The sequence below is a fragment of the Schistocerca serialis genome, chromosome 2 (assembly GCF_023864345.2).
Source record: "Schistocerca serialis cubense isolate TAMUIC-IGC-003099 chromosome 2, iqSchSeri2.2, whole genome shotgun sequence".
In the NCBI taxonomy this organism is placed as follows: domain Eukaryota; kingdom Metazoa; phylum Arthropoda; class Insecta; order Orthoptera; family Acrididae; genus Schistocerca; species Schistocerca serialis.
Genome location: NC_064639.1, coordinates 596779227 through 597216879, shown reverse-complemented (window position 1 = coordinate 597216879; position 437653 = coordinate 596779227). Strand labels below are relative to the sequence as shown.

The 437653-nt window shown below is 39.5% G+C and overlaps 1 protein-coding gene and 1 pseudogene across 6 annotated transcripts; both read left to right on the top strand.

Moving 5' to 3' along the window:
- The first annotated feature begins 84537 nt into the window (after positions 1–84537).
- LOC126457624 (stimulator of interferon genes protein homolog) lies at positions 84538–403373 on the top strand. 6 transcript variants are annotated; one of them, XM_050094086.1, is made up of 12 exons: positions 84538–84680; positions 125340–125364; positions 171403–171520; positions 190238–190297; positions 232083–232130; positions 252444–252628; positions 307672–307782; positions 307940–308072; positions 338553–338704; positions 385332–385506; positions 385596–385709; positions 402641–403373. In XM_050094086.1, the coding sequence occupies exons 2-12, from the start codon at positions 125350–125352 to the stop codon at positions 402727–402729; spliced, it is 1200 nt and encodes a 399-aa protein (XP_049950043.1). In that variant the 5' UTR covers positions 84538–84680; positions 125340–125349; the 3' UTR covers positions 402730–403373. The 6 variants fall into 6 exon arrangements, with proteins under 6 accessions (XP_049950043.1, XP_049950044.1, XP_049950042.1 ...); XM_050094087.1 differs by having other exon boundaries at positions 84565–84592; XM_050094085.1 differs by lacking the exon at positions 84538–84680 and adding an exon at positions 84733–85011.
- On the top strand, positions 141440–141559 carry LOC126458722 (U2 spliceosomal RNA; annotated as a pseudogene).
- Positions 403374–437653: the final 34280 nt, after the last annotated feature.

Here is a 437653-nt window from a genome sequence, read left to right as displayed (position 1 = left end):
ATGAAGCAGCACATAAATATAGACGTCAAGGATTTTTTTCTTTTCTTTTAACACTTCCTCCAAAAGGAAAAAAATCATGAAATTATTGCTTTGTCTCTTGCATGCCAATTTCTGAACATAGAAAATTAAATCGAACTCGTTCAAGGGGTTTCGTCAAAATATCTACCAACTGGTTGTGTCCATCAATGTGTTCCAAGAAAATCTCACCTTTCAGATATCTTTCACGAACATAGAAATGTCGGACCTCTATATGTTTAGAACGTCGATGATATTCTGGATTTTTTGCTAACTTCAATGCACTAGCATTGTCAATGTAAAGGACTGGAGGCTGCCCCGACATTTCCACTAATTCTGATAGCAGACGACGTAACCAAACTAACTATTTCGCTCCTTCACTAGCTGCAATTATTTCCTCCTCGGTTGTGGATGTGGCCACTACTTAATGCAACTGACTTGTCCATGACACTGCACCACCTGAGTACTTTGCAAGAATTCCAGCTGTTGAGCGCCTTGTCCAGTTATCACCTGCGAAATCTGCACCAGCATAATTCTTTAACTCTTCTTTTTTATTATATACAATTCCAAAATTTAAGGTCCCTTTCAAATACCGGAAAAATGCGCTTTACTCTATTCCAGTCTTCAGTGGTTGGTTTCTCCATTGCTCGAGCAGCTTCATTGACTGCAAAAGTGATGTCTGGACGAGTTACTGTTGAAAGGTAGATGAGACAACCAATTGCTTCACGGTAGGGTACAGATGACGAAACTTCTTCGTTTTGATTATTGTCCTCACGTACAGTAGGAGTTGAGATTGTATTGCATTCTGCCATTCGAAATCTTTGCAGAATTTCTTCTGTGTATTTCTCTTGACTTATCATTATTGTTCCATCTTCATATTGCTTTATTTTTATGCCAAGAAAATTGTCAAGACTGTCAGTTGTTATTTCGAATTCATGTTGTAAAACATCCATAAAAACAGCAATTTCTTTCTTGCTACTGCCGACAATCAGGCCATCATCAACGTAGATTGCCACATAAAGGCTATTTCCATTTTGTCTACGATAAAATAGGCATGGATCTGCATCACTGTTCGAAAAACCAGCTTTCTTCATGAACTCAACAAAACGTTTGTTCCAGCAACGTGGTGCTTGCTTCAACCCATAAAGACTCTTTTTTAAGAAACACACTCGACCTGTACCATCTTCGAAACCTTCTGGTTGATCCATATATACTTCATCTTCAAGTATTGCTTTCAAAAAAGCTGTCTTTACATCGAATTGTTCTAGCAGCATTTTCTTTGAAGCAGCTACAGCCAACAGAGTTCGTATGATGTCATAACGTGCCACAGGACTAAAGGTGTCGTCATAATCAATTCCTAGTTTCTGAATACAGCCTTTTGCAACCAATCTGGGTTTAAAGCGAGTACCTCCATTGACTGCGACCTTTCGCCATAGAACCCAGCGGTTTTGCAATACTTTGGCATTCTTCAGATGGTCAACCAGCACCCAGGTATTGTTTTTCTTTAGTGATTGAAGTTCTTCACTAATAGCTTGCATCCATTCTTCCTTCTCGTTTGACTTCAATATTTCTGAAAAACAGTTTGGATCTTTGTATTCAAGTGCATCAACTTTTGTTGCCATACAAAATTCACCACTTTCCATCCAGGTTGGTGTTCTTCATTGTCTTTTATTGTTCTGTTTCTCTTCATTAGAAGATTCAGCAGCTTCTGCTTTTAGAAATTCTGTTAATTCTTTATTTTCATCAGATTCACTCCACTCTTGACATTCTCTAGAATCAAGAGTGCCAATTTTTTCTTGAGTTTCACTTCCTCCAGAAGTGTACAGTCTAGGAGATTTACGTTGGTCATCTTTAGATGAATTCGGATCATTAAATTCTTCCTGAGGGACTTCAGATTCAACATGATCACTGTGTAAATCACAAACAATTTCTGGCTAAAATTTCACATCGTGACTCAACACCACTTTTCTTTTAGATGGAATCCAAACTCTGAACCCATCCTTGTCAATAACATATCCAACAAGTCGTCCAAAAACTGCCTTATTATCAAACTTGGAACGGAATTGTTTGTTAATGTGAACATAGCAGCCTGTGCCAAAAAATTCTGAGATGGTCAAGTCGTCCTACTGGTCGATTAAACCATAGTTCATAAGGGGTTTTATTTTCAACTGAAGATTTTCCAGTACGATTTATTAGGTAGACTGCTGTGTTACATGCCTCTGCCCACAATCCTTAAGGTAATTTACTCGGCTTTAGCATTGACCGGGCAGCTTCAACAATGGTCCTATTTTCCCGTTCAGCCACATCATTTTGTTCAGGAGTGTAAGGAGGAGGAATCAGTAGCTCTATTCCCCTGTCTGCAAGCAGTTCATTGACATTCTTATTGTTAAATTCTTTGCCACCATCACATCTAAATTGCTTGACAACATGTCCATTAGTTCGTGCTTCATTTAAAAACTGCTTAAGCACAGTACACACTTCACTTTTGTGTTTTAAAAAGAAAATTCGACGAAATTTACTAAAATCGTCTTTGAAACATTCATAATAATGCTTACCTCCAAAAGATCTCGTGCTCATTGGTCCATTGACATCCACGTGGATTAATTCACCAGTACTGGTAGAGCGTATTGTTCGTGTTTTGAATGGCAGCCTATGCATCTTTCCAACCGCACAGCCGTCACAAAATTCACTCTTGGCATCTTCCACATTAATGTTCATTCCTTTTAAAATATTCTTCACATGTTGTTTATTTTGATGACCAAACCTTTCATGGTACACTTGCAATGTTTTGGATGAAGTCATCAAGTTCACACGATTCATGTTTACATTTCTAACAACATGCATGTTCAACACATAAATTCCATTTTTCACATAACCTGTCATAACAATATTGCCACTGACTTGTTTTCGAACACAGACATTATTACAACTAAAATTAGTACTGTAGCCTCTGCAGGCAATAGCTCTCACAGAGAACAGATTAGCACTTGCATCAGGGACATACAAAACATTGTCCATTCTAGCATTGTACCATTTATTGTTTCATCGAATTTGGATGTAAACTGTTCCTTGACCGTACGCACACATTTTGACATCTTGTTTTCCCAATGAAATTACTTGAGGAGCATCAAGTGATATGATTTGTAGCGCCACTGTCGCAATACCATTTATTTGGGTCACTGTGATTACTAGTACACACACCCATAGCGTATGAAATAAATGCAGCGTGTTCACCTTCTCGCTTCTTCTCTTTTCTTTTATTGCTGTCATGAGTGTTCTGTGGACACTCTGCCGCCCAGTGACCTAATTGTTTGCATATATTACACGGAAACTTCTGTTTTAATTGTGACTTCGTCATCTTTACTTACTGATTATTTGTTTGCCGTTTTCTTGTTTTAGAAACGACAAAAGCTGCACTTCCATTAATGTCTTGTTCACGCAGTTCAATAATACAGAGTTTTTCAATCAATAAATTCAAGCTTTGCTTTTCTGTCAGTATCGTATCCCAGAGATCCTTAAAATTGTCGTAGTCTTTTCCCAGTCTAGACAAAATTCGACCATTTAAGATTCTTTCAGATAGCGTATTTTCTTCATGTTTTGCTAATTCATCGTTCAGGTCCACAAATAACTTTTGCAGTTTGGCCACATGTGCACTAATATCTTCCGTTTCATCACATTTAACACGGAAAAATGTTTCAATCAACATATTTAAACGCTGAGTACTGCTACGTTCAAATCGGGCGCGTAAATTGTCCCAGATTTCTTTAGCATTCTTGCACGTTAAGACGAGTTCTGCAACAGGTTTACTTGGTGCACATGCTATAAGACTTGCTGCCTTTGCGTCGTCCTTGTGCCATTCCACATACGCTTCTTTTTGTGCACTTGTCGCATCTTGTGGCAACTCTACACGTTAACGTGTATCGTTAATAATATCTTCTAGTCCATATGAACGCAGCATAATAGAAATATCCCATTTCCATTTGCCCCAGTCGTCAGGTCCTTCAAGCTTATCAATGCTGACCTTATAATCGCCGCTAGCAGTCTTGTTTCTTTACAGACATAGGCTCATTTCAAATATTGTTTTAATTTAACTATGTTGTTTGCCTTTACACGTGTACTGGGCCCATAACCTGATTAAAAATATTATTTTAAAGGCAAGAAGACATTTTATTAACTTTATAACTACACCACGGATTCGAGAAAAACTGAAAGAAAACACAGAAGTTACATACAAGCCAAGAATAAAGATATTGACAGCAGAGTCATGGAGCAGCACATAAATATAGACGTCAAGGAATTTTTTATTTTCTTTTAAGGCATCAAACCAAAAAGCGCCACATTAAAATTTCTGTGCACAAACTAAAGCTGCTGTTTTAAAACACGGATAACAGCTGCAAAACTTAAAAGTAAATATTACAAATTAGAGAAACATAAAAATAAACGACAATTTACTCTGATCTGTGGGTAAGCTACATTTCATTATCTTTATTTATTTGACCATAGATCATTTAAACCCAAGTCAGGGTCACAACAAGAATGAGGTATGAAAACGTCTGACAAAAGAATAAGCACACTAAATTCAACAGATTTACATCAGAAATAATGAATTAACAACACACACAACTACAAATTGCATCTTCATTTCAACTACCAAAATTTCGCAAGTTTTCGTATGACAATCTCAACTGGTTGGTTGGTTGGTTGGGGGGTGGGTACCAAACAGCGAGGTCATCGACTGCAATCTCTGTCAAGAGTTAATATGGGTCTAACAAAGGCATTTGACTGTGTAAACCATAAAACAAAAGGAATATTACGTGTATTTGGTATAAAGGGAAGGGTGGAGATTAGATCCTATCTTATTTGAAAAACAGTAATAAAAATTTGAAGAGGAAGAATAAGATCTGAAGTAAAAATACATACTTGGGCCATTTGGATTCATTTTACACACAATTCACTTCCCACACTTGGTTAATCACGGCAAAATAATTACTTCTGTTATGAAAGCCAACTTGGAAGTACCAAATGCTACTCAAAGGTTTTCTCAAATAAATTCCAGTAATACTGTTGCTAAAAACACGCTGTTTAAATTTCAGACCAAAAACCCAACATATGGAAATATTATCATTTGCATAAATGAGTCCATAGCAAAAAACGCCAAATACAAAAGATTCTTTGCGATAAAATTCGATGAAAATGTGAACTGGAATAAGCACACAGCATATGTATAAGGGGAAAACTAAGCTCAAACCTGTATGCAATGCACAAACCCATCTACAGTGGTGGAAACATTTATTGTACCACCTCCTACAATTAACAATTTTTGTTACAATCATTGAATATTTTTGAATAGAACATTTGTGTTTCGTCTTCCTTGTACTTAACTCCTGTCACAACACTAATGCCATACCTGCACTATAACATTAATACATGTCACCCTAAAAATGAAAACAGAGTTAAACAATTGAGACGAAAACCTCATTTTACAATGTACCTTCAGTTTATTGTAGAAAGCATCCATTACTTCAAATAACAATTTAGAATTATTGCTCTTTCAAATAGGTATGTATATTGCAGTGATGATAAAGTGTTTCTAGTTGCGATATATCTCAATGTTGCTTGCAACTGAATGTGAGTTGGCATGGTATCTCACATATGTGTTTTAGATTTTTGCATAGAGCCAGAAATACGGCTCAGAAAGAATCCAAAATTGATTTTCGAGTGAAACTTCCTCTTCAGCTGGCTCCTCCTTTATTGGCATATTGTCCTTAACAATTTCTAGGAGACTCGCATTTCCATACCCAACATTTCTGAGTCTGTTTTTTCTCCATCAATGTCAGTATAAGCTGCTCAGTCATATGAACTCCCATACAATTACCTTCACCAGTCGGCACCTTGAAAATCACATTAGTAGTATTTCCAGCATCAGCAAGTGGAAAAACTAACTTGCACATAAGTGTAGCAGTAGGGGGTGCTCATGTAAATAGCATTTCTGTAACTCTCTCCCCCAAGTCAGACAAACATATAACCGTTTGTGCTGCTCTTCTTCGTTTTCTTCAATATTCCCCACTAGTCCTACTTAACATGGTTCCAAGCACATAGGTAATATTGTGAAATGGGCCACATTTAAATAGTTTTTACAGCACACTTTTTTTACATATTTGGTATTAGTTTCCATTCCCATTCGGATTTTTTAAGTCTGTTTGCAAAGTTATACATGAAGAGCCTCGATGTCGCAGAGACGCCTGTCAGATCGTTCAGTAGTCCAGGATATGGACACATGCTGTAACTAGACGCCTGTAGGCTACAAATCTATTCCCACTCGACGTCATCAGAACACAAACAGTTCCAATCGCGTGCTTAAGAAATGCTCATACACGTTGAAAATTATAGAAACAGCTTCAACACTCCTAAAGGAACATTCCATTTACAATGAAAGTTATTAGCTGCATTCCTGGGATAAACAATCATTCTTGCAATTAATCATTTCTGGCAGTACTTAGTGGACTGAGTGCTGTTGCACATTACAATACAAATATTTGTTGTTATCACTACTTTATACTGTCAGATGTGTAATTAAATGAGCCTGCTGGGAAAACAGCTTCTGCAAATTCCGAATATTACTACCTTAAGTCGAAAAGTGGAAAGACAGCTTTTGAATGTGAAACAACCTTGTACTGTTAACCCTAGGTACACTTTATGCTCAACACTTTATAGAATTCTTACATTTAGCAACATACATATATGTCATATTAAGATATTCTTATGACTTTTCTTTGCAAAATTTGCTGTCGTTTTTGATGATAAATCTTTCATATTAGTGAGATGACTAGTTCTACAACATAGGACTCATCTTTACCAATGTAATATTTCATAGCTAGATAAATACTGTAGTATCACTCATTGTCATTTATGACCATACCATATACTTTTGCTAATGCAGTGCTAGGTGACATATAAATGTTTTGTAACACATGCCTTTCCTCTACAAATCTGCTCAGAGCCCCCAGGTGCTAACGCAAGAAAATATTACCCAAGCATGACTCTTGATCAGTGTAATCAAAAATTTCATTTTCACTGCGGAAAGATTGACCCCTCAGTGAGAAGTGATGATAACTACGTGACCATGTGTAACTGTGTGGACTTAAACAAAAAGCAGCGTCTGTTAATGGTCAAGAAATGTGTACTTCTGAGGCAGCAAGGACGATCGACCGTATCAAAAAGGAAAACCTTTCGTATATTACAATTATTGGACTCTTGTAGGATCTAACTACATACACTGCAATAATGCAGTCACAATGTTGAAGAATTATCTATGACTATCACTTCTTCTAATGTCCGCCCCAATACCTGAGTGGACAGCATGATGGATTGCCGTCCTATGGGCCCAGTCCAATTCCCAGCTGGGTCGGGGATTTTCTCCGCTCAGGGACTGGGTGTTGTGCTGCCTTCATCATCAGTTCATCCCCATCCGGCGCGCAGGTCGTCCAATGTGGCGTCGAATGTAATAAGACCTGCACCAAGGCGGCCGGATGTGCCCCACAAGGGGCCTCCCGGCCAATGACACCAAACGCTCATTTCCATTTCCACTTCTTCTTATCAGCAAAAGTGCTATTGTAATTAGTTATAGCAAGAGACACGATTTACCTGAGTGGTCATGTGTGAACCAGGAAATTAATAAAATTAATAATAAGCTTAATAGATTTTGAACAGAGTTCTCTAATGTTAAAGTAGTTGATGTAAGCATGTTAGATAGGTCATATTTTACAACCCATGGTCTTCACATGAACAAAAAGGGAAGATCCAAATTAGCACACCTAGTAAATCAACGAATTAGCCCTCAGTCTCACACCCAAGCCAAAGAACTAGTATGGAATGAAAGGAATAATGTGCTTGTTACTGAAGACAAGGTTTTTTGCGAGAGCCAAGCTGGTCGGAACAATACAGTAGCGCAGCAGATAGGAAACAAGCCCTGAAACTAATGCACATAAATATTCAGTATCTCAGAAATAAATGAGACATTTTACAAGTTTTTGTGAAAGAACATGCCCCCCAATCTCATTGTGATTACGGAACAGTGTCTTAAAACTGAAGAATTAAAATTTTGTAAATTAGTTGGTTATGTTCTCGCTAACAGCTACTGTAGAAAACTACATAAAGGTGGTGGGGTGGCTATTTTTCGTCCAAGAAACACTAATTACTGCTAAAATGTCATTCCTGGATAAACACAGTAATGAAAAAACCTAGAAATTACTGGAATTACTCTTAAATTGAAGGGAGAGGGTAGTAATAATACAAAGCACGAAGTAATAGGAATTTATCACCCACCAAATGCAGATGTGTCTCACTTTTTTAATAGTTTCAGGTCAGTAATTAGTTTAAGTGGCCCTAGTAATCTTAATGTACTTGGGAATTTGAATATTAATGCAAACTTTCATGACATGCCTAGCTTGAGGCTGACAGATATACTGAATTCATAAACCTTGTAAACTTAATAGACACTGATACAAGAGTGACAAACTACACCTCCAGCAGGATAGATTTTGTGATAGTCAGTAAACTTGCTACTAACAGTTTTAGCCACAGAAATATAGAATTTCACTACTCTGACCACTATCATCAGTCTGTTGAGTACATGGATGTAAACACAGCAGAAGCAACAAATATCACTGAACAGAAACGAATCTTGAACAATCACAATACAAATCGCCTTAAACATAAACTAGACCAGGAGGAATGGAACTAAGGTAAAAGGCTCAAACAAGAAATGGGATCAATTCTATGAAACAATTTTGAGACATTTTAATCATTGTTGCCCATTAAAGATTTAAAAAGGACTCTGATAAATAGAAAGAAATCAAAGCTGAAAATACCAAGTAGTTTGAATAAACTCAAGCAGAATGTTCATGACCTCTTCTTCTTATTTATAAATCAAAAGAGGATATCAACCTTAAGGAAAAGTATTGTAAAGCCAAGAAAATGTTTAAGGCAGAGCTTTCGACTTTCAGGAAAAAGGTGCACAGTAATACAGTTATATACAGTTATTAAATCTGACAATGTGAGTAAAGCATCTTGTAAGCTCATCAATCAATACCGGAAAGCACCATCAAATATGAATACAAAAGAAATAAGCATACTGCAAGAGGGTAAATTAATAGAAGATCCGAGAACAATCTGTGACATTTCTAATAAATATTTCATGACTGCATGTAGCATTCCAACTCAACCTGTTTACCAAAATGGCAAGATAAACATTTGCTCACCCCAATGTACAAACTTTGAATTCAGAACTGTGAGTGAACATGAAATAAGTGTCGAATAATCTGCACATTAAAGACCAAGCACTCAGCTGGATGGGGTGAGATATCTAGTGCCCTAGTTAAAAAGTGCCACAAAGAATTAGTTAAACCTATTACCCATCTCATTAACTGTTGTGTTAGGGAAAACACCTACCCAGACTTATTAAAAATGAATTTAGTAACAGGTTGAAAACTTTAGACCAATATCATTAATCCCCAAATTTAGCTAAATCTTTGAATATGCTTTGCACTCACAACTCGGTGACTACTTCACAACAAGTAACCCACTCACTGAAACACAACATGGTTTCAGGAAAAACCACAGCACCATCACAGCGATCTCTGAATTTTTACACAATGCACATAGTGCACTAGATGAAGGAAATTTGGCAACAGCCACATTCCTTGATCTTACCAAGGCATTTGATTCAGTTAAACATGACCTATTAATAAAGAAACTTGAGGCATATGGCTTAAAAGATTCAGCAATACTACTGCTAACCAACTACTTGACAAACTGGAAGCAGTGCAAAAAGTTAAGATACCAATTTAATGACCGAGTTGCAATCGTCGAGTCTTCTAATAAAACTGTCAAACAAGGAGTCCCCATGGGATCCGTTCTTGGCCCCTTCCTCTTATTAGTCTATGTGAATGATGTCACCTAGCCACAAAACTCCACAACAGTGAGTTACGCAGATGACACATCTATGTTGTTTTTTGGCAGAAATACCTGTGAACGTACATCTTCTGCAACAGATGGAGTAATAACTATAATTAAGTATTTTCAAGAACAAGAGCTAAACGCAAATGTTAATAAATCACGATTATTGTCATTAAAGATTGTTAACTCTCAACATACCTCTATAAATAATATAAATGGAATTGAGGCAGCAGACACTAATAGCTGCAAATTCTTGGGCCTATACTTAGACGAAAACTTGAGGTGGTCAAAGCATATTAACTTTGTGTGTGGAAAGATTAGTAGTGGATTATATCTACTCAGTCATCTTGCAAAAATAGTTACAAATCCTACTATTAAAACTGTTACTATGGAACAATATATCCTTTACCAAATTATGGTATTGAAGTTTGGGGGTGTGCTGCTGATACACACCTCAATAGATTAATGTTGTTGCAGAAGAAGGCAATTAGAATGATTCTGTTAGAGAGACTTTTGTGCAACATAAGTACTTTACAGTGTATTCCCTGTATTTATATAAGGGAATTTTATTTTTTGTAAATCATCAAAAAGATTCAAGAAGACGTAATGACATACACGACCACAACACTAGAAAAATAATTACTTTAGGCAAAGAACAAAGTTAAAAATAACAGATCACAGTCTATACACCAGTGGTCAAATTTGGTTTAACAAATTGCCAAAAGACTTATGTGCCTATGTTGGAAATATCTTTAAAACGAAACCCAAATTATTCCTGGCAAAGAAATGTTTGTACTCTATGTCTGAATTCTAAGTTGAAAACACGTGTTTTATAATTTGTATTAGAAATTAGAAATATTTTAGTTGCGTATCTACTTCTGTGACACTACATTCCCGTTGTGTGCTTGTATTACAGTCTTGCTAATTTATATCAACTATTTGTTTTGTTTGTATTTTAAGGACATATTCATAATTATGTAAACAACACCGACGTTTGCAATAGTTATCATTTTTATTGACTCTATGGAAAAAATATTAAATAATTAAATAAATAAATGGAGCAACCACTGACAAGCCCAAGCCAAGTATGGCCCCTTCTACCACTGTGTTCCCTGAAGTCAGATTTGTCAGTAGAAGCCTTGAGCCCCCAAGGTCTTCAGACTCAACGTTGTGTAATTTCTATTTATGGTGCACACTACAACACGTTGTTGGTAACATCATCACATGAAGTCAGTGATGTCTGGATGCCCATATCTACTAGTTCCAGCTTCTATTACAAACAGGCAACTATGTCTTTCTTAACATTACTGTTACCTACTCTTTTATATGTTCATTGTTATTTGAATTTCGGGCGTGGTTCATACCATGTACAAATAATAAGTAATATCTGAAATGGCAAATGAATAAGACGCCATCGTTTTATGTAAGATGGAGTCTTCACATTAATTCACCTATAGTTAGTCAGGCGATGTGAAGTTCGGTTCAGCAGCAAGAGTAGGCATTTTCTATGTAGTTTTTCCAGTAATAACTTTCAGAAGAATGTAGTATTCTGTGTTAGTGATCTTGTGCTACACAGAACATTCATGTAGAAAGTAGCAGCTGTCTTACTGCATCTAAGCCCGTGCTAAAAATTTTCCATTACAGTATATTATAAAGAATAATTAATACTCACTGTAATATTTTCATGTATGAACATCTGTTTAGTCATTAAAAACGGGACAAACAAAAGGTGAACAAAATAACATAAATATTTTAAATATTTAGTAGTCGTGAATGCGGGTGAGCCAATGCAGACAATCGATATGGTACATCATCAGAATGACAACACAATTAATGGCAGTCACGATTTGGACGTAACAGGAAGTATAAATGAGAGAATTTTTCTAGATAATAGTTCAATGCAAACAGTAGATAATTTACCACCTCAATCAAAACCTGAAAGCATTTTCTCCCAGTTATGAAAGAGGTATCATAGAGGACACAACATTTCAGATAGTCCAAAATCATGCGAACAGGGAATGTTTATGGGAGGAGTAGCATCATAAACATTAGATAACATCACGATCAGCGTGAATGGGATGAAGCAGTTTCTCAAGGATATTGTTGAAAATTTCGATAAAAAATTTACAAATCTTGAGCAAAAATTTACAGGTCTTCATAAAAGATTCGATCAAAATTTTTCGCAAATATTAGAAGAAAACTAACTGTAAAACAAGACGATTTGTGAACTGCACACGATGAATTAGCAAAAACTGTGACGAAAGTTCAGACAGAAGTTTCTGAACTGCAAACAGTTTGTGAAGATCTTTCCAGCGAGGTACAAAACTATATTAGAAGATCGGAGTTATGAAGCTTGAACCAAAGCATGTCAGTATCGATGTAAATGAATTGAACGACCATGCAGGAGTAGTGACAGCACTCTTGTACAAAATTTGAAATACAGCACATAACTTACTTCGAGGAAACAGAAAAGTTCTTACCTGAGAAAGGAAAGGCAATTGCTGATAAAGAAGTTATCGATACACAAACTGCAGTGAAATAAATTCGTTCTGAATGAACACTGATAGATCAGTTCGAACGAATCAAACAAAGTAAACACAGAACCATACCAGACGGTGTGCTAGGTAGACGAGTGGATAACTCTCCACCCTTGCAGACTCGCGACATTAAAAAGAGAAATTCCGGCACACATATGCAGTTGCCACCATTAATGCCTAATCAGAGAACTTACCACACACCACCGTAAATGTCAGTATTACACTCAGTGGAGAGAAATTCTTATATTTTGTCGATATTAGATGATGACAGCCATTTGAAACACACAAATTTCAGGTGTTTATGACACAATAAAAAAAAAGTATGTCCAGTCATATTTATAAGAGCATTTCGTAATGTGCTGCCACGTAGGTGGTCTGAACAACAAAAAATACGCTACATAGTGGAGTTTACTCAAAGTGACTTCTTGACATAGGCTGCAGTAATACCAGACAGAGGTCAAACGTATAACCAATTCGAGCAGGTTTTTGGACTAATTCTGGACTACAGCTGTTCAAGAACGATTACAGCATAAAGTATTTGACCCACAACCATTCAATGGCAGACAGGGAGCGGGGACATGCTTATTTTAAAACAGACAACAGACGGGAAATTTACTGTACATGTGATTAGTTTCCGCAAGTAGAACTGTGGCAGAATTTGAAAGATATTCAGTTCCAGAACTGGAAGCCTTGGCAGTCGTTTGGCAGTTTAAGAAATATCAGTACTATTTATGAGATAAGCACAAAAAAGTGCTTTGCGATAGTCAAGTCCTGTCCTTTCTACTAACATGCAAATTGTTACATGGGCATATGGTCCACCAGCGTCTTTTTTTGAAAGAGTTTAGTTGTGAGATATTATACATAAAAGAACAGTATGTTATAGCAGATGCATTCACGGCTGCTTCAAAGATTACACGAATTCATCGAGTTAACTTCCAATTTTTGCACTTCTCTTATGTATGTCAGCACCTAACGATCATACTACTTAAGGAAGTATCGAAATATGAGTAAGTTACAGGAATAAGACGCACACTGGCAGAATGTAAGGTGGAGACTTCATAAGGATAACAGTGACGAACTGGGTAAGTATTATATTGTGCACCAAGGAGTGCTGTTTCAACATGGCACAGCAGAGTCATCTCGGTGGTATGTATGTTTACCTGATCATGCATTGATGACTTCATCAAATACACCTACCACGCTTGGGTACATTGTGGGTTGTCAAAGTGCACAGATGAGTTCGTATCATACTGTTATTTTCCTAATGTCTCATGCAGTGTACACCAAGTCATAAGAAAATGTATCATTTGTCAAAAGGTGAAACTCCCAAACCGACCTAGTGTAACAGAACTCCATCCAAATATTCCTATTAAAATACTGGATTTGGCGTCCCTAGACGTAGCTGGCCCTCTACCATGACCAGAGGTTGAAAATACCGCTACAGTTTTAAGGTTCTTTTATTTAACGCACGATCGGTTTCGGGCTCTTATATGCCCATCTTCAGGTGTTGTATTGAAAATAGCAAAAGACGAGAGATAATCTTTGCACGCAGGAATACACATGAAAAACAAAAATCCATAAAAAAATTTAAAAACATAAGTAAAGGCCCATTCGGGCTAGGTGCTGTAAAATCTAAGTCAATGCCAAAGTGACACCAGACAGTACTACAGATGACTGCATGGGTAAAGAAATATACAGAATACCAGGACACTTACAATTGGTGCTGTGACCCCAAACGCTGCAGTGGACGTATACAAGACGCGATGTGCTGCCAACAAGCGAGGAGCATGGAGTAGCTACGTGAAGGATAGAAAAAAAATTACATGAAATGTTACACTAAAAATTTTAAAAGTGCATTATGCATGGACAAGGAACATGTTGGGCAGGGCAGTACCAAAATGTAGTAAAACTGAGTGGAAGCTGCAACATAAAATTTCTGTATAAACCATAAAACACAATGAAACTTTTCTCGTTATACCAGTGGCATGCAAGTTTTTAATTTAGTGCGGGTATATATGTGGCGACGTGAAACAACAACCCACAGTCATCAGTTAAAAGGACATATACACGTGCCATACCTACTCACAAGTATCTCGCTACTGACCAAAAGGGAACGTAGCGATACCTTACAGTCCATACCGTCAAACTATTATGCCAATTAATAGCTAGCAGCAATAGCACTAAAAGAACACATTAAAAGTGGGGCCAGTTCAAAACCTGCTAATTAAAAGTCGACAAACAATCGAGGCTTACATGAGATAAGACCTGAGACGCATTTTACATGATGAAAGACAGGTGAATTCTAAATTAGTGAGGACACAGATAAGGACATAACACAATAATGCGCCCTAGTGATAGTATAAAATGAAAGTCATGCAAGTTTCTATTAAAAGAGGATAATTTTGCAGCTATGTAAAATGAACTGGGTGGACCTTGCAGACCTCACAATAGGAAACAGTCATATGCTGTACGTTCATTAAGCCTTGTTGAGGGCCACAAAAATAATGGCGAAAAACACTGATCCACTTAAGAAATATACATGTATGGCGTACAATAATCAGAAACCAGAAAGAGAAGGAAATGAGGCTCGACACTGCTTCAAAAAAGAAAAGTTATTCAGCAGGACAGCGTGCTTAAAGGCAGTCCGCTCGTTCAAAATGCCAGATGGATTATGGCAAATGCTGTGGATGATTTCCATTTCTACTGAAATGTTTAAAACTGGGCCCTTATGTTCAGTATGTAGAATGCTGCAATTTGTGTTTATATTTGAAATGGAATGGTTATGATCCTACAGGTAGTTAGTGAGAGTGGATTTTGAACTGCTAAGCTCTATCATGAGCTAGGGGTGGTATCAAATATATAATTTCATTACATTATGTCTTTACAAAGTACCTTCACATGTACACTCTTAAACAGTGACTTCTGCACCTATTATCAGAAGGATTACAAATTATTACTTGCTGAGACTTGGTAAGACGATAACAACATTAACTGATAACTTTACACCAACCCAGTTCATGAAAAATAAGGAAATATACCCACACAAAGAGAAAGAAGTTTATGTGATAAAACCAGCAGCGGTAGAGCAAAATATCCTACTCCCGCCTTCAAATAATAATTAGTAATTACAAAAGGAAAGTAAAAACCTTTACATATTTAAAGATTAATTTTTAGGCTTACATTAATTAAGTAAACTAGATAGAAAGAAGGAAGAAATAGGAAAATGCACACAAGAGTAACTACACTACTAGCAACATAAAAATAGAGTATTTACAATATTTACACTAACCACTACAAGGAGTAACTTCGATTAATAAAAGTTACTATGACTAAATGTTATAACTAAGTGGGCATAAATAAGTGCAATTTTCAAGAAGAAAATGTAATTGATGTTCTAATCAAACCATCATCGTGCTACCTGACAGGTAAAACGCTTAAAAGGTAAGTTTTTATGGTCTGCAAGTGCAACATGTTTTAGCACTAAGCAACCAACAGAATAAAATAAATACGTAACTTTACAAGCCAGAACTGTGTCTGAATGAACTCAGTTTTACTACTTATGGACTGTACAAGACATTAGAACAAAGTTTCATAAAAACGGAGATTAGTGCACTCTTATACTACTCTAGAGATGTTATGGTAAGGTATAAGTGATGATCTCACTATGCTATGGATAATCAAGCAGTTAAATAGTTTATTAGTTACATGGGAAAGATGCAGGTGCATGTCCCAATTGACAGGAGAGGATGTATCAGCACAGTGGTAGGAACCTTGAGGACCCTCCTGGTAGAGAATGTAATTATGTAAAAATGTATGATGACAAATGATATGTAATGTAGTGAAACACATATCAACATTCATTACTGTGAATAGGAAAATAGTCATGAACGTAATGTAATACAATGATATGAATTACATTGTCACTTCATATTGGAGCCACATGTACATAAACTTCTACAGTAATACAATCATCAGGTAAGTGTTAAAGTGCAATTCAGTATGGAACTTTAATGTTCATCTACAGTGCCACATTTCCATAGTACTTTAACAAAGGCTTTTTCTAGTAGTAATCTATGAATCTATCTTATGCCGATTTTATCTTATCCTTCTAATACTAAAAAACAATTTAGAAGTATATTTCATAGCGTATTCTTCTGTAGGAGTTGTTGAATATTATTGTCACTGTGTTCTGTTTGTTACGACTTTAACAGCTACATGAGTTTGTCCATACTGAGGACGTTCATTTGCCTAAAAATAAAAGATAAGAAGGAGAGTTAACCTGTCTCTTCAAGGAAGCGAATAACTGTTTTAGTATTAGCTGAGCAACGACATGTTATGCCCAACGTAAATTTTAAAAAATTGAAACATACTTAATGGATGATAAAATCTTATTCTTACTTGAACTTGTAAAAGAAATTAAAGCATACATGTATGCATAAAAAACAATCCGAACTGCTGTACCAGTGATAAAATTACCTACTACCTTTAAGAAACAAGAAAGACACGATCTAAGCACTAGGGAACTGACAACAAAAGTGAAAGGGGTACAGTCATTACAAATCTTTACGAAAAATTTTAAAGAAAATTTATTTGTGTAATAAAGTCAAATTCTGAAGAGGTATAAAAAGAGGTAAGTGTGAGTGAATGTGCACAGTGCAACAAAGGAGTAACGGCCAATGCTATAAGGTGTACTAATTCATAGCGTATTACAAACATATGGTGGACTTGCCAAAATGGTGTCTTGCCCATATACACTATGTCTTGTGTCACCTTCATTCTTCACTGTGCCACACATGAATTGCTGTAGTAAACTGGGAGTGTGACTTCAGGACTCAACACATAGTATAATATTCAGCTTGATAGATCTGCTGTGCGAATACACTCTTGCTTGATTGGGAATCAACAAAGCTGAGAATTCCACAGCTGGGTCAAATAATGCAGCGAAATGAAGACCAACTTTGAGAATAATGCAGGTCCAAATATCGTAACTGAAATGTTTTAGTGACAAAAACTGGCGAAACCATATACACATCCAGTTTTGAGGAACATTGAATAATAAAAACATTGCCCATTGTAATCCAGAACATACATAAGGACAGTACCGATTACCTAGTATCAAGTATTTTCTTTCACCATGGGCAGTTCCTTATATAATATTGTCTATACAGAAAGTAAGTTTTAGTTTTCAATTGGGTAAACACATGGCTCTTAGAAGAAAAGTAGAATAAATCCTTCACACAAAATACCTGTCATAAATAAGCATATCCACCTTGAGTTCATTGCTAGCTACAAAGGCAGTGTACGTTGCAAAATGGACACTAATGGAAATGAGTTTGTGTACCACTTCTTTACTGAAGAAAATGGGTCCATTTGGTTTCCTGGTGCAGTAATTCCAGCAGGTATGATGAAACAATGAAAGGATTATCTTTTTAAAAACATCAAGACGTACTGCAGAAAGAAATAAAAAAACATTTTGTATCCTGAAGTAGGACCAGAACCTAAAATCAGTGACAATGAAAATCATGAGGAAGTACCTGATCGGCGACATATTCGAGAAACAAATAAGAGGAGGCGAAAATGCTGTTTCTGAACGAACTTGAACCCTTTAAAACACAAGTATTTTAGAAGCAGAAATCAAATCCTTTTGCCACTATAAAATGTGGGCTCTCAGTAATCTATTTTGAGGGTTTTGTGAATTCATAATTTCAGGTGATTTTGGCTCCATTAATGGCATTAAAATCAAAGTTATGTTTAGAAGATGTCATAACACAAAGTAAAAATGACAATATTTTGGAAAAAAGCTGTGCAGGGTACATTAATTTTCTTTAATTTGGAGCCAGTTTATTTATTTTTAAATTTTTTCTCTGTTATGTGCTTTAGGTTTGACAGGATTCACCTCTTAAAGTGTGATATTAACTTAGAAGTGTCTGAGATATTTGTCAAAGGACATGTAAAGGGTAATATATGTGCAGGATTTGTTTCTTAAATATGTCCAATTAAACTATGGCAATAAAGTGAACCTTCAAAATGTAATATCTCAAAACATCTATTTTTCATCGCTAATATTCAGCCTGCCATAACTTACTCAGATTTATAGATAGAAGCAACAAACTTGTTGACTTGCGCGAAAGTTTGGAATCACTTATATCGGCTAATACCTTATAAATGCGGCTAATCGATCTTTTTTGCTGCAAGCCAGTCGAATCTCAGTACCCTGCAATACTTCTGTCTAATCCTTCTTCTCACGTTGACTTCTTCTCCTTCAATAGATTATTGACATTGTTCAATTTTTGAACATCCAATCGATTATTTGAAGGTGAAGCCACATGAGTACACTTCATTGATCATTTACTAGTCCATTGAAACATTCCAGGGGTAGATACCAGTATTTTATCTACTACCAGATGCCTTGTGTGGATCATATTATAATAGTGTTTGAGACATCTTCTACTGTAGGCGACCCTCAGAGTTGTAACTTCACACTCATACATATTACATGTGCTCTATCTCATCGTTCTACACTACTGCAGATTATTACAGTCCCTTATTTTAGAGGAAACTAAGGTACCCCTTTATTCTTATGCTGATGTTATGCTGCATGACCTCTGGTTCGTAACTGTCGGAAACAACTCACTGCATTTGGTACAACAGGGAACTGTAACAGCATTTGCCTGTTATAGTCTAGCACTCATGTCTCACATTAATCAGTTAGTCAGTGGACTATCACTGAACAGTTCTTATTGTGATGTAACCACACCCATAGTTAGATAGTTAGAATATCCGCCCACTTAACATACACATGTAATACCAATATCAAACATTTTCTGCTTTATTTGCCTGAAACACCTTTCATGCTGCCTCCATCTGACAGCTTACTTATTCACCTTACCTTGACAGCTGAATAACACGAAGAACTGCCTTCTGGAGGCCACTGATGAATCAATAGCCTGGGGTGATGGTCAATTACTCTTGATCATGCCTCTGCACACACTGTTGATTGGAATATTCGAGAATATCTACACAAAGTGGTTATTTCTGGCGGAACATCTCTTCCATTATCACAAGAATCCGTTGTGCTAATTATATGGATCATGTGTATCCAAGGAGAGTGTAACTGATTAAGATCGCCAAAGCAAGATACACCTGAGCAGCAGCCATTGGGATGTTATCAGAGTTAAAACTCAGTTAACATAAGGTACTGTTCAGTCATGGCGCTCCCTTATGGTTGGGCATTAGGGACAAAATGTTTATGTATTGTGTAGTGTTTTCGTTTAATATGATTATCCTATTGCACTCTGTAATGGGGAAATGTATTAATTTCTATTCCACATGTGTTGAAATTACTGTCTAGACCATTATACCTATTTGTGCAAGGACCAAGCAAATAATTTAGTTTTTAGCAATTGGAAAACGTAAACAATGTTTTATAGATTATCTTAGAGTCATTTATTCATTCAACAGTTTTCAATGTCAATTTTGTTCAACAATTTTGACATTGTAACATTATATAAAAACAGTATAGCCTATAGGAACTGTCATGAACCAATTATGTTGGGCTAAACCCCCCTCTTTCTATTGGAATACCGCCATGAGCCTCTACTGATGCCCCCATTTGACAGAGTGTTGCACTCTCCCACAACCTGCACGACCTATCCACCCCACTGGAATCAATCTTGGCAGCTCTCCAATTTGTAATTATCTATAAATAGCCATCCGAATTATAACTCATTGTAATTATTTTTGTAATCTTAAAGAAAATCATGATCAAATTCTGAACTTCTGGACCCTTTCCAGTAACTTCATAGATCTTGTTATTTGAAATCTACCTTCATTAAGCTGTAGCTCCTTGTTAAATGTCAGCACAATCTGTCCAATGGAACATATACTTAAATCAATACTGTCAGTAGTCCTTCTAATACCAAGTCATTTTTCAATTAATAACCAGCTCCAACGGAAGTCCAGAGGAATTTATGTGGTGGACCACCAGCCTGAGGAAAAATTTTATTGTCAACAAATTTTTTATTTGTCCTTTGCAAGTTTTCGTTCTAAGGGTAATGGAGCTGTGTTCCACTGTTGGCATGTTGCTAGACGTGGGCTGATATGATGGCAGATGTCGCTGGATATTGTCACCTACCAACGGTCAGTCCACAACAATAGCTTTCTCATAGCAAATACTGCTGACAAGGGCACACAGTAAAGATTCGCTGACCGATACCCACTCGTGAGGTGCCCACCAGCAGCCAGTCAAAGGGCTATGAATGGTCATGTAGAGGATGCAGATAGCTGGGTCTCGAGCTACACAGATATGCCTTCCTATTCTTCTTTTAGAGTGCTGTGCCACCTCAGTTCGACTGGTGGTGGCAGCCCACTGGCTACTGATTTACTCCTGCATCCCTTTAGGCTATATTTATTGAAATAAATCTCCAGTCAATTTTTCACAGTTTTTGTTCTTATTTAACCAAAATCTTACTCTGCTCACCCAGATGTCCACATCCCACCTCCCTCACGACCTCAGCAAATCCTGTACAATTGCATACATAGACAAACGAGCCAATATTTTGAATCTAAAGACTGGCTTAGCTCCTCAGAGTATTGGTTCAGGTTTGGCTTTTCTAAAGGCAAAGCAGCTGAGAGCATGACATGAAGTGGATACAATTGTCTTGAAAGTAATCTGTACAAGATTATTGGACCTAAGAAAAGTATTTCATTCGCTCTCCCAGAATCTTTTTGTCAGAAATCCACCACTATGGAGCAGGAGAGAATGCTCTATGCTTACTACTTCGTTACTCAGACTTGAGCAATAGGAAGCAGATAGTGAAGACAAATAAAAGTTAGGATTTCTTCTAGTTATAAATGATGTTGCTTAAGGATCTTGAACCTTTCTTGCTCATTATTTATTTAAATGAATTACTTATTGCTGTGTAGTGTGATGCAGTGATATACGCAGTTGACACAACACTCGTAACATATGGATCAACATCGAAAAAGTTTAACTTCGTATGGTAGTAGAGATGGAGAGATGTACCATTTGGTCTGAGGCAAATGTACTACTGAAAAAGATAGTAAAACTGAAGGCATTATATTCAGTCCTAATGCTCCCACTCATGATAAAAAGAACTGTCAGACTGCTAGGATTTCATATAGTCCAAAACCTCAGCTGGTATAACCACACACCAAAACCATTTCAATGTAGCAGGTGTCATCCATCTGCTCTACAAACTGGGAAGCATTCATTAGTCTTCTGACTGATTTCATGCAGTGCGCCACAAATCCCTCTTCTGTGGCAAATTTGTCATCTCAGAGTAGCACTTGCCACATACATCATCAGTTATTTTCTCGATGTATTACAATCACTGTCTTCTTGTACAGTTTTTACCCTCACTGCTCCCTCTAGTACCATGGAAGATGACCCCTGATGTCTTAACAGATGTTATATCATTCTGTCCCTTCTTCTTAACCATGTATTCCTTTTCTTCCCAATTCTGTGGAGAACATACTTCTTATTTTCCACATTATTCTGTAGCATCATATGTCAAATGCTTTGATTCTCTTCTGTTCCAGTTTTCCACAGTCCATGTTTCACTGCCACACAATGCTGTTCTCCAAGCGTTCATTCCCTGAGATTTCTTCCTTAAATTAAGTCCTTTGTTTGCTACTAGTAGATCTTTCAGGGCCAGGAATGCCCTTTTTGCCAGCAACAGTCTAGTTTTATGTACTCCTTTCTGTGTCCCTTGTGGGGTATTTTGCTGCTTAGGTAACGGGTGTCCTTAACTTCGTCTAATTTTTGATGTCCAGCTCTGACGTTAAATTTCTCGCTGCTGATACTTCTAATTACTTATGTATCTCTTGATTTCCTCTCAAACCATATTCTACACTCGCTGTTCATTTCCATTCAATAGATCCTGTAATTTTTCTTCAGTTCAACTAAGGATAGCAATGTCATCAGCTAATCTTATGATAGATAAGATTTCACTTTGAATTTTAGCCCCACTCTCGAACCATTTTTTATGTCTGTCACTGCTTCTTTGATGTGCAGATTGAACAGTAGAGGTGAAAAACTACATCTCGGCTTTACACCCTTTCTAATCTGAGCACTTCCTTATTGGTGTTTCAGACTCATTATTATTTATTGGTTCTTGTACAAACTGTATATTACCCACCTTACTCCTGTTTTTTCAGAATTTCGACTATCCTGTATCGTTTTACACTGTCAAACATTTTTTCACAGCCGTGAGTGTCATGCAAGGAGGTTAGAATAAATAGATATAGATTAACATGTTAAAATTTCATAGAGTAGCTAGCTCATAGACCATAAATCTGTGGCCTATAGGCTAGGTTATAGTTATAGATCTCCCTATGGCAACCAATGGTAACTCGGACGCTATGTTCTGGATATCAAAACATTATAAGCCAGTTTGCTGTTTGTGTTTGAAATGTCAGTTCTTAGTGAATTATTTAATTTTTATGGAAGATTTGTGTAACAAAATAGAAACTAATGCACCTGCCGTATCTCCAGCATTCAATTACACAAATAGAAATGATAAAACTATCAATATTTCCTATTACAAGTAAGCATAACTAAAACTTAAATACATTTTTGATGTTTATTATAGACTCAGTGAATGTACTGGAATTGTAAGTATGCTTAGTACAAATGATGGAAAGTATCTTGGTTTTAACAGTTACAGGTTTACTTTGAAAGACAACAAGCTCACAAAAAGATAGATTCTGAACATGAAACAAGACAACTGGTTTCAGATTACAGCCAGTTACCTCTGCTCAGCTCGTTCTTAAGAGAAATATATGTATCAAGCAAATGACCAGAGGTACCTTTTGTCCAAGACAATGCCAACGATCTTTACGTTTCCTATACATTTATAAAATCTTATAACCAATATCCGGAAAATGGAGTTCCGACAATTTGCAAGATAATTCTATTAATTTGGGGAAATCTGGCTACCATTGGCGAATATAAAATACCTGCATTTACTGCCAATAGCAATGATAAGTAACCTTACGTTGGACTCTTGGCTGAAAATGATACATTGGAGTATTTTACTACATTAAAGGATACACAAAAAAACCTATTTATAAAGCTCTATTCCCACCTGGATCTGCTTAAAAAGGATCGTTGCATTGTATCTAAGTGTACTGCACTGGATGTTGTATATTTAGCAACAGAACAATTGTTTTCGGAGCTTAAAACCGACATCATAACGACATGTAATGACCACTCATTTGAAAAAGCTCTGAATGTAAAATTCTATATGTAAACTCCACAAGTATGTGTAGCAGAAGAGAGGTAGCGTACACTCAGCACAATGTGGCATGTTATAACAACAGTATTACGGAGGAAAAAAGGAGTAAGATTGAAATATACAAATGCTCTCGTCTAGAAGAACTGTTGGAAGGAACAGAGCTAATTGTTAAAGCCATAAAAGACATAGTATACAAAAAATGAGATATGTTTTGGAATTCGAGAACATTACTCCTTGTAGCTGTCAAACTTCTGGTTGGAGAAAGCAAAAGTAAAGAAAGTGTTGTTTTCTGTGTATAAATGTATGTATATGTAGAAGCTAATAAAGATTTTGTACAAGAATATTTGTTTTAATATTCTATCTACCCTGCCAAAACATACAAAGAAGAAGACTACTATTTACAATGACCTGCGTGTATAGAATATTGGTAACTGGGAGATGAAATGTGGCTGAAATTAGATAGTTGAAGGCAATGCAACCATCGTTTCTTACGTATATGAGATTCTTCCCCTCCAGCACAGAATGAGACGTTTTCCCACCAATTTCCAGATGGAGGAGAGTAGGGGTAGTGGGGGAGGGGTTGTGGGGGAATGGCTGGGGGATTTCCCAGAGGGGTTAATTAATTTATCTATTTAATTAATTATTCAATTAATTTAATATCAAAGGTTTCTTGAGTTGGTGAGGGAATTTCCCAGAGGGATGGAGGAGGAAGAGGGGGAGACTGGAGGTTTTCTCAGAAGGACAAATTATCCCCAGGGGCTCATAAATCACCTCCCAGAGTGTCATAAATCAGTTAAAAGAAAGTACGTTAAGGGGAAGGGAGAGTGGGTCATATATCAATCAAATTTGCCCCTGAATGTATGCAACCTGCACTAACAAAATGCGCCAGAAAAACTGTTACCCTATCACTTTCATGAATAAGAAACATATGTTTTTGTAGTTGTCTGTTCTTATTATGATTGTCAGTTTCCTTCATACCAAACAGTTTTGTGTGTATTCTAGCCATTTGCATATTTCTACACTTCACTCGACCTTGTAGTGCACAAATATTTTTGTAAATGTAACTATTTTTGTTTCAAAACCACTGGAGGATACGTTAAATGCAACAGGTTTGAAGAAAAATCTTTTTTCAATGGAAGCAACAACCAACAAAGATTTAAAAGTCATATTCAACAACAACAAGTTTATAGTACATAGTTTGAGGTCAGTGACAAAAGTTGTAAATGCTGTAAATACAGTTTTCAATAGAAAGTATTGAACAGGAAATCGTGCATCATTTGACTTCGCTCCACTACGGCACGTGAGGTTGGACATACAAATTTCGTGTATTTAAATAAAATGGCTGACTGTGGTTTGATACCAAATTTAAAATCAAATGCTTTAAGCAGCTTCTTTTGTGATTTGTAACAGTATGGCAACTGTGTGGGAAGGATTTACATCAAATTTGATAGCTCATGCTTTTGCTTTAGAATAATTTGTTAATGCTGATGAATGTGGAAAGGTGCCACTCACTTCATTGGGTGAAGCCAACTGCTTTGTTGCTTTTAAAGATGAGTGCACTTTCTATAGGTTTGTGTTTTGTTAAGAATAAAAATGATGTTACTACTGTTTTATTAGAGCTTCAAGAGCTGGCGGAAAGGGAGACAGGGTATAATCTGAAAGCTATCAGAGCTGGCAATGGGACAGAGTTTTTTAATGATCAACTTCAAGCAGGCTAGCATGTACCAGTGCAGACTGGTATAGCTGAAAAAAAGTTGTATCAGATCAATAGTGGAAAGTGCTTGCACAATGCTCCTCGATTCTGATCTTTCAAGGACGCTTTGGGCTGAAACTGACAACACTGCTGCTTATACATTAAATCATTGTCTGTATAAGTCTTCTTTTTGAAAGATACCTTATGAGAAATGGTTTGGCAAGGAAACATCATTAAAGCATATGAGCAGGTATGAAGCCTAGTGCATCACACATAATCCCACACAATTTCGATTCAGATTTCACAGCAAATCATAAAGGATGGTAATAGTTGGTTAAAGTAACAATTACAGGGAGTATGAAAGGACAACAAAAAAATAACTGTTTGATAAGATGTGATCTTCAACGAAAATAACACAAATTATTTCAAAAAAGCTGTAGTCCAACAACACTACCACTGGCTGCATACTCTCGCTTCCCTATCTTCAGTGTACCAAACCTTGAACATCCATCACTGCATAAATGCTGATTAGGTGAGTCGGTTTCTCCTAGATGTAAGTTGGTGTTGCTATCTTTATTCAGACATATTATAAAATAGTTAATATCCTTCAGCTAGCTGCTTTCACAGATATAAGTGACTGCTAATCAGCAGAACTGCATCTCACATGAATATTTCTTCATATTTATTTTCTTTTGAGCAGAAAATGGATTTCTATCACACCTTATACACATCAGGATCATTTAGTCTGTCTAGCCGAGAAGGGACTGCATATAAAACCTCATGTAAGTTGTCATTATATTGCAGGAACTGCCTTTGCACAGTGCAATGACACCTAGTATCGTAAAATTCGAGCAGTTACAGATGCCACTTCATTGCGCTGCTGAATAATATTTAAGTACAGGTGAGTCAAAAAAGACTTCACAGTATTAGAATTATATAGAAATTTAATGAGATAACTTCCAGAATCGGTAGATGTGTCATGTTGTAGCAAACAACATCAAGTTTGATTCATGTAGTGCATTAGTACTCCATGCCGCCACTAAGAGCGCCACTGTAGCGCACAGTTAAAATGGCTGGTTTCACTGATGATGAATGTGCTCGCTGTGTGTTTTAGTTTCATGAAACGAACTCTGCAACAACTGTTCTTCATAAATTTCGTACCTAATATGCCAAAGAATTTCCAAGCAGACTTACAACTACCCTTGGCACATGAACTTTGTTGAGGCATGTTGTTCACTGCAACATGGTAAATCACCACGTCGCCTGCATGTAGACGGTTATGTCGAGCAGATTAGGGAGAGCTTTGTCTGCAGTCCGCAAAAACCAAAGCGAAGTATGTTTTGTAAGACTGGCATTCCACAAAAGACTGTTTGGCAAAACTGCATAGACATTTACACTTGAAACTGTACAGATTCACAATGACATAGCACATTAGTGATTCGGATAAGGTTGCTCATGAGGAATTCTGCGCAGAAATGTTGTGTAGGGTAGAGGGTGGCAAGACATTCCTGAACATAATAATCTTGACTGATGAGTCAGTATTTCACATCAGTGGCATACTGAACACCCACAACTGCAGAATATGGGGCAGCGAATATCCACATGCCATGCTGGAACTCATTTGTGACGGTCCCAGAGTTAATGTGTTTTGTGACCTTAGCAAACTGAAAGTGTACGGCCCTTTCTTCTTCATGGAGAAAACTGTCACTGGCTTTGTGTATCTGGATATGCTTGAATTCCACAGATTGACGAAGATGACCGAGATGGAATGGTTTACCATCAGCAAAACGGTGCACCACCTCATTTCCTCAAGGAAGTTCCCAGGTCGGTGGATTTGCTGTGAAGGTTCAATTGCATGGCCACTTTGCTCCTCAGACTACACTGCTCTGGTTTTCTTTCTCTGGAGTGTAATTAAAGACCGTGTGTATGTTTCTTCCCTAGCAAACAATTTAGCCGACCTAAAAAAATCGAATCTATACTGCCACTGCACAAGTTACGCCTGATTTCGTGCAACGAATGTGGCAAAAAATTGATTGCCATGGGATTTTTGCGTATCACAAATGGTAGTGATATCGAAACAAAATGGAACTTGACACTTTTATGTGAAACCTGAGGTTGTTTGCTACAAAATACCACATCTACAGATTTTGTACGGTTTTATTTATTTTGTTGAATGCACTAGAGAGCTTCCCATTTCTCTCCAGCTACCATGCATGGAGAGCTGCATCGAGCCAGCACCTGGACTGAAGACGTCGACAACAAACAGACGTCTCTTGAAAAAAAGTTGACATCTTTTGCTTAGGGGTATCTTTACTGACAACAGAAATTACAACGGAACTATTAAAGTATTAAAATACCACATCTACAGATTTTGTACGTTATCTCAATAAATTTCTATATGATTCCAAAGTTGTAAAGTCCTTTTTGATTGCTGGCCAATGTGGCCGAGCGGTTCTAGGTGCTTCAGTCCAGAACTGCACTGCTGCTACAGTCGCAGATTCGATTCCTGCCTTGGGCGTGGATGTGTGTGATGTTCTTACGTTAGTTAGGTTTAAGTAGTTCTAAGTCCAGGGGACCAATGGCCTCAGCTGGTAAGTACCATAGTGCTTAGAGCCATTTGAACCATTTGAACCCCTTTGATTCACCCTGTGTATTTTCTACCAAAATTTCAAACAGTACTTCCGATAAGAATGTATTTATTCCTCGAAGTTATTTATTCACTTAATCGTCAGACCAAACTGTCACTGTTATTAAGAAATCACTCACAGACTCTATGACTTGAGGCAAAATTTGTGCACCCATAATGTTCTGATATTAATCAATCTGTTAGCAAAAACCTTAAATCTAACAAAAGAATTGACTGAAACTATATCAAGGGATTCTTCAAAATTAGGCACTTTAAAGAAATTAAGGTTTCTCTCTTTTTACTTTTCCAAAATTATTATTCAGACAGTTTTTCTCAAATTAGTTACTTCAGATTTACTGTCCACAGATGAATTTTAAATATATGTTTCAAAAGGCTGCTCTCTAATAACTTCCAAAGGAGCATTACCTGGTTAACAAAAGTCAAAAGCAAAGACGTTTCCGTTAAATATACACTGAAGTGCCAAAGAAACTGTTATAGGCATGTGAATTCTAATACAGAGATGAGTAAACGGGCAGAATATGGCGCTGTGGACGGCAACCCCTATATAAGACAAGCATCTGACACAGTTGTTACATCGGGTACTACTGCTACAGGGGCCGGTTAGGCCGGTATTACACTATCAAATTTCTTTGTCAAAGATTTGATCAAAGATGTGATCCAATATTCCGTCCAATATATTTGACAAAGATCTTTGACGTAGCACTACAAGGGGTGTTACACTGTCATCAAATTTTTCGTCAAAGTTCAAGATGGCTGACAACAACTTGTTATTAACCGCAGCAGTTCTACGTACTCCAATTACATTGTGTGCACATGCGGAAAAGAAGTGGGGGGAAAAATGGAACCATACATACGAGGTTGACAGTCTTAAAAGTCCTGGGATTACAACTCAATAAATTCAGTTGGGAGGAGCACACCACAGAACTGCAGAAAGGCCTTAACAAATATGCATTTGCAATTCGAGTGTTAGCAGACATAGGCAACATAAAAATGAAAAAGCTTGCATACTTTCATTCCATAATGTCATATGGGATAATATTTTGGGGTAAATCTTAAAGTCAAACAAAAGTTTTCAAGGTCCAAAAGCGTGTAATATGTATTATTTCTGAAGTAAATTCACGGACCTCCTGCAGAAACCTCTTCAAAGAACTGGGTATACTAACTACTGCCTCTCAGTATATTTACTTCTTAATGAAATTTGTCGTAAATAATATATCTCTTTTTCCAACAAACAACTCAGTTCATACATACAATACCAGGAACAAAAATGATCTGCACAAGGACTTAAAAGCACTTACTTTAGTTCAAAAAGGGGTCCACTACTCAGGAACGGGTCATTCCATATCAAATCACCCAATAAAAAATAGATTTTACACCCACCTCCTTAGATTTTCATGAAATTTGGCTCAAATAGTTCTAATAACATCCTGACAGCACCTGAATCTCTTACAGTTTTTTTTTATAAATTTTTAAAGTTTTTATGTTTTGCGTTTTCTGAACCTTCGGAAATGGTCAATTTAATTTGTATTCAAAACTTTAAATTTGCTTATCTTAAAAACTCTTTTAGATAACATCATGAATTTTTGCAGCAAGTTTGTTTATTATACATATTTGAAGATAAAAATCATGCTATTAAAACATATTAATATTTTCTATGAAAAAAAATATATATGTATTTTTTTCTTTTTTTTACGGATGTTTTGTTTTATAAGAATTGCAATATCTAGAGTCTCAGACCTGATAGAATGCTCAAATTTGTTTTAATTTACTCTTAAACATATAGCCTACTTGATAGAACAAAAATAATGATGGCTTTTTAACATGTTTATTAATTATAATAGATTACATTAGAATTATGTACAAAGATAGTTTACTTACGACACTTATGTATAACCCAACTGATTGCTTGAAACATTGAATTTTTTGAGTAATTTTGTCTTTTTAATAAACATTAATACTGATTCAAACTGTTTTTCCACTTCATCCAAGAGCTTTCAGTTCTTTTAATACAGTCTTTTTTGAAGTAATACATTCTCTCAGTGCCACTTGATTGAGGTGTGTCTACTACACAGACTATGTGCTCCAAAGGCACTATGCAGGAATCTTCTCTTTCAGGCCAATACAATGAGGCAGCGGGTCCTGAAGGATGTAGAAATAGAATTTCTGCATCTTCTTCATCATTGAATATTGTTTTTACCAGTCCAAAGTACCAGTTACCATCATAATTTGCAGCCACATAGCTATTTATGGATGGTTCAACACGAACCCAATCAGAAGAAGAATGGAAAGAAAAGACTAAGGAGGGTTTTACACTATCTGTAGTCCTTCTAATTTCAGGGTTGTTTGTCGGAAGTGGTTTGAAGTTATGAAAACTTCTTGTTCCAGGAATGGTTTGGGTTGCTGAAAAACGTTTTTCTAGTTTTAACCGTAGCAAATCAGCTTCTTTTTTGTCAATAAAGTGAAAATGAATGTTTTCAATATTTTTTTCACAAAACTTATACACATCGATTGCTGTCATTATTTGTTCTTCGTCTGAAAGCTGTAGACTGGCTTTCCTTAAAATTCTTTTAATAGTTCCTCCTAGGCCATCACAAATTGACTTCCCATGACTTGTTGCAAAAAAAGAGTGTTGGGCCTTCAAATTAAAGTCTCTCAAGTGTTCAGTCAAATTTTTAAAACTGTTTCTATTTTTGTACTGCCCAGCACAACCATCTGTAAAGTAGTGAACTGAGTCAATGTCAGTATGATGTAATGACAGCCACTTTGTAATTTCTTTTTGTACAAAGTTAACAAAACCAGTGTCATGTTCTTGGTCATCACTAATAAAACAGTGGTTGGAAACAAAAACATTGTTTTCCTCATTTCTTAGAAAAACTCCAACTGGGTGTAGAGTATAACCACCTCTATTCCAGTGGTAACTTTGGATCTCATTTTGTATAACAAAGGAATAATTTTCACTGAAATCCATCACAATAATTGCTGTTTTGGGTGGTGGGTCTTCTTTCAATCTTTCAAAGGCTGCTGATTGGGATTTTGCTATAAACGAGTGTGGGGCGAGCTTTTCCAATGACCTAACCAATAAAGAAATGTAGTCTTCAACACTTATATACTGTTTGATCATTTCTGCCCTGTCTGTGTTAACCCACTGACTGATTACAATTTCTTCTTCTAAATCATAATATTCACTTAGTTTTTCAGTTAAGCACTCTGTTAGTGCAGTATTTGCAGGACAGCTGTTGCAATGATGTAGCATGCAGTTTTGGTTTTCTGTGTTGCACACAAGCATCTTAATTAGGTCTTTATAAGATTCTTCAATTTTCACAGCATCCAGTAATAGTTTAACATTCTGGTGGATACTGCATACACATACAGTGTGTGTGCCTGCAGCACCAGAAAGGATACACCATTTAGGTCTCAAGAAACAAAATTTTGAAAATCCTACTTCTACCTCGGGATTCTCCCATTTGAAAGAATAATAGAGTTCTCTCAAGTTACACAAAATGAGTCTTTTTTGCATGTACACATTTTTTTGAACACTTACTATGTCTTTTGTTCCAGGTAGCACTCTGGAACTTTCATCCTTTTCATAAAGTCTTACTGTATTTTCAGAAAAAGTTTTACCTTTTTTGGACCAGGAGTTTCCAAAATACCCTTTTCAGATTTTAGCTTTCTAGCTTGTCGCACCATGTACTCACATTAAATTCTTTCATCACTTTATTTCGAGTCCAAGAATCTGGAGCCAAGGTCAGAATCTGGATTTTTCTAGACCTCCCAACAGATGAAATCTTCTCTTTCATAAGAGAAATCATTACATCAAAATCCTTTGCTTTCTCAACCACACTTTTATCTTCTTCGTCATCATCAGAACTTGGTGCATCATATTTTAATGCTTTTGAAACCGCCTTTTTTGTAGTCTTTTCAATGCTGCTAACCTTCCTTTTAAAATAAGACCGTTTACTTTGTTCTGACAAGCCATGAAGCTTTATTGGTGTTAAACCTAAATAATCAAGAGCAATGTTTGTTTGTACGAGGGATTCATTTCTGGATTCCAATGATTCTAATTCAACTATGACTTCATCATCTGTTTCACTTTCATTGACTTCAACTCTTAATTTTTCCTCACAAAAGTTACGGCATGTTGAGCAAAGCTTTTGTCCAGGTTTTATGCCAATATTTTTTGTCAGTAATTGTTTAGAAAGATCCAAGCCTACACTTCTCAACGATTTTTTGATGGGCTTTTTGTGTTTTTTTTAGTGGGTCTACGCATGTTGTTTGATACTTTTCAAAAACATTTAAAAAGTAGTAGCTGTGGTGTGAACATATATTCTTAAATTCACACAGATTAATTCCAGATCGTAAGTGGATCAAATCTTTTTCTTCCTCACTCAATTCTGATACCGGTTGTAACTTTTTTGAAGGTGTGTAGGTTGTTTGGAAACAGTCAGATTTTTTAAATAACCCTACACTACAGGTTTGAATATCTGACATACTGATTTCACTTTTGGTCTGATTACTGTTCTGGTTACTTTTATAGGATATTGGAAAAGAATCTCTGTAAACTAAGTAACAGTACTTACTGAGAGTTTGAATAAACTTAATAAAATACTATCCAAGCACTATTTAACACTGTAATAATTTTTTACTTCAAAACACAGGAGTAACAAAACAAAATCCAAGTGTACATTGTTACTCCAAGAAGACAAAAACTTATTTTCGGTGTCTAAGTCACTTGGTATTTTTAATTTTTAAAATATAATTAATATTATTTTAAAAATTAGATAACTATTAAACAGGTCAAAAAGCCAACATAATTTTTCTTTTATCTAATAGCCTATACAATTAAGAGTATTTTAAAACAAATTTGAGCTTTCTATCAGGTCTGAGACTCTAGATATTGCAGTTTTTGTAAAAATAAACATCCGTTAGCTGAAAAAAAAAACTTGTAAGTTTTTTTTCATTTGGAAGATTTTAATATATCTTTATGGTAATTTTTTTAACATTTAGATATAATACACAAACGTATTCCAAAATTTCATACTGATATCTTGAGTATTCTTTAATATACAAATTTTTTTAGTTGTGAGGACACATTTAAGTTACAATTTCCTACTGCTGAAACAACGCCAAATCTAAAAACTTTAAAAATTTATAAAAAAACTATAAGAGATAGAGCAAAAAAATTTTACAAGTGCTTTCAGGATGGTAAAAGAAGTAATTGTACCACGTTTCATCAAAATCTGACATGGTTGGTGTCAAGGCCTGGGTGACTTGACATGGAATGACCCAAACACTCATCTTCAATAATTTGCCAGGAAACATAAAAAATTTAGTTAGAAATAAAGATCAGTTTAAAAGGAGCCTGAAAGACTTACTACTGGCCAACTCCTTCTACTCCACTGGCAAAATTTTTAATAGAAACAAATGATGTATTTATTCATACTATCAGTATCGTTATTTCAGCTTTAAAAAATCGACATGTTCCACATCCACGAGGATCTCCTCAGCACGGATCTATGGAACGAAAAACTGATCTAATCTGAGTGAAGCCGTGGGTTTTACGACGACACAATAAAAGCATTCAACAAAACTTGTTACGTGAGCTTACAGTGGAAGACGTCAAGTCGTACATCAATTACTTAAGAATGGATGAGCATACATTTCTGTATGTGCTCAATGAAGTGTATCCTCATATCACAAAGCACAATATTCACTTAAGAACTGCTACATCTTCAGAAGACAGGCTCACTATAACACTCCGATTGCTTGCTACAGGAGAGGCTTATGTTAGGTTAGGTTAGGTTAGGTCAGGTTAGGTCTCCAATCTTCTTAATCTATTTTTGTATTCAGGGTGCCTCACGTTGTAAAGCGCCTCATCAGCTTCAGACATCTTTATTAATTTTGTAGTTGTCGGCACACACCAATTGTATTTACCGGCAATGGTTATAAAAACACTACAGACGACAGAACGCTGCAGCGATGCTAGCGCTCCATATGGTAACATGTCACATTGCAGTGAACAGAAGACAAGCGGATTCTTTGATCAATTATACAGCGAGGCCCTAGATTTGATCAAATATTGGACGACATTTGACAAAGTCCCTATTACACTATCAAATATCTTTGACAAAGATTTTGGACAAAGATATTGGACAAAGAAATTTGATAGTGTAATACCGGCCTTATCAAAAAACATGGTTCAAATGGCTCTGAGCACTATGGGACTTAAAATCTTTGGTCATCAGTCCCCTAGAACTTAGAACTACTTAAACCTAACCAACCTAAGGACATCACACACACCCATGCCCGAGGCAGGATTCGAACCTGCGACCGTAGCGGTCGCGCGGCTCCGGACTGAGCGCCTAGAACCGCGAGACCACCGCGGCCGGCGGTTATCAAGATTTAAGTGAGTTTGAACACGGTGCTATAGTCGGCGCGCGAGTGATGGGATACAGCAGCTCCGAGGTAGTGCTAAAGTGGGGATTTTTCCCTATGATCATTTCACGAGTGTACTGTGAATACCAGGAATCCCGTGAAACATCAAATCTCCGACATTGCTGAAGGCTGAAAAAGATATTACAAGAACTGGACCAACAACGACTGAAGAGAATCTTTCAACATGACAGAATTGCAACCCTTCCGCAAAATGCTGCCGATTTCAGTGCTGGGCCACCAACAAGTGTCAGCATGCAAACCCGTCAAAGAAACTTCATCAATGTGGGCTTTCAGAGACGAAGGCCCACTCGTGTAACCTCGATGACTGCATGGCACAAAGCCTTACACCTCACCTGGACCTGTCAACACTGGCATTGGACCCTTGATGACTGGAAACATGTTGCCTGGTCACACGAGTCTCGGTTCAAATTCTATCGAGTGGATGGATGTGTACAGGTATGGAGACAACCTCATGAATCCATGAACCCAGCTTGTCAGCAGCGGACTGTTCAAGCTGGTGTAGGCTTTGTAATGTTGTGGGACGTTTGCAGTTGGAGTAATATGGGACCTCTGATGTTCTGGCGTAACCACAAGCGCAAGAGAAGAGAATGCGTTGAAACGACGTCGGCCAATGGTGCGCTGATAAGGACCGCGCAGCGACAGGAACGGCCTCCTGCCAGCCTCGGTCGCTCAGTATTCGGACAGTATTAGCACGGCCTAACAGAGAGTACTACGAGAGCAGTGACATGTGATTCATATCAATTGCTTGCATGAACATTGTGTATAATAAAGGATACTTATTTCCATGTTGCCCATCGCTTGGAACCACTTGTTGTAAAACAAGTTAAGTATTGTCATTCTTCTTGTTTGTAATACAACTATTAATGAGATTTTGCTTGAATTGTTGTATAGCATTACTAGAATGCAGCATCCTTCAGGCACCCTATATGAGACGAGTGGGGAGGACCCCACATTTGGCAATGAGTATCTCCTGAGCCCAGCGCCTGACTGCCACAGAATTTTCGTTTATAGTGTGCTGGCGCCTTAATTCTCTCTTTGTCTTTACTTAACAGGGGCGTTGATTTGCTTTAACAGTTTCTTGTTGTTTTTGCTACTCAGTGTTTTCAGGTGGACGTTGCAGAAAATTTCTTAGCCTATTTTGTTTGCTTACCTAGTCTATTTGCTGCATTTGTGTCTTCCAACATGCCTACCCCACCCCAATCCGCCCCCTGCTGAGAGTTAGTTGCCACACAGCTAATGCAGATGTTTCAGTTCCAGTTCCAGACTCAACAAATCTCCACGTTACTCAACATGGTGCAGCAGCTACTGGTCAACACTATGCGCCTGCTGGAGCAAGCACCGCCTACTACACCTGCTATACCATCCTTCCGGGATTTTGGAAACAAGATGAGGAATGGCTCGAGTGGTTCTCACAATTTGAAGCCCACATCATCTCCAACAGTGTACCAGGTACTGTGAAACTTCCCTATCTACTGTCAACAGTAGGAAATGCAGTGTTTAGCCTCCTACAAAAACTGTTCCCTAACGCCACTCCGATTGAACTTGCTTACGACGACGTGATAGAGTCACTAACTCACTATTATGATCAACAAGTGAATGTGGTAGCAGCTAGGCACAAATTCTTTGGTTCAAATGGCTCTGAGCACTATGAGACTTAACATCTGAGGTCATCAGTCCCCTAGAACTTAGAACTACTTAAACCTACTAACCTAACGACATCACACACATCCATGCCCAAGGCAGGATTCGAACCTGCGACTGTAGCGGTCGCGCGGTTCCAGACTGAAGCGCCTAGAACCGCTTGGCCACAATAAATTCTTCAATTGCAAAACGCGGTCTGAACAAAGTTATAGCGAGTGGGTAACAGATTTGCAGGGTATGACAAGAAAATGCAAATTCAAATGTGCTTGCGGTGCTTCATATTCAGATGTTATGTTGCGTGATGCGATCGCGTACAATGTCCCTGATGCCAAACTCAGAAAATAGATTTTGAAACAGTGCCATCCATCATTTCAGCAGGTAGTGTAAATACTAGATCAGTACGATTCAGATGCCTTGTCGGCTCATACATTTGAGGAGCCAGCTATTTGTCGGGTTGAGTCCCTTGCTTGCGATCGCCCCATTCCGACCCAGCGGCTTATGCTAGCGATAATGAGTAAACAATTCTACACACCGCGTACGCATTTCGCTAAACAGGCAGCTACACAGGCGAACAGAATTACGTCTTGAATGAGATTTTCACTCTGCAGCGGAGTGTGCGCTGATATGAAACTTCCTGGCAGATTAAAACTGTGTGCCGGACCGATACTCAAACTCGGGATCTTTGCCTTTCAAGGGCAAGTGCTCTACAAATTTAGCTAACCCAAGCACGACTCACGCCCCGTCCTCACACCTTTACTTCTGCCAGTATCTCGTCTCCTACCTCCCAAACTTTGCAGAAGCTCGCCTACGAACCTTGCAGAACTAGCACTCCTGAAAGAAAGGATATTGCGGAGACATGGCTTAGCCACAGCCTATGGGATGTTTCCACAATGAGATTTTCACTCTGCAGCGGAGTGTGCGCTGATATGAAACTTGCTGGCAGATTAAAACCGTGTGCCGGACCGACTCGAACTCGGCAAGTTTCACATCAGCGCACACTCCGCTGCAGAGTGAAAATCTCACTGTGGAAACATCCCCCAGGCTATGGTTAAGTCATGCCTCCGCAATATCCTTTCTTTCAGGAGTGCTAGTTCTGCAAGGTTCGCAGGACGGCTTCTGTAAAGTTTGGAAGGTAGGAGACGAGATACTGGCAGAAGTAAAGGTGTGAGGACGGGAGTTTCAGTATTAAGTCTTGCTCTCGGTGTTATTCGTAGCACAAACACCAAGACTGTCCCTCCCAACAGGCTCGGTGTTACGCTTGTGGTAGGAAAGAACATGATCAATCTGCTCTCGGTGTTATTCATAGCACAAACACCAAGACTGTCCCTCCCAACGAGCTCGGTGTTACGCTTGTGGTAGGAAAGAACATGATCAATCTGTATGTTTGCAACAGAACTCACAAAAATCTAGTCACAAGGTCCATGTCATAAAGGCAGTATATTCCAAGTCTGCAACAGGCATTAGCAAAACTAGCAAGCGTGCAGTTTCTTAAGTGATCCACCACTCAAAAAAAACTTTTTGTTCATTTACTTATTTGTGGGACACATGTGAAATTTCAGTTTGACACGGGTACCTCTGTCACATTGCTCAATCGCCACATATGTGAACAGATAGACTCCCCACGCCTGTCTAAAACTAGCATGCAACTGATGGCTCATAATGGACAAGACATTCCCGTCCTCTGAAAATGTACGTTGCCTCCCATGTATCACCCGCATACGCGAACAGTGACTTTTACAGTGCTACAATCACGCGATTGTGACAACATATTTGGTGTTGATTCTTTTGATTTGTTTGGCTTTAACGTTTAGGACAATGTGTTGTCACGGTCGGCATTCCATGCAAAAGACAGTGTAGATAGCTTGCTAAAAGAATTCCAGGAACCCTTTTCTGAAGGTTTAGGCAAAGCTAATAATTTTGTTGCACATATTACTCTGAAAGATAATGCTTAGCCGAAATTTTGCTGGGCCAGAGCTGTTCCCATTGCATTATGGGTCAAAGTGGTGGCTGAACGTTAAGAATTCAAATATACCAGAGTTATCGCGCCCATGTCAGCTAGTCAGTGGGCGAGTCCACTGGTTTTGCTCCCCAAACCTTCAGGTCGCATTCGTCTCTACGTTGACTAAGTCTATAGTCAACCCACAAACTGTCGTTGATACTCATCCGTTGCCACGCCCAGAGGATCTCATGGACAAATTAGGCACTGGACGCTACGTTTCAAAAATTGATTTGCGCGACGCGTGATCTTCAAATACCGCTCGATGAAGAATTTCAAAAAGTGTGTGTAGTAAATACTTATTTGGGCTTGTTTAAATATTTGCGTTTGCCTTTTTGCAGTGCTTCCGCATCCGCCATTTTTCAATGGTTTTTGGAACAGCTGACTGCACAAGTGCCAAATTGTTCAAACTATTTGGACGATATTGTAGTAGCAAGTCGTACACCTGAAGAGCATATTGCTTTGTTTCGTGTGTTATCTGAGGCAGGACTAAAGTGTAGACTGGACGAGTGTGATTTTTGTAAATCTGAGTTACAGTATCTTGGTCATGTCATAAACAGTCAAGGTGTACCAGTCGCATTTGTTAGCCATACGCGATTTGCCGGTTCCTCGCAATGCCACAGAATTGCAACCAGTCTTAGGGAATATGAACTATTACGTTCGGTTAATACCGAATGCTGCGCAGATAGCGGCGCAGTTGCATCGCTTGCGTCACAAGAAAATCCCCTTTGTTTGGACAGATGAGTGCCAAATAGCTTTTCAAAAACTTAAAGATGCATTACTCAGTGATCGATGCTTAGTTCATTTTAATCCTGGCAAACAAGTTGTATTGCAAGTTGGTGCTTCCTCTTACGGAATCGGTGCAGTGATTTCGCATACTGAGAAAGAGGTTTTCCTATTGTGTATGGTGTCACCAAATTCCACCACTATTTGTATGGCAGAAAATTCTACTTAGTAACGAGTCACAGGCCTTTGCAGTCCTTGTTTCATCCAAGAAACCGGTTCCAGTATGAACTGCCCAAAAATTGCAAAGATGGGCTTTGTTGTTGTCTCAATACCAGTACGAGACTTCCTATCGTCCGACAGCTCAACATGGTAATGCGGACGCACTTTTACATCTTCCGATTGGCGTGATACGGATTTTGACGCTTCTGCTGTATATTGTTGCCACATCGATGCTCAGGATTCTGAATTGCTAGAGTCATTTCCGCTGAACTATAGGGAAATTGCACAGGATACGGAAGCTGATCCAGATTTTAACATTTTGGTAACATACATTCGCACATCTTGGCCTCGTTCCTTGAATAGCATAAAGAACCCTGTAATGCGCCGATACTTTGCCCGTCGGCATAGCCTCGCTATACAGAAAAGTGTAGTTCTTGTTCAAAATGACAGTGGACAGTCACGTGTGTTGATCCCTAACGCTTTGCAAAAACAAGTGTTGCAGTTACTTCACCAAGCACACTAGGAAGTTACTCGTACGAAACAGTTAGCGCGTGAACATTGTACTTGGCACGGTATGGACCCCCCAAGTAGAACAGATGACGTCACAGTGCACGCATGTGCGGAAAATCAGTCCGCTCTGCCACAAAAATTCTCTGCTTGGCCTACGTCGCAATCGCCATGGCAACGTGTGCATACAGACTTTGCGGGGCCTTTTACGAACACTCGCTGGTTGACTGTGGTTGACTCATGTAGCAAGCTTCCTTTTGCTGTGCCCATGCACTCGACAACGTCACGTAGCATAATTCAGGTGTTGTCATCGATTTTATGCCTCGAAAATTTACCTGAAGTAATAGCGTCTGGCAATGGCCCTCAGGTCATGTCAAATGAATTTGAAACATTCTGTGAACGCAATGGCATACGGCATCTAAGCAGTGCACCGTTCCATCCACAGCCAAAGGGCGAAGCGGAACGTTTTGTCAAAACATTCAAGCAGCAGATGGCCAAACTTTGCTCCGCACACACCAGGGATCAAACATTGCTACTGTTCCTCGCCTCATATCATTCGCACCCACGAGATGGACCATCGCCGTCGGAATTTCACCGCTGCCGCCATCAATCACTGCTCCACCTGCTCCACCCTCCTCAGCATCCAGAGCCAAAGGAAGGCTGCAAGTGTCGCTTCGCGCCGCGTGATATTGTTTTTTACTGGGTTTTTAGCGGCAGCAGACGGTGGGTGCGAGGGGAGATCGTCTGTCGACTTGGCGATTGCATGTATCTTATTTCAGGTCCCGATGGCTTGCAGCGCCGCCATCAAAATCAGCTTCGCCTCTGTCATGTACACGATGATCTTTCAGTCTCTCTTCCCCCAGATACACGGATCCAGAGGCCAGCGCGGCAACAGCAGCAAGCAGAGAGTGTCATCACGACACCACGGCACTACCTCATGGAGAAGGAGCCTTCGCCTCCTCTGCCCTCTCTCGTCCTACTGATGGAGCTGAACCCGCCCACACTGCAACAGTCACCGCCTTTTTCATCTGGTTCATGGCAGCAGGAGGTGGACAAGTACCCTTCAGGTCGTTTTCTGGCGGACGTTTCCGCCAGAGCGCAGACTGGATGGCTGGGTACGGACGGTAGCTTGATGTCCCCTGCAGCCACAGCTTCCGGCTGGGCGATGGGCCCACACTCCTGCCTCCCCGGCCGTGATCGCACTCCCTGCACGACGACGGGCCGTCGCTTTGACGGGACGGGGAGGGGGGAAGGAATGTTCTGGCGTAACTACAAGCGCCAGAACGAAGAAGAAGAACGCAAAAGAAGAGCAGGCGGTGAAATGATGTCGGCCAATGGTGCGCTGATTAGGACTGCACCAGTGACGTGTGATCCATATCAATTCCTTGCATGAACATTTTATATAGCAAAGGACAATTATTTGCATGTCGCCCATCGCTTGCGACCACTTGTTGCAAATACAAGTTAAGTACTGTCATTCTTCTTATTTGTAATAAAAACTATTAATGTGATTTTGCTTGAATTGTTGTATAGCATTCTGAGAATGCAGCAACCTTTAGGCACCCTATAAGAGACGAGTGGGCAGGACCCCACACATGATAGGTCAAGATACGACTCTGACAGCTGACACATACATAAACATGATGTCGGATCACCTGCATCTATTCATGTACATTGTGAATTCCGACAGACTTAACCAATTCCAGTACGACAACGCGACACCCCACACGTTCAGAATTGCTACAGAGTGGATCCAAGAACACTCTTCTGAGGAATTATACACTTCTGCTGGCCACCAAAACCCCAGACATGAACATTATTGAGCATATCTGGGATGCCTTGCAATGTGCTGTTAAGAAGAGATCTCCACCCCCTCGTATTCTTACGGATTAATGGACAGCCCTGCAGGATTCATGGTATCAGTTCCCTCCAGCACTACTTCAGACATTAGTTGAGTCCATGACATGTCATGTTGTATCACGTCTGTGGGCTCGTGGGGGACCTACGTGATATTAGGCAGGTTTACCAGTTTCTTTGGCCCTTCAGTGTATACGACTCATAAGATTTTCACTGTTCCTCAAAAATGAGTAAAATTGAAATAATTCTTTCTTGCATGTTGATGTGATTATTACACTACTCAGCATACATAGTTGACACACATTCAAACTCGCTCAATTTTTATTAAAACACGTTGGTATAACATGCAGTGGTCATTGCATGTGCAAGATCTCTTGTGAACTAATGTGTCATACATAAATCAAATTCAAGAATTTATTTGATAAGAATTTGATGAAAAGCTTTGACAATGATGGCATGATGTTCTGACTGTCACGAACTATCAGCTCCTTTCGTTAGCGATCTCCACTGCTGGTTGATGTGCCTGTAAAACACCGTTGGGAACACTTTGCCAGCACCTTACCCTTAAAACATGAAACAAACAAAACAACCAGCTTTGTACACACATCATAGTTAGTTACATGTTCCATAGACCGCTTAAACGACTCTTTTATCAAAGTGATGAGGATTGAGACAGTTTACAAGATATGTGTACATGATTAGGGTTAACATTAATGAACACATTATTATTTTCAGTCCTACTCACACAGTTACACTTCATTTTTTTATGTAAAATACCTAATCAAATAATACACTTCTCTCGTCTACCTGATGGCACTCAAGTGGAAAGTAAGGACAGTGCCCATCACTAAAAACTGGAGACCACAAAACAAAATTTCCCAGCAGAAGCAGAAGAAGATGAAATCAACAATTTGTGGAAAATGGGTATGTACAGCAGTCATACAAGATCCAGCACCCTGTGGTACTGAGAAGGCTACTCAACCTGGAACGAATCTTAGAAACATGGATAAACTGTGCCTTCCAGTTGATTTCCAAAATTATGTGGCTTGTGTAGCTGTCACTGATGAACCACAAACTTGCCAAAGACTCTGCGAAGTGGTAAGAAGCATTGAAAGATGAAATGTTGTCACTGGCAATAAATACTGACTGGGACTTAGTCGGTCTACCTCAAGACTGTTAGGATGTCAGTTGTAAGTGGGTTTACAAAATTATATGTAAACCAGATGGTAGTATAATGAGGTCTAAAGGTAGATTATATGCAAAAAGGTATTCCCAGAAGCGTAGATTTGATCGTGGAGAAAATTTTTCACCAGTTGCTAGGTATGAATCAACTAATTTTCTTTAAGTTTTAGCTGCAGCAAATGGTATAAACATGAAGCAATTTGGGGTGAAAGCTGCTTTTACGAGTATTAATTATAATTCACAAGAAGATATTTTCATGGAATGGCCTGAAGGTTTCATTAATGATAATGCAACCTTAGACTGCAAGTTAAAGAAAAGTCTTTATGAACTGAAGCAGTCTCCAAGCTTTTGGAATAAAAAAATTTCAGTTCAGAAGGTTATAAATTTCATACAGCTTTATTCAGACTACTGTGTGTTTTATGCTCAAGTTGATGGGCATGAAGTGTCTTTAAATAAATTTGTTGATGACAGGCGTGTTACTTGCACATCTCATATGTTCCAGTGTGAAGTCAAGCCAGTCGGAACGTTAGAGCAGAGAGGGCTGTGAAGTAGACGTCAACCGATAACACGCTGACCGACCCGTCTGTAGGACAATGCGATAGCAGCGGCGTCTAGGCGTAGAGAACATGAGTGCCGCTCCCGACTGGTCGCGGCCACGTCTTCTTCCACAGCAGCATTAAGGTTAGGCACTTAAAGACCAACCACTTAGGAATTGTATATATTGCAGAAACTTCAAGAAAGAACTGAAGGAAGAGCTAATGTGAGTTGTTTTTCTTTTGTTTCTCAGCAGGCGTGACGTTCTGGTAAGAACACCAGTTCCAGCGTCATGGGTTGCGCTGAAGAGGGAAGAGGGAAGGTGTGCACCATCTCTCAGGGTGGACTGTAATATATGGGCGGTTGAAGACGAAATCTGTAAATTATAGGATACATTTAATGAACTTTATTTCATGGTGGCTAATCAGTCAAGATTTAACGGCACACAGAGGGAATGTCCGCTACTACGATAAGCTTTTGCACACTTACAAGCTCAGTCGCGGCAAACTGCAGTGTTAATCCCGCACGTCCGTAGGAAAAGAGGATGGTCAGACGCAGGTGGCTGTATCCTAAAAACTGTTTTTGGGACCGCTGACGCGGGAGATATTAAAAGTATTAATGAAACGCTACAGCAGGTACAGGATAATGTGAATAGCAACCAGGGAATGATAGATCTTTACACAACCAATTATAGAGTTTGGAGAAAGATGTAGTTAATAATGCGCTCCAATTGCGAGCTTTGGCCGCGATCTTGATGTCGCACATTAAGGCCACAGCTGACACAACAGATCACGACTTGGGTATAATCAAGTACCGGTTGGATAACATCGATTCACAGCTGATAATCGCTAAGCTGCTCCGTTTTCTTGCTGATAGTATTACGGAAGCAACCATAGAAGCCATGGAACTACAGGAGGCTTTGTTACACGCAATGCGGGGGCACTTAACCCCAGTACTGTTACCTTCGGAACAACTTCGGGAAGGATTACGGAAAGTTCAATCGGAATTGCCCGCATCCCTGGAGCTACTGACGACGTTAACAGACGAACACTTATTTCTGTACTACAAAATGGCCACTTTTACCAGTACGCGGACGGGTATGCCTCCGAGAATTCATGTCATAATACCATTAAGATGTAAGGATTGTACATTTGAATGTTACGCCTTGCATATGCATCCAGTGAAGTGGGAAATTTTTCAGGAATTCATACAATTAACCGTACGGGAAATACTGTTTGTGGCACGTAACAGACAAGCTCATGCGTTCCTCGCTGCACAAGACTTGCTGCGTTGTCGAACAGGTCCAATTACCATCTGCCCCGTGAAATTATTACACACGGTTCCCAACTCTTGTGAGTATTCTCTATTCCGCTCTCAAGAACCAGTCGCGGAGTGACCTAAGGACATTAAAGCAGACACGGTGCAGTTCTTTCAGCAAGTGGGTCCACATTGGGTATTTTGAGTAATGGAAAACACAGTCGTTATTTGCGTTTGTTACGAGCAAGGTAAGCAAGGGAGTATGTAAAGAATAGAATTGCAGGGGCAGGGACTGTTAATTAACAGCACACAGTGTGACATTTCAGGGCCAACTTTCCGTTTACCAGCCGTGATTTCTGGAGCTACAATCATGAACGCAGATTGATCTATGTGCCCGACCAACCGGTGCAATTCGTCACGGAAGAAAATCTCACTCTTTTGAATAGCACATTAGACCCTATTTTGCTCGCCTCTTTGGACCAGATGGTAGCAACTCAGGATGGACTTATAACTATGGAACATCTTTTTCAACGAGTGCATGAGTACCGTAATGAGCATAAGCAACGCTTACTAGTTATTGGATCATCAACAACCACCACCTGTATTTTTATCTTTGTCATAGGATTAGTGTACTATCGGCTCAAAAGGAAGGTAGCCCAAATCCCGCCCCTTCCAACTTTTAACCTAAGGGTCCAGACAAAATCACTGAACAGTTGTGAGGCACAGCAGCAGAACACTGAGTAATGTTTATGAACAAAGATTAGACTGAGGATAGAAGTGAATGAACACAGTGTAAATAGTGAATCAATCGCATTTTGTGGTGTTTGAAAAGTGAACTGTAGTTGTTTTGACTTTTTGGTTGAATACGTGGACGAATTCTTTTCGTACGAGGGAGGAATTGTAGAGGACAAGGGGTTATTTTTAGGAAATATGGTGCGAAATTGTGATTTAGTGTGTTTCAGTGTGCGATGCGCCACCCTCACGGCAGACGGCGGACGAAGGCTAGCCGGCGCGTTATGCAGGTGACACAGTTTTGCAACGAGCGTCGGTACGTGTGTACGTGCGGGGTAACCATCAGAACACAGCATCAGCATAATCACGCAGGCGCGGGCCGCGTGAGGCGCGGGCCGCGTGAGGCGCGGTTGCGTTAGCCAACTCATAGAGAACCTTCTAATAAACACGCCGCCATGTAACTGGCGGATTCAGCAGCGGTCCGCGCTATTTATGGGCATCAGAGGTGGGCCTCGGCAGTCGGTTCGACCGATTGGGCGTTCGGTCGCTGTCACATTGTCGTCATCAGTGACACTGTCCCCGAGGACCGGCCGGCAGGGGGCGTTGCCCGCTGCTGCACCGGCGACTCCCAGCGTCGTCACGAGCCGCTGCGTCTGCAGGAGGCGCGCTGGGCCGGGCCTCGTGCCGCTAACCTCCTACCACCTGCACAGCTGCTGACCGAGCACGGCGTCGCATTCCCCAGACTGCGTGCATCAGCTTGTCTCCACCACGACACCAGTGGTGGGGCTGAGCTACCGGAAAATGTATTGGGAGAACCAACAATAAAGAGGAAGATTGCTAAAAACAGCCACCTTCTTCTACCCAGCCACGCCCTACAACCCCGACCCTGTCACCCGCTCCGGTCATCCTGTTACAGTATTGTTATTGATTCATTTCGTAATAAAACTCTTTAATACGGTTTGCTTGGATTGTTGTCTAGCGATCCGAGAAAGCAGGTTTCCTAGGAACCCCATTTTGACAGCTAAGTGGGATACAACATCAGGCAAAAATGTGTTGCCAGATCTACAAAGAAAGTGGAGAACCTTGCAGCTTCCAGCACAACTGCTGAAATAATGTAGCATCGCATGTTCTTTTAGGAGCTCGCTGTCAACAAGGAACAGGTGAGTCAGCTCTTTGTGGACAACGAGAATTAACTGAAATTGTTAAAAAGATTGAGCATCACAGAACGACTAAACAGGCAATGTTTCATTGTGTTTGTGAAAATAGAAATCTACATCTACACACATACTCCACAAGCCACTGCATCGTGAGTGGCACAGGGTACCCATAACCACAACTAGCAGTTCCTTTCCTGTTCTGCTCGCAGATAGAGTGAGGGAAAAACGACTATCTATATGCTTCCATATGAGCCCTAATTTTTCATATCTTATCTTCGTGGTCCGTGCACATATGTATGTTGGCGGCAGTAGAATCGTTCTGTAGTCAGCTTCAAATGCCAGTTCTCTAAACTTTCTCAGTAGTGTTCTTCGAAATGAATGTCTTCTTACTTCCAGAGATTACCACTTGAAATCCTGAACCATATCTGTAACACTTGCATGCTGATCGAACCTGCTACTAACAAATCTAGCAGTTCGCCTCTGACTTGCTTCGATGTCTCCTTTCAATTCGACCTGGTGTGGACTCCATACACGAGAGCAGTACTCAAGAATAGGTCGCAGTAGCGTCCTATATTGAGTCTCCTGTACAGATGAACCACACTTTCCTGAAATTCTCCCAGTAAACCGAAGTCTAACATTCGCCTTCCCTACCATAATCCTGACATGTTCGTCCCACTTAATATCGCTTCACAGCTTTACACCCAGGTATTTAAACGATAAGACTGTGTCAAGTAGGACACTACTAATGACGTATCCAAACATTAGGGGTTTGTTTTTCCTACTCATCCGCATTAACTCACAATTTTCTACAATAAGAGCCAGCTGCTATTCATCACACGAACTAGAAATTTTGTCTAGATCATCTTGTAATCAACCTACAGCCACTTGTCTTTGACACCTTCTTGTACACCACAACATCATCACCAAACAAGCGTAGATATATAAAATAACAACAGTCCTATCACACTTCCCTGGCGCACTCCTGATGTTACCGCTTTCCAGGATGAACACTAGCCGTCGAGGACAACATACTGGGTTACATTACTTAAGAAGTCTTCGAGCCAGTCACATACCTGGGAGCCTATTCCATACGTGTGTACCTTCATTAACAGGTAGCAGTGGGGTACCATGTGCAATGCTTTTCGGAAATCTAGAAATATAGATTCTGCTGGTCGCTCTTGATCCATAGTTCACAGTATATTATGTGAGAAAAGAGCAAGCGGGCTTTCGCACAAGCGATGATTTCTAAAGCTGTATTGATTCGTGGACATGAGCTTTTCGATCTTTCGGAAATTTATTATATTCAAACTCAGAATATGCTCCAGAATTCTGCAGGAAACCGGTATTAAGGATGTTAGTCTTTAATTATGCCGGTCCGTTCTTTTACCCTTCTTACATACAGGAGTCACCTGCACTTTTTTCCAGTCTCTTGGCACTTGGCGCAGAGATTACACTTTTTAAAACCGAACTGGGATTCCATCCATACCTAGTGACTTATTTGTTTTCAACTCTTTCGGGTATTTCTCTACGACAGAGATGCTTATTACTATGTCATCCATATGGGACTCTGTATAGTAGTCAAACGATGGTATATGTGAACGATTTCTCATAAGTCGAATTTAAAACTTCGGCCTTCCTGTCACTATCTCCTACTGCCAAACCAGACTGGTCAGTGAGTGACTGGATGGAAGCATTTCCTGGATTTGGTTACTAAACCACGGTGGGTCTGTTCCATCCTTAATCAACTTACTAGGCACATACTTGTACATAGCACGATTTTTCATTCTATTTAAACTTTGCCCATAATTCCTTTATGGCCATCATTCTGGAACTAAATGTTTGCAGTTCATCGTCTAAGTGAGATGATAACAACTGGTTATCTGCTCTTCCTAGCAGAAGCCCTCTGCCAGCTCTCTTGACTGATTCATTAACTTTCGTAACCATAGTCACTATGATAGACATCATGATCACTAATCTTCAAGTCTATACTGACGCCATTATTAAGGTCTTGCCTGCTTGTAGCCACAAGGTCTAAGACACTTCCACTGTATGTGGGCTGCCGAGCTAGCTGCTTAAGACACTTTTCGAAAAGTGTGTTCAAAAGTACTTCACAAGACTGTCTGTACCCTCTGCAATGAATCCATACACGTCCTATTCTATACTGTTATGTGCGACCAAATAATTTCACCATCACACTGAATCTCACCCTCAGTAGAGACAATAAATGATGCTTTTAATCTTGCATCCTATGTCAGATCAGACCATCAATTCTCAGACATGTTTACAAAAGCACTTGTCAAAGAAATGTTCCAAACTGACTGTAGATCATTATAAATTGTGTCTTTAAAACTGGCAAACAAGAGTGGGAGTGTTACGTAGTATGGCGAATTGTGCTGATTATGCTGTGGTGTCTGTGTGTAGATGGACAATAGGGTCTATAATCTTTTTATGTCTCTGCAGCTTCCAACTGACCCATGATCGTTCATTCCTTTGTGTACTAATTCGTCTTGTTCCCGTTGTTGTAGGAATATGTTCTGTGTCTTGTCTTCAAAGTGCTTCTTCTTTGTTCAAGTAATAACACATATTTATCCCAAACTGTAATAATTTAATTACAAAGAACAAATATGTCTGAAATTCGGATGTCCTACCAAAGCTCAGTTCACTTTGTAAGTTCTTGGGTCACTTCGTAAATGTGGAGCCGTAGCTGCAGCACAGTCCAAATTGAGAAGCGACAAAACTTCAACATATTTTGTAACATTGGTACTGCAGCACTGGCATTTATAAACACAAGGAAAGACGATTTGTGTTGGAGTGGAGAAGCATGGTCAAAATGCAAATGAGATCGTATTTCATAGTTGTTGTGCAGTACACTGAAGCAGCTTCAGTTGGATCTGGCTTTCGTGAAGGATCTTTACTGTTTGCCAAGGACAGAAAACTAGTACAACATGTTTAATTGATGGTACAGCAGTGATAAATGAGGGTGAACAGGAATTGGGTTTTGTGCTAAATGTAATGGAATCTCCACACACACACAAGTCACCTAATTCCACTAAATTCTGGGAAGGGGGCTACGAGCGCTGACGCCACATTCAATCATATCCCAGATGTGTTTGATCGGATTCAGATCTTTCGAGTTGAGGGCAAGCACATCAATTGCAAATCACCTCTGTGTTCCTCAAACCACTGCATCACACTCATGGCCTTGTGGCATTTCGCATTATTTTGTTGGAAAACGTCACTGCTGTTGCGAAATATGAACGTCATGAAGGGGCATACGTGGTCTGGTAGCAGTGTATGATGTTCCTTGGCTGTCATGGTGCGTTGCACGAGCTCTACTGGACTCATGGAAGGCCCAAGTGTCTGTTCTCCAAGGCACACTGGAGCCGCTGCTAGCTGTCTCCATCCCACGGTATATTTGTCAAGGAGCTGTTCCCCTGGAAGACGACGGATTCCCGCCTTCCAACCGACACAATGAAGAAGGTATTTGGATTCATTAAACCATGCAACACTCTGCTACTCTACCAACGTCCAGTTCCGATGGCCACATGTCCATTTCAGTCGTTATTGCCGACGTCGTGGTGTTAGCATTGGCACATGCATGGATCATCAGCTATGGAGGCCCATCATTGTGAAAGTTCGGCGCACCGAGTTTTCAGACATACTAGCGCTCTGTCTAGCATGAAAGTCTGATATTAGGTTCTCCACAGTTCTCCGCCTGTCCTGTTTTACCTATCTGTCCAGCCTAAAACTCTGAAATATGTAATGAGGGGCGATCAAAATTCATTTCTCATCTTAAAGGATTTTCAGTGCTACTGTAAACTGTGCATGTGCTAAGAATTTATTCTTACATTAACAGGAGACTGAGTATTACTTGAGATACGTTTTCCTGTTTGTATCGGAAAAATCTCCTTCACATTGCTTGCTCATTGCCTGGGAAATATGGAAGTAACCGCATTAGCCACTTGAGAACTAGCATCACTTCAGCTGTCAAAAGGTTGTATTTTTTTTACCCTGTTGAGTTTTGCGACTTCTTGCCATAAACTGGGGTTGTACACCAGGAACTATACACAAGTAACACTGACCTACTGACTGCATGCACACAGTGACTACAGTGTCACCCTGTTCCTATCACTGGTTGTGAATTGTTATCTTCTGTTCATTTAGGTTACGTTATACGAGATGCCAGCTAGTGCAGACACAAAAGCTGGGAATTTCTTTCGCTATTTTAGAGCTAACAAAACCGTAAAGCTGAGAGAAAACTATAAGCAAATAACTGCCTAATGTGGAGGGAGAAATTCACCTACACTCTGTTACTTAAGGATACAGGGTACTTTTCTGGCTCAATATTATGTAAAAATCAACACGTATTTCTTTCAGGCACTGTTTATAATGAGTATGTTTTACATATTTTTTGTTGATATCAGGTAATGCAGCACACTTTCTAAACAAATTAGAAGTATTTTGAATATTTTTGAACCTGCTTAGGGTTATTGAGAAATTACAAAGAAATTGATGCAATTTTTCCCCAAAATGCTTCCTCAGATCGAGGTACCATTTAATCGAATGTTATACATTTGAAGCAGACAAACGTTTTACCAGGTATTCATGACATGATGGCTGGGGTACTAGACTTGTTTAATTCCACCTATTATGTATTTTACAAGGATTAAAATTTTTTAATTGTTATAATTATTTCCGAATAAAAAAGTCATTTTTCGTATAATTTAGTTGATTCTGCAATAAAGCTTAGGTTTGTTACATAAGTATGATCTAGCAAGTTATAGAAAAAAATAGAGCAATGCTTTATAAACTTCAGGAAAGATTTGTACCTGAATTCTGAAAGATACAACTTGCAGAAAATTTCAAATGAAGATATGAGTCCAATTAAACTGTGCCTCAGAATATTCCTGAAGCATAGTCTTCAACCTGCAGCATTTCTTCATCTTCAGTCTTCCTCTTGGCATTTCTTTTAGCACTTCTTGCTTCTTTGGTAACTTGAAGAGCGAATCTTTTAGCTTCATGCACCTGTTGTCTGTCACACGCAAGCAATTGATCTTCAATATTAGAGCCACATTTTATGCCTAAATTTCACAGGAGTTCCAATCTTCCTATCACTCCATCACTGAAACGTATCACTGCATCTAGTACACCAACTTTTAATGCATTTACTCCTTCAAAAACATTATTGGGTAATCTTTCCCATATGCAGTGGCTGAAACTTTCATTTGTATTCTGAGTGCACCCATGAAGACATTTACTAAGCAAAACAGGGTCACTCCGTTGGTTTTATTTCATTCATAACAGGCTCAGGAAGAGAATGCTTATGATGGTATATTTGACCACTTTCTTTTGCATTTTGGTAACAACACCAAGAATCTGCTCCTTTAGGGCAAAGTAAGTACTTTGTATATCTAGCGTTATAAATGGGCACGACCTCTGAAATATTTTTAGAGCTCCATCACACTCCATATTTCCACTGTAACCATCATAATTCTTAGAACACTGATGCTCAATATGTCCTTCAGTGTTACCATGGCAGGTGTGGCAATATGTAGACAGGCACTCAACATCAACAGTTTTTCTGTTCCCCAGAGAAGTAGCACTTACAACACCATTCAAGGAACGATGTTCTCGATGTTGCCATGTCCCATCAAGTGCAACAGCAGTGCCCCTGGTTCCACTAATATTTACAGTTTCTTCTATTGCATGTTTCATAGATGCTTTAGACAGGAAGTCAAAACACCTAAAAGTCTTTCTATGTACTTGCTGAGCCTACTGGGTGGAGGAGAAAGGTCCATAAACCTCAAAACATTTGAGCAACCTTTTTTCCTTTGCCTATTGCACGCATTGCATACACTAACTTCAAATTCACATCATATGAATTATGCACAATGTTCAAAGTAATTTTCGAGGTAAATTTATTGCAGGATCTACACAGAACAATTAATTTTGACACTAAACTCTTCCTGCTACTTTGTTGTTCAGTTATTTCCAGACAGCCTACACCATCACATTGGCAACATATCGCCACTTCCTTTATCAAAGAAGATAGGATGCCCACTGCAACAAATCCACTACAAACAGTGGCATTGTCAACACAAAAATTTGAATCACCAGGAAGCATGCCATGTGGAGTAGGAGTTTCTTCCCTGAAGAACTGATACATAGGTTACTTTCAACAGCAAGGCTTGCTTTGTTTTTGAACTGGTTTCCGGGGAATTTCCTTTTACCAAATTTCTTGATGTGTGGCATAGGTCGTATTTATTGCACACTAAAGGATATGTACCTCCATAAATATATGCAGTACTTCGGCAACAAACATTCAGTAACACCTGAACAAACTGCTTCAACGAAACAAAAGTAAATACTAGCAAAGATAATCGTTTACAGAAACTAGAAACCTGCACTGTTACCAGTATATACAATGTATCATACAAATAATTGCTGGAAACAGAAAGTTCACAGTTCTTTTCGAAATAATACTGGTTTCTGTAACAGAAATGAAGAGGGTGTGGTGGTATACATGATAATAACTTTAAAATTTGGTATATATAAGTCATTTTTCATTTTAAACACTATAATGTATATATCAATATAATTAGGAAAGACTATAGAACTTAATAAAGTCATAAAAAATTCGATTTTCCACCATTTATAAGTACTATGTGTCCTTAAAGTACAGTGAGCAGATGATTTTCAGAATTATTTGAAAATCAATGAAAAATGCTTTTCAGACTGCTGAACGTCATCAGGCTACATTTTACTAAAAAGAGTACAGTCATCAGAGAAGGTAAGATGCAAGAAGAGGATGTTAGCTGTATTACGGTTTCTAGTCACTGGCAGGCGTTACAAGGACTTCAAATTAGCGCTGCTGTACTCTCACAAATATTATTTAAATTGATTTCTGGGATGTGAATGGGATTTATAATTCTCTGAAGAAACACATCATGGCGAAGCAAAACCAACAAATGGAATAAATGATGTTCACATACACATTGTGAATTTATTTATGTATGTACCATAAAAATGTTCCCTATAAGTTTATAAAACTCATTTCAGATTAGAAGAAGAAAGACTGCGGATGGTGGTGCACACCTCAGGTGATGTATAAGATGCATAAGAAGGGAACTGTTCGAAACTGTTATGTAAAAAATGTCCTGCACTTGCTGTTCTTAACTAAGGCTAGATTTTTTTAATACTAATAATAATGAATCAAGTATATTTTAGCCAGCTGGTGTGGCCTAGCAGTTCTAGGCGCTTCAGTCTGGAACCACGTGACCACTACAGTCGCAGGTTCGAATCCTGCCTCGGGCATGGATGTGTGTGATGTCCTTAGGTTAGTTAGGTTTAAGTAGTTCTAAGTTCTAGGGGACTGATGACCTCGGCTGTTAAGTCCCATAGTGCTCAGAGCCATTTTAACCATTATTTGAACCAAGTATATTTTACTAATAAAAGACTGTCAACTGACTGTGTTATGGTTTTTATACTTCATTTCCACTGTTTACCAGAACTGAAATTTAAAATCTATTCTGGCTGTATTTCAATTTTAGCTTTTATTTCTGATAACCTAAAAATTTAATCTACCTCCATTTCGATTTTTGGTTCAATGTTGACCTTGTAAACTGTACCACATGATATGAAAAATTTCTGCAGTTCAGTTAAAATACCATTTTACAGGTACACAAAACTATATTAGGGGAACACCAAATAATGTGTACACAAATTTACAGTACACTTAAGTTTTCATGTAAACACCAACATGAAAAGAATTGTTACCATAAAATACCATGTCCATTTTCGAAAAATTTTGCTATAATCAGTGATCTGAAAAAAGCTGGGATTCCTCAAAACTAGTAACAGCTGAATAAGTAAAGTCGTAAGTGCATGGCAACTGATCACTTTATATTAATGTGACAGTGACAGCTGTGCTATATCAGACTCATCACAACTTGACAATGAACCGTTGTAAGAAACTTCACGAACAGGAAGCGTCTTTGAGGTAACAATTTTCTGAGAATACAGTGGATATGAAGTTTATACAAAGGGTATAGCTCCTTTCTGAAGTCTCCTCATGTGACCAGTTTTCTTCAGGAAAGTGCTCAGAAAAGATACCTGAAGCCTTTGTAGGGGACCAGATCTCCCTGTGAAGTCCTTTTGCCTAGGCATCCCCTGACTGGAAATCTGAAATATCGTAATAATTATGTTACTTAGTTTCATCTTCATATGCATTGATAAGTCGTAATGATGTGGTATGAGTAATTTTACATTCACAGCGAAAATTAATTTGTAAAAATATAGCCAGATTCTAAATGTTTAGAAGTTCTATTTTTATTTGTTTTATTTAAATTTTTTTTAAGTGTACAGACGTAAGTTAGTACTTCATACCCCTCATCTTTTACAATTTCCTGTAGTTGAAATTCTTCTACGAAATAGAAGGAGTTGGCAAAGAGAATTTTTTCAGTTTGTTTTCAAATTTTACTTTTATGTGAGTCAGATATTTTATATCCTAGGGCAAGAGATCAAAAATTTTATTTCCAGCATTGTGCACCCTTTTTTGTGCTAAAGACTACCTTAATGTGGAGTAATGAATGTCATTTTTCCTTCTGGTTTTGTAATTATGTAAATCAATGTTCATTTTGAACTGCTGTGTATTATTTACAACAAATTTCATGAGGTAATTAACTCTTTAAATAGATGTCAACAAGATGATCGTGGATGGGCACCAAATATTATTCTTAGAGAACGTTTTTGATCCATAAAGACTTTCTTTCATAAAGATGAGTGACCCCTGAAAACTATTCCACATCGCTTTATTGAATGAAAATGTGCAAAATATGTTAACTTACTGATTTCTCTCTTCCCAAGCTTTGCAATGCAAACTTAAGTTGTTTTACGAGTTACAAAACATGCCTTTTCAAGCTTAAATTCTCATCAATATGGACACTTAAGAATTTTCGAATTTCCACCCTATTTATTATTTCCTCATCATGTTTTACACTAATCATAGATGTAGTACCCCTCGATGTGCTCTATGTGCAGCCCAGAATATGTCTGTCTTTTTAATACTGAAACTGAGAATGTGAGAACAAGAGACTGACCGGTGAAGTGCATTGTATTTTTTTGGACAAGTAGCTGATTTCTATGGTTTGATGTTTATTTTTTGTTTTTCGTTTTTTTGTTTATAGCTGTATTTCTGACGCTAATCCAAATAAAATAAATGTCTCTAAGTGTATGTGAGTTTGATTTCTGACCTACAAGACCATTCACAGAAAACTAGTCAATAATACTGTTAAGGACATTGTTTACGATTTCTTCTGTTTCTGTTTATATGTTTGGATTGATTAAAGTACTAGTGTTATCTGAAAAAAGAACTAATTCTTCTTGTTATGTACTAAATGGAATGTCGTTTACATAAATAAAAAACAATAGTGGACCTAAGACTGTGCCCAGGGAAACCCATATGTGATTTCTCCACAGTCAGGATAATGTCCCCAGACTATCTTGGTTGATTATTAGAGTAGATACACCAAATAGCTGCTTATAATAAGTAAACTTTATTAATGACAGACTGTTTCAGCTTTATCGCCATTTTCAAGTACCTGCAATTTCAGTACAAGTACGTTCTGCCACCACTAGAACATCATAATTTGATAACCCAGTCACATGTAAACTCACGTGTGGCACCTGTAATATTTTTTACATTGGCCAAACAGGACGAAATTTTAACTTGATATATAAAGAACACATTAGTGAGAGCGAATATAATCAGCCAAGCTACTTTCTACACTTGAAAAATCAAATTCACACTGCTGATATGATCGAATATAAACTACAGATTCTGCATAGAATACCAAAAGGTTTTTCAATGAACATTCTTGAATAATTAGAAATCTATATGTACACAAGAAAATACCCACAAGAAACATTAAACATACACACAAAATTTAAACACAACTGCTACCTCATAAACTTAATTGATCTTGTAGAACATGAAAATGGGTAAACTGGAAGTATGATATGCATCAACAAAGACCATAGTAACAAATTTTAGTTAATAAGATAATGTCTCTATTAATCTGCACAATCTTTGTAAACATACAGCGTCGTAAGAGTGGAAGTGTCAAACTGCTATCATGACGTAATTAATATTTTATTTTCAACATCTTGAGATCATTTACCATTTTATTAAAGCAGTGACAGTTATGAAACAGTCCACTAACTACGTAATATGGACGTCACATCAATACAGATGTGAGTACAACACAGCTAGTGTAACGCAAATGGCTTTGATATTCATACCTGTTCTCACCAAAATTGTAATTACAGGTACTTGAAAATGGCAATAAAGCTGGAATAGTCTGTCGCAAATAAAGTTTATAAGCAGCTATTTGGAGCATATACTCTAAAATCATGTTGTTATCAGACATATATTATACTGCTGGGCCTAAATAAGAAAGATATCTTGGTTGAATTACTAAGTACAATTTTCTGCATTCTTTTCGTGGTGTAAGACATTATCTATCAGTTGGCTATACCATCAGTCCCATAAAACTTTAATTTATCTAAGAGAATACTGTGATTCACACAGTCAAATGTCTTACATAGGTCGCACAAAATACCAACTAGCGCCATTATATTATTTAACACTTCTAATATTTGGTGAGTGAACGTTTAAATGACATTCACAGTAGAGAAATTCTTCTGAAATACGAACCATTGTTGCTCGGGAGTGGTACCATTCTAGAGTACATCACCTTCTCAAAGATTTTGGAAAAGGATGCTGGCAAATAAAAGATAAAAAATACTCTTAACATAACTAACACCAAGTTGACTGTGTCATTGGTTAACATCATTAAGGTACATTTTTAATCCCAGAGTTTTCAAAACCCATAAAATATTCATAAACTATTTAAACACTGATGATACATCAGATAAGACAAATGGTAATGTAATTATTTAGGCTTGCATATATTACAAAAGCAAATATACGTAAGATGTTTCTACTTGTGCATACATAGAGACATGTTTCTTTTCTTTGCATCTTCTGTCTGCTGTATCAAAAATTATAGCCAGTTGAGATGTATGTATTAACTATTATGTCAAAATCTAGAAGTAACGTAGTTATATCAATTTATCCCTATTTATTATGACTGTCTTATCAGAACTGGTACACAAACAGTTTTTTTACAGGTCATTTAAGGCCCTTGTAAACCATCAAACATACTTGTCAAACTTTCTTTTATCTGTCCACAGATTCGTCAAATGGGCCCATATTCATACCAATTAAGATTGTCAATTGAAGGGCTCGCATTTTGCCAAGTTTCGACTATGCTTCAGAAGTTTGTTTGGAAGCCTTTACATGTCGTCTGTACAGTCTCAATCTCTCCTTACACTGTTTCTGCATTTTTGGAGCCCTGAAGAAAGACATTTGTGGCTTCAATTTGTTTTGGATGAAGAGGTGCAGGGTGAGGGTACAATCATGAGTCCGTAGGCAACCGTAAACACTCTTCCATGAAGGCTTTGATCATAGTGTGTCACAGTGGGATAAATGTTTTAACACTTATGGCAATTACTTTTGAAATTGTAAACAGTTTGCCTACTTTTTTCCTATCTGTCTCGCTGTCATTTGACTGCCCGTTATACAGGGTGCCTCTAATAAGAGTCATCAGGAGCATTTTCTCTGGTGTTTCAGCAGACATTTACAATTTTGTTTTTGCATTGTGTAACTGGTGTCTCCAAAACAAATAGTGCTCATTATCTCCTTCATGTGGCAACGAGTATCGATGGAAAGCGTCGATTTCTTCCCCATTACAATGTGATTATTAAACTGGAATGCTGATTCGGTAGAGGGGTCCCAGATTAGTCTAATGCGATACTTTTTTTATCGATGTGTATTAACAGGGACAGTAAAACTAGAAGAATAACGAGTACACCAGCAGTGAAGCACTGCCCTGGCCTATATTAACGACTAGTGCAATGCATGCGACACTACTGAGTCACTGCTGGATTGCTGTTTACTCCTCGTGTTTTTCTGTCCATGTTAATATATAATGATAAAACTAATATCAGATTAGGCTAATTTGGGAGCACTCTATCGAATGGGCACATAAAATTTCACAAACATTGTGAGGTCTGCACATAGTCTAAATCAGACCGAAACCAGGAACCTCATAAAAAAGTAAAATTTCTATTTAAAAATAATGGGAAACAAATCGATGATTTCTGTTGACACTGGGTGTCGCATGAACGATGTGATAAGCAGTAACCGTTTGGGCTGACTCCAGCTACAGAACGTAAAAACGAAATTGCAGATATCTGCTGAGACATCAGAGGTAATGCACCTGACGCCTCCTATGAGAGACAGCTGGTATATGGCTGTGGAACTTGCGACACCTCTACCATTTTGGTGACTGCCACTGCTATTTTGTTCTCATCCTTGATCATTCTTTCGACATATACAGAAACTCACAATACAGTCAGATTTAAATGGGATTGTAATTTTTAAAAAATTATTATTAGTTTTGCTGAAAAACATACAGAAATATATGTGTGACGTTCCGTCTCTGACAATAATGCAATTCTGATTGAGAACAAAAATGAAATAGAAATTTATTACTCCTCCTACGAATTTACTTCCAGGGACAGCTGTGGACTGTGGCCACAATTTATTGGTTATGAACTGCAGATTAAAACTGAAGAAATTGCAAAAAGGTAGTATTTTAAGGACATAGGATCTAGGTAAACTGAAAGAACCAGAGATTGTAGAGAGTTTCAGAGAGAGCATTGGGGAATGGTTGACAAGAAAAAGGGAAAGAAATACAGTAGAAGAAGAATGGGTAGCTTTGAGAGATGAAATAGTGAAGGTAGTAGAGGATCAAGTAGGTAAAAAGACGAGGGCTAGTAGGTATCCTTGGGTAACAGAAGAGATGTTGAATTCAATTGATGAAAGGAGAAATAAAAATGCAGTAAATGAAGCAGGCAAAAAGGAATACAAACATCTCAAAAATGAAATCGACAGCAAGTGCAAAATTGCTAAGCAGGGATGGCTAGAGGAAAAATGTACGGCTGTAGAAGCATGTATCACTGGGGGAATGATAGATACTGCCTACAGGAAAATTAAAGAGACCTTTGGAGAAATGAGAACCACCTGTATGAATATCAAAAGCTCAGATGGAAAATCAGTCCTTGGCAAAGAAGGGAATTCAGTAAGGTGGAAGGAATAGATAAAGGAGCCATGCAAGGGCGATGTACTAGATGGCAGTATTATGGAAATGGAAGAGAATGTGGATGAAGACGAAATGGGAGATATGATACTGTGTGAAGAATTTGACAGAGCAGTGAAAGACCTAAGTCAAAACAATGCACCAGGAGTAGACAGCATTCCATTAAAACTACTGATAGCCTTCAGAGACCCAGCCCTGACATAACTCTTATGGAATCAGAATCTTATGGAGTCAGAATCGAATGTATGGGCATAAATAGTTAACTGCAAGTGAAAATAAATACAAAACTCAAAAGACATATCTTATAAAGTAACTAATAATGGCATAGCTTGCACTAAGATGCAACACAAAAAAGATTTACGCTCGAACTCTTCAGTAGTAGTAGAAAGAACTGGTTTATTAACCAAAAATGAAGTAACTTCTCTTGAGCTTCAGTACTGCTTAATGACAAAAGGAAAAAGTTATCATTTTACAATCACTAACTTAATGTGACAGAATGAGTACTGCATCAATGCTGTAGCAGAACCGTAAGAGAAAGTCTGAAATAAAATTGTTTAAATAGACAGACACTGAAGTATTGAAGTAATTTATTTTAAGCAGTTATTTACAACATCCATAAAAATGTAGCTGATCAACTTGCATGAAGGTGTAAAAAGGCTACATGCTGAAAGAAAAGGTTGTCAAAAATGCATTACAAATCTTGGATCAATGTCTTTAGTAGGACTGGGTACTTCTAGAACATCTAATTTTCCACAACAGACCACTGCAACATTCGTATTGTTAGAATGTAACTCGCCCACTACGTACATTACTCTCTGATATGAAAAATACTGTTTAGTTCCTACAAACTCATAGAGTTCTGTGTTCTTCCTTATTACTTCTGCAAACGAGAAAAATTCAGTTGAGGTCATGTCATATACGAAAATAAAAAATAGTGAATTTAAACAGTAATAAGCAGAATTTTTTATTTTTTTATTGGGATGATTTCATTCCATAAGTTTGCAAAGCTAGAAAATTCATTTCACGCATACTTCACGTTATTTAGCCGTAGAGAAAAAATTTTTGTAAAATTATCCATGTTCATTACTCAACAGATACATCCATATACGCACTCTTATCTCCAAATTGGTGAAAAATGTCATTTGCAAGTGTTTCATACAGATAAAAGTTTCGTGATTTCTAAACTTTACAGTGTTTATAGCAGGTGTGATTGGTATCTCAAACAGTAATTCATTTTCTTTCCATAATCGATAACTCTTAACGCCATAATGCATCTCATCAGTAGCAACAAAACTATAATAGTAACCTCAGAAATCGCTTGGAGACATCACTGTGACTGTACTTTCGAATAAAGTGTTCACAAACAGAATGTCTTGTATCTAGTATAGCTGTGGGTTGCTTCTTTTAAAGAGTGTACATTACTTACCTTGTATTGCTCCATAAATGCTTCCAAACTAAATTGTATGTACTTCCTGGTCTGTCTTCCTCAGAGCAACATATTTCATTAACCTTCAGCATAATATTCTACAAATAATAGTCCTCTTCACATAATATACCATAAGTGCGCCAAAAATATACAATAGTTATACCATAATAACCAATAATAACATCATAAGCCTCACATGGCAATCCTAAAGCATAATTCCTTATCATATTCCATATATATATATATATATATCGCACAGTATTCCCTAGATTCATCACGTGTATGCATACAACTCTGAAATTATCACTCTTCAAAATAATAAATACCAGAACAAGTATCAGTCAGAAATGTACATAGTTAAACGACCATTAGAAATACCTTTCTAACTGAGAACCACTCATACACAGTCTCTCATCCAAAATAAAGTCAGCAGTTATACCTCCACAATTCATCACCTACTTCACAAAATATGTACTTAAAGAAAAAGTCATCTTACGCATTCTTGTCAAAAATAACACAGTATTCTGTCTGGTAGAGTTACCATAAGACACAAGAAACTTCATTATATGTTCAACTATCTCCCTGAAGAAAAAACGAGTATCTTAGAACCTCAAAAGGAAGTCTGTTCTGCCATACCAAGATCTCAAAAGAAAAATTCCAAACTCATGAAAATTAACAAACAAATCTTGAACTCAATAGTTGAATTTGATTCCCAATCAGAAAGAATCTAAAGTTTACATTCACAAGCACAAACAAAATCTACACAATTATCAATGCAAATGCCCCTCTAAATGAGGATAACAGGAAAAAACATAGAAAAAGAGGAGGCCTTTTGGAATAATCTAGATGACATTATTCAGAAGATTCCAGATAAAAAATTATCGTTCTTCTTGGAGACTTTAATGCACAGATTGGTAAAGAAAAAAGATATAAGAAAATATTTGGAGACTAAACAAAACTCTCCTCCAAATTGATGAAGAATCTATTAAAAACAACACAAGAATCTTTTACAGGACTTTCAAACAAAGGTTATCAAGATACAAGGCACCCATTCTCCAATTTCGAGATGTAAATGGGACCAACGCTCACAATAACATGGAAAATTCCAAAATAGTAGCAGGCTACTTTGAGAAACTCTTGAATTGTGAACACATCCTTGAAAAATTTGAATCCATCCCAAATAACCGTGAAAAGCAGGATTCAGAACCACTGACGACTGAAGAGCTACAGAAGGTCATTTTGGAACTTAAAAACAACAAAGGGTATGGAGAAAACCAAATAGTGGCTGAACTATGGAAAATAGCTGACAAAAATGCAATTACATTCCTTCAGTGCGTTTTCCATAAAATCTGGAAAGGAGAAGAGATCCCCACAGAATGGAGAACAGCTCTCATCCACCCCATCCACAGAAAAGATTTGAAGACAGACCCTACAACTGCAGAGGAATATCGCTGCTGGGTATAACATATAAGATTCTTTCTAATGTCCTTTTGAACAGGGCAGAGCCTCAATTGGACTCGCAAATTGGGGAATACCAGGAAGGTTTTATAAAGGGTAGATCATGTTCGGAACAAATACTGACTTCAAAAACATCATGGCATACCAAAAATCAAGGGCAAAGACATAAGTAATCTCCTTCATTGATTCCAAACAAGCATATGATTCGATTGATAGAGAATCTCTAATATCAGTCCTGGAAGAAATAGGTTTGGATAAGAAAACAACTAATATTATAAAAGCGATCCTTACAAATACATTTTCGAAAGTTAAATTTATGAACAAATTATCGGATCCCTTTGAAATAAAAATGGGAGTGAGACAGGGGGATGGGCTCTCACCGTTGCTGTTCAATTGTGTGCTTGACAAAGTAGTCAGAGAATGGAACACAAATATTAAGAGTGGCATAAGATTGGGTTGCAAAAAGAAGAACCTTAAAGTAAATTGCATTGCTTTTGCAGTTGATATGGCCATGTTTGCTGAAACAATTGAAGAAGCAGAGAAAATCTTGAACTAAAGAAACAAACAGCTAAAATAGGTCTTCACATCTCCTTTGAAAAAACTAAGATATTGACAAACGTCACGTATTCATGTAAATCCTTCAAAGTTGAAGAAAAATGGACTGAAATAGTAAAAGAATTCAAATATCTTGGAGAACGGATTAGATGGAATGCTGGGAAAAGCAAAACAATGTAATCCAGAAAAAATAAACTTGAATTGGCCTTCCAACTAACAAAAAATACATACAACAAAAAATCCTTTTAATGGGGGTGGAAAATTACACACTACAAGACATTGATTTAGCCAGAAGCACTGTATGTGGCAGAAACACTAAACATGAATTTCAAAGGTCTAATGGAGAAACTTGAGCTAAAGGAAAGAAAAATTTTAAGAAAAACCATATGACAAAATTTCAAGACAGTAATGGAAATCTCTACAAGAAAACTGAAAACCTTTCAGATACTATACAAAAAAGGAGGATAAATTTTTATGCTCATCTTCTCTGAATGAATTCCTACAGAGTAACCAAACAAATCTTTGACTTTTTCCATAAACCGCAAAATGAGACTAAAGTGGCTTAAAGAAACTGAGAAAGATGTAGTAGAATTAAAGATTTCAGAAAATTCACTTATCTATCGAACAGCTAAATTAATTACTGAAGATGAAAATATAAGGTTCCAAGACAAATCTACACAAATGTCCAAACCCTTCATCTTAGAAGAAATGAGGAAAAGAAGATCAGAAAGAGTAAAGAAATACTAGGGCCTTAGAAAAGAACAGTGCACATAGAAATGATTGATCAAGTGTACCACAAAGAGGGTGAAATGAAAGAAGAAGATAACAGTATTACATTTCCATCAGGTACTTCATTAGCAAACTTAGAATAATACCAGCTGAATTCAAACTGTTCACAGATGGCTTACCATTACATATTGTCATAGTGCAAATATAGATGCAAAAAATGTGTATCTCCACTTTACTATCAGCTTGTCAGACTATGCTTAGCAAATTCAAAGTACTTTTCTTCACACAACACGAATCGTAGATCATCAATATTCTTTAAAATTCTGTGGTAAGAAGATTGACAGTAAGAGATACATTAACTGATATACAGATTAATTGAAGAGTGTGGAACAGTGCTGAAAGTTAAAGTAAGAAAATGCACTACAACAGATGGGGCATCTATACTCGTCACTGCATACGTTTACCAAAGTATAGTAAGCCTCTTAGGGTATTATTCTTTGTTCACTTTGATGTTCGATACAAGATGATGATATTGTGATTTATGTGTGCATATGGTTTCAAGTTCCACAGCATAAGGATGTGCGATTTGCCGAATGTTGAAAGGACCTTCATACACCAAGAAAAACTTGATGTTAAAGGCTTTCCTTTATGAGATAAGCGGTGCGATTTGGGCAACACTTTCTGATCCATCTGTAAACTCTTGATGTTCACTAGTGGATTCTGTAGCTTCTTCCTTTTCTCTGCAGCTTTCTTGTGTTTTGCAATGCTAAATTAATTATTTCACATTGTCTTAAACGTCATTGTCTTAGAAAGGCTACTAATTGTTTTGTACGATCTGGTGGAGATTTATTCTTTAATACAAGGAGTGGAATTAAAGTTGTAGAATCATTCAATAGTTCGTTAATGATATTTTCAAAATCAGGTGGATGTGAATTCTAATTTCTGTATTGATGATAGCAGTACAATCTGCAAAGTTTACCTAATTCTTTGATAATGCGTTCTGAGGGGTTACAAGATGGCATAAAACGAGATATAAATATGGGTCTAATTCTTCTACATCTCAAAGTTTTTAGCCATATGTTAGAACGAGATTGTGGGCCATTATCAGAAACTGCTTTGTCAACATCACCTACTTCATTCAGAAAATTCCTTACAAATCATATAGAAACAGATTATGCAATAGCTTTCTGTAAAGGCATGAATGACACAAATTTAGAAGTAAAGGTGCGTTTACACTGCCATTTGTATCGGCACATGTATGAGATACATGTATATGCGACTTTGCGACATGTACCGCGACTTTGACAAGAATCAACCTCATACATGTATGAGCGTGCGTTTACACTGGTTGATATGAATCACTGTGCGATAGCTTTCGACGACGATTTGGAAGATTTCACATTTTTATGTGATGGTACACTTGCTCTTTTGGAAGATGATAGGAAGAAAAGGCGGAGGAAGCGTAGATGGTGGCAGAGAGAGTTTCTCGCGAATTAACGCTAAAGGATGGCGCATATTTTAGAAATTATGTTAGGATGAGTATGGAGGATTTCCGCGGTTTGTTATCACTTGTGGCTCCTCTTGTGTCCAAAACCAACACAAACTTTTGGGAAGCGATTCCACCAGAGGATCAGTTGGCAGTAACACTCCGTTTTTTGGCCACTGGGGATTCCTCTTGAAACGAAGATTTCATTACAAAACATTTGCATTGTCGCGCGATTGCTAATGCCAACGTCTCACACACGATTGTCGGCATCCGCTGTCAACATTATCACGCGAGGCCGCCGGAATAATAGCAAAAAATTGATATACGTGCCAGATGTATGAAAAAATTATAGAATGTATTACGTACTCTGATATATATAAAACTTTTATCTTCACTTCTTGGAATAAAACTTGCACAGTAGCCTCGCAAACACGAAGAATAATGTTGCATATGGCACTTTTTGATGTTCTATGCAGATACATTAACGTCGAAACGATAGTCGGCACCTCCAAAACTCAAACAGCCACCAAAGAGCCTGATACTATGCATGCGCTAATCGTCAAAATAAGCGGCAGGCGACAAGACGACAGGAAATGATGGTACTGCGCATGCGCGAGTTCTTCAAATGTCGCTCATACATGTCGCGTATATGGCCAAAAAGCGATATACAAAATGTATACGCGACATGTATGAGCTCGAGGGTCTGCATACAAGTTCCGTGAATTTTTGTATGAGGTGATGTATCGCGATATGTCAAATTGACATGTCGCTCATACATGTCGCGATACATGTATCCCAGTGTAAACGTACCTTAAGCTCAACAACTATAAAAACAAATGAATGACCATGTTTAGATATCGCAACAGAACCGAAAATGTCAACAGCAGCCAACTTTCTTAATTTTACAGCAAAGATGGGCAATAGTGCTAGTCTATGCATAATGGTAGATAGTTTTGCCTTTTGGCACAGTTTGCATTTTGTGAAGACACTACAAATTCACTTCTCCATATTGTTGAAATAACATGTGTCCTGTAATTTATGAAAATATTTCTTTGCGTCAAAGTGTGCATAACTCAGATGTGTGTACCAAATGAGTTTGTTGATGAATTCGCCTGGGATGCAAAGTAATCAAATAGGACTGTTACATCTGAATAAAATGTTTTACATACAAAGTAAAACTGTCTTGTCGCAGTATTTGATTAGTTTTGTCATTTCTCCTTTCTCCCTTTCCTGATTGGGTCTTTCTACTGTTCATGAGCACTTTCACATACGGAGGATGAATCAAAGTTTTCAGAGGCTACTTTTTTCATATATAACAAACAAAAATTATTTTCTTTGTAGTCTTCTTCATTACTCTGGACTAAACCAACACATGTACATGAAAGTGCATCAGCAATAATATTTTCTGAGCCTGGATTGTAAATCGCAGTGAAACCGAATTCCTGGAGAAACAAAGCCCAACGTTTTAAGCGATCATGATTCAGTTTAGCTGTCATAAGGTACTGAAGTGCCCAATGATCAGTATATACTTTAGTGTGTTTGCCTTGTAGAAAGTAAAGAAATTTATCAATTGCCCAATCTATGGCTAACGCTATGAGCTCAATGATGGAATACTTACATTTGGCTTTGGTTATGACTGGACTGGCAAAAGCTATGTTTTTCTGTATAATTCCATTTTCTATAATTTCTTGAAACAAGTGTACACCAAGGCCAGATTTCGCACTATCTGTCGAAAGGCAAAAATTAAGAGATTAATCACGATGTGATAATATGGGAGCATTAAGGAATGCAGTTTTCAGATCATGATATTCGGGCTGAGGGTCATCATTACAGTCTCAAACTGTATTCTTACCAGTGAGTTGACATAGTCTAGGTGTAGATAAGCTCTCTAAGCTGATGAAACGTCGATAAAAATTAACAAGAGCTAAAAATCCTCTAAGTTATCGTTTGTTTATAGACACTGGTTTTTCCTCAATTGTTTTCCATTTTTCTGGATGGTGTGATATACCTTTCATAGCGACAGTTTGGCCAAGAAATTTAATTTGCATTTTACCAAATTCTGATTTTTCTAAATTGACTGTAATTCCATGTTCAAGAAATGCCTGTAATACTTCGCTCAGTGCCTGGTTGTGTTCTGTCCATGAATTTTCCGCAGGCAGAATGTTGTCAACATAGGTCGTGATACTGTCTCTCAAATGCTTATGTAAAATAGTATTCAAACCTCACATAAATGCAGTAGATGGAACTTTGAGACCAAATGGTAATTTTCGAAATTGGTAGCAGTTTCCAAAACAAAGAAAGGCTGTATATTGCCTACATTCAGGGTGTAATTCGATTTGTCAAAAACTGGATCGTAAATCAAGAGAAGACAGCATATAATGGGCTGTTATATGAACTCACAGCATGCTCTAGCATCAACCGTATTTCCTGCTTAACCATTTCTCTGTATATCAATGGAGTAAAGTAAGCTGGTACAAAAAATTATTATGTTCCTTAAACTTGAATTTGTAAAGAAAATTTGGTATAGTTCCTGTCTTGTGAGGAAGAATGTGACTGTAATACTTCTAATAATTCCTCTGTGTTTGCCCCAGTATGTACTTCATCTCTGAGTACTTTCTTTTTAATTAACTGTTCTGTGGTAACAGATTATTCAGCTTGACAATGAAATGTTGTTACGTCGTTCATGCAATTGTCAGACAAATTCAGTGAGTGTTGTGCCTCAAGCGGAAGGAGAAATGGCAAACATTTCACATCTTCATCTTCCTTTGTTAACCAACCTTGAAATTTAAGCGTTATAGGTACCTGATTTACTTGTACCGTTTTTTCAGCATTGCAAAGTTTAACATAGGTTTGTTTTCATGTAGAAACTCTACACCCAAAATTGATTCTGTTGACCTAACAGGAACTATAAGAAAATTCGCAGAAAACTTGTGCCCCTGACACATGAAAACTAACAAAGTTTGATTACGCACATCTACACTCTTTCCTTGAATAACTCCCTTCAATTTGGTTCTTAATAGATGCAGAGTTGGACAAACAGATGATTGTGCACATTTATTAAACACTGTCTCACTAATCACATTAACTGGGATACCAGAATCAGGTACAGCAGAAAGTGAAACGTTTCCTATGCAAATTTTTACAATAGGTTGTCCAAGTGTATTTTTGCAGTCGTCATTTTCTTGTAAAAATGTGTCTGTGGTATCATCACAATCTACAAATTAATATGGATTTTGTGCAGATTATCGGCAACAGCAAACGGTTCATTTGCAAGCGTGGCTGCTAGTCATATTTGTGTCAGCTAGTTTTGCCTAGAGTTGTTGTGTGGGTTGGTTGGTCTGATTCCTACAGCTGTACCATGCTCACAATATGATGCCAATTTCGCTTTGATGTGTCATCATAATTATTTCGTCTTGAGTAACTGTCATTAATGTCATTGTCCCGTGGGCTCGATGCCCTGATTTCTACAACCTGAGCTCCACATTCAGAATAAAAGTTTGATTTACTCCGTCATTACCTTTGCGACTAAAATTTTCTGCATTGCCACAATGTCTATGTTCACGCGATCCATGATCTCTGTTCCTGTGCTGATAATTCCTACAGTTACAGGAATCATTTCTCGAGCGTCTGTAATCTGTACTGTAGGGCTGTAGGGCTTGTGTCTCAAATTATGCCTGTTTTCGTCGCATCTCTCGTCATATCGTTCATGCGAATTCCATCAACGTTTTCGGTTACGCTGCTGACGCTAATTTTCCCAATACTGATTATTATTGCCTCTTAGTGTTTTATTATTATTGTCAAATTAAAGTTCTTGGAAAAGGGCTTGAAAAGATTCCAAGTCATCGTTACAACGTCCTGCCAAAAACTATATGGCGTAATCTGATAGGTAATTTAGTGAGGCAAATGCAGATTAATTCCGACAAACTGTACAGATTGGTTAAATACAAGGGCCGTGCAGTAAGTAACGCCCCACATTTTTCTTAAAAAAAGGTCATTAATATACATAGACAAATATCCTTGTTGGTGTTTCACATCTGATGTTTGTCCCGTGCGCCAGTGAAGTTTCGAACCGTTCTGAAAAATGGCAGAGCCGTAGTATAGCGTCAAAATGCTCGACCCGTCCTGCTCCAGACATGTTGAATCCTGTGGATGCCATTATTCGTGCCGACCGGTGCATCACAACACGACAATTGGCTCTACAGTTGTCGGTCAGCATTCTAAGTGTGTCTGCAATGATCGAGATTCTCGGATATTCAAAGAGGCGCTCACAATGAGTTCCACAAATTCTCGCAGCAGGCCACAAGATGCTAAGAAAGGCCATTTCATCTAAACAGTTTGAGTGTTTTGAGACCGACGGACAGGCCTTTCTGTCACGGATCGTTACGAGGGACGAAACCTGGGTACACCACTTTGCGCCAGAAACAAAAAGGCAATCCATGGAGTGGTGTCATCCTCATTCACTGCAAAAGAAGAAATTCAGGACAACCCAATCTGCCGGAAAAGTCATGGTGACAGTCTTGTGGGATTGTGATGGCGTCATTCTCGCGAATGTGGTGCCAAGAGGGTCAACCATCAATTTAGAGGCATACGTGAAGACTCTGAATAAGCTCAAGAACCGTTTGCGACGTGTTCGATCGGACAAGAATGCAGCAGAAATGTTGCTCCAACACGATAATGCACGCCCACACACGAGTCTGAGAACCTGGGAACACATCTCCAAATTGGGTTGGACAGCATTGCCTCATCCACTCTACAGTCCAGACCTGCCACCATCGGACTTCCATCTCTTTGGGCCGTTTAAAGATTCTCTACAGGGAACACACTTTGAAGATGACGAGAGTGTCAGTCATGCAATGAAAACATGGTTAAACCTACAGGACAAGAGCTTTTACAGGCAGTGGACATGGGCAAGACGTGTTGAAGTATATTGTCACCAAATTCTGACTCATAACTATAAATATGTTCTGAGAAAAAATGGGAGGTTTTACTTGTTGAATGATCCTCCTATCTGTTCATGCACATTGTTTTCAAAATACTGCACAGGTGTTGAAAAATTCGACTGTTTATAATTTTGCGTCATGATAATATTTTTCACGCGATCTTGAGTTGCTTCGGACCAGTAAGCGGACAAGATGCGTCATAGAAATCACTGTACATGTGACAATCACTTGCAATCGATCTCATTCTTGCCACAGGTTCCCCTTTAAGATAACTGCAAATGAATTCCAGTTTGTGGGCAATTGGCCATGTTGGTGGTAAAGAGTAGTCAAAATGTTGTAACCACTCCCTTGGGTGAATTTCTTTACTAGCATTGCGAAAAATTTTAAATATCCTATCTGTGAGACAATGTTTGTAATCAAAACCATTATTTTTCTGAATGAGTGAGTTTTCTCTCATACTGTAACTCGCATTGCACTCACTGTGTCCTGTAAACATATCACGTTCACGAGAGAATTAATAAGCACCTCTAAAATTTGTGCATTCACTGTGATTGTCAATGTGATGATTATTGAACCTGTTGGTATCGTTATTGCGATCGATCCTTTCTTCGATATTGGCAAGCTGTTCCTGTATTTTAGGTCACGTTTTTTTTTTGCTGATTAATCATCTATCGTCTTTAGAAAGTTGCAGAGACTGAAATTCTTTGGTATCAGTAAACGGAACTGGCTGATTATCGTCTGTCCTTTTGTCTGAATCATTGTTCATTTGCGTAACTTTCTTGGATAATTCTTCGACACGTTCTGCAGCAGTCATCAACAGATTTTGCGTCTTTGATACTCAGTATCTGCCTGGAACTGTAAAGACTCGAACTTTTGTGCTAATTCCTCTATTTGTAATTCTTGTTGTGATGTCTGTTGTCTCAACTCAACAATATCAACAGACAGTACATGATCAAGTCTGGATTAAGATTATTAATATTTGAGTTGAGTTCCTCACGAACCTGAATTTTCAGCCATTCTGACATTTCCTCGAATTTACGATTTAATTTGTCATTAATCTCATCCTGAATCAATTTCAAGTTCTCTTCGTGTAGCTGGAAATTTTGTACTTGTTTACTACTAGATTTTTTGATATTGTCATTTATCTCATCACAAAATAATTTGAAGGTCTCTTCCTTCAAATTCCTTGACTTCATTATCCTGAGTAGAATTTTCTACATCATGCCTCTAATTTTCTGGAACTTTATTTGAAGCTACTTCTGTTGTCTTGTCCATTCCTGCCTGCACTCTATTTTTCATTGTCATTGTAACAATCAAGAAAACGACACAAAGAGCAAAACAGATATCTTAATACGAAACAGTTAACTTCACTGTTAGAAAAATAAATACTGAACTAGCAAATTGCTGAAACAAAAAGTTTTGAATTAACATGAAGCACTGCAAAAGCAACAAAAAATTCTCTGCACCAACTACTGACCAAGTGCTATTGCATAAAATTTTGCAGATACAGTAGCAAGACGAAGCATCTCTAAATGCAAAATCATTCAACTACACGAAATCCTGGGAGGTAGATCGACAGGTGAGACGGATTCGTTATTATTTTTTAGGATTATAATTAGTTCTGCTGAAAGAGGTACTGAAACGTGTGTGACGTTCTGTCTCTGCCAGTGGATTCCGCAAACAGTAATCCTGTGAAACTCAGCTTGTTCTGTTCCTTCATGTGGTCCACAGTGCAAACAGCGCTCAGGTTGATGCTGTGTTCCTTGATTTCAGTAAGGTCTTTGGCACCATCCTGCACTACCTTTTTAATGAAAAAAAAATACGAACTTACAGAGTATCAGAGCAGGTCTGCAATTGTATTCAAACCTTTTTTGCTGACAGAACTCAACAAGTCGCTCTTAACGAAAAGAAATCGACAGATGTAAAGGTAATATCCCGAGTACCACTGGGAAGTGTGATTGAACCTTTGCTGTTCACAATATATACAAATTATCTGGTAGAGAGCGTGGGACGTTCTTTAAGGCTATTCGCAGATAATGCACTTGTTTATGCCAAAGTAGCAACGTCAGAAGATAATAAGAATTTACAGAACGACCTGCAAAGAATTGATGACCCTGAACATAAATAAAAGTAACATATTGCGCATAAATAGGAAAAGAAATCCACTACTGTACAACAACACTATTGATGACAAACAACTGGAGACGGCATCTGCCATAAAATATCTAGACATAACTATCCAGAGCGACCTTAAGTGGAATGACTGTATAATACAAGTAGTGGGAAAAATAGACAGAATCAGGTTCGTCGGAAGAATCTTAAGAAAATGTAACTCATCCACGAAAGAAGTGGCTTATAAGGCACTTGTTCGCCCAATTCTTAAGTATTGTTCATCTATCTGGGATCACTACTAGGTATGACTGATAGAGGAGATATAGAAGATCCAACGAAGGGCGACTCGTTTCGTCACGGGGTCGTTTAGCTGGCGAGACAGTGTTACGGAGATGCTAAACAAGCTCCACTGGCAGACGTTACAAGAGAGACGTTGTGCATTACAGAGAGATTTACTATTGAAATTTCGGGACAGCACTTTTCAGGAGGAGTCAGACAACATATTACTTTCCCCCAAATACATCTTGCATATTGACCACGAGGAGAAAATTCGAGAAATTAAAACCAATATAAAGGCTTACCGCCAATCATTCTTCCCATACACTATTCGTTAGTGGAACAGAATTGTAGGGACAGATAGTGGTACCGAAAGTACCCTCCAGCACACATAATTAGGTGGCTTGCAGAGTATGATGCAGATGTAGATAAAGAAATTCTGATCGAAAGCAAAAAGGAAACAGAAATTAATTACTCCTCCCACGAATTATAAAGAAATCGGTTCTCAACTATCTGACTGCAAGTTTTAAAATATTATCTAACGTCTCCTAACAACAGTTCCGCAATGCTCCTGTACACAACAGACAACTTACCTCATCTTGTCACTGCAACTGTGTGATCAGCAACAGGCTAAAATATTTCAATATTTCAAAAGCAATACTTCGATCCATGCAGTGTGTGATGCATAGACATAATAATTACAATAACTACTGCCATATATATATTGAATGGTTAGGAAGGGTTTGATCAACTAGCCTTGTTGTTGTTGTTGTGGTCTTCAGTCCTAAGACTGGTTTGATGCAGCTCTCCATGCTACCCTATCCTGTGCAAGTTTCTTCATCTCCCTGTACCTACTGCAACCTACATCCTTCTGAGTCTGCTTAGTGTATTCATCTCTTGGTCTCCCTCTACGATTTTTACCCTCCACGCTGCCCTCCAATGCTAAATTTGTGATCCCTTGATGCCTCAGAACATGTCCTACCAACCGATCCCTTCTTCTAGTCAAGTTGTGCCACAAACTTCTCTTCTCTCCAATCCTATTCAATACTTCCTCATTATTAATGTGATCTACCCATCTAATCTTCAGTATTCTTCTGTAGCACCACATTTCAAAAGCTTCTATTCTCTTCTTGTCCAAACTATTTATCGTCCATGTCTCACTTCCATACATGGCTACACTCCATACAAATACTTTCAGAAATGACTTCCTGACACTTAAATCTGTACTCGATGTTAACAAATTTCTGTTCTTCAGAAACGCTTTCGTTGCCATCGCCAGTCTACATTTTATATCCTGTCAACTTCGACCATCATCAGTTATTTTGCTCCCCAAATAGCAAAACTCCTTTACTACTTTAAGTGTCTCATTTCCTAATCTAATTCCCTCAGCATCACCTGACTTAATTCAGCTATATTCCATTATCCTCGTTTTGCTTTTGTTGATGTTCATCTTATATCCTCCTTTTGAAGACAATGTCCATTCCGTTCAACTGCCAACTAGCCTTGAACGGTAAAAAATGAAAGAAACCAATTAAAACTATATTATTTAAACACTGGCAAATTTTACATAGACTTTTAATTCTACTCCATATACACGTTTCTGGTCACAACAAAGATACGAATATTATTCTCAATGTATGCACACACAAACCTGACAAAATCTCTCCAGATCACAGGCATCCAACAACTACATGCAGCAAAAAGGAAATTACAAAAGAAGTCCCCAATTAATACCTAAGTCTCCTCTGGCGCTACTTGCACGATCATGGCAGGCTGTGACCTCCCGTGTAGCGCATCTTATCTCCAACGCAGACTGTGTCCAACCACTTTCAACTGCTCTCAACAACTGTTTGCTCTCTACTAATTGTGATATCTCAGACTCGGAGTTTCTGTATGTACATCACAGCAGAGTCACTGGTCAACTTTCAAGACAAATAGAAATAAAACTATTTTTCTCTCAACATATGTGGCGAACAGCAACACAAACAACATCTACCGACCTGTCAAATTTTCCATCAACCAAAATTTTTGTCAAACACATCAAACACGTTCCATATTTGACAAACACTTTCAACAGTGTGGTACACAGTCAAATATGTGGCAGATATTGTAAAATCTGACAAACTATTTGATCTTGTACCTGGGCCTTTAGAATCGTAATATGGCAGCAAGTACTAAGTGTTGGCTTCAGTGACACCAATGATACCAGTGATGTATCTACAATATTTTATTTTTGAGGGGGGGTATGCCTTTCATTTTACAACAGCCAAACTGAAAATTGATTTTATTGATCCATCACAGTTTAATGTACAATATTATAAAAATAAAGTGTATTATTGGTTTAGATTTGTTTGGTTCAAAGGCAAATGATTTTATGAAAACGAATTATGAGATTATGAAGTATAAATAATTTTAATAATACAGTCCACTTGCTAAGAAAATTTTCTGTGCTGGTTCTATTAATTGTCTTTTTTTATAGTCTAGTCTCTTGTTAATTTACTCTGCAATGTATAAAATCTGTTTTTTCAACACTTTGATACACATAAATAAAACAAATGTTTAAACCATTTACCAGAAATTTAAAGTACAAAAGGAAGACAGAGGTCACTTTATTTTGCTACATCACTTGTTATAGTTTGGAAATCAATCCTGTTTTCCACAATGCCTCGCTAGTTGTATTCCTTAGATTTGTCTTGATTCTCTTAATAGTGGAGAAACTGCGCCCATTCGTTCCCACTGCCAAGACTATAGAAACAGAAACACATTAGGATAGATCTGACAGCCGCCGACAGACATAGCTTCCATTGTTTTCTGAGGCAACTGCTCCAGTCGACTTAAACGTTGATGAAAGAATTTCAACTCAACCTTCGCCGTTGCTAAATCTGCAACTAATAGATCTAAAGCATAAAGTGAATGAAGATCTGTAGCTCCATCAGTAATATCTATGTCTTCAGTTTTTCATGGTAGGAGACAATTAAAGATGTTAAAAAGTTAACAATATTCTAAGGATCGATCCAGCAGTGAACTAAGAAAGGCATCCAGAAAGGGTATGAACACAGACTATTTGTAGTAACCCCCAACATCATCACTTCTCTCCTATTTGAACGCTGTGCTTGCTTGGTAGAGATGCATAGTTGCTTGATTTCAGCTCTATTGGCCGAAGCTAATTCCTTGGCTTCTAGGAGAAGGTGGCTGAAGGTGTCCTCAACATTTTCTCTCATTGCTAGCAGTTCCCTTTTAAGATTTCTGCCATGTTGATTAACTCTGCAAAATCTGTATCTTGGTGCTGAAGCTGTCGACAGATTGACTCACCCAGCACAAACAGTTCAGGAAGTATGACTGAGCAGACCACAAAAACTCTCTTGGTAATGGCTGGTAACATCATGGGATGTGATCTTGTTGTCAATTCTTGAATCTTCCCCAGAGCAGAAACAATACGAAGTCTTGTGCTGTAAAGACGCTCAATCTCTCTAGTAAGTGTGGCACATTCAGAACTCCTGACTTGAACATCAGTTAATGATTCAAGAGCATCATTTAATATTTGCCTACGTTTTCCAGTGTTCTTAGTGAATTTCTATTAAGAAGAATATTGCACATGTCAGTGAGTAACAAATTAAAATTATGACCTGTGCAATTAGAATATACAACTGAAACAGAGATATGGGAAAATATAATGGGCGCTAAGAGAGAGTTGTATGAATGCATGCACCCCATGGGCTTTCCCGACAAATTTGTAGGTTTCATTGGGCACAAAAACGGTTTGGAAATGTAGCTTGATGTTGTCACCAACTTATTCGTTATTTAAGAGCAAAAAGGACACGTCAATAACAAATATTTCTATGTTTTAAATTATAGAGTCAGCTAATCTTTTGCCTCTCACATCAAACACTGGGACAAATTTCAGGAAATCTTCACGAATCTTGAGATCTAGGGAAATATAATGGGCACAAAGAGAGAGTTACTGTATTCCTGCAATGTCAGCACATGAGAACCAGTAGCCATTGGCATCATTAATGTGCTGCACAATCCTTCCCAGGAGTTGGTTATTGATGCTACAGATGATCTAATTTTCAATCCAGGCACTGATGTACTTGTCACGTTTAACTGCTCCTTCCAAACTTGTTCACAGGTTTTCGCTACTTTTCGCGCAATATTTTAGAAAGGCGTGGAAGTTACACATGTTCTTGTCATCTTGTTTGACAACTTTAATAGGTTCAAAGTCTTGTCTCCCCTTAATGTAGTCTCCTTACGTCCAAAGAGAAGCACTGCCTCAAAGATAGGCGCTATGCGTTTTCCATTTTTTTCCATCTGCTTCATCAAGCCTTAGTCCAGACAATGCTTTTTATCTTTTTCCTTGTTCAGAATGATGTGAACAAAACTGTTATCCTCGATTACTGCAGCCTTATGAAAGAATTGTTCGCATGGATGTTGAAATATTCAAGAGCATGCTTCCACTTCGAAAAGTTGGAGGTTACCAGGGCTCAAACACTTTGGCGACTACCTTTAGCCAAACTTGCCTTAGCGAAAAATGTATACTACTTGTAAAAGGCACAGTCCTCATTGGGAGAGTATACTAGCCAAAAATATTTCTCCTGCCACTTAGGTTCAACTTACGATATTGGCCACTTTTGGAAAGTGATGGGAAATTTGTAGGTTGCATTGGGCACAAAAACGGTTTGGAAATGTAGCTTGATGTTGTCACTAACTTTTTCGTTATTTCAGAGCAAAAAATCTCTTATATCATAGTAGTGATGTATTGTCAGAGCCTGATATCTCCATGAAAGATGATGATGTTACTTCAGGATGCGATGAAGATGATTTAAGAACAGTCACTTATGTAATATTAGTGAAGGATTGTCAGAGCTTGATGTGTCAATGAAAGATGTTGATTTGCTTTAGAACCCGATAAAGGTGGTTCTGAATTTGCAATAACGCTTCCATTGTTGGAAAACAGCAACAGTGGAAACTGTCATGAATCATCCATTTTCCCAGCCTGAGAGGACATAGTTTCTTCTAGTCGTGGTTTGTTGGAGAAGTAGTTCAAAATGTTTCCAATTTTTGTTTTGCAATGCATTGTCTTTGCTCTCAAAATAAATACTGTGCTATACTAGCTTAAATAACATGCGTTTTCCCAACACTGTTGTATTAACAATTTAATAACTGGTAATGCAGAGAAACCTGTACAAATCAAACTAAAACATTTCCTAGTCAGCATATGCTCCAACGATGTGTCTGCCATCCCTAATGGCACACTGTTTCTCTATTCATTAACTTTCATTTACAAGTTCTGTAATATGCTAAGACAGCACTCATAAACTTTGTATTTAATTCATCGTTGATGTTAAATTGATATGTGTTACTGAAAAAAACCGAAAATATGTAATGGAGCATGTTGTTTAAATAAATAAGCGCTAATGCTTTAAAAACAATATTTACTGTTAATCAATAACAATGTACAACCACGACAATTATTGGCGATTCTCTTTTGTGAGGAAATTAGTTTGGAAACAGTCTGTTATTGGCATATTGAAGCAGCTTGCAACCTGCTTCTTCATATCCTGAAGCAGCAGTTTGTTAACCTTTGTTTCCTACCCACAGTATTATTATATTGTGTGCAGATGTGTAAGAAAAACATGTCTATAATTTCACATGTAGGGGGAGTGTGCTTAAGCCTGGGAGCCCCCAGCCGTTAAATATCGCACTTAATGATACAGTATATGGTTTCTCCAGTCTAGTAATGTTTCTTTGTGGTTGGATGGTCGATACAGAAACAGTGCACAAAGCACAGTTTATTGGTTGAACTGATGTGAGGGAGGGTCATATGTAAGGTGGTCATACCCAACCAATCTCTGGACAAGAAAAATCGGTTGATCAGTTGGTCAACAAGTCTGCAGACATTAAATTTGTATGTCGGTCTGCCAGGTGAAAGACCCTTAAACGAAGCCCTACATGTAAGTTGGCATGGTAGTGTGCAAGTAGGATACTGATACTTTGTGCAGATTAAAATTTTGCACCGGGACCTCTAAATTTTGCTGGCAAGTGCTCTACCAACTCAGCTACGCAAGCACGACTCACATGCCGATGTTTCCACTTGAAAGTTGACTTATTTTGAGTGGTTTTAGTGGGGGAGGGTGGGGGAGTCAGTAATTCTGTGCCTGTGGAAGACCAATTTTAGATGGCTATATAAGAGGGGATGTAAAAGAAAATATAAACATTTATTTCAAAAATCATTAGTGCCAAAGTTATTAACGTACAGGTCAAAAATTTTGCATTTGTATAGAAAAAGGGATGTATTTTAATGGAGACATATAATAACAGGCACTGGATTGATATTTTGAAAGAAATTTAAATTTTTAATTTTTTGATTGGTTTCTTATAAAAAGCTATACCTAAGATTCTTACCATGCAGTGAATTTGAAAATATTAATGATGTCCTAAGAAGGTTATGAGACCATTGAATTATAATCATTAATTTATGGTACAAATTGTGTTATTAACAGAATTTTGAATTTTGCACATCCAAAATTAATTTTTTCTACATACAATCGTATAAAAATGAGAATGTATTGGAAGGGTCTCACATTTTTTAGTTACAATTTGCCAGCAAGATGTTTCAAAAAGCTCCTGAAAATTTCATAGCTGTAGTGCATATACTTTTTGAGAATTGCCTTTTAATAATGCAAAAAATGTAAAACTGAGAAAATGGGGTTTTTCTTCTCATACCTCTGTAGCTTAAAATGCTCCATACAGATCCGTGTCATCTTTCAGATTAGTCTTCTCTCCACTTCGAATATGCATGGCATGTATTCATAGGTAAGACAATGATGTGTCAGCTTTCTTGGCCCTGTTGTCATCGACAGTGTAAAATCCTTTTGTTGTAAACAAGTCTGGATGTATACCAGCTCTCTTCAGCACTTCAATTCTGCCATTATTTCCGTCATTGAAACACAAAACTTCATCATATACAGCTATTTTGAGTACCTCAGGTCCACAGAATGCCCTTTCTGATCATGTAACCCAAATTCAATCACTGAGGTTTTCATTTTCATTCTGTGTCTTCCAGTGTAGAGACTTTTTCAGTAGATCTAGGTTTGTAAGAAATCTGAATGTGAGCTTGATTGCATTCATAAAAAGGGTTCTGGTAATGAGTTTTATATGCATACGTCTTGTTTCTTCTGTTATACTTACACCAACCGTCTTTCGGACATGGATTATTGTTAGCAGAGTAATTCATGGGTGGTTTCTGATTGGAACAATTTATTAATACATTAAGCAAGCTACATGAATTTACACACATAAAGCTCAATACAAGGAATAAAATAAGTCATAGCGTCCGTAGTTGCCCATAGCAACACAAAAGATATTCACACACCAGGGAGGCATAGATTATAAAATCCCACACCACCACTAGAATTATGCCTGTAAAAAAGATACACACACACACACACACACACACACACACACACACACACACACACACACACATATACATACACATGCAGAACAAAAAACTACTTTCTCAGTCCAAAATCCTGCAGTAGCAGATGATGGCGTGCCTTCGTCAGAGATTTTGTCATCATATCTGTGAAGGTATGTGCTCCACAGTAATTTGTGCTGACTTTATTTTTTCCCTTATGAAGTGGTGTCTTGCATCTATATGTTTGTTTCGACACTTATAGCCGCTAGACTTAGACAGGTCAATTGCTGCCTTGTTGTCACATAATATTTTGACAGGGTCTTTTTTGAGGTTTTGTGATATTTCATTGCGTAGCCTTTGAAGCCACAGAGCCTCCTGACATGCTGAGGTCAGAGCCATATATTCTGCATCAGTTGTAGATAGGGCCACTGTTGGCTGTTTCTTACACTGCCAAGATATCATTGCTCCTTGAGATTTAAAGAGATATCCAGTTGTTGACTTTCTGTCTTCAGAATATGCAACCCAATCTGCATCACAGTAACCTACTATTTGGTAGTCCTCTGATTTAGAAAACAAAAGTTTCATATCTTTAGTACCTTTTAGATGTCTGAAGATTCTTTTGAGTGCTTGCCAGTGCAGCATGCCTGGATTATTACAAAAACGGCTAACAATTCCTATCGGCAAGACTAGGTCTGGCCTTGTTCCTAATTGAACGTACACTAAACTACCTATTGCTTCATGATAGGGTATGTTCTGCATAGCTTCTTGCTCTTGTTCTGTTTTTGGACACATATAGTAAGTGGGCATCTGATTACTGTCCAGTGGTGTACATATTGGGTTACACTCCTTCATCTTAAATCTGTTGAGAATTTGTTCCACATGCGTCTGATCCATCCACAAATAACCTTCTTTGCGGTTCCTAGTAATTCGGATGCCTAAACAGTTTGTAATTTTACCAAGCTCTTTCAGCTTAAATTTTTCTCTGAGTTTGTTTTTAAAAGCATCTCTGTCTTGTGAATTGTTACTAAAATTGAGCATATCGTCCACATAAACAGCAAATATTAAAATATCTGAACCTTGATTTTTATAATAGACACAGGGATCAGTTGTTGACCTTTTGAAGTTTAGATTCAATAGTGTACCATCTAATTTCAAGTCCCAGCAGCGACCACCTTGCTTCAATCCATATACTGGCTTTTACAGTCTTTTTACACCATTATTTTTCACTGTCTTTGTAACTGGATCTACTTCTGGAACTTTCACATAAATCTCTTCATGTAAGTCACCTTGTAAGAAAGCTGTGACAACATCTAAGTGATCAATGTCAAGATCATATTTAGCAGCCATAGCAAATAAATACCTCAATGAGTTATATTTCATGAGTGGCGCAAATGTTTCATGATACTCAAGGCCTTGCTTCTAAGCACAACCATTTATCACTAGCCGTGCTCTATAGCGTACAATGAAACCTTTCATATCTTTCTTTCTTTTTCTCATTTTGCTTTTAATGGCTTTTTATCTGAAGATAAATCAGCAGATTCCCAAGTGTGGTTTTCATTGTGAGATTGTAACTCTTCGTGTATTGCCTTCAGCCAGTTTTCAGCGTTGTCTGACTCTAATGTCGAAGGATCGGAGTCAGTTGACAGTTTAGACTGATAAGTTATTAAGTCATGCAGTTTCTGTGGCTTTGGAATTCTCAATTACCCTCGTGTTTTCTGCAGTTGCTTATTATAATTAATTGGATCGTTGGGACTTGTTTCGTCATTGCTGCTAGTATTCATTGAACTACTACTTGATGTCAAACTCTCAGGTTCAAGTTCAATTTCTTCTAATTCAGTTGTAGTTACTTCATCTTGCTTCTTCTCTGTCAGTGGGAGAAACAGTCGACTTGGTTCCTTTGACTCAGTTCCCTCTTTACATTGTTTCGAAATATCTTCATCAAAAATCACATATCTCGTTTTTATGATTCTCTGGCAGTTAAGTTCAAAAAGTCTATATGCTTTTGAATCGTCGCAGAATCCTACCAAAATACACTCAACGTTTTTTGTCCCATTTTCGTCTGTTGGCTCTTGGAATGTGAGCATATGCCTTACTTCCAAATTTTCTAAGATGCTTAAGATTCGGCTTCTTGTCCAAGCTTCCTCTTTGGTCTTGTTCTTTAGTGCATTAGTCTAGGACCTGTTAATTAAATAAACAGGAGTGGAGACTGCTTCTGCACAGAATTTATTTGGTAAATTTGTTTCAAACAGCAGACATCTTCCATTTTCTACTATTATATGGTTATAATGCTCAGCCACTCCGTTTTGTTCTGGTGTATATGGCGCTGTAATATGATATCGGATTCCTTCCTTGCTGAAAAATGTAATCAGATTATCATTCACATATTCTGTGCCATTATCGGTGCGTAGAGTGCAGATCCTTTTTGCAGTTTGTCTTTCTACTATATTTTTGAAGTCTCGTATCAGTTGTGCTACTTGATGTTTATTTCTAGGATATATACAAATACTTTCTTGGAATAATCATCAATTAGAGTAAGGAAGTATTTGGCTCCTCCAATTGATCTAGTTTGGATTGGCCTATACAAATCTGAGTGAAGTAGCTCGAGATTTTCTGTGGCTCTTTAGCTAGATCGTAGAAAAGGAAGTCTTGTTTGTTTTCCCTCTAAGGAAATTGCACAGGGAGTATTTATTGTTCCCTTACATGAAATTCCACTAGTCAAACCATTACAAAGTGCATCCATAGCTTCAGAATACAGATGACCTAGTCTTTTATGCCACAAGTCTGCACTGTTTGCCTGCAGTACGGATTTTGCTTCAAAATTTCGGTCACATGTTTGGTCTAGTCGGTACATTCCGTTTGCTAATGACGCACTAGCAACCATATTTTTCCAATCATCGTAAATACGACAACTTTGTTTGTCAAATAAAATCGAATGACCTTTTTCTACTATTTTACTAACAGACAGTAGATTTGTGCTTAGCTGAGGCATATACATAATATCCTCTACTTCGATTCCAGCTTTCTTGTTACCAGTGAGAACATACACAAATGAAGATCCTATACCTTTTACGTGTAGGCTTTCATTGTTTGCTATTAAAAACTTGCGAGCCTGTCAATCCTTCAACACTACTTTCGTTACAAGGATATTTAGACATGTGCGCTTATGCTTCTGAGTCTTTGTACCATTCTGTCCGTGTATCTTTACCTGGAGCTGCTGTTGTGAGAAACGTCTGGTAGCTGGCTGTCTTGGCCGACGTTTTTTCGTCATTTTTCCTCTTGCTGCAACAGTTTTTATCCAGATGCCCGTACTTGTTGCAGTTATAGTGCCTGGGACCCTTTTTGAATATTACACCGCTCTTTTTCTTGTTGACTCGCAGAGCAGCATCGCTAAACGATTGTTTATTACGGGCTTCATCGTTTATTTCTTGCAGTAACTTATTTTTTATGGTGTCTCCTGTGATCAGCACGTTTGAATTTTCTAAGCTCATTCGTCTGGTAATCCTGTAAGCAGAACACATCCAATCTATTCTTCTTTAACTTTAAAATTCAAGCCATTTAATTTTTGTGACGTGGAAATTATCTTGGACACATATTCTTCTACTGACGAACAATTCTCCTGTCCGGTTGACAGTAACGTTTTTAATAACCCTATCCTTCTGAAGAGACAAGAACCTTTGTAGACTTGCTTTAGCTTGTCCCACGCTTCATTTGCTGTAGATGTATCTCGCAAGTGATCATATATCAACGGATGGACGGAGAGTATAATTTTGGCTCTTGCTGTACGAACTTTAGTTGCATCCTGTACTTCGCCACTGACGCATCCCCACAATTGTTCGTGTTCTAAATATGTTCGCATGGTGAACTGCCAGGTACTGTAGATTTCTCTTCCCATCTGTTTTTCGATTGTAGGTAATGAATTGGTATTTACTGGCACCATAATTTTAGCGATTACGCCGTGCCAAATTACCGCGCACTGCTGCTAATTTTCCCGAACCGGTGATCTAGTAATTTTTTTTAGAATATTACGCCGATTTATAATAGGGGGGCCATAACCTGTTAGCAGAGAAATTTATGGGTGGTTTATGATTGGAACAATTTAGTAATACATTAAGCAAGCTACATGAATTACACACATAAGCTCAATACCAGTTCACGGCATAAAATAAATCACAGAGTCCGTAGTTACATAGCAACACAAGAAGTATTCACACACGAGGGAGGCATAGATTCTAAAATCCCACAATAATGTATTGGTGTTTGGTCAGTGAATAATTTTGGTAAAAAAAATTGCCACACAGCACGCCTCATTGTCTCTAAATTGTTTGCGTTTTTCTGATAGCTCTCCCACAATATAACTAAAGAGAATCAGCCTCCCTTTTCCTCCTGGTGGCATTTCATTATCAAGCAGTACAAAACGTAAATAATTACATGAAATGTCTCAGCCAAAGATGTATATGTCTGCCAGAGATATCGAAAGAAAATAGCCTCCTTTCTTCGCCACCTTTACACCATAAACCATAAACTAATATCTATGGTCTATGCGTTATAAGGCGTAAACGCATAGACCACCATTGACCATAGATAAAATAGAGTTCCCGTAAGGTAATTACACGGACCTTAGATATATGGCCAATGCTTTTTACTCACGAAAGAGCCGCTGAAGCAAGCAGTTTCCCAAATGTCGGAAAAGGTGGGAGTTGCTTGCAGTGCAGAGTTAAGCAGTTTAATATTCTAATGCGGCTGTCACAATAAATTCACCCATAAATCTGTAAATTAAGAAAATAATATTTAAAAATATCGATTTTTTGCACCAGAATTGTCCCTTAACCTTGACAAAGGTTTTTAAGTAGCTGTTAACATAGGAGTCAGCAAGTGATAGCGAATGAAGATAAGAGCGACGTATGTGATCCCGGTATAAAACCTGTCTTCGTGTGATACATTTATTGCGACATAGTACACCAGGAGATTAGGGCTGATTGTCAAACGTTTACTAGTCTGTCAGCTGCTGCTGGAGATACAAGGTAGAGCCACAGTTCTTCACGCATTAAGGATGGCGTTTAGTTTGTGTTGTAAATCCCCAAGTGATAACAATGTTTTCTGAAGATGTTTTGTGGTGTATTACGTTGACGTGATAAAGCGGTGTTGCAGTAAATTTTCACACTGACGAGGCAGAAAATAATGTGTGGGGCACAAAGAACATGGATCGGAGTTGTTGGAAGAGTGCAGTCGCCTTCACCGTATAGGGATTGCGTCTAAACTTACTCTGTAGCCTCAATATTCCACATAGGGTGCCCCAGCCAGTAGTTGATCACCACCCAGTAGTTGGTCAGTTTTACTCAAATCTTTAAATCATAAGAGTTGGCAGCACTGACACTTTTAAAAATGCAAGAGCATATAAAGAACATATGTTGGCAAACCTATTTCTTCTATTGTTACAACAATTGGAGGGAACTGATAGCTTTGAGAAAATCTTTCCTTTTGTGCAGTGCTGAGAAGTGGAGTGTCAGGGCGTCTAGACTAATTGTAAGGTAGGTTACAGTGATACAGATATTTATTGACACAAGTACTAAATACTGAAATATGATGAACTGTGTTAACAGATAACTCATTATGAATGATTGATTTTATCATTCACCATAAAGGAAGTGTAAATTATTGCTTCAGTCTTCTTTAAGGGGGGGGATATCAACTACTGGAGTGCATGAAAGCATATTTTCCAGTAGTTGGTCATAATGATCAATTACTGGTAATTTTTAGAATGTTCTCACAAAGAGTTGCTTTTAGCCATAGACCAAGTAGGCATTCCTTTCTTCTGTCCCATATTGATGGAAATGTGAAATTTATATGGCTTCCAGTAGTTGATCGGGGTGATCATCTACTGGTTTACATATGATCAACCAACAAGTATTGAGGCATACAGATAAAATTTTTATCAGTCATTAGTTTCATCCCTCTATTTACAGGAGTGAAATCTGCAGACTGAATTAATAAATGGCTCCAAAAGAAGATAAGTCGAAAAAAGAATTTTTTAAGTATTCTGAGGAAGACTTACAATGTGCAGTAGAAGCAGTTCAAGTGGGTGGCAGTAGTATGAGGAAAGCTGCAAAACATTTTGGTATCCCATTTAGTACGCTAAATAACAAAATTAAAGGAAAAGTACCTATGCAGCGTAAGATGGGACCAAGTTCAGTTTTGACAGAGGCTGAAGAGAATTTATTGGTTAGCTGGATCCATGCCAACGCTAAAAAAGGCTTTCCAATAAAGCGAAGGACACTGTATGAAACTGTGAGTGACATTTTTTTGGCAGATGGAAGACCTACACCATACAAAGATGGAAGGCCTGGTGAAAAATGATTTAAGTCATTCATGAGACGTCACCCTGATGTATCAGAACGGCATGCTGAGAGCATAAATACTGCCAGAGCAGCTGTTACTGAGGAAAATATCAGGCAGTGGTTCAATGAACTTCATCAGCATCTTCAGCAGGGTAATAATTTGGACATTTTAAATGAACCAAAAAGAATTTATAATGCAGATGAAACAGGATTTGAAACATGTCCTAAAACTGGGAAAGTTCTGGGTCCAATTTCTTTTGACAATCTGTATGAAGTCAAAAGTGGCAATGAAAAGGAGGCCATTACTGTAATGGCAAATTTCAATGCTGCTGGAGACACTGTACCCCCAATGGTTGTATTTCCACTTCAGAAAATTTCAAGGGACATATCTGAGAATTTGAACAGTGAATGGGGCATTGGGCAGTCAAAAAAAGCCTGGATGACAGGAGCCCTCTACTTTGAATACATTGCCAACATTTTCCTTCCATGGCTGAAGAAAGAGAGAGTCAAATTTCCTGTTATTTTATTGGTAGATAGGCACAAATCTCATACATCATATAAAGTTGCTAAGTTTTGTGCCGACAATGGGATAATACAATTTGCATTGTATCCAAATGCGACTCATGTGCTTCAACCAGCTGATGTGGCAATATTTCGTCCCCTGAAATCTGGATGGAGAGATGCTGTATATAATTGGAAACACAAAACTGGTAACAAAGTTGTAACAAAAACTGTATTTGGCCCATTGCTTGAGACCGTTTTCAATGAAAAGGCTACTCCTGAAACAGTGAAAAATGGTTTCAGGAAGTGTGGTCTTTTCCCTTATGATCCTGATGCAGTGGACTATGCTAGATGTATGTCCAGCAAATCTAGACATTGTGCACCTGCTATAACATGTGGTAATGCAATAAAACCATCATCATTTGGTGTTGAACATCTTTTGTATTTCGAATCTTTAATGAAGAGAGGTAGAGCAGAAGAATTCCGTGCAGCAGAGAAAAATGGATGGGAAGGTGATCCAGGAGCAGAAGAACTGTTTCAGGTTTGGCGTAAAATTCGTGCTACTTGTAAATCACCTTCAACAAATAAAACTACAGATGCTAACATGCTATCTCTGCATTTGTGTAGTACAGAACAATCCATCCCTACATCAGAAAATCCAGCAGGAGATCCTCAAGTGTGTACTAACAGCAAAATATCTTGTGACTCAGAAGATGAATCATCCACATGTCATAATGAAAAGTCAGGAGATCAAGACTCAGTACAAGAAAATGACAGTTCAGGTCCTCCTCAGCCCTCTTCACATCCAGTCAACCCTGAAGCAGACACTCCAAAACGCCGTTCATCCCAATCATCTCAGAAAAACAGAATCAGTCCACATTTTGCTAATCATATTACTTGGCCTACTGACTCCCCTATAAAGGCTGGAAGGAAAAGAGAGTACATACCATATGCGACAACATCCAAACAGTGGCTAGACTGGAACAAATCAAAGGAAGAACTAAAAGCCAACACAGAAGCTGCCAAATGAGCTAGAATAGAACAACGTAAAATGGCAAAACAGACGAATGAGAAAAAAAGAAAAGGAAGGAAACTGTTTCCAGAGGCTGAGAAGGAAAAGCCACCAAAAAAGAAACCTGTAAGAAAAGACAGCTCAGAGTCAGAACCCACCAGTGATGAATGGAGCCCTCGTGAAGACACATCAGAAAATGAGTCTGACTGTAATAAAAACCTTGCTACCACTGAGAAGAGGCATGACATTGGAAGGCCTGCATTCAAAGAAGGAGATTTTGCTTTGATCTTGTTTCCAGGCCAAAAGAATATTAGGCTAAGTATAAATTTCTGTGCACTGTTCAAAGAGTTACCACAGAAGAGGACATTGAGGTAATGGGTTTGAAAAGCTGCGATGAAACAAATACACTGTTCAAGACTGATGAAGATGATATAAGCACTGTTCACTCTTCACAGATTTTAGCAATATTTCCAGAACCCTCTATTATCTCTACAGGAGGCCGGCTGCGTTACAAGTTTCAACGTCCTGTTGATATTGGAAAACTGGAATGAAACTGAGCAGACTTGTGTATAGTCTATTGTTGAGTGTAGGCTACTATGTTATATTGTTTTATTTCATTGAAAAAAATTGTTCAATATGTTAATCATTCATGTAAGTGTGTTAAAATTAAGTTCCCAGATGTAATTATCAATTTAATGTCAGATGATTTTACTTTTGCATATTGATCAACTACTGGACTATGGGCGATCATTTTGTGGAACTGTATGATCAACTATTGGTAATTTCTGACCACTGTAACTGAAATTCAGAAAATGTAGGGAATAAGCATTTCAAGGTTAATTGTATGTATGTCATTCTTCACAGGAAACTTTTCTCTGCGATATGTGTTGTTATCAACTTACTCCTTCAAGTGGATGTTCTATAAAAAATATAAACATAAACTCAAATTGTTAATCGATCAACTATTGGCGGTATCACCCTACTGTGTTTATGAGCGCTACCTATGTATTCATTTCGTGATATAATTTGCAAACGAAGTAGCTTTTTACGTTTTGACGTTCCTTCGTGTAGTAAGCAGACTGCAAAGTGGCGACACTCAATTTATGAACTATTTCTGCGATCACCTTTTTCTTTCATATTTATTTACTACTGCTCTGAAATCTTGGTTGTTATTTTGTTTCATGGTTAAAGTGTGGTAATGGACCCTTCTGCCCCCACCCCGTGTCCGTTAATCTTCGTTGTGGTCACTGCCTGATTTGTAGTTCAACCCGAGGTCTTGGCTAGGTTGGAAGATGACAGTATGGTCCAATACGGAGCTTTTACTGTTTTCTATAGAAACGTAAAAAGAAAGAGGAAAAATGCCTTACCATGTTACAATTCAATTCATGACTGTTTGTTTTCTAATCCTGCAAACTATTCCATGAAAGAAATAACTGAACTTGAAGTTGAATCTGTTGCTTGTCTTTATTTTGTTACAAATGAATTAGTTTTTTGGATATGTATTGTTTTGCGCGAACTTACGTTTTTCTACCCAGACAGGTTTTGCTGATGTGGCTGTAATTTTAGCAAAACATGTCCAGCTTAGATTGTTTGTTCAAAGTGATGATGGTTTGTAAACAGTCAAGTTATTGCTTGCTGAAGCTCTTTAAACATTTAATTTGTGCATGTAACAAAGATACAACCAATGCTCTGTATTTGGTTATGGCACCTCGGCACTGAATATTTTTAGGGGATGCAGTTCTTGTAACCCCACTGCCCCACACACAGTGTTACTATCTAATTACTCCTACTGCACACATGCATATCTATTACCATTTCTGTGTCATTCATGAGCCATTGCTGGACGGACCGTTAAGTTTACAATAATATTACTACAATAAAGCAAATACTGTATTGCAGTGTAAACTAGTATAGAACATGAGGTTAAGCACTGTATTGCAGTAATATTAGAACACAGTGTGGTAAAGTAGCAGAACTGCTGCTGTTTTTATTGCCACGGAGTTGCAGTTCAGGTAGACATAGTGAGTGCTGTGTTGATGATGAACTTCATTTTTCTTTCTGTGGGGCTTATACTTGTCAATGTCAGAACAAGGCAACTGTAAATAGGCTATATTGTCTTTAAACAGACAGAACTCCTAATTTGGAAAAAAAAAAGAAAAAAAAAAAAGGTTTACGGTGATCAGTTTTTTTGTTTGAGGTAATGATCCTCATTATTTTCATTTGCAATAGAAGCACATTCTTGCAGCATGCAGAATGGCGCCACAATAATATACATAGCTGATGTGGCTGTGGAACATTGCATAGTATACTGGTAATAGGTACTGTTCGGATCTTACCCATTTGAATTTCCTCAAGAGGCATAGAACCCATTAACTTGGAACATATATGTTTTGTGTGCTGTCTCCAGGTTCACTTGGTATAAATGAAAAACTGAAGTTGCATATGAACCTCTGTGTTTTCTCTTCATTAATTTTCATCTTGTTCCGAATATAACTTCTGCTTCTTGAGCAGCGTGAACTACATTCTCCCCATTTGAGAACCAAATTGTATCCTCTGTGAACTGCAAGATATGCCCATTGGAGACTGTGTCATTAACAAACATTAAGAACAATAGAGACATTATTATGGATCTCTGTGGCTCACCTTGTTTCAATTTCATTTCACGTGAATCTGCTTCTTGCACTGATACAATCTGTCAACTGTTATTTAGGGAGGATTTGATTTTTTGTAGAGTGCCCCCAATGCCATAAGATTTTTGCTCTGCCACCTCTTGGGGGTATAATCAATTATAAAAGATGTCTAGTACTGCTGGAAGGGTTACCAAACAAAATTTATTCCCCATGACTTGATCCATCACCCCAAGATTTTGTTTCAAAGACTTGGAGACACACTGTAGAAATGGTTCTGTCCACAAGTGCAATTCCAGTGCTACATACTAAGTTCATATGGTAATGCTTAAAATTAAACAAATTCTCAAAATATTACACACTGTCAAAAAATTAATGTAAAAATGGAAAAAGCTATCCAAAATATAAAATTTTGAGTCTGGTTTAACATGATTGTATTTGTATATGTTAGGGCCTGAATAGTATACTGCTTTTTGTGCCAAACTGAGATTTTTTTATATATCTTTGTGAACATCTTTACTTCTTGTATCATGATTTTGATGTATTTATTTTGTATATTTTACTGTTCTTGTTGACAAAGCACATAAGTGGAAAAAATGTATTGACCTAGGCATGGTGATAATCCCCAACTGTTTGAATAAATTTCTCCAAAAGTGTCCATAATGGACTCTACTCATAATTCTAATGACCCTCTTGTGTGCCATAATGATTTTATTTACTTGTAACTGTTTATTTCCAGAATATGCTGTCATATGATGCAATCGAGCAAATGGCAAATGCTGCTGAATTCAGAATTTTTCGTAGGTCAGGGATGTGAACTGACCAGTTTAGTTTGTTGTTAATATGTAATGCCAGAAAGGTGGGAGACTCAGCCCTTAGTATTTTTCACCACATTTTACTTCAACATGCTCAGACGATTGTTGCAGTGTGTTTGGTTTCAGACGTTTCATGCCATACGTACCAACGATCATCTGCCCAATAGAGCATAAAACATGGCTCATTTGAAAAAGCTACCTGTCACTACTCAGTGGACATCCAGTTGTGGTACTAGCATGCAAATTCCAACCTTTGTCACCAATGAACAGCAGTCAGCATGGGTGCTTGAACCAGGCACCTGCTGCAGTGGCCCATATGCAGCAACGTTCACTGAACGATCATTAAGGAGACACTGTTGGTAGCCCCTTGGTTCATCTGGGTGATAAGTTGCTCAACAGTTGCACATCTGCTCACCTGTACACATCTCCACAGCCGTCATTCACCCTTTTCATCTGTGGCCCATGGTACACCATAGTTGCCTTGGTGCTGGATGTGGATAGCGCCATTTTGCTGTGCACAACATACTGTTAACGTGGTGTCATGCAAAAACTGTTTGTGCTGTGAGAAACCAAATGAACTGAGTCTTGTTAACATTGAGGGATGGACCATTAGAAATGAACTGTTATAGAACTTCTTTTTGAATATAGTGGTAGCGGTGTTCTCAAGATTGCAATTGGGTGCTTAGTTGATAATATTGGTTGTGTTGTCAGCAAATAGGGTGAAGTGTGTTTTTCAGCTCATATATCGTGGCAGGACATTGTTAAAGATTAACAGTAGTACGGGACCAAGCACTGAGCCCTATGGTGTCCCACATTTCAGTGTGCCCCACTCAGAGCAGGCAGTTAGCCATTATGGAATTACTCAAAGCTGCTGTATACTTTCTGTCATCTATATGTGGCTCGAGCCACATCCTTGCTTTACCATTTAAGCAATAGCAAGCCATAGTGTCCAGTCTTCCTAACTAGAAAGAGTTTTGTTATCTAAAGAAATGTGTGGAGGGGGGGGGGGGGGGGGAGTATAATAAATTAGCTGCAAACAGTTGTTTTTACAGGCATTTATTTTTCCAAGTTGACATTTCAAGATGCCTGGCATCCCGTCTTCAGTTGTGTACATTTATGTATGTTGCATGAACATTGTATCTTTGCTAATGGTGCTTCAGAATTTTGCAGCGAAATTTCTTAAATACAGCTATTTTAACATTCATACCAGTGTGTTACTCCATAAATATTAACATCATGGAAGCTATAGCTTTCAGTTTAAGCACTAGGAGTGCTGCTGTTGTGTAACGTGATGAGGCTGAAGTATGTATGTGAATCTGGCCTGCTGGTCACCAAAGGTTGGCCATGCCTTCTCTATACCGTTGAATGTTTTAGATACACACTCCAGTCATATTAATGTGACACCTGCCAAAAGCCTGAATAATCACCTTTTTGCAGTGCAGACCACAGCACAACATGTGGAAAGAAAGAAAGTGATGTTCAGGAAGATACCAACAGGAGTGTGGAGCCATGCCAGTTTCAGTGCTGTCACGTGCTGCACTAGGTTTCGTGGTTGAGGATTTGCAGCGTGAAGATCCTAATGCCACAGTAACTTTCGCAGACCATAATGCTCAGACGATTGTTGCAGTGTGTTTGCTTTCAGACGTTTCATGCCATACGTACCAACGATCATCTGCCCAATAGAGCATAAAACATGGCTCGTTTGAAACAGCTACCTGTCACTACTCAGTGGACATCCAGTTGTGGTACTAGCATGCAAATTCCAACCTTTGTCACCAATGAACAGTAGTCAGCATGGGTGCTTGAACCAGGCACCTGCTGCAGTGGCCCATATGCAGCAACGTTCACTGAACGATCATTAAGGAGACACTGTTGGTAGCCCCTTGGTTCATCTGGGTGATAAGTTGCTCAACAGTTGCACATCTGCTCACCTGTACACATCTCCGCAGCCGTCATTCACCCTCTTCATCTTTTCCCATGGTACACCATAGTTGCCTTGGTGCTGGATGTGGATAGCGCCATTTTGCTGTGCACAATATACTGTTAACATGGTGTCATGCAAATACTTTACAAACTTAGCTGTTTCAGAAATGCTTCCACTACTGGCCCAAAAGCCCACAGTCATGCCCTTTTGTACGTCAGATAAATCCATCTGTCTCTGCATTATGACAACTCTTGCACTATTTTCTGCATCCCCAACACACTTTATATACCCTCCACTGCTAGTGCTGCCACCTGCTGTCTGTGAGTGGTTATTGCATGTTAACGTCGAACATAAGTGGTGGTCACATACATGTGACAGGACGATGTAGATCACAAGATTCCAGCTGGTGACATTTTATTGTTTATGGGTTCTAGGAGGTTCACAAGCGAGAGAATGGCCTGTTAAATTAAAATATCCTTTTGAAGTCTCAACTGATTTTTACTAAGAATACTGTGTTTGTTAAAATTCGCCTTCCGAAATTAAGAAAATGATATATTCTCTCAAAAATAAAAGCTCACATGAGTTTGCTAACAAGAGTACTACATATTTGTTCCCATACAATAATCGCAGAGTTTTCTGAAATATGTAGTGCATCACTATTTCAGGGAATCTTCCCAGAGGTATGGATGTATGCCTTTGTAAAATTATCTTCATTAAGAAGGCGATGAGAGAGGCCCACAACTACTGGCCCATTCCAGTGCCGATGTTTTCAAAAATTTTTGAGAAGGTCATTTATTCCTGAGTAATAACCCACCTGAGCAACAACAATATCCTCAGGAAATCACAGTTTGGATTTCAGAAGAGTTGCTTAACTGTGACTGCCATTTTTCACATACTCACCAAATTTTACTAGCATTAAATAACAAAATAATACCAGCTGGTATTTTCTGTGACCAGTCTTAGACATTTGACTATGTGAATCATGATATTCTAGATAAACTGAGGTTTTAAGGAATTGATAGTATAGGAAACCAGTGGATAATGTCATCTTTTAAAGCTGAGCCTTGAAATTTTGTAGGCTTTTTCTGGATAGTTTGCATCTGTTTTAAAGTGTTTGCTAGTTTAGTTTCTTCAGCATCTCCATGACACACTGCCATAGGTCAGACAAACTTCTGACCATTTGTGCTGTCATTCTCTGTATACATTCAAGAACTCCTGTCACTCCTACTTCGTAAGGGTGCCATATACTTAAACAGTACTGTAGGTTGGGTTGTGCGAGTGATTTGTAAGCAATCTCTGTTGTAGATTGACTACATTTCCCTTGTTTTCTACCAACGAACCACAGTCTGCCAACTGTTTTACCAGAGACTAAGCCTATGTGATCATTCCACATGATATCCCTACAAAGTGTTATGCCCAAGCAATTGTAAGAGTAGACTCATTCCATTAGTGACACATTGGTACTATAGGCGTAGGATAATTTTCTTTTTGAAGTACACAGTTATACATTTTGAACATTTAAAGCATGTTGCCAATCTTAACGCCACTTTGCAATCTTATCAAGAGCTGACTGGTTATTTGTGCAGGTTTTCTCAGATATTACTTCAACATGGATAACTGCATCATCTGCAAAAAGTCTGCACTAGTAATATTGTCTGCAAGGTCATTAATATACATCATCAACAACTAGGACCCCAACACACTTCCCATATGAGCATGCTTTTGTTAATAAATATTGGTGTGGTATGCTCCTTGAAACTCAAGAAATACTGCATCTGACTGCCTGGATCCATGGTTTTCAGCATGTTGTGTGAGAAGAGTGCAAGTTGCGTTTCAAATTATTGATGTTTTTGGAATCCATGCTGGTTGCCATGGAAGAGGTCATTCTGTTCGAGATACCTCATTATGTTTGGCTCAGAATATGTTCTAAGATTCTACAAGAAATGGATGTCGGGGATATTGGATGGCAGTTTTGTGAGTCACTTCTGGCACCCTTGTTGATGACAGGTGTGACGCATTTCTTCCAATTATTGTACAAATTTGTTTGTTAGAGAGATCTACAATAAATTATAATTAAAAGATGAGTTAACTTGGGTGCAAATTCAGCATAGGATCTGGTAGGGATTCCGTCAGGCCATGGAGCTTCGTTAGATTGTAGCGAATTCAGCTGTTTCTCAACACTTTTGACACTAATATCTATATCACAAATCTTTGGTGTGGCGTGAGAATTAAACTGGGGTAGTACCCCTGGATTTTCATTTGTAAATGACCATTTGAAAACTGAATTGCTACCCTTGATTTCTGTCCCTATCTCACCCATGAGAATCTGGACAGTAGTTTTAGTAATGTTGACAGACTTTGGGTTTCGTGAGAGGTTGTTCAATAATATTCTGCTATGGTAGTCATTAAACGCATCACACATTGCCCTCTGGGCAGCCAAACACATTTCATTTAGTATCTTCCTTTTCTATAGTCCTATGCTGTGGTTTACACCTTTATGCAGTTGTCATTATTTCTTTAGAAGTTTCTTTATGGTAACTGTGTGTCATGGCGGGTCTCTCCATCATGAACTGATTGATCAAGAGCATAGTCAACTATCCTTTCAATCTGAACTGCAGTTCTTCTACACACTCTTTGCCAGAGCTAATAGTTTAGAGTTTCTTATTGAGATACTACACTAGTGCCTCCTTAATATTTTGCTGAAAATATAAATCCTCCTATTTGTTTTAGTTGCCTTTTGTACTTTGGTAATCATTATTGTTACAACAACTGCCTCATGGTCACTGATATTGGTTTCTACGTGGGTGTCCCCAAAGAAAATCAGTTCACCAATGTATTCCTATCATGAGTAGGTTGCCGACAATCTGTTGTCGGTAGTTCTTTGAGAACACATTTAATAATGTTTCACAGGATGTCTAGTCATGCCAACCACTTACAAAACTATAATTTTCCCAGTTGATTGATGGATGATAAGTCTCCTCCATTGATGACAATATGGTTAGAGGACTTACATTTAGTGAACTTTGGTTTTCACTGACGTTTTTAGATTCATCTGGAGATGAGTCTGGTGGTCGATAGAAGGATCCTAATATAATTTTACGCCCACCATTGATACTGAGCCTTGTGCAGACAATCTCACATGCAGTTTCTGTTTCGTTGGACATAAGTTTTGTGAGGTTTACCAACAGGTGAAGTGAGTCTCACTGGCACAGGTTTAATTTCAATGGGAGGCAGCACCTTGAACTTGGTGGCTAGTGGTATTAGTAGAACACTCAAGATTTCTCTCACGTCCCTGTCTCCCCTGTACAAGGTGCCTAGTCCTGTCACTGACGCACTACTCACTGACAACTGAAAAAGTAGCATTAGATCTCGTGCTTCCTGTAGAGTGGACGGGATGCACAGAAAAGGATAGTACTTGAGGTACCATTGGTATATCTGGCACATGATTCCCAGAAGCTCTTCCAACACACCCATTTGTTTTTACTGCTCTGACAGGTGCAGATAAGGCCACAATTGCCCAATTTGGTCATTTCCTTGCTCTATGCTAAATATATTTATTTATATGAAAAAAGTAAAAAAAAAAAAGTTGATTGACACAGCAGTATTTAGCCATGTATGGCCCTATTGCAGGTTTTGTGCTGTTGCCACACTCCAACATTATAGTTAACCATCCACTGTTGTATGTGGACCCACAGTTGAACGTGAACTTTCAACCACTTAATTTTAAATGTAAAACATTCATCTGTTTTTCTTTTTCACAATGTGTGTAGATATGCCAGATCAGAATAGTATTCCATTGACAAGTGTGAAAACAACACAAGCTTCCTTAGAATGCTTAGGGTAATTACATACCCAGATGTGAACAATAGCTGATGCATACTCCCAAATTCTTGAACTGAGGCGCAGTACATGAACACATGTGAACATTGATGGCCACCAAGTATTCTGCAGGTAATCAAAAAGGTAAATCTCATAAATACGTTGAACATTACCTTTGGACTTAATTGTAGAAATGATCTCTTGAAGAGCTATATGTGGTGTAATTTTCATTGTTGCTCTTGCTGATGATCAGTCAGTAGTGTGTGTGGCTGCAGCAACAGCTTGAAAAGAGTATTTCGTTTCAACTTGTTAGATCATACTGTAGTCCATTGCACAGACAGGGATTGCAGTGTTGCATTTCCAAGCGGCAGTTGCAGTATGCGCGTAGAGGGGCTTTGCACTTGAAGAAAGCATTATCTTGCAAATTACATCTCTAGCTCAGTACTACCATCATCAGTCTTGACAACTTGCAACAGTGGAATAAAAATTTACAAAATAACTTGCTACAATCACGTATAATGCTCAGGTTGGTTACAATGTTTACAGCAGGGTGTTCAGAGAATCCATGACATCAGATGTGCAGAATGAGTCTAAGCTTGACCACCATCATTTATGGCTACAACTTAAGGACTATACGTTGAGCATTAAGTAGGCAGAGTCAAGAAGTTGATTTCAATGTCATCATAATTGCATTGCACTAAGTTATTTGTATGTTCATTTTCAGTCCATCCTGTTACAAGCTCAGGAATATTTTACATAGCAGTCACATGTTGTGAATGTTTTATAGGTGGATCATATGTCTTATTTGAGAGCTCTTTCATGATTCGCATCTATGACTACTTCTGCAGTCTGCATGTTCAGAATATTATAAAAAGGGTAGGTTGCCTCATTGTGTAGATGACTTATTGAGTTGCAGATAGGCAGAACAAAAAGACTGCTACAAAAAAATGGTTCAAATGGCTCTGAGCACTATGGGACTTAACATCCATGATCATCAGTCCCCTAGAACTCAGAACTACTTAAACCTAACTAACCTAAGGACAGCACACAACACCCAGTCATCACGAGGCAGAGAAAATCCTTGACCCCGCCGGGAATTGAACCTGGGAACCCGGGCGCGGGAAGCAAGAACGCTACTGCACGACCACGAGACTGCTACAAACTAAGGTTTTGCCCAAAGTCTTCTTCAGAAAAGATAAAAGCCCACACACACATTCGCACAAGCGAGCACAAATCGCACACACGACAGCTATCTCTGGTCGGAGCAGCCAGAGATAGCGGTCATAATTGTGTGAGGTGTGCTTAATTGTGTGAAGGGTTTGGCCATAAGCTTAGTGTGTAACAGTCTCTTCATTGTGCTTGTGTGTAGCTCTTGATATTCCAACCTGGACTTTCCATTGTTTGATTTTGTTCCCTATATTATTTATTTTTCTTCACCATATTTTCTGCGTCCTTTTGCTGAACCTGATCTTCCAAAAGGATATACCAGTAAGCCACATAACTGCTTTAAAGTAGGTCTCACATTGAAAACTTCTTGCAAGTTTGTGAACCTTTAACAGATAAATTTCATTACGTGGATACTCTGCGCAGTAAAATGTCTTGGTATATGTAGAAAAAAGAATTTAAACCACATTATGGCTTGAAGCATTGAAAACTGGATACTGACTCTTAATTTTGTGTGTCATTAGATTGTTATGGTATAGATCAGAAATAAGCAAAAAAGAAATATGAAGAATTAGAGTAAACCTGCAATAAAGAAGGTTAAAATACTGAGAACTGTACAGAGTATTTTTTTTAAAAAAAAGCTATAGTTCCTTGAAATAATTTCAGTCATTTTCAGACATTGTTGAGTAGAGTGCTGTTTGCGATTAGATGAAGTGACTGATTAGTAAAGGATTTCTGATGTATGTTTTCTGAACACCATACATTGATGACTGTGAGTGTCACTTGAAAAAGGGAACAAGACAATTATTTCACTGAATAACTTCCACTATAAATGTATACAGAAAAAAGTATTTACCAAACAGCAGATATATACACAGACACAAAGAGGAATTGAAAAGATAGGTTCTGGAATCGGAAATCCCTTTATCCAGCAGAAGAGGGGACTGTTTTAGTGGGAATGAGACTAACTGAAATATAATTAATGCTGAATCATTATCCACTTTTGAACCCAAGTTGATTAAATAATGTTGTAGACCTGCCACTGGGAGGTACTAACAAGGGAACCTCCCCATCGCACCCCCCTCAGATTTGGTTATAAGTTGGCACAGTGGATCGGCCTTGAAAAACTGAACACACATAAATCGAGAAAACAGGAAGAAGTTGTGTGGAACTATGAAAAAAATAAGCAAAATATACATACTGAGTAGTCCATGCGCAAGATAGGCAACTTCAACGACAGTATCAGCTCAGGAGCGCCGTGGTCCCGTGGTTAGCGTGAGCAGCTGTGGAGCGAGAGGTCCTTGGTTCAAGTCTTCCCTCGAGAGAAAAGTTTAATTATTTATTTTCAGACAATTATTATCTGGCAAACTCTAATGTTTTCATCACTTTTTGGGAGTGATTATCGCATACACAAGAAAACCTAAATCAGGCAAAGTAGAAGAATCTTTTTACCCAGTCGCCAAGTGTGCAAGCTAGGTGGGTCGACAAAATATTCCTGTCATGTGATGCACACGCCGCCACCAGTGTCGTATAGAATATATCAGACGTGTTTTCCTGTGGAGGAATCGGTTGACCTATGACCTTGCGATCAAATGTTTTTGGTTCCCATTGGAGAGGCACGTCCTTTCGTCTACTAATTGCACGGTTTTGCGGTGCGGTCGCAAAACACAGACACTAAACTTATTACAGTGAACAGAAATGTCAATGAACGAACGGACAGATCATAACTTCGCGAAAATAAAAAAATAAAAATTTTCACTCGAGGGAAGACTTGAACCAAAGACCCCTCGGTCCGCAGCTGCTTACTCTAACCACGGGACCACTGCGCTCCTGTGCTCATACGGTCCTCAATGTTACCTATCTTGTCCATGGACTACTCAGTTTGTATATTTTGCATATTTTTTTCATAGTTCCACACAACTTCTTCCTCTTTTCTCGATTGATCTGTGTTCAGTGTTTCAAGGCCTATCCACTGTGCCAACTTATAACTAAATCTGAGGGGGGTGCGATGGGGAGGTTCCCTTGTAAGCACCATATGTTTTTGATAAATATACCTAAAACCTCTGGGAAAACACAGATTTTCAAACAAAGATTTCTGTTGACATTATGCAGTATTAAAACATTCTTAGAAACAAAGGAACACCAAATATGATAGCAGATGTAATAAGAAACAACTATTTGGAAAAAGAGCATACAGTTACAGTTGTTGATTCACCTCAAAAAGAGGATTGATGAGTCTCCAGTGAGTTTCCCCATACACATCTATATGTGTAACAAATTCTTTTAGCTTTTCATGCATTCAGTATTTTCAGCCACAAAAACCTTGCCTGTTTTCTTCCTCCGTTTTAGATGTAGCTGATGTTAGTATTTTCCGTACAGTCTTCTCACTTCTGAATCAGTGTGTGTGTGTGTGGGGGGGGGGGGGGGGGGGGGGGATGGATTTGGTAAGAGAGCCCCTCATCACATAAGAGGTCCAGGGCCTTCTAGCTGCCCCCCCCTTTCCAAGTCAACATTGTCCCAGCTTTCTTAAAAATGTGTTATTTATGTTTTAGCCTCCATTTAGCAAGAACGTTTCTCAGTTGTCTAGACGTGGTGGGTTACAGTAACTATCATAGCAAATAAATTTGACACTGTAAATTCTCTGTTCAGTGTCATCATCATCATCATCACCACCACCACCACCACGAACATCAGAATTCAACTAGGATGTAGGGATTCATGACCTTCTAGTCTAGTCCCTGTGAAATGGAATTTATCATCATATATTTGTTTGAAGGAAAATTTCTTATAATTTCTTTTGATGTGGCTTGGACAGAATTAGGATCACCTTACTTTGTTTTATAATGTCATAACTGAGGTAAATGGATTAACGGATTAATAAGGAAGAGGCTCAGGTATACGTAAGTGTAGTTAATACTCGACAGACTTTCACCAGGAAACCAGCTTTTTCAAAAAAAAGTAGAAAGTAAGAGGAAAGTTCTGTTGTTAGGTAGTAGCCATGGAAGAGGTGTGAGCCAGATCTTGCAGGAAAAATTTGGTGACAGGTACCAGCTCACAAGCTTTTAAAAGCCCAGTGCATGTCTTAGCCAAATGATAGATGATGAAGGATCATTGTGCAAGGTTTTTACAAAGCAGGATCATGTTGTGATAGTGAGTGGAGTAGGAAACAGTGTTGATAGGGATCAGAGCTAAAATATTAAATGTGACCTGTAAAAAAATAGTACCTACAACGAACCATACAAATGTTGGCTTGGTTTCTACTTTCATGCAGTATGATCGGCCCCAATTGAACAGCTGTGTCAGGAGGGTCAATATGGAGTTAAATCAGCTGCTTCGGGTGACTACTTTGTCAGGCATGGGTTTGATTCCCGTTGATTCTTTTGGTAGGTGAGACTCACAAGGCATGGCCTGCATCTTGGTAGGAATGGGATGGGCAAATTGGCTGGGGTGATAGCAAAGTATTTAAGGGGGGGGGGGGCACTGAAACTCATGGGAGTATCTCTTTTTTTTTGGGCTAAGATCAGTGTCCAATGATTTAATACTGAATGAAATTAAGCTTACTGAGAAGCTCAGACAGTCCGGTGCTAGATATGTTAAAATATCACAAGATTCACATAAAAATACAGTGAAAAATAATATTAATATATCACAGGAGCCTCGTGAAAGTACAGTGAAAAATAATGTTACCATTGAATAACCAAATATCATGCACTGGAATTTTTTGTGACCTCTCAAAGGGTTTTATCTGTGTGAACTGTGAAATTCTTCTAGATAAGCATAAGTATTATGGTATGACTGGGACAGCTCACAAATAGTTTAATTCATATTTAACTGGAAGTATGCAGAAGTACAGTACAGATAATCTGTAAAAATCAACAGAGTCCTCTAACTGGGGAGGTATCAAGAATGATGTCCTACAGAGTTTAGACTTGGGTCCCTTAATGCTCAAAATATATATTCTCTCCAGTCATGAAGATGCAAAGCTAGCTCTTTTTGCTGATGATAAAAGTATATTAATCACACCCAGCAAACAAAAATTTGCTGAGGAAATTGTGAATAATGTCTTTCAGAAAATTATTAAGTGGTTCTCTGCAAATTGACTCTCACTAAAATTTGAGAAAACACAGTGTATACAGTTCTGTGCAGTAAATGGCAGAACACCGTTGATAAATATAGACTTTGAACTGGAGTCTGTTGCTAAGGCAGAATATTCAAAATTTCTGAATGTGTGCAGTGATGAGAAATTGAGTTGGAAGAAATACATTGATGATCTGCTGAAACGTTAAGGTTCAGCTACTTTGCTATTAAGGTTATTGCAAATTTTGGTGGTAAACATATTACTAAATTAGCCTACTATGCCTATTTTCATTCACTGCTTTCATATGGCTTCTTATTTTGGGGTAATTCATCATTAAGGAAAAAAAGTATTCATTGCACAAAAGCATGTAATCAAAATAATAACTATAGCTCACCCAAGATCACCTTGCAGACGTTTATTTAAGGAACCCGGGATATTCACAGCGCCTTTGCAATACGCATATTCACTTATGAACTTGTTATTAATAACCCATCCCAATTCAAAAATAATAGCAAAGTGCATAGCTAAAACACTAGAAGAAAGGTTTATCTTCACTCTTCTGGGTTAAATCTGACTTTGGCACAGAAAGGGATGAATTATGCTGCAAAACACACACACACACACACACACACACACACACACACACACAAAATTATATCGTGTAAAAAAAGCGAAGTTAAACTGACACGTTCCATATCATTACGAAATAACATACACATGATCTATGGAACAAGCATTAATGCAGTGATATTTATAGATGTTTCAGATCTTAATTAAGCAAAAATGGAAACATGACAGCATAAAATGGCTTCCAAGCATTATGCATTGTACCACAGGGAACTACTCAAAGAAACAAATAAAAGGTGATGAACGTTCTCAGTAAATTGGCAAGTTAAGACCTACAAATTCATATGCACGGAAGTAAGTTTATTGCATGGACAAAGATGTTGAAATAAAGAAACTCTCATGATCTCTCATGGTAATGATTATGACTAGAGTAAGGAAAACTAAAACCAAAAGAAGGGCAAAATAAGGGAGCAGAAGCAGAAGGAAAGAGAACAGATGGCCAAGAAAAACAGTAATGAGTGACATGAATTATGGAAACAGTTGAATGAATTAGGGTACAGATAAGACAATTGGTCAATGAAGACCACCGTAACAGTGATTTGAAAGAGGTTACTGAAAACAGATTCTTGGCTGACAGGGATGAACCTTTTTTGTGGTAAATGGAAGTGAACCGTATGTTGAACAGTTTACTAAACCATGCTTGTCTGTGCACAAAAATCTGTTATTAAGGAAACACACAAATATCTGCTGTTGTGCTATAAATTTATTGGATCAAATAACTATTTGCTGAAATTGATTACCTATTTGTTCAAATTAATGAACAGAATATTGTGATCATGCTAGTATAGGGCCCCAAACACTTGCACATTGTGAATGCTTTTAGCGATACCTCTGTTAGTATTTAAGATATATCTTACTGTTGATGTTGGAATATATGTATGTAGATAGCTCCATTGTTCATGACAGAAGCTGTGGAAATATGGTGGATATCTAAAAACAGTGTGGTAACAGGCATCAGTAACATGTCTCATTTTATGACAGAGACAGAAGAATTAACAGCTCATGTCACATTTCCAGTTCGAGACTAATATTGCCTTAAGCAGTGTATGCAAAGAAACTTTCTGTATATTGATGTGAAATATTACACTCACAAGAAGTTATATGCTTTGACAAATTTTAGCTGCACAAAAGTTGTTGGTGTTTGCAAGATTTGATACGTATTTGCCAAAAAATGTTATGAGTCATGCATTACTTACTGTAGATGTAGATAGTAAGAAGACGAGTGTTTGACAGATAACAGATGGCATTTACACAAATGAGATGTTATTATTTGTGATTGACTTCAATACTTAATAGGTTGTGTACCTGATTGCCAGTGACTTGTGTTTTAATCACTAACTGGAAGAAGGATAAATTGATTTAACATATGAATTTGTTTAAAACATTCTTTCTTTACCAACAAATAGTAAAGTCCAGCTGTCATATGTTCTGTGTAAGAGTGGCAGTGGCTTCAGTTTTATTTTTATTATTACTCTTTTTAATCTCAGTTTACGTAGGCTTGCTGAAGTGTTTGCAAGTCTGAGACTTAATTTAGACCTTGTGTATAAATAGATGAAAGCAATAGGTAAGGAAGTATTTAGTTTACTATTATGTGGACAGTGCAGAGAGATTTGTGAGATAAAGTTAGTAGGTATGTTGCTTTGGATTAGAGAGGTTGGAAATGACTCAATTCAGTTACAGTCTTGAGAAGAGACTAAGGAAAATTGTTGTGAGAAAGTTTTATAAATTTATGTAGTAGGGTATGGAATGTCCATATAATGTGCGATACATTTTCTTGCAAGATGGAGGGACATGTGAAACCCAGACTGGATTCACATACCAGATCTGTACTAGCAGTCATTGGTTATTTTATTTTATTTACATTCCTTTTTGCATGTAGTCATCAAATGATGGTCTTTGCAAACAGCATACTGTTACAGAGGTATAGTAATATCATATTTGTATACAAACATTTAGTAAATAACATATTTAATTAATTACACTGAAGAGCCAAAGTAACTGGTACAAGTGCATAATATCATGTAGGGCCCCCGCAGTCGCACAGAAGTGTCGCAACATGATGTAGCGTGCCTTCAACTAATGTCTAGAGTAGTGCTGAAGGAAATTGACACCATGAATCCTGCAGGGCTGTCCATAAATCCGTAAATGTATAAGGGGTTGGAAATCTCTTTGAACAGCACATTGCGAGGCATCCAAGATATGTTCAATAATGCTCATGTGTGGAGAGTTTGGTGCCCAGCGGAAGTGTTTAAACACAGAAGAGTGTTCTTGGAGCCACTCTGTTTCAATTCTGGATGAGTGGAGTGTCGCATTGTCCTTCTGGAATTGCCCAAGTCCGTCAGAATGGACAAGGAACATGAATGGATGCAGGTGATCAGACAGGATGCTTATGTACATGTTACATGTCAGAGTCATATCTAGACATATCAGAGGTCCCACATCACTCCAACTGCACCCCTCCCCCCCTCCCCCCCCCCCCCCCCCCCCCATTACAGACAGAGCCTCCACTAGCTTGAACAGTCCCCTGCTGACATGTAGGGTCCATGGATTCATGAGGTTGTCACCATACCCATGCACATCCATCTGCTCAATACAATTTGATACGAGACTCATCTGACCAGGCAACATGTTTCCAGTCATCAACAGTCCAATGTCCATGTTGATGGGCCCAGGCGAGGCATGAAGCTTTGTGTCATGCAGGGTACACGAGTGGGCCTTTTGTTCCAAAAGTTCATATGAATGATGTTTCATTGAATGGTTCGTACACAGACACTTTTTGATGGCCCTGCATTGAAATATGCAGCAATTTGCAGAACGGTTGCACTTCTGTCCCACTGAATGATTCTCTGCAATTGTCATTGGTCGTGTTATTGCAGGATGTTTTCCCGGCTGCAGAAATGTTGGAGATTTGATGTTTTACCAGATTCCTGACATTCACGGTACACTCACGAAATGGTCGTATGGGAAGATCCCCACTTTATCGCTACCTCAGAGATGCTGTGTCCCATTACTCATGCACTGATTATAACACCATGTTCAAACTCACTTAAATCTTGATAGCCTGTCATTGTAGCAGCAATAACTGATGTAACAACAGCATCAGACACTTATGGTCTTATATAGGTGTAGCTGACCACAGCACTGTATTGTGGCTGTTTACATATCTCTGTATTTGAATATGATTGCCTATACCAGTTTCTTTGGTGCTTCTGTGTACTTAAATACATAATAGATACAGCTTGGAATTCTTTCAGTAAATATAGGGATTTATTTACAAGAAAAGTTTTTTATTTTGTTTTTAAATGGATCATCAGTATGTGCTGTGCACAGGCCAGACTGGGTAAGGCATTTTAGTGGTTATCAACACTCTTGTGGGGAACTTGCAGGTGTAGTCCCCTACATATCCCTCAAGGGTGCTGACAATGTGGGTAGAACAAAGTTTATGTAATTTATACATGGGTAATGTACATGGTGTTGTTCTTTTGGGGTAATTGACAGTTGCAAGAACAGGAAGAATGTCCAGTTGCAGAATACAAATGATTATCGCATCATGGGTGAGAAATTTCTTATCTGTAGCTGCCATAACCACGCTGGGACAAACTAGCATGAGGACTAGGAGGAGAAGGAAGAAGAACTGACACATTAGGAATATGGTGCAGACTACAAACTGGGGACCCTGGGATACCTGTAATAATGGCACTGCATCAGTTAGTTGCTGGAAGAAATGCAATTTTAATTATACACATGTCAATGCTTCTCTTGGCTTACCCTTATAGACCTATCAGACGTTGGTGAAAGATCTTAGCAATAGTTGCATCTCCAGTTCTTTAGAACTACCCAAAGGAGGTAGTACAAAGAGAGTAGAAAATTTTGTAGAAGTTATTGCAGTATGTGAATGTTCATTTAGTGAATATTTCTAAATAGATCTACCCAAAAAGTCAGTTATTACAAATTGCTTTGGCCTTTTGAAGTATTGTAGCTAGATCATCACAAGTGACTTGTGGGCTGTAAGTATTTGTACAAAATTTACTCACACAATAACTCAAACCATCATGGTTAGAAAGGAGAGAATTTTTCTCATTGAGTTAGTGTCATCTGAATTTTGTTGAAAATTACATCAGAAAACAGAAATATGGAAATGCAGGCTTGGCTGGTATGTGAACTCACACAGGCAGTTGTGGACTATTGGTCCCAGCTAACCAAGAAACTGTGAAGGTATGACCTGTAAAGAAAGCAACTTCACAAGCAGTGTTGTAATTCATTAGTAGTGAAGTCTAACTGCAGTGAGCTTCAGCTGTTTGCTTTGCTTGCTCCATTTGTAGGTGAGAGGTTTAGGGTGGTCATTAGCGGAGCCATGGCACACGTGACTCGTATTGGCAACCCCGGGTTAATTACACATTTGTCTGTCTGCACAGTCACTTGTGTAGCACCCCTGACCATTTGTCACATTCATTTCTGTTCCATATTTTTTAACATTTAATACCGTGTGTAAAATCTACTGCTAATGGGATGATCTTTTGCAGCACACCCGCAATTTCATTTTCGATGACAGTGGTTCCATAATAAGGAGAAATTGATGACACTATTTTGGGACACAGGGTGACATTGTCTATCGCAGTGGGTATCGTGGTCAAGAAAGTAGAGTATTCTTCTCTCTAGCTACTATCCCTCCACCTGCTAGCTTCGGAGAAAGGCACCATGAAGCTAAGCTCGGTATGTGGACCCTTTGTTCTTTCAGCTTGCTCTGCCTCATTGGTTAATGGAAGCTAGTCAGTAAGTAAATTAATAAAACCTTACATTTTGTTCACTAACATAGTCCTCTTCACAAAAATAAAAGTTTAAAAGTAAAAGGCCTGATATTTGAATTAACCACCTTGTGAACAAAGTTTGGTAAAAAGACTTTAAACACAGATTAATAAGATCTGTGGGTTCATGCACACTGTCGGTGAAGAGAATAGACAGATAGTAAAAAAAAAGGTGACACAAACATTATATTCTAAGTGAATTCTTTTCACTTCCGTTTGGTGCTATTTTTTATCCAACCTTACCATTTTTTGGTATGCAGGTGTTGCTGTCAGAGAAGATTATTTCACCAATGCATTATATACTATGGCTAAATTTGGAATACAACTCACACTAGCTAATAACCAGTATCAGGTGTTAAATGTTAAGAATCAAGTTGAAGATTTTGGTATGATTTTGCACTTCTTCCTTGCAGATGCCTATGTAACAGTGCGATAACATGCCTTCTGATATTCCTGAAGCTACTTTTAAGTCTGAACGTTTTTCTCCATTAAGAACATCAGATTCTTAGAAACTGTCAGATCCAGTCACAGAGTAGGTCTGATACCCTGTGCTCATTTTTTGTTTGGTGCAGAACCACACAAGATTCTGAAATTCAAAAAACATAGCATCAGCTTGGGCACTGGTATCTAATGGCTTCTGGGTCTCATGGATGAACAGAGAAAACTGGGTGTCAGAAGTTCACTATTTGTGGAATCTGTGTTGACATACAATGGAAATTTTCAGTCTCCAAAAATTTCTTTAATACGCAAGCATAAGGTGTAATGCAAAATTTTGCAACATATTGACAGTAGCAATATATGCTTATAGTTTTATACTTACTTTTGATGAATTTGTGAAAAGATTAACGGTCTGGACACTTTTCCAATCCTTTGGAATACTTCATTTCTCTATTGAGCAAGTTCTTTCACATTCTCCATGTAGGACGTATAGTTATTTCATTGGGTCCTGTCACCTTTATTGTTGCTGAGTCAATTTAGTTGATTTTCAGCTCTGCAGTCATTTTCATATATCATTTTGTTGTTTGTGCTGCAATTGAGAGGAGTAAGTGTAGTACTATCACCCTCAGTGAAACTGTTTCTGGCAATGGAATTTAGTCTGTAACCCTTAATTACACTGCCTCAGTGGCCATTAAGAGAGGGAATAGATAGATGTGATTCATTTTCTGTCAGTTTAGTAGATAGAATTTTACCTTCACTTTCATTGAACACTTCATGCATGGGTGTCCGTACATGCATTTGGGCATTTTTGAAAAGTCCTTTCCATTTTTGAAGTGACTTTCTGACACGGCTGTTAAACCATGACAGGTCTTTACCATCCCTCACAAATTTACTTGTCACTTACTTGTGTAGGATGTCCCGGGAGGAATGGTCAGTGTTCAGTGATATGACAGGATTGCTCATCTGAAGCAAAAACCTTCATCTGGTATTCTGAGTGGTTTCAGAGATGTTGTTGTTGTGGTCTTCAGTTCAAAGACTGGTTTGATGCAGCTCTCCATGCTACTCTATGCTGTGCAAGATTCTTCATCTCCAAGTAACTACTGCAACCTACATCCTTCTTAATCCACTTAGTGTATTCAACTCTTGGTCTCCTCCTACAATTTTTACCCTTCGCACTGCCCTCCAATACTAAATTGGTGATCCCCTGATGCCTCGGAACATGTCCTACCAACCGATCCCTTCTTCTAGTCAAGTTGCGCCAAACATTTCTCTTCTCTCCAATTCTGTTTAGTACCTTCTTATTAGTTACATGATCTACCCATTTAATTTTCAGCATTCTTCTGTAGCACCACATTTTGAAAGCTTCTATTCTCTTCTTGTCTAAACTATTTATCGTCCATGTTTCTCTTCCATACATGGCTATACTCCATACAAATACTTTCAGAAACGACTTCCTAACACTTAAATCTATACTCAATGTTAACAAATTTCTCTTCTTCAGAAACGCTTTCGTTGCCATTGCCAGTCTACATTTTATATCATGTCAACTTCGACCATCATCAGTTATTTTGCTCCCCAAAGAGCAAAACTTATCACTTATCTACTTCTTTAAGTGTCTGATTTCATAATCTAATTCCCTCAGCATCACCTGATTTAATTTGACTATATTCCATTATCCTCTTTTTAGTTTTGTTGATGTTCATCTTATATCCTCCTCTCAAGACACTGTCCATTCTGCTCAACTGCTCTTCCAGGTCTTTTGCTGTCTCTGAAAGAATTACAATGTCATCGGCAAACTTCAAAGTTTTTATTTCTCCTCCTTGGATTTTAATTGCTATTCCAAATTCTTCTTTTGTTTCCTTTACTGCTTGCTCAATATACAGATTGAATAACATCGGGGATAGGCTACAACCCTGTCTCACTCCCTTCCTGACCACTGCTTCTCTTTCATGCCCCTCGACTCGTAAAACTGTCATCTGGTTTCTGTAAAAAATGTAGATGGCCCATTGCTCCCTGTATTTTACCTGTGCCAGTTTCAAAATTTGAAAGAGAGTGTTCCAGTCAACATTGTAAGAAGCTTCCTCTAAGTCTACAAATGCTAGAAATGTAGGTTTCCATTTCCTTAATCTATCCTGTAAGATAAATCGTAGGGTGAGTATTGCCTCACATATTCTTCTTGAAGTCTGAGGGTATTTCAGATCTTGCTTACCAGATGGTAGAGTTTTGTCAGAGCTATCAGTAGTTCTAATGGAATATTGTCTACTCCCGGGGCCTTGTTTCGACTTACATTTGTCAGTGTTCCGTCAAATTCATCACACAGTCATCGAGTCATCATCATCTACGTCCTCTTCCATATCCATAATATTGCCCTCAAGTACATCACCATTGTGTAGAACCTCTATATACTCCTTCCACCTTTCTGCTTTCCCTTCTTTGCTTAGAACTGGTTTTCCACCTGAGCTCTTGATATTCATACAAGCGGTTGTCTTTTCTGCAGAGGTCTCTTTAATTTTCCTGTAGGCAGTATCTATCTTACCCACTAGTGATATATGCCTCTACATCCTTACATTTGTCAGAGATAGAACTCATTTAATGTACACTTGTTTTTGGGTAAAGTATGCTGCTGCTGCACTCACTAGGGAAAGCACAGAGGCACTTGGACAAACAACGCAATGTGTTTTTTCAAGAGTGCACAAATGCGTTGAGATTGATGTGAGATATTGAAACAGCTATTGTGAACTTAATGTGGTATGTATGATGATGAGTAGAGGTGAATACATTAAAAACGCATATTTTTCTATTCATACTGTGTAAAATGCATGTTTTAATGTTTACTAACTGTTGCACATATGTAAGCCCAATAGTGTATTGAATAATACAGAAAATAAATAACAATGTACATTAGATGTGTTCTATCTTGGAAACCATTGGCGTAGGCCAAAAGTCCATATGAAGTTTTTGATTAAAATCACTTGTCCCTCAGTACTGACCATTCCTCCTGACACCTTGTATAACATCTATTGCACAATAGTCATGAATTTTGTCCATTTATACTTGCTGTTGTAGTCTTAGATACAAATTATTGATATTGGCAGCTTAGCTGATCTGAGATCTGTTTCTTGCCACAAGTAATATGCAGAAATATTGTACTGCCTTTCTTTTAACATGCAGAAACAACCTTATGAGAACTGATTTCCTAATCTGATTCAAAAAGCTTGGGTCTGTTCGTAACTAGGAGATTTAAGATGTTATCCTGATGACTCAGTTCTGTGACTGACTGTTCGAGGTAATTTTTAGATAATACATTTTGAACTATATCACAGAAATCTCTGTCCTTACCACCTGCCATAATGTTATGGTTTCCCATCATATTGCCGGTAAATCAAATCTCCCCGTAATATTACAATTTGATCAAGAAATTTTCATGGAGCCTTTTGCGAGTACTCCCTGTAACGTTCCACCACTATAGCTCCTGAAGCAGAGGCTCTGTAAAAGCTCCTGCTTACTATGATTGATCCACCTCTTAAACTTATCTTCACCTCCTGTTCTGATCTTACTAAATATTATCATGTTATTTACTGCTGTAAACACACCTTCACCAGTGGCATCCAGCCTATTTTTCTGAAAAACACAGTGATTGGGATTTAAGATTTTGTCACTATTAAATGCAGGTGGATATTATTACCATTAATTTGCAAAACAGTTTCTGGGGCCTTTCTGTACAAGACCCAGGAGTAACTGACACTATTTTTTCTTTTTGTGATCTGTAATGCTCAATGCTAGCACCTTCACACCTGTAGAGGGCTCTCTCTCTCTCTCTCTCTCTCTCTCTCTCTCTCCCCCCCCCCTCTCCCCCTCTATCTATCTATCTCTCAAGAAGAAGAAGAAGAAGAAGAAGAAGAAAAAGAAAAGAAAGAACTCCTTTGCATATGAATGCTGCATGCATTCTGTTATTGTATCGGCTTCCTACATGTAGTGCTCACCTGGCCAATTAAAGGGGTTGAGGGTGTTCTAAATTCCCCAATTGATTGTGGAGACAAAGAAATTCACATCCCTGATTGTCATGGAATCATTTGAGCCTTTGGTTCAAACTTTCCACTTGGCTCCACACTGGAGGACTGCGATCTGTTCTTCAGATGATACCACAAACACTAGCTTGGCTTCCTCCACACAGGAGAAGCTAGCTGTATTCACCAAATATGCCAGCCACATGTAGGAACTGAATTTTGTGAATCCAAGCAGCAGATGTCTGTGATTTGTAGCCAGTTGCACCTGGTTTGTTTAGTATCGACAATCAGACTCCTATCAGAAGTTTAGATGGTGTTTTCCCAATAATTCTGTGATATATTGAATTTGTGGCAAGCTGAACTGGTGGTATTACTATACCATGCACAAGGGCTATTAATTCTAAGCTTAGCAGCGATTTTAACCAAAATAGAATTGATCCTCTAAGTGTCTCCATTGGCTCTAGAGCATGCTGTCATAATTAAAATATGTTCAGTTCCCTCTGTAATGCAGCACTCCTTGAATTCTTGAGAAGTAAACAAGCCTCTGTATCAACAATAACTTGGACTGGATTCCCAATATCAATATGAGCTGCTTGATAAGTATATAATGGCTCACTTTCTTTGAATATGAAATGTAGGAAACCTTTCTTCTTTCCTGGTTTCTTATTCACAATTAAACATTTTACACAATTGGAGACCACTCTTTTCGCCTTGTAATTCAAATCTGGCACACAATAATTTTGATTTAGTTCATACTCAGTTTGTTTAACTGTGTAATGACCTTTCTCATGCGCAAGCTTTATGATTTCACATTGCATAGTGCATGGAACCAGTGAAGTCTCTTTTCCATCATATATGTTGAAAAGAATTCCATCTCCCATTAAAAAGATTTCATAAGGCAATTCTCTGAGAATGCTGTTGATTGGTGCCAAACCACCATCTTTCTCTTGAGCTTTCCTGATTCTAGCTATTAAACTATCTGCAAAAGCAAATGGTATGTTCACACGACAATTTCATACGTTTACATGTTTCATTCTAGAATCAGGTTGGTGTTCGATTGTGTAGGAATACTCTTTTAAGACTAAAGCCCATCTTGCTATTCCTGGTAACAAGTTCTTCTTATCCATAGTCTTTTGGAATGTAGCACACTTTGTTACAATTTTAAAATGTGTTTCTAGTAAATATACCCAGAATTTCCTTCAGGCATTAACAATAATTAAAACTTCAAGCTCATAGCTACTGTATTTTTTCCCTTGATGTGGTGGTGTTTTACTCACGTACAAGACTGGATAGAACTTGTCATCATCTGGAGATTTTTGTTATAACACAGCTCCAAAACCTTCTTTGCTTGTGTCTGCGTAATTCAGTTTTTTGCATTTTTGGCTGTAGATTTTTTAAAACTGGATGTGATGAAATGATATCTTTGAGCATCTTCATTGCTTGCCCAGCTCTTCTTCAAACTTATATTCTCGATTATTCCTCAGTAAATTCCTGAGACGTTTGGAAGTTGCAGAGTAATTTGAGATAAACTTCCAAAAGCACTGTATTAGACCTAGAAAACTTTGTATTGCTGCAGTAGATTTTGTTTCTGGAAAGTTTCGAACAGCTATTGTCTCAGCGTGCAAATGTGTACCAAATAATAAAATCTAATATTTATATCTAACAGAGCATAAACGGTGTTTAAGCTGTGTGATATATTGATTTTAAAGTTCATAAATAGCAAGCCAGATAACTGGTCGGAAAAAAACTGTTTTATAAGAAAATTTATCAATATTTAGAGTATAAATTTTAATCCTTAAATACATATGTGATATGAATGATACATTACAAAAATAAACAATACAATAAGGAAAGCTTAAGTTACTCAACAATCAGGATGCTAAAATGTATTTAAAATTTAACTAACCTTTAAAGAAGAAGAATTTGTGCACAAGAAACCGACATTATTCACTGGCTCAGACGTATTGCTCATTGTGACGAAGTAGCTTTCCAAGTGTTACAACTGATAATATTCTTTTTGCATCTGTAGTCGGATCATGAAATCATCTTGGCACACAATTTCTGTGGTCCGCCTGGTTGCCACCTTCAGGTGAGTAAGTTGTCACATGACAGAGAACGGTGAGTCCTTTATATGTGCAGAAGGCCAGTAGCACGTGCACAAGAAATCATTGTAACTGCCCTCTAGTGCAAGTGAAAATTTAATGCCACAGTGGTAGGAGCTGGTGAAGTTGATAAATCACTATCAAAATTCAGGTGGATGAATCAAGGATTGTTTTTTCTTAATGTATGATAAAACTGGGTTCGAAATCTTACTTAAAGAGTAACCCTTGTCTCTTTATAAGATTGTCAGATAGATGAATTTCAATGGATTCTTTTAAAACTCAGCCCCAATAGTGAGACCCTGGTCAATCATTTGTGACCCTTCATACAATGTTTTACACCATTGGGTCTCCCTGTTGGGACTCTTTTCAAAGAATCCATTGACATTGAACTATCTGACAATCTTACAAAGAGAGACAAGGGTTACCCTTTAAGCAAGATTTGAAACCTTGTTTTATCAGATGTTAAAAAACAAAGGTCTTTGATTCAGCCATCATAATAGTTTTTGATAATGATTTACCAATTTCGCCAGCTTCCACCACTGGGTCACTGTATTTTAACTTGGCTAGAGGGCAGTTATGACGATTTTTTGTGCACGCACTGTTGGCCTTCCACAGTCTTTGAAGGTACCACCACTCGCGATCTGAATTCAGTTCCAGCAAGTTTGTGCAACAGCTTACTCACCTGAAGGTGGCACCCAGGTGGACTGTAGAAATATTGTGTCAAGATGACTTCATGATCTGGTTGCAGACCCGAGAAGAAGAATATTATCAGTTATTATGCCTGGAAAGTCACCATAGTCACATCAGAAACCTCTGCAGGGAGGGTATGGTTGAACTTGTAAGGACATTTGGTAAACTTCTTAAGGAGAAGGGGAACTGCTGAATGCCCTTGCTTTTTTTGTTGAGATGCCGCAATAAAGCTATTACACCTAAATTTTCAAGATTTGTTCATTGTATTGATACGAAAATGGTCAACAACATTAAGAACATGTTAGTTTTGTCTTAGTAAGGGAGTGCATTTGTTTTACTTGCAGACAACTGAATCCCATATCATTTTACTTGCACTTGGAAGTTCTGTCACTGCTGTTGCCTGTATCCTGGGAATGAGTGGATTGTTCGTCTTGGCCCCTATCATACTTGGTGCCCAGGAGTGCTGTCACTAAGCAGTCTTCAGAGTTTCAGCAGTGTTGTTCTCGACCCACAAAATCAGATGATAACACCTGTCAATGGACTGTGATTAACTTCACAAGTAAAGAACTGGACAACATTCCCATCACTGAATTTGAACAAGCTGTGCCCAGCATTCCTGACCAGCAAACTGAAGAAATTATGTAAGAGGTCTCACATACATTGTCTTGAGCACTGCCCCTGCGGATTAACGTCGCCTCTCTTGAAAGGGCAGCAGTCCAGTCCATTAGAGATGACCAGGATTTAATAATTCTACCAGTGAACAAAGGCAATGCCACAGATCTTCTTTCACATGTTGATTATCTGGGAAAATGGGTAATTTACTTCAGGACTCAGCATACTGTAGATTGCAAAATGGCGTAACTGAATTCATAAAATGGAAGGCTCTTTCACTGCTCATGAGGAGTTCATTACCTAACAGTGTGCTTAATAAAATTTGTTGCGGCACAGCTATTCCACTGAGATTATATGGTCTACCCAAAGTAGTTATTTGAGTGCACCTACTTACAATTTGGCCAAGTATTTAGCATCTGCTCTTTGTCTTTATCTCAGAAATCGTGTACATCATATTTCCAATTCTATGGTTTCCATTCAGCAATTGAAGTCCTTGTGTCTTGGTTTCTCAGATTTGCTTGTCAGCTTTGATGTTGTCCACAACTGACAGCATGGCTATGTGGAGACCATTATCCCGAATAGTTACCAATTTATTTATGGAAGATTTTGAAGACACAGTGTTGAGGACAGGGTTTTTAACATCTACCTGTTTTTGGAGATATGTCAATCATACGTTTGTGGTATGGCCATGTGGGAGAGATGCTCTTAATCATTTTCTAGGTCATTTTAGCTGCCTTCATCCCAGCATCAAGTTCACAGGAGAGGCTGAAAGAGACTGAAAGCTTCCGTTTCTATATGTCTTGGGTTACAGAAAGGATGTTGGGGCATTGGTCTGGTGTCAGAAGGCGTGGAAGTTGAATGCACGCCAGAGGGTATGGACCTTGATACCCACTAAGGGTCTCTGTGCTGCAGTGCATGCCTGTGCCACGAGCCTCTCTGTGCGAGTGCGCCACTCTCTGTACCACGTGAAGTATGCGGCCAATCACATTTCCTGCAGTCATGTATTTAGGCAGGTGCTTGGCACTATCCTGCCAGTCTGGTACTCGCCATAGTTGGCGTGTGCATCTCGGCCGTACTGCGTTCCAGTTCTTTGTGTTGAGATTCATACTGTCATTTGTTTGGAGTGTTCTTGCATTGTTGTCATGCTGTGTTAATCCCCTCAGTTCTTCCTTGCTTGCCTCGTGTTGTGTCCTTGTCGGTCGTAGTGTCTGTCATCCCATATATGTTCAACTGTCCTGTCTGTTTGTTGATAGCAATACCTCCAACGGCTCCCCCACCTAGTGGCTTCATGTCTCCATTCTCTGCTATACACCAGTTGCTGGTCACTTGTGGCTATAACATTAGCGACAAGGTACATGGTTTGGTAGCATGGAGGCTGAATTAGTCCGTCTCCTGGAGCAACAGTAGCAGCTCATGCAGCAGTAGCAGCAGCAGCACCAGTTAGACATCTTGCAGCAATCCTTGCAGTTGCTAATGGACAAAGTCACGACATGGGACATCCTACCACACCAGCTCCCAGGTGTCCTGGTTTCTGATGCTTCCCCATGTCTACCATCATTTCCACCCTTAAACGACACTTATCCTATACTTGCATCATCTGAAACAACATTTCACAGCATTTTAGATCACGGATGGCTCTATAGTACTTGTTATTCTTGTCCTGAGCATCGCTAGACATGTTCTTTCTGCTCCGTAAATTGGCACCATTTTCAGACCCCGTAGCTCTCTCCATTAATGAGACATGTGTGCTGCTAACTACTATTCCCAGCACTACCATGTCATGGCATCTCGGCTTGAGTTCCACCAGTACCATAAGCAGCCTGGTCAGCCATAATGTTCTGGGATCACAGACTTGCAGGGTCTCAGCCACTAAAGCGACTTCACTTGTACCAATTGGCGTTGCAAGACATTACATGTGGGCTCCTTGATTCATGATGTTGTTGTTCACCTGGCACCCGATCCAGAGGTCCGCATGGCTCCATTGAAACTTGATACCCCTCACTGGAAGACATTCTGTGCGTAGCCCACTCCTTTGAAATCATACAAGTGGTGAATGAGCGTCTCATGGTGAGGCCACAAGTGGCAGCAATAGTGTTCTCCTTGTGGGTGCCTCCCTCGCGCTATCAGCGTGGTACTGCCCACAGAGAGCAAAGTCATCGAGACTCCTCCTCCTCCAACGTCTGTGGCTTTGGAGCCACCGGAGTCCCCATTGCTGGAAGATGTGTATGCGCTGTCAGAAAGACGGCCATCTCCGATCTGTCTGTTGGAGCTGCTCAATCCACTCCCACCCATCACCCACGGGGCATCAGGATACCATGCACACACTGCAATCAGTCATCCCACTGGATGCCCCATAGATGTAGAAGTTGTTCCTCATGCTCCGCATTTTTAACGTGGATGTTCATTTCCAGGTCGATATAGGGGTCACAGTCTGCTCAATCAGTCTAGCGATGTATACATGCATGGGTTCCCACCTCTGGGCGGTTGGTCGTGTATGGTGACAGACTATCCCCCTCCATAGATGGTTCACGGTCCCGGTCACCTATAAACATGTTCCCTGGTTCCTGACCCTACTGGTGGTTGACCGTCCCTCGGCTTCAATCATTTTTGGACTTGATGCTTGGCTTTTCGATTTCTGACAAAGTTACAGTCATTTATACTGTCATCCCATTCCAGGGCCTCAACGATCTGTGCTCCGCCTTTGCCTCTTTGTTTCAGTTTGACTTAGGGTGTGCTTCAGACTTCCAGGCACACATTGCTCTCCGCCTAGATGCTCAGCCACGATTCTTCCAGGCTTGCCTCATTCCATTGGTCTTGCGTCCAGCAGTCAAGCAAGAGCTCAGTGGACTGCAGGCTGTTGGTGCCATTGAGTCTGTGAAAGCGAGTGTTTGGGTGACCTCATTAGTGGTGATCGAGAAACCCAATGGCTCCCTTCGCTTATGTGCGGATTTCAGAGTTACAACCAGTGCACAGTCCCTGGTTGAAACGTGACCCATTCCCCGGCAGGAAGACCTTCTCACCAGACTTGCGCATGGCAAGTACTTCTCTAAAATTAACCTGGCAGTGGCTTACCACCAATTATCCTTAGATGAGGAATCCCAGAACAGCATTGTCATCAACACGCCTTTCGGATTATATAAATACAAGCACCTTCTATTTGGTATTTTCTCGGTGCTGGCTATTTTCCAGAAGTACCTGGAGCAGCTCACACATCCCATCCCAGCTTGTGTCAATTATCTTGATGACATCTTGGTCACTGGCCATACATGCCATGAGCATTTGCAAAACCTCTGTACCTTATTTCATGCTCTGCAGTTTGCTGGCTTATGCTGTCAGCTTGAAAAAGTGTAGTTTCTTTCAACTGGAAGTCAAATACCTGGGGCACTGGGTCAGTACAGATGGTGTTCGTCTGTCAGATCGCAATGTTGTGGCCACCAATTCCCTTCCCCACAATAAGGATTTATCTGACCTCCAGGTTTTTTTGGGCAAGGATAACTACAACTTAAAGTTTTTACCCCAGGCTGCTGATGTTGCACAGCCCCTCAGTCAATTGAATCACAATGGGTGCTTTTCAACTGGACTCCTGTCTGTGATCAGGCTTTTCTCCACTTGAAAACTATGCTCAAGTCCACCCCTTGCCTGACTCCCTTCTCTCTGGACTGCCCCTTGGTTGTGGCAGCTGATGCTTCGGCCTATGGTATTGGGGCAGTCCTGGCTCACAGGAATGAGGATGGCTCAGAACAGCCCTTTGTGAATGCGTCCAAGATGCTATCCCCAGCACGGAGGAACTATTCTCAGATTGAGAAAGAGGGTTTGGCGATTGTGTTTGCCATTCAAAAGTTTCCCACCTACCTGTTTGGCATGAAGTTCTCTCTCCTCACTGATCACAAGCATTTGGTTACCCTATTCGGCACACACACACACGCCTCCCAGAGTGAACTGCTTAACATCTCCAGTGCTGGGCACTGTTCTTATGCAATTACACTTACGTTATCCCATACAAGCCCATCTCTCAACACTCCAATGCAGATGCCTTGTCATGTCTTCCCTTGGGCACTGATCCTGAGTTCAACCAGCAGAAAGTCCTCTGCTTTCACATTGATATGGCCTGCCAAGATACACTGAACAGATTTGCCATCACGGCTGCACAGGTCACCTTTGTCACACACCAGGACCCCATTCTGCAGCAGGTTCTCTGCTACATGACCCATGGTTGGCCCAACTACCTGACTCGCTGGTTGAAAACTGAATTCAGCCCCTGGCAGCACCTCTCACACAGGCTCTTGGTTGTGGTGGGTGTTCTGTTGGCCGCAGAGGCTGACACCCTTCAGGTGATCATCCCACCTGATTTGCACAAACCATCCTATGCTTGCTACACCACAGACACTGGGGGATGTCCTGTTTGAAAGCACTGGCTTGTCGGCATGTTTATTGGCTTGGCATCAATGGCTTGTCCTTGATTCGGACTTAGTCTCTGGCGCTGCGGGGTGCCAACACGGGTCCTAGTTTTACTAGACCCGTGTTGCAGAATAATTCACTTCCGGTTGCACAATCGCGCTGATAAGGAGTGCTGCAGGGGTCCAGCTGCGCTTCCGGTCTGAGCGCCAGTCGCTCTGCGACACAATCAATCACTATACCAATCACCATACTCATTTCATCAACGTCAATTCTAAAATACAGTGCTAGACGCTAGCGCTAGTTAGTGGCAATTCATGTCGTATATAATATGTTATTTGTTGCTGTACGCGTCTCACTGCGCGTGACCTTGATTCGGACTTAGTCTCTGGCGCTGTGGGGTGCCAACACGGGTCCTAGTTTTACTAGACCCGTGTTGCAGAATAATTCACTTCCGGTTGCGCAATCGTGCTGATAAGGAGTGCTGCAATCATTTGCACCCTGCCCCATGCCTCGTCAGCCCTGGGACAGCATCCATCTCAATTTTCCGGGCCCGTTCTGGGGAACGATGTGGTTACTCTAGATACCTGTACATGGTGCACATGGCGTCCACCATGACTGATGCCAAACTCACGGCCTTGGCTCAGGTTCTCGCCATCGAAGGCCTGCCTCATACCTTGGCCTCTGATAATAGCCCCCAATTCAAGGCAGCCTCCTTCCACGCATTGTGTGAGGCCAACGATTCAAACACATCCGCACCCCATCTGATCCATGCGTCCTTCAATGGCACAGCAGAACAACTGGTCAGGATGTTTAAACAACAGCTGCTAAAAGCTGTAGAATCCTCTGCCACTACATCGGCCCTCACCTTATTCCTGAGCACTTATCGCACCATGCTGATTGATGGTCATAGTGTGGCCGAACGTCTCCATGGGTGGCAACCACAGACCCTGCTCCATTTTCTGGTGCCATTGCCTTCTGAGCCCCGCTTCCAACCCTCTCAGTGCTACACCCCGGGAACGGCCATGTGGGCCTGCTCATATGGGGGCAAAGCTGCTTGGACTCTGCCACAGTAGTCGTGACCCGTGGGTGGCATGTGACATCGGTACAGACATAGAAGGGGCTTGAGCGCCACCACCATAACTGACTCCGGCCTCGTACACCCGTGGCTACTCCGGCAGTCTGTTACTCCTCATAGTTCGCATGTGCATCTCGGCCATAGTGCGTTCCAGTTCCATGTGTTGACATACATACTGACATTGTTTGGAGTGTTCCTATGTTGTCGTCTCACTATGTTTATTCCCTCAGTTCTTGCTTGCTTGCCTCGTGTTGTGTTCTTGTTGGTTGTAGTGTCTGTTGTCCCCTATTTGCTCGTTTGCCCTGTCTGTTCATTGTTGGTGATACCTCGAGCAGCTCACCCACCAGGCAGCTTCGCGTCTCCATTCTCTGCTGTGCACCACTTGACAATCATTTGCAGCTATAACAATTGGGACACAGTGTTCAAAGAAAGCCCACTCACACATGCATGCATCAAGCTGACTTCAATTGTTCCAATACACAGGGGTCCTGCAAACATTGGCAAGGAGAGCTTACGCATTTCAGATGCGGAAAGCCTGAAACAACAGCTTGATCATCTTAAAAGTTGTGTTCAAGCAGAATGGCTATGTGGACAAACAGATCTGTTGTGTGTTCCTGTTTGGACCATAGGAGGAACTTTCAGAAGACACTTGTAAATTGGTAGCTATCTACCCTTTTGCTGGGAGTATATCTTCAAAAATAGGAAGAATTTTTAAAAGATATGAAATCAAAAGTGTTTTTCATCTGCTAGCCAAGATTATGAGTGTCCCTTGGCTCAGTAGAGGATTACTTGGAACTGAGGAAGCTTGGTGTGTAGAAAATACTCTGCCATTATTGGGAAGCTTATATTGGTCAAACAGTTCGTATTATTCGGGGCCAATGTGTTGAGCAGCAATGCCACACACATTTGTTTCAGCCTGAGAAATCTGCAATAGCAGAGCACTGTCTTACCAAGGGACATAAAATGTAGTATGAAGAAACACAAATGATTGCCCTTGTGTCTCAGTACTGGGACTATGTCTTAAAAGAATCCATTGAAATTTGACTGTCTGACAGTCTCATAAACAGAGACAAGGATTACCCTTTAAGTAAGATTTGGAACTCTATTTTGTCAGCCATCGGAATAGTGATTTATTGATTTCACCAGCCTCCACCACTGGGGCGCTATATGTTCTCATCTACCAGAGGGTAGTTACGACAATTTCTTGCAAATGCTGTGTTGACCTGTGGTGTATAAAAGAGCTGCCACTCACAGTCTGAATTCAGTGCCGACAAGTTTGTGCAACAACTTACTCACTTCAAGATGTTGGCCAGTTGGATTGTGGAAATATTCTGTAAAGACGACTCCACAATCCAGCTGCAAATCCAAGAATAATATTATGATATTGCTCATTGCTGCACCGGGATCAAGTTTTACCTTTTTTGAGAAAATTAGTATTTAGTTTACATCCACATCATTTCATTGCAATATCGTAGTAGTAGCTCACTTCGTACTAACTCGTCAGGGTGCATATTTGTTCTTTTTCAATAGAGTAGCATCAGTAGGCAATCATAGATGTAATCAGTGTAGATAAATTCAAAAGTGTATTTGAACATGCTGTGACATCCTAGCAAGACAGAAAATATTAAACTAGTAACATGTATTGTGTTATTTCTATTCTTGTATGGATAAAAGTTAAGGTTTCTTTGCCTCCATCCTTTGCTACTTCCAAAAATATCCATTTGAATGGTTATACTTTTTAAACATTGACATGCGTGAAACATAATTGTAGACATAGTTTCAAGCTATACTATGTTTATTTCCAGAAACTGCTGTAGAAAAACTATGCTCACTAACAGAACACAGACAGCAAAAGCTTTTTACAGTGGGGAGAATGACTAAAGTATTTTTCCATATGAAGGCTAATTTCTCGTATTTTATTTTTCAGAATAAAATTCAGTCATCAGTTGCAAGTACATTTTTAATACACTTTACCAGTTTCAACAAATTTGTCATCTTCAGAAGCTTAGTGTTCATTGAGCAGATGTCAGTGTTTTCTTCATAGCGACGTAATGCCATGATATGTCCAGAAGTGTACGAGTTGTATGTGATTATTGTAAGCACAGGTTGACAGTTTACAGTAACTGAATCACATCTGTATATATTGTAAGCTGTTGTGCTAGTAGTGAGGAACATTTCTTGGGGCAAGAGCAACAGTTTGACATATACATAATTGTGGTTCAGTTACTGCAAATCTGTTTATAATAATCACATACAATATGTACATTCCTGGATGTATCATGGCATTATGCTTCTACATAGAAGGTTTTGACATCTGCTAAGCCAATACTAAGCTTCTGAAGATGACAAATTAGTTTGTCAGACCTGGTGAAGTGTAATAAAAGTGTATTTGCAACTGACAACTGAATTTTATTCTGAAAATATATACTACAGTTGCTGAAAATTAAAGCCATGAATAAAATATTCCGGTTTTACTACTGAGGAAGGAAGATGTTGCTTGACTCTTTGGAATATATACATTTTGATTTTAAGCCCCTCCTTGATATACATTGCCCCTCTTGTCTCATTAGCCACTGGATTTGGATTAACACTTTCCAAATGAATCCATGATAAAATGCAGTACTCCTACCTAGTATGGGCAATACACCTCTGTGGGTGTATTACATCCTCTTACAATGCTTCCGGTGACTCTCAGTCTACCTTTCCTGTAACTATTTTTAGAGGATTGTCCCACTTTAATTTTCTTTGGGCTGTTACACTGAGATATTTGATGGTTGTCACTATAGTTCATAATATGGAAGCATAGAGAGAGTGACTGTTAATGAAATGACACATTCTGTACATATAGGACAATGTTTGCACTAATTTCTCAATTCAACCAGTATTTATGAATTATATCAGATCCTATCGGTCTCTGTGATACTGATTTATTTTTACCAGCCTAACTGATCCTAAGGCTCTGGAACTATCAAGGTATTCATATCTGATGTTAACAATTAAATCAAACAGTGGAAAATCCAGGATGGAATGCAGCAATATTATGAGAAGGAAAGTTGCTACTGACCATATAGCTGAGATGCCGAGTCACAGGTAGGCACAACAAAAAGACTCTCTCAGTTAAAGCTTTCAATCATTAAGGCCTTCGTTAACAATTGACACATATACACACACTCACGCAAATGCAACTCACACACGATTGCAATCTCAGGCAACTGAGGCAGTGTGGTTTCAGTTGCCTTAGACTGCAGTCATGTGTGAGAATTGCATTTGCATGAGAGTGTGTGCGTGTGCGTATGTGTGTCTATTGTTGACAAGGACCTTAATGGTCGAAACCTTTAATTGTGAGTATCTTTTTGTTGTGCCTAGCTCAGCATCAGCACGCCGCTATAGGATGTTAACAATTAGAAGATTTAAGTGGATTTAAATGCATAAATGGCATGCAGTCTCAAACTAGCATATGTGAAATAGAGTAGAATATTGGAAGCAATGGACATCATGCTTTTCACAACCAAGGAGGATAACTCCTTTTGGAACAACAAAACACTAAATAAAATAAATCTGATTCTATAAAACACAACAGGCTAACAAGATGCACATTGAGCAAGCAATCAAATTAAAAAAGATTTAAGCAAATAAAATGCTATAAGGATGAAATTTATCAGAAGAATCAAACAATGCATTAAAAAAAAAAAAGAAAAAAAAATTACTGTGGAATGGTAATCAAGGAAAAGAAAACAGCAAATTGTGCTAGAAAAATAAAATCAAAAGTAGAATGAAATGGTTTCTGAAGAGGAAGCTAGAGTGGCTTATGGAGTAATGAATTAGGTATTATTAAAATGAGTTTGAAGATCAGTAGAAGATAAAAAAAATATGAATAGGTTGGGTAAGATGGGGCTTACCAAAAGTACACGAGAACTGGAAATGGTAACGGATGAAAATGGTGGTGCTGGTTCTTTATGCGATTTTTGTTGTGTATCTTGAGAAACTTTTTCAGATGCCAGGTGGGGTGATTCATTATATAAAAAGAGCTTAATATTGTTGAGGAGGACTAAATGTAAGTTCCAGTCAGGGTGTTCAAAAATGGTTTTCCTGAATCTGATAACAAAAATGTGGGGATGACTGCATAGTATGTTTTGTTCTGTTGCTGTTGAGGCATAAACCTATAACTGGAATTAAGTATAAACACACATAAATTTACAATTTATCCGTATATTTTTAAGACAATATAAAATAGATAACAATTTTATTTCAGTCTTCAGTTCTTACCCATCAGAATATTTTGTATTGTTCCGTATCTGAAGTATTGTTTTTACTTTTCAGGTCTTCTGACATGAGCTCATTCCAGGTAATAACAACAGTACTCTCATTAATCTAACATGAATTGCCATTTTTGGCCTTGTTAAATAAAACACAGTATGTTTTTAAACTCTTTCAAGACAAAAATTATCCACATCATTGAGAACTGCTTTCACAAATGAACTACCATTAAATTTGGATTGATATCAGCAGAAAATGTCTTTAATGACACTGTTCCTCAGAAGGAGTGTTTTAACATTATGGCACGATACCAATAATCTGAAATTGCAAATCTAGTTTATTTTGACCTATTAGTAGCATATCACAAAAAATTCACGCTCCCAATAATAAAATACCAACAGCCATTATTTTGGTTTTATTTGTTAAGCAACTAATTTTTTTCCCACGGGCATATGTGTTCCTCGGAAAGCTGTGTTGCTGATGGCTGTCGAAGGAGTGCTCATCCCCATGGGGAAAAAATCTTTACATTACCAGTTGACAGTGCTGCATTGGTTTCTAACACTACGGTTACTTGATATACGCAGGCCTGAAGATGACATAATGTAATGCTGAAACTGGTTGCCTAACAAATAAAACCAAAATAACGTCTGTTGGTATTTTATTATTGGAGATCAACCAGCCAAAGTCCCACACTCCAGACATAGGATGGAGTTACATTTATTAAAAATTCTCATTGTTGTTTCTGTCCTGGCTTCTAGCTTTTTGCTATATCATACTACTTTTATAATATTGTGCATCTGTATGAAAATGCTTCTGTGTGTGGCCTTTTGTAGATGTTTGACATGTTTGATACTTACACTGCCTATCTGTCTGATTATATAGAAAAACTCAATGTTATGTTTTTAAAGTAAAAAGGAAACGTATCTCAGGTTGGTGTTAGATACTTCATAGCCTGTTTAAGTTCATATTGTGAAATTTTTACATGTGCAAGTGAAGGCTGTACCCAGTTACAATTAACAGTTTGTTTATCATATGAGGAAACCTGTATATTTATTTGCTTGGTCTATGTACACAAAGCGGCACAATTCACATATTATAAACAATAATAGCTAGCAGCACAATCCACATATTATAAACAATAATAGCTATCAGCTTTGGTAGTTTATTGCATCATAAAATATGAAATTCTAGTCTTCTTTTATGGAGTGCTAGAATTCATCTTGCCTTGTAAGTTTTTTTGTATCAGTTGATAGTGCGTCCTTTTCCTTGGGTATTCAGTTTGAAATTCCATTTCTTTGGAAAGATTATTAAGTCCTTAACCTTTTGATAATAGTAATGAGATTTTAATTTTTGTTTACACTGTCATTTATTTTGCTATTTGTGCCAACTCATTACCTTACCGTTATCTTCCCCAGTGACTCAGAAACTTTAGATATGTGTCCAGTTTCACTAAATATAATGTCACTCATGCATTGTAATTTACTGTTTTTCATCTTTCATAATGATAATTGTATTGGTGAATTTTTTATTCTTCACATTGTGCTGATAATTCAGAAGGGTCTGTTACTTTATGTAGTACCATTTGAAGTCACTTACGTTAAGTTGCCTCGGTAGAAACATTACCTTTGCTTCTCCATACTCTTTTCGTAGTTATTCATTTATCAACTGAAAATACATGTTAGTGTAACAAGTCATATTTATTATTCTTCCCACTGTTTATTTTGGTAGATTATACCTTTTTATCATCATGGAGATGCATTCGATTAATAAAAAATGGATAGTTCGCGTGTATGACTTTGTGAGGGCAACTTATGGTACTGTGTGTAATGTAAATGTGACTCTGAAAGCAGGATGTGACCACAGGAAGATGGTCCCATAGGCTGCCCCCTCCCCTCCCCCCCCCCCCCCCCCCCCCAAAAAAAAAAAAAAGTTTATGTACCATAAGTAGCAATAACTTTTGCCTTTTGCCTTTTGGATAAATATTATTCTTCCCTTCAATTTAACTTCCTGTAATAATATAGTGATTGGAATTTGACAAATACATCATTCTCATCTGGTGAGTGCACCCAATATTTAGGCACGTCATACATTTACAGAATTCTTTTTGCTCTTCAGAATACATTCTGCTTTAGCAATGACCCCAGTGGCAGAAGATGACATGACAGTTGGTGAGCACATAATGAACCTTTGGGGCTAGAGTGCAGAGCTCATCATCAGAAACAATGGTGCGTTACCTGTTGTCCATTGTTACTCCCTCTGCCTTTGCCCCCTACCTTTCCGAGCACAACATTTTTTCTTAGCAAAAGGTCACACATACACTCAAATATGCACTCCTGTAGCCATAATGAGACAATATACTCGATTACTGAAAATTGTGAAGAGGTGGAGAGAAAGAAGCAGCTAGGGAGTGGAGAGAGAAAGGAGAGGTGTAGAAAAGGGAGGGGGTAGCGATTGGGGAGATAGAGACAGAGTGCCCACATTTGGTGGGGGGGGGGGGGGGGGGGGGGGAGGGGAGCAGTGTATGATCTGGATGGGAAAGGAGTGGTGTGGGCAGAACAGAGAAGGGAAAAAATAAGGTGAGGTAGTGGGAACAGGTTAGCAGAGGTTTAGGCATTATGAGAGCACAGGGTATGGTGGAGGGACATTTTCCACCTGGGTAGTTCAGAGAAAGTAGTGTTGAAAGGGAATATCCAAATGGCATGTACAGTAAAGCAGCTGTTGAAATCATTTGTGTAGTGGTGCACAAGATGCTTGGCAGCTGGTTGGTAAAGTTTTCTGTTTGTCACAGTTTGGCAGTGGCCATTAATGCAAGTACTCAATTGGTTACTTGCCATGCACCCATAGAATTCTGTACAGTAATTGTATCATAGCTGATAGATAACATGGCTTCTTTCACACATGGCCCTGTGTTTGATTGAATAGGAAATGTTTGTGACTGGACTGTGGTAGGAGGTGGTGAGTGGGTGTATGGAACACATCTTGCACCTGTGAAGATCACCAGGAAATGACCCACAGTTTGCAGAATTGGGAGTATGATTGAAAGAAGTATGACAATCATCATGAACCCCATGGGTCACTCTGCTCTGGTTGACCCCTGGTTAACTGCATGCTCATCAACAAAAACCTGGGTTATCTGAAATGCCTCTAAAAATTGCAAATCTAGAAAATAATACTGTACTGCATGGAAATAGAATGCAAGGGTGTTTTGTGCTATAGTTAGTGGGGAGAGGTGAATGCCGGACCTTGAGTTGCTTCTCCAGCCACCAATTCACCAGTCTAAATATAGCAACACTGTCAACAACAGTGTCTTCAAGTGACTATTTCCATATCCACTGGATGATGATGATGATTGGATTGTGGGGGCTCAACTGCACTGTTATGTGCCCGTACAAATTCCCAACCTTTGCTCAGTCCAGTCTCGCCACTTTCGTGAAAGATGATGAAATGATGAGGACAACACAAACACCCAGTCATCTCGAGGCAGGTGAAAATCCCTGACCTCACCAGGAATCGAACCCTGGACCCCATGCTTGGGAGGCGAGAATGCGACCACGAGCTGTGGACGTTTCCATTGGGTGTGTATTTTTGTGCCCTGGCAGCTAAGCAGAATTGTGGTGTTATCGTCATCACTGACAAATTAGCTGCTACAAGGAAGTTGAAAAAGGAAATTTACTAAAAAACCATTGTGGCCGATTGTGGAATTGATGTTTCCACCATTTCAGAATGGTGAAACAGAAATCTAAATTTCTAGAACAAATTGTGAAAAATTGTCTTAGAATAACACCAAAAACGTCACACTTTTAGATAGGTGGTAAAGTTCTTTATCTTGAGAAAAAGGCGTGTCTTTGACTTACTCGTTGCTGAAAGAAAAAGCAAACATTTTGGCTGTGGTGTTAAATGAGGAAGGAAAAGATTTTTTTCTTAGATGTGGGTTCTTAAACAGGTTTACAAACAGATATGACATTTGGAAATTAGGTGTATATGAAGAACAATTGTCCACAGACTTACATACAGGTGATGTTTTCAAAACAGAGTTTGAAGATTACACTGCAGGCTCACTAAGGACCAAATTTACAGTGCTGGTGAAACAGGTGTTAATTTCAAGATGTTGCCTGCAAAATCTTTAACTTCCTCAAAAGAAATGTCTACCCCAGGGCACAAAATGATAAAAAGAATAACTAACTGTTGTTTTGGAATCAGTTGCTTCTGGCATACATAAACTGCCCCCAGGGAGTACTGCAAAGTCAAGAAAAACCTTGAGCCTTTACGGATATTGTCCAAAGTAAATGTGTTACTAGTGTTTTACAGAGTCAAGAAAAGTTTTTGGATGGCTTGTGAACTCTTTGCTGAATGGTTGAGTGAACAGTTTTTACTGAAAGTTGAAAAGTTTTTACTGATCAAGGCATGCCTAAAAAAAAAAAAGCAATCTTATTAATAAGCAATGTACATACACATCCTTGCCAGTTACAAAGGGGCTATATTGTTGTGAGCTATGCTGCATGCAGCATGGCATAGGGGTTAGCATTGCTGACTGGGACCGAGCGAGGTGGCGCAGTGGTTAGACACCGAACTCGCATTCGGGAGGGCAACGGTTCAATCCCGCGTCCGGCCATCCTGACTTAGGTTTTCCGTGATTTCCCTAAATCACTCCAGGCAAATGCCAGGATGGTTCCTCTGAAAGGGCACGGCTGACTTCCTTCCCCATCCTTCCCTAATCCAATGAGACTGATGACCTCGCTGTCTGGTCTCCTTCCCCAAACAACCCAACCCCAACCCATTGCTGACTGGTGTCTGTGGGTTGCCAGTTCAAACATGTCCATCAGCAGTTACTTAGTATTTATCATTTGTGGAAGTTTTAGAAATTTCTTTTGTTTGTAATGTGTACATATTCTGGAATATTTAACATTTTATATGATATCGGCACTCTCTGCCAGGAGGTCAGATCTGTTTTATCTCTAATTTGCTGTTTGTAATAAATGGCAGTGCTAAGTGTTGTACTCCACTGATGACCCTGCTTTTGGATATGAACTTCAGAGCAGTTTGGTGATGTAGGTTGGGGGAAATGCTGTGTATTATGAACATATACATCACTATGGCTCCAATGAGGCAGTAAAAAAGCTTTTTGCCTGGTCAGCACACGACAAAATAGCTGAAAACATTCGACCAACTCACTATCTGTAGTGGGTCAGATGATATAATGCGTTTGTCAGATGGGTACTTTTAATTGAATGGCACTGCCCTGTGTTCATTTGAGAACAGTTAAGAGAAGCTCAATAGCTGGAACAAATTCCAGGCCGAACTACAGAAAACATTTGGTGACAATCAGCAGCAAGTGTGCTTGGTGGAAGAACAATTGAAAGACAAAGCGCAACATCATGGAGAAATGGCGCAGTCCTAGGAAAAAAATGTTTTGGCCGGCTCCCACATTGTGAAGCTGAATATGGCAGAAGTTGACGAAAGAAGTTGCAGAAGACATGTCCGGACTCTTCTGGTAAAGGATGACATAACACACAAGGAATTCATCAAGTGGCGCCAGTGGATCGAGGAGATGGAAAAGATGGAGAGAGAAAGAGAGAGATGCGGATGAAAGAGGGGTGACTCTAGACCCTACGGCAGTTATGGAAGATCACCACAACCTAACCTCTCTCATACATCAGATTTTAAGAGAAAAGATACAGTATTTTACACCTGCCAGAACAGTTGAACTGAGTAGGGGTAGGGGGTGGGGGAGGAGAAGAAGGAGAGGGAGAGAGAGAGAGAGAGAGAGAGAGAGAGAGAGAGAGAGAGACAAAAGCAGCAGCCTATGAATGTCAACGGCACAGCGCAGTGAGCCTTGAGCAGCCGCTGGTGAAGTATCAGTGCAGCGGTAGTGCAGCAGCAGTGCAGTAGGGAGTCACATATTTAGCTTTCATATTTGTTTTGTAGTTTGATTCTTAATTTCTTTCTGAGTGTTTGTGCACTTGCATATTTAATTACATAAAATCCTTGCGTATTCTCGTATTTGAGAGGAGTTATGTTGCTTATTGATAGCTGTAAAGTATAAATTCGCGGAGCCGTTAGTTGTTTGTTTTGGACAGCCAGTGCTTTCTGTTTATTTTGTAGAGTCAGTTAGCAGCAGACAGAGGCCAGTGCAGTTTCATCCGTGATTGCAGAGTAACGTGTGCAAGCAGCAGTAGCAGAATCTAGTCGTATATTCAGTTTTTCGTATTAGGTCCGCAGGTTTAATTCAAATTACTTTTTGTGTTTGTGCACTTGCGTGGTGAAATTTTTCGGATCTTTGCATATTTTCCAATTAGAAAGGGGTAGTATCAAATTTTAATAACGGTAGAGTGTAACATCATGTAGGCGGTTGTCATTTGTACTAAGACAGGGGTAGGATCGCATTGTAATATCTGTATAGTGGCGTAGTCATGGTCATTTTATTGCTTGGTTTGTAAGTAATTGTTCATATACCCCAACTCAATCTGGTGCTGGTGACGCAACTGTGCAGTCGCATATTGCTGTTTTATTTGTCACAACTCTATACGTCCAGATATTAGCAGTAGGATGGATAGGGTGTGTGCGTGCTGTGTGCGGGCGCAGAAGGAACTGGCCGCGGTTTGCGAGCAGCTGAGTGTACTGTTGGCCACGGTCAGCCGCCTTCAGGCTGCTGCCTCGAGGTGCAATGACGGCGAAGGGTCTGGCGCGTCATTTGAGACACCTTGCTGCGTCTGCTGACTCAGCCGCCGAGGCACCTTCTAGTGTACCCGGCGCGTTGGGGCCGCCCTCACCTCAGGGTGAGTGGCGCACTGCAACGCGTTCACATCGCTCGAGGCAGAGGGTCAATGTGGAGACTGGCCTCGGCTGTTCATCCTGTGAGTGGGCAGGTGGCCGCTCCTTCAGCAGGGCCCAAGCAGGTACGCGGGGGGAAAGGCTTGCTGGTTATTGGGAGCTCCAACGTTAGGCGGGTGATGGAGCCCGTTAGGGAAATAGCGTACAGGGCTGGAAGGAATTCCAATGTGCACTCGGTTTGTCTGCCGGGGGACCTCATCCAGGATGTGGAGGCGGCCTTGCCTGCGGCTATCGAGCATACGGGGTGCAGTCGTCTGCAAGTAGTTGCTCATGTTGGCACCAATGATGCCTGTCGCTTGGGTTCTGAGGCGATCCTCAGTTCGTACAGGCGGCTGGCGGATTTGGTGAAGACTGCTGGCCTTGCATGTGGGGTGCAAGCAGAGCTCTCTATTTGCAGCATCATTCGCAGAGTGGATCGGGGTCCTTTGGTTAGGAGACGAGTGGAGGGTCTCAAACAGAGGCTTCGTCGACTCTGTGACGGTCTTGGCTGCAGATTTCTAGACTTGCGCTGTTGGGTGGCAAATTGTAGGATGCCCCTAGATAGGTCAGGGGTGCACTACACAAAAGAAGCGGCTACTCGGGTAGCAGAGTACTTGTGGCGTGCACATGGGTTTTTTTTAGGCTAGGCAGTAGTGCGAGGTGTCCTGATGAACACTCACCAGTCGAAGTGCAGGCAGGGAAATCAGGATGTGCTCAGTGTAAAGACATTTCAGCTATCAAGATATTAGCAGTAAATCTTCAGTGTGTTCGGAATTAAGTTCCTGAATTTACTACCCTCCAGGAAGCATGTGGTGTGCAAATTATTCTCGGGACTGAGACCTGGCTAAACTCTGAGATAGGAAGTTCTGAAGTATTCAGTGAGGGTTGGAACGTGTATAGGAAAGACAGATTAGACACCGTAGGAGGTGGTGTCTTCATTGCAGTTGACAAAAATATTGTGTCTACTGAGGTCAAAGTAGAGCTTGATTGTGAAGTTATCCGGACACATTTAACAGGGCTAGGAGAAATAAAGTTAATTGTTGGGTGCCATTACCGGCCACCAGGTTCAACTGTGACAGTACTAGAATCGTTCAAAGGGAGTCTACACTCTGTATCGCAGAAGTACCCGGATCATGTTATATTAGTTAGAAGCCACTTCAACGTACCTAGTATAGACTGGGATGTCTATGGATTCATTACATGTGGTACAGACAAGCCGTCGTGTGAATTACTTTTGAACACATTATCCGAAAACTGTCTTAAGCAGCTAAATCGACAGCCAATGCGTAATGGAAATATTTTAGATCTGGTAGCCACGAACAGACCAGACCTCATCGATGGTGTCAGTGTTGAGACAGGGATTAGTGATCATGATGTTGTCATTACAACTATGGTTATGAAAGTTAAAAAGTCGGTCAAGAAGGCTAGGAGAGTATTCTTACTAGAAAGAGCAGATAAGCAGATGTTAGCATCCCACATGGAAGAATTACGGACAAATTTTAAACGCATTGTAAATCACGCATTGAAGAAGTCTGTGCCGAAAAAGTGGGTTATGGACGGAAAAGACCCACCATGGTTTAACAGCACAGTTCGGAGAATGCTCAGGAAGCAAAGACAGTTGCACTCGTGGTACAAGAAAGATAGAGAGAATGAGGACAGGCAAAATTTAGTAGAGATTCATGCTGCTGTAAAAAGAGCGATGCACGAAGCATACAACCACTACCACCGTCATACCTTTGCAAAAGATCTTGCTGAAAACCCATCGGTAAGTGGGTCGAAGGCTTCCATCCACTCACTCACTGATCAGTCTGGCCTGGCAATGGAAGACAGCAAAACGAAAGCTGAAATTTTAAATTTAGCATTTGAGAAATCTTTCACGCAGAAGGATCGTACAAACATACCGCTGTTTGAGTCTCATACAGATTCCCGTATGGAGGACATAGTGATAGACATCTCTGGGGTTGTGAAGCAGCTGAATGGGTTGAAAATAAATAAATCGCCAGGTCCTGATGGGATTCCAATTCAGTTTTACAGAGAGTACTCTACTGCATTGGCTCCTTACTTAGCTTGCATTTATCATGAATCTCTTGCCCAATGTAAAGTCCCGAGTGACTGGAAAAAAGCACAGGTGATATCTGTGTATAAGAAGGGTAGAAGGATGGGTCCTCAAAATTAGAGACCAATATCCTTAAAATCGGTTTGTTGCAGGATTCTCGAACATATTCTCAGTTTGAATACTATGAATTTCCTTGAGACAGAGAAGTTGCTGTCCATGCATCAACACAGCTTTAGAAAGCATCGCTCCTGCGAAACACAACTCACCCTTTTTTCACATGATATCTTGCGAACCATGGATGAAGGGTATCAGACGGATGCCATATTCCTTGACTTGCGGAAAGCGTTTGACTCGGTGCCCCACTGCAGTCTCCAAACTAAGGTACGAGCATATGGGATTGATTCCCAAACATGTGAGTGGCTCGAACACTTCTTAAGTAATAGAACCCAGTACGTAGTCCTTGATGGCGAGTGTTCATCGGAGGTGAGGGTATCATCTGGAGTGCCCCAGGGAAATGTGGTAGGTCCGCTGTTGTTTTGTATCTACATAAATGATCTTTTGGATAGGGTGGATAGCAATGCGGCTGTTTGCTGATGATGCTGTGGTGTACGGGAAGGTGTCGTCGTTGAGTGACTGTAGGAGGATACAAGATGACTTGGACACGATTTGTGATTGGTGTAAAGAATGGCAGCTAAATGTAAATTAATGCAGATGAATAGGAAAAAGAATCCCGTAATGTTTGAATTCTCCATTTGTAGCGCCTGACACAGTCATGTCGATTAAATATTTGGGCGGGACATTGCAGAGCGATATGAAGTGGGACAAGCAGGTAATGGCAGTTTCTCCAAGGAAAGCAATTGCCAAGATGTCAGGAAATCTCACTGATATCATCATTGATTACCAACCTGACCAGGTTGCTAGTCAACTTGGGCTTCTTTTTTCATAGCATCTGCGACATGAAAGAGATTGTGATGAAGTCGCAAATGGGAAATATGTCCAGCCAACAGGAACATGTGTTGCAAGCATTATTATCAACGAAGGAACATGGCCGTTTGAATTTGTCATTTTCAACAGAATGTAGTCATAATGTTATTCTCAAGTGAGACTTTTTGCAGGCTTCATGAAAAGGTCAAGAGTGGAAGTCAGATTTCCAGGTGATGAAACTCCAGCAAGTACACAAAACAAAGATGAAAAATTCAAGTCATCAGTCTAGATGCTCAGTTAAACTGTGAAATTTTTGTTGATTGCAAAAGACTACATAGGCTCTTAAAATAAATCCAAATGCCAGCAATGATCATAATCATTGTAGGTGGTCAAGAAGAGCTTTGGATCACTAATTGTCATGAGCAACTTCAAATCAACCCTAAAGGTATGTATAAAGGAACAGCCAAATCACGGCAGCTTAGTGCCATCAACAAAGACTCCACTACCACCTACACACATTACAATGGAGGAAGAATGTCAGTGAGTGTTGGCCAATTTTTGGATGTTTTCAAATCTGTAGTGGAGGGAAGAAAGACCCAACAACCCATGGTAAAACACTGTTTCAACAATGGTGATCATCCATCAATTTTCCAGTGCTTGTATAAGGTGTTGTCAAATGGACAGTGGATAATCCAAGGAAAAAGTGGAGAAGATGCTGCAAGTTAACATCACGGGACCTTCAGAGAGTCCTTGGTCCTCTTCTGTGGCCTTGTGAAGAAGGGTTGCACATGGTGTTTCTACATCAACTACCGATAACTGAACACTGTGCTTTGATAACACCCTAGACTGTTTGAAAGGAGCAAAGTATTTCTCAGTTATGGACTTCCAGAAAGGCTATCCTTGGTGGCCTCTATGAGTTCAGAGTTGTGCTGTTTGGATTATGTAATGCACTAACCACCTGACTCTGAAGTGTATCATCATCACCCAAGAAACAGAAATTTTGAGGCATGTACCAGGTGATCAAAAAGTCAGTATAAATTTGAAAACTGAATAAATCACGGAATAATGTAGGTAGAGAGGTACAAATTGACACACATGCTTGGAATGACATGGGGTTTTATTAGAACCAAAAAAATACAAAAGTTCACAAAATGTCCGACAGATGGCACTTCATCTGATCAGAATAGCAATAATTAGCATAACAAAGTAAGACAAAGCAAAGATGATATTCTTTACAGGAAATGCTCAATATATCCACCATCATTCCTCAACAATAGCTGTAGTTGAGGAATAATGTTGTGAAGAGCACTGTAAAGCATGTCCGGAGTTATGGTGAGGCATTGGCGTCGGATGTTGTCTTTCTGCATCCCTAGAGATGTCGGTCGATCATGATACACTTGAGACTTCAGGTAACCCCAAAGCCAATGATCATACGGACTGAGATCTTGGGACCTGGGAAGCCAAGCATGACGAAAGTGGCAGCTGAGCACACGATCATCACCAAACAACGCGCGCAAGAGACCTTTCATGCGTCTAGCAATTTTTTTGGTTCTAATAAAACCCCATGTCATTCCAAGCATGTTTGTCAATTTTTACCTCTCTATCTACATTATTCCATGGTTTATTAAGTTTTCAGATTTATGCTGACTTTTTGATCACCCGGTACTTAACGGTGATGGAATCTGCCCCAATGCAGTGAAAATAAGATCTGTCACACATTTTCCAGCTTGTCAGCACATTTGTGATGGGGGAAGTTTTCTTGGAATGTGTTCTCACTACCAGCAATTCATGAAGGATTTCTGTACCAAAGCACATCCCTTGCAAGAACTATTGCAGGGAGATTCAATTTTTTTCTGAAACAAGTTGTGAGTAAGATCTTTCCTTATTGTTAAGGAGGCACTGACATCTTCCCCAGTCCTGGTGCTGTATGATGAGAAATCAGATACAGAACTTAAGACCAATGCTAGTGGTTATGGTATAGGTGTAGCTCTAGTACAGGATCAGGAAACTTATGCTTCCAGAGTACTTTCCAACTCTGAGATGAGCTATTCTACAACCATGAAAGATCACCTTGCAGTTTTTTCGGCCATAAAAAAATTCTGCTTGTTTATTTGGCAAACCATTCACTGTTGTGACAGACCACCAGTCTCTGTGGTAGCTAACTGGCCCGAGAAATCTCTTGGTACATCTGGTGAGATGGGCACTTAGGCTTCAAGAGTATATCACAGTTGTATACAAAAATAGATGTAAACACAGACAATGACTGCCTTTCAAGGAATCATTTGACAGAACACAGCAGCATGGATGAAATCTTGGTCATTGCTGCATTAAATAACATTTGACACTGAACAGTGGTAAGACTCAGTATTGCTGAAATCCACAGAAGCCCTGAAAGAGCAGGACATGACCCAAGGAAAAATCCAATAAATAATCAGAATGTTGTATAAGAGGAACTGTGACCTGGTGGGGCAGAAATCATTTCTTGCCATCACAGCTTATCTACATGCAGTTATCCTGAAGTTTTTCCGACACTCCAACATCTGGTCATTTGGAATTTGTGAAGCCTAGACAGAATCGGATGCAGGTATTATTGGCCATGTCTCTACTGATATGTTAGACACTTTGTGAGCCTCTGTAAGAAACATCAGTGACAGAATGTCATGCCTCATTTACCTCCAGGACATCTGGGAGCAATTCCACCTGCAGCAGTGCTGTTCCTTCGGATTGGAACTCACCTTTCGTGGACTCGACATATGGGAATCAGTTGATAATAGTCTACATTGACTAGATATCTCACTACTCTGTCACAAAAACTGTGCTAACTGCTGAAGCTCTGGAACCTGCAAGATTTGTTGTTGAAGTCATCATTTTGAAGCCAGAGCACTCTGTGCGGTGATCTGTGACAGAAGAAAGGTTTTCAAGCCAAGGCTAGTATCAGAGGTTGTTTTACACTGTGACATCGTGCACAGGATGACAGCTGCCTAACACCCACAAATGAATGTCCTCACACTATGCTTTAATAGGATTAGCAGATATACTGTTGGTGTACCTTTATGTCAAACAGAGAGATGGGCATGCAGTACTGCCCGTTGTGACATCAGCACGTAATGCATTGAAGCAATACTGTACAGGCTTCGTACTATTCTTTTTGCTCTACTGTCACAAGGCTGAAATGATGAGGCACTCACTGTTTAAATCAGATTATGTTCCAGAGGATGACATGAAAACCGTCATCACCAGTGCCAAAGAAGCTGCTGGACATCCAGGAGATGGGCTGAGAATGTTATAACACCAAGCACTGGCCAGAAAGATTCAGCCTGGGAGACTTGGTGTGGAATTGTACACTTGTGTGGAAAGTGGGTCTATCAGGAAAGGTACAAAACTGCTAGTTTGGAACAAGACATATCCTTCATTACTTGTCAGACACTACATATGAAGTCAAAGGATTATGACCCTACATCAAGAAGACAAAGACACAGAGACATTGTCCAGTCCTCCATATGAAGCAGTTCTGAGACAAAAATCCACAATAGGGACATCTCGTTCAAGGAAACTGAAGACCAGTTCAATGATCGACAAACTTTGATGAGAGGACCACCTTTGATGCTCATCATAGTGAAGATAATGTGGCAACATGATCAGAATGTGAGGATCTGCCAGTTCTGCCATACAGAAGACCATTGACAAGAGGTAAATCTAGGTTGCTGTAGTCGGCTCCAATAAGTACTTCTGAAACAGCTGTTCACTGTTTCTCCATGATAGGGAGATGATGCATACAATTGATGTATTGGTTAGTGTTGCTGACTTTCAAGCTGTGGGTTGCTACTTCCAACTCCATTACCAGCAGTTATTTTTTATTTTGTATTTATAATTTTTGGACTGTTCTCAAAATTTGTCTTTGTAATGTTTGCATTTTCTGGAATATATGAGATTTGTATAAATGGCAGCACTCTCTGCTCAGGATGTCAGTTCTGTTCTATCCATACATTGGTGTTTGTAAAAAATGCAGTGCTAAGTCTTGTGCTTTGTTGACAACACTGCTGTTGTACTTGAATCTGATTCAGCATTTAAATGGCATTATCATAGACTGTTTTTGAGAATAATAGTGCAAGATAGTGCACACAAAACAAAAACTCGGATAGGTCCTGAAGGCAGCAAATATGAAGCACAAAATTTATTGGTGTGTGCTAGCTTCAAATAATCTGAAAGCAGAAACTCTTGAAAGGGGCTAGAGTAAACTGTATGATGAGCTTGAAGAAGGTGACTCAGAATATTTTGAAAACTCAAGAGAAATGGTGTGAAGAATTCCCAGATGTGAAGATATACATGCATATTAGGTGAATGAATGAGTTGTAGCAGATAATTCCCTAGAAATCACACCAACAAATGATAGAAACAGTGTTGCAGTCAAACGCTGACAAGACCTAAGTGCCTGAAGCAGATGATGTGGATGATAGAATGACAGCTGGAAATGTTTTCTGAGCTCTGGAAATAAGCCTAAATTAAGAATTTATCTTTCAGAAACCTACTGGATATAGCATAACACAGAAATTACGGTATTGAGTTGTTGTTATTATTTTAGGTTGTCCTAGGATTTATTGAACAATGCAGTGAGTTAAAAACAGTTAATGTCCCTCTAGTGAAAAGATGGCAGGACACCACTGCCGGAAAACTTTGGGAGGGACACAATAAATACACAAATATTACTGATTATTAGTTATAAATAACATCCCATGATCAGTTTCAGGAATTCCATTTCCATCTTAATATGTACCTATGTGCATAGCAAATATTTTCCAAAAATGACATCAAATGGTATAACAAAGCAGAAAATATTAATATGATGCTAATTTTGACATTGTGTGTTAACCATCATGTAATGTTGGCAACTAATGTTTAGTTTAAAACTAAGGGACATATACAGTGGGAATACTGCCTTTAAATAACATAAATCATTCATGTAATTGAAAATCATTGTGATAAAACTTAATGAATATTACTCTGGAAGAGCACTGAAATGCAATAAATGTCTGTCTTCTGCCCCCTGAGCTGCATAGTCTTATGATGAAAGGTATGTAATTGTGAGAACATCAAATGTAGACTGATAGATACTAGAATAATGCATGTACAACATACCAGCATTTCATATAAAGTATATGACACAAATTGTCAAGCCTACTGGTCATAAGATCAAGTTAAATTTCGTGTGCTTAAGTTAGATTATGCATGGAATTACAGTTACTCATAGCCAACCAAATATTAGTTAATAGTATTTAATTGCTTTGGAATATCAATGCTATGACGTGTTTTTAGTAACAAAGTTACTATAATGTTAAGTGAAAAGTTAGTTATCAGGTAGGTAGGTGGTTAGTGTTTAATGTCCCGTCGACAACGAGGTCATTAGAAACGGAGCCCAAGCTCGGGTTAGGGAAGGGTTGGGAAGGAAATCGGCCATGCCCTTTCAAAGGAACCATCCCGGCATTTGCCGGAAACGATTTAGGGAAATCACGGAAAACCTAAATCAGGATGGTTGGAGACGGGATTGAACCGTCGTCCTCCCGAATGCGAGTCCAGTGTGCTAACCACTGCGCCACCTCACTCGGTAGTTAGTTACCAGCATTACAGGATGATGGGCAGTAAATAATCAAACAGTGGAAAGTACAGGTGGGAATATCAATCCAGATCCCATCACAACTATGTTGTGCCTTCATTTGCCCATTTCCTACATCATTTCCAGTTTCTCCAATGCCATCCTTGCCATAATAAACCCCTGTTCCATCTTTCTTCCCTAGTTCGAAAATTGTCCCTTTCTCTGGCTAAAACACAGTCTCACACCCTTTCCTTAAATGCTGCCTAAACCGTGGAATCTTACCCAACAGCTTAATCATAAAAATTCTTTTCTCTGGAACCAACACTTCCTTTCACAATGACTTTCACCTTCTTAGATTTCACCTGTCCCTATCCCTGTCCCTGTCTCTCACAAACCTGGTGCTGGAAGAACAAATCTCCAGCCAGAGACATCCAAGAACAACATTTGCTCCCTCCTCAAGGTACTGCTACTGTGGCAGTCCCTACTGTGAGCACTCCAGTATGTGGAAGAGCATTCCAGGCACCGCCAAGTTATTCGTCCTTCTGAGGTCCTGCTGCCACCCTGGGGCATCACTATCAAACCTTTATGCTACTGATAGTGTTCTTCCTCAACAACTTCATATAGCACCAAGACCCTGTCTAGCTGACTTTTGCAATTTGCCTTATCATCCCAAACTACCTACCACCGCTCCACCAATTCCAGAGCCAAAACAATTGCAGAACATTGTTGTTAATCTTTCCACGGAAATTCTCAGGCCCACAGAAGAGTCAGCCCTATCCAAAAATTGCTTCTTGTCCTTTTGGCCAAGATCAAAGTGTAATATCTTTTCTTATCAGCTTAATTGCTCATAAGATACAGTGCTCTCCAATACTAAAATGCCATGTATGATTTTTTAGACCCTTCTTTTTTCAGAGGGCGACAGCTGCAGTAGCCCGTCCTACACAAAACCAGTTGGTCGAGTTCTGGCCTCCTTTGCATAAACCTTTATGGCTGTGTGTAGAATGCAGACTGGCTAGCAAGAAAGTTGCATGCAAGGTGTCCAGTTTGCAAACTGCAACTGTAAATATTGGTGTTGCGTCTCGTGGTGAGATGCTGGCTACGCTAAAGGAGTGATCGCCTGCCGTGTTGCACAATCACATTTCTCCCCCCAGCCAGTCATTGTGCTGGGTCTCCACCAGGGTTAACATCAGCATTTTATCTTGGTCGGACTGTGCCACTGCAGTCCAGATCAAACCAAGGTCTCCTATTTTCTTGCCAAAACAATTCTTACACTGTCACTAGCATCAGCCTGATATTATCTGCTGAGCAATGACTCTCTGGTTGACCCAAAAGCGTGCTACGGTTCCCAGATGACTCTGGTTTGATCTATCCCTGAAGTGTAACCTATCCTATGTTCCTTCCCACTTCTAAGTATTACCTCAAGTCTAAAAAATCTGTTCTTATCAATTTAATATCTGCTACATTGTGCACTGCAGAACCAGAATTTTATAGAAATAGCACCTTCATGTACACTAATGGTTCTAAGATCAACTTTGGTGTCGGGTGTGCATTTGTCATTGGCACTGACCATTTTTGGTATTGGCTTCAGAACAAGCTCTGGGAAATTCAACCTCTCTCAACAACTTGGCCAACATCCTCTCTGCCCTTTCATCATGAGGTGATTGTTTTAGTAGCTAGGTTGTGTGTTGGACACTGTAATTTTAACCATCATTATCTGTTACATAGTGATCCCCTACCACTTTGTGCTCATTGTATCACCTTTGATGGTTCGTCATTTCTTGACCCAATGCCCTTTTTTCTTTAACCACTTGCCTTCCAGTGTATGTTTGCTGTCTGAGTTGTCAGTCATTTTAGTGAATGGCACCTGGGCTATCAATTGTGTTTTACTTTTTATCCATCATAGCAATATTTTGAAGGACATTCAATCTCTGGTTAGGGACCTTCCCTGTTGCTATGGTGAATTTTGTGGATCTTTCTTCAAAGGGCAGTCCTTGTTTTTAGCTCTCGTTCATTCCAGCAACTGGGCATAACATGTAGTTGCTTGTAACTTCTTTTACTTATTGGTGATCTAAGCTTATGAAAAGAGTGCTTATGATGCCAATTGTTTTTGCTCTCAAAGGCCTACTCTACTTCTCCCAATCCCTGGAATGGAAACACTTCTTCACTACCAATTGCTCCATCCAAAGCCAACCTAATTCCAACATTGACCCCTAGTTCATACCACCATCCAACTGTGGTCCTCCTCCCCCCCCCCCCCCTCCCCCCTCTCCAATCTAACCAGTTCCCAGTCACCTTCCAGGAATTCCTTGCTTCCAACTCTCCAACTTGGCATCACCATCCTTTCCCAGGTCCTTTTGTAAGAGTGCTAACCTTTTAGCAAAAGAAAAGACAGCCATCCATATCCTCAAAACAGATCCTGACGTAGTCATTCCACTTACAGACAAAGGTTCCGCCACTGTCGTTATGAATTGCAGTGACTACCAGGCAGAATGCCTCTGCCAGTTTCAGTCTTCTCCACCTATAAACTTTGCCAGAGTGATCCCATCCCAGATCTCCAACATAACCTCCAATCCCTGCTTAAAGCTTTAGGCCCCTCCCAGAACCTCTTGCCCGAATCCATTTCCCTCTTCACCCCTATGACATCCCATGCACTCATGTTCTACATGCTCCACAAAATCCACAAACCCAACACTTCTGGATACCCGATTGTAGCTGGTTATTGTGCTCCTACTGGAAGAATTTCAGCCCTTATCGGCCAACACCTCCAGCCAATTGCCTGGAATCTAACCTTTCCACATCAGTGGTACCAACCACTTCCTTCAGTGAGTCTCTGCCATCCCCACACCTTTACCTCTTGAATCCGTATTCGTCACTTCTGACACCACTTCCCTGTACTAACCTCCCTCATGCCCATGGTCTTGCTGCTATTGAACACTACCTCTCCCAATGTCTGTCAGATTGTAAACCCATGACCTCATTCCTCATACAAACTTTATCCTAACACACTACTACCTCTCATAAGAATGGAAGATATACAAACAAATCCATGGCACAACTATGGGAACCTGCATGGCACCCTCTTATGCCAACCTGTTTATGCACAATCCAGAGGATGGCTTCCTAATCTCACAAAACTCCACATTCATTGATGATATCTGCATGATCTGGACTCACAGCAAAGACGCCCTATCCTCATTCCTTCACAGCCTCAATACCTCTCCCATCTTCTTTGCCTGGTCCTCCTCAACCCAGTGTGCCACCTTCCTGGACACTGACCTTCTCCTCCCTGATGGCTCCATCCACATCTCTGTCCACGCTAAACTCACCAACTACTGCTGCATTTCAACAGCTTCCATTCCTTTCACAACAAAAAATTGTTCCCCTACAGCCTGGCCACCAGGGGATGGCATATCTGCAGTGACGAGAATTCCCTTACCTGTTATGCTGAAGGTCTCACAAAGGCCTTTACAGAGGTGTCTTATTTCCCATCCCTAATCCACAAACAGATCTCTCCCCCACCCCAACCCCCAATCCTCCCACCACCCACAAGAACTAGCTACGATGGAGCACATCCCTTGTCAAACAGTACTACCCCAGACTGAAACAACTGAACCACGTCCTTCAACAGAGGTTTGATAATCTATCATGGTGCCCTGAAATGAGGTACATCCTACCCAGGATCATTCCCACCCCTTCTAATTGGTTCACCATCACCCACTTGACCTGCACATCATAGTCACCCCCATGCCAACCCCAATCCCAAACTAGGTGCAAGACTTACCTAGTCCACCCACCCAGCACTTCCTGTTCCAGTTCTGTCACAGGTTTATCCTAACATATCAGAGCCCATGTCATATACCACCTCTGCTGCAATCATTGTGCAGCTTTTTATGTTTGTATGAACGCCAATCAGCTGTCCACCAGGATGAATGGCGACTGCCGAACTTTGGCCAATAACAAAGTGGGCCATCCCGTGGCACAATATGCAGCTGAACATAATATGTTTGGTTTCAATGGCTGTTTCACTTCCTGGACCATCTGCATCCTCCCTCAACCACCTTTTTTTCTGAACTGAGGAGATGGGAGCTATCTTACAACACATTATTCACTCTCAAAATAATCCCCTTCTCAACCTATGATAACCTACTGTCCCCACACCCTCCACTCAACAGTTACACACACACACACACACACACACACACACACACACACACACACGCACGACCGCCTTCTCTGTTACTCTCCTTTTCCACTCCCCATCCCCCCCCCCCCCCCCCCCCATCTCCCTCACCCTCACAGCCTCCCAATGTCCTGTTACCATCTAACCCCTGCATGCTCCACAGGCACTACTGACTTTTCTCCACCCATCCATACCCTGCTCTCACTCCCTCTTCCCAACCTCACTCCAGATTGCTGCTTCTGTTCAACTCTTCAACATTTGTGTTCTGGCTGGAGGGGCCAGAGGTAGTCATTTTGTGAATGAGGTGTGTTGCTTGTGTGAATGTGTGTGTGTGTGTGTGTGTCTTTTCTTTTCTGAAGAAGGCTTTGATCGAAATCTTGTATGTGTAACAGTTCTTTCATTGTGCCTGTCTGTTACTCATTGTTGGTTAACACAGAAGGTAGAAATTACTATTGTATTAATGTTTTCTAGTATGCCTGCATCATTTGATCACTGATCCAGCCAGATAATTCTAGTGATTTTAGCAACTTCTATTTTATCCTATAATGTCTTACTGCTGAAGATTCACCTTGGTTCACACTTTGACTTTGTAGCCCATGGGGTGTAAAATAGTTTATTTTTTATTTTTTTATTTTTATTTTTTTATAAATTTTGCTCTGTGCAGCACTTAGAAGCTTGTGCAACAGAAGTAGTATTTCATAATACGTCCTTTATAATAGTAGGTATATATGGAACACCTTCAGGAAATTTTAACCTCTTCATAAAAAATCTGGAAGCTCTGCTGTTCCATCTCATGGTAAAAAACAAGAAAACAGTGGTTGCTGGTGATTTTTAATGTGGATTTATTGAAGAGTTCTGTCAGTGAAAAATTATTGCAGTCAGTAACACTATCGTTCAATTTAGTTCCTACTGTGAACTTTGCTACTAGGATATATAAATGCTCTGAGACTGCTATTGATAACATCTTTGTAGACAAATCTAGGGAAAAAAGTCATATCACAAAACCAATAGTAAATGGTCTATTTGATCATGACATGCAGCATCATAAATGTTGAAACTCGTCAGGATAAAAAATCTATTAAATCTGAGTACAGGAGGGTAATAAATAGGTAAAAAAAATTGAGAAATTTAGGAAATTGCTCAAAAACCTGCTCTAATGGAAAATACAAAGCATTCATTAATAAAGCTACCTCCACTTTTGATAATTGTTTTCCCCTGAAGCTACCTCAGATCAAACTGAAGTCAAAAATAAACTGCGGATTACACAAGGAATAAAGATATCATGTGGGACGAAAAGAAGACTGTATATACTATCTAGGAACAGCTCTGATGTTAGAATTGTAATGCATTACAACGAATACAGCAAAATATTGAAGCAAGTAATCCAGAAATTGAGGCAGCTTTATTACGAGAAAATGATAATTACGTCAAGCAAAAAAATAAAAACTGTATGGGATATGGTGAAGACAGAGACATGTGGAGCCAAAAAGGGAGAGGAAGAGATAGCTTTAAAAATAAATGAGACTTTGGTAACAAGTGCATGTAGTGTTGCAAACCTCTTACTGTTGCTGACTGCTTGTGGTTATCAGGTTTGGTGAACAGTTGAATGGAGTATCTGAGACCATTATTGTAATGCAATTTTAGGAAATTTTTTGCTATGCGCACAGGTGCAGCTGAAGATGGAAATGGAATTCCTGAAATTGATCATGTAATAAAAAAGCTTTAAAACTATCCTGCAGCCAAAGGTAATTTTTTTTGTAATTAAGAAACAAACTCAGCTGCATTCCCACCATACGCTATGATAGATAGTAAAGATATAAAAATTACTGAGTTTTCTGAATGAGTAATTCATGTATCACAAACTGCACAGTATAGTTGATGTACTTTAATTCTAAAAGTGTAATTTTAACTTTATAAAGAACATAGGTCCATCCTACAAAGATATTTTTGAATGAAATTGTGATAGAATATGCTGTAGTACGTATTAGATGCATTACAGCACCATGGCCTCAGGGGCATAACACACCACGGTGACTTAGACATATGGTTTGGGAGAGAGGTGTGAATCATGCTGGGGTGTGTAGAGATAGACAGGCAGTTTTGGCATTGACTTTATTCTGTCGAAGAATAAACAGTGCCTCTGCTGATCCTGGTGACAGCAGCGTGATGTGTGAACGTGCATCAACACAAAGCCAGCACTGAAATCTGCTGCTCCAGCATCCAGCCACTCTGTCCTAGAAGAAGTAACGGCTCCTATCCTCACCCAGCGGCATGGCCAACAACATGTGTTGGCTGAGCTGGAAGCCCACACAGGTGGCTGTTTCCTCAAGTGCTAATCATGGTTTCCATGTAGAGGGAAACTGGCAGTAGCTGTCCTTTTAGTAGAGCCTTAGCAGCTCCAGTCATCCACCCAGGGCAGCTCGATCGGTGATTGAGGACAGCCTTGGAACCAGGATGTTACAAAATTGTGCCCTGGCTCTGCCCTTGCAAATGGCAGCTGGCAGTCCATCAAATAGTGTCTCCCAGAGAGCAGAGGCTGGCTGTGCCCCTGCTCCCTGCATCTTGCGGGCTTTCACAATAAATGTGTACTGGTGGTCGTGGCCCTCAACTACGCACCCTCCAACAAAGCTTTGGCTGGTTTCGATGTCTAGGGGCTGGGATACGTAGTTGCCGCATTACGGGTCAAATATTGCTGAGTCTACAGTATACAATATGAATGGAATGGTTGAAGGTTCCTATCACTCAGCAATTGCGAATTTTGAACATGAAATACACATCTATAAATGAAAGAATGCAAGTAAATAAAATCTGCAGGTGCTATTTTAACAACTTTAAATGATGATTATGATAGCAGGAGTACTTTTGAGAATGCCGTATATTTCTGCAAAACGCTTGTTGGTGTTGATGGTCCAGCAATTAAATAAAATATAAGTTGAATAACAGGGAAACAATAGATTCCTACTGCACATAATTAGTTGTGAACAACAACAACAACAACAACAACATAGTTCGCGAAATATTCACTTCTAAACACACACTTCGTCTTCACTGCAGAAGCCATGGAAATCGCACAAGAGCACAGGTCGGCACTCCGAAATATTTCTATTCTCCGCGACCACGAGCAAACTGCTCCATTGTCCAAGTCTTTCTCCCAACTGTGCGTCAATCACGCTGTACTGTCCACGTCCAGCACTCAGTCTCGTGTCTTGTGCCATCCTCTCCAGAACTACCCTGTCCTCTCTCGAAACGATGCTCTTCTCCCGCTTCCATCCAATCTCCCCATTCACAAGTGCTGTGATGGGCTGGAGCACTCGCACCATGTCTTCAAGCTAATGCACCCACAAACATATTTAAGCACAAACGAAATAGTGGATCTACATTTAAATACTTGAAATTAAATAAATATTCCTATGGCTGGACCATAAACGCATTCTAACACACATTATTAAATACATAAACTATTAGATAAACATATATCAAAAGAAAAGAAGCAAAAGGTAGGCCAGGAGCCTAATGTCTCTGTGCTTTCTAACATACAGTAAATATTTAACCAATTTCTTCATGAATAGTGTACATTGGGTATAAACAAAGACATAGATGTATGAGTATATTTATAAACCTGCTGCTACCGTTTTTTCGTGTAACTGTGGAGTACTTATGGCCTGATACGATCAATAGTAATCGGCCACTTTGACCTCCTATAACTCATGTACTATTCAAGTTACATGCCTGTAATTTATACCAATTTAAGTTCACACTAATAGCTTTCTAAAGACACGTCGATCGATGAAATCGGATGAAGCATTTACATTTTGGAAATTCGTTGTTGGGTGTTACTTGTCTAATTTATAGTCAGATACTAAACTTTAAACTAATAAAGATATTGAACATCTGATTACACCTCCAGAATTGTCATGCAAATAATAATAATGTACATGTTTCTTTTTGAGGTATCATGAATCATCTGGCTACTATTAATTTCTATACGAACTGTTAAATGTCTGCCATTAAGGTTTCACGAAGTCCACCATATTTGGCACTCCTGGCTGTCTCCTTCATCAACATAGCGTGTAGCATCACCATGGAATTCCCAGCCATGCGGCTGGACCCCTCTTGCTTTGGCCAGCGTCTGGCACCACGTGGTCGGCCTGCCGAGCGGCCCGCGTCCGCCAAGCAGTCCGTGCGGCCACTGATTCCTCCGAACTTAGAATATTTTCAGGGCGCAATCTGTGCAGTGCCAAGTTTTGGGCCCGCCTCACCACAGCTGTGAGGCGTCCATAGTAGAGCTTTGTGGTTAGTTCAGTGGGCTGTCTGGCTGCCGAAGTTCATCACCAAGTGGCAGTTGTGGTTGGCCTCCAGTTTAGAAGTCTTCATTCTCTCAGGTTAGAATTGTGGACAGAATGGTGACACAACTGCTTGGGCTCTCTTATTTATACTACTTTTGCCTCTGCCATTGTCCCTCTGAAGGGGATGGGTAGAGTGTCCTTTTTGCCTTGAATATCTGGACTCCCTTATCTATACTCCTTTTGCCTCTGACATTGTCCCTCTGAAGGGGACAGGTGGAGTGTTCCTTAATAATTATAATGTCAGATTTTTCTAGCCCACTTCAGCCAGGCACTGTGGAAACTGCTTTGTATGTGTTTTTGAAGCATGTCAGTGCACTGTGTTGTGCTGATTACTCCACATGCCCATCTCCACATTTGTTTGTAGTGCCTGCCATGCTGTGTCTCCTCACCTGCAAATGGTCTCATAAACCTGCCTCACAGAGCTATTTGGTTAATATCAGCATTGCCAGAGCCTTCTATCTGATGTGTCCATCGGTCCCTTAACTTCTGTCTTCTGGCCACAACTGTGCAAAATTGTCAAGAATTCCCCAAATCCCTGCCTATACTTATTTGTGACACAGCATACCTCCCCCATTCTGAGAAGACTCATCCTGTATCTTTAATACCAGGCTCCCACTAAACCACCTTAACGCTATTAATTTATATATTGAGGACAATTCCCCCCCCCCCCCCCCCCCCCCCCCCTCCAGTTCACAATGTAGTGTTCACAAGTGGAACTTCCCTTCACACCTGCATTGCCCCATAATTTACTACCATTTACCCCTGTTACACTTTTACAAACTAATCAAGTCCTTAAAACTAACTGCTTCGCCAGCCTGCCAGTCAGCAGCCATTCTACTGGTAATTGGTGTGTTGGTACATCCACAGCCTGTTTGCATCTTACCCAGACATGCTCCTAGAAACACACTACAACCTGTAGCTGATATGCTTGTTACTAACGCTTTGGGAGGATATGAGAGATAAACATCAACAAAAGCAGAATGAGGGTAATGGAATGTAGTTGAATTAAATAAGGTGATGCTGAGGGAATTAGATTAGGAAATGAGACACTTAAAGTAGTAGATGAGTTTTGCTATTTCGGGAGCAAAATAACTGATGATAGTCGAAGTAGAGGGATATATAATGTAGACTGGCAATGGCAGGGATAGCATTTCTGAAGAAGAGAAATTTGTTAACATTGAGTATAGATTTAAGTGTCAGAAAATCGTTTCTGAAAGTATTGTATGGAGTGTAGTCATGTATGGAAGTGAAACATGGACGATAATTAGTTTAGACAAGAAGAGAATAGAAGCTTTCGAAATGTGGTGCTACAGAAGAATGCTGAAGATTAGGTAGGTAGATCACATAACTAATGAGGAGGTACTAAACAGAATTGGGGAGAAGAGGAATTTGTGGCACAACTTGACTAGAAGAAGGGATCAGTTGGTAGGACATGTTCTGAGGCATCAAGGGATCACCAATTTAGTATTGGAGGCAGTGTGGAGGGTAAAAACCATAGAGGGAGACCACGAGATGAATACACGAAGCAGATGTAGTGGCAGAACAAGAACAAGAACACTTTGTGCTGTTATTTTTCCTGGAAATGGTGTATATGGTGCTACATTTGTTCCACTGAAATTCTCCTTTGATGCAACTCTGTTAATTTGTCGAAGGACCTAGTAACTTCTGAATTGAGTGTGTTATTTAAATAAGTTAAATTTTGAATTGGTAATACTGTCGGAGATCCTTCCAGCCAGTACAACATATTCCTTAACACTGTCATATCAGTTGAGCCTTTCAGCATATCCAGAGGATGAAAGTCTGTCCCAATTACCTCACAAGTCGTGCCATAATAACACAGGCCAACATTGGAAAAACTCTTTTGCTGAAAATACCTTATTCTTATGTTTTTTAGAGTGGAAAATCAAAATATGATACTTAAAAAACTGTAACACCCACCAATTCTTCAAATTTTACAGTTAAATTTATTAAATTAAGCGATTTTTTGAAGAAATCAACAGCTTTTATGTAGTTAAAATAATTTAAAAAGGTGTAATGAATGTAGATGACATTGGTAGCACTGCTGAAAAACATTTGCTGGCAAAAAAAAGGTAGATTCTATTTTTGTGTTAACAGATGGTGATTGTAGTTGGAAACTCACTTTCCCGTTTCCTGTAAATGTGCTCAGTACAATGTCTAATCATGGTTGTTAAAGCTCTACTGTCAGTTTTTGTTCTATTTGTGGTGAATTTGTGATTAAAAAATCAAAGAAACATTACAGACTTTGTGAAAAAGGTTTATCTATCATACTTTGGATCTAAACTTGGTGATCAAGATAAATCTTGGGCACCACATAAGGTACGTTATGGGTGTGTTGAAGATCTGTGAAAATGGTCCGAAAGGAGAAAAAAGCCTTTAGATTTGCTGTTCCTGTGATACGAAGGGAGCCAATAAATCATTCCGATGATTGCTACTTTTGCAGTGTTGATATTACTGGTCATAATTCGTAAAACAAGAAGGTAATAAGCTATCCTAACCTTCCGTCCACCATCCGACCAGTAGGGCACGGTGTAGATTTGCCGGTTCCCAAACCACCAGATGATTTCTATTCTAATCCAACGGAACTATTTTATGATGTACAATCTGATTTAGATGAACCTGATGATGATGATGAATTTCATTGTAATACAGAGAGTCTAGAGCCCAAATTGATTACTCAGACTGAGCTATACGATTTGGTTAGGGATCTGGGCTTAATGAGAGAAAAAGCTGAATTGCTTGGCTCTAGATTAAAAGAAAAGAATGTTTTGTCAGTTGGAACCAACATATACATGTATAGAAAGAGAGAGCAGCAATTTTTCAACAAGAAGATGATTTAGTGTACTGCTCAGATATTCCCGGTCTGATCAATGGGTTTGTATTGAATACAAAAAGGAAGACTGGAAGCCGTTTATTGCTTCATCCAAAACTAGTTTAAAGACTGTTATTCTATGCAATTGTAACATGTATGCATCTATAACTGTTGGACATTCTGTACATATGAAAGAAAGCTATGAAAACCTAGAAATAGTGCTAAATAAAATAGGCTATTCTGCTTATGGTTGGATTATATGTGACGATCTAAAAGTAACATGTATGCTCCTTGGTCAGCAAGGTGGCTTTACCAAATTTCTATGTTTCTACATCTACATCCATACTCCGCAAGCCACCTGACGGAGTGTGGCAGAGGGTACCTTGAGTACCTCTATCAGTTCTCCCTTCTATTCCAGTCTCGTATTGTTCGTGGAGAGAAGGATTGTCGGTATGCCTATGAGTGGGCTCTAACCTCTCTGATTTTATCCTCATGGTCTCTTCACGAGATATACGTAGGAGGGAGCAATATACTGCTTGACTCCTTGGTGAAGGTATGTTCTCGAAACTTCAACAAAAGCCCGTACTGAGCTACTAACCGTCTCTCCTGTAGTCTTCCACTGGAGTTTATCTGTCATCTCCGTAACACTTTCACGATTACTAAATGATCCTGTAACGAAGTGTACTGCTCTCTGTTAGATCTTCTCTATCTCTTCTATCAATCCTATCTGGTACGGATCCCACACTGCTGAGCAGTATTCAAGCAGTGGGCGAACAAGCGTACTGTAACCTACTTCCTTTGTTTATGGATTGCATTTCATTAGGATTCTTCCAATGAATCTCAGTCTGGCATTTGCATTACCAACGATCAATTTTATATGATCATTCCATTTTAAATCACTCCTAATGTGTACTCCCAGATAACTTATGGAATTAACTGCTTCCAGTTGCTGACCTGATATATTGTAGCTAAATGATAATGGATCTTTCTATGTATTCGCAGCACATTACACTTGTCTACATTGAGATTAAATTGCCATTCCCTGCACCATGCGTCAATTCGCTGCAGATCCTCCTGCATTTCAGTACAATTTTCCATTGTTACAACCTCTCGATATACCACAGCATCATCTGCAAAAAGCCTCAGTGAACTTCCGATGTCATCCACAAGGTCATTTATGTATATTGTGAATATTGACGGTCCTACGACACTCCCCTGCGGCACACCTTAAATCACTCTTACTTTGGAAGACTTCTCTCCATTGAGAATGACATGCTGCATTCTGTTATCTATGAACTCTTCAATCCAATTACACAATTGGTCTGATAGTCTATATGCTCTTACTTTGTTCATTAAACGACTGTGGGGAACTGTATCGAACGCCTTGCAGAAGTCAAGAAACACGGCATCTACCTGTGAACCCGTGTCTCTGTCTCTGAATCTCGTGGATGAATAGCGCGAGCTGGGTTTCACACGATTGTCTTTTTTGGAACTTTGCTGATTCCTACAGAGTAGATTTCTAGTCTCCAGAAAAGTCATTATACTCGAACATAATACATGTTCCAAAATTCTACAACTAATTGACGTTAGAGATATAGGTCTATAGTTCTGCACATCTGTTCGACATCCCTTCTTGAAAACGGGGATGACCTGTGCCCTTTTCCAATCCTTTGGAACGCTACGCTCTTCTAGAGACCTACGGTACACTGCTGCAAGAAGGGGGGCAAGTTCCTTTGCGTACTCTGTGTAAAATCAAACTGGTATCCCATCAGGTCCAGCGGCCTTTCCTCTTTTGAGCGATTTTAATTGTTTCTTGATCCCTCTTTCATCTATTTCGATATCTACCATTTTATCATCTGTGCGACCATCTAGAGAAGGAACTACAGTGCAGTCTTCCTCTGTGAAACAGCTTTGGAAAAAGACATTTAGTATTTCGGCCTTTAGTCTGTCATACTCTGTTTCAGTACCATTTTGGTCACACAGTGTCTGGACATTTTGTTTTGATCCACCTACCACTTTGACATAAGATCAAAATTTCTTAGAATTTTCTGCTAAGTCAGTACATAGAACTTTACTTTCGAATTCATTGAATGCCTCTCACATAGCCCTCCTCACACTACATTTCACTTCACGTAATTTTTGTTTGTCTGCAAGGCTTTAGCTATGTTTATGTTTGCTGTGAAGTTCCCTTTGCTTCCGCAGCAGTTTTCTAACTCGGTTGTTGTACCACGGTGGCTCTTTTCCATCTTTTACAATCTTGCTTGGCACATACTCATCTAACGTATATTGTACGATGGTTTTGAACTTTGTCCACTGATCCTCAACACTATCTGTACTTGAGACAAAACTTTTGTGTTGAGCCATCAGGTACTCTGAAATCTGCTTTTTGTCACTTTTGCTAACTACCTTTTTTAATATTTCTATTTACGGCTTATATCATCTATGCAGTAACCACCTTATGATCACTGATTCCCTGTTCTGTGTTAACTGTTTCAAATAGTTCAGGTCTGTTTGTCACCAGAAGGTCTAATATGTTATCGCCACGAGTTGGTTCTCTGTTTAACTGCTCAAGGTAGTTTTCAGATAAAACACTTAAAAAAAAAAATCACTGGATTCTTTGTCCCTGCCACCCGTTATGAACGTTTGAGTCTCCCAGTCTATATCCGCCAAATTAAAATCTCCACCCAGAACTATAACATGGTGGGGAAATCTACTCGAAATATTTTCCAAATTATCCTTTAGGTGCTCAGCCACAACAGCTGCTGAGCCAGGGGGCCTATAGAGACATCCAATTACCATGTCTGAGCGTGCGTTAACCATGACCTTCACCCAAATTATTTCACATTTCGGATCTCCGTCAATTTCCTTCGATACTATTGCACTTCTTATCGCTATAAACACTCCTCCCCCTTCACTGTCCTGCCTGTCTCTGTGGTATACATTCCAATCTGAGTTTAGAATTTCATTACTGTTTACATCTGGTTTCAGCCAACTTTCTGTCCCTAGTACTATGTAGGCATTGTGACTGTTTATTAATGAGAGCAGTTCTGGGACCTTTCTATAGACGCTCCTGCAGTTTACTATTAGCACATTAATATTGTTATTTCCTGTTGCATTTTGCCTACTCCTACCTTGCCCGTGTCAGGAGGCGTCTTGTCGGGCCTAGGGAGGGAATTTTCTAACCTAAAAAACCCACATGTGCACTCCACACGTACTCCGCTAGCCTTGTAGCCGCTTCCTGCATGTAGTGCATGCCTGACCTATTCAGGGGGACCCTACATTTCTCCACCCGATAGCGGAGGTCGAGAAATTTGCACCCCAGATCTCTGCAGAATCGTCTGAGCCTCTGGTTTAAGCCTTCCACTCGGCTCCAAACCAGAGGACCGCGATCAGTTCTGGGAATGATACTACAAATAGTTAGCTCAGATTCCACCCCACGAGCGAGGCTTTACGCCTTCACCAACTCCGCCAACTGCCTGTATGAACTGAGGATGACCTCTGAACCCAGACGGCAGGAGTCATTGGTGCCGACATGAGCAACAATTTGCAGTCGGGTGCACCCAGTGCTCTCTATCGCCGCTGGCAGGGCCTCCTCCACATCTCGGATGAGACCCCCCGGCAAGCAGACAGAGTGAACACTGGCCTTCTTCCCCGACCTTTCCGCTATTTCCCTAAGGGGCTCCATCACCCGCCTAACATTGGAGCTCCCAATCACTAATAAACCCCTCCCCCCCGTGTGCCTGCTCGGACATATAGTAGAAGAAACAGGGGATCCAATATTATAATCGGAATTTAGAAGAGCGGCAACATGTCCACTCACAGGCAGAGTGGGCGATGCCACACGGCCAGCCACCACATTGACCCTCCACCTCGTGTGCCGCAAACGCCGCTGAACCCGCCACTCCCCTTGGGGAGATGGTGGCCCAACCGCACCCTGTCTCGACAGCAGGGACAGTGAATGAAGCCTGTAACACCTGGGGTGTACAATGCAATGCACCAGACTCCCCACTGCCGCTACGCTCCGAGGCAGCAGCCTGAAGATGGCTGACCACGGCCATCAACACGTTCAGCTGTTCACGCACAGTGGCCAGCTCCTCCTGTGTCCATACACAGCAGTCACACATCCTATCCATCTTAAGAAATCGATTTACTGTAGAGAGTTAATCAACTTTTAACTAGACTGCTAATTCACTAAAGGCGGCTGATAGTTGATTAAACTGTGGTTACTAGACACTTCTTGTAGAAAACAACGAAAATAGCACTACCTGTCTGGACTGTATTCAAAACAAACACTAGCACTACTGGCACTATGGCTGACTAAAGGGACTCTCCCTGACTGTGTTCAAAATAAACACGAAATCTATGGAACATTATTACTACCACTCGACAATTAAAGCTTCCTAAAAGCTAAAACACATGGAAGAAGAAGTGACAAGTCAGAAAAATACAGTTAATACTTAAATTAACATAGCTCGCTGCACAGCAGACGTGATGCATACGGCAGTTACGACGACTCTGACACTTGTTGTGTGAATGGGACAGTAGGGCTAGGGATCAACACCAGTGCAGAAAGAACTGGCCTGTGAGGGAGTCTTTAAAACCTGGTGAGAAGAACATCTATGCAAAAACCTTGTAGATCCAAAAAACGTACTCCTACCGCCTGTATATATAAAGTTAGGCCTAATGAAACAGTTTGTAAACACCTTGCCTAAAGATGGACCATGTTTTAATTATCTCTGCCAAAAGTTTCCACATCTTTCATAAGCTACACTAAAAGAAGGCGTCTTTGTTGGACCCGACATTAGAAAATTGATGTTTGATGTTAACTTTGTGTCCAAAATGACCTCAAATGCGAAAGAAGCATGGGTATCATTCAAGCATTACAAAGTTCTTAGGACATGAAAAACACCCAGAATTTGTTTCTATTATAGCTACTATGTTAAAGAAGTTTAAAACTTTAGGATATTTAATGAACCTGAAAGTTTACTTTTTGAACAGTCACCATGATTACTTCCCGGACAATATGGGAGATGTTAGTGAGTTGCAAGGAGAGCTTTTTCACCAGAACATTACAGTGATGGAAAAATGCTACCAAGGCCGCAGGAACACCAACATGATGGGGGACTACTGTTGGTCACTTCACCAAGAAGTTCAGCAAGCGACTCATTGTAGGAAAAAGCTACACAAAAAGCTTCAAAGAAAAAAGAGAAGGAAAATACAAACCAATTCCAGCTGACAAGTGAAACCTCTATTAACGCATATCACTGTTTTAAGTAGATTACTGTAAATACAAACCATGCTTATGTTGTAACAAAGCATTTCGTTAATTTCCCCATTTACTGTATAGCATAGCATTTTTATACTATATAATAAAAAGCATATTGCTCAAAAACTATGGGTGATGCAGAAAAACTAATTCCAGATTTGGGTCCAGCTTATAAAAATCTATAAAAATCAGCTATCAAAGTAAAAAAAAAAAGATTTTAAAAAATTGTTTCATTGGCCTGTGTAATTGTTCCACTTTTCTGAAGCGAGAGTTTTCTCAACCCTACCAATCTCCCTTCTTTGTAGCAATGCAGTCATAAAGTTTATAGTGTGAATACTGAGTATAATCAATGTGTTCCCATTCTCTGGAAATAAGTTAAAGTAAGAAGAGGATCCTTCACAGTACTTGTACCATTTTCTTTCCCCAGAAACAAACTTGCTTCATATGTCTGCATATCAGTCCATACCTTGCCAGCCAGCCAGATCATAACTTTCCCTTGCATGCACATTTCCAACTTTTACCAGTCACATTACCACGTGAGACTGCCTGTAGACCAACATTACTCTATTAGCCCCTCCCTCCATCTGAGAATGCACAATACTCAAAAAATATCAATAATGACAACATGAATAAAACTAACAAACCCTCAAAAAAACAAATATCCCTATGGCAATAAAAATACACCCTCTGTGATACAGTAACCTGAAAAAATTTACAACAAATTACAGTTGTACAGCTTACTTATGCAACCTTAATCTATACAACACATCATGCACTTTACATTGCTCATCAATTCCAGGTCCCTTCTTTTTAACCCTTGTAACTTTCTCCTCCTGGTTGATTGCTGATAACTGCGGTATCCCCTCTACCATTCTTTAAACAGCTTTATGTGACTGACATGTATATCAGACATTTTTGCGGGGAACAATACCTTCACATTGATGTAAAATATAGTTTTTGCTTTACATCTCAGTGGTCATTTCCATGACCTCATAAGGTCCTTTGTACTTAGGTAGAATTTCTTTGTTTTTCCCCTTTGGTGTATAGTGATTTGTGACGATCACCCACTGTCTCACACTATACTGAGGCAGCTTGCCTATGCACCTGTTTGGCAGTTCCTGCTGTTCTAGTGTCTTTGTGTTTGCCTTCTGTACATCTCTCCAAACTTCTCTTATTTTTCTGGCAAACTTCCATACCATCTTGCCATCTGGCCCTAATTTAGGAGTCAAGATGTCAAAGGCAGATGACATCTTCCTGCTGTACACTACCTCAAATTGTGACAAGCCCACTGCAGTACTGACCTTCAAATTTTACACGATCGGGATGGAGGGAAGACAGGTGTCCCAGTCATCATGCCTGGATTAATGTAATAACTCAACATTTTTACAATTGCCTTGTGCATGTGTTCAGTTCTATCTTTGGTCTGTGGATGAAATGCACCCATCCATAACTTTCATATGGAACATGTGGAATAGTTGTTTCAGTAAATTCTAGACAGAGTTGATACTCTGATCTACAATTATGGTGTCAGGTACCCCAAACTTCAGTATCCAGTTGTTTACTAATGCCTACACTGCTGTACTAGCTGACTGTTGTGGCATTGGTACCATTGCCAAAAATCAAGAAAAATGATCAATGATCATGAGAATGTACACATTCCCTGCAGATGTTTTATCAAAAGGGCCTAAGGACATACAACCCTAACATACAAACTGGATTGGACACTTCTGGTAATCTTTACAATGGCACTTTCTAATTTGCAATGTCAGCCCTTTGCGCACATGGCACACAGTCTCTTAACATACTGCTCGATGTCATGCTTGCTATTCCTCCAGCAGAACTTCTCTTCTACATGTCTATTCATCATATGTCACCCTCCATCACTTGACAATGTATGGTCATGAGAATTCTGAAAAACCACTAGAACTAACACATGTGGTCCACAACTCATCATTCTACACAACCACCTCTCATGAATAATAAAATGTGGCTCTGACTTAAATGTGTGTCCCCCCTCCCACTCTTCCACGTTCTTCTCTAATGTTCAACATCACTCCCCCATGACTTAATGCATCTGTTTGCATGTGATCATCCTGGCTTATGGATTATCTCATATTCGAATTCACTAAGCTTAAGTGCCCACTGAGTTCATTTGCTACATAGACCTGTCAAACCAAGCAGCCATTTCAATGAATCGTGGTTTGTCATGACCTAAACTTCCTAAGGTACAGGTAACATTGAAAATACGTAATACCATATATGACCACCAACAACTCTTTCTCAGTCATTGAGTATTTACACTCTGCCTTGTTATATACCTTGAAGTGTAAGCTACCAGGTGTTCTTGACCATCTACCATCTATCTCAAAACACAACCAACTGCCTCATTTGACGCCTAACATGCAAGGATAAACTCTTACTCAAAATCCAGAAAAATCAATACTGGATCTGAAACTAATGTATCTTTTAATTTTTCAAATGCCACTTGGCATTTCTGTGACCAATGGAATTTCACACCCTTATTCAGTAGTTTGTTCGAGGGTTTGGCTATTTTTGCAAAGTGCCTCTTGAACCATGTATAATAATTACAAAGGGCAATGAACGACTTACTTACTTTGTTGTTGTGGAGTCTGAAAATTTTCAAACGTATCTGTAAGAGAAGGTCTGTACAGTACATTCACTAGTCATGTGCCCCAGGTGGGTCACCTAAGTTTGCAGGAAATGGCTCTTGTCCACATTTAACATCAAATCTGCCAACTGTAGTCTATTAAAGACATCCACCAAACATCTCACATGCTCCGATAAATCTTTTGAATAGACAATTATGTCATCCAGATACACCATACAAGTTTTTGGTTTCAGTCTTCTCAGTACCCCCATCTAACAACTGCTGAAAAGTTGCCAGTGTGTTCTTTACCCCAAAGGCCATGAGTTTGCAATTAAAATGGCCACTTGGTACCATAAATGCTGTTTTTGGCTTATCCTCAGGGGCAGCTTCCAATTATGGTACCTGCTCCGGAGATCCATAGTTGTACAGAACTGATGCTGACCCAGATTATTCAAAGTTTCAGTGATGTTTGGAACTGGATAAGCATCTGAAATGGTTTGTGCATTTAGATATCTGTAGTCACAGCAAAATCTGCATCTCCTTATTCCATCCACTGATTTCTTTGGCACAATCACTGTGTTTGCCCTCCAGGTGCTATCACTCAGTTCTGTGATCCCATCCCGTACTTGTTGCTCAATAAACTGTTCTACTAATGGATGCAGTTGCTTTGCTATATGGTATGGCTTCCTATAAATTGCTGTGCTATCCACTGTCAGTGTATGATGTCGTGTCACCTGGGTTACTGGTAAACGTTCATCTGTACTAAATACGTCACTAAACCTCAACAACAAGTTTCTATACCCCTTTGATCATTGCCCTCCAAGTGACCCACTTTTGCTCATAGCATCTCTGTGTCAACAGTTTGCATGGGGCTTTCCCCTAGACTTAACCTACTGTAGTCCTCATCTTCCAAGATTTCCACAGTGGTTATTACTGCGCTCTTTGATAAGTCACTTCCCCTCTTCCAAAGTTATCCACACTAACTGGAATCATTCATGTCCCATTAATGTCACTCACATGTGCCAAACTCCTGCAGGCAAAACAATGTTAACTATCCAACTCCTCATTACCTAAGAGCTGTTCAACCACACAGAATGTTTCTCTCGACAGTTTGGTATCCACTGAAACCCACACTATCTTCCCTTTACCTGCTGGTATTCCTGCTAATTGGCATGTAATGTAAAATGTATGCAGTTCAATTCGTCTCTCCCCCACGACAGGTGAACCTTGAATGATTGCCTCAGATGCAGCTGTTTCCCCCCAGCTGGAACAAAGTCCCACTGATTTCTGCTGTGTGTTGCCAAAGATCAACTTTAGCATTATGTTTTTGAAGAAAGTCTAGCCCGAAAATCACTGAATAATTTTCACGTATATGTGGTAATACCTCCATGTGTTCCCTGAACTTAGTTTTCCCAACCAAAAACTCTAGTACAACCATACCCAATGATTCCACACTTATTATTGCCAATGTCTTTTTCCAAAGCTGTTTCACAGAAGAAGACTGCACTGTAGTTCCTTCTCTAGATTGTCACACAGATGACAAAATGGTAGATATCGAAATAGACGACAGAGGGATAAAGAAACAATTAAAATCGCTCAAAGTAGGAAAGGCTGCTGGACCTGATGGGATACCAGTTCGATTTTATACAGAGTACGCGAAGGAACTTGTCCCCTTCTTGCAACTGTGTACCATAGGTCTCTAGAAGAGCGTAGCGTTCCAAAGGATTGGAAAAGAACACAGGTCATCCCTGTTTTCAAGAAGGGACGTCAAACAGATGTGCAGAACTATAGACCTATATCTCTAACGTCGATCAGTTGTAGAATTCTCAACGGAGAGAAGTCTTCCAAAGTAAGAGTGATTTCAGGTGTTCCGCAGAAGAGTGTCGTAGGACCGTTGCTATTCACAATATACATAAATGACCTTGTGGATGACATTGGAAGTTCACTGAGGCTTTTTTGCGGATGATGCTGTGGTATATTGCGAGGTTGTAAAAATGGAAAATTGTACTGAAATGCAGGAGGATCTGCAGCGAATTCACGCATGGTGCAGGGAATGGCAATTTAATCTCAATGTAGACAAGTGTAATGTGCTGTGAATACATAGAAAGATCCCTTATCATTTACCTACAATATGTCAGGTCAGCAACTGGAAGCAGTTAATTCCATAAATTATCTGGGAGTACACATTAGGAGTGATTTAAAATGGAATGATCATATAAAGTTGATCGTTGGTAATGCAAATGCCAGACTGAGATTCATTGGAAGAATCCTAAGGAAATGCAATCCGTAAACAAAGGAAGTAGGTTACAGTACGCTTGTTTGCCCACTGCTTGAATACTGCTCAGCAGTGTGGGATCTGCACCAGATAGGGTTGATAGAATAGATAGAGAAGATCCAACAGAGAGCAGTACACTTCGTTACAGGATCATTTAGTAATCATGAAAGTGTTACGGAGATGATAGATAAACTCCAGTGGAAGACTCTGGAGGAGAGACGCTCAGTAGTTCAGTACGGGCTTTTGTTGAAGTTTCGATAACATACCTTCACCGAGGAGTCAAGCAGACTATTGCTCCCTCCTACGTATATCTCACGAAGAGACCATGAGGATAAAATCAGAGAGATTGGAGCCCACACAGAGGCATACCGACAATCCTTATTTCCACGAACAATACGAGACTAGAATAGAAGGGAGAACCGATGGAGGTACTCAAGGTAGCCTCTGCCACACACCGTCAGGTGGCTTGCGGAGTATGGATGTAGATGTAGAATCCCACGTAATCTGTACTGTGGTGACCACAGTCTCCTCTTTCCCATGAGGTCTAGACTGATAACGGACATATGCGCCCCTGTGTCTACCAGATACTTGTTTCTTGGCACTCGCCAAGCCAATGAAGCAACATTCAATCTGTGCACTAACTTGTACACTGTTACAATCTTTGGAACTGCCTTCCAACAGTTGAAGGACTCCCATTTGTGTTGAACGGCTTACTGTTGCTTCCTACCTTTCCTACATCTACCATCAGATGCCTGGTGGCCCACTCCAGTGCACACATAGCACTCTGCTTGTCATCATTGATTCCTTATATGCCCATCCTGACCACATCTATAACATCTGATTTCAGAGGCAAACACTTGGTGGTCCATTCTTTTCTTTTTCTGCAGTATCCATCTCCTCAATATATGTCGCAGTCCTAAGAGTGGACACTAAATCCTCTGGATTTTACCTTCAAATCCTCTGTAACTTCTATGGGTTTATATCACACAGAAAAAGTCCACTGCTCTATTTTTCTGCCTCTTGCAATAACACCCTATTAACTTCCGCGTTCTGGGTTGGTACACACGTCTTCGCATTCAGTCTACAGATTCTATCCGAGAATACTTCCGAAGACTCATAGCACTGCATACTAAGTTTCTCAAACAAAAATTGTGCACTATTTTGCTTTTGGTACTGTTGGTACAGCACAGCAGCCTACTTCTGAAACATTTGTGCTTTACTGAAAGCCTGACAGTATACAACATATGCTTTGGTATCCCCTGCCAAATGCATGCCAGCAACATACGGGGTTATTTCATTGACTACGCATGCACTTCCACAGCATCCCTAACATCCATCATAAAAATTGTCACATCCTCCAGTGTCTGCCCCAAAAGGGATTGATTAATCCAACCACTGCTGGGTCATATGGAACAGAAGGTGGGGCTAAATCCAGACTTATTTTCATGTGACTTTAATTGCAACTGAACCTGACTCACTCTTCCAGCTTCCAGCTCACAATAAGTCCGAAATTTCTATGCCTCACATCGCAATCTACTCTCAATAAGCTACTAACCAGATGACCAATTCACCTGCACGAGAGAATAAGTAGTTGCTACAGTTCTGGTACACTGCAAATTGTGCCTAGACAAATTACAAAATGGGAACCTCCCTGGCACTAAATTATCAAGTCCAGCATTACTTCTAAAAAAAAAAAAAAAATAAGTCCACAGGTTTCTGTGGCTTCACAAAAGTAGCTCTAAACATTGTGTACCCTAACTCACACAATTTGCTCTGACACCAAGTGCAAACACCAAAAATAACATAAGTAAAACTAGACACACTGCATCACATGTGCTGAGCTGATGCCACTGAACCCATATCAAGTGCCACTGACTCACTCACCGATCAACACTCAAAACTCACCAAAACCAAATCTCTCATCAGACCATAGTGCTGGATGTGGATGACCACTTTCAACCCAGCTTATTGTGTTGGGAAGTGAAATGACTTCTCTGACACCAAATTATTACAAGCCTCCGATGTTCAGGGTCGTAATGTACCGGGATGACCAAGACATGGTTTGGGAGAGAGGGGTGAATCACAGAGGAATGTGCAGAGATACACAGGCAAGTTTTGCATTGACTTTATTCTGTTGATGAATGCACAATACATCTAGCGATGCAGGTGACAAATGCCAACACCAGAGTCTGCTGCTCTGGCACCTGGCTGCTCTGTCCTTGCAGATGTAATGGATCCTGTCCTCACCTGCTGGTGTGGCCAACAAAGTGTATCGTCTGCTTCAGAAGCCCCCACACCTGCCTTCGAGCTTGGCTGGCTATTCCCTCAAGGTCATGGTCACCATGTAGAGTGCTGAAGGGTAACAGCCAGCAGCCATCATTGTAGTAAAGCCTCATCAACTCCAGTTGCCCCATCCAGGGCAGTTCAGTAGGTGATTGAAGACAGCCTTGGACCTGCGAGAATGTGGAATCATGCCCCAGCTCTGCTCCTGCAGACAACAGCTTGCAATCCATCAAATGATGTCACCCAGAAAGCAGATGCAGGATGCCCCCCTGCACCCTGCACCCATGTGGTGCCTAGTTTCGGACCCGCCTCATCTGCGAGTGGTGTCATTTGCTTAATATCAATACCGTCAGTGCCCACTACCTGATGTTTACATCTACCTTTTCACTAAAGCTGCACAAAATTTTCAAGAATTCCCCAAATCCATGCCTATACTAATCTGTGGTGCAGCAGACGTTAATTGTTTAACCAAGAACAACTGTTATCCAAAATGGCTTCCCCTCTCTTTAATTAGTTTAAGGGGGGTTGTACTATACTTCCTACTAGGCATTGATGTAACTTTACTGATTTTAGAGATGACTATGAACTGCCTATATACTGTAAAAATTAAAAATGTCTCTCTTATGAACATTGGTGTTACAACCCCAAGTTCAGCTATTCTGACAAATTACAGGAGTAGTGGTGAGTGGGTGCTCTTGTACCTTTTTAAGATTATCTAGCTATTTCCAGTTTCCTGCATTGAGTTTGTTGGCAACATTTTATATACAAGAATGTAAAATTATTTTGAGAGCCTTGGAAAGGGATGCATAGTCCATATGTAATTCATTTTTGCTTACAGCATTGTAGTTGTTAATTTCACAGTGTATTCTGTATTCACTATTATTATGAACTACAAACACCAGATGATGTGAATCTGTTCTTATTTACTATGTGCTTTATGCACAGTAAGCTTTCCTATTTTCACCATGTCTCTTCTCCGCCCTATTAGCTGAATGGTCAGCACGTTGGATCGCCATGCACGGGGGCCCGAGTTCGATTCCCGGCTGGGGCGGGAGATTTTCTCCCCTCAGGGACTGGGTGTTGTGCTGTCCTCATCATCATTTCATCCCCATTGTAGACGCGGAGGTCCCCCAATGTGGCGTCGCACTCAATAAGACCTGCACTTGGCGGCTGAACTTCCCGTCTGGGAACTCCCAGCCACTGACACCGTACCATGTCTCTTTCTTTCTTCAGTACACTTAAGATCGATTACCTTTTTATTTCTGTCTTGTAATCCTTCTAAATTTAAAACTTTTCTTTTGAAAACATCTCATTGTGTATTTCTAAATGTTTTTAGCGTGTCAGTTCCTTTTCTCAGCGATACTTGAAGTTTTTATTTTGTCAGCCTATTATCATTCATCCTGTATAAATGTCTCAAAAATATTGGTCTTCATTTTCTTATTGTTTCTGTTATTTTTTTCAGTATTATGAAACATGTCTTCATTGCACCTCACTTTTCAGGCTTGTTTACTTCTTACTGGACCAACAATTTTCCTCATGGTTCTTCTCTAATATTTCTAATTTGTGGAGTTTAGTTTTGGCATCCACGTATGAAGAGGAATTGTAGTTTCACTTTCATGATGTAATGTTTTTCTTTTACATTTCTTGACATACAGTTTTTATTGTGAATAGTCTTTGTTGATCCATATTTTGTGAATCCTTTCATTTATGGCAGATTTTCTAATCAATTTTCTTGAATCATCTCTCCAAAAAACTTGAACTTTTTTGATTGATCTTATCTATTACAGATATTTTAGAACCTGTGACTGTTAATTGAATGTAAAAACATAAAACTGCAACCAGTCACTTTTTTGAACAGTTATTTATTATTCTATGAATCGCTTTTCGGACCTTTTCAGGTTCATCTTTAGATGGTTGTCTGGAAGTTACATATCTATTTCTAGCATAAGGTGGGCGTTGGCTCTGTGACAGGAAGATGATACATGTGTTAATGTATCACCATGAGTATAGTCTTATCTGTCAATATGGATGCAAAATTTTAATTTTGTCCTTACTGCGACAGCATGGGCAGCTTTTTTTCAGGTAGTGTCAATCTGTCTGATTCCATTGTGATGGTCAGTTGGTACATCACTTCAAACATTTTTACACAATATGTATTGCATTTACACTCTGATAGTAAAACTTTGGTCATAAAAACAGCTGCTTTTCATTGTAAATACTATAACTGTGTATTATTTTATTCCTGGGCATTCATGTTGATGCCAATCTTGATTAAAGTATTTGCTTGTAAATTGACTGTATTATATATTATTAGACATTGGATCACTTGAAGTTTGTTCTTGTAACAATCTATTTATTTTATTTTGAACTATCATGTTAACACGAGTTCTGATTAAAGTATTTGTCCCTATATTGACTGCAATATGTGCAAAGAAAAACAAATAATATCTCTGACCAAAGAAGACCTATATCATATCTTTGTGTCAAGATATGTGTAACAAGCAACTGTTGAATGACACATACTGGATGCTGGCAGAATTTGTCTATCACAGTGTAAATGCATGCATATTGTGTAAAAATGTGTGAACTGATGTACCATCTGGCCATCACAGTGGAAGCAGACAGATGAACACTAACAGAAGAAATGCATCCATACTGTCATAGTAAGTACAAAACTAAAATTTTGCATCCATATTAACAGAAAAAACAATACTCATGGTTATAAATTAACACATATTCCATCTTCTTGTCACAGAGCCAGCACTCAGAATTATGCTAGAAATAGATATGTAACTTCTGGATAACCATCTGAAGATGAACCTGAAAAGGTTTGAAAAAAAGTTCTTGGAATAGTAAATAACTATTCAAAAAAGTGACTGGTTGCAGTTTTATGTATTTACATTGAGCTTTTTATATTCTTTTATGCGACCACTGATTCTTTTTCTTTCTCTTCAGTGATTGCAGGCCCTGTAGACCATGTGCTGCCTCACTGATCTGCTACCATCTTCTTCTATCTCTTGCTGTCTCTCTCCATCCTGTGGGGTTTTCTAATGCTGTAACATCCTTCTCTATGTCATCTTTCCATTGTATTTGAGGTGGCCCAATGGTATTGCCTGGAGAGTGTACTAAAATGCCTTTTTAGCATTTCTGTTGGTTTCCTTTCTAGCCACATGTCCAGCCCATTGCAGTCTCCTACTTTTTAATTTCTGGACAATAGTGGGTTGCTTCATTAATGATAAATTTCTTTCAAACTTTCCACATGTCATTCCCCAACACAGGTCCCCAAACTTTTCTAATCACTTTTCTTTTGAAAACATTCAGTTTTTCTCTTTCTTTCCTGGTTAGTGTCCAGCTATCTGAACCATACAGTACTACAGGGAAAATGATGGTGTTATATATCTTCATCTTTGTGGCAATTGACAAAGCTTTACTTTTGAGTGGGCTGCTTAGAGCATACAGACACATTGATTCTGAGGCTATTCTCTCATTTCTTTCCAGTGTTACCATATTTTTACTGCTGAAGTGCAATCCAAAGTATTTAAAATGATGAACTTCTCTGAATCTAGAATGGTGGACAATTTCAAAGTGTGGATTTGGCCTTATGATTAGACCTATTTCTTTATATTCTGTTTTCTCTTGGTTTATCAAGAGTCCCATTTTACTGGAATGTGCCTGAGGTATATGTACGTGGCCTTCCGCTCTTCTGATTCATCGATTATGACCACATCATCTGCATATGCCAGGAGTTTTACTTCTCTGTATTCTAATCAGAGACAATTGTATAACTATAAATTACTCTCTCAAGCCACTTTCTCCAATGCAAATTTGAAGAGAATGCATGAAAGACCATCTCCTTGTTGTAAGCTGGTTTGGTTGGGAAGTATGGATCCTCTGCACTTCACTACTGCCTGTGAGTCATCCATGCACAATTGAATCATCCTAATGATTTTAATAGGTATCCTAAATTCTCTTAATGTGTTGTAGTGGCTATTTCTATGGATGCCATCATAGACTTGCTTGAAATCAATGAACAGACAGTGAATGCTTTTGTTAAATTCTCAAAGATCTGCCGTAGAGTAAACAGATTGCCATTCATGGAACAGTTGGTTAAAATCCAGCCTGTTACTCTTGAATAGTGCTTTCTGTGTAAGGTATAATTTTGTTGAGAATGTCATTGACAGAACTTTATATGTTATGTTCAGCAGACTGATTCCTCTGTAATTTCCACATTCCATTTTGCTTCCTTTCTTGTGCATGCGGAAATTATTGCAGTTTTCCAGTCTTCAGGTAGCCTTTCGGTTTTCCAGTTCATTGTGATAAGGGTATAAATTTCTGTATGTAATTTGTTTCCACCCTCTTCTAACATCTCTACTAATATCTGGCCTTGCCTGCAGCCTTGTTTTTCAGCTTTTGAATGGTGTGTACCACTTCCGGTTGTGTAACGTGTATTTTTCAGTACTACTGCTGTTACCCGTGATCACTGCATAGTTGAATGTTATGTGTCACTGCAGTTTAACATTTCTGAGAAATACTCTTTCCATCTTGCTAGAATGTCTTCAAGCTGTGTTAGTGTGTTTTGATTTTGATCTCTTATGAATAGGTTTTCACTTTGATAATGTCTCTTACTGTTCTTTGTATACAGAAACAGCTTCTTTGAGTCTCTATTTCTGCTTTCCACTTCTGTATATTCCAAGACTACAGTTAGATATTTCCTTTTCTCTGTTTATAGAACTCTTGCTGTCTCTCTTCTCACTATGTTGGTCTCTTTTGTGTCTTCACTCTCCACATTATGCAGCTACAGCATACTGGCTTCTTTCCTCTTTTCCACTGCTCTCTGACATTTTTTGTCGAACCATTTCCGTTTCTTCAGTTTCTTTTTATTGTCCAATGTTTTCTCTGCTGCATCTGTTACTATTGTCTTTATTCTGTCCCAAGTCTTCCCACCTCTATTTTGCTCCCCAACTTCCTGAAATGCTGTAAACTGGTTGTTAATTTCAGTCACGGTGGTTTCTTTAACAGACAATTCCTTCAGTTGTTTTACATCAAACTTAAGTTTGGCATGGATTTTGGTTGCTGATTCCAAATAATCTTGATTTTCATCTTTCCTGTCACTAGGAAGTGATCTGAACCACAATCTGCTCCTTTGTATGTTCTGACATCTCTTGGTCTGCCATAACATGGTCAATCTGATTTACAGAGTGGCCATTAACAAACCACTGGTCGCCAGTAATAATTTTAGTGTTATATTTTTTCTTAGTGATAAATTTATTTTTGTCTACAGTGATACTTAAAACTGCTCCACCAGCTATCTGTTCCTAGATATGTGTTTCTGTATATGCTAGATTTCAAAACGATAATAAAAAATCATCTGCAAATGGTGGGCAGTATACTTCTATACACTGTTTCTTTTATCCCAGTTTTATTGGTGATACCTGATGGTCTTTAAATTTTTCATTCCCAATTCTTAATGTTTTTGGTAATGAACAGGCAAAGAAGACTGGAGATAGGCCATCACCTCGTTTACACATCTGTTTTTAAAGAGCATGAAATTCTTAGGAATAAAGTGTACTTTTCACAGGATAGATTAGCCAATTTAGTTTTAAATTTTGCCGTGTCATATTTTGTTATTTTTATTTTTCATGAAGATGACAGGCTTGTTGGAACTTTGATAACAGAATGGTGCCATTTACCAGAGATTTTGTTGTGTGGCATTTTCTTGATTATAGTCAGTCTTGCGTATTAGCTGATTTCATTGAATGGTGCGCGTCCATGCAGTACTTTTACCTCAAATGTCAGTCGTGCTTGATTCTACCTTCTGTTTGAATTCACCTCATCTGCCTTCGAAGAGAGAGAACTGGGCCCAGATTGCCATAGGATTTCCTTCAAAATAGCCAGACTAAGTAATTGGTAATGACTCTCAGTGTTCTTCTGTTATTGACTAGTGTTACTACTAGTGTTTGTTGGGCATAGTTTTGCTGCTGTTTGATAAGGAGGAGATTTTTAATCATTATTTATTAAGTTTTTCAATTCTGATGAACATTTGTGCTCATGTTGGTCCACCTGAATGTAGGTTTGATGGCTTCCATTACAAAATATACACATTTGAATTCCACATAGCAAAATACAGTGACATGCGATAGAAGAATACTGTGTGAAGAAGTGTTGCACCGCAATTCAGCACACTTATGACTGAATGTCTTACGTTTCCTCAAACATATATGTCTTATATATAAAACTTTTCAGAAAGATGTGCGCTACAAAATGAACCTATTTTTGAAAAACTGTCCTTTTTTTTTAAAAAAAATTTTCGACATCCTATCTCAAATGTTCAATGGGGGAAGGTGGCCGCCACTAACACGTTTTTGCCCCGGTTCAGAAATATCATGGATCCAGCGCTGCCTGTGATGATATTCGAGCTGTAACTTTACTTGCTGTCAGAACTGCAATGACCTCTGCCAATTAGCACGTGGAACAAGCCTTTAATCTTGTTACACTTAATGGTTTGGCCATTATGACTTAGGAAACTTGAAACCTTAATTCACTACAGGTAACTGTTCAATTGGTCCATTCAAAATAGATGTGACCAAAATCTTCTATTATACTTTTCCAACTATACTAATACTCAGTCAGTAATAACTGCCTGTTGAGAATACATTAAACCCTAACCTTTCTTCCATTTACAGTGTTTAGATTCCACTTTGTATTTAATCACTCTTTAATCTCAGATTGTCTAGGGAACACTAGAAAATTGAGTTTTGGAGAACTGTAATTGTGGTTCATGGCATGAGATGCAGGAATCATTGTACTGAAATTTGTAATGTACACATTACCTGCTACAGTATGTTGTAGCATATCTAGCTCTCAAAAGAGTCTCATAGTTAGCAATTTAATAATTTAATTTCAATTTGTGAATTAGCTGTCATGTGAAAATTTGACTATTCAGATTTTTGTTTTCTAGGTTGTGGAAGAATACCCCAATAACACTGTTGTTTACCCTAAAGGTCTGCCAAATGACAGAGGGTCGCGTAGTGTGTCCTGTGGAGTACTAATTGTAGTTGTACTGGTAGCAATAGCAGGTAAGCATATACGTTTGTTGCGTACATATTTAAGTTATATGTTGTTGTGATTCTTTCCTTTTTCACCTTTTCCATATTCCAAAGCCAAGATCAGTAAAAGACTGATGTTTAAAAGTAACTTGAACATATCATTGTACAAAATTATCAAAGGATGAATAATAAATAATAATAATAATAATAAAGCTAAAACTAAACAAAGGTCACTACACTACACATACATTGATTACCAAAAAGCTTTTGATAGTATACCCCACTCATGGTTACTACAAATATTGGAAATATACAAAGTAGATCCTAAATTGATACAGTTCCTAAAAATAGTAATGAAAAATTGGAAAACCACACTTAATATCCAAACAAATTCAAATAATATCACATCACAACCAATACAGATTAAGCGTGGAATATACCAAGGAGACTCATTAAGTCCTTTCTGGTTCTGCCTTGCTCTGAACCAACTATCCAACATGCTAAATAATACAAATTATGGATACAATATTACTGGAACATACCCACACAAAATCACACATTTGCTATACATGGATGATCTAAAACTACTGGCAGCAACAAATCAACATCTCAACCAATTACTAAAGATAACAGAAGTATTCAGGAATGATATAAATATGGCTTTTGGAACAGACAAATGTAAGAAAAATAGCATAGTCAAGGGAAAACACACTAAACAGGAAGATTACATATTGGATAACCACAGCGACTGCATAGAAGCGATGGAAAAAACAGATGCCTATAAATATCTAGGATACAGACAAAAAATAGAAATAGATAATACAAATATTAAAGAAGAACTAAAAGAAAAATATAGACAAAGACTAACAAAAATACTGAAAACAGAATTGACAGCAAGAAACAAGACACCCCCCTGCGGGTTCGGGGGTAAGAATACGCCCGCGGTATTCCTGCCTGTCGTAAGAGGCGACTAAAAGGAGTCTCAAACATTTCGGCCTTAATATGTTGGTCCCCTAAGGGGTTTGACCACTCTCTTTCAAAATTTTCTGTTAGTGCGCACCATTTGGGGAAGGACGCCTTACGTGGTGTATTATATATCCATCTTGCCCTAAGATCTGGCACACCCGATATTGTCATGGAGTTGGACTTCCATCGAGCTTCCGGCCACATTGGCTGCAGTGTGTTCCGGGTAGCATACATCCCCTCCATTGTGCACTTCCATCTTTGCCCTCGTGATGTACATGGATATTTCGACACCCAACATCCAGCACGGTAGCCAGTCCGTTGTGGTGGGGTTGTCATGTACCCTCTTGGTGGTAGCCCCCTGACTACACAGGGATCGCACTGCTGATGCCTGAGCTACTACCTCCCCACGTATGCCGAGGAGTCGATGCCTATCCCTCTGGGGCATCGGGACTCCCGGCAAAGGCCATCCTGCCAGGTGGTCTTTGCTGCGGCTGGGTGGCACCCGTGGGGAGAGCCCCTGGTCGGAGTGGGTGGCATCAGGGCGGATGACCCGCAATGAAGCGTGGTACGTCATCTCTCACTGGTGGGCCTCCACCAGCAGTCTCTAAGCGATCGAGGTCTAACCTCAACGGGAAGAAATTTGATCAGAGATCGTTTCCCTCCCAGGCCACTCCATGGGAGGAACGTCTGGCTAAAGAAGGCAGTGGAGAATATTCACCCCGGTACCTCGTGTGTACGCGGGTTGATGGAGAATCGTTTATGTCGACCAAGCCCCAGTTTTTTGAGGAGCATTTAGAGGACAAGTTCAGGGAGGTGGAGGGCTTGTCCAAAATGCGCTCTGGTTCTGTGCTCATCAAAACGGCATCCTCTGCCCAGTCACGGATGTTGCTCAATTGTGACAAGTTGGGGGATGTTTCAGTTAGCATCACGCCGCATAAGAGTCTCAACATGGTCGAGGGTATTATATTCCACAGGGATCTTCTTCTGTAGTCCGATGATGAATTACGCGCCAACCTCGAACGACGAGGTGTTCACTTCGTCCGGCGCGTCCATCGGGGTCCGAGGGATAATCAGGTAGCCACCGGTGCCTTCATCTTGGCCTTCGAGGGTGATGTCTTACCCGAAAAGGTTAAGGTGATGGTTTACTGTTATGATGTGAAGCCATATATCCCTCCTCCGATGCGGTGTTTTAAATGCTGGAAGTTTGGGCACATGTCATCTCGCTGTACTTCTGGCATCACCTGTCGAGATTGTGGCCGTCCTTCCCATCCCGATACTCCATGTGCCCCACCTCCTATCTGTGTTAACTGCGGAGAACACCATTCCCCCTGCTCACCGGACTGTAGGATCTTCCAGAAAGAAAGGAAGATAATGGAATATAAGACTCTGGACTGCCTGACCTACACCGAAGCAAGGCGGAAATATCCTGTGCCCATGACATCCACCTATGCCGCTGCTGCAACACCGGTACGATCCTCTCCCATGTCGTCACATACTGTTGCCTCTCAGCTATGTCAGAATGAACCGGCCCCCTTGGTTGTTGGGGGCACTTCCCCCTCTGTTGCTCCTGCTCCACCTACTTCAGGAGCAACACCACCCAAACCATTGGGGACATTCGTTCCCCCTTCCCAGCTAGAGAAGCGTGAGACTTCTTCGGCTCCTCTAGCCAGGAAGGGGTCTCTTGGGGCCCTCCCATCCCCAGCTTTGCCCAGTGCCAAAGCGGACACCTGCAAATTTTTGAAACAGCAACCGGTCGCTGGTCATAGGGCTTCACGGTCGTCGTCTGTCCCTGAGACTGACTCAGTGGGGCCCTCCCAGCCAGACCCTCCAAAGGCACAGTGTGCAAAGCAGCCAAAGAAAAAGGCTCCCAAGCATCCTGACAGTGCGGTGGCACCTGTCCCACCGCAACCTTCCACCTCTGCGTCTGAGGACGGGGTGGAGATCCTTGTGTTCGCTGAGGACCTCGATCTCGCTGGTCCCTCAGATGTCATGGATAGCACTAGCACAGGTGCTCAATCGGAGGCAGCAGGTGACCCAGCGGCGTAATCTGCCTTCCCAGTCCCGTCACGCCTTTCTCAGCCATGGACAATACCATCTTCCAGTGGAACTGCAGCGGTTTCTTCCACTATCTAGCTGAACTTCGCCAACTTATCAGCCTTCACCCTTTCTTCTGCATTGCTCTTCAGGAAACTTGGTTTCCAGCAATGCGAACCCCCGCCCTCCATGGCTATCGGGGTTATTATAAGAACCGGGCAGCATATGAAAGGGTGTCTGGTGGCGTCTGCCTCTATGTCCTTCACACTCTGCACAGCGAGTCTGTCCCTCTCCAAACACCTTTAGAGGCTGTCGCTGTTCGGGTGTGGATACCACAGGCTGTTACCATCTGCAGTCTTTACCTTCCACCGGATGGTGATGTCTCGCAGCATGTCCTGGCTGCACTGATAGCCCAATTGCCACCACCTTTCTTGCTATTGGGCGACTTCAATGCCCATAACCCTCTGTGGGGTGGGTCAGTGGCAACAGGTCGAGGCGCCACCGTTGAGCATTTATTGTCGCAGCTCGATCTCTCGATTTTACATGATGGTGCCTTCACACACTTCAGTGTGGCGCATGGCACATACTCCACCATTGACCTTTCAATCTGTAGCCCTAGCCTCTTACTGTCTGTCCAATGGAGTGTGCATGACGACCTGTGTGGTAGTGACCACTTTCCGATCTTTCTGTCACTACCACAGCGTCACTACCACAGCGTCACTCTTCTCTCTAGTGATGACATTGATGCGGTGGTTCAATCGGTCACCACCGGCATCGTTACTGCCGCCGAATCTGCCATTCCCCGTTCTTCTCGGTCCCCTCGGCGGAGGGCTGTGCCTTGGTGGTCGCCTGAGATTGCTGAAGCGATTAAAGATTGCCGGCGGGCGCTCCAGCGTCACAAGCGACATCCCTCCGTAGACCACCTTATTGCCTTCAAACGGCTGCGTGCGCAGGCCCGCCTCCTTATCCGCCAAGGCAAGAAGGAGTGCTGGGAGCGGTATGTGTCCACCATTGGCCTCCATGTCACTTCATCGCAGGTCTGGACCAAGATTCGACCCGTCTACGGCTATCGGACCCCTGTCAGCGTCCCCGCGCTCTCACTGAATGGAGCAGTTTGTACTGACTCCGACGTCATTGCAAACCGCTTAGCAGAGCATTTTGCTATGAGTTCCACTTCTGCGAATTACCCCCAGGCCTTCAGCTCCATTGAAGAGCGGATGGAACGTTGGAGCCTTTCTTTTCACACCCACACTTCTGAATCCTACAATGCTCCATTCAGTGAGTGGGAATTTCACAGTGCCCTTGCTGCTTGCCCTGATACCGCTCCCGGGCCCGATCGCATCCACTGTCAGATGGTGAAACACCTTTCAGTGGACTGCAAGCGACGCCTCCTCGACCTTTACAACCGTCTGTGGGTCGAGGGTGAGTTTCCGTCGCAATGGTGGGAAAGCATTGTCATCCCCGTTTTGAAACTGGGCAAGAACCCTTTGGAGGTGGACAGCTACTGCCCATTAGCCTCACCAATGTTCTTTGCAAGCTTCTCGAACGGATGGTAAGCCAGCGCTTGAATTGGGTACTGGAGTCTCAGGGCCTTCTGGCTCCGTCTCAGGGTGGGTTCCGTAAAGGCCGCTCCGCCGATGACAATCTGGTGAGCCTGGAGTCGGCCATTCGTACTGCCTTTGCCCGCCATCAGCACCTGGTCACTGTCTTTTTCGACATGTGGAAGGCGTACGATACGACATGGCATCATCACATCCTTTCTACGCTTCATGGATGGGGTCTGCCGATCTTTATCCGCAATTTCCTGTCGTATCGTACCTTCCGCGTGCAAGTTGCAGCCTCATATAGCTCCTCCCACATCCAGGAGAATGGCGTGCCGCAGGGTTCTGTTTTAAGTGTCTGCCTGTTTTTAATAGCCATTAACGGGCTCGCTGCTGCCGTGGGAAGTTCTGTCTCCGCTTCCCTGTATGCTGACGACTTCTGCCTTTACTACAGCTCTATTGGCATTGCAGCTGCTGAACGTCAGCTACAGGGCGCAATCTGCAAGGCGCAGTCTTGGGCTGTAGCTCATGGGTTCCAGTTTTCGGCAGCCAAGACCTGCGTTATGCATTTCTGCCGGCGACGTACTGTCCATCCGGAGCCGCAGCTTTCTCTTAACGGCGAATTTCTTTCAGTGGTGGAATCACACAGGTTTCTGGGGGTGGTTTTCGATGCCCGGTTGACTTGGCTGCCTCATATCCGGCAGCTCAAACAGGCGTGTTGGCGGCATCTCAATGCTCTGTGATGTTTGAGCCACACCCGCTGGGACGTCGACCGATCTACCCTGTTTCGGCTCTACCAGGCGTTAATCCAGTCTCGTCTGGATTATGGGAGCCTGGCTTATGGCTCAGCTTCCCCATCTGCGTTGCGGGTGCTGGACCCAATCCTCCATAGCGGGATTCGCCTTGCCACTGGTGCTTTCCGCACCAGCCCGGTGGACAGCATACTAGTGGAGGCAGGTGTCCCTCCACTGTGGTTACGACGCCAACAATTACTGGCTGCTTATGCTGCCCATGTTTTTAGCTTGCCCGGGCATCCAAATTACCATGTCCTGTTCCCGGAGTCAGTCGTCCATCTGCCAGACCGTTGGCCCCAGTCGGGTTGTCCGATCGCCGTCCGCGTTAAGGAGCTTCTCTCTGGGCTTGGGTTTTTCCCTGTTCCACCTCCTTTCCGGGCACCTCTGTGTACACCCCCGTCGTGTGTTCCTCGCCCTTGCCTTCGGCTCGACTTGGCACAGGGCTCGAAGGACTCAGTCCCTCCAGAGGCCTTCCGCCGCCACTTTTATTCCATCCTGGCCACGTATCAGGGCTCTGGAATTGCTTACACTGATGGTTTGATGGTTGCTGGTCATGTCGGGTATGCGCTAATTCTAGGGGACCATTCCGAACAACGTTCCTTGCCGGATGGCTGCAGTGTTTACACTGCTGAGCTGGTTGCCATCTTTCGTGCCCTAGAGTATATCCGCTCCTGCTCAGGTGAGTCCTTCGTTATCTGTAGCGATTCCCTGAGCGGTTTACGAGCTCTCGACCAGTGTATCCTTCGTTCTCGTCTGGTGATGGCTATCCATGAGTCCCTGCATACTCTTGCATGTTGCGGCTGCTCTGTGGTCTTCGTGTGGACCCCAGGCCATGTTGGGATACGCGGCAATGAGAATGTTGACCGCCTGGGGAAAGAGGCCACTAGTAAATCATCTCTGGAGACTGGCCTCTCGGAGACTAATTTGCGGGCAGTCTTACGCCGTGAAGTTCTTTTGGTTTGGGACGCTGAATGGCGCAATCTGCCCATGCCCAACAAACTCCGTCCAATCAAGGCGACGACGATGGTGTGGCGGTCATCCATGTGGGTCTTCTGCAAGGAGTCTGTTGTCCTCTGCCGGCTGTGCATTGGGTACACTCGGCTTACGCACGGCCACTTATTGCGCCGTGAGGACACACCTCTATGTCGCTGCGGCTCCGTTTTATCTGGGGTCCATATTTTATTGGAGTGTCCGCTTTTAGCTGTGCTCAGGCAGTCGTTCGCACTGCCTGACACGCTCCCTGCCCTTTTAACAGATGACTCTGCTACGGCTGACTTAGTTTTACGTTTTATTCGGGCAGGGGTTTTTTATCATTTAATCTAAGTGTTTCTGTTTTATCTTATTGTTTTGTGTTGATTCTGGCCTTTGGCCTCCGGTTTTAAACTGATTTTTTAATGTGTTTTAAGTGGTTGGCTTTTCCTTTTTTATTTCTATGGTCGGCCAACCACCGTCACACTCTGTGTGATTTTAGTTCGTTTTGTCTGGTCTTTATCTCAGTTTCTCTTGTCCTGTGTCGTCTGTGCTCTATTCTGTTAATCGTTTTTATTCTCTGTGGGTGTTTTTAGTACTTGGAAAAAGGGACCGATGACCATAGCAGTCTGGTCCCTTTAATCCCACAAACCAACCAACCAACCAACCAAGAAACAAGACAAAAGCTATAAATACTTATGCTATACCAATACTGACCTACTCATTTGGAGTAGTGAAATGGAGTAACACAGACCTAGAAGCACTCAATACACTTACACGATCACAAAGCCACAAATATAGAATACATCACATACATTCAGCAACTGAAAGATTCACATTAAGCAGAAAGGAAGGAGGAAGGGGATTTATCGACATAAAAAACCTACATTATGGACAGTTAGACAATTTAAGAAAATTCTTTCTAGAACGAGCAGAAACTAGCAAAATACACAAAGCAATCACTCATATAAATACATCAGCTACACCACCTCAATTTCATAACCACTTCTACAACCCTTTAGATCACATAACATTAACAGATGCGAAGAAAGTAAATTGGAAAAAGAAAACTCTACATGGCAAGCACCCGTATCATCTAACACTGCCACACATCGATCAAGATGCATCCAACACATGACTAAGAAAAGGCAATATATACAGTGGGACGGAAGGATTCATGATTGCAATACAGGATCAAACAATAAACACCAGATATTACAGCAAGCATATTATTAAAGATTCCAACACTACAACAGATAAATGCAACTTTGCAAACAACAAATAGAAACAGTAGATCACATCACAAGCGGGTGTACAATACTAGCAAATACAGAATACCCCAGAAGACATGACAATGTAGCAAAAATAATACATCAACAGCTTGCCTTACAACATAAACTTATAAAACAACACGTTCCCACATACAAGTATGCACCACAAAATGTACTGGAGAATGATGAATACAAATTATACTGGAACAGAACCATTATAACAGATAAAACAACACCACATAACAAACCTGCATCATACTCACCAATAAAAAGAAGAAATTAACACAACTAATCAAAATATCCATACCCAATACAACAAATATACAAAAGAAAACAGGAGAAAAAATTGAAAAATACGTCCAACTGGCTGAGGAAGTCAAGGACATGTGGCATCAGGATAAAGTTGGCATTATACCAATTATACTATCAACTACAGGAGTCATACCATGCAATATCCACCAGTACATCAATTCAATACAGCTACATCCAAACTAATATATACAACTACAGAAATCCATAATTATTGATACATGTTCAATTACCTGAAAGGTCCTAAATGCAATATAACATATACCGTACAGTTAAAAGGAAGTCACGCTTGATCAAGGTCCACGTCACTTTCCATTTTTAACCAGACTTAACGGCTGAGAGAGTAAAGAAATAACAATAATAATCAGTCAACCTTTCATCAGTAAATCTCTCTATATTCTGTATATCACTGTTAACATAATACAGAACTAACACTGTTAAGAAATCAGACATAAGACAGAATGGAGCAGTGTTGAGCGTAAGCATGATGAGTAAAGACAGAAGTGTTTTATCGCTTCTGTCAGCGGGAAGTACCATGAGTTAGTGGAACAAGTTTGTCTCCAAAGAAGAGGCACAGTTCATTCCATCAATATTTGCATTGTTGTGCAGATATTTTCAGTGCAACACAGACACAAAGTTAATTGAGGGTAAGAAATTAAAGAAAATTCAATTACTCTTTAATGACCCACATAAGATCACGAGTCGCTTATATCAAAATATTCAGTTAATATCCATGAACAATGCCCAAAATTTTGTGATAGAGTTCAGGCCTCCTCCACCCCATGAACCATGGTCATTGCCTTCGGTGGGGCAATTTGTGTGCCTCGACGATACAGATAACCATACCATAGGCGCAACCACAACATAAGGATATGTGTTGAGAGGTCAGACAAACATGCAGTTCCTGAAGAGGGGCAGTAGCCTGTTCAGTAGTTGGCTGATTGACTTATGTGGCCTTGTAACATAAACCAAAATGGTCTTGCTGTGCTGGTACTGTGAATGGTTGAAAGCAAGGGAAAACTACAGTCATAATTTTTCCCGAAGGCATGTAGCTCTACTGTATGGCCAAATGACGATGGTATCCTCTTGGGAAAAATATTCCAGAGGTAAAACAGTACCCCATTAGATCTCTCGGTGGGGACTACGCAAGAGGGTGTTGTCATTAGGAGTAACAAAACTGGCATCCTACAGATCGGAGTGTGGAATGTTAGTTCCCTTAATTGGGTAGGTAGGTTAGAATATTAAAAAAAGGAAATCGATAGGTTGAAGTTAGATGTAGTGGAAATCTGTGAAGTTCTGTGGTTCACAGAACAGGACTTCTTGTCAGGGGAATACAGGGTTATATATATTTAAAATCAAATAGGAGTAATGCAGGAGTGGGTTTGATAATGAATAAGCAAATAGGAATGTAGGTAAGCTACTGTGAATAGCATAGTGAATGCATTATCATAACCAAGATAGACAGTAAGCCCACACCCACCTCAGTATTACATGTTTGTATGCTATGTAGCTCTGCAGGTGATGAAGAAATCGAAGAACTGTATGATGAGATAAAAGATATTATTCAGATAGTTAAGAGAGATGAAAATTTAATTGTGATGGGGGACTGGGATTAGATAGGAGGAAAAGGAAGATAAGGAACAATAATATATGAATATGGACTGGGGGAAAGGAATGAAAGAAGAAGCTGCATGGTAGAATTTTGCACAGAGCATAATTTAATCATCTGTAACACATGGTTTAAGAACCATGAAAGAAGGTTGTGAAGTATGAAACCAGAATTTCCCTATAGATGGTGCTAGGCATTGGTGTAGGGCCCATGAGACCACGACTGCAGCACTGTCTCCTTCCTGTAACAGCTGACGATGAATGTCAGCATGCAGTAAACCAAGTTCCATGCATTGGTATCTGATAAACCCGTAAACATGTTGACTTTTGTGCCTATGAACTAAGATTTGTGGACAGCATAGGTTTTCTGTTATCATTTGAAGATAACTGCTGCAGAACCACACTGAATGCTTGTCAAAGCTTTTGGCGAACATGCCCTTGGGAAAACACAGTGTTTCAAGTGGTTCAAAAAATTCAGAAGCAGTGATTTCTATGTGAGAAATGACGAGCATGGGAAACCACTGAAAAAGTTCGAAGACAACAAATTGCAGGCCTCATTGGAGGAAGTTGATACTCAAAGTCAATAGTAGCTCACGGAACAATTGAATGTGATGCAGAAGGCTGTTTCTCTTCAGTTGAAAGTTATGGGAAAGGTGTAGGAAGTGTGAAAATGGGTCAGGCACGAACTGAATGAAAGACAGCAAGCAAATCAATATACCACTTGTGTAATGCTGCTCACCAGATACAAAAGGAAGTCGTTTCTCCATTGAATAGTTACAGGTGACGAAAAATGGATATATTTTCAGAATTCTAAGCATCATAAATCATGGGTGAATCCAGGCAAAGTATTGACATCCACTGCAAGGCCAAATCACTTTGGAAAGAAGACAATGCACTGTGCTTGGTGGGATCAGAAGGGTGTGATACATTATGAGCTGTTAAAACCTGGTGAAACCACTAACACTGATTGCTACCAACAGCAGATGATTGATTTAAACTGAGCATTGCATGAAAAATGACCGGAATCTGGAAAAAGGCAACACAAAGTTCATATTGCTCCATGGTAACACCCCATCACACTCAGCAAAACGGGTCATGGAAATGATCGAGGGGTTCAGTTGGGAAATACTAGGACATACAGCTTATTCTCCAGACTTGGCTCTACCCGATTATCATGTATTTGAATTTCTGGGTCACGCTCTCACTGAACAATACTTCAATTCATAAGAAAATGTGTGAAAACGGCTCACTGAGTGGTTTGCTTTGTATAAATAGCAATGGAGATTTTTTTTTGAATAAAATATAGTTTATCAGTTTCAAACAAGAGATGTTTAATTATTGCAACCAAATTCTGGTTCATTCTTCTACAAGTGATATATATGGAAGAGACCTGGATACACAGGAATGTTTCAGATTGATTATATGATGTTAAGATAGAGGTTTCAGATTTTAAACTGCAAGACATTTCCAGGGGATGATGTGGACTCTGACCACAACTTATTGGTTATGAGCTGTAGATCAAAACTTAAGAAATGACAGAAAAGTATGAAATTAAGGACATGGGACCTGGTTAAGTTGAAAGAAGCGGAGACTTTCAGGAGTTTGAGGGAGCATTAGGCAATGGTTTACTGGAACGGGGGAAAGGAGTACAGTACGGCATGAATGGATAGTTTTGAGAGATGAAATAGTGAAGGCAGCAGGGGATCAAATAAATAGAAGACAATGCCTAATAGAAAGTGTTGGATAACATAGGAGAAATTGAATTTAATTAATAAAAGGAGAATATGTAGAAATTCGGCAAATGAAGCAGGCAAAAGAGAATACAAACATCTAAAAAATTAGATTGACAGGAAGTGCAATATGGCTAGGCGGGAGTGGATAGAGGGCAAATTAAAGGATTTAGAAGCATGTTTCACTTGGGGAAAGATAGATGATGGCTACAGGAAAATTAGAGACCTTTAGACAAAAGAGGGGCAGGCGCATGAATGTCAAGGTATCAGATGGAAAACCAGTCCTGAGCAAAGAACTTCATTTATACAGGTGAAATACCCACAGTGTGCACAAGTTATGATGCAGTGTTTCAGAGTGGGTTGCTGGGAAGTGGATTGGTAAGGCTGATATTAGACTATAATAAAATTTGATAGCGTAATAGGGAACTTTGTCAAAGTTAGGCATTGGTCAAATTTTCTTTGATCAAATCTAGCTCCTCGCCTTAGATTTGATCAAAGGATGTGTTTGTCTTATGTTTACTGCATGGAGAAATCAACCGCTTGGAGTGCTAGCATTGCTGCAGCTGTCTGACACACAATGTTTATCAATATGACTCCTAAATTTACATGGTGTGTTGCATATACAGATTGTACAGCATCCACAATTTCATTATAGCTCTCACTTTTTATTCTGATTTTGTATTTGGGATGTCATAAGATACACAGTGCTTCATCTACCTCAAATATTTCTATAAATTTTGTCATACAGGGTGTACATAAAGTCCAGGAACACTTTCAATTATTTATTGCACAAGAACTAAACATTGTAAAGCTGTCATACATATTGCATTTTGAAGAGAAACTCTGAAAGTTCTTTTACAAACATTCAATATGCGAACCATGAGTGACCCGGCACACGTGAGTGACCCGGCACACGTCAATACGGTAATTGAATTCTTGCCATACCCATCCCAGCATGACATCTTGACTGTGGCAATCGCTTCCTATAGTGTCTCCCAGATCTCTGCTACATCACGTGGTAGAGGCGGTGCATACACCAGTTCTTTAATGTGTCCCCACAGAAAAAAGTCACATAGAGTGAGAGCTGGTGATCAGCGAAGCCACTCCATGAACTCCAACACACAGAAAGCTCGCTCCGCACCTGAACTCACCATGTTTGCGACTAGCGCTGACAATCAGGAAATTACCAAATTACACTGTGGCAGTATACATGACAACAAAAAAAACTTTCAAGGTTGCTCTTCAGAATGACATATGTATGATGTCTGTACAATATTTGGTTCTTGTACAATAAATAATTGAAAGTGTTCCGGGACTTTATGTACACCCTGTATGACAAAATTTATAGAAATATATCTAAAAACAAAGATGATGTGACTTACCAAACGAAAGTCTTTGCAGGTCGATAGACACACAAACATACACACAAGATTCAAGCTTTCGCAACCAATGGTTGCTTCGTCAGGAAAGAGGGAAGGAGAGGGAAAGACGAAAGGATGTGGGTTTTAAGGGAGAGGGTAAGGAGTCATTCCAATCCCGGGAGTGGAAAGACTTACCTTAGGGGGAAAAAAGGACAGGTATACACTCGCGCGCACACACACACATATCCATCGAGGAATGCGTGAGGAGGAGTCCCACCTCTAAGCAGCCCCCCCCCCCCCCCCTTCTTTTTTTAAAAAAAAATGTCAGTATTATATCGCCTTCACAGTTTGCTCTTGTGTACAGGGGTGTATGATTGAAAAACTGGGAGTATTGTGCAGGTCACCCAATGTGGCGTCAAATGTAATAAGACCTGCACCAAGGCGGCTGGACCTGCCCCGTAAGGGGCCTCCCGGCCAGTGATGCCAAATGCTCATTTTCATTTCCACTGCATAAAAAAGAACTTGGTAGGACTAGGGAGAGGCCAAATGGAGATGACATCACACTATGGACATTGGACGAGGAGGAGGGTGGGTTCATTGGTTGCCATAGGAGAACATATTTTGGCACGATTTTACAGACAGTAGACAAAAAGCTTATGACAAAAAAAGATAAAGCTGGTGTTCTTTATTCATGGGAATCTTGGGCAAAGACTCTTGCATAGAGAGGTCACAAGAAAAGTAAAACACTATCGGTTTATACTGCATCGGTTGCAACAGTTGTCCTGCAGGGTATGTGGGCTACTCTGGCAAGAGGCTTTGATGTTGGGTTTAGCAAACACCAAAGTTTAAGGAAAGTGACACCTGCTTTAAGTAACAACTTATGTTATTTTGGTCACTTGTAAAAGGTGTAGCTAATAATTTAAAAGTCTTGCATATAGAGGATAAGTGGCAGACCTTAAACATTCTTGAAGAGACTGAAATTGTGGGGAGTCTAAAAGTATACATCAAACGTACCCTTAAAAATCAGGTGGAAGTAAGGCATTACAGTATGCTCTCCCTCTTTGAGTGTTTGTCAGGGTTTTTTGACTACATAGTGATTGAACTTGGGTTTTTCCATATGTTCTTGCATTTGGTCTGTTTTGTTTTATCCACTTTTTATGGTAATATATTTTATAGTTCGTACTGTAGTGTTATATAACAGGGGCCTCAATCATTCCTATGTATTTGGGTACATGCATAAATGTTTGTAACTTTCCCCATTTCCGTGTGTGGTGGTGCTAGTCCCCCACCGTGAGACATGTGGGTACATTGAGTAGCAGTCTGGCCCTGCATGACGAGGCAGTTGTAGGGATGCTGTCTGACACTTCCTGCTAGCTAGAATATTTTCCTTTCATTGTAGGTTCACACAGATTTAACATGTCAGTTTTTTCAACTGGTGAATTTTATTCATGGCACCCTGCTTGTTGCTGGTAACAGCATATTATTTGGAGAATTCTGAGTCCCCCTTCTTCCCATCTTATGGATGGAATGTTTGCGCAATGTGTGAGTGTTTTCATAGTTGTTGTCATTTGGCTTATATTAGTAGGATTAGTGTCCTTTTTTGTATCATAATGTCTACTGTATGTTTTGTAGCTTGTTCAGATGTACACCTGAGGCTGTGATTTGCTATCTCGAAACTGGTTATATTCCTGTAAATAAAATTTCATATGCAGCTGGAAGCAGTTTATTTGTCTGATAATTTTAGCTTTGTTTACAGGTAGCAAATTTTATGTCAGACTTACAGTAATGTGCTAAGGGGCTATAGATCATAAGGATGGAGCTACCTCAGTGGGGAGGAGATAAAGTCAAACAGGCATATTGATCAATGATGAATACCTCATACTTTCCCCTCATTATCTATTTCCAAACAGCCATCCATAATGTGCACATGCCAAATGTGGTATTGTATGTTCCTGTAAGTGAACACTGTACTCTTGATTAAATTACTTTGTGATTAGCAGATAGCAGTATTGGCAGCGGGCAGGGTCTGTTGCAGGTGTGCAGCCAGACACGACCCACAATGCACTGCATGTTCCTACAAAACAGGCAACACAGTGAGCATAGGACACTTGAGAAAGAACTAAGATTGGCTAGCAGCTGGCTCCTACTACTTGACCTGCTGAAATGTCCATTACAAAGTAATTTTAATTGGAGTATAAGATTTTTTTTTTTTTTGCTAAGATGCTATACATGCACAATTATACCATATTCTCCTTCTATGTAGGATTTAAGTGCTCATATGGGCTTGCGTGACCACATCACCATGTGCCACAAGTCAGAGCTATTGAGCATCTTGTATCTTCAGAAATTACATGTTTTCTAAACATGTGGTAAAGCACACACAAACTTCACAACACAATGTTGTACCCTGCCTGTATTATCAATCTCCCAGTATGAACTCCTGTTTTCACCAGAACTACTCAATGGGAATTGATTGACGATTTGCTATCCACTTACGACTTCTCTGTCTGCATAACCTTATCATATAAAGCATTTCCCAAAAGAAAGCCACTGGAATGGAATCTCAGTGAGGCTAATTGGATTCTGTCTAGCCAACTGGCTGGCTGTAAACGCCATGATAGCATCAGGAATGAGTGGGTCACAGTACAAATATGATTCATCATTGTGCTGCTGTGCCCGCTTTGATGTCTTCAGGGTACATTCAGAGAACACATTTTTCATAGCTGCATGATGAATACCTCTCTGCAGCCCATGAAAAGTTTGTGTCTCTACAGAAATCAAATGTCAACCAACTACAGTGAACCTTGCAACTTTTGGATAGTAAAAGCCAAGAGCAGCTTGTTTGTGTAAAAGAAGTAGAGTTCCAAAGGTACTCTTACCCTACACATGCTGTATCCAGTGGTACAGATTGGAGAAACCATATTGCTTCAGTGTTTTTAGACTTCTAAAAAGCTTTTGTACCAGTCCCACATTGACACCTTCTAGTGAAAATAATTAATTGAGGATACAGATGTCTTTCTCTAAAAATCCTAACAGGTAAGACACGCCACGTTATCCTGGATGGAGAATCATCTACAGACACTGAAGTAATATGGGATTTTCCTCAGGGCAGTGTCATAGAATTATTGCTGGCTGTGTTAAATACTAATGATGAAGAGGATAATGTTAGTTGCAGTTTTGTATTATTGCAGATGTGATCTGTGGCAAAATTTTATCTTGGAAAAGTGACAGTAATATCGAATTGGCTGCTATCAAAATATCAGCCCATTGTAATGACTGGTAATGTGTTCTCAATGCAGGCAAATGTTAAGTTGCGCGTTTCATGAAATGCAAAAGTGTGGTGGGACTATCCTTTAATCACAGGATTAAATTTGCCGCAACTAGAGGTAAAATCATACCCGTATTTGAGAATAACAGTGTGTAGAGATATGGAATGGATTTACTGCACACACACAATTATAGATATAGCAACTGGTAAGATATAGCAGACATATAGTTGTAGACATACAAAAGAGAGTGCATATGTAACAATTATCTACTCCATACGTTAATAATGCTTATGTGTAGGGGTCCCCATACCAGATTAGACTGACAGGTAGATGTTGGCATGTACAAGAAGGGCAATTGCTCAAAGATATGCAAGAAACTGCTTAGCAAATCAAGAACTATCTTTCAGAACAGAAAATGCTAATTTTAATCCATAAAAAATAGACAAAGGATTTAATATTGATATCACGTGTGATAGTAGCTATGCTTCAATATTCACTAAGTACATGGAAATGAAAGTTTATAATAGGTGAAAAGGAAACAAGCTAGTGCAGATGAATTTAGGTCCACTTAAAAGACAGCTATATGAGGCACTAACACTGATATATTATTAGACAGTCGATAAATTCATGCAGAACGAACTGGAAATTTGAGTCAGATACAATTTGTTACATATCTGTCTCAAGCAATGTCATTGTAGTATTATTATTTAATTTAGTACTATTATTTATGAGTGTAAAAATCATAGTAACTGTATCATAAATTTTTGTCATGTCTCCTGTACACAAACCAAATGGATTGCAGATGTATGTCATGAGATGAATAAACAACAATTCATAGTCTTTCAGTTATGGCTGAGGTGAATTGTTGCATTTTCTCTACAGAGTGTTTCTAGCATAATTTGAAACCTAGGCAAGAATAGTTCTGTTGATAACTTCTCTGGGATTCTATGTATTTAGATCAGTATAGCACAGCAGCTCTCAAACATTCAGTTAAATAAATAAAACAATTCCTGGTTTCATAACTTATATCATTATGCAGAAGTATACATGAGCCTCCATGTGACTTGTTTCTCTTGCAAAAGCTACTTTCTAACCTGAAATTCCCCATTTTGTTTAAAATATTAATTGTGTTCTCAGTAAACCACTGTTCATTTAAACAAACCTGTAGTATTTGCACATTCTTACAGAATTATTTCCAATTTGTCTCTTTTGTAGCTTTTGTTGTTTGAATCATCAGTCCTTAAATCATTTATATTCTAGTACATAACATATATCCTCTGACTATTATTTATAGGCTTTAGCACATTTCTTGTCGGATAATATTTTGGTTCTGTCTGTCTTATTTGTACACATTGTTTTTCACTCACACCACTACTTACCAGTTTCCCTTATTTTTTTATAGCCTGGCAAGTACCTGCGAACATCATACTAAATATTTTTGAGCCTAACCTATTCAGATGTAGACCATTTTTGGCAAGACACTTACACTTCAAAATTTGCTGGGATCAGTGAAAATGACCCCCCTTTTATTGCTTTGTTCTTTAATATTGGCATTTATTTTCTGTACATAGCTGTTACTCACCGATCTCCCATACGCACTGCAACTGATTATTATTCTGCAAGTCATGTGGGGGCTTCAGGTCATTCAAATAAGGTTTATGATTTCTTCTTCACTGTTGCTTTCAAAGGAATTTGTTCCCGCATTGATAAAAACACCTTCTGGATTTTTGTTGTGCTTAACTGAATAATACATTTTTTAAAGGTGAATGTCTAATAAATATGTTTGTAAGGAAAAGTATAAATAATGTAGAACCAGAAAATGTAAGAAAACACAACATATTCAACATGTTGACTGCTGCATGCATGGAAATGGATGTTTTACCACCAAACCATAGCCTTAGGCATGAGGCTCTGCTGCGGACACTGGCAGGCACGTGGCATCAGGCTTATGGCTCTGCTGTAGGCTCATGGCAGTCAACGTGTTAAGGAAAATAACTTGAGTAAACCATTTCCAAAGCCCATTATCTCCATGTAACAAAAGTTCTCAGAAACGAGAAAAAACTGTCACCCGATTGTTATCTGGTTTTTATCGTTATTCTTTATTTATTACCATTTTCTTTTATATTCTGGTTTTATATTTATACTTCTCATAAATCACACCACAATATTTTTATTTAAAATAAATATTTTATTTTGAACATAACTACTTTTGTTACTGTAGTCTGGACATAACAGTTTCTGGAAATATTTTGGTTTTAAAATGACGGGTGCAGATGAAAAATAATACAGAGATTTCATAACATGTATTCCTGTTACAAAATTATTAGTCATTACTAGACAGAATAATATAGTACATATATACTAATTAATGTTTTTGAACAGGTGCCATCAACTTTATATTAAAATAATATGGCATTATGAGATCACTACTTTTTACATCAAATTCTGATTGACTCTTCATCATCATCAGGTAGCTCTCTGACATCAAATTCTTCATCTAGTACAGCTCCAGACTGCTGTTTGAAGACATTCACTTCATTAATGCCCATGCAGCCTGGTCCATAACGTTTCTGTAAAAGGACTGCTACATCTGTGATTTTTTCTTGTTTTACCATCCAGGATTTACCCTTCTTGCAGATACATTTACCACATTCTATATCAGTGTTATAGCTTTGTTCTGCTTGCTCTGATTTTTCTTTTTAACTAATATCCTTTTTGAAGGCTTGAACTAAAAGTGCCATGCAGAGGGAGGTTTCATGCCATCTTTAATAGATGTCTTCCAGTCAGCAACCTCTACACCTGATTGAAGTTTGTAGATAATCCCAAGGTTTCCAATAATGCCTTAATAATCACTGGGGTTTGAAATACTGCATTTTGAATGTACTTTCTTTTCAGGCTGGCGGACCATCTGTTACTCAATACTGTGTGTATTTGCACCAAATTCCAACTTAACAGGTACACCAATATGAAAAATATAAAATACAGAAGCAAAATAAAGTCACATTTACTTGTCAATAGAAAATAATAATATATTTAAAATGTATTATAAATACAATTTGAAAAGTGTACGGAAACAACGGGTTTTGGAAATTTATCTTTTTCAGAGTATTAAATAGGTCCTATATTGTTGTCAGGATTTAACATCTACTGGAACTGTGACCACCATGGATTTGATGGAGTCTGGAACTTCAAATAAACTTCGGAGTTACTTTTATAAGAGGCATAGCAGCAAGTGGAACTTGTAATATGTTCTGAACTGTGTAGCTCAAAGCATGCTCTTTCGACACATAAAAAGTTAATATTGAGAAACAATAGATTTAACGGGTTTTGGAAATGAGTGACTCAGTTATGAGAAAAATCAAAAGTAAAAGTAAGATAACCCAAATAAGAACCTAAAGTACATAACAAGGTAAAATAATCATATGAAGAATAGGAAAAATCAAGCCTACTTCCAAAAGCAGTAAGTAATCCAATTATTCAAAAATAAATATAATAATCAAAAGAAATCCATAGGTCCATCCATCCATCTTTTCTGGTGCCCTGTATCCAGACAGTGCCAGGTCCACACTGGTATGGCACTTCTCTAAATTTGTGGAAAACTGTAACTGTGTACAGGACAAGCCCATAGGCAACTTACACATCAGGCTGGTCGGCATGCTCGTTTGGTCATTAATCCACAAGACAGATCGGATTTGGGGCCAGTGCTCGTGACTGTGTCCTTGAAGATGATGCTTTAATATGCTCAGCTAATCACTTGGGTCATTAAAGAAATACTAGATATGGTCACGACATATTAAATAATAAAATAAACAAAAAGATTATGACATAATAAGACTTGTAGAATAAAAAGTAAGAAGGAATTAAATGTCTGATTTATTTCAAGTTGATGCCTTGTAAGGCCATAGGTGTGTGTGTGTGTGTGTGTGTGTGTGTGCGCGTGCGTGCGCGCGCATGTGTGCATGTGTGCTTTCTCTGCTTTTCAGGGAGTGTTCTCCTTTACTCCCTAAAGTATCAAGAATTAAATCCCTTTAATGAAATACAGGCATGAAAAGTATTCCATGAAGAGATGGTAGGAGAATCCTTGAGCAGAATAAATGGTTTCACTAAGTCTACTATGATGTGGAAAGCAAACAGGAGGATTTTTAGGCAAGGTGTGAGATGCCCAGTAATTGGTGTAATGAGCAAATAGATAAAGAGTGTTATTGGAGTGACTGTCATTGTTAGGTTCCAGCTTTTCGCTACTACAAATATTTTAATGAGGGGAATGTAGGGAATTTGTGCTACACCACTGAGAGAACCTTACAGCTGTGATTTTTGGGACAATTGATTCATGAGATATTTTCAGGTTCTAGCTACATTAATGACTCCATTTCAACAATTAACATACTCATCATTTTCAGGTGGCTCAGGCCGTGATATATTAATATAAGTATGTTGCAAAACCTAGTAAACAGGTATGGAAGTTATAGTTTAAGCAAGATTTTGGATATGGCACTGAACTTATTAAGATCTCACCAATTTGTCAGGCCCAGAAACTTCCATGGAGTAATGGCATAAATGGAGTAAAATAAACGTGTACTGTGCAGTGTAGTGGATGCCGAGATATAAATTTAGCCATAAATAAGGATACAACACCAAAAATACCTTACTGTCTGGTAACAACCACATATACTACCACCATAAGAAGACAATCAGACACTTACTGAAGGATTATGCTCAAAATAGACTCATCAGCTTGGTTATAAACCTTAAATTGCTCCATCATTTTTACAGCTGCCTCTTATTCTTGTTGGAGCTAGATTTGGCATTGTCTGTTGTTTACAGCAGAATATCTGATTATTATAAAAACCCATTACACGGATTACAGGTTATGGGGATATATGAATTATATGTTTTGTTTGTGAATGTGTGTGCAGCAAAGTGTGCAGCACAGAACATAATAGACGTCTGTGACTGTGCTTTATATACTTCATGGCATTACCTTAATGATGCAGTGTAACGCACCGTTTTATGTAATTATCGATTTTAAAATATAGCTTGCCTTATTCCTGCGTTTTTCGTATTCAAAATTACTTACTTAGCTGTGCTAGTTCCAGCAGGTTATGGACCCAGGCACCAGTGAATGTTTTCACAATAAATATTCTTGCATGTAGAAGGAAATATTTTTATTACCAGTAAAAATAATTGTAAAACTGAGTGTGCTACAAATACCACAAGTAGAGAGACTTATAGGTCACAAGAAGTACAGTCTTAGACATAAAAACTGACCGCCGGCCGGCCGCCACAGAGACTAAGTCCGAGTCGTTCACTTAAGGTGGCCAATAAAACTGACCGCCCCTGACAAGTCCGGCCATCTGCACGATCTGGCAACACTGCTAGGTGCAAAAGTGTCAGGAGGAAGTGTTGTCTACTTCCGAGATGTAGTTGTGTTGGTTCAAGCCGTGGTCTAGTGCGCCGACGCGGTTGCTCAGCGTGTTCGGTCAGAGCGCTGGTTGGCCTGTGTAATAAAAAACTGAGTGAAAGGATCAACAACGAACTTGAACGGATGTTACGTGACGTCCGCAACGACCAAACACAACGATCAACAACGAACTAAAAAAAAGGGGAGGTACGAGGTTGTGAGAGTCTCTACAGTCATACAGCAACAGCAGTAGCACAACCCTGACAGTTAATGTTTACACAGCGACGATTACTTTCCTTTTGCCGGCACGGTAACTCAGCGTGTTCGGTCAGGGGGTTAGCTACCCTCTGTAACAAAAACCGGAGTTAATGGATCAACGACAAACTGAAATGGGTGTCTTTTGACGTCCGCCCAGAGCAGATGCAACGAACAAAAACTAACAAAATGAAATTAAAAAAAAAAAAAAAAGTGGTAATCGTCGCGAATTTTGAACTTACAGTCGCGTGTTCGCGTCCGTCTAAAGTTATGAGTCTGACTGAACGTCGAAAATAATTCGAATAATTCGCTTCACATCCTACCCACCAGCAATAACAAGTACTTCCAGAAACAGTTCCGCAAGACAGCTCGTGGCTGCGTCGCGATCAGAACAGCTTACGCTCGAGCGTTTCCTCGCGCTGCAGCGGCTACCGGCCACCGGCCAGACGCCACCCGCGTCCTGAAATCCGGCGTCGCCCAGGTGAACGCAGCGCGACGCTGTCAGTGTATGTATTAACTGCCATTTCCGAATTTGAAGTTCTAGTTATCATCTTGCAGTTAAGCATTGGATTTTGCGTACTTGAAAGTCATGAACTACAGATAAACGTTGTAAAATTGAGTCGCAAGTGGAAAAAGGTGTAACATCTGCTACACAATATTTACTCTTGGCGTAACAGAGTAGTGAATGCAGAGGAGGCAGCTAGAAAGATTTGAACTGTGTGTGGAGCGAGTGCTTTTGGGAAAAATATGCCAGAAAAAGATATTCTTGTTTTGACAAAGATCGATCTGGCACGAATGATTTTCTACATTAAGGAAGTCTCGACTACTGATATATGTGATGGATTACCATTTAACCATCATGCGACATTTGCATTCAACAGGCGAAGTTCAGAAGTCTGGTGTAGGAGTACTGCATGCTCTAATTCGAAACAACAAATATCAACCGAGTGACTAGTAGTGTGACCGTCATATTTTACATCTGATAGCTCCAAAAGTGTGTTTTGTGCGCTACAAATTCTGCCCCAAAGGTGTGTGCATCACAGCTGGAATTTGTTTGCCAACAATCAAGACACCTTGCGGTCGCAGTGTAAGAAGATTGACCGACAAAACCACATCACGTATGATAAGGCACTCTGTTGATTTGAGAAACAAAACTATCCAGGAAGTTGATAGGAAAGTCATCTTTCAGGCACTTGCATTGATAGGGAAATCCTCTCTCAAGCACTTGTCCCTCTCATCATATACTCGTAAAATTTTACATTTCCCGCTCTTGATCGATCAACCGTCAAGGCAATTCATTTCTAGACGAAAATGATCTTCAGACTACACTGATTTAATGACATCGTTAGAACCAGTAGGTTACTATGGGCATAGAATTTGTAAACTACTTTAGCATTGTCAGATTGTTTTAGATATCGTGAAAGAAAATCCTGCTGCTGATTAATTTCTCTTTGATGATTGCTATTGCATTCAGTAAACTTATGGAAAACGCAATTAAAATATTCACTTTACTAATACAAATTAAATTCAGCTTACAACAGAAACATCATGACGGCAGTCTATCTTAATAAAGCATTAAGTATCTGTAAGATGATTGAGCCTATTTTAACATGAATTAGTAGGATATTACCGACTTTTGACTTAGAAAATGTCTGTTTTTACTCGATGTCCTGTATCATTCGCAAGTATAATGAAAACGTCCTCCCCCCATGAACCATGGACCTTGCCGTTGGTGGGGAGGCTTGCGTGCCTCAGCGATACAGATAGCCGTACCGTAGGTGCAACCACAACGGAGGGGTATCTGTTGAGAGGCCAGACAAACGTGTGGTTCCTGAAGAGGGGCAGCAGCCTTTTCAGTAGTTGCAGGGGCAACAGTCTGGATGATTGACTGATCTGGCTTTGTAACACTAACCAGTACGGCCTTGCTGTTGTGGTACTGCGAACGGCTGAAAGCAAGGGGAAACTACAGCCGCAATTTTTCCCGAGGGCATGCAGCTTTACTGTATGGTCAAATGATGATGGCGTCCTCTTGGGTAAAATATTCCGGAGGTAAAATAGTCCCCCATTCGGATCTCCGGGACTACTCAGGAGGCCGTTGTTATCAGGAGAAAGAAAACTGGCATTCTACGGATTGGAACGTGGAATGTCAGATCCCTTAATCGGGCAGGTAGGTTAGAAAATTTAAAAAGGGAAATGGATAGGTTAAAGTTAGACATAGTGGGAATTAGTGAAGTTCGGTGGCAGGAGGACCAAGACTTCTGGTCAGGTGAGTACAGGGTTACAAATACAAAATCAAATAGGGGTAATGCAGGAGTAGGTTTAATAATGAATAAAAAAAAATAGGAGTGCGGGTAAGCTACTACAAACAGCACAGTGATCGTATTATAGTGGCCAAGATAGACACGAAGCTCATGCCTACTACAGTAGTACAAGTTTATATGCCAACTAGCTCTGCAGATGACGAAGAAATTGAAGAAATGTATGATGAGATAAAAGAAATTATTCAGGTAGTGAAGGGAGACGAAAATTTAATAGTCATGGGTGACTGGAATTGGACAGTAGGAAAAGGGAGAGAAGGAAACATAGTAGGTGAATATGGACTGGGGCTAAGAAATGAAAGAGGAAGCCATCTGGTAGAATTTTGCACAGAGCATAACTTAATCACAGCCAACACTTGGTTCAAGAATCATAAAAGAAGGTTGTATACATGGAAGAATCCTGGAGATACTAAAAGGTATCAGATAGATTATATAATGGTAAGACAGAGATTTAGGAACCAGGTTTTAAGTTGTAGGACATTTCCAGTGGCACATGTGGACTCTGACCACAATCTATTGGTTATGAACTGTAGATTAAAACTGAAGAAATTGCTAAAAGGTGGGAATTTAAGAAGATGGGACCTGGATAAACTGAGTAAACCAGAGGTTGTGCAGAGTTTCAGGGACAGCATAAGGCAACAATTGACAGGAATGGGGGAAAGAAATACAGTAGAAGACGAATGGGTAGCTCTAAGGGATAAAGTAGTGAAGGCAGCAGAGGATCAAGTAGGTGAAAAGACGAGGGCTAGTATAAATCCTGGGGTAACAGAAGAAATATTGAATTTAATTGATGAAAGGAGAAAATATAAAAATGCAGTAAATGAAGCAGGCAAAAAGGAATACAAACGTCTAAAAAATGAGATCGACAGGAGGTGCAAAGTGGCTAAGCAGGTATGGCTAGAGGACAAATGTAAGGATGTAGAGGATTATCTCACTAGGGGTAAGATAGATACAGCCTACAGGAAAATTAAAGAGACCTTTGGAGAAAAGAGAGCCACTTGTATGAATATCAAGAGCTCAGATGGAAACCCAGTTCTAAGCAAAGAGGGGAAAGCAGAACGGTGGAAGGAGTATATAGAGGGTCTATACAAGGGCGATGTACTTGAGGACAATATTATGGAAATGGAAGAGGATGTAGATGAAGATGAAATGGGAGATACGATACTGCATGAAGAGTTTGACAGAGTACTGAAAGACCAGAGTCGAAACAAGGCCCCGGGAGTAGACAACATTCCATTAGAGCTACTGACGGCCTTGGGAGAGCCAGTCCTGACAAAACTGTACCATCTGGTGAGCAAGATATGCGAGACAGGCGAAATACCCTCAGACTTCAAGTAGAATATAATAATTCCAATCCCATAGGAAGCAGGTGTTGACCGATTTGAAAATTACCGAACTATCAGTTTAATAAGTCACAGCTGCAAAATACTAATGTGAATTCTTTACAGACGAATGGGAAAACTGGTTGAAGCAGACCTCAGGGAAGACCAGTTTGGATTCCATAGAAATGTTGGAACACGTGAGGCAATACTGACCCTACGACTTATCTTGGAAGCTAGATTAAGGAAAGGCAAACCTACGTTTCTAGCATTTGTAGACTTAGAGAAAGCTTTTGACAATGTTGACTGGAATACTCTCTTTCAAATTCTGAAGGTGGCAGGGGTAAAATACAAGGAGCGAAAGGCTATTTACAATTTGTACAGAAACCAGATGGCAATTATAAGAGTTGAGGGGCATGAAAGGGAAGCAGTGGTTGGGAAGGGAGTGAGACAGGGTTGTAGCCTATCCCCGATGTTATTCAATTTGTATATTGAGCAAGCAGTAAAGGAAACAAAAGAAAAATTCGGAGTAGGTATTAAAATCCATGGAGAAAAATAAAAACGTTGAGGTTCGCCGATGACATTGTAATACTGTCAGAGACAGCAAAGGACTTGGAAGAGCAGTTGAACGGAATGGACAGTGTCTTGAAAGGAGGATATAAGATGAACATCAACAAAAGCAAAACGAGAGTAATGGAATGTAGTCGAATTAAGTCGGGTGATGCTGAGGGAATTAGATTAGGAAATGAGACACTTAAAGTAGTAAAGAAGTTTTGCTATTTGGGGAGCAAAATAAATGACGATGGTCGAAGTAGAGAGGATATAAAATGTAGACTGGCAATGGCAAGGAAAGCGTTTCTGAAGAAGAGAAAATTGTTAACATCGATTATAGATTTAAGTGTCAGGAAGTCGTTTTTGAAAGTATTCGTATGGAGTGTAGCCATGTATGGAAGTGAAACATGGACAATAAATAGTTTGGACAAGAGGAGAATAGAGGCTTTCGAAATGTGGTGCTACAGAAGAATGTTGAAGATTAGGTGGGTAGATCACATAACTAATGAGGAGATATTGAATAGGATTGGGGAGAAGAGAAGTGTGTGTCACAACTTGACTAGAAGAAGGGATCGGTTGGGAGGACATGTCCTGAGGCATCAAGGGTTCACAAATTTAGCATTGGAGGGCAGCGTGGAGGGTAAAAATCGTAGAGGGAGACCAAGAGATGAACACACTAAGCAGATTCAGAAGGATGTAGGTTGCAGTAGGTACTGGGAGATGAAGGAGCTTGCACAGGATAGATTAGCATGGAGAGCTGCATCAAACCAATCTCAGGACTGAAGACCACAACAACAACAACAACAATGAAAACGTGGCAGTTCATAGGTAAATATATATATTCACAACAGCAACAAAAATGTCGGCAGAAAACAATAGTGGAACTATGAATTTTGCAGTACCGTAAGGTTGACGCTCTGACACTAAGGGGTACTAAAAGTAGCAAGACGAATTTTGCTTGAGCATTGTCTTACTATTCCCTTATTGAGCTTGTATCCGCCTGCTTGTAGCTCTGCTAAAAAAGAATTAAAAATCTGCCTTTTAGCGAGTCTCGAAAGGCGAACAGAAGCAGCATGCACCTGACAGGCAGCGAACAGGTGCGGTGTCTTTGCCTAAATTGGTCCACTAGCCGCTTTGGCAGATAAATCGCAACATAAGGGGCGAGAGTAGTTGTATTTCCCATGTGGAACGACTTTTGTTGACTCGAAAGGATTAACTGATATCCGTATATCACATCTCAAGAGAAAATCACTCACATTATTCAATTGAAATGACACGATTATATCAAGTTAATTTAGCAGGATAGTTCTGTGCCATCAAGGAAGTAACTCGTCAGTCACAGAGTTGCCAAACATATTCTCCGCTGTTGCCAAGTTTCAGGTATACTGCCAGGAAGTATACCAGCTGATGTGTTCTGTGAGTGACCTCTATAGCTTCGTCTCAAAGTTGGAGGTGGCAAGGGCCGCTAATGCTCATTATATGTCAATGAGTCTTATTCGCGTTTCTGTAACTAGGTTTAGGGGATAGAGTGTACCGTAATTACTTGAAATATGACGACGCACTGAGTGCAAACTAAATGTCATAAATTAATAACTCTGACAACTATTTGTGTTTTACTGTCTTAATTGGACCAAAACCTTGAAAGCGTATTCACCATATGCGATCCACAATTTTGGAGCTTCTACAGTGGTTAGGTTGGCAACGTATCTTTGCTTTACAATATTGTTATAGAGACCACTGACATTGGCACATCCGCTAGAAGACAGACATGGCTTGGCTTCTTGTTGTCATCTTTTCTGACGGATATTCTGCCTTAGCTCGAAACGTGAAGACTTTAGGTGAATTCGAATATTCCATATGACGAAGATCTGATGTTTCTATTCTTCCAACTCTAACATTCAAAAAACAGTTACAATAAGTGGCAAAAAAGCGCCTGTGAACCAACAATTAATAATCCCGGGAGCGGAAAGACTTACCTTAGGGGGAAAAAAGGACAGGTATACACTCGCACACACGCACATATCCATCCACACATACAGACACAAGCAGACATGTCTGCAGAAATATGTCTGCTTGTGTCTGTATGTGTGGATGGATATGTGCGTGTGTGCGAGTGTATACCTGTCCTTTTTTCCCCCTAAGGTAAGTCTTTCCGCTCCCGGGATTGGAATGACTCCTTACCCTCTCCCTTAAAACCCACTTCCTTTCGTCTTCCCCTCTCCTTCCCTCTTTCCTGATGAGGCAACAGTTTGTTGCGAAAGCTTGAATTTTGTGTGTATGTTTGTGTTTGTTTGTGTGTCTATCGGCCTGCCAGCACTTTTGTTCGGTAAGTCACCTCATCTTTGTTTTTATATATAATTTTTCCCACGTGGAATGTTTCCTTCCATTATATTTCCAACAATTAATAATGCAGACATAATTTGTGGAATCTGACAAATTCCACCTGTCATCTGATAGTTGTGAGAAACTACATTTTTCATCTGCACAGGACCCCAGTATGAACTCAGGGGTTTTGTAGGATTCCTATACTTAATTTGGTTGTGATCGTTTTCAATGACAGTAGGGGAGGAGCAAAACCTTCTGACTTGAAACATACTTTTTCAGCGGGATTTGAATCTTTGTATACAGCTGCAGTAGCACATCCAATAAGGTATCAAGAATGTGAGTAATCACTCATTGCTGTAGTATGGGCTAGGACAGAAAGAAGCAGGTTTCCGACAAAGTAAACGATGATAGACACTGTCGCTGTCACTTATTAAACAGGAATTGTTCAGATAATTACAACTATATCTAGTGAAATGAGTAGGTTGATGCAGCTCCAGTCAGGCACTATCACCAAGTTACCAAACATTTTCCGAATAGCACTTAAGATAAAAATGTGTGTGTGTGTGTGTCTGTGACTGTTCTTTCGTACATTTCCAAAAGAACAGACACTACGAATCGAAATAGGTAGCCTTGTTAATCAATTAAATATCGAAGGATAGATGGGCGTTAAAATAGAACAACGTTGTCAAATGAAAATTTGTGCCTGACCTGGTTTGAACCCAGATTCGTAGTGTCTTTTTTTTCGGATAAGTCTGAAAGAACAGACACCACAGATATATCCATATACAGGCTGTTTCAGGAGGAAAAGGAGATATTTTATCAGGTGGTAGTACAGACGAATTGCATAAAAAGGTTCCATATAAATGCTTCCACTTTTTATTGAGTACAGAGATACAGCTGTGAGTACTTGACGGTAACAAACTCAAAGCAAAGGCAAATGAGGACGTTCAAAGTTGATTTTCAAAAATTCCCCCACCAACTTGAATGCACATTTGACTTCTCTTGATAATACGACGTGTAGCTCTTCTGAGGTTGTCTTTGCGTCCTTTTATGAGGGCTGCACTGTTTAGAATCTGAACTATCAAATTGGATCTTGGGTTTACTTTTTCTTTGTAGACTTCGCATTTAACCATCCCCGCAGGCAAAAATCCAAAGAGGTAAGGTACAGGGACCTTGATGGCCAAGAAAAGTGCCCATATCTACTGATCCATCTTCTGGGAAATGTTAAGTGACGACTAGAATGTCCAGGAGCCCCGTCATGCTGGAAGAACATACGCATTCTTGTAGCCAAAGGAACCTCTTCCAATAACGCTGGAAGCTCATTTTCAAGGAACCAACATACGAAACGAAAATGCATTGAACCCAGCTATATGTACTCAATAAAAATTGGACACATGTTATATGGCATTTTTTGTGAAATTTGTCTATGCTACCATCTCCTACAATGTTTACTATTCCTCCTGAAACATCCTGTATAATTACTCAGGTCTCGATGGGTCATCGAAAGTTTTCAGTGCTAGACGCACGTCATCGTCCGAACACAGGTGGGAATACAGTGTGGCCGTGAGCGAGTGGAATAATGGACGGGGGGAGGGGGCGGTACCGCTAATGTGGTATGCGGCCAACGTGGGAATTCGCGTCTGACGAGGAGCGTATGTAGGTGGGTATTGCAGAGAGGTTGGCTGCTGTGTCCCGATAGTGCCCACCGTCGGGGATTCGAGTCCTCCCTCCGGCATGGGTGTGTATGTTGTCCATAGCGTAAGTTAGTTTAAGTTTGATTACGTAGTGTGTAAGCTTAGGGACCGATGACCTAAGCAGCTTGGTCCCATAACATCTTACCACAAATTTACAAACTTTTAAATCCAAAATACTGGATTTCGATTCTTACAATAGTGCAATAGGTGCGCACTGGTTAGATGTAACTGAAGAGAGACTCCAACTCGGATTGTGGTTAAGGGTGAATCCCAAGCGCATGGCTATGAATAACTGGGAGCGAAAACTTAATGTCATCAGAACCTTGCTGAAGGACCATGACATGCGATCGTTGGACCAACTGCAGAAATTTCAGTTAGCAAAATCTATCATGTCGCAGCAGTCTTACCGATACCGCAGATCACCACATATAAAATACTAGCTGCAACGCCGGCTGCGGTGGCCGTGCAGTTCTAGGCGCTGCAGTCCGGAACCGCGGGACTGCTACGGTTGCAGCAGGTTTGAATCCTGCCTCGGACATGGATGTGTGTGATATCCTTAGGTTAGTTAGATTTAAGTAGTTCTATGTTCTAGGGGACTAATGACCTAAGATGTTAAGCCCCATAGTGCTCAGCATGGAGGGGCTCCTTCTACCTCCATGGTGCTCAGAGCCATTTGAACCATTTTGAATTAGCTGCAGCGTGTTGGTATGTGTGGAAACAAAATATCTTCAAAGCATCCTTCCACACGGCGACTTTGCAGAGGCAAAACGGAGAACCTTGAATTAAATACGTTAAATCTAGATGTGACGCACTGTTTCTAACTCGTGTCTTTAAACTAAGACATGCCACTAAGACAGGCACCACGAAACTTCTGTTCCTCTTGTTAGATCCTGGGGATAGGAACGCTCCTGTTAATATAGCACATACATATAGATGCCAGCCTAGATTACATCAGAAAGTACTATGTCGATTGGAGCTATATAAGACTTCCACCAGCACAAACCAACACTAGGACCGTCTATGATTATATTACCAGACATTGTCATAACAACCCAGTTCAGGTAAATTAACCTACTAAAAACTGGATGAACGTCTGGAACAATATCAACAGTAAAATTCTACCAACTAGAGTCAGTGCCGCATGGTATGACGTTGTAAACGAAACCATACCCACGGCGAACGATTATGGAAAATCAAATTGAGACCATCTCTATACTGCGACAAATGTCTGCGCGTAGAAATTGTAGTGCACATGTTCTTATGTGAAAATAGAATCATAATTTGGAGCTGGACTTGGAAGAAATTAGCACTTATCAACAGAACCGCAGAAAGTCATATACCGATAACTGAAGCTTTACAACCCGACTGGAAATGTTACCCATCCACAAAGAATAACAGTTATTCATGGCTTCTGGGACAGTTTGCGTTTTACGTGTTAACAAACAAAACTTCAAACTTGGAAGAGTACATGTTTTACATTGCAGAAGAACATTTTAAGTTGAAGGAGAACAACAAATATAAGGAATGGTTTCAAAATTTTTTATCTATTGCCTTATGTTGGCTACAAGGAGGTGGAAAGTTTTATTGATTAGAAGCAGAATACTATTCTTTCACTTTTTTATTCCTGGAATCTTCATTTATGTTGGTTCTAAAATCAGAACTGTTCTAATTTGACAAAACCCCTCCGGCTCCGAAATTTCTGTCATCTGTTGAAAAATACCGGGGATCAAAAGTCAGTATAAATTTGAAAACTTAATAAACCACGGAATAATGTAGATATAGAGGTAAAATTTGACACACATGCTTGGAATGACATAGGGTTTTATTAGGGGAAAAAAAAAAAAAAAAAAAAAAAAAAAAAAAAAAAAAAAAAAAAAAAAAAAAAAAAAAAAAAACCGTTTACAAAATGTCCGACAGACGGCGCTTTGTTTGGTGATGATCGTGTGCTCAGCCGCCACTTTCGTCGTGCTTGGCCTCCCAGGTCCCCAGACCACAGTCCGTGTGATTATTGGCTTTGGGGTTACCTGAAGTCGCACGTGTATCGTGATCGACCGACATCTCTAGGGATGCAGAAAGACAACATCCGACGCCAATGCCTCACCATAACTTTGGACATGCTTTACAGTGCTGTTCACATTATTTCTCGACTACAGCTATTGCTGAGGAATGATGGTGGACATATTGAGCATTTCCTGTAAAGAACATCATCTTTGCTTTGTCTTACTTTGTTTGCTAATTATTGCTATTCTGATCAGATGAAGCGCCATCTGTCGGACATTTTTTGAACTTTTGTATTTTTTTCGTTCTAATAAAACCCCATGTCATTCCAAGCATGTGTGTCAATTTGTACCTCTCTATCGACATTATTCCGTGATTTATTCAGTTTTCAAATTTATACTGACTTTTTGATCACCTGGTATATGGCTTCATTACAGACCTCATATGCATCCAGTGCATAAAAACTTAAATTGTGAATATGTTCTACAAGGAATGCACGCTATTGGAAGCGGCAATATGTTATTTATTTTACCTTAATCACGACTTCAGTTTTGTTCTACAATTTAAGGCATAGATGGGAACAGATATGGAATACATGGGAATAATGTAGCTACTCAGTGACAGGTATGAGGGAGGCATTCTTGCCAGGCCTCGGATCTTCGATCCCTGCCCTCTTTGCCTCCACCTACCTGGTGCTGAAAGTCTCCTCAAACTTAAAAGAAAAAGAAACAAAAAATTGCAGTGGTCAGCACGTCTGTCTAGTAAGCAGGAGGCCCAGGCTCGAAGCCCGGTCGGTCACAAATTTTTATCTGCCATCGTTGCTGTATTTCAACGCGCTGTGACAGTGTGGACGTCGGTCCTTCGATATTTAAGATGCAATTGCTTTTTGAGGCAATAGATGTGATTCGCGAACATTTGTATTGCCATCAAAGTAACAGGACTTCAATGGCATCCAACCCTTAGTCATTGCTTTGTGACGGCGCTAACCCATGTCATATACAAATGAATCAGATTGTAGCGCATATTTAGTCAAATAACGAATGGTCTGTAGACAAGTATTTACGAACAGTAGAAGCAGGGTTGCAGCGAACTGATCACTTAACCAAGTGCAACATAGAGTACCTGTGTAATGAGTCATTCCAGCTGCATAGCTGAGGGTAATATTTGCTAAGCAATTCACTGCAGAAGTAATGTAAGACCCGCACAATGATCTATGTAGCCATACTGTATCATTAGCAGATCACGAATGGAGTACTATGTTCGTTAAATCGGATTACTCAAGCTGATTCCAAATAAAGAGAAGCGACGACGCCACCACACTGTCTTTCCTGAAGTACGTAGTCAGCTCTAAATTGTGTTACTGTAAGCAGTTTGGCCGCATAACACCACCACACCCACTAAAAACCTGTACCATTATCGTCACACAGTTGTAACTCGCAGTGATTACAAGTTGCTGATGTTTGTTAAGAATAGCGGAAAGCGCCTTATGAATGTGAAGTTCCATTTGCATCACGCCTAGGAAAGAGAGAATCGTAAGTAACAGTAAGAGGTTACCCAGTAAAGGGAAGAGTCGACGCATTGTCTCGAGTTCTTGCAGTTTCATAGTAATGTAGTTACAGATGGTTTCACACTAGCGGGCTCTTTTGGCTATCGGAATACTCATATGGGCATTATCAAAGTGTAATGGCTAGAACGCTCAACTACCTTAATAACATCTCATTCTGAATTTAATAAGACTCAGAAAGCGACGTTAATTTGACGTTTCCGTCCATATCCTGACGTCGTACTGAATGGAGTCTGAAGTGCACTCATAGTTGTGTTGCCTGCCGCATGGATCTGTGAAGTGTTGTGGCAGTTGGCAGTCATAGCTGAATACAGACTTGTGCAAATATCCTCACTGCTCTAGGGGAACTCGTCTTTCTTGCATTTTTTCCATACCGTAATTAGCACAGTAACAAAAGGCTTATTCTGCTGAAGAATTCGATGCCCGCAAATCCGTAAATAAGAATCTTTGAGCGGTAGTAATGCATGAAAGGAAACAGACTGTTGGACAAAAGAATGGACAGCTCCCTGCTTTTTGCGTTCCCGGTAGCGCCTACGATAAGAATCTGGTGTCATATTATGCTTCAGAACCTTAAACTGTTTATTTTTTTTTTCATACTAAAACAAAAAAAGGACATGAGAAGAGGAAATGACTTATATGCTTCTCAGGAACTTCAGATTTTCGTGTTTATTTTCTCACTTCATACTAAAACAAGGACTTTGATATGAGAAGAGGAAATGAAATATACGCTTCCAAGACATAATATTTCCTTGTGTGCTACTAATGCGTGCATGAAAGCTCTGCAGTTAATTTTTATATGTTGTTTAAATTTTGGTATCACCTCACATACCTCTGTGAGAAGGTTCCTATTTTCTTGGGATTCAAATAGAGTGGACAGTTCACCACTATTCTGATGAGTAATGACATGATATCCGATCCAATTCCTCCATGGCACCTGTGAGTAGAGTCTCACGTTTGTTGCTATAAGAACATAAAGACAGTGATGTCCGCTCACTGCAGTCAGAGCCAAGGTGATTTCTTTCTGTTTATGACGAAACGTCTGCTGCAGTGTCCACGCTCGGCCAACATAAACAAATCGCGGCGGCATTGGGCATTGCTAATCGCTGCACTTGCCGCGAGTCGCGACAACAAGAGCGCACTGTCTCTCCTAACGATATTATGGCGTTAATACATCTTACTTACTTAACGTAATAAGCAGGACGTGAGCTGGGTAAAAATTCAGTTTGTAACTTCCCATCACATTAAAATACTTTACAGTCATATTTGATACAATATTTATTGTTGGTTGTCTCTCTAATGTTAATAGTATTGATTCAGACTATGCGTGAACACGAAAACACACACACACACACACACACACACACACACACACACACACGAACAGTCACTGATCCCAGTGAGGGTGACGACTACTGTGCGTTGAACAACACATGCACCAATCAGTTCTTCAGGTGACGTCGAGTGGATGATATTTTTAAATTACCTTGCATTGCAAGATTGTAAGGAGGAGACTGAAAGTAATTGGACTTGTATGCCAAAGAGCTGCGACAAATCAAAGCTTGACCGGTTAGTAGATAATTGTCCACATGGGTTTTGTGGACGAGTATGCTTTTAGTAACCAGCCCATCCACCATCATTACGTAAGATTTCTCGAAGGCGCAGGGGCATTGATTTCATTAAGTCGTCGATAGTGTAGCGTGATGGTTTCCTTTCCACCATACGTTTTCTATATTCGTCAAAAGGTCGCTTGCATTTGTAGGTCCACATGGCAATTACCTTGTTACCTCTGCCCACATACTCTCTATCTGGTTGATGTTCGGTGATTGTGGAACAAACGGCAACAGCTTTACCCCCTCTTGGCCCTGAAACCAATCTTGCACTGCTCTGCTCTGATGGTTGCGGCTCTGCTCCTGTAAATAAGCTGTTATCTCGTTACTTCATTTATTTATATTTAAATAACGTATTTGTAATAAGCACATTGTATTAGTATTTTCCATAGTGTTTAAGAATTCAGGCCCTGTCATAGATAAGTCATCTAGATTCAACAGTCCGATTAAGAATGTGGTTTCGTCACATCATATGATGAGAGCCGTAGTCGGATATCCACATTAAGACTGACTGGCTGAATCCTATTAGAACTATCTGATATCGAAATGAAATTACAGAAATCGGATAATTTGAACGTCAGTATTGGAACAATGTTGCGCACATAAATTCCTTTGATGGAGTGACAGGTAGCAACTGTCTAAGAAAAAGTGAGTAATATGTCTACTAATATTGAATCGAAAAATAAACATCTACTTCAGTGGTGGGAAGATACACCATATCGGATTTGCTGATGACACAATAATAATAATAACAACAATAATAATAATAATAATAATAATAATAATAATATATTATTAAAGATCCCAATACCACAACAGATAAATGCAGACTTTGCAAACAACAAATAGAAACAGTAGATCACATCACAAGTGGATGTACAATACTAGCAAATACAGAATACCACAGAAGACATGACAATGTAACAAAAATAATACATCAACAACTCGCCATAAAACATAAACTAATAAAACAACACGTTCCCACATACAAGTATGCACCACAAAATGTACTGGAGAATGATGAATACAAATTATACTGGAACAGAACCATTATAACAGATAAAACAACACCACATAACAAACCTGACATCATACTCACCAATAAAAAGAAGAAATTAACACAACTAATCGAAATATCCATACCCAATACAACAAATATACAAAAGAAAACAGGAGAAAAAATTGAAAAATACATCCAACTGGCTGAGGAAGTCAAGGACATGTGGCATCAGGATAAAGTTGACTTTATACCAATTATACTATCAACTACAGGAGTCATACCACACAATATCCACCAGTACATCAATGCAATACAGCTACATCCAAACTTATATATACAACTACAGAAATCTGTAATTATCAACTACAGAAATCTGTAATTATTGATACATGTTCAATTACCCGAAAGTTCCTAAATGCAATATAACACATACCATACAGTTAAAAGGAAGTGACGCTTGATCAAGGTCCGCGTCACTTTCCATTTTTAACCAGACTTAACGTCTGAGAAAGTAAAGAAATAATAATAATAAACCCCGTGGAGGCCCGGGAAAAGAATAGGCCTCCGGTATGTTCTGCCAGTCGTAAAAGGCGACGAAAAGAACAAACCACTAATAGGGCTAACCCCCCTTTTAGTGTGATTAGTTGGTTCAGGACAGAACTAAAGAAGCCTCGGACAAGCGCCGTCATGGTCGGGGACGACGCTTGAACCCTATGCCCGCCCACAATGGTAACGACACTGCTAGCCAACTGGAAAATGATTTAAATCCAAATAGAGGTGTTTTGCAGGATATGCTTCCTGCAACCACCCTAGAAGGAAAACAAAGACAGAGGATGAGATGGTCAGATGACGTTAATCGACACCTCATGTTCTGTTATTACCAACCAACAAACCAAGGAACCAACACAACTGGATACAGATCACAAGTATACACAACATTTATTACCAGATGCCCAGAATTAAAATTTTTAACAGAACAACGACTAGCTGATCAGATCCGTGTAATAATAAAAAATAACAGGATATCCCAGTCAGAATTAGAAAACATCAAACAACAAGTACAACAAATACTGGAACAAAATAATGTGCAATCAGAAGAAGAAGAAAATACAGTAATGGACTCAAACATCCCAGAGAAAATTAACAAAGAACAACACGCATCAATTAAACAATCAGAGGAAAACGAAATCTTAAGACAGCCACCAGAACAAGCACAAATAGAACATGAAGTGACACACATGTTAGATATAGAAGAAAAATTTCAGCTGACATATATAGAATACAAAGACACAAATACAGACATTAGACCATTCTTGCAAAGACCGCCAAATAACCCACAAGTCGAAACAACAATAAAAACTATCAACACACTCATACACAACAAAATAAATGAAAACACAACTATGGAAGAGTTACAACTACTGGTTTATATAGGAGCACTCACTACACTAAATATACGCACTAGGCAGAGATCAGAACCAACCAACACACAGAAGAAACCCACAAAACCAGCATGGCAACACAGGCTACAGATCAGAATAGAAAAACTGAGAAAGGACATCGGACAGCTAACACAATTTATAAGAAATGAAATGTCAGAAAAAAAATGAAAAAGGTTAGGTAAAATCTCACAACAAGAAGTGATAGAGCAATTAGATGAAAAGAAACAGAAATTACAAGCATTGGCCAAACGACTTAGAAGATACAAAAAAAGTGAAAATAGAAGGAAACAAAACCAAACACTCAACACAAACCAAAAGAAATTTTACCAGACAGTAGATAACACACACATTAAAATAGACAATCCACCAAACATAACAGACATGGAACACTTCTGGAGCAACATATGGTCAAACCCGGTACAACATAACAGGCATGCACGGTGGATACAAGCAGAAACAGACACATACAAGATGATACCACAAATGCCTGAAGTGATAATTTTGCAACATGAAGCCACCAAAGCAATTAATTCTACTCACAATTGGAAAGCCCCTGGAAAAGATAAAATAGCAAATTTCTGGCTAAAGAAGTTCACCTCAACACATTCACATCTAACTAAATTATTTAACAGTTACATTGCAGACCCATACACATTCCCTGATACACTTACACATGGAATAACTTATCTGAAACCTAAAGATCAAGCAGACACAGCAAATCCAGCAAAATATTGCCCCATAACATGCCTACCAACGATATACAAAATATTAACTTCAGTCATTACACAGAAATTAATGACACATACAACACAGAACAAAATTATAAATGAAGAACAAAAAGGCTGCTGCAAAGGAGCACGAGGATGTAAAGACCAACTGATAATAGATGCAGAGGTGACATATCAAGCTAAAACTAAACAAAGGTCACTACACTATGCATACATTGATTACCAAAAAGCTTTTGATAGTGTACCCCACTCATGGTTACTACAGATATTGGAAATATACAAAGTGGATCCTAAATTGATACAGTTCCTAAATATAGTAATGAAAAATTGGAAAACCACACTTAATATCCAAACAAATTCAAATAATATCACATCACAACCAATACAGATTAAGCGTGGAATATACCAAGGAGACTCATTAAGTCCTTTCTGGGTCTGCCTTGCCCTGAACCAACTATCCAACATGCTAAATAATACAAATTATGGATACAATATTACTGGAACATACCCACACAAAATCACACATTTGCTATACATGGATGATCTAAAACTACTGGCAGCAACAAATCAACAACTCAACCAATTACTAAAGATAACAGAAGTATTCAGCAATGATATAAATATGGCTTTTGGAACAGACAAATGTAAGAAAAATAGCATAGTCAAGGGAAAACACGCTAAACAAGAAGATTACATACTGGATAACCACAGCGACTGCATAGAAGTGATGGAAAAAACAGATGCCTATAAATATCTAGGATACAGAAAAAAAATAGAAATAGATAATACAAATATTAAAGAAGAACTAAAAGACAAATATAGGCAAAGACTAACAAAAATACTGAAAACAGAATTGACAGCAAGAAACAAGACAGAAGCTATAAATACTTATGCTATACCAATATTGACCTACTCATTTGGAGTAGTGAAATGGAGTAACACAGACCTAGAAGCGCTCAATACACTTACACGATCACAAAGCCACAAATATAGAATACATCACATACATTCAGCAACAGAAAGATTCACATTAAGCTGAAAGGAAGGAGGAAGGGGATTTATCGATATAAAAAACCTACATTATGGACAGGTAGACAATTTAAGAAAATTCTTTATAGAACGAGCAGAAACTAGCAAAATACACAAAGCAATCACTCATATAAATACATCGGCTACACCACTGCAACTTCATAACCACTTCTACAACCCTTTAGATCATATAACATCAACAGACACGAAGAAAATAAATTGGAAAAAGAAAACACTACATGGCTAGCACCCGTATCATCTAACACAGCCACACATCGATCAAGACGCATCCAACACATGGCTAAGAAAAGGCAATATATACAGTGAGACGGAAGGATTCATGATTGCAATACAGGATCAAACAATAAACACCAGATATTACAGCAAGCATATTATTAAAGATCCCAATACCACAACAGATAAATGCAGACTTTGCAAACAACAAGTAGAAACAGTAGATCACATCACAAGCGGATCTACAATACTAGCAAATACAGAATACCCCAGAAGACATGACAATGTAGCAAAAATAATACATCAACAGCTTGCCTTACAACATAAACTTATAAAACAACACGTTCCCACATACAAGTATGCACCACAAAGTGTACTGGAGAATGATGAATTCAAATTATACTGGAACAGAACCATTATAACAGATAAAACAACACCACATAACAAACCTGACATCATACTCACCAATAAAAAGAAGAAATTAACACAACTAATCGAAATATCCATACCCAATACAACAAATATACAAAAGAAAACAGGAGAAAAAATTGAAAAATACGTCCAACTGGCTGAGGAAGTCAAGGACGTGTGGCATCAGGATAAAGTTGACATTATACCAATTATACTATCAACTACAGGAGTCATACCACACAATATCCACCAGTACATCAATGCAATACAGCTACATCCAAACTTATATATACAACTACAGAAATCTGTAATTATTGATACATGTTCAATTACCCGAAAGTTCCTAATGCAATATAACAAATACCATACAGTTAAAAGGAAGTGACGATTGATCAAGATCCGCGTCACTTTCCATTTTTAACCAGACTTAACGTCTGAGAAAGTAAATAAATAATAATAATAATAATAATAATAATAATAACCCCGTGTGGCGGATAGGAGAAAGACTCCCACAAATGGGTGGTACCGAGGAAATCAAATACTCGTGGTGAACCAAATACTGACACAATCCTGAATGGCTACTCAACCTGTTGATCCCAAAATCCAGACACGTCTGAGCGAAAATCACCGCTACTCTGGTCACCGTCTGTTAGCTCAATGAGCTCGGCTGACAATATTTACTTCCAAAGGCATCAGCACCCTCTGGTCCTGTCCGGTCTTAGTATCACCCAGGCTAAACCAATGAAACACAAGCAAACGTGAACTGTGCAAGCAAAGTCAACTTCACCCCAGGTGGTACACAACCCGCCCGTTGACAGGTGGCAGCTGGATTTTCGGATTCTGGGGAGTCCAGAATAGCACGTCAGAGATTATCGGAGATCTCTGGTAAATTTCCCTACAAGCAGAAAACATGCATTTGAAAACTAAACATCGATACATTGATCCACACATGAAAACTAAATAATCTCACATAATAAATCGAAAAGTCAGTAGGAAAAGGGAGAGAAGGAAACATAGTAGGTGAATATGGATTGGGGCTAAGAAACGAAAGAGGAAGCCGACTGGTAGAATTTTGCACAGAGCATAACTTAATCATAGCTAACACTTGGTTCAAGAATCATAAAAGAAGATTGTATACATGGAAGAAGCCTGGAGATACTGACAGGTTTCAGATAGATTATATAATGCTAAGACAGAGATTTCGGAACCAGGTTTTAAATTGTAAGACATTTCCAGGGGCAGATGTGGACTCTGACCACAATCTATTGTTTATGAACTGTAGATTAAAACTGAAGAAACTGCAAAAAGGTGGGAATTTAAGGAGATGGGACCTGGATAACCTGACTAAACCAGAGGTTATACGGAGTTTTATGGAGAGCATAAGGGAGCAATTGACAAGAATGGGGGAAAGAAATACAGTAGAAGAAGAATGGGTAGCTTTGAGGGATGAAGTAGTGAAGGCAGCAGTGGATCAAGTAGGTAAAAAGGCGAGGGCTAGTAGAAGTGCTTGGGTAACAGAAGAAATATTGAATTTAATTGATGAAATGAGAAAATATAAAAATGCAGTAAATGAAGCAGGCAAAAAGGAGTACAAACGTCTCAAAAATGAGATTGACAGGAAGTGCAAAATGGCTAAGCAGGGATGGCTAGAGGACAAATATAAGGATGTAGATGCTTATCTCACTAGGGGTAAGATAGATATAGCCTACAGGAAAATTAAAGAGACCTTTGGAGAAAAGAGGACCTGTATGAATATCAAGAGCTCAGATGGAAACCCAGTTCTAAGCAAAGAGGGGAAAGCAGAAAGGTGGAAGGAGTATATAGAGGGTCTATACAAGGGCGATGTACTTGAGGACAATATTATGGAAATGGAAGAGGATGTAGATGAAGATGAAATTGGAGATACGATACTGCGTGAAGAGTTTGACAGAGCACTGAAAGACCTGAGACGAAAGAAGGCCCCGGGAGTAGACAACATTCCATTAGAGCTACTGACGGCCTTGGGAGAGCCAGTCCTGACAAAACTGTACCATCTGGTGAGCAAGGTGTGCGAGACAGGCGAAATACCCTCAGACTTCAAGAAGAATATAATATGATGGTTAAATGGTAATCCATCACATATATCAGTAGTCGAGACTTCCTTAATGTAGAAAATCATTCATGTCAGAACGATCTTCGTTGAAACAAGAATATGTTTTTCTGGGATATTTTTCCCGAAAGCACTCTCTCCACACACAGTTCAAATCTTTCTAGCTGCCTCCTCTCCTTTCACCTCTCTGTTACACCAAGAGTAAACATTGTATAGCAGATGTTACACCTTTTTCCACTTGCGACTCAACTTTACGACGTTTAACCGTAGTTCATGATTTTCAAGTATGCAAAATCCAATGCTTAACTGCAAGATGATAACTAGAACTTCAAATTCGAAAATGACAGTTGATACATAACACTGACAGCGTCGCGCCGCGTTCACCTGGGCGGTGCCGGATTTCAGGCGGCGGGTGGCATCTGGCCGGTGGCCGGTAGCGGCTGCAGCGCGAGGAAACGCTTGAGCTCTGATCGCGACGCAGCCACAAGCTGTCTTGCAGAACTGTTTCTGGAAGTACTTGTTATTGCTGGTGGGTAGAATGTGAAGCGAGTTATCTTCGATATTCAATCAGACTCATAACTTTAGACGAGGTCCGAAATTGGTTAAAAATTAAAAAAAAAATACAGTTGGATGCTAACACACGACTGTAAGTTTACAATTCGCGACGATTACCAATAGACCACGGGTTCATCAAACACAACTACATCTCGGAAGTAGACAACACTTCCTCCTGACACTTCTGCATCTAGCAGTGTTGCCCAATCGTGCAGATGGCCAGACTTAGCGTTGTCAGGGCGTTCGGTTATATTGGCCACCTTAAGTGAAAGCTCGGACTTAGTCTCTGTGGTGGCTGGCCGGCGGTCAGTTTTTTTGCTTAAGTAAGACTGTACATTGTATTTAAATCTGATGTGGAAGCATACTAACATGATTTATACATTTTATGGAACATAGTGAATGGTACACTGAAGCCCACTGAGCAAAATTATGCAAATAATGACCAGAAGGCAAGGTCAAAGCTGATATTATTGATTGATCCAATGAACTAGGTACACAGAGAGAAAGCTGTGATGGCAAAATAAGTTTGGAATGAGTTGCAGAGCATATTTGAAGATGGTGGCTTTACAAGAAAAGTCAGATTACTCCATGAACTTATAACCGCTAGAATTGTAGTCAAGGGATGTTCACAGAAAGAAGGGATAGATGACAGAGAAATGTTTTTGCCAATGATAAAATATGAATCACTTAGATATCTTTTAGCCCTGGCAATAAAATAAGATTTACTAATTCAGCAAATAGATGTGAAGACAGCTTACATAAATGGAAAATTAGAAGGAAAAATACATGTGATCCCAACAGAAGAATCTAGAAGAACTCGTCTGGAAAAAAAGGAAGATTTGCCGATCGAAGAAAAGTATTTATACATTGAAACACTGTGGCAATTGCTGGAACAGATGTTTGCACGAAACCTTGCTAGAGATGGGTATGAAACAATCTAATACAGATCTTGATCTCTGTTATGGAAGAATTAAAGAAGAGGTCACAAAATGGCTATATAGGTGAACGATTTCTTCGTTCTAACTAAAGATAAAGAACAGACAATCTATTTTAAAAGACAGTTAAAAACAAATTTTAACATGCATGACTTGGGGGAGGTAAAACAATACTTGGATATGATAGATAAAGAATCTACCCACCAAGCGGCAGCAGAACACACACATAAGATTGTCGTGATAGGCAAACACTCAGAGCCAGTGACCCCTTCAGACAGAAGGGTTGAAGGAAAGAAAGAAGGGTGAAGGAAAAGGACTGGAGAGCTCGGAAAAGGGGGAGATTTTGGAAAAGTCACCCAGAACCACAGGTCAGGGAGACTTACTGTATGGCATGAGAAGAAAAGAGACCTCTCCAGTCCTTTTCCTTCATCCTTCTTCCTTCCCCTTCAACCCGTCTGCCTTGAGAAAGAGCCACTGGCTCCAAAATCTTGCCTATCACAACAGTCTTTCATGTGTGTGTTCTGCCACCACTTGGTGAGTAGATTTTTTATCTGTACAATTATCTCATCATTAATTGATTGTTTTCATTGTAATACTTGGATATGAGGATTGTTAAAAATAAAGAGACAGAAAATAATGTAGGAAATGACAGATTGCTTCTTACCGTAAAGAAGACATGTTAAGTTGCAGACATGCACAATTAAAAGACACTTACATAAAGCTTTCAGCCACAGTCTTCATCAGTAAAAGAGAGAGACACGTCATTCATACACATAAGCAAGTACTCCTCGTGCACACATTACCACTAAAACTGTGTGCTGGACTGAGACTCGAACTCAGGACCTTTGCCTTTCGAGGCAAGTGCTCTACCAGCTGCATTACCCAAGCGTGACTCATGATCTGTCCCCACAGATTATCCTTTCTTCCAGGAGTGCTAGTCCCATAAGTTTCACGGGAGAGTTTCTGTGAAATTTGGAAGGTAGGAGATGAGGTACAGATGGAACTAAAGCTGTAGGGGTGGGTCGTGAGTCATGCTTGGGTAGCTCTGCTTGTAGAGCACTGGCCCACTAAGGGCAAAGATTCTGAGTTCAAGTCTGGTCTGGCACAAGGAACTTTCATATCAGCTCACACTCCACAGTACAGTGAAAATTTCATTATGTTGATAGTGTTGTTTCTCATACTAAATATGTATAAAAACTCTTCAGCAGATTATTAACTGTTTTTTTTTGTGTTCAGTTCCTTGCTTATAGCATGATTGAAAGAAATATTCTGCCCCTCCCTTCTGGAGACAGCTACACATCATCTTTTTCTATGTAAGGAACATATAGCAGGTATTTTTCTTGACTATGAGAAGGCCTGTGATGCCAGTTAAGTCATAATGTTCATAGCCAAATTTACCAGAGGGAATTCCAGGAATATCTTCTGGTCCAGTTCTGTTCTCGGTCAGTTTTGCAAAATTTTACTCCTTTTTATCTTATTAGAATTACAGAAGGCAATGTCTATCAGTTCCATGTAAACCACATAATGATAGACACTCAGAATTAGAAACAATCAGACATAGTATAGCACAAGATTCAGTTTTTTGGTCCTTTTTTGTTTCTGATATACAAGAAATGATTTTTCATAAGCAGTTTCAGAAGATGTAAACTTTGTACTTGTTTCAGATGATTCAAGTTTGGGAATAAAAATTAGTATGAGTCCCCTTACCGAAAAGGTAGCTAATGAAATCTTCAGAAACAACAACAAATGGTTCAAGGCAAATAAACTCAGTACATACAGGTCAATACTTCTCACAGAAATGTACAAGCTGTACTATTAAATTTCTCAAACAATGAAGTACAAGAGGTGGGAAAGTGTTAAGTTTCTGGGACTACAAATAGAACACAGCCTCCAGTGGAAAACACATTATCTAGTATTAACAAAGCAACTTTCTTTGTTTATGCTTGGAGTATGCATGATTACTACTATAGATGATTTAAAACTGAAGAAACTAGTTTATTCTGCACGTTTCCATTCACTAATGAGTTACAGAATTATTTTCTAGGGAAATTCAAATTACAGGGGTAGTGCTTTCAGACTACATAAATGTGTTGTAAGAATATATCTTGTGTTAACTCAAGAACATCCTCCAGAGACCTTCTCAGGAAACTGGGAATTTTGATAACCACTTCACAATATTCATAATGTCCTTTGTCACTACCTATATTTTACATTTTGTAAAAAGTAGTAAAAAGCGTGGATATAGCACTAGGACTAAAAATAACCCCTACAAAGACCTCAAAGGATTAGCACTAGTGCAGAAAGATGTCAGACACATGGGTGCACATGCATTCACCAACCTACTAAGTCTCTGTTGGTCCATTATGGCCAGGGGACATCGGCTGGTACGCATTTCTCAATTCAAAAATCTTTACCTAAAGCTGTATATTTTGGGTTATTTTATTCTATATATCAAATGCTACCAGTTTGGCAGTTCAATATTGCCATTTTCAGGAAATTGGCGAAACTCGTAGCAAAATAACCCAAAATATACTGCTGTTGATAAAGTTTTTCGAATCGAGAAACCTACTAAGTGACCCGAAGATAATGTAGTGGAGTTTAACACTTACTTAAAGAATGTCCTTTCAGTCAACTCTTACTCCATTGAAGACTTTCTTCACATAAACTCTTAAATTTGAAGTTTTGCATTAATTTATGACTAGAATTAGCACTGTAATACAGTAATGTAATGTAATTTCGCAGCACAGACCTTAACTGACATTAAATGTGTATCCTTGACTTGTCTACATACCCAGAGACTCCTTTCCATGGACTGCGACTAATGTAATGTAAATATAAAGGTCTTTTGTAACAGCACACAGGTGGGAGATGACCATTAGGAAGTTATGGTGTGAACAGTACATCCAACATTATATCTTCGTGCATACTTTGCAAGCCAGTGTACAATGCGTGGTGTAAGATACATTTTACTATTGCTAGCCATTCCATTTAATATTCTAGTCACAACTGAAGCACGAGAAAAATGATGGCCTGCATGTGTACAAGTCCTGATCTACCATATTTTCTCCTTGCAGTCCATATGTGAGATAACTGTTGGAGGCAGAAGATATGTTATGCAATGTGTAGAAAATGCATGGTTTGTTACACAGTGACTTTGGGTTCTCTAAGGAGACATCTTCCTGCATCCTTGTTTAGCATGCACACCATATTCAAAGTTACTTGTGCTATAATTAAAGAGCACTGTTCTATTTAGATTTCAGAGTTTCATATTTCCTAACAATCTTACCTGACTGCCACACCTTAAGCACCTGAAAATGATGCCTCTGAATGCTCCTTTCCTTCATTGATCATGCTTTGCAGATGTCATCAAGAAGTCGAAACTTTAAGGCTTTGGAATGGGTGAAGCTGTGCATTAACAAAAGATAAGCAACCTTATTAACAATAAAATAACACTGTACTGCACAATACTACTTTTACTCCCCCTGTGGGCCCAGAGATTTGAATAGGTGTGAGGTATTCCTGCCTGTAGTAAGAGGGACTAAAAGGAACCTCACATGTTTCAGCCTTTATGTGGTGGTCCCCTTAAGGGTTTGACCTCCATTTTTCAAAATTTTCCTGAAGAGCAGCCAATTGGGGAAGGGTGCCTTACATGGTGCATAGTGTCCATCAAGCGCTGAGACGTCTCACATCCTTCGTCAACATGGATCTGCATTTCCACTCATTCTCCAGCATTTGGGTGAGGTCATGCTCCTGGGTGTGTTTTCCTCCATCCTCTGTGCAGTATCGCTTTCTGTGCTGTCAACAATAATATACTTCTTAGCTCATTTGCACCTGATATCCAGCACGGTAGCCAGTCCATTGTGGTGGGGCCACCATGTACCCTGTTGGTTGTAGCCCTCTAACCACACAGGGATTGCACTGCTGATGCCAATGCCATTAACTCTCCACATATGCCAAGGAGTAGATGCCCGTCACCCTGGACCATCGGGTCTCCCAGCAATGGCCATCCTGCCCGGTGGCCTGTGCTGCAACTGGGTGGCGCCCATGGGGAGGGCCCCTGGTCGGAGTGGGTGGTATCAGGGCACATGACACGCCATGAAGTGTAGTACGTCATCTCTTGCTAGTGGTCAAATACCAGCACTCTCTAAGTGATCAAGGTATAACTTCAATGCTAAGAAATATGAACCCAAACCATTCATCCCCACTGGCCACACCATGGGATGAATGTTAGCAAAGCTTATTCACCCCAGTACCTCGTATGTACAAGAGTTGAAGGGGAATCTTTCTTGTCAATGAAACCTCAGTTTTTTGTGGAGCATTTAGAGGACAATTTTGGGGAGGTAGGGGGCTTGTCCAGAACACGGTCAGGGTCGGTCTTGATCAAAACAGCATCCTCTGTCCAGTCATGGTCACCACTTACCAGTGACAAGCTGGGAGATGTTACTGTAACCATCAAGCCCCATAAGAGCTTCAATATGGTCCAGGATATCATATTTCACAGGGACCTTCTTTTGCAGTCTGACGATGAGCTGCACGCCAATTTAGAGCAGCGAGATGTCCATTTCATCTGGTGCATCCACTGGGGTCAGAGGGATAATCAGATTTACATCAGTGCCTTCATCTTGGCCTTCGAGGTTGACACATTACCCAAGAAGGTCAAGGTGATGGTCTATCGCTGTGACGTAAAGCCATATGTCCCTCCCCCAATGTGGTGCTTTAAGTGCTGGAAGTTCGGCGATATGTCTTCTTGCTGTACTTCCAGCGACACCTGTTGGGATTGTAGACATCCTTCACATCCCAATACTCCCTGTGCCCTGCCTCCCACCTGTGTCAGCTGTGGAGAGCACCATTCATCTTGCTCAACAGACTGCAGGATTCTGCAGAAAGAGTGAGAAATAATGGAATACAAGACCCGGGACCGACTGAGCTACACTGAGTCTAAGAGGAAACATGAGAGGCTACATCCTGTGCATATGACATCAACCCACGCCGCCGCTATGACAGCAGTTCTACCGTCTTCCATTCCACCATGTACAGTTGGCTCTCAGAGCAGTCAGACTCCACCTAGCCCCTTGATAGTGTGGGGCACTTCCCTCCCTGTTGCTCCTCCACAACGTACCTTCAGGAGCAACACCCCCCCCCCCCCCCCCACCCGTCTGCTGAGGACCTAGATCTCACTGGGCCCTCAGACACTATGGATATCGATTGCACAGGTACTCATCTGGTGGCAGCAGGTGACACTGAGGCGTAGGCTGCTTCATTTAACGTTTCATGCCTTCCCAGTCTCACGATCATGTAATCCTCCAGTGGAATTGTGGTGGTTTTTTCCACCACCTGGCTGAGCTAAGGCAACTGTTAAGCTTTACACCTGCTTTCTGCATTGGCCTCCAGGAAACCTGGTTCCCGGCAATACAGACCCCTGCCCTCCATGGCTATAAGGGATATTACAGGGACTTTAGTGACTACAATAGAATGTCAGGTGGAATTTGCATCTATGTCTGAACTCAGTATGTAGTGAATCTGTGCCCCTTCAAACCCCTCTTGATGCTGTGGCTGTCAGGATAAGGACAACACAATGTATATCTTCCTCCAGATGGTGCAGTACCCCTGAACATATTGGCTGCACTGATTGATCAATTCCCTAAAACTTTCCTACTGTTGGGAGATTTTAATGCCCATAACCCCTTGTGGGGTGGCACCATGCTTACTGGCCAAGGTAGGGAGGTTGAAAATTTACTGTCGCAACTCGACCTCTGTGTCTTAAATACAGGTGCCCTCACACATTTCATTGTGGCACATGGTACATATTTGGCCATTGATCTCTTGGTTTGCAGTCCTGGTCTTCTCCCATCTATCCAATAGAGAACACATGACGGCCTGTGTGATAGTGACCCGTTCCCCATCTTCATGTCACTCCTCTGGCGTCATGCCCGTGGACGCCTACCCAGATGGGCTTTAAACAAGGCAGACTGGGTAGCCTTCACCTCTGCTGTCACTGCTGAATCTCCCCCACATGGTGCCATTGATGTTGTCATTGAGCAGGTCACTACAACAATCATTTCTGCATCAGAAAACGCGGTCCCTCATTCTTTAGGGTGGCCCCCGGCGAAAGACAGTCCCTTGGTGGTCGACAGAAGTCACTGAGACAATTAAAGAGCATTGGCGAGCTCTCCAGCGACATAAGCAGCACCCTTCGCTAGAGCACATAACAGCCCTTAAGCGGCTCCGTGCCTGCGTTCACCATCTTATAAAACGGCGGAAACAGGAGTGTCGGGAGAGGTATGTGTCGACCATTGGGTGCCATATGTCACCTTCCCAAGTCTGGACGTAGATCTGATGTCTTTTTGGGTACCAGACCCCAACAGGTGTCCCTGGCAATAACATCAATGGAATGTTATCTATCGATGCAAACGTGATTGCCGAGCACTTTGCTGAGCACTATGCGTGAGCCTCTGCATCGGAGAACTAGCCCCGCAGCCTTTTGCACCCTCAAATGGCAGATGGAAAGGAAAGTCCTCTTGTTCACTACGTGCCACAGTGAACCCCATAACGCCCCATTTACAGAGTGGTTATTCCTCAGTGCCCTTGCACATTGTCCCGACACAGCTCCTGGGCCGGATCAGATCCACAATCAGATGATTAAACACATCTCCTATGACTAAAAGCGACATCTCCTCATCATCTACAACCGGATCTGGTGTGATGGCGTCTTTCCACTGCAACGGTGGGAGAGCACCATCATTCTGGTGCTCAAACCCAGTCAAAACCCACCTAATGTGGATAGCTACCAGCCCAGCAGTCTCACCAACTTTCTTTGTAAGCTGCTAGAACATGTGGGGTGTCAGCAGTTGGGTTGGGTCCTGCAGTCATGTGACCTACTGGCTCCATGTCAGGGTGGCTTCTGCCAGGGTCACTCTACCACTGATAATTTGGTGTCCCTCAAGTCTGCCATCCGAACAGCCTTTTCCAGACACCAACATCTTGTTGCCAAATGTTTTTACTTAACGAAAAGCATACGATACGACCTGGTGACGCCATATCCTTGCCACATTGTGTGAGTGGGATCTCTGGGGCCCGATCCTGATTTTTATCTGAAACTTTTTGTCACTCCGTACTTTCCGTGTCCAGGTTGTTGCCTCCCATAGTTTCCCCCGTATTCAGAAGTATGGCGTTCCACAGGGCTGTATATTGAGTGGCTATTAACAGTCTAGTAGCAGTTGTAGGGCCATCAGTCTCACCTTCTCTGTATGTGGATGACTTCTGCATTTCGTACTGCTCCTCTTGCATTTCGTACTGCTCCTCCAGTACTGAGTGGTGCCTACAGGGAGCCATTCACAAGGTGCAGTCATGGGCTCTAGCCCATGGCTTCCAGTTTCCAGCTGTGAAGTCATGTGTCACGCATTTCTGTCAGCATCACAACTTTCATCCAAACCAGAACTTTACCTTAATGATGATCCACTCACTGTAGTGGAGACATATTGATTCTTAGGACTGGTTTTTGATGACCAATTGCCTTGGCTGCCCCTCCTTCATGAGCTTAAGTGGAAGTGCTGACAGCACCTCAATGCCCTCCGCTGCCTGAGCAACACCAACTGGGGTGCAGATCGCTCTATGCTGCTGCAGCCCTACAGAGCCCTTGTTCAATCCCACCTTAACTATGGGAGTCTGGTTTACGGTTTGGCGGCACCCTCAGTGTTGTGTTTACTCGACCCAGTGCACCACTGTGGTTTTCATCTAGCGATGGGAGCTTTTAGAATGAGTCCGGTGACCAGTGTTCTGGTGGAGGCCGGAGTCCCTCCATTGAAAGTTAGGCATGCACAACTGCTTGCCGATTATGTTGCACATGTTCGTAGTTCTACTGTGCATCCCAATTACTGTCTCCTTTTTCCAACCATGGGAGTTCATCTCCCGCATCGGTGGCCCAGGTCAGGGCTTACGATTGCAGTTCATGTCCAGTCCCTTCTGTCTGAACTGGAGTCCTTCCCATTACCATCTATTTTTTAGGTCCATTCATGTACCCCTTCATGGTCTACACCTAGGCCGCAGACTCTTCTGGACCTTTCACATGGCCTTAAGGACTCCACTGACCCTGTGGCTCTCTGCTACCTCTTCCTCTCGATTCTCGACATGTACCGGGGCTATGAAGTGTTTTATGCTGATGGCTCATTGGCTGATGGTCACGTAGGCTTTGCGTATGTTCATGGAGGACAGATGGCTGCAGTGTTTTCACTGCAGAGCTGGTGGCCATATCTCGTGCTCTTGAGCCCATCCGCCCACGCCCTGGCGAGTCATTTGTCCTGTGTACTGACTCCTTGAACAGCCTACAAGCTATCGACCAGTGCTGCCCCCACCATACTTTGGTAGCGTCTATCCAGGAGTCTATCTGTGCGCTGGACCGGTCCCATTGTTCAGTGGTGTTTGTGTGGACCCCAGGACACATTGGCATCCCAGGCAACGAACTTTCCGTCAGGCTGGCCAAACAGGCTATGCAGAAACCACTTCTGGAGATGGGCATCTGTGAAACTGACCTGTGTTTTGTCTTATGCCACAGGGTTTCTCAGCTTTGGGAGACGGAATGGCATAACAGTAAGCACAACAAATTGTGTGTCATTAAGGAGACTACGAATGTGTGGAAGTCTTCCATGTGGACCTCTTGCAGGGTAGCAGTTGTCCTCTGCCGGCTCCGCATTGGCCATACATGGCTAATGCATGGTTACCTCCTCCATTGCGAGGACCCACCTTGGTGTCACTGTTGCTCACAAATGATGGTCGTCCACCTCTTCCTGGACTGCCCACTTTTAGCCGTACTGCAGTGGACTTTTAACTTTACCGGCACCCTACCTTTGGTGTTGGGCAGCAATGCCTCAACAGCAGTTTTAGCTTACATTTTGTTCATGAGGGTGGGTTTTATCATTCGATCTAATTTTTAGTGCCTGTCCTTTGTCCCTCTGTGTCCTCCACCCTAGTGCTTTTAGGGTGGAGGTCTTAATGTGTTGCAGAGTGGCTGGCTTCTCCTTTTTATTGTCATGGTCAGCCAGCCATGGTAATCTGCTGTCTTGTTGTGATCTCTTCTACATGTTTCTTGCATCTCTCTGTGGTTTTCTTGTCTGATTTTGCCCGTTTTCGTGTTTGTTGCCCTTCTGTAATTCTTGTTGTTTTCTCCTTTCTTCCAGCTGTATTTTGTATGTCTTGATTATTTTACTCCCGCCCTTGTGGAATAATTTTAATTGGAACAAGGGACCAATGACGTAGCAGTTTGGTACCCCCCCCCCCCCCCCCCCCCCCCTGCCCCTTTTAAACCAACCAAACCAAACAATACTTTTGCTTACGCTAGCTAAATGAAAGACAGTAACTTAGGCAAAAGCCACTACTTCAGAAAAAATGTCTTATATTTCCTCAGTTATGTTAAACAGCTGCTGCTCATCTTCTACAGACAACTTGTTAATAATATATCAGCATTGGTCAGTTTCAAAGAAAATAGTTAACTGTGTATGTAACAAGGCCAGTTTGCAGTACAGTGCTACAAAATTTATAGTTGTATGGGCAAATGAGATATGTTTTTAATTTTACTTTGAATTGATAGGTTTCCCATTTTATTGCTGCATGTAGGATGTGAACTTGTTAAATACTTTTGTACCAGAGTGCATACTCAGAATTCTAGATGAGAAGACAAAGTTTAGATGAAAATTAATTTTGTGTCTTGTATTGTTATCATTCAAATTAGAGTTTGGCTGAAATTGATTTTTACTGACAATAATGAAAACCATGAAAGAGTAAATTAGGCTGAAGTAAGGGTAAGAATCGCAAGATTTTTAAAGAGATCTTGCAAGATGTTTTGTCTTCATCTTTATACAGTATTCTTACTGCTTGCCATTACTGAATAAATACATTGTACATGTACTGTAGGTATATTGCCACAAAAGACGATTCCACTACTACAATGATTGTCTTCTGTCTCTTTGTGTTTCATGACAGGAAGCAGACACACCAAGAAGCCGGAAACCCTTATCAGTTGAAGAGAAAATTGAAAATTCACCTCAATACCATTCCTTGCACAAACTGTTGGACTGTGTAGATTCAAGAACTGAAAATGCCATTTCAGACACATTGCAAAACCAATGTTCATTGTAAAGTTGAATGATAAGTAGTAACATATTGCAAAGTGGCCTCTGTTTTGCTTAAAAATACATTGTACTCAAGCAAATATTAAGCAGCTAATAGTTGACAAACAGCACTTATTTAGAATGACGGAGGCAGTAGTAGCTGTTTTTCAAAATATCAGCCATCTTTATAATTTACTATGTTACATGTAGGTGGCATAAGTACAGGTAGTATGAAACATTACAGTGGTAGTTGATTGTTGACACAAAAATTATAGATTAAGTTTTTATGGTTTGTTCATCTTTTAACATATACATTAACTCATTCCACAGCCCTAAAGGTTCACTTTACATAACAGAATGAATGAATCAGTGAGTGAATGAATGATCCAAAAAGTGAAACTTCTATAGCCCTTCCTAAAATATACAGTGGGGCTGCTACATATAAATTAGATTGTTTCATTAACAACCATTTCATCCATTATGAACTCATTTAAATATAGCGTTATTGATCTGCTACTCAAACCAACAAATACCAGATGTTTTATTTATTGTCCATTTCTATAATATCATGATGAATTCCTTATCAAATTGCCATTCCACATAATTTTAGCCTGTATGAGTACTTTACCAAATATTCCTTTGTAGGCTTTAGAATAATCTGCAAATACTTTAGACTTTTATAATTATGAACATACTGTATATAGAGCACCAAGTGGAAATAAGTCAGCTGTCGTGGCCAAATTAGAGGTTTTATAGACTTGGACCAGTGCATTGAATATGAAGCTAATGTTCGTGATTTTTCAAAAGGCAGCAGTGGTGGAGGTGCTTGAACAAATGTGAACAATACATTCAACATGATTCCCACAATATACTGCCCAACAGGATTAACAGAATGTAACATGTTGACTAAATTGCATTGCCCCAGTGCTCTTGTGACTTGCCGTGTAGACATCAGGTGGTCCCATCATATTAATTGGCAATATATTGAAATTAGCTCCATGAAATTTTTTATACACAATTTTAAAGAAACACTGTGTACTAGATGAATCACAAAGATAAATCTTTACACTTGATTCATATACAAAGATATGGCTCATTTCACCAGTATAAATTACATGAATGGAAAGATGTCATGGTAACAAACATTTATAATCCTCCTAGGCTGTCAATATGTGCTACAAGGCACTCAATACTCCACAATAGCTGATGAGCTCATCCACTACACACAACAATCTTTTTATTGATATCCTGTACAAACCACTCACTATTCCATCTGTCACTAGTCATATATAAAGAGAGAGAGAGAGAGAGAGAGAGAGAGAGAGAGAGAGAGAGTGTACAGGTTTAGGGAAAACTGTAGGGAAAGGGGTGGAAAGAGGATGGATGGGGGAAGAAAAAGGGAGTGGGGTGGTACATGGTTAAAAGTTATTTGTCATGACAATAATTAAAATATTTGCTTCTCACATTGAATTTACAGTATGCTTGTAAAGATCAACAGTTAAATCAAGCAATCTTGGCTTTCACAAAAAAATAAATAAATAAAAATATCATATCTAGTGCCATGAATGATGATGGTCTAGTCAAGGATTGTGGATTATTCTGTGCACCTGCATCATGCATTCTCAAACAGCCAATGAGCATTTAATAGCATTATGAGCACTCTGCTGTGAACGTTGTAGCCAATGTGAGCTTTAAACGTGATTGTACTGAGTTAATCATTGATTTTTTTATTGCATTTGTGGCTAGTTGTCATGGCTCAAGGTGATGGTAAGTGACAATTCTGCATAAGCAAGTAAGAGACATAATTTGCAGACATGTTTTCTTCAAGTGCAAAGCATGTGTATGCACACAGTGGAGCTGTCGCTTGAAACCAGCAACACTGAAATCCCCCTCTTTACTTCCAGCTCAACAAACTGCCATTGTTTGTGAATCAAACTATACAGGACTCAAAAATCACAAGTCAAAATCTGTCATGAAAAATTCAGTGACTACTACAAACCTTTAGAACTTTTCAGATGTTCTGAAAACAGCAAAAGTTTCACCGCTGCTAAGAGCAGGTTCTTTTGATAAAGTATCAAACTACCAACATGAGTCAACCTTAAATTCTTTTTTAAAAATTCTAGAAATTTTTTTATGACAGCCTTATAAATTTTATAAATAAATGTTCACCAATTACCTGCCAGCAACAAGGCTTTAAGAAATCTAGATCTACAACAGTAGCAATTTTTTGGTTCTTAGACTATGCTTTAAAATCTTTTGATCAGCATAAAAGAGACACCATCCAAAAGCCTTCAATGTCCTGGATTATAAAACCCTGCTCAAAAAATTTGAACAGAGATGAGGTGTAAGAGATTTAGCACCCTGGTTCATATCTAAAAAATGCAGACAGAAGGTATTACTTCACTATGAGTTCAACACTCTGGATAAAGCAACAAACAGCTCTCTGCTTTCCAGCGAATTATCAATAAAATGTGGAGTACCTCACAGCTCAATTCTAGGACTACTACTCTTCGTCATTTAAGTGGCCAACTTTGTTGAATTTCTGAGCCCCTAAAAAACTATCCTGTTTGCTTACAACACCAGTGCATTGTTCACTGTATCCAGTCCAGAAACATTGCAGTCAACATCAGAAAGCTTTGTAAAAGACATTGAGTGGCTCAACTTTTCAACTAGGGCTTGTGTCACTCAAAGAAGATACTGTCACTCAAAGAGTGACACTATCTTCACATTAGTGTGATGATCATTCCCAGTTATATGCCTGATGTCTTCCCCGAATAGTTGAGGTTGTAGTTCAAACTGTTCCTGGCATCCCCAGTAACCTTCTTTACCACGATGTTTCCACATAGAGGCTAAATCACAGGTAACATTGCTGATTTCTGCACTGGGCTTAAAAATATTAGTTACCTGGTATTTGCTACCCCAGGAGTTCCATACCCCTTACTTATCCCAGAATAAAGACATCTTCTTGGTGCTTTGAACTCCCTGACTCCTACTTGCAATTTTTCCCCTGTCTTGTTAGAGTATTCCAGAACCTCTTGGGTTGTCTGCACACTTTTGTCCCCAGTCCCCAGAGCAGTGAATCTGTTGGAGATATCTAGATTAAAGGTGGCGGACTTGCAGGAGCTCTTGCCTGATTTGGCATGTTTGACCACTGTCCAGTCATCTACCTTATTACAGAGGGCCAAGTGGGGACACCTCAGTGTGAAGTCAGGTTAGCTGTCTGGAACCTGTGAAGCTTCAACAACACTGGTAAAACATTATTAAAGTTCAGTCTTTTATTCTCAGTGTTTACAAGTCCTTGTTCTTCTGCACCAGCCTCAGTTGTTCCTCATTTAGCTGTGTATTGAATTCTAGCTGATCTCTGTCGAGTCAGCTCAGTGCTTGCATGACCAGGGGAAGATGTCAGTGACCCTGGCACTGCGGTAGACTGCCGGTGTGCAGGGCACAGCTATTTGCCCAGCATGAAATGGTTCTTGGACTGGCTGCTGGAGTGTGCTTGGTCCCACTCCAAATTTTACGATGACATCTGATGACTCACCCACAATGCACCTCTGATATATGTCGAAAGTCTTGTGGTCGGTCGATCTCCTCCCTACCTTGGTACGTGTCAGCACATGAAGGAGCCTTAGTGCTGAACTGGAACTTAGATCCCAAGAGGTCCAATACCGACAGCACAGTCAGTTTCTCCAATAGCAGACAGTAGGCAGCAAGTAGCAAGAAGTTCATCAGGTGAAGTCTATCATCTTGAGTATATCTTTGGCTAGTTCACAGACAGTGATGGGGCACCTAGGACATAGATTCACTACAATATCATATTCATAGAATTGAGATCTGTTACTGTGAGTGCCATCAGTCGCAATGATCAACCCGTGACAAAAGCTGGAGAATTGGAGTATTTAAAAAGAAGTAGCATGAAGCTTTGATGCAAGGCTGAATTTGTAATGGCCACATATCCTCATTATTTTGCTATATTCGCTCAGCAGGCTGTTAACTGCTGTATCAGATCCTTGCTATGTGCTCTTAATTAAAGAGATAGAGTTTCTTGGAACAAGAAGCTAATGAATATGCTTGTCTCACTTCTTTTGATTTTTCATCACAGTCTCCTTTCTGCTGAATGCGTATCTTCACTCAGCAGACAGTGTCATAATGTGTCGACAACCTGACTCACTTGTGACTTACTGAGTCACTTCTGCCTCTATCTCGACTCACTTCTGCCTCTATCTCTAGCATGTCTTGAGTTTGCCTGTAGCATTGTGAATGAGTTTAAATATTTTTTTGTAATTTCACCTCTTACTATTCTGTGTTACAACACTGTTGTTAAACTGACTGCTGCCAGCTACAGGTCTCAGCTGTTCTGTAAGTAATTCTGCTTGTGATACCTGCCCAATGAGTTCTGAGTCTTAAGATCAGCTGTTCTCTCTCCATAATCATGGAGTGATAGGCACAGTTACTAAAATGCCATCCAAGCAGGTAGCTTCAATTTCACAGCATCCAGCATGAAAAAAGTGTAGGCAGTCTTTGCGCTCTCAGCAGCTTCTTACCACTTTGCAGCAGTTTCCACACTTGTCCATTATTATTTAACAGTAGCTGTTCAAAATCAATTATACAACCTCTTGCAGTTTTATTTAATGAAACTAAGTTGACTTATGATATATATTTTAGGGAAAAAGTTTGTGTATGTGATGTATAAACATTTCTGAGTTATCTAACTTTTAGGTTCCTAAACATTTTTAAATGTAAGACGATGTTTCCTGTATGTGATTTAACTGTCAATACAGCAGTGACTGAAATTAGATTAAGTAGGGTTTGTTATATACTTCCAAATTTTTATGAGATAACTTGATGAAAAGCTCATAACAGCTATCTATAAATTATTGCCTACTACAGTATTCCAGTTCTTAGCTTTTTTGTCCTTAGAATGAAGTATATTATCACTACTTGACACTGCCTTGCTAGCGATTCATACACCTTGCATAAGCCCATAGCAGTTAGCATCAGATTCAGTTCAGATTGTACTGTATTTAAAACTCTTATTCCCATAGATTGATAATTTGTTCATGTGAACTACTTGATAACCATGAAAATTCTCATAAGAAATGTTATGTAGTGGCAGTTACAAGTTCTAAGGAATGTCTGAACTGCTGTAAACTATAGTATTTGTATGACATTGTTACTCTAAAAAACTGTTGGTGTTAAACTGTCTCATATTTAAATGATACTGAGGGGATACTACAGCATAGTTTGCTTCAATAAGAAAATAATAGTTCGAACATCACATACATTATGACTGAACTGAGACATAGGCACTAATTATCTAAATTCTAGCAAACAAATTTCTATTATGACCTTAATATATGTTATTACCACAGTTGTATTTGCAGTTATTAAGTAAATCCTTCCTAATAAACACAAAATGAAAGTTGTATCCATTGAATCTGGGCCGACAAATTACCAGTCAATACTCTTAACCACAGGACAATCATACTGCATATGTAAATCTTTAGCGAGTATTTTACATTTTCCTGCTGCTCACTCAGATGAAATATTCTAGGAACTTGAAAGGCACACCTTCTTCTACTCATACGGTTTTATTTTACCTATAGTTTCTGTCAACAGAATTAATGGCCCTTTAGGAATCAACAAACATCTTTTGAATTCAGTAATCTGTGGCATATAATTGACTTCATATTAAATACTTGTTCAGAACATGGTGTGTCTTTCCTAAAACCACCTTGATATTCACATAAATTACTCTCCAGTCTACTCTGTTTAGTATAATCTTCGAAAATATGTAATATGCAACTGGTGGCTAAGAAATTACTCTGTAGTTTTTAACTTCTTGTTTATTGCCTTTCCTACATAGTTGAGTACCCTTGACTCCCTCGGGAGATTTTCTGTTTCCCAGGTTTTCTCAGAAATCTATTTTAGCTTCTTTTTCTTTTAATTTTTGCTAGAGACCATTTCAAACATTCTGGTGTTGTAGAGTATTCTCTGCTACCTTCATGAGGTTTTAACAACTTCTTCAATTTCTTTCATAGTTGGTAGTAAATTGTCGTCTAGATCTTCATGAGTGTTTGAATATTCGAGCTTGTGGATTCGTTCTGTGCAATTAAGTTGCTAATAAAAAAATTTTGCAAGTATTTCAAAATTTTCAGTGTTATGTAAGCCAAATTGGTCAGCCTTGTTCCTCACCTCCCTGTTGTCATATTTACGTTTGAAGTAGCTCTAACAAACACTTTATATCTCACTTTCTCCTCCAAAGACCTACTGGAAAAGGGCCTCTTTAGTCAATAATTTACAGAAAACACTTTCATACTAAATTTCCATGTATACTCTTTTTTTAGCACAATCTAGCATGTAGCCTGTTAATAATTCTAACTACTTGAACATATTAATTTTACTTATGTAATTGATGTGTTTAAATATATTTAAATTTTATGACTAATAGTTTAAAATTATGAGGAATTGAAATAGTAACAAGACGAAACAAACGAGGTCCATGCATTACTAGTCCGTGCACTACTCTACACAGCCACAATGCTGTTACAGCAATGGCTCCTCAAAAATTCCTTATACTCTATGCTTGCACAATAAGCCACATCCAGTTTCAAAGGCAAATACTGACCTGGTGCTGTGAGCAACACAGAACTCGTAGTGCTGGCAGGGATTATGTCACATCAGATCATGTGCAGTCAAAAACAAACATCTGTGTCCCTTGTCTGTACTGATCATAGTTCAAATGACTATCATGTCAGCAATCAACACTGGTTTCAGATTATCATGGAGCGAGCACTAAAAATATATTTTTAGCCATTTTATTTGCATATGAACATACATTCTAAGAGAAACGGTGTAATTTTAGTACACTTTTTGGCTCACATTGAAGAGAAATTATGTAATTTTATTGTCATTTTACAATGTGCTGTAGCACATTAGCTTGTGATAACCGGCTGCCACTGATCACATATTTAGAAACATGAAATACAATACAAACACTTGTTAAAATTTTCAACTAGAATTATAAAATCTTCAATTACATGAAATTTTTGTGAATGTTTTGACTGTCTTTAGTCTAAAGAGCAGATGTTTTACCAATTTTCTGTCATTCCATTCTGTTTCACTTTAAATGGAATGTCTGGCATATATAGTCTAACATTTGTTATCTTTTTTGTGTGTTTCAGTACGTTTATCCGCTTCAGAAATCATTCTGTGCTCACCATTACAATTGTGTAAGTTATTCACATTTTCTTTTCCTCATTTGCTTGCTATAAAATGGGGTAAGGAGCAGGATGGCATGGGCTGACTAGACCATTCTAGAATGGTATTTAAATTCCCAGTATTTAGTCAGGATTCACATTACTCTATGTGTCAGATGTTGAGGTATATTCACTAAAAAGAAAAAAGATGCAGATTCATGTTTATTAAGATGCATTTTATAAATCTTTACCTAAGTTTTATGTGCAAACTAGCTTAGTACCCATTATTTTGCTCACATAGACTGTATGGCCTGCAGAGATTTTTGTTTTGATTTTATTTAATTGAATTTTTATGTTATTCACAAATTGCAACACCTAAGCTTTTTGTGCTGATTAAGGCCACATAAGCATGTACTTCTGATCAAAAAGTGATTCTGGTAGCTGGAGTCCAAAGTTTTTGTTAATAATGCTTTTTGCATTCTTGTGGAGATACTTCAATAGAAGCTTTCATCCCTTGACAAATTTTTCTATATATCTAATTGAAAAGTAAAATACTACTTTTCATAAATTTAGCTTTAAATTTTTTTTTTTTAATGTAACGAAATAGTTTCTTAGAAATTTTCATCCCCTATTTTCATCCCCTATTGCACTCCCTTAGGGATTGAATTTCCAGAAACACTGAAAGACAAATTTTTTCATTTCATACTGAAATGTCAAATACCAGTTGTCATAAAGTTAGCTTTACAAATCCTGTAGTAGTTATTTAGTAATTATTTATTTTTTGGAAAAAACTTCCACACACTATTTTGCCCCCTTAGTGGTCAAAAATTCCGAAACTGGTGAAATGTATTTTTTATTTTATGACTGAGAAATCAAATACCAGGTTTCATAGTTCTAGCTTCAAAATTTCCTTAATAGTGACATACTTTCAAAAAGCCTTTCCTCCCATATTTCACCCCATTAGCAATATTTCAGACAATCCCTTGTTAAACAATGCCTACAGTGTAAGATGCACATCCTCTCCAAACTTCAAGTTTCTGTCCTTAGCAGTTTGGCTGGGCAGTGATGGGTCAGTGAATCAGTCTGACCATATATCACCCCCTTAGGGGTTGAATTTCCAAAAACAGTGAATCATAGTTTTTCATCTCTAACTAAGAAGCCAAATACCAATTTTAAAGATTTACCTTTAGAAGAGCTTTCATAATGGAATATTTTAATAAAACATTTCAACCCCTATTTCACCCTCACAGGGGTTGAATTCCCAAAAATGGAGAAACATGCAATTTTTTATTTCTAACCGAGATGCCAGATTTAAATTTTTAGATTTAGCTTTAAAAATGCTTGCATATTGACATATTTTCATAAAAAATCAAATTCCATATTTCACCACCTTAGGGGCTTAATTTCCAAAAACACTGAAAAATATTTTTTATTTGTGATTGAGAAGTCAAATACCAGTGTTCATAGATGTAGCTTTAAAAATACTTTAGTAGTTCTTTAATAAAGATATATTTTCAAAAAAAAGCTTTCACCCACTATTTCGCTCCCCATTGGGTAAATTTCCAAAAAATGCTGAAACACATATTTCTTTATTGCTGGTGAAGAAACCGAATATCAATTTTTGTAGGTCTATCTTCAAAATTGCCTTAATAGTGACATTTTTCAAAAACCTCTTCATCCCCTGTTTCACCCCAGTATGGTTGCAATTTTGAAAAATCCCTCCTTGAATGATACCTATAGTATAAGATCCACGTCTTCTGCAAATTTCAAGTTTCTGCCCTTAGTGATTTGGGCTGGGAAATAATGAGTCAGTCAGTCAGTCAGTCAGTCAGGACATTGCCTTTTACATGTAGAGATATAATCACAGTTTCAACAAGAGCTTTAAATTCAACTAACCCAGCCCAAACCATTTATTTCCAGTTGTATTACAGGTCTTCTCTTATGCAGTACTGCTGCTGTGAAAACAAATTAATCCTGACATTGTAAAGTATATGACTCATAAGAAAAGTATGATATTAATGTGCATATCTGCAGTATGTGATTAGGAGTGATTTAAAATGGAATGATCATATAATGTTGATCGTCGGTAAAGCTGATGCCAGACTGAGATTCATTGGAAGAATCCTAAGGAAATGCAATCCGAAAACAAAGGAAGTAGGTTACAGTACGCTTGTTCGCCCACTGCTTGAATACTGCTCAGCAGTGTGGGATCCGTACCAGATAGGGTTGATAGAAGATATAGAGAAGATCCAACAGAGAGCAGCGCGCTTCGTTACAGGACCATTTAGTAATCGCGAAAGCATTACGGAGATGATAGATAAACTTCAGTGGAAGACTCTGCAGGAGAGACGCTCAGTAGCTCGGTACGGGCTTTTGTCAAAGTTTCGAGAACGTACCTTCACCGAAGAGTCGAGCAGTATATTGCTCCCTCCTACGTATATCTTGCGAATAGACCATGAGGATAAAATCAGAGAGATTAGAGCCCACACAGAGGCATACCGACAATCCTTCTTTCCACGAACAATACGAGACTGGAATAGAAGGGAGAACTGATAGAGGTACTCAAGGTACCCTCCGACACACACCGTCAGGTGGCTTGCGGAGTATGGATGTAGATGTAGATGTAGATGTAAATGTGTAATACATGGCATGTTTTGGGAACCGATCTGGCACCGAGCTGTCATTAAGTAATGTCTAGCTGGTAATTCCAGGATTTAGAACTGTTTTATGAGGAAAGTTTTATGTGGCTAATGTCGCAAAGGCTATGTCCTTACTTCTAATGGATAGGTTTGAGACTTTGCCTCCCTCAGATAATGAGACACAGCCAGTAGGTCTTGGCCCTTTTGCAAGAGCAGCATTTTCTCCTTTGTTGAGATCCGTGATCTTCAGGGGGGAGGGGAGGGGGGGGTGGAAGATTCTATTAATTGTAGGCAGCTCTAGTGTTTGGTGGATGATGGTCCCTCATTGGGAAATACTACTACAGTATTGGAATGAATAAAATATCCACATGAAAAGTATGTTTCAAAGAATGTTCTGCCAGGAAAAGAAGGCCATCAAGAGAGGAATTGAGAGCACTTGTTGTAGTCAGCTGCCTGAGATCTGAGACCATTCTCAGTTCTTTCCTGAGACTGGTAGAAGTGGTGAAACTCTGAGTCTACCAGTAGAGAACCCATCAGATAATGCAACTACTTCTACTGAACAGATGCCAAATGCATAAATAGTGAGAGTTGTTGTTAAGGGAATCCATCTGGAGACTGGTTTGATGCTGCTTTCCAGGCTAGTCTATCCTCTGCAAATCTCTCCACCTTAGCATAACTATTGTGGCTTGCATACTGTAAAAACATTTTTACTGTCATTCAAGTCTTGGTCTTCCTCTATGTAATTTACCTCCTCCCAACTCTCCTCCATAACCAAATCAACTATTTGTGGATGACTCAGGATGTTTCTTATCAGATTCAGTACATCTTCATTAGTTATTCAATCTACTCAACGTGGCTTGAGCATTCTTCTAAAACATCACTTTTCATTAGCTTCTAATATTTTCTCTTTTGCAATGTTTAAGATGTGCTGAGGTGACAAAAGTCATGGGATACCTTCTAATATCATGTCGGACCTCCTTTTGCGTGATGAAGTGCAGCAACTTGACATGGCATGGACTTGGCAAGACATTGGAAGTCACCTGCAGAGAAGTATTGAGCTATGCTGCCTCTATAGCCATCCATAATTGTGAAAGTGTTGCCGGCGCAGGATTTTGTGCATGAACTGACCTCTCAGTTATGTCCCTTAAATTTTCAGTGGGATTCATGTCGGGTAATCTGGGTGCCAAACCAATCACAAACAGTTGTAGCCTGCTGACATGGCACATTATTGTTTGGGAACGTGAAGTCCATGAATGGTTGCAAATGGTCTTGAAGTAGCTGAACATAACAATTTGCACCAACCAATGGTCAGTTCAGTTGGAACAGAGGACACAATTCATTCCATGTAAACCCAGCCCACACCATTATAAAGTCACAACCAGCTTGCATGGTGCCTTGTTGTCAGCTTGGGTGCATGGCTTCATGGGATCTGCACCACATTCAAACTCTACTATCAGCTCTTGCCAACTGAAATTGGAACTCATCTCAATAGGCCATAGTTTTGCAGTGATCTATAGGAAGTTTATGGCAGCAGGAAGTGTTCTGAAAAATTCTGGCAGTGCACATTATAAGCCCACGTAAGTAAATTCGTCAAGCATCTAAGCAACTTGATGTACCTTTATCAACATAGCATTTTGTAGTTCACCAGCATCTTCTTGTATGTGCTTACAAAATGCTTATTCTGCAACATCTGATGCCGAATGACAAACCACGCTAACAACAATTTGCTGTGGGTATGCAGCAGTGTATTGATATGGATGCTAGCTTCCTGGAAAGATGTTAATTCTCAGATGAGGCAACCTTTCATATATCAGGAAGGGTTAATAGGCATAATGTTCAGCTTTGGAGTTCGCAAAATCTGCATGTTGTCATTGAACATGTTCGTGATAGCCCTAAACTAAACGTGTGGTGTGGGCTAATGCACTACGGGATTGTTGGACCGTTCTTCTTCGCGGAACAAACAGTGAATGGGTCAGTGTATCTGGACATGTTGGAGCAGTTTGCGTACCCTCAAATATGAGACTTGCAACCCAACATCATTTTTCAACAATATGGAGCTCCGCTGCATTGGTCAACGGCCGTTCGCAAGTTCCTGGATAGGAAATTTCCCATTTGTTGGATCGGGCATAGGGGGACCCATTGCCAAGCGACCACGCTCACCTGACTTTAAGCCACTTGACTTCTTCATGTGGGGATTTGTGAAGGACTGCGTGTATGCAACCGAAGTGGACAATATTGTTACGTTGAGACATTGTATCACTAATGTGATTGCAACAATAACAGAGGAAATGTTACAAAGAACTTGGCAAGAAATTGAGTATAGACTCTATATTCTTTGTGCTACAAATGGTTCACATGTAGAGGTGTATTGATGATAAATAAATAAATTCTTTGAGATGCTCTACAATATCGTGCATTTTTCATTGTCGTATCTACTGTGATGTTTTTTTTTTTTTTTCCCCCTGGGTCTTTGAAATCAGGTAGGTTTGAGTGGGACACCCTGTACAATAATATATTCCTTCCATCTCTTAGCCTTCCTTTCTTTGTTTGGTAGTGGCTTGCAATCTGAGCTCTTGTCCATTTTGTCCACACAGTTACTTGTCTTTACTACTGCTACTACTACTAAACGCACATTTAAGTTTCCTAAATGTGGATCTTACCTACAGTAAGCAAGATTTTGCATTTCTACTCTAGCAATATCTGCGTTGCTGTCTTTTACCTGCTGAAGTCTCATTTTCAGACATCTGTATTCTCTTTTGCCTGCTTCATTTGTTTCATTTTTTTTTTAATTTTACCCCTTCGTCAGTTGAATTTAATACCTTTCTGTTGTTTAAGAATTTCTGTGGTCCCTGTCTTTTTGCCTAGATATCGATGCTGTCTTTACTTTCCTCTCTCAAAGCTACCCATTCATCTTCTGCTGTATGTCTTATGTTAATTTCAGCTAATTGTTAGTCTACCTAATGCTCCTTTTGAAACTCTCAACAACGTCTAGCTCTTTCAACTTATCTGAATCCCACTTCTTTAATTTTCTACCTTTCTGCAATTTCTCCAACTTTAATGTGAATTGTGTAAGTAATAAATTACAGTTGGAGTCCATATGTCCTCCTGGGAATATTTTACAGTTCAAAATTTTATTTCCAAGTCTCTATCTTACACTGAAGAGCCAAAGAAACTAGTACACTTGCTTAATATCATGTAGGGCCCAAACTAGCATGCAGAAGTGTCACAACATGGCATGGTGTGGACTCAACTGATGTCTGAAATAGTGCTGAAGGGAACTGACTCCATGAAACCTGCAGGGCTGTCCATAAATCCGTAAAATTACGAGGGGGTGGAGATCTCTTCCGAACAGCACGTTGCAAGGCATCCCCGGTATGCTCAATAATGTTTCTGTATGAGGAGTTTGGTGGCCAGTGGAAGCATTTAAACTCAGAAGAGTGTTCTTGGAGTCATTCTGTAACAATTCTGTATGTGTGAGGTATCACATTGTCCTAGTGGAATTGCCCAAGTCCGTCGGAATGCATAATGGGCATGAATGGATGCAGGTGATCAGACAGGATACATCTGTTCATGTCACCTGTCAGAGTCATATCTAGACATATCAGGGGTCCCATATCACTCCATCTGCATGCGCCACACACCATTACAAAGCCAGCCATTACCATTAACAGCTTGAACAGTCCCCTGCTGCCATGCAGGTTCCATGGTATCTTGAGGTTGTCTCCAAACCCGAACACATCCATCCACCCAACATAATTTGAAATGAGACTTGTCCAACCAGGCAACATCTTTCTAGTCATCAACAGTCCAATATCGGTGTTGATGGGCCCAGGCAAGGTGTAAAGCTTTGTGTCATGCAGTCATCAAGGGTAAATGAGTGGGCCTTCATCTCCGAAAGCCCATATCAATGATGTTTCATTGAATGATTGGCATGCTGGCACTTGTTGATGGCCCATTGTTGAAATCTGCAGCAATCTGCCGAAGGGTTGCACTTCTGTGTTGTTGAACGATTCTCTTCAGTCATTGTTGGTCCCAGGATCTTTTTCCAGCCGCAACAATGTCGGAGGCTTGATGTTTTACCGGATTTCTTATATTCACTCATGAAATCGTTGTATGGCAAAATACCCACTTCATCACTACCTCAGAGGTGCTGTGTCCTGTCACTCTAGCACTGACTATAACACCACGTTCAAACTCACTTAAATCTTGATAACCTGCTATTATAGCAGCTGTAACCAATCAAACAACTGTGACAGACACTTGTTGTCTTAGATAGGCATTGCCGACTGCAGCACCATTTTCTGCCTGTTTACATATCTCTGTATTTGAATACGCATGCCTGCAACAGTTTCTTCGGCACTTCAGTGTATAATCTTCCTGAAACCTACTGATGTCTACATTTCTCTACCAAGTGTACAACCTTCTTTTGTGTTTCTTAAACAAATATTAGCAATGATTAATTTATGTTCTGTGTAGGCTATTGCCAGGTGGCCACTCCTCCACATCTTTTCTCCCAGTCCATATTTTCCCATTATTTTTCCATCTCTTCCTTTTCACGCTATTGAATTCCAGTCCCCCATCACAATAAAATTTTCGTTTCCCATAACAGTCTAAGTAATATATTTTCTAGCATCATACGTTCTTTCATTCTCTTCATTGTGTGGAGTATTGGTAGGCATATAAGCTTGTACTGCTGTCATGGATATTGGTTTTGTGTCTACCTTGGCTGTTATAATGCATTCACTAAGCTGTTCATGGTAGCTCACCTGCAGTCCCACTTTTTTTTATTCTTTATTAGAGCTATTCCTGCAGTAATATTTGATTCTGTGTTAATATTCACTTGACCTGAAATTGTGTTCTGCATCTCACCAGGCTTTACTAATCCCCACTGTATCCAACTTCAAAGTAAGTTTCTCTCTTCTAGTTATCTAATGTATCAACAAAATTAATGAGTCTCATATTCCGTGCTCTGACCTTTAGAATGCCAGCTACATTAATTCTTCTGGTGACAATGTGGGATGAATTATAATTTTCTGTCTCATCACATGTAGCTCTTTCAAACATAACAATGAAATAGGTCTGTAGTTCCCCCATTTCGAATTATTTGACCTTACCTTTTTCTGAATTGATTAGATTAGATTAGAGTACTTTCCATTGCAATTGATCCTTAGTGAGGAGACCCCTTATGATGTAAAACATGCCGGAAAAACAAGAATACAGAATAAATATTCACAATGAAAAACAAATATGCCAATGTACCTTCCACAGATCCCAAGTGAAATGATTGTCATGGATGTGGAATTAATCAAAAAATGTAAACATAATTTTATTTAAAAGGTAATAAATACTAAATAGAAATATCATTTTACAACACTTGTTTACAATGATCACGTTTCTGGACTGAACCTGTACAGAAGTCAGATTGTACTGTTCAATATTATTAGTAACACACACTCATCAATTGGTTTCACTAATAAATTCATCAGTGGAGTAGGAGCAGTTTGCCACCAATAAACTCTTTATACTTCTTGTAAACTGGACTGTATTGGTAGTTGAACTTTTTATAGCTGCTGGCAAGTTATTGAAAATGTGTGTTCCTGAAAAATGGACACCTTTTCGAACCAAAGAATTCCATGAGCTGAGCTGTTGTTTGGAAAAAGAGATATATGTTTAATGGCAAATTTTGTTGAGAAATAAATATATTGGGAAGCAGTAGTCAGTATCTTTAGTTCCCTAAACAAGCCTCGGCAAACATTCTTCACACAAACTTTCACGCCGCAAATAGTTCTTATTACACGTTCTTAGGCCTGGAAAACTTAAGATTGACTTGATGTGTTACCCCATAAAATAATCCCATAGGACATTATGGAATAAAAGTAAGCATAGTATGCCATCTTTTTCATTTTTATATCCCTGTGTCTGATAACATTTGCAAATAGAGATTTGTTTAGGTGCTTTAGAAATTCTGTGATGTGCTCCTCCCAGTTGAATTTATTATCAAGCTGTAATCCCAAGCATTCAACACTGTCCACTTCATCTACCCACATGTCATCATATTTTAGGCATATACAGGTGGGAACCTCTTACAATTTCTGAATTGCTTGTAGTGTGTTTTTTCATAGTTAAGTGACAAAGAATATGCTAGGAACCATTTATTAATGTCCACAAAAATTTCATTAAGCTATCTTTGTAAGACTGCACTTGATTTGCTATTTATTGCAGTGTTTGTATCATCTGCAAACAAAACAAACTTGGCATCTGGTAATATTAGTAATGGAAGATCATCGATATGCGAGGTCTGCTCAAAAAATTCCAAAACTTTGTCCACAAATTTTTTCTGCACTTACCTTTTATTTATTGTGCATGGTCTCTCTTGAAATACTCTCTTCCACAATTGATACACTGCTCCCAATGCCATTCCCACTTCTGAAAACAGTCTTGGTACACCTCTTGCTGGATCGTTCAAAGCGCCATCTGCGAATTTTCTTTTATCTAATCTATTGTTGCAAATCTTTGTCCTTTCAGTGTGGTTTTCAACTTTGGAAATAAAAAAAAGTCTGCAGGGTAGTACGGAGGATGAGGCAGCACAGTGATTTCATTCTTTTCAGTAGTTACACACCAAGAGGAATAAATGTGCTAGTACATTATCATGATGCAAGAGCCATGAATTGTCTTGCCATATTTCAGAACATTTCCTTCTCACATTTTCTCACAGGTGTCGCAACACATCCAAATAGTACCATCGATTAGCAGTTTGTCCTGTGGCACGAATTCATGATGAACTAATCCTTCAAAGTAAAAGGAAACTATCAGCATGGTTTTGACATTTGACCTGATGTGGTGAGATTTTTTTTTGTTCTTGGAAAACCTTTCCCAACCCATTGTGAAGACTGAACCTTGGTCTCAACATCATGGCCATAGATCCACATCTCATCACCAGTTGTTATTTTCTTAAGGAACACCTTGTTCTCATTTGCAATCCAAAAGCTCTTCACAAATTGCGAGGAGAAGTTCTTTCTGGTCTTGACTCATGAGCCATGAGATGAACATGGAGGCAGCAAGATGCATTCCAAGGTGCTGTGGCAGAATTTCATGACATGATGCAACTGAAATGTTAGATTCTTCTGCAATCTCTTGGACAGTCAGTCTTCAATTGGCTTGCACAATTTCATTGATGTTCCTGATGAGCATTGTCGATAAATGTCAAAGGGTGTCCTAAACAAGAGTCATCTTTAACTCCAATCTGGCCATTTTTGAACTCTGTTAACCATTCATAACATTGAGTACGGCTTAAGCACTCATCATAGTAGGCTTCCTGCATCCTTTAATGTGTCTCTGTAAAGGTTTTCTTGAGTGTCACAGAAAATTCAGTGCAGATGCATTGCTCCTCTAACTCTACCATATCAAAATTTGCAAACTGTGCTAAACAACATTATATGCATTACAGCACTGAACAATTATTGACAGACATGGAACAGTGAAACTTCTGGCAGTTACACATTAAACACAGGCATGTGCATGGATGCCAACTGCATATTGCTCCAATACACCATTGGTATGAGATTATGAATGTTCTGGAATTTTTTGAACAGACATTGTATTCAAGAAAAAGTGAGGGCTCTAAGATAGAACCTTATGGTATGCCACATATAATTGGTTCACAGTTGAATGATGCCTGATAGCTTAATACATGTCTCTTACCTAATTGTTCAATTTGTTTCCTGTCAGAGATACAGGATTTGAACAATTTTGCTGTGTTTCCTGTTACACCATAATATTACAATTTATTTAAATGAATATTGTGATATACGCAGTCAAATGCCTTTCACAGATCACAGAATATACCAGTAGCCAATGTATTGCCTAAATTTTCGCTGTATGTGTAGATAGCTTTCTCAATATCAGAATCCTTTAGAAATCATTATTGCAGTTTTGACAGTATATTAGTTGTTGTGAAATGTGAAGAAGCTGATTGTATATAAGCTTTTTAAAATTTTTGGGAATGCCGGCAAAAGTGAAATTGGATAGAAATTTGATGGTATTTCTTTATCTGCTTTCTTACACAAAGCCTTAATTTCAGTGTGTTTCAACCAATCAGGAAATGTTCGCTGATAAATGACAGATCACTCAATATGTTACTAAACTCGGGAACACACTGTTGAATTAATTTTGTTGGTATTTTGTCATAACCACTAGAATTTCTTGATTTTAAAGATTTATGGTGGACATTACTTTTACTGGGGTAGTGTGCATCATATTCATATTACTGAAGTTAAGTGTAATGACTCCCCCCCAGGGAGCTCGCCACTCTTTGGCAGGTTCGTGCTTGGCTACCACGGGGCCCCAGCATTTGCAGCATTTTTTCCCTTCCGTGCTGCATCTCTGTCCTCTTGCTGTTCTTTTTCCTCTCCCTTGGAGAACATGTCTGGGGTGGTTTTGGGAATGTTCTGTGTTCTGTTGCTGATGTGCAAACAGTCTCACCTTTGTTTTTTGCTCCCTTTTCCTTTCTTTGTCTCCCTTATCCTCTTGTTCCCCCACTTCAGTATTTGAGGACTCTCTTTATTCTTCTTCCTCCCTGTGCACTCGTGAAGGCTGGCCCATGCATCTGACTTATAAGAAGTGACTGGGTAACGCGTAATTCCCAGCCCCGGGTTGACAGGTAGGGATCGCATGTACCCCCTGGAACAGGCTAGGCCCAGGGAGGGATGATTGCCTGAGCTGTAACCTTCCCAAATTGCCGATTGGTCCCTCTGTCAGGTGTTTGAAAGGTGTGACCTGAGGTGTGAACAATCACCTAAGGCGGGTGCGCCCCCTTGTGAAGGCGGCCCCTAGTTGGAAGGAGCACACCATCGGAGATGCTGGCAATCGTGGGGGATTTCTTCGTGATGAGTCAATCACCTTCCCACTCCACTTCTACAAAATGTAAACGCACTGAGGCTAATGATTCAAAGACCCTTCCCGCTGCACCACTGTTCCTCGTGGTCTAATGTACTGAAGATGGTCAGTGCTTCAGCACAGTAAATCCGTTTATTATTCAGAAAAGGGTAGGTGCAGTTGCTGGCCATGTGAAATCCTGCTCTCATTTATGGAATGGCACTTTGCTTTGGGAGACCACTTCTGATTCTCAAGCACAACTACTTGCTGCCTCACTTCTCCAGGGTTCCACAGAACTTTGAACTCTTCCCATGGTGTAATTTACACCAGGCTACTCGACAGTGTAACCAAGGCCGAAATACAATCTTACCTCTCCAATCAGGGTGTTATTGCCATTCATTGTGTAATAGAAAAGATAGATTCCTCCTTAGTGCCCACCTGCACTCTCTTTCTCACCTTTGATAGAGTGGTGCTTCCGTCCAAACTCAAAGCAGGCTGTGAAATTATCATCATCTGGCAATACATTCCGAACCTGATGAGCTGTTACCAGTGTCATCATTTTAACCACACTAGAACATCTTGTCGACACCCAGCCAAATGTGTTGCCTGTGGTAGGGATGCGCATGAGGTCGATTTTCTACCTCCTCCTCCCCACTGTATCAACTGCAATGGTGGTCATGCAGCCTCCTCTCGGGAGTGTCCAGTGTATCTTGATGAGTGGGCTGTTCAAGAGATCCGGGTAAAAGAAAAGGTGCCTTATCCAATTGCTTGCAAGTTACTGGCTAGTTGCAAACTCTGTGTTCTCCCATCTGGTACATAAAGTTCTGTTCTTGTTACCCCTCACTCCATGAAGGACATGGCCGTGTAGACATGCGACCTCCAATTCAGCTCTGAGGTTGTGAAATCACCCAGTGTCAAGGTAGCATTGCCATCCCCCGTCCAGCTGTGCAACAAGCCATCAAACTCTTGCCCCAAGAGGCAAAACCACCAGCAACACAACTGGTAGGCTGGAAAGTTCAGAAGGAGTACTCCCGTGAAGACTTCCGCCATCCCTCCAGCCAAACAATACCTGAGTCTTCATCTAACCAGAAACACTCGAAGAAGTCCTCCAAAGGCAGACGATCTTCTCCTTCACCACCTCGAAGATCCTCTTCGATGGTGTCGCCATATGATACCTCAGCCTGGCCAGCCTCTGTGTCGCCGGTGTGCACCAACAACCGTATTTCAGTGTTGGACTCCATAGACCGACCGCACAAGCAAGCTGATGCTTCTGTGGACCCCATGGAGCAGGATCTTCCTGCTTCTGTGCCCTGTAGTAGCGCCTTTTCCCCAGCTGTCACTCGGCAACCACCGAGGTGACATCCCCATTCCTCTTCATCATGACTCTCCGGACGTTTGCAGCCTTCGGTCCCACAAAGAGGATTTACGACAGCTGTTAGCATCACAGCGTCCCCTTGTACTCTGTCTTCAGGAAATTTAATTGCACCCTAACAACCGCTTTGAGCTTTCGCATTTTGTACCGATTCGTTTTAACCTTCCCCCTGAGGTTGGCATTCCCTCTCATGGGGGCGTCATGCTGCTCATACAGGATGACATTCATAGTCAACCCATCTCGCTGACTACCAATCTTCAAGCTGTGGCAGTTCACCTTTGCCTTCCCCACCTGACTTTTTCCCTCTGTACTATACGTGTCCCTCCATCATTTCCATCATTTGCTGTCACCAGGGCAGACTCCCTCAACTTATTGTGCAGCTACCTCTCCCATTTTTGCTGCTTGGTGACTTTAATGCACATCATCTCCTTTGGGGTTCTCCAAGGACCTGTCAGAGAGGTGCCCTCTTGGCTGACCTGCTTAACCAACTTAACCTCTTCTGCCTTAATGCTGGAGTACCCACTTTCCTTTCCGACTCCTCACACACCTATTCCCATTTGGACCTATACTTTTGCACTGCCCAGCTTGCTCATTGTTTTGAGTGGTCCATTCTTTCTGACACCTACTCGAGCGACTATTTCCCGTGTGCTATCCATTTGCTGACCCCTAACCCATCCGAATGCATGCCTAAATGGAAGCTTCCTAGGGCCGACTGGCAGCTTTACTCCTCCCTGGCGACTTCCAAAGAACAAGATTTCCCCAGTTGTAATGACCAGGTCAAATATCTCACAAACATTATCCTTACTGCTGCAGAGTGTTCCATCCCCCGCACTTCCTCTGTACCACATTGTGTCCCAGTCCCTTGGTGGACTGAGGCATGCCATGATGCAGTTCGCTCACATAGACGTGCTCTCCACATTTTGAACTGCCGCCCTACACTGGAAAGCTGCATTCATTATAAACAGATGCGTGAAAAGTGTTGTCATGTTCTTCAAGATAGCAAAAGAGCTAGCTGGATTTCATTCTCTAGTTCTTTTAACAGTTCCACACCTTCCTCTGTTGTGTGGGCCAACCTCTGATGGCTCTCTGGAACCAAGATCCATTCCCCAATTTCCAGCCTGACAGGAGCTGACGATATCATCATGGATACTATTGCTATCTCCAACACCTTGGGCCTCCATTTTGCGGAAGTTTTGAGCTCTTCCCACTATCACCCTGCCTTCATCCATTGGAAACGAGTGGGGGGGCTTGGGCTACAATGCCATCTTTACTAGGAGGGAGCTAGATTGTGCTCTCAGTTCATCCCAATCCTCCGCCCCAGGGCCACACACCATCCAAATTCAGATGTCGCAGCGCCTTTCTTTTGCGGGCAAGCACTTTCTGCTTAACACGTACAACCGCATCTGGACGCTGGCGTGAAGCCACCGTCATACCCATACCTAAGCCCATTAATGACAAAACCTTCTTTCTAGCTATTCCCCCATCTATCTTACCAGCTGCATTTGCAAGGTGATGGAACACATGATTCACACCCGGCTGGTGTGGTGGCTCAAGTCTCAACATTTACTAATGAATGCACATTGTGGATTTCAAGCGCAGAATTCTGCAGTTTACCATCTTGTTACTTTGTCCACCCATGTCATGAATGGTTTTCTGCAGAAATCCCAGACTGTAGGCATGTGTCTCAATTTGGAGAAGGCCTACAACACCTGCTGGAAAACTACGTACTCTTTACATATGGGGATTCCTGCCCTGTTTCCTTCAGGCATTTTTACAAGATAGAGTTTTCAAGATACGTCTGGGTTCTGCCTTGTTGGATGCCTTTATCCAGGAAAACGGTGTGCCTCAAGGTTCTGTCCTCAGCGTCATCCTCTTTGCTATCACCACTAACCCTATAAAATGCCTGTCTCCTGCCGGGCATCTCCAGCTCTGTTTTTATAGACGATTTTGCCATCTATTGCAGTTTTCCATGGACCTGTCTCACTTCAGCACTGTCTTGCTTGTCTTTACTCCTGGAGCATTGACAATAGCGTCCGCTTTGCCTCTGACAAAACAGTCTGTATGAATTTCTGGTGGCACAAATGGTTTCTCCCACCATCTCTGCATCTTCAGCCTGTTGCCCTTCCATTCATTGAAAATACAAAATTTCTGGGGCTCATGCTTGATAGGAAACTCTCTTGGTCCTCCTATGTGTCTTACCTGGCAATCTCCTGCGTGTTCTCAATGGTACTTCCTGGGGTGCCAATCGAACCACCCTCCTCCATTTGTACTGGTCCCTTGTCCATTCGAAACTCAACTATGGGTGCTTTGTTTATGAGTCTGGATGCCCTTCCCTCTTACACTGTCTCAAAACTATCCACCATCATGGCATCCGTTCGGCCACAGGCGCCTTTTACACCATCCCAGTTGAGAGTCTGTATGCTGAAGCCGCTGAACAACCACTGTCCTACTGCTGTGACTTTCTCCTCAGCAGGTATGCATGCCGTTTGTCTGCCATGTGTGACCACCCCTTCTATGCCTCCTTCTTTGATTGTCAGTATGGGGCTCGTCCCTCTGCTCTGTTACCTCCTGGAGTCCGCTTTCGCCACTTGCTGCGGCGGCTGAACTTCACACTACCTGCAACTTTCCTAGTGGGTTTGAACCCTTCACCACCTTGCCTTCATGAAGCGGCCCATGTTAACCTTGGCCTTCATTCGCTTCCTAAGGACAGTACTCCATCCTCAGTCTATTGTCTCCAGTTTCACGACCTTTGCATGAAGCTTCGCTATAGTACCTTTGTCTACACTGGTGGCTCTCGAACTGATTATGGGGTCGGGTGTGCCTTTGTCATTGGCACCCATGTCTTTTCATATCAGCTTCTGGCACACTCCTCAGTGTTTACAGCCAAGCTCTTTGCCTTGTATCAGGCCACAAAGTACATACGGCAACACAGCCTTTCCAATTGTGTCCTCTGCTCGGACTCTCTCAGTGCCTTCCAAAGTCTATGTTCGCTGTGCTCTGCTCATCCCTTAGAGCAATGGGCCCAGGAAAATTGTCACTTGCTCACTCTTTGTGAAGCCAGTGTCATATTTCTGTGGGTCCCTGGTCATGTTGGCCTGCCAGGAAACGAGGCTGCTGATGCTGCTGCCAGGGCTGCAGTCCTTGGACCTCAGCCCATGAGTACCTATATTCCCTCCGATGATCTCTGTGTTGCTATCTGTCAGGAGGTGGTGTCCCTTTGCACCGCCAGTGGTTCTTCCTTCCCAGTAATAAGCTTTGGCTTATTAAGCCTCTCCCAGCACCTTGGATGACCTCTTCTTGGCCTTCCTGCCGGGAGGAGGTTATTTTAACTCTGCTGCATATTGGGCACTGGCTTTTCAGCCATCATCATTTGCTAAGGGGTGCTACCCCACTACTTTGTACACATTGCGCCCGAATTTTAACTGTCTGCCACTTCCTGCTGTAATGCACTTTTTTTTAACAATTTACGTTCCAGTTTGGGTTTGCCGTCTGATTTATCAACCATTTTAGCGAATGACATATGGGTTGTCGACTGCATTTTACTTTTTATCTGCTGAAGCAATATGGCAAAGGCCATTTAATTTTTAGTTTTGGAATATTTTTTAGCGCTTTTTCCACATGTCTGTTTTTAACTGTCTTCTGTTATGTCCATTGGGACTGACATATAGTCATTTAATGCCTCTCTGTGTTTCGTGTTGACTTCGGCGCATATGATGCCAGTTGTTTTTTGTGCCCTAAAGCAAAACAAAACCAAGTGTAATGACTGGTCTGAGGTACTCCCTGGCAGTGTATGTTGAACATGACAACTCCATCTTTCTAGTAACAGTTATGAAATGTTTCCACAGTAACATGGCACATTGTCATCCATGAAAATCTCATCATTGTTTCTGAATGTGAAGTCTATGAATGGCTGCAAATGGTCTCCAGGTAGCCGAACAAAACCATTTCCGGTCAATGATTGGTTCGATTGGACCAGGAGACCCACTTCATTCTATGTAAAAACAATCTACACCATTATGGAGCCACCACCAGCTTGCACCATGCCTTGTTGAAATGGCTTCATGGGGTCTGTGCAACACTTGAACCCTACCATCAGCTCTAACCAACTGAAATTGGGACTCATCTGCCCAGGCCAGCGTTTTCCAGTTATCTAGGGTCCAACCAATATGGTCACAAGCCCAGATTAGATGCTGCACACAATGCCATGCTGTTACGAAAGGCATTTGCTTCAGTCGCCTGCTGCCATAGCCCATTCACATCAGATTTCACTGCACTGTTCTATCGCTTACATTCATATTACATCTCACATTGTTTTCTGCATTTATTTAATGTAATGTTGCTGTTCTGTTAGCACTAACAACTCCATGCAAATGCATCTGCTCATGGTCATTAAGTGAAGGCCGTCAGCCACTGCATTGTCCATGATGAGAGTTAATACCCGAAATTTGGTACTCCCAGCACACTCTTTATATTGTAGATCTTAGAATATTAAATTCCCTAACAATTTCTGAAGTGGAGTGTTCCACGCATCTAGCTCCAACTACCACTTTGCGTTCAAAGTCTGTTAATTCCCCTCATGCGACTGTAATCTCATCCGAAACGTTTTCACATGAATCATCTGAGTACAAATTACAGCTCTGACAGTGCACTGACATTCTATATCTTGTGTACATGATACTGCCTCCATCTGTATATGTGCATTTTGCTATACCATGCCTGTTGTCACTTCAGTGTATATGTATTTGAGTACTTGTAAATGAGGTGAATCCATTACAGTACATGAATTATATCAAAACTGCCTATTTTCCCATTTAATCTTTCACTCAAAACTGTGAAATTTTTCGAAACTTGGCATCTATAAAAAATTAATTTTGCCAAAAATGAGCATCTACTACTGATGGTGGACATTTATTGTTAGTTTTCAACAAAGTAGCTCACTACTTCCCAGTCAAGATCACAGTTATGTACTCTGACAGAGTATTTGGCCCTGTTGAAAAGGAATTGAGAAAACTTGAAACCATAATCTTACCATCACACTATCTTGAGTTTCTAAGCCAGCATTGTACCTGTATGCTTCAGTGCCAGGAGTGGAATGTGTGCAATTTCCGCTGACAACAGGTTAATGAAAAAGAAGCTACAATTCAAAATGTTTGAAGCCAGAATTCTTTATTCATAAAAAAGAAACAAAGGTACTACCATCTCCAAATCCAAAACAACATACTCGTCCTCTCCGATCAATGTCGAAGTGGAGAAAACTGACATGGATAGTTTCAAGGACACTAATGAATCAGTTGTAGTAAAATCTAGAAACGATGTGTCAAAAAAGCTGATGATGTAAACAAACTTAAGAAACTTTTGATACATCTTCAGAAGCAGCTCAAGAGTTCTATGGGAAGGCCTTAGAGTGTTGCAATAAACATAACAATGGAAATAATAAAGCTTAGTACCTTAATGAGTCAGTTTACTAAATTATTATTTATCAGAAGGTTAAAATAAACTCGAAAATTACTGTTATAAAGCAAGAGTTCAGATTTGGAAAGAACATAATTTTTACATTTTTTTATTTGGAACTGAAAACTGATAGAAATGTTTCTCCACTGTTCTATTACATATCTAATGTTATTTGTAAAATATAATTTTTTAAGGAACCAGCAATGTGTATTGTACAAGCAGTTCAATAAAACATGTCTCCTGAAAACTGTTTTTTGTAGATGTTGGCTTTTCTGAAAATGGTCCTCAATTAAAGGCTCCACCTACTACTACCGTATGCTCAGGATATTTCTGTAATATTGAGTTTAGGCTGTTTTTGAATGACATTATGACTGATGTGTCTGAACTAATTGTTGGTAGAAACACTGTCATTAATTTAAGTTCACCATTTTTGGTTACTCTTGCCCATATTTATTCATAATCATATTGATTTTGGATTTTATTGAACTTAATGCTTCTGTTTGTATATATGAGGGCCCTAATTTTAGTTTGAAGCACTGAATTTTGTGTAAAATTGGTCTTTAGTGTAATTTAACAATATATAAAAGATAATTTGAATATTAGACAATTAGTAATTATGTTGTATGAATTGGCTGATACCATAATCATATCATCACAAGCTACCATTATAAAGGAAGTGGCCACAGCTGAAGGTGTGCAGTGACAAGCTGAAACAGCTAGTGGTTGGGTTGATAACAACAGGAGAGTTTAGCACATAACAGTGTGTACTTCAGTTTGAACTGTACTTCCATTTTGAATATTGTTATGGTGGCAACACTGATGACAGCTGTATTGGCATGATTCAGCTATATGTTTTTGTTTTGGAAATTAAGAAGAAACAAACATCATGTAAAGTTTTTCTTGGTTATTCAAACCACATTGTCACTTCACACATCAAATGGGGCCATGTAGCTGAAACTCTGCACAAAATGGTGTCAATGAAGATAAGTATGTCCACAGGAATTGTGGATATGAGTATTCACTAATGAAGGCTTGATTGAATGCCAGAAATGAACATAAATTATGAAATGAATAAGGATAACATCTTCTGAATGGTTGAGTTATTGACAGGCACATAAACAAGACTTAAAATATTGTTAGCTTTTGGATGATTCCTTCTGTAGCTGTAAGCTACATAGTATACATTTACAAACACATATGCACATGTTTGGGTGAATTGTCTTGACTGATTACATTGTGCTGCCAATGCAGCTTGTTGAGGTGAGAAGCTGTGTCAGGTGATGGGTGAGGGAAGAAAAGAAGCATGGAGGGAATGGTAGCATTGGTGGAAAGGGGGGGATTGACTAGGAGTGAGAGGCAGCAACTCATTGGATAGGAATGTGACACTGGTAAGCTTGATCTGATGTCAGTTTCATTGCTATCAACACTATTAGCAACTAGAGATTATGTGTTAGTGATCTTTAAACTACAGTTATAACTGATAGCCATAGACACACATTCAATGCATCCTTTGATCCCGTAATCCTCCAGGCTCCAGTCTCCACTAGTACTTGTGCCTTGCTCTTCTCCATCCCTGCCTCATGTCACTACTTTCTCTCATCCTGAATTCACATGATCCTCTCCACAGTTTTCCTCTTTCTCTGTTCTATCTGCCCTTCCCAATACACAGTTCCGTGTCACCTATGTCTTCTATTGTGCCGTGCTTTACTAGGCATGTTCCCATTGGGGATGGTGTGCACTTGCCTGCCTCTGCCTTTGAACTGGCTTTCCCAGTTACAGTTTAACATGGATTCTGAACCCCATATATCTTGGCATTTTTCACATTAACCAATCATCTCCAAAAGAGAAAGCCACATAAGTGACAGAAAAATGCTAGAACTGACTGCTATACTATCTTGTGTGCTTTTAAAGATATGTTAACAAAATGTAATTGTCTTATATGTATAATGTCTATACTTTAAATGAGATTTACTGCTTTGTCTCAACTTCTTGCTTTTCTTCTCTTTGCAGTATTATTCTGTTTCTTTGGATTGGTAACTACACAACTTTTGCTGATAAGATTCAGTCTTCTTTGGGAAGAAAGGCACCATATCCATGGAAGATATGGTGGCAGCAAGATACGTTTGTTCAGAAATGTTTGGAACATGAACATGAAAACAATGTCAGCTTTCATCATTGGTGTTGTTTATACCATAGTAAGTTGTAATTACTTTGTGGTATTACTGATATTGAAAATTCTGGGGTTAAAATTAGTTGTATTAATTTCAGGTTTAGCAGTATGTAATAATAACATATATGTTTACCACTAATCATATAAAACTGAAACATAATGGAGAGAGTATTTTGCTTTTCTACTGGGTACTGCAGAATGACATTTTAAAAATTTGGGGGATTGTAGAGGATAAAATTCAGAACATTATTCATTAGAGAAGCTATAGCTCGAATTGTGAAAGCAAGTTTATACAACATTATGCACTTACTGTGCATTCAATAGACTGAATGAAACACCAGAATACTGTGGTTTTTTAAAATGTTTGTTGACAATAGATTACAAACACTGTAAACCAAATGTGTGCCTTCTTTAGTGAAGAGTAAATGTCCAGTGTTATAACGATCAACTTTGTAACATAATGTACAACAATGGACTTTGTTTGGTCTGATTCTCTGTGAGATTCCACACTCTCCTCTAATGGTATCAAGCACTGTAAAGATGTGCTCGATAAGCTCAGGTACTGTCCCTACTGGTGTTGAGTAGACAAGGACTTTAGATAGTGCCCCAGAGGAAAAAGTTGAGAGACATGATGTTTGGGGACTGCTTATTGCAAGGGATTGGGCATCCCTTTCCATTTACTCTCTGCTGAGGTTGTCTGTGAGATATGCCTTGGCACGATGATCAAAGTGCACTGGAGCACCATAGTTCTGAAACTATAAACTAGTGCCCACTTGTATGGGAATGTACTTTGGACATTCTGACAAAGTCGTTCTCTAGAAAGTTCAAACACCATGCACCATTGAAACTATATGGTAAGATGTGTGGTCCAGTGATCTCCAAGAATTCCAGCCCAATTGTTTACCAAGAATCTAATCTGGTAACTTCTCATACAAGCAGTGCATGGATTTTCAACAGCCCAGTGGTGGCTGTAGAAACTTTATTTCACACTTCTGAGCATAAGATCCTTATATAAAAATGTTCTGAATGTCATTCTATAGCACTGTGTGTAATAGTGGTGAGTGAAACTACAGGAACCATTCACTTTCAGTTGAAATACAGAAATGTCTGCAACCAATCTGTAACGTTACTGACTTGGATTTTATTTCAATAGTAGTGCTGCTTTTCTCTTTGGCATCTGTCTTCCAGCTCTTATTTGGTTTAGTCACAAGCTTGTCAGGCGATGATCACAAAAAGTCACAATCTCTTCACATTATTGACATCAGTAAAACAGTGACAATTAGATTGCATTCAATAATTTAGACAGTTCATGTGTCACAAGTGAGCACATACACTACGATTCTTTTGAAAGAATGGAAAATTTTAATTGTACACTTTCACTGATGAGTTCTGTCTAACAAACAGCATGAAATTGGTTGTAGTTACTTAGTCACTGCAAATAGTAACTTTTCACATGAAAGAACTTATTACATGATGACAGTCTTTCTCGTTGTGCCCATCTGCATCTCCATGGGTCATCTTTATGGCGAGTAAAGTAATATTGAGATTCTAACATGGACTTTCCGTTTGTGGGGCGGCGGGTGGAATTAATTGTTACATAAATGTTCCTATTATTTATGCTATTGTTTTGCCGTTCTCAACACTGGCTCTCTAACTACAATTTTGGCAACCAGAAAGTGATTAGCAAAACATGAAGCCTGTAATTAGAATTCCTAGTGCCCACTTCACCTGAGAAATACACTTATAGCTACAGCTTATAGCTCTGAGGAATTAGGAGATTGTTTGGGATTCATAATCAAAAACGATCGTGAAAAAAAATGTTCTCTGTATTCTGAAAGTCACAGATGAAAAAAAAAGAATCCACACAACCAGACTAACAGAGCAGTTCAGAGTCTAATGCGCTGATGCAACTGTAACTGTCCAAATTAAATGTTTAAATGAATGCTCACCATAATTTGATGATAATGTTCATCAAACGCCACGCTAAATAATGGGAGAATGTCTGTCCCGCGGCAGCACGTGAAAATACGACATACGCAAACTGAAGATAGATAATTAAAGTCATCCCAGAATTAACACTTCACTTGAAAATGATTTCATGGTTACGCGTATCCTGAGTAACTTAATACGGCATCCGAGGCTGTTTATAGCAATGATACCGACGCGACGCGACTCCCGGCACAGATGGTGTGCTAATCTGCGTCTGGAGAGAACTGGGGCCTTCCTGCTTCATGCAGCATTCTTATATATAAAGCCGCGGTGCGGACGGCTAAGGGAACGCCTGATCAAATCGGCTCTCCCAACTAGCCGCTGGGCTAGTAATGCACCACTTTAAGTCATTGAATAAATCATAGCTTCTTTTGCTGATGGCCGATGAAGCTCTCAATTTAAATGTGCATTCAGCACACAGGTAAGTAATCATAATAAAAGTCTGACGTGGCTAAGTAAAATATTTTGGGCGAGAGAATTAATTTAATTACACTACACGCAGTAGACGAGCTCTGAGCTTGCCGTTTGGAGATACGCTATCGCTATAGTTATGTAGTTATTCAATTGAAACTTCGCACATCTTTATGATTATAGCGGATCTCCATTCTACTTAAATATAAACATCCTAGCCTTATTTATTAGCCTACTTAATCTATCTTGCTTCCTTAATTTTTAAGACAAAAACCAGAAAATATTGAATTTCAACTAAAATCTTAATTTGTGAGATCCAAAGTACTGTTTCTATTAAATTATTATGAAAAAGGAATCTAAATATAAATTTTTAAGTCTCTAGCTCTTTTCTGTTGTGCCAATGATTTTTACAGAAAAACGTCCAAATTTTGAAAATGGTTAAAGTTATTGAACTGACATTCAACACATATTGATTTAGTATTACTCCTGATGTGCCAGAAACATTTCAGGTTATTTACTTGATTTTTAAAGTATTGCGCAACATTCATGGCGTCAGAGCTAATTACAGTGGACTCGGCTGGCACATAATGGAAAGACTGATGTGAATTTATTACGGCGTGAGTAGGCTGCTTCCCTACACGTTGTTTGATACTTAATGCGCTGTGGTACTACACGTGATTACAGTACACATAATAAAATACCATACCTAATATAACATACAGTCAGATTTGTCCACATGGTTAATAGTTAAATATGGAAGTAAATGTTCCTAAGTTACTTGCTAAGTAATAAAAGAATAGAGGGCATACAATAAAATTCCCAGTGTGGTTAATAGAAAAACATGAGCCAACATTATTTAGTTACTAGCAATTTATTATACCCATAAGAAAAGATACCAGAAGGAACAAAAAACAGCATAGAAAGTTGGTACAAACAAAAATTATTATGAGTTATTTAGTAAATAAGGACTATTTTTGAAGAGTTTCCATGTTCCTTAAAAGTGTAAAAAGCTTCCTCTTTCAGCAGTTTTTGGGTCTTAATTCTAAAGATATTAAGAGAGACAGCATGTGCCTGCACAGGTAGCATGCTGAAAAGTTTAATTCCTGTAGTAAATAATTTTTTTTACAAATTACATTGAGCAAATGTTGAATGCAAACTGACCATTGTTCTACAAAAAAAAAGTTAATACAAACTTCTAGAATATGAATTAAAATACATGGTTACATGCATAATTTTAAATTTTTAGAAAGAAATTTTTTTCTTAAAGAAAACAATATAAATAAAAATGTAAATGTTCATTTGTTCAAACTAGTAAATCTCCAAAAGCTTTCACCAATTGCTTTGAAATTTTGACACAACGTTGCATTTGAACATGAGTGTTTTTTTGCATACCTGCTGGAAAGCCATATGTATAAAGGGATACATAATTAGCAAAAATCTTGGGTTCATCTTTTCTCTCTCTCTCTCTCTCTCTCTCTCTCTCCCTCTCCCTCTCTCCTCTCTCTCTCTCTCTCTCTCTCTCTCTCTCTCTCTCTCTCTCTCTCTCTCACACACACACACACACACACACACACACACACACACACACACACAATAAATAAAAACATTGTGACAAAATTTCAAAGGTATCAGTGTAGAACTTCGGGGATTTAAGCATCTGAACAAAGAACATGAAGTTTTTGCTAACAACATATCCCCTATGGTGCCACAGTAGGTATATAAAAACACACATCTATTAGAATCCAGCAATGTGTCAGAATTTCAAAGCATTTGGTGAACAACTTTAAGAGATCTATGGTTTTGTACAAATGAACATTTACATCTACAAAAATGAAAATGTAAATGTTTGTGTGTTCCAAATCTGAAAACCTCCACAAGTTCTTTACCGATTGCTTGGAAATTTGGACACAATGTTGCATTCGAATATGTGTGTGTTTTTATGTATCTATTTTTTAAAACAAGTATAAATAAATATGTGATATGTAAAGGGGAAATGTTATTACCAGAAATTTAAAGAAGTTCTTGACCCACTTACTTCATATTTTTACACAATATTCTACAATAGTGCAATGTTGTTAGCAAACAGGAAAGTTACATTTATGGATTATTAGTTTATGATTAGAACACTACTACAGAATCTGAATAAGCAATAACAATAAATAAGGCTCAAGATAAGAGAGAGGGGGAAAGAGGAGGACAGACGGGTGGAACAGAGACGGGGGATAAAGATATGAGGATGTACATCCAGTTCCCGTGCATATTAGAAATGTGCTCTTTTGTATGTAGAGTCTCTGTCTGTTGTGAAGATCAAAAAGATTCAAACTCCGATTATATTGCACTCACAATCAGTGTACTTCGTTGAGTCCATGGCCTTAGCCTGACCCCCAGCATCTATTAGTACTTGGGGAGAGTTCATTCTAGTCATTTATGAGCCTGCTATCACATTACTCAATATCCATATTTGCAGAAACATGGAAAACAAACAATTGGCAATCAGTATTATAAATCTGCAACATACCTGTGAAAATTTTTAGCATTTCATTACTATGGATTTCAAGTGAACTGGATGGGAGCTCCACTGGAGACTCAACTGGTCTTAGACTCAGAGAACATTATTTCATTTTAAAATTTCAGTTGCTGTTAATGTTACTGTAGTCAGTTGTTAATTTCTGCCAGGTTTTTTTTACATTTTTTTCTCTCCATCAGTATCCTGGAAACAAATTTACAGCAGTATATACCTTTTGAATTGTTAAATAATCAGTATTTCATTCCACATTTTTGAACAACTTTGTTGGCTTTTCCTTCAACATTACCATTGCTTTCATGAGATTACGGAATTTTTTTAACCACAGTGCCATAATTTTTATATAAATTATCAGACCATTGCCTCAGATCACATAGACAGTCTATCTCTCATACATAATCATGTCTTAATATTTACTGGCACATATATCTTTAGTTACAGTTGCTAACTGATAAAGTGCAATCCCAAATCTTAAGTAATACAAAAACTGGATGCCTAACAACTGCTGTAACCATTGCTACTTCACATTATACCTTTCATATTCTCCATTATTAACTTCATCATTTCATATATTTCGTATAACTTCATCACTTTATACAATTTCATTAATTCCTCATTACTTTATATACCTCAATATTCCATTAAATACTTCTTTATTACAACATTATTACTTAGCCCTATTGATACAATAACTCTGAAGGATCACAAATGAGGATAGTTAACATAGAGAATCCATAATTTACCTTTACACGATAGATAACATGCGAGTTAATCCAGGGATTATTTAATTTTGAACAGCAGTTACACTGTCACAAATTTTTCTGAAAACTCATTACACAGGCACCTGAAATTGATTTGTGTAATTTTTTTCTTGTTTCAAATTTTACATAATTTTTCGCTGCAAGAAATTCAATTTTTGGTGCAACTTGTCAACATTGTTAGATTAAAAGATAAAATACAATGTTTTTCACTTAATTTTGCTGACATATCATTAGCTTCCATTCTCTTAGCATAGTTAATAAAGGCTGCAATATTATTTTTATTTACATTTCAGTTAAGCATAGTGGAAGATGATTACCATTTACTTACCATCTAAAGACAGGATAGCGCAAGATACAGGGTGTTACAAAAAGGTATGGCCAAACTTTCAGGAAACATTCCTCATACACAAAGAAGGAAAATATGTCATGTGGACATGTGTCCGGAAATGCTTACTTTCCATGTTAGAGCTCATTTTATTACTTCTCTTCAAATCACATTAATCATGGAATGGAAACACACAGCAACAGAATGTACCAGCGTGACTTCAAACACTTTGTTACAGGAAATGTTCAAAATGTCCTCTGTTAGCGAGGATACATGCATCCACCCTCCGTCGCACGGAATCCCTGATGCGCTGATGCAGCCCTGGAGAATGGCGTATTGTATCACAGCCGTCCACAATACGAGCACGAAGAGTCTCTACATTTGGTACCGGGGTTGCGTAGACAAGAGCTTTCAAATGCCCCCATAAATGAAAGTCAAGAGGGTTGAGGTCAGGAGAGCATGGAGGCCATGGAATTGGTCCGCCTCTACCAATCCATCGGTCACCGAATCTGTTGTTGAGAAGCGTACGAACACTTCGACTGAAATGTGCAGGAGCTCCATCGTGCATGAACCACATGTTGTGTCGTACTTGTAAAGGCACATGTTCTAGCAGCACAGGTAGAGTATCCCATAGAAAATCATAATAACGTGCTCCATTGAGCGTAGGTGGAAGAAACTAAAATGAGCTCTAACATGGAAATTAAGCATTTCCAGACACATGTCCACATAACATCTTTTCTTTATTTGTGTGTGAGGAATGTTTCCTGAAAGTTTGGCCATACCTTTTTGTAACACCCTGTATAAGTGACAGGAATCTTGTGTTACTCATTGTAAGAACATGTTATGACTGTATTTTAAAATATGCCATACTTTAATTTCCTGCTACTTGCTGTAGATGTGGTTGTCCCTGACAATTTTTTTATCAGATGAAAAACATGAATTGTGTAAAAGTGAAATTTTATGAATGGTGGATGATATACAAGGTGTTAGGAGTATTAGTGAGGATATTTTTATTGGTGGCTGAGGACAGTGTACAGAACAACGTTACATCAGTACTGTACTTCATTTGCATACTAATAATTATAACCATTAGGATTAGTATGTTTTTAGTGTAGTTCGTACATCCAAGTAGATATGGCAAGAGTAACCCTTTAATGGTTGTTTTTCCCTGTGCAACAGGTCAGGTGATGTAGTGTGGGCATATGGATGGAAAATGGTAGTCTCTACGGAGAGGCATAGTTGACTTAGTGGTGCAGCTACAACTGTGCAGAAAACATCATGTAGTAAATTATGTGACTTTTTTTCAGGAAGACTGTTACATGCAAAGACAAAATAACAGACATACTGGAGTGGGTACATACTAAGATACCAGTGGTCACAATATCTGCACTTACACCTCTAACCCCCTGTAGCACAGTGTGATAAAATAGTTTCATAAAAGTATGAATAGGGTATAGGTGAAATTCCTGCAAGGGTGAATAACATGCAGCATAGAGCAAAAGGACATAACCATAGTGAAGCCTAATGTAAATAGGGTAAATGTGAAAATTCTACAAGTGTAAACAACATAGCAAGCACAACATGAATAGTGTAAATGCGAAAGTTCTCCAATTGTCAAAAACATCGTAAAGCATTAGATTAGATTAGATTAGATTTACCTTCATTCCAATTGATCCGTAGTGAGGAGGTCCTACAGGATGTGGAACATGTCAGAAAAACAACAATACATGACAAACACCTACAACTAAAACAAATAAGCCAATGTACCATTCCACAGGTCCCAAGTGGGATGACCGTCATTTTTTAATGAACACTATATGAAAGAGTCATTTTACAAATACTAATGCACTGAATTTAAAATAAAAAAGGTTATTTATTTATTTATAAGGTAATAAACTTGTAATACAACTACTATAATACTGTCCTCCTTTCAGTCTGCCCTGTCCTCGCTCGTGACACTGTATGAACACATAATCATTATGGGCGACACAAACATTGACTTACAGTTAAAATCTCCCTCTACAGAAAAACTAAGGCGACTATTCCACTCCAATGATATGAGTTTAACACCGCTGGACCCAACTCATCACACGCCACACAGCCATACACTCATAGATATAATAGCAACAAAGCAACCAGATAAAATAATTCGCGCCAATCAGACATCCGCTCCGGGACTCTCTGCTCATGACGTGATATTCTTAAATTACTCAGTGCATACTACCAAAGAAAAATCTCACCTGGTAACCTACAGAAACCTAAAAAATGTTAACCATGATGCTCTTCAAAAGGATTGCTCAGACATCCCTTGGCATGATATAAGCAATGAACCGACTTTAGACGGAAAAATTCGGGAATTACGTCGCAAAATTATTACACTGTATGATAAACATGCTCCTCAACGCACTGTCAAGGTAAAGTGAGCTCCCGCTCCGTGGCTCACCACTGCATTACGCCAGTTAATGAATAAACGTGATGCTGCACATAGGGCCTTCAAGCGTAACCCAACTCTTGAGGCATACGAAGCTTATAGTAAACTCCGAAACAGAACCAAGCAAAGCGTGAGGAATGCCGAAAATCAGACATGCCCGCTCTGTCGTATGCGGCATATCAAAACCTGCTGCACTGTGGAAAAAGCTGCGCAATTTCGGTATAGGGAAGCGAAGATCTGACGCTGTTTATCAAGTCTCTGCAGAAGAATTAAACGATTTCTTCTCAACAGCTGTAAACTGCCACGCAGCGACAAATTACCAGCCCCAAGATATCAGTCTCTCGAGAGACAAGTTTTTCCTGAAACATGTCACTACCGGCACAGTACACAAGGCAATTATGAGAATCTCTTCCGAGGCAGTAGGAAATGATGGAGTGAGCATTGGCATGATTAAGAACGTCGTAGACACTATTACTCCAGTTATCACAGACATCTTCAACCTGTCTCTTGTCAGTAGTACATATCCTACTGAGTGGAAGCAAAGTTTAATTCAACCTATACCCAAGACTGATAACCCTAAGTCGCCAGGTGACTACAGGCCGATCAGCATACTACCTGCAATATCTAAAGCCCTAGAATACATCGTCCATGAACAGCTGACGGATTACCTCAAAACTCATAACATCCACGACAAATATCAGCCAGGCTTTCGAAAGCACCATAGTATAGCAACTGCATTAATCAAAGTAACTGATGACATTAAACATGCTATGGACAGACGTGAAGCTACCATCCTAACACTGCTTGACTTTAGCAAGGCTTTTGATACAGTTGACTTTGATATATTACTAATTAAAATGAAGCAGCTGAATTTCTCAAACAGTGCAATACACTGGTTCGGCAGCTACCTCAAAAACAGAAGTCAACAAGTCATTTGTGGGTTGGAAAAGTCATCATGGAAAAACGTGCCCTCTGGAGTTCCCCTAAGGCTCCATCCTTGGTCCATTACTCTTCTCACTGTACATTAATGATATTTCTCCAGTGATTCACTCCTGCAACTACCATCTATATGCCGACAACATCCAACTGTACATAAGTGCAAGCCCCAAGAACATTGCTGACGCATTAGCGAGTATGAACGCAGATCTTTGCTCTGTTTCTCGATGGGCACAGAACCTAGGTCTGAAACTAAACCCCACGAAATCCCAGGTCATACTTATATCTCATCCAAAGTTAATCAGCCAGTACTTTCGTGAAACAGTCCCTCAAATACTCCTCAATGGTACCGAAGTACCATACCAAAAAATAGTAAAAGACCTTGGAATAATCTTGGATGAACACCTAAACTGGGAAGAACAAACAGTCACAGCTTGCCGGAAATCGCTCTCCTCCCTACATGCAATTCAAAAATATAGAAAAATATTTCCAACCAATGTTAAACAAAAATTAGTCCACACACTTGTCTTGCCTAATCTTTACTACTGTGATGTAGTTCAACACGGCACAAATTGTGAAAATTTGAGATGCCTCGAGCTAGTGATGAATGCTTGCGTTAGATACGTATGCAATGTATGGTTGTATGATCATATCAGTCCTTCATACTCCCAGCTAGGTTGGATACGCCCACATAAGGCATGCGATCTCCACATGATGTGCTTACTTCATCGATTTCTTAGCCACTGGTGCCCCCAATATTTATCTTCTCACATTAAACACCTATTATCATTCCACAACTGCAATACCAGATTGGATATGTCTAGGATCTTGGCTGTACCTTTACATAACACAAAATCTTTCTCCGTGTCATTCTCCATCTCAGCCATACGACTATGGAACACGCTTCCCTGTGATCTGCGTCTTATCCAGAACCACTCAGCACTCAAGAGGGAACTCAAGACTTACATATTAGGGATGGTATAGCCACCATTGTTGTGCCCCTCTCATCTCTTTCTTTCTCCTCTCCATCATAGCTTCGAATTTTACCATTCTATTTCTCTTCCTCTAACCTATCTACCTCTTCTATATCTCTTTCATCACATTCTATCGTCTTATGTCTCTGCTCGATGAGAATAACTCACAAGCTGCAAGAATATAACGAGAAAATTCCCAACTAGCAATAGGACTGACATTCATAAAAGAAAAATATGTTTACTTTCATATACATAGTCATTATTATTATTATTATTATTATTCTTGATTGTTATAATTATTTTCTGATTGTTATAATAATCATTGTATTACTTTTATAATCTCTATTTTTTTTCTTTAACATTAATACTGTATAACATGTTATATGCCCTTAATGTTCTGTAGAAACTGAAATTTGTTCAATCTGAGTATGCCTGGTTAGGTGTAAGAGAGGCCCCGAAGGCCCTAATCTTGCCAGGTAAAATAAATAAATAAATAAATTACCAAATGAAAGTGCTGGCAGGTTGATAGACACACAAACAAACACAAACATACACACAAAATTCAAGCTTTCGCAACCAACAGTTGCTTCATCAGGAAAGAAGGAAGGAGAGGGAAAGACGAAAGGATGTGGATTTTAAGGGAGAGGGTAAGGAGTCATTCCAATCCCGGGAGCGGAAAGACTTACCTTAGGGGGAAAAAAGGACAGGTATACACTCGCACGTGCGCGCGCACACACACACACACACACACACACACACACACACACACACACACACACACACACACACATCCATCCGCATATACACAGACACAAGCAGACATAGCTGACAAATGTGAGACAGATTAAAGTTCCCTGCAGGTGCTCGATATACACTTAATATTATGAAGGATTTTTTTGTGAAATTCTAATTCTGTTGCACATGCTTCCATATGCTGTTCTAGGCAAAATTTATGAATGTCTATGTTCTTAAATTTATGACAGTTCCTGATGAATGTGGCAACTCCTCCTTTCTCCATTTCTGATCTACAAAGGTGAGATGCTAACCTAAACCCTGTAACACTTAAAAGTTCTGTACCAGTGGTCACATGATGTTCAGAGAGGCAGATAATGTCAGCTGGGTTTGAAGACTCTTATTCATCTATGCAGATAGTTAATTCATTAATTTTATTTCTCAGTCCTCGAATATTTTGATGCAATAAAGATAGCTGACATTTCACTTTGACTGAGTTAAAATTGGGTAGAGTTAAAATATCTGCTGTCTGTTGAAAATTCTTAACCAATAGCTGTTTATGCTGATGTAATAAGCTGGAATTATGTTTTTTGATTTCTTTCTCAAACTGAAGGTTTGTCTCAGCTCTAACCTCTCTTAAAATTTGCTTTCTTTCTGTCGTCCCTACCCTGAAAAAGGGTCTTTTCTGAACCCTATAACCACTGGTATTTTACCACTCATGACAGTGTCTCCCCCCTTTAACTTTCCTGCTATTTCCCCAGCCAATTTACCCTTCCATTTCCTGTTGAGGTGAAGGCCATGCCTAGTATAATCCCACCTACTGAGAGAATCAACAGGAACCATACCAATGTGTGACCCTGCACCCGACATAAGCAGCCATTCCAGCTTCAAATTGACACTCTTGACAGAAGAGATCAAATGAGGTCGGTCATGGCGCCCAAGAACAGATACAAACTCAACACTATGAATAGTGCAAAAGTGACATTTTACCAAGTGTGAACAATATATGCTACAGAGAAAAATGTCATAAAATTGTCATATGAAAGCATGAATAGTATCAAGATGAAAATTCTCCATGTTTAAAAGACAAATGAGAAAGATGTAAGACTGTATTGAACCACAATACAGATAGTACAAAAGTAAAGATTCTACAATGGCGAACAACTTGTGGTGTAGAGGAGAATGTCAGAAATGTGCAGTACTGAAAAATGTGACTAGTGTAAATGTAGCCCTTCCTCCCAGATGAACAACATGTAGTACTGTGCAATGTACTATTAGGAATTCAAAACCCTCAACCCGCACATTGTAATGCTAGATGAGTATTGATAATAATTTGAATGTCTTCCTATGAAAATATGGTCAAAAAAAGACAGAATGTGGAACAACCGATCACCATACCTAGGACAGAGGTCAAAAAGAGCGCACCAGAAAATGAAGAATGGGTTCACCCAGAGGGGAGAGACTATTTGCCTGTGAGTGTAAGCACTGAAGAGCAGTGAACTGCCAACCTCTCTTCTTTTCATTAGTGTCAGAAAGAAATTGTGTCAATACAGTTGTTGATGCATTTCGTGAAATTATGTACTGAGTATAGTAACAGATCAGACATGTAATACACTGACAGAAAAAAAATCACAACATCAAAAAATAATTAATGTAGAGTAATGAAATTTTGGGATTACATTTGCCTAGGTAAAATATGTAACTGATGAACATAGCTAGATCACAGGTTAATGTAAGTCTGAGATAAGCCGCTGCAAATGTGAAATGCTGATACATTAATAACCAGTGTAACTGGCAGAATGTTGAATGAAAGCACACAAACGTGCATGCACTGTGCTGTACAGGTGCCAGATACCACATTGTTTGATGCCTGTTGCACATGATTGGTCAGTGCAGGGACAGTTAGTGCTGTTTGTAGATGATGCTGGAGTTGTCATCCCATGACGTCCCATATATGCTCTGTTGGAGACAGATCTGATGATCGAGCAGGCCAAGATAATATGTCGACACACAGATCTGATGATCGAGCAGGCCAAGGCAATATGTCAAAACTCTGTAGAGGATGTTGGGTTACAATCGCAGTATGTAGGCGAGTGTTATCCTGTTGGAATACACCCCCTGGAATGCTGTTCATGAATGGCAGTACAACAGTTCAAATCACCAGACTGAGGAATAAATTTGCAGTCAGTGTGCATGGAACAAACATGAGAGTGCTCCTGCTGTCACACTAAATCTCGCCCCAGACCATAACTCCAGGTATAGGTCCAGTATGTCTAGCACACAGACAGATTGGTTGCAGGCCCTCAACTGGCCTCTTTCTCACTAACACATGGCCATCATTGGAACTGAAGCAGAACTAGCTTTATAGAAAACATAAAAAATCCCCATCCTTTCCTCCAATGAGCTCTCGCTTAACACCACAGAAGTTGCAAAAGGTGGTAGTTTGAGGACAGTGGAATGCATATGACAGGGTGTCTGACTCAGAGCTGTTCTTGAAGTAACCAGTTTGTAACAGTTCATTGTGGCACTGTGGTGCCAACTGCTGCTCAGATTGCTGGTGCAGATGCAGTACAATGTGCCAGAGCCATATGCTGAACACAATGGTCTTTCCTGTTGGTAGAGCCAAGTGGCAGTCCGGATCATTGTCTTCATGTGACTGTACATTCTTGTGACCACAGCTGCCATCAGTTGTGTACAGTGGCTACATTCCTACTAAGGAACATCTACCTTCTTGTAGCCCTATTACGCGACCTCATTCAAACCAAGTTATCTGTTGATAATGGCATCTTTGTCCCCTTAAAGGAATTCTTGACTAACATCAACTCATGATGTCCAGTCTCAAAGATAAATAACTTTCACAACCATTAAAATATGTATATAAAGCAATCCTGATTTTCATCCTCACAGTGGGGCTACTAGGGCCACTCTTATGTGACTGGTGTGAAATTTGAATAGATACCATCTTTCTGATGCAGAAACACACATACCAACTTTTGTTTATGTCGCACTATTCTGTCTTGGTGTTGTGATTTTTTCTGTCATTGTACGAGGGTTGGAACTTTAATTGTGGCAACTATTTATTTACAGCTTGTACAAAATATATGCGTGTTTCAAAGTTTTACTGACCTTCAAAGTAGTCACCATCATTGTGGATAACCTGTTACCAGTGATGTGGAAGTCATAGGATACTCTTAGCAGTGCCAGTTGTGTTGACAGTTCGAGTGGTGTGGTCTATTGCCCGATGAATTTGTAGCAGTTTTGATGCGAATGCTGTGAAGTGTTTCGCTCAGTTTAGAAATCGAGTTGAACTTACGAGGGCTTAAGTCAGGTGCTACAAATTCGTTGGGCAATAGACCGCGCCAGTCGAACTGTCAACACAACTGGCACTGCTAAGAGTATCCTATGACTTCCACATCTCTGGCAATGGGTTATACACAATGCTGGTGACTGCTTTGAAGGTCAGTAAAACTTTGAAACCGATATCTATTTTGTACGAGCTGTAAATAAATAGTTGTCACTATCAAAGTTCCAACCCTCACGTATCAGTAGGAATTCAAAAGAACCATTCTATGAAGTCAACAAATGGAGTAGTTAGGTTATGTCCTAATAAAAATCCATAAGGATCAGCCAATAAACATTCACCAAAGGATGGTTTCAGAAGCCAGCATTTAAACAGACTCATATTCAGAGACAGTGCAGAGGCAAGGAAGAGTGAACCAGAAAGGAAAAGAGTGTTTCATCTAAAATGGGTATACAGTACTTGTCAAGCACTAAAGAGCAGTGAACCCCTGTGTAATTTTTTTATTTACTTACAAAATTACTTTTTTTTCTTTTTTTCAACTTCAAGAATAAATCAAAATTCCATTGTTCCTCTTTTAAACATTTTACAGTTAGTGTGCATGGTTCCATATCATTAGTATTCTTTAAGCCAAATATGTTTTTAGACACATGTAGAAATTTATACATTTTGTCATTTACTTCCTCAATCTTGACTGATACCACATCTCCTGCTTCGAAATTAGGAGATTTCACTTTGTTATCATATCTTCTTTTTCTCTCCATAGCTTTCTTTTTAATTGTTTATTTTGCCATCCTATTTTTTCTTTTTTAGTTATTTAACTTAAAATGGGAAACTCTGTTTTCTGCCCAATAATATTGGTTGGCTGTTTCCCATCCCACACATTAATTCTTAAGGATCAAAATTGGTAGATTCATTCTGTGAGTTATTTATTATGTTTTAAAGACTCTTTACGTGACTTGGCCAGGCAGTTAATTTCTGCTTCATTAACTAGATGATTTCTTTCGTTACTCTTATATATTTCCTTGTAGGAAATTGGTTGAAATCTTTGTATCTTGATTATACACACCTGTCTCAATTTTACGTACCATAGTTGGAGCTAGTTGCATTTCATTTACCTCACTGACAATTTTATAAGTTTTATGGTCCCCTTTACTAACACATTCTGTCCCCAAATCTTTACTGTACCAACACTTGCATTGACATACTTCTACATTCGTTACATCATTACTATCTGATTGTTCATCTTAGAAATCAGTACATTGATACCATCAGACTATGTTTTCCCAATGTGCATCATTTGAGCCTTGACATGAAACAACAACTACTTTCACCTGTCTATGACAATAATTTTCAATTTTGTTTTTACTGGACCAAATATCAGTACTGAAAGCTAATAATTTTGATTCCAAATTGTCTTTTATATTTTCTAATGTACTTTCCAAGCAAACTTTCACAAAGAATGTACTTCCATATTTAATAAATTTGGAGTTCTGATTTACATTTACACCTATATGTAGTTTCCTCTTCTTAATGATAGATGCTATGATTTCTTTTGTTACCCATACCCACATTTGTATCCAAATGTTTGGCATGCTATACTTCTTGAAGCATATTCTTTTCTAATTACTATAATTTTTGAATTAGGAGATGAATTTTTCAAAAATATGGATTTTTGGAAACTGCAATTTTATTAGTATGAAAGGATGATATACACTCCTGGAAATTGAAATAAGAACACCGTGAATTCATTGTCCCAGGAAGGGGAAACTTTATTGACACATTCCTGGGGTCAGATACATCACATGATCACACTGACAGAACCACAGGCACATAGACACAGGCAACAGAGCATGCACAATGTCGGCACTAGTACAGTGTATATCCACCTTTCGCAGCAATGCAGGCTGCTATTCTCCCATGGAGACGATCGTAGAGATGCTGGATGTAGTCCTGTGGAACGGCTTGCCATGCCATTTCCACCTGGCGCCTCAGTTGGACCGGCGTTCGTGCTGGACGTGCAGACCGCGTGAGACGACGCTTCATCCAGTCCCAAACATGCTCAGCGGGGGACAGATCCGGAGATCTTGCTGGCCAGGGTAGTTGACTTACACCTTCTAGAGCACATTAGATGGCACGGGATACATGCGGACGTGCATTGTCCTGTTGGAACAGCAAGTTCCCTTGCCGGTCTAGGAATGGTAGAACGATGGGTTCGATGACGGTTTGGATGTACCGTGCACTGTTCAGTGTCCCCTCGACGATCACCAGTGGTGTACGGCCAGTGTAGGAGATCGCTCCCCACACCATGATGCCGGGTGTTGGCCCTGTGTGCCTCGGTCGTATGCAGTCCTGATTGTGGCGCTCACCTGCACGGCGCCAAACACGCATACGATCATCATTGGCACCAAGGCAGAAGCGACTCTCATCGCTGAAGACGACACGTCTCCATTCGTCCCTCCATTCACGCCTGTCGCGACACCACTGGAGGCGGGCTGCACGATGTTGGGGCGTGAGCGGAAGACGGCCTAACGGTGTGCGGGACCGTAGCCCAGCTTCATGGAGACGGTTGCGAATGGTCCTCACCGATGCCCCAGGAGCAACAGTGTCCCTAATTTGCTGGGAGGTGGCGGTGCGGTCCCCTACGGCACTGCGTAGGATCCTACGGTCTTGGCGTGCATCCGTGCGTCGCTGCGGTCCGGTCCCAGGTCGACAGGCACGTGCACCTTCCGCCGACCACTGGCGACAACATCGATGTACTGTGGAGACCTCACGCCCCACGTGTTGAGCAATTCGGCGGTACGTCCACCCGGCCTTCCGCATGCCCACTATACGCCCTCGCTCAAAGTCCGTCAACTGCACATACGGTTCACGTCCACGCTGTCGCGGCATGCTACCAGTGTTAAAAACTGCGATGGAGCTCCGTATGCCACGGCAAACTGGCTGACACTGACGGCGGCGGTGCACAAATGCCGCGCAGCTAGCGCCATTCGACAGCCATCACCGTGGTTCCTGGTGTGTCCGCTGTGCTGTGCGTGTGATCATTGCTTGTACAGCCCTCTCGCAGTGTCCGGAGCAAGTATGGTGGGTCTGACACACCGGTGTCAATGTGTTCTTTTTTCCATTTCCAGGAGTGTAAATTATTTGATTTAGTTTCAAATTTTAATGGGTTATTCTAGAATTTGAAACTTTCTTTTGCAATTTATTTATAATAATTTTTTTTGGAAACATAAGTAATTTTTTCAGATGACAAATAACAAGGTTTAAAATGAGGTACACAATTTTTAATGTAATTAACTTTCATCAGTGGAAATTTTGTGTAATACATATTCTTTATATATCATAATTTCATTTTAAATAAAATATTTTTAACAGAGCATAATACATTCTTATATTTAGGATACTGATAACTAGTTTCTGAATAATGAATTTCAGTCCAAAACATTCTAGCTAAAATTTTAATAATTTCTAAAATTATCATTCACCACATATTTAATAAATTATATGATAGAAAACTTCAGTGTTAAATAAATAGGTAGCTCTTTGTTTTTATTTCTAAGTATCTCTTCGTTTCAAAATAAATGATGAGACAATGGACCTATGTTAAATACAGGTATTCCATTTTACAGTATCCTGAAAGAAATGCTTCTGTTAGGTACAACAAATAGCAAATGAAATAATAACTTCTGTGTGCAGATACATTTTTGTAAACCCATTCCACAATTTCATGGAAATAAAATATGCATGAGATTTTTGTAGCCTTTGGAAGCATTTGTTTCACAGGTTTGTCATTCCATTCTCTTGTGTATTTTTCTGATAAACAGTAAATAATTTTTAAAAGATTTTACATTCTTAATCAAATGTGTTAATGATTTTTTTGCTATTTAAAAGGAAAATATAATCGAGTTTCTGTTTTTGTATCTAATATTTTATAAATGTGAGAAAATTTATGATAAACTTTATATTCTTCTTAAGCTCCTCTGCAGTCTCATTATCTGTTGATCATGCTGAGTATAGGCTCCACTTATTTATTAATCAAAGGTCTTGCTTCTTCAGAGTTCTATCTGCACATCTTGATTGGAATAATTTACACATATATTTATAAACTTAATTACTAGTAGAAAAATTGACACTGATACCAAAATTCAATGTTATAAACAGCATTTCTGGTATATTATCTTATTAGAGCAGTGGTGTTTCATGTGGAAATCTCAGATACCTGTCATACTAAGGTGTAATTACCACATTCTTACCGAGTGAGGTGGCGCAGTGGTTAGCACACTGGACTTGCATTTGGGAGGATGAAAGTTCGATCCCGTCCCGGCCATCCTGATTTAGGTTTTCCGTGATTTCCCTAAATTGCACCGGGCAAATGCCGGGATGGTTCCTTTCAAAGGGCACGGCCGTTTCCCTTCCCCATCCTTCCCTAATCTGATGAGACCGATGACCTCGCTGTCTGGCCTCCTCCCCCAAAACAACCTAGCCCAACCACATTCTTAGCACTCAAAGAAACATGAAACAAAAGATGAAATTGACAAGACAAGACAATGCTTTTGGGTGTCTATGTGGTTGTGTGTGATTGTGTGTGTGATTGCTTGTGCTACTGCTGGAAAAAGAGCTAGTACTTGAAAGCTAGTGTAATGCTGTTTTCTGTTATGTGGTAGTGTGCTCCGTGCATCGATCCTATATAGGTAAGTGGTTGCCTTTCCCATTTTATTGTACGTATTGTTCCATCCAAGAATTTTATTGTTATAAAAGATAAGATGTACTATTTACTAATACATATGACAAAGCTGCGTATAATATGCCAAATAACCCTACATTAGCAGTGATAGAAAAATTCAAGAATAGCCTCAAACACATCAGATTTTTTACCTCAAAATGCTTTACTCAACAGAAATGCGTAACAAAATATGATTTCTCCCTTATATTAAAATGGGAAAAGCATTTAAATTTCTTTAGTTACAATGACTTTCATACCTTATTACTTGTAAATCAATTTTTAACATCTTTCTAATTTCCATAACCTTCCATTCTCTTTTATACACATTTCTGTTTCAGTTGTCATTGAATAAGCCTGACATTTGTTTCTACATTATACTTGGGTTGTACTTATTCACAGTAGTGACATTATTTTTGTAATATTTTCCACAGTTAACTATTATTACTTCATTATCTCACCAATATGTTATCATTGTAAAGTTATTAGGATATATTCACATAAAAATTTCACTCTTCGTTGTAAATACATACTACATAACTCGTAGCCTAATAATCCTTTAATACTATAATTCAAAACTAAAAATCTCCAGCACTACTGTCATTAACAAAAGTATCATCATCTTTTATTTTTATTTGGTGTGCGTATTCCATAGATCCGTACATGTGAGTGATTCGCCTGGATGTGGAACGTGTCAATACAATTGTACAAATACAATTAATGCTACAGAATAGTAATATAATACAATGATATAGATATTATAAGTATCACTTTTGCTCATTTACAAGCTGTCATTAAACTAGTATAGCAATTCTTAATATAACATTATAACTATAACATTAACACTATAACATTAACATAATATTGTATCATCCATCTAATAACTAAGAGACTAAATACATCTATTATTAAGGGAGGGCATTACTTCTGGAAAAGAATTCATCTAACGAGTACAGTGTATGGTCGAGCAGGTATTTTTTTAACATACCTTTGAACAGCGTTTCATTTTCTATCGTACATTTAATATAATTAGGCAATGCATTAAAAGTCTTTATAGCAGCATACTTTACTCCCTTCTGTACAAGTGTTAAATTTTTTAGTTCAACATGTAGATCATCTTTACCTCTAGTATTGTAGTTATGGTATGAACAATTTGTTTCATACTGAGCATAGTCTTTATTAACTACATTCATCAAAGAGTGTATGTACTGACATGTTGTGGTCAGAATACCTAACTGTGTAAAAAGTTTTCTACATGAGGTTCGTGGAGGAACCCCACACATGATTCTGACTGCTCTCTTCTGAGCAGTTAAGATTTTTTTTGAGGCTGGTGAATTACCTCAGAATATTATTCCGTAACTCATTAATGAGTGAAAGTACCCAAAGTAAGATGATTTTAAAATGTTGATGTCCCCAAAATGAGTAATTATTCTTAAAGCAAAAGTTGCTGATGAAAGCCTTTTTAGAGTAAGGGACACATGCTGTTCCCAGTTGAGCCTACTGTCAATGTGAACCCCCAGGAATTTAGTGGATTGCACCTGTTCTAGTTCCTGGTTGTCATGAGCAATTACTATATTTTCTAGAGTTTTATTTTTTGTGTGGAACTGTATAAAATTAGTTTTTTTAATATTAACTGAAAGAGAATTAATTGAAAACCAAGCTGTAACTTCTCTGAGTATATCATTAACATCAGTCTCCAGATCAGCAGTAGACTTACCATCTACGACAATGCTTGTATCATCAGCAAACATGGTCCAAGGAGAGATCCCTGGGGAACTCCATGCTGAATTTTGCCTTATTCAGAATCCACTAGATTAGGAGATCCTTTGTTGCAGCCATTTAGAACCACCTTTTGTTTCCTGTCTTCAAGATATGATTTTAGCCAGTTACCTATAGGCCCTTTGATTCCATAATGATAGGCCTTCTCCAAGAGTATCTTGTGGTTTACACAATCAAAGGCCTTGGAAATATCACAGAAGACACCAACTGGTGACTTCTTACTATTAATAGACTCCAAGACATCATTTGTGAGTGAATATATGGCACGCTCTGTGGAAACCCCTTTTTGAAAGCCAAACTGTCTGTGGTTAATAATATTTAGTTTATCAAGATGTGCCACAATCCTGTTATACACTGCCTTTTCAAGAACCTTTGAAAATGTTGTTAAGAGAGAGACAGGATGATAATTTTTTCATCTGTAGCATCGCCAGACTTGAAAAGAGGTCTCACAATGGCATATTTCATTCTCTCTGGAACAACTCCCTCATAAAGAGACGTGTTGCAAATGTGAGCAAGTACTACACTTACATCATTACTGCAGGCTTTCAACAGTTTATTAGAGATGTTATCTATACCTGAAGATCCTTTACTTTTCAATGAGTGAATTATTTTTTTTATTTCATTAATAGTTATGGGTGTTACATTTATATCATTAAAACATTGTGGGAGCTTAAGTTTCAGAATATCTAAAGCTTCTCTTAGGTCACCACTGCAACCTATTTGAGAGTTGACACTTAGAAAGTGGTTCTTAAATGTGTCTGCTATCTGTTTACTATCAGTTATTTCCAAATCGTTAATTTTTAGGACAGCAGTTTTTTCATGGTCAGATGGTGCAGTACCTGTTTCTCTCTTTATTACATTCCAAATCGTTCTGATTTTATTGTTTGAACAGTTAATTTCAGATTGCATGCACATACTTTTAGATTTTTTAATGACTTTGGCTAAGATTTTACAGTATGTCCTATAATATTTCTTCTGCGGGGGATTATTGGATTGTCTAGATATTATATACAGTTCCCTTTTTCTCTGGCATGATATTTTTATGCCCTTCGTGAGCCATGGTTTTTTGCTTGACTGCCTGTTCTGTAGTCTACAGGCCTTTTTTGGAAAGACATTTTCAAATATACCTGATAATTCATTAGTAAATAAATTATATTTTGTATTAACATCATTTGCAAGATAAAAATACCTCCAGTCAGTCTCCCGAATGCATAATTTGAATTTTTGGATATTTTCCTCATTCATGTTTCTAATGGTTTTCCACTGTGCACTAGCATTGTTCTGATTTGTATTAAAGTTGTCAATTGTGAGTATTTGCCCATCATGATCAGAGAGACCATTTATGACTTTTTCAACTTTGATGTGATTAGTTTTACTCATATCTACAAAGATATTGTCTATTAGAGTAATTCTTGTGGGAAAACTGACAGTGGAGACAAGGTTGTAGGTACGCATTAAATTTGCAAACTCTGTCTTAGAAGATGAGCTTTCTAGGAAATCTATATTAAAATCTCCAGTCACTATAATGTCCCTATTTTTTCTTGAGAGATACAATAGCACAGAATCTAATTGTTTCATGAATACTTTAAAATTACCAGATGGAGCCCTGTATACTGCTACGATTACCAGTTTCTTGTTAGCTTCTACTATTTCTGTGACACATGCCTCAAAGTCTTTCTCTACACAATATTTCTCTACATCTATTGTATTAAAGGACAGGCTGTTTTTCACATAAATAACTGCCCCATCTTTGCACATATGCTTTCTACAAAATGAGGTAGCTAAAACATAGTTTGGTATATTGAGCATTTCGATGCCAAAAGTGATATGGTGTTCTGTCAGACAGAGAATATGAGCACAATTTGCACCTGTTGGTTCATCAATATTTACAATAATTTGGTCTAACTTACAGAGCAGGCTTTGAATATTTTGGTGAAAAATTTTGAGCTTATTTTTAATTACATGATTGGTTGTAGTGCTGCCATTGTTGGGACTGAGTTTTATTTCTTTTGACATACCAGTATTACAGGAACAGTTTTCTGCAGGGAAGAGGGAGCTGTTGTGCTGGTAACACCCACATTTGTTGTTATTAACTACATTACTTACATTCTGATTGGAACCTTCCCCCTTCTGCCCCAGTACCATAAAAAATCCCCATTTGCAGCTGAGGACTTTCTTGATCTCAGGCACATCCTATGTGGAGCAGCTGCAGTCACTACTGTGCTCCTTTTTGCCATAGAGGGTGGATCTCCTGTTGGTGAGGTTTCTACACTGTCAGCTTGTACACCTGATCCTGTGAGGGTTGGTGTTGCTGTTTCTGCTATTGATGACTGTTCTTCCTCCTTAAATGCTGCTGCTTCACAAGTTGGCAGTGGACTAACGTTTCCCACTTGAGTTGTAACTGCTGGTGCTGTCTTGCTTTTGTATAAAAGACCTGTTTGTGTTGATTCACATACAGGTGCTGCTGCATATGAAGTCTTCCCTTCAGCTGTTCCATTAGGTTTGAAGGAGTATTTTGACGACACTGTATTTCTTCCAATGGTACAGTTTCAATGGGCACAGGTGCTTTTAGAATGATTGGAGGAGTGGTGTTTTCAAATAGTTTGAATGTTTCTGCTAATAATGCTTTAGCGAGTACACGTTTTCCTAGCCGGTTCCTGTGCATTCCATGTCGAGTAAAATGGTTTCTCTCTTCGGAATTACTGTCCAAAAACTTCACGTCCTTGAATGCTTTGCATACCTTTTGAAACATTCTGTTTGTGAATTTGATTTCATTATTTACACATGAACTGTTTATTAGGTAATGTCTATGTGGGATGCTAACGACGATTGTTTTTCTTGGCGAGATTCTTTCCAGTGCATTTCGCTATGCTGTGATTGCATTTTTCGACTCATTTTTATAAACATCGTTAGCTCCAGCAATAATTACACAAACATCGTTTAGTTGAGGGCTTAAATCTTTAATTATTTACTGGAAAGGAGCCCCGGGTTTTACTGTGGCAGTAACGGAAAATTTAGATTGCATATTCGTAAGAATAGTGGCTAAATCTCGTCCATGGCTGTCTGCAAAGATATAAACTTTTGGTTTTGTCTCGTCTTCTCTCAATAATTTCATTTGTCGGTGTTTCTCTTGTGCAATGGGCACAAACGAGTTTTTCGTAACTATAGCAGATATTGGAGCACTTTGAATTTCAGTAACGGTTTCTTTGAGAGTGTTGTAGTTTTCATTTTGTACATTTTTCACAAAAGGATTAAAATCGACTTTCAAAGAATTAATTAACGATTCGATGTCATTCATATATTTTTTAGCTATTGCGAGTTCTTCTTTCAGCACATCAGAGATGAGTTCTTCAGTACCAGCATTATACATCTTGACTGCACTTTTTCGACCACTGCACTGGACAAAGCCACATACACAATTCGGATTTATCACTTTTCTGTTGTTTGTACACGATAGATGGATCCATATATGTGAGAAAGAGCACAAACAGATACCGCTATGAACACTGTTTTGGCAGACTATGCACTTTAAACTAAACGTAATACGATTTTCTACGGCGCGATTTACTACTGCTTGCATACTCGACGCCATATTTCACCATCAACAGTATTGTCATTGTCTACATAATATCTCAGTATAACATATATCACCTCATCCTTCAACATATCACAATTCACAAAACTATGTCAATCCTCCATTACAAAAACATTTTGAATAAAGTGTATTCATATTCAGTAATTCTTGACTGCTTTCCTATTACATTTTCAACATTCCTAGAGTTTGATCACAATAAGTACTTACATAACACATAGCTATCACAATTTCATTCACAATTTGTGCTGTCCGATAAATAACCTCTTTTCTCTGGTCAACACTTATTGTGGCGTGTTACTGAGATAGTAAATAACATTGTCACAATTTATGAAATACCAGCTTAGAGATCTCTATTCACAACAAATTTCATAATGATGCATTTGTTTTTCTGTAACAACCATGTCCATTTTCTGACTAAAATTGTGAAGTATTACAAGGATAAACCAACAAGTCTGACTTCCCACATACCAGCCTAAACACAGATTCATTCAAGTAAAGCATAATAATTCCCAAATTATAGTTAGAATTCATAAACATAAATTTCTGTGGACACAGACAGAATAGAAACACAAGTCACATTGAATGTTATTTCATTCAGAAATATTTTCAGTCACAAACAATAAAATACATATTGCATTTCAAAACCATAAGAAATTTTTTTGCTTCTCATAAATAAATTGTCCATTATGTACCTAATAATTTCCGATATCTACTCAGTTACTACCTAACAATTAGATCATAGAATGGTAGAAAATGGTAACTTGAAGAGATGAAAAGAAATAATATAGCCCAGAAGGATGGAAAAAATAAATTTTTTTTACGTAGCTTGTGGCCTTATGATCTCCAGACAAATAACATGAAAAGAGTTCATGACCCTCTGAAGGCACAAATGATTATGCTCACTTAAATCATCATTGTTTTCTGTATTATCTGTTTCTACCACAGTCATCAATCTGTTTGTGTAGGCTTTTTTGGACACAACCTTGCATAATTTCTTAACAAAATATAGCATTGACATAAAAATTAGTCTACTGTTGTCAGATTTCCTTGTAATTTCACGTGTACGCATATCACCTGGAACTTTGCCATTACGTACATTTCCCCACAAGAAAGTTTCCAACATTCTCAAACATCCATCAAGATGATAATTTGTAATGCCAGTCCTGTTATATACAAATTTATCATTAAAGGACTGGAGGCAAGTCTTGCACTGCTACAAGTTGCCCACAAGTTAAATGTGTGTTGTGTGTGTGTGTGTGTGTGTGTGTGTGTGTGTGTGATAACGGAAAAGAGTTCTGGCAACTTATTTCAGTGTAGCAATTCTTTTGACTCCCATCTATACAAGAAACAGTGGCGTAAAGGGAACAAAAACATTTATTGTGGAGAACGGATACATTAATGCCTTTTCGTCAAGCTGATAGCAAGAGAGTAATTGACTACAACATAAATCACTGAGTTTCACCATAATGCTCTTTGCAGCCCAGAATAAGCACGCAGGCAGAACTCTGCATGGCAAATGTGCAAACCTGTCTTGACTGACACTGGTTATCTGCTGATCATGACCTTTGCATAGACAATCTGTACTTGTTGTCACAGCAGCACGTACAAGAGAAGTGGAGCATTGTGGTTGGTGTCCACAAGCCTCAGTGCTGTCCAGGAATCATGACAGGAAGTGGAAGCGCTGGCCTGACCGCATGTGATGTGGTGGCTGTGGCCCAGGTGAGCTGGAAGGCTGGTGGGTGGTAATACTGGACAGAGTAAGTGGCTGGCTAGGTAGAGGTGTCTTGGAGGCGTCGTCAAACAGAAAAACAGATTTGACGTAAGCAATAGATAGTATGCTGCATTTATTACTGTGTAGGATGTCAAAGGTCTTATCAGTGCTGGAGAGGATGTGGTGGGGTCTGGTGTAAGGTGGCGTGAGGGATGGTTTCACACTGTCGTGCAGAGCATGACATGGGAGCTGTCTGTCAATTCCATGAAGGATGAATGTGTGCCGTGACATAATGCTGGTTGAGGTCGCAACTGTGCAATGAGGTCCCTGAGCTGTGTTACAAAATTTGATTGCCGAAACATGTCCCCCAACAGAGTGTTTGACTTGACAAATTCTCCTGGTAGCAGGAACGTCTCTCCATAAACAAGCTCCACAGGTGATGCATCAAGATCCAGTTTGTTTACTGATCGTAAGCTGAGCAATACGAGAGACAAAGCCGTGGTTCACTTAATATCGTAAGACATTAGTGCTGCTTTGACTGAGCAGTGCCATTGCTCCACCAAACCGATGCTCGCAGGAGGATAGCTAGTGGTTGGATGGTGGTAGACACCACAGAATTTGCTAATCTGTGCAAAGAGCTCAGACTTAAATTGGTGCATCCTGTATGTGGCGTTGATTCCCAAACCACGTGACCTACTCAGACAAGAATGCTGTCACCAGAGTCTCAGTGCAAGTATCTTCAACAAGAATTGCCTCTGGCCAGTGTGTGAAGCAGTCCATGATCGTCAGCAAGTAACATCGTCTGTCTGATGGCGGCAAAGGTCCCATTGTCAAGATGGACATGGGCGAACTGTTTGACAGTGTCTGGAAAATCGTCAATAGATGCATCACTGTGCTGGTTAACTTTACTGTGTTGGCAAGGTATGAACATACACACCCACTGTCAGCAATCCTTTTGAGGTCCTAGCCAAACATAGCAAGAGGTGATGAGTTTCACAAATGCTTTGACTGACATCGGTGTGGCAGAGGTCACGAAGAGTGTGAAACATGCATTTGCGCCAGCTCACTAGTAGGTATGGGTGGTTTTTGTTCTTTGAAGTGTCACAGTATAACTGCTTGGTACATTCATGTTGCAGTCTAGTTTGAATATTGTGTAGCATGTTGAATAGTTTGTCAACTGTTTGCTGTGTGTCATGCAAGTGAGCGAAATCAACTGTCTCAGTGACTGTGCTAATGTGAGACAAACAGTCGGCTACAACATTGTAGAGGCCAAAGATGAGTTGTAAACTGGTACTAAATTGTGCAATGTGCTCCAGCTGATTCAGTTATCTGGGAGAACAGTTATCTTTGTTTTGCCAGTATGCAAATGTGAGTGGCTTTTGGTCAGTGAGTATAGTGAACGTTCTTGGCTCTAGTTGGGCGCCGAAGTATTTGACTGCTGCATAGATGGCCAATACTTCTCAATAATATGTGCACCATTGCTGTTGTACGGGTATTAACTTACGAGAAAAGAAAGTGAGAGGTTTCCAGTTCCTGTTGACACATTGTTCGTGTGTGCGAGTAACACAGATTCTGTGATGTTTTTTTTTTTACTATTTCAAATGCATATGTCATTGTTGGAGTCCACTGTAACAATGCTTTACCTTTAGCATCAGGACTGGCCACACAGCTGTGATTGGCTCCTGCAAAGTGACTGTGTGCAGCAGGTGGCATCTGTAGAAATTCAACATGCCAAGGAACCTGTGTGGCTCTTTTGCTGTTGCCATGTGAGGAATATTTAATATGGCCTCTACTTTATCAGGTAATGGATGTGACCCTTCCACTGAAATGTGATGGCCCTGTTGACACATTCCGGACAATACCATATCCACTAAGGCACTCAAAGACCTCGATCAAGTGTTGCTGGTGCAATTCCACGGTGTTAGGGAGAAGATGAGTATGTCATCAAGGTATGCAAAACAGTGTGGCACGCCACATAGGACAGAGTCAGTAAACCTTTGCCACATTTGGGCTGCATTAAAGAAGCCAGATGTCGAAAATAGGCTCTGGAACAAACCAAAAGGCATGATTACCACTCTCTTTGGCACATCTTCCTCTGCTGCCAGAATCATTTTGTATGCTTTGGCACGGTCAATGATGCTAAATACTCACATTCTGCTCAGAGCATGATTATAATCTGTGAGATGTGGAACCAGGTATGGGTCAGGAATATTGTGAGCATTTAGGGTGCAGTAATCACTACATGGTCTCCATGCACTGTTCTTCTTAAGGACAAGATGCAGCGGGGATGACCAGAAACTGCTAGATGGACGTATAAGGTTTTCTGCGAGCATACCATCAAATTCGGCTTTGGCTATAGTGTGCCCATTTGGAGCTAAGTATCTAGGTCTACACGAGACCAGGGAGATTGCTGTGGTATTAGTATAATGAAAGGTGTCATGATGTACAAGATGAGGTTCCCCCCCCTCCTGAGGCCTTTCGAGTGCAGGAAACTGGTCGAGCAGTCTGGTGTACTCACCTGCTGTCATCCAGGTGAGTTTGACATTGGAGCTGGCCATTTGGTGTCAGTAACCAGTCACTGACAACCCAGTGACTGCATCTCAGAGACAGGTATTAACAATGTCGGGCAGCAGGCAAAAATGAGTGAGCAAGTCCACACCGATAATTGGCTCCACGATGTCTGCTATGATGAATTTCCAGACTATTGTGCAGGGTAGCCCCAGTTATAATTCCCTGTGCTGTGTACCAGAAGTCAGAATGTCTGAATTTTTTATCATTAACAGCTTGAAGGTAGTGGCCAGGTGATATTTGTGCATCCTATCCCTCAGCAGAATACTCAGATTGGAGCCAGTGTCTATCAGAAATTTAAGGCGTGACTTGTAGTTTGTTAAGAACAGGCAGGTAGGTGTGCCGACTTCTGCCTGCAGTATGGTATTTCTGTACTTGCAGGGTAAATCCCATTTATGGGCTTGGTCTCCAAAATGTCGATGATACCAACATATGTTGTCTGTTGGCACATCATCGTGATGTGGAGTATTGCAAGCAGAGTGGCTCTGTGATCACTGAGATCGGCTCCATTATCACTGTCTGTAATTGACCTTAGCACTGTGATTGGAGAGCAGCTCGCTCAATTGTTTGGCCAAGGCTTCAGGTTTTTTGCATAACCCGTCATTCAGTTGTTGCTCCAGTGCCTATTTCTTCTGGGATTGTCTGTTGTAGTCGAGTCGCACATCTACTGAGATACTGCCATACATTACCGTAGAGTCAGAGTCAGAGGCGGGCATGATAGTGTCATGGTTACAGTCAGCTAGGACAGCTACATCATCCAGGAAAATATCCATCTGCATTGCTATTATGGCTTTGACTTGCACTGACAGTCTGCTGCTCCACAAGGTACGCAACAATGTGTCAAAAACTGTATTATATCCACTTCACTCCACAGGTGGCATAAGTGCAGTGAAGGCTTTTTAATCGCCGATGCCTTCGTGTGTGAGTACTTGGAGTAATCTTTCCTCTTGTGAAGCAGACATACGGCATATCAGCTTAGTTGACATACATGACAACCTATGGCAGGAATGTAATAATGTCTTGGACTTAGGCTGCAAATTGGTGTTCCAATTGACTTACTAAGTTTGCAAACTTTGTGGAATCCACATTCACTCCAGAGCATTGGAAGTTTGCTTCCACTTGCACAAACCATAAGGTAGGATTCACCGGCCAGAAGGACGGAAGTTGCACAGCAAGTTTGAAATATTATGAGCGTCATCATCTGTCATTCTCTTTCAGCCAGGAAATATTTTTCATTGTTATTGTAATCCTTCGAACATGATCACATCGGGGTCACCACTGAGGCAAGTCTTGCACTACTGCAAGTTGGCCAAAATTAAATGCATGTTATGTGTGTGTGCGATAACAGAAAAGAGTACTGGCGACTATTTCATCATAGCAATTCTTCTTAATCCCATCTACGTGAGAAACAGTGGCTTAAAGGGAACAAAAATATTTATTGCAGCGAACTGAGTCATTAATGACGTATTGTCAAGCCTGATAGCAAGAGAGTAATTGACTACAATATTAATCACAGAGTTTCACACTGATGCTCTTTGCAGCATGGATTAAGTACAAAATCAGCGCTCCACACAGCAATTGCACGAACCTCTCTGAGCGACACTGGTGATAAGCTGATCGCGCCCGTTGCATACATGATCTTTACTGGTTGCTATACACTGAATCAACATCATAAAATTTTCATATTTTTCTCCACAGATACTCTTGTTTTTCAAAGCTGTCACTCTTCACATGTGTTTAATTAATCTTTCTTTTCACTGTTTTGTGAAGTTTCCTTAACATTTAGTTACTTTGAACAACATGTAAGTCTACATTTGGTGCTGTTTTGTCAACATTATTACACAAGACTTTGTGTTGAATACTGTTACAAAATTCTTCATCTTTTGCAATAAGGAAGGCATTATCCTCCACAATTGTGTTTTTCCCCTCTACAAGAACATCCAGTTTTATTCCTAAGTTGTTGAATTTAGTCTCAACACAATTTTTAAGTTGCGCAAACTTTTCACAGTTAGTCTGAAGCTGACATTTTAACATTTGAAAATCTGTCTGTGTTTTCCTCAATTTTTGACTACAGTTGTTCACTGTTTGCTAGCATTTCCTTATTTGTTTGCTGTTTATGATTTGAACCATCTACTTTTTGTAACGCTGATTTTTGCTAAACATTCTGCTGATCACTGTCAGTGCCACCTTCCCGTGCACTAAAATCCCCAATACTCATGGCCTTGCCACTATTGAAGTCTACCTATCCCAAATCCTAACTGAATCCAAATCTACAACTTCATTCCTGGTCACAATGACCAACTATATCCTCACTCGCAATTAACTTCTCCTTTGAAGACATCACCTTGAAATGAATCTGTAGTGTAGCAATGGGCACCTGCATGGCACCATCTTATGCCAACATATTCATGGACCATCTAGAGGAATCATTCCCAGCCACCGAGAACCCCAAACCTCTCACCTTGTTCAGATTCATTTGTGAGATTTCTGTGATATGGACCAAGAGTGAGGAAACATTATCCGTATTCCTCCAGAACCTCAACACTTTCTCCCCCATTTGCTTCCCCTGGTCCCCCTCAACCCAACAGACCACCTTGTTTGATGTTGAGCTCCAAGTAAGGATGGCTACATCAGTACAACAACATCAAAGCAACCAACCACCAACAATACCTCCACATCAATAGCTGCCACCCGTTGCATACAGCTGTGGTTATCACATGTGTGATGATGAGCAATCCCTCTTCAAATATGCCAAGGATGTCACTAAGGCCTTTACAGACAAAAATTACCCTCCAAGCCTTGTCCAGAAGCAGATCTCCCATGCCTTGTCTCTCCAGTCACCTATGACCCTCTGCATACACACTTCCATCTCATGACTCAGTCCCACCCAGGAGTGGAGCAAGTGAATCAGTTATCTGCTGGGGTTTTGACTACCTCTCATTGTGTCCTGAAATGAGGAATATCCTACTCACTCCTCCCACAATGGTATCTGCCACCCACTGAACCTACACAGTATCCTTGCCTGTCCCTACTCCAACCCTGCTCCCAACCATTTGCCTCATGGCTCATATCCCACAAGACATCTAGATGAAGAGCTGTTTAAACTGCCAATTGCTCCATTTCTTTCACAGATATTTCCTATCCCATCAAAGGCTGGGGCTCCTGTGAAAGCAGCAATGTGATCTACCAACTAAGCTGTAACCATTGTGCCACTTTCTACTTGAGGATGACATCTATCAAATTGTCCATCTGCATGAGTGGCCAGTGCTGAACTGTGGCCAAGAGACAGCTGGACCATACAATTGCTGAACATGCCACCGAATACAAGATGTTTCATTTTAATGAATGCTTCACAGCCTGTGCCATCTGGGTTCTTCCTACTAACACCAATTTTTCTGAATTGTGCAGGTAGCAGCCTGTGCCATCTGGGTTCTTCCTACTAACACCAATTTTTCTGAATTGTGCAGGTAGCAATTTTCCCTGCAACAAATACTTTGTTCCCATAATCCCTCCTGGCTTCAGTCTTCACTAGTACCTTCCTCCACTTGCCTATCCTCTTTGCTGCTTTCACTTCAGTACTACACATGCCTCTTATCTCTCCTGGCACTGCATATGCTCCCACAGGCATCACTAGCATCTTCCCCCACCTCTACCCTGCTAGCGCCCCCCCCCCCCCCCCCCAACAGATTGCTGCTCATATCAGATACAGTCGCAGTCAGGCCTCAGCAACTGAAGACAGTGGCCTGTGTGTGTGAGAATTGTGCTTGTGTGAATGTGTATGAATTTTCCAGTTCAAAGGAAGGAATTTATCCAGAAGCTTAGATATTTCGGCAGTCTTTTTCACTGTGACCATCTGTGACACAATGCCTCCTCTGTGTGATGAGCAGCAATCTATCCATTCCATGTTGTTCTTAAAAGTATAATGTCTTGTGTATAATGATCTATTCATCTGGGAATACCACGCGGGAAGGCTGCGCTGTCTGAGGCACCTTGTCACGGTCCACACAGCTCCCCCCGTTGGAGGTTCGAGTCCTTCCTCGGGCATGGGTGTGTGTGTAGGCCATAGCGTAAGTTAGTTTAAGTCGATTAAGTAGTGTGTAAGCTTAGGGACCGATAACCTAAGCAGTTTGGTCCCACAAGATCTTACCTCAAATTTACAAAACTTTCATCTGGGAGTGTCAGCTAATCGTTGGACATGTTGTATGCTATACTACATAAACTACTGATACATTTTTGCATCGTCATATATACTGTACTCCACTCTCAACTGTTGTGAACACTCACATGAGCAGCTGTTTCATCTTAAGAGCAGTTAAAGCACATAAATCAAAGTAGGTTCCAAGTAAATCAAAGTAGGTTACAAGCCCACTTATTAAAACCTACAGCAGCACTCAGAATTCAGTCTAATTATGGACTGATTAGAAATTGTAAGTTACAGCCAGAATGTGTCAGTTACTATCTATTAGGTTCTTATCACTGGGTAAGCATCAAAGGTTTCTACAGCTAAATACCTGACTCCTGTCTGTGCCACCCTAAAGCTGACTGTTGGATCAGAGGAAAGCACTTCTCTCTCATATTGTCATCTGCCCATCCTTTCCAAACTTTCCCAGGCTATACCTCATTTCTTCCCAAGGAAGGGACTAATAGTTCAAAACGCTAGGACATCCTAACTATATGTTTTGTACTTTTATACTCAAAATTCCGCTTGCTGATTTTAGGTAATGGCCAGATATTTTGTCTCCTCATAATTTTAAATGTACCATGAGGTTGTTGTCAATATGCCCAAATATTTAAAGAGCTATCTACAAGAGCTTCCAAGGTGAGTATCACATATTATCAATGTTACAGGCTTATGTGTAATGAATACATTCTTTTTAAGTGAAGTATTGGCCAGAATATGATGCTACAGGATATTAGTAGGTGTACATAGGAAAAGTAAGTCAACCTTTTGACATTTAGTTCTCCAAAATCTTTTATTCCCCATAATGCAAAAAACTTACAAAACTTGATCATTCAAGAAATATATAATGTAGATGGTTCCATTGCTATTGAATTATGACATCACTAATGACAGTATCTGAATTTTCAACAATGTGAAAGCTGATTGTAGACCTTTAATTAATGTTGGGCAACAACATCCACATTTATAATGGCAGATTCTTAAGGAACAGGGTCATTGTGCAGTTATGTGACCGACCCCCCCCCCCCCCCCCCCCTCCATGGGGCTGAATGAAATCATTTTTATGCAAAGGCAGTATGAACAATCCTTGGCCTGGAGTAGTCATGGTGTTAATAGTAAGGGTAGAGAGACATACACAGTAATCTAAATCAAGTGACAATTTTAACTACTGAGTAGTTTTGTGGGTATGTTTTTTTTTACAATAATCTGTGAATGTATCTTTTTAAGTGGCTAAACTGGAATACAATGTCAACATAAAAAAATCTTTGTTTTGCATTGTGTATGACCAATACAAATTCCACTAAGGTTGCTAACATTTTCTCAGAAACCTTCTCCATCATTTTCAACACAGATAATAAGTGACCCTTTAAACTCAGACGCTGCCAAACTTCTCTTGAAGATGAGCCACATAAAATACATAACAAAATTAAAATGACATATGAAGTCATCAATAAAGTGCACCAAATAGTATTGGATGATTGGTGTTCAAATGATATGTGAAATATCAGTTGCCATAGACATATCAGAAGAAAAAGTAAAGCTTTATGCCAGATGGGTGCTATACATTTTTTGTCGAATAAATGGAAATGTGAAAAATTTTTCTCAGTAATATTTAGAGCATTTCAAAAATAATTCTGAATCAACTTACACACTCTGTAAGCCGGCTTGTTATGCTTGCAGGAGGGCACTTCATGTATGGTTTTCACTTCCTCTCTTTCCTGTTCAAGTCACAGATAATACATAGGTAGAACGATTATTCATAAGCCTCCATGTGAACCTTTACAATGTTACCTTCACATCTTTTTGCAAAATGTACATAGGAGGATGCAGTATACGGGTTGACTCTTCTGGGAACATAGTGCTCTTGCTATTTGGCAATAAACCACACTTTGATACACAAACTCCTTCTCGTAGCATCTGCGAGGCTGTTAGTGGCATCAAAGTTAATGCCCAGACACTCATGGACAAGACAGGAACTGAAATTGTGGGTAGCAAAACAAAAGCAGAAATGCTGAACTCCAGTTTCAAATGTCCTTTACAAAGGAAAACCCAGGAGTATTTCCCCAGTTTAATTTTCATACTGCTGAAAAGGTAAGTGAAACATATATCAATGTCAGTGGTGTTAGGAAACAGCTTAAATCCTTAAAACTGAAAAAGTCCAGGTGCAGAGGGAATTCCTAAAAGATTCTATGCCCAATTTGCAGTTGAGTTAGCTCCTGTGTTAAGTATAATGTATCATAGCCTCTTAAACAGGAAGTGTGCTAGTAATTGAAAGAAAGCACTGGTCACACACACGTACAAGAAGGGTAGCAGAAGTGATCTACCATTTGACTCAGTACACACCTACACAACTTGGTATCAAAAGTTTGATCGTTTGTGGTATTACGTGAAATTTGTGACTGGACTAAGGATTTCTTGGCGGAGGGGATGCAGCATGTTACCTTGGATGGGGCCTCATCGACAGATGTAGAGATAACTTCAGGCTTAACCCGGGGAAGTGTGTTGGATGCCTTGCTATTCATGTTATATATTTATGACCTTGCAAACAATATTAATAGTAACCTCAGACTTTTTGCAGATGATGCAGTTATCTATAATGAAGTACAGTCTGAAAGAATTTTCAGTCAGACCTTGATGGGACTTTAGAGCAATTCACAAATTGACAACTTTCTTTAAATATTCAGAAATTTAAAATTGTGCACTTTACAAAATAATAGAATGTAATGTCCTAGCCGGCCGGTGTGGCCGTGCGGTTCTAGGCGCTACAGTCTGGAACCGCGTGACCGCTATGGTCGCAGGTTTGAATCCTGCCTTGGGCATGGATGTGTGTGATGTCCTTAGGTTAGTTAGGTTTAAGTAGTTCTAAGTTCTAGGGGACTGATGACCACAGAAGTTAAGTCCCATAGTGCTCAGAGCCATTTGAACCTTTTTTTTGTAATGTCCTATGTCTGTAATATCAGTGAGTCACAACTGGAATCAGTAAACTAATAAAAATACCTGGATGTAACATTTTGTAGGGTCATGAAGTGGAATGATCACATATGCTCATTCCAGCATAAAGCAGGAAAGAGACTTGGATTTATTGATAGAAACTAGGTAAACACAATCATTTTACAAAGGAGCTTGCTTACAAATCACTTTTGTGACCCATGGCAGGATATAGCTAAATGGGTGGGACCTGTAATAGATAGGACTGGCGGGGGACATGGAGAGTACACAGAGAAGGGCAGGATGAGTGGTCACAGGTTTCTTTGACCTGGATGAGAGTGTCACAGAAATGTTGAAAGAACTGAACTGACAGACTTGAAGATAGTTTATGTCTACCCCAAGAAAGCCTACTTCCAAAGTTTCAGGAACCATCTTTGAATGATGACTGTATGAATATACTACAGTCCCATACATACCACTCCTGTGGGCATTGTGAGAAGAAGAATGGACTAATTACTGCACACACAGATTCATTTAAACTGTCAGTTTCCCACACTCTATACATGAATGGAATGTGAAAAAGTTCTAATAACTGTTACAGAGGGCTGTACCCTCTACCATGCACTTCTCATGGTTTGCAAAGTATGGATGTAGATGTAGACATAGATGTTGATGCATTTTAAATCATGCTGTTTGCATACTCCCAAATATCTAACTCATGTGACAGGCCCAGTGATTGTTCAAGCAATCCTGCAATCGCACAGCATTGTGTCTCCACCTTGTTATCCACAATACATTGTATCTACATCTACATCTGCATCAATATCTGCACCTACACTCTGCAAACCACCATGAGGTGCATGGCAGAGGGTGTGTCACATTATGCCAGTTATTAAGATTTCTTTCCATTCCCTTGACATATGAAGCATGAGAAGAATGACTGTTTGAGTGCCTCTGTGCATGCTGTAATCTTTCTAATCTTATCCTCATTATCCCTATATGAGTGATGCATAGGAGGTTGTATTATATTCCTAGAGTCATCATTTAAAGCCATTTCATGAAACTTTGTTAGTAGACTTTCTTGAGAAGGTTATATCTACCTTCAAGAGTCTTCCAGTTCAGTTTCTTCAGTATCTCTGTGACACTCTCCCAGAGATCAAACATACCTGTAACCATTTGTGCAGCACTTGTCTGTATACATTCAATATCCCCTGTTAGACCTGTTTGGTACAAGTCACAAGCACTTGAGCAGTATTCAAGAACAGATTACATGAGTGATTTGCAAGCAGTTTCCTTTGTAGACTGATTGCATTTCCCGAGTATTCTACCAATAAATCAAAGTCTTGTCACCTGCTTTAGTCATGACTGAGCCAATGTGATCATTCCAATTCATATCCTATGAAGTGTTACACTCAGGTATTTGTATGAGTTGGCCATTTCCAATAGTGACTCATTGGTATTGTAGTCATAAGATACTACATTATTTCGTTTTGTGAAGTGCACAATTTTGCACTTCAGAACATTTATATCAAGTTGCCGATCCTTGTACCACTTTGAAATTGTATCAAGATCTGACTGAATGAAACACACACACACACACACACACACACACACACACACACACACACACACACACACACACACACACACACGCTAACCATCAGCTGCCAGAGGCTGCAGTCGTGTGTGTGTGTGTGTGTGTGTGTGTGTGTGTGTGTGTGCGTGTGTGTGTGTGTGATCTATTTTTAACAAAGGCCTTATTGGCTGAAAGCTTGTATTGTGACAGTCTTTTTGTTGTGTATCTGCGACTCAGCATCTCCATTAGATGGTGCAAATTTCCTTCACATAATATTATTAAGTCCATCCTGGATTTTCCATTGTTTGAGGTTACTATTAATATTGTCTGCTAAGACATTAATATACAACATGAATAGCATGCATCCAAACACACTACCCTGTTTATGCTAAGAATCAGCTGCTGAACTCTACACCAGTCGTCAAGCCTCTGCAGGTCTTCCTGCAGTTCAACAGACTTCGTGTCAAAACTTGGGGCTCACCACTTCATGCTAGAAACAAAACAGCAGTCAAAACTGTAGATGGATGCCATCGATCCAGTAAGAAAAATAAACTAAATATGGTTTCATCTACCAGGAAAGTTATGATCAGTATTTGTGGAATACAAATGCTGCTGTATCAATCGAAAAATTAATGACTATGGAGTACAGTGTTTTGAATCATCCATCTTCTCATCTCATGTAGTATCCTCTGACTTCCAGGTATTTATAAATAGAAAAGAAGATGAAGTAAGAGGATGAAAAATATTTTCAGTCCAATAACAGCTGTAAATGTGCAATATGCAGACATCCGAGAAATGTGCTTCAAGGATTAATGTTCTCAGTGGGGAAAAAAAGGAAAATCACTTAGTAAATCTTCCTTCTATTCACTATGCAACATGTATTGCCCATCTCCATTCTATTCATATTGTAATCATAATTAAAACTTTCAGTAAGTCAAAATTTGTTATAGAAACTGTAAACTATTCATTCCAGATGCACAGAAGGTTTAGTGTGGGAAACTGTGTTTTACCAAAGCAGTCCATGCCATTTTTACTTTTCCATTTATTTCCTTTGCTGTCCACCCAGTTATTGCCTTCAACAGCCCTAAACACAAAAACTTGTCAACTGGTAGTATGACTTCTTTGTCAATTTTTATGGTTTTTTTCAATGCATTCATTTTTGTGCATTATTTTAGTCTTATTGTAACTAATTTATGATCCCTCTCTCAAATTTCGTGTTGTAAGATCATACATTTTGAAGTGGCTCTGTTGCTCACTGCTCAATTACATCAGGAAGCTCCTTAAATCTGCTTCTTTTCTAGGGCAATGATAAACTTAATTCATTCAAGAAAAGTTGTAAAAAATGAACCACCAGAAAAATGCTCCCACCAGACCACAAAAAATTCTTATATGTTCCTGTTTAAAAGACTCAGGTGAAAAGTGGGGTACCGGCTGCCTCATTCTGCTTTTCTCAGCACCTTTAAAATTTTTTGCAAAAGTATTGGGTTGTGAATGTATTCACGCTCTTCTTACATGCAACTCACATCTCACTCTGATATGTTCCTCTAACTGTAACTCGCTCACACCCACTAGTCCTTCGCTGTAACTCAGTCATACACACCCACTCTCACTCACTCACCCTAACTCATTGTCATTATCTCTTTATGACTGGGTCTCTCCAACTGTCACTGTCTCCTATCTCACAACCACAGTATCCTTCATTCAGCTCCACTACTATTGTTGCCTCTCACTGTCACTGTCTCCCTCTTGCTCTCTCTTACTGCTAGTATCTCATTCATTCCTTCCCACTGTTATTGTCTCTTCTCACTGTCACTATCTCTCTCTTTCTTGTTGTCATTCTCAAGGACTCTGTCTCTCATTATCACTGGCTCTCACCCAATTCCACTTTTTCCTTCTGTTTATACCTCTCCTAGTGGCACTGTCTCCTGCAATCTTTTCCTAGCACTGTTTAGTTACTATCAACTACATTTCATTGCCACTGTGTCCCTCCCTTTCACACACAGTGCCATTGTCTCCTTCGCCCTTTCTATACCACAACCACTGTCTACTATATTCCAATACTTACTACTTTTCCATCTCTTTTTCCATTGCCACTGTCTCCTTCTCTGTCAGCATAAAAAAATGCAACTATGTTCACATGCCAAAATTTTTGGGAAAAATATTAGTGATGCTGAGGAAGGTACAATGAGACAGCTGGCACCCCACTTCCCAGTCAGGGTCGTTTAAAGAGCAGGATATTTACTTCATTTGTGCTCTGATAGTAGCATTTTTCCACTGGTTCCCTTCTTTTCTGCCACAGAAGGGCATGTCACTTATATTAAAGGAACTTTATGAGTCAGTAAAATTTGGATAGTTTACTTACATGAAAGTGACATCATGCAAAACTAAATTTACACCTCAGATTACATTTAATGTGCACGAAAATTTTGTATGTTCTTCAGTACTACAACATGGGCTTTCAGAACCCTTCTGATGATAAGGATGTTTCTCTGTGATACATCACTTTTTTTTGTCATCAGTCTTCTGCCTGGTTTGATGTGGCCCACCATGAATTCCTCCCCTGTCCAATCTTTTCATCTCAGAGCAGCAATTGCAACCTACATCCTCAAATATTTGCTGGATGTGTCCCAACCTCTCTCTTCCTCTACAGTTTGTACCCTCTAAAGCTCCCTCTAGTACCATGGAAGTTATTCTGCCATGTCTAAATAGCGGTATCCTATACCTCCTTCCTGTCAGTGCTTTCCATATATTTATTTCCTAGACAACTCTGTGGAGAACCTCCTCATTTCTTACATTATCAGTCCACCAGTTTTCAGCATACTTCTGTAGCACCACACCTCAGATGCTTCTATTCTCTTACTCACTTTATAAACTAAATTTTTGCCTGATATCGTATTTTATGTCCAGATTGTACTTGCTGCATATATTACTTGAATAAACAGGAAAATTTGAACCTCTGTAACTCAGAAATGGTTAAAGGTATCAAGAAAAACTTTCAAGGTTGTTCGAGATCAGGATATAGGAATATATAATAAAAACTTCAGCCATTTACTGTGCATAGCCATCTTTGAATCTACGGTTTGATTCTGGTACACAAAAACCACATTTTTGGGTGTTTTTCGATAGCAAATAAAGATTTTTGAAAACAGGAAAACGGCATTTCTAGATAAATGGCTAGAGAATACACTGTTGAAAGCTGGGCATTTTGCTGTGGTTAGTTATTTATATATCCACTGCTCAGTGAAAAAATACTGAAAAATGCTTTTTTTCCCTCAGGAAACCCCATAAACTACATGATGCCTCACTAAGCCCTTTAAGGTGCTCTGTAGATGACATCTAACACAAAATGAACCAACGATTTGTTCCAATTGCCTAAGCTGGAGGAAGTGTGTAATATTCAAACTTTGACCCCGCACTGTAGGATAGTTGCAGTAAGATGACTCTTCTGTTGGGTATGCAAATGGCCACTAGCCTAAAGGCTGTCCAAAATGCTTAACCCTTCCTTTCTATCATAAATTAAAACCTGAGCTATGAGCCCTGGATAAATCCTGTTTTTACGCATGGCATTTTGGAACATACTGGTAATGTTTTCTGTTGCATGTGTACTAATTGAAAAGTTTCCAAATAAAAAAGAAAACTGTTCTTCACCGAAAGAGTTGATCTTCTTGCAGTTGCTATAGAAGACAAGAATAAATTGATGTCCTGGAGGTACAAATACTGACCTGGTGGTTTGTAAAGCTCATATTAATTCATGCCACAGGTGGTTTTGAGCTTCTATTTCATTTATTTCAGAATACAACCATACAAAATTGGCCCGGTTACATGTTAACTGATCAGCACAGGTGCTGTGTCAAGCAAAACTGGACATGCAAGAGTGTGCGGTGGGGTGGGGTTGGTGGGTCTCATTTTGCGATTTATTTAATGTCCACCTACCTCAGTATAGTGTCCATTCACCACCCATTGCTCTGCATTTGTAGGTACTATGTAGATGATGAGAAAGCAGCGTTGAAGAAAACCACCATCCATACTTATGATTACAATGTCTGTGTAACTCCAGTAACAAGAGAAACCTGTAAATCTCTATTAATAGCGGGCAAAGCGGGTTCTTCCACCCTTCATTGAAAATGTATGTTTGTACATACTGATGATTTATTACAGTCCTTTTGATTTATTGTGTCACCAAGCCCACTTTACATTGATAGTACATCTACTATAGTTCATGCACCTTACCGTATTTACTCGAATCTAAGCCGCACTCGAATCTAAGCCGCACCTGATAAATGAGACTCGAAATCAAGGAAAAAAAAATTCTCGAATCTAAGCCGCACCTGAAATCTGAGACTCAAAATTCAAGGGGAGAAAAAAGTTTTAGGCCGCACCTCCAAATCGAAACAAAGTTGATCCATTGTAATATGAGACACAATTTAGGTCGAATGAATGACGATGCAGCTACAGTAGTTTGGTTCGAATCGTAAGCTTAGCAGTTAAGCTTTACCGGGTAGCCATGGCTATGCGTCAGGCGCTCCATCCATATTTATACGGGTACCCTTCCTTTTTCATGCGCTTTGTCTGGTTTGAATCGATTGCTTATTTTGCTTTGATCTGATAAGTGCCGTTTTCTTTGTTATAGGTGTTTACGTCACTCTAAGCTGAAAATGCATTACTGTACTGCGTCCTGCATTGTTTGTCGCATAGATATTTCGTGTTTACGGCCTGTCGCCGCTCGCGGCATGGCTTGCTTTTGTGCGCGCTACCGCCGCTTACAATAATAAAAAAGAGAGGAATTGTCTCATAACCGAAACAACGGCAAGAGACTGCTATTTGTTGTTACTTACACTGCTGCTTTCTTTGATAATGATCAACAAGAACCAAATAATAGAGTGTGTATGATAGAACATAGTTCTGAACGAGAGTTAGGCGAAAATTTTTCTCCATTTTAAAATCTTTGCGGCCGCTTCTTTAGTACATCAAATTCTGCACAGAAATTAGAGTCACCTTAGATTTAAAAATCTAGTCAGTTGCCGTGCTTCATTTCTGACTGTATCCCTATTAGGCATAAGAATAATACGAATATAAACATGAAACGATACGTATATTCTTCCGCGTTTGCTGTTGTCTCACTCTAGTTTCGTAGTTTATTAGGCAGACAGGATTTAAATGAGATAGCAGCAAACACGAAAGAATACATGGCAAAATGTTTATATTCGTATTATTCTTATAGTAAAGAGAATACGGCATGTGATTCACATTTCATCAGGTTCCTATTAGCAACCATCTCTTCTCACAGGTAGGAAAAAATTCAGAACGTAGAGTTGGCCATATTGACAAACATCCCAAACAGTCTTGCCAGTCGGATTTTCGTATTACATTGAAATTCTGCTACATTCGAAGATGAACAATACAGGATTTGTATTTACTTCGTTGAATAATGTATGAAAATGCAGTGGTCGAAACTCGGGGCGGAGAAAAAAGCTCGTCTTCCACCTTTTTTTTTTTTTTTTAAATTTATTTACTGACGCAGAGGTTTTGGCGCCAGTATTTATCTTTGTGCCTACAAAGCATGCCTGTGTAGCGCTACATATATTCGACGGCAGAAGTTAGCTGTGGCGGCACCTACCAACATTTTTCAGAACTTCCGCTTGCTTTGCACTCGATTCTAAGCCGCAGGCGGTTTTTTGGATTACAAAAACCGGAAAAAAAGTGCGGCTTAGATTCGAGTAAATACGGTATATCACATGTAAGACAGCCAGAAATGTGCTAAGACCAACCCAGAATCCTTACGAGAATCACACAGGCAACACACTGCTACAAAACAAGTTCACATTTGATCCTTTTCAGTGGATTCTTCAAAAGAAGATACTTGCCAAAATTTTCTGTACATGCATACGGAACACGCCACACAGAATATTCACAAAGGCCGATAGTTTCACAAGCGGTTTATTCTGCAACCAACATTCCAAAACCCCTCAAAACTTCACCGAAATGTCTGTAATTGAATCTGCTACCTCAACGATATAAACTGAGTGCAATTTAACCATCATTTCTTCATCTTACAAAATTTTTTTTTCGGACACATTTAACATGACTTCTCACCCGGCAGCGAGTCCACAACTGCCTGAATGCCGTTGCTCCCAGGGCATATAACTCATTCAATTGCGTGGGAAGGACTTTTCTCTCATTAGTTGATCAAAATGATCATCCAATCAGATTAACCTTTCATGATCAATTTTGCACGCAAACTGCTTTACTGCAGTCAGCATTCGCAGATGCATCTACGTAATTTCATATTGCAAAATTTATCAAAATGTTTCCACAAAACCAAACAAAACAAAAATCAAAAGAAAACTATGCTTGAAATATAATTTAGAACTAAGTATCCTATTACTATCTTTCTGGCTGCCTTATTACAAATGCAAATGCTCCTAGACACATGTCATCCACCAGTTAGGGGGATTCATCATTTTCAAGACGTCCTGGTTACGTAACACTTGCTAGTTATGGATGGTGTAATACATTATAAAAATGAAATTTGACATATGTCCCCACATACACACTCACATTCACTCTCATCTACTCTGAATCTGAATCTGAATCCCACCCTAACACAAAATATAAATATCAACTTGTAAACTATTATTTTCCTTACAAAAGCAAAATTATAAGAAGTTTAGAATTAAAATTCTTTAAAAATAACTTGTGCGCACTGAGAGTGCTGTTAGTATTTTCAAATGACAAAGAAACTTAAACTGTCATGATTCCTATCTGACTTTACTTTACTAAGTGTTGGGTAAGTACTTATTTAATAGGTTTTTTTATATTTTCAAAACTATTGAAGTTATCTGCATGAAAATTTTACACACTGTTCTTCTAAATTATAAAAAGTACCTGTACCAAATTTGAAAACAAACAGATCATATTTACCATAGTTATTTAGTTTTTTAGGTGAGATGAATAAGTGATCTTAGTATGCTGCTCACAGAGCAGTTCTCATGGTCCGCACACCGTGACAAATGGCATTATGACGCCAGCAGCTGACTACACAATGGCCGGGGCTGGAGGCTTTATTGCCAGCCTCCAATACAGCTTGACCTAGCGGAATAAATCTTACTGCAAAACTCTGCAGCCATGCAAAGAGCTGTGACATTACAAGTGTCTCCACATGGGCCTTATATATGTTTTGCTACAGTGATGTAGTTATTAAAAATAGAAATTTAAAGAATCACAATAAATTTTGACAGGTAACAGTACATTAAATAACACTGAATAAATCATAAAATAAAATTACTTGTTCTACAGTTCACAAATTAAATGTGGTAAACTCTTTTGATAAATAATTGTACTGTATTTTTGTGTTGAAAAGTCACAAATGCTGCCACTGAGTCCATACTAAACAACAAGCACACTTTTGAAATGCACAGTTCTTGATATAAATGTTAATGTTTATCAGTTGCTTCCACTCTTTGGTTCTCTAAATCTACACAGTATCACTAACAGCCAGCATCCACATTGAGATAATGACTTTCTGGGTAGAAACTGCAACATACACCAGTCTGCTAACATTCAAACACTCACATAGAATCCAATAATTAGGTGTTTCATCCAAAATATTACACAGTCCTTACTTCTTAGTGACATAGATGTTACGACTCGTAGTGACAAAGGGAGTTTTCAACTTAGCCAATTGAGTACTGACACCATAAAAAATCATCTAAATAAGATATTAGTGATTGTATTCACTTTATATTGTTCGCTATCAAACTGTTTCTCACCTAAATGCATTATTGGACACTTACCAAAGTTTTAATAACAACTGGACATACATCCTTCCATTATGTAAAAAGACTCTGATGTCTCAATACAGTCAATTTACTGTCTCCAGAATGTGAGACCATGCACTGTTCAGTTGTCTAAGGGAAACAATGCCCAATTCTCATTGCTGCAATTATGTACTTCCCCTGTTCAACCAGTCATTATCGTGCAATAATTTTTAGAATCAAGCCAAATTTTGAACTCAAAGAATACCAGACAAACTATAAATAATGATATATTTAAATTTCTGATGAACTGAATTAAAGATATTTACTTCCTTCATACAAATACCAGCTGTTTTTACAAAATGGCTTTCATAAAGTGTATGTTATCCACTACACAACTGCACAACATTATGTAAATGCTCACAATATCAATTACTTCGAATTTTTAGACTGATTCTTCAGATATACTCTTCATTCACTCCACCATGCATTCTGACAATATAACAACTGTTTATTATTAACTGAAAATAACTGAAAGCTGAAAAAGAATATTCCTTAGTATTTTTGATAGTATATATCTTATGTTTGTTGTTAAAACTGTGTGGTATGTGTACAGTGTCATCTACATCTACATAGATACTCCACAAGCCACCATACAGAGTGCAGTGGAGGGTACCCTGTAGCACTGTTACTCATTTCCTTTCCTGTTCCACTCGCAAATAGAATGAGTGAAAAATGACTGTTTATATGTATCCATACAAGCCCTAATTTCTCGTATCGTATCTTCTTGGTCCTTACGCACAATGTACAGGGTTATTACAAATGATTGAAGCGATTTCACAGCTCTACAATAACTTTATTATTTGAGATATTTTCACAATGCTTTGCACACACATACAAAAACTCAAACAGTTTTTTTAGGCATTCACAAATGTTCGATAAGCACCCCTTTAGTGATTCGGCAGACATCAAGGCGATAATCAAGTTCCTCCCACACTCGGCGCAGCATGTCCCCATCAATGAGTTCGAAAGCATCGTTGATGCAAGCTCGCAGTTCTGGCACGTTTCTTGGTAGAGGAGATTTAAACACTGAATCTTTCACATAACCCCACAGAAATAAATCGCATGGGGTTAAGTCGGGAGAGCATGGAGGCCATGACATGAATTGCTGATCATGATCTCCACCACGACCGATCCATCGGTTTTCCAATCTCCTGTTTAAGAAATGCCGAACATCATGATGGAAGTGCGGTGGAGCACCATCCTGTTGAAAGATGAAGTCGGCACTGTCGGTCTCCAGTTGTGGCATGAGCCAATTTTCCAGCATGTCCAGATACACGTGTCCTGTGACGTTTTTTTCGCAGAAGAAAAAGGGGCCGTAAACTTTAAACCGTGAGATTGCACAAAACACGTTAACTTTTGGTGAATTGCGAATTTGCTGCACGAATGCGTGAGGATTCTCTACCGCCCAGATTCGCGCATTGTGTCTGTTCACTTCATCACTGAAAACAAGTTTTGCACTGAACACATCCTCTTCCATGAGCTGTTGCAACCGCGCCGAAAATTCAAAGCGTTTGACTTTGTCATCGGGTGTCAGGGCTTGTAGCAATTGTAAACGGTAAGGCTTCTGCTTTAGCCTTTTCTGTAAGATTTTCCAAACCATCGGCTGTGGTACATTTAGCTGCCTGCTTGCTTTATTCGTCGACTTCCGCGGGCTACGCGTGAAACTTGCCCGCAAGCATTCAACCGTTTCTTCGCTCACTGCAGGCCGACCCGTTGATTTCCCCTTACAGAGGCATCCAGAAGCTTTAAACTGCGCATACCATCGCCGAATGGAGTTAGCAGTTGGTGGATCTTTGTTGAACTTCGTCCTGAAGTGTCGTTGCACTGTTATGACTGACTGATGTGAGTGCATTTCAAGCACGAGATACGCTTTCTCGGCTCCTGTCGCCATTTTGTCTCACTGCGCTCTCGAGTGCTCTGGCGGCAGAAACCTGAAGTGCAGCTTCAGCCGAACAAAACTTTATGAGTTTTTCTACGTATCTGTAGTGTGTCGTGACCATATGTCAATGAATGGAGCTACAATGAATTTATGAAATCGCTTCAATCATTTGTAATAGCCCTGTATGTTAGTCGCAGTAGAATGATTTGGCAGTCAAATTCAAATGCCGGTGCAGTAAATTTTTTTCTGTAGTGTTTCTTGAAAAGAAGCCTCTCCATAACACTTATGTGTTGTCGGAACCTACCAGTAACAAAACTAGCAGCCTGCTTCTTAATGGCTTCGATGTCTTCCTTCAATCCGACCTGGTATGGATCCCAAACACTCCAGCAGTACTCAAGAATAGGTCAACCAGCATTGTATATGCAGTCTCCTTTACAGGTGAACCATTCTTTCCTAAAGTTCTTCTAATAAACCAAGGCCAACCATTTGCTTTTCCTACCCCAGTTCTCACATTCTTGTTCCATTTTATGTCTATTGCAATGTTACATCCAGATATTTAAATGACACTAGTAATACTGTAACTGAACATTACGGGTTTGTTGTTCCTACTCATCCTCATTAACATACATTTTTCCACATTTGGAGCTAGCTGATATTCATCACACCAACTAAAAATTTAGTCTAAGTCATCTTGTATCTTCCTACAGTTACTCAACTTTGACACCTTACCATACACCACAGCATCATCAGCAAACAACTGCAGATTGCTGTCCACCCTGTCTCTCAAATCAACGTATGTAGAGAACAACATCGGTCCTATCACACTGCCCTGTGGCACTCATAACAATACCCTTGTCTCTGATGAATACTCACCGCTGAGGACAACATACTGGGTTCTATTACTTAAAAAGTCTTTGAGCCACTCACATATCTGTGAATTTATTCCTTGTGCTTGTACCTACGTTAACAGCCTGCAATGGGACATCATGTCAAATGCCTTCTGGAGATTTAGATATATGGAACTTGCCTGTTGGGGATATTGGCCTGCAATTTTGCGGGTCCATTCTTCGACCCTTCTTATATGCTGGAGTCACCTGCACTTTTTTCCAGTTGCTTGGGACTTGTGCTGAGCGATAGATCATGATAAATGCAGGCTGGGTAAGGGACTAATGCAGTAGAGTACTCTTTGTAAAACCAATATGGGACTCCATCTGGACCTGGTGAGTTTTTTGCTTTCAAATCTTCCAGTTGTTTCTCAACACCAAGGATACTTATTACTATGTCATCCATACCAAGTCATATCAGTCATATACCAGCAGCTGGAGAGTGGAGTGGTGAAGACCTATTAATTGGTGTACTATAACAGGTAAAAATAGAATCCCAAGTCAATGTATCGTTTAGGGTTTCGACACATGCTTGCACATTGACATGCCATATGGTGCAAGCTTAGAGTGGGAACAGAACTTTTGGTCTACATCTCTGTACAGAATATTGGCAGGTGATTGTACTACCTCTTGATGAATTATTAAGTATCTCTAGACCACAGTTTGTTATTGAAGTGTATCAAATAGAACAATATCTGAATACTTTCTCTAAGACAGCTGATAATAATTCCAGTGATACTTAATCATCCTGCCAGACTCATCTTCAAATTCTGAATAGGCAGTGCATGACAACTGAAGATATGCAGTAACAAGAGACACAAAATACAGTCAGTCATGGTACTTGAGAATAAGTTTATAGGCCAGGTTGACTAAGAATGAAAAGGAAAGACAGTTGAGACTGTCACAATTGCAACAGCAGAAAACATGGACACTGTGTGGTGATAGTGCTGTGACAGCTTTTAGCATTCATATTATTAATTTTTTGCTGCTTCTGTGCAATTAGGGAATAAGTCACCTTAGATCCACCCATGTGAAGATTCTCAGAACTTGGACTGCTAAGTGGCATCAATAATTTTTCCTGTGTGGAATGCTGTGCCTCTTTCAGTTTTTATTACTAGTTGATAGGTGTATGGTGATGACAGGAACAGAAAGTAAAGTGAGGTGTGGTCTCCATATCTGCCCATACACATAGTCTAAAAGGTCTGTAATATTCAGCATCATAAGTTGTTGTCTTCACTAGAAAGACTGATTTGATGCAGTTCTCCATGCTGTGCAGACCTCTTCACCTCCGAATAACTACTGCAGCGTACGTCCTTTTGAACCTGCTTATTGTATTCATCTCTCAGTCTCCCTGTACAATTTTGATGCCCCCCACCCTCCACCCTCCCCCTTCTGCACCGCCCTCCAGTACTAAATTGGCTAGATGCATCAACCAATCCCTTCTTTTAGTCAAGCTCAAGCTGTCCCACAAATTCTATTCAGTACCACCTCATTAGTTACATCATCTACCCATCTGATCTTCAGCATTCTTTTGTGACACATTTCAAAAGCTTCTATTCTCTTCTTGTATGAACTGTTTATTGTCCACATTTCACTCCCATACAAGGCTACACTCTAGACAAATACCACCAGAAAAGACTTCCTAAAACTCAGATCTATATTTCATGTTAACTGATTTCTCTTTCAGATACAGATTTCTTCTCATTACCAGTCTACACTTTATACCCTCCCTGCTCTGGTCATCATCAGCTATTTAACTGTCCTAATGGCAAAGCTGATCTTCACTTTTAGTATCTCATTTCCTAATCTAATCCCATAAGCATTAAATGATTTAATTCAAGTACATTCCATTGCCCTTTTTTTCTTTGTTGATGTTCAACTTATATCCTTTTCTTCAAGACACAGCCTATTCCATTCAACTGCTCTTCAAGTCCTTTGCTGTGTGTGACAAAATTACAATGTCATTGGCAAACCTCAAAGTTTTTATTTCTTATCTTTGAGTTTTAATTCCTTCTCTAAATTTTTCTTTGGTTTCCTTTATTGCCTGCTCAGTGTACAGATTGAATAACCCCCCTCCCAGCCCCCCACCCCACCCCCACATCCCCACCGCCTCACTGCCTTCTCAACCACTGCTTTCCTTTCTTGCCCACTGACTCTTATAACTGCCATCTGGTTTCTGTACAAGTTGTAAATAGCCTTTCACTCCCTGTATTTTACACCTGCCAGCTTCATAATTTCAAAAAGTATATTTGAGTTAATATTATCAAGAGCTGTCTCTAAGTCTATGAACACTATAAAAGTGGGTTTGCCTTTTCTTGACTAATGTGTAAGAAAAGTTGTAGGGCCAGTATTGCTGGTGCCATTGCTTTTAATTTTACTGAAGTTTTGTTTGATTTTTATATATCTTGAACCAGTCCATTCAATGCCCATTTCTTTTTCAATATATTCAAATTTTTCCTGTAGGCAGTTTGCTTTGACTTCTTTGCGATTCCTATTCATTTCATTCTTAAATGACCTATTTTGCTGTGTAATTGTCTTTCCTCGGAAAGTTTTGTACTTCCTTCTGTCATTGATAAACGGAAGTGCTTCTTCTATTATCCAATATTTCTTCACAGTTGTCTTCCTTGTATTCATATTTACCTGTCCAACTTCCGTGATTATCCTTTTTAGAGATATACATTTCTCTTCATCTGGACTGCAGAACTTCAGATGCACCTCATCATTCCTCAGTATTTCAGTGTGTGACTTCTTACCACACTGATTCTTCCAGTTGACTCTTGTAAACTTCACTGTACTCTTCATCACTACTAAAGTATGATTTGATTCTAGCTGCTAGGTATGCCTTACAATCCAATAGCAGATTTCAGAATCTCTATTTGACCATGATGTAATGCAGCTGGAACCTTCGTGCGTCTTAGGCCGTTTCTGAGTATACCTGCACCTCTTCTGATTTTTAAAAATGTGTTCACTATAGTAGCTGATGTGTTCACTATTACTAGCTGAAATTTACAACAGAACTCAATTAGTGCTTCTCCTCTCTTATTCCTACTATTGAATTGATATTCTCCTGTAACTCAGTCTTCTAGCCCCCCTACTACAACATTCCAGTCACAAATGATTATTAGATTTTCATTTAGTTATCTTTCTTTACATACTGAATTATGTGTTCAATATAACCATTTTCTTTCCTTATACCTTCATTTTCTGCTAGTGATATTACCATATATACCTGAATTACTACTATTGTTGGCATTGGTTTCAGAAAGGGTATTCCTATCACTGAACGGACAATAACTCACACTCTGCACTACCTTCCTGTTCATGACAAATCGTGTATCTCTCTGGGATCTAAACTGATCTTCTCTTAAATCAGCTTCTACCAGTTCTTCCATTCTTTGACAAAGAACTCATGTTAGTATTTTGCAGTCATGACTTATTGAAGTGATATTCATAATATTGTCAACGCCTGCTTTCTTTGGAACTGGAATTATTATATTCTTCTTGAATTCTGAGGGTATATTGCCTGTCTCATACATCTTGCGCACCAAGTGAAATAGTTTTATCATGGCTGGCTCTCCCATTTCCTTTTTATATTTTCTCCTTTCATCAAATAAATTCAATACCTCCTGTGATATCCAAGGATTTCTACTAAACCTTGCCTTTTGTAACTATTGGATCCTCTGGTATCTTCGCTATTTCATCTCTCAAAGCTACCCATTCGTCTTTTACTGTATTCCTTTCTCCTGCTGTAGTCAATTGTTGCCTAATGCTCCCTCTGAAATACTCAACAATCTCTTGTTCTTTCAACTTGTCCATGTCCTATTGCCTTAATTTCCTACCTTTTTGCAATTGCTCCAGTTTTAATCTAGATTAGAGTCCCCATCTGCCCCTGGAAATGTCTTGCAGTTTAAAATCTGGTTCTGAAATCTCTGCATTACCATTATACAATTGATATGAAAGCTTTGTGTCTCCTGGTCTCTTGCACTTATACAGTCTCCTTTCATGATTCTTGAACCAAGTTTTAGTGATGATGCTGTATGCAAAATTCTACCAAGCGGCTTCCTCTTTGATTCCTTTCCCCCAGTCCACACTCACCTACTATTTTTACTTCTCTTCCTTTTCCTACTGTCAATTAACAGTGCTGCATCACAATTAAATTTTCATCACTCTGAACCATCAAATAATTTTTTTTATCTCATCATACATTTCTTCTCTCTCTTCATTATCTGTAGAGCTATTTGGGATATAAACTTTTACTGCTATGGTGGATGTAGGCTTCATGTCTATCTTGGCTATACTAATGCATTCACTATTCCATTCATAGTAGCGTATGTGCATTCCTATTTTCTTATTCATTATTAGAGCTAATCCTGCAGTACCCCTATTTTGTTTTGTATTTATAACCCTGTAGTCACCTAACTAGAAGTCCTGTTCCTCCTGCCACTGAACTTTGCTCATTCCTACTATATTAACATCAACCTATCCATTTCCCTTTTTAATTTTCTAGCCTACCTCCACTATTAAGCGATCTAAAATTCCACACTCCAACACATAGTATGCCAGTTTGGTTTTTCCTGATGACATCATCATTCTCAGCAGTCCCCATCCAGAGATCCAAATTGGAGGAGGAGGAGGAGGAGGAGGAGGGGGGGGGGAGTATTTTACCTCCAGAGTATTTTACCCAAGAGGATGCCATCATCACCAATCCACACCATAGAGCTTTATGCCATCAGGAAAAATTATTGCTACAGTTTGCCCTTGCTCTCTGCCGTTTGCAGTGCCAGCTCAGTAAAGCCATGTTGACTCATATTATGAGCCCAGATCACTCAATCGTCCAGATTGTTGCCACTGGAACTACTGAAATGGTTTCTGCCCCTCTTCAGGAATGGTACATTTGTCTAGTCCTTAACAAATATCCCTCCATTGTCGTTGCACCTGTGCTATGTCTACCTGTATCATTGAGGCCTGTAAGCCACACCACCACGGCAAGGTCCATTGTTCTTGGTGCAGCACCTTAAATACTGTTGGATTATTGTGCATACGGAACACATTATACGTGAAAGCTGTATTCTTCTGACTAATATGATGGAGAGTCTACCATAGAACACAGATGGAGAATGCCAGATTCACAGTTTCACTGTGTGTGAATAATGACATAGTAGCAGAATGCAGTCATCAACTACTAAAACCATTAACAGTTTCAAGGACGATGGTGGTGATGATGGGAGAGACTTCCAGTGTCATGGTGCCATTCTGCAACTGCAATTTAAGCTCTGGTTCATTGGAACAAGTATAGATCTTATCAATTTTTATGATTTTGTTTAACGTCTGCTTCCCTTTCTCATTTTAAAATACCAGATTTATTCATGACGCACTCTATGTGCTTTTGCTAATCAACTCCAATTTGACAGCAATACTCCATATTCCCAACAGAGGACGATGAAATGCTCCAACTCAAAATGCTAATATTGAGTGAGGCAGAATGTATGCACCTAGAGCTTACATAGTTGTCCTGTAAAATTACGTGGTGTTCCTGATATGAAAAATTGCTTAATTATGATTTCACTACCCTTCACATATTCTGTCTTCGCTTTCAAGGCACTATGGAGCCATATCTGTGCGGACCTATCATCATTACTTAGCAAATAAACCTCATAATGAGGGAGAACATGTATGCTTCATTGCTCTCTGACAACAAGTTTCAGAAATTTCATAATGTAATGTGGCTGTTAAGGAAAGAATTCAGTGATAGGTTTGGTAACAGCTCCTTGTCTCACTCTTTATAAAAGTCCTGCATCTTTGACAGTGCTTTTCTACATCTGCCACACTAATTCTTCAGCTCCCTTGAGTCACGTGCTTGAAAACTTCTTCCCTGTGAAACCTGAATTTCTGCAGGGGTATAAAATGATCAAATAACTTACAGAACATTGCCACATGACATCTTTGACAACTGTCAGTATTTCAATAGATGCATGCCCTGTTGTTTTCAAAGCACAAATACAGCACACAAGTGTATACAAGGGAATTTAAAACCTCAGTTTGCAGACCACATCAAAAAAGAAAAAAGATAAAACACACACACACACACACACACACACACACACACACACACACACATAACCAACAGGCGAGTAACATTAAATCTTTCCCTCTATTCGCTTGTCAAGTTCATAATAATGTACTGTATTTTTACCAGGCAAATCAGTGCAGAAGGAATGGGATACAGTATGCTGCCAAATCAATAAGATTTATAGTATTTACATGATTTATGTAAATCACTTCAAACAAGTTTTGTATTGGTATCATAAAAAAAAACCAATTGCAAGTCTCCTTATTGTCCATCTGTCCTCCCCGACCCCCTCCACCCAAAATAAATCTCTTTTCCTCTTTCATCCAACTTTTTTAGTTATGTTATTCTTCATCCTTCTCATTTCTCTCATAGTTTCATTAGTCTTTACTTCTCACTCCATTCTTTCTGTTATATCTGACCTAACGCTGACCTTCTATTGTCTCTGACAGTTTCTCCTTCCTCTGTTCCTTCTGTTGTCCTCACAGCTGGTGAATCCCACTTAATCTAGCCTCTGGGTGACCTGCCTCTTTATAGCCTTCCTCAACTAATCCCTAATTCCTGTATCAAGGTGGAATAGACTATGTGTGTTCTGAAAGCTAAAATACTAGTTTCTGTTTGACTTTTTTTTTTAAGTGTTATGAATTGTGCCGTCTGAAGGTAAGTAGTGATCAGACATTCTGTCTCCTAGTAATGTTAACAGAAAATACAAGTTTAGCATACGATAGTACATTTTTGATTGTGACGTCACATTTATTTTTCGATTAATGTATCACAACAGCTGAGTTAATCACTCTTAAAATAGTGTGGTGTGACACATTGACATTTGTTTGCATGTCATTGATGATTTGTCTTTCTTGCAGCTTTAATGAGTACTTACAGTGAAATATTCATACATGTGGAACTCATTAATTTATTAATTAACTTGCCCTTTGTGTGTTTTATCTAACATGTGCACTAGTTGATTTTTTATTTTTTTGCAGATTTATTGTATGCAGTATGGAAACCCTGTCTTGTTAATTCAAGACGTTGGCCCTCACTCAACTTTTTTCATTTTCATTGCTGCATATGTAATTTGCAATCTAATTAAAGTGGTAAGAAAATTGCAATGGTTATAGTATATCTTATTAGAATATATAACATGTATACTGTATATGTAGAATTTCTGGTAGCTGAAGATGTACATGTAAGTAGGCTAACCATGCCATACGTGATGAGGTCCATTAATCTTAATTTTTTTTCTGTCTTTAGGAAGAAAGCAAATTGCAGAATTCAATAATGCTTGAACGGATGAATGGAATGGATTATGGCAGTGGCATGGCCTATAATTTTTTTTATGGCTATTTGGATATTGTCCTCCCAAACAGGGGAGGAAGTGAAAAAGGTATCTGTTTTACTACAACAATAATTGTTTATTTCAAAACACCATTGTTAAATTACTCTCATTTATTTTATTGTTGGCATCAGGATGAAACATAAATGTGATTAATTCAGAGTTGTAAAACAGAAGCTGCAGATTATTTGACAGTACAGCAATCAAACAGAAGAGGTAGACAGTGTTAAGTTTTTGGGATTACAAATTGATAATAAATTCATTTTGGGAGAACATATCACAGAAATTCTGAAGAATCTAAGCAAATCTTTATTTGCAATGCATTATTTTAGACATAGATTATATAAAAATTTAAAAAAAGCTGTCATGCTTTGCTTACTTTCATTCCATAAAATCATACAGCATCATTTTTTGGAGTTAATTTTTTCCAAGTCCAGTGATGTGCAAAAATAATTGTATGTGTTATGAACTCAACTTCCTGCAGACACCTTTTCAAGGAGTTGGGGAAGCTGACTACTGCTTCCCAGTATATTTATTCCTTAATGAAATGTGTCATAAATAATATATCTCTGTTTCAGTCCAACAACTCAGTTTATGGAATCTGTACTAGACATAGGGACAATCTTCACAAATATTTAAAATCACTCACTTTGGTCCAGAAAAGCTCCCGTTATTCAGGAAAACACATTTTCTGCAACTTGACAGCATGTTTAACTACTAATGAAAGTAAGTCTTGGTCTAGGGGCAGTAATCAAAATGTCCTGAGTGTTATCCCAGCCACTGCATAAATTTTGTGTAAAAATCATCAGCAGTGGCAGCCAAAGGCTTTGAGTATAAGGAGTCACCCACGTGTTCCTAACAACCTTGTCAAAGGGGATGGAGGAGCAGACAAAGGTTGTGAGCACCCTCTTGCCTTTGGGGGGTGGAACAGCACCTAAAGTCGGAAGAATCAGCAATGATCAATGACATGAGGATACAGAAGGCAATGGAAACCCCTGCATTAAAGACAGATAATGTAGCCTGTAGACGAAAAGGTGTCAGGTGGTCTCTCCATTACAAAATGTTCCATTTTAGTCTGCCATTCGAGCCTCTGGGTGGGGACTCCCAAGAGGGTGGAGACTATGAGAAAAAGGCTGAGTAACAAACAAAAGGGTAACATTCTACAAGAATGAGTTTTTCACTCTGCAGTGGAGTGTGCACTGATATGAAACTTCCTGGCAGATTAAAACTGTGTGCCGGACTGAGACTCGAACCCGGGACCTTTGCCTTTCGCAGGCAAGTGCTGTACCATCTGAGCTACCCAAGCACAACTCACGCCCCGTCCTCACAGCTTTACTTCCACCAGTACCTCATCTCCTACTTTCCAAACTTCACAGAAGCTCTCCTGCGAACCTTGCAGAAGTTTGGAATGTAGGAGACGAGGTGCTGGCGGAAGTAAAGCTGTGAGGACGGGGCGTGAGTCGTGCTTGGGTAGCTCAGATGGTAGAGCACTTGCCCGCGAAAGGCAAAAGTCCTGAGTTTGAGTCTCGGTCTGGCACACAGTTTTAATCTGCCAGGAAGTTTCAACATTCTACAAGTCTGAGTGTGGTAGGGAAGCTAGAAAATCTGAAAAGGGAACTGCAGATACTCAACCTAGATAGAGTGCAGTCAGTAAAGGGATATGCAAATAAGATCACAGATGAACAAACGGTAATATCAACACTAGCAGATAATTGTGTAATGGGAGTAGGATTCATCATGAACAGGAAATTAGGGAAGAGAGTGAGTTATTGTCAACAGTTCAGTTATAGGAGTATCATTTTCAGAAACCAATGCCAACAACAGTAGTTCTAACCTCACTAGCAGAAGAAAACAGATAAAGAAAGAAAATGGTTATATTTAACTTTTAATTCAGTATCAAAAGATAGATGAAAATCTAATAATCATGTGTGACTGGAATGTTGTAGTAGGGGGACTAGAAGACTGAGTTACTGGAGAATATTGATTCAGTAATAGGAATAAGAGCGGAGAAAGACTAATTGAGTTTTATTGTAAAAACAACTAGTAATAGTGAATACATTCTTCAAAAATCACAAGAGGAGCAGGTATACTCAAAAAAGGCCTGAAGATGCAGAAAAGTTCCAGCTGCATTATGCCATGGTCAGGTAGAGATTCTGAAACCTGCTATTGGATTGTAAGGGGACTAGACTCAAATCATAATTTAGTAATGGTGAAGAGAAGAGTGAAGTTTAAGAGAGTCACCATCAGTATGGTAAGAAGTCACATACTGAAGTACTGAGAAATGATGGGGTGCATTTGAAGTTCTCTAAGGCTGTAGATATGGCAATAATGAATACAATAATAAGCATTTCAGTTGAAGATGAATGGACATCTCTAAAAAGGACAATCACAGAAGCTGGTTGGACAAATGTAGATACAAAGAGGGCAACTGTGAAGAAACCTTGGATAATAGAACAAATACTTCATTTTATCAGTGAAGGAATGAGGTACAAAATTGTTCAGGGAAAGACAGTTATATAGCAAAACAGGTGATTTAAGAATGAAATGAATAGGAACTGCATAGAAATCTAGGTGAAATAACTGTAGGAAAAATTTGGAGAAACTAAAAGGAAATGGATATTGGATGGCCTGGTTCAAGATATAGAAAAATCAAAACAATCTTCAGTAAATGCTGATAAGATTAAGAATTCAAGTGCAATTCCACAGTTAAATGAAGAAGAGAGAGTGGATGGGAGGAAAGGTATTGCAGCGTGATACAATTATAGCGGAACTTGCAGCAGAAGAGATGCAGCACAGAGCAGCAATGAGGCCGCATCCAGAGAACCAACTACTCAGTTTTTGCCCTTGCTAATACAGCAACATCAGTAGAGGTGCCACTTGTGCTGTTAATGCTACTGCTTGTTAGCGAATGGGAACATCACATGGCTGCGGCAAAGTGAGCGACCAAACTGAGCAGATGATACGACTGACTCATAACCATAGGAACCAGTGTATCAGCCACTTGCATAACACTGATACAATAAGTATTGTGTACTGCCACCTCAGTCCAGAATTGCCCAAATCCCACCTCTACCTTCCTTTAACCTGTGGGTCCATTGTAGTCATGTTGATACCAGAGACTCAGGCTTAGTGAGTGAAATGAATTAGTGAAAACAAAACTAACCTAGAGACTCAGATGTGAGCTAAGTGGTAGAGTGAACAATAAGAAAAAGATAAACTGGCACTGGGAGTGAAAGTGGAAAACGTGAGATATATATAAAGTGTAAATAAATGAGTGACTATGTTTCAGCTGAAGTCCAGGGTCTGATTTCTTAAGTGGGAAGGAGAGATTGCAATGGGATAAAATTATAACAGAACTTGGAGCAGAAGATACGTGCCCAGAACAGTGACAAGGCTACAGCCAGACAGCAGGCACTGATCATGGAACTATATGATCAATCCCCTTGTCTCATCTGCTGCAACCAGACTACTGGGCATTGCCCCTGCTAGCACAACAGTGTCAGCAGAGGTGGAGCTTCTGCAGTCACTGATCCTGCACACCAACTAGCAGGGATGTCACATGGTTACTGCAACATGACTGACCGAATTGCTGATCTCAGACATCTGGAATACAGCAGTGAATGGATGTTAATCATGGATTGTGGGAAAACCAGAAAAGGAGAAAATCAAAGTTTGGTGAAAAGTAGATGGACTAGTTAGATAAGAACTGAGGAGGTTATCTGCAGAATCAGTGAGGAATAGAACATTTGGAAAACACTGGCAGAAAAAATGATGATAGGATATGTGTTAAGACATGAAGAAATAACTTTCACAGTATTTGAAGGTGTTGCAGAGGGTGAAAACTGCAGGGGATGATAGAAATTGGAGTATATGTGTCCAGCAGATAACTAGGGATGTTGGTTGCAAGTGCTGCTCTGAGATGAAGAGGTTGGCACAGGACAGGAATTTATAATAGGCTGCATTCTGATTTCTTAGTAGAACTGGCTAATGTGTGTATATTATTAATATTATTGAGTAATGTGTGTGTTAACATAAAATCTTACTTCTGTACAACTTTTGTGCGTGATGTTATTGATGCAAGTAAGTATTGGAAATTGATTTTCTCTTTGATGACATGTAACTTCAATGACATAATTATCATATGCATGTCATTGTGTTGTACATTTACATGTTTTGTTACAGATGTGTAATTATCTCTTAAATCAGAATATGTTTAAGGTTTTTTGATTTATTCCAGATCCATGCTGACAATTCATGAGGTACCTGTGGGAGAGACATCAGAATACCTCTTTTTTTTGTATATATTACGTACTCATGTTTTATGACATGTTCTACATTCTAGATCATCTCCCCATTATGAATCTGTGGGACAAAAACTACATATAATCTAGCACAGTGAATTGACACTGTAGATTGGAAACACCTCTTGTTCATAAATGTAAAATTATATACTTCGCAAAAAGAAATAAGAAAAGGAAAAAACATAGTATCCTATGACTGCAATATCAATGACATACTCGCAATTGTTCAGAGTTTTTGGGACGTGAACCTTAGGGTGGGAATGGCTGGTGGGCGGAGGGATGTGGAGGTTGATGAAGTGGCATCTAACGCGGTCCATGAAGGTAGGTAAGTCAGACTGAGGAAGAGAAGTGGAAGGGCTCACAAGTTTGCCAGGGAGAACGATGTTCTGGCCATATACAAACTCGGCTATTGTGCCTTTCAGGTCTTCCTTATAGATCGCACGAATGCCGAGTAGCACAAGGGGAAGGGCCTCTGTCCAAAGAGAGTCGTGGCATCGAAGAGCCGACTTGAAAGTGCTGTGCCAGCACTCAACTAGCCCGTTACTTTGCAGGTGATATGCTGTGGTATGGATGCACCACATGCCGCAAATGTTACAAATCTTGTTGAACAGGGCAGACTCAAATTGTCTCCCCTGGTCAGTCGTGATGATAGCTGGTGGCGGGGGGGGGGGGGGGGGGGGGGGGGGGGCGGGGTGAAGTGTGCTTGTGTACTTTGCAGCATTGGCACGCGACACAGGAGCGTGCCCATTGCTGTCAGTCCTTGTTGACATTTCACCATACAAAGCGCTCCGCTACGAAGCGGGCGGACGCACGAAAACCGGGGTGGGCTAAATTATGCAGTGCATTGAAGACAGCTTGACGGAACATGGTAGGGATGAGGGGGCATAATGTGCCCGTATCGTCGCCACACCAGATCTCACCAGAAATGCCAGGGAAGGTGGTGCGGACGAAGTGTAGTGAAGAGGCAGAGTCTGAAATCAGGTTTTGTGTGTCCTCGTCAGCGGGTTGGAGGTTAGCCAGTTCAGAGAGGTCTAACAGCGAATGAATGGCGTCGACTCGTGAAAGGAAATCAGCAACTATATTGTCAGAACCCTTTATGTGTCTGACACTGGTGGTGAACTGAGATATGAAGTCCATGTATCTGAAACGGCGAGGAGGCGAATCAGCTGGCGGGTTTGAAATGGCCACACCCAGGGGTCTGTGGTCTGTTAAATCATAGAAAGAGCGTCCCTTAACGTCAGTCTTAAAATGCTTGATCGCTTTGTAGACTGCGAGCAACTTCCTGTCAAACACAGAATATTTTCGTTGTGCATTGGTGAGCTTGCGCAAGAAGAACTGCAGAGGCGAAGGTTGGCCGTCGACTGTCTGGCTAAGGACAGCACCGATGGCAGTATCACTCGCGTCTGTCATGATGAAAAGCTGCGCATTGGGATGAGGATGCGCGATGGTGCAAGCCTCGGCAAGAAGATTTTTGAGTGCAGTGAAAGAGTTAGTCATAGGAGGGGTCATGGAACGGGCCGAGATCCAGAAGTCTTGGTGCCCGCCAAGGCATCCGTCAGTGGAGCCTGAATCTCCGCAGCCCAAGGTAGATGATGGCGATAATAATTGGCCATCCCCAGAAAGCGCCGGAGCTCTTTGAATGACGAAGGTCTGGGTAGGTTTAGTATTGTTTGTACTTTGTCACGGGGCAGTGAATGCCATTGGCAGAGACCCAAAAACCACGAAAAGTGACAGCGGGTTGATGTAGCTGCAATTCGTACTTGTTGGTCTCGATGACTGCTGCCGCGAGTGTGTCCATAACAGTTTGCACATGTCGAATGTTGTCCTCAACAGAGGAGCTGAACACAAGAATGTCATCAAGATATGCAAAGCAGAACTTTTTTAGTCCGAATAGCTGCCAGGTCTGGGTTGCGTTTTTCAGACCGAAGGGCAGGAATCAAAACTGAAATAACCCAATTGGGGTGGTGATTGCTGTCTTCTCAATGTGTTCAGGAGCCATGGGGATCTGGTGGTGGGCCCGTTTGCAATCAATGACAGAGAACGTGGTCGTACCTGCGAGGGAACTGGTAAAGTCGGCAATGTTGGGTATGGGGTAGGTGTCCATAATTATACATGCATTTAGTCAACGGTAGTCTCTGCACATGTGCCAGGACCCGTCTTTCTTGGGTGTCATATGAATGGGCGTAGACTAGCTGCTGGCAGAGGGTTCGATGACACCGGAGCTTAGAAGTGAGGTGGATGCTCGGATGAGATACACTAAACAACACCTTACAATCAGGAGTTCATTTATTCACATCTTCACACAAGTAAGGTTTACACAGAACTGGATGGCGCAACTACACAAAGATAATGTTTTGCTTAGGTCAAAGATGATGCTCAGATCGATACTGGTGTCAATCTCATCAGTGCCACAAGTGTAACGTAAATAGGCCCTGTGTTAAAATAATGACTGTCTGTTCAATAGTGTCACATGTACCATATTATTCTGCAAGAATTGTGTGGTTAGGTTTTTACTGCTCATAGATGTTCAACGGTAAACTATTGTAGCAGTATGCTGGCATTTGCCTGCAAACTATTAATGAGGCTTATCAAAAGTTAACCAATAGTGAACTGGTGATATAACTGTGTAATATTATGGGGTTGTGAACAGTGAAGAACTGTGAAAAGCAACTGTGCAACTGTTGGCTACATTATTTACAGTAATCAGTGTTGAACTTCCAGCACCCATTTTTCAGCCAGTATAAAAATGCAGCATGTCGACACCGAGGACTACCAACAAAGAAATAAAGCAGGCAAACGTCAAAAGCTGCAAGTTTTTTTTGGGGAAGATGAATTATTATTCTAAGTTCCTTCCGCAAGTAATCCATATTATGTATCCACTGAACCACTTGTAGAAGAAAGGCATTCAGTACAAATGGATGTGTGCCTTAGAGTACACTTTCATTCAGCTGAAGCGTATGCTGCGCTCAGCATCCTGCCTTACATCCTTTTACCCATCACGTCCATTGGTTCTGGCCATAAATGCCTCTCCATATAGCACTGATGCAGTGCTGGTGCATGGGCAAGAAGATGGTACCGAGGAACCAACTGCCTATGCATCAAAGACACTGACAGGTGTTCAAAAGAACTACTTGCAGATAGGAAAAGAAGCTTTAGCAACTGTCTTTGAAATTAACAAGTATCATGACTATCTGTTTGGCACTAAGTTCACTTTAATTATGAACTACAAGCTGCTGGTGCCTACACTTGCACCACACTCAAGTCTTCTGAAAAGCATAGTACAGTGGCTCCAGTGCTGGGCACTTTTCCTCAGCTCCTATATTTATACCATAAAGTACAAGCCTCCAGCACAACACACAAATACAGCTCTAACTTGCTGACCTGCAGGATCCAACCTAGGTTTTAACCAGCAGAAAATTTTGTTTTTCCACCTAGACGTGGAATGGCGACAAACCTCAGATGCTGCAAAAACATGTGCCGTGACCCCATCTTACAGCAGATCATGTACTATGTGCATTTTGAATGGCCCACATACTTTTTGGGGATGCCAATTTGGAGCAGATGGCCTGGGCTTACCTTGCCCACCTGGTGATCATTACCGATGTCCACCTGATTTATCCTGAGGCAAATACTCACTGTGTCATCATCTTGACCACACTGCAGCCTCACATTTTACAATTCCTCCATTGTGGACAGTGGGGAATATCATGGATGATGCATCTCACATGGTAACATGCTTACTGGCTGTGTCCCAACAAGCACATGGAAACCATAGTGCGCAGCTGTTCCACTTGCACCTGGCATCAGGCCGCTCCATGCCAACCTTTCGCCCTCTGGCCCTGCCCCTGTCACCCATGGAGACCACATTCATTTGGACTTTTTGTGCCCCTTTCTGGGCTCTATGTGGTGCAATGTCATGAATGCTTTCTCTACCAACCCAAATGTGGTCAGCATGGCATCCATCACATCACACTTCACAGTTAACGTGTTAGTCCATATTTGTACCATTAAGGGCCTTTTCTGAACCATCATCTCAAACAATGGGCCCCAATCCACAGCGGTGCCTTCAGATCAATTCCATACCTCATATGGCATTGAAAACCTATTTAATCTGCTGTTTTACCTGTCCCCAAATGATGAGACAGAAAGTAAGGTGAGAAAGTTTAAAAAACAGATGTTAAAAGTAGTGGGAACCACAAACACACCCACTCCCACCCCCATATTGAAAATACTATCCTGTGATCTGAATTCCCCAAGAGAAGGATTACATAACTTAATAGTAAATGGAAATATGCAGAATAAACTAGTTTTGTCATTTTCAAATAGCCTTTAGCTGCAATGATGCATACTGCAAATATAGCTGGAACAGGGCTAATTCTGAGTAATCAGTTTTCCAATCAAGGTTATGCTCTATCTGTAGCCCCAGAAACTTAACATTTTTTACTTATTATGTTTCATTGTTTGACAAATGATTTCATATGACATAATATAATGAAAGTAAGTGAAGTATGCATTTCTTTAAAAAAATTATATTTGTGTCTCCTACAGCTGACATCATTCTCACTGCAAATACACACTTGTTTGGGCAATTCAGCAATTCTGTTGTATGCCCTCCCCAATTGAATTTATTATTAAGTTGTAACCCTGGAAATTTAATACTGTCAACCTCTTCGATCTGCATGTCTTCACATGTTATACACGTGCTAGAAGTAAATCTCTTACAGGTTCTGAACTGTGTGTGGTGGGTCTTTTCACACTTTAATGACAGTGAATTATCTTTAAACCATTTATTAATGTCAGTGAAAATTTGATTAGCAGCAATTTGTAAATCTATTCTTAACTTGCTATTTATTGCAATGTTTGCATCACATGAAAACAAAACAATGTTAGCATCTGGGAATGTAGCAGACGTGAGGTCATTAATGTACACAAGAAAAAGCAATAGACACAAAATGCAGCCTTGAGGAAACGCAACATGCAATTAATTCCCAATCCTATGCCGACTGATTGCTTACTCCACAAGTATTTTGCAATGAGATCCACTGTTTCCTGTTAGGTAAGACTTGAACTATTTCGCAGAACTGCTGGCGACACCATAAAATTCTAATTTACTTAAGAGAATGGTGTGATTCATACAGTCGAAGACTTTTGACAGGTCACAGAAAATCCCAGTAACCTCTTGGTTTTGCATGATATTTTCTTTCCATTTGGAATGCAGTGTCTAGGTGCCTTTAATTGGCTTCCAATAGTTAATTTCTTAGGAAAACAGTTTTCAAAGTAGATTGTGCCTATTTTACAGAATACATTAAATTTTTCATTTACGCAGGGTGTTGAGCACATCTCTCCAGTCTGTATTTTGCAGATTCTTGAATTCTACAGTTTCTTTTTCATTTATTACCCATACAGTCTTCCAATTACATAGAGGCATCAGAAAGTAAGCTACACATGTCATGCCACACTAAGACCGTTGTGCAACAAGTGTGGCCCTTTGTCAGAAGAGAGTACGTGTTCCGGGTTTTTGCAGGCACAGTTCTACTGTGGCACAGAGAACAGGTGCATCGCAGTGTGTGACTGAAATGGCTCAGCAACTCAAAACATCTGTAAAGTCTGAGTACATGGGACAGTATGATTCTTCTGGGCAAAACGTTTAAAAATTGCACACAGATTCACTACAAAATTCTGGCAGTATAGGTACCAAATGCAATGTCACATCCAATAGTGGTGCCAACAGTTTAACCAAGGCTGCACATATGTAATTAATGCTGATTGGGAAAAAAGGAAATCTTGTATCATGAGATTTCCACCCTTTTGACAAGCTGGAAGAACATCTGAGAAGGAAGAGATTTTCCACTGATGAGAATCTGTGTAGCGAAGGAGCAGACCCCTTCATCGAGGAATTGAATGACTGGTAGAATGTTCTTGCCATTGTGCACAGAGATTTGTTGATTGTGTTGAAAAATAATGTCATGTATGTGTGACACTTTCAAGTGTAGTGCAGCATCCAATGAAAATTAGCTGGCTTGTCACAGTTAAGTGTAACTTACTTTTTGAAGTCCTTTCATACTTTTGTTTATGTTATCCATTCAGATATTCAACATCAGCAGATGATCGTCATAGCCTTAGAGGCCACTTAATTATATGGGAATTACTCTATGACTTTGCAGTCTTGGTGCATGTGTAATAATGTTGCCAATAGCAGTGCTGCTGCTTCCCATAACTCTTTTTGCAAAAATGTATGAAGGGAGCTGGATTGTATGTGACAACAAGGAACTCAATTAAAATTTCTAATATTAGAAGCCAAGATAGCTTGATATGAAATAGTTTATTTCATGATCAGTTTTGACAATAACTGGCTGTCATTCTCAGATCTCCCAGAAATATTATTACATATCAGTCTTGTTGACACACTGAGAACATGCTCGATTTATAATAATACAGCTCCAAACTGGTTTGTCAAATACATAAAACTTGCAATTGACAGCTCCTCCTCTCTCTGTACTTGACCTGCTGTAAATGGATACCCATTCGTATTCAGCATTCCTGTGTCTGTTTTCAAATGACATTCAGGAACGTATATTATAGCTACATGATTTGCAGGCTGCAGTTCGTCTAAAGAAATCAGAAGTACATTGATTTTGGTTTGTAAGCATATTGATTTTGTTTTTTAACCACGAAATGGTAATTTGATGCAATATATTTACAGTGTGTAAACTTTTAGATGGCAGACCTCTCCCTAGTCCTGAATTGGTAGAAGTCTGTAAACGTCGCGAGGCTTCGGTAGGCACGCAGTTTCGACTTCTGCCAACATTACTTAGCTGACTGTGTTGTACAAGGTAGCCATTGTCGTCTACTTCGTTATTGTTTTGCGCTGTACTGTTCTGCGTGTTTTTATTGTGCAGTTGTGCTAAACATTATCAAAATGAGTGAAGAGGCAGTTGCTGGCCCATCTCGGGAGTCGCCAAAAACCCCTACCGGTAGGCCGACGGTTAGAAGGAAACCAGTATTACACAGCGATGCTCGCAAAATTATCGGATGAATGGTTTGTGAGCGCATAGTAGACAAACATACATACATTCCTTTTTATATATATAAATTTTAATGTACATGACGATTTCAGTTTCGTTTACGAACAACATTTGAAGCGAGTTTTACTTCCAAGCCTTTCGTCTGCTTTCGTGTAAGAATGACGCGCAATTTGTAGTGCCAGCACTGCAACTGGTAGGCATGAGGGTCGTTTGTAACTCCTGTCCAGCCATTTTTAAAGCATGTGAACTATTCGTAACAGCAAGTACAGCTTAAGCACTCATCACCATAGGCTCCCTTCATCATTTGGTGTGTCTCTGTAAAGGTTTTCAAGCAAAATTTAATGCAGATGCATTGCTCTTCTAACTCTGCCATCTTGAAATTCACAAACTGTGCAACACAATGTTCATCTCAATACAGCACTGAACAATAACTAACTGACATACAACAATGAAACTTCCAGCAGTTACTCATTAAACACAGGCATGTGCACAGATGCCAACAGCATTGGCACAAAATTATAAATGTTCCGGAATTTTTTGTACAGACCTCATACATACTTCTTTTAATACTGTGGACCTGAAATTGGAATTTACCCTAAAAAAGGGTGCTTCCCTCATACAAGTGACTACAAGGATGTGCCCAAGAGTGTCAATGTCCCCCTGTAACAATTTTGGTATCATATCAGTAATTGTCCTTTCCCTGTTCGCTAATGACAAATATTCCTGATACTGTTCTTTCCCTATGGCCCCTGTTCCAGCTACCACTTTCCACTTCTTTTTACCCCTCTTCTCCTTTAACCTTTCCAGTTTTTTTCTAGCACTGGCAATCTCTTCTCTAAGGGCTCAAATTTTTCCCTTCTGTTCTGTCTCATCCATAGATTGTGCAATACCATGGAAGAGTATCACTTAGATCAACATTTCTCATGCCACTACATCACCCCCAATAAAGCCATCTATCAAACAGCTGTTCTCTACTTCAGTATAACTTTCCTATGGCAGCCCAAACACTTCACATTCATGTTTGTTTACACACTACATTGAACCTGGATCAACTAATAACAGTAAACTCTTAAACACAACGGTTATGCACTTGAGTTATATAATGTGCTATGTATATGTTTTTTGAGTCACAAGGGAAATATAATGCAGTCGTATGGAAATTTTCATATTAGAAAAATAGATTTTCAATTACTCTACAAAACAGGATTCTAATGTATACATAGGAAACAAAATGTATTTAATATTACACTTAATACTTATTAAAAATTATTTTATTTGTGCACAGAAAATGAAAGTACAATCACTTGGTAAAAGACATTATATCCTTCCAAGTTTCTAAAACCAGTGAGGAAACTAGGGTACACTACACATGCCTATGTAACACTTCCTTAGGAATTATCAAGACAAGATTAGACTAATTACAGTATCAAGAGACATTTAAGCAACCATTTTCCCTCCACTCCAACACATGAATGGGACAAGGAGAAGCTGTAATAACTGGTACAGTGGAAAGTATCCTCTGCTATGCACTCCACAGTGGTCTGTAGCCAATAGGTGTAGATGGAGAAGACTCATGTTGTGGTATCTGTGTCTGAGTTTGTAACTGTAGTTACTCAAAGTAGGAAGTGAAGGCTAACAGGATGCTACTATAATCATTGTAATTGAAGTATTGTGGCAGGGCTGCTTGGTGTAAAAATAGACACTACTGTTGTGACTCATTCTGTTGCCTCCATCTGTAGCAGCAGATGATGGGCTGCACAGACCGGAAATAAGCCCGCCAAAATCCTTGCTGGTCCTTTTCAGCAGGGGGAGAACTTAGATGGCCATGCTTTCCGGACATGAGGCACGCCAAACCATCACTCGAGCAGTCACCTGTTCCACCCTGATGAGCTTTTGGATATAATACAGGGTATTTCAAAAAGGATTTTACAACTTTGAAAACTCATATAAATTAATTCATAGTATCTACAGAGGTCAAATAGTGTCAATTTGTAGGAAAATACATCAAGTTTTATCTCGTGTAGTTTGCTAGTGCCGAATTGCACTGTAAGGAGGGGTAGCAGCAGTTGCGTTAAAGATGGCTGCCTTCACTGGACCCGAGTGTGCTAGCTGTGTGTTTTGGTTTGAAGAATCGAAGTCAGTGACAACAGTTCAGTGTAATTTCCATACCAAGTGTGCTAAAGATCCTCCTAGTAGGCCAACAATTTATGAGTGGCATAAATGTTTTATAGAAACAAGGTGCTCGGTAAGACAGGAAATCATCAGGTCATCCAAGCATATCTGATGACGTCATTGAGCGAGTGAGACAACGTTATGTCAACAGCCCTATGGAATCAACCGGCATGCATCTCGCAAACTGCAAATCTCACATACAACTGTTTGGTGTGTGTTGAGAAACCGTTTGCATTTGAAACTGTACAGATTGACAAATGCAAAAGCAATAAAAGACACTGATAAGATTGCTCACAAGAATTTCTGTGTGTGTATGTTAAATCGATTACATGAGGATGAACAGTTCATGGACAAAATCATCTTTTCTGACAAGTCAACTTTTCACTTAAGTGGGAAGGATAACACGCATAACTGTAGGATTTGGGGCAGTGAAACTCTACATGAAACATTGAACATAGTTGTGATAGCCTGGATAGGTTACAACAATTTTTGATACCACAGATTGATGAGGATGACCAAGAACAAAATTTTTATCTTATGCAAGATGGTGCACCACCCTGCCCCCCCCCCCCCCCCCCCACCCGCCTGGCAGACATATGGGATTTTCCTACAAAATAACACTAAACTCAGCTCTATATCTTCTTTCAATAAATTTATATGATTTATCTAAAAACAAAGATGATGAGACTTACCAAACAAAAGCGCTGGCAAGTCAATAGACACACAAACAAACACAAACATACACACGAAATTCTAGCTTTCGCAACCAACAGCTGCTTCGTCAGGAAAGAGGGAAGGACAGGGAAAGACAAAAGGATGTGGGTTTTAAGGGAGAGGGTAAGGAGTCATTCCAATCCCGGGAACGGAAAGACTTATCTTAGGGGGAAAAAAGGACGGGTATACACTCGCACACACACACATATCCATCCACACATGTACAGACACAAGCAGACATATTAAAAGGCCTATACTATAATGTGAGGCCTTTGGGGGTAATGCCAAATGTCAAACAAGCCTGAGAAAATAAAATATGGGAGCGTAATCTGGCTAGGGCGAAGGCATGTTTGCGGAGGGAATGTAAATAAAACTTAATGGGGTCATTGTGGAGGTGTTGTGAGGGTGACATGGTATTAGAAGGTGGAAAGTGTAACATAAGGCTGAAATGAAAATGAAAATAAAAATAAAAATATATGGGGAGAGATAAAGGTGAACTAGAAAGCAACTGGAGATCTGGTGTGAAAAAAGGCGAAAAAGTGTTGGTTAGAGCTGGGCTATGTTGATCCTGTGGTCCATGGGTGCCCCACGTATCTTCTTCTCCCCAGTATTGCTTATCAGTACCATCCCACATACTGCGACATGATGCCTGCACGGTTAAGTCACAACTCCACTGCCACAAGTTCTCATCCATACGAAAGTTACGTCTGATGGTCTCTCTAGCCAGCAGCCCCCCATTACCACTGCCCTCCCCTCCCCCCCTCCCCCCTAGCACCCTCGAGCTTTCGAAGGGGTCAGAACACCACATGCAACTGTCACCACTACAGAACCACTTGAATCAGCTGGCCAGTGGGGCAGCATGCCTAGCACAAGCCAACTCTGCAGACAATCCCCCTGGTCACCCTGCTGCTCACTTGCCCCCCCCCCCCCCATTTCAACCCACAAGATTCATGCCTTGGTTTGTTTTATCAAGGTAGGTTTCAAAGGTTGCTCTATCACGAGCAATGCAATGATATTCAGGATGGTTGTTGGCCACCTAGACCCGACCACTGCCACTTAAGTCCAGGATGTTATTTCACACCCACCTGCCTCCAGCATATATCATATCAAGCTACACGCCCTTGCAGCTGCAATGTGCTTCTAATTCGTTATCATCCAAGCAGTGTATCAACATGCGTCCGTCCCTGTTCCTGGATCATATCCGATCACTCGCCTGTTCCTGGATCCTATCCGATCACTCCTCATCCTCCCTGTATGCCTGCTCTTAAACTGCTGGCTTGTTCACCTTCTCGCATCCATACAGGCTGCCCTGGCCTCATGCGTCCATTTATCGTTAGGCGATGCAACGGTCTTAGCCAATAAACTCTTCGAAATCCTGAACTGCTTCCCTGCCGCAGCTGCAGTGCAGAATGCTGACTAACACGCTGTGGCTCTGGCCAGCTATTCACCCACCCCTACCACCCCACCCCAAGCCTCTGTATGCAGCAGAATGACTCATGCTGCCTGCCGCTAATGACCCTCTGCCCTGCACACAGGCCCCCAACCTCTACCAGATTGTGATGCTCTTGAGTTCCAAGATGGCAGCACTTACTGCCAGTGTCAACCGTCTACACCTCACACATACACCACCAGGCGCTGACCACCCACACACATGCTATGGTGGCCCAGGTGAAAACAGCCACCCCCACAGGCATGGTTCTAACTGCTCCCCGACAACCACAACCACCGTGACCCAGGCACAACTTGTTGGTACCATCAGAGGTTTGGTTAAAACACAACCAAAATAGACCATCCTGCTGTTGAACCCCAAACCATGACAGCCACCAGCAGTAGGCATGCCTAGTTGCTGTACCACTTTGCAGTGACTGTTCATATGACACTAGTCCCCCTGCCCACTACCTCATAAACACCAGCTCTGACTTATCTATATTCCTCCACAAACTACTCCTAAGTCCCTGCTCTCCTCTCCTCATCATGCCTCGAACAATTCAGTCATGCCTACTTACAGGGTACATACCCGCTTCATCTAGACTTCCAGCGCTACCTAGACTTCCAGTGCCAACTCCCGTGGACATTCACAGTTGCAGACATTACCAACCACATTCTAAGGGCTGACTTCCTCAGCCACTACAGCCTACTGGCCAATGTAGTGAAGCACCATTTAGTTGACAGCACCTCCAATAAGACCATCGCCTGCAGATTCTGGCCCCCCAAGTGCATGGCAGTGATACAGCTGGCCGTTTCAGGCCCATATGCTCAGCTCCTTGCAGAATTCCCCCTACTCATCCAGCCACCCAGCACTCACCAGAATTTTCAGCATGACCTGATGCATTACATCACTACTACTTCTACTCCCCCCCCCCCCCCCCTCCAGTTTTTTGCAGTCACATCACCTACCAGCTCACAAGTGCAAAATCACACAAAACAAATTTGAAGAGCTGTTTGCCAGTGGCGTACTTCACTCTTCAAAAGCTCTTAGGCTTCAGCTCTTCGCCTCACCCCCAAGAAGGATGGTCCCTGACAGCCTTGTGGCAATTACTGTAAACCCAACGCCCACACCATCCCTGACTGCTATCTGGTCCCAATCCCCCACATCTACAATGAAGCCATATCTCCCAATGAAGCCATCTCAGGAGCTACTACCTGCAGTAAGACAGATTGTACTGAAGCCTATACACAAATCTTAGTTGCTCAATAGGAGATTGAGAGAACAGCCATAATCACACCTTTCAGCCTGTTCAAGAGTGCATTCATAACATTCAGCACTGCAGTGCCGCATAATTGTGGCAGCGATTTTTGGACAACATCCTCCAGGGTGCACCAGGGTGTTTAGATGGTTTACTCATCCACGCAAGGGCCCGTACTGAGGATCACCAATACCTATGCGAAATTTTTTCCCACCTACAGAAAGCTGGAGTGGTCCTCAACATGGCAAAATGCATTTTTGGCATGAACGAGCCCAAATTCCTCGGACACCTAGTCTCTACTGCTGGGCTCTCGCCCCCTCCCCGAGACAGCACAGGCGGTAGCGGACTTTCCACACCCTACTACCTTCAAAGGCCTGTGGCATTTCATTGGAATGGTCAACTTTTTCCATCACCATCTTAAGGACGCCACTCCCGCCCAAGAGCCCCTTACTACAGCACACCATAACAATAAAAACAAAGGCAACAAGCTGGTGTTTTGGACCCAGGCCATGATCGAGAGCTTTGAAAAAACAAAACGGTACCTACCTAGGGACCACTTTTGGCCCACTAACCACCCGAATGCCCCCCTTGCAATAGTGGCAGACACGAGCCGGATGGCTATTGGAACCGTCCACATCAATACATGGACAGCATCTGGCAACTGCGTATCTTCATTTCCTCTAACCTCTCTGATACACAACACCACCGGGGCTCACATGACCATTACCTGCTCGCAGTCCACAAAGATATCCGCTATTTCTGATCTTCAGTCGCGGAATGTGTCTTTACAATCTTTACAGACCACCCACCCGCTCACCTCTGGTTTTTGCATGAAAGACATAGACCAGATCTCACCTCAACAGTTTAGGCTACAGGAGTGTATCGCACATCTCACTACCATATCTGGCATGTTGCTGGCATCAACAACATTATGGCAGATTGCCTTAGTCGCTCGTGTGCATTACCCAACCCTTAAACCACAGTGCCCTGGCTGCTGCTCAAGATGAGGACCCGGACCTGGCCCATGCCCTATGGAAGGTGAACTCTGGCCTTAGCAGCCATGTAAGATCCATACCCACCTCTGACCATAACATTTGGTGTCATGTCCTTGTGGACCCTTCATAATGTGATGGTTCCGATGATTGCCTCTGCCCCTTCCTTCCTCCCACCTTCCGAAAACTGGCATTAGAACGCATCCACAGCCTCGCACACTCAGGCGTCCATGCTTCCACCAGCCTCATGAAACAATGCTTCATCTGGCCTGGCATCCAACGTGACTGCAGCATCTGGGCCCGGTCCTCAACACTGGTTCACACACGTTCACCTCGACGTTGTCAGTCCACTACCCTCCACCAAGGGATATTGATGTCTGCTGACAATTATTTACAGATTTACTCTCTGGCTGGAGGCCAGCCCCATCCCTGATATTTCAGCCAAAACTGTGGCTACAGCCTTTCTTCGGATCTGGGTGTTCTGCTTCACTACAGACCACAGTTCACCTTGGCCCCCAGTTCACCTCGGCCCCCTTCTGATCTCTGAGAGCCAACTGTGGCTCCAGTTTCCACCATACCATCAGCTATCACTCTGCAGCTAATGGCTTGGTGGAGTGGTTCCACTGCACACTTAAAGCCCCCCCTGATATGTTATTCTTCTGGTCTGATACTTCTAGGCTGGCAGACGGCACACAAAACTGATGTGGGAGCTTCTGCTGTTGGGCTGGTGTATGGACAGCCACCCGCCATTCCTTGCAATTGTCTGGAAGTGGCCCCACTCCCTTCTGACAGCATCATCCCAGATTTCGTGCAGCACCTCCAGTGCTACATGTCCCAGTTGCGACCAACACATCCACAACATCATGGTGAGCATGATACCTTCATTCACCTTGACCTCACAGCATGTACACACATCATGCTTCGGGTGGATCCATACCAACCACCAACCCCCCACTCAGTATTCGGGCCCACACCTGGTGTTGCAATGTGGGGGTATGACGTTCTCCATGTGTCTGAACAGATTTGTGACAAACGTCTCAATGGACAGGCTCAAGGCATCCTATGTCCTAAAGCCCCACCCAGCCAAAAAGCACAGCACCATCAAGGTGGAGTTGCCCCTGCCTGTCACCAGATCCACTTGTACCACCATTAGCACCACATCCTATATAACGCAGACCAACACCATCCCCTCTGCAGTCCCCAATGTGCCACCAGCTGATGCCAACCCCGATGCCATGTCCGGCACACCACCAGCCATCGCTCCCTTTGGTACACTACAAACCAACTACATGAGTGAAACACTCCCCAGTGCTTGAGACCTTGATGTCGCCACCATACTACCCTGCAGTCTCCAGCTGACATAGACAGCGCTCCGCCCCCCACAGGCACCTGCCAGTCCCAGCAGAGAGTTGTCACCACCACCGCTAGCACTTAACACCATTGGAGCAGCAATGCTACTTCACATGCTACCAATGCCCACGCAGGAGCTGCCCATGCTCCTCCTTTTGCTGGATACCACAACACACAACACAAGCACAAGCACAGCAGTGACAACCTGTGCATGCCCTCCCACCCACCCCCCACCCCCCCCCCCCCGCCACCCCCTCCCCCAAAGCAAGCATCATCCGTCAGCTTCAAACACCCCTCTGCATGGTTGACACCGGTGTTTACCTCACAAAAGGGGGGAACTGTGTGTGGACTCCTTCCATCACCTCCATCTATAGCAGCAGATGACAGGCTGCGCAGACCGCAATCCAGCCCCCAAAAACCCTCACTAGTCACTTCCACCAGAGGGAGAACTTAAGACAGCCATGCTTTCTGGACACAAGGCATGCCAAACTGTCACTCAAGCAGTCTCTTGTTCCACTCTGACAAAGCAACACCCCCGCCAATGCTCTCAGCAGCTTGCCATGCAGCACCATATGGCTCACATTGTCATCTGTGGCATTTCGCCGGAGCATGTGCGAACCACAGAATTGTCACCCCGCATTCAGTGTTCTGTTGCAGTTTGTTTAACAATATGAGTGCTACCACATTTTTCCATGCTGCCGTCCTGAGCTGCATCTCCTCGAGATGCTTCTAGTGACTACAGGTGTAGAAAGCCTGATGCCGATGCCTAGTTTGTCCTCCTGGTATCAGCAATTGGAATATTGTGTGCAGTGCATGCCAGGAGTACCAGATGGGCTTATTACTATTCTATCCCTGGCTATTTTGGCACCCTCTTTGCCACCAAGTGTGTCACTGAAGTGAGTTTCCCGTACTGCCAGACGATGTCAAACGAAGGCTGTAAACCATTTGTGGTCTGCCTGGTCCAGAGTCTCCTCCTTGAGCGAGGACCCTCCTTGATTAAGAGGTATTAGCTCATTGAATTTTACTGTAGTCATTAGCTTTTAGGTATAATATGTTATAACTGCCCACATAGCTCTCCCAGCATGTCCCATCATTTATTGTCATCTTCCTAAACTAGCACACCACTTACTCATGTATGCCTGTTACACCCAAACCTCCAAATATCAGACACTCAGATCGGTACCAAACTTTTGCATGTCGATAGGGTATCAACCAGAACACCAATTTAGTTCATGCTGTATGCTGTCGTCCAGCAGAAATTGAGTGAAAGGGACAACAGCACACAGCACAAACTAAATCAGTATTTTGATTGATACTCTATCGACACACGGTGTCTGGTAATGATCTGAGTGTCTGACATCTGGATGTTTGGGTGTTAAGAGTATAGAAGAGTACATAAATCATTCCTTAATTACAATTTAGCATTTGGAGTTGGCAATTTCTGTTTTCAGAGCTGAAAGTAAAATAGGAAGAGAAAAATTAAGGGATGTGGCACACTGACTGGAGGAGAGAAAAGCATTCAGAATTACACAAGTATATTGTCAGCCGCCAATAATAAAAACACAGTTCAATGTAAAAATAGTGTTTCCTTTTCTGTTGTAAACTTTGATAAATAAATGGAACATAGTTAAATAAAGTGAGGTTTCTCATATAGTTTCCACCATTCATTTATCTCATTTGACGATTGAGCAAGTGATAAAGCTCTAAAGCTTTTAATACTTAACCATAGTAAGTACAGTATCACTTTTGCAGTATGTTTCTTAGTGACTTAATTTATTTTTTTTTATTTTATCATGTAGAATTACATTTTACATGAGCCTAAAAATAATATATGGCATGTCAAGAATATGAAACATTTGGTGTCACATATTTCTTAAAGTGTGACAAATCTGATTACTTTTCTAATAGGAATGATTATACATAATTTACATATTTTTATTTATTAGATAATCTCCGATGCTCTTATTTTCCTGTGCCACTAGACAGTCTTTTACTTTCTTTGGGAAGTTACTTTCATGAACCCTCTATGAACTGTGGACCTTGCTGTTGGGGGTTGGCTTGTGTGCCTCAGTGATGCAGATAACCATACAGAAGGTGCAACCACAACAGAAGGGTATTTGTTGAGAATCCAGACAAATGTATGATTCCTGAAGAGGGGCAGCAGCCTTTTCAGAGGTTGCAGATTCAACAGTCTGGAAGATTGACTGTTATGTCATTGTAACATTAAGACAACATGGCTTTGCTGTGTTGTTATTATGAATGGCTGTAAGCAAGGGAAAAGTATATCTGTTATTTTCCTCCAAGGGCACACAATTCTGTTGTATAGCTTAATGATGATGGCATCCTGTGGGTAAAATATTCTGGAGGGAAATAATCCTCCATTTGTAACTCTGAGCAGGGAACACTCAGGAGAATATCATCATCAGGAAAATCAACAATGACATTCTATGGGTCAGAGTGTGCAATCCTAGATCAGGTAGGTAGATTAGAGCATTTAAAAAGGGAAATGGATAAGCTGAAGTTAGATACAGGGGACATTAGTGAAGTGCAATGGCAGGAAGAGTAAGACTTGTGGTCAGAGGACTGCAGGGTAATAAATACAAAATCAAATATGGGTAATAAAGATGTAGGTCTGATAATGAATAAGAAAACAAGGAAGCAGCTAAGCTACTAAGAACAACACAGTGAATGCATTACCATAGCCAAGGAAGACATGAAGTCAACATTCAGCACAATAATACAAGTTTATATGTCTATCAGATGATAGATTGAAACAATGTGTGACAAGTTATTCAGATTGTGAAGGGAGATGAATATTTAAATGCAGTGAGAGGCTAGAATTCAAAAGTAAGAAAAGGTAGGAAAAGAAGATAAGAAAATAGTAGGAGAGCAGTGTCTGGGAGAAAGGAATCAAAGAGGAAATCACCTGGTGGAATTCTGCACAGTACATAATTTAATCATTGCAAACATTTGGTTTAAGAGTCAAAAAGGAAGCTCGTACACCTGAAAGGAGCTTGGAGACACCAGAAGGTTTAAGACAGGTTACATGACAGAGATTTCAAACCCGTATTTTTAACTGACAACATATTCTTGGGATGTGGACCCTGATCATAATTTATTGGTTAATAATTGCAGATTATATCGAATAAGTTAGAAAGACAGAGAAATATAGATACAACATGTAGATAAATTGAAAGAACAATCAGTTGTTGAAAGTTTCAGAGGCAACTTTAATCAGTAATTTACTGAAACAGAGGAAAGTGTGATGCACTGAAGTTTTTCTACTTAACACAGTGTTTTCTTCTTCTTCCTTGTGTGTGTGGGGGGGCTAAACTAAGTGTGCAGTTGATATTTAAAGTCTATTGGCTTCGCATCTCTCTGGAACACAGGCACACATCTGTCGCATTTCCCTGTTATTGATCTGCCAACATCCTATAACTTGATTAAATTGCAGGCAGGATTATAGTTGGTAGAATGAATAAATTTCCATAACAGAACCAAGTACTGTTCAATAACTGAAATGCTTTATTGAGAACTTGCCTAATAATGTGAGTGCCACAACAGATTGATTTGTGAGCTCAGTAAAGAATGCACTAAATCTGATGCACAGCTTTGCTGTTCAGTGCTACAATTCAAAAAATCAGTTGTGGATGACTTTGCAAAGTGCATGGATTTTTAATGAAATTTCACAAGTTTTTAAACATGATTCTGCAGTTCATACTTAAAGTCCTGAACCTATACAGAATTTCTCCAAATCTACCATCCCTCTACTGTTCAGAGTTAAAGTCAATAAATACAACTGTCAAAAACTTCTCTAAGTTGCTGAACTCCTACTGCTGAATTTCTACAAGTCTCTGCACTTACCACCCAAAAACTTTAAACACTTTAATCATTACCTACGTAGTGGTCATCAGCACACATCCTTGCTCACCAAACTCTCAAAGTGAACCGAGTCTGGTCAGCCTGGCTGTTGCCCTTATGTAGACTCGATCAGTCATATCAAAAGCCATAGAACTACATGTATTGAACATGTTACTACAAAAGCTACACATATTATCACTTTTCATGACTCAACATTGTGCACTGGTTCCATTGAGCTGTTACAAAATATGAGTTTCATTGTCTTTCTTATCAAAAATTATAACATAAGGTTTTTCATTATGTGAACACCATAACAAAAAAAATAAATAATATGAAACTTATCACTGCTGCAAGTATTACATACGAATTAGGGCTAGAATTTCACCAGCCTTTTCTGTGGTTACATTAGTTTCTGCTGAGGTCCTTGGCTTTTTGGAAATTTTGTACATTATTCAATGAAATGGTCAAAATTAACATTATTTACTATTATCTATTTTAAACCTAAGGAGAATCAAGTGTGTACAAATTGCACTTCTGATATACATTAATTAAATTTTAGGCCCATTTTTGCTTGTTATTTCGGACTATAATTCATTTTAGGAATTGAGAGTTAATGGAAATTTCAAGATGTGGTATTGTGTCTAGGACAAATGCAAAATTGCTTTCAAACATTTCTCATGAAATGAAGGGTGGTTGAAAACTGTATGTCCTAGTTGTTCCAAAGTGAAACCACAACCTTAAAACAATTGATCATCCACTTTTTTTCCAATTTCTCCTTATATTCATTGCTTATTATGCCATAAATATTAATTATGTGAAATTATGTTCTTAAGTGGAACCACTTTCTTAAAGTAATTGAGTGTCCACTTTTTGACAACTTCTTCTTGTATTCGTTGCTTATTAAGATGACAGAGCTCAATTATGAAAAAAATTTTAATATTATTTTTTTGTATTATTGAGACTCAAAGGGTTAATAAAGTGAAATGCAACTACACACAAACCGTGATTTTCCAAAAATTTCCAGCACTGTAAATCATTGCCTCCTGAAAATAATCTAAAGTACTATTATACCTACAGTGTTAATGTTTAGGCATGCTTCCTCACTTCATTTTTCCCTTTATGTGGTGCCACTGTCTAGTCCGTATATTTTTAGTGTGAATTTTACTTATGCAATACCCATGAACTAATTTTTGCCATAGCAGCACACTCATACCCTACAAGGGCCAGGAATGCACACTCACTAGGGAAGACCATTTGCCATAACCCTTCAGACTACCTGCAACCCCGTACGACAGACGGCCTGCTTCATGGCTGCATATTCCACCAATAGCAGAGGTTTGCGTGTTGTCTGCTGGTCAAACAGACAGTTCAACACTCTGCCTTTTTGTGGGCTATGCTCACCAGTGTTGGTACTCTCACCATGCCACATCATCTGTCAAACCAGAATGTATCTAGCTCCTCCAGTCTTTCGTCTCGCAATAGGAATATAAAAGAAGACAAATGGGTAGCTTTGAGAGTTGAAATAGTGAAGACAGCAAAGGATCAAATCAGCAAAAGCACAATGCACAGTATAAATCCTGGTATAATACACAAGTTGTTCAATTTAAATGATGAAGGAAGAAAATATAAAAATGCATCAAATGTAGCAGGCTTAAGGTAATGCAGACATCCAAAAAGTGAGAGTGACAGAGAATGCAAAAGGATATGTCGGTATACGTAGAGGACACAAGACAAACACTATAGCACTCGTAGAGTTGGAGAGAGCTTTTAACAATGTTAACTGCACTACTCTCTTTGAAATTCTGCAGGTAATAGGGATAAAATACAAAGAATGGAAGATTATTCCTGACTTGTTCTGAACCAGACTGCAGTTATAAGAGTCCAAGGTCATAAATCAGAAACATTAGTTGAGACTTATCCCTGATGTTATACAGTCTGAAGGAATTAAAGTTCAAGGAGAAGCATTTTCTAAAGGTATTTGTCAGAAGTAAAATTGAACAAAAACAGTTCAGACAAGAAGTAGATAGCTTTTGAAATGTGGCACCAAGCTACATGAGAGTGCTGAAGATCATGTGGGTACATTGAATAATTAATGAGGTGGTGCTGAATTGAATTGGGAGGAAAAAGATATGGATTTCTTTACAACACACAGTTTATGATAACAAAGGTACAGGTATAAGGTAATTATTATTTATTGTTCCATCTCAGTTGCATATTTTTAATTAGATTATGTGTTTTTATCACTCTGGATCATCTTCAGATCTAGGTTGTTGTGTCAGCAATCCATCTTGTCTACTCAGAACCACATATTAGTGTTTGAAACATGTAATCTAATTAAAAATGTGGGGGAAAGGTAAAAGTAATGAAGAATAGTGAAAAAATAATAATAACTAGATAAACATGAATCAAAGAAGAAAAAAATGAGGTAACTGCTAAAAGCGAAGCAACTTTCATGACCAGAAGATGTATGCTGGTGTGAAGCTTAACAAAGTCCTGAGGAAGTTAATGAACTAAATGTTGGTAGGGTATCATAATATAGGGAAGTGAAATGTTTGCAGTCAGAAAACTAGAAAATCCATTTCAAATGTAATCTTAAAGTTTTTCACAAATTAATGATCATACGAAGTTAGTAGATAGAATAAATGGAAAAGGATATCTGTGACAGTCATACACATTGACCACCACCAAAAACACAACACGTCAATTTTGTAAAGAATTTTTATTTTAAATTCCAGTCATTTTTATGACAGTAATCTACTGCTGCTCTGTTGTGGTTTGCTACATTTCACATTTCAATCCACAGACATCTCTTTGCATCTTCAAAAGCATATACCAACTCCTCGTGCACTAATCATGGTATCCAACCTTTCAGGCATACTCCTGACTAATGCTGCAATGTCTTCTTGAGAAACCATCTCCCATTCATTCAGGAGGGTTTCCCACAGGTCCTGTAAGTTCTCGGAATAGTGCTGATAGGCCCTTCTCCCCAGCATGTCCCATACATGTTCAATAGGATTCAAATCAGGGATTCGAGCAGGCCAAGCCATAGCCTGAATGTCAGCTTCATCCAAGAACTCTTGCACAACTCTCTTAACATGTGGCACGCATTATCCTGCATCAGTGCAAAGCCACCACCAGAAATAAATGGAGCGAAAGGCGTAACATGCTTCAAAAGGATGTAATTCCACATAGCAATGTGCTGCGAGGCCCGAAGCTCTATTATTGCAGACACATTGATTCCTGTTCACACCATCAGACATCCACCCTGAAAAGGCATCCTGGTTGAGAATGTGCAAGAGGAATACCTTTTCCCAGGCCTTCTCCAGGCCCTCTCTTTACTGTCAGGTGACCATAGGCCAAATTGTGACTCATCAATGAATCACATTTGCTCCCACTATTGTACACTCCAGCTGTGATATTCCCTTGTGAAACTTAGTTGAGCTGTCTGATGCTCTCTGGTGAGTTCAGTGCCTGTAGCAGATCTTTTGGATTGGCTTCTTCCATTCTCTCACAAACCCTCAAACTTGTTGGAGTCTATTTCATGCTTCACTGGTGGTGGTGTGACTGTTGCAGAGAACTTGTATGAATTGATCATCTCTTGCTGATAATGCTCTTCTTAAGCCTGACCCTTGTTTCCTAGCATAGTCTCCAGTTTCCCTGTGCCAACACTTTGGCAATGTAATGCGTGCTGTGACCATCTTCCACCAAAGCAACAGCTCTTGCAGAATCTTCAGGGATTAAAGCATGTTTACTCCAGAAACCTGATTACAATCCTCACAGGAAGATCACACAAACACATGTGATTCAAAGGGGAACAGTACAAGGTGCAACAATATATGTAAACATTGTTTCTTCACATGCTGTGTTTTGTTTTCAGGTTATGCAGGAAAAGGTATTACGGCTAGTGCAATGAACAGTCGCTGCCTCATTGTTTGTTCACTAAACAATGCCAATAACATATCCTATCTAAAAATATAGAATAAAATACTACACTTTGGTTAACAAGATAATGACACATCATTTATTAGATGTTGCAATTTTTGTGCCAGTGAGGGTATAATAGAGAAATGAAGAGCTAAATAGGATTTGCCAAGATAGGACTAGTTACAGAGGCAGTGATATGCTTGAGGGGGGACTACAGGTGTTTAAGTATGTAACCATATTTTTTCTATGTATTACAGCTGTGGTGGATGCTAAAGCAAATTTTACACTGATGTTCATGTTCTGTGGATCATTTGTACAATTAATCATATTATATGGAATGAGCCATTTTACATTAACATTACACATTCACATGTAAATATGGCTGCATAATGATAATTGACTTTTTTGTGAGTTAATAATTCCTTCCCATCACATTTTACACATTACAAAATTATAAAAATAATGGAAATTGGAGCAATATATAAAATAAGGAAAAGACAAAACAGTCACCTAAAGTGGATAGATGCATGAAGCACAGAAATATGTAACAGAAATTGCATTTTTTTATCTAGCAATAATACACATAGTGACATACAGGCCACAGCAAGACTGAGGACTCCTGTTGCTGTGTCTTGCCATGGCCTTGGGAGTGTGCATTTTGGTGTCTGTGTGGTTCTGTTTGTCAATATTTGTAGTATTTCTAGAAAAAGAGTTAGTGCTCAAAAACTAATGAGAATGCTGTTTTTTGTTATGTGTCTCTGCTTTCCATGCTTGATCCCTTATATGTGAGTGTTGACTTTCCCTTATTGTACACATTACAAAATTAGAAACTCTTCTATGGAGCAGGAGCGGTGAAGGAGAAATTTTTACAGTTTGTTTTCAAATTTAACTTTGCTTTCTGTCAAACTTGCATAACATTTGGCAAGTGACAAAAATTTTGGTGGCAGCATTGTGCACCCCTTTTGTGCTAAAGACAGCCTTAATGTGGAGTAATGAATCTAACTGTTTGTCTTGTTGTAATTATGTACATCATTGTTCCTTTTGAACTGCAGTGTATTATTTAAAATAAACTTCATGAAGGAATAAATATGCTGTGAAGCAGTAGTCAAAATGCCTAACTCATTAAACAAATGTCTACAAGATGACTGTGGGTGAGCATCACATTTCATTCTTACAGCAAGTTTATGAACAGTAAAGACTGTAGACAAAGCTGAGTTATTCCTGAACATTATTCCAGATGACATTACTGAATGAAAACATGCAAAATATGTCAACTCCCCAAGATCTGCAATGGTTATAAGTGCATATGTGGCTGAACTAGATTGTTTTAGGAGTTCCAGTTTTTTTTCTTCAGTTTAAACCTTCATCAGTATGGACACCTAAAAATTTTGACATTTCCACCCTGGTTATTATTTCCTTGCATGTGTTACATTTGTGTAGTCCGTCTAGATGTGCAGAACTGTATATGTTAAAGTCTGTCTGAAACTGAGGGTACCACCATTTACAGAAAACTACTCAATAATACTTTTAAGAACATTATTTACCATTTCTTCTCATGCTGTATATACGTTTGGATTGATTAAAATACTGGTGTCATTCACAAAAAGAACTAATTCTGCATGTTTTATATGAGATGGAAGGTGTTTACATATATGAGCAACAATAGTGGACCTAAGATTTGACTTTGTGGAATCCCATAATGATTTCTCTCCAGTCAGAAGAATCTCCCCTGTTTGCATTGGCTGAATTATAAAGTAAAACTTCTTGCATTCTTCTAGTTAGATATGACATTGTTCATTAGTTTCCTGTACCATCGATTTCATGAAACGTCAATTTATCCAAGAGAGTTATTGGGATTCACAGAGTCAGATGCTTTAGGTAGGTCACAGAAAATACTAGCTGGTGCTACTGTATTATTTAGTGCCTGTAAAATTTGGTGAGTGAATGTGTAAATGATACTCTCAGTTCGGCAACTCTTATGAAATCCAAACTGTTTACTGAGGACATTATTGTTGTCGATGCAGTACTGTTCTAGAAAACATGAACTTCTCAAAAATCTTGAAAAATGATGTTAATAGTGAAACAGGTGGGTAGTGCCTGGCAACTCTCCTGTCACCTTTCTTATAGGGGGGTTTGACAATGACATATTCCAATCTCTCTGGAAAAATGCCCTGGGTTAGTGATACATTACATATTTCAGAAAAGACAGTGATAATTATATAGGAAGAAGTCTTTAGTACTCTGTTGGAAACCCCATCAAATCCAGATGAGCTTTTATTTTTAGATAATATATAATTTTCATATTTTCAGAAGGAGAAGGGGGTGAGACAGTCATATGACTGAATTTTATGTTAGTTGTTTGTTCAACATCCTTTTTTGATTTTTCTCTTGAACTATATTCTCTGCTACATTTGAGGAATTATTATCAAACATATCTGCTAACTGTGACAGATCATTTACAGCCGTTCTGTTTAAATTAATGGTAATGTTATCCTGATTTGTGGCTTGTTGTACTGTCTCTCATTTTACTATACTGCCTACTAAGCCTTGAGTCTGTTGTCAGAATTACTGATTTCTGACATAATGTGCATGTATCTAGAGTTCTTAATAACTATGTGTTTGGACAAATGATTTTCAGAAAATAGTGATACTGACTGATAAAACATCACTCCTTCAAGCTATATATCATACAACATTCTACAGAAAGGACATCCTGTATACATATAAATTAAAAGAATGTTTTATTAAGTATCATATAAGATATCTTACAGGGAAAGTTACCCAAGATTATCAATAGAATGAAAAGTGGCAACTCTAATATTACGTACAGGTCATGATTGCTTTGCTGAGCACCTGCACTGATTTTTAATTCATAACCAAAATGTGTACTTTGCAATAAAGAAATCACTGTTATGAACTGGTGTCATTTCCTACCTTGTGAAAAATTACAACATTATCAGCTAGTACACTGTATTGGGAAGTCCAAAAATAATTGAGTATATGACAATCCTAAGAACAGAATAAAACAAATGAATGAATTAAAACACAGTGGTCATTGCAGTGTGTGTGTACGTGTGTGTGTGTGTGTGTGTGTGTGTGTGTGTGTGTGTAAAGAGAGAGAGAGAGAGAGAGAGAGAGAGAGAGAGAGAGAGAGAGAGGAACACACTTGATGGTGTTAAGTGTTGCAGAGATTATGGGGTCATCACAGTATAGGTTAAGTTCCTATGGGACCAAACTGCTGAGGTCATCTGTCCCCACAGTACAGAAAAAAACAGACTATCATGTTAAACCAGTTGAATGGCAGATTATTATTTATAATTTGCTGGTTTTATTAGAAGATGGACTTTTTTATTCCATGGAAGCCCATTGTGACAGGGAAAGTCAACCTGCACTGACAGCAGCCTGTACAGTCAACAATATTAAAATTTTGTTATAGCAGATGTCTAATTATCCATATTATCAACATGAGTGTCAGTCTTCAAATCAGATGTAATAATGCTTACAGGTATGATTGAGAAGATTGAAGATTATATTGACCAACAGGGACTAAATGATTCTAGTTTCCCAGTAAAGAAACTTTTCATAATTATACCATCATCTGCCTACACTCCAAGTAAACTGAGTGACATCGCAGATGGCTGGATGGAGCCTGCTGGGGTGAGTATGAGTGACAGGAACTTAAGTTACACCCCTGCTTTACTTTGATACCACAAGAAAGACACTGGATAATACATGCAGAGTCTTAAGATCATGACCTTTTGTTTGCAGAGGATGGAAGTTCTTCATATTTTTGAAAATAATTTCTCACCTCTATCTGTTTTGCACAGATTTGTGATGTTGTTCAGTACAGAAAGTCATTTTTTTCCATAAGTTTGTATCTCACTTTCCCAAACATTTTATATATACAGTATATACCAGGTGCCTCTACCATGTGTCATTTCCCCTGGTGTTTTAGCAGATATTTGCAATTTTGTTTATTCATAGTTTAGCTGGCATCAGCCCAAACAAATCCTGCTCATCGTTGCTTTCATTGAAGGACCAGCATCGATGGAACGCATCTGTTTGTTTCCCATTTCAAACAAAATGATTTTTAAATATGAATGTTATGTGCCCATTTTATGGAGCACTACCAGTTAAGTCTGGTGTGATATTCATTTTAGTGATATGTATTACAGGGGCAGTAAAATACTAAGGATAATCAGTACTCCAGCAACGACTGAGGTGCTTTCGCATGGTGGTAGCAGTTAGCGTGGGCCAGAATGGTACTGTCACTATTGGAGTACTCATGTTTCACTGCCCCTGTTAATACATATTGCTAAAACAAATATCACAGTAGACTAATTTGGGACTGCTCTGTCAAATGGGCATGTAAAATTCTACTTTAAAAATCTTTTTTTGTAATGGGAAGAGACCAAGGCTTTCCATCGACACTGGGCAGCGAATGGAAGATGTGATGAGCAGCATTTATTTGGACCGACTCAAGCTACACAATGCAAAAACAAAATTGCATATATCAACAGAAACGCCAGAGAAAATGTGCCTGACAACTCTTGACACACACACACACACACACACACACACACACACACACACACACACACCACTGCTTCACTTATGTAGACTATATGGCTTTTTGTTTTTATTTAATCGAATTTTCATGTCATTCAAAAACTGCAGCATCTTCTAAACTTTCCCCATTAAGGTCATAGAAGCATGGTATTTTCCAAATATATTTCTGACCAAAAAGCAATTCTGGTAGCTGGAATCAAGGTTTTTGTTAATGATGCCTGTTGTTTTCTTGTGGTGATGTTTCCAGAGAAACTCTAATCTCCTAGCTCATATTTTCTATATATCTAACCAAGAAGTAAAATGCCATTTCTTATAGATTTAATTTGTAATTATGAAATTAGATGTACAAAAATTGGTATATGGTTTCTCAGAAAGAAATAAAGAAATATGTGTCATCGTTTTTGGAAATTCAATCTCTATGAAGGTGAAATAATTAGTGAATTTTTTAAAAATAAATCAGTATTAAACAACTGCTAACATGTTTCTAATGCTACATCTCTACATCTATGAACACTGGCATTTGACTTTTCAGTTAAAAAAAAAAAAAAAACAGGTGTGTTAGTGTTTTCGAGCTGCAACCCCTAAAGGGATGAAATGTTTTACGAAAATAATGAATGCATTTTTAAAGCTACATCTATGAAAATTTGCACTTGACTTCTCAGTTAAAAGTGAAAAAACTATGCGTTTCACTGTTTTTAGAAATTCAGCTGACATGCGTGTGAATTTATAACAATTGATATTTCACCTCGGTTAGGGTGCTATGGGATAAAGTTTCTATGGAAATATCACCACAAGAACAAAAAAACCTTGGACTCCAGCTACCAGAACCACTTTTTGGTCATAAGTACATTTGGAAAACACCATGCTTCTACGGCCTTAATTAGTGGGAAAAGTTTAGACGATGTTGCAATTTTTTACAACATAAAAATTCGATTAAAGAAAAATAAAAACCATACAGTCCACTGATTAAGCATTTTGACAAATAGCACTTTGTTGCACTGTGGCTGGAAACGAGAATCTCTGAAATGGCAAAGCTGGTCACCTGTTGGCATACTGCTGTTGTGAGCACCTACGGGAAGTGGTTGAAGGGCAGGGAAATAACAAATAGACTGTATGGTATTGGACAACCATGTCTCATCACAAAAAAGCAGAGGTCAGAGGATCGCTCTTTGTGTAATCCAGGATAGGCAGTGATCTATGCCATATCTGATGACAGAGTACAATTCTGGTGCAGGCATAAGGGTTTTGGACCCCACTGTTCAAAGGCCTTTGTTAAACATGGAGCTCCACATCACACAACCCTTGCATGTTCTTGTGTTTACCCAATGACATCATCAGTTATAACTGCAGTGGGCACAGCATCACCGAGTATTAATCATGGATCGATAGAAATGTGTCGCCTGTCGAGTGAATTGCATTTCTTGTTATACCAGGTACATGGTTGGGTCCTTGCACACCATGGCCCAGGTGAATGGCTGCATAAAACATGCACCGTGCCACAGATGCAAGTTGGAGAGGTCAGAATTATTCTATGGGTTATGTTGAATTGGGCTTTCATGGGATCTGTGGTGGTAATCAAAGGCATCATGACAGCATTGAACTACATGAACATTATTGCAGGTAACCTGCATTGCTGCACACATGAAGTCTCCCTCTACACCGGTGACGAATTGTGTTGCAGTGGTTTGAGGGGCATTATAGCGAACTCACACTGATGTCTTGGCCAGCAAATCTGCCTGATCTGCACCCATCAGAAAACATATCATGCACCAGATGTGTGCCTGTAAACTACTATTTGGTAATTTGTGGGAATTGCTTGACCTGTGCTTAAGACATCTGGTGCCACACACATCTGGAATCCTGTGTCAAGGACTTGTAGAATGCATTCCAAGCAGAATCTCTGTTGTACCATGTTTGAAAAATGGAACAACATGCTATTAAACAGGTGGTCATAATGTTTTGGCTGATCAGTGTAAGTATGCTGTAGTAAAATGCAGCTACAAAACTGGAGATAATCAAACAACCTCAAATTACTGACCTATATAATTCCATCCAGTCTTTACAAAAGTGTTCAAAAAAGTGACTGATTTAGGAAAACTGACTCATTTAATTGATTAGAATTTGTTAAATGTCTCTTGCTTTGGCTTTCATAAAGAATTCTCTACAGAGAAAACAATACAGTATCTCACAAATGAAATGCTTGCTTAGTTAAACAACAAATATTCTGAGGTCTTGCCAAAGCTTTTGGTTGTCTGGCCACAAAATTCTACTTGACAAACTAAAGTGTTGTGGCATTTGTGGCATCTCTTTTGTAGCAATGGAATCTTACCCTCATAACAGAACGCAGAGGATCTCCTTAACACATTGTGTCTCAGTCATGATACTAACCTCACAATGGAGGAACATAATATGTGGAGTACCACAAGGATCAGTACTGGGTCCACTCTTGTTTTTAAACTACAAGAATGACCTTCCAATGACTTTAAAGGGTTGTTCAGAAACTATGATGTTTGCTGATGAAACATACTAATCAAGGGTCAAATGTCAACCATAGCAAACACTACTCAGATGATAGCTGAAGTTCACACAGGCAACGGTATATGTCTTACTCTCATGAAGACTCATATTATGCACAGTCATATCAACAGTAATCACCTGTTAGCACCATAAATAGACATTAGTGGTTTTTTAAATTTTTTATTTTTTTACTTTACACATCTAGTTCCACAGGACCAAAATGAGGAGCAAATATCCAAGGTCATGGAATGTGCTAGTACATGAAATTGCAACATAAAACTAATAACATATAAATTACAGTGTTTATGAACCCAAAAAAAGATAAGTCCTAAGTTTATGTAAGTGCAATCAACAATATAACACAGGAATCAGCTTCATTTTTCAAGGCACTCCTTCACAGAATAGAAGGAGTGACCCATGAGGTAACTCTTCAGTTTCGATTTTAAACTGCGTGGATTACTGCTGAGACTTTTGATTTCTTGTGGTAGCTTACTGAAAAGGGATGCAGCAGTAAACTGCACACCTTTCTGCACAAGAGTCAATGAAGTGCAATCCAAATGCAGATTGGATTTCTGCCTAGTATTAACTGAGTGAAAGCTGCTAACTCTTGGGAATAAGCTGATATTGTTAACAAGAAATGACAGTAAAGAATATATATATTGACAGGCGTACCCAGACTAATGAACGTGGGTCAACAAGAGGTTCGCTAACTTATGCCACTTATTGGCCAAACTGCCTGTTTCTGAGCCAAAAATATCCATGGGAAGAGTTACCCCAAAATATAATACCATACATCATAAGTGAATGAAAATAAGCAAAGTAGACTAATTTTCGTGTTGAACTATCATTTACTTCATATGCTATTCAGATATTAAAAATGGTAGCATTAAGTCTTTGAACAAGATTCTGAATGTGGGCTTTCTATGACAGTTTATTATCTAAAACTTTTATCGATTATGAAGGGAACACTGTTACTGTGATGAATGCAGGTTTCTTAAAAGGCGACTGGTTGCAGTAATTTCAAGAAACCTTTAGTTTACTATCTATATGAACACCTACAAATTTGAACTGTTCCATTTCACTAATCATATGCCCATTCTGTGAAATTAAAATGGGTTTTGTTGAACTTTGTGTTAGAAACTGTAAAAACTCAGCCTTACTGCAATTTAGGGGTAGTTTATTTTCTGCAGGCAATGAACTATGTCTGGAACTGCGCTATTTAAAACAGGACCAATGTTGCATACACCATCCTTTACTACCAAGCTAGTGTCATCAGCAAACACAAATATTTTAGAACCACCTGTAATATTAGAGGGCATATAATTTTTATAAATAAGGAATGGGAGCAGCCCAAGCACTGAGCACTGGGCCAGCCCCCCTTTAACCGCGCCCCACTCAGATCCCACATCATAGCCATTCTCAGCACTGTGGAGAATGACCTTTTGCTGTCTGTAATTAAAATAAGTGGTGAACCAATTGAGAGCTACTCCTCGTACTCCATAATGGCCCAACTTCTGGAGCCAATATCTTATGATCAACACAATGAAATACCAAAGTTACATCAAAAAATATGCCTAGCATTTGAAACCTTTTGTTTAATCTATCGCATACACTGAGAAAAGAGATTACAGCATTTTCAGTTGTTACGCCACTTATAAAACTGAACTGTAGATTTGATAGCAAATTATGTGAAATAAAATGATGAATTATCCTTACATACACAGCATTTTCAATAACTTTAGCAAACACTGATGGCATAGAAATACAGTAAGTCAAAAATTGTCTGCATTATCCCTTTTTATAAAGTGGCATTACTACTGAGTACTTTAAACGTTCAGGAAACTGACCATTCTTAAAGGAAAAATTACAAATATGGCTAAATACAGAGCTAACACGTACAGTGCAGTACTTTAATGTTCTGCTAGGTATTCCATCAACAATCTCCCCTTTGTCAGTACCACAGAGGATTATTTCAGAAGTCAGTCTCTAAAAGGCATTTTCCAGGAGTGTTATAAGATTACCTGCAGAAACTAAGTTTTTATTTAATTCACCAGCAATACTCAGAAAGAGATTGTTAAATACTGTACATATATCTGACTTATCAGTAACAGAAACATTTTCACTACAAACTAACTTTATATCAGCAACCTTGTGCTGCTGACCAGACACTTTCTTCATGACTGACCATATGGTTTTAATTTTATCTTGTGAATCAGCTATTTTATTTGCATACCACATATTCTTTGCCTTCCTAATAACATTTTTAAGTACCTTACGGCACTGTTTGTAATGGGCTACTGTAGCTTGATTCTGATTATTTCTAATATTTTGATATAATTTCCACTTTGTTCTACATGATTTCCTTATCCCACTAGTCTGCCACCCAGGCTGCCTTTCACTACTAGTGCCCTGTTTTGATCATTCTAATAGAGAGCATCTTTCAAAGAGCATGAGAAGTATGCTAAGGAAAGCATTATATTTGTCATTTATGTTGCTGACACTATAAACATTCTACCACTCTTGTTCCTTAACAAGGTTTAAAAAATTCTCTATTGCCATTGGATTAGCATTTCTACATAGTTTGTAATTGTATATAACATTTTTTTGTGTACAAAAGCCTTTTAGTGTTAAAATTTGTGTACCATGGTCTGAAAGGCTATTCACCCTTTTACTAACAGAATGCCCATTTAGTAATGAAGAATGAAAAAAATATTGTCTATAGTTGTGCTGCTGTTTTCTTGGACCCCAGCAGGAAGAAACAGTCTGCATCAGATCATATGAATTTAGATCATCTTCCAACTTCCTTTTTCTTACACAATCACATACAAAATTAATACTGACTTCCACATATAACTAATTTTTGGTACGTCTTATAAAGTGAATCAAGAACTGTCTCTAGCTTGAGCAGAAATGCTCTGAAGTAAGGGTTAGGGGACCTATAAACAATAACAATTAGAAGCTTAGTTTCACTAAATTCAACTGCCCATGCACAACATTAAAATACCTGTTCAGTGCAGTGCCATGATACATCTGCGGACACTAATCAAATGTTGTTTTTTACGTACATGACCACTCTCCCTCTCAGCAAAGAACTCCTTGACAGCCAGCTAATCTGTATCCTGGTAAAGGAAGCCTCTGAATTGTCAAATTATTTAAGTGGTTCTTCGATATACCAATAATGTCAGTCAACATCTATAAGCAGTTCGCTAACCTTCTCTCTAATACCTCTTATATTTTGATGAAATATGCTAATTCATTCACTACTTGGATACCTGACCACCTTTGAAGGTGATTCCTTTGTTCGAGGGACTTTCTTTAAACAGGGATACCTACTGACTGACTTCAATCTAAAAAAGATTCAGCTCTAACATCAACTACTACAGGAATTTGTCCATGAGTGATCCCACCACAACCCACTACACTGTCACCCATAAGTTTTGCCAGCCTCCCCTTCCCATACCTATTGAGGTGCAGGTCTAGTGAAACCCAGTCTATTGATAGACTCAACTGGCACCACTGCAATGTGAACCATGCCCTCCACTATCATGCCTTCTACAGCCCCATGTTACCACACCTAACAGTAGCATTAAGACGAGGCTGATCTTGTCACTAAAACAGTTGCACGAAGTGCACATTAGTGCCACCAGTTAGAGTAGCTGTCTTTACCAGGTCACCACCTACATCATACTCCCTGTCCCTATCAAGACTATTCCCAGCTCCACCCACAATCACTACCTGATCCTTTTTCATGAAATTCCTACAAAACTCCATTATGTTAACAAGCACCTGAGCCAACTCTGTACTAGGCTTCACAATGCTGGTGACATGGTACTCACTTCCCAACACTTCCTGGAACTGTTGGCCTGCACCTCTGCCATGCGAACAACCTAGCAGCAGAACCTTATTCTTTCTGTTAGAATTTGCAGCTGACTTAGGCTCCATAACAGCTGAAGACTGCTGCATATTTCCTACACCTACAGCTACAAGAGGCTCCTCTCCGCTAAACTCTGACAGTAGCACCCTTCACACTCCTCATCCTATGTAGTTCCTCCTTTGTGTTTTGTAACTGCACCAAAGGGCACAAATCGTGCACTCCTGCTCCTCTATCAACTTATTTCTGCCACAAATTTTGCACTTCCAGTAGAGGATATCGCTAAAATTCCCACTGGCATTCCCCCAAATGAAAATACTTTGAACAAATCTCACACCATAACCCACTAATCGCAAACCTATGACAAAGCCCACACTTCTCACTCATGGTAAAATGTTAACATTACTGGAAAAAACTAAACATATATGTTCCCTAAGTACAATTACTACAGTAGGACCATTTAAAGAACTAACAAATAGTGATCTTGAATTTCGCTCTCTATTAAGAAAGCAACTACTTTTATTAATACTACTAAACCACAACTAATACCAGTATCACAAAAACTTCGCACAATTTATTATTTAAAACAAAAAATTCAAGCGACCACTGGAACACTCACAGAATTAAACATAGTGAACGAAAGTTTTACTGAAATATTTCACTACAAACAATAAGAAATGTCAGCTGAAAACTACTGTGCTAAATTTAATAAATGACTTCATCGCACAAACAACTCTATGAAACACAGTGGGCGAAAGTTTCTGAAAGTTTATTAAACCATTATTTCACCAGAAACAGCAAGAGACACTGGTGAACACTTCTAAATTTAATAAGTGAATAACAGTGCACAAACAACTTTGTCAGAACTTAAGAACTGCACATTGCGAAATGTAAACACACTGATACTATTTGGATGAACAAATGAAAACTACTAAATTTAATATTTGAATAGAGTGCACAAACAACTTTGTCAGTACTATAGCTGCAACTGTGTGCTGTGAAATGTGAATAATTATGCCAGATTAAACACACTGTGTGAAATTCCTAGGTATCCAGCTAGATAACAAATTAAAATGTAGTCAAGACATACATAAACTAATAAAGAAGCTCAGTTCAGCACTTTATGCCCATAGAAGCCTCTTCTTGTGTTTAACTAAGGACATTTTGACCCCATGTTTTTCTGTGGAATTATGTTCTGAAGGCACCTGGCATGAACAAAGTACTTATTTAGCAGGAGGGAGCAGAAAGAATGTTGTGTAAGGTAACTAACTTTACATTTTGCGGAAATATTTTTAAGGATCTTGGAATTCTTACATCCTCTTTCCATTACATTTACTCAGTAGTGATTTTTGTCATAAAAATCAGTTTCTGCTGACTGTGATTTACAGTCACAATACAAGACACAAAAATAGTTTTCATATAGACTTTGCCTCCTTGTCTAGGATTAAGAATGGAGTTACATACTCTGATGAGAAGACCTTCAACTAGGTCACCTGTAACACATAGCAAGAAATTGTAAACCCCCATCATTTCAAAAGAAAATTATAAATATACCTCATTAGCCACACTTTCTGTAAATAGTGTCCATTGTGAAGCTGCATTGCAAGGAATAGTGCATTGTAAATAGCACTCATGGTCTCTGAAAAGCACCATTTTTATCAAGTAATATTAAGTTATAAATAACATGTAAACAGCAGCTATGCAGTATCTATGGGGTGACAGTTACTGAACTACATGGGAAAAAAAACAACATAAACTAGTTGCAAACTATAGCATTCACACACTTTATTCAACATTTAAACATCACTACAAATGTTCGGATTTAGGTTATGACATATTCAATATGCCTGCCACCATCGATGCTGATGTGGCGCAGACAAATAGCAAAATTCTGCTTTACCTGCTGAATTCTCGGAACAGCAATGCTGTCAATGACCTCCTGAAGGACTGTTTCCAGCTCAGCAATGGTTTTGGGGTTATTGCTGTACACCTTGTCTTTAATAAAGACCCACAAAAAGGAGTCATGTGTGTTCAGATCCAGAGAATATGGCGGCCAATTGAAGCCCATGCCAGAGGCCTCTGGGACACCAGAGCCAGAATGCAGTCCCCAAAATGCTCCTACAGGACATCACTCTCCTGCTTTGATGCGGTCGAACTCCGTCTTGCATTAAACCATATCTTGTCAAAATCAGGGGCACTTTGGATAATGGGGATAAAATCTTCTTCAACAATATTCACGTACCATTCAGTAGTCACCTTGGCATCAAGGAATATCGCACCGATTATTCTATGACTGGACACTGCACACCATGCAGCCACCTGTTGAGGATGAAGAGACACCTCAATCATGAAATGCGGATTCTCAGTCCCTCAAATGTGCCAATTTTTCTTATTGATGAACCAATCCAAATGAAAGCATGCTTTCTCGCTAAATCAAACTGTACATGCACGTACTAATTCCCATCATGCCCCGCAGCCAAACGTGCAGTTTGAACATCCTAACACAAACCATTCAAAAGTTATGACAATTTTATTTCATATAGTTCAATAATTCTCGCACTGTACATTTACATACACTCTCCATAAACCATCATATGGTGCATGGCAAAGTGTTCCTTATGCCACTTCTAGATATTCTCTTTTCTGAACCACTCAGAGTGAGGGAAAAATGTTTGATTTTATGCTTCCTTACGAACACTGATTTCTCTAGTCTTCGCAGTTCTTATACGAGGTATACTGTCAAACCTCTGTATAACGATTACCAATACAACGATAAACCTGGGTACAGCAATAACTTTATATAGCTCCAGCTGATTTCCTACATGTACTACATTAATTACCCCTCATTACAATGATGAACCCCCCCCCATGAACCACGGACCTTGGCGTTGGTGGGGAGGCTTGCGTGCCTCAATGATACAGATAGCCGTACAGTAGGTGCAACCACAACGGAGGGGTATCTGTTGAGAGACCAGACAAACGTGTGGTTCCTGAAAAGGGGCAGCAGCCTTTTCAGTAGTTGCAGGGGCAACAGTCTGGATGATTGACTGATCTGGCCTTGTAACACTAACCAAAATAGCCTTGCTGTTCTGGTACTGCGAACGGCTGAAAGCAAGGGGAAACTACAGCCGTAATTTTTCCTGAGGGCATGCATCTTTACTGTATGATTAAATGATGATGGCGTCCTCTTGGGTAAAATATTCCGGAGGTAAAATAGTCCCCCATTCAGATCTCCGGGCGGGGACTACTCAGGAGGACGTTGTTATCAGGAGAAAGAAAACTGGCGTTCTACGGATCGGAGCGTGTAATGTCAGATCCCTTAATTGGGCAGGTAGGTTAGAAAATTTAAAAAGGGAAATGGATAGGTTAAAGTTAGATATAGTGGGAATTAGTGAGGTTCAGTGCAGGAGGAACAAGACTTTTGGTCAGGTGAATACAGGGTTATAAATACAAAATCAAACAGGGGTAATGCAGGAGTAGGTTTAATAATAAATAAAAAATAGGAGTACGGGTAAGCTACTACAAACAGCATAGTGAACGCATTATTGTGACCAAGATAGACACGAAGCCCACGCCTACTACAGTAGTACAAGTTTATATGCCAACTAGCTCTGCAGATGACGAAGAAATTGATGAAATGTATGAGGAGATAAAAGAAATTATTCAAATAGTGAAGGGAGACGAAAATTTAATAGTCATGGGTGACTGGAATTCAAGCGTAGGAAAAGGGAGAGAAGGAAACATAGTAGGTGAATATGGATTGGGGCTAAGAAATGAAAGAGGAAGCCGTCTGGTAGAATTTTGCGCAGAGCATAACTTAATCATAGCTAACACTTGGTTTAAGAATCATGAAAGAAGGTTGTATACTAAAAGGTATCAGATAGATTATATAATGGTAAGACAGAGATTTAGGAACCAGGCTTTAAATGGTAAGACATTTCCAGGGGCAGATGTGGACTCTGACCACAATCTATTGGTTATGAACTGTAGATTAAAACTGAAGAAACTGCAAAAAGGTGGGAATTTGAGGAGATGGGACCTGGATAAACTGAAGGAACCAGAGGTTGTAGAGAGTTTCAGGAAGAGCATAAAGGAACAATTGACAAAAATGGGGGAGAGAAATACAGTAGAAGACGAATGGGTAGCTCTAAGGGATAAAGTAGTGAAGGCAGCAGAGGATCAAGTAGGTAAAAAGACAAGGGCTAGTAGAAATCCTTGGGTGACAAAAGAAATACTGAATTTAATTGATGAAAGGAGAAAATATAAAAATGCAGTAAATGAAGCAGGCAAAAAGGAATACAAAAGTCTCAAAAATGACATCGACAGGAAGTGCAAAATGGCTAAGCAGGCATGGCTAGAGGACAAATGTAAGGATGTAGAGGCTTATCTCACTAGGGGTAAGATAGATACTGCCTACAGGAAAATTAAAGAGACCTTTGGAGAAAAGAGAACCACTTGTATGAATATCAAGAGCTCAGATGGAAACCCAGTTCTAAGCAAACAAGGGAAAGCAGAAAGGTGGAAGGAGTATATAGAGGGTCTATACAAGGGCGATGTACTTGAGGACAATATTATGGAAATGGAAGAGGATGTAGATGAAGATGAAATCGGAGATATGATACTGCGTGAAGAGTTTGACAGAGCACTGAAAGACCTGAGTCGAAACAAGGCCCCCGGAATAGACAACATTCCATTAGAACTACTGACAGCCTTGGGAGAGCCAGTCCTGACAAAACTCTACCATCTGGTGAGCAAAATGTATGAGACAGGCGAAATACCCTCAGACTTCAAGTAGAATATAATAATTCCAATCCCAAAGAAAGCAGGTGTTGACAGATGTGAAAATTACCGAACTATCAGTTTAATAAGTCACAGCTGCAAAATACTAACATGAATTCTTTACAGATGAATGGAAAAACTGATAGAAGCCGACCTCGGGGAAGATCAGTTTGGATTCCGTAGAAATGTTGGAACACGTGAGGCAATACTGACCCTACGACTTATCTTACAAGAAAGATTAAGGAAAGGCAAACCTACGTTTCTAGCATTTGTAGACTTAGAGAAAGCTTTTGACAATGTTGATTGGAATACTCTCTTTCAAATTCTGAAGGTGGTAGGGGTAAAATACAGGGAGCGAAAGGCTATTTACAATTTGTACAGAAAGCAGATGGCAGTTATAAGAATCGAGGGGTATGAAAGGGAAGCAGTGGTTGGGAAGGGAGTGAGACAGGGTTGTAGCCTATCCCCAATGTTATTCAATCTGTATATTGAGCAAGCAAAAGAGGAAACAAAAGAAAGGTTCGGAGTAGGAATTAAAATCCATGGAGAAGAAATAAAAACGTTGTGGTTCGCCGATGACATTGTAGTTCTGTCAGAGACAGCAAAGGACTTGGAAGAACAGTTGAATGGAATGGACAGTGTCTTGAAAGGAGGATATAAAATGAAGATCAACAAAAGCAAAACTAGGATAATGGAATGTAGTCGAATTAAGTCGGGTGATGCTGAGGGAATTAGATTAGGAAATGAGACACTTAAAGTAGTAAAGGAGTTTTGCTATTTGGGGAGCAAAATAACTGATGATGGTTAAAGAAGAGAGGATATAAAAAGTAGACTGGCCTCGGCAAGGAAAGCGTTTCTGAAGAAGAAAAATTTGTTAACATCGAGTGTAGATTTAAGTGTCAGGAAGTCATTTCTGAAAGTATTTGTATGGAGTGTAGCCATGTATGGAAGTGAAACGTGGACGATCAATAGTTTAGACAAGAAGAGAATAGAAGCTTTCGAAATGTGGTGCTACAGAAGAATGCTGAAGATTAGATGGGTAGACCACATAACTAATGAGGAAGTATTGAATAGAATTGGGGAGAAGAGGAGCTTGTGGCACAACTTGACTAGAAGAAGGGATCGGTTGGTAGGACATGTTCTGAGACATCGAGGGATCACCAATTTAGTATTGGAGGTCAGCTTGGAGGGTAAAAATCGTAGAGGGAGACCAAGAGATGAATACACTAAGCAGATTCAGAAGGATGTAGGCTGCAGTAGATACTGGGAGATGAAGAAGCTTGCACAGGATAGAGCAGCATGGAGAGCTGCATCAAACCAGTCTCAGGACTGAAGACCACAACAACAACAACAACAACAACAACAATGATGAAGTAGATTTAGCAACACTCTGTTATAACGAAGACAAAATTTCGAGGAATTTACTATTTCCTACTTCTAAGCAGCTCATTATAGCAGTAGGAATAGTTTATTTAGCTACTAGAATTCAGCACTTTATTTCCAGAAGCTTCGCTACATACTACAGTATTGCATTTATTCTAGCGGTAAAGAGAATAGCGTTCAGCTGAGGGTGAGCTGTGGTGAGCAGTAAACGTCAAAGATCTCCTTTGATTGAACAAGTGTTTAGTTTGTCCATTGTTGAGCTTCAGTAGCGGACAGAAGTGTTTTGTTGGGCTCATACGCAGCTTATCTCCGTGATTTTTGCAGTCTGTGAATGTTTTTAGTTGATGTAAACGCTTTTGGACTTTGCTAAGACTTGGACAATGGCTGAAACTCAGAAACAAATAAAGTTGGAGACAAAAATGAGTTTTCAACAAAATTTATACTGGAATGAAACAAGTAGATGTGGAGAGGACTTGCACAATCAATGTTAGCAACGGTCCTTAAAAAACGAAAAGAAAGTGAAGAAAGTTTTGTAGATGGCAAATTTAACCCTTCGAGACAAAGAATGTTGAACTATGCTACTTCCCCCTGAACTGTACTTTGATTCAACAGCCACTAGATATGGGGATAATTAAGAAATTTAAGGCAAAATTTAACGTTCACATTTAGTTCAACACATGATCGCAAACACTGAAAGAGAGGTGAGCAATCCCTACAGTTTCAATGTGAAGCAGGCTTGTGACATGATTGCTAGTTCCTGGAACAGTGTACAGCCAAATGTGATTGTGAACTGTTGAAAAATGTAAGAATTTCCAAAAGTGAAGATGTTGGTGAGAATGTTGTGGTGGATGAAATAACGCAGGATGATATTCAAAGTGATCTGAAGGTTTATTCAGCAATTACTGGTAAAACCATAGCTGCTTCAGTAGTTGAATACTTGTCGGCATTGTTGTTTGAAGCATGTACGGATGAATCGATCATTGAGGAGTTCAAGGGTAATTTGCCTGTTGAAGATTCTGACGGTGACAGTGGTGCGATAAGTGTGAATCCCTTTCCTCTGATTGAGCTAATAGTTCAGCTGGAAACCATTCAGCAAGTAGCAGCTTCAATCCTCAGTGTTTCAGCGAACAATTGACTGTGTTGGAAGAGATAAAGACAATATTCACAAAATAATCTTTAAGAAAAAAGAAACAAAGGAAAATAAATGAATTTTTCTGTACACAAAAGTAAGATATTCTACGGTACAGTACTGTAATAATAAATGAAGTGAACAATACGTGTTTCATTATTTGTCTTTTAATGTTATTTTTCATCAGAAAAGTACTACAGTAATGTACTCCTCAGCCACAAAAACATGGCTCCTTGCTCTGAGTCACGATAACAAAACATCATTATAACAATAACCCTGGTATAACAATTTAATTTTCATGGTCCCATGAAAGCCATTATATCAAGGTTTGACTGTATGTGTGTGACAATAGACTTTCTGCAGCCTGTCGCAAATGCGGGTGCTCTGAACTTTCTCAATAGTGTTTCACAAAAAGATTCTTCCCAACACAGATATCCATTTGACAATGTAAGGAAAAAATAGATTGCTACTTACTGTGAAGATGACATGTTAAGTTGTGGGTGGGCACAACTAAAAGACACTTTAACATTAGCTTTTGGCCATAGCTTTCATCAGAAAAATAAACATGCACACATTCCTTCATACAAGCAAGCACTGGTTGTGCAGCTGTCGTGTAGAATAGAAGCAGCAGTCTAGAGGGGACAGGGAAGGGGAAGGGATAGCAGTGCATGGATGAGGGGAGAGAACAGCACTGTCTGGTGGAATGTGCAGGGATTGGACTGCCAGCAGGCACAATGTTGGGAGGCTGTCAATCAGGGAGGTTGGGAGAGGTGGGGTTGGAGGGTGAAACATGGAGTGAAAAAGGAGAGGAATGAGGAAAGTTGGGTGGGTGTGTTGGCAGATGGTGGTACATATAGAGGATGGGAGATGAGAATAGAGAGGAGGTAACAGAACAGACAGGGTGGAAAATGTTGGGTGGAAGTGTGGGGACAGTATGTTACCATACATTGAGGCCGAGATAATTTCAGGAGCAGAGAATCTGGTGTAAGGATAACTCCCTTCTGCACAGTTCAGAAAAGCTGGTGATGGAGGGGAGGATCCAGATGGCTCAGTTAGTGAAGCAGCCATTGAAATCAGTTGCATGTTGTGCCACAGTGTGGTCTACCTTACTCTTGGCCACAGTTTGGCAGTGGCCATTCATCCTGGTGGACAGCTGATTGGTAGTCATACCAATATTAAAAGCTGTGCAATGATTGCAGCAGATCTGGTATATGACATGGGCTGCTTTCACAAATTGCCTGGCCTCTGAAGGAGTAGGATAAGCATGTGTCAGGACTGGAGTTGGAAGTGCTGGGTTGGTGGATTGGGCAGGTCTTGCGCCTGGGTTTCCACAGGGATATGATCCTTGTGTGAAGAGGTTGGAATTAGGAGTGGGAGTGGCTTAGGGATGGACTATGATGTTGTGGAGGTTGGGTGGGCGATGGAACACCACTTTAGGAGGAGTTGGAAGGATCTTCGGTAGGATGTTCTACATTTCAGGGCATGAGTGATTAGTAATCAAAGCCCTGCAGAAGGATATGATTCAGTTGTTCCACTCTGAGTGGTATTAGGTGACAATGGGGACACTTCTTTGTGGCTGGTTTTTGGGGTTACTAGGAGGATTGGAAGTGTGAGAGGGAAATGGCATGGGAAATATGTTTGCAGATGAGGTCTGGGGGATAGTGCCTGTTTGTGAAGGCCTTTGTGAGACCCTCAGCATGGGACTGACACAGAAATGGGCAAAATAAGGTGTTGTGTGGCAGTCAGAGGAGCTGGACAAGAGAAGAAAAGATACACACAAAATACGTAAATATACATAAAACATGCACAGGAATGCAAAAAAATATGTAAATTATGCACCAATACATAAAAATATGCAAAAATGTGTGAAACAATGTAAAAATACGCACAGATATCTTAAAAACTTACACATACATAGGAGAAAAGGAAAGACTGATGTATAGGAGTATGTGTGTGTTTGGATGAGAGGGGAAGGGCGACCAGTTAGGTTGAGGATCACAAGTTCATGTGGCACTGGTAGGTGTGGAAAATAAAACATCAGATGATGCATAAACTATCTTCGCAGTCACATAGCCATGTGTTGTGCACGATGACAATTGATACGGAGTGGTTTAGAAGTGTATGTGATGTGGAAGACTGAATAAACATAAAGAAGAGTGAGAATGTACACTGAGAAGAGTAATGCTACAGAGAATAGTAACAAAGGAAAGCATCACATGGTTGTGTGATGGAAGAAAAGCCTTTACACAAAATCAAACAATGGAAACTCTGAGTTGGAATATCAACAAGCTAAGGAAAAGGTAGAGTGATACTTTCTACAGAGACGACACATTTAAGTTGCAAACACACACAACTGAAAGACCCTTAAATATTGGCATTCGGCCATAGTGTCAGAAAAGGAACCCCCCCCCCCCCCCCCTCAAACACACAAACATTTATTCACACGAGCAAGCACACCTCACACGCACATGACCCTCGGAGTGGAATGCAACAATCACATAGAATGGAAGCAGCAATCTGGAGGGGGTGTGGAAGGGTTAGCAGTGTTCTGGTGGAGGCAGGGTGTTGGGATTGGGAGTGGCACAGAGATGCACTAGAATGTTGTGGAGGTTGGTGGGTGACAGAACACCACTTTAGGAGGGGTAGGATATCCCTCATTTCAGAGCATGATGAAAGGTAATCAAAGCCCTAGTGAAAGATGTGGTTCAGTTGTTCCAGTCCAGGGAGCAGCGTGGTACTGGGTGACGAAAGGGACACTTCTTCCTGACTGGTTTGGGGGGGGGGGGGATTAGGGATGCGAGGGGAGGGGGATGAGAGGATTGGGGACATGATGGAAAATGGCACGAGAGATCTGTTTGTGGACTAGGCCTGCTGGATAGTGCCTGTGTGGCAAGGCCTTGGTGAGATCCTCAGCATACTGAGCAGAGGAGTTCTCGTCACAGCGCATACACCTCCCTCTCATTTGAGTTCACTGAGCATTTTTGTAATACCAGGGTGCATACGACCTGGGACAACCAGGAGATCCGAGAAAAACCCGGGAATTTTTTCATCTGGGAGAAAACCAGGAAAAACCCGGGATTTTTTTAGAATTCTGGGAATTTTTCGTTGTTTTAGTTTTCAGTTACATTTTTGTAATTTTGACTGGTAAGAACCAATACTCTAACAAAGGATATTACTGTACCCCACTACTGCAGAATAATACTTCAACAATGAAACATAAACGAGAGAGAAAAACGAAAATAACTTATATTGCAAAGGAAATGCACCATATACAACAACGACACACAGTACTCATGCAAGTGCAAACTGTGTCAAAGGCTTTAGGAAGACTATGCAGTGCTTCATAACAACAAATTGCCTCCGATGAGTGTGGAGTTACAACTGTTTACATTAGATTCGTTTTAGCAGTTACGAGCGGGCTCATGCGCATGAGCAGTTGAGTCGCGTTTGAGTAGTAGAATCTCCCACTTGTGGCTACAGGAATGTTGCTGTTGGCTGTGTAAGCAGTCGCAGCAACTAGCTAGATGCTACTGAGAAAAGGGGGTGCCAAATTCATATTCTTGAGGAAAAAAACTTGTTTCACAAAGCGCCTAGCATCCAGCGCGTGTTTGGCTATCGATTATTCATATGATTTTGAAACGCTTCCCTGTTGGTTTTTGAACATTTTAAGTTGACTTCTGAATGAATCATAAGGTGATTTTTGAATGCATGCATCGTGTACACGATGTCTGTCAGGAGAATCCTTGTCGCATCTAGAAATAAACTTTCCGCAGACAAAAGGTGACGGAGCTATACGAGCTGAGCGGAGTAAAGCCGAACGGATGAATGCCAATCGCTGTCTGATTATGTGGTTGATTGGGTTTACGAATGATCAGTGTTGTTATAATTACTAGCGAAATCCATAGATTCAGACTACCAGAATGGAAATAAACGACTGACAGGAATAACAGGTGAAAAAGATTACATATTATCTTCTCGGTGTATCCAAGAAAATGAAATTTTGACAGAAAATTTTTGACCAGATCGCTACACAAGTAAGGACCAGTAGTACAGTCCCCATCTATCAGCCGCTTAAGTTCTATTCTGGAAGTAACGCGAAAAACGTGTTGTACGAACACGTAATAACGCCTAACCGGAAAATAATCGCGGGATAACTAAACATGTGATTCCGGTAGGGTTAGTGAACTTAATTGGCAAACAAATTTTTACAAGGGCAGGAATAACTACAGAATTAGTGATGACAAGATTGTTTATTAGAACGAGGAAGTAGAAGAAACGGGGACATAACACAAATTATGGAAGAATAAGACGATTCCAAATTTATATAAAAATTTCATAATACTACTTTTTGATCTCATGCTTGAGAAACTGGTGCGTATGAATGAAATGTGAAACTGTTTCATAACATAAAGCTTTTTGCTTGTAATAGGCCTAATAGGCATTTGATATTGGTACTTCGTGAATTATATTCTGCGTGTTATAAAAATGGCCATTTGTGCCAAAACAGTCTAGTTTATTTGGTGTGTGTTACAAAATTGTTGCCATATTAGAGAGGCCTATTTTGCTTTATCTAGCAGACAGTGACAAAATAAACGTAATCAGATTGTTAACAGCTTTTTCAGCATTAGATAACGACATTTCGATTTTTCATGTAGCAAAACGTTTGACGAACTTTAATGAGGTAACAGATTCTTTCGCAGAAAGGAAATGTAAAGCTGTAGCAAGATTATAGAGAAAAAATGCTATCAGCTAAGGATTGAAGAAATGTGTAATTTCTTGCTTATCTCGTCTTTATTGGTTTGATGTATCCATATTTAATTTTATGTCACACAAAACAGCAAGTTATTAGCTAATAGGCAATAAAGAGTTCAAATTTTATGAAAAGTTCTTGTTCTCCCAATTACAAATAATCCCATCCGCTATTAATTGCGAGATTTTATTTAAGAGGGGCAGGCTGTCAAACTGGCCGACGGAGCAGGAGAGGCACCACAGGACATTTCAATTTCCACTGTCCTGAATGCAGTTTGATGGCATCCATTACAAAATATACACGTTTCAATTCCACAGAGTGAAACACAGTGACGTGCAGTAGAAGAATGCTTTATGAAAAGGCGTGGCACTGCACTTTGGCATTCTTAAGACCAAATAATATGCCTTACATTTCCTCGAACACACGTTTTATGTTTCAGACTTTTCAGAATGATGTGCACTACAAAATGAACATGTTTTTGAAAATTCAATTATTTTTTAGTATTGACCCAGTTCGCAAATATCGTAGATCCGGGGCTGATGCGCAGAGCAGTCTGAGTTATAGTGGGTATTCTCCACGTGACCCGTGTTTATATTTAGTGATTTTGCTGTTTCCCCTTCGTTTACTCTCACGTCAAATGAAAACAAAATGGATATCTGTGACCGGGAGCTATCAAGTGAATTAAAATACATTCACATAATTACGGAAGGCTAAAAGTGTCAGATTTTATTTTATTTCCACCTTTGTGACAGTCTAGCATTAATCGCCTTGTGGAACAATGAACTTATTTTTGTGTTTGCTAAAGAAATTTGACTTTTATTAACCTTTTCCAAAGAGGCAGTCAATGTATTTGAAACGAAATGTTTAATTCCACAGTACTGGCTAGTTTCAACTGTTCGCTGCATTTCAAGTGCACTTTTTCATTTTCTAGCACGAATGGCATTAAACAATTAACTTTCCATGTGTTGTGTGTTCGTGCTATTTAACAGTGATGTTGCTGTTGGCTGACTACATCACTTGTCCTATGCTCTGAATATCCGCTGTCATCGGCTGGCGAGATCACGTGATATGAGCTATGACCGGCTTACAAAAGCGCGTCGCAATCTCGATTTCAATGATTCGGAAAGTAACATGCGGTGTTTGGTGGAATTCCAATTTATACTTTCGTAATATGAAAGTACGCAGCATACATGTTGCTGCTCATCAAAGATATTTCCAAAACATGTCTTTTTCCCTGAGTTTCGTTTTCTAAAGTGCCGGGAAATTCTATGCCCGTGTATAAAACCACAACCATTCAAATGATTGACAGGGAAAATATACTGTCACTTAACACGGAAGAAGCGTGTTTTCACCCGGGAGAAAGTGTATTTTTAACCGGGAAAAATCCGGGAATTTTTTTTCCTTGTCCGTGTATACACCCTGAACACTCACGTGCTGATTGAACCTACAGGTAACAAATCTAGCAGCTTGCCTCTGAATTCCTTCACTGTCTTCCATTAATCCAACACAGTGGGGAGCTCAGAAACTTGAGCAGTATTCAAAAATGGGTCACACAGGTGTTGTGTACGTTGTCACCTTTATTCATGAGCTACACTTTCGTAGAATTCATTCAGCAAATGCTATAGAAAATAGTAACAGAGGAAAACATCACAGTTGACCATTCACCTACTTTACGTGCTCATTCCATCTTTGCAACGTTATACCTAGATATTTAATAAACATGATTGTACACCACTAATACTATATCTGAACATAACAGGATTGTTTTTCCTGTTTATCTCCATTAACTTACATTTTTTGACATTTAGAACAAGGTGTCACTCACCACATCAAATAGAAATTTTTCCCAGGGCATTCTGTGTCTTCCTACACTCAGTGAGGACCCTTTCATGATGAGCAAACATCTCAGATGCTCTTAACCAATCCGACAGTTCATTTATGTGTGCAGAGAAAAATAGTGGTCCTATCAGATTCCCTGAGGCACTCCTGATGATACCTTTTTTTCTGATGAACACGTCACGCAGGATAACATACTTAAAAAGTCTCCACTTGCATACAAACATAGAATATGCTCAAGAATTCTGCTACAAATTGATATTAAGGATATTGGTCTGTAATTATCTGCAACTGTTCTTTTACCCTTCATATATACAGCAGTCACCTTCATCTTTTACCAGTTGTTGCAACTTTGTGCTGGGAAAGATTCATGATAAATACAAGCTAAGTGAGGGGCCAATTCTGTTGATATTTTTTCATTTCATTTTGACCTGACATTGCTACAGTCTCTGTTTCCTCAGCTTTTTATGAATGTTGTTACTAAGGACAATGGATCTTTTTTGTTCTTAATCCACTTACTTGGCACATACTTCTCCAGAGTACTATTTGCAATGCGTTTAAATTGATTTCTTTATTATCATTATATTGGAGCTAAATGAAGTCCACTCATTGTGTAAGTAGATTGCTAATAACTACTTACATGCTCTTTGCAGCATAAAAATTTCCCTACCTTTCTTCAAGATTTATTAATTTTAGTAACCAATCTGACTATGATGACACTGCAATCACTAATCAGTGTGTCAATACTGAAACTGTTGCTAAAGTCAGGCCAGTTCGTAGCTATGAGGTCTAAAAGACTTCAGTTGTGTGTGGTTTGTTAAACTAATTGCTCAAAGCAACTCACATAGAAAGCATCCAGAACTGCTTTGCAAAACCGTCTGTCTACTTGCAGTGAATGAGTCCATAGACATCGCAATCTATACTCATTAGGGGTGGAAGTTGTATCCTTCTAATTCTGCATAATCAGGGTACTTCGCCACTATTTATTGTAGGCTTTCTTTGAATGATTCTTCAACTGTCACAGTGAAACCTAGTGGTCAATAAAACATCATACATTTAATATGAGTTCACCTAAGCTGGTTACTTGTGTCCAGATAACTTCGCAGTCAGATTCAATTCTGACATTTTTGTAGGTAGCAATAAACACTCTGCCTCCTATGATAATCTAATTTATCTTTTCAGTATAAATTCCTTGTTAAATACTTAGGAGCTTGCTGCATCTGATTTCTGCGAGCTCTTGGTTCAGAGTACAATTTGAGCACAACAGCTTTCCTGGAGGGCAGTAAACTCTACAAATGTTACAAATCGGCAGTTTACTGTTAAAATCTTCACATTCGAAGTGTCTTTACTTTGTACACAAACTGATTTCACTGTGCATATTAACTAACCAGCGTTCATAAGAGGACCTTAAACTGTTATCTAGTCTAGAAAACCCCCATGCCATCTGCTACCCAAGTTGCTGCTTCCTCTGTGTAGAGCACCACTGACCTGTCAAGGGAAATCACACAGTTCTCTGCCCCATATCCAGAAATCTGCAGTCAAGATCATCACAGAATGAGCAGAGCTTCTTCTTGAGACCCTCCTTTCTGCTACAAATGAAAGGACCTCAATCAGTTTGGGATGCTGTTGTTGTGGTCTTCAGACCTGAGACTGGTTTGATGCAGCTCTCAATGCTGCTCTATCCTGTGCAAGCTTCTTCATCTCCCAGTACCTACTGCAACCTACATCCTTCTGAATCTGCTTAGTGTATTTATCTCTTGGTCTCCCTCTATGATTTTTACCCTCCACGCTGCCCTCCAATACTAAATTGGTGATCCCTTGATGCCTCAGAACATGTCCTACCAACCGATCCCTTCTTCTAGTCAAGTTGTGCCACAAACTCCTCTTCTCCCCAATCCTATTCAATACTTCCTCATTAGTTACGCGATCTACCCATCTAATCTTCAGCATTCTTCTGTAGCACCACATTTCAAAGGCTTCTATTCCCTTCTTGTCCAAACTATTTATCGTCCATGTTTCACTTCCATACATGGCTACACTCCATACAAATACTTTCAGAAACGACTTCCTGACACTTAAATCTATACTCGATGTTAACAAATTTCTTTTCTTCAGAAACGCTTTCCTTGCCATTGCCAGTCTATATTTTATATCCTCTCTACTTTGACCATCATCAGTTATTTTGCTCCCCAAATAGCAAAACTCCTTTACTACTTTAAGTGTCTCATTTCCTAACCTAATTCCCTCAGCATCACCCGACTTAATTCGACTACATTCCATTACACTCGTTTTGCTTTTGTTGATGTTCATCTTATATCCTCCTTTCAAGACACTGTCCATTCCTTTCAACTGCTCTTCCAAGTCCTTTGCAGTCTCTGTAAGCTCTGCTTGCACCCAATAAACAAGGCCTCCAGTCTTCACCACTTATGCTAGCTGCCTGTAGGAATTGACGATGGCTTCAAACTCAAGCATCAATGGTGACAACAAGCCACAACTTATGACTACATCCTGCACCCTAAGTAGCCACAAGCTGGCCCTCCACCACATCTTGAATGAGGCCCCATCCTAAGACAGCAACAATAAATTAAAATAAGCACTTTGTCTTTTAGTCACAGATTTTCGCCACCAAACTTCTCAAAAATTGCAATACAAGGTACTCTACTGCACTGCACTGGACTTCTTTCTAGTCGTGGACACTATTTCCCAAAGGGGCTCCATAATGCACCTAACATTGGAACTTCTGATAAACAGCAAACCCTACCCTGCATGCCCGCTCAAACCCTGCTGAAGAAGAAGCCAATTATCCACTCATATGTATATGGCGATGGATGTGGTGAGATGGCCAGTGTGCACATACACTCTTCACTTTGATCAACACTAGCAAATTACAATATGCCACTGGCCATTTCCCCCCATGTAGGGCACCCTGGAAGGTGCCCTGTCAGCAAAGCCCACTGGTAAAACAAGTAACACCTGAGGTGCTCCATGCATTGCGCCAGAGGCCCCATGTGTTGTGTGCCAGTTTCTTCTCTGTCATTACACCCTGAGGCAGCAGACTTCCAACACATTACCATGGCCAAAAGCATCTGCAGCTGTTCTCAGACTATGGCCACCTCCTCTTGCATCCACACACAGTAAACACACTCCCTACCCATTCTAATACTGCAATAATAAACTGAAATGATACTGTTCTCTTTTAGTCACATATTTGTTGGTTGGTTGGTTTAAAAGAGGGGCGGGGGGGGGGGGGGGGGATACCAAACTGCTAGGTCATCGGTCCCTTGTTCTGAATAAAACAATGCCACAAGGATGAGAAGAAAACAAATGAGACTTACAACACAAAACAAAAGAAAGAAAAAATGCAAGAATGGCAGAAGGGCAACAAACACTTAAATGGACAAAAGGGGACAATAAAACCACAGAGACACAAGAAACAGGGAGAAGAGATTAAAACAAGAAAGCAGGTTACCATGGCTGGCTGACGATAAGAATAAAAAGAAGCCAGTCAGCCACTCTGCAACACATTAAAACCTCCACTCTTAAAGCTCTAGGGTGCAGGACACACAGAGACAAAGGACATGTGCTAAATCTTAGATCAAATGATAAAACCCACCCTCACAAATAAAACATAAAACTAAAGTAGCCAATGAGGCACTGTCAGATAAAATTAGCAGCAGCGAGTCGGTAACCTAAGGTTTCATCGCAGGGCAGTCAAAGTAGGACAGTGTACCAGAATATGGGCCACTGTCAACCGGGCGCCGCACCAACACTGAGGCGGGTCTTCACAGCGAAGGAGGCAGCTATGGGTCGCCTAAGCATGGCCAATATGGAGCCGGAAGAGAACCACAAAATCCCTGCGAGAGGCCCAAATGGAGGACTTCCACACAATCGTAGTCTCCTTAATGGCACACAGTTTGTTGTGCATACTGAGATTATGCCATTCCATCTCACAAAGCTGAAAACCTTGCAGCGTAATAATGATCGCAAGTCAGTTACAAGGACGCCAATCTCAAGAAGCAGTTTCCATGTAGCCTGTTTCGCCAGCCCGTCGGCAAGTTCATTTCCTAGGATTCCGACATGGCCTGGAGTCCACACAGACACCACTGAACAACTGGACCATTACAGGGCACACAGGAACTCCTGGATGGTTGCTACCAAAGGATGGCGAGGGTAGCACTGGTTGATAGTTTGTAGGCTGCTCAACGAGTTACTGCACAAGAGAAATGACTCGGCAGGGCATGAGCGGATGTGTTCAAGAGCATGAGATATGGTCATCAGCTCTGCAGTAAAAACACTGCAGCCATCTGGCAAGGAGTGCTGTTCAATATGTCCCCCCATGAACATACGCAAAGCCGCCGTGACCATCAGCCACCAAGCCGTCGGTATAAACCACTTTATGGCCCCGTTACGTGTCAAGAATTGAGAGGAAGTGACAGCGGAGAGCTGCAGGGTTAACGGAGTCTTTAGGGCCATGTGACAGGTCCAGGCGAAGGCCAAGGTTTACACCATGGAGTTGTATGTGAATGGACCTCGAGGAGAAGTGGTGAAGGGAAGGACTCCAGTTCAGAGAGAAGGGACCAGATGCAAACCGCAATCATGAGCCCTGATCTGGGCTGCCGACGCGGTAGATGAACTGCCGTGGATGGGAAAAGGAGATGGTAATTCGGATGCACAGGAGAACTACGAATGTGTGCAACATAACTGGCACACAGTTGTGCACGATGGATCTGCAATGGTGGAACTCTAGCCTCCACCAGGACACTGAGCACTGGACTCATTCTAAAAGCTCCTGTCGATAGGTGGAGGGACTGAGGTACTGCCAGCACTTCCACTTAAGCTGACAAAGGTGAGGTAACCAAATCAATTGGGCATCGAAAACCAGTCCTAAGAATTGATATGTCTCCACTACAGTGAGTGGATCATCTTTAAGGTAAAGTTCTGGTTCTGGATGAATGGTACGATGCCAGCAGAAGTGCATGACACACGACTTTGGCTGAAAACTGGAAGTCGTGGGCTAGAGCCAATAACTGTGCCTTGTGAATGGCTCCCTGTAAGCGCTGCTCAGCAACACCAGTACTGGAGGAGCAATACAAAATGCAGAAGTCATCCGCATACAGAGAAGGTGAGACCGACGGCCCTACAGCTGCTCCTAGACCGTTAATAGCCACTAAAAATAGAGACACACTCGATACGGAGCCCCGCAGAACGCCATTCTCCTGAATACAGGAGAAACTATGGAAGGCACAACTTGGACACAGAAAGTACGGAGCAACAGGAAGTTTTGGATAAAAATCAGGAGCAGGCCCCAGAGACCTCACTCATACAATGTGGCAAGGATATGATGTCGCCAGGTCATGTTGTATGCTTTATGTAAGTCAAAAACGACGGCATCCAGCTGTTGGTGTCTGCAAAGGGCTGTTTGGATGGCAGACTCGAAGGACACAAGATTATCAGTGTAGAGCGACCCTGGCAGAAGCCGCCCTGCCGTGGAGCCAATAGGCCACATGACCCCAGGACCCAACCCAACCGCCGATACACCATACATTCTAGCAGCTTACAAGGAACATTGGTGAGGCTGATGGGCTGATAACTATCCACATCAAGCGGGTTCTTTACAGGTTTGAGCACCAGAATGATGGCACTCTCCCACCATTGCAATGGAAAGATTTCGCTTTTAGTCAGACGAAAGATTTTTAATCATCTGACTGTGGATACGATCTGGCCCAGGAGTTGTGTCGGGGCAATGTGCAAGGGCGCTGAGGAGCTCCCACTCTGTAAATGGGGCATTATAGGGTTCTCTGTGGCGTGTAGTGAGCGAGAGGACTTTCCTTTCCATCCACCGTTTGTGGGTGCGAAAGACTGGGGGGGGGGGGGGGGGGGGGGGTAATTCTCCAATGCAGAGGCTCGAGCATAGTGCTCATCAAAGTGCTCGGCAATTGCGTTTGCGTTGGTAAATAACATGACAACACCTGTTGGGGTCTGGTACCCAAAAAGACGTACAATCTTCATCCAGACTTGGGAATGTAACGTATGACACTCAATGGTCGATACGTACAACACTCCTGTTTCCGTCATTTTATAAGCTGGTGAACGCTGGCATGGAGCTGCTTAAAGGCTATTAGGTGATCTAGGGAAGGGTGCTACTTATGTCACTGTAGAGCTCACCGACACTCTTTAATTGCCTCAGCAACTTATGGTGACCACCAGGGGACTGTCTTTCACTGGGGGCACCCTAAAGAACAAGGGATCACATTTTTCGCCACAGAAACGATCATTTTAGTGACCTGCTCAATGACAACATCGATGGCACCATGTGGGGAGATTCAATGGTGACAGCAGAGGTGAAGGCTACCCAGTGTACCTTGATTAAAGCCTATCTGGGCAGGCGTCCAAGGGCATGACGCCAGGGTACCGACAGGAAGGTGAGGAAATGGTCACTACCACACAGGTCATCATGAGCTCTCCAGTGGATAAATGGAAGAAGGCCAGGACTGCAGACCGAGAGATCAATGGCCGAATATGTGCCATGGGCCACACTGAAATGTGTGGGGACACCTTATTTAAGAGGCAGAGGTTGAGGTGGTACTGTAAATTCTCGACATCTCTACCTTGGCCAGTGAGCACAGTGCCACCCCACAAGATTTAGGAAGTTGATCAATCAGTGCAGCCAATACGTTGCAGACAGTTATTTCCTGTGTTGTCCATATCCTGACACCCACAGCTTCAAGAGGAGTTTGAAGGAGCACAGGTTCACCACATACCGAGTTCAGGACATAGACGCAAACTCCACCTGACACACTATTATATTCGCTGCGGTTCTTGTGATATCCCCTGTAGCCACGAAGGGCAGGGGTCTGCATTGCTGGGAAACAGGTTTCCTGGAGGGCAATGCAGAAAGCAGGTGTAAAGCATAACAGTTGCCTTAGCTCAGCCAGGTGTTCGAAAAAAGGCCGCAATTCCACTGGAGGATGACATGATCATGAGACTGGCAAGGCACGAAACACTCAATGAGGCAGTCTATGCCTCAGGATCACCTGCTGCCACTGGATGAGTACCTGTGCGATCAGCATCCATTGTGTCTGAAAACCCAGTGAGATCTAGGTCATCAGCGGACGCCAGAATCACCACTTGATCCTCAGACACAGAGCTTGTAGGTAGCAGTGGTGGGGGTGCCACCACAGTGTCTTGGTTCTTGGGGGTCTTTTTTTCACATATTTATGCTATCAAATTTATCAGAAATCACAAATTCAAGCTACTCCACTGATATTGTCACTGACACTCGCTGCACACAAAAAATGTGCGCACCGATGGTTATGTTACAATATTCAGAACTAGTCAACTGTGGCAATACAGACAGTACTGTGCTACACTACAGCTAAGGAGACAGCAGCAAAGGAAATTTTAACAGCTTTCCACCTTATTTTGTCCCATGTTTTAGGTCCTTGTCCCACTGACTTTTTTTTAAAACGCCAGTCTCTAAGTCATGATTTTCTGCAACTTGGATCTGGCAACACTGATACTTAGGTACAAGGGAACTAAAGGAAATGAAAGAGCTGACATAGCAACCTGTAGGTGTGACAGAGTTGAATGACATGCCATTGCCCTACAGTCTCAATAAGAGGTAGGCTGTGAAACAAATTATGAGTATGTGGAATTCCTCCTTCAGTCACACAGGTGGAATGGAGTCTTACTAATTTGACTGCTTATAGAAGATATGAGGGGACTTCAAAATGTAAGTTACACATTATTGTGGCAGGCCCGGTAGCTTTTATTGAATGTTGTGCTACAATACACAGATATGTGACATTATTTTTCAGGGTAGTCACCAAGTCTCTGTAAACAAAAATCAGAACATTCTACCAATCATTCCATACCTCAACAAAAGAAATCCACTCCTTGCTCATGAAGCGATTCTAGATCATCCCCATCATTGAAAAATATCTTCTCTTTCATATGTTCTTTCAGTTTACTCAAAAGATGGAAATCATATGGTGCAAGATTTCTTCGATACCCGATTAGCATCGCAACATCTGGGTGGCCTTGGTCAAATTGTTGGCACCATTTCACTATGACTGACCACAATATTGTATCTGGTCAGTATAACACCAGAATTTCACAGTGAATATGTGTGCATTTGGGTGGTGTTTTGCCCACAAGAACAATAGTGTCCTGCATACTTCAACTTTGTAATATGTTTCCAGTTGAGACCCCATTCCATTCCTACACCGTGATACATCTGTTTCCTATACCACAGCAGAATAGTGTCTGCAGGAATCCTGGTACTTGTATTCTCTTCTGACAATACACTAGTCTTGTTGTGCAGTGGTCTTAGGGTGGGGTGCAAAATGTACCTTGCTTTCTGAAGTCCATAAGTGGTACACTTACAAATAGCTTTATGCTCCAGCAGGAAAATCTATGTGTTTGTGATGCCTATGGTGTACATACATCATATTTTAGTGAACAGTATTTTATATTCTGATGAGAGGGCAGTAGTAGTAGTAGACTTAAGTGGGGAGAGGGCAGTAGTAGACTTAAGTGGGGAGATCTACCATAAATTTTAGCAGAGGATGAAATGAGTGTGGTCCGCATTTTAAAATTTTGTGAATTGTCCAGACTCCACCCTAAGCTCTTAGGCTGGAGATTTTAGTGTACTGTATACTGGCTAGTTCGTTCTTTATTAGTCCAGTGGTCAGGCAGCCACATTTTCTAGTGTGCAATTTTACATCTTTCTTTGTGTCTTTACTCTCTTAGATAGTGTGTGTGTGTGTGTGTGTGTGTGTGTGTGAGTCAAAAGAGCAAACTTAGAAAATATCTGTGTCAGACTCTGACTGAAGAAACAATACAAAGGATATGTAGTCAGTCTTGCATCTCCATCTGAAATAAGGAGGATTGTGATGACTCTAAAAATTAAAAATTCATGTGGGATGGATAATATCTCCAAGAAGACACTAGAAAGTTGTGTCTCTATAATATGTAATGTTCTTAGTCGCTCTAACACATAATTAATTCACGGTGTTTTCCCAGATAGATTGAAACTGTCTCTTGGGAAGGATGATTCTGCATATGTCAGTAACCAAGACTCATTGTCACTTTTTACAATATTTTGTAATTTTTTTGGGAAGGTAATGTACTCCATTTTGTCACCCAACTGCATAGTTATGGAACACTTAGTCAGTCACACTTTGGATTTCAAAAGCATCACTTTACTGAAATAGCTATTTATATATTCACTAAGCACATAATAAAATATTTAAATGATAAAATATCACCAGTTGGAATCTTCTGTGACTTATCAAAGGTATTTGATTGTGTCAATCGTAATATTCTATTAGAGAAGTTAAGTTTTTATTGAATGTGTATTTCAGTATACACCTAGTTTAATTCTTATTTCATAAACAATTATAAAACTATTCAACAATCTAACCATTGAAATAAAATGTATGACAGACAGCAAAAACGTTTTCAGAAGTGGATTAAAGATGTTTCCCCATAAAAAATAAAAAAAAAAATCCTTCCCTGTAGAGGAATTCTTGGATGTCAATAATTAGTTTTTACAGTAAAAGCTGTTTATGGCCAGTTTATAGCAAAAAAACTAATTTTTAATCTCTTACAAATCAGTATAATTCAACTGACACATTCTACATAATAACATTCATCATGAACATGATGTATAGAATAAGCGTTGGGCCTGGTGGTGTAGTGGTAAAGTGCATGACTGGAAAAGGATTGAATCTATGCAGAAATTTTCACTCTGTATTTAATCTAACCTACCGTACACCTTTCAATGATGTGAGGAGTTGCCAGGACGACACAGGGTTCTTTCTCCACGTTAAACTGTAGGTGCCCTTTCTCCAGTTGTATGACTGGGAGATGCGTCAATAAAAAAAAAAATAAAAATAAAAAAAAAATTGATGCTGGCATGTTGTTGGCCATCCAGTAATGTTTACAAATATTACATGGTTAAATTTCTAGACACCAGGGCACTCTACGGAGTTTAACCGGTAAACATGTAAAAGTTGGAACAGTTTGTGCCATATCTCCTGCCGCTGCCAAGCTCCACTTGGCGTGATGGCTGACATGAGTAACGAAGTTCGTTCGAATAAAGATATCATGATCACTTACAACAATTTCCAAACCCTCTACCATGCAAATGCAGTTTTGTGATTGTTGTGATCACCTTTGTCAAACCATATTTAGTGTGTTTTGGCATTTGGCCACTTGTAGCACTAGTTGATACCATCCATTCACTTTGCACTAGAGCTGTGAAAGTAGCGAGAAAATGTGTATCTAAATGTATTCGTTACTACAGACAACAATACTTGTTACAAACGAATCGTTACTCGTTACTTTCGTTACCGACGGTACCGTATAACTCGTATGGAGTCCAGTCACATTCATAAGATTATATTTTGGTACTTTGGTGTATTTTTTGTACTTGAATCAGTTTGAAGCAGGTTTAACAACTGAATAAAAACAAAAACCAGTAAATCTTGAATTGTTTAATGTGATAGCTAAGGACAATTTGTTGCAAATGCACTAGCACGGTGCAATAATCAACATAATATGTAGCCTGTACAACAGACAGAAAATGTACAGAGAAATGTCTTACAGAAACCTTTGGTTCAAATTAAAAAATAATTTTTTTTCCATGGATTTCGGCTTCAGGGAACTCCACCTATTAGACAATATTTAGCCTGACTTTGAGAATGCTCCTTCTGACAGTACTGAAGTAGCCATGACAGATAAATATTTTTGTGCTAAGCATGACAGCTCAGGATAGAGAAGTGTTCGCGCCTGCCACCATTTTAAAGGACACTCATGCCTACTTAATAACTTTTCTTCCATATATTGCCACATTGAAATTATACTGGTAACACCTGATGTAGAGCTTGATGTTGCCTTAGCATCAAATTCTTTCCAAATTGAGTCCTCTTTGTAATAAGGAATGACCGATACAGGCTCAGGCAACTCTGTTTCAAGTGGTGTTCTTGAATGAATATTTGTTTCCAATTCAGTTTTTAATTAGCTTTTGGCGAACTCGTAAGCAGATTCGTCTTTAAAAGCAAGCCTCTTAAATCTTGGATCTAATAGGGCCGCTTTCGAAAGGACTGGATGTCTAGCATTATTTTTAAACCTTTATTAAATTCTGTCTTCAACTTAAACAGATAGCTCTTTTTTGTTTCTGTACATAATTTAATATGAAAATTTCCAAATATCTCCGCTACACTATCGGTGGCTGCTAGCACCTTTGAAATAAACACTTGTGTTTGTGAGGACATTTCTTCTGTAAAGTGCTTAAAAGGCTTTAAAATTTTGATAACTTCTGGTAGAGGTAACCTTTTCTTTACAAGGAGACTTTCAGCAGGATTGTAAAGAAGTCCCAGCGCCGCTTCAAGGGGTTCTTGTGAACAGAAATCCTTTCCAGCATATCCAGTGTGCTGTTCCACCTAGTTGCAACGTCCATTTTCAGTTTTAAAGGCTTTTGTCCAGGCCTGAACTGCTCTCGTATTGGTGTTAATTTTTTTGTAGGCACTGGACTTCTATGGAAGTGTTGTACGATTGTTTTTGTTTTTTGTATAATGGTTTCAATGTCGCACTATTAAATTAAGTGTATGTGCGACACAATGCAGATGTTCATAGTCCGCCAACCGAATTGCTGATTTCATGTTGGTGGAATTATCTGTAACTTGTACTTCCCACTTACATAATAAATTACTTAATTCCATTTTAATATAGTCAGCTGCATGCTGCTCATGACATTCAAAACATCCTAATAATGCAGACTTCAATTCCCAGTTTACGATGTAGTGTACCGTAACTGCTAGATAGGACGTCATTGCCCAAGACGTCCAACATTCGGTCATGATGGAAATATGAGATGCAGTTTCCGGTTTGTCTTTAGTTTATTTTCACTCTTACATACTGAGCATCCAGTAATGTTGTGCTTAGTATGTACCTTGATGGTAATTTATAGCAGGGCTCCAAGTATTCAATTAAAGCTTTGAAGCCAGCATCTTCAGTTACAGAAAAAGGTTGCAAATCTTTAATTATAATACTGAAAATTAACTCAGTAATTTTTTTTCTCTTGCAACACTTAAGGATTTTTTGATAAAGGTGACAATGGTTGTTTGTTGTTGTCAAGTTTGAGGTTTTAATTAAGCGACTTCAAATGTTGATGTAGACAGTACTGGCATTTAAGAAGAAAATTCTCCACCTTCTTGGGATCTGATGAGCTATAGTGGATTTGGTGAAATTGTAATTATGGTCTCGTATGATGATCGATGTGTTTTTATAAGATTTTTTTTTAATTTGATGTAGAGCCACCTTTCACGGAATATAAGGTATGGCAAGGATCACATTTTGCCTTATCATGTAACTTCGGTGAAAACGTTCCACAGTTTGCTTCTTTTCGTATCCATTGTAAATTGCACCGAAAAGAACAATACAGAACTGTTTAAACTATCATCCTGATTGACTCAAGAATCAGGAAACGAGTAAGAACGCTAAGTACTCTTCCCGCATTCTATCTTGAAGGCTTGGCCTGAAGTTCGGTCATGGAATTTCAGAAACAATCAGAATATTTTGACGTCTGTCGCCTGTTCCTCATTGCCACCAGTGTGACCGATCTTAGTTGTATGACTACATTTGCGAACCGCGGGACTGTTGTGCTGTGTTTTGTGACATTAACAATTAAAATAATATCGACATTAGTGAAAAAGTATCGCATTTGACACTATATAATGCGCATTCAGAAATCCATTATACCATTGCAATTATACGGTGTAGGCGCACTTCCTAGCTTCTATGCTGCAAGCTCCGATTCGGTGGTGTGTCAGCACTCCCCTACCCACGACTTTGCTCGCAGCTTCCCACACTACAGCCTAGTGATGGGGAGCTCGTAAATGAGTTGTTCAAATGAACGCTTCACTCCAGTGAAGTGTGAACTAACCACTCAATTTCAATGAACTAGTACTTCAAACTCTTCACAGATAGCACACTCCACACTTTTTTCTAGTTCACTCGCTCTCTTCCACTCTCCCTCTCCCACTACATCGGTGCTACATCACTCATCCTCCCTTCTCTTCTGTCCTCCCTCTACTCATCTACTGCCTGTCGACGAATCGCGCGGTGTTTGTGGGGAACGATAGGTTTAGGAGGGGAGAGGGGATGGCAGCGTCAGCTGTTTCCTGCAGTGCTGACATCTTTACCCGTGACTATTTGTGCAGTTATACGCATAGAGATATTTACTCTATGGTTATACGTCGCGTCTACGGGTAGCCTACCGTTGGCAGCGCTTGCAGACAAATGAATATTAAAGATACAAACGACGAGGCTGGCTGTGTGAACACGCACAGCCAACATGAAAATAAAAGGTTTGTTAAGAACACTGAAGGAGGGATTTTACCTGAAATCGTACCAATGACTACAGGTGACAGTTGACGTTTTGTATCTGGAGGGTTATTATTCTCAACAAAAATAAAATCTACAGGAAAACGTCTGAGTAATTACTTAACGTAGGTATATAGACTTTTCTATTTTGGATTAAATTTTAAAAGGAACATAAAACTGGACTGCATTTCGTTGGTAGCCCTAGTTTTCAGTCCATGAATACAACAAATAATATTTCATTTGGCAGATAAAGAAAATGTCGAGCAAGATTAAATGTAATACCTTCTTTATATGTGACAGGCTTCTCTGTTTGTCTTTCCTTTGTCCCCTTCGACCATGCTCTATTTAAGTTAACTCAGACGCTGTAAGAGCGTAAAACGTTGCGTGCACGTTACTGCATAGTTCGGCCATCTGTTGGTAAAATTATGAAGTATTACGAAGCTTTATTGTACGAGCGAGGCGAAGCGAGCGTAGCCGCGGCTGAGCGGCGAACTGGGCAACTTCGCCAGGCTTCCGTACTTCATGAATGAACTACTTCATTTGAACGCTTCACGGCAAAGAGTGAAACGAATGAAGTAGTTCACGGGAATGAAGGAGTTCGACCCATCTCTACTACAGCCACATCCGTTTATGAAGTAAAGTGAAGTAACAAATAATAAACATCTAAATCATTTAAAATTCGTCAAGAATGCGTATATAAATTACTCACCTTACAATAAATATTAACAGAGAATATTCCAAAACCAATATTTCAAATGAAGCTAAATTTACTCAACAAAGCATGTACAGCAGAACCATATTGTCGAAATAGCATCTACTGCGCCGATGCGCGCGCGTATCTTCCGAAAACGGCCGAGTAGAACCGAGCGCAAAGCACTGCACGGTAACGAGTGACGAAATTATGAGTAACCATTCGGTACTTCGTGTCCACCAAAGTAAACGTTGCTCAGTATCGATTACATGATCTTTGTACTATGGTGTATTTTTTTATACCTGAATACGTTTGAAATGGGTTTAGTAATGAAATTAAATAAATAGTAAGTTTTAAATTATTTAATGTGGAAGCTAAAAACATTTTTTTACAAATGCAAGATGCAACGTATGTATTTTAAATAACTGATCAGCGAAATGAAAATAATGTCAATGATTCAATCAACTAAATAAACTAAAAAAAATGGAGCTTTATGTCACAGTAGGACCCAATTACAACCAAAAAACAAATAGTAACCATTAAACTAGAACATTTGCTGGTAATTTTTTTTAAAAAAAACGTGTGTTTGCGTTAAAGGCGGCGGACCTGCAGATCATCGAGAATTGATCTGCAAACACGGACCAAGAAGTAAGATCGAAAATACACTCCTGGAAATGGAAAAAAGAACACATTGACACCGGTGTGTCAGACCCACCATACTTGCTCCGGACACTGCGAGAGGGCAGTACAAGCAATGATCACACGCACGGCACAGCGGACACACCAGGAACCGCGGTGTTGGCCGTCGAATGGCGCTAGCTGCGCAGCATTTGTGCACCGCCGCCGTCAGTGTCAGCCAGTTTGCCGTGGCATACGGAGCTCCATCGCAGTCTTTAACACTGGTAGCATGCCGCGACAGCGTGGACGTGAACCGTATGTGCAGTTGACGGACTTTGAGCGAGGGCGTATAGTGGGCATGCGGGAGGCCGGGTGGACGTACCGCCGAATTTCTCAACACGTGGGGCGTGAGGTCTCCACAGTACATCGATGTTCTCGCCAGTGGTCGGCGGAAGGTGCACGTGCCCGTCGACCTGGGACCGGACCGCAGCGACGCACGGATGCACGCCAAGACCGTAGGATCCTACGCAGTGCCGTAGGGGACCGCACCGCCACTTCCCAGCAAATTAGGGACACTGTTGCTCCTGGGGTATCGGCGAGGACCATTCGCAACCGTCTCCATGAAGCTGGGCTACGGTCCCGCACACCGTTAGGCCGTCTTCCGCTCACGCCCCAACATCGTGCAGCCCGCCTCCAGTGGTGTCGCGACAGGCGTGAATGGAGGGACGAATGGAGACGTGTCGTCTTCAGCGATGAGAGTCGCTTCTGCCTTGGTGCCAATGATGGTCGTATGCGTGTTTGGCGCCGTGCAGGTGAGCGCCACAATCAGGACTGCATACGACCGAGGCACACAGGGCCAACACCCAGCATCATGGTGTGGGGAGCGATCTCCTACACTGGCCGTACACCACTGGTGAACGTCGAGGGGACACTGAATAGTGCACGGTACATCCAAACCGTCATCAAACCCATCGTTCTACCATTCCTAGACCGGCAAGGGAACTTGCTGTTCCAACAGGACAATGCACGTCCGCATGTATCCCGTGCCACCCAACGTGCTCTAGAAGGTGTAAGTCAACTACCCTGGCCAGCAAGATCTCCGGATCTGTCCCCCATTGAGCATGTTTGGGACTGGATGAAGCATCGTCTCACGCGGTCTGCACGTCCAGCACGAACGCTGGTCCAACTGAGGCGCCAGGTGGAAATGGCATGGCAAGCCGTTCCACAGGACTACATCCAGCATCTCTACGATCGTCTCCATGGGAGAATAGCAGCCTGCATTGCTGCGGAAGGTGGATATACACTGTACTAGTGCCGACATTGTGCATGCTCTGTTGCCTGTGTCTATGTGCCTGTGGTTCTGTCAGTGTGATCATGTGATGTATCTGACCCCAGGAATGTGTCAATAAAGTTTCCCCTTCCTGGGACAATGAATTCACGGTGTTCTTATTTCAATTTCCAGGAGTGTAGTAATAACAGAAACCATCTAAATCATAGAGCCACGCACGTCAAATTCGTCAAGAAGGTCTATACAAATTACTCACAATAAATATTAACACAGAATATTCCAATTCCAAAAACAATATTAATGAAACTAAATTTGCGTGACGACAAGGCTTGTATAATAGTAACTATATTCTCTAAATAGTAACTACTGCGCCGACGGGCATGCGTCCTTAATCTCCCGCAAATGGCCGCGCAGAACCGAGCGATAGATACGATCCGAAAACGGAGTACGGTAACGCATAACGAAATGTATTTATGAGTAACGATTCGGTACCTAGAGTCAGCCAAAGTATTCGTTACTCAGTACCGGTTTGCTACAGCTCTACTTTGCACTGCTCAATGTTTTTTGGTTTAAGCACAGTGCCGGTTATGTATTTTTTCATGCTGAGCGAAACATGTTTCGAGAATTTTTTCTCGTTGTCAAGTGCAGTATTTTCATTTATATTGTTTGTGATGTTACACAAGCAGTGTGACAGTTGGCGTGTATGTGGTTTTCTACACAACTGAGGAGGCACAGTAACTGATAACCTCAGAAAGATGACTAAACTAGCGCAGTAGGTTATTATTTAAATAATGAGTGGCAGCTGAATGCTTTCCAAAAACATCGATTATGACGTTTGAAATTGAGTAAAACGTTTCTGCTTCACAGACCTTTATTAGATAATAAACAAGTCCCTGACAGGTCTTTTGATGCCTGTTATGTACATATACATAAAGTGCGAAAATGCAAGGGGATACCCTATACATAACTTTTGCAGCTTAAAATGTTATTTCCCACATTTTACACTTTTTTTAAGTCCCTTGAAAGGTTTAAAAGTGGGGCTTCACTGTATTATTATTATTATTATTATTATTATTATTATTACGAAATATGTAATTAACTTACCAGTACGTTGTAATTAACTTACCAGTACGTTGGATAATTGGCTCATAACAGGCAATGAAAGCTCAAAAAACAAAGCAGAACATGTTAAAGGGGTTCAAATTGACTCACAAGGAAGGATGAAACCCAAGGAAAGAACGAATAACACAAAAATGGGCCAAAACACATTAGATGAATGGTTGGGAAGAAACACACTCCAAGGGACAGGTAGAAGTTTTTTAGAGTAGCTGAGGGTGCCACAGGGGAATGTGTTACAGAACAAACTTATACATACACTTTATAAGTCGTTCACCAAAATGTACAGTCTCTACCAAACAAACTTGATGAAATAAATGTACTTCTTAGGAATGAGTGGAAGGAGGTATCAGTTTTATGTTTTTGTCAGCACTGGCTAGAGAAGGACCATTTACAGTATTCAAACATAACCGGTTTCACTCTGGCAAACTACTTTTGCAGATCAATATCAAAGCTTGGAGGAAGCTGCATTTATGTAAAAGAAAACATAGACTATAAGATAATAGACTGTGTACATCACTTAGGAAGTGAAAAACACTTTGAAGCCTCAGCTATTGAAATAACATCAGGAAAAACTTTAATAATGTGTGTTTACAGATCACCCAACAGCAATGTAAACATTTTCTTTAAAAAACTTGACCTTGCACTAGGGAAACTTAAAAATACTTGCAAGACTATAGTTCTGTGTGGCGATTTTAATATTGACCTTTTAACACACAGCCACCAAAGAGAAAAATTCCTTAATATTATTCAAGAATATAACCTGTGCACTAAAATAAACTCCCCTACACACGTAACAAAAACTAGTGCTACACTTATTGATCCGATCTTTGTAAACACTGACAACCACACCTCAGAAAACTTTAATACCGGCTACAGTGACCACAATGCACAGCTACTTGCCATATGCGGAAGTGTTGATTTGTCTAGCAATGGAAGTGCTATCTACAAGAGAAAATTCAGCATGCAAAATACTGAGCACTTCAAACATATGCTAAGTACCCACTCGTGGAATAAAATCTACAACAGTTACAACACAGATGAAAAGCTGGATAATTTCATGGAAATTTACAGACATTGTTTCGAAACTGCATTTCCAAAAAAGAAAATAATTCGTAAAGGCCCCAGCAAACCCAAAACTTGGATTACATTAGGGATCAAAGTATCATGTAGAAGAAAAAGGGAACTTTTTGCACTATCAAAAACAGATAGCAGCCCTGAATTTGCTCACCACTTCAAAAAATACAAGTTAACTCTGAGTCGTGTAATAAGGGAAGCAAAATTAAGGGAAAATGACAAACTTATTATGGAATCATCAAACAAAGCTAAGACAATGTGGAATACGGTACAGAGACTTACTGGAAAGGTGGAAACACACAAAAATATTGTGTTGTCACAGGCGGGCAGCAAGATCACTGATCCAAAATTAATTGCTAACCACTTCAATTCTTACTACACCAATATTGCTCGTGAGTTAGCGAAGGAACAAATGGGAAAAACATCAAACAAAATATTACAGGAAATTTCTGGAAATAGTGTAACAAATACATCCATGTTCCTCCATCCAATAAGTAGGGAAGAACTGTTAAACAGTATAAAGTCATTCAAAAATAAATATTCAGCCGGAGTCGACGATGTGCCAGACTATATTATAAAAGTATCAGCTGAACAGATACTCACACCACTGCTAGATATATGCAATTCTTCACTATCAAGTGGTATTTTCCCACAACAGTTAAAAACTGCAAAAGTTGTACCCCTTTACAAAAAGGGCGATCGGCAGCAGATGGTCAACTATAGGCCTGTGTCACTCCTACCAGGTTTTTCAAAAATCATTAAAAAACTAGTTCTGCTACAACTAACTGATTTCTTTAACAAAAAAAATATTATTTCAGGATGTCAGCATGGCTTCAGGCCTCAGTGCAGTACTGAAACAGCCACTTTTAGCCTCATAAATCGTATTTTAAATTCAGTGGATAGTCACAAAAATGTTTCGGGGATTTTCCTGGATTTAACAAAAGCATTTGATCTAATAGACCACGAAATTCTCCTAAGAAAGTTAGAGTGGTATGGTGTAAGAGGCCTGCCACACGAGTGGCTGAAATCCTACCTAGAAAATCACTCTCAGATAACAGAGGTAAAACACATGGGAAAAAACGAACTCCAAGCTTATCAATCGCAACCTTCCACATTAACCCACGGTGTACCACAAGGCTCCATTTTAGGTCCCTTTCTCTTCCTAATTTTCATAAACGACTTCTCCCTACACGTTCAACACTCCGAACCAGTGCTATTTGCAGATGACACAAGCATATTAATTGAAGGTGAAAATGAAATGGCTCTAAGTTTAAATGCTAAAGTCACAAGTGAAAATGTCTCAGAGTGGTTTATGAGGAACAAATTACTGATGAACCCTCAAAAAACAGTCGTCTTACACTTACATACACAACAAAATAAAAACCAAAATTCTAAACTATCCAAAATGACTTATGCGATGAGGATTATATGGAACAATACAAGTCCTGAAACAGTTAGAGCAGTGTATTACGCTTGCATACACTCCCTATTAAGATATGGCATCATATTCTGGGGAAATTCTCCTCATTGCATAACCACATTCCGGAAACAAAAAAAGATTGTGAGGGTAATGAAAAATGCCAACAGCCGAAAATCATGCAAACCATTCTTTAAAGAACTGGGGATTCTACACCTACCATGTATCTATATACTAGAAGTTGTAATGTTCCTAAAAAAAAGCATGCTAAAAAATGGAAATGTATTTATTCAAAATAAATCTGTACATGAACACCATACAAGGGCAAATAGTGACATACACAGACATCATTGTTATACCACACTGTGCAAGAAAGGTGTATATCACTCAGGTTCACATTTGTTTAATAAGCTGCCAAGTAACCTAAAGGCCATAAACAAAATCCATAGCTTTAAAAAATCTGTAACATCATATCTCTTGGAAAACTGTTTTTACTCAGTAACACAGTATCTTGAAAAATAAGTTGGTTGTAACAATATAAAAATGTAATGTAACAATATAGCAATATAAAAATGTAACAATTTATAAATGTAATGTATACACCAATGTAACAGTATATTAATGTAATATCATTTTGTCCAACATCTAAGGTATGGTATATGTACCACAAAGATTCAGGACGTAAATAAATAAATAAATAAATAAAAACTTTATTTCATGTTGACATTTTCTTTTTGGTGTGTTTGAATCAATTGTTAAAGATTTCATAAAGGCACTAAAGATCTAGATGCTGTGCACTCAACAAAATATATAATCATCATCATCATCATCATCATCATCATAATAATAATAATAATAATAATAATAATAATAATAATACTAGAATATTTACTAGAGGAGTCTTACTTGCTACCAAGAACTTCCGCCAGTTTCAAATAACAATGAACTTTTATTATACAGGGTGAACATTAATAAAACCGACAAACTGCAGGGACAAATTCCTGACTAAATGGAGGAAAAAAGGTCATGTGAAAAGTGTCCAGAAGTGCATCGCTGCCATGGTAGTTGGTGCCAATGAATGAAAGTTTGTGCCATATGTTCCTTGTGTGTTGCAGGCTATGTGACACATTCTATTATAAGCAGCAGAATGGTCCACTATTCATGTTGGGAACAAGACGAGATGGTGTTTGTGTACAGCCAAGCAGATGAAAATGGTCAAGAGGCAGCACAGCTATAGGAAAACAAGTACCTTCACAGACAGCAACCACATCACACAATGATTGTCTACCATCACAGACAGCAACCACATCACACAATGATTGTCTGTCTGAAAGGATCCCATGATCATACAAACACCCAAAAAGGGGCTTGAAATGTTCATTCATTCAACTCTTATTGAGCATCGATTTTATCATATACAATGATACAGGAGTTGTCATGTTACATTATATGAGTTTGTAATTATACAGTAAATTAATAACATAGGCCTACGGTGGTAAAACATATATAAATATATCTCTCATGCAGCGTATAGTAGATAATAACAAAACAAACAATAATTAATTATTTATAGTACATACTATTTCATACATTTGTTTTTCAGATATGACTTATCATTATCATTGACCACTCTAGTAGAGAATAGCAGAACAAACAATAATTAATTAAGTATAGCGTGTACAGGCAGACTATTTTCATACATTTGTTCAAATATGAATTATCATTATCATTGCCCACTATGTTCTGAAAATCCATGTACTCTGTAACACTGTAAAAACATTCTCTTAATAACATTTTTTAAGCTCATTTTTAAAAATGTAAAACTTTTCTATCTTTTTGATGCTTAAGGGAAGAGCACTAAAAAGGATTTTGGGGTGATAATTGCACTTTTGTGATATTGAGCTGTTTTGTGTGTTTCTCTGTGGAAATCATTCCTGTGTCTTGTTGGGTAGTCATGGCACTCACTATTTAAAGAAGAAAATTGGGGGTGAGATTTGAAAAAGCAAATACTTTTGTAGATATACAAAGATGGAAGCGACATTATTTGAAATTCTTTGAAAATTTCCCTGCAGGGCTCTCTTGGTGCAGCCCCTTTCATTATTCTTAATGCTTGTTTTTGAATAATGAATGACCGGTTTGCCAGACTTGAATTACCCCAAAATAAGACACCATACCGTAATAGACTATGCATAAGAGCATAATAAGCACATATTACTGTTTTTTCACTGCAGCAGTTTTTCAGCATTCTGAGTATATAGCAGCATTTACTTAGCTTTTTATTGAGCATTTCAATATGTTTATCCCACTTAGATGCTCATCTAACCAGATACCTAAAAATTTTGTGTTTGAAGTTTGTAAAATCTTCTGTTCACCAAGTTTCAAAACTATATCGGGCTTTACTTTATTCAATACATGGCTGAAATTCATCCATACTGTTTTTTTCTCATTTACAAGTAAATAGTTATATCTAAACCATTTTCCTGCTTCTTCTTGTGATATTTCTACTTTGTGTTGCAAGTCAGTCTCATTTTGAGCTTTAATAAAAAAAACTTGTATTGACCGCATACAATACACCATTAGCTAGTGTTAAACAGTTTGGTAGGTCATTTATGAAAATCAAGAACAAGAGGGGTCCCAGCACAGAACCTTGTGGCATGCTATTACTAACTTTCTTATATTCTGAAAAGTAAGAGATTCCTTTGTGAACTATTTCTGGTATCTGTCTGACAGGTATGATTTAAACCAGCTGTGAACAGTACCACATACACCATAGCAATATAGTTTCTCAAGCAATAATTCATGATCAATAACATCAAATGCCTTTGATAAATCTAAAAACGCCCCACAGTTTACTTCGTTATGATCTATAGAGATCAGGAGAAGTTTTAGGAAATTATATACAGCTGTTTCAGTTGGCCTATTTTTTCTGAAGCCATTTTGCTCACTGACTAATATTCTACCTTGTGCTCAGGAAAGCGGAGCGTCCTCATGCATTATTCTTTCAATAACTTTTGAGAAGCAGGATATCAAGGATATGGATCTGAAGTTTTTTACATCATGAGGATCACCGTTTTTATATAATGGTTTTATTATTGACAGCTTTAGTTCTAGTGCCAGTGCTGAAAGAGGCATTAATTATGTCTACAAGGGGATGAGCAATATTTATGCTGTGTTTTAGTACTTTATCTGGAATGCCATTTTTTAGTTTGTTGATTGCATTCTGTACTTCTTGTACACTTACAGGGTATAAGAACATAGTTTTAGGATTTGTGTAGATGTTATGTGTAATCTTTGTTTGTCTTTGGGTTTTTATGAGGCTTTGTACAATACTTGCATAATGAAGGTTGAATATATTGGCAATATGTAAAGGATCACTTGTAGTTTTGTCCTCAGTTTTAATACCAAAGCTGCTGTCTCTTACTTTATTTCTGCCTACAGTTTTATTTATCACATTCCAAACTGATTTCATTTTCTTGTTGTCCTTGCCTCTACTGATGTATGAGTCATTATGCAACTTTTTTGCTGCATTAATGACTTTCCTGTGCAATTTTCTGTAACAGGTGACATACTGTTTCAGAGCTGGATTTAGCCTGGCTGATTTACTTAGCTTTCTAAGTCGCTCTCCAGATCCCCTGTGTTACCCAAGTATTAGGCTTGCTTTTTATTTTAATTTTCTTAAGAGGGAATGCAATTTCATAGTTATGTTTATAACAAGTTAAAAATGACTCGAATTTCATATCCATGGTGCCGAGTTTGTCTAAATCCCAGTCTGAGTATTTTAATGAATTATTAAAAACCCTGATATTGTCCTCATTGATACATCTTCTGTAAATATATTTCTCATGTATTCTAGAATTTGTGCGCAGTACATTATTTATATAGAGTTTTATTGCTTTGTGGTCCAAGAACCCTGTGTCAGTTACTTCAATAACATGATCTAACTTTTGCAAGTCAAAAAATATTTGATCTATTATTGTTTCAGAGTGTTTTCCATATCTAGTACATTCATGGACAGATGTGAATATAACAAATTGTTTAGTTTTGATACTTTTTGACAGTTCATTTTAAAGTTGACATTGAAATCACCAAGTACAATAATGCTCTCTGTAAAATGTCTTAATTCACTAAAAAGTCTTTCAACACTGTCTAAAAACGTCATAAAGTTCCCTGATGGAGAACGATATATGCACACAATAATTATTTTGGAGTCTCTAAGTTTGCACATACTGTATTCAAACTCTTTTTCAATGTGTTTTATCTTACTGAGTTTAATTTCTTTACATTCAATTCCTTGCTTCACATATATACATGTTCCTCCCCCTTTAAAATTCGCTCTACAAAAGCTACTGATCATTTCAAATCCTGTTATTCTGGCTTTACAAGTTTGGTTTTCTTTTAGCCAGTGCTCACTTATACATAAAACTGAAATATCCTTTAACTGATCCATCAAAAACACATCTAGTCCAGCAATCTTACTAATTAGACCCTGGACATTTTGATATAATATAGTTAATGATATGTTGTCTTTCGAATCCCTCACACTGTTCACCTCGTTGTTTGGTTGCTGCTTGTCCTAAATAAAAAATCCTTCAGATGGCCTGGTGGAGACACTTTTCTTTTGCTCAAGGGGCAGATGGTTTCTAAAGCTTCTAGAGGTGTAGTAAATACTGTCATTGCTGATACTGCTGGTATAGCTTGTTCCGTTTCTGATCACAATTTTTGTGTTGCAGAAGATACTGTTGTGTAATATAGTTGGTGTCTGTGAAGGTACTTGTTTTGATATAGGCGTCCTGCCTCTCGACCATTTCCATTTGCTTGGCCGTACACAGACATCATCTTGGCTTGTTCCTTGCATGAATAGCATACCATTCCTGCTTATGGTAAGCTGTGTCAATCACATTGCCTGCAACACAGAAGGAACACATGGCACATGATCAGAGGAACTTTCATTTGTCAGTACCAGCTACCGTGGCAACAATGCATTTCCTGAAAAATGATCATAGGACCTTTCTTCCTCCATTTCCAGTCAGGTATCTGTCCCTGCAGTTTGTCAATTTTATTAATGTGCAGCATGTACATGTAGTACAGGTATGTGGTTGCAGCAGTGACCAAGATTGTACTGTTTAGCTTTACACCAACTCATATTTAATTTTGTTATTGAGATGCACGCCCATGGACTGGAGTAATCTGAGCTCCTTCTCAGCACTCCATACAATATAGTAGCTCCACGCCACATCTGCTGTCTAATTCCATCTACCACATGGCTGCCCAAGCTTTGTCTTTAAATATGTCTGCTTGTGTCTGTATGTGTGGATGGATATGTGCGTGTGTGCGAGTGTATACCTGTCCTTTTTTCCCCCTAAGGTAAGTCTTTCCGCTCCCGGGATTGGAATGACTCCTTACCCTCTCCCTTAAAACCCACTTCCTTTCGTCTTCCCCTTTCCTTCCCTCTTTCCTGATGAGGCAACAGTTTGTTGCGAAAGCTTGAATTTTGTGTGTATGTTTGTGTTTGTTTGTATATATATATATATATATATATATATATATATATATATATATGTGTGTGTTTTCTTTTCTGAAGAAGGCTTTGGCCAAGAGCTAAATTGTTACATTCTTTTCATTGTGCCTGTCTGCAACTCAACATGTCATCCTTGCAACTTATTATCCCATATACTTGTTATTAAAATTATAATAAGGTTAGTTGCACACATTTGCTCATTTATAGCCCGTAAGGGTACAGAAAATATTGCACCTCTATTGTTTATGAGAAAATTTCCGAGATTAATTTGGCTGAATTCTGTACTGTCAGAGTGCATTTTCACAATATTTCTTTGAATCCTTTTTCTTCTTGCAGAGCCTGGAATCAAATATTTTGAATAGAGCAGGTGTACAACAACGTGTGTATAAAAACTCTGTATACAGGATAAAAAATCCTAATACAAATGATGAACCTGTATACGTAGCTGCAGAAGGTGCAACTCCTTTGAAAAGCCTCCACGATGCTATTTCTCGAAGTGGAGAAAATCAAGGTGATAAGATACATCCATATCAATTACAATTTTGCAGTTAAAATCCTCAACTTATTAACATACCTTTTATGTTTTTCAAACTCTTTCAGTATTTTACAGAGAACACTTACAGGAGCTGATGTCACTTTTCTACAAAACGTTACGTAAAATTATAAAAGCGGACCGTGATTGTCGCGATTTGTGTGAGATTGTATATTACATTGGTAAGTTACGGAAAATACATCATATTAGCCATTCTTATCTGTTTCTGTCAACTTTTATATTAGCTATCACTATTTATCATATGACACACATTGTATGAGGGTCATTTTAAAGCAATGACTGATTTGTAACGGATTAAGAGAAACTTTATATATGAATGTAAATTGTGTGATAAACTACAATATGCACATTTGTTTCACAGGCACCATGAACATTTAAACATTTGTCACGTTTTTGGATCCCAGCATCAAAGAACTCTGCTGCCTGACTGTTAAACCAGTTTCTTTCAGTGTGTCATCATTTTCCAAGTGCTTTCCACAATGAAATTTCTTCAGTTTTGGAAACAGATTAAAGTCTGATGGTGCTAAGTTAGGGCTGTATGGTGGATGGTCCAGAAATTCCCAGTGAAACTTGTCCAGTTGTGTCTTTGTTCTCACCACCACATGAGGCCACGCATTGTCGTAAAGCAGAAAAATGCTGCTAGAGACCAGTCCCCGCTAGTGACTCTGAATAGTGTACCTAAGGTTTAACAATATTTTACAGTAACTCTCAGCAGCTACTGTCATTCCTCTTGGCAAAAAGTCTAACAGAAGAATACCTTTCTGGACCCAAAAAAACTGTGGCCATTATTTTGCATGTTGAAGGTTCTTGTTTGAATTTCATGATTTCGTCGGGGAATTTGAATGATGCCACTCATTGGATTGACGTTTATTCTCTGGAGTGTAGTTCACAATCCACCTCACATCACCAGTCACATTGTGATTCAAGAACTCACCACTGTCCTTGTGATAGCAACCCAAAACAGATAAAGAATGTACCATTCACTTTGTTCTGCATTCTTCCATCAACATTTTATGATCCATCTTGCACACACTTTTTTGTAGAGGAGTTTGTCAGTAAAAATGTGAAAAACTACTGATCTTGAAACTTGTGGAAATTTCTGATGCAGCTCGGTAATTACTGAAGCATCTGTTGTGGTGAATTGCCTGATAACCTTTTTGTGTCAACTCTTCATTCGTGACAGTAGGCCATTCAGATCATTCTTTATCATGAATATTTGTCCTTCCTTCATCAAACATTCTACATCATTTATGCACATTTCCACCATTCATTACATCAGCGACATAAACTTCAACAAGCTACCAGTGAATTTCACCCGGACGAACTTGTTCTGCATTTAAGAACTGAATAACCAAGCACACTTAGCAGTTAGAGAAGATCACTGATGACATTGACAAACGAAGCAGTAGAACCATACAACCAGCACCTGCAGATATGTGATACGTAATGTTGGCACAGTGAGATAACGGCCGTCAAGTGACAGGATGTGCGGACACGAAAACCCTCATATATTATAGAACTGTTAGTAACATATAATTCATCAGTTACATTGTGGTTTATGTATATTCATGATATTATTTGAATATTCATACCACACAGTTGTTTTTGCAAGTAGATGAAACAATACTTGTTGTTCTCTTTCATGTATATTAAATTATTGCTCTCATTTCATTTATTTAATAGATTGAGACTGTCTATACTGCAGATATTTAGTAGTTCTCCTACACATATATCATCATCTTATGTTGCCCTTTTCGTAGTCATCATAACAGATGACATGTTGTTAACTCATTGTGAACTTATTACTGGGGTGAACTTCTCGCTGATGATTTACCATGCATGGTTGTTTTCACTGTTTACTTGTTTCTTTGCCTTTATGCTGCAACAGCTTATTCAAATAAAGACAATTACATTGCTGTCATGGTTTTCAGAATGGCACTTGTTGGATTAAATCGCTCTTTACTGAGGACCCCTCAAATTGCACATTCTTCGGCGCATAGCCATGTTCCAAGAGAGAAAACAATACCTTCTTTGAAGCTGTGGAATGGCAGATTCTCTGCTGGATTATCCTGAGATTCAGTGCCTGATGTGTCATCCTATGTCCATAGACTTCATTCTTCGAAACACCGAGGTGAGCTTCCTTGGGTGGAAGCTTATATGGAAGAGACATTACATTATTTCATTACTAACCAACCATTGCTACTGTAAATGAATGAAATCAAGATGACAATATACATGATGTCCAAAACGAAAGTTTCAGTTTCAAAATGCTGTAGAAAGAAAACCATTACTCACAATGACATCCAATCTGAAAAAAAAATTTCTTAAATTTGACCGATAGATGGCACTGTAAGCATCAGGGTATGCACACCAACAGCTGCGTGCACATGGCTTTTCCTCAGTTTGCGTTCGATACACCCAACATGACTGTTTCCATGAAGGCCCCAGGATGCTGCTGGTAAAGCTCATTTAGAAGAACAGTGACTGTTCACCAGTAGCTCTGCAGAAGTTTCAGACACTCAAGAGTATTAAAAAAGGCATTGATCCGATACCTACTAAAGGTCTGGAGAAAATTATTACACAATTTGAAAAGCCAAATGCTTTAGAAGTGCAGTGTGGCAGAGGAACAAAAGCAGTTGATCCAACATCTCTCGAAGATGTGGTCACAGCATTGCAGGAGAGGTTGAGCAGTGGCAGGCAAACATGTAGTGCACAGGGAGTAGGACATGTCGAGAGTCGGACATGATAAACATTCACTCTGGAATTCTACTTTGCATTGAAGTAGGCAATGAGTGGCCATGGAACATTCAGAGGACAGACATTTCCTTCTCCAAGGACATGTCAATACGCAGAATTGCAGAATATGGGCAATGGAAAATCTTCATGCACATCAACCAGTGCCACTTCATTCCGCAAAGGTGACTCTGTGGTACAGGTTGACAGGATTGTTTGTCATAGGACTATGTCCTGTGGGTCCTGTTAACTGTACCGTCACTGGTAAACTCAGTTAGAGTCTTTTGCACACCAACATCATTCCATCCCTTCAACAGCGTGTATGTGTGGGTGAGACCATTTTTATCCAAGATGGTGCTCCTCCACACATCTGCATAGCCAGTGAAGTGGCTGCTGCAGAGGTGTTTTCAAAATGCTAGAATTATCAGCCATCATTTACCTACAACTTGGCCTTCCAAATCACCTGATCTTAACCTGTGTGACTTCTGGCCTTGGGATTATCTGAAAGATGTTGTGTTCAGTGATCCAATTGTGAACATAGCTGAACTGAAGGCATGCTCAACGCATTCTGAACGTGACCCCTGAACACTCCAGTCTGTTGTGGAACATGCTGTTTCTTGATTTCAACTTGTGGCAGAAAACGTGAACAGCATATTGAACATGTGTTGCGCCGATCTCAACAATTAGAAACTAATGTCATTTTGCTTTTTATGCAGTTTTTGGCACCAGGATAATTAAAAAACCGATGTCATGCAGCATTTTATGTGGTTTTTGGCCCCAGGACAATTAAAAACTGATGTCATTTTGCTTTTTGTGCAGTTTTTGATCTAAAGACAATTTAAAACCAATTTTCCCCATTCAATATGGTACATTCTTGCTTTGGTGGAGGGGCTTACTAATCTCATTGATTTCATTAAAAGCTTTTTTGTCCCATGACATTCCCCTTTGCATCACTAATATAGACAAAATATGTGATTCAGACAGTACAGCAATCTACATTAAATTACTGCTTCTCTAAATTTATCTTGTGGTCTTGTGTCAGAATGTATTATTTCTTCCAGTAATTCTCATTCAATTTCTATGAGCACCCATGTAATGGGTCGTTCCACGTCAAATCAACAAATGAAACCATCGTTTTCAACCTTACCCTCTTCGATTTGAATGAAATTAAGTATGCCTATAGTACTCATAAATAGTACCACAAATTAATTTTTTCACATTTTTCTGATAAAAAGTTATCGAGTAATGGACTTTCAAAAATTGAAAAAATGACAAATTTTTGACTCGCGGAACAATGTTGTTTTCTTTATAACTCATGTTCTAATTAAGCTAGAACAATAAAATTTATTTCATTGGAAAGCTCTTTTAAAGAGCTTTTATATAATACCAAACATCATTAGTTTAATATGTATAACATTGTTTATAAAAACAACATTGTTGATTTTATTGAATTTTGAAAAACTGCATTTTTAAAATTCTCAAAAAAATATATGTGAAAGGTACAGTTTACATTTACATATTCTGAAAGTTTCAACTTGGGATGAGCATGGGATCAGTATCAAAAGCAATTTTATGTTTACCACAATTCTCCAAAATCACAGTCAGATAGGTTAATTTCTATTATTTTGCTACACATGAAAATAATACAGTGTTAAATTTTGTTACATGGTCCACAAATTGCACTTGAAACGAATAACTGCTTATTAAACTTTAGTGCTAACTATTTATTAATAGCTGTAAAACCACGGAAAAAAGAAAAAAAGGAAGCAATCTCTCATTTAAAAGATTATATATAAAATGATTCTTTGGTGTTACTATCTGCAACCTATTCAGTATTTTATCTCTGGTTAATATTGTCAGCAATTTTCACCTATTGTTGAAAGTGACCCACACATTCTTTTGTTGTGAGGCAGCTGTAGTGAAATTATGTGATTAACTCTGAAATGTGTTTTGAATTTAGCTTAAAGTGTGTTTTGAATTTAGCTTAAAGGTACTTTTGTACAAATCTCACAAGGGTATGTAAGTTTGTATGCCTACAACCAGTTAATGTTTGCATACTATTAACATAATGAAATATTTTTTTTTACAGGAAGTGAAAGAATAAAGAAGTAATATTGAGTAGTATTGAATATAGAAAGCTGGGGCATTCAACTTCAAAACCATTTTTTAAAATTAGTTTGTTCACTTGAGAAATGTAAAATGCCTAAAATTTCAGCTTTGTGCTGTAATCCATTTAATGAAAAGGGCCACAATACCACAAGAAAAACTTACGGCCTGTTTCATAATGGCTGATAGCAAGAAAACCTTTCTTAACTTTAAATCAAAAAGAGTGTGACAACTGCCGTAAAAAAATTGCATGAGTAGAAATTTGTGATACGTCTAGCACAGAAAATGATGATGATCTACTGTATTCTGTGGTGAAACAAGAAAGTGAAAAGGTTTTATGTGATAGTGACATAAAAGACATTGCAGCAACTGAGGCCTTAGAAAGGTTGAATGCTTCTTTGCAGTCCGTTGTCGAATCGCCAGTTAAGAAGAAACGACTGTGTGAAGCAAAATATCCTAAGGAATATTATTGCTTCCTTCCGAAAAAGAAGAAGAGGTACATGATCATGCAGAATCTGAGAGGATCAGTCAGCTAAAAGATAAATTTTGTTCATGTACATCTTGAAGTAAACAGGTGGAAATTCTTACCATTTTACCTAAAAGCTGGAGTGTTAAGAAGCTTCAAGATGAATTTAAAGTAACAAATTACACGGCTCGAAGAGTAAAAGATTTGGTGAAGGTCAGGGGAATTTTGTCTTCACCAAACCCAAAACCTGGCAAGACCTTATCAAACAACTGCTGATTTTGTTAGAGACTTTTATTGTTCTGATGAGATAAGCTGGGCAATGCCTGGGAAAAAAGATTTTGTGCTTGTGAGAGATAATGGAGAAAATCTGCAAGTACAAAAACGGCTAGTTTTAAGTAATTTGAAAGAATTTAAAGACAACCATCCAGAGCTCCACATTGGATTTTCGAAGTTTGCAGACCTATGTCCCAAAAATTGTGTTTTAGCTGGAAGCAGTGGTACACATAGTGTCTGTGTGTGTACTATCCATAAAAACTTCAAACTCATGCTGACTGGGTGTAACATTCCTCAGCTGACAAAGGATGAAGATAATCCAATAAAAACTTACAAAGACTGCATTGCAAGAGTTGTATGTGATCCGTCATTACCTGCTTGTCATTTTGGTGAATGTAAATTCTGTCCTGGCCCAGAAACATTTAAGACATATTTACAAGATTTGTTGAATAATAATGATATTGGTAATATAACTTATCAGTGATGGGTTTCTGTTGATCACACATCTCTAGAAACAATCATAAAATCATCTGACAACTTTATTGATTGTTTTTTTGATAAATTAAAATCGCTTACACGACATTCATTTGTTGCTAGTCAACAATCAACCTTCCAAAAGAGACTGAGAAATGAACTTAAAGAAGGCGAGGTCTTAGTGATCTGTGACTTTTCTGAAAATTACTCCTTTGTCATCCAGGACGAAGTTCAAGGCTATCACTGGACAAACATGCTAGCAACGATTCATCCCATTGTTGCTTATTACAAGGATGGGAACAAACTTGAGCACACAAGTCTTGTAATCATATCAGAATGCCTAACACATGACGCTGTTGCTGTGCATTTGTTCCAATCATACTTGATGGACTTCCTGACTGTTAAATTCGGTAGAAAACCAAGAAAAATCTATTATTTCTCTGATGGAGCAGCAGCTCATTATAAAAATAGGAAGAACTTTATCAACCTGTGCCATCATGAAGAAGATTTCCAAACTGAAGCTGAATGGCATTTTTCAGCCACCTCGCATGGGAAGGGAGCTAACGATGGTGTTGGTGGAACAGTTAAACGACTTGCAGCTCGAGCAAGTCTGCAACGGCCATACAGTGATCAAATAATGACACCAAAACAACTTTTTTTGTTTGCCAAGGATAACTTAGAAGCAATGAACTTCAAGTATGCTACTAAAGAAGATCACAAAAATGAAGAAATGAAACTTATGGAGAGATTTGAGAAATGCTGCAAAATTGTAGGGACACAAAAACTTCACACTTTTATTCCTTTTAGCAAGGACAAAATAATAACAAAAGTGAATTCAAACTCTGATGACACTAAAATTGAACTGGTGACAGTTTCTGACAGTGATACAATGCCATTCAAAGACATAAAAGGATATGCTGTGATTATAATGGACTCTGGTGGTTAACCTGTGTACTTGAAAAAAAAATCAGGAGAAGGATGAAATCACAGTTAGTTTCTTACTCCACATGAACTGTCACCATCTTTTACGTTTCCGAGTCATCCAGATATTTTTTTCCATAAGCAGTAGGGAAGTAGTGCCAATCGTGAACCCTCAAACTCCTGTAGGGCGAACATATAAGTTATCCAGTGCAGAAATGTTGATGTGAACAGACTGATTAGTTCGAAGTATGAAGAAGTGCACTAACAGGACGCGTATTTGTAAATAATAGTAATTACTAACTGAATTTAGGTGTGATCTCAGGTATTCATCTTTCTGTGTTTTTTTATTTATTTATTTTTTTAAGTTTTCATTTTGTATTTATTAATTACAGAAGCATAAAACATATGTTCTTTTGTCAATTATAAGTTATATTTAATTTCCACATTTTACAACAACATACAGCTGGTGAGAAGTAGGCCTAATATCTAAAATAAATTAGTTTTTACGAATTTTTAAAGCGCCACCCTTAACGTAAAATTGCTTTTGATAGTGATCCCATGGATCATCCCAAGTTGAAACTTTCAGAATATGTAGATGTAAAGTGTATCTTTCACATATATTTTTTTGAGAATTTTAAAAATACGGTTTTTCAAAATTCGATAAATTCAACAATGTTTTTTTTTTTAACAATTTGTGTATATATATTAAACTAATGATGTTTGGTATCATATAAAAGCTCTTTAAAAGAGCTTTCCAATTAAGTAAATTTTATGGTTCTAGCTTAATTAGAACACGAGCTGTAAAGAAAACAACATTGTTCCGCGAGTCAAAAATTTGTCATCTTTTCAATTTTTGAAGGTCCATTACTCGGTAACTTTTCATCAGAAAAATGTGAAAAAATTAATTTGTGTCATGATTTATGAGTAATATATGCATACTTAATTTCAAAAAAATCTGAGAGGGTCAGGTTGTAGCACTTGTTGATTTGACATGGAATTGCCCTAATTCTTCATGCTGAATAAACTCGGGTACAAATCTAGCAGCATACTTCTGAATTCCTCATGCATGCTCATCACACAAGATATGATAAGATGTAAAATACTCAAGCAGTACCCACGAATATACAGTTCTGTATGTGGTTCCTTTGCAGATGTACCCTTCCAAAAACTTAAGTCTTCCTTTCATCCTCAATCTAGCTGATTTTTTGTGTTTGTCTCATGGAGCATAAACTGATAGGAGTAACTTATTATTAGATTTCTTCTGTAACAAACTGTATTATTATTATTAGGATGTTGGCATTAGCATCTGTTCTCTGTGGTGAAATTTTACTACAACTGTTTGACATGTCTCTTCTACTTGAATCGAATATATTGCATTGTATTGTATTATTAGTCCTGTGAATCATACATTGTACATGGGTACATAATGATATAGGACAAGTCAAATAATTTGCAATAAAGTTTTAACAGAAAAAACTGTTGTATGGTTTCCAGTATATAGCAATATAAGTCTAACATATGGGAATAACATTCCATAAATACACAAATAAATTTTACACATACACATTTCTTACTTTCGGCCTTGATTATACAGACACACACACATATTTAATAGACCACCCATAATACACAGATGAATGTACATGTACACATTTCTCATTTTGGCCTTAATTGTATAAACTATTTTAATTTTTCTCATATTTACACTGTAGATAAAAATTCATCAACACTATAGTAGCAATTCTGTAGCAAGTAGTCACTCACAGCAGTTTTGAATGTATGCACGCCAGTTATTGCCTTAATATTTGTAGGTAGTTTGTTATACAGTTATTTTCCTGCTTGCAAGGGTCCTTTTTGTTTTGGTGTTGTATGTGAAAACTGCATATGTAAATCTTGACTATTCCTTGTGTTGTATGAATGGATATATATATTTTTTTTTTTTCATCTATGATTTTCCTTATAAATATTATTGTTTCGAGGATATATAGGCATGGTAATGGAAGAATACGAAGCTTTTTAAATGAGGGTTTGCATGAAGATCGAGGTGCTGTGCCTTCCATGGCTCATAAAATTATTTTTTGTACAATAAAACAGCTTTTGCTGAGTGGTGAATTTCCCCAGAAAATTGAATCATATCTTAGTAGCGATTGTGCTTGGGCATAGCACACATTTTTTATGACTTGCATTGATCTGCATCCAGAAAGAATTTTTATGCTATAACAAATGGTATTTAATTTATTACATAGGTTCTGCGTGTGTGTTTCTGCCATCTTAGGTCATCTTGGATCCAAACTCCTAAAAATATGGTGCTATTTACAATTTCAAGTCTTTTGCCTAACAGTTCTATGGTTGCGGTTAAAGGCTGCTTATTCTGCACTGTGTGTAGATGGATGCATAGTATTTGTTTTATGTGTGTTTATCATTAAGTTATTCATTGCGTACCATTCTGATACATGTGAAGTGCTCTTTTTTATTTCGTTTTGGAGCTCTTCTGAGGTCTTGCCTTTGATAAGTATATTTGTATCATCAGCATATTTAATGTACTTATAGTTAGGGCTGGATGGTTCCAAGTCATTTACAAACAGCAAGAACAATATTGGTCCCAGTACAGAACCCTGTGGCACATCGTATTTAAAACATTGTTTTTCTGATTAATAGGAAAATAATTTTTTTCCTTCTTTGTACAAGACTTCAACTACTTGGTGTCTGTTTTGTAGATATGACTTTACCCACTCATAGGCTGGGCCTCTGACACCAACATTTTCTAGCTTTCTAAGCAATAAACCATGGTTAAAAGGAGAAAGGCTTTTGAAAGATCTAGGAATATTGCCGTTGTGTGTTCTTTTTTATCTAATGCATTTAAAGCTTCATGTAAGAAATGGATAATAGCTGTCTTGGTGGATTTTCATTTTCGAAAACCGTGCTGTATAGCTGAGAAAAGTTTTTTTTTTTTTTTGTCTATGAAATCTACAAGTCTTTTAAGATTTTTTTCAATTATTTTAGAAAAAACAGATAGTAGAGAGACTGGCCCATGATTTGTTATATCTGTTTTTCACCCTTTTTGTACAATGCCTTCACTTTAGCTATTTTTAACGTTTCTGGGAAGATTCCCTAAGAAAGTGAACTATTGTGTATGTCTACCACGGGCCTAACTACTAAGGGTGCACATTTTTCAATGATATGGTCTGATATGTTGTCAGTACCAGAGGAAAATTCTGATTTTAGCTCCCCTATTGTTTTTAGCATTTCCTGTTCATCTGTTGGATATGGGAAGAGAGACTTGTTACTAGGGATAGTTTTAATATTATTTGCAGTGGCAGCATATTGAAAGTTTTGCTTCACCAGAATCTCAGCTGCCTCAGAGAAATATGAGTTAAAATTATTTGCTGTCTGCTGATCACATATTACAGAAGAGTTTTCATTCAGTTTGATATTATAGTAATCTCTCCATTTTACTCCTGTTTCGTGCCTTACAATGTCCCATGTGGCTTTTGTTTTATTTGGTGCATTTTCTATGAAGGAGCTATTTGCCATTCTTTTTGCTTCTTTTATTACTTTAGTTAAAATCTTTTTGTAATTCTTAAAATAGGAATCATAATTCTGAGGATGTGTTGTGCTCTGTCTAGATATTTCATGAAGTTATCTCTTTTTCTTCGCAGATATTTATATCCCTGTTGTGCCCCATTTTATTTTCAGATCCTTTTTTGTGACTGTCTTTTTATGGAGTGGAAAGCAAAGTTCAAAATAATAGCTAAAGCTATTTAGGAGTTTGTTGAACTTATCATTTGTACTTTTACATTAATAGATGTCTTCCCAAGTTTCTTTATTCAGATAGTAAAGGAAATGTATATTCTGGTCATTTTACTCCCTAGATGTAGATGTTAGACATTCAGTTGAACGAAACTGTTTTCCTAATCTTATACTAATTTCTTGGGCTGGGTGGTCTCCAAAGCCTGTGAATTTGTGTTGAATATTTCAAGGGCACATTTGTAAATATTTCATCAAGGATTGTGGCTGAGGTTTTTGTGATGTGTGTTGGTGTTTCTACAGCAGCCTTTAAATTGAAAGTTGCTACAAGGTTCAATAAAGCAGCTTTTTGTTTGGACTCACTTGCATAGTCAATATTGAAATCCCCACATATAATTAGTTTTCTATTTCTTTGTGTAGTCTTGTGTAAGATACTTTCAAGGTTCTTTAACATGATGTTAATATCACCAGTTAGACCTGTATAGACAAATTAAAGCAATTTTTTCATCCGTGATTTCAATTCCATTTAGCTCAATATCTTTCTCTATGGATAATTTTTCTACGTAAGGCATACATGTAAAATTTATGCTATTTTTAACATTAATGCAACTACCACCATGTTTATACAATACAAAATTTGGAATGCATAGCATATGAAATTTCTTTTTGTGAAGCCAATGTTCAGTGAAACATAATACAAAAGTGTTTTCCACATCATTTTCTAACAAAATGTGAAATTTGTTTACTTTGTTGGATAGTGATTATACATTCTGATGAAATACCATCAGGTTTGGAGTTAAACACAAGTCCTGAACCTTGCTGTCCTTTTTACTTATATTATATATTTGAATTTCTGCCTGGAAGATATTCTTCATTTTCAATTTTCACCCCCTTCATACGGTATCATTTTCCCTTGTTGTTAATGATTTTACAGATGTCTGTAATTATTTTACTGAAATTCGTTGAGCCTAGTCCATTTAAATGAACGCCATCCTTCCCCAAGCATTTGTCACTTAAAAATTTGTTGGGGTCAACAAATATTGTGCCGAGTTCATTGCACTATTCCCTGATAGCACTGTTTATGTTGTTTGTATAAGAACTGTTTACTGACCTTCTGTGCAGAATTCCACTTATAACCAGTCTTGAGTTTGTGTACAATTCTTTGTCTGAACGAATAATGTTTCTCGTCTCACTTACAATTTCTTCCTGACTACTGCTTTGTATTGAATTCATCCCAGAATGAATAAAAACACCTTTGTAATTAGTCTTTGGGTCGTTTTCATTTTTAGCTGTAGACTGGTTTGCACTGAAGATATTTTATAATGTTTGTTGAGCTGATTTCACAGGTTTGTGAAACTACATTTCTTAGTATAGAATCGCCAATGACAAAGAATTCATTTTCGTTAATCTGATTTTGTTAACCAATTTCACATTTCACCCTTTTATTATATGTCACTGTTTTCCACCGGTATTTACTTACAGATTTTCCGCTGATGAAAAACTCTGCGTCTTCTTCGATCGTATTTTGCCCATGAGAATTTTCACTGTTCCTTTACGCACTAGGCACAGGATTCGTAGGCTGCATACTAGAATTTTCACAGGGTGCCAAATTACTTAGTAACTTCGCGTTTGCTTCCCTGAGAGACACAATTTCACTTCTAAGCGATTTAGTATCACTTTGCAGCAGTTTGATTATTTCGTCCTTCGATTTGATCATACTTTCTAGGTAGGTTGTTTCACTTTGGGAACATAGAGGGCACGCCCACAGTCTAACAACCCTACCACAACAAAGGTCAAAATTTAATAATGATTGTGGTGTTGCTCACGCTGCAAAATACTGCATTTTCGGGCAACAACGAAGCTATTATGTGGCAGGTGTCATTAGAGCACAGTTAATAAAGTCATTTCATGTAATAATGAATAAACTAGGCATTCATCTTTTCGTGTTTCCCACGCTGGTCTCGTAAAATCGTGGCTCAATCGTCGAAAATCTAGATGGTGATGATTCCAAGCTCGGATGCAAAGAGGCCTAGGTTTTATTCTGCTATATTCAAAAGTTTTATAGATGTGCTTCACAAACCATTCTTGAAGATTAAACCTTTGAAAGTTAGCACAATGGTGATGTAAAAAAAGTAATCAGCACTCCGAATTCAAGTTACACTTCTTTTTTATTGCTTTTGTTGCAATGGCACGTAACACACAAAACATCACTTCACAATACAAAACATACTTGAAAACATCTTCCTCACTATTTAAGTTCACATTTTATAATCTGACTACAATATGCATACATTTTATAATCTGACTACAATATGCGTCTTTCCAACATGACGTCCAAGACTTTAACTCTCTAATAATCGCTTACGCGCCCAAAAATCAGAGTTACAAGTACGTCAAAGATCATAGTGACAAAAGAAAGAATACACATAAGAATAATATCATTGCAACATAAACATATCGATGTATCAAAGTACCTCTACATTAATGAAATCAAATCTGAATGTTGTCTCAGAAATATGTTAACTACTTTACGGAAAAACAGTAGAATACTGTTGGTATCCAGAGGTTAAGTCGAGGTGCCGTAATGGTTACGTAATTCAAGTATCATTACAACGGAGAATCGTCGTTTATGAGTTTTAGATTTACTTTTGCGCACTTTTTGTGCTGCCAGAAATTGTACTTTACACATAAGATACCTTTCATAATTCATTTTTTGCACTGTTTACACAATAAACTGATTGTTTTTTTTTCTTTTTGTGACAAGAGCGATGTGTTGTTACACTATATACTGGCGCCATCTTCTGGGTCTTCTACTAGAGCTTGTTGAGAAGTCTGCTAGATTCTAATGCTGACTAAATGATTTTGGTTACGCATGTTGTGAATCTAATAAATCAGAATTTCCTTCACATTCCTTTATGACATAGCCCTAGACATATGGAATTTCTCAAAAAGTTGGATAGTAAAGATCACAATGGATGCAAATATGTATCTACATCTCCATACATATTCTGCAGGCTACAATACAGGCTACAGTATATGGTGGAAAACACCTGGCACCTGTACTTGACATTTCTTTTCCTGTTCCACAAGCAAATGGAGTGAGGAAAAAACTGCTTTCTGTCCCTAATTTCTCTTATCCTGTCTTCAGAGTCCTTGCGCAAAATGTATGTTGGTGGCAGTAGAATTGTTCAGAAGTCAGCTACCCAAAGGTATTAGAAGATCCACAAATGTATGAGTACTGTTCATTTTTCTACATAACAATCCTTACTCTACTAGCAATTTTGGTGCCCAAAGCAAGTTACTTAAATCTTCTGTCTAGAATTCAGTTGCACAAGTCTTCAACAGTTAAGAGCTGAAGCATTCAGCACTAAAAACATCTTTAAAAGTTTGCATTTTAAGCCATTTCCAGATGTAAAGGAAAGGGTAGTAGTTATGGTGTGTGTGAGATAAGGGCTATAAAGGAGTTGTCTGAAGTTCTAAATTGTTTGCTCAGGATTAAAGGGTGTGTGTAAATGTATGTCCTCATGATTCAAGACAGTTCCAGATCTCCATTTTTCATTTGGCTGATTATTAATACATATCAGTTCTGAAATTGTTTCACAGTTTTATTACATGCATCTAGAATGCACATTATTTCTTCCAAATCACATCTAAAAAGTTCATTATTTGTTCCAAAACACTTTTGCTGTGAATATTATGTTTGTTTGAACTTTTTTGGCTTTGCTGTATTTGGATGACAAGAGCTAGCATCAGTGACAGAGAAAGCAACAGTAGTATGATGAACATTGGCTATTTGTGCATGGAGGATCTGTTCACTATACTCTGTAAACACCCGCTGATCACTTCAGAGTGTCATTTTTTTCTGGACAGTTGACCCTTTAGGGTTTACTTTTTGTGACTAAACACATAGATATATTGCTAATATTCCAATCAAACATGGCTGACATTTTCTTATTTGTGTTCATACATATCATCCATATTTATTTAGGCTTAAGGAGAGCTTGCATTCACAATACCAAATACAAATTTGCCTGTATCATTTCTCCTTCCACATCTATACTCTGCAGGCCATCTTATAGTGTGTGTGGCAGAGAGAGGCACCACATACACCACTACAGTTTCTTTCCTTTGTTTTCCTTTCGCAATTGGTATCTGCAAATAAAAGCTGTTGGTAAGTCTTTGTACGAGTTGCTCTGATTTTACCGTCTTTGTCTTTATATGAAGTGTAGGTGGGAGGGAGTAATGGTCGCCCAACTCTTTGTAGAATATACAACCTCAGAATTTAATTGTAAACCTTTAGTAATGCAGATATCTCATGTAGTACCTGCCTTTGTAACTGGAGGAGAATTTTGCAAGGTACCTCTTTTGTGGATGAAGCATATTTTCTTATAATTCTTCCAATTAAACTGATCTTGGATCTGACTTTCCTATGACTTGTTTTATGTGGTCATTTCTCCTTAAGCTGTTCCAGCACATACTGCTAGATATTTGATGATGTTAATGTTTCCACTGATGAATTGTGACTCGTGTAAACAAACAATAGTGGGATTTTCATCTATTTAAGTGCAATAAATTACTTTTGCTTATTTTGAAAGCCATAAACCAATCTCTGCATCAAATGCCATCCTCTGCAGATCTTTGTGCATTCTGCGAAATTTTTTTCATGTTGGGACATACTCTGCGAATCCCTAACTTTAAAGTTCAATATAATGCAGATGGTGGAGAGCCCCACACATTATTTTGAGATAGAAACTAAGGGCTGGAAGTGAATATTTAGTTTTTAGTGACAACTTGCACTTTATAGCAATGACTTAGGCTCATAGCAACTGTTCAGAATGATGATTGCACATTCAAGTACATGGAATTTGATTTAATCTCCTTCACAGTACTATCCTTGGCTAGCAATCCACTTATCCCAATGTTGCATCCATGTCTGGAAACATTTCTGGAGGGCTTACTTTGGAAGGGTGTTCAGGTGCTCTGTCGTGGCTCTCTTGATGTCAGGCACGGTATCAAAAATTTTTCTTTTAAGCACAGTAATTTTTGGAAAGAGCCAGAAGTCGTATGGTGCTAAATCTGGAGAGTAAGGTAGATGCAGACAGACAGGAACACTTTTTCCGGCCAAAAAACTTGTGAACCAGAAGCGAGGTTTGGCATGATGTGAATTGTGAGAGGAAGCCTTTGGCCCACTTTTCTGGTCTCTTTCTTTGTGCATTGTTTTCCAAACATTGCAGTGTACTGCAACATTTGCAGGTTGCACAGAGTTGAAGGATCGTCTTCATTCATATCCAGATTTCATGTCCCAAATCATAACTGGATATGAAACTTGCATCTAATTATATGACCTTGAGATGGAAATTAAGAGTTCCCAATGGAAACCCAGTGAATCTTCTTGGACAAGGAGATTCACGGGTTTTCTCTTGGGAACTCGAATTTCCATCTCAGGATCATATAATTACATGCAAGTTTTATACCCAGTTACGATTTGGGACATGAAGTCTGGATATGAATGAAGGCTATCTTTCAACCCTGTGCAAACTGATTTCCTTCTGTTCATCACTCTAATGTCTGGGAACAAATTTTGTGCTCACTCATCTCATTTGCAAATTATTAATTAAAATGCTTTGTGTGGACCCATGCAAGATGCAAAGTTCATAGGTAAGCTCTGGAATAATTAATTGCCATTTTAGCACATTTTCTTCTGCTTTTGAAGTAGTGGATGTGCCAAACATTGCTAGTCTTCTACCGACTCAGTTTTGCTTTTCAATCACTCACACCACTTGTAAACAATCTACAGAGTTACAGTGTCATCAACATTTCATGAGTTCATTTGGCACTTTTTTGCAACTTGAATAAGAACTTAAGTGTTCCCACATTGCTCAAAATTCATGATGCATGACAAACATGGTAAACACAACTTCACTCTAGCGTATCTACATACTGACCTTTGACAAGTTAAAACCTGTCCCAACTTGACACTGCCTGTGCCAACATATCAGAGTATCAGACAAATGACATGAAATGGTTTTAGCATCAGCAGTTGCTGCTAAAGAAATTCATTCACCATATTTTTTGATCACATGTTATACTTTGTTATTATAAATGATATGTACATATTGATAAACCGAGGCCAAAATTGACTGCACATACTTTGACTGCACATACTTTTGTCTTTCATGCACAGCATAGTTAAAGGAAAAAGATTTAATTCAATAACTGTGTATTGGTTGTGGTCCTAGCTTAAAAAAATTATTTAGAAATTAAAAAAATAACTAACTTTATGTGTGTATAAATAAGTTTCATATTTGTAAATGTTTAGAATTTCAATATTTTGAAGTATGTGGATTGACCTATTTATTAAAACCTTTGCAGATCTTGATGAACATGGAAACAGATGTGTGAACATCGCAGAACTTTTACTATATCGCATAGAACAACTGAAAAATATACAGAGGCTCTGAATGTTTTTTTTTTAATTAAGAATGTGTGCCAATTGTTATTCCATCGAGCATATTATTGACATACTTTTTAGAGTGACAGTTTTTATTTTATTTTTATCTAACAGACACAATTTTTGGTCCTTACATGAAGAATTTTAAATATTTTTGGACTGAAAGTGCCTTTGTAATTTTATATTTTTAAAATTTGTTTACAAGAACTGACTTCATGTATTATAACATAATAATTGTGAATTATATCCTAAAGAGACTACGTCAGTAAAAGCAACAGGAAAATTTAAAACAATTTTTTATCCAACATGGCATTATTAAGAAGAAATAAAACAGCTTATTGACTATATTGGTAAAAAAAAAAAAAAAAAAAAAACCGTTGTGCAATCAAATCAAAACTAGTTGTTTACTGTAATCATTCATAGTAATATCTGATGATGTACTTAAAAATACTTTTAAAATTTTTTTTACACTGTATCTCCAAGAGAAATATGTGATTGTACCATAAAATGAAATGAGAGACAAGAATGTTACAAAATGGGTGACGAGAGGCTACACTGCATGTAAATATCATCAAAGCATCATTCTGTAATATTTATTGTGACACTGTGGTGCAAAATATTTTTATAAAAATAAACAATATATGTTTTCTGAAAGCTATGTTTACATTCTCAATTTTATCGACACCCTCTGAAGCATACAAGGGTAAGGTGAAAAGTTCTTAGCATGGCACAGATATGATGTTGATACACTGAAATTCTTGTTTTGCTTACATTGGAGCATGGTAAATGTCAACTTGACCTGCGGAAACAGCTTTTATAGTAGGTGTGTTCTGTGTGTTTAGTATAAATGGGTAAACTGGAGTGCTGTGTTGCCACAATCCATCCAAAGTTTCAGTGATTCTAAGCAGTCAGTTACTTCATTTTCAGATCTAACAAATGAGTGCGTGAAATGAAATGTGGCCTTTCGTCTCTTGAATATGTAGGATGTTTGAAAACTGCAACTGCTGTTGAAAGCACCAATTTAGTAGACAATACATTCTTGGACAATTAAGAATGAAAGCTCTATGATATAATAGATACTATAGGCATATCAGAAGAAAAAGTAGAGATCATTTTAAACAAAAAGTTAACCATGAAAAGTTGTATGCTACATGGATACAACATTAGTTGACTGCTGACTATAAGCAGAAGCGTAAACAAATTTCTCTCCAATTTTTGGAACAACAGATTTTATGCTGAAATTAGTAACTGTTGATGAATCATGGGTATACTGAGACCACCACTTCATGCCAGTAATGTCAGAGGAATCAGCAGTGGATGGAAGCTTGTAAAGCTGCACAAAAAAGATAAACTCAGTTTCATCTACTGGAAAATTTATTTGTTGTTGAATCTTAGAACACATTCTCAGCTTAAGTATAATGGAATATCTCAAACAGAATTACCTCCTACAGGCAAATGAGCATGGATTTCAAAAACACAGATATCGAGATACCCAACTTAATTTTCTTACATGCCATGCTGAACCATGAACCATAGACCTTGCCGTTGGTGGGGAGGCTTGCGTGCCTCAGCGATACAGATAGCCGTACCGTAGGTGCAACCACAATGGAGGGGTATCTGTTGAGAGGCCAGACAAACGTATGGTTCCTGAAGAGGGGCAGCAGCCTTTTCAGTAGTTGCACTGGCAACAGTTTGGATGATTGACTGATCTGGCCTTGTAACATTAACCAAAACGGCCTTGCTGTGCTGGTACTGTGAACGGCTGAAAGCAAGGGGAAACTACGGCCGTAATTTTTCCCGAGGGCATGCAGCTTTACTGTATGGATAAATAATGATGGCGTCCTCTTGGGTAAAATATTCCGGAGGTAAAATAGTCCCCCATTCGGATCTCCGGGCGGGCCTACTCAGGAGGACGTCGTTATCAGGAGAAAGAAAACTGGCGTTCTACGGATCGGAGCGTGGAATGTCAGATCCCTTAATCGGGCAGGTAGGTTAGAAAATTTAAAAAGGGAAATGGATAGGTTAAAGTTAGATATAGAGGGAATTAGTGAAGTTCGATGGCAGAAGGAACAAGATTTTTCGTCAGGCGAATACAGGATCATAATTACAAAATCAAATAGGGATAATGCAGGAGTAGGTTTAATAATGAATTAAAAAATAGGAGTTCGGATAAGCTACTACAAACAACATAGCGAACGCATTATTGTGGCCAAGATAGACACGAAGCCCACGCCTACAACAGGAATACAAGTTTATATGCCAACTATCTCTGCAGATGACGAAGAAATTGATGAAATGTATGATGAGATAAAAGAAATTATTCAAGTAGTGAAGGGAGACGAAAATTTAATAGTCATGGGTGATTGGAATTCGAGAGTAGGAAAAGGGAAAGAAGGAAACATAGTAGGTGCATATGGATTGGGGCTAAGAAATGAAAGAGGAAGCCGCATGGTAGAATTTTGCGCAGAGCATAACTTAATCATAGCTAACACTTGGTTCAAGAATCATAAAAGAAGGTTGTATACATGGAAGAACCCTGGAGATACTAAAAGGTATCAGATAGATTATATAATGGTAAGGCAGAGATTTAGGAACCAGGTTTTAAATTGTAAGACATTTCCAGGGGCAGATGTGGACTCTGACCACAATCTATTGGTTATGAACTGTAGATTAAAACTGAAGAAACTGCAAGAAGGTGGGAATTTGAGGAGATGGGACCTGGATAAACTGAAGGAACCAGAGGTTGTAGGGAGTTTCAGGAAGAGCATAAAGGAACAATTGACAAGAATGGGGGAAAGAAATACAGTAGAAGAAGAATGGATAGGTTTGAGGGATGAAGTGGTGAAGGCAGCAGAGGATTAAGTAGGTAAAAAGACAAGGGCTAGTAGAAATCCTTGGGTGACAAAAGAAATACTGAATTTATTGATGAAAGGAGAAAATATAAAAATGCAGTAAATGAAGAAGGCAAAAAGGAATACAAACGTCTCAAAACTGAGATCGACAGGAAGTGCAAAATGGCTAAGCAGGCATGGCTAGAGGACAAATGTAAGGATGTAGAGGCTTACCTCACTAGGGGTAAGATAGATACTGCCTACAGGAAAATTAAAGAGACCTTTGGAGAAAAGAGAACCACTTTTATGAATATCAAGGGCTCAGATGGAAACCCAGTTCTAAGCAAAGAAGGGAAAGCAGAAAGGTGGAAGGAGTATATAGAGGGTCTATACAAGGGTGATGTTCTTGAGGACAATATTATGGAAATGGAAGAGGATGTAGATGAAGATGAAATGGGAGATATGATACTGCGTGAAGAATTTGATAGAGCACTGAAAGACCTAAGTCGAAACAAGGCCCTGGGAGTAGACAACATTCCATTAGAACTACTGACAGCCTTGGAAGAGCCAGTCCTGACAAAACTCTACCATCTGGTGAGCAAAATGTATGAGACAGACGAAATACCCTCAGACTTCAAGAAGAATATAATAATTCCAATCCCAAAGAAAGCAGGCGTTGACAGATGTGAAAATTACCGAACTTTCAGTTTAGTAAGTCACGGCTGCAAAGTACTAACGCGAATTCTTTACAGACGAATGGAAAAACTGATAGAAGCCGACCTTGAGGAAGATCAGCTTGGATTCCGTAGAAATATTGGAACACGTGAGGCAATACTGACCCTACAACTTATCTTAGAAGCTAGATTAAGAAAAGGCAAACCAACATTTCTAGCATTTGTAGACTTAGAGAAAGCTTTTGACAATGTTGACAGGAATACTCTCTTTCAAATTCTGAAGGTGGCAGCAGTAAAATACAGGGAGCGAAAGGCTATTTCCAATTTGTATAGAAATCAAATGGTAGTTATAAGAGTTGAGGGGCATGAAAGGGAAGCAGTGGTTGGGAAGGGAGTGAGACAGGGTTGTAGCCTCTGCGCGATGTTATTCAATCTGTATATTGAGCAAGCAGTAAAGGAAACAAAAGAAAAATTCGGAGTAGGTATTAAAATCCATGGAGAAGAAATAAAAACTTTGAGGTTCGCCATTGACATTGTAATTCTGTCAGAGACAGCAAAGGACTTGGAAGAGCAGTTGAACGGAATGGACAGTGTCTTGAAGGGAGGATATAAGATGAACATCACAAAAGCAAAACGAGAATAATGTAAGGTATTCGAATTAAGTCGGGCGATGCTGAGGGAATTAGATTAGGAAATGAGACACTTACAGTAGTAAATTAGTTTTGCTATTTGGGGAGCAAAGTAACTGATGATGGCCGAAGTAGAGAGGATATAAAATGTAGACTGGCAATGGCAAGGAAAGCGTTTCTGAAGAAGAGAAATTTGTTAACATCGAGTATAGATTTAAATGTCAGGAAGTCGTTTCTGAAAGTATTTGTATGGTGTGTAGCCATGTATGGAAGTGAAACACGGGTGATAAATAGTTTGGACAAGATGGGAATAGAAGCCTTTGAAATGTGGTGCTACAGAAGAATGCTGAAGATTAGATGGGTAGTATTGAATGGAAGTATTGAATAGGATTGGGGAGAAGAGGAGTTTGTGGCACAGCTTGACAAGAAGAAGGGATCGGTTGGTAGGACATGTTCTGAGGCATCAAGGGATCACCAATTTAGTATTGGAGGGCAGCGTAGAGGGTAAAAATCGTAGAGGGAGACCAAGAGATGAATACACTGAACAGATTCAGAAGGATGTAGGCTGCAGTACGTATTGAGAGATGAAGAAGCTTGCACAGGATAGAGTAGCATGGAGAGCTGCATCAAACCAGTCTCAGGACTGAAGACCACAACAACAACAACAACAACAACAACAACAACATAGTGAAAAAAAAGAACCATTTATCAAGACAGTCAGGTCGATGCAGTCATCTTCCATTTACAAAAAGCATCTAAATCAGTTCCACGTCTATGTTCATAACCAAAAATATTATCATATGGAGTATGCACCAAAATTTGCGCCTGGATTGAGGATTTCTGTGTGGGGCAGATGCAACATGTCTTGGATAAAGAGTCATCAGCAGATCTTTTTAGGAGTGCCCCAGGCGAGTGAGTTGGGATCTCTGCCGTTCATGTTATAAATTAATGACCCTGTGGACAATATTAATATTAATTTCGGACTTTTTGAAGATGACACAGTCATCTATAATGAAGTACTGTCTGATAAAAACTAAGATGCATTATGCATTCAGATTCTGATATGTTTTCAAAACGGTGAAAAGATTGGCAATTTGCTTTAAATGTTTAGAAATGTAAAACTCTGGACTTAGCAAAAAAAAGACACTTTCAGACTTAGAAGTCTTATAATAGATTGAGAGAATTCTTTCTTTTATTACAGAAAATTTGGCGATAAAATTTCTATGAGGTGTAATTGGTACAGTGGAATGTACCCTCTGCCATACACTTCATTGTGGTTTGCAGAGCATGGCTGCAGGTAGGGAATGCTTATGGCGAGTGCTTTCCACAAACAAAGGGAGTCTTTTTCTTGATTATATCTTGCAAAGTGTACAAAAATACTGACAAAAAGTACACAAGTCTTATGAGCCAACAGGATTAAAAAAATAAAGACTTGATTCTAAAAAAAAAAAAAATTAAATTTCTTCAGAAAAGTGCATCTGTCCAAAAAGCTAATTTTTGATGTTGGAACATCCACTTTATTCATCTCAGCAGATTTGTCACCCTCTAAGATCTGCTATTGTCACATCTAAGGAAAATGGTGCCTGGAAAATATTTTGATTCTAGCAAATAAGCTGTACAACCACATCTGGATATTTTGTGACCTAGAATAGCATTTCACAAGTGGAATATGTGTGCTTACTGGAAAATGTTGGATGGGTTTCATTGACCTAAAAGAGTATTACATCAAAAAGTAAATGTATCACTTTCCAGTTATTGACTGCCAGACCAAGAACTTCTGATATTAATTTTATACCGCAGTGAATGTGACAACAGAGGTTACAAAAGGAGGTTACACTTGCAGTTATACTTTTACTGTCACTACGTTTGAAACTTACTGTAATCACTACGTTTGAAACTTACTGTAATGAGTAAGGAGGAAAAAAGACAAGAGGAAGATATGGAAATGTTTCATGATCTCACTCAAGAAACAGTGCTTAACTAAGGACATTTCATCTTCAAGTTGTTTTCTTTGTTTTTGCTACACCTGTATCAACTTTCTTACATTTTTGTGAACAACTCCAACCTGAAGTTTTAATTTTTGTGATTTTTTTATGGAAACCTCACTTTTCCCGTGTTCAGTGGGAATAATTTTAATGCACGATTGTTAATCAAACCTTGTTCAAAAGCCCAACTGCTATATACACTTACCATATGACAGCATACATATATATGTATCAATAACAACAAGGAATGGTGCCTTTCTACAATAGTACTTTATTTGTCCATGACGGAAGAGTATAGTATTCGTGTAAGTGCTGGAGCAAACAGTACTGTTCAGGGACATAATCATAAATTAAATTTGACATTAACAATATATGAATTGTATCCAAATATACATAACTAATGAGGATGCATTGAATAGAGCTGGAGAGAAGAGAAATTTATGGCACAACTTGACTAGAACAAGGGTTCGGTTGGTAGGGCATATTCTGAGGCATCAAGGGATCACCAATTTAGTATTGGAGGGCACCGTGGAGGGTAAAAATCATAGAGGGAAACCAAGAGATGAATACACTAAACAGATTCAGAAGGATGTAGGTTGCAGTAGGTACAGGGAGATGAAGAACCTTGCACAGGGTAGAGTAGCATGAAGAGGTGCATCAGACCAGTCTCTGGACTAAAGACCTGAACAACAATACCGCTAATAGGAATCTCTGGGACCTTCAAAGAAATGAAAGAAGTATATTTTGTTTAAATGCAACACGATAAAATGGTGTAAAACTTGATATATCAGGTTGCAAAAATTTTAATACAATTTATAAATTCACATTCACGAGTGACAGGGTCTACGAGTTCTCTGAAATGTCCTGAGGTATGGTGTCAATGTATGCTATTTACCTGGCAACAGTATGACATGTGACACAATCATCAGGATACGAGGTGTACTGTGAAACTGGTACAAAGCTGGTGCCTTGCAAAATATATTTATGGGGTGTAATGCCCTCATGTAGCAACACTGGCTGCACAGCAGATATCTCAAATTCTTACAATTTGATGATGATCATGGTATCATTTGTGAAAACGAAGGACTGCTGCGTTGCATCAGACACTCTCTGACTGTGATGATCTGCAGACAAGGTTGTCAGCATACTTTCACTGAGTTCAGTCCTATGGCATAGTGCTCTGCGGAACTGCAGGTGATGTGGGGGGGGGAAAAAGTTAGAAGTTTGCAAAAAGAATGCTGTGTTAACATTACAAACAAATATGTTGCAGAAGCCTTTTCAGGGACCTAGGGATTCTCAATGCTCGCGAGCCAATGCATATACTCCCTAATGGTTAATAACAATAGTGAATCTAGGATGAACTTATAACCACAACACTAGAAGTAGAAACGAAACCTGCCATGTAATGCTCAAAAGAACCACCTTTTAATTCACATTAATGAATTTAGGGACACCAAAGAAAAGTCATATCTTGCTGTGTAGGGATCCACACCCTGCTTCTTCTGAATGTCAATGCTGTACATTATGCTCCAACTTGGCCAGTGTGTGCATTTGGTGCACAATAATGAAGTTGTATGGAGCAGAATGTAAACTGAACAAATATGGATTAAACTATGCATGTCCAGATCATTGACACAATAGAGGTTACTCACAATCAGTGGATGCAGACCCAAAGTTAAGTATCTCTCATGAAGTCATTTCACTGCAGGAGAGAAAAAAATTATGGCATTATTTATCAATAAATTCAAATTATGACTGGCGAATTGTACATACTTCGCATTTGGCAGAATTTTTTTTTTTATTTTTATTGGCTTTTACACCATTATAAACATCACTCACGACACTGACCGCATCAATATTTTTGTCAATAGGAAATAATTTCGTTACTTGCTTGACTAAATGTATGACGACTGCATAAAGATCTAGAAATAATTCTTTTACTTCTAAATCGAATGGTTGTCCATTTTCCGATCTGATTATTACTGTATGTCTCTGAGCAATGCTTAGCTGATCTACCTTCAATATATCGTATGTAGTGCCCATTACGATGGCGAAAAACGGTGATACTCTTAATTTGTTCTAGCAGATTATTTTCAAGCACTTAATATTTCATTTTGAATTGTTGGACTCAGATTACTTGCAGATCCTATCAAACAAAAAGACGTGATTTTAAAAATGTTTTCGAATGCAAACAACTGAAAAAATAAAATGCCAAAAAATTCTTAAAGTGAAAACGATTACCTTTGAGTATATCCAAAACTTGTCGTAAAATAGGATCATATCGTGCGACAAGCTCTACAACGGACAGAAAAAAGGTTTCCTTCCTCCTAACTTAAGTTCTCTCGATGTCCTATGAAAGCCTATAAACTTTTTGCTAAGTATGATTTCGAATATCCTTATAAGAACCATTTTACAAACCTACACTTCTTTAGGAATTTCAACTTCCTTGTCGATAGAATTATTGTATGCAAAGTTTGCACGCAGCACACGCTTTCGTATGGCCACTCGAGAAACTGCGTTCTTCAATTCTTTTTGATAAGTGCTGCCAGTTCCCATTACCCGTACACCATAAATTATTCCTTTGCGAAGCAAACAAACTGCAAGGTTGATAATACGCAGCATTCAGAAATTTGGAACAACACAGCCAAAAACTATTAACTGGTCCATACTTCGAAACTGAAACATAGTAAAATGTTGAGAAACACCTGTTGTTCTGGTGGGGATCTCTAGGAAATGGCCCTCAAGGCTGTAAGGGTCCCATATCAAGAATTTGATACTTTTCTTTATCCCTCAATGTCTTATTCGTGAAGATTCCAAGTCATTGGAGGTTTTATTTACCTTTTCGAAGGGTGTATTTGTCTACGGTTCTTTCCCTGTTTCGTGTGCTACGCAGATGTCGCCAACATGGTCATTGGCGTCGTTTGATCAGTGGCGTCGTTGTTGCCGGCGGTATTTTTAACTACAATTATTTTCGGGTCGTCTTCAGTAGACTTCTCAACAGATACTGCATTATCTGAGTCACAATCAACACAAATGTTTGGGCCAGAAGCAGTTGTAGAAGAGTAATAAATTTGTCAATTACGATCAACTTCTGTTTAAGCTCATTTTTCCTGACGTTATTTCGCTTAAACGCACCAATAGGTTTCTTTTTTTTTTTTTAATGTGTGTGAAATCTTATGGGACTTACTGCTAAGGTCATCAGTCCCTAACCTTACACACTACTTAACCTAAATTAGCCTAAGGACAAACACACACAGCCATGCCCGAGGGAGGACTCGAACCTCCGCCGGGACCAACCGCACAATCCATGACTGCAGCGCCTGAGACCGCTCGGCTAATCCCGCCTTCTAGTTTTCTTTTTTACGTGATTTTAGCTCACTTCAACTAAAACTTTGCAAACCAAACAATCAGTCATAATGCTTGGTCACCCTTATATCCTCGATTCCAACACTCACTGCACCGCCTATAAGTTGAACAAACCTGACGTAAAGTGGCGCTATGTTTACTTCCGCATTGGCTGTTACCTCATTAGCCTGTTGTTTACGTGGAGCTTAAAAACGCCCACTCGAGCACACTCAAGTAAGATGATAATAAGGGAAGTTGTGCTGGAATGTGACCGAATGACCGACAAAATCTCACAACCGCACAAATATTACCGGCGTATTTTCGCTGACTGGTCAGTGGTGCCAGCAAAGTCACAGTTATGTGACCACGTGCAGTTAATTTGTAGAAACGACAACCGCCGGAGAAACAACAAAACAGCAAATTCTAATTTATTTTAAGACAATGAATTAAATTACACTGGTAATAATAATAATAATAGTAATTTTATTGTCATTCGGCCATTACAGCAATAGACAACGTCAGGCATATAATACAATATAAATGTTAATTCAAAGAAAACGAGCCATGTCATTGATACTAAAAAAATATATTACTTTGGAATAATCTTTTATGCCATAGAATGGGTGAGCAACTAGCCACTCGTACACTTTTTTTGAGTGCTTATTCAGGTAGTTCTAATACATATTGTGGAAGCTTATTAAATAATTTGTGCCCCATTCGGAAATACGTGCTTCACTTCAACAGCCGGGTGGAGAGCATATGAGAGTTCAGGAAAAGAGCAGGTAAAGAAAGTGAAGCCACTGAAGGCAGTACTTACTTTCATAAATCATCCAGTAATCTTTCTAATTCCCTCGATATCTGAATCCAATGGATACAGCCATAAAGGTCATCACTGGAACTGTTATTTGCTACATTGATGACGAGCCGGTCACTAACCCAAGCTGCAAAACCATCCAAGACCAAGATTCACTTTTTCTCTTCTTCTTTTATCAAATTCAGATTGCAGTTGGTTACAACACATCAAGGGGATCATTCGCTTCGGGGAATTCCCTACGCAAACAACTATGCTCAGTGCCAAATTACTGCTTGTCCGCTACTACGTGACTTCTCGCTGCCGCGGAGAATCCTGGGACGTGCGGAACAAGGCCTTGGCAGACGCCGGAAGAACAGGCTTTGTAGAGCCTGTAATTTCGCGTGTAATACCTATCGTTTTCGATGTCAGAAATGACATGCAGCACCAAGAATGTTCCGTAAAAACACAGTTTGTAGATTTGATATTCAAAGGTGAGCACACAATGTATTGTCGAACACACTGCCCGTAATTCAGTTCCACTCGCCGTTAAGTTTCGCAGAGGTTGGCAGCCATGGCAATCCCGACATCAACCAACAACACTCGAATGGCGGATGGATCCGCGTCTTAGCGCACAAGCAATACACCCTGTTATGTTTATGTAGGCGACAATTATTGATGCAACGAAGATATTACGTAACTTTTTTCGCATGTCGTTCATGGAGCTACTGCCCTATGGCAGCTACGCCACTACTCTTGTATGCAGCAGCAATTTGTTTCGTTTCAACTTACAATTAATGTATCCGACCGTCGTCTTCAAACGGCGATATCATCGCGAGTCACCTGCGCGAATTCATTAACGACATTTTGATGTGTCAGCTATCTTACAGAAGTACACAGGGTGTTACAAAAAGGTATGGCCAAACTTTCAGGAAACATTCCTCACACACAAAGAAAGAAAATATGTTACGTAGACATGTGTCCGGAAACGCTTACTTTCCATGTTAGAGCTCATTTTATTACTTCTCTTCCAATCACATTAATCATGGAATGGAAACACACAGCAACAGAACGTACCAGCGTGACTTCAAACACTTTGTTACAGGAAATGTTCAAAATGTCCTCCGTTAGCGAGGATACATGCATCCACCCTCCGTCGCATCGAATCCCTGATGCACTGACGCTGCCCTGGAGAATGGCGTATTGTATCACAGCCGTCCACAATACGAGCACGAAGAGTCTCTACATTTGGTACCGGGGTTGCATAGACAAGAGCTTTCAAATGCCCCCATAAATGAAAGTCAAGAGGGTTGAGGTCAGGAGAGCGTGGAGGCCATGGAATTAGTCCGCCTCTACCAATTCATCGGTGACCGAATCTGTTGTTGAGAAGCGTACGAACACTTCGACTGAAAATGTGTTGGGGCTCCATCGTGCATGAACCACATGTTGTGTCGCACTTGTAAAGGCACATGTTCTAGCAGCACAGGTAGAACATCCCGTATAAAATCATGGCGGTGAATCGAGGAAGTACAGTGCATACTGACGAAACTAAAATGAGCTCTAACATGGAAATTAAGCGTTTTTGGACACATGTCCACATAACATCTTTTCTTTGTTTGTGTGTGAGGAATGTTTGCTGAAAGTTTGGCCGTACCTTTTTGTAACACCCTGTATACACTGGATTTCCAAAAGCGACAGAGTTGTAGAGCATTACTTAACATCACTAGTTTTCTGGTCTGAAAAAAACGTCACTACAGTGGTAATAAGACAGAAATTTTTCTGACACGTTCTTAACGGTGTCCGGAGATATGCGGACACGGAGATTTGCAGACACAACTATTTCGTGGGAGGAAGGATTCACGTGATCTGAAGAGATGGGTAAACGTGCCAACAATCTGTGAACATCGCTCTAATGGGAAAACAAATCCCTGTGCCTACCGTACTTCGGAATTAAAGTCAAAACATGGTCGTATTTACCACGAAAAAGACAATCTATTCAAATAACAGTCGATGTTTTGTGGTCTATAAACCAACAGAAACTATTGTTTGGCCACACACTTTGACAGTAACAGTAATCAACAACTTCTTCACAATGGATTTGTTGCATAATAAGTCAATACAAAATTCTTAGGTGGCATAGGTATATGCAAAAATAATGATATTTAACACTTCGGACTGTGGTTTATAAATGATTCTCTGGGCCACTGCATCCATTTAAAACATTAAAACTCAGTTTTGCATTTTCGAATTAACTCCCTGGTGTATTCAAAACTGCTTGCAGTTTGAACAATGCATCACATTTACACAATAATAGACAGTCTGTAAAATTCACTTCAATCTCACAAAATTATCACAAATGACGAATGAATCTGGACATCCAGCTCATCAAAATATAAATCTGCATATATTTATGACTTTTATCTCTATTATTTATATTTTTGCATTACTCTACAGTATCATTGATCTTCATGGTATAGAAATAAAAATCGAAAATGTTTATTTGTTTTTATTTAGTTAAGTAAAAACATTGTCACATGACATATAATTTCTTTTCACGTTTCATGACAATTTTGCTGCTGGTTTTTCCTGGTAACACAAGACTACACATCGCTCAAATAACATTCCCGTCGGCAGAAATTTCATTTACTGCTTACCTTTTTTCGACTACAATTTTTCTCTAATTATCATGTTTTCTTTCTATGTTCCAACCTGTGACACCATAAATAATCGCATCATTTTTGTTTGGGAGCCGAGGCACCCAGGACCAGCTTTGCACATACCTTTTCCCTTCTTCAGACATTTTGGAGAATGTCTTGAACACTTGATGTAGGAACGTTTCTCCATTGTGATTTGCAACACACCAACACTGACACACTAAACCCACATGTCCATTACTTAAAACTGCTTACTCACAACTGTCTATTGTTTACAGTTGTTAGTTCAAAGTGGCACCATAGTTACTGTGCTGACATCATATGTAAATCATGAACAAAACCTGTCTTGGAACTTTTTGGATAGACAGTGTACTCAAGGAGCAAAATGTATTGGTACACATATATTCAACAACCTGACAGAGAGTAATAAATGCCTTGTAACTAAATAGAGTTTGAGAATGAATAAAGAAATTCTACTGGCCAATTACTTCTATACACTGTCGAGTATTGTCATATAGCTTCTTAAAACGAACGTTTTTGGTCATATTACACTCGTGTCCATAAGACAAGGGTTCCATGAAAAGTTACTGCATCGTTACAACATTGTGCATTCTGAAGAGCAACCGCATTCATACATTTCTTGCTTGTATAAGAACCTTTAATGCATCTGCAATAGTTCTTGTGAGCAAAGAGCCTGGGTACTTTGTTTCCAGTTGTATGTTGTAGGCATTTGCTAAAGTAAGTAAAACAAACAAGACCGGAGTTTTCAACAAGGACATTAGAGTTGGAGCATAAGCTAGAAGAGGCTAACATAGGTAACGAAAGTAGCCATATAATTCTCAAAAGAACCATCTTGTAACTCACCTTAATCAATTTAGGGACACCAAGGATTCAAACACTGCTTCTTCTGAATGTGAATGCAGTACATTAACCATTTCTCCACCTACGTCAGTGTGTGCATTTAGTGCACGATAATCAAGTTGTTTGAAGCAGAATGTTCCTAGTGTATCCATTACTGTAAATTTTATGAGAAATTCATGATTGTAAATACTGTAAAAACCATCTTGAATAGATTATTGCTAATCATAATTTATTGTTAGTACATTTTACAGAAGTAGGCGGCAGTGTTATATCGACTCGTTCCACATCCTTGAAGGCTCTCCTTCATGATACGATTGATTGAACATGCTGTGTGAACGTGTGAATGCACGAATTTGGATTAAGTTTTGCATGCCCAAATCATTGAAATAACAGAGGCTGCTCACAGTCAGTGGATGATGATCAAAAAGTTAAGTGTCCCCTATAAAGTCATTGCACTTCTGGGGAGAAGATCCAGGAAGAAGGAAATCTTCAACAACAGCGTGACCACATATTGTAGCAAAGTGCCAGGATCATTATCGTGCCTTTTGTGTTCAAAGGTGTAAACCACCACATCATCTGCCCCAGCTAGCGAGTTCGTGGCAGTCTCTGGACCACACACCTTCCATCAGGCTCCGTGTCATAAGCTTCAGGAGGTTGCCCTGTATTCTCAGCAAGCTGATATGATTTCTCTTTGCCCTAATGCAACATGTGACTTGGCGGAAGTGACGTATTTCAGATCATGGGTAAGTTCGTTCACAGTAGGGTAGTGACATGTTTATTTATGAGTTAGATTTTCACCTGCATAGTTGGGCTCATTCACACGTTCACACATCATGTTCAATCAAGCGTATCATGAAGGATAGCCTTCAAGGATGTGGAACGAGTCGAATTAACACTGCCGCCTACTTCTATAAAGTGTACTAACAATAAATTATGACTAGCAATAATCTATTCAAGCTGTTTTTACAGTATTTACAATCATGAATTTCTCATAAAATTTACAATAATGGATACACTAGGATCCAATATGGAAGATTAATGATAGCCCTGATATCAACTATTGTTACATCATAAAACATGAAAGTAAAAAGATACATGATGCACTAAGATACTGGAATTAATATTTATGGATACACCATGAGACATTCATATTAGTAATGTCTTAACAGGCCTCTTGAAAAAATTAAAAAACTTTTATAACTGAAAATAATGTATATTTATGCATACACTAAATGGACAACTCAGTATAAGATAAAACTACATGCACATGCATCCACATCCTCATACATGCTAAACGTTCACTAAGTAGAATGAAATTTTCCAACAAATTTTCTTTCAATTTGCTCTTTACACAAAGCATTTTAACTTTACACAGCCTGCTATTCACTGTCTACGTACTGGCAAATGCATGTTCTACCTGATACAGGCAGAATTTAGGTTCCTGAGTGCAAGTATTCAGATATTTTGTAGAAGGAATGGCTTGCTTTTTGTTTAAATATTTGGGGATTTTCAATTTCCTACCTAATGTCCACAGCTAACATGTTTCAGACTTTTCCACTAGAATATAAAGCCACATTCTGAATCGTGCATAACCTATATGGAAATTTGTTATTGTGAAAATAATGGCAGTTCTGATAATGGATAGTATTTTTATTGTGAGCTTGTAAATAAACATTTACATCTGTGTTCAGGCAAACCACTGTGAAGAGCAAGGTACAGACTAATTTCCATTGTACCAGTTACCAGAACTTGACGTATGAAGCATGGATAGATGGTTGGTTCAATACCTCCATGCATTCTCTAACTAATCTTGTCTTGTGGTCCCTATGGGAGTGATATGGTTTTAGTATTCCTGCTTTCTTCACTTAAAGTTCATTCTCAAAACATTTTATGAAGGCATTCACGGTACAGCCAATGTGTATCTTATAGCTTCCGCCAGTCGAGATTTTTCGTCGTCTCTGACTCGAGAGATACTCATTATTACAAATATCGATTTTCACACGGAAAAATATCGCTGCTATTAACAATGATACATCGATGTTTTTTCGTCGTTTTTATATTTTTTTAGAAATATTAGGAAAAGCATGCCAAAATGATTTTATTTTTGATCAGCATAATGAAAATCGTAAGTTGTATGATCAGAGGTATTTTAAAAAGACGAAGGAACTGGAAATAGACACCGACTTATTCATAATCTACCTACATCCACCAACCTTTCTTAAGGGATCCATCGCATGGATAACCAATCGCTTCATAGATCACATGTATGTGAGCAAATCACATAGGTCGGTTGCCCATCGCTGGTCACATGGAAATCCCAGACAATGTGATGGATCACTTTCGATGCGTGAAGGCAATATGGCTGCCTGGCTGGTTAGCAGCAGTGTGTATGTGTGGCAATGTGGTTGCAGCTCGTTTCTTTATTTATCAAAAATGGCTACACAGTTTTGTTTCGTTTCACTTTGCCCACAATGAGTAAGAAATTTACATAAGAATTTATAGTTATCCATGGATCACGAGCTACTCTTAAGGACAGACATAGGGCAAAATGCATTCTTGTACTTAAACATATATATCTCCAAAAATATTACAAGTAAAATAGTAAAGCTTCATATTCTGTGCAATTTATGTTTGAAAATGCACATTGATATACATCTTATAAGGATTTTAATTTTTAATTACCATAATTTCTGTAATCCACCTTTACTTGTAAACTAATCAAGCAATGCAACTGGAATTTCACAGTTTACATTTTCGTAAGAGGCTAATAAAACGTGTGGGACAGATTTTTGTTTCTACTTCTACATCTATACTGCATGGCACAGGACACATCCCATTGTATTAGTTATTTGGGTTTCTTCGTGTTCCATTCGTGTATAGAGCAAAGGAAGAATGATTCTTTGAATGTGCAGTAATTATTATAATCTTATACTCACAATCCCTATGTGAGTGATATATAGGGGGTTGTTATATATTCATAGAGTAATCATTTAAAGCTGGTACTTGAAACTTTGTTAATAGACTTTCTCATGATAGTTTACACCTATCTTCAAGAGTTTTCCAGTTCAGTCCCTTAAGTATCTGTGAAACTGTAAGCTCCCCCTTCCTAATCAGCCTAATGGATTGCGATGTAACTGACCGCAATCACATTAGCCAAATGAAATTTTTCAGTGAGGAAGACTATGTTACCAAGGGAAAATAACACCAGTTAGAGGAAAGTGTACAAGAGACTGTTGTAGACTTTCTGAATCTGAATAGAATCCGTTCTAAACTAAGCTAAATACTGATGATAACTTTGAAAAGTGTGAACTATAGTGCAATCGCTCATGACCCATACAGGCGAGGGGGAGGGGGAAGTGTACCACATAATATTTACTACAAAAATAACTGATAATACAAGGAAAACACTGATTAGCTAAAAATGGGATAATTAAATGGTAGCCAGCTTGTGGGCAATGAATCTCCAGAATCTTAAGAAAGGTACTGGCAAAGGAATTTAAGCAAATAATCACTGATGTAGCAACAATAGGTTGTCGCTTTTTCACAGGACAACAGTTCACGCGACAATAAATTAATGACAAAGCACTGAGTTTGCAGTTACTTATTCTGAAATACTAAATTCTGAAAGTAAAGTTAAATGGAGTTACTTGTTATATAAATGACTGGCTTAACGTAAACTTTGTAATGTAAGAAATGACTTTCAGTAACCTCAGTGTAAAGTAATGCAAAATTTAGAAAAAGGCAAGCAACTTACTTTTCATTATTGAAAGACTGAAATGAATTTACTTTAAGTAAACAGGCAACTGATTATACTTTTAATATAGCAACACTTAAATACATACCCAACCAGTAGAAGTCATGCACTAAGCTAAACACAGAATAAATGATATTGCGCGTTCTTAATTTGTGCTGTATCTTTAGTTACTAGTTTTGTCAATGAAACTTTATCATGTTAACTGAATCAAGTTAATAATTAAAAGTGAAAAATGATTTAAACCTCTGTTATGCAATAAAAAATGAACAGTTACTGATGCAGGAAATTTAGACTGAAACTGATCATTAGCAAACACACAAAACTGGGCAGTAAATAGTTAATCAATTTTCATATTCCTTCGCCACTCAGTGATTGCATGGAAAGGAAAGGAACCCTGCCTGGTAATACTGTCTTAGGAAAATGACAACACAGGTGTCCTACAAGTTTTAACAATTGCACGTTATTATTCAAGTTAGTCATACTTTGTGAAAGCAATGTCGCTGGTTAATGATTCTACAACACTATAACCGTCAGTTAACAATCTTACTATGTTGTATTGCGCGGTCAATGAAGAACGTAGCCGACGGCAATGATGTGTTACTGCTGTTCCTGGTTGAGGACCCTGAGGGTTCTCCAGAGCCACAGATAATTGTGGGACAGGCAATAGTTAGAATTGCAGCTTCCTTCACCTGTGTACTCCTACCGCGCTCTCAAAACTCACGAGTTAACGAATTAGGCGCGCCTACGCTGGCGCTATCACAGCTGCAACCCGCGTCTGCGGGAGCGCCCAACAAAGACTTTCACACTCTTTCATGCCTCAAGCTGCTCTGTCTCTTCTCTGCTCGCAACGGAACTGAGACTCTCCATATGCAACGATAATCAGTGGCACGGCTATTTTGAAAAATTATGAATGATTTGATGCACGAATCTGAAGGGGTTCACTCTGGAGGAAATCCTATTAGGGCATAAGTCTGAGAGTTTGGTTGAAGAGATAATTGATTTCTCTTCGCTTGACATTGAGGTGAAGAAAGAAGCGAATATGGCGTCTTGACGCGAAAGCGCCGTTTGCTAAACTTGCAATTGGCGACCTCGTTCTCGTTAAAGTGAACGAGAAATCAAGCGAGATTGATAATGAGATTTCAAAATTTAAATTCATTTATAATGGACCATTTAAGATTGTCAGTATACTTCATACTAACGCTTCTAAGATGCTACTTCAGGCGGGTGTAAAAATGAATGTGCGCAACGGAAAATACTGAACGCGAAAATCGAGATTTGGCCCTGTCTGCCTACCCCCTGAAGCAGATCTTTGGATCTCTTGGTTGTGATATTATTTCCTCCTTCTTGCTCTTTAACATATAAATTACAACATAAACATAAATGAATGATTAAGGGGACTAGTAACTACAAATGATAAATGCTGTTTCTGCTTATACATTTATTGTAGATTAAAACTACTTTATATATTACAAATATTTATACACCAATGTCCAGTGGACATTAAGAGGTAACTAATATGGTTGTTCAATTGCCCAAATCTGCCCCTTTTTTATGGCACCGCGACTTAATATAAATAGAGATGGCTGACATCATCTACGTACCAAGCACTAGAAGTAAAATTTATGTGATCACAGCTGTTTAGCTTTATAGCTCTAATAAGCCAAAGCAATTAGCAATATCACCTTATGTACTGTGTCCCGTGCGTCGGAGTGATGGTTCTCCTACACGTCCGCGACGACGGAAGAACTCCAGCCACAAAATATAAGGGAAACCTCATTCGACAACACTGGGACGGCAGAAGACGGTCCTCTGACTAGTATAATCTAATACTGTCTTCTCCTCTCTGTATTCTACAGAGTAAAAACGCGAACTCCCAGCAACATGGACGAAGTTCAGATAACGTCTCAACGTGAGTATAGGCAGAAGAAGTGCTCTCATTCACTGAACGCTGCGTACTCAATGACGACTCCCTACCCGGAAGTGAAGTCGCAGAATCGTTTAAGTTCGCAACAGTACAGTGCCTAACCGTTCTAACTATAAAATCTCCTGAGAGCAAAGACAGCAAGTCGATTTGTAGCAACTCGTTCAGTCGCGCTTCATTGATACTCCAGTGTGAATGCACCTGGATGGCAGTCTAGTCTCTGCAGGCACCTAATGCTATCCACATTTCCACTATTGAACAGTAGACAGGCATCACATGCAGCTGTCTTCACAACAACTGAGGACACAAATACTGTTTTTGGACAATACCTCCACATAAGGTGACTGTAGCTCCCATTGATATTCTGTGTTTTCCCATGTACACATTTATTCAGCAGTTCAGCATTGCCTAGATACCTGAAATTTGGTTTTAAACTAAATCCAGTGGAAGACTCGTTTTTGGCACTGTACACGGCATCATCAATTGCTTCGATAATTTTCTTCTTCAGTGAAAGTGACTTTGTCGAAAATGGTTCTTCACACTTAGAGACAGCTGTTGCAACATTGTTATTTAAATTTCCTGTACCATTTACATGTAAAATTCGACATTTCCACACGTTTTTGAATCTCCGTCAACTGTTATGACCCATTTCGAGCAATACAGGGTGATACAGAAAAAGTAAAAACTGAAATTAGTTTGTAGCACGTACTATTCAAAAGAACTTGTTGTAATCAAAAGAGCAGGTAAACAGGCAAAGATAATCTTTCTCACAGTCTTCTATGGTCTTCTGCAGTTCGTTTCGATTTTGTGAACGAAAACTTAACGCACAAAAAATTTCTAGCGTAGAGGATGTGTGGATCACAGCATAGAAAGAATGGGCATGACAGGCACAGACGCCCTTTTTTTTTTAACGTAGTTCTAGCCAGAATACCATGATGAAATTTCGCGATGTTATTCTTAAAGAATCAATGTAGTAAATCACGCAATTTTAAAAAGTCGACTTTTTTTGGAATTTTGTACTACCGGTACATCTGCCTTTAAGAAGTGAATTGGAAGCCAGAGTTGGCGTTTTAAGGAGTAATTAGCATTTCGAAGCTTGTGCTACAGAAGCAGAATTGATGGGATGTTCGTACTAATAGCACAGTCTAATACATACAGTCACGACACTCTTTGGTGGGAAAACTGTTACCGCTCCAAGCGGTGAGAAAGCAGACACACACACACACACACATGCGTCGTAGGGATAATGCTTGTTTTTAATTATTTTCTACTTGACTAACGGACGTAGTTGTTATATTTTTACGTTCCATGCGTTATTATATTACCAAGAGACATGAATTGTGAAACACACGTAAAACGCAACCAAATCACAGTGATTCAATGATTAAAGCAACAATTGATTCACGAAGAAATACTTTCGCATATATGTACATCTGCAGGTAATTCCGCTGAAAGCAAGAAAATATAAACATATATTTCACGAACGAGAAGCGTATACATCGTGGCGCACGAAATGTGTTACCAATTGTTTCTTTCACAATTTACGACGCACATTAGATATCCCGCTGGGATGTCTACAGCAGTACCAGCAGAGCTTGGAACAACAAATGAGTTACGAAATGACGTGTAATTCACGATACTGCCGCTAGCAGACTAGTAAGCAGCAATGGCTGACAATGGAAGACTGACGACAGAGCAACTATCGGCAATTGTGTTACTTTTTCATGAAACGAAAAGCCTTGTTGTGACTCAGAGGTGTTTTCGACAACAGTTTAACACACGATGGGTCCCTTGCAAGAAGACCATCCACAGGTTCAAAAAATGGTTCAAATGGCTCTGAGCACTATGGGACTTAACATCTATGGTCATCAGTCCCCTAGAACTTAGAACTACTTAAACCTAACTAACCTAAGGACAACACGCAACACCCAGTCATCACGAGGCAGAGAAAATCCCTGACCCCGCCGGGAATCGAACCCGGGCGCGGGAAGCGAGAACGCTACCACACGACCACGAGCTGCGGACTACCATCCACATGTTGTACGATAAATTTGTACAGGAAGGAACAGTATTGGAAGCGAAGCGACCTCGGCCTAAGCCTGTTTGTTCGCCGGAGAATATTGAAGCGGTACGACTTGCTGTACAGAGAAGTCCCGGGAAATCGTGTAGAAAGGCAGCAGTGCAACTGGGAATATCCAGACGCTTCGTTCAACGCATTCTTAAAAGTGACCTCCATATGTACCCATACAAGATGACCTGTGCACAGCAGCTCACTGAAGAACACAAGCAGCAGAAACTACTGTTTGCTCAGTACCCATACAAGATGACCTGTGCACAGAAGCTCACTGAAGAACACAAGCAGCAGAAACTACTGTTTGCTCAGTGGGCGTAAGATAGGGAAGAAACTCTCAACAACGTTTGGTTTTCAGACGAGGCGCATTTTCATTTAGACAGTGTGGTTAACAAACAAAATGTACGCTTTTGGGCCACTGAAAACCCACAAGTGCTTCATGAACGACAACATTGTGCTCCGAGGATTACAGCGTGGGCAGCAATTTCCAGTCACGCACTTATTGGACCCTTTTTCTTTGAAGAAACTGTGAACAGCTGCCTTGCCCTTCAACACGCAGTGGTTCATGCAAGATGGAGCAAGGCCACATACTGCAAACACTGTGTTGGGAGTTTTTACACGAGCATTTCGACATGCAGATCATTTCACTCAGGTTTCCAGGTCGCTTCAATGACGGATAAAATTCGCCCCCCCAATAGTCCAGACCTCAACCCATGTGACTTTTTTCTTTGTGGGTACCTAAAGGAAAAATTTTTTCCGAAACGTCCACGTGATTTAATGGAGCTCAGAAGACTTATTCTTCAAGCTTGCAGTGAAATTACGGAAGACATGTGTCGTAGGGTAATCACTAACTTCAGTGTTCGTTTGAAGGAAGTTAGGAAACGAAATAGTGGACATATTGAGCATGTTCTGAGTTAGAACAAATCTCCATGGACGGCTCTTCATTGTAGTACATGTTCCTTTGAGATTGTATTGACAATAAAGTTTATATTGAAAAACAAAGTAGTAACACATTTCGTGCGCCACCCTGTATTTCTGTTGTCTGTTGTTATTATCGTAAGTACTTTTCCTGGCAATTAGAAAATTTTTTAGGGAAGCTTATGATTCGCCCATTCTTACACTTCACTCTACTTGCTAATGCTCGAATATTTTTGTAAATATAAACGAAAGTGTTGAAGATTCTTTATGTTTTCAGCTCAGATTTAGGAACAACAGTAGTATTAGTTTCTTCCATGTTGGGGAACAGTTTTATTGCTTTCGACGATTTATTATAAAGTCTGTGTGGTTTTCCCTTAAACTGCACTTGTATTGGCTTATTTGGCAGTTAAAAAAAAACGTATGTGTTACATTTCATAGATGTTTGTGACATTCCACGTTCACTGATTTGGCTGAAAGTGTTGCGAACAAAACTCTGCTTTGTTGGGTAGCTATATGACATCTTTCTGTTAAAGGTCAGGTGTTCTGGTGTTTACTAGCAATTCCTTGTTATTTAAGGGTCTGTATGTTACAAGACAATCATAAATAAACCATACTGTACTGTTTCGTACCACCCAGACTCCTTAGGAAACTAAATAATTACAAATGTAGTGTCATTTTATAGTTATTGTCGATTTTTATGACACTACTTATACTTATTATTGAAAAACTATATAACAAATTAATATATATCTTAGTACTGACCCTCATCCGATACAATATTCAGAAGTATCGCTTGTTGGCCGCTTGGAGCGCTGCTGTCACTGTGGATAACGAAAACGAGATGGAGTGTCACAACTGGTATGGTAGACTGTGATAATAGTTATGATACAATGGGCTGCATCTTATCATTTTGAGTTATTTGTGAAATAATTATAAGTATTAAAGTTTTGAACTACGAAACAGAAGGACACGCATTCCTATTGTAATGTTGAGAAAACATTTTAATTTTAATTTCAGGGCAAATCTATTATACAGTTATTCTCAAGTCCTTTGTTATGTTCTATAATATAATTCTCCTTCATACAAGTTATAAGAAGAGTTATGGAAATCGGTAGTGTTGCCTTTGAGAATATCTCTGTAGACACATCGAGTAAATTGTGTAAATACTTGCAGTTAAACTACGAATAAAAAATAATTATTGGCACATTGGAAAGACATACATAGTGAAAAATGTAATATATTATGTAATGTAACCTACAGTGCCCAAGAAATACATTTCAAAACAAGTTTAATAAATTGTAATTGTCGTTTATTTTCAGTTTATGTTTTGCAAGTGTTCGTGGTGATACGGAAATCAAATGCAGTTGCCGATAAACACAGCAGTTCATTTTCCATAGCAGAACTTCTTGACACAGTGATATAGCAGAACTTCTTGACACATTGATGTTCAAAATACGGACTGAAATTGCTTGGGAATTTGCTCATATGTGGGGCATCAAGACGAACGACCGATTGCAGGTGCTATTGCATGCGACGATCCACTGCGCTCTGTCGCTCATGTATGGGGCTCTTTACATTGCCCCTTGTCCACACATTAGTGCCAATGTTGGCGCCAGCACTGGCCAATAGTTATGGTACGGTGGCATTACAATGGAGCCAACATTCATTTGAATTCGTATAGAGCCAACGAGATCACAGACAGATCGTGGCCAGAGCATTTGCAGCTGTGAATGTGGCCAATTATATTTTGTCATTGCAAAACAAAAAACAAAGACATGTAAAAGAAGATGGTGGGCAATGACTGTAGCACATACACACGTGTTCTCCTGTCTCAGACACTTTGTTGCATGACATTCAGAATAAGAAGACAAGGTCTGGAAAATTATGTTTATGATCAGTCTCGATGTGGTTCAATATACCCTTTACTATACAACAGATTCAGTGCAGAAAATTTTCAAAATCAATTGGAAATATGTGTAGCCCACATCATTGGAGAACAGAGTTAAGAGAAAAACGTTCAAAAAATTTGTTTAAATGCTATGTAGCAAATGGTTAAATTTGTATTTGAATTTGAAATAAACTGTGTGTTATGTGTATCAAATAAGGCAACTCTGACTCACAGATCAGATACATTATGACCTAATCCACTGAGCCAGTTGATGGTTGGTTGGTTGGTTGTTTGGGGGAAGAGACCAAACAGCGAGGTTATCGGTCTCATAGGATTAGGGAAGGATGGGGAAGGAAGTCGGCCGTGCCCTTTCAAGGGTACCATCCCGGCATTTGCCTGGAGCGATTTAGGGAAATCACGGAAAACCTAAATCAGGATGGCCGGACGCGGGATTGAACCGTCGTCCTTCCGAATGCGAGTCCAGTGTGCTAACCACTGCGCCACCTCGCTCGGTGAGCCAGTTGAATTTACAACGTAGCTGTTGGGTGATTGTAAGTTTATGAAATTGATACTCAAGACACTACCTAGCTAAACTAGCTTTCTTCTGAATTAGTTGATCATTTGTTCATTACACAGATCCAAAATTTGCAAAACGACTACTGGTACCCAAGTACCAAAGGACACCAAGATTGTGTTTCACAGAGTTTGGGAACAGTACCCCAAAGACCAGTGATGGCAGCAGGACACAACTTCATGCCCACTGGGTGGTTTACAAGTTTAGATTAGATTAGTACTTGTTCCATAGATCATGAATACGACACTTCGTAATGATGTGGAACGTGGCAGGTTAATAAAAGGTGTCCATACAAGATATTACATAAGACAAAATATTACATGACACTCATTCATTTTATATTATTTTATTTTATTTATTTATTTATTTATTTATTTTTTTTTTTTTTGGAGGTTGGAGAATTACCCACTTACTATATCAAAAAATTCATCTAATGAGTAGAAGGAGTTGCCATTACGAAATTCTTTTAATTTTCTTTTAAATGCTATATGGCTATCTGTCAGACTTTTGACGCTATTAGGTAAGTGAGCAAAGACTTTTGTGGCAGCATAATTTACCCCCTTCTGAGCAAAAGTTAGATTTAACCTTGAGTAGTGAAGATCATCTTTTCTCCTAGTGTTGTAGCCATGGACACTGCTATTACTTTTGAATTCGTTTGGATTGTTAATAACAAATATCATAAGTGAATATATATATTGTGAGGCTACAGTGAAGATTTCTAGCTCTTTAAATAAGTGTCTGCAGGATGATATTGGATGAGCTCCAGCAATAATTCTGATTACACGCTTTTGTCCAATGTACACTCTTTTACTCAATGATGAGTTACCCCAGAATATGATGCCATACGAAAGCAGAGAATGAAAATAGGCACGGTAAGCTGATTTACTCAGATGTATATCGTCAAAATTTGCAATGACCCTAATTGCGTAAGTAGCTGAACTCAAACGTTTCAGCAGATCCTCAGTGTGTTTTTTCCAGTTCAACCCCTCATCAATGCATAAACCTAGAAATTTTGAATATTCTACCTTAGCTACCGATTTCTGATCAAAGTTTATATTTATTAATGGGGTCATTCCATTTACTGTGTGGAACTGTATATACTGTGTTTTGTCAAAGTTTAATGAGAGCCAATTTGCAGAGAACCACTGAAGGATTTTCTGAAAAACATCGTTTACAATTTCACCAGTTAATTCTTGCCTGTCGGGTGTGATAGCTATACTTGTATCATCGGCAGTTTGACGACTCCTGCTCAGTACGCACAGTACTTGCAAGAAATGGTGTGCAAATTAGAACAGCACGTGAGTGCTAACATTATTGCATAGAACACAGTGAATGCAACACAACAATGGCCACCTTTAACGGTGAACTGGTGCTCCAAACAATAAAGCGAGTTTTGGTGATCCCTCAAGACCTACATGTGTACCAACTGATTTTATATCTTCCGAACTTGCTGCATTGTACACAGAACTTTGGTACAACTGCCTCATACTCACAACCATTATGTAACGTAACACACTGTGCAGTGAAACAACAAATTTAGTGTTTGCAAGGACAAATAACATTCCGACTGCACATCCTATGTGCCTACCTCATTTACCATGCCACAACCACAAACTTTTGGCACGACCGTTCTGCAGCGTCAACCCAAGGGCATTAGTACAGCCATTTTCGGTCAGACAACTGTGCCACGTATACCGACAGATGCCATGTTATTGCCTTACTATCCGGCCCTCACTGGGCAACAGCGTATGGACTAATCCACATAATGACAACCAGCAGTGCACCTTTAAATCCTTCCATTCAGGCCTGACTATAGTCCGGGAGACGAGTCTTTGGTACTGACAACTCGGTAGCGTATTTTTCCGTTGCCTAGCGACCGCAGGCAGGCAGGCAAACGACGGCCTGACCTGGGGCAGGTAGCAAGGGCCACGTTGCTGTTCTGAAACCCGGTCGCGCAAGTTTATGAAACTTAAGCCCAGTTTACACGACGACATTGGTTTGAGCCACTCGTTGCGTGGAATGAGTTGCACGCAAATGGTTTCATATCTGACTGTAGACACGGCGAAACCAGTATATAATTCAGTTTCGTCGTTTTGTAGGTTCCTGAGTCGTGTCTGAAATGAAAGTTTTGGCAGCTGCACGCCGCACGAGTTGTGATGGAGTTAAAGCTTGTTGCATGGAATCGCTGCATAAGATAAAAATAAGAAATGTGTTTCGATTCGTAACTAGATGAAGAAAAGACGTCAGCTCGGTTGCTCAGCGTCCTTGCTGAAGTAATTTGTAATGGAAGACCCAAAAGTTCTTTTAATTATCTTAGAATGTCATCAGAACTGTTAACGTTTCTTCTAAATAGAGTTAATCATGCGATAAGGAATAAATATATTGTAATGCATGAAGCACTGCCGCCAGAAACGAAATTACATATCACATTTCATGCATTACAATTGGGAACACTCGGCATGTTATAAGATGAGGTTTCAGTTGGTGATGATGCTTTATCATTAATACCAATAATAATTAACAGTAATAATTATTAACATGAACCGCAGCAATTATTTCTTCAAGTGTCCGTACTCGCGAATTTAGCACGAAGTACTTCTTGATGTACGAAACAATGAATCCTGTCTGTCAGTCGTAATTTTTTGCTCTTTCATTGTCATCTAAATGCTTAAATTCTCTCCGCATGGTACTGTAATGTCGTTTAATAGCAAATAAGTAGTACCTGTCGCTTATGCGAAGTGAGAATTCTCATCCCTCTGTTTTGTCATTCCCAATCCGTCTAGAAGGTAGTTGCAGCAACAACCGGTACTGTAGTTGCAAATTGTTGTAGCTGTGTTGGGAAAGAACCAGAGCACCAAGCCCGACTAGAAAGCACTAAAGCTCAAATAGTTACAGGTACGGAAAGCTGGCTAAAGCCGGAAATAAGTTCAGCCGATTTTTTTTCAAACGACCTAACAGTGTTCAGAAAGGATAGATTAAATACAGTTAGTGGTGGAGTATTTATTGCTGTCAGAAGTAGTTTACCTTGTAGTGAAACTGAAGTAGATCGTTCCTGCGAAATAGTATGGGTAGAGGCTATATTTGACAATCGGACTAAACTATTAATCGGATCGTTTACCGACCCCCCGACTCAGAAGATATAGTTGCTGAACAGTTCAAGGAAAACTTGAGTCTCATTTCAAATAGGTACCCCACTCATACAATTATAGTCGGTGGTGACTTCAGTCCACCCTCGATATGCTGGAAAAATTATACTTTTAAAGTCGATGGCAGGCATAAAACGTCATCCGAAATTGTTCTGAATGCTTTCTCAGAAAATTATTTTGAACAATTAGTTCATGAGTCCATTCGAAGCGTAAATGGTTGCGAAAGCATACCTGACCTCTTAGCAACAAATAACCACGGACGAATAGGGGGTATCATGACGGTTACAGGGATAACGTGACCACAAGGCAGTTGCTGTTAGGCTGAAAAACGTAACACCCACAACCATCAAAAACAAACGCAAAGTACATCTATTTTTAAAAAAAATTGATAAAAATACTATTAACGCCTTTTTAAGAGACAGTCTCCACTCCTTCGGATCTGATCATGTAAGCGTAGAAAAGATGTGGAATGATTTCAAAGAGATAGTATGGACGGCAATTGAGATATATATACCACATAAATTAATAAGTGATGGTACTGATCCTCCATGGTACACAAAACGGATCAAATCGCTGTTGCAAAAGCAACGATTAAGGCATTCCAAATTAAAAGAATACATATCCCCAAGATAGGCAAAGTTTTGCAGAAGTTCGAATACAGCGCGTGCTTCAGTGCGAGATGCTTTTAATAATTTCCAAACCAAAACTCTGTCTCGGAATCTGGCAGAAAACGCAAAGAGATTCTGGTCACACATAAAGCACGTCAGCGGCAAGACACAACCAATACTTTCACTGCGCTGGCGGTTGTCACCGAGCGGTTCTAGGCGCTTCAGTCTGGAGCCGCGCTGCTGCTACGGTCGCAGGTTCGAACTCTGCCTCGGGCATGGATGTGTGTGATGACCTTACGTTAGTTAGGTTTACGTAGTTCTAAGTGTAGGAGACTGATGACCTCAGATGTTAAGTCCCATAGTGTTTAGAGCCATTTGAACCATTGTGAAACTTCTGTGCGCAGTAACAATAGTGAAGTCACTGATGACAGTGCCACTAAAGCAGTGTTATTAAACACTGTTTTCCGAAACTTCTCCACCAAAGACGACGAAGTAAATATTCATGAATTCCAATCAAGAACAACTGCCAAGATGAGAAACATAGTAGATACCATAGGTGTAGCAAAGCAGCCTAAAACTCTTAGAAAAGGCAAGGCCTCCGGTCCAGATTGTGTAACAGTCAGGTTCGTTTCAGAGTATGCTGATACAATAGCTCCATATTTAGCAATTATACACAACCGCTCGCTCATAGAAAGATCCGTACCTAAAGACTGGAGAATTGCTCAAGTCACACCATTCCTCAAAGAGGGAAATAGGAGTAATCCGCTGAATTACAGGCCCATATCACTAACGTCGAAATTCAGTGTGGTTTTGGAACATACACTGTGTTCGAACGTTATGAATTACCTCGAAGAAGACGATTTATTGACACATAGTCAGCACGGATTCAGCAAATATCGTTCTTGTGAAACACAACTAGCCCTTTATACTCGTGAAGTAATGAGTGCTATCGACAGAGGATGTCAAATTGATTCCATATTTTTAGATTTCCAGAAGGCTTTCGACACCGTTCCTCACAAGCGTCTTTTAACCAAACTGCGTGCCTATGGAATACCGCCTCAGTTGTGCGACTACATTCCTGTCAGAAAAGTGACAGTTCGTAGTAATAGACGGAAAGTCATCGAGTAAAACAGAAGTAATATCCGGCGTTTCCCAAGGCAGCGTTATAGGCCCTCTATTGTTCATCATCTATATTAACGACATAGGAGACAATCTGAGTAACCGTCTTAGATTGTTTGCAGATGATGCTGTCATTTACCGTCTTGTAAACTCATCAGATGATCAAAACGACTTGCAAAATGATTTAGATAAGATTTCTGTACGGTGCGATAAGTGACAATTGATCCTGAATAAGGAAAAGTGTGAAGTTATTCACATGAGTACAAAAAGAAATCAGCTAAATTTCGATTACGCGATAAGTCACACAAATCTGAAGGCTGTAAATTCAACTAAATACTTAGAGATTAAAATTACAAATAACCTAAATTGGAACGATCACGTAGATAATGTTGTGGGAAGAGCAAACTAAAGACTGCGATTCATTTGTAGAATACTAAGAAGGTGCAACAGGTCTACTAAAGAGACTGCTTCCACCACGCTTGTCCGCCCTATCCTCGATTATTACTGTGGGGTTTGGGATCCGCATCAGATGGGACTGACGGATGACATCGAAAAAGTTCAAAGAAGGGCAGCTCGTTTTGTATTATCGCGAAATAAGGGGGGTAGTGCCGCAGACATGTTACGTGAATTGGAGTGGCAATCATTAAAACAAAGGCGTTTTTCGTTGCGTCGGGATCTTTTCATGAAATTGCTATCACCAGTTTTCTCTCCCGATTGCGATAGCATTCTGTTAGCACCCAGGTGGGAGAAATGATCATCAAGATAAAATAAGAGAAATCAGGGCTTGCACAGAAAAATTTAAGTGCTCGTTTTTCCCGCGCGCCGTTCGAGGGTAGAACGGTAGAGGGGCCGCATGAATGTGGTTCATTGAACCCTGTGACAGGTACTTTATTGTGAATAGCAGAGTAATCACGTAGGTGTAGATGTGGAAAGGACTGTGACGATAGATCGCTCGTTTGCCTCTTTTTGCGAAAACAGCCACTGGACCTGTGAACGTCCTTCATACCACGAACAAATAGCGCACGAACAAATAGCGAGGGGTAAACGGTGATGACACCACGATTCTGCCGGACTCAAGAGGGCTGTGCCGACCAAAAAAATCCGCATGGCAACGCTAAATGAAATGTCGCACTGTTCCGGGTACTTCCGAGAACGAACGAGCGAATCCGAGTAGCAGGCCGCTCTTTGACACGCCCGCGTCCCACACAAGCTGAAGTTTGGCACGACGTGGGCGGCCCTGATCCAGATTATGCGTTTTTTGAGGATTACAATTCTACACAAAATTAAAGTAGACGAAATTTCCTATGTAGTGCACTAGCCAGGTTTGATTTTCCGACGAACAAAATCGGCGTTACAGCGCGCTGAATAGCAGCGATTTATTGGGCCTTTTGTGAAAACGCCAAAAACTCCCACCACTCGAAAAATATACTTCTTATCAATTAAAAAACCCCACACCACGTGAAACCTAGTTATATTTCCAACAAGAGACGTCTATAAATTCCATTTTCTCATAAAGGGGAAGGGAGCAAAGTGAAAATTACAAAAAATACCCTCCAGTCAAATGACCCCTTCCACCTGTCCATTTGTCATCGGTGCTATATTTTCGGAGCATCACACTTAAAAGAGGTTGTTTTGAATGAATTGATGGGAAAGCATGTTTGATGAAATCATTAACAGAATATGACATTACAGTGCCTGTATTGTTCTGCATTACGCGTGCCCGGAGGAACATTGCATTGTACGAGGTGCATTCAAGTTCTAAGGCTTCCGATTTTTTTTTTCCGGACTGGAAAGAGATAGAAACATGCGCATTGTTTTAAAATGAGGCCGTGTTCATTGTCAATACGTCCCAGAGATGGCAGCACCGTATGGCAGATGGAATTTTACCGCCAGCGGCGAGAATGAGAACTGTTTTAAATACTTAAAATGGCGACGTTTTCCTTACTTAACAGCGTGCAATCATTCGTTTTCTGAATTTGCATGGTGTGAAACCAATTGAAATTCATCGACAGTTGAAGGAGACATGTGGTGATGGAGTTATGGATGTGTCGAAAGTGCGTTTATGGGTGCGACAGTTTAATGAACGCAGAACATCGTGTGACAACAAACCAAAAGAACCTCGGGCTCGCACAAGCCGGTCTGACGACACGATTGAGAAAGTGGAGAGAATTGTTTACGGGGATCGCCGAATGACTGTTGAACAGATCGCCTTCAGAGTTGGCATTTCTGTGGGTTCTGTGCACACAATCCTGCATGACGACCTGAAAATGCGAAAAGTGTCATCCAGGTGGGTGCCACGAATACTGACGGACGACCACATGGCTGCTCGTGTGGCATGTTGCCAAGAAATGTTGACGCGCAACGACAGCATGAATGGGACTTTCTTTTCGTCGATTGTGACAATGGATGAGACGTGGATGCCATTTTTCATTCCAGAAACAAAGCGCCAGTCAGCTCAATGGAAGCACACAGATTCACCGCCACCAAAAAAATTTCGGGTAACCGCCAGTGCTGAAAAAATGATGGTGTCCATGTTCTGGGACAGCGAGGGCGTAATCCCTACCCATTGCGTTCCAAAGGGCACTACGGTAACAGGTGCATCCTACGAAAATGTTTTGAAGAACAAATTCCTTCCTGCACTGCAACAAAAACGTCCGGGAAGGGCTGCGCGTGTGCTGTTTCACCAAGTCAACGCACCCGCACATCGAGCTAAAGTTACGCAACAGTTTCTTTGTGATAACAACTTTGAAGTGATTCCTCATGCTCCCTACTCACCTCACCTGGCTCCTAGTTACTTTTGGCTTTTTCCAACAATGAAAGACACTCTCCGTGGCCGCACATTCAACAGCCGTGCTGCTATTGCTTAGCGATTTTCCAGTAGTCAAAACAGACTCCTAAAGAAGCCTTCGCCGCTGCCATGGAATCATGGCGTCAGCGTTGTGAAAAATGTGTACGTCTGCAGGGCGATTACGTCGAGAAGTAACGCCAGTTTCATCGATTTCGGGTGAGTAGTTAATTAGAAAAAAAATCGGAGGCCTTAGAACTTGAATGCACCTCGTAATTCAGACTAACGCAGGCACTGCAATACCGTATTTATCCACCGATACCGGACGAACGACTTTCAAGTAAAATGTTTTCCCTGTACGGGAACATACTTAATGGATTCACAAGTACAGGTTGCAGACACATGATTGACGACACATGATGACGACACATGGAAGTTTGGACCTAACCGTCAGTCATGCACGGATAGCCACATGGTAAGGCGACCGTTCGAGATAAGGGGGAAATCCGGGTTCAAGTCCTGACCTAGCTCAAATTATCATTGTCGCCATTCCATTATACAGCTAATTGTTGTTCATATTCGCATGCATTTAATGTATTAGCAAAATATGTTTAGACGCTTGACACCGAAGAGAATGTTGAATATGAAATCTGTATGTAGTAACATATATGTGTCACGAAATGAGTGAAGTCGAACCCAGGACTGGACCATCAGTTCGAGTAGGTTTTCCATCTGGAAACGAAATAAGTCATTTGGTGAAGGAATATAGAAACAAATGATAGATAAGTTGTATAGTGGACTATCGATGTATTAAGAAATACCTGTACTGATGTCGTGTGCACAGCCTCTTTACCCGCTTCCGTTTGTCTGCTGGTGGTCCAGGCACTAGAACGCCCGGGTGAAGAGTCTTAGGTAATGGAAGGTCCAGGCAAAGCATCAGGGACTGTGGAAGGCCCAGGCTAAACAGTGAGCTCTTACTGTTTTTCGGCTGAAAAAACTGTAGTTGAATGATTAATGTTAGGACTGCTAAAACTTGATTAGTAAAGGAGCGGAACGCTGCAAAATATTACAAGAGTTAATGCCTTCGGTCGGCTCAGCTACTTCAGACAGTGATACTGCACGGGGCTTATTCAGGTCGTCTTCGTCTTCTATATACAAACTGTTGTCGATGCTGGAGCATGACCCTTCACATTGCTGGCACAGTTTCGTGCAGAACAGTCCTGCTAGCCTTGGCAATCTGTCTTGCCTTTGCAAGCTGTAGAAGCCTCTCGGGAGCTAGGGGTTTCACTGTGGCAATGGGAGTCAACCCACTTATTGTCAACTTCCACCCACACTGCTCTGGATCCAAGTAATTTCCGATTCGAGGCTGCACCTGATGGAAAACTCTGAAAGTCTGTTGTCTGTCGTTGAGCTGTAGCTTCAATGGGATGCAAGGGAGCCATGTTTGCTGATGCCTTATAGGCAGATGTCATGAATCAACTATTTCTCATCAGTAGCTGTTATTTCCTTTGGATGGGGTGAAGGATCAGTGAATTTAGTAATGCCTCGGGTATGGATGTGTGTGATGTCCTTAGGTTAGTTAGGTTTAAGTAGTTCTAAGTTCTAGGGGACTGATGACCTCAGGAGTTAAGTCCCATAGTGCTGAGAGCCATTTGAACCATTTTTGAATTTAGTAATGAATTCTTCGAAATCCGGATTTGTGGAGAGTGTCTTGAGAAATTTAATCTAGCCTTGGTTGAATACCATGGACGTATAGTCGCAGCCACTCATTGTGTGGAAGAAGAGTATGTGGTTGCAAACACTCTTCTCCGCTGTACTTCCCACATGGTAGAGGGGCTAACGGGCTGGGAAAATATACATCAGGGAAGTCTGGAGGTCCTTCATTATGGCCAGACGGTTAACACCTTCCCCCACAATTGCTATACTCTTGTGAGCCGAGGCTATCGATTCTGCCGTCCGCGTTATCATTGTGTTTGCATCATCAGCTGTGTGCTTGTATGTGATTCCACTTTCACTGCATTTTGTCATCATCTTGATGATTAGTCTATACTTGTTTTTCGCATTCGCTAGAAAATTTACTTGTGAAACAGTTGGTATTATGGTGCTTCTAAATCGTATCTCCCTTTACTGCTTTTCGGTCGACCTCCACAAGTAGTCTTCTGTCCAACTGAGAGCCCATCGAACACAAACGTCGCAGTTTGATTGTACTTACTTCGTACATAACGGATGTTCGAAGGTATGCTCACTCGACCATACGAGTCTTTGCAACAAAAAGCCCCCACCAATCAAGTATGCTATGTTGCTGTCCAAGATGATGATGATGATGATGATTTATGGCGGATGGCGCTAAACAGCAAGGTCATAAGCGCCCTTGTAATAAT

Bases quoted from the DNA above. Each gene is read 5' to 3' on its own strand.
- LOC126457624 (XM_050094086.1), top strand. The intron at 338,705-385,331 runs GTGAGTATGAGT...TTCTTCTTGCAG, and splicing joins GCTGGATGGAGCCTGCTGGG to AGCCTGGAATCAAATATTTT. The intron at 385,710-402,640 runs GTAAGTTACGGA...AAACCTTTGCAG, and splicing joins TGAGATTGTATATTACATTG to ATCTTGATGAACATGGAAAC.